General features: G+C 41.9%; 4 protein-coding genes and 1 long non-coding RNA gene across 8 annotated transcripts; 3 read left to right on the forward strand and 2 right to left on the reverse strand.

The window, feature by feature from the left end:
* The first annotated feature begins 43,715 nt into the window (after positions 1-43,715).
* ALK (ALK receptor tyrosine kinase) lies at positions 43,716-371,969 on the forward strand. Its single transcript, XM_076334726.1, has 29 exons — positions 43,716-44,298; positions 127,978-128,097; positions 140,017-140,178; positions 196,582-196,783; positions 260,437-260,564; positions 290,965-291,096; positions 299,015-299,146; positions 300,877-300,977; positions 313,601-313,770; positions 325,322-325,416; positions 326,806-326,949; positions 338,012-338,174; positions 342,645-342,795; positions 345,297-345,428; positions 346,367-346,511; positions 347,376-347,558; positions 349,048-349,146; positions 350,111-350,263; positions 351,492-351,590; positions 353,358-353,544; positions 355,794-355,884; positions 356,803-356,867; positions 357,781-357,910; positions 364,127-364,224; positions 365,323-365,415; positions 367,128-367,229; positions 368,468-368,602; positions 369,183-369,273; positions 370,594-371,969. The coding sequence occupies exons 1-29, from the start codon at positions 43,716-43,718 to the stop codon at positions 371,317-371,319; spliced, it is 4,812 nt and encodes a 1,603-aa protein (XP_076190841.1). The 3' UTR covers positions 371,320-371,969.
* Positions 358,345-412,602, reverse strand: CLIP4 (CAP-Gly domain containing linker protein family member 4). Of its 4 annotated transcripts, none has more exons than XM_076334725.1 (19): positions 412,522-412,602; positions 411,362-411,398; positions 408,889-408,950; positions 408,152-408,298; positions 405,442-405,581; positions 404,436-404,529; positions 403,364-403,525; positions 399,914-400,032; positions 397,320-397,556; positions 393,892-394,027; positions 393,018-393,158; positions 390,316-390,390; positions 386,607-386,747; positions 385,397-385,531; positions 383,082-383,205; positions 382,224-382,288; positions 381,479-381,551; positions 380,719-380,844; positions 358,345-358,453 (listed from the first exon to the last, which is right to left on the reverse strand). In XM_076334725.1, the coding sequence occupies exons 4-19, from the start codon at positions 408,282-408,284 to the stop codon at positions 358,414-358,416; spliced, it is 1,941 nt and encodes a 646-aa protein (XP_076190840.1). In that variant the 5' UTR covers positions 408,285-408,298; positions 408,889-408,950; positions 411,362-411,398; positions 412,522-412,602; the 3' UTR covers positions 358,345-358,413. The 4 variants fall into 4 exon arrangements, with proteins under 4 accessions (XP_076190840.1, XP_076190839.1, XP_076190837.1 ...); XM_076334724.1 differs by lacking the exon at positions 358,345-358,453 and adding an exon at positions 377,176-377,294; XM_076334722.1 differs by lacking the exon at positions 358,345-358,453 and having other exon boundaries at positions 378,922-380,844.
* LOC143158599 (uncharacterized) lies at positions 372,044-376,327 on the forward strand. Its single transcript, XR_012995034.1, has 2 exons — positions 372,044-372,670; positions 375,382-376,327. It is a non-coding gene; the product is annotated as an uncharacterized LOC143158599 (long non-coding RNA).
* An 8,830-nt stretch (positions 412,603-421,432) lies between the features above and the next one.
* On the forward strand, positions 421,433-429,568 carry PCARE (photoreceptor cilium actin regulator). Its single transcript, XM_076335574.1, has 2 exons — positions 421,433-425,214; positions 429,439-429,568. The coding sequence occupies exons 1-2, from the start codon at positions 421,433-421,435 to the stop codon at positions 429,566-429,568; spliced, it is 3,912 nt and encodes a 1,303-aa protein (XP_076191689.1).
* A 12,660-nt stretch (positions 429,569-442,228) lies between these two features.
* Positions 442,229-479,811, reverse strand: TOGARAM2 (TOG array regulator of axonemal microtubules 2). Its single transcript, XM_076335575.1, has 19 exons — positions 479,784-479,811; positions 478,682-478,832; positions 477,642-477,853; positions 476,939-477,174; positions 475,199-475,371; positions 473,911-473,957; positions 471,863-472,053; positions 463,507-463,666; positions 462,117-462,281; positions 459,918-460,038; positions 458,149-458,254; positions 456,107-456,342; positions 454,733-454,891; positions 453,412-453,529; positions 452,363-452,469; positions 450,770-450,968; positions 449,351-449,567; positions 444,929-445,015; positions 442,229-442,666 (listed from the first exon to the last, which is right to left on the reverse strand). Exons 1-19 carry the CDS (start codon positions 479,809-479,811, stop codon positions 442,422-442,424), a joined length of 2,958 nt encoding a protein of 985 aa, XP_076191690.1. The 3' UTR covers positions 442,229-442,421.
* Positions 479,812-492,866: the final 13,055 nt, after the last annotated feature.

Genomic DNA, 492,866 nt, shown 5'->3' on the forward strand with positions numbered 1-492,866 from the left:
CTTATTAGAAGAGAAAATAAAGATTGTAACTCATAAAATGGAGGAAACTCAGCTGGGCAAGGCAGGATAAAAATAAAAGGGGATTATGAACAACCTCCCTTCCCTCAGGCTTGCCCTGGCTTGCTGGCGGCCAGAGCTGCGGCACATGAAGAAGTAAAAACAACTTCTTATACCTGTGCAGCTGCTACTGATGATCATTTCCACACACCGCAATTGGCTTGTTTGTGGTTTTTTTTTTACGACTCTTTCAATGTTTTCCAGAGCAAAACTGAGCATCCCGGTGGGTCCTGCTGGCTGAAAACCATGCCTCAGACGGGCGAGGGGCCGCCGCGCCGCTCCCGGCCGCAAGATGGCGCCGCGACCCTTCAGGTGGAAAGGCGCGGCCGTTGGCTGCCGTGAGGGAACCGGGGTCGTGAGGCGACCCCGCCGCCGCCGTCTGCCCTTCACCATGGCCGGTGGATGATGATGGCACAACTTTTGGACACAGTGTCCAAACCAAAATCCGAATAAGCAAAACCAGTTACAGGAAGATGGTGCAGGTGCCTTCACTGTGAGCCACCAAAGATTTGGGGTTTATTCTAGCAACAGAAGGGCCTCCGTTACCCAAGTAGTCGACACTGGAGCTGGGCTCTAAACAAAGAGCTATAAATAGAAGCAAATTGTTTTGCACGGGTCTTGTGGGGACTGCTGGGCAGAGATGAGTTTCAGCCCTGAAGAGCAGCCAGCCATTTGCCATCCTCTCATCTTTGCTGTCTCCGAGGGACAGGAGGAGCTGTGGTGGCTGAAGCTGGCAGTGGGTGGCTGAGAGGCTCCATATTTGTATTAAGCAAAGCACGTAAAATCCAGGCATCTGAGGCAGCCCCGCTGATGCACTACTCCTGCACAAAAAAGCTCATTAGACAGAGGAGTCAGAGGTGGTGGAGCTGCAAGAGCCATCATTCTCCCCTTTCTGAAGAGGAGGCTGGTGATACTGACTGTGGCAGGACACGGTGGAAGGCATTTCCACTGCAGCCAGGCAAGGAGCCTGCCTGTGAGCATGGTCGTCTCCTGCAGAAAGCAAAGGATTGCTGAGGGGGTTGATCCTATCAGGACTGCCAAAGACGTCTTTAGCTGTGCTTCCGGCACATTTGATTAAATCTCAAATAGCTCCCTAGGCAGTGGTAGCAGGCCTGATAGCCTAAAGTCTCAGCTAACAAAAATCAATGTAGCTTTCTGGAGCTATCGCCCTCTGATCTGGGGGTCTGTCCCTTTATTTTCACTCCTCTCTGCCTCAAGGCTAATCAGCAGAGCTTGCAAAACAATAACAAATCGGTTAAAAATCAGCTTTATATGCAAAGCTTAAAATAAAACATCTGTATATATCCCAGAAGCCTTCACAACCTCCAGTTTTATTAGTATCTCTAAAATAACTTTTCTTTCCTGACTAATTCCAGCCAGAAGCACTCAGATAATCCTCATGGGACTGTTATGTGTATTTCCAATTAAGCAATTTATAAGCACTGGCTGCAAGGAGCTTTGTGTTGTTAAGGAAATTATTTCTTCATTAAGCATAAAACAAGTCTTTTTTTACCCCTGCTTTATCTGAAAGCCCTTGTGCCCCCTTCACATATGGTTTAAGTACTGAACTATGTAGAAGGAGATTAATCATCTTGTATCCCAACACGCAGGCGAGACACGGCAGCTGGGTCAGCCGCACAGGGAATAGGCTTTTCAGTGTTTGTTTTCAGAGAGAAGTAAAAGTCAGACAGACAGACACTTACTTTCAAGCTACTTGCCTTTGCCAGAGGCAACCCACACAATCATGAGCCCTTCTGGAGTCTGAGTCATGAAGAACTGCTGCAGACAAAATGAAGACAGTCAAGAGGAAAAAAAAAATCCCATTCATACCCAGCTAATGAGTAGAAGTTCCAAATTGCCTCTTGTTTTCCAGGCTGTGTACCTTAATTAGATGAATCACAGAACACTGAGGGTGGAAAACACAGGCCAAAGAGCTCATAAGAGCCCACTTCATTCTTTTACACTAGCAGCTTTATCTACCTCCCCGCCAGGGAAGAATGTCCCCCCATTTTCTCGGACAACAAAGTCTCCTGGCATAAGGCATGGACTAGCATGGAAAATGAAGAGCAGAAATTATGTATGATTGACATGAGCTAGTAGCAAAAGCAGTCTATTCCTATTCTTCTCCCCAAATCCAACTATTTACACTTTCTGTAAAGGCACTTACCAGCCCACTTTCTGGTCAAGGTCAGGCCCATGACAAAATAGCATGAGTTGCACTGAGCAGCAACATGAGGGACCAACTTCAAAGTGATGGCCCACTTGCTAGTATTAGGAATTGACTCATCAGAAAGCCTTCTGATGGGGTAACAGGAAGACATGAGCCTTCGGCATTCCTGGGACTCTGGGAAGAAACCCCACATTAGCGTAATAAGTAAGCTGCATTCCCTTCATCTTTCTCTAAACCAGATTAGAAGGAGACAGCCTGACAATGGGAAAGTTCCTGAATGTTTAAGATTGATATCTGGTATCAGTTTATAGTAACAAGTGTAGAGACATGGAAGAACTGATAACAGAAAATGTAATTAGTACAATCAGTAAACAGCTAACCTATAGAAATGGATAAGAGACCAACACATCGCGTCATGTAAGCCTATGCCAATGCTTAGCTTGCACAGGGTCAGTGGAAAATGTGTCATGTATTCCAGTGGAACCAGCAGCCAGCCCCACGTCTTTCTCCCAGGAAGGGGTGTGTAAAATGGCTGATGGTAACGGAGCTGGTAGTGGTGTGTTCAACTGTACAGTTCAATGTAGACATCGTATATTTCGGTGAAGAGATGATGAGTTCAGAATGAACCTAAAACCTTGAGGCTTCTTTCTCAGCCTCTGTATATCATGCCATGCTCAGTAACACCATCTATCGTCTCCCTTTGTGTTACTGAGTGGATTTTTTTTAGCAGCACAAGGAAGAAATGCATGGCTGTAGTTCCCTCAGCAAGTCCAATGGCATTGTGTATTTTGGTTATTCTGGTTTTATGATGTCTGTCTCTGTCTTAAAGGGAAATAGGTTTTGAAGAGGGATTTGAAGGAAGACGGGGTAATATGTGTCATTGTGCATGGCTCCTGGGACAAAGACAGCTCTACTGGCAAACAGAGAGTCACTGATCTGCCAGGTCAAAAAAAAAAAGTCACTTATGTCATGGCAGCATGAGAGAAAGGAAGAGGACAGAGTGACAAGCAAGTCATACTTGGTGCTCAGAGTCAGCACTGTTGTCAGAATGGAGGGGAGGACAGCAAAGTAAATGTCAGAAACAGATAAGCAGGTTGATAAAGGCACTGTGGAAAGCAGAGATATGTAGAAAATAATGCTGTAGTGGGAAATCAAGAATGAGGAGGGAAAAGTAAGTGTCAATGATACTACCATTATGCAGGGCATGAGGTTGATCTGGAAGCTGTGCTTTGGGTTGGCTGCAGTGTAAGAGAGACCAGAAAGGGGGGAGATAATGTCTGGCAGAAGATGAGGTAAAAGTGGGCAAGAGCATGATCCGTCCTGAGTCTTAGTAACATTGCAGAAGAAGAATCATTGGTATTTAGGTATAGCCTAATGTGCAAAAGAGTATAGAGAGCAACTGGAGCTGTCTGACTACTTACCTGAAGGAAAAGGGACATGGCAGCACCTTAGTTATAAAAAATAAAGAGAACAAGAGGAGACAGTCAAAGAGAAAGATCAGGATTTAATTTGCTTGGTGTTCAGTCAGCAAGAGACGTGGGGGTGGCAATATTGCCAAAGCAAAGCCGAGTTGAGGGAAATAGATTAGAAGCGGTGAGTCAGATGTGTGAGCTCACGGTTGCACAGCTGATATTTGAAGCTGCAGGAAGAGTGAAGATCATACGAAGCTCCAAGGGGGCATTTCTTCCTGGGTTTTACAGTTCAGATCCCATCAGAACACACACAGTTCAACAACCCTTAGTCATCACAAACCTGCAAGAGCACGTCAGAGCCAGAGAAGAGAAAGGGAGAGCAGTGGCTAGATATGGAGCTGCAGGAATATTCCTTGGATAGAGGTAGGAATTTGAGAGAAAATCCCTCTCAAATTCAGATCCTCACTGAAGACATCACCTCTCAGGGGAATCTTTTTTTGAGTAAAGGTTTAGGACATGTACATCAGCTGCTGTAAAGTCTCTTTTGTAGCCAATCCAGGCAGTACCTAACCAGATGATGCATAACAACACATGGACCATGGAGGCGCTAGTCATGTTTCTGTCTATAATTGCACTCATTAAAATCATTTTGTTTAACCAGCTTATCTTTGTTTGCTTTCCAGCAATACTGCTGAAATCTCTTGTGGTATCCAAATGCATTTTTCTCCCCTTACTCAAGCTTTTGTGAAAAGGGAACTGCTTTGTGACATCTCCTTGATTTTTACGTACCTGCCTTAGTGACTGTGATAGCAACATGCTCCTCTATTGCTCTGGAAACTAGCTTTACATGCACTGTTTCATCTACTCCTTAATTCTTCCACTGGGGCACTAAATCTGGGCTAAGCTGAAATACTAGGACAATAATTCTTAATCCACAGTGGAACATTAACTGAGTGTTAAGACAGTGATTTGCTGTGTATTACGAACGTGGATCCATTTTGTTTCCTCTCTGGAGATGCTGATTCACTGATGGAGTGATGTTCTTCCAGGCAGGAAAAAATTAAATAGAGACAACAGACTCAAAAGTAATAAATAAGGCTGTAGAACAAAACTGCCTGATGTTATATTATTTTAGAAGCCATATATAATCATGTCATCAGAGATGTGTTGCGATGCACACACACAAGGGAGCAGAGTTAAGGTGGTGCCTCTAATCTTACACTGTGCTAGTTCGTGGGGTTACAGAGTTTACAACTGTATATTTTACATCGCATCAATCCAGCACTGGGAAGGAGGTTTGCATCTATTTAGCTACAGCAGCAGTGTCTCCTTTTGGTTGTCTCCTAACCCCATCACAGTCAAAGTGTTCTTCAAAGGAACACTATTTCCCCTGCTTCCCAAATGCAAAACTGAGCTGCTGGAGAAGAGGCAGGTCCTTTATTCCCTGAGATCAACAGAACATGCAGTAGAAAGCAACCGTGTTTCCTGGTCCCTGCTTCTGTATGCAGTGTGTGGTCACACTCTTTCCTTACTAGTGCACTACTGCAGAAAGGCTGCATGGCTGAAACTCCGAAGACAAGTTTGGATAGTGCTTCTCTAACACACACAGAGCATAGGCTGCGTTCACAGCCAGCCCGTCAGAGAACTGTCACATCACCCTGTCTGGAGGGACCATCTTCAAAAACAGACAGCAGCAATTGATCAAAGACAAGGCTGTTGCTCTTCTCTCTTGATTTTGTGATTCTCCAGTCCAGAAAGCAGCTGGGCTGATATTGTCTTCTTGGCTGCTGTTCATACTGGTGCTGGGAGCTTACCAGACCACCCTTCCTCAAGCTTGGGACAGGCAGCACATTGGGAATATTGAGCATAGGCAGAAGGAAGGGGCTCACTGGACTCTGTTTGTGTCTTTTCAGGGATAATGGCCAAATGGCACACATTTCAGCAGTCCTTTGAGTGCACTAATCTACTCCAGGACCAAAAATTGGTCCATGTAAATTGTGAAAATTAGGCAGTTGTAAAGGTTGTAATTCTCCTCTGCGTGGATCAAGGTGCAAAAGAGAATCTGAGGTTGCTTGTTCATTACAAGAAGCCACATTGCTGTAGGACTTAGTGTTAACAAAGAAGCATTGCTTGCTTCTTTTATCCCAAGCAAACAAATGTCAGAAAACTGATTGGTGACTGCTAGCAGGTTACGAGAGTGTTTGGGTCTCTGAGTTTTCTGTATGTGCAGAACTCCACAAAAGCCCTCTGCCTGTATCTGGGAACTACAATCTATTTCACCTAATCCAGACTTAATAACTTGCTAAAGAGGAATGAAAAGAGGGCTTGATCCTTGTTCCTATGCAAAATCAGGGAGGCAGAATGCCCCATTGTTTTTGATAGTATGTTGTATAGCTGCGAGAGATCGAACCTCCAAGACATGCTCTGGAAGTGACCCTGCTCTTTCCTGCAGGTAAGGGTGCTCTCCCAGGCCTGGAGCATGCGTCTCTAATGCCCAGCTCTTCTCTTTAGCTGTAGGAAGAGCTGGATGTGTATGCTGGTGGCTTAGAATGCTAGCCACTCTCACTTCACGCTTTGGGGAACTTCAGCGTTTCACAGCAGGGTCGTAGTTGACATTCTTAGCGCATTCCTTTAATTTCTTTCCCCTGGCATAGCAATTGATATTCCACACATTGCTGCCTCATTTCTGGTCAAGCTGTTCTTTACAGTTTATTTTTAAGGTTTCCCCCCCAAAATTGCCTAGTAAGAGCTTTTGCATAATTGCTCCTCAAGATTTGCATTTCAACACAGTATTAGTTCTTGGAGCTCGCTTCAGGCTCATGTCACCTCCCTACAAGGTTAACCCACACAGCTAACTTATTTGAATGATCTAAACACAGGAATACGCTTTCGATTCTATTCTCAAACAGCATCTTTCTTGACCACTTTTTTGTTTTACTTTTACTAATGCTGTTGCTTCTGCAGGAGGTCTTAAAACTCACCTCCTAATTGAAGGGGGCTGCGATATCTGCCAGAAGAATTTTTTAGTGTATTTTTCTAAGTGCTTGTCAGATTTCCCAAGTTTTGCAGCCTTGAGGTAGGCCTGGCTGATTTGTGGCTGATGGTGCCAGAGAGGTGGTTCTCTTTTTTCTTCCCCCTTACTCATCTGCTTTAAATTATCATCAGTGATAGGTTTGTTTGTCTTCCTCCTTACAGGTTCACAAGGCTTCAACACCACCTATGTCAGTGGATTCAAAGAGAAAGGATGACAGACTGAACCATATTTGCTTTCCAAAATCTAGCTTTAAAGTTTCCCTCTGGACTGGAACTCCCTGATTTTAATTCATTTCTGGATGGTACTGATTTAAGTATTTTCTTCACTCCTCTCCCTAGATAAATGATTCTCTCTTTTTTCTGTGAGGATTATCTATTTGTAAAGGTTCCTTGATGTTCTGCCTATACATTCCCTTTGCTTCAGATCATTTTAGAATTCTCCTATTTCTAACTGTTGCTCCCATTATGATGCTTGGACTCTTGCACACAATTTAAAAACATCCTCTGTCATTCTTACCTTTGCAGTTGTTACTTTGCCCCGTTAGTTCTTTTTGATCTTTCCTCATGAGCTCCAAAAGCTCTTTTTTTTTTTAATTTGGCAGATGATGTTCCTCAAGTTCAAGCTCTTGTGATCCTATCTGCCCCTATCTGCCAGCATCCATAACCTTTTCCTTATAAATAGTTCTTAGCACTTTGCCAAGATGTCATAATAAGAACGAAGTGGGAAAAAGTACAGATGCTAATGACATTTATTGAATCCTCCAAGTAATGATCCTTGGCTTCATCTCCTGCCAAAATGTGCTTGATATGCTATCTTTTTGGTCTCTTGCTATGGGTATAAAAATGACCTTCCTCTTTATTCTTTTGCTGTAATTTTAAAAACTCTTGTTCCAAATAGGTAGTTTAACTGCCTTACTTGGCAAGTTTAACAACCTGAGTACCACTGGCCTATTTCTTTGATGATAAGTGGAAGGGGAAGTAAGTGGGGAGTAAGCTAAAGTCACACTATCTCCCTGGGTGACCACAGTCATTTTTTGGAGTTACGAGCCTGTTTGAATCTCTCTCTACTAGTAAACAAACCGTTAAGGTAGTAAACAAACTACTAGTAAACAAACAAGGTAGTAAACAAACTAGTAAACTCCTGGCAAGGCACAACTAAACTCACTCAGCCTCCAAAAAAAGGTAGCTGCTTCCAGACTGCCTGTTGGGAACGATCTGTAGCCTTTGTCAACCCCCAAACCGTGCACAGGCATTGTCTGGAAGGGTGTTAGCTGACCCAGACCAGACCTGTGCTGGGGCTGTGCAAGCAGTTTAACAGCATAGAGACTCCCTGTTCCAAGCATGTGCCCAGGCCTAGGCTTTACGTCCTTTGAATAAGGTGTATATTGTGCTTTGTTCCTTAATTTTTTTCTGGTGTGACTGTTGGCGTCAAGAAAGAGGTTCAAGATGCCTCTTCTGTGCTTCATGCTCTGGGACTGAGGGTAAGGGGAACGTTTCCATTACTGCAATGAGATGTGATTAGGCTCTATGGTACTGTGATAGAAGGCAGATGTTGCAGAGGTATCTACAATGTTTTATAGCACTGTCTTTCTAGGCACACTTTCTCCGCAGCTCATGTCAGCCAGAATTTGGAAAATTTTATCTAAAATTCTTCAACCACGCATAAAAATGAGAGCATGGCAAATATGTTGACCTGGTTAAAAATCTTACAACTTTGACTTGGAAGTCTTACTTCTTCTAGGCTTTATAGAAAAAGACATTTTTGGTATCAAGTAAGCCCCTTTCACTGTCTCCAGGAAAACATGAATCGGCCAAATCATAAACTCTGACTAACTGTCGTGGTTTAACCCCAGCCAGCAACTAAGCCCCACACAGCTGCTCGCTCACTCCCTCTGGTGGGATGGGGGAGAGAATCAGAAGGGCAAAAGTGAGAAAACTCGTGGGCTGAGATAAAGACAATTTAATAAGTAAAGCAAAAGCCATGCACGCATGCAAGCAAAACAAGGAATTCATTCCCTACTTCCCATGGGCAGGCAGGTGTTCAGCCATCTCCAGGAAAGCAGGGCTCCATCACGCGTGACGGTTACTTGGGAAGACAAAATGCCATAACTCTGAACGTCCCCCCCTTCCTTCTTCTTCCCCCAGCTTTACATGCTGAGCATGACGTCATATGGTATGGGATATCCCTTTGGTCAGTTGGGGTCAGCTGTCCCGGCTGTGTCCCCTCCCAACTCCTTGTGCACCCCCAGCCTGCTCCCTGGTGGGGTGGTGTGAGAAGCAGAAAAGGCCTTGACTCTGTGTAAGCGCTGCTCAGCAGTAACGAAAACATCCCTGTGTGATCAACACTGTTTCCAGCACAAATCCAAACCACAGCCCCATACTAGCTACTATGAAGAAAATTAACTCTATCCCAGCCAAAACCAGCAGAGTAATTTTGATTTGGACACCCTCAACAGAAGCTTGTTAGAATTTGGCAGCTAAATTCCTGGCTGGTAACATCTGCAGTGAGCATCCTCCAGCCCTCCAGCTTCAACCTGCCAGCTCATCTGCCTGTGTGCAGCTTCATGCTGCAACCCATAGCTGGTAGCTTCTCCTGTGGAGAACGGTGCACTGCAGGGTGAGGAGTGGAGAGCAGGGCCAGCAGGCAAGTAAAGCAGATTAAAAGGGCAAAATTTGGAGACTGTACTAGGACTTGATATTATAGGAAGGAAGGAGCTGTGAGGAATGAGAATAAGCAGGGAGGAAAGAGAAGCAGCATTTATACAGCCCCATGTCTGTTCTTTCTGATCCAGCATTGAAACAATCCAAGGCTTTCCTGAGTCTCCACGTTTGTTTGTTTGTTGGCCAGTATCTGTACTATCTGGTGATGAAGTATGTATCCTACATCCCTCAGGTTTGTTGATTGAGTTTTTCCCTCATGCAGCTGATCCCTATGGATGATAACAGACATCTACCGCTACCAATTACTTATTAGCACATGTGGTAGAGATCTGTACTGGGGACCTAAAAGGTTTCAGTTCCATTTGGAGGTCACTAGGGTTTTGTATAATATAATTTATTTTTGATTAACATGGGAAGTGACTTGATAATTCTAATAAATTACTAGGTACTTAAAGTAAACCCGGCTGGAAATATAAATTTCTGTCCAGCTGAAAATTTTAACAATTGCCATTTCACTTGAGACAAAATAGAAAAAAAAGTTACTATATTTTTGTGGTAGAACATTAAAGCAAAATGCCCTCCTAATTTTTCTCTGTGAGCTATGTCTTCAAAGGGTTAACAGGCATGAAGAAAATGAGGTGATCAGAGATTTTATGGAAGGATGACTTCGATCTTATAGATGGCATAAGGCAGGGCTTAATCCAAATTAACATACTATATGGGTTAATTAAAGGAAACAAATGTGAGAAAGCTAGTTCTACTCTTGAACAGCTCATTTAGCTTATCTTTAATGCAAATTGTCAATGCAATTCCTGTCATGAAAATAAATCTCATTAAAAATACATCACTTCTTCACACACATGTAAACCAAGGAAGGAATGTGCTCTTACCAGGTGAATTTGATGTTACTCAGCTGCAGAGCAAAGATAATGTGGGTTTCAAAATGTTGCTTTCGTCTAGGTTTACATTTTCTGAAAAATCTATCTAAAGGGTAATATCACTCAGTGGACTATCAGAGTCCTTAATGAATGTGGAATAATGGGGGGCTGTAAACTGATGATTAAAGGGCAGACTTGGAGCAACAAGAACTCAAAACCCACATTCCCTCTTTACCTGTGGACTCATATTGCCAAACGTTATATGTCCTTACGCTTACAATCTCCTTGAGATTTTCTATGACTTTCTACGGAGTAGAAGTTCAGATAAAAGGAAACTGTGAAAGCAAATACTATTTGAAACTGTATAAAAATGTAAAAAACTATATTGTGCTTATAAATCATGACATCATATTATTATTATTCTCTTGGAGCAGTTTATGGAGCAGTAAAGCCAGAATTCTGTACAGAGATGAACGTCAATATCTATCTCCATCCCTGCACCAACATTAGTAGGAAATATTGCTAGACATTGCAAGTTAGGAAGGAAAGAAGAAGAATATTAACTAGAGGCTTTTTTCCATATTATAGTCCCATGTTACAAAACAAACAAGTACATAGTCCTTTTTTTGTATGCTTACAGGACTTCCTTTCCACAGAGCAATAAAGAAGAAGAGAATCCTAAACATTTGGGAGGACAAAGTCTGACAACTACAACATTGGGGATACCTCTAGAGGCAGTGATCTCCCTCCCCTTTAAGGTGAGAAACTCTAATAAAACACATTTGTATGGGAAACAGGCATAGAAAGAATTCTACTGATGTTTTCATTGTATTTTAAAATGCATGCATGTATTTTAAAAGTGCAGTGTTAAGGTCAGCAAAGCTTTTCTTTTATATTTATGATCCAAAAGGCATTGTCTATGTCTCCATTCATTCTGCATATACTTTCCAGGGCTAGGTTGAAGCTTGGTCATCTCAGTGAACTTCAGATCAGGCCCATGACCCGAAAGGGAATAAGATACGAAGTAGGCTGTTTAGCATATTAGATTCTGTTCTGTATCTGGTACAGCCAGGAGGTGGCAGAGCAAGTCTAGTTTACCATGTCTGAATGGCAGGCTGTAGGTATTTTCCAGTCTTGAGGCTGTGGAAAGATGGTGAGTCGCTGCAGTTCTCCCATTTGCACCGTTTAGTGGCAACTGCCTGCACACCACTCACAACATTTGCAAGGCTATTAAGAGGGTCCCAGCAAGCTTGCAGAGCTCTCTAGGAAATGCTGCCTGGTCCTTTTTTCGTTTTAGGGGGTTTTTTAATTATAATTTTGTTCTGCTGACTCAACTCTGCTGTTCACTGGCAGTTTGACCAACCCATCCTTTCAGCGGCAAGCATGAGTCTTCTGTGTACGCACATCCTTGCAAACAGATGACATCATTGGCTTCTGCCCACAACACCAAGTGAATGAAAGCACATTGTTAGAGCAAGTGCTTGGCAAGTAGTAGTATATAAGTATGTAGTATATAATTCTGCAGAAGTGTTACTACAGATGCCCTCTCCTTTCTCCCCTTGGTTACTCCTTAGCACTGCAAGTGACCCACACGAAAAGCAGAGAGAAACCACGTGAGAGGGCAGAGCAGATGAACAAATAGAGAGAAAAAGCAAATAGAGAGAAAAAGCAGACAGAGAATGACAAACTGGCCAATATCAGCTGGGATACTTTTTGTATCAGCTTGAGCTGCAGTCCATGTCTTTTAAACTAAACAGCTCTGGGTTGGGTCAGCACATGATGGGGGCTGCTGGGGGAAAAACAGATATTGCACAGAAGTATTGCCAATAATTTGGTAGTCTAAACTGTATCTGCTTGTGAAGTGACTCTAGTAAATAAGCAATAGCCTTCAGCAAAATCTGTCTTTTTCTTAAGAGCTACTGCTGCTGGCTAGTAACAAAAAAGCCAAGTTTATTAACAGAAAGAAGCCCCAAGATCTCAGTGTGTTAGGTTTAATGGGCTGCAGCAACCCCAGGATAGATATTGCTGCCTCCACAAAAGAAGGTGTTTACTGTCCTCTGCCTCTCAAACAGATTTTTGTACATCCCTTTCCCTGAGGCAGCTGTAAGAGGGGAGGTAGAAGAGGCGCAAGAGGAGAATGTAGAAAGCATTGTCTTGGGGTTTGATCACCTTTAAGAAAAGACAAGAACACTTTGGATCTTGCTGTTTTAAAGGACTTGAAAAACTGATGACAATGGAAATAGAGAGAAGCAGCTCATTCAGTTAAGACTACCAGAGGAACAGGTGATGCAGAGGTTTTTGAACACAGGGTCAGAAACAAAGGCAAGAGAACCATGCATGAGGGAGACAGGCAGTGAGGAGAGGTGAACAGAGGATTCTTTGCACTGAAAGTACTGAAGTTACTATACTCTAAATTCTGCATTTATTGTCTGCCCCAAATGTCTGCTCGTTTCAAAGCAGCAATGTACCATAGAATCTGACCCTAAACAGATGTAGTTGTCAAAGTCAACAATAGGAAGCACAAATAGAAAGAGATTTGATGTCTTCTCCGCAATCCTGCCTCTGGTGGTAGTTACTGCTAGAACTAGTCAGAGGAGGGAAGGAAACTGTATTTCTTCCAATCCCTCTGCTAACAGTTCCGTTGTTTTTTAAATTCTAAGAAAGGACCAACTATATAGCTGGGGAGAAATCGCAAAAAATATCACTGATATTATCCTGGGGTTTTTCCCAACCTTCTAAAGTTTTAGCCAACTACAGATAAGTAGTTGAACGCCCTGAACGCCAATGCAGGCAGTGCCCCCCAGACAGACAGAGACTCAGCTCCGGACAGAACTGCTTGGGTGAGAGAAGAGGTCATCTACCATGGCCTGTGTGGCCCCGACTGCTCTGCTAACACCAGATGTAGAGATGGCATCTGGAAGACCAACTTATGTCCACAGGCAACTGAAATGAGAGCAATTAGCACAAGCAGCCAGACAGACTGTGGAGATCCTTGTAACTTCTAATTGCTCCTGGCCAGGCTGGAGTTAAACTGACATCTACCACTGAAAGGCTACGTATCTTGTGGTCCCTTCTCTGAGTTTTGCAAACAGTTCTGTGCGTGTTACTGCAAGTTCTTTCACACCAAACTGAGGGCTGCAGCTGCCAGGAGGTCATGCATTGCTCTAAGCATCCAGGTCCAAATCTCTTATCTAAAACAATGGCGTTTGGATTGGAAATGCTATTTTGATTCTCCTCTTTTTTTTAGTTGCCCCAGCCTTGAGGATGATGACTTAGAATAGCTGGAATATTTAAAAACTCCGCCAAGCGCTGTGCTGTCAAAACAGCAATTTGTATGTGCTCAGTACTTCTGGCTAATCTCAGCATAGAGTTCACATGCTGAATGAATCTTTTTTTCTTTCATCATTCAATGTATTAACTCGAGGTCATGCTCCACTGACACTTGCAAACAGCACCCATCTCTGTCAGCCACAGCCATGCACAGAAGGAGCTTGAAAGGAATTAACTCCATCTAATAGACATACCGAGCTTGCACACAGCCCCTCAGGATGGGAGTGATAGCATTAGGGACTGATGTGAAATTGTGGGAGGATGGAATAGAGGTTAGCCCACAGAAATGGAAACACTCATGTTTGAAATGGTATCACAAATATATAATGTCACAGATATTTCATTTATGGCTTGTTTTGAGAGATCTACAAAACCCAGTAGTCATGGCAAAGTCAGCTCCTTTTGTTTTGTATGGTTACAGATAAAAAAGACCAAATGACACTTTGCAGTCCTGTGAACTGAAGCACAGTGCTCTGTATCACTTCACGAGAAAGAAGTGGTGCCTGGATTTAGTTCAAAGCTGTAAGAAAATGGAGAAAGCAGACCAATAATACCAGCAGTAACAGAGCTTTATTTCTTGAAGAAAAATGAATTCAGCAGCAATAAATAAAGGTGCTATTCACAAGAAGCCAGTCATATTGCTGGTGTGCAATGTCACATAAATGTGAGGTTAGGAAACGTGAGAATTAAGGTCATCTGTGCAACTGATATCTAAGGGCGGATCTATCCTTTCTTCTCCTTTCCTCTTTCTTTCTTTCTTTCCCCTTTCATTCCAGAAGCTTCAGGAAACTTCTTCCACTGGTTCAAGACTAATTATTTTGGGATTGGGGGCAATTCTTGCTAACATCTGATTAGCAGGAACATGTATAAATTAGCAGCATCTAATTCTGCATTTATATTCTCATCCCAGAATCACCAAGTACTTTACTGAAAGTTTGATAAGGCCTTCCTGCATATGTACTGTAGGGAAATGGATATTTGTATTTCATGGTCCAACAAGTTGAGGCTGTGGGAGGAGCTACTGAAGATCACCACAGGCAATATTCTGACCTAGGATAGGAACTCAGTACTTTTAGCTTTTGTATGCTACTCCCTGAATAATGCTTTCTCTCACTAATGACAAAATCTGTCCAGGGCAGAGAGGTTAGGAGTACTCCATTCCAAAGAAGAAAATTTGGATGCTGTGACTCTTGGTTTGCCTCCCTTTATACCCAGAATAGGTTTACTAGGCTGGTTGGAAGGAACTGACCGACTCTTCTGTGTTATTAATGTTACTTATCTGTCCACAGAATTATCAAGAACTGTCTTAGAAAAATATTAAGCTGAGTCATATACCAATAAAAGCAAACAAATTCACCCTGGTAGCTGCAATAGTGAATTTAAGTTACTCTTGCTGTGCCTAGGCAGAGTGTGGCATATGGTACTGTGGTGATTTCATTTCATTTCAGAGTTTCTTTTTGACAGATGAAGTCTAATCACATCTCAAATGGAGTTACTGGAAGAGCAAAGGCAACTCTTTCAATGTACTATTGTGGTGGCTTGACCCTGGCTGGACACCAGGTGCCCACCAAAGCCACTCCATCACTCCCCTCCTCAGCTGGACAGGGGAGAGAAAATATAACAAAAGGCTCGTGGGTCGAGATAAGGACAGGGAGAGATCACTCACCAATTACCATCACGGGCAAAACAGACTCAACTTGGGGAAATTAGTTTAATTTATTACCAATCAAATCAGAGTAGGATAATAAGAAATAAAACCAAATCTTAAAAACACCTTCCTCCCACCCCTCCCTTCTTCCTGGGCTCAACTTCACTCCCGATTTTCTCTACCTCTTTCCCCCCTGAGCGGCACAGGGGGACGGGAAATGAGGGTTGCGGTCAGTTCATCACACGTTGTCTCTGTCACTCCTTCCTCCTGGGGTGAGGACTCCTCATACTCTTCCCCTGCTCCAGCATGGGGTCCCTCCCATGAGAGACAGTTCTCCACAAACTTCTCCAACGTGAGTCCTTCTCACGGGCTGCAGTTCTTCACGAACTGCTCCAGCGTGGGTCCCTTCCATGGGGTGCAGTCCTTCAGGAACAGACTGTTCCAGAGTGGGTCCCCCACAAGGTCACAAGTCCTGCCAGCAAACCTGCTCCAGCATGGGCTTCTCTCTCCATGGGTCCACAGGTCCTGCCAGGAGCCTGCTCCAGTGTGGGCTTCCCATGGGGTCACAGCCTCTTTTGGGCATCCACCTGCTCCAGCGTGGGGTCCTCCACGGGCTGCAGGTGGATATCTGTTCCACCGTGGACCTCCATGGGCTGCAGGGGGACAACCTGCCTCACCATGGTCTTCACCATGGGCTGCAGGGGAATCTCTGCTCCGGCACCTGGAGCACCTCCTCCCCCTCCTTCTTCCCTGACCTTGGTGTCTGCAGAGTTGTTTCTCTCACATATTCTCACTCCTCGCTTCTGGCTGCTGTTGCACAGGTTTTTTTCCCCCTTCTTAAATATGTTATCCCAGAGGCGCTACCACCATCACTGATGGGCTCAGCCTTGGCCAGCGACGGGTCCGTCTTGGAGCCGGCTGGCATTGGCTCTATCGGACATAGGGGAAGCTTCTAGCAGCTTCTCACAGAAGCCACCCCTATAGCCCCCCCGGCTACCAAAACCTTGCCACGCAAACCCAATACAACTACAAACAAGGACTCTGTGCATCTTACTGCCACATGTAAAGCCATCTATGAGCATCGCTAGAAAAGTGAACAGGTATTGTAAATGTCTAAATTCAATCTGTGCAAAGACCTCTGTGTCTCTAATGTGTACAGGCAAGCAAGCAGTGTCCTCCAGAGGTTGAACAGAGGTTGTGTGTGTATCTCATCCTCTCTGTTTTGATCAAATGTTCAGAGTGTGAAAAGCACAGGTGCTGCCTCAATTTTTCTATACATTCAGCAAGATACAGCCTATTCATTGATGATAACTATGAGATTTCAAAGTGAAAAGTGATGTGTTAAGCAGGAGATAGGATTGTTTTACTGATTGAAATTGCAAGTGAAAAGATTATCTTTTCTTCTGAGAAGTATGCCAATTTTTAAGGCTATAGACAGCAAAACAATGGTGATTTTTACAGGCCAGAATGCAAATTATTGAATGGCACAGTATTACTATGGATCCTGGAAAATGGAGATGTTAGCTGTTTTAATATGAGAGCTGTACTGACTCTCTGACCATCATTAAGCAGATATTGCTCAGATGGTGTATTGTTCACAGTAATCTGGGTGTTGCTCATGTCTGACTCATGTCTCCTGCATTCTCATCAGGGATCTGTATTTCTTACCATTCTGGCCTCCAAGGTACTGAGCCTCCTGTATCTTGCCATGTGTGGGAGGCCTGGGACTAAACATCAGGGAGCAGTAAGCAGTCACTGCCAGAGTTTCCTGATGTGAAGATGTCAGACAGTGCCCAACTCTTGAGATACAACATGGATTTTTCCATGTTAAAGGGCACTTAAAGGTGGGGGAGGGCACAGGGGGAAGCCAGAATGTCAGTCAGAAAGGTGCAAACTTGTAGTTAGAGAAGAATGGGCTTTTCAGTTCATCTTGTCATTTTGTTTAACAGCCCTGCATCCTATTTTATATCATCATAGGAAAACATCCAGGCCTTGTGCATGAAGGATGACAGAAAGTGGACACCCGTGGAAGTGAGGTGAGCAGGCTTTCACTACTAGACAATGAGCTTAGCTGAGATTCAGGGTGAAGAGGGATTTTTTTTTAGAATTGCATGATAGTTCACATATGTCTGTCTGTCTGGATTTGGATAGGAATCCAATCAAAATCCCCAAGGTCCCCAACGAAGGTGTCCTTCAAAGCAAGAAAGGTGTCCTTCAAAGAGCCATGATTCTCCACATAGACACAGACTGAGTGTTGGACAGTCAAGGCTGCCTTGTGACATTCAGACCAGAATGTCAGAAACCTGCTGCCATCAATGAGCAGGTCCCCTTGCTCAGAGCTTTTGCTGATATTAAGGGGAATCTTAACAGTAAGATAATTCTGCTGACATTCTCCTTTTCTGGAGATGATATTGAAGTATGAGGAGTAGAGCCAGACAAAGAGAGGTCAGTTTTCAGGAGGTGAAAGAAAAAATGTGACAGCAGAGCACAGAGGATTAAAAAAGTCATTTAGTATGTAACAGTGACCACCATGCATGTGGTGATGGTTTTCTCTACTGCTCTGCATGCCTGTTACTGCAACTGAACAAAGCTGGCCCTGAGTTGCAAATTTTCACAGAATGTGTAAATTTTGAATCCTGAGTCCTCCGAACTCCTTATGATCTTTGCTGTAAGGGGCCCATCTGCACCTCATCAAAGTCCTCATAAATTTCTGGATAGGTTTAGAATGGACTAGTTTATTGCTCTAGTTTATCCACGTATACTATCAGTAGTTATCTATGTGTTCTTTTAATTAGGCTAAAATTTGCCAAAGCATATGAAAAATTGCTTATCCCACTGAAAACAGAATTAAATGCTGAGAGCTCACAGCCCATTCTTCAAGTTCTGCACAAATGTTTTTATTGTACATTTTTACGTTCTGCATTAAAAGTGTGTCCGTGGGAACGTGTGCTGGTTGTGAACACTGTGCTTTCCACCAGCACCTGCTTCTTAAGCAGGCTAAATGTGGAAGCATGTTCTAATGGTTTAGCTGTACAGTTTATTCTCTGTTCTGAAACAGCATGGGTAAAGCAGGAGAAATTGTATCTGGCTGAGTTGACCCAGAGTGAAAGCTGACCGAGAGGCTTTAGTTTTGAGCTTCAGTTGTTTGTTGCAGGGAGACCCATTTGTTTTAACTTTCGAAAAGTAAGTGTGACTGAATTTGGCCTTGAAAGATCCCATTGGGATGAGAAACAAAAGGATTTATATTAGAAAATGTCAAAATCAAAAGTAGCAATTTTCCCTTCATTCTTTTCTTTTTTTCTTTTTTGCCAGTCATAAATGATTGTCCCAAATGCATTCAGACTTCACTAATAGCCTAGGTTATGTCATGACACTGCATTTTTCTGCAAATAAACTCTTCATCCCAGATTTGTGGCTTGGCTGTTGAGTTAAGGTTTGCCACGAGGATTATGCTAGAGCAGTACATCACAGACTGGAGGGAGGGGAGCTGTGGAGATCCTGTACCAGCAGCAGTGTCGCTACCAGTGTGGCACTGTGTGCTGGTTTTGGCTGGGATAGAGTTAATTTTCTTCACAGTAGCTAGTATGGGGCTATGCTTTGGATTTGTGCTGGAAACAGTGTTGATAACACAGGGATGTTTTAGTTACTGCTGAGCGGCGCTTACACAGAGTCAAGGCCTTTTCTGCTTCTCACCCCACCCCACCAGGGAGCAGGCTGGGGGTGCACAAGAAGTTGGGAGGGGACACAGCCAGGACAGCTGACCCCAACTGACCAAAGGGATATCCCATACCATATGACGTCATGCTCAGCATGTAAAGCTGGGGGAAGAAGGAGGAAGGGGGGGACGTTCAGAGTTATGGCATTTTGTCTTCCCAAGTAACCGTCACGCGTGATGGAGCCCTGCTTTCCTGGAGATGGCTGAACACCTGCCTGCCCATGGGAAGTAGGGAGTGAATTCCTTGTTTTGCTTTGCTTGCGTGCGGGGCTTTTGCTTTACCTATTAAACTGTCTTTATCTCAACCCACAAGTTTTCTCACTTTTGCCCTTCTGATTCTCTCTCCCTTCCCAACAAGGGGGCAGTGAGCGAACAGCTGTGTGGGGCTCAGTTGCCGGCTGGGGTTAAACCACAACACACTGCAACCCTGCAGGCAAAGGAAAAAAGGAATGTCAAACCCTGGTAGCAGTGGGATAAAACTGCTTAGAAACCCTCAGCTACGGGTTGCCTTGTTGCCCAGCTTTTTGTAAAGCAAGCAGGTTTGTCTAATTAATTAGGAAAAAGGAGGTGAATTAATTGGACTTAAATCCTTGGATGATCAATATTGACCTAAGCTTCCAAATGTCTGTGCAACAGCTCTCCTTTCTGCACATGGTATACAAAGAAATGCCACATTCTCACACTTCCAAAAGCCTTGCAGAGTTTGAGAGTCATGTTTATCCTGACAGAGCCCATGTTGTGAGCATGCCTAGGTTTTGCTGCGGTTAATTCTTTCAAGCCCAGCAAAAAGGCATTGCATATTTGAAGTTCCCTCTCTCTTGAAAGCCTTGTTTTCAGGCAGCGCTATCTCTGAGGAAGACCTGCCTCAGCTGGGAGGCTGCATGTGTTTGCCAGCGGGGCCATAGGCTGATCGAAGATCCACCGCGGCAGTCATTAATTGACCCCGCATCTCCCCTCCTCAGGAAGATCTCAGTGAAGAAACTCTTTTCTATGAGGGACAAGGTTTGAATAAGCCTTGCTGTAATGAGTGCAAAAGGAGGCTAAATTCCTTTTATTTTTTCCACACACTTACCCATTCCATCACTTCACTTTGGATTTTACTGAAGTCATTACATCAAACACTGGCATAATCTAGAATATGCTGGAGGGAAGCAGCTTCACTGGTAACAAGTTGTTTTCCTTCTGGCATCTTTCAGAAGTGGTCTCTTTTCCTCACCTCTTTTGAACTGGTTAATTAAACAGGCATACTGGCCTGACCACTCATGACACAGATTTTTATTACACTTACCGATTTTAGAAGGATTTTTTTTGTGCACAAAGCTAAAGCAAGACTTCTGTAAATTGGAGGAGGTCCCATTTGCAAAATCAATGTAGTAAAGAATAGAAGAAGAGCAATATTGCATGCCTTTATGTAAAATAATATCTGATCGTTATTTTGGTGAATTATGGAGACATGAATTGATATTGGCGCCTGTGGTGAATCTCTGCTCTAGGCCAAATGTCACAGTTAGTATCACGTGCCCAGCAGGGCACTTGAGAGACACTGTGGAGACTGATATCTCTTTCTACACAGAGATGGTACAGGATAGCCTCACACTGTTCCTTTTCTCCAAATCCCTTCTCTCACAGCAGAATTCCTCCTAGAAGGGAGAAAGATAGTTCATTCTCAGTGGTCTGAGGACTGTGAGCAAATTTTATTCATGATAATCTGGACAAACAATACCTTGAACTGGTTGAAAACCACCATTTCACATATTGCTCAATTTATCACAACTGTAAGACTACAAGGAAAACATTAGATCATGTCCCACATAGCTATATGTTCATTACCCACATAGCCATGGGGCAAATTCTTTCATATGTCAGATTTGACATCTTTCATTGTCAGATTGTGCTTTTGTTGGGAGGGAGGCCAGAGTTGCTTCAGTTCTGATGTTGCTTGTTCACAGAAAAATGTATGTTGAATTCTGAAAGAAAAAAGAAAAAAAAGAAAAACAGGAGACATAGGTACTTTAATGGTCACATCACACTCCCAAAACAGCAATAGATATCACCAAACTACAGCATATCAGGATGGTGTTCATACCAAAGGCAAAATTGATCAAATAAGTCACCAAGAACACTTCTTGATGGTGTTCATACCAAAGGCAAAATTGATCAAATAAGTCACTAAGAACACTTCTTTTTAAAGTGCCATGTCCTCACACCAACCAAGAGCCACCCATCCGAGCTCACTAGATGTGACAGCCCCCCTGTGGCAACTGGTGCGGCTTTTGCAATAACCTCTAGAAAAAAATATAATGCATGGGCACTTCAGAGGACAGCACCATACAGAGGGCACTCTGGTGGAACAGAAACATTTGGAAAATGCTCCCATCACTACCCACGGTTTCAAGTCTCTGCAGAATCCTTCTTCTCTAGTACGTGAGCTGAAAACATACTTCAAACATACATCAGCATCTTCCCATTCATTAAGGTATTTATGTAGAGGTAGGATCTGCACTTGAGTCTACCTTGAGGGTGTAATTGTGTGTTGCTAATGTAATGGCTAGAGCTGGTGATCCAAACGGCAGCATATGAAAGGTCAATATGCAGAATGCAAGGTTGTATGGAGCAATTGGAGGAAAAATGGAGTCTGATTTAACAGAGTAAGAAGGAAGAGGGAGGGCAAGGGCAGTGAATGAGAGAGTGACAAGATGACTTTTAAAAATGCGCCCTGCAGAGGTGAAAACAAAAACCTTAACTCCATCAATTATATGCAATGAACATCTTCAAAAGAAAGGTAATAGATAAAGGAAGAAAGAAACAAAACCCAGAATCAGAGCCAAACATTTAACTGATGTAAGTGGGTGCAGATTTCAGAGGAGCTGTTTCCACGTATATCATTATGGAAACATCATGGGCATCCCCATGGATGCCCTTAAAACATCATAGGCAATGGCATGCCTTAAAAGGCAAGTCACAGTATAAAATTCTGATCTCATATACCCTAGTGGACATCCAAAAGTGGTTTCTACCAAGAGTCTGCATGGCACAAATGAAAGCAGGACTTAACACCTACCTTCATGTCATGTTTGCCACTATACTTTGCATTTTCTCATGTGCCATCTGACAAATCCATGTGACTCTCAATTCTACTGACAATCAGAAAATGCCAGAACCTAGTGCAGCCTTATTACAGGGATTTAATTGATTTCCCACATAACTTTAAAATAGTGTCATATCTTAAGAAAAAAAAAATCAGGCTGATTTTCTTGCCTTGAAACTGTCTAGTGGTCACTTTTGTGCTTCTATCACTGCTTTGAGGTGCTCCCATTCACTTTAATGTAAAATGGCTTGGACATTCATATAAGGTTCATTTCAGTACCTGATTAAATATTTCAGTTGCTACATAGCTCTCATCCCCGTAGCATTTGGATGAGTACCTCACTCGTCTAGGCCCAACTCCAGTGGAAGTAAGAATTTAAATCTTATTAAAATTATGCAACAACAAAAAAAAATTGATCTTTTATTTTCTTTGCTGGTTCTTCCCTTGCACTCAGCAGCTGTAAAAACTAAATGTATCATTTTGAAAAAGAAAAACACTATCCAACAATATTAACCCGATTACTTGTCATTGTGGATGGGACCATTACAGCTGGTATCATACACATAGTCACAAGTTAATGTATTGTGTACTACAAATTGACTCGAGTTTTTTATCCTTGTAATGAGATAGACGGGAGTGCTATGGGTCTACGACAGTGATAATAAAATAGCAAAGAAAATAGGCAGGAAAAAGAGAAATAGAACTTTGACACTCTCTCCTCGTGCATGCTACTCCTACTGACGTAGATTTTAAACTACAAATGGCTTGAAGACCATGGTACCGCACTGCTTTGTCACCTGAAGATCCGGTCTAGTCTATTACCACTCATTTCAATGTTGTCATACTCTGCTGAGACCACAGAAGGGCTGGCAGGAGATGCTTTTCATGTACATGGAGTTTTGTGAAGTACTCTGAGTTTCTTCAGGTCACAATTTTAAGTACTGCTACATGAACCTGTACCTCAAGAGGGATACAATTCACAGCAATTATATGGAAATCAAGATAGAGGTATCAAGCTAAATTCTTGGCATGCCTGGGTCGAATGGAAGTAACTCTCAGAAAGCCCTTATTTGCAGCACAGTTCCAGTCTTGCGATTGCCTATTAGGGAATTTGGTCTTGGGAGAGACTGTTGCTACAGCGATCTCCAAGGGGCATTCCAGGAAATATGGGCTGCGGGTGTGTTCAGAGGGATCCCGGGCCACCTTGGGGATCCATTGTCCTGGGAGGATGGACCAGTCTGTCCATTCAGAGTCAGAGGCCTGATGCTCAGGACTGCCTATTTATTGTATTTGCTGCATGTGCCTCATCTGATGGTAAACCTTAATGAAGTCTCTGTTACTGGCCGTTCCAAACACTCAGCAAAAGTGCAGATCTGTCATTTCTGCTACAAAGTGCACAGTTTTTACATACAAGAACAATTTCTGACCAAAAGTGTTCTTTCTCTAGCGTGTCTCAGATCCACTAAGAGCTCTGGTTAACCCTCCTCACTTTTAAATATCTGACAGGTGAAGCTGCCAGAGCAGTGTCTTCAGCTGGGCCTTACAGCTTCTCATTTTCCAGGGGAGTGTTTCTTGCGTGCACCCAGATTGTCTTTATGGATCAGAGGAAGCATGAAAAGGATTTTTCAAAACAAACAAACTAAACAAAACCCAACCAGTCTCTTTATCCTTTAGCTGGAAGCCATTTCTTCTAAAGGAATCTCATCCAACAAGAGAGTAATCATAGCTGTGGCGCTGAGAGCAAAACAACAAGCAATTTCCTGTACTTTTGTTTTTCCCATTTTCCACAAGCGCAAATAGCTTCAATTACTTCCTCAAAGTTTGATGAGTTTCACAGTGTGGCCAGTGATTAACTGCAAGGGAAATTTTTCTTCCCTCCTTGACTTCTGCTTTTTGGTAACCGTTAAGCCATCCCACAGAAGCACTGAACGTCAGTCCTAACTAATCACCTGCACAGAAACACAAGAGAAAGGGAAAGGAAGAGGTGGTGGCAAGAACGGCCCAGCTGAAATGCTGCAGATGAAAGACTTTCCATGTGGCTGGCCTCCGAGTGCTGTGTGGTGTGAACGAGTTGAGTCATGCTCTGAACACCAGAGCATGAGTAAGAAAGCTCAGCCTCCTCTGAAGCTTGGTTTTATTGATGAGCTGACAACATCAGCTCCTGTTGCCAGCCTAGCTCCCCTGAGTCGCTCTCTGCATGACTTCCTCTGCACTAGTCCTCTCTGCCCAAATAGGTAGTCACATCCACTTGCAGCCAGGGCCAACCGGAGCCACCTGTCATCATGACTCAGTGGCAACTGTCATGAATTTGGCATGACTAAGCATCAGTGGTAGTAACACCAAAAAACAGAGCAAGGGAAGCGGCCTGCAGGAGTTCTGCCTCACCTTCTCATACAGCATTGCCACAATGTATGAATAAAGACTGACTTCTTGAACAGTGGGAGAAGAGGAGGGGTAAGTCTTATGTGTGCTGGCCCCAGTTTATGTGCTGAACTCCTACTGCTGACTGAGGTCCTGTATTTGAGAGGCCCAGTGCTGACCAGGAAACAGGTTCAGGTACCTTGGGAATGACCATGATATAAAATACCTTTAGAGCTGGAGTTTTCGGAGGTAGATTCCTGATGAAGTACAAAGGGTATTGGGCAGTGGGTGCCCTGACATTCATAGCAGGTTCCAGGTTGGCTGGAAGGAGAAGGCAGACCCTGGCCCCAGAGTGTGGGCTTTTGTACCAAGCCCTGGGAGATGCTGCTTTGAACCCAGTGGATCTGCCCTTCTGAAAAGCACTAAGAGCAGTCTATATGGAAACCACATCTTCTAAGCACACTGGATGAAGCAAGCTTTGGCTCATTTGCTAATGTTTCCATTAAGAAGGTGACATTTTTTAGTCAGAGAGTTAGCGTTTCTTCAGTCAGTGTAGGAAGAAGACCACCTGTCTAGTCCGTGCTGATTTACACTGCTCTAGTACTCACTATGACTTCATTGTCAACAAACTCCACTGGGGAAGAATAACAAATGGAGCGTTTTCAGTGAGTAGTTTGGAATAACAGTGAGAAGAGATTGCAAGGTTCATGAACAAAAAAGAGGGCAGCATTGCTTGAATAGCTTATTCACTTGGGTTTATTTGCTCAGTGAGCTGAGAGCAAATGTAGAGCCAGGGAAAGGTGCTGAGGCCAAATAGGTGGAGTGCCAGGGGGATGGCAACAGGGACTGCAGGCACTCTTCCAGCTCACTTGACAGCTCTGGGGCCTTAACAAGGGGACCCTAGAGTAAGAACAGCATTGTCTACAGACCATGAAAACCTCTCCATCCATAGCACCAATGTATGGAAGAGCACTTCCTTGTTCTAGAGGTGAATTCTTTCTCAACAGCTCACCTAGCCACTGGCCTTTTTGCCAGCACTGTTGGGCAGCAGTTGCTAGATTGGATGATAGGCTTGTGAGACAGAAGTTTGGGCAAGGCTGTCTTTGCCACTCTGTCCCCTTTTGCCAACCCCCTAAGTTAAAAAGTTACTCTAAATGGGAAACAGAGGAGCACATAATGACAGTGCTACCTCTAAACCACTTCATCCCATCTTCTTCTGTATGGGCTTACTGAATGGGTGAGGAGAATGATTTAGATGCATTGGCAATTTTCCTTGACCTAATGACCCTATAGGAACTGTTGCAAGCCTTCAAGTTTCCCTAAGCTGTATGGAATATGAGGACAACAGAAAAATGGCACATGGTCCCTCCTGGAGCTCCTCCTTCTCCGATGCTTTCATTGCTTCCTTGCAACTCCTATATGCCAAGATCTGGGCTAGGACTTTACACAGAATGCCCACCCTTTAGACGTTCATCAGCATATGATGCAGATTTCTTCAAAACAGCTTTTATCGCTCCACTGCCAGTTGTCTGGCACAGAAAGAAAATTAGGTGAATATTCACCTGCCCTGGAACATTGCCTATTTAAATGCAGTTTCAACTGAATAGAAAGTTCTTCGCTTCTTGGCCAAATTATTCTGCAGAGTCACTTGCTCTACGGCTATTGCACCCTTCTGCTACTACACGGCAGCATTTCAGCAGTATCTGGAGGGGAAGCATCTGCCTGTCATAGCATTACACTGAGCTTTGGGATTCTCCCAAGTGGCGGTCATTATATCACTGTACGGTGATATTATTAGTCTATTTTCATCCAGCAACAGTCAATGTCAGATTGTTTCACGATGTGTTCAACAGGCATCAACATTTTAAAAAACACCAGACAAATGTCTTTTTACTTGACCTCTTTAATACAATGTCATAGATCATTTGCGTGTTTAACAGCTCTCAAAACATCGATACGTATGTGCTTACAAAATAGATATCTTCTCACTCCTTTTTTTCCTTCTTCAAGTGCCATGAGAAATTATTTAAGGAAGTTTTAATGAAATGCATCTGTCACTTATGAAGATAAATAGCCATAGTATGGCTTTCCATTACTGGAAACGGCAGAATTAAATTAGAAAATTACAATCCTCAGCATCTTCCCTGACTTGTTTTTGCATAATGTGTTAGAAAATATGCCCACATAGGCAGAATGCTACAATACCAATGGAGCGTGCCATAAAACAAGACCTCTTTTTATGGTTGTTTTGTTAGTTTGCATTGGGGAATTTTCTCCCATGGATGATTTTTGGTCCCGTTTCTGGGCAAGGAGGCCCAATTAGTAAAGGGAACCTAACTAGGGTGGCAAATAGATAAAACCCTCCCTCTCTTCCAAAAGCTAAATTCTGGACTTCACTCTATGTTGTTATATGGCTCCCAAGCCAAATGGGAAGACCATGGTAGAGCATAAGATCCAGACTGTATAATTCCTCATATCCCATCTAGAGAGCATCTCCTCTTCCATTACATGGAATAAAAATAGTGTTACCATTAAAATCCTTGGGGCCACACTTTGGACAATAGGAATAAATATTGTATTCTGACTCTTAATAGACAAAAAGATGGCTATTAAAGGAGACATTTAAATGAACAGTGAGACAGTGTGAAATTGTCTTTTCAGATGGAATGGGCTCCTCTTAGTCGCTCATTAGCAAGCTGGTCTTTTTGTCCTCAGAAGCAGATTGTTGGTAATTGGTTTTGTCTTTTTAAGTGAAGAGAGAGACTCCTTAGAGTCTGGCCCAGTTAGAGTAAGCCAGAATGTGATTTGCAGCCTTTAGCCCTGCTACTTATGGAAGCAAAGAGGTAGCAATTGAAACAAGCACACAATAGGAAGTCCCTTGTGTTTCTCACCTGTGTTTCCAGCTGGTAATGGAGGATGCATGCAGAATACTTGCATCCCTCAGCCCTCCCGCCCACTCCGCACCAGCAGCATATGCTCCTGCTCCCTTGCTCCATCGACTTCCAACTCACCCAGCACTCTTCCACTGATTTTCCTGATGTTTCACTCTATTTTCTTTTTTATGGCATGAGAATTTTGCATTTTTTGTTGCACAGGAGATGGCTTCAGCTGAGACAGGAGTGCTTTATCCGTGCCAGCTACCCAAACTCAAGTTTCTTTCTAGGCACATTCCTAATGAATCCTGATCCCTCACTTCCTGAATAAATGCTTTAACTGCTTGTGCTTTTATTCAAAGCTGGTCACCAATGCTGTAATGCCCCTCGCCAGCTGGTGTGTAGCTGTTATGCTACAGTTCATGCTGAGCCCAGCGCTGTCCGTGCATGTTGGGAGTGTTCAGCCAGGAGTTCCGCAGAAATGAGGAAGGACTGCCTTGCATCAGATCTTGTGGGTAGTCAAATGCGGATGCAAAGGTTGATGTGAACAGACAATGTTCGTGTAACTAATGAACGTAACAGGTTAAAAAGAAAGAGAAGGGATTTCCCTATTATCTCCTAAAAAAAAATGCTTATTTTTTTCCAAATGAAATTGTTGCTCTTCGTTCCAAGCTGCTAAATTCCTGAAACATCCCAAAGACCCCTGTGAGGAAAGGGGCGGGGCAGGGCAGTAACTGAAGGCCCCAATATATTGAATACATATCGGGGAATCCCAGGGCTCGCTGAGAACAGGAGGCAAGCAGATAAAATGTATGGGGCACAAAGATGGGCTTGTTGAGAGATGAGAGCTTTTAAAGCCCCAGCTGCTTTCCTTTCAGCCTCATCTTAATTGAACTGCTCAGATAACAGCAACCCTGCATGAAGTAAATGCTGGTTATCCTAGCTTTGACCTTCAGTAATCCTCCAGGAGTGCGGATAGGGATGCACATCACTTCACTTTTTCCCTGACTATACAAAGGAAGAAATACTCAGATTTGAATACCCAGATGAACGGGAACAGCATAATTGACGAGCACAAACAGCACCAAGGTCACAGAGAAACAGCATAAGCAGTGGTCAGTGTAGCAAGTGCCTGGTCTCCAGCAGGGTTTAGTATTTGGTTCTTGCAGATGGCAACACGCCCCTGTAATGCTCCCAGTTAATTGTGGGATTTTGTTTTAGCATTTACATCCCAAGGTTAGCATGTTTTACTGACCCTGGTAGGGGATGGCTTACCCTAGGAAGCTTTGAAATTTGATTACCTTTAAGTTACCTGGCACTGCTCTGCATGTTATTAATAATCACACAATGATCAAACTCTCATAAAAATCCAGCCTTAGTAAATCCAGCCTTAGTATTTAACTCTATGACTTTCTCTGTAGCATATTCTACAGGTTGACTGCATCCTGGGCAGAGAAGCATTTCTTTTTATTTTTCTTCGACATGTAATGCCCTTTAATTTCATCAAATGACTGCTTGTTCTCTGTCCCTCCATGCAATCTGGCCAGAGGTGGGATGAGAAACTTCTCCTCTATGCCTCCTGCCATCTGGAACAGACTTGTCTGTATTTGTCTGCTTCACTGGCTTTCCATCTCATTTCAAATCCCAGCTGAAAACTCCTCCCTTCCCCCTTACTTCTGTCTTCCTGCTCTTATTAATCTCTGAAACTACACCACTGGTTTCTGTAAAGCAGTTGAGAGATGGAGTTTGCATGACAGACAGAATTCAAAGACTTAATCCTTTAACCTTTACTTAGTAAGATGGGTCTGCACTGGAGACGATGGGCTACTGGCGTAAGCAAAACCTGCAGGACCAAGTGGACTTTCTTTTGGGATACATAAAGGAAAGAGTAAAGAATTTATTTAGAGCGTTCCTAATTGTAAATGCTAACATCAGCTCCAAAGCACATGGGCTTCATGGGCTATAGGAATACTGTAACAGAGTATGCTGCCCCAGCATGGACCAGGGACTTGGGAGCCAGCTGGCCCTGTATATTTAGCAGATCAAGAAGATAAATGACCAGTGAGTGAGCTGTAAGAAGCCACGGACAGGTTGTAGGAGGGAAATGGTCTTTCATGTCAGATCCTGACACAGGTCAGGTTAGAGGGAAGGAGAGGCGGGCGATAGTATCCAGAATGGGCAGAAAGGCTAGGATTTTTTCAGAGGGAAAGGCCGAACTAAGTTTTACCTAAGCTTTTTTTAAAACTCTGCCTTGCAAGAAGGTTCAGCATGATGGTACTGAGCTGGAGAATGAGTCTGACTGCCTTATAAAAATGCTGGCAGGTAATGAAAGGAAAATGCTATGGAAAACTGACCCTAAGGTGCAGACGTGGGCTTCCTTTACACTATGTACTTAACAGCAGGTCTTGGAGGGGAATTGCATGGTTGACTAGTGATGATGCAGAATGATTACTGCCTTGACAAAATGCTGCCTCTTTCCATGTCTTACCATACTGAAACCCCTCAGGATTTTGATTCAGTTTTGGATGCAAGGAATAGGAAACAGCACCGCACATCATGACGTGTTGCTCTTTGGCCATAAGACAAAGAGGATAAAATGAATGCTGGGTAAGAGGCATTCTTGTAGCAACAGCAACAACACTTTATCACCCTTTGTGTTTCAAAGTGTTGAGACTCACAGTTAATCCAAGTCTGGAAGGCCTGCATCCTGGTGTGTCATCCTGTGCACTGTGGAACAGCTGCTTGGCCTTACTCCAGCAGCCCTTGCCCAATACAGAACACTTTTCACACCCTACCATGAATTTCAGACTGTCATCAAAGCCTTTCAGCCGCAGCCATCATCTATGACAGAAAGGAAGCAAGAGATTGACTTTGTCAATAATATTTTGGATATAATAATATTTAGGATATGTTAGATTAAATTCTCAGGTGGTCTTAGGTGATGGACAAGTCTATGCCCTTCAGTAAAAAGCCAAACTAGGAGGAAATTACCTACTGACATCAGATCTGGCAATCAGTGGAAACCCAGGTATGTGGACAATAACATGATCAAAGCCACCTGGAAGACTTTAATACTTTGAGGAATGCCTGTGCATCTATCTCTACTTCCTCTCTTCCTCTGTGGCTGATCCCTGATACTTCAGGGCAAAGGGAAAAAAAGGGAAAAAGCCTGAGAAGCAAAATTATGCATGAAGTGGAAGAAGATTCTTCCTATCCCTGGCAGGTAATCAGTAGAAGCTCCAGAGCATGGAATAAATTTTATGTAAATACATAGTGTAAGCAACATCTTCAACAAATAGTTGATGAAGTCTTTTTTTTCAAACCCACTTGGTTATTCAAGGACTCATATCACAAGTTTAAATTGAAGTTCTTTGCCCATCGCTACTCTATTTGAAAGGCTATTCCAGAATGTCATTCTTCTGATGGTTGGAAACCTTCCCCCAGTTTCCAGTCTAAATTTATTCATGACCAATTTATATCCATTTGATCTTGTTCCAGCATTGTCCTTTAGGTTAAATAATTCTTCTCCCTCGCCGATATTTACTCCTTGATGTATCTATAAAGAGTCATTATCTCCTGTCTCTAGTCTCGTTTTGCTAGGCCAAACAAGCCAAGCTCTTTTTATCTCTTTTTGTAAGATAGATCTTCTGTTCCTGAACTCATCTTAGAAACCCTTCTCTGCACCCCTTTTAGTTTCAGTTTATCTTATTTGAACGGAGGTGACAGGAACTGCGGTATCTGAAACGAGGCCTTACCAACACTGTATATGGTATTTCCCTGTCTCCACCGACAAAGCCTGGCCTGATGCACACTAGAATCAGACTAGCTTTTCACCACTGTATCGCACTGACAACTCCTAGTCATCTGGCACTGAGATAGAAGCACAGGTTTTCCACATGGGCAGCATTTTAGTTCTGTGTGATTTGCTTGGATGTCAAAGGATACGTGTATTAGGAAGATGGAAGTTATGCTTTCTTCTATGGCAAATTTGTTCTTTGATGCAGAGCAGTTCCTAACAGAAATATTCTAGGGAAAATTCGCAGAGTGGAAATTTCCATTCTCCCTTCACATGAATACAACACGCCTTTAAATTGGAGGCCTAACTCCTAAGAGGACCTAGTAAGCAAACACAAAGAGACAAGGGTATTTTGGACCTTGCTTTGCTGAAATGTGGGATTTTCCGACTTGTTTTAATTAAAATAACTTTAGAGAAAGATGAGAAACAAAGACTTGCAAGTCTGAAATCAATGGAAGTAAAACAGTCTCAGAAGTCCTAATCTCCAACGGCCTTGTCTCTACTTCAGGAGGGGCTGAGCTTGCTCTGCACCTCTCTGGATTAGGGCCCGAGGAAAGCAAACAATCTTTCCTGCCGAGGGCAGTGTCTTTATGGGCTCTTTTGTGCCAAGTGCAGAATGCAACAGAAGCTTAAATTACTTTTAAACAAGCAAATATGTAAGAAAAGTGTGTGATCATTTGTTGGGGATAGTAACAGAAATAATTATGTAGGGAAGCAGGTTTCCATCTGGTTTTGTTTTGTTTTTAAGATTATAAAGCAATCGGGAAAGGATACACTGAAATGGTGCAATTCAACACGTGATTAAAATATAGTTATTTCTTGCTTCAATAGGATTTTCTTGTTTTCTTGCTTGGATGTCCATCCAAGCATTTAGTAGAGTCAAGCCAAATACTGAATGTGGTAGTTAAGAAATGTTCAAGAACCTCCCAGCACTTCTAATAAGCTGTGTGAGCATTCTGCATGGCCAGAGTCTGCACTGACTTGTGAAAATAAACTTCTTCACACTGGTTGTACTGAGGTTTGGTGCAGGTAATGATAACATAGAATTGGATCCCTTCTTTATGCTAAACGTTTGGAAAAGAGAGAACAGGTCTCATTCTTCGTGAGGCTGTACACAGGAGAGCAGCTGCTCTAACTGTTGTGCCAGTTCAGAGTTGGACACTTTTCTGTCTGAATATTGCACTTGTTGAAAAATGCAGATTTAGGTCAGTCAAAATCTGATTATGAACTGATGTTGATATTAAATTTGTTAGCAACAGACATTTCTGAGTGAAAGCTAAAATTGTTTGTTTGCTGTTTCCCAAAGGGGAATGTTTCATTAAAACATTTACATTTAAGTTTTGAAATAGAAAGACAAACAAAAACAACCTAAAAACAACCTGACATTTTATTTGATTGAAAATGATTGATGGGAGGAAATGGAGAAGGGGAATAAGGGAGTATTTCATGCTGGAAAACTATTCTCCTTTGTTTGCCTGTTTGTTTCAGGTCTGAACAAATCAAACCACTTTTTGATGTTTTGGTTGGCTAGTGCCCTTGATCCTCAGGGCTGCCAATAAGTCTCAGAAGGCCTGCAGAACAGTCTACTGTGATCATATTTACTTGCCCCCAAAGCTGATGTCTAAGGTTTTGGGGGGAAGCCACAACTTTCTTTTTAATAGACCTTGATGCATTTTTCTGACATTAATTTGTTTCATCCCCCTTTGAATCCAGTTAAGCCTTTTGGTATACAGAAAGCAATCTGGACAAAGTGTTACCTGCATTCAAAGAGCCACCTGACAAATTCATGGAGGAAAAATCAAAGCTCCATCCTTGCTGATACCCTTTCATGCTGCCTCAGTGGACTCGGCATAACTGAGAACCAGGCCCAGTGTCACTCCCAATATTAGTCTCGCATGACCTCTCACATCTTTGCAAAGTATGATACAAATTAGTACTTGCAACAGTCTCTCAACGATGTACCATGTATACGAGAGTGATCTCAGCTTATTTTCAAGACAGACAATTAAGATTCAGTAAGATTAAATGACTGACCTATTGTTACTTAACAATTAATTTGTGAAGTGTAAATGATTAATTGGAAGCTCTTGTCTTCCTTTCACCTGGCCAGAATGTTTCTATCGCAATGTAGGGAATAGACCATCAACAAACCTCTCCATCAGATATCCGTAATCCTTTGCTGATGGCTTGCTTGGCAGGCTCTATGGATACTCTGGGACATCGTCCAAAAAGGGCCCGAAGAAATTAATTGTCTCCTAGCCTGTTTTGAAATATAGGTCAGCCTTCCATGGCTGTGCTAAAGCAAAGACAACCTTAATCATTTAGGACAGCCAGTAAAACCTGGAAAAGGTGGAGGTTTTCAGGCTCTGCCATTGAGGATCTTCCAGGGCAAAATAACATTCTGACTGCCCTGGAGGTAGCCTTACCTTAAAAAAAAAAAAAAAAAGGAAAAGACAAATGAACAAGGAAACCAACTATCCTAACACTCTTTTGTTAGCTTCTCCTACTCTTTCAACCTCTTTCTTCCTAGCTACCTTTCAATTCCCAGAGTATGAAGCCAGTTTTTAAAACTGGAAACTGAAGTAGAAATGTTAAGTGACTCAATCAGAGAAAACGTAATACAGAGTTCAGAAACTCTGGACTCTTCCTCCAACATTCGAATCACCAAATAGCTCCCCTCTGGAATGATTAAATCATCATATGGGGATGATGCAGACAACTCTGTTGGGCTGTTATTGATGTGGTTCTGATGAAACTTGCTCTTTAGCCTGTTGTGAGACTATCAATTCTTCTGGCCCCAGCCTGCTGCCTTTGCAGGGGAAGCAAAGTCACCCTGTTGGGACACAGTATTCCTCCGCTAAGTTCTTACAGAGCTGGTTGGCAATAGCCCAGAGATATTATCTAGTAGTGGCTTTTCCACCTAGGCCAGTCACATGTGTGAACATGGATGTAAATCTGCTTGGCTTATTTGCAGAGCATTTTGTAGTGAATTTGCTTCTTAGAACACATTCTTCATCATATTGGGGAAACAGCGAGTTAATTTTTAACCTTCCCCCACTGAGAGATTTAGTAAGTCTTTATCTCCTTGATGCAAATTCACAGTACCAGTGTCAGAAAAAATGATCATCAGCATTTATTTCCTGGATGACTTCAGAAATATCAAGACAAACTGCACTTATTTAAGGGTATATTTCTCAATGCTCTCAGGCTTTCCTGCTGTCTTAACATCAGCAGTCATTTAACCACTCTATAAGCTTTCAGTATTTTTCCTAACTTGGTGTAAGCAAATATTGATCGTGACTAAGATAGTAATTGAGTTCATTCATGATAATAGATGGTCCATTGGCTGCACCCATTAAAGCTTCTTTAAAAGCAAGAAACAACTTTAATTGCCTGGAGAGACATGCGATGATATTGCAGCAGATTGGAACCTATTAATAACGGTAAATTCAAGGTTTACCCTAGCTTGTTTATGCTTGTTAGTATTAAAGCTTCACACGGAATAGCAAGATGACTAAAAGGGGCATTCTAGACAGAATACTGGCCTGATTATGCAGCTTTTACAAAACACCTTCTTTAATCGCTAAGAATATCGTCATACAGGGCTGCAGAACTTTCTTGAAAAGAGCTTGTTCTTGATTAAATGTTTTTTTCTCCATTACCTGAAAGATCTGGAAATTTGGCATTTGTTTTATGCCCTATCATTTTGTTTGCCATAGGAACAGAGGACCAGAAGGGATCGCTGAATTCCTATGAGTTAGTGCAGAGGAAGGATGCACACAGTTTATAAACTTCTAGTGTCTGTGTCTACTTGAAAACCAGAAGCAATTACAAATATGTCTGCATGTCTCCATGAACGATTTGAGGGGCTTTTGTAAGCCAAGACCTTCAAGATATTAACAAAAAGCTGCTTCAGGCTAATAACAGTGGCTGGCAGATGTATCTCAGTACCTCTCAAATTTCAGTAGACCTTGGTACACAGGCAATGAGTTTCATTTTTGTAAATATCCAAGCAGAAAAAACTTGCCAAGAAGAGAGGATTAGTAATCTAGGGATGAGGGTAGGGTACCTTTTACATATATTATTCCAGAACCGCATGGTCTTTCTTCAGTCCTCAGCAGCACCAGTGCTTCAAGGAAGAGAGCTGCTGAGCTTCCTTAGCTTTGTCTTGGAGATCTGTGACCCTGATAGCACGGCTCCTCCTTTATACATCCCAAAGCACTTGTGAAACAGTATCAGATCAGGATGGTGGGATTTCATAGCCATGCTGCACCAAGAGAAACGGTGAAACAGATTTCTGGTTTCTTCAACCTATTATCTACACTGGATATTATCTGAAACCAACTGCTTCATTAAAATTGGCAGGCATGTGAAGAGGACCCTTGAGGACAGTTTCCATTGCACTCTGCAATATACAGAACTTTGTTTTTTTCTGGATTTACAATGAAATGAAATATTATATTTATTATGAGGTCATTCCATTTTTTTTTAATAAAAAAACCTTCCTGTGGTTGGCAGCGTGTCTAAAGCTGACATCAGCAACATCTGGGAGCACAAAGTAACACCTCACAGATGCTGAGCAACAATCTCACTGAAGCTAATGGGAAAGGCGTTTTTTCATCGCGTATGACAATTAGGCCCCCAGCCAACATTTTCCCATTTAAAGTTAGGCACTGCAATCGCTACTGAGTATCACAAACATGTTCCAAATGTGCCTGCAACAGCATTACATTTTTCAGATATGAAAGAAAGACTTCTGCAGTTAAGTATTACTGTCCTTTTTATCCAGCCTGAAAAGTTTAGCGTGAAGGCAAGTGGATATTTGACAGATTTGTCACACAGAAAGGCAATATCCCCACAGATCTCTTCAGGAATTCCTGACACTACCCCCCCCCCCCCCCCCCAACAGCTGAGGGACACCTTACAGCCATCCACTCTTGGGCAGTCATTGAGTTTTGGGGAAGTATTACTTTAGGAAATGAATGAGGAAACACAACCCCTAAGTGCAGTGGGTTCATCTTCATTAAGCAGTTTGCTGATCCTACGGTCAGCCCTAAATATCAGCTTATCAGTGGACTGAGAAGTCCACTCCCTAAAGTCTCTTGCATATGCAGTTACTGTTCATTATTTCTCTCGCAATGCTTGACTCAGCATTAAATTAGCCTCACAGATAGAAGGTGAATAGCTGTGACTGTTTTTTGCTTTGAAATGGGAAAAATCATGCTTCTGTGATAACACAACAAACATTAAACAAAATGATCGCATGTATACACCTGCCTGAATTTAAGGTCACAGTACACCTCTCAGAAAAGGTCATTTTCACTCCATTTGCAATAAGATAAGATGTGACCTATGATCCTAACATGATAATCCGAAAAGCCTCAGTGAACTTGTTCCATTTCCAGAGAATGAGATTTAAGAGTGTTACTGCCTATAAGGAATTCAGAAAATGTTTCAAAAGCCACTGATGTGCCAAGCCACAAGCCTGAAATAAGAAAGCAGACCTGAAATATTTTATTCACAGCAATTTTGGGGGGAGTATGTCTGCGTACAAAGGAGGTAGTCTGGCTGATGCTCTGAAACAGCAAAACCACAAATGCTTGGGTTTTATGTGAAATGCATTCCAGTGTAGCTTGTCTACAGAGTCTGGTGTTCAAAGAGTAGAAAAGTACCAGACAGGTGATTCAAAAAGACCATGTGTCAGTAGGAGCCTTGAAAGCCATCGAGCACAAAGACTGGACAAAATCCAGAAGAATTTCAGGCACATGAAGTTTGGACAGGAAAGAGGAAGACAGTATGCCCCCCTTAAGAGGAGGACTAGCTGAGGGAGAAGGGATATAGCTACACAAGGGAGACAGGTTCTGTGTTTCAGAGGAAAAGCCGTGACCTCAAGAGGATTCCTGAGCACCTCAAAAGCCTGAGAACCTACGACAGCAGTAAGGGAATGGAGGCAGAGAAATGTACAGAATATTTTATTATTTCCTTGTATACATCAGCACTCAAAGTAAAAAGTGATTGTGCCTCTAACTCTTTTCTTAAGCATGTCTGTATGTTTACCATATGTTTACCTAAAACCCTGAAGAAGTGAATTGTAAGTCCAGAGCACTTACAGGGAAAATCCTTTAAGCTATAACGCGATTAGCACTAGACCTGGGGACTCAGATAGGCTGAGCTACAGGTTGCTCTTCCTCTGTAAGGTTCAGAGACAGGGAACCTGTGTCCAAAACTTCATTGGTTCTGCAGTCTGTTCAGACAAGTGTATTTGGGAGAAGGCAAGACCCAACTGGGAGCTGCCTAATGAGTACCTGGGCAGCAAGAGCTCTTGCCAGTGTGAAAGCAAGCCACACCAACAGCTTTTCAGTGAGGCCTTGTTTCTGGGAACTGTGGTTTGTATCAGTCAGTATAGGACCAGGCTTCACACTGGGCACATTACACTGTGCTGAAATGTTTTTGATTTCCCAATATAGCTCTTTTGAATTAAGGTGGTCAACTGAGTCCTCCTGGAGAAACTGCTTCCCAGATACAGAGTTCCTCTGCAAGGTCCTTTGGTATCTGTGAAACAGGAACGTTGTAGCTAGCTTGACTGCTTTTGAAATTTCAGCCATCACCTCAAATGCCATAAAACTGGCCTTTTCCCTCTTGTGAGCACCATTCACTTGAGGGCACTGAAGCAAGGAAAGTTCGTATTTGTGCCTGTATATTGCTCATTCAGGTGATCAGGGAAGAAATCACACTTCATCAGTGATGCGTTTGATCCTACACGGTATGAAAATCACAACATGGGCTGCACAAACATGATGCTTACCAGCTTCCGCCCTGCTCTGTTCTTACCCATATGCTTTATAACCTCTCTTGTGCACACCAGCATCCAAAGGGATGTAAACTCTGGTGCAGATTTAGAAGCAGACCCCTGCATTTATGCAAGGTGAGGCAAGCAGAATTACAGGAAAGGTAATGCTGTCAAATGTCCCCATGCTATTTTACATAGCGCTAAAAGTAAGATGAGACCAGATATCTCTTTTTCAGAAACGAGAATAGCATTTTCCCCTATTATGAACACAGGAATTCATCTTACTCCATTTTTGTCCCAAAACCTGCTTTATAGGGTGGTTTTTCCCATTTTATAGCCTGACACATTTTCAGCCTTGATTTGTTTGTTTTTCTTAATGGGCAAAACTGTTGTACTGATGCACCTTGGTGCTGGGTGATATTAACAATCAGTGGTTCATGGTTGACACTTGAAAGTGCGGGCATTAAGTGATGGATTAAACTTGTCATTCAAAAGCTCCATCCTGCTTTTATCTGTGGCACGCTCTGTCCTTGATAAAGATTCTCACCAAATAAGAAAAAATGCTTGGAGTATTCAAGAAGAAAAGAGGAGAGATGAATCTTGTTGAAAGTGAGAAAATATTTCACGCAAGTGATGACTCATCTATTTTTATTTTCCGTGTGTAATTCCAGGGATGTGTAGAAAGCTGTGACTAGGGGATACCCAATGAAAAAGAAGCAGCTTGGCTGGAATTGAGTGCCAAATTTGCAATCAGGCTCTTAATTAGAACACAAACACTGTCAAATAGTAACATTATCACCTATAATTGGTCCAACAGAAAAACACTAATTGTGACATTAGCAGCCAGAATGCTTTCAGGCAGAATCTCTGTTAAAATGCAAACACACTAATTGACATGATGAGGAAGATGGAAAAAAGCGGGTAATAAAAGAGGCTATTACACTTTATCTTGGCAAATGGAAGGCTACTTTAGAAACACTCAATAGCCAAAGAAAGGGCAGGTAGCTTAAGCAAAGCAGTAAATGAAATAATGAGCATTGTTGATTCACTGCCTTTGTCTCAGGGAGTCAGAGTGATTACAAAGTGATGAGCAAGAGCCAGAATCTACTTTCTGCCTCATTAGTGTAAATTCAAAGTAGCTTCACTGAAGTCAGTACAGTGGAGATTTACAGGCTTTCAGATCTGGCCCCTCAGTTACAAGCTCTGGATCAAAGTCTCGCTCTTCCTGGGACTCTGAGCAGCAAGGTAGAGAGTAAGGAAATCAACCCATGCCTTTCATAAATCGGATGCAAATTGATCAGCAATTGTTCTGCCTAACCCTAGTGAGGGAAGATCTACCGAAGTAAAGGTTGGGCTGTCAGCTGGATCCCATTGGTCTAACACACCTGTCAGGCAGTTTAGCTCAGCAGGCTTAAGAAGCAAGACCACACTGCCTGGAGGGACTATGGCTGCTTCTCCATGAAGTCTGCTCTCTTCCTACAGAGTCCCAAACAAAATGTACATCGCCATAGCCCATTGCCAGTTCCCTCTGTATTCTTCCTGCCAAGCTGACATGTCTAGGTAGAGAAAAATTTATCTGGGACTGGTCCCCATCCTCAGGTCTCTCTTTGAAATATTTGTTGTGTACAGACACTTTGCTTTGAGGCCTTGCCACTGCACCTTGGATCTAACGTATCCCCAGAGTACAGATAACCAATGATGTGGATTGGGAACTCAGTGGAAGGGGGAAAACATAAATGGCATCTCCCTCTGTTCCGTATACCACCAGGAGTGCTTATACTCAGTAGTCACTATTTCTTCCCAAAATCTAGCTGAAAAACACTGTTCTTATACCATCTCCTTGTTGATAGCTTGGCTTAGTTCCTCAACAATATTTCTCTCCTGTTGCTGTGCTGACACTCTAACATGCCTGTCCAAATTACTATCTCCCCATTTGGCTATGGGTGGAGCCTTCCCAAGGCAGTGTTGCCTAAGAAGCTGACACTGTTTACATTCTCAGCTAAGTACAAGCAGAAATGTTAAAACAAAGCAATTTCTGATGCTCGCTCAGTCTATTATATACCCATCTTCCGCTCACGGTACTCCAGTTTCCAATAGTCTTCTGATTGATTTTGAGGCCGCGGGATATTGCTCAGCTCTATTACCCTCGTAATATTTCCCAAGAAGTTCTGGCAAAGGTTTGCTAGAATGTGGGTAAGTGAAATTTACTGGGTCTTTTCCAACATCTACACAGTTGCAATCAGAGCCCCAACAGGTAATACAGTTTTCCTGGCACAGATTTTTTAATGTTTGAGGTTTGTGAGTCTTTTATCAGCAGAATGTGCCTTCCAGGGGTGTCACACCCTCAGCTCTCGCACACCGCTATGCTGCCACTGAAGTCCCCTGTCTGGCGTGTTCTCTTTCACTTTTTTGCTGGCGCTGAGATGTAGACCTACCAATGTGACTTTTTTCCTCCATTGTAAAGGTTAGTACTGTATTTAATCCCCCCCTCCCCTCATCCTTTGAGACTTCCTTGGTTTTCCTGCGCTTTTCAAAATTAATTGCCAGTGACACAGTCAATTCATTAGCTAAATTAAAAACCTGAAAAGCATATTGTCCAGATCTGCTGATCCCAACCTATCACAGAGTCGTACAAAGTGTTTTCTTACCTGGCCTTCATTAGCGGTTGTATTGGCCAGGCTTCTATTCCTTCCCAAATGTCCATACCACTCTTCTTGTTAAAGACCATTTAAAAAAGGAGATAAAAAGGCAGCCCAGCAACTCAACCACTGGAGATCCCTCATTGATTTCTTTGCCTCTCTTCATTCATTAATGGGTCCATTTTCACTTTTTCTTTTTCGATGTAGTAACAGCTGTTCCTATTTCATTTAAAGCCTATTAATAAAGACACCTCTTCATTTCAGTTTTCAGCTCTAACCTTCTTGTGTTTCGTGGGAATGAACCAAGGTAATACAGTGGGAAAAGTACACATCTACATACTTTGATGCACTACCTAATTTCCCTGGGACTGTTAAATAACAGTCTGTTAGCTGCCATGACAGTCTCAGAACCCTCTTTTCCCCCAAGCACACACAGAGTATTTCATTGAGTGCCACGTGTGCTTTAGGAATGCAGGGCTGCATCACCACCCAAACGCAGGCAAAGACCACCCTCCCTTTGTCTTGTCCCCAGGCATCTCAGGGCTTTTTCCATATTGTCCCCAAAGGAACATCCCCAAAACAGGTGGCAGAGCCACTCGGCTCCGTACAGCGCCCACACCGGTGACACTGACCAGAAACAAATTCCCTTTTTCCTAGGTCAAGCACATCACAAAACCTCCTCCTGCTCAACAGCTTGTTTGGCAAATGTAGCAGAGAAGGCAGAGCCTGGGGTAGAGTGACTGATTCAACCCCAGGAGATAGCACCCACAGATACGAATGGGGACTGTGAGAGAAGGCTGCAGTGTGACACCACATGTTTTTTATCTCATTCTGAGGAGAGATTAGAGAGCCAAGTTTCTAGTCATGCCAGCCTGACCGATCATTGGGGCCAGCTTTGACTTCCCCGTTAAGATGAAGGTCAGTGAGACACCTGTATAATTTCCAGGATGAAGAGTACATTTGAGAAGACATGGTCTATCTTAGCAAGATGTTGGGCATAAAGGAATCAATTAAATTGTTCTGTTCTTAGTACCAGAGTTGAAAATCTGAACTGTGTCCTGGGTCTTCCCAGCTACAGTCAATGGGAGACTTACCAATCACCAAAATGAGCCCAGCATTAGGCTCGAATTGATTGAATCCCAGAGGAAAATATTGAGAACTGAAAACTGTAGAAGTCCCACAGCAGCGGCTTCCTTTGATGGAAATATGACCTGTACAAGCAGGAAAACAGCCCGCAATAAACTGTTTATAGAGATTTTTAGAACATTTCCTGTGCCCAGCATATCATTTTCTGCAATAATTGTCATTCTTCTCACTAGCATATGATACTCAGGCGGAGTAAGATGATAGTCCCAAATAATGTGATGAAGAGGGCAGGTTTGAGGACGTAGTTCTCAGTCCATGAGTGCGTACGTTAATATGACTATCCACTAGAGTAAAAGGAGAGGCTGAATGAAAAGACCGGTGGCCCATGATTAATTCCGTTCATTTAACATTTTTTTCCAGTAAGGAATCTGAGCTCAAAAGAAGTATACAGGTCAATTTGAAATACTTCTGTGTTGGATTTTATGTTACGGGACACTTGTATGTATTTCAGTATGTTTCCAGTTGTCTTCCTCTTCTAACAAAAGGAGGACTGAGCCCCAAAGTATTACTAAAACTTAGAAGTGAAGGTATTAGGGTTCACGTATCGGGCAAGTGAATCTAATGGACTGTGAAATAAGAAGAGCGGGGGGAAAACGAGGGTACGTCCAAAGCCCAGTTGGGGAAACGCTGCCATCTTGGATGGGCTTTGAATTAACACACCTGTATGAGGCTGAATACAGCACAAAAGCGGCTTTTTTTTTGTATGAAGTATATTACCTAACTAATCCTTCAGCGATTGCCCTGAAGTTCCTTCCTCAACTCTTCTGTACAGAAAAGATCTTGGTTCCCTTTTCTAGCATCGCGCCTGCAATTACACTCTTCGGCACTACAATTATGGAGGCATTACACTGTGGTTCTGCTCCACAATATCTGTATATTAACATTAATTTGATATAAGCAGAAGAATAACCGCATGACAGAATAATTGCACTCTAATGATTATATAGTTAAAGTACCTGGATTATAAAAATATACATGCACTAAGTATCAAACTAAAGAGATAATAATAAGTCATTAATTCATATAGGCAACTTCCAGAAATATGAATGTGTTATGATTAGCTATCCTAAGGCATAGCACTAATGTAATTACAGTAATTATATTGTATTTATTAAAGGTAAAAAAGGGGAAATCGTTGTATGAACCTTTCTTAAGGCTGTCGTTTTCATTCCGAAATGGAAGAATTTTGTTCAGTTTTTTAGAATGACATGCTCTAAGATTTCTCCTCCCCTACTTCTCACCTTTTCTTCTTTTTTCCCCTACGGAGGAAAGACATCCAGGGTTGTTTTGGGGACGTCAGCCGTTAAGGAGGTAAGGAAGGAAGCCAGGAAGGAAAGGAAGGGAAGGAAAGAAGGGAAGGGTGGGAGGAAAAGGAAGGATGGGAAGGAAGGGAAGAGAGAGGGAAGGAAAGGAAGGGAGAAAACCGAACAGCTCTGTCCATCGTTGCCTGCACAGAGAGACGGAGGAGAGAGAGAAGAGGCGGGGAACGGGACCCCAGCGCCCCTCACCACACGCGGGTGGCGGCCGGGCTCGGGGGCCGGTGCCCATCCCCGGCCCCGCCGGGCGACGTGGAGGTGCGGCTCCAGCCCTGTCCTTCCCAGAGCGCCGGGCCTCCCGCTGTGGGCCGCAAACGGCCGCTCCCCCCGCCCCGTACCTCGGGACCGCGCTTTCCCCTGCCCCCAGCCCGGGGACCGCGCTCCCCCGGCCGGGGCGGCGGGGCGGCCGGGCCATTTTTTTCTCAATGAACGCGCCCCCCCCGCCGCGCGCCCGGTCTCCGCCCGCCCCGCCCCCGGCACATTTGCATAATGAAGGCTGCCGGGGACGGCATTGGCTGCTGGCGGGCGGGCTCGGGCGTGATGTCAGCGTTCGCCGGGTAATGCCTGTGTTGTGGCGGGTAGTTGGAGCCGGCAAAGCCCGCGCAGCGGCGGCTCCGGGCGGACCGGCCCGGCGGCGGCCCCGCGCTCCCCGGCCTCCGCAGCGGCCCGGCCCGGCCCCGCGCTCCGCGGGCCGATCAGCCCGGCGCAGCGCTCCCCGGCGCCGCTCCGCGGCCGCCAGTCCCGCGGGCGCAGGAGGGGGCGCGGCGCCCCGCGGGGCGCCGCCGGCCGCCGCGGGCGGGTCATGGCGGGGCGCAGGCTGCCCGCCCGCCTCCTGGCCGCCGCCTGCCTCGCCCTGAGCTTGGCCCCGGGGGCGGCGGGCCCGCGGGAGAGCCCCGGCCTCTCGCGGCTGCAGAGGAGGAGCCTGGCGGTGGACTTCGTCGTGCCCTCGCTGTTTCGCACCTACGTGCGGGAGCTGGTGCTGGGGCCGCCGGGGCGCGCCGCGGCGCGGTGCCGCCTGCGGCTGGACTGCGCGCCTCTGCTTCGCGCCGCCCGCGGGGGGCTGCCGCGGGCCGCGCCGCCCGCCCCCTCCGGCGGGCCCTCCGCGGCCGGGCGGCGGCCGCGGCGCGCCAAGCAGCTGGTGCTGGAGGTGGGCGAGGGCAGCCTGCGGGACGGCTGCGCCGGCGAGCCGCCGCCGGGCTCCGGCGGGGCGCAGCTGGAGTTCAACCTCACCGAGCTCTTCGCCTGGTGGCTCCGCGCCGGCGACGGGCGGCTGCGGGTGCGGCTGATGCCCGAGCGCCGCGGCGCCCTCCCGGGCAGCGAGCGCGGGCTGTCGGCGGCCATCCGCGCCGCCCGCCCCCGCCTCCTCTTCCACGTCTTCGCGGCAGGTGAGCCGTGCGTTGCATGCCGCGCACCGCGCCGGGCAGCGCCCCTCGCCCACTCCCGCCGAGCCCCCGCTGCGTGCGCCCCCGCGGAGCCCCCCGCGGGCGCGGCGTCCCGGAGGCGCAGTCTGCCCTCTCCACCGGGACGCACGTCCAGCCCCTCCGCGCCGTAGCCCCGGTCACCGCCGTCCCGGCGGGTGGGGGAAGCGCAGTTCCCCCGAGCAGTCGCGGCTTCTCCTAACCGCTTGTCCTTAAGGGCTTCGCTTTAACGGTGCAAAACGTATCGAGGGGCGTTTGTGGGGCCGGGAGGACTATTCCGAAAGCGCTGAGGGATTTTTATGAAATGCCGGGAGTTCGTTTGAGCTAGACAGCCGCGAGCGAGACCCAAAGGTTAAGTGCCACTAGTCTAAGGAGAGCAAGATCAGGTTCTTTGAAACTTAAAAATATCATCTTAAGAAGGGAAGCTGCCTCAAAGTGCTGGAAGTGATTCCAAGGTTATGTGCAGGCAGACCTCGGGGAGCAGCAGAAACATTTCCGAAGCTGGGGCTGACCGGCAAATTGTACGCTAATGCTATCGGGTATTGGTATCAATATTATTACTCTTCTTTAAACATATAAGGTAATGGCTGACAGACAAACCTGCAAGAAGCAGGTTTTCCTCTGAGTTTCATGTATCTGAAACAGAGTTAATTTCCACCCCTTTTAAAACCACAGAGGATCCTTAGTGAACTGCACTGTATCCGCTACAGTCAGACAAGAAGTTGTGCGTCTGAGGAGGGTCATGTAGCACTGGTACTTCTGTGAAGAGAGAACCTGGCTTAAAATTTTGGTTCTGGACGGCAGTGATTTGCAGTCAGGGTATGGGGCAGCTCCGTTACCTCAAATCAAATCTCCGCTTTGGGCCAGTGATCAAAAAAGACTTCCATTCTGTGTGTACATTGTACCTTTAACACAAGCTCTGATTCAGGCTCTCCCACTGAAAGAATATAACACCTAGAGGACTGCAGGGCCAAATAATTTGTCACGGTGAGTTAAGTTAGGTAGCTTTTATGAAGCTGTGTAGAAGTCAATGGTGTGTCCCTGAGCAGCCACCTACTTAATGGACCACAGAATATACTTAAGTAAATTCACAAGAGGTGAGACAAGTCAGCGCTGGGCTTTGAATTGCGAAGTTGGAGCAACTGATTTTTGATGCTCAGCTGAAAAGCTGGGCCGGCAATTTGAATAACTACAAACTGAACCCATCATTCCTCGCTGGCTGAAACGAAAATCAAAGCAGACTGTCAGAACAGGCTGGGTGTGAGTCAGTCTTACACTTGCGGCTGAAGTGAAATACCTGGGCTAGCTCTTCCTGTGTCAATTCTGGCAGGGATAAGGCAGAGGTACTATCTACCACAAGGTGGCTAGGTGAGGCCAACACACCCTACCTTTCCAGCAGGTCTTGCCTTGCTACATTGCAGTAAAAAAAAAGAATAATTAATAAAAATTAAAGACACCAAAACCCACCGTCTCTGTTTTCTGTTTGGGGAATTTATCATGAGTAGCAGTTATTTTGCTTTACAGATCTCCCTCTTTGGCAGTGAAGATACAGCCTTAGCTTTTAATGCCACCTTAACTCCGGTGCTTATAGCAGTAAGGGAGCTGGAGGGCATGCGTTTGTCTTCTTTGAGGATGAAGGTGTGGGTTTTTCTTCCTGGGTGAAGGGTGTACATGCGAACTAACAGGTGCTCTGATCTTGTGAATACAATGCAGATGGAGCTTTAACCAAAGTTAGTAAAACCCGCAGGCTCTGGATGTTGTCTGTTATCTCACTGTTCAGAAGAAATGCATGTTTTTCCAGATAGATTAGTAGTAGTTAGCTATGCCCCTGTAAAATCGTGTTGGAGACAAGGTTCTGCTGTTCTTACTGCAGCAGTCGTGCAAAGTCAATCATTGGGGATGCAGGAGTAGGAGCAGCAGAGGGAAGGAATATGGACCTCATTTACCTATATCACAGTAATAACTTCTCCTAGCAGCTGTTCATAATCTCCTGTAAAAATCCTGGTCCCTTCTTTAACTCTACACCAAGGTTGCTAACATGCATAAGTTGTGTCACTATAAAATTGTATCTCTGCTTTTTTAGCAATGACACCTTAGTGTAGTTATACTGTTACGTGGCTTTGCACTAGATTTGTAACATGGGCTTGTTAAAAACATTAAAAATCCATTCTTTCTGCTTTGCAAAGGTGCTGCCTATGTGCACACCATGTGTCACTGCCATGCTTAAATTTGTGCCGTGTAGCCCTGCCGACAGCAGGATGTGCTGACACAGTGATAACAGCATGAACAGCATCCACCAAGCCCATAAGTGTGCAGATTCCAGCAATTATTAACACCATTGCAGCTAGTGTGTACGGGGCTTAACTAAAGCCCTTCCTAAGGCAACTGAGCCTTTCCTTCATTGCTTAAGCTAATTAGAAATGGATTTCAAACAACACAATCCTCCCATCAACAATGTAAAGCTGCTTCACTTATGTTGACATACTTAGATTTTTTTTTTTTCCCTCTCCTGGAGATGCCCAGGATTGCAGTACTTCCCAGGAAAAAATATAATTACCTCACTAAATTATTTTCACCAAATTATCCTCCATGTGAATGGAGAATGAATTATATTTTAGGATGAGAAAAAATTGCAAGGGGCTGAATTCCCATTGACCTTAAGGGTGACAACAGAGTCCTGTAAATAATGCTTATTCTCTTTAACTGTTACACTCTCCGATACTGGCTCAAAGATACTTAACTGGAGTGAACCTTCTCCCTTTTTAACAGCATATTTGCACAAAGCATAAAGCAATTTGTCTCAGTGTGTTACTGAACAATTAGTAAAAGATGTACTTACTGGACTGCTGTTGTTTAACAGACAAACCATAAAGTTCACTTGAATTTCTACAGGGCTCTCCTGCAAATACTCTCAATGCCAGATTTCTCTCACACACTCATCCTCATGGGAACAGAGCATCCTGCAAGAAAAAGCTTCCATTTAGAGAAGCTGTGATCCTCAGCCCATCTACCATTTCTGTGTCAGCTTGGCCTTTTCAAAATCGGGTAAGGGAGAGTTTTCCTCTCTTGGAAATGCTTTCAGAATTAATATTGGCTTCCTCACCTTTGCACAGTGCTTCTCTGGGACAAAAATCAAATTAATTTCAATCATTTCTGTGGAAAAACACAACAAAAAATGCAGAGGAAGGGAGGAGCGGGCTCAGAGAGGATCGTAGCGCTGCAGATCTCCCGTATTTTAGGTGAGCCTCCCAACTACCAGGTTGCTGTTGACTTTGCTGTCATTGTCTTTGGTTTTGACTGGAAATTCCGCCCTACCTCCAAGGAAACCTTTCCCAAAAGAGTTTAATCAAAACCAGTACATTGCCATGGGAAACTGAACAGCTAGCGAAACCTTCTGTCAGAAGAGTCCTGGCCAGTTTTAGTTCTGGTCTTACAGGATTTGCTATCTCGTGTCAAAAACCAGTGGGTTTCTGTAGCAGTATACTGTCTGGACAGGTTATTGAGCGTTCTTGGAAAAAATCCTAAATTGTCTTTATATTGAGACTGTCGATGAAAGAACTGTCTGAGCATCAGCACTGACCGCCCCTTGCATGACTGATTGCTGCTGGGCTAGAATTACCCCCAGGACTTTTAAGATGAGATAGGGTAGCATGTGTTGTGCAGAGGCCTTGTGGGGGCCTTCTTGGCAAATCTATCCCACAGATAATACGGCGTGGGTAGGCACAGGTTTGGATTAGTCCAAGGTGAGTGCTCTACACTCGCACAGGCTCCATAGTGATCCAGAGCCCTTGCACCCTAACCCTGCATTGGATTTTTTTCATGTTAATGTCACAGGTAACCAGTCCACTCACTGTAGGGCACCTGAGCCACAAATGTTGCTAAATAGGTTTCCTGTGAGTTTACTCAGGAAGTTTAATAAGCTGAAATGGCCATAAAATAACTTCCCATGAGAACTAATTGCTACTTACATATGCAAAGGTGGGAAGCGTATGTTAAAAAGGGGCATACAGGGATGAAAATGAGTCATTCCTCCCTCTAAAGGTCAGTGTACTTTCATTCATGAAATAGATTTAACATTTCAATTATATTTTTTTAAATAGCAATGCATAACTTTTCATCCTCTGGCTAGGCGAAATATTACTCCTGCAGTGTGGCCTTCATCTAAAATTTTATTAACTTGCCACATGTATTCTCCCTGAAACTGTCTGCATTCACTACATACCAATGCTATTATAATGCTGAGGCAATTAGGCTTTACATCTTTAGGGTATTACTACCATGCACCTGAACTCATTTGCAGGAGAAACCCTTTGCCTAAAGATTAGAAAGAACTTCAGACTAGATGAAAATGCGGTTTTGAAAGTGGACATTCTGTAAATGAAAATCAGAGCTCCAAGCTGAAATCTGACTGTAGTAAAGTCCGCAGAATTCTTTCCACGTATTTTAGAGGTACCAGCATTTAATCAAGGTCTCTTAGTTATATTTTTCTTTTGTTATTTTTTGTTTTTGTTTTTCTGCTTTCAAAGAACAGAGTTTGGAGTTGTGTCATACTGAGCAGAAGACTGGTAAAAGACGTCAGTCACTTTCCAGTTGCTCTCTGTTTTTCTCTCATCCTTGACTGTATGCGACATCTGAGATCTGATCTCGCTCGTCTGATAAATCAGTGGCAAAACTGGTGAATAAGACTGAAGCATTGCAGTAGGGCTTCTGAAAGGTTTTCGTTGCAGTGCAAGGGGTTTTGCTCTTTTCTGCTGGGGTTTTGCGCTTTGCCTCAGCTATCAGGTCGGCTTTGCCAGTCCAAAGCTTAAGGACGGGCCTGAGTTGCACTTGAGTTTACTCTAGACATGAACTAGTGCAAACTGAGGTTTTCCTTTTCTACCCTTGGGTTGTCATGGGTGCCAGTGTGCTGCGTGCTAATTACCAGTTGCTAAATCACAGCAAATCCTAAGTGTGCTTAGCAGCATCTTTCCCAGTCCTTCCTACCCTAATACGTTAGGTCTGTAGCACCTCCCTTTAGACCTCGTCACTGGTGCTCTCCAGAAATGTGGATTTAGTCAGTCCACAGTGCCTGTTCTTGAACTGTAAATGCCTCTTGAAGAGGAAACCGATTGCCTAGTGATGGAGTTGCCTGACTTCGTGGGCAGCACGATCCTTGGTCCTGCGGCTGTCCTGCCTGTTCCTGTCCAAGTCACTTTCCTACTCCATCAGGACCAAGAAAACTCGTAGCATATGACTCTCCTGACTGATGGTGCCTTGTTCACTATTTCCACGCTGACCACAAAAATTTAGGGCTTTGCAAATTTGTTGCCAATTATTTGGCAGATGATGTTAGAAATGATGCTCAATCTTTGAGTGTTTCACAGAAAACATGCCGTGATAACTATTCCACGTGGTTTTGCTTGGACCAGAGATATGCGGTGTTGCTGATCTTCGATGGGAGTCAGGATTACGCACAATGCGTTCATGATTTCTAGGTCTGTTTTCTGCAAATTTTGTTTACTTTTAGGCTTATTGTTCTTATGAATGTTCTTATTCATAAGCGTGTTCAGTAAAATATCCATAAACAAACACCAAAAGGGGCACAAGTATCAGTTTATGATGTTTATTTTTTAAATTTGAATGAACATTTATGACACATTTTAAAAAGATGTTTTCTCTAAACTTGCTGTGCTTTTATTTCCCCATTCTTAAAAACAGGGAATAAATACCCACAGCAAAGAAGTGCACTGGGAGGCTTAAGTGCTTTGTTATACAAATGCAGAGACGTTCTTCAAAATCAAAGGCGGTTTTGCAGCGTCTGATTGAATTGTATCCTGAAGTAATCTGGTCATTCGGTTCACTGCACATCTCACATGAACATTACACGATAGGAAATAAAATCTGTTTGTGACAATGTTTCTGAATTAGCCAAAAGAAGTAGAAAAAGTGAGGGGAGATTGGCAGTATTTAGCACTTACTCACAAAATTCCCAAATTAATGATCCTCATCATAGTAAAGACGGTATCACCTTTTCAATATGTCAGTGCCAGCTCATTTGGGGTGGTGGTGTTTTGGGAGTCCAAGTTGTGATTTTCTTCCCAAGCAGCAGCGAATTCCGCATTGTGCCTGGACATTTCCTGCCTTTAATTCTCATACCAAAGCATCCGCTTGGGCTACCCAGAACTAGAGTACTGAGACTAGGAGATCTACTTTTTTGGCACAAGTCATTTACCTAACCGCAAACAGCAATTCAGGTTGCCTGCTTTCCAAATCTCTTTCTGTCCACTGAGTCACAGCATCTGTTTCCTGAGAAGCCACTTTTGAGCTCAACGGGGCTGCTGAGACCACAGTGCTGAGCTGAGAAAGGTCCTTTATGAAATGTGCCACATTTGTCTTGCTTCTCTAATTCAGAAAAATTTGGTTGGAGAAAAATGTCATGGAAGCATAAATGCAGATTTGATAAGTCTGACCTTTCTTTTCTTGCGAACAATAAATGTCAGAAAGCTTAAAATGACAAGCTGGAATGGCTGGAGGTTATTTATGTGTTTAAATATTTAGGCAAGAAACACATTTTGAGACTAAAGTCTAATTTACATAAGTATTTTGATTTATGACTGAGGCGGCCGAGTAGCTTCATGGTTGTCACTATCCTGCTTAGCATGACTACTCAGAAATTCCCTGTGACAGCATAGATAGATAGGACTTAGATATCTCTACTTTCAGAAGCTATAAACTATGTCAGTTGTAGTGAAGGAGAATCATCTTCACTTGTTAGTCGTGGAGGATCTATGACGTGTGGTTGAAGTGTTGTAGCTGTATCCAGTAGAAAGCGCTGGTGGCCAGCTGCAAACAGACTTCAGACAAGTTTCTAACAACAGGCATTTTAAAGAAAATGGTAAACTATCGTTCAAAGATGGAATTGAGCATGGAAAAATAGGTACCGACTGTGAAGTGATCCTCGTGGTTTGAAAACAGTTTATCAGTTAATATTTTGCATTTATTTTTCCTTTTGCCAAAGAACTTCAGTACGTAGCTGCAAGGGTAGCTGCAAGAATCGAGTTCTGCTTTGACTTCCAACTTAATTATCTTGCAGTATTTGGTCTGTCATCAGTGACTATGGCATAGAGTGAGCAGGGAGGAGGAGAGAATCGCGTGAGGAACTGGGCTCAGAAGAGGGGTCGTGTACACGTAGCTCTGCCATTGACGTGTCATGCATGTGACACGAAATACTTCCCTTCGTGGCAGGTACTTCTTTAGCAAAGCAAAGGTAGTTTTGACTGCTTTTGAACTCCATTGGTAGAAGGTGCCACTTTTTGTGGATTACTAGTGCTTTTACTTTCTAAGAACCTCAGTAAAGACAATAAGGTGCAGTCTGAACTCTTAGATTTCTAAGGGAAAAGCTAAAACAGCCTACTATATTGATTTATTCCCATCTCTGCAGTGCTAATCATAGGACTGCTATTTCCTTCACTTCAGCGACAGCAAACTTCTGAAACATAAAAATGGCATCAGTTTTGTTCGATGCTACAAGAGATTGAGGTTCTGTTTTTTTGAAAAATTGTGAGCCCCGCCTTTGACTATTAAAACACCACCTGTCTTGAAGCCAAATGGTCAAATTTAGATTTGCAGTTTTAATATTTTGTGAGGCTTTGGCCAGGGTTACCTGTAGCCCCATGAAACATGAGGGAGAGTGGAATAGGCTGTGGTTCCTCTGCCTGTGGCAAGCTGGCCAGGGTGCATTTAGCAGCTGCAGCTGGGCACCATCTCCATTTGCAGTGAGGAGCTGCAGGTGTTGGCTGCTAGTGGGGGCTGCTGAGCAAACCGAGCACTGGTTGTCCTGAGAATGGAAAACATTGTGGAGAGAGTGGGAGAAGGTTTGTCCTTTATGGTTTCCTACTTAAGGTATCAGAAAGTAACACAGAATGGGGGATTTGAGATTGTTTAACACTTCAGTGACCTGCCTGTTTCTTCCTGGATTATAGATGGCAGAGTGGAGATACTAGCCGGGAACCTTTCATCTACATGGTACTAGAAATGTGGGGCATCCCCTTTATAACTTGTCTCTAGCAACTCTTCAGTTCAGTTCGCAAACCTCAAAAGTCTTTCGGTGGTAGTCCAATGTTTACATCAAGGCAGAAGAACTACCTTTGCTGCCCAAACAAGGGCATATGCTGAATCCATTTTGGACTGGGATTTCCCCTGTAGCAGTGCACTGTGAAGAAAGAGGTGCAGGCTCTTTCTGCAAGCTTCTCCCCATTTTCTTACTGACAAGAAACTCTCTCTGGTCTCATGTCTTACAAAGCCTTGTGATGAAAGAAAACCATGACTCTATCTCCAAGTTACAAGCTGAACAAAGCGAGAGAAGATGGTTCTGTGTAAGGTGAAGAGCAGAGAACACTTGGTGGTGAGTGTAGGGGGAAAAAGCAGGGATACTGCAGTGGTGAGGGTGGGAGTACAGTGTGATGTGGCCATGTGTGGATTCTCGTGCTATGTAGTTCTTGATGTCTGTTAGGAAGAGGTAATACTAGTCTAAGTACATACTGAATAATGTGCATCAGTAGGCATATTGGAAATAGTGTTTCTCCATCTGTCATAATGTCATACTCTTTCTAGGACTTTTATGTTATTGAAGATTTCTTTCCAGCTCAGTTTTGAAAGCTCGCGTGGTTCTTCTGAATGCAGTCGCTGTAGTGCCTGTGACATGCAGCTGAATATCTGTGACTTCACCTATTAGAAATCTGTGGTGATCCTCCAGAGCTCTGCAAGCTGCAGCAGACCTCTAATTACAACTTGGACATTGGCATTCACCTGCTGTTTCTACTGGCCCATTAAGTAACAGCCTATCTCAGATGCATCAGAATGTCTGGGCTTTTTATAGCCCCTTTCATGTTAGATTCTCAAAGTACTTTAAGCCTTATCACCCTGGTGACAATGCTAAGCATTATTATATCTATTTTACAGAGAGATCATAGAAGCCAGGGATGGAAAAAGCGGTATTTGATTATGTTAGACTACAAGTGCTGAATACAATTTTCTCATATAGAATATACTAAATAGTGATCTCTCTCTCTCCTTCAGCCAAAAGGCCAAGAAAGAACAAGAAATTAAGAGTTGAGGGGCTTGGTAACTCACTGGAAATACTGCAGCAGTTATTAGCAAACCCAACTTCGAGTCTTCTCTGCTCCACGCTGTGTTTGCGACACTTGTCTTTCAAATAAATCTGGTTTTGTCACATCACTTTTTACAATATTGTTTGCTTTTTGGTTTTGGGAGCATCTGTGATCTGCCAAGCCTCTCTCTATCTTCAGACATCGCCCTGTGGCCTTTCTGTTTGTAGGACAGCGTATGTCAGTATTAGAGACCATGATGCAATGGTTACTTCTGAGGGACATTTCATTATTGATGCTAATTAAACTTGAAACTAATGAGAAAGGATTACTTTTCAGGGCTGGAGAGGAGGCCAGAATAGTTATTATAGGTTAATTATTCTTCTAAAAGACTTGGTTTAAGTAACAATTCATTTTGTCAACTTTTTTTCTTACGTTGTACAAGAGCCTTGTTTGAAGAGGATTCGAAATATAATTGCTGCACTGACCTCATCTAGCTCTCAATCAGTAATCTCCTTCCATCAGCAAAAGGTTAATAAAATCTTTAAGGAAAGGAGTTTTGTGCCTTATCTATGCGTAGGCAATTCAGAATAGGTCTCCCTGTGAGGATTTCGTTATTACCCTACTGCATGATTTCCTTGGCATACTTTTTAGATTTGAAAAATACTGTATTCCATAAAGCTTCCAAATTTAATGGTTGTTTTGCAAAACAGGTGCATTACAGAGGCGGAGAGTGAATATAGCCAGGGCTGGCTTGAGAGTTGGCAGGTAAGTCAGAGCCTGCTTCCCTTTGTTTTTAAAGGACTAGAGCCTGTGGTCAACCTTAAAAATCTCTCCTCACTTTACAGGGCACTGGGGTGTCCACGTGATGATTAGTATTTGCTGAGTAACCAAGGAAAGGAGGAGATGAGGCTCATTTTACACAGGAGCCGAGGTCTCTTTCTCACTGGGAAGAACTATGGCTTTTGGCGGGGAGGACACGCACTGGTCCCCTTTGCTCCTTCCCAGCTTTCATGTTGTCACTTTCTTCCTCTTGGCTCTTTGTAGAGATGAGTAATGGCTTCAGGCTGCTGCAATACTGTACTACAAAAAGGGAAAGGGAGAGCTGGATTAGTGATATTGTGAGTGCGGAAAGCTGAATAAAATGTCTGTGGACAGGGAGGATATCGGTCTTTATCAGCTGTGAATGTTAGGGCAGCTTACGTGCTCCATTAACCAGTTGCCCAATGCCTTCTGACAGGGCACCTGCTTTGCAGATATGGAGCTTTTGTATTAACGTGAGGACTGTGAAGGCAAATGTCTATTTTTGAAGGTGATGCTGTGAGCAACAAGGGCTCAGATGGATGGTGGGAGGTTTCAGCTTAGGAAAGCCCCTCAGTACTGGGGTGATTTACCTACTAAGTGCACATTACAATCTGAGGTGTGACACAGTGTCTGAAAAGGGCAGCATTCACCAGTCCTGAGTTCAAGAAGAGAGTTACATCCTCCATCTGGGCAGTGGTATCAAGTTCAAAGATAAAACATCCTCTGAGTAATCACTCTTGCCACAGGGCTCTGCTTAGGCCAGCTCATAGGATTTTGGATAATATTTGAAGTGCCGAGTCCCTTTTGCAGTTAAGGTTTTAAATCACACAAAGATTGATCAAAACCCCAATGTTTCCTTCTCTGCCTTGCCAGCCTACTGTCCTTTATCTCCTGAAACAAAGCAGCATTAACTTTTAAGATCTGATTCAATAACATTTTATGGATAATAATTATGGCTGATATTAAGCCTTCAGCAACCAGTCTGTATAGAGACTTAATGTGTTGAGGTTTATTACCAGTGTAACCTATCTTTTTACATCGGTTGTAAAGCAGTATCAGCTATACCAGTAAGAGGAAAAAGAAGTATCAATGAACTATTTGCCTCTGTTTCTCTGCAGGGTGTTCATATGCTTGCCACTTGATATTGCTAGCATGGTGGGAGTTTGCTGGTGAAGAGTTTTTGTTTACAGAGTCTGTTTGCGCAACTGCAGAGTTGTGATGAATGAATGAATGAATGAGTGAATGAATGGGCTACAGCAATCCTGTGCTGCAAAAAGGAGTCCATTAGTGGATAGACCCTGGAGACCAATCGATCATCTTTTCCCTTTTTTATAATAAGAGTGTGAATTTGAAGTTTTCAGAGATGCTGTTTAGAGACGAGCTCCACAACTTCCTGTGAGGCTTATCCCAATAATGGAAGTTCTTGAATGTATGAAACTTCTTTAGACAACCCATACTAGTGATTTTTTTTCAGAAGTTTTCCTGATCTCATCGGGACATAGTTGTATGTATACATGTCATGACTGTTTATGGAAATGGTCCCTGAACCAAACTAAAGACCAGGTTCAGCAGAAGAAAGCTCTGGTAGTTTCTAAGTCCCGAAGTGCTGTGCACAGTGGTCTAATATAAATTATAATATGAGAAAGGAAACTCGCCTTAGTTTCCACATTGGGTCGACGTGGAAAGTTCTATTGTATTGGCACTGAAAAAGTCACCTGAAGGACCCAGGACTGGGTCCTTGCTCAGCTGAACCTTGTGATGTTCATGCATCATTAACTGTTACTGTACTATATAGTTACCTTTTTTGCCTTGCTCCTCCTCATAACTTTCTGTATAAGGAAACCTACCTCCCTGGTAAGTTCAAATAAGATGCTGTCTGCTTGTGTCCTTTTTGCCTTTTTGATGGGAAAGCAGAAGGGAATTCTAAAGTGCTGTGGGAGCTACATGGAAGCCTTGCTTTGACATCTCTAAATATGTGAGTAATGGGGTGCTTAGAACTGATTTTACGTGTGATGGATGCTCAACAATAAGGAATCACAAATTGTGGGCAGCAGAGCTTGGAGAGGAGAGCTGCTCAACAAGATTAATGGGAAGGGAGACCTTTAGTGTAATGAAAGACAGTTCAGGCTTGAAAACAGACAATGACACACTAGATCGAGTCTTGAGGAGTTGGACAGTTGGGTTTCCTCTGCAGGCGGTGATGTTATGCATTCATAGAGCCCCTTCCTAGGTAGGAGACTGAACAGCTGTGAGACAAATGCACTAATTCTCACTTCACCCACAAGTGAATACACTGGTACACCAAGGGATAGGATTGTCTAAGGGTTATCTGTCAAGCTGGTGATAGGGATGCTGAAGGAAACCTAGACATTTCTTTTTGTTCTAAGAAATGCAGGCTGATGAGAAAACCAGGATGAGACTGCAGTAGAACATAGCTGGGTCTGAGCATGTAGGGTTTATTTTACAACCAAAATACAATTCTTTTAAGCATCTCACTGAGCACTTGGTGTAAGGTTAAGGCTGAAGTCAGTGAGATCCTCCTTGGATCTCATCTAGCCAGATTTTCCTATGCAAGGGAAACATAATTAAAAAAAAAAAACAACCTAGGCCCCCTTTCAATTAGACAGTTAATAAAAGTTTAAAGGTGTGTTTTATTACTAGTAGAAATATCAAGTTTAAAAGACAACAAATAGCTCTGTATTTTTATTGGAAATAATAATTAAAAAACCCAAGTGAAAGTGTAGCTCTTCTTTCCTCCTTTCCAGCTCACTGTAAGTTGCAAGCTGTTATTAACTCTGAATATCATGACTAAGGGGGTATGAGCGGGGAGCAGAATTAGCAAAATGTTAGTGGAGCTGGCTACAGGATCATTGTTATGGCTGCAACTGTTATTCTCTATCTCTGGCAAGGATAATACTGTGTGGAAATGAAGCCAGCAAACATGTAAAATACATCTAAATATAGAGGACAAAACAGCAAATAATAACCGGATCAGTAATCAGATGCAGAAGGCCTTATCTGTAAGTACAGTGTCTTGAAAGATGGCAATGCTGGTAGATAAACATTAAGAGGACTGTGAAGCTGAGAATAAATAGAGCAATATCCTCTAAACAGTAAAGAGCTGGAGCATAAGACCCTGGAAAGACATTCAGGACTTATTGCTCGAGAAAGATCCCTAAAGCTGTCAAGCAGATGTGCAGCTGGTAAGTAGATGACTAGCTGGGACGTTGACTGAAATGGTAGAAGAAATAAATCAAAGGGGATTGCATTAGTGTAACTGAAGGCAGTATATTACTTTGCTGTGAAGTATAGTGTCCTGTGGAGAAAGCAATGACTGTCATCCCATAAGAATGATCAAACTGAGTGGAGACAAGTCCCAGATTTAGGCTGTAGCATAGGCAGGGGTTTCTCTTCCATGCAGTCATAATTTCCAGGTTTTCTTGAAGGCCTCGGACTGGAGTTTGACGGGAGGCATAAGGGACCGATCCTAAGCCTACTGAAGCCAATGGTATCTTCCCATTGTACATCTACTCCATTCTCCTGTGCTCAGGTATGGCCAGGCTGGGTGACAACCACCTTTCCTGCTCTTTGCTATCAGACCATCTGCTGTGAGTGCACAGGGAGACACAGCACACCTCATTTTTTGTGTCAGAAGATAAGGAATAGAACTTTTCAATCTGGCATTTTTTGTCAGCACTTACTCTAGATGGTAAGCAAAAGAAGACATTGGTGCTAAGTTTAGTGACCAAAACAGTATTGTCTGTCCTGTCCTTATACAGGCCAAATGAGCATGTGAGATGCTGAGAGCCCTTTTTCTTGAATTCTTACTGTTTTGTGGAAGGGACTTTTGGGCATAAACTGTTCCACTGTAGCATGGGTGTTAGCCATTAAACACCTTGCTGTAGCCAACTCTTAGACCTTTGGCATCCGATGTCTGGGTTTTGAGTTGAATGAAAACAAGGAAAGCATCAGCCCCATAAGGGGAATGAAGGAGTAAAAGCATCCTAGTGCAAGCAAAGGGAAAAATGTCAGTTCTTCAGAGTCCAGTGACAGGAGGAAAGCACTTGTCAGGCTTATCAGAATATTCCTAAAGAAATGGAAGGTTCTGATAGTCACCTCTTAAAAACTTTACATCCACTGTTCATTAAGCATTGCATCTCTGAAGACCTAGTTTCAAGTTTTTTACCTTTACTTAAAATGAAATTCTGTTTGATTTACCCCAAGGTACTGTACAGCACAAACAGATCAGGTGGGTCTCCTAACTGAGGATAAGCACCCTTCCCCTTTTCTACCCTGCCTGTGCTGCTGTCATCATGCCTTCATGGTAAGGCACTTTTACATGGTATCCCAGACTCAAAATTAAAAAGGTTAACAAATTTGCCCTTTCTGCCCCATGAAAAAGTTCTCAGTATATGATACTAACATTATTTCAAATACACTTTTGTTACTTAAAAGTGTGAAAATAAGTTATATTTTTAAAATAGGGTAAAAGGATTGGAAGGGGGGAAATGAGGCAATATCCTTTCTGAAAAGAAAAAGTCAACTAACTTGAGCTGTGCATCTGAATGGAGAACACCACTTTTTACTCAAGAAGGGACAGAAAATGCCTTGTTCCTGCCTCTAAAATCTGTTCCAAAGTATCTGTGATAGTCAGACCCACCTGCAAAGATAAAGAGCTGAAGTATGATCTTGTCTCTTATCATGTCTTTTATCATCACTCTCATCCCTTTCCCCAGAAGCACTTGGGGATGATGGACTGGGGTCCAGATTAAAATACTCAAGGAAAGGAAGAATAATATGAGGGTCAGACTAGATTAAATTAAAGTCACATCAACAGAATTATCAGAAGGAAGAGCAAGCAAAGTACCTAAAACGTAATGAAAACTCTTATCCAAACTACTTTACAACTAACAGGGAAGTGCTTTTTAATCTCCTTCTTAGTTCAAACTAGAATAATTCAAAAATATTTTTTTCCTAGTCTCTAAATTGGTCCAACGATTGTTCCTTTGGGGTAACATCCTGGGAAACACCTGTTTTATTCATAGTTTTGATTTCATGGCAAGACCAAGACTTCTTTCTCATGGGTGCACTGTGAGCCATCTTAAGACAGTATAAACTTGTATTCTGCCTCAGGATTTTCATGCTGATGCTCTAAGAAGAAAAGCTTTATATGGTGATTTTTGAGCTGCTCCAGGCATGTCCCTAGCCACGAAAGCCTGGCTTTCAAGGTAGCTTTGAGAACATGGTTCTCTGTCTAGAGCCTCATCACTGACCTCCCAACCCTGGTCACTGCTTCACTAAAGCCTGTCTCCAGATCCTCATGGACACTTCCATTATCATAGAATCACAGAATAGTTTGGGTTGGAAGGGACCTCTAAAGGTCATCTAGTCCAACCCCCCTGCCGTGGGCAGGGGCATCTTCAACTAGATCAGGTTGCTCAGAGCCCCATCCAACCTGACCTTGAATGTTTCCAGGGATGGGGCATCCACCACCTCTCTGGGCAACCTGTGCCAGTGTTTCACCACCCTCATCATAAAAAATCCTGGAACAATCATTGTGTCTCTTGAGGACAGAATCCTGCAAGGTCTGGAAGCAGTTCTGTTTTCTCTGGGTAAAACGCAGGTATCTCTTGCCTCTCTGTAGCATCTATTGTTGGTACGGATTGCTGGGGTTACACATGGGGAGTTTCAGCTGTTCTTTTCAGTGCATGCCCAAGGACAGGGAGGGTGCTTGACTTTTGGAGCTACAGTTTCATGAAGGCTCAGTTTTGAAAATCACCTCTGTAAAAAGTTGCAGGTAAAAGGCCTTCTGGATCAGAGCCAAAGCTGGAGCTAGAGCTGCAAAGGGGCAAGTTCAGCTCTAGTGATCTGAATCTCACCTGCCTTACATGCAGACACCAGCTGGGTTTTATTTTCCAGGCAAACCCATTTGTTTGTTTGTCTGTTTTTAACAGAAGCCTCTGTTAAAGCCTTTTTTTTTCTACCTGAGCAAGCTAAATGCTGTGTTACGATTCTGTACTACAGCAAACAGAATCCTTTCCCAAAACGGCCTCTTCCTCTAACGAGGCTAGTTGTGGTGGAAGTTGTACCTCGCTGTGACTGACAATGTCATGACTTGGTCCTACGCAGATCTGCCTTGATGTGACTTCCTCCACGGGTTCCTTCCCAAGTCCTATTTTTTTATATTGCATTTCTGAACAAGTAACTCTTCTCTCAAAGGCACTCCGTAAAAGCAACGTGCTGCAGTTCCTCTGAGTAGCACTAAACCTGTGACAAACCAAAGGGAGGTTCCACAGCAAGGTGATAAACCACTGGCTTGTCAACTTTTTTGCTGGCTAAATGGAAAATGAGGCAGGCAGCTTTACGCTTTAAAGTGGAGAGAGATAAGGACAGTTTCAGTGTTTCACAATCAGCCATGATAATCCATAAAATGAAGAGTTACTGGTTTTTTTTAAACTGATGTCTCGATAGTGAGGGACTCCATTTTTCACCAGTATTCATGCTTATTCCTGTGCTATTCAATAACAGAAGATACTTATTAATATATTAAACAACTGAGATTTCACCTGTTAACCATTTTCCTTGAAATGCAGTTTTTAAAAGTGTTTAATCAGAGCTGTTGATGAGGTCAAAACAAGTAAGACTGACACCCAAGAAAATGACAAATTGTTAGAGTTGAGAGTGGTGGAAAGTGAAGGTTTGTAGCAGTTCCATAGTCTTTCACGATCCTAATTTTTCAGTAAAATAATGATATCAATGAACGTTGCGATCTTGCTGAAGTGGTAGGGAATAGAAACGAATTTGGCTTTCTCCTAAGGTGTTACGCTGCGTAGGTTGTGCTGTAATCTGTGTCATCGGGGAACATACCTGATACTTCAGGGAAGGTACGAAACTCTGACCTCCTGTTTTCTTTAATCTTAGAACACTTCACGTAGTTTATTTTGTTCTTTCCCCCCCTTCTTTTTGGGGTCTGATGTAATTTACCTGTTAGTGCTGATAAGTGCATGCCACTACCAGTTAAACCCAGCAGTGAGTCACAGCCTGGTGCGCCTGCCAGGCCAGTGCTTGGTGGTGGGTGATGGCGGGTGGCATTGCCAGTGGCGCCGCCGTAGGCCTATGCCCTGGCAAGTGAGCTTCCCCAGGTCACTTAAAGCTCTTGTGCCCCTATTGGAACTGTATGTCTGTAATAAAACGCCGGCTGAGCGGCACCTGAAGATCATGGCTTTCCTCTCTAGCTGGATGAGGTACGTGAAGCGCAAACATCTATACCGTTACCGTTTGTCTTAGGAGCTGCAGGTCAGTTTCTTGGCACACCAAAAACTTTAACGAGTTTTGCCTTCGCAATTCCTAAACAGGTCCAGAAGTCCCTTCCAACCTCAACCATTTTGTCAGTCTGTGATCTGTGACTGCAGACGTCATCAAACGGGATTTGGCCAGGCTTTTTTAGGGCAGCTTGAGCTGTGCTGTGTTACCCTATGTTACCCTGTGATACATGTTCTTAACTGTATTATTCTGTCTTTTTGTGAATGCCAGCGATCTGAGCACCTCTGCTTGGAATATTGTGCTCAGATTTATGGTACTCTGCATACGTGATTGCTCACCATGCACATCAGCAGAATAAAGCAGTGTCTTTCATTAGGAGAGTGACAGATTTTTGATGAGATCATTGAATCCCGAGTCATGCATGAGTTCTCTAACTGCTTTAGGGCACGGCTTGGGTATCTGGTTGTTACACGGGACTAGTATTTGTTTCACTCACAGAGACAGCAGGTCAGCCCATTGACACCTGCCCACTCTGTTAACAGACCAGTGAACCTACTGCTGTTTAATATTTGTATGATAATACAACACAGTTGAGAATTGAGTTATAAAATGCAGGTCACTCAGTAGATGCAGCAGTCGGTGAGGGAGCACAAGGTGACAATGAAACAATTCAGATTAGCAAGTGGGGGCACTGCAGCTGTTTGTGCTCTAATTGCATCTCTCCAGATGTTCCTGTGATGTGCGGTAGAAGCCAAACAGTCTCTAGACATAACTGTATTTCAGTGTTCAGCTTTCTGAACACTCTTCTGTGGTCTGTAGAGAAGAGATAATTTAAGGACCTAAGCCATTTCATCTTCTGTGCTGTCAAATAAACTCTGTCATTCTGAAGTAACATTTCCTGGGTATATTTTTTTTGGAGATTTCTTTTCACATTAAGATCAGCAAAAGCTCTTTCTGGGAAGCCTGATTAAAAATGCAGTTCCTCCCAGGAAAGAAAAGAAAAATAACATTTTCAGCATCAAAAGAGATCACAAAATTATCATGAAAAAATGAAATTAATTTTGAAGATTATGCATTGCAGGAAAGTAGGTAGAAGTGACCTCAGGGCTTTCTGCTGTTTGTAAAGTAGTTTGTGGTTTTTTGAATAGGCGTCTGCTAAGAGTGTAAGTGACAAAGCCTCTCGGAGAAAAGAAGTGTCCTGTATTTGGATTAGCTTCAAGAAATGGATGAAGATAGCTAATTTCCTCGTGAAATTTACCCTTGTCTGTATATTAAAAAAACCCAAAACAAACAGAGGCTATAAAAAAACTGCTGTTTCTTTTCAGCTACGTGCTGTTAGCGTTGCTGGGAATGCAAACACAGATGGCTTCCAGCTCTGTTGCAGACCTTTGCCTCCCAGGATCAGACTGGGGCATCAGCAAGTCAAGCTGTGGAAGTACAAACACTGCTTTGCTATGTTGCTCTTTTGAGCTGGGTTGTGTTCTTCTGTGGTGGTATAATTAATCGTATAACTGCCCACATTATACTTGGGCCTTAACTCTATTAACAAAATAGGGAAAATCTCAGGAAAAGGAGTCATTTCTCCTTTGGCCTTTTTGACATTGTACAAAGGGTATAGAAGAGAGAATTCCAGTGGTTTCAAATGTTACCTTCTATATTACATACAGCCAAAATCTTTTCAAATGGTGTCCTTTTTATAAATAAGTTTCCAGTCCAGACCTTTGGAGAAAAACGAATCTGGCAAGATATTCACCATTTTGTTTTGACAGTCTGAATTGTTTGCAAGACCTTAGCATTGAACGCTTCTCCAGCTCTAGTCTAACCTTCATCTGTGACCAACCCCTCTTCTGTTTCCTCCTCAAATATCCTTTCAGATACACGTGCATTTCACAGGAATAGAAAATGTTTATTGTTATTAGCAAAAAAATAATGATGCTTCCCTAAGGCCCATGTTTTATCAATAATTTTTATAAAGTGTGTTTTGCATCTTGAGGTGTGTCTAGCATTTCGGCTTGGAGCAATGCATTGCATACCTGGAAGGCAATGGTGACTGTCTTTCCAGTGTCTTTCATCAGTCATTTAAGATGAGTAAAATCCAACTGACCCTTCTATAATAACTAGGGGCAAATAGCTTTGAATTGTCATTTTGATAAATTTTGGAGTATTGGCAGTGTTATGGGCTAAGGAGCCAGGCATCCAAGCCTTTCATCTGTCAGTGTCATTATGAAATACCTTAAAAGAACAGGGGGAATGTGTCCTAGCTATTCAATAAATCTTATCTCCATGAATGAGTGGATTTTGCGTGGTTTCATAATCTACTGAACTCTAATAGCCTATATCCTTTGCTTCAAAAATAGCTGTTAGAACAAGGTGTTTGATGAGTCTCTGTATTGTTTTTCTGCAACCCCTTAGATTTTTTTTATGTCAATGAATGACTTTCAGTGGTGAATGCCATAGCAATTATTGACCTATGTGATACATGCATGGTTTTAACAATTTATTGTGTGATCAAAACTATTTTTTTACTGGATGGATGCATCATCGGTCTCTTCACCGTGTTTCTCTGTAGAATACAATACCGAAGGCAGGCAGAACACTTTTCACAGCAGCATCGCAAGGAAAAATTCAAAACTAGGTGGAATAATTTGTTATGCGTGTTACCAAAAAAAATGCTCGTTTTAATGTCCTATATAATGCCTACCACATGGTTGGAGCCTATACTAATAATTTAGTGCAGTCTAAGGACCTATTGTGTTTTATCATTTTCAACATTGACTATTTGTCAGTTTTAGCACAAAGTAAAAGTTGAGTTCATAGCTTCACACGCCATAGTTTAAATGAAACACAAATAACAATGATATTTGAAATTAAAATAAGCTTCAGTGATAAGAAAGGACAGTTAATGGAGGCCCAGTGACCTTTTTTTACCCACTATAATGGGATTTCACAGTGCTTTGAAAACTAGTCCCACCAAGTAAATGACCTCTGTTAGGGGCCATTTTTCAATCACTACAAGATAGACACTTAGCTCTGGTGAGGTCTGACTCTCGTTTTGCCAGCTGTGTTACAATTTCTTTTCTTTTTGGGGAGAGGCAGGTGAGGAGAGGAAGAGTAAAAAGAAGAGACGAGAAGGTAGCGATGCTGCCTTGCTGTTGAAATGTGTTAGACTGTCATGCAAGCTCATTTCCCAGACACAGGATATTTCTAGCAAAATGGGAATGGATAGCACTGCAAATGCCAAAAAATGAGTCTATACATAGGAGTTCCATGTGAAAAGACCCTGGCTTCTAGCTAAACGGTTTATAGGGTATCAGATTAGGAAACAGCCCATTATTTAAATTATAGTAGGTGTATCTAACTCTTACTAGACTATTAACCATTCTCCGCAGTTTCGTGTTGGGTCATCATGACTACTCTTCAGTACTGAGGCCAGGAGAGCAATGTCCTTGTGAGGTATTTTGCCCCAAAGAAGTTGCAGGAGTTGGGCAGAGGGCAGTGAACAACGCAGGCATCCGTGTAAAGAGATATGTGAGCAGATGTGATAGCGCAGGAGTGACCTGCTGGCTGCCAGGTAGGAATGACAGCTTCTATCTCAGTTTTTGTTTCTTTTCTGTTCTGGGGAGAGAGTAGAGCCAGGGTTTAGTAGTAAGCTTCAGAGTTACTGTGCTTGTATTTTACGGCTGTGGTACATGTCCTTGTGCTGTGGATGGCAGAGGTTTCCAGGTGCTGCCTTGCGTTTGAGGAAAGATCCTGACTCTCCTCAGCATCTCCACATAGCACTGGTGCAACGGGTGAGTATCTTCTACCAAAGATAAGGTTCCCCCATGCTCTGAAAGCCTGGACAAACATAGCACTTCCTTGATACGTACCTGGACAAAACATCTGGGACAAAAAATAGAATCTTCCTCGCGGGGCAGGGGGGGGAAAGCACAGCAGTGTCATTTGAGAGGAGATTAAAGCTGAGTTTAACATAGCTTCATTTTAAGCCAGTGGTAATTAATACAAACACAACTAGGGATATTTTTTGCACTAATTCAACTTGTTTTTAACTGACAGCTTGGATTTGTGTGACTGTGTTTTCAAAAATGAGGCTGCCTAGTTTGATAGTGAGTGAGAAGTTCATGGAGTAACTTAGTAGTAAAGAGCACATTGACCTGTTATTTTGAATACAGTGCAAAAAAGGCTTGACATGAGAGAAATCTGAAGAGGCACCAGCAGTATTCTGACAATGCTGATGAGTGGCAGGTGGCCACAAGCCTGACTGGTTCTTTTCGGTTGCTGCTAGTGATTCGCAGGCAGGTGGGTGAGAATGTTAAAGGCCTGACACATGGAGTGACAGATACCCTTAGTGCTTGTGTGCGTAATGCAATGGCATGTCTTAAAATAGAGCCAGCTGCATGCATAATTAAGGAGAAATAATTGCAATGCACTTATGTAAATTATCTTGTGCTTCTCCTCCTCCCCCCTTCCCCCCCAGTGTTTCCATCAGGAAGGTCCCCTAGTCAAAGATTCACCTGATCAGTGAGAAACACTAAAATATTACGTTTGGAGCAAGAAAAAAATAGTTGTTGTCTTTAAGAGAATAAGAGCAACATAATGTGAGAGAAGTATGTGGCTCCAAAGTATATAGAGTCAATGTTGGCAATCTGGCAGTTTGTTATATGAACAAAAATTAATTTTAGAAACCTGCATGTGAATTTAGTGGTTCTGTCATTCTCGCTGTCTTGTAACTCAGATAAATATCTCATATTTCTGCTAGCTGAAATTCTGCCTACATAAGCTTTTTTCATTCAGCCTGTTAGAATCACTCTGGCAATATATGACTGTGAATTTAACTTCGTTTCTGTTTGTACTAATTATAAGTTTTATTGTATTTTTACTTTCTTTGGGAGGAACACAAAAACTCTATTCCGTATGTCATGGTTTTATATGTCTCCCGGATGACTGTTCTGGATGCATCTGGAGTATTGTCTTCAATAAAATATTCTTTCACTTCCTTTTGCTCATATCCCCCTTTCTTTATCAATTGAATAAAACTCTGTATATAGCTCTAACAAATTACTGTATTTCCAGATCACTGGTGACTGCATGCATCAGATTCAAAAACAGTAGTCAAGAAGCTGGTGAATATATTTCACTGCTTGGGATGTTTGTAAAATGTTCGTATTGGCCATTCGCTCTTCTCAGTATATGACTGATCACATAGCACAGAATGTAATTTTCAAAAGCTCTGATGCGCCTTAAGTTCCTAAATCCTGGACTCCTTTTGCAGACCTGTAACACAAATGGTGGTATGACCAGCTCCTGCCTCTGAGACCTCATTCTTGCTTTTATAGGACTATTTTTTAGGAGCAACAAGGAATTGAGTCACCCTTAGCTCATGCAGTCTTTTGCCGAGACTGCTACGGCGAGTGCAAGCTGTGATGGTCTTGGGGAGTGAACAATTGCCCATTATGCTTTTCACTCAACCTAGTGTTAAATATTGAATACGCCACTTGGCTACTATCAAAAGTCAATTGGTTGTAGGTAATCCTGACTTAGTCTGGATTTAAGCTCATACTGTGCAGTTTGTTTCCTGTCTGTAAGTACTTTCCTGGAATGCGAGAAGTGTGCATGCAGTGCTGCTGTCCAGCAAAAGAGAAACATGGTGACTGCACCATCTCCCTGCAGAAATTCATCTGCTTTCCCCTAGGATGCAATGCAACAGGGCAAGGAACGGGGAAGGCAGCAAAGCAGAAGAAAATAGCGTAAAGCAAGAGGTGCACGTCTGCTCATTCTGTGCTACATTTTATAATCAAAGCCCTGGAAAAAGTAAAACATCAAGTAATATATGAAGCACGACCATTGATTTCCATTTAATGGTCTCTACCCTTTTCTCACTTAGGGACAGCTGAATTCAAAATATTTGTTGGCTGTACAGCAAATGGCTGAAATAAGCCTTTCCCTGCTCCTTTTGTGTTGCAGTGTCCTAAAAATGCAGAGCTTGTGAAAATTCAGAATGTATTTGAGAAAGATATAAGATGTGGTGCAATCATGTGAAACTCTGAGGTGAGAAGAGTTCCTCTCATGCAGCAATTATCAAGTAAATCTGTTCAGTGGTTCATCGACCTCACTTTAAAGTTGATTATCTCTCCTTGGAGCCGTTATTGTTGGTTTGTACATGCAACTGTTTTTGAGTAGTGGGTCCAGGGAAGAACATTTTCCCTTGAAAGCTGGCAACATATTGAAATAATTGAGCCACTGTGTAAGTGCAGTATATTGTGGATATGGAGTAGTAACTCCTGAATGAATACAGAACATGGAACAGCTAATACCACATTTTAGTACGATACAGTGTAAAACTTATAATGTACTAAAAGACATGGTATAAAAGCTACTGAAAGGATTAATTTAAATGCAGTATTTCAAACAGGCATCTTCTAGCACTCTAATATTACAACAGCCCAGATCACAGTGCCTATAGAAAATGTTGCCCAAAACTTTCCACTTATAACGTTCTTTGATTGCTTATAATTTTCAGCCTTTAAAGCTTAAGAAAAGAGAATTCTCCATGCTGATTATCTGCCAAAGACTCTTTTCAAGTAAAATTTCAGCTAGGATATCGTATCCTCTCTCAAAAAGAAGCAAATTAAGTTATTTTATTATGGGAAAACTTGAATTCTAAAGAAATTGATAACCAACTCCCTGCACTCTTTTTGAGTTGGGGAAGATGGAGCTAGCGTTGCAATGGAAGGACTGATGGGCAGTGTCAGCAATAGCAAAGTCTTACTACTTACAAGAGTATAAATAAAACACTACGAAAAGTTTTGCCAAGCCATCCTTTGGACTTCTGAAAGGTTGGCAGCAGTTTTAAATCAATCCATTGATTAAAAGGAATTGCTTGTTCAATAAGTAAAATCTTCAAAACTCATGTAAACTGTATGCCAAATTTAACAATCACCATGTGATGGAGAAATCTTCGAACATAGTTGATCTGTATGTATTTTTGGAAAATATAATTGAGATGGAGCCAATGAATTTGACGGCATCAATTTAATCAATCTCTAAGGTGCACAAGTCCATGGGACCCAATGAGGTCCATCCGCAGGTCCTGAAGGAACTGGCGGATGAAGTTGCTAAGCCACTATCCATCGTATTTGAGAAGTCGTGGCAGTCCGGTGAAGTTCCCACTGACTGGAAAAGGGGAAACATAACCCCCATTTTTAAAAAGGGGAAAAAAGGAAGACCCAGGGAACTACAGGCCGGTCAGCCTCACCTCTGTGCCTGGGAAGATCATGGAACAGATCCTCCTGGAAGCTATGCTAAGGCACATGGAGGACAGGGAGGTGATTCAAGACAGCCAGCATGGCTTCACCAACAGCAAGTTCTGCCTGACCAACCGAGTGGCCTTCTATGATGGAGTGACTACATCAGTGGACGAGGGAAGGGCTACAGATGTCATCTATCTGGACCTCTGTAAGGCCTTTGACACAGTCCCCCACAACATCCTTCTCTCTAAGCTGGAGAGGTATGGATTTGATGGGTGGACTGTCCGGTGGGTGAGGAATTGGTTAGATGGTCGCATCCAGAGGGTAGTGGTCAACGGCTCAATGTCCAGATGGAGACTGGTGACGAGTGGCGTCCCACAGGGGTCCGTATTGGGACCAGTACTGTTTAATATCTTCATCGATGACATAGACAGTGGGATCGAGTGCACCCTCAGCAAGTTTGCAGATGACACCAAGCTGAGTGGTGTGGTCGACATGCCAGAGGGACGGGATGCCATCCAGAGGGACCTGGACAAGCTGGAGAAGTGGGCCCGTGTGAACCTCATGAGGTTTAACAAGGCCAAGTGCAGGGTCCTGCACCTGGGTCGGGGCAACCCCTGGTACCAATACAGGCTGGGGGATGAAGGGATTGAGAGCAGCCCTGCCGAGAAGGACTTGGGGGTACTGGTGGATGAAAAGCTGGACATGAGCCGGCAATGTGCGCTCACAGCCCAGAAGGCCAACTGTATCCTGGGCTGCATCAAAAGCAGCGTGGCCAGCAGGTCGAGGGAGGTGATTCTGCCCCTCTGCTCTGCTCTGGTGAGACCCCACCTGGAGTACTGCGTCCAGCTCTGGAGCCCTCAGCATAAGAAAGACACGGACCTGTTGGAGCAGGTCCAGAAGAGGGCCACGAAAATGATCAGGGGGATGGAACACCTCTCCTATGAAGAAAGGCTGAGAGAGCTGGGGTTGTTCAGCCTAGAGAAGAGAAGCCTTCAGGGAGACCTTATTGCAGCCTATCGGTACTTAAAGGGGGCTTATAGAAAAAGATGGCGGCAGACTTTTTAGCAGGGCCTGTTGTGACAGGACAAGGGGGAATGGCTTTAAACTAAAGGGCGGTAGATTCAGACTAGATACAAGGAAGAAATTTTTGACACTGAGGGTGGTGAAGCACTGGCACAGGTTGCCCAGAGAGGTGGTGGATGCCCCATGCCTGGAAACATTCAAGGTCAGGTTGGACGGGGCTCTGAGCAACCTGATCTAGTTGAAGATGTCCCTGTTCATTGCAGGGGGGTTGGACTAGATGACCTTTAGAGGTCCCTTCCAACCCAAACTATTCTGTGATTCTGACATTTCCTTGGTTTTGTATGTGTGTTGTTTTTTTTTTTTTTCTTAAGGTTGGAATGAGATGAAAGTGCAAAAACATCTCTGTTAAGGACATCTGCACATACTAATGAGATTAAAATCAATCAAATAGTCTGGTTTAGAAAAAGAAGTCGGATTTCCATCAGATATAATTTTCTGAAAATCACACCCTTGAACTGCAGGGAGAGAAACAGTTTCTTCAGAAGGGAAGTGATTTTTGTGGTGTGTATGCCTACCTGTCAGTGTGTCCTGCATGTAACTGTGACACAAAGTGCTTTTCTTCCCCCTGGTTTTTGTTGAGCTAGATCTGACACTGCATTTGCCACAGAGTACGAGAATATGGACAGCTTCTGCTGTGTCTAAGAGCAAAGGATCTAAAAGGTCACTGCAGTCATGGACGCTGCTTCTTCCTATTTCAGATAATACTGATTTATTTTGGGTATTCAACACTTCATGAAATGCTTCTCAGCAGCTTTTAGTTTTTAGTTCTTAGTTTACCGTTTTGAAGTATGACTTATACTTTAGTCTCCATTTTATATAGGTAATCTATTTAAACAGCTCTAGTAACTGAAACATCTGAAAGTTTATGTCCTCACATGTCCAATTCCCTGTTCGTGTACTGAATTTGTCTTTAAGAAAATTGGAGCTCTAAACTAGATACTAGTAAATTAACCCAGTTTCTAATCTTCCTACATGCTTTTAAATAATATATTAGTCGAAAAATTATTTGGGCCTAAGTATTAGGCATTAATGTATAAATTCAGTGTATAATTCATTAATCAGATGAATAATTTCTGAAGTATCAACAGAAGTAAAGAAGGTCTTAAGGGACGTGTGTTTATATGCATATCGACATTATAATGTATAAAATCATCGTCCTAATATCCTATTGTGACTTGTGTTTGATACAAATATTGCACAGAATGCAACTGAACATTTGCCTCTGCTCTCTGCTGCCCTCTTTTTTTTTTTTTCTTTTTTTTTCCTATTGAAGCACATATACGTGGCCTAAAATAGACTGAAGTCTCTAGAGATTGGGATAATCAGCCGTATAAGATGAACTTTTACAGAGCTTCTTGAAGTTAAGTCTAAGTCTGTCTCCCAATAGGAGACACTTCCTTTAGGGTGTCCTTGTTTTCTTTATTTTATTTATTTAGCCTGGCTTGCATAACTATGGCCATGTTTTGAATTTTTTTCTGAACTCTCTGAAATTTTCTTTATTCATGAACAAGGGATACATCTTCCTCATTTGATATATGTTTGGATATCCTGAAAGTTCTGTGACCTATATGAAGATGGATCGTTCTGTATGATCTCTTTTTCTTTTTCTCCTTCTTTGGTGAAATAACCTCTCCCAAATACTACCTTTAACTCTGGAAAAAGATGCACAAGTGCAACCCCTTGAACACGTAGACTGCTTTCTTTATTATAGCTTCTGCAGAGACCCCTCATTCTGCATGTGAAAGAAACCTAATCCTACAGGTGGGTAGCTGCATCCTTGAGTCATATCCTGAGGTCTTATTGATCTTGTGGCAACCTGATGATCATTTTTGAAGGTCAGGCTAAGAAAAAAATATCTGGTCAGGTCTTGTATTACTGTCTTAAGGAGAGGCCTGTGAGTCTGCAACTGCCCTGTGGTGTGCTCTTAAGTAAGCCATGAAAAGGCCCTTCTGTCCCATTGTCCCCGGTGGCTATAACATTGTAATTTTTTGGAAGCGTTGTGAGATTTGTAATAGTTCTGTTTAACTTGACAAAAAATTTGACTCTGTACGGTACACAGTCAAAGGTACTGAGGATTATGTATGGCTAGCCAGAAGATGGCTGAGAAAATTCCCCCAGATGGGGGAAAAGTCCAATGTCGCATTTCAACCTGAATAAGAAGTTGGAACCCCTAAGCAGTTTGACTGAAAACTGGCTTCTCCCATTCTCCTCTACAGACCATGTATCCTTCTGCATAGTATATGAAATGCCATAACCACAGTTCTGTGGAAGTCAAAAAATGGCAATGACTTCCTGCTTCTACATCTACACTGTGGTCCCAGTCTAAACTGGGATTAAGGAGGCACGAAGAACTTGGTTCTGTATGCATTTACTAGAAAAATGGCAAATGAAGTTGTTTCAACAAAAAGATGTAAGTGCAGCCCAGGCTACCTGTGCATGCAAAGGTAAGCAACATATGCGGGTGCTTGAATGTGCGCTGTCGTGTGAGCATTTCAGATTTTGCTTTTTGCAAGCTACTCAGGATGCATTATTTCCTTCTAGTCTCCTGTTTTAGGAAGCTTAACTGTCACGTGAGGAACTTAGGCTTTTTCTGAACAGCTAAGTTTCTTTTGATTTTCACTATTTGCATATGACTCAAAATTTAGATTAGGAGCTTACCAGAAAAAGGGATGTACTGAAGTTCTGTTTGATATATAGTGGGAATTGAACACATAATTTGCTTAAATGCTTTTATGATTTTACATCAAAAGCTACTTCTGAAAAGCAATACATAAAACCTGGGATTTGAGTAAGATGGGACTGAATGTACAAATACTAGGCGGTCATTTTCTGTGCACAGAGTGACAAAGATTTTGGTAAAAGCAAATTATTAGGGCTCCCAGAAACGATGAAGGGAAAGAATTAACAGTCAGATCTGTGTCACAAAAACATGCTGGGTAGTAAACTGTGCAGAAGTTGCCTTCAATCAATTTTTCATTCAAACAGACTCGCTGTTATCTGTTGAACTAATGTCAGGCCATGGATAACAAATGGGATTTGAACATGTCATAATCTGATAGCCCAGTGACATTATACATTTGAAATCAGCAGTGAGATCTTGGTCTTCATCCTCCTTCCCATTCTGAGCATGAAATAACCTTCTGAGGGGTGGTTTCCTTAAATGCATCCACGTGGTAACCCTTGAGAATAGCATGGTCTTGCAAAAAATAGTCTTAAATGGATTCTTCTGGTCTGAAGTATTTAACATCAACAGATGTTAGGAAATTTCACTAGAAGTGGCCTAGAATGGGAATGGAACATGTCGTTTTCCTCTCTCATTTCAGGTGGTATAAAATATGGCTGAAATCCAGCTCTTCCTCCAGGTTAAACTGATACAATCTCCTTCTGAGATTTGAATACTTATTGGGCTTTTTGCTTTGTTCGTGTCCTACGTTTCCTCATTTTTGAGCCAGTCTGGAATTAGCAGGGTTAAAGTACTGCAAGGAAAAGTTCCTGCTTTCATTCAAGGATCTCAAAACACTTGAAAAATTGATGAATCCTCATTACAGTTCCATTAGGTAGGTAGATTATATAAATGTGTAGAGTATGGCTAAGTGACTTACCTAGGATTACTGAGTGTGGCTTTGTAAAGCAGACTTTCCTGTCCATACTCTTAATTGCACAACCATGTTGTCATCTGATCTCATGGGATCTCTGGTTCTGCCAGAATTGGGGGGAGAAGGAAGTTCACCAGCGAGGTCCTACTGCACCTTCTGCTGAGAGATGACTGTGGGGAAGCCTGGATGAGAGTCTTTTGGAGCTGGCCTGAACTGCCAAGCCAACTGCAGTTCAGGCAACACTAGCATTTTGATTATTTGGCAAAAATCCAAAAGGCACAGAGTACCCTGGATGTTAAGAAGGAAATGTTGATGAAATTAGAACCAGTACTTTTACATCTCATTTTCTTTCTTTTTTTTTTTTCTTCATGGAATAGGGATTATATCTTGTTATCTCTTCAGAAGAACTTTTTTTCTCCCTTCATGCACTCTTGTCTTGTCTGATTCTGAAATGCACTAACTAATTGCTTGGATCTCTTACGCTAATTCTCCTGAAAGTTCAAGGATGTTGTGCTTGGATGTCTGCTAATTAATTAAAGGTTATGAGTTGGCTCTTAATCAAGGATTTCTTCTGAAATCCAGAGCCCCAAATACTCTAAGTGTATAATGTTCATGGTTGAAATGGGTAGGTAACGAGACTATTAGCACATTAGAATGGGTCTCTGTCTGTGATCTAATAGATGAAGTCTAGTACAACTGTGTACACAATTGCTTATCAGTGTGTAAATCAAAGCTTTGTCACGTGGCCCAAAACTGGATACTGTATTGCTTTGTGTGAGCATTCGTACAGTCAAACAGTATGGCAACAGGACGCCAAAATAACTGGAGATTACTGGGGGTGACGCCAGACGTTGCTGCTCTGGCACACGGTTATGGCAGTCCAAACACTGGAGCAGACAGTGTTGTGCATGTGGCAGATAGACAATACGTGATGTGGAGCTTGCTTTCTTTCCTGAACTAAACTACCTTTACATGAGTATGTTCATGCCAGCAAAATGGCCAGTACTGGGAAAGTATCGGTCCTTTAGTGCCGGTATATTTAGAGAATGAAAAACTCTTTATTGCAAATAATGTCTCAGATGTCATAAATTAGACCCCAGACCCGTATGCTGAAGACTGTGGCAGGTCTTCACACAGGCGTCACCAGGAGCAGGGCAGGCACCAAGTGAGGGACGTGCTCCAAGAACAGGGAGAGCGTGGGATTGTGAAAAATTAGGCCCTTCAGATATCTCCCAGGAGCTCATGCAACAAAGAACATGTAGTCCTCTGAGAGATCAATGCCTGGACCTGCATACACGAGATAGTTTGGACATTAGACCTGTATTTATTTTTATCATCTATATATTTTTTCCCCCATTATTTTAGGTGCTGAGTTTAAATCACACCTTACCTGAATCTCCTGTTCCCTCAGTCCCAATTGTTTTTTAATAAAAAACCCAATTATTTTCAGGTATTATTTATTGCTGCCTCCTCTGAAGACCATATTTTCCCAGTAGTCTAATACTCACTTTTTTTTTTCCTTTCTTTTCTCTGATTTTCTTTTTAACATAGGAAATGCATGGGTAGAAATTTGTAAAGGAGCACAGAAGGGGAGTGAGGGGGCAAATTGTTCCCTCTTCTCTCCCATGAGCTGCCACCTCACCTTGAACGTAAGATATTCTTCAGCACTGTCTCCTCATTCCCCTGATCTCTCGCTCCATGGTTTAACTGTTCAGTCTGTTGCTGAAGTCTGAGTGATGGGAAACTGGCTTAGAGGATGCTTTTCTATTTATGTGTCTATTTTTGTCTAGGTGGAGATTATTAATGGGCTTTTCTCAGATATGCTCACTAGTATGTAAATTATTTAAATAAAAAAAAAATAGTAAGAGGGGGCATCTAATATTATCTTTAAGCAGAAGTTCAGCCCTGAGGACTGCCACCACTAAACCAATCCCACTTTCTCCTGACCAGAATTGCCCAGCAGGTAGAGTTTCAGAACTTATAGCATAGGTTGCTACATTAACATGGCAGATTTGCTCCGGTGAATCAGAACCAAGATTGGGCTGCAGATCCGTTTCCATAGGATATTTCAAAATGGTATTTCTAATCCAGTCAGAGCCAGGTTATAGGAACTGTCCAGTGTATGGAAAGGCTTTATAGGAGTGGAGTAAGCATTTGTTTATACAGGTATCAGACAGCTACACAGATTTATTTGGCAATTAGGGATTAGTCAGTCATGATCACTATTTTCATGCCTACTTCATTATTCCTCAGAAACGTAAAGTACTTGTTCTCTCCCCCCTTGAGGAATACGAAAAATGTTAGGTCAACCTTTAAAATTGCTTGGTCAGTGGTTCTCAGTATCTCATATTTCATCCAGCTGCCGAGACTGTATAATTTGGATATTAAGGCATGCTCTTGATTAGATAGATACATCTAATTGTAACTCAGATTGTACTTTCTAGAAATCTGAATGTGCTCTAGGACCTGCTCTTCTTGTGTGCTCAAAGAGAATCTAAGTTCTCCATAATCAAGTCATAAAACCCCAGGTGTCAACCAACTACATGTCTAAATATACGGCTAAAACACAGTACATTCTCTTAAAAGTTAATACTGGCTAAAACTGATCTCAGCTTTGAACCGTAGCCATCCCACTTTTATCATATAGAAACCAGCTTAATCATGGTATTACTGCCTTTATTTCATGAGAAAGCATTGCACTCTTGAAAATTTGGATAGATGGCATGCAAAAAAACATTCCTAAGAGTCTTACAGTGTTAAATCACAAATATCATTTATGTGAAGACTAGATGTTCTCCACTCTTGTAATCCATAGAGCTAAAACTTGTTGTATTCTGGGCTGTTGCAGCACCAGGAATCGTGAGCAAAGCTGTACCGACGCCATGTGAGTGCTGTAGATGGTGCCTTGGTATCAGGCACCAGAGTTGGCAGGCGCCGATGCTGCCAGCAAGGCTGGTGTGCTGTCTGCGCTGCCTGGCCCCGCTCTGGGGGGTCTGGGTGCTGGGGCATCTGGTCTGTCAGCTTCTAGCTGATGGATGCCACCCATATATAAATATTCTGCAACTTCACAGAGAATAATAGTCCTTTATAATTACAGCTGCACTTTTGCCAACTCCTGCAATTTTACTGCAAGCCTTACAGTATTTGATAGCTTTTCTTAAAAAAAAAAAAAAAAAAAAAAAAAAAAAAAAAAAAGAAAATTCCACTCTTGGAATTGACAGGGTACCGTCGAGTTTTTGTGAAAAGACAGTCTCTTCTTCGTGTGGCAAAGGGGGGAAAAGTAAAGTAGAGCAAAACCAGCCTCCAGTATTTGGGTTTAAAATCACGAGCTTTCAAAAATGTATGGATTTGAATGCTTGCCTGTGAGTGTTTGGAGAAGCGAGCTCCCCTGTGGGGTTGGCACCAACTCGGCTACGCCCTCCATGGTGCATCTCAGCCAGGGATATCAACAATAAGTGAGTTTGCCTGACCCAGGAGGTTTAGTGCACTGCAGGGGCTGGACTGCAGCAATGAGCGGCAGATTGACTTGCTTCAGCTGTGGCAGCTGTGAGCCGCTGTGGCAGCGTTTCCAATTTGGAATCATACCTGGTTTAGCCAGATCTTTTTAAAAGAATTTTCATTTCCATTTTATGTAAGGGAGTAGAAAATTTTCCCCGTTTCTTCACTCTTCCTACTTTTTTTCAGCCAGCTCCTGTCAAAGGGCAGGGAAGAAATAGGGAGAGGCGTTGGCCACTACTCAGAAAATTTTCTTAAGCATTTGAGGAAGTAAATACCATTTTGAAGAAGATGCTGCACTCGTGTACACACATGTATACTTCGGTCACATGCTGCCTGAAAATATTGCAGTATATCCTCTGTAACTTGCTAATATGTCATTAACAGGTTTCAGCATCCACAATGAGCTGCGTATAGTTTTATATTGCAGTTGTTCTATTTTTGTGTCAGTTGTGCTAGCAGCTTAGAGCTTAGCTAATGTACCATTGACAAATGGCCCTCTTTGAAAGGAGGCTGTATATATTACATAAATTCATTTACATTGTATATATTCATTTAGAAATGAAACACAGAAGAGAAAAATCAGTGCTTTTCAAATCAAATATGACAAATTCACCAGCGGAAGATATTTGATTTTCTAGCTTTTAAAAAGCAGACAAGATAGTTACCATTCTGATGTATTTTGTTTTAAACTTAAAAAGACTAAAATATGTTCTAGAGCTGAATTTGTCGTATTTGATTGGGCAAAGTGTTCTTGTGGGCTTTTTTTCCTTTCTCTCTGTTTTTCAAGATGAGTTTGAATTTACAGGGCTGTATTTTGAACATCTTAATTGAAATGCTGCAACTTCGATATCCTTTGGGCAGTTCTAATGAGATAGGAAGGAAGGAAGGAAGGAAGGAGATGAATGGGCAATTACCTTCCACCCCAGAAATGTTAACTCTCTTATATATTATTATTAATTTGTTTTGATACATTTCAAAATTTTCTGGGCTCAGATCCACAAAGGTTCCTGGGCACCTACATTCCGCAGAAATCCCACCGAGGCAATTCAGTTGAAGACTGAGAACCCCAAAATTGCTGTCTGGTACATTGGGGACGACCCATGCAGCACCATGCAACATCATCTCGAGCTATCTGAGGCAGCTCCAAATGAGGTAGTTCAGCACAAGTGGGTGCAGCGCAGGAGAGGTGCTTGCAGAGGTCCCAGCCGCAGAGGCTTGCATGCACATGAGTTGCGGTCACAGCACTTCACAGGGGCTGTGAGGAGCTGAGGGTGTCAGAGTACCAGTCCCTGTTAACAGGGCTTCCTAGTGCCTTTTGCATTGATTGGGATTTTTATCTGATAACACTCTAATTGTTTGAGTGTAAACTGATAAAATAAATATTGTTAATTCTTTCCTTGAGGGTGTTGCCTGAGGACGATATAAGATCCTGACTCCACTGGTGTTCAGCATTGGATAAAAAGAATAATTCATTCATCCTTGCCATGGAGAAGTCACAGTCTAAATTATAGCTCACTGTTCCTCTTCTTTGGCTGCGCCTCTCCAGAATAATTTCTTTGATGAAGAAAGAAGTCTATTCTTTCTTGGAATTATTTACAAATTCTGGATATATTAACTTAATAGTTGCAGCTGGAAAAAGTGTCAGAAGTTAGATTTATAAAAACGGCCAGTGGTTTTATTTTGTGTATTTAAGCAACTGGTTAGAGCGGTCACCCAGGGTGCAGAAATTCCAGGTTTAATTTCCTTCTCTGTCTGAAGGAGTTTGGACTCGCAACTCCCACGTTGCAGGAGAGCACCTAAGCCATCAAGCAGTGCTGTATTCAGTGGGGAGGCAGGACTCTCTGAATCCCTGTCAGATGCTGCTCCATTTTGTGCAGAGCTCTTGAATATTTGTTTCAGCAAGAGGGAGCTCCAGTGTCCCACCTGCCAGGTGAGACGTGTTTCCAGAAGGTCACTGCATCATCTTCTCTCCATTGGACTGGCAACGAATATTCAAGCATTTTGTACAAAAAGGAACAACTCCAGCAGGAGAAGCTGAAGGCGACCCACCTCCTAAGGCCTTGTAACTTACTGGTTATAGGGCACTTTCCTGGGAAGCAGGTCTCAGATGAACTTTAGACCTGGATAAGAGCAAGGGGTATTGGATGCAAAAAGATTGCACTCTCTTTCCCACAATGACTTCCCCTCCCTGCCACACACACGCTCTCCCAGTTCTGCAGCAGAACTGAGAATTCAATTACTCATATAACATTAATCTGAACAGGGAAGATGTGCAAGTTAGGACATGGAGAAGCAGAAAAAAGAATGAGAAGGCAGCAAATCTTTCTGGAAGGAGCGGTTGGGGGGTTTTGTGTGGGCATTTTTAAGAGCAAACAGCTGAGGTGATAATAGAACAAGTGTGTTTAGACTGATTTTTAGCTGTCTGTGATATTAAATGAGGCAATACTGTGCCTAGAAACAAGGGGGAAAACACTGCTGGATATTTATGGGTGTTCGTTTTCTATAGCTCTTTTGTTAGACTGAGTGAATGCTACATAGAGTCTTGTCAAGCCTTTCATTCTTTCTCCCCCTTTGTGAAGCCTAGTGCCTTCAAACTCTTTCAGAAAAGAGTCACTTTTGAGAATCTCTGAAAGTAAACAAGTTAAAAAAAAATAAATAATTTCGGCTGGTTGATACATGGAGTTCATCACTGGATCAAACAACCAGTGCTAATGCATGTTGGACTGTGTATTGCTGGGAAGCGTCCAGCAGGGTTAAAATGAGCAACTGGAGGCCATGCTTAGCTATGAAGTGGGAAAACCTCAGGCCGTTCCTGACGTTACGGCCTGGCTCAGAGCAGGCAGCACAGTGCTGGCTACGCGGCTGCAGACATGCTACTGGGTGGGATTCGGAGACCATGTTTTAATGCATATTTGTAACAAGCACCACAAGCAAACCCATGCTTGCCAAACTTACTGAAGTTTGTTACTGTTACTGAAGGATGCAAACCCTGCTGTTCTAAAGAATAAAGAAGAAAACCTTTTTAAGGTCATTTAAAAAAAAAAAAAGTAATTGAAGCCTCCTTGTGATCATCTCAGAAGGCTGCAGCGTGGGATTAAACAGTCTTCTGGTGCCTTGTTAAAGTGCCATTTTGAGCATTGCTGCTCAGCCCAGGGGTGCCTGCAGGGCATTTGCTAGCGTGTATGCCGCTCATCGTGCTCATCAGAGGGCCCGCAGTCAAGCATGTCAGCAGCTGTGTGAGGGATGGTCAAACCAAGTGCAGAGCATGAATTTTTCAGCTTGGCTTTATCTGAGTTCTAAATCTTTAATGGACAACACATAGTAAGATGTTTAACTTCACAGTTAATGAGGAAACGTCATAAAAAGAGCTGATGGAAATGAAGGTAAAGAAGGAATTTCTTGGTTATCATCCAGACTGGTATTAGGTTCTAGCCTCACCATGTAGATGAATTACGCTGCTAAGTGCTATGCAATGGTGCAAAGATAGGATCACGCAGCCCCTCGTGTACATAACCCCAACCTACAGCTAAGCTTGACTTTACTCTGGCAAAACCGCGAGAGCCAGACGTGAGCTGGGAACCGAGGCTTGAGCTTTGCATGCAGTGTAAGTGGAGCATTTCTGTAGTAGAGAGGACCAGAAAAGTAATATGCTGATGAAAACTGCATGGGATGAAGATCTGCTGCTTCCATCTGAATTGTGGTCCAATACTTCAAGTGGGTATGTGAGGAGTACAGACATTGGCATGAAACCTCCAGAGGGTACAAGTGTACCACTTTTCTGTAGAGCTCTGTTTATCCCATATTCTCTTGTTTCAGCCCTCTGTGCCTCTGAAACAGTCCCATTCCAGCTGTGTATCTGAGCAAGCTGGTCCGCTTAACATCAGAGTCCCTTCACACTAAGCAGAACCCTTATCTGCCTTCTTTTTATTTTTTTTTTTCCCCTTTTTACTCTGTTCATGATAGTTTGCTACGAAGCAATTCATGCTGTTAAGCCAAGGTACAGTGAAGTGGAGGTCTTCTCCAGATCCTCCTCTGAAACTTGCTGCTTATAGCACTTACTTCTCATTAAGCATCAAGTAGTTCTGTAAAATGCCACTTAGATCAAAGTGGCACGCTTTTTTAGGTATCTTAATCTTTGTCTCATGATATACAGCTTGAATGCTTTACTTGTAGGGACAAAATTATTCTGAAGAGACAATTTCTTGAAATAAAAGCATGTTCTTTAGCTTATTGATGCATCTTGAGCCTAGAAGCAACTTCTAAACACATGCCAAGAGAGGAAGGGTGGTGGAATGCAAATGGTGCAAAAATTACTGCTCTGATTAATCGTAAGATGGCTCAGAGACCATCGTTTGACTGGAGTAGGGTTTTCTCTTGAGATGTGGAACCTATATTTTCTTGTTTTCTGCACATTCAGAACTTGTTGTTGCTGCTTGAAGCACAGAAAGGGGTTGCATAAACATTTTAATATTGCATGAGGCTTCTGTAAGCCTGAATGATCTTATGAATGCTAAAACCATGACATACAAGCACAAATGAAAGCAAGCAGCAAAGATTGTGTAGTCTTATCTGGATGAACTGATAGATAAACCAGCATACTTTGGTGGCTTGTCATGTTTTGTTTTCCCTCCTGGGATAATTCAGCCACAAGCCTTAAAAATACTCTGCCTCCCATTATTATTTTCATCATTCCCTTAATATTTAACCTCATCTAGCAAACCAGTTACACATCTTTAGATACAGCTATGTACTATGACTTAAAAAAAAAAGATCATGTGTGAATCGAGTCTTTCATTTGGATGAATCTCATGGCATTTCCGATCTTATTAACTGTACAAGTAACACTGAAGACTTCTTCAGTTGTTCTTGCTGATACAAGATATATGGCTGTAGTAAAAGAACAGATAATCTGATAATACAAATTCAGAAATGAGATAAGGTAAAGACTTTGAATGGTAACCAGCTAGGACAACAATCTGCAAAGTAGTTGGTGACTCATATCATTTGCAGTCTTGTAATGACATCCTCCATGTAGTAGCTGTACCACAAATCTGGGACTGAGGCAGAAGTTTGATGGTGCAGCTCTGTAATATTCATTGGTTTTGTGCAATAAGTGAGCGTAATCATCCTTGCTGGCTTCCAAAAATAGTTGACACCATTCAAACATTGAATGATTATACCAGATCAGACCAGGAACCTATGATGTCTGCCAATGGTCATAGCTTTTAAAAAAAAATTATTTAAAAAAAAAAGTGTAAGAACAGCGCCTGTATAAAGTGGTGCATTCCTTGGTATTATTATATCCCAATTTCCAGCAATTTGTGGCAGAGGAACTTCCTGATATGGAAGTTCCATCAGCATCATCTTGTTTAATAGCTTTTAACGGACCTTTCTTCCAAGAATTTGTCTCACTGCTTTTGGAACCGTTTGTACTTCCATGACATTTTGTGGACCTGAGTGTCACAATTTAATAATTGTATCATTTGAGAAACAGTTGTGCTTTAAAACTTGTCAGATGACTTTACTGTGAACTTCTAGGTTTTGACTTATGAAAAATAATTACCATCTTTTCCCTGCAAGTCATCAGTTCATATTCCCTTATTATAAACCACTTCAGTCGTCTCTTTTCCAGGCTGAAGAATTCTAGCCTGTGTAAGTTCTCCAGGTCTGCCATTTGGCTCATCAGTTTTGTTGCCTTTTGTTGCCTGAAACTTTTCTAACTCTTTCATATCTGTGTTGAGAATGAGGGGAAGAGGTAGGCATCTCAGCAGGGAAAGTGGGACCAGAATTGTAACATAATGACGTTTCCTGCTTTTTCTTGATTTCTTTTTGAATGTTTTCTGAAGTTGCCTTTTTGACTTCCGTTGAGTGTTGAGGTGATATTTTCAGGGAACTATGAACAAGAAGTCCAAGAACTCTCTTCAGAGAAGCACTGGCTAATTTAGTCATTGTTGGATAAATATACTAGGGCTGTTCATCACACTCTAAATTTTGCAGGAAGGAGTGCTAACTCTTAAGCTGTCCTACTCTCCCTAATAAAGCCTAGTGTTCGATGTTCTTTGTTGAAGAGGTTAATGGATACCCTCTACTTCTTGTCAGTATTTCTCCTCGTTTATCAGCCTGTTCTTCATTGCAGCTGAGATGGGGATACAAGTAGGGACTGTGTAGTTGAAATCATGTTTATTTCCTGCAATGATAACTGCCTGAGCAAGCAGGAGCTGGTAGTGGGAGGATGGAAAGTACTAAAGAGAAATACGGATAATTAGGGAAGATTAGTGTGCTTCAATTATCTCAAAGATTTACCTTTTTCAACTTGCTTTTCAACAGAAATGAAGTGGGCTTTCCTTGTGTAGATCCTTCAGTTATCTACCAATTATCAAGGCCACATTAAAAAGGATGACCAACTTCTGTCAATCTAAGTTATTAATATCATAACATCTGGGTACCTTACAATCTTTTCAGGTACTTATCTTTGCAGTAACCATGTAGGGAAGATAGGGAACTAATGGTTGGTATTCCCATCTTCAAAACCTTAAATAACGTTTAGAAAAGTCCAACCCATACTGTGTGGGTGCCTAGACTCACAGAGTCCAGAAGCCCATCAGATCAGCAGATGATTCATAACAAGTGCTATGGCAGATAATTGAACCTTGGTCCCCAAGGATAATACCGTATTTTCCTTTTTCCCAGTGAATAGCACGTGCTTTCTCTGGCCAATTTTTAAACCATAGCACAAAAAAATGTTTGTCTGGTACTTCAGGGCTCCTACTACCCACAGATCTGTGCGCCAGCTTTGTCAGAGAGCCTCACACAGGCTTCTGGTGACAGCAGGAATTTAAGCAGTCCTAGACCTCCCTCTGTGGACTGTTTGTCCCTGTGCCATTGGACTGTGGCCCACGTAGACATGAGTATTGTCTCTTCCCACTGCTTGGTGTTCTCTAATACATACACTGTATTTGCCTCTTTGCAGCAACTTGTCAAGGACATCTCCTTCCTTCACTGAAGGCCTGAACAGATCTTGGGTGACGAGTTTTCAACTGTTGCTGTGATTCTCAATGCAGACAGGACTTACCTTTACAGCAGCAGAAGCACTCGGTTTCTGGTTTGCAGTTCTCTTACCAAGGGACTACCGAGCTGCTTACCACGGCTAAGAGCTGTGGGCTCTCTGGCTGTGCAGGCAATTCTCTGTAGCCTTTGCTTGCTGTGGAGGTAGTCTGTGCCATCTTAGAAGAGTAGTTTCTCCCAATAAATTAATAAAATAATTAAAAAAAAATAAATCTGTTGATGTTTTATGATGATTTCAATATACGCCCAGGGTTAACCTCATGTAATGATGAGAATAACGTTTGACTGCATTTTCCCCAGCTTTCCCTCCTTCTCTTTCACAACCTAGTAGAAAACTCAAAAGACACTGCCACCTTGTTCACATGAGGCAGGAATGACAGCACTTGAACAGTAATGTCTTCCTTTTGCTTGGTTTGCTGTTTGGTTGCTTGTGTGTGCTGTTCTGTGTGGGTCCAACTACATGTACAGCAAAACTAGACGCTTTGTAAAAGGCCCAAAATAAGGGAAAGTTGTGCAGTGACAGAGTGGCTGTTAGAGTTGAATAGTTCTGAGGTGTTTGTTATGTACATGATGTTTCTCTGGAAGATGTACTCATGTTAAAGGAAGCCTCTTAGTAGAAGTCCCTTTCATCAATTAGTCCAGATGCTATTGATTTTCATGTGAATTGAAGGGCTTCAGAACCACCCAAGATCAGACCTCATGTTATGGGATTACAATTAACTATTGCAACAACCAAAGGTAACATTACTAACACAGGACTCTGACAATCCTGTTGTGTCTCATGACAAAGAAGAGATGCTCTGTACCAAGAATAGGAAGGATTCATTGGTTTGCAGAACTAAGACAAACCTAATATAGGAGGAATTGTATATACTGGGTCATCATTTTTGCTTCCCCACAGACTCAGTTGTAATCCCATTTAAGATTTGAATAATCCCTTTTAAAAGTAGCTGAGATTTCCTTCTTGCTTCCCATTAATACTGCAGAAAGGTTATTGCTGAACCTTGTTCCTCTGCTGTTCAGAAGCTTTGTTTTCATTTCCAGGTGTACTTTCTTAACACCAATTTGTATTTGTTTGCTCACGTGCCAATAACTCCGTTTAGCTTTAATGACTCTGGTTTTCCCTGCTATTTATCTCCAGACATATTAATGACAGCAGTCTTCTACCTTTTCACCCTGTATTTCTATTTGATATTTGGTCCCCTTCCATTTTTCTGTTCACACTAATAGCCATGCATGTGATCCAATTCAAACTCATCCTACTGGAACGCGCCAGAGCAGATCTGTACTCAGACTGACGGCTCAAACGTGTCTTAAGTCTTGTTTTGGCTGATAATTACTGTTAATCACTAAATGTATAACAATACAGGCACTTTCTCCATAGTCTGGTACTTCTATCCAGGCATCCAACTTTTCATTTAAGACTTTATGTTCCTCCTCCGCTTCCCGGAAGGGTGAGCTACTGTCATTTTGAATAGCACTGAAATAGTCCCTGTTTCTGTGTGCAGGTAACTGCCCCAACACTCCTTACAGCTGTCTAATATATGGTTGTTTCAGTTCAGTCTGGAAAACAGCAACAGAATTTGTATCCAGCAATATTTGTAGGAATGGTCTGAAGACCTCTCGTTGTGAGTTCCCCTTCCAGGACAGCCGGTTATCACTACTTTGCTTCTAGCTACTCCCTTGTTTCTCTCTCGGCTCCTCCACTAACCTTCAGCTTTCCCAGTCTCATAGATTCCCCCCATGGCACTGTCTCAAATATTTTGTCTGCGCAGGTGGAATATAAGGCACTGCCCTTGTTTAGAAAATCAATTACCTTAGCAAATATCTGTATTAGATCTGCCAGCTTTTGCTAAACCCAAGACACCTTTCAACCCTTTTTCCATTCACCCCCAATCTTATACACTTCGGAACCTGTTCAGCCTTGAATTCTGCCAGGGTCGGGCTAACAGGTCTGTATGTCTGGATCGCCCACCTCTTCACTAAATATAGATGCTATATCTCTGGTCATACGGTACCAGCGCTGACTTGACAGATTTATTTAAAAAAAAATGTATCTTTGCTGCCGACTTGCAATTACATGTGCCTTATGGCAGAGAACAAATAGGAACAGGCTGTAATGAATATAGAGGAAACTCTCAGCAGAGAGATGGCTGGACAGAAACAAAATTCTGTGTTTCTTTTCCAGTCCAAGACTGAAACAGCCTATAGTATCTAATGGCATAATTTAGAGGTATTGGGAAATTGTTTTCTGTTTTTTATAGGAAATCTCGGTGAAGAAAAGCAATTCACTTTCACTAGCAAAATAGTACTGAAAATTTTGACTCCACAAACCTTGCTTTTTCAGAGGAAAAAACCAGAATGCTTTCATTTTTCTGTCCAGAAGCTTGCAATAAATGATTGTGTAGACTTAGGAAGGGATGATGGAAAGACTGGACCACAACTCTACACCTTGGCACTTTACTTCTGATTTTCATTTTAAAAGCTTTGTGGTTTTTCTTTGTTTGTTCTGCCTGATTTCTGCCATATTCATGAATCAGGCAGTAGCAGTAATCTTGGGTTTTGAGGGCAGCTAGATTACACTAAAGAAAGAAGGCAAAGTAGGAGAGGGAAATGTCGTTCAAGGTGATCCTAGATGGTATGAGGGCTCTGTACTCTGTCACTAAGTCTGCGATTTGCAGGCTGATATACGTGGACCAGTTTGCCTAACCCGTTTGCCTCCTTTGCCTGTAAACTGGGACTGCTGGTAATACCTGCTTTTTTAACTAAAGTACTTTGAAATCCTTTAATGAAAAGTAGTAAATATTTGTCATGATTTAACCTCAGCTGGCAACTGAGCACCACACAGCCGCTCACTCACTCCCCCCCGGTGGGATGGGGGAGAGAATTGGAAGAGTGAAAGTGAGAAAACTCATGTGTTGAGATAAAAACAGTTTAATAATTGAAATAAAATAATAATAATAATAATAATATACAAAGCAAATGATGCACAGCGCAATTGCTCACCACCCACCAACCGATGCTCAGCCAGTCCCCGAGCAGTGGCCCCCCCGGCCAGCTTTCCCCAGTTTATGTACTGAGCATGACGTCACATGGTATGGAATGTCCCTCTGGCCAGTTTGGGTCAGCTGTCCTGGCTGTGCCCCCTCCCAGCTTCTTGTGCACCTCCAGCCTTCTCAGTCGGTAGAGCATGGGAAGCTGAAAAGTCCTTGACTAGTGTAAGCACTGCTTAGCAACAACTAAAACATCGCTGTGTTATCAGCATTATTCTCATCCCAAATCCAAACCACAGCACTGTACCAGCTACTAGGAAGAAAATTAACTCTATCCCAGCTGAAACCAGGACAATATTAAAAATACGTAAGCCTTCAATTCAAGTTTGATGACTCTTCTCACTGTAGGAATATGCATTTCCTGTACCTAGCTCTTGAAGATGCAATGAGAAGTGTCGGAAGATGCATGGGCTCAGGGTTGGAGAGGGACAGGAGTGTATCCCTGGCTGTTTCTGAGCTATTTCTTATCTCGTTGTGGCCTTAATCCTGCAGCACTGGCTCTAAGCTCCTGTACATAATGGGTAATGGTGCCTTCAAATCCTGGACATGGAAGCTCTCTAGGACCTCAGAGGATGTGTAAAAATAAAGTTTTCAGCGTAGTATCCACATGCTGCATATAATACGCTGTTTTGTATTCCATCTATTGCTGTTTGGTGTAAATTCGATGAGTTTTCACTCTCTAAGAAGGAAATCTTATCTTCTTTCTTTATGGCAGGAGTGAGGGAGATTCAGTATTTGGGCCACCAGCAACAATTCTGAGGTTGGAAATGTCAGAAGCTGTTTTGACTGTCTCCCCAGGTATTGTGCTCCTAAGTTAGTGACTGTTCAGCTCACTCAGCACCCCAATTTTGTTCCCTGTGGACAGAAGACCAAAAGAATAAGGTGGCAAATAGGTAACCATTTCTGTGACTCCTGGTTGAAGTGGATTATCATTTGGGATAGCTTGACTGTTTAGGCAGTATTCCCTTATTAATGTCCAGATCTCTGTGGATATAACTTCTGTCCCCAAAGACAAAACATAGCTCTTCTGCCATTGCTTTCCAAATTCTACCTGGGGATTTTTTGCATTTTGAGGAGGTGGAGGATAACCACTAACATGTTCTTTTGCTTTCATGAGGAGTACATGGATTGCTAGGGCAATAAGATAAAGAAAATATTTCAGATAAGACTCAGATGATATTTTTATTCACATGCGTGCATGTGCCTAAATACCAAGGCAGCTGGGCATATCAGCGTCTTGTTTCTTTAAGAACATTGCCAAAGAGCTACCTTCTAAATGATGACATTTATATATTTTAATATAATGCATTATGTTCAGAGGAACGTCCAATACAGTAATTTGGTACTCTATATCAGTTCTCAGCTAGTGATTAATCCATCAAATTTGTTCAGCACTACAAGTCAGAACAAGGTTTTTTCTAACTGCCACTGTGGCTATCTCATGCTGCTTTCAGAAAAAACAAGTTGTGTTTTTTTTCCATCCCATATATCATCATCACTGCCCATGGTAAAGAGTTTAGAATCTGGGCTTGACTGACTGGCTATTTTTCTCAGAGTCGCATGAGGCAAAGCAGCACACAGCTTACTCATCCAAACCTATTCAGAGTTTGAAGGTACCCTGTGATACAAATTTACTGAGCAGATAAGAAAACTTGGAAGGCACAAATGGGGCAGATAAGGACGGCTGCAAAATCCCATGGATTTTTTCAGAATTGATTTGAGAGTTTTTGGTGTTTTGCTTTGTTGTCTTTTTCTGGCATTGGTGCTGTGCATTTTTGACAAGCCTCAGCAGTTTTAGAAAAGCATTCAGAAGTTTTTGATGCTCATGTGAACCAATTCCATCTAATCAGAACAAGAGCTGAATGTTACTATTCACAGGAAGCAATTGTATTCATAGAATTTCATCTTTTCTGATGTCCTCAATTTGTCCTCTGACAGAAGCAACTTTTATTAATCTGTCCTTTCACTGTTATTGATTGACCATTTATTATGCCAATGCATCCGCCTTATGTTTACACATAAGCTGTTCAGTGAATCTAGTTGACAGTCATAATTTGAAACTCTCATAGATTGAATGAAAACACTGTCATATTTCTGTCACCTGCCGTATTCCATCTTTCAGGGGTAATGGTACAGACTTCCACTGCAAATGCTTGTGATTTCAAATGTTAGACTTCTTTCAGTTGTCAGAGTATTCCCCTCACATTACTGCTTTGGGAAGTCCCCGTATTAGTAGACGCAGCAGCAAGGACGTGGAGCTACTGTCAAATTGAATTCATGTAAGAGATTGTATTGTGGTGCACTTCAGGACTACAAAAGACAGCTTTCAGCTAGCTTACCTGTGGCATCGTGGAGCTCAGAGCTGGGTTATGCACCTTGCCCTTCAGGTGGGCTTTGTAGCATGTGGTGGTTGGATACTAAGTGCTACTTTAAAGCCAGCACAGTATATATCTGCATTGGCCTGCAGCCGTTGCCGCAACTGCAGATTCCACACACTGTGACTGGGAGTTGACTAATGAATGCTGAAGTACTGAAATATTTACCCAAAGCTCATTAAGGTTGTTCGATAATGCCAGGCTGGGCTAAAATTGTCAAGTTGTTGGCTTCTTCCTTTCTACTTGTAGCTGGGCCAGATGTATAAGAACAGTCCTCACAGAGTTACTTGTATACCATGTGTGTAAATGGCAAAAGGCAACGAATAACCAGACTTTTCTTCAGCTCATTTTTTTTGTTTTGGATCAGCAGCATGATGAAGCATGGAGTTCAGCAGCACTTCACTTGGAACAGACACTGAACATGGCCTCTCCTGCAGGTCCTCTTTTTCTCCGTGAGAAATGTGATTGTGTGCTCCCAGCGCAGCAGAATAGCAGCTGCATAACTAATACCCACAGTAGCTGGCCCACCCCCAATCGCCAGGCTTTAAGTAAATGCACTGCCAACATAACGGCTATTTACACAACTTAACACGGCTTATCAAGAGTCACTGACAATGCCGCTCTGCTGTGTGCGTATCACATCTCACTGATCTTTGTCCTAACTTCCCCACTCTTTCCTAAGCTGTTGGCCAGCTCTACCTTTGCTTGGGTCAGTCGCAGTCAGTTTGCTTTTCTCCGTATAGCTCAGCACCGGTGCTGGAGGTGCCTGTTTGTCCCTGCGGAAGCTCATTTATACCTGTTTCCTTCGTGGGAATGAGTACAGAGGGTAATGCCAGGCACTTGTGCACAGATGCCGTGCAGAAGTTGTAATTTGAAGGTGGCTGCATTCATTGGTCCTGCTACCAGTGAGCTCTGGTTGTCACTTGGGGAGCTCTCTGATGACTGTTGCCAGGGTAGATAATACAAGCTATCAAGTCCTCCTGTTACTGATGACATATGATTGGAAAGAGCCCAGGGTTTGTCCATGGGTTTGGGAGGGGAAAACCGCAGTTTGTCTGAGAATCAAACAGATGTAGGTTTGAAACTGGTGAAGAGCAGTGACTAGGGAACCCAGTGGTACCATTTCTACAAGCACACTTTTCCTAGGTTAGAAATCACAATTTTTGTGGCTTCAACAAGCGTGTCTGAGGTTTTCAAACAACTAATATTATTGGTTTTGAATGAACATTTTCCCTCTGGTTGTACGTTCACTGCACGGCTTCAGTGTGAAGGTAAAGCTGTTTGATTTCACAGTGGGGTTATCATTTTCCTGTTGAAACTCTAGTTTCTTGAACGCTGCATCTTAATATCAAATCCAGCTTTGTCTCTGGGTGGTTCCACAGCATTTCCTTTTAAATATTTCTTAGCTGTTTTGGGGTGGGCTGGCAGAAGGACACAGTGGTTTGCAGATGAATATGAGCCCTCATTGCAAAACCTAATAGCTGAAAGAAGGTAAAGGTACAGCTCATACCCTGACGTGTTACTTGTGTTTGGCTGACAGAGGATTTCCTCTTTTGGAGCTTGTGCTTACAAGGTTGCTTGCTGAAAGGTTACCTGCAGGGCCTGATGGCAGCTCGTGTGAGGGTGATAAATTAATACATTGCACGCTAATCTTGGAACAGCTACTTGCAAAGTAAAGCACTAATCAGCAAGGGAGAAGTTGGCTGAACTCTACGCCTTAGTTTGTTGAGGAAGAAAATAAGACATGCAAGATATTCTCTCATGTAGCCCCAGGAATAACTCTCCATGTTTTTGTGGACCAGCTTTATTAGCTGGGGTTGGTCCTGGAAGGAAGTGCTAAATGAGTCCTGAAGGTGACTCACTAACGCCACACTGGGGAGACTATGCATTTGAGGGAGGCAGGACGTAATGCTCCACTCGATAAAGTCCTGAGGTGAGGCAGGAGCTCTGGGGGAACCCAAAGCTGAGGAGATTGTTCAGGCCAAACCTTGCTCTGTTCTCATTTTTGTTTGTTAGTTTGTTTGTTTTTATGAAACCAAATTTTGGGAAAGCTGAAGAGAGGACAGTGTGGAGGAAAGGAGGCAGGAGAGGAGGTTAGAGTCATTATATGGAACAGATTTGGAAAATTTGGAAAGCCCTGAGACTGCATCATATCTGGGCATTTCTAGGATGTGACAGTAGTTGCAAGTAGCCTTACTCTGGCATCATCTGTTGGGCTTTATTATCCTTATTTGCTGATGACATTCCTGTTAGTCCTTGAAACATGCTGGGCACTTCTCCGTTTCCTTCCTTTTGGTTAGCTCCCCAGCATGCTTTGTCTAAACCCTAGTATTATAGCCAGAGCCAGAAGATATGCAGTTACTGTTCTGCTTGAAAGTACATTTTGAATAATGCTGCATATATTTTACAGATTTTATATCCATTCTGTAATATTCTAACTGCCTCCTTCACTGATATACAGCCTCTAGATTTGGTCCTATAGTAATGGGAAAAAATACTATATTACTTCCTGGCTCTTCTCTCCTCATTCTCCAATTCTCTCTTTCCTTGAAATATGATCTATTTTGTTCTTTCTATTTCTGTTCCAAACATATATTATGCATCCTGATCCCCATATGCACTTGCTATTACTGCTTACTACTTAACTCAGGATTATTTGACTTTACTGAAGCTAGCTAGCTAGCTTAGCCCTCTTTCTGTCCCCCTTCTTTCCCCTTCTTCCCCCCGCTTTCCCTCTCTCCCCTTCTCTCTCTCCCCCCTCCTTTTCTCATCTGTCTTTCTTTGCCTGTCTATTTTACTTGCGTTGTTGATGGAATACTCTCAAGATAAAAATAATATATTTATGAAAAAAGTGGTTTTGCAGACTCACTAGAACAACATTGCAAATTATCAGTTGTACAAGTGTTTTGAAAATCTAGTTTCCGTTTTTCAGAGGGAAAAAAAAAGGTGCCTTAAAGCATTGTGCTCTGTAAGTATAATTACTTTTAACCATCTATTTTGTTTATTACTTCATTATTTATTTCCCCAGTGAAATAAGACAAGTGAGTTTTGCTTTTTTTTTTTTTTTCTTGTCAGTCCTGGTTTGTGCACTGGTACCTTGCTTAGATGCTGAGTTTACAAGTACTGCAGAGAATATTTGATTGCTTTGTTCTTTTTCGTTGGAAGGAGTGATAGGTAAAATGCTAAAAAGGTGATATTTCAATATCTCCTCTTCTTCTGTGTAGCTCCTCATCTGTCACTGGAAAAGAAGGAATTTTTTTAACAAATACTTGATGGCATGTTTCCATTTCAAAGCAACATTTGGAAGAATCAATGCTAGAAACCATTTCGGGGGGGGGAGAGAGAGAGAGAGAGGTCTGTATTGTTCCTCCACCCTGAGGATGGGAATAGGCAGGGCATTTCCTATGCTTTTTTTTTTTTCCCTAATACATTTGTTAGGAAGTGGGAGGCAACAAAGACAGCATCCAGCCCCTTTGCCTGGTAAGAAAAAAGGGCTGGCCTTGTTAGCACAGCGCTGATCATCTAAAAAGAGCTCAGCTGGTCAACCTGTGCCTGGAGGTTGGCCTTAAAGAGGGATCTACTCACTGTGCAAGTACCTCTCTCTTTTTTTCTTTTTTTGTATCTGTATCGCTGCCCTTGGAGATGATACTCTTCAGATACTGGTTCTGCAGATACTGACTTTTGTGTAGGTGTAAGTGGACACTTTCCCAAACAGCTCTTTTAAACCAGCGGGCATTTTGTAAAGTCCCACCAGCACTGTTTCTAACAACGCAGAAAATCAGCAGGGAGGCTCCGAGATTTGGTTCTCCTGCAACACCTCAGCCTACATCTCTCACGTCCCTTTTCCAGAAAGTTACTTCTGCCTTTCTTAAGCCTTGAATTCTTCCCCTCAGTGTGACTGCAAAACCTGCAAACGTTTCTTGTAAGGGATCTGGGTGCCTGCAGGTAGACATCTTGCATTTCAGACAAATGCTGCCTGCCTGCAAGAGGTCTTTGATATGCTTTTTAAAAGCAATATCCACTTTCTTCAAAAAGGCTGATCTGTCCTATTCGTGATGTATTTTCACTTCCGTAAAACTTGCTGAAGCAATAATCAGCCTTTTTAAAATTCTACTCTCTGCTCACTTCTAAACCACTTGAATATTTTCCTCTATCCAGGATCTGAGTAGCTCGCTCCTGTGCTTGCTTTCATTTTTTAAAGTAACTGAGAGGTTTGCATGAACAGTGAGCTTATGGAAATGATGAGCAAACAGAACTATTTGGCCAAAAATTCTATCTTTCTATGAACTGACAATATTACAGATTATCTGCTGGGCTATCTGACTGTAATTCAGAGAGATACATGACTTTTCTGGCTTTATTACCACATCTTGTGTGGGTGAGCCAGTCCTACTCCCTTGCATTTTACAGGCATTGCTGTTATCCTCGTGTCAACTAACATTCAGTTCTGCCAATACAGTGCTTTAGCTTCCTCCTTGAGTGTATTTGATGGCCTCACTGTCTTAAGTAGTGGCTGGAATAAGAACTGTGACTTTCTGGTTCAGAACTTCTGGAATAACCCTGTCTGGACCATTTTGTTCCCATTCGAGAAGTACTTGTATAACAGCATCTCTGACCTGCTGTTACCGAGAAAAGGAGAATATAGGCCCATTCTGGTGGTTATCCTCCAAGAGATTTTCTTTAATAGCCAACCTGAGATGGCCAAGACTAAGTCACGCTGACAGGATGTCATCCCATGAATTCTAAGGAGAATGCATTACTCTGACAAGGGTTTTCCATTTAGTCTCTTGCCTGCTACTGATCTGAGCCTTCTTATCAACTGGACCTCAGTTTTTCCTTCCACATGCAGTGGTGACAATGACTTGAACTGAATATGGCTACAGAGACAGAAAATAAAGCTTTATTACATGGTCCTTTACATAGTGTTGTAACAATGCACAAGCAAAGTATAACTCCTAATACTTCATTCTTATGGCAAAGAAAAAAAGAATCTATATAGTTAAAATGAAAATGGCATTGAATTAACACGTTATTTTGTTGAAGGCCATCATAAAATCCTGGTCTTGCAGAGGGGAGACAAAAATCAATTCATCCTTATTATAATTGCAAGCTATGATCTTGTTTGCTTAGATGCTATGGTGATAGACTCAGAATTGGCTCTTGGTTAATACAACATACTTTTTGCATAATATTGGTTTAGCTGTTCCAGGAATTTTTCATCTCTGGGTGAAATTGCCTGCTAAAGCAATGTTGAAATTGGCCTTGGTTGTGTGGCTTTTTTGAAGCTTTGCCTGATCACTTCCTAATAGATCATGGTAAATTTGTTTCGTGATCCTATTAAGAAAGAACTGAGGAGACTGAGCATTCATCATTACAAAAATTGCCAGTTTGTCTGAAGGTTCATTCACAAGTGCAAATCTGCCTTGTTCATCTTCTGTTTTCCTTACCCCAGCCGGTACCATTGCTCAAATTTTGTGCTAAGTGCAGATATGCAATTTAGCGAGTGTAGAAAACGAAAGCCCTGAGTCAATCAGGTGTCATTAAAAAGTCACTTTTGATCTTCTGACAATCCTGCTAGGGGTGAAGGCTTCACTCTGTGGTGTCTCTACTGGCAAAGACAGTTTGACTTTTCACCGTGTCCACTCATTCCCAGCTATGTCCTTCTGGCCCTCACCATAGCTGTATCAGCGCGCTTGTTTGAGGGACTTAACTGGAAGACAAATCAGTGAAGTGGGCAGGGCTTAAAAAAAAAAAATCCTGAAACTACTTAGCACACTGTGTTGTTCTTTGGGTATGATCCAGTTCAGGCTGCAGTGCTGCGCACATTTGCATCAGTACAAGGTGGGGAAGGTAAACAGGGGGGATGGGGAAAACACAAAGGGAAGAATGAGATGTCCTCAGGGAAGAAAGGGAAGAGAAAAAGGACGAAATTGTTGCTGGACCAAACGCAACATGGGATTGCCTGCTGGCCTACTGCTGAGGAGACTAGATCCTGTGAACAAATCAGTCACCTGGCCTAAGCTAGGCCATTGCTGCAGGAGCATGTGTGCTCCGCTTCATTTCCTTTGAAGAGAATAGCTGCTTAGCCAAGAAACGTGATCTCAACGACTAAAATTGTTGGCTGGAAGGAGGAGGGGAATGTTGGTAAACAGTTTAATGAAAAATGACAGAAAAATTAAAAATGATGACCCATTGCGTTTTGCTCTTTAGATTCACAAGAAGTAGAAACCAAGGAGCCTCACTTCTCCCTAGTATCAGCTGAGACATTCATCTAGTAGACTCATGTTCAGATCTCTGCTAGATTCAGGACAACCATTTTGTCTCTGAGACGCTCTTCCTGCCAGGCTGCAGGGTGTATTTCAGCCTTCTCTCCCTCCCTTCCTCCTAAAGCCGTTGAATTTAACCTAAAATAGTTGTGTGTTGATTGAGATGGAGAGCAAATGTAAAGCTGCCCCAGTAGCTGGGTTGTGACATGCCCCGGGCCTTCCCAGCTCTGCTTTGAGCCAGGCACAGTGGGAACTGCAGCCCATCTTCACACCATGTCTGAGATCCCTCACCAGCAGGCTGTAAATTACACAGAGACATCATACTTACTGGAGCACTCTTTCTCATGGTATACCCATTATTTGACCCCAAACAGATTTTTTTTCCCCCTTTGCCCATCTATCTTTTTCTTTTCTTTCCCTGCCAAACGATGAAAATACACATTGAACAGATTCAAATGACATTGCTCTTAAATCGACTCAGTATAAGTTATAGTCATAGGTTCTATAATGTCACAAAGTTGCTCTAATGACCCAGCAAGTTTAAGATGTGTTTGAGGCATTTTATTTTATCCAATATGATATGTATGATAAAGCACTACATAAAGCAATGTAGGCCATATTAAGTAAATTAAGCACTTTGAGGTAGCAAGTTATTGTACAAAGGGAATGTTTCTACACAGGATTCCCCAGAAACTTCTTGTTACCTAACATTGTCGTATCAGAGATCTGGAGAAATTGTGAAATAATTGTGAAATTTGCAAATGAGACGAACAGCAAGGTAAGGTAAACAGCAAGCTTAATGCTCCGGATGCACGAACTAGATTCAAGCAGTAGCAAGGTGAGCTCTGTTAAGCAATGTGCATTGTAACACAGCCAGGCATAAAGTCTGCTAAAGGAACGTGGCCACATGGGATCTCATCACCCCATGTAGGATGAGGATGCAGTATTTTGCAAAGCCATGGCATTGAAAAGGAGATTTCACCTTCGGGGTCCTATCCTTTGGAGCGTTTCTGCTTTTTACTATTGGTGGGTGCTCAGCACAGCTAAGCCTCAGAGCATTTGTAAAGACCTCAGTGTGGATTGAGTCGTGTGACTTTTCAGTCCTTGACTTTGAACACTGTGTTTGACTTTTTAATCTGGCGAGGTCGCTGTGATGAGCCAAATGCGAGCAGGGCGTATTGCTGACACTGCTTCTGTGAACAGTAGGAGTTGAGCAAAACATAACGTGCATATTTATTTTGCTCATTTAACATGCAACAAATAATTTAAATAAATTAAAATGCTAACACCTTAATGGCAAATCAATGAATCACTTAATGACAATAGATTCTCCTGTACCTTTTGTGTCTGCATTAATGCTGCATTAGATCAAATGACTTTTATTATGATGGATATGAACTGAACTCATTTAGCAACAGGACAACCAGCAATTTCTTACCATGAGAGTCTCGGTGTTTCTGTCAGGGACCTTTATTCAGGGAAATATGACAGTTCAGGGTAGCATTTGAGTTTCTGTACTTCAAGCTTCTGTGGAAGTACCTTTTAGAAGGAGAGCTGAGGTTGGGTATGTGCCCAATGTGTAGAGGGCTACACAAAACCAGTGAAAATGAATTGCTGAAATCCCACACAAATTCTTGTTTTTTTCTGAGTATTTTTCCTAGCTGGAAAAAAGGGATGGATGAGTTTTGGGTTGGTTCCCCCCCCCCGCCCCATTATCACAAAATTAACTCTTCAATAATTACAAAATTACCAACTTCAGAATTAAAAAAACCCTTGGGCAGCTGATTTTACTTGCAAATTGGACCTCTTCACAGGAAAATGAAATGGTTTATGTGCAAAACTGGCCTGATCTTAGAGTTAATTTGAGATATTTAATCCCTATTTGAAGACTCTGGGTCAGCCCTATGGGATTGATAGCCCACCCTAAGGAAACTAAGGCCCCCACAATTTCTGTTGTTTCCCATAATCCTGAACAAAATTCCCAGGAAATTCCCCCATCAGAAAAGCTTAGCTATATGTTTCCCAGTGCATCCGATTTTTCTGTTACGAAGATTATGCTATTGTCATACATTTTGTTAGGAGTGGTCTTTTGTTTATAATGTACCACGTCGCCATTTGCATGAGATACAGTGTTCATCCAAGAGGCTTGAACCAGGGACAACAGGACTGAAGAGCCAGGCCTTTACATTAGCTATAAATCCCATTCTGGCATGGAGAAGTAGCAGGTTCTTCAAGTTCCTCTGACCAGCTTCTGGAGAGGCATAATCATGTGCACTAGACCCTGTATCCTGCATCTGAAACTGATGTTTAGGGCATATCTACGTGGATGGGTTTAGACATCCTGGAGCTTGCTCTCCCCGTATGTGGCGTGGTTTTAGTGCAGTAGTGTGACAAATCTGATGCCTCCCATGGACAAGGCATCCTCAGAAAGAGTAGGCTATTGCCTCCTGTACTGCTGGGTAAGAGCACAGACGTGCGCAGTTATTGTGGAGTGGCTAATGCATTGTAAATCAGTATGCTAGTTTATCTTGCCATAATACATCTGTCTAGCCAGACCCTTAAATTTATCAAGTGAATTTTGGGTAAGAGCTATTGTAGTATGTATAAAGACATTTGACTGTGTTAAAAAATCCTGCATGAAATTTAGAGCATAGTACCTAACCTACATTTACAGCAGTGGGACTTTGATGTAACTTTTTACTTGCATCTGAATCCTTATAGAGAGGTGAATTTCTGCTCCAAGATAGGCTGATAATTACTGAGCTTGCTTTTCATTTGTCTCTGGCACATTGCAAGCCATTTAAAAGACATCCTTTTTGCATTTCTGAGCGCAGGAGCGAGTGCTGCAGCTTCATGCATTATTGAAGAGTGTGGCCTCAGCTCGTACAATATAGCAGGGATCCAAATGATCGGCACACACAAGCTTTTCATACGCACACAGACGGGTCAAAAATGAGGTTCCAGAGAGCTAGAAGAGTGAGAGGACTGAAAGCAAATGCAGAACGTAAATAAAAACTTGTGCTTATGCAAAAATGAACACATCATTTTTATTGGGGAGGCAGCAGATGAAAATGCTGGGGTTTAGAAGTCCAGGTGACCTCTAAGCCCTTTTTTGTGACAATCTCAGCTGGCCAAGCACTCTGTCTCTCTCAATTTCTTCTCTAGGAGCTATTTTGCTCTGTGTATAGCTATTGAATATTCTTTGAAGCAGAACCTCAGTAACCCATTTCCTGGTTGAATGCTCTCACCTGAAGGTCATATCTAGTCATCCATTCCCTTCACCTGACCTGTATCATAATGAAGAAAAGCCTGCAAAGTCATTTAATAGCCAAAGGAAATGCTTTAGCATGAGAGAATTGAAATGCTCGGTCCCTTTAGGTGATCAGGAAAAGATCAAGGGGTCGCTTTGGGGGACTTCATGTCCTGATTTTCTCCTTCTGGCAGTAGCTATGGATGTTAATCCAACAGAGCGAGGTAGGAAAAGGACCTGTATGTGCAAAGTGACAAATCCCAACTTGGAGCACAGATTTCCATCAAGGGGAGAGGGGGTAATGAAGTGTTGAAACAAAGCGTAACAGCAAGTCCTCCCCCTGCCAACACCTTCAGGTCAAGTCTGGATGCCTTTTCTGGAAGACCTGTTTTAATAAAGGGGCAACTGGGTGAAATGTAAGGACCATTGCTATGAAAGAGCTCAGATTAGATCTAAAGCTATGTCAATGAATTTATGAAAAGGCTTGTTTCCAGGTGATGGCAGGAATTATTTCATGTCGGGCAAGTGTGTGCATCTGAGATTTTGGAAGTCTTCTATTTTCCTGAGCAGGACAGCCTGAAGATTTTCAAAATTTTATTTTTATTTTTCTCTTCTCATTAAAAACAAACAAACAAACAAACAAACCCACCCAAAACTGGGAGAACTAACTCTGGTCTGCCTCAGCAGCTAGGCCAAGTTCTTTCCCTCTCGAAGATCCTCCAGATGCAAGTTCCCTCATGAGCTTCTCCCTTCCTGTGCATCAGCTTTAGCACCTGTACAGCTACGTCCTTTACTGTCCACTCATTTGCTGGCATATAATGTTCCCTGGGTTTGTGGTAACACAGGGGTCATTGCAAATTCTCTTCATATCTCCATCTGTTTGTCTTTGCATGTGTTAATGCTAATTGGGCCTGGAAAAATACTGTCTACATGCATGCTTTTGTATACCTATAAAATATTCATACTAAGGTTGGCAAGTCAGGGTAGCTGGGACCTAAGTTAAGCCAGTAATATTTTAAGACTCTGGTAGATGTACCAGTGGCTTTTGTTATCTGCTTTGTTTTTTCAGGTGTTAGTTCTACGCACATATGAGATGAGTAAGCCAGACGTTTTGTTTAAGAGATGCTAAATTATTTCCATAAATCTTATGTTGTTGGCTGTTTAAATTATTATGAGCCAAGGTCCCTGGCACTAAAGGCTATACACTACAATGAAACGTGTTCATATTTTCTGCATTTATGAATTTAAATTATGGCAGGATACTTTCTTTCTCTTCTGTCTCATTCTTTTTCTCCTCAGAGCACTCCACTGTGGATATTCACAGATGGGCTAATAATAATCGCAAGGGTTGCCTATTTGTCACCCTGTCATGGGTTGCCAGACATTCTTTATTTGTGCTATTAAAAACACACAAATAAAAACCACCTTTTAGCTGTTCGATGGTCCTCCTGGAAGGCCTATTTAGTTTCCAGAGAGAAATTGAAAAATCAAGTTTTTAATCGTTAAAAAGAATGAAGAATGAGAAAGAAACTTACCTACTTAATTGTAACTGATCTAGGTCTGCTTTCTCTAGTCCTGCCGACACACACCACTTATGCAATGTGTTTCCTTTCTTTAGCCAAGGTAGGATATGTGGGAAGTTCAGACCATAACCGAGCAATGAAGAACGAGTAACGTGATGTGCTACCAGTTTGACAATACCTTTATCTGCATCACATATGTGTTACAGAATCTTCTCATTTTGAGCTTTTTTAAAGCAAAACTTCTTACTTTTGTCAACCAGGTGGCTTTGCTTTTCTTTCTCACACATTTCCAGCAATTCATCTCCCACCTTCATCGTTGAAACAACCACTTGCAGGTCATAACATAGCAGCTATTTCCCAGTATAAGGGAACAGCGTACCCAGCCATTGCAAAACAAGGTGTAATGATGCGTATGAAATCACAGGTAAAACTTGAGTATGTAGCCACAGGCAGTTCTCCCAAGTAGGACTCACCTGGCAGCCTGTGCTTCACATCCTAGTTTTGTCAAAAATATCCTGAGAGTTTTTCACTGATTAGAAGTCATGAAAACTTTGCTCTCACACCTCTGGTGCTGGTATGTGTAGCACCACACTCATACCCATATGCTGAGCCAGGTGTTAGCTTAGCAAGTGTCTTCAAAAGTACCTGTGCAGCAGTACCCAGTTCCCTCCCTGCCAACACACGTCTTCTGTGGCTTTGTTTGGAGCATAAAGAAAGCTTTTGGGGCAAGGAATGTATTTCTCTGTGTGTGCAGACAGCACAGAGAAAAATGAAGCTGATCTTGGTTGGAGATGATAGGTCAGGTCACAACAGAAATAGGGAACGCTTATAGTGGCAACCAATGTTATTCTCCTCTCCTGTGTCTGGACTTCATATAAAGCTTCAAAGTTTTTCCACAGCGCCATCTTCTAGGATCCTGATAAATTATGTACACTTGCCGGAGTTGGCTATCTGATACTGTCCCTTCTGGTGCTCTCTCTTACAAAATTACTTCCTCTGGGAGCTTCTAGTAATGGAAGAAATGACCAAGATGAAGTGGGAGCTAGCTAATTGGTAGACGTAGGCTACCTAAGCATGAAGTAAAGTAATCCTACTTTATACTGTTTTTCTCGGATCACGTTTCCGTTATCTAAACTTGCTGCTATGTCTCCAGCTGGAAAACAGAGCTTAGATTAATGAAGATGCACTTTTCCCACGTTTTACAATTGATCACTCATTATTATAAATATATACAGCACATTTTCAGAGTTCTGTCCCCGTTACAATCTGCTGTTTGCACTCACACTAATATGGCCATTTCGCTTTGGGTTTGCTGTGCACAAGTGATAAAAGCCATTAATATTTCCCTGGAGTAGCTGATGGGCTCTTTCATCATTTGCATGTCTCTTATTGGCATTGGCTGACTTGAGGTCCAGGACAGGTAGTTCTTCAGTTTCTGCAAAAGGCATAGTATTATTAACTCTGAACAGTGGAGAATTTTGCTAAAGATAATGGCACCAAGGGGGCTGAGTTCCTTGGAGTTGAGAATCCACAGAATTATAAAATCTGATCAGCAGTTAGGGATATCAACCCTGACAAGTAAAAGAAGTGAAAAGACAGGTCAGCACCCACCATTTTACACATGAAAGAACAAGCAGGTAAATGTGGAGCATAGTCTTGTAGACTCAATCCTAAACTGTTTCACACTGCTGAAAAGCGCCACAGCTAACGAGCAGCTGTACTGGGGCTGCTGAGTTCTGCCCCCATACCAGGGGACACCCAGGAGGCTGGGGCTTGTACTGAAATGCTAGACCCTTATGTAAACCAGACAGACCTAAAAAATGAGGTGGCTGGTCCTTTGAGGATCAAGAAACTATGGTTTCTTTTATAGCCATTAGTCACAGTTGTTCTGTTGCACATGGTTAATAAGTTCAGTGATAACAGACAAACTGCTGGTGAGTCCTGTGGTGGTTATCCTTGGTATATATTTGCTTTTGACATTCAGGATAGTCTTAAGCATGTTTTAAATGTCAGAAGAGGAGGTACCATGAAACACCAAGACAGTTCATCTCTAGCTTAACTGTTTCATTAATTTCAAATGCTTTCATCCTACTGTAATAATCCTTTTCTTCACCTCATCCTGCTTTTCTGTCCATCAGGAACCACCTTTGCTTAGCAATGATTATTTTTCTATACTTGAAATTTCAGGTCTTGGCATTGTTTGTGAGCTGCCCTGTGTGGCCACAGTACTGAGTGTGTGTGCATGTGTGTGTGTACATGTGTGAGCTGCTCTAGCTCATGGAGACACTCAAATGTGAATAACTCAAAGTTAGTCTTGTAGTGAAGGTTGCAGCAGTTTGTACTGGCTGATACAGGGCTACTTGTAAGGCTTCCCTAAACCTCAGTTGGGCTAAGGAATCACTGAAGAGTTACTAATTGCAGTGCAGGATTTACCACCCAGCTAAAGGTCAGTATAATGTGCTTTACCGCTTCTTGGCCTGCTGTTCTTCTCCTCCAGCTTCCTTCTCCATGCTTTCTTGTCTGCCTTTTCAAGAAACCTGGGGTTTTAGTCTTCCTTGCTGCTCTCCAGCTCCCAAGATACTGTCTGTATTTTCTCCCACAAGAGGCCTGGACAAAGGCTGCAATGGGTTTTATATTTCTACGGAGCCTTGTTTATGAAAGTCTATGCTGTAAAGATGCATAGTCTCTACTGAAGAAACGTGTGTGCTAGGGATATGATTAGTTTCTGTTGTGTGAGCAAGGTTAAGCACAGTTGAGGTTTACTTTATTAGCAATAAACCAATATTTCTGTAGTTTTAATATTGTATAGTTTGTGATATTAGAAGTTATATCACCCTTTAAGTCTTAAGTTCAAAGGTTCAAATGCAGATTTTTTCTTTACTGAAAAGAAACTCCTCACTGTTCTAGCTTTAATGGTAAATAGCACTTTTAGCTTTGAATCGGCACTGGGGAAGGGTGATGTATTAAGGCCATCACAGTGTTGCAATTGTAAATGAACAGGGCAGCAAACAATGAGAGAACTTCAGGCACCAGCAGTATTCCGGTATCCACAATATTCATCCAGCCGTGTGTGTGTCTCCACAGGGTGAAAGTGGTGGTGCTGTGCTGGGGGCTCTACTTGCTCGGCCAGGCAGAGTGATGGAAGAGCGCTCCCCTCCTTGCGGGCTGAACAGGGAACCTGGGGGTCACAGCTGTGTGTAGGGAAGGGGGGATCATGCTTTGGAAGCCAGAGAGAGGGAAGGGTAGTCTCAGCCGTGCTGCAAGCCCCTACCGGCAGCAGGTCGCAGGCCCCCAGTGGGATCAGGTTGACTGGAAGCAAAAGAGAGAGAGAGAAAGAGAATTGCATCTTCCTGCAGCACCCCAAAACCCATGTCCTACAGACTTAACAGAGTTGTGATATTTGGTGGAGGCACAGTCCAGTACTGTGTGTGAGTCTGATGGTATCGCCAAGAAGTAGATGATGTTGTGTTCGACCAATTACGTATTTTTCATTGTGGTTCTCATTGTGCGTTCAGAGATATTTGCAAGGGAGAATAGCTTCTTGGTGTATCGTTGCTTTGTAGGTACGCTTCAGTGGGATTGAGACAGAATTTCTCAACTTATTCTACAGCAGTGTGTTTATGGCATAAGTAGTGAAGAAATGCCCGTGAGACACGATTATACTTACCTTCCAGATGATGGATTGGTTATTCCAGCCACAAGGCCCATTGAAGGGAGATCAGAAGATAATTGACTGTCAAGCTTTTGAGCAATGTTAAGGTCAATTGCTGCAGAGGTCAGTTTATTTGAACAATGGGCCCGTTTACAAAGGGTTACAGGATGCGAATAATAATTTTTGCTTTAATGGAAGTTCTCAACATTGTCAAGGGAGAATTAACTTTTAAATATTAAGCTTAAATATATTTTTGAAATCTGAAGACTCTTGGACAAGAACCCAGCTTCATTTTTTTTATTGCAATGAATGCGAAAGCTTTGAAAAAAATATTCTCTGGAAAATGCCAAAAGTCAGTGCTTTGATTGCATGCCAAAAATAATTGTTTTTTACCTCCAATCAGTCAGCTGAATTGCTAGTGTGTGCATGTACGTTACGTGCATATACATATGTTTATGTTTTTTTCAAATTTCTCAAGGTTTGAGAAAATAACTTGGTGGGAGTACATAGAAACACAACTGAGGGAAGTAGCATGACTGGGTTAATACCGGGGGGGGGGGAAATCTTATATTGCTAGTAAGCAGAAGAGAAGTTAAACTACCCAAATTCCTGAGGCTTCTGTCCTGAACAGCCATTGAATCTGAGGCTCGGGAAACTGCTGGTCAGGCTCTGGAACAGACTGGAACAGCTGTGCTCAGAATAAAACCTTTTTTTTCCATGGGGCTCACTGTAGCTTTAAAAAAAAAAAAAAAGGAAGCGATAATTCCTTAACTGATCTGTTCATTTCGCGCCCACTTCATGTACATGTAAATAACAGGAAATCTGTAAGACCATGGAGAACCAAACTGTTGGCTATTGCATATATTAGATTATGTACATACTACCTTTCTGTTTTCAAATCAAGCTTAGTATCAATGAGATTTCTGGTAAAAATCAGTAAGATTTCTAGGTCGATCCATTTGTTGCGTTCACAGAGAGTGTTCTTTCTACCACTTGAAGTCACCAGAAAAAGCTCACAGTCCTGCTTCCAGCAAAATGTTGGAAAGCACTGATTTTGGCATCTACACTTGCTGAGCCTCCCTACTTCTCTTGCTAGTGGGAGCCTCTGAAAGGGGGAGGAAACCACTCTGCCATACACACACACGTGGAAATTAGTCTTTGTTTTTAATATCCTTTATTTTTTGTGTGTATGTAGAATGACACAGTGAAGCAGCGCTGGTGGGAGTTCCCATGTCTCTCAGCCCTCCTGCTCTGCAAGAGCTCTTTCTTCTTCGTCAGTTATTAGTACATTTTGTCAGAGGGCTCGGTTGACCTAACATGGTTTTCAGGGAGAGCTGCCACCAGGACGCTCGTTGGCTGCATGCAAGCACCATTAGCTCAATTCTAAGGATGCCAATTTCTTTTGTTACTGTGGCAATAGCTTTGAGTAGTCTTTTTTGGGACACGGGGGGGCGTTGAGCCTGTGTGCTACCATATCTGCTCTAGCCAAAACTGGACCTATATGAAAGGAAGGTAGATGCTGAAGGAGTCTGAGGAAAATTGGCAGGCTTATTTGGAAAAAAAAACAAACTAGGTCTTGTTCCTATGGTGGACAGGGTTGGAAGTCCAACAGAAGTTTGAACAGCCTTCAGAGGAATGGCTGTGGGACTGTGTCTAGTGTTAGGAAGTACAAGGTTCCTTCAGGCAAGTCTGCATGAAATTTTGCAGGCAGATGAGAGTGCATATGCTGCTGTTCTTAACTTGCTGGTGGTTGCATGATCACAGGAAAGCCATACTCACATGGAGCCGGTGTGCCCTGCTGAAAGGGGGAACATACTCACCTGGTTTGGCACTGGTAGCTAAGGCTCTGCGTCATTACTTTCTCACTTGACTTAGAGTGTGCAAGGCAAGGTGGGCTTGCAGAGCAACTTCACACCAGCCTGCAAAACACCAGAAGACCAGATCCTTGAATGGAGCTTGCCAGTTTAAGAGAGATATGAAGACCTCCCAGGCTCCTAGCCATTTTCCACTGCCTAAGTGATTCAAAGAGGTGGTAAAATGCATGAAAATCTCTTTCTTCTAATTAATCACTCCACTGTGGGGAATTAGGAGACTGAATTAGTTCCCTAATATCCCTGAGCAAAGGGAACAATCCGTATACCTTTGATTTTTACATTAGTCTTCATTCTTTTCCTGTCCTACACACTTCAGGTGGAGCATTCTGGAGCAGCGTTTCAGTTTTCCTACTTTTCCTTCTTTATGATATTTGTGCAAACTAAACCAAAGCTAACTCTGTTTAGATTCCTCTGAAAATCTAAACCTCGGCTGGAAGAAAAAGTATGGCTCATGTATGAGTCCAGATCTATGCAAGATCCCTGGCTGATCTGGAACCAGGGTGCATTGGAGTCCATGCAATGTCTGTGTTTCCATGTGCAGTGAGAGGTGGTCTAGAAAAGAGGGCAGAAGAAACAGCGAGAAAATGCTGCAATGCAAATAATGCTGTGAGTTTAGTTAGAAGCAGTATCAGCAACCTGTATATTGCTATATCTGCTCCACTTCATGCATCTCTACTTAATAATAGCCTTTTGGCTTGTGTCTGTTAATAGAGTTATAAAATACCTCTTATCTGACGATAGCAAATAGCTGATTGTTCTCTGTATGCTCAGATGTTTTCAAATTTTTGGCTATATTCTAGGTTTCTAAATTAAGACATTTTGGACATATGTCTATTAAGTAGTGTAAGAAAAAAGTAAAGTTTTAGCATATCCTCTTTAATTTTTGCAAGCTTAAATGATGGCACAAAATACGTGCCAAAAGAGAAACAAGGCTTAGATGTTTACATGATTTGTAGGTCACCACAGGCAAAAACAGAAGTGAAAGACAGAACTTTGAACCTGGTAAGCCCAGGAGTCTTGTTCCCAAGTCCTTAACAAGGTTAGTCTAGGAAAGGATGAATTTATTTTGCCAGTGTTCTAGGTACACATTGGAAGACACAGTAAGTTTCTATCACATTTGTGTTGTGGGTTGTTGTTTTTTTTTTTAAATGCGGTTGTTAACAGTTGTTTTACTATGTCTCTCAGTTTGGTAAACTTTTTATTCACACCCTTAGGAGTAATGGGTATCTTGTGTACAGAGATGAGCAAATGATTGTAGTAGTGGCTTCTTAGTTGCAAGGCAGTAAAACATTATGATACTCATTTGCGGTGTTGTACAAATATACAAGCGTTCATCACATTGCCCAACACTAATGCATTTATATGACTACAAATTCCATTACTTTATGCAACTGAAAGGACAGAGGACTTTGCCAGATAGGGGAGGAATCCCAGAGCACTCTTATTAAGAACCTGATGTCAGTCCAGAAAGGGATCGTATATCTTGTTTTAAACATTCAACAAACCAAAGCTGAACAAAGGGAAAAATAACAAACTCAAGATGGCTTAAGTTCTGCTTCAGGGCATAGGCAGATTGCCACAGAAAGGTAGAGGAATAATTGTCTGCTAAGCAGACCTCATCTCTGAAACAGGCATGGCTTTGAAAAATAATTATACGAAACTCAGACTATTATTCTTCTACTCGCTGAAGAATAAGTAGTCTTATATGCTGCAGGAGGTTGTTCTAGAGGTAGTTTTATTGGAGATTAGCTTTCAAAATATTACCATAAGTTATTTTTTAAGACAGTCAAGTGGGGCCTGGAAGTTTCTATGGTCGTATTCATGTTAAAACATAACATTACTAAAATCAGAGAGCATAGATTTGCCAGTCTCACAGTGTTCTAGTGCCAGATACCTAGCTGTGTTCAGTGTTTAGAGAAAAGGCTTTCCTAGAAGCCTTCTGCTCCAGAAGCTGGTTGGATCCTGGCCACGACCGAGGGTGACTCCTACTGATAGTTGATGTGGAGGAGGCAGCTCATTCACCTACCTGGAAGACCTCAGGTAGAATAATACTGAGTCTAAAGGCAGCTGGATCTGAGCAGGATCAGTGAGTGAGCGACACGGAGTCAGGAGGGCTGGAGCAGAGGTAAGTTGCTCTGGCGAGGCAGATTTAGGGATATTTGAGCAGACAGCTGTAAGCAAAAGCTGATGCCTCCCAACACGGTGGCAAGTGTGCAGCTCTCGCTATGCCAGCTAAAGGTCTGAGTTCCCCAGCTTGACTTTTTCCAAGCTCTGCTGAGCATAAAGTGGGACTGGAGAATATGCATGCAGGTATAATACTTTGCAAGTCCTCCAAATGACTCATGAGCCAGGGACCGGGGTAGTGTGGGGGGAAAAGGAGAAAAAGGGAAACAAGTTATAAAGGTAGTTTAGAACTGAGAGGGATTCATATAAGCAAAAATGGGAATCGTGCTTTTTTCCTATTTCTCAACTAGAACACAGCCACAACCCCCGGGGAGCCAGAGTTGTCAGAGCCCCTCTGAAAATGCCTCTGGGTGCCCACTGCATCACTAGGTAGTTACTGACACCCAGTGACGCTTTGGCACCTCTGCCTTGCTGCAGATGACATACAGTCACTTTTGAAAAATCCCTTCTTTGTGAATGAAGATAAAGACCGGGAGAGTGCTTTAAATTTGTATATTTATTTTCCTGGTTGGTAAAGAGAAGCCTTGAAAGAGACTCGCGAGTGAAGTAGAATAATCAAGCAAGTCATTGATCTAAAGTTAATCTGCTGCAACTGTCTCAGCAAATGCTAAAAATGGTCTCCTTTCCTCCTTTCTATAACTGAGGAAACGGCTTCTGCCAATATCGCTCTAACACCAGCAGCCCTTGGCGCTTTTGTCAAACATGCTCTGTGTTTGAACAGATCAAATGAAACTCATTTGTTGTTATTGTTTAAGATTAAGCTGAACTTACAGAATTACTGTGGCATTATTAGGCCAGTTTCCTAGAACACAAATAGAATGAAAAACAAAATAAAAAGGAGGAAATTCTGTTTATTTTTTGTTTTAAAGCTCAGTGCTGAGGTTTGAGTCGCTGCTATTCTCAGTGGTGAATTATACAGTATTGTATTCTGCAAAGAAGCACCAAGAAGCTGTCTTAAAAACATTATAATTGTTATACAAAGGTTCTATGTAGTATACAAAGCATTTACATGTTCCCCAAATGCATGGAAGGTGTGTTTGTGGTGCAAAATAAGAGCAAATCATGCCTTTTAGTTTTGGGCTCTGATATGGAATCTGTAGGAACACGAGCAGGTCACTTAAACTGACTATCTGCTGCTCCAGCCGCAAAATGAAGCTATTCAGTGCCTGAAGCACCCAGGGAAGCCAGAAAAGGTATCTGGAGGCAAAATATTTTGGTGCTGACCTGCTGGGATTCATGCAAGCTGCATTTTGCTTTTGTGCTTTCACTGATGGAAAGCATTCAAACCATCAGAAGTCATAATTTTCTTAAATAAAAACTCATCAGTCCTCTAAGACATCTTGAAAATGAGCTATGGCTCACAACAATTATTTTCATAGAATCTTAGAGCAATTCAGGTTGCAAGGGAACATGGGAGGTCTCTAGTCCAGCCTCCTGCTCAAAGCAGGGCCAACACTGAATTCGGAGGAGGTTGCTCAGGGCTTTGTCCAGTCAGGGCTTGAAAACCTGCACATTCTCTCTTGGCCCCTGTCCCACTGCTGTGTCATTCCTACAGGGTTGGGTTTTTTCCCCCCCTTATGTCCAGTCAGAACTTTGCCAGCTCCAATTTATGACCATGTCTGTTCTCCCACCATGCATCTTTGCAAAAGCTGGGCTCCGCCTCTCAGTCACTTTCCCCTAGGTGCTGGGGGACGCTGTTAGGTCTCCCCAAGCCACCCCTTCCCCAGGCTGAACAAACCCCAATCCCACAGCCTTTCCTCACAGGGCAAGTGCTCGGGCCCCAACCACCTTGGTGGCCTCCGCTGAACTCCCTCCAGTTAACTGGTGTTTTTCTTGTACTGGGTGTCCCAAACTGGATCCAGTGGTAACAATTGCTACAACTGCTGAGTAAAGGGGACGAATCACTTCCTTCAGTCTACTGTCTATGGTCTTCTTGATACAGCCCGGGATGCTGTTTGCCATCTTTGCAGCCCTGCTGGCCCATGCCCAGCCTGCTGCGCCCCAAGGCCCTTTCGGCAGAGCTGCTCCCCGGCCAGGCAGTGCCCAGCCTGTATCGCTGCAGGGGGTTCGTCCTCCCCAGGTGTGGGGCTTTGCATTTGTCCATGTTAGATTTCATGAGATTCCCGTTGGCCCATTCCCCTCGCCTGTCCTTGTCCCTCTGGATGGCAGCCCTGCCCTCTGGCATACCAGCTGCAACCCCTTGGTTCGTTGTCATCCGCATACTTGGTTTTAAAACAAAACTTAGTCTAAATTGAAAAAATAAATCTGAGCACCAGTGGCCTCTATTCATCCTCCATGTAATTCCACTAATTTGCTGAATTTAGCAAGAAGTTTCTTTAGAAATGTTTTACAAGGAGAGTTTTTCTTGAGTTTAAGGAAATTCACTGGTCTGAAAACCCTTCCTGTCTTTGTTTTCAGCAGGGAGTAAACTTACCCCTTTAGCTCCTTTAGATCACGTATATCTGCCATATCACAACTTTCTTCAGTTAAAAACAGAAAAGCAAACAAATATTACATTCCTCCCTACCACCACCATTTCAGGATGAAATTAAGTTCCAAAGAATATTTGTTCTAAAAAAAATGTCTGGAAATTTGTTCTAAAAAATGCCAAGTCTGGAAAAATCAATACATTGACAGAGGAAACTTTGTTTCTCTGATTCTGCCAGAGGATGCAGGCACTAGCTTGTATCCCCACTTGGGTTTGGGTTTTTTACTAGTTCTGTATTGCTTGGAGCTCAGCCACTAGTAAGATACTGGTAGAGATAATGCTTAAACCACACAGAGGATTTTTTTTATTTCTTCAGTAAAGTATATCCCAGATGTTTAGCCAGCACATGGAAGCTTTATCTATTAGCAAAATCTTTGGCTTTTGACCCCGCAATAGCTATGGATTGTGCTGAATTTTGCTTCCATTTCAAACCAACCTTGCAGGCAGGTATTGTAGGCTGTTTTGCTCTTACTGCAAGACTGGAGCATGCTAAAATCGTGAATGCCACAGCATCCTGATGAACTCCCCAAATGAATGGAAGTCACTACCAATCTTAAAATGCTATTCTACTCTGGAGAATGACTATTCAAAAAAGGTCCTTATTTAATCAATAGAGTAACTCCCTGTGTACATTCAGACAGATATAAAATCCGTCAGTGACAACATGATGGGTTTTATTGCTTTTTACTTCTGTTAGCATTGCAGAACCAATTCAGCTTTGAGAAAGCTGGAATCTCCACCTTCCTATATTATATCCACCAAAAATAATAGCTGGCACAGCACAGAGGCTCTCAGACACCTGAGTGCTATCAATAATGGCACTGTTAACCCAGGTTCTGGTGAGTAACCTACCCTGACCACTGAAAGCACTGGGACTGCACAGGTTTTACTGAGACCATTATTTCAGTTTACAGGGTTTTTGCTACTGTGTACACTGTACAAGGACAGAAGAAACGCAGCTTAACTCTGACCCTAGGTTGTGTTTGCAGGTTAGGAAATTACAGCATTTTTCATTGTCCAGCTGAGTGCTGTTGCTGCATTAATATAAATTAATATTTATTTATAATTATAAATTATAATATTTTTACACAGCTGATTTCTGTGCAGTATAGTTATATTAAAAATTAGGAGGTGTCGTTCAGTTTGATTAAGGAGGTGATCGTTTGGATACTGACCTCCAACACTTGCAAAATTGGATGGAAAAAGAGAAGAGAACCTGTGTGCCTGCAGCATTCTGAGCTGTTTCTATGGCTGGTAAAGATACAGCCTGAATCTGTATTACTGGAAAAGCAGCATTACCTACAAGAGAGAGGAACTCAATTAAGGAAAAAAAAAAGAAAAAAAAGCCACACAGATTATCTTAAAAAGTTTAGATGAAAATCGCTTATTTCATCCCATATCAATTCTGATTGTCCAGTGTCAAGGTTTCACAAAAATAGACTTAAAAGTAGCAGTTTGGATTTTGAGTACAGCGCTGTGATTGACCTGTCAATGGTGATAGGTCTGTGATAAATCCTTTTTAGACTGCAATAGAAGTGGCATCATACTCTGCAGTTACTGGGCGTGAGATGATACAGATCCCTTCCAAGCCAGGGTTCCAGACTGGATTTTGATTTTGCACATCTCAAAATTCAAGAGAGTTTGACTTGAAGGGATTTGACTTAGTTTCACTTTTAGTGGATGCACTGCAGGAAGCTTCCAGCTCTAGCTGGTCATCGTGGAAATGGTGGGTTAAGGTGCTGCTGGAGACACAGAGGCTGGTGCCCAGAGAAGCAGGGCAGACTGCATTTCAGAGTGGGATACAGAGAGGAAGGAGGGAAAGCTCTTGACGTTCCCACATGCAGCCCAGGATGCAACGGTCAGAAAGCAGAAGAACTACCGGCAGATTAAAACGCAGAGCGGGGGAAGTGAATTTGCAGCTCAGGCAGTCTGTACAAGGAGATAATGATGTTAATTCCTGTGAGTAGTGAGCTGGATTCTGATCAACCTTGTGTAAGCAGGTGTACTCCAGAGATAGCGAGGAGCAGAAAAACAGGTTAATTACTATTTTTAGCAATGCAGTAAGGGCAGGCTGGACAAGTTAGCACTATTTTCCCTGATAAATGTTAGATTGTGGGTGGTAAGGGAGCACATGCACCTGAGATGGCAACTACTAATCGAAAACTCTGCATGAGCTGGACAGAGGCAGGTTTCATCCACAGGAAAACATACTCAGTCCCTCACCGTGAGAAACAGTCTGCTCCTATATTCTCTCTACCATCCCTTCAGTGTCCTTCAGGTGCTCCAGACCAAGCTTTGCCCTGGTGAGAGGCACCTGGCTGCTAGATGTCAGGGGAGACCTCCCTTCAGAGCCAGGGCTGCCTCTGGTACCAGCTCCCAGAGCCAGGAAAGTAGTTCCCTCTCGATGGCATGAAAAATCCTAGGCCTCCTGGGCTCAGTCATGGGGCAGGAGCAGGGATATAAAAAAAGAGGGCAGGGAGAGTGCTTGTCCCTAGTAATTCTCTTGAGTAGAGGAAGGGAGGGGAAGAAAAAAAGCAAAACTGAAGCAGATATGCCCAATTCCTGAAGACTGCTTCTAGCAGCCCAGAAGAACGACTATAGGACATCCATGAGCAGGAGGCCATAATGGCTCAGGGACACCTGAGACGGAGGGCAGGTAAACACTGAGGAGAGCCTTGGGGGAAAGAGAGGATCCTCTTGGTATTAAAATATCTTACTGGGGCCCTTATTATCATCAAGATGTGGGTCAAGAGTCCCAGAGAAAACAGGACCCTGACCACCAAACTGTATTAGAGAGTTGTTTTGATTGCCAGGTAGTGAAGTTAGTGATTTGATGGTAAAAATCCTGTTACCACACTCTGTTCTTTTGCATCATCTGATCACCTCTGTATAATTCAGAAACTTTATCAAATTATTCATATCTTTCCCTCTCTTTGCAAGTTGCAGCGCATCTGTAGGATGGTGGTCTCTTTCTCTATTACTTGTTCCAGTTGTCTTTACAGACTTAAGACACCCTGCTGAACCAGACCAGAGTCTCTCCTGAGATAGTTATCATGGCAGAAAAAGCATGCTCCCTGTTTTTCTTCTTGCCTGGATTTCTTTTAGAAATGGGATGGAAAGAAGGCTGCTTACCTTCACAAAGCACTTTTTTCTTAGGTAGGAGTACAGATATGGGTCTCTAAGATCTACTACACATCATCCAAGTGGGTTGAATCTGGGGCGACTTTTGTCATGTGCAAAGCGCGGTTTCAGTCAGTTTGTTAATGAATTCTAGAGGTCTGGCTGCTAAGGTGATACTGGCTGACGTTTATTTCTACTTACTAAGCTGTATGAGAAGAACCTTTAAAATACCCCAAATCCTCACCTGATAGTTTCTGTGATTGCCGATACTATCATTGACAGAGGGATATTAGGCAGGCCTTGGAAGAAGAAGGGCAGTTTGTAAAACTGATTGTTTCAAAAGACTTCTCCCAGTTTGAAACCGAAAATGATGAAAAGGCTGAATGCTCTTGCCTCCCTGATGGGATGCAAACTTACAGAGTGGCTCTCTGCAGCTCCGCATATGCCAGTTCAGCTTACTGCGTTCAGTGATGGATCAGCTGCTTGCATTGTAAGACAGTTAAAGGTGAGGCTAGGACTACAGGTGCAGGCAGCCTGTAAACAGAAAGGCCAACTTTTTTTGCAAAAGAAAGGAAAATGTATGTGTTTCATTCTGAAACTGCCTGCCGGTGTTATCTAGGAAGGGTATGGATATAAGGAGCAGTGGCATCGTTCTGGTGGGGATTCAGTCTGTTGATGTAATTCCCACAGTGTGTTGTGCTGTCTCTGACATGCAGGTTCCTCTCTGTCAATAAAAATAAATATCCATCTGAAGTTTGTAGCCAGTAGAGAATTTCTTCCATTTGAATTTTTTATGCATTTACCATAGCTGTGCTCATTCTGTTTTGCTCTTTACTAAATTTTCTAAAAGACCTGATTGACTTTCCATGAGTTTTTTTCGGACTGGCCAAGCTGAGTGGCTTCTCCAGTTCAAGGTCCCGATCAGGGGGTTCTCAGAGAGGTGCTCTGGCAGCTGCATAGCAAGGTGATATCTTGTCAGATGCATAAGAATTAGAATTAATTAAGTTGTTTCCTAACGTCAGATTTTCCATCAGGAAGTATCATTTTGAAAACTAGACTTCCTATGGGAATATATCAATTTACACAAAATACTGGGGTCTTTTTCAGTCTGGGAGAAAATGAAATGTTTTGACTTTACCACGATGAAGCATTTGGATGATTTACTTCATTTGCAACTATACTATAGTATACTTTACTGTAAAATTGACATGAAACACTTAATTCCTTTACACAAAAGCATTTGCTTCCAAGCTGTTTTCCTATATAAGATTTTATTTCCAGGAAACTTCAGATTTATTGTTCATTCCAACATGTGCAATGGAAAGAAAGAGAAATCGTGGAGTTTCCTGCAAAGCAGAAATTCAGATTGCTGCTCGGATCCAGCACCTATTCAATACCATGGGCATTTGAAAGACCAACTGGTGCATAGCTGGAGTACCACACAAAGCAAACAAACAAAAAACCCCAAGGGCTGAAATCTGTTCCCAGTAAATATTTGAGTAATTTCAAAGTATTCATCAACTGTGGTCTGTCCATGAACAATTTGCAAACAGCCAACAAGTGCCAAATTTCACAAACAAACTGTTCATTGCAAATAGTTTGCCTCTTCACTGTGACTGAGATGTGTGTCATTAAGAAGCCAACTGTTCTTCTTTAACAAGCTTTTTACCCTCGCCATAGTAAAAACTGTATGGGAGGAGCAGGACAATAGAGTTTAAGGGAAATTATATTTTTAAAACCTTGCCTAGACATTTCTTCATAAAAATATTTACTGCTTTTTATCCAAGGATTCCCAAGCCCAGTGAGCATCGTTACTTCCATTTTAGTAGCAGAAAAAACAGGGCAAAACAAGAAACTACACAATTTATCTTAGATCCCATTGCAGATAAGAAGAGCTGGGAATGGAATTAGCTCTCTCCAGTTCCAGTTCATGAAACAGTATCTATGGGATGATAAGTTGGCTTTTATTTATAATGGGTATTATTGTGGCGCTCATCACAGAAGGCGCTGTATAACTCAAAAAAATTCAACTTAGCAGTTTCCATAGCAGACTTATAATAGAGGTCTGTATACTCTTCCTTTTCTAGATGTGGAAAATGAGGCATAGATTGCAAATTGTTTTACAGCATTTGGGGCTGGCAGTGGAAAAGTAGCGTGAGGCTAGCAGTCTAGGCTGCTGTCTCAGCCTTTTCTGGCCTCCTCTCTTTTAATTTGTCACTCTTATCATCATCTCTGAATTCACCTTCAGAGCAACTGCCGAAAGTACTTTGATTCGAAGATGTGCACACAGATAAAACATTCCGCACTCAGAGACTAAAGGTAAAACTAAAAAAAAAAAAGCCCCAACACTGAAGCAGCTCGCTGAAGGAAGCTGGTGATGATTCCTCCTTGATTATTGCTTAAGGAGCATTACTTGCAAGCACCTTATCCCAGGAGGACTTTCTTGGGGAAAAGCCGTGGGAGGAAGTCTTCTTGAAGAGGTGTCATCTGTCATGACAAGTTGCCTGTCCTGATGAGTCTGGTGCTGAGACCGCATTATGATGACTGATGAGGCCGTCCGGAGCAGTTAACTCAGCCATTTGTAATCATTTCTCTTACAGGCCCTTCGGTAATCACTTTGGGAAATTCTTTTTGAACAGTGCAGGTTCTGGGAGGAAGAGACGAGTGAAGTTATTTCTCTTTTGCAGGAAAGGATTGGGGAAAAATGAAAAACCAAAATTGGTATAAAGTATCTTACTGTCCTTCTAGATATTTCTGCAAGGCTATTTTGTTTTATTTTCGTGTAGATTAAAGCCCCATCCACACACTGGCTGTGTTCCAGATGTGCAGAATTTCACTTTCACAAGATAGAAGTCATTTGGCAGAGACAGGGCTGGACTACCAGAAGTGGGGACCTCTGGGGAGAAGGAAACACTAAAGGTTGTTTTCTTTTCTAAACTTTGCTGCCATTTTGTGATGTGAATTTGAGCAGGTCATTTAATCCCATAGTTTCTTAGTAGCCTTACACATAAGAGCACATAACTCTGCAACAAATCCATCATGTCCCATTTTTTCCATGTGGTTCATGTCTTCTACTACTTGTTTTATGGCTCCCTATGGGCCAGCTCTTCAGCCCAGCCCTTCTCACCAGTTTTGCCACATCTGAGGAAGGCTGTAGCAATGTATGTAGGAATATGTAACAGAGAAAACAGAAAGCTCCTCTTTTCTGTGATAGGCAGGTGATAATAACCTGCCTCTTCCTACTCAACTTAGACTGTGTCTCCTTAAGTATTTGGATGGTCATCTTTATACCAGAAGCCAAATATAAGGCCGAATAGGACTTCACAGCAGCATGGTTTGCATCAGCAGAGGTAACCTGGGCCATCCTGCCCCACACACAAGGTTCTGCCTCTTGAGATGGAGCACTGTCTTTTCTATCACGTAACTGAACCGCTCTGGTGCCATCCGGCAGAGGATAGTGGTGGCTGGTGGCATCAGCTGCTTTACGACTCTCTTACATGAATGCTGAGGATTAGTTAACGTTTAAGATCTCTGGAAAGCACCTATGCAGAGCACAATTGTGCCGGGGGGGGGGGGGGGGGGGGGCGCAGAGAAAATTGGGCTATCTCCAGAGATGCTGCTTCTCATTTTTCTCTTGCACCTGAAAAACAGAATGATGAGTAATTTCCCTTTTACAGTCTCTACTCATAGTCAACTCAGAGGTGAGCTGGTTAAAGACCGGAGTTTCTCATGCCTCGCTCAGGTGCTTTATGGCCTTCATTCTGGCAGCACTTGCAAAACTTCCTTGAGAAGTACTTTCACATCTAAATACCCCACAGTTGTAGTCAGAGATGCTGTCCTTTACCTTAAGCAAAATTAAATGTTGCAGTGAAAATAGACAATATAAGCACATTGGCATCTTTCCCAGTAAAGGGAATATGAAGTAGTTTTTATTGTTACTGCCAAGGCAGCTGTGTTTTAGATTGAAATAGTCATTGCACCCTTTTGCTATTTCTAGAAATAATGCAGCTTGCCTACCAATAACAAATGTCTAGTGTTTTCTCTGGTACCAAAACACCCTGCACGTATGTTGTTGTTCTGCAACACTGTATCTTAACAGAAATACCTAATGCAGCAAATAAATGGTTTTAGCCGTACAAATGGCAGGAAATTCTTAACTGTCACTGCTTCATAGTTTGTGTCTGTTGTACATACGTAAGGCTTCAAATAATTCCTCAGAGTGTTCAATTTATGTTTTGATATGGCAGGCATATTTTAAAAGTTTGTTCGTCTAAAATGTCATCTTTGGATCACAAAGTTTCAGAATTATTCCATGTATTAAAACTGGACAAAGCCTCTAGAGCTGCAGTGACCTTTCTAAAGGTGGTCCCTCTGTCTGTGTGGTACAGTCGAGGCACAGTTTCTGTGGTAGACATCACTTCAGGATTTCTGTCTTTTTGTACAGGAAATCTCCAGTTTTTAACTGAAGTTCCTATATTTTATTTCCTTTGCTTGTGGTCTATTTTAAATGTGAAAGGGTGGGGATGTCCGATTTAAAAAAAAGCCCCTGGATTTGTATTTCTATATGTGGGACCATTATTGAGCCTTCTGCCAACATTATCTTTCACATGCGCTTGTGCAATAAACATAAAATTTCCCTCCTTTCACAGAAGCAATAATAGTAATCATGATAGCAATGAGGAAAAATAAGGCTGACTTATGCCACTGCTGTTGCTTTCTTCCAAATAACCAGTATTTACTGGCCACCGTTTGCAGCTGTGATTATTGAATGTTTCCAGGCAGTGGAACAAGGCCGGCTTGCTCCTGAGGTGGGCTTATGCCAGGTGGTGCATGAGTGACTGTTTTGGATATTGCCCCATGCTCTTTGAGGAGGAAGGATGGTGCCCATGTCCAAAAAGCTTTTTTCATACAGCACTGTGAAAGAAAGGGGTATATGTAGCAGTAGTGTGGGGTCCAGGGAATGTGAGTTCCCAGGGAAACCTGGATAAAGAAGTAAACACACTTCCCAAATTTAGTCAGGCTGAACTGGGACCTTTTGAAATGTCTTGTGTCTGTATTAGAAATCATAGGAAGAAAAGTTTGTTCTTCCTTCAGATATGAAATAGGTGTGTGAAAATGAACTCTTTTTCCTCTCCACACTCATCCAAGCTCAATGCTGCAGTGCAGTGCAAGAGGGTTTTAAATGCTCAAGTCATGTGTGACTGTAGATGGATTCAAGTTGGAAGGGGGACATTTAGTTGTTATATATGAAAGCAAAAAATGTTCCCTAAACTTTGTTACGAGTGTCTCTAGAACCAGAGGTACTGACGTGGTATGAAAATGCGGGAGGAGAAGTGAGTTACCACCATTTTCATCCTGATCAAAGAAGTAGTCTTTAAAAGGTGATGCAGGCTGCCTGCTCTGAGGGTGAAAAGCCTCCTGCAGACCACAAAGATTCAGATCTGCACCAAAACCTTCACTCATTCCCCTGACATTTAAATGTTCAAGGAATTTTTGCATGTAACTTTGTCCACTGAAACTTAAGAAATATGGAGACAAAAATAAGCAAGCATTGAATGCCACACCTTGAAAACAAGAGACAGGTAAAAAGGCAGATGTTGAGAAAAATGTGAGCTTGTATTAAAATTTGCAGGGACTGCCGGCCACTGACTATCTAAATTTCTGCAGCTGCGTTAGTGATAACTGCTCAGAGGTGTAAGTTTCTATATGCATTCTGGTTTAGTACACAGTCAATGTAGTACAAAAGAGGGTTTTAAGTGTATAAAGAGCAGGAGGTTGTTTCTGGGTTTGTTTCTTTTTTTTTCCTTGATCCCACTACTTAAAATGATATAGGAAGTGTGCAAATCTGATGAGAGTCTCCAACTGGGTGTATGTGTTAAATATGGAAGGTAGCTATGCAGAAGTCCAAGGTAAAGGCACTGTATGGTTTGAAGTCAGTATGTGTAATGAATTATTAAAACTCTGTCAAAACAACTGCTATTTTTTTTTTTCCTTGAAAGCCTGGCCACTGTGCTTCTAGAGGTTATGTTAACTGGGTACAGAATAAGGGGAAGTACATGTAGAGGAGTAATCTGAGACATGTAAATAGATGGACACTGCGAATACGTAGGATTGGGATGCAAGTTGTAACAGATGAGAATCATATTTCTATAGCATATATACTGGTATAGCAATCATACTGGTAAGCAACTGCTCTGAAGTCTTTTGGACGAGGAACGCTGTAACGGAGAGTCCTTCTAGGGGCCAGTCTAGCAGGCACTGGAAGGGCTCCCGATGACTGTATGGAGGAACTCTCTAATGTTGACACATGGACCAAACATTAATACTACCTCTCAGTTGTTTTATTGGAGGTTTTTCTAAGCTACAGTAGACAAATACCCCAGACAACAGTGGAAGGATCACTTTATTTTTACATGTACAAAAAAGATTCAGAACATCTGCAGCCTGAAGTACTTTAGTGTGCCTTAGTAGAAAGGTTGCCAATTGCACAGACTTTATCTTGCGCTTTTCTGCTGTCTGCAGTGTCTGGAGGTCTGTCTGTGCTGCAGGAAACAGCTGGACATAATGGCTTCTGGTTTTCACTGCATACCTGGTCAGACGCATTGGTTATCAGTCCAAAGGACAAGTATTGCCCTGTGTTGAAATACCACAGCCCCACAAAGTCACCACCCCAACGGTCCTTTTCCAGTTGTGATCCTAAAATATCTCAAAGCTGATACAATGCACAAGCATCCAAAATTCTGAATGTGTGTTTGTACATGGAGCTTTGCTGCTAAAGGGCTTTTCCCCTTTGTTTAGCAAAGCTGCCTTCTTCTACACAGGCAGAAGAAGCACATCCCTTGACGCAGTCCTGCCAGTAGCCTCAGCTTTTGAGGCGACAAACCAGAGTTGAGAGCAGTTCAATTACTAACACTCAGTCCTTTGTTTTCTCTGTGTTGCCCACAGAGATGCTTAATTGTGTTGTAAAAGATTATTACGGCAAAGATCAGTCTACTTTTGGATTTTTTAAAGGTTTCTTGTACGCACGCAGATGAGTAACAACTTTAAGCCATTTCTAGTCTGGTCCATAATTGAGACCCCGAGCTCTTTATCAGTGATTCATTGCCATTTTGTGGTGTCTCACTGGGCAGGTCTTCAGCAGCTGCAGAGCATCTGAGATGCAGTAATATGCTCTAGATGGCAGTATATTTTTAAACTATATTAGTTGAGCTGGGTAGAATATAAGCTTGGTCATTTTAATTGTTTTTTTTAATGCTTTTTGCATGCCACTTGCTTTCAAAGTAGAAATTAAAAAACTTCTTAGATTTTACAGTATACATGCAAATACTAAGAAGAATTCACAGAAAGCAGCAAAGAAAACAATATTGTTTTCCCCTGCATTTTTAACAGAAAAATGTGGATTTTTTTTTTCCCCCTGTAATAAGCAGCAACACACGATACTTTGTTAATATTTCCGTGTCACAATGCTTTCGTGGAATTGCAATTTGAGTGTTTCATGCTCCTCTTCCAGAGCCAAGGTCTGCTGATCAGGCCTCATCTCTCAGACTTAGCACAGACTCTCCCTGCATCAACAAATGTCCACGAGATGTGGTAGTTAGAGGGACTGCCTAGTCAGTAGAAAAGAATGGGGCTGTGGAGCACCTATTTGCTGATTGAATTAGTCAGTTTTGAGGCATTTGGGTTTTTTCAATCAAAAGTTAATATTCCCTGTGAAAAGGAGATGGAAAAAAAATGTTGCTAACAGGAAGGGGTTAAAAGACAATTTTAAATACGCCTTACAGAGACAAAAAAAAAAAGTAGTCAGGGCCAGAAGGATAACACAGTTGTTGAGTTAAATACAGTCTTATTAGTGACACATGCTTCGTGTACAGGGAGTGTATGCTATTCCCAAATTTACTCATCAAGCGTCTGCCAGTCAGCGTTGCTGATCACTTCTATGCCTCATGCAGTACGTCTGACTGAATCTACTATCCACAGGTCTGCTACAGCCCACTAAATGCAAATTTCTTCTCCACAGCAATCCAGCACAGGTTTGGTGACACACATACTATCGTTTATTTGCACTCATCAGGCTTTCAATATGACATAAAATCATTGTAACATAATGCATTATTAAATATATTTTCCAGCCGAAAAAGATTTTGACAGGCTGTCAGTGAACATTTTTGTATTTTAGAAAACGTTTGTAAAAAGAAACCCTGGAGTACATCCCCCCATTAGGGTAAGTAAAGCTCACCAACTATTCAGAGCAAGAAACTGCATGGAATGAGTTTGCCCTTTGCCTCATTCTCTGGCTTGACTGTAAACAGAATTTGAATTTTGCTTCTGAATGTCATTTAGACAATGATTTGTATGAGCATAGTTGAGTCTATGGGTTATTCACAAGGCGTTTACTTGGGCTGTTTGTTGGCTTTGGTGCTGCTTGGTCACCTCGATACGATGTGTTCTTTGCGCTTTCATGGATGACTGAGTATGTTTGTAGATGGGAAGAGGGGAAAAATGAAAGTTTTTAAGAGGCTGTATGAGTACTGTTAGTGTGATTGTGAGGATCAGTTGTGAATTTGAGAGCTTACAGGGAATTCTCAGGCAATCTTTTTTCCCCTGGTTGCATCCCTTTACCCCCCAAAAACTGAAACCAAGAACTTTTGTGGAGCCAGAAGCTCAGGAATCCTTTACAAGGACCTCTGGGGCATGCGCTCTCACCTAGACAGAGGCAAGCCTGAACATCTTGCTGGTCATAGCTAGCCAGGGCTTCATAAATGCCGGGGTCCTGAGAGCTCTTTTGCATGATGGAGGTGTTGGGCTTCAGGGCCCCACAGTGTTGGATATGCATCTTCCCGGGATGTCCTTGGCCTGCCTCTGCTTCATAGGAGAAGTCTGCAGAGGTTTCCATACCTGGGGCAGTCAGCTGCCTGTAAGAGTTTTTGTTTGTTTTAATGAAATGAAGTTGGCTTGGTCCCGAGTAGATTTGGCCTTTTTTTTTTTTTTAATAGGGTGTGGTGGGTTGACCCTGGCTGGACACCAGGTGCCCACCAAAGCCGCTCCATCACTCCCCTCCTCAGCTGGACAGGGGAGAGAAAATATAACGAAAGGCTTGTGGGTCGAGATAAGGACAGGGAGAGATCACTCACCAATTACTGTCATGGGCAAAACAGACTCAACTTGGGGAAATTAGTTTAATTTATTGCCAATCAAATCAGAGTAGGGTAATGAGAAGTAAAAACTAAATCTTAAAACACCTTCCTCCTACCCCTCCCTTCTTCCTGGGCTCAACTTCACTCCCCATTTTCTCTACCTCCTCCCGCCCCAAGCAGTGCAGGGGGACGGGGAATGGGGGTTGCAGTCAGTTCATCACACGTTGTTTCTGCTGCTTCTTCCTCCTCAGGGGGAGGACTCTTCACACTCTTCCCCTGCTCCAGCATGGGGTCCCTCCCATGGGAGACAGTTCTCCATGAACTTCTCCAACGTGAGTCCTCCCCACGGGCTGCAGTTCTTCATGAACTGCTCCAGCGTGGGCCATTTCCATGGGGTGCAGTCCTTCAGGAACAGACTGTTCCAGCATGGGTCCCCCACGGGGTCACAAGTCCTGCCAGCAAACCTGCTCCACTGTGGGCTTCTCTCTCCACGCGTCCACAGGTCCTGCCAGGAGCCTGCTCCAGTGTGGGCTTCCCACAGGGTCACAGCCTCCTTCGGGCAAATCCACCTGCTCCGGCGTGGGGTCCTCCACAGGTGGATATCTGCTCTACTGTGGACCTCCATGGGCTGCAGGGGAATCTCTGCTCCAGTGCCTGGACCACCTCCTCCCCCACCTTCTTCCCTGACCTTGGTGTCTGCAAAGTTGTTTCTCTCACATATTCTCACTCCTCGCTTCTGGCTGCTGTTGCGCAGGTGGTTTTGTTTTTTTTTTCCTTCTTAAATATGTTATCCCAGAGGCGCTACCACCATCACTGATGGGCTCAGCCTTGGCCAGCGACGGGTCCGTCTTGGAGCCGGCTGGCATTGGCTCTATCGGACATAGGGGAAGCTTCTAGCAGCTTCTCACAGAAGCCACCCCTATAGCCCCCCCGGCTACCAAAACCTTGCCACGCAAACCCAATGCATAGGGGGAAAGATAACTATGTAATATCCTTTCTGTGGAAGATTGCTACCTTCTACTTAGAACTGGAATAACCTTTTCTGAAATGTCAGGCTTTCCCAGAGACTGGAAAATCCAGATCTTAATGGAGGCTGTTCCTAAACACATCATTGTAATATTTGCTAATAACTACTGTATTGATTGCTGTTATAAACCAGAGCCACAAATACTACTAACGTTGATTTCTGATTTCCACGCAAACAAATATGAATGATTTTGAGATATTTTTGCAGATGTAGAGGTAGCTGAAAGTACATTTGATCTCAGTTATTAACTCACACATCTGTTGCAACTCTGAAATCTAGAGGACAGGTACATGAAGATTTGTCACCTCAGATTTACCACTGAGAAACTGGGAATAATACAGCTCAGCAAAGTGAGAAAGCTTATCCACTGAGTAATGAAGCAACATCCAAAGGTAGTAATAAGCAATATTTGGTTACACGTAGGTGCACTTTTTGGTTAAAAAGGGCATGGGTGTTTTGATAAAAATTCAATTACATTTCTGTACTGCACGGAACTTTAGAAAACTACGTATGTTAATTGCTGGGGATATTTCTTCCTTCTTCCAGAAAGTGCAAAAAAGGGAGGAAATCCTGTTTGTTTAAAAGTGACCCAAGTAGAAAACTTTTCTTGTTGTTCCATTTTTATGTGAACATGCAGGGTTAGTCTATTAAAGAGGTATTTTTCATTAAAATAATACATTATTTTATGTAATGAATTTGTGGCCTTGAGGCTTGACTTCAGTACACATGAACCATTTTCAATTTTTTTACCAAAACTCTTGGTGAGCTGAATGAATTTCACATCCCCTAAGGAGATTCCTTTGCACAAGTTTAAAAACAGAAATGTCAAATGTTCTCTTCAGGTGCACGTTTCTAGCTGTGATGGAGTACCTCGGGTCAGGATTTGGCCCTGGATATTCCTTTAGGCAGGAATATCAAAGAAACCTCTGTTGTACCTTGCCATACTTCTGGCTGCTAAAAATGGAGCTGTCAGCTTCCAGTTGCTAATCCATTAATTTTTTTTAAAGGTTAGGGTTACTGTTGACAAGTGACAGAGCACCCTGGTACAAACAACTGGAATGGGAGGTTAGCATATTTTAAAAGAAGGAGACAAAATTTTCTTAGTGCTTTTTGGCTTCAATATTAATTGTTTTGGAGAGGGGAAAAAAACTTTATTTTGTAAAATGGCTACAGTGTCGTCTACATTTGCATTACCCTCGCTGCACAAGAAGCATTTGTTTAGCTGATACAGTCTTCTGTAATTACCTTTCTGGACGTTAAATGCCCTGGAGGTGGAAGAGGAAAGGTTTCTTCTTCTCCTAACCTATAGCTCACTCTGAAATCAAATCATTCCGCACTGTGAAGAGTAGCCTCTTGGCTATACAAAAACCTTTTACCCAGCATCTTTCTCTGAAGATAACTTAATTGGGAAAGATTCATAACTTCTGATACAATCTTCTTGTGTTCAAGTTCAGACCAATAGCCCGAGCAAATCATTTGAGATGAAGTTCCAAAATTAATCCTAAAGAATATGAGAAGAAGGAGCTCTTGGTTAAAATGAATTGAACTGAATCCATTCTGTTCCTTAAAAATAGAGAAAAACTTTCAATTTTTTATGTTATCTCTTATGCACCTCTTGCTGCTGATAGAGGGGAGGTTCAGGTGCCTGGACTGCCCTGTCTTCTCTGCTCAGATGTTCAACTTTATTTTTTATCTCAATTTATTGCATTTATTGGTGACAGAGGGAGCGTTTCCACTTAGCTGAGGCTGAAGGTAGGCATGATTTCTGAAGAATGCAATGTGTAGTGCATTACAGTTGCAGAGGCATTTTTCTGAAGGTGAGGAGTGCCAGGGAATTTGAGGTACTGCAGCTGATCGTTGGTACTGATTCCCAGGTAAGGCTGTAGTAGCAGTGATTTAATTTTGAGTTCTGTGGCTGCAGCGTTAGGGAGAGAAATGCATCTCAATGACTTTCTCTCAGGTTATTTTGCCATGGGAACAGAGATGGGGAGCAGGTCAGTTTTTCAGGTTTGTGTGACATTTTCACAGGATTGTGACCCCAAGGCTTGGCTCTCTATCAGTAGTCATCTACATTCATTTAGGTCTGTTAGGGGTAAAGAGGCCCCAGAGTTGTTGTCTGTGGGAGACCCATGATCTGTGTTTAGGCTATTAAATCATTCCCCATTTTGGAGAGTCACGGGGTATAAATGTTGTCTAACAGGGATATTGATACTGGTCAGTCATTTCACATCAGGCAAAACACACACTGCTTTTAAAACCAGCTTATTTCAGGAGCTCATTTTTTATTAATATTCTTTTATTTATTATTTTATATTGGCATCAAAGTGAAGCACATCTGTAGGAAAAAATCTGCTTTTAGCAGCTATTATAACTATTGTAATGAAACCTGACATTATTTGCCACAACCAGCTGTATCAGGGGCTACTGAAAGACGTGTCAACTATGTCTTGACGTTAGGAAGGAAAAGCCAATATAAGGGTTATTCCATAGTTACCTATCACTTCATCATTCACATTTGAAGGCAAGACACTAGGTTTGATACCTACCCTCATAGATCACTGGCCTGATCTTTTGTGTCACTACATTCCGGACAACAATAGGGGATATTTAGTTATTGTACCATAACTTAGCATAGAGACCAGGTTTAATTGAGCCATTAGGGATATTAAATTTTTTCCACTCAAGAATGGCTTACAATACAGCGTGAAGTCCATTCTTATCTTGAAGATTATTGCTCTAAGCAATGAGCAAGAGTTACAGCTCTTACATAAGAACGGTTATTTTTCTCTTGGTTTTGCTATCGTTACTCAGTTACAGAAGTGTGCTAAAAACGAGATTGCACTGAGAACAAGATAGGGCACAATTAACCCTTGGTATTTAAGCTTCTGACAAGTCCCTCTGAAATTTTCAAGTTTTAATTCAGTGGAAGTGGGAAGCAGGGTTAAGCAGAGCTTTAACAGAATCAAAGCAGTGTTTTCCCCAAGGCTTCAGCCATTTACCATGTTTACTATTATCCTCTTAAATGTGTCTTTTATTATCTGTTAGTATTTATCCATTCAAGAGGACAGTTCTTCAGCACTCTGAATTAATTATTACTCTAAGTTAGCTAACTGCTATTGTTACAGAAAGTTTTACCAAACTTTTATTGGGAGGTATTATCAAATTGTTTTGCTGTTATTACAGCGAAGCTTAGCGTTGCACCTAAACTAAAAGAATTCAAGTAAGCAACTGTAGTATTCTTGACAAAAATATTATTTAGTAGATCAAAAAATGTACTTTTTATTTTCTTTCTGAACAATGAATTCTTTATGGCTTCTCTGAGAAATCAGAACATATCAGCAATACAGAGGTTTATTTTGTTCCATCAAACAAACATTCCAAACACAAGTTTTGCATGCCTGTATTTCTACAAAGTTAAATCCTACCTTTCCCCTGAGGACCTCAAAAAATGAGATGAGAATACTCAAGATCCTGTCATCTTCAGAAAATCCAACTTAAACATTCACAGGGAAAATCTGTGCTTTCAAAGCTTATAGAGTTCTTCTTTGCTCACTGACCTTGCGTGTTATTTCAGATACTGTTTCTCTTTGCACCTCTAATATCATTGTGGTCTTGCAGAGTTAGTGCGGGTTTGTACGGGTCCTCACCTGTTCTGGGTCACTGTAGTATTTTAATCCCCAAAAGCATCTTTGAGATGCATTGGGTTGTTGAACAGGAGCTGGGTACGTTTTCCTCTTCCATGTATGGGATCTCCACATGCTAACACAACTTTAAAAAAACAAATTGAGGGACTGAAAGGTCAAAGAGAAGTTAGAATCAGTGTGAGATTAAAGTGGACAGTTTTTCTAGGTGATGATAATTTTGCTGTGTAAAGCAATTTATCTCCTGTCTCCCTGTGCGCACACGTATCAGGAAGGAAGAACCAACCAAGAAGTAGCTAAATATTGGTGCTTATTGCATATGGTCTATAAAGCTATAAGATCTTTGTGCTTGTTGTGTAGTATACAAACAGCTACGTCATACATTTTTTTGTGTGTGTTTTTTTTTTAATGAAGGTCTGAGCACTTCCGATCTCCCAGCAAGCAGCCCTCCTCTTCCTCCTGGTTACTCTGCTTGGAACTTGACCTGGGTCATGAGAGATACATCCCCTTTCTTCTCCCATAGAGGACGACACAGTGAGTAGCATTTATATGTTATCCTCAAGAGGTTGTAACTAACTGCCTAAGGATATTGGTATATTACTGGAGCAAAACAACATAAGTCAAATGATTCATGATAAAATATCCATACTGTCAGCCCCTGAGGGCACTAATAAGCCTTACTGCCCCTTACCAGCCACCCAGGCTGGGCCCAAGAGCCCCATGGGCCCAGGAGCCCCATTTCAGCCCAGCCTAGGGTCAGGCTAATGTCCCGACCTGATAGCCCATCACCATCTCCGTGGAGGTGCCTGGTGACCTTGGCTGGCCCGGCCTGCCCTGCTCCCTCAAAAACAAGGTTCTAGACTGTAATATTAGGGTGCTGCGTTGGAATCCAGTGATATTATAAAGAGAAGAGCTGTGTACCAAACTTATTTTTTCTTGCCATCTCCTTTGGTAACTCCCATCCCTTCCAAAATCTGAGAATCTGTTTTCATTTGTTCTCTGGTATGACCTATTTACTGACAAACCATAGCCATTCCACTGTGAAATACTGTGGTCGTAGTTAGGACCAGACTGCATAAGGCAATATCTAATATGCAATCCAGAAAGTGACTGAAGTAGAATATATCTACTATATATCTACTACCAGTCTCTATGAGGGGAGATAAGGTGCTGAGAGGCTAATAAGATTTACTCACCCCAAGCCTGTAATTATCTGCTTGAGGGAAAAGTTTGACCTACCTGTATGGAGTCCCATATTTCTTCAAATTTATGTTGTAGCCTTTTATGTGTGCAATATATATTCTTTCCACTGGCATACAATATCTGCTCCTAGCTGTTGTATCTGCTTGAATGATGAGGACACACCAATTTCATTTTGGAAGGGACAGTAGTACAATCTTTTTTCCCTCACTTGGCTTTCTCAGAAGTTGCAAGGATGATTTTTAATTTATCCTTTATTACTTCTTCCTAAACTCTTTCAGTTTCTCAGTAATACCATTCTAAGGGAAGGCTTTGTTCGTAAAACCTAAAAGCATTGATTCCATCTGACAGCATCACATGGAGATAAATGTACTGCATCTAAGCAGAAATGATTTATTATGATTTTAGCTGGTTGCACAAGACCAAATTCTACCATATTCCAACCATCTGTTTTGCAAGGAAAGGCAGCAATTTGATGAGGTGTTACACAAAATACAGTCTTCACTCAGGACAAGTCTAAACTGTTTTCTCCCTCAGGAGGTGTAATTCAGGACATGAACCTTGAAGCTAGTGGGGAATCTTGAAGAGGGGCAGGAGTTGTTTGATTTTTCCTAGCTTTGCACCTTAAGTTTTCCAAAAGTTGGCAGAACCTCCTCTAAATTAAAGAGGTAGCAGTGGCCCTCCAAGTCACGCATTTCAGACTAGAGCACCCCATAGCAGCACTATGCGGACATACTTCCTGCCACTTCAGATAGGCTGCGTGCAGAGGACTGGTGTGGGTACGTGGAGTAGAGACTGTAAGTATAGCCCAAACCTAAGAGGGTAATTCTTAAAACTTCTCTCTATTCCTCTGCATACCTGCAGCTTTTAGGCACCTGAATGTTTATTAGTAAACTTCCCAGCTATCTAGATTTCTGTCCAGAACTGCTATGAGCATGACAGGGATGGACAGTGCCTTTCAGCAGCTGATCATTGGCTCTGGATCTGAGCAGCTCTGTGAAGGTCACACAGGGATTCAGCAGAGCAAGGCAGAAGACAAAGTTAGACCATCGAAGTTCTAAGCAAGTAACCTTGTCCCAGGACCACCCCTGCCTTCTGATTAAGTGGTTAATCCAAAATCACACAATAAATCATTAGCAGAAATAAAACCCAGCCATCCTTTACTACTAGAGTGTTTTCCTCTTCTGTCAGAAGCTTTCCTCACTGCTCCCAGCGTGATTAAGATTACAGAGTGCTCTATAAAACTTCTATCAAAACTTTGTTTGCCTAATCATCTGATGGGACCCATCTAATTAACTGGCTGACATTGCTGGAGTGGGGCAATATTAGTTGTCTTAATTACTTTTTTCCCATGTTCCGCTGTTGAAGAAATCTCTTTGATTGAAAAGCTGAGTATATTGAAATGTAGGGTCCCTCTTCCTCTGCCAAACTAAGTTCCCTGCTCCTGTGCTCAGAATTAAAAATTCTGATGGACTGCCTCTAGTAGTTCTGGCAGGAACAGTGCTTGATGATATCTTTGAAACTATATGCAGCAATCCCAAAAGGTAATCACTGGCACAACAGGATACTTGAGAGTGATGCATTCACAAGACTTTTTTCTATCTTGTCTAGAGGTTTCTAGATTTGTTTCTATCCAAGCATTGATTAATCATCTACCATCTGAGAGATGCAAAATCCACCTGCCTTTCAGAAAATAAAGACTTAAAAAACTACATGAAGTCAAAATTATCTGGGAATTCAGCCTGCAGAGCAGGAGTCGTCTTTAAATTTCCATATTTTTTGTGTTTTCTTTTGTTCTCTTTGAAGTACACTCAGACTATTTCATGTGGCTAGAACAAACTTTTAATGCATTCTGCATATGTGGACTTACAGTAGCGTATTAATCTCCCATTTGCAGCACTGATGGAACTCTGTCCTGAGGCTTACATGATTAACGGCACCCAGTCACATATTTCATTTCTTGTCCTGGTTGGTTGAATATTAATTTTCTCTTCTGTATAGGTATTGTATAAGAAATCAATTGTCCACTGCATAAAACACATTAAGCTTCTGTAACAGGGGTTCCAGACGATGGGTGCCCCTTAAGGCCTCGAAGTCTTCATGCAGTTAATACACCCCTCTCTGCCCCATCCTCTACATCCCCCCGGGTCAGCCAACAACACTGAAGATGGAGCACGATCCTGGCAGGGTACGGTGGCAACTGCAGAAAGTGCTGCCGATTGGAAAAAAATCAAATGCAGTTCAGCCCATCTAAATGCTGTTTTGAAAGAAGTACATGTTTCATGAGAATAACAGGCATAAGGGTTGCCATGTTGGACCATTTGGGAAACAGGAGATGGCTTTTGCTTTTTAACTCTTCTTATGCTGCCGTGCTGTCTGTGTGTCTCTTTGCCAGATCCCCCAGTACCAGCTGAACTCCTTGGCTGTTCTGAACCAGCTTTGTGCAAAATACAGAAGTACCTCTCTCAGGCTGTGTCAGACTTCTGCAGTATAGTTTACGGAATTTCTTTGCCCCCCTGAAGTTTAGGAAATAGTGGTGTTTTGGATTCCAAAGTTAACTGGGACTAAAACTCAGGGGGAAATAGCAGATTCGGCTACCAAATGACTAGTGTGCTTAAAAATGTCTACAAAAGGTGAGTTCAGAAGAGGAGGAGCACATACCTTCAAGGGTGCATAATTATTCACAGCTTTGATTTAATAGGTACTAAAAGCATAATCTAAAGGATGGCCTCTATTAACAACTTATTAATAATTTCACTCAGCTCTATGTCTTCAGAAAACTAATTTGACAGGGTTGTTGGTTGGGGTTTTTTTTATACTTTCTAATGGAATGTCATCTGTGATGAGTTCCTGATTTCCTCAATTGGGTTTGCTAAAAAAAAAAAAAAAAATGTGTTGGACTAATTTTACTGTGGAATAATTTGGGGTCATTCTTGCTGCGTATTTGATGTTCAGTGGCATGGCAGTTGCTCGGCGAGGTGTCAGATTATTAATTTTTTTCTCTGGTAGGTCATGTGCAACTTGCTGAATTCAAGTACTCATGTGCGTGTATTCAAAATACCATTTCATTCATGTGAGTTGGATACCAGATAGATACTGCTGACACAAAACTCAATGAGTCTGAACGTCAAATGAAAGGGAAGATGGAGAGAAACAGGGCACCAGCCAGATGAGTTCGTGTTACAGTTAGGTTCCCATGACTACTTGTTCTATAAATCTACAACAAATCAGACTAATACTGACATCTTCAGAATGATAAAGCTATCATGATACTTGGCTCAGCATGGCACAGTGAGATGCATGGATATGAACTAATTGTTACAACAAGTTCCTGTTTGGAAGGTGAGTTAAAGTCAGGAGAGAAATGAGGAGGATAATACTTTGTCCCAGAGGAAAAATGAATCAATGCTTTCTTAGTAAAGATATTGCAAAAGTGATGTACTACCTTAATTCAAACACATCCTTTTTGCAATCTTAGAAGTACTCTTCTAAGTTTGGAAACAGTGTTAACATAGTTTTGGAAATAGTGTTATGAATATAATAGGGCAAGACTTCAATTAACAGCAGTTATGCACACCAGAATTGCTCCATATAAAATACCAAGTGCTGTGACCCATTATACATATGCAAGAATTCTTGTTTAACAGTTAGATGGTATTTTTGCCATGTGCAGTGGTGCTGAAATCCAAGGGGAGGAAAATCACAGGAAAAGCAGCATCTGCCTAGCTAAACTGAAGGCTGTGCTAAGCAAGAAAGAAGAAAAAATCTTATTAGAGAGAAATTTTTACTTTCTTTCAAGTTATTCTTTTCCTTTCATCACCCTCTTTCATTTGCAGATAATACGCCGATGACAGCTCAACATTTTTTCAATAATAAAATAACATACACTAAGACAACAAATGTCTTTTCTCCCTGTCTCTCAAGTATTCATTTTCTCTAGAGATCTCTCAAACTTCATGTAAGAGGTCCCTTGTATGAATTGTCAAAATATGACAGTTCATCCAACCACTGTTTTGTGCCAACTGGAGCATGTTTTCTAACAATCACTGTTAGTCAGTACTTCAGTCTTTTGGCCAGAACTAGCATTAGAAATGCACTTTCATTTATTGCTTTTGCTGCATGCATGGGAGACTTGGTGGACAAATATTTCTTGCATGGAGGATGAGCTCTGTCACTTCTTAAAGCAGGAGGAGTGAAAATGAGAGCTACTGCTGGTTTTCTCCCAACACCCCCTCCTCACGCCTCTCTCTAGCTGTCTTGAAAGACTCTGCCTATAATTGATTGATAAAGGAGTCCTGACCCTCTTCTTTGTAGCTTGATTTCCACCGAACAAAGCAGCTGTCAAAGATTTTGGTGATTCAGTCCCTGGTGTGCACTGAGGATCTGGGTGGATATAAAGTATATGATGTCATTTTAAAGATTCTCTTAACAAATAAATGAATGGTTGCATTATTGCCATTTTCTCTAAGCAGTGGCCCATCCAGCTGTGGCTCACTCCCCAGAAGATTAATTTAAACACTTCTGGCATGAGGAGAGCCCTGGGGTCCCCAGGGAGGCAAGCAGTTCGCCCTGCGCTTGACACCAAGGCCAGAGCACTCTTCCCGGGGGCGATTCCCTCTTCTACAGAGCAGGTGAAATCATGCCTCCTGTGGGGTACTGCTCCTCTAAAACATTTTTTCTTCAGAACGCAATCTAACTTTAATAGCCCCTCCCGAGGGAAACCCGAGCATTTCTCTTTCAAGGCGGGCATCAAAGGGATGAGCAGCGCTGGCGCAGCCAGCTCTGACCCTGCCTGGCAGGTAGCGGGTCCCTGCGATACTGCCCCGCCTCAGGACTCCGGGAAGAAAGCAACCGTGTTGAAATCTTCCTTGCACGCAGTGAGCTTTGATGAACCCTCGGAGGCGTGCACCTGTGAGGGCCGGCCTGCCACCTCCAGGTCCCCTTCTGTGCTGCCAGCGGCGTGGGCCTGGCCTCCTGCTGGCCAGCTATGCGGGGACGGGGTGCGACCCCAGCCCCACTGGTGAGCTGGAGGTGGAGGGGCTGGGAAGCTTCTACGGAGCAAGGAGGTAGGAAGAGGCCCTGAGCTGCAGCAGAGAAAGGACAGGGCACTGCCTTGAAGGGGGTGGGGGGCTCTTAGGCAAACGTAGGAAGACCCCAGGGCTCTGCCTTCACCGAGCCCTGCTGGGCACCTCCTGTCCTCCTCCATACCCCGATTGGCCGAAAGGACGCATCCCCGTCCCCGAGGTGAGGGCCTGGCTGCCTCACCCCGCTCTGGAGTTTGGCCGGGGCTCTGTACCTGGCTCGGCCTGTAAGGTCACAAAATGGCCGCTGGGGTGGCGTGTGGGTGAGGTGGGCTGGGCGTCATGCAGGGGAGAGAGCAGGGAGAGGCTCATTGCGACTGAACATCAGCGCCGTGAGGGAACAGCAGCATTCCTATCAGTAAACCCAAGGTTGGGGGAGCGTACATGAAGACCTGCTGGTGTGGAGGAAGGATGCAGAGCGATAAGCTAACTTGCGCTAAGTAGCTTTAAATTAAACGGACGTCCTTGATGAACACAGGCTCATCAGGCGTCTGATGAACACAGGCGTCTCAGGTCAGGGAGAGGGGTTGGTGTGCTGCCCAGCTGCCCAGCTGCTCTCCTCACCGCTTCACTTGCAAGTGACTGGGGCGCATCACGCGGGATGGACCCCAAAGCCATGCTGTACAGAGCGATGCCGTGGGGCTCCTCGAGTGCCTCCCTAGTTCCTCACCTCCCCTGTCATGCCATGCTGCTCCTCTCATGTTTGTCAGCTCCTGGAGCGGCAGCCCAAAGATCAGGCAGTTACTGTGGGTGCAGGCTTCCTAGAGGTAGCAAGGCCTGGGGTGCCCGGCAGGGATACACATGTCATACTATCCCTTAAAATGTGCCAGTTTGCCCTTTCTCAATGCTGAGCAATGGAAGGAAGTAGGTGAAAATGTCTCTTCAGGCTTGCTTTCTCGGCAGGAACAAGGCAGTTAAACCCTGCAGTTGTTTTTCCTCTTTAATTTGCATGACTGCTGACACCTTTTCCCTTTCCCCTTGTGTTTTTTTCCATGCCCTACCATCCTGTGGTGGATTCGCTCATTTTAAATTGCTGCTGTACCTCTAGTTGCACAGTGGAAAGGTGGCACTAGGGATCCATTTGCAAAGTTTCACCCCTTCTTTGTGCCAGTGGAGCAATGCTCGCTTCCAAGGGCCTGGACTGTGTTTGGTGTCCTCCTGGGTGTTCACTAGGCTGGTGAGCTGACAGCCAGAGAGCACAGAGTCTCCTAGTTATGCTCCATTTTCAGGGAGAAGTACTTATCGCTGCAGGCTTCCTTGTATCACCCCACACGTGTACCCCCGTATTGGTGGATAGAAATTCAGAAGGGCCTGATGGGGCAACCAGAACCCTTAGACTGAATGCCCTGTGCTCTTTTCTATCTAGAGGGAATACGGAAGGCTTTAGGAACTGGCTCTGTCCCTAGGATTAATAACTGGAAAATCAATTTGTCATTTCCCTGTCATAAATTAAAAGCTTATAGGCCTTATAACACGAGTATAATAGAGGTTAGTGGGTATTGATGGAGGTCTCAAAGCTCACTCAGCAGAGCACACCTCTACTGTGCAATTTAAATTATGTCTCCTCCACAAAGAATATCTGTCAATATTTGTATAAAAAAAGACATCCTGCGCAAGAATATTTTATCTGTTTCTACACTGCTGCTGCAACTGTTGCCGCTGACGAGGTGTGTTCTTGAGGGAGGTTGTGGTCCCATTTTGATCCGTGTAAGTGACCTCTACATTGTGCATTTGTGTCTGTAGATGTAGTACAAATTAGTCATGTTTAAGCTGATGAGATGCCAGTTACGATGTACATCTCTAAGCTGGTCCTTCTGAGAACAGAGAACTTCTACCCACCCCCTTGTCTATTGTAATGAGATGAGAAAGCACCCACACCTTTTCAAAGGGGTGACCAGCTGAGAGTAATGAAGGAGGAGTGATTTGTAAGAGTCAGCAGACCAGGAGTGAAAAGGACCCTTTTAAGTCAGACACGTGTAGAACTAGAAAGGAGCAGTCTAAGAGGAAATTACTTCCTGGTAACATTTTTGTGGTTGCAAGGAGTTGTGGCTTAAAACAAATAAACTAAGTCTGTTGTTGGGCAGCTGAGGAAAGGATAATCAGAATAGTTTATTAACAAGAACAGGCATTTTATATCTCTCTTTAAATTAGATTATTTTTGTTCTAAATAAGGCGTGTTTCTGTGATGTGTGGTTACACAAATGATCTAAGATGATCCAAAGAGCAAATGATCCATACTCCGATCTGCAGCAATGTAAAAGGATATTTCCTGCAGATTACTGTGTTTTGGCATATTATTTACACTACTGTTTTAAGTAATTTGTTTATTAGAAAACTCTAATCAGTTTAATTGAAACAGATGTAGTTGCCAGATATTTTAGTTGTTTGTGCACAAATTATTGCTGTTAGGTATGAATTGAGGTACTCGCAAGACTCTAACGTCATCAGACACGCACACAGATTCCACTGTCTTTTCAATCAGACAGTAGCTTAATTTACTTTTCATTCTATGGTTGGTATCCTGTATCTTCTTACATACCAGAAACTGAAATGATTGATGTCTACAGCCTTTCTTAAATAGGTGCTTACCATAATTTAATTATAAGCATCACTTTTGTTTCCTCTTTAAAGGTGTAATGATGATGAAATAGACTTCTAATAAATCAGCTGTTCTGTCTCACTAGTGTCCAGTGGTTGCAGATGCAAAAGATTGTTGGACAAGGGGTTAGGGGTTTTTTTGCAATATATTTAAAATGTGTCTTTGCAATTTGCTGCAACTTAAATTCCTATAGAGCCTTTAGGATCCATAATGTCAATATAGCTGTAGCATAAATGCATATACTGGATATAAATCTTTGTGACATCTTTTTAAAAAAAACCCACCAAAAATCACAAAAAAAACCACTTTACTGACTAGGCACACTATTCAACTCCTAAAGCTCTGTATCTAGTCAATTTATATTGGTAGTACGTTTAAAAAAAAGATCACTAAAAGTTGTGTTAGATTTAATTACCTTTCCTGCAGTGTTTGCTGTTTTTCAGAAAAGGGGTGGAATGGCTTTTATTCAGCTTCCAAAGGCACATGGCTGCTTCCTTATGTGCTTAGCTGGGCAAGAAATAAAGAAACTTGGTGTCGCATTTAAACATGTTAAGACAAAAGTAAAAAAGGAAGGAGAAAGACCTTTTTTTTATGCAGAGGCATAAAAAATGGCAGGTGATTTGTGGCAGCAATTCAAATGTTGTGAAGGTTCTGTATTTGCAAATGTGGTTTATATGGTCTTGTAGCAGCTACCACATCAAGAGCGGCTTATCAGTGAAAAAAATGTATGTGTTGTATATAATGCTTTTTTTATAAAGTATAATACATTGTCAATAGTGAAGGACATTGTGAAAGAAGGAAAGCCTGAGGGTAGGCAGTTAACGTTAGGCTTGGAAGACTAGATGCTGTTTGCATAGACTTTGCTGTGTTGCATCAGATAGCATTTCTTTGTCATCATTTCTTTGTACTGAATAGGATAATAGCACTGAAATTTGTGTCTGATACAAGATTAATTTAAATAAGAGCCTATGAAGAGTGCAGATATTCTGGTGATGGTGGGGGACTATCAAGTTCTGTAAAAGATGCAAGTATGTTTTCATTAAATCACAGACGCTCTCAGATGTATGAGCCAAGTAGTCTCCTCCTCTTTCAAAGAATAACCTGTTGTAAAGGCCATTCAGCCTGACCCCAACAGGCATGTTAGACCATGTCCACTTCTCTGTAGGCTATTCATTGCAAGGGAAGGAAATGGTATAGCTACTTGCCTTTTTTCCTTCACTTTCCCCCCTTCAGGCAGAGGCTTTAGTTGTCTGCAGGGGTCATAACACTAAAGTTGACGACTGGTATTTAATCACATACTCCAATTAAGTTGTCCCAGTTGTAGGTCAGAGGCCTGCTGTGTTAAGGGCTCCACAACCAATTGATAGCTCTCTTTTGAGGAGGAGGTTCTGGAAAGTGAGACCGAACGGGGGAGCTGAGCTGGCTATTGAGTGCTTGTAGGCACCGTAATCAGAGTGTCAGGGGGCGAGGACTGGAGGAGGAAAACGAGAGCGCTTTGTGGATATCCATGAAGGGCTTCTCTGCTTGGGGGCAAAAGGGTAAGAGAGCACAAAGGCTTCTGTTCCCAGCAGCTGGATGGGAGAGGAGTGGAAGCAAGCAGTGACTGCTGGAAAGCTCATGAAAATATGAGAGACTGACGGGGAAGAGAAGCCCACAAAGAATGAAGTAGTTGATATGAAATGATTGCTCTTGTCATGTGTTGTCCTTGGCCTGAGCTTTCCCTTACATTGTTGTGTGGGTTCAGTCAAAAAAGTCCTTGCATAAGCTGTGTTTCTTCCCCCTCCTCCCCTTTCTTTGACAGTGCCTTGAAGCACATGCTACTCAAGGTGTTCCCCGTAACTAAACTACGCAGTAATGATGATATATCTTCTGTAAGATGCAGTTGAGTGTTTGGTTGCTCTTTTGTCCATTTGAGCTTTGATACAAAGTTTAATAGGCTCTTAACACTTTATAGGGTTAAATAATGTTGGGTTTGGTTTTCTTTTTTTTAAAGAACATCTAAGGGACTAGAGATAAGTGGTCTGAGGTTTGGGTATGATATTGCAGTAGTAAACTGTATAGCATGAATATATCCACTGTTCCCTGCTGCCTAAACTGAAGTGTGCTTCATGTATCATGAAATTTATATTGATAACATAGAGGCCTGAAGACGGTAGCGACTTGTGCATTCAAATTTAAGGAAATATGTATAAACCTTGTTACTGCTGCTTGTTGTGCATATGGATTCCTTACATCATATGGTTTCCATGGTGTTGTGAAGCATTCCAAATGCTGAGTGAATGATGAAGCACCTGATTAAGAAAATCAAATATAAACTGGAAAAATAGGCTCTGCTCCTTCCAGCTTGCTGTTAAAAAGGCAAATTAGCTGGGAAAAGTATAGTGAGAGGGCAACAGTATTAACCTTCAGATTAGAAAATGTTATATCACCAGGAGAATAGGATGAACTACATAAATCTGTGCACACTGACAAGAAATGAGATGTTTAATAGAGAATGTAATTGAAGTTTAAAAAAAAATTAATTTGACTAATGTCAATTCAGATTATTTGTTTCACTTGCATAGCTATGGCAGGACAGTAGACAATGTAGAAAACTCCAAAGAAGAGCTGGATTTTTTTGTTGGGCTTTTTCAAATGGATCTAGCCTTTTTAGAAACATTGAGTTAGTTCAGAAATAGTTTCTTTCTGTTACTGCATACTGTGTTGAGTGATGACTGTGGTGACAAAAGCAAATGTATACGAGGCATTCCAGAAAATTTAGCAATCTTGATGATTAAAAGTAAAATCCGTGCAGGTTATTACTGCATGTTGTGTTAAGCAACTTGAATTATGGTGTGATAGTAAATTGGACACTGGGAAGTGAATCATAGTTGCACCAGCAGGGTAATTGGTTACTGAAAGAGAAACATGTCAAAAAGAAATGTCTGTGCTGGAGGCAGATGCTGGCTATACTGCCTAGAGGCTAAAGTTTTGCAGCAGCAGATCAAGCTTCTGCTGCTTCTGCTGCCTCAGTAAAGCGTTTCAAACCCAGGGGGTCAGAAGGTTGCTTCGCAGGGTACTGTCCCTATAGCTACCAGCATGTCCCATATGCCCAGGGTATATGACTCACTTTGCAGAGTCCTGTGCTCACTGAGATGGAACATGACTATGAAGCATGTTAGTAGTCTTTACGCTATAATGGTCCTGGTTGAATTTGCACCAGCATCCCAGAAGAGATGGGCTTTCTGTCCCATTTTATTAATTGACTAAGCTATTTCCCTTTCAGTTTAGATGATGCCTTTCACCGCTTTAGCCTGTGCTGCCCTTTTATCTGTCCTGAAGGGGAATTACTGGCTCTTGGGCCTTCCTCTTGATTTGCTGCTACCTCCATAATGAACCTCTCTGTGCAGTCCATTTCGGACACATTTTTGCCTGTCTGTTTGTGGATGTCCTTCTTATCTTTGTACCTCATTATGGAAAAAAGCAAGCCCTAACTTACTAAAGTATAAAATGAGTGTGTATACACACCTTCCAGCACAGAGGAAGCTGGATTTAATTAACCTGGTATGCTCTATATCTGCTTTCTTTTTCCAGTGTTTGACTGCAATTTTGAATCTCCTTGTGAGCTGGAATATTCCTTTACCTCAAAAGATCAGGAAACCCACAATGCCTGGCTCAGACTGAGTGCAGAGGAGATCTCACAGCTAAACATCCCAGATGGGCCAGAGAGAGATCACTCTGAGAATACACCTAAAGGTAAGATGAATACAACTATGTAATGCCTTCAGTGTAGTGGTTAGTTTTAAAAACAAAACACCCTCGCTCCTACCCCCCAAAAAATCCCTAACAAAAAAACCCAAAACCCCACCCAAACAAACATGTCCTCCTAAAATACTTAAGACAGCTATAATCCTTTTACTGAAGCAGACAATGAATGCAAACGGTGACAAACAAAAGGAGTCATTCTGCACATGAAAGATCTGGTTTTGTCTAAAGGCAATCTGCATCATATATATGGGAAGCAAAATATCAAATACAGTATTCTGTAAAATCTGAATCAGGCTGACCCATGCCATGGACGGTATTTGGATGAGAATAGTACTATGGTGCCTATGTTTAAGGTCATTCAGTATTTAGAAGAGATGAATAAAATAGAGTCTGGTTTTACCTCTGCTCTAGGTCCTGTTTACTGCTTGCTTATTTGCAGACCATATTAGGCAATATCCTTGTGTCCAGGGCTTAGGTTTTCTGTTTGGTAAGAAAACAAAAGATGGGGTTTGCCCTTAATATAAGAAAAAAATTCCTGTTTCTGAAGAGAGCTTGGAAGCCTGAAAAGAGGGGAGTGCAACAGACTTTTCTCCTTCCTTGGAAGAAAATTTGGTTTGTTGGAATTATTTTTCCTGCTCATGATCATATCTGTGAACAGCAGCATATTTCATTAAGATTATAAGTTCTAAAAAGATTTTTAGATGTATTTGTGCTCTTCTAATCCTGGGAAAGCAGTAAAATTCTTAACATCCTTCCTGCTGTTACTGACACCTGCTTGAAACCTCTCTCTGTAAGGGTCGGGTGGCGTTGATGAGAATGGAGCTACAAAATGGAAACGGGGGAGTTAGGGCTACAAGCTTTATCCAGGCAAGAAGAATATACAACAAAGAGGTATAGGGAAGGACAACAAAGGTTATCAGGAATATGGAACAGTTTCCGTACTAGGAAAAACTAAACAGACAAAGATTCTTTATTCTGTCTGTGATGGTAGGACTTAGAGGTCTGTAAAAATGCACATTGAAGAGCAGTGGGAAGCAGCTGTGAAGTTAGTGGGTGCCGGGTATAGAACAATCAAGAGGGGATATCTTTCATGCAGTACCTGAATAAACTGTGGTAATAAGATGCATGAATTAATGTTATGGAGGCCAGAAGTATAAGTTTAAAGAAAGATCAAATGAATTCTTGCAGAATACATTAATCACTGGTTATTTAATTCAATAGTCTGTTTACAGTCCCTGACTCAAGAAGCCTCTGTAACAGAAAACTGCAAGTGAAAGGATCCTTTTCTTAGTAGCCAGCATCAGAGATGGCATTTGACTTAGCAGACCTGCAGTCTGACTGCTTATAACAGTTCTTGTGTTCAGGCAAATACTGAGGAAAAGTTTCAGTGCCACTTTTGTTCATATTCTTTAATTCTGTTTTCTCATCCATATCAATAGTATAGTACTTTTTCCCAGATAGCCATTATAAATTAACTTTTAAGGCTCATTGCTTGACCACTGATTCATAAGCATACCGAGTCATTTTGGTGGGATCTGTGTCCTGTGTAAAGCAGATGGACTACATTTGTGATGCATGCAAATATCTTCTAATTTTCACATCAAAGAACATAGATGCACATACTAAATTTCTTGCTACAAAGATACAGTTAAGTGAAAGTTTGAGGTAAATCAGAATGTCTGCTACTGAGAAGGTGTTTTTCTTAAATTCTCGTGCAAGCTGGCTGCTGATGAAATTTAGGAATTAAAACCTGCTTGTTTTGAATTGAGAAGAGTAGCTGTCACTTTGCTGCAGTGGGAAAAAAAATGGGGAAAACCTGTGAGGACGTAAATGTATTGTTCCAGGTGAAGGGCCTGGCCCAGTTGCTGTGATGCTGCATATTGTCAATGTATGTTTCTTTTGGATTCTTTTTGGTAAAGTTATACCTTTGTCTGTGTTCAGTCATTTTTATATGTCTGTCAAAGCAGAAGGGGAAACTGTTGGCTGGCCCTGTAGCCCAAAAACGAGGGTAGTATTGGTTGATGATTACCAATTGCCTACTGGGATAAAATTCCATTTCTATGTCCAAAGTTTTGGGCATTTTTTTCTTCATCTGGAATATAGGGAATTTACGCTGAAGCTTGTGTTCTGCTGTTTTCTCCCATTCTGAGGGGCAAGTACCCAGTGTCACATTGATTGAATGGATTTAGATTTGTGGGGCGGCAGGGTGGGTTGTTTGGGGTGTTTTCTTTGCTTGTTTGCTGTTGGGTTGTTTTTTTTTTTTTTTCAATTATGAGGCTTGTAGGACATAGTCAGTGGTAATTTTCTCTTGAGCCCCTCATTAGACCTGTAGGTCTGCAACTCATAGATGACTAACTCTTGTGCATATAAAGACTCATTTGAAGATCAACACTTGGAGCTAGCATCTCTCTATTTTAAATCACTTTAATTACAGCTGCTTGGCACAGATAGTTGTGTGGTCTGTTTCAATCTGAAATAATTAAGCACAGTAATTCCAACCCCCACTGTTTCCTGCAAATTGTACTTCCAATTATCTCAATCTCATTTCATCTCCTTTGCAGACAGTAATGCACAGAGATAAACAGATAGCATAACTAGATTTTGGGATGGTTTAGCTCATCCTTGTCACTTGGCTATCAAGTCATGTCAAGACATTGGTAGAGACAAATGCCTTGGGTATGATTCATTGTGCTTCATATAAGTTTCTGTAAAAGGTTCAGTAGGAAATCATTGGTAGATCTCCCAAAGAGAGACATTGGAAGAACTTCTGTGTTTTTGCCCCTGTCCCCACAGCATGATACAGCTCAGTCTCAAGGAATCAGTCCAAATCAGCATGGATCAAGCTACCTAGAGGAAGAACTAGTTTCAGGTGTCTCAGCGTTTGGTTACAGTCACATCTGAGTGCTCCACTCACTTGGCATGTTCAGCATGTGGTGTCACACAAATCATTGATCTTCTGAATAGGGATAGATGGTGAGGTGGTGAAGTTTGATATTAAATTACTCAGGGTAAAAGATTGGAGGTCTGGTTTACAAGGAATTGAAAAAGGATGCTTAACCGGATAATAGTGGCAGCTGAAATTTAGTGTAGATTATTTGAATTGAGGTGGTTGGAGAAACAATCTGAGTTTGGCTTATATAAGGACAGATTCTGAGCTGGCTGTAATCAATTAAGCTGATTTTGGGGTAAGAATAGAGCTGTGAAAACATCAAGTCAATAGCAGTCACAAAGTAAATGTGATGTTGGGACTTACTGGGAAGGGAGTAGAAAATAGGAACAATATGCTATAGTATAAATGTATGGGGCAGTTGTATCTAGAATACAGCATTCTGTTCTGGTTCCCGTGCATCAAAAATCATTTAGTACAGCTGGGAAAGTTATTGAAAGAATGGGAACAAGAATGATATAAAGTATGTAATTGCTATCTTTTAGGAACGCTTAAATTAACTGGGGGTACCCTGCCCGCAAGAGACATCTAAAGGAATTCATGGCAGAGTTTTATAAAAATCACAGAATTTTATAAAATCTTTATAAAAGATGTATAAAGGTTTATGAACTCCCAAGACTTTATAAAGCACCAAAAGGATGAGTACAGAAGGAATATTTGTTATTTCTTCTAATACAGAATTGGACAGCATCAGATGAAATTAGTAGGCATCAGGTTCAAAACAAAAGAAGATCCTTCAGTATGTAACAAACAGTAAAACTGTGGAACCTTTTTCCATGGGGTATTGTTGGTGATAAAACCTTCTATGGGTGTGCAAATTGACAGGATATGTGCGGGGAAGACAAATAGTTACGGGTACTAAATTCTCAAGACTACCTTTTCTGGCTCAGAAAGTCCTTGTGCAATAGATCCCTGAAAGCCAGGGGTGGGGAAGTAACAACTGTTTGCTCTCCCTGCTCAAATATTCTTTCCTATGCATCTACACCTGTCTGTTTTCAGAGCCAGATGTCTGAAGTTAATGGATCTTTGGTCTGTGCTGGTGGGGTTGGTGTGGTGGTGTGTCCCTCCCTTACCTCCCAGTCCATTTTTTCCTTCCCTTTGAAAAAGGAGAGAAATGCACTAAGGGCTTCAGACCAATTTGGAGAGTCAGAGAAAAGGTGTATTTAAACATTTATTATTATTTGCTATTCTGTTAAAGCCTTGTGAATGGTATCGAACCATGCAAAAATATTGGATATTTGGTAGGAAGAACTGCAGGACTGTCTGCCTATAGAAATCTACAGAAGGGAGGCTATCAAGATACTTTTTGGGGGTTTTTTGGAAATTTTGTGCTAAAATGCTTCACTCTCATTCATTCCCCCCATCTTGTAAGTGGACCAGCGGGTGATAGAATCACTAGTGTATCTGCCAGATAGGCCCTGCATGGTAACTGAAGATCTGCTGGAGCTACTAATATTTCAAAGTCAAACTTATGTAGCTTTCTGCAGGATCGGAGATTTAAGGTTAAAATTCCACTGATGTGCTAAAGATTGACAGGAAAACCTCTATTGTTGGGATCTGAATCAGGCCTGTATGTACTGTAATGAGTAGGCAATCCATTGTGGATTACTAGACTTCTTTTGTTTTAATTCATGAATAAGCAAAAAGATGCTATAAAAAATTTAAGCATTCTGCATCACTGACTGCATTTATTTATTTTGACAAGTGTGATTAATTCTTAATTATTTATGATCCTTCATAATATCTAAAATGTACTGCAGTCTATCGTAATGAAATATGAAGAATTGGAGATCTTGCAACTGTGGCAGTATTTCCTAAGGAGGCAGGTTAGACAACCCAGTTTGTGGTTAGAATGACAGAGTTTGTAGACCAAGGAAGTTGCACTTTGCAGCTGTGTAGACGTATGTGTTTGTCATGCTCAAGTGAAAGAGTCATTTGCCTCTCTGATAAATTTGACATGGGTCAAACCAGCCATAAATTCTGTGCCTCTCGACTCTTGATTCAAACCCAGGGTTTTCTGTACTATGGGGCCTCTAGGATACAGCTCTGAGTAGCAGGTGGTTTTACATCCCCCAGAAAGTGTGCCTTTCCAGAATTCATCTCTCCTGCTAAGTCATTGCAGTGCTTGTATTTTCCTTCCTCCAGAGAGGCACTGGGTCAGCTTCGTGTCAGCAACATTGCATTGTGGTGTTGCCCGTGGACTTGTGGAGGGCAATAATTGTGGTCCCTGGTCTGGGAGCACAGTTGTGGCTTCCTTCTGAGTCAAATTTTACAAGGAAGAGGAAGAGAGAAACCACTAGCACAAAGTTATTCTTGTGTATTTAAGGAGGAAGGACCAGCAGCAGCTGGGCCCAAAACAAGTACACACAAACCGGATCCAGATCTGTGCTTGATCAAATGTCAGTGATCTGTTTCCAACCGTAAATGCAATTTTAAACTTGGAGGATTAGAGGCTTGACCACTCCTGACTATGGTGCTGCAAGCGGGTTGCCTCTTTTAAATCTTGTGATTCTAGATAAAGTAAGTGAATTTCTGCTTCTGTTGTCTGAAGATTTCAGGACCATGAAAATATGCAGCTACTTGATAAAAACTTCAGATGAAGAGGTAAGTTGGGGAGATATGACCACCATTTCAAATAAGAATCAAAAAAGTAATAAGCCACCCTGCAAATGTGAACACCAATTGAGACAACTCCTTAATGGAAAATGTAGATTAAACTTTCATGAAGGGTGGCAGGGGAAGTGGGAGATGAATGAGGACAGTGTCCTAACCAGCTACTGATTAGTTGAAAAGCTCTTACGTAAGTTCTAAACCAAGAAGTATCTGCACATTGTGTTAATGTGGTTTTGATTTTTGTAATTATTACTAAAGAAATGGAGCAAGGCTAAAGCACTGAGCATATTAGCAAATGGGAGATAATGAACTGCAGGATTATAAAATGGCTGTTGATGCTAATTTATGATTCCTCACACAAAGAAGATTGAGGCAGATAATAAAAGATAATAAATAATATTTTGTTTCAGATTATCACTTTATTAACAAAACAGTGGAGTATAAATCAATGTGGGCTTGCAAGAAGTAAGTAGTTGAGAAGTTACTTTTCATGTAGGACTCTTAAGTAGAAAAAAGACTTGTAACACTTACAATTCCACTAAAAATTGGGGAAAAAATTCTCTCTGAAAAAGATAGCTATTTACCAAAGGAAAGAATAAAGGGTGAAGAGAGTAGCTGGGCTCGTGCTAGACAGGCAAAGTCTTCCTTTTACATTAATCCTTAAGACTGGTTTGAGGATATGCCTTGATCTCATAGAATTGATCTCTCTTATGTGTCTTTTAAACAAGATACCAGAGTATTTCTTCTTTTCTTTAGTAAATCAATACATGGAGTTTGAGGTTTTCACAGGGTCGGTCTGAAAAAAAGCCAGAATTGTCTTCTCAGGAGAATTTCTATTTTGGAAGAAAAATGTTTTTGAACCTATGGCAAATTTTGACAAAAATCTTGCAGATGTGAATGTTTATTGCACCCCTCTTTTTAATGCTGGAGAAGAATGTGGATCATCCTAGTCTGCAAAGATTCAGTCCAGATGGTTGAATGGTCCTTAAAAAGATAGTGCTGTGGTATAATGCCATCCTAGTTTTATTATTTATAAGCATTCAGATAAACTACAGGTATGCTATGAAGATCTGTAAACTTTTACACTTTTGTTTAGTCAAAGTGGGATTCAGTTTTCTATCAGTTATTTTTCTCTTTAAGATTTAGCCAATGAGTCAGTGGAAATAATTGTTTTGTGTGAGTTGAAGGATCAGCTACATACCACAAGTGAAATAGTAGAAGAATTAAGTGAGATCTGGAAGCAACACATGGACTGAAAATTATTCATTGATCTTACTGCGAATGAGAGATTTATGGATTTGTAGGGATGGCTATCAAGTTCTTTGTAAACAGAGAGGGTTTTAAAATCAAAAATATTATTTGAAGTGAATAGTTCTGGCTGTTCTAGTTGAGATTTAAATTTTGATACTCAACTTGGCAACATATATATATATCAAGTGTTACAACACAGCCCCATAGGAATTTATGCAACGTTAATACACGAAATGCAAACCAAACTTGCTTCCAGAGTTCATTGGGCTGTGAAGAAAAAAAAATGCAGCCTTTTTATGATGGTCAATTCCAGCTCATACTCTGTCAGTACAAGAAATGGACCAGATGTTCTTAACATTTTGCAGCTTGCTCTTCTCATTAGTACTACACTTGTGCTTTGTTATTGCAGAATTATTTCCCTTTAATGAGCCTGCTCTAAAGAGGCAAATTATTGTCTCACTGTAAGACAGTGTGTTTGTTTATAGAGTAGGTTTGTACGGACTATGGATAAGCACGTGGGTTTGTTGATTTTAGAAGGCTTGTTTGTTCATTCCTTAATTCAGTGAAGACTTGCGTGCAACTCAACATGAAGCATTCTGTTCCCCAAGCTGAAAAAGAAAAATTAATTTCAGTGTGCATCAGATGTTAGTATGCTCTAGTGGCTTGCTGCATACCTGTGACTAATGTACTTCAACAAGTATATCCAGAGAAGGCATAGACAATGAAGAATAAATGGGTTGTAAAATGGTCTCTTTCTCACTCTTAGAGATGCTTTCTCCTTGGCAAGATGAGGCATATTAAAACAACAGCTGGAGGGAAGTGTATCCTGCTCTTGGCTGTGTTTGACCTTTTTATAGGAAAAGACTACTGGATTAACACACATTTGTAATTTTTTTCCTCTGTGATGTAGGGGCAGTGTTCTTTATCCCTGAATGCTTGTGTACATCCATGCATATGTTGTGTTTGGGGTTTTTTTAATTGAACTTTTCAAGTATAGAAAACTCATATTTGTGCAAAGAACATTCAATGAATTAATACATTGTTATTTGATAGTTTTAATTTCTTTCTAGCCTGCCTGCTACCTCTATTTTCTGTATATTTATTTTTTTACCATGCCAGTGACAACTCACACATATAGCTCTGTACATAAAAATATAACATTTGATAAAGGAGTATCAGCAAGACACTGTAAGACTTGTAGCCACTTGGCTGCATATTGCCACTCCTTACCAACCATAGTCTAATTATATATTGACAATTATTACAATAACCTGTGCTGCTTTAGTACTTTACCTATGAGGCTCTGAGAATGCTCTACTAAATAAGGCACTTCATATGGTTTTAAAGAATTGGGAGATGTGATTCTCCATGTCATCAAAGAGAAACTAAAGCACGGTGTGGTTAAATCAGTCACCCAAGGTGAGTTGTTTTCCTAGCTGTGCCAAACGTGTTGTATCTCTTGCACCTTAACTAGTCCTAACAGTTAGGTGCCTGTTGCTCTACAGTATTTTTGTCATGAAGTTGGCTTGGTCCACTTACAATAAATAGACATCATCATGTGGGATTTTCTGCAGACCTATTCTGTGAGATTACGTTAAAAGCATCAGTAAATTGACAAGAACTGGAATATTTTCACTATTGTTCTTAACATCGATGATAATGATGATGATGTGTTGCAGTAGCTATCTTACACACTGATGCTTGAATGAATACATTAAAAGAGAGTCACGGGACTCTGAAAGCTAAGCAGTTGTACTGCTGTGACCCTTGCCAAGAGCAAATCCCAAATAATTAAACAGAAGTAAAAAATTGTTAATTTGGAACTGTGATAGAGAAAAGATCATGACTCAGCCAGGATCTTAGGGCAGGCTAAGCTAAACCCAAGTACAGCTTGACCTTTTTGCCTAATCTAGACAGGTAAATTTGTGTAAAGAAAGAGAAGATTGCTTTTTAATACTTCTGTCCTTGGTTTTCTGATGAAATTTGAGTATTTTAGATGCAAATCTGTAAAGGATATGTTGGTACTAATGCTTGTGTAATATCTCATTTTTTTGAAAGAGACGATTGCATGTACTGCTTCAGAGGTGTTGCAAGAAGTATTCCCCTAGACATGCCTTCAGAGGTTAAATCTTACAGGAATTGTTAATGTTAGAGCTGACCAAAGTAGTTTCATTTACCTTTACCTTGAAGGGGAGGGGGACCTATGAGCTTAGCTGTATAATCCTCAAGTTTTCTCTTATAGCAGCTTAAACTGAGCATGCTTATTTTATCTTACTCAAAGTGACCAAAGAAGGTTGCAGTATTAAAGATAAGATACTGAGTGAGAATTCTGTTTTGTATCTTTTAAAAAATTTTTTTCTTAATACCATGCAATGCCTGTTTAGGCGGCCCCAAGCAACTTGCCTGGATTCTAATGAATACTCATCCGTTCAATTATGAGTTAGAAGCTATCCCTGAAGTTTCATCTGTTTTCTTTGTTTGCTTGTTTTGAGAGCACAGTGATTAAACAGATGGTATAATGTACGAACACAAGAATGGCCACACTGGGAGATCAGGAGAAGGAAGGAAACTTGTGGCCAGACTTCCCAGAATATTCTCTTACTCTCCAGACATGCTTGTGTCAGGGACTGTGCACTGAGGAGAGCAACAGAATATAGCCCTCCATGTTATGTTGCAAGTCTGCTGGGATACATACTACAATATCTTGTTGATTTGGGATCTCCAATCCTAGATGCCATTCCTGTGTTGAACAACACTGCCTTTCTGTGCAGTGAATTACGTTGTGCATCCCTCTCTGTAAAGAAGTCGCTTTCCCTAAGTCCCCTTAAGTCCCTTTACTCTCAATGGCACAGTCTTTCTTGTCTATCAAATGCAAGCAATCTAGAAATGCTTGACCTTTGTCTCTTACCTTCCCTAAATAAACAGAATTTAAAAGAAGATAAATGAGTGACTGTCTTTTGTTAAAATGAAAAAAGACTATTTTAAAAAAAAATTTTGACTTGATATTAATGGGTTCATATCACTTGCAAACCCAGATGAAAGTCAGCTTTGTTAGCTGAATGCTCCAGTGTCACAACAGATAAGAGAAGCAAGCACCACTTAATTCTAAATGGCATTTCCTTAAGAATTCAAGAAATGTAATAGTGGGCTTTTAGCCGTTGTTCTGCATTTTTTTCTTCTTCCTATTCTATGGCTGTGAGCAGATCTTCCCACTCTTCTGTGAGAGGCTGTCTTTCTAAATTATCTGGTGTAAACATGAGTAAACAAGATGATGAGTAGACTTCTCCAGATTTGAAGAGGTGTTCAAACAGCAGAACCAGAAGGTTTGTTGCTTGCCATTGCCTGCGTTAAAAGAATAAACCTGATGTAGGACAGAACTACAATAATTCGCTTTGTATGTTGCTTTTAGTGTGGGTCATCTTGCTGCTTTCGTGTGCTTCCAGTGGGGAAGTGGAAAGGTCAGGCAATGAAGGGAAGCATTTTGCTCCGTATCACAGATAGTCATCTCTGGCAGTCATTTGGGAGCCTTGCAAGGCACATAAACAGCCTAATAAAGGTTAGATCACAATTCATTTTCACCTGTCACAGTAATTTTGTTTATCAGAGAAAAGCCCAAGCTGCAGAACTCTGATATTGATTTTGAGCAGCTGAAGGTTCAAGGATGTTCTGGTTTCAAGGTGTTTATTCAGAGCGTTGCAGAAATAAAAAGGCCATGTTAAAACAGCATTATGATGCAGGTTTAATTCCACTCTCAGTGTTTTTCCCAAAGGTGTGGAAGTATTTGGGGAGGAGGCAGAGGATGGTTTATGTTTGACTGCCCTAAAAAATTACAGCTTTTCTGGCTGCCAACTGTGGATAGGGCAGGCTCTGCCTGCCTGCCTGAGTTGATCCTGCATGTTAACAAGGTCATTACACCTGAAAGTTTACTGTGACATACAGAGCTTGGAATTTTACATACTCAACTTTCTTAGATCAGGGGAAAAGAAAAGGTCAATCTGGTAGCCTCGCTGCCTAATTACACAGTAGTGCAAAACCATTTTAATTCTGTAGTTGTTGGTTTATCTATCCAACTGGCTGAGGGCGATATATTTAGTGTTATCACGTCATTGTCAAATCAAGATCCCTGAGGAATTAACAGTTTAGATAATTTAATTAATCTTTGTTTTATCATCAATTAAGGGTTAAAAGCAAGAATCCTAGAATAAGATACTATAAAATGTTATGTATCTTAACTGAGAAGCTGTGGCTTCCACCTAAAGTAATGACCTGTCCAATGACTAACCAAGCCAAAGGAGTATCTGTTAAGCAAGAGTAGATTCTAAAAATTACTACTTAGCGAAGATGCCAAGCCACTTGCAAATTAGTGGCAACAGCTGAGTGAACAGCAACAATTAACATTTTTAATAGCAAGTTTCTTTTTTTCTTCTTTTTCCTTCTTTTTTTTTTCTTTTTCTTTTTTCTTCCTTCTTCTTTTTTTCTTTTTTCTTTCTCCTCCTTTTTTTCTTCCTCCTTCTTTTTTTCTTCACTATGAGGGTGGTGAGGCACTGGAACAGGTTGCCCAGAGAAGTTGTGGATGCCCCCTCCCTGGAATTGTTCGAGGCCAGATTGGATGAGGCTTTGAGCAACCTCGTCTAGTGGAAGGTGTCCCTGCCCATGGCAGAGGGGTTGGAACTAGATGATCTTTAAGGTCCCTTCCAACCCAAACCATTCTGTGATTCTTTAAGGACATTTATTTAAGTAGGAATACTAGTGTAGGATAGGTAGCTGGTTGTCTTATCCATCTATGGAGAAAGGTGAATAGAGGTGTAGATGGAGTTTTAGCTTTGCTGAAGGAATTGATCAGCTAATTAGAGAACAGAAAATGTGGATCCCAGTTACCTGTAAACTTACTGAAAAAATAGTGGTAACTGTAATGGCTTTGAAGCAATGGATGACTAAAATGTACTCCAGGCCTTTTTAAGATTGGTGTTTGACCTGCTGCAGGCAGTTCTCTCTGTGGTCAGCGTGCAGAATGAATGTTTAATGGTAGGTGTTCGCTGTCCAAGGGACTGAAGCAATTTTTGTCATATGTAAAGCTGAATTGAATATGGACTTCTGAAATATTTGGGGTGCTTGGATTCAGAATTAGTATTCCTGATTGCCTTAAAATCAAGGAAAACTCAAGAACTAAAAGTTAAAATGTTGACTATTTAGAAATTGAATTTGGGCTTCCATTAACACTAAACCTCCTGCTCTGTTGTACAGTGGGCATTTGCCAGGACTCGGTGACAGGACGAAGGGGTATTTCACTGCAGATGAAACTTTGGGATCAGCATTCAGGTTTTCCTTGTAGTGATGAGAAATCCCATTGCAAAGTCATACGACAGCTAATATGCTTTCAGTAGTATTAGTATCGTGCATTTGCTTATGTGCTTAGCTGAGATGTTTGGGGAGTTTATGTAATGGATGAGTGCTGCATGAAGCTGAGCACTTCCATTTCTTTCCACTGACTTAGGGTGAGAAGGTTTCTGTCTGGACAGGTAAGGAGAACTGTAAAAATGTGCTGGAGTAGGGGCAGCGCTTGAGTGATTGTTGTCTTGAATTTTGATTACAGACTGAGTGACAAAGTGTAATTGAAATAACTGAGCTCCAACCAGATGAGGTACTTCACCTGGGTGTAAAGCACCGCGTAACTTGGGGGAAGAGCTTTTTTGCATGGAGGAGTTTGGCTGGGATATCCCTAAATTAAGAGATAGGAATTAACTCTATAGAAAAGATGCACATTACAGACAATGCCTTTAACCACTCTCTACTATGTGGGTTTTTTTGGGTTTTTTTATCTGTATGAAATGATACATTTCAGAGTGCTTTGTGGGTGGACAGGTGAAAGGTACTGCATTAGAGCTACAAATGGATTGCTATGTGCATTATTTAATGTTACATCCATTAACTCTTGGGGAGGGTGGGACATCGAAGACCAATCCTGAGTGTGAAGCTGTTAATGGGCATTGCAGCAAGAATGACCTAAACGACTTGCAAAAATTAACTAACTTGTTGGTTACTTGATTGGTTATTTGGTATGCTACTTTTATCAGCAAGCCAAACTTTTTTTTTTAATGAAACTGAGTTACTGCATGATTCTTTGTTGCTAAAACAACTATTCATAATACAGACTGCAGAAACTTCAGTGAACTACAGATTACTCTCACTCCTGCAATGTAATCAAAGCCTTGTTCTTCTTTTTGTTATGTTTTCTGAAAAGCACCTTCCTATTCCCTCCTCCTCCTCTGATCTTTAACAGGTATTGTCCTCTTGTTCTCCTCTGAAAGCATCTTGGGCTTGCTGGATGAAGGAGTACAGACCACAGGAAGTGGCATTTTGCTAGCCTAGGTGTATTTGCAATGGGCCTGTTTGTGAAATTGCTGAAGTAGCTCCCAGTTTCTCATTGTCTAGCTAAAAGAGCATGTTAAGCTGAAGTTTGGGATGTTCTTTAAAGCCTGACACTGTCACAAGGTAATACAGATGTGCATTGTGTCACTGGCAGCCTTGCTGCAGGTATGAAAGCAAGCATAGCGACGTCTCTTTTTTTTTTATTTATTTTTTTTTTAACATGGGTGCAATGCCTTTCTTACCTTTGAGATGCCAGCTGGGGTGGTAGTGTAAGGAAGTAATGTTGTGCCACTTTTTCCCACCTCTGTATACTTGAGGGAAATTAGTGCTTGTTATGTATGTGGATGTTCCGCACTTCCTGCATGGGGTGGGGGACAGCAGAAAGGCTGGAGTGAGGTTTGCATCTGCACAGGGCATTTCTGAGTGTGATTCAGTTAATCATCTTTGATCCCTTACAGAGTTGGTATTAGACCAGCAACTTGGACCAACAGCAGCTTGACAACCTGTACTGCAAGCTTGTGAAAAAAGTTCAGGAGGGAAGAAACGTTATATTTTGTAGAACTGTTTTGCAATTTGGAAAATTATATTAAGGGGGGGGGGGACTCACCGTTTTATTTCTCTTCAGAATTAAAACCTAAACCAATGGCATGTAGCTCAGGGAGGGGAGAACTAGGGGAGCAGCAAAGGGGGTGTGTCATGTAGAAACAGTAGCATATCTGGTTACTGGAAAAGCTCCGCTATAGGGCTTAGTCCTGCTAAGGGCTAGTATCTGCTGTGTGACAATAAAATATGCAAAGAACTTATCTGTATTTCTTAGGACTACTCAAATACTTAAAGCATGTGCTTAAGGACTTTGTTAGATTGAAACACAAGGCTTGCCTCTTTGCAGTATTGGGTTCACAGAACGTGTTATCTGTTTGATAGCACGTCATCTCTGCTACTGAGACCTACACTTTGGTCACCACAGAACATATTTATAGAAGGAGAATGACTTGTCAGTGACCCCAACACAGTGGTGTTTCTACTCCTTTTCAGATGGAGATAATGACCATAAGGATTTCTCCCCTGCACCACCTTTGGTCTATAAAGGACTAGCACTGAGAACAGGAGATAATTTATCACCTTTTCCATATTACCAGATGTCTCTTTAATTGATGGAAATCTTTTTACAATCACTTTAAAAAAAAAAAAAAATTGCTTTTGAGGAATTTTCCCCCAATTCACAGCAACTGAATGAGGTTTTGTGACTTTGTAATCAATTTTAATTATTGTGTAGTTAATAGTGCTAAAATAACAACTTCAAGTTTGATATTGGATGATTGATTTGTGAAGCCACTTGGGCTTCAATAATAATTGATCTTTTGTTTGTAAATAATTGATCTTTTGTTCCCTAAAGGGTTTTCTGTGAATGCTTTATAAAGTAAAGAAAAAAAAATCAGGCAAACATTTTGGTAGCTAACGTACAGATAACATAATGTGTCATAGTAACCACTACTACCATAACTGGGTTTCTATAAACTAAGAGCTGTGTGTTTTAATAGTTAAACCAGGAAGCTGGAAATCAGTATTTCTAGGTGTTTTTCCCATTCCATCACTGACTCAGTAGGAATATGTTTACATAGAGCAGCCATTTTGTCCCTCAGTTTGCCAATGAGCAAGACTCTTTAAAATAGTCAGCAGACTGTCAAATGTTGTAATGCTAATAAGGATCAGTTCTGGTAAGACTATTTTATGAACAGAGAGTAGAAAACTGCATCATCCTGTTATTTTAAGAATACATGTGCTCAGTTTACAGATGACAAGATGGCTTTTTTTCTGCACTGGTAACTGTCAATCCGAAAGACCAGTTTCTTCTGGATTTTTTTTCCCCTGTTGTCAACAATACTAGAGAGTCTCTGACTAGACCTTTGTGCAGCCTGTTCTTCTGTTGTTGAATCATAAGTGAGAATTTTACTTTTAATATTTGAAGTGGAGGAGCACCCTTCTTCATTCCCAGAAATTGTCAGCCTTGTGGCATCAGAGATTTAAATGGCAGGTTAGAACAAGCCTGTTTGCTTGCATGTATATTAAATGAGATGAGAAAGAACAAACCCTTTTCGGATCATTGTTGTTTAGAGTAGGACCACATTCTGTATGTTTGCAAAGTACTTTAAGTTCCTTCAGAGGGAAGGTGCTATAAGTTAATATTACTGTTCTGTGTGTAAGTGATAGTGGGTCGTCGGCAGTAATGGGACAGTGAAAATGGATTATCATTAATGTCAGCAAATACAGTTTTAACAATGTTAAACCCATATCTTTGTGAAACTTAATGAGATTTCTCCTAACACAGCTACTTATTTGTATTCACTATGCATTGCGCAGACTACCTCACTATTCTTAAAGCAACTACCAATCACCATGAGGAGTCAAGCAGACGCTGCATTCTCCATAATTACAAGCAATTTTCCAATTGAATTATCCCATGATTTAATTCCTTAGCTTGCATCTGGAGAGCATCAGCAATGTGCAGCTGTTTTGGCTTTGAAAATTAATTGTTGCTAAATGCATTAAGAGTGGTCTTGCTGCAATGATTTCAGAAAAGAGTTAAATCCTAGCTCACTTCTGGATTAAACTTTTACTTCTTATTTCCTGTTCTCTTGACTCAACATCATGATACAGGCCATGGGTTTAGTAGCATTTGTCTTAGGTAGTTGTGAATCTTAATTCAAAGTAAATATGTTTAGTCACTGAATTGAAATCATATTACAATGAAACACGAAGTTTAATAGAACCATGCCAGAGTCAGTAAAGGCTGGAGATTAATGATAAATGATGTTAGTTTATACTGCTGATATGACTGCATAGCTATGGTTCGCAAAAGAAAGAGACTGTAACTTTGCAAAGTACAAAGTACCCAGTGAAATAGGTATGACTTTTCACATCATAGGGTTCTTTAGGCAGGCCAAGTAATTCAAGTATAGGAAGAGTGTCTTAGGTATTCGTCCTTGAAGGAAGGGTGGACAAGTATTTAGACTGAGAGTAGCATGTGTTTTATTTCTGAAATTAGAAAAAGAAATAGAAGGAATATAGAGAGCTTTGTGAGGCTGAGATTATCATTAGGGCTTTCCAGAGTCTGTTAGATTCCAGTGAAAACAGATTTTTTCTAAAGTCCCAAATTCTCTTTTTATTTTTTTTCCCCCCCATTAAGTATGAAAACTGTAGCTAGGGGTCTTAAGAATCCTAAAATACAGTGGTGTATTTTCATAACTCCTGCGGGTTAACGAGAACGTTCTTGAACTGTACTTAGTTAAATAATGATACAAAGAAGATGTGGAACTTGTAAAACATGCATTAAGTTTCTAGCTTTGACTTGTGTGAGCTTTAGATTAGTTTTTTAATGTCTACGCCCCTGTTGTAAACAAATACCTTTTGTGAAATGTTGTTGATATAAAGTAAGGTTGATACAAAGTACTCACATTGTTAACTGGTTTTGTTACATTAATTGGGAGAGCAAAAAATTTTCTAGCTTTTTAGCAAGAAAATGTTACTGTTAAATGAATATGGTTTAAAAGATATCCATCCCTGATAAGTAGAGGTTATTTATCCAAAGCTCTGGAACATGATTATGTGGCTAAATATAAAAAATTGGCTGGTTTGAGGGTTCTGAGATCCTGCAAGTCCCGTTCAGATGAAATGTGCGATGTGTATGGTTAACTTCTCTGAAAGCTTGGCTGTTTTCATCCAGGTATTTGGACAAGTTTGGGCCATCTTTTATACTAAGTCAAATTAGCTTCTGGGTAACATCCTAAACTACCTTAAGGTAAGGTAACATAGCCCTACTGAAATTCAGTGTTTTTTCTATTTATCAAGAGACAGATCCTGCATTAGTGTAGCTGCTTATGAAGAAAGTTAAATTAAAAAAATTATTTACTTAATACCTGCAGGATATTTGATCTTACGCTATGGTATAAAGCTTCTAATTATATTAATGATGGTGAATTTATATGAACCTGGAATAGAAAATAAGTTCTGTTTATGTATTGTTTATATTTTCAATACACTTTAAAGACACTGGTTTGTAGAAAGTGTTACTGTTTCAGAGTGTATACACAGATTATCACAATTCTGGATCTGACTTGCTTTCTCAAAGGCAACTTGTCTTTGCCCAATGATAAATATTCTATACATTTACTTTGGGTTTTTTTTAGTCTGTAGCAAAGTAATTTCTGTTATGCTGAATTGAATCTACAAAGAAATGGAAAGCCCAGTATTTTATCTTTTGTAGCCTTTACAATAGAAGAAGGGGGGTGGCAAGCCCCCCACTATAAACACTGTGCTTTTCAAACACCTTATAACGATAAGGACAAGTAGGTTCTGATTATATCTGAATAATATAAACATGATTGAGTTTGCCTAATGATTATGTCTGGCTCATGATTTCTCCTTCCAGTGAGAATCATATTTTGCAGGTTTAATGTAACCAGGACACTAAGGCAACAAGCAATTGAATTAGCTGCTTCTTGCAAAAGTTTCCTTTGTTCTTGCCCAGAAAGCAGTTTTCTGTAGGGCTTGTCTGCTAAAGAATTTCACACTGTTATTTTTATTCCTTAAAGGAAGGCTTAATTTGGGAACATGGACAAGTAGCAAATGCCCTGAATTTACAACTTTCTTCTCTTAAAAACTAAACAGATTTTATCAGTTCTGTTCTATGGCTGGAGATGTCTTATCCCATACAAACAAAGCATTGTAGTTGCATTTGGAACGCCTGTGTGGGCAATTGAGGATTCTTCACAAGCTGAAGAGAGAAACTCCTGAAGAAGGAGCAGTGAGAAAGGCGTAGGATTGTTGGACCAACCGATACAAGAATTTGAGGCATTGCCTCTAGACAATGTAGAGAACACAGTAGGATAAACGTGGCCACATAGGATTGAGAGGCATTGCTAATATAATAGTGGAATAAAGTAAAGAAGTATGTGATGCCTTTAGGACTGGAGTCCTGGAGGCAAAAACTGTAGCAGAAAATGAAAACTCTTGTACGTTGAGCATAGTAAGAATTTCTGTTCCAAGCAGGGGTTTCATTGGCTGGAAGTGGAAGTGGTAAGAGAGACTTGAGAATTTCTGTTAATTGCCACAGCAGTCAGCTGCGAGACTGGTGAAGATTTTCTGGAAGAGAGAAGAATATGCTATTGCCATTTCATAAAAGAGTAACAGTGCCTAATGCAGAGTACTGCCTACCAGTCTGGTCACCTATGTTTGAGAAAGGAAGTCTAAAATGGGAATAGGTGTAGAAAAGGGCTCCTAGAATGGTGCTTAGGGAGCAGAGATCTTGCCACACCAGGTGAGATTACAAAATGGCCCTTTTTATTCTACTGACATGAGGAGTAGATATTGATGTTTATAAATATATTTGAAGAAAGAGAGACAAGTGTTTGAATTACAGAAGAGAGCTAGCTGAAGGGGAAGGAAGTGTTGACCAGGGAACACGGGAACAAATACAGGCCACAAATTCATTTAGCATGGAAATGAGAAAAAGATTACAAAGTATCAGAGCTGTGAATTAGTATTCCAGTGAAGGGAGCTGATAATGTAGCCAGTTTTAACATGGCACTTCATATTGTCCATCAACAGATGAAAGAACTGCCTTTCCTGGTATTATTGTTATGTGTACTTCTTGCTCTAAAGTACCTACTGTGGTAACTTCTGAATTGTCCATAAGGCAATTATTAGGGCAGGGTTGCTCTTCCCAGCTGTGTACTGCACCTGTCCATTTATACAGAACTACGGTGTGCTGAAAACATTTGTAGCTTAGACCATGCAGATCCTGTAAAAAGTTCCCAGCCTGCACCTGCACCCTGTCCCACACGGTAGCGCTGTCAATTTTGGCGGTTATACTGTTTCATACAAGTGTATCGGGTCTGACTTGCCATTGTTGTCAGGATGGTGGGTTTTCTCTGCTTTTCAAAAATCCTGGTTTTATGGTTTTATTTTCATGTGGATTTGGATGTCCTGAAATACAATCAGATTGCTGGATTACTTTTTACATCACAGAATGAAAGGACTTCCACCACCCCACAGGAGAACAGGGTGGCAGTAAGCCACCAGTGCTGTTTGCTTAGCTACACTGCAAAGAAGTAAAAGTGGGCACTTGGCAGCTGCATTTGTTCCCCCCAGTCCTCCATCAGTCAAGCATTGCACCGTTTACGTTTGGTAACTGAGCAGTTAAGGATGTTGTATTCTAATTACCTGGCCAATTATGTGCAGTGCAAAATTCCCTGCTAGTACTGCTGTGATAGCCTGAACTGCAAGACAGTCTTGTGATTAAACTGTCCCTCGATGATGAAGTCGATAATTAACAAGAAGGCATTTTGCTGAGTAGTGAACAAAGTCAAAGAAAGAACAGAATTGAGTTTTCAGTGCTGTAATATGGTTTTAATGGCGCTCTTCTCAGGGACGAGAATTGTCTCTGACCTCCCCTGAATGCATACCTACGTGCAAAAACGTGGACCCAATTTCTTTACACACAACATAATTTTGATGGTCAAAGGGCTGGAGAACTTACCCTATGAGGAAAGACTGAAGGAGCTACGTCTTTTCTCCCTGGAGAAGAGAAGGCTCAGGGGGGACCTCATCGCAGTATTCCAGTACTTAAAGGGCAGCTACAAAGAGGATAGAGGCTCTCTTCACAAGGAGCCACATGGAGAAGACAAGGAGCAACAGGTACAAGTTGCACTGGGAGAGGTTTCATCTCGACAAAAGAAAGAAATTTTTTTTACAGTAAGAACAATCATTCACTGGAAGAACTTCTCCATCGCTGGAGGTTTTCAAGATGAGATTGGACAGGGTGCTAGATAATCTCATGTAGGCTCCCTTTCTCATGAAAAATTGGACCAGATGATCTTTTAAGGTCCTTTCCAACCTAGGCTGTTCTATGATTTGAATTTTAACTAGGTAAAGTACCTCAACAACATTTTTTTTCTGTTTCATCCCACTAAAAACCCAGGCAGTCCATGCCAGCCCTCTTGAAGAGCATTCATAGCTGAGCATCTTTGTGCCAATATGTGGAGTTCTGTGCTTTCAGCCCTGAAAATTTGAGTGTTGCTGTCCAGTGATGACTAAAGATGAAATTTTTATTGTTCATTCATCCTACTGTCCCAAAGTAGGAATTAGACATTTACTCCTCACAGTGTTAAGTGTTGTGTGGACATGCAGTAAACTGGACAGAAAGCCACACAGCTCATCTGTGTCAGCCTGGCATGAGCTGGGAGTCAGGCTGACAGAACAAACTATGCTACATTACAGCATTTTACTCGAACTGATTTTTCTGAATGTCTGCTTGAGCTATTTTCTTTGGAATTTATTAGCTTTTATTGAGGGCTATCCACTTAGAAAATTTAATCCTTGTGAAGATGTCAGCTGAGAAAAATTAAAATACTCTGGAGACTGTATTTTTCTTCCTTAGAAAATTCAAAATATTAACAGAAGTAATTATCCTGAATGCACAAATGTTACAATTACAAGTTATCCTCAACATTGTGAACATAATTAAATTATGGTAACTGGTTTAAATGAACTAAACCTGGAAGTTTTTATTCTTGCTAAAAGTTGTAGCAAGACAACTTAAAAAATATACATGAACTTGTATAAATATCCTTTGACCTGCTAAAAATTAGTTTTGTACATGGAACAAGCCATTTTCCTTAAGAGAAAAAAATTAAGGAAAAGATTAATTTCAGTCTAAAAATGAAAATTCTGGGAAAGATTTTTCAAAGACAAGAACAAGTTAAATCAAGGGCTCTATGTTCCAGCTAATGTAGTTCATAAAAACAGCAATCATCATATGGTAAATTAGTGCCTGAAAATGGATTGACAAACATAGAAAGTATAATGCAGTAATTGCATGAGGTCTGTGGGTACCAGGTTATTATGGCATTGAGATTATCAGCTAAATTAAATCTGATTAGTTTTATATGTTTTTTAAATTTTGTGCTTAGATTCTGAAAATGCTCCTTATGGTTGAACATGGTACCGTCTTCTGTAAAAGAGGAACGTGTCTTCATCTGTGTTTTTTGAGTGATATTTGTCCTTAGAACAAGTACTTTGTGAGTTCTTGTGTGTAGCAGCTTCTACTTTGATGGTTTGTAATGGCCTTAAAGGCATAGAAACTTGCATCTGATCTCCCTAAGGTAAGTCTTACTATGTCGTTCATTGCCTTAATAAAATTAGTGGAAATAGCAAAAGCTATAGAGAACTTCGACTGTTACAGCAGATATACTGGCAAGCTTAACTTCCCTTTAACCAAAAGCAAATAGAAGTAACTTCCCTTAACATCTTTGACATTTGTGCATGTCAACCATCCATATCATATGTGACATCAAAATTAGGCTGGACTTTTCAGAAGAAGAATACTTATCATGAAATTTCCACTATCAAATCTGGCTGCAAGTCCTGAAATGTGATAATATGTTCTTGTTCAATTTCATTTTCCTTCCCTATCTTTAACTTGGGACAGAAACATGCAAATATAAAGTATATTAGCTCCATTCGGTAGGAATTCAGGTTTTTCTCCAGAGGTATGTGAAAATGTGGGGGAGAAATTAGCATTTCTTAAGTTGTAGGAAATTTCTCTCATTATCCTACAGAATTTCATCAAAGCACAAAAAGTCTATAGGCCCTTAGACTTGTTTTTATGTTTTGGTTGTTGTAAGCATATATGTTTAGGTATCTGTGGATTGTACTGTTAGAGAAGCTTCATAAAATGACTTGTCTGCCCCTGTAAATTTTTAGGAATGAAACCAGAATCTCCTACAGGTGCTAATTTTGAAGAGGCTGAGAGTTAATGATGACCTTCAGTGAACTAACCTGTGGGGAGGCCCTAATTTGGGAACAACAATGATAACATTTCTAATTTTGTTTGAGACTGAAGGTGAGAGCTCTCATGCGATGAAACTAGCATTTCATCATGTCTAAGATACTGTTGTAGACACTAGTATTATATCACACTCTTTGAGGGACTGGTACAAGAAGCACTCTGATGTGTAGGTATGGAATAAGCACCTAAAACCAACTTCCAGCCACGTCCAGCAGTCACGGCTTACGTTATCATAACCAAGCATTCATATCTCCCTAGAGCTGTGGATATTTTTATCTCTATAAAAAGCTAGTTCTTTCTTTTTTTTTCTTTTCTTTTTTTAAATGCTCTTGGCTTCAATACTTTATTGCAGTGAGTACCAGAAGCTAATAGTGTGTTCTATAAAAGGTTTTTCTTTTATCAGTTTTCAAACTGATACATTTCAATGGCTAGACTTTTCTTCATCCAAATGTTAGTAGAGATCTATTTAACATACAGGAAATTATGTTCTTCTTGATTTAAAAAGAAAAAAAAGACTAGATTTATTGAATTATTTTTAAAAAGCTTTCAGAATCTGACTCTTCTTTATCTCCATGGGATTGAGATACCTGAGCACTGTTAGGTACTTAACAGCCTGTAAAAAATCTGTCTATAGCAGATGTGTGCTATTTATTTGTGCTTTCTCTTTACGCCTTGCCAGACTATAATTAGAATGTTTTATACAAATGTTTCTTTATCTGGACAAAGCATTTCACTGGTTTGGTGGACTTCTTCATAGTTTGCAAAGTGATTTGTGCTTCCCTTTTGGGTGAGGCTTAGCAAATCTGCTAAAATGCATTATTGTAATAGTTTAATGTGTATGAGTACTTCAGATCTGTGGTACTTCAGAAGCTTGCTATTGAAGTAGTGTGGCTTAACTTCTCAGGTAAAATAACATATTACTCTTAGATCACTCTTTATTAACCAGCTTTCAAAGAATATAGATAAAGACTATTAATTGCTTTTTATCAACAATGTGGTTTTAGCTGGTCACACTGATTATGTAACTGATGTGTCATTTTATAATTGACAGTATATTTCTAACTACTACATAAAACTCTGTTGTAATTGATAAAAATCAGAGGCAAACGTAAGGAGTTTTCAAGTTACAAAACTGCCTTGGAGGGCTGGAGCTCCTAGAAAGTTAAACAAGTGTCTTCCCATTATTCTAAATAAAATGCACTTGGAAGGCACCAATGAGAGGGACAAGGAACTATGCTACAAGGGCCACCGTTAAATAGCTGTAGGTACACTCCCACTTGTGCAGTAATTCTGGCTTCGCAACTTAAGGGTTTCTCCATGGTTTTACAAAACAGGGAAATGGGAGGAGGACTGAGAACATAAGTAATGATTTTGGTCTGCATATCTTATTTTGAGCTTAATGACTGAAAGGACATGCAAAAATTTTGAGGGATGCTCCTAAAGCAGAAACCTAGAGCTATGGTGACATCAAGATATAACCAAGTCCTGTGCCCAGCAGTTAGGTATACTCTAACTTTTCAGAATACCAGATCTTACAAAACTTGGCATTCAGTTGCTATAATTTTATCTGGTGGTTAGGAGTAGACTTATTACACTGACACCACAGAGAGGAGTGAATCAACATATGAGCCTTGTAAGAGACAAGTAACTAAGTTGCTGGGGAAACTGGGAATTGTTCCTAGTAATCTTGTTTACTAGTAAATGCTGTAGTCTGCAAAAGCAGAAACATTTTCCTCTGCCAATACAAATTCATTAGTTTGCAATTTACAGTGTAAGTTGATACAAAGCCAAATTCTACAAGAGCAAAGTTTATTTGCAAAGAGATTGTACCATCGGTATGGTAGCTGACTGGAAAGCATATTCTCTCTTTTCTTGAAATTCTATTTAAAAACATAAATAAATGCATGTGGATTTGTACCTAAATAGTAAGTTTCATAAACAGTAGAAAGCAGAGAAGGTGGCAACAGATTTCCGCACTCTAATGTGACACCAAACTGTGTTTCTCAAGAGCTGTTCAAGGAAAGGAGGAAGCCTGGAGAGGCAGAGGAGAGAGAGGTTGGTTGGAATCACAAACTGTGGACTGTTGTGTCTGCTGCCACAGCGTGGAGCAACATTGTCAGGGGGCTGAGCAGATGTTATGACAGTGAGATTTATTGCAGAGGAAATGGCCTTTAGCATAAGAGCTGTGGATTTGCAAAGGTTAGGGCATTGCAAATGGAAAAGGGGGCAAGCCCTCTCCCTTCAGTGGCATAAAATGAGGGTAGTGACTGCAAATGAACTCTTATAACAACTCCTTCCTGGGAACCTTCACTGGCATGCTTTAAGACATACACAAAGGTGCACACATTTTAGTCACACAACTTTGGACAAAAGTCCTTTATATATCTAAAATGTCTTAGGAAATAAGTTTGGTTGTTTGGTTGGTTTTTTTTAATGAAACAACATGCCAGGGTTTGGAGTTAGGGTGAAGAGACCCAGAAACCTTAGATTCTAAAATCTGAAGTAAAATTGGCTTTTCTGGAATCACTGTCTTTTCAGGGAATCAATGTAAAAAAACAATTGGCATGAATGATTGAAAGTGCTTAGAGTCTATACTTAGAATAGAAGTGTTTAAAATCTCTGCCTCTAACTATTCACAGCTTCCATATCCTTGGTATCTCTTTAAAACAAAAAACCCACGTAACTTCTGTGTACAATGTATCATCTTATATGCTACAGGAAGAGAAGGTTTCTAAATGACTTTATATGAAATCAATATAAAATGGCAGAAACTTAATAAATTCTTTGTTGGAGATGCAAGAAGAGTACAGTCAGTCACATTGATTTATTTTTGATGGAGGTGAAACATGTTTAGGTAGCACAATCTACATCCTGCAGACTAGATTTTTTTTTTTTTTAATTCCACAAAATTTTCTTGTATTTTCCTTGCAGAAATATCCCTTAGGGTTGCACAGAAAGAAACCCTTTCCACTGCATTGGGTTTCATAGCAATCACTGGTAGAAATACCATTCTTTGCTACCTTTCACAGGGCTTGGATTGACTTGTAATCTTTCTTGACTGAAGAGACATGTGTGATTAAACTATCCCAAAAGCAGAGGGGAAAAAAACATTTCTCCCCTTCTGTTTTTGACTAGCAATCCCATCCCTGATAGAGAGGCCTTCCCAGTGAAACATTTGTCAAACAAGCTTAGGAAGCATCCTGGTTTCAAAAAGATTGCACATTTTAGCTGGCTTGAATTTTTTCATTGAAGGTGTGTGATCAGTCCTACTTTGGACTGCCCTGGGGCATCCTGGGCACTCCCAAGCAGTCTCCTGCTCTGTCTCTCTGCAGCCAGTTCTCTTCTGTCTGTAATGCATTCATCGTTGGGTTTTTTATACTTACAGTGGCAATTACCTGTTCTTCAGTTGAACAGTATTTGCAACTTAATAAAAATTTATAATGGTCTTTGATAGTTTAGATAGCTCAATAGTTTTGTGAGAGAAAGGACATTAAAATACTTAAAAATCGTCTCCTTTTTACAAAAGAAGTGTCCTTTTCTTAAAGGATTTTGTATACTTTACTGTACAGATAAAGTGTTATTAAAGGGAACGATTGGACATGTTTTTATTAATAATTCAGAAGGATACAATCCCACTTCTAATCATAGTCCTGCCTAGCAAATCACAGCATTGACATTTGCAATTCTATATTTCAGCTTACTGGCCTCAAAATAAGAATGTATGTACTGGCATGGTTGGGATATTATAGGACTAAACTTGGAAAAACTGCAAAAATCTTTTCATGGACATCTGCTTTAAGTAGCAGAGAGCTCATGTAATATTAATTTTTTTCCTGAATATAATTGCATTGTTCTTTAATTTTCTCCATCTTTTCTAACGATTTCTTTTCAGCCTGGAAGTGGCACACCTGCACTGTCTTTGCATTCTTATAAATCTGGGCAGTACCGCTTCAAAATGTTCTTATTCTGGATGTGAGGATTTACTCCCAAGCTGTTGCCAGTCAGTGTCCAGGCATGCTTCGCAGGGTTGGTGGTACTGCATAGCATTTGAAATAAGATTGAGTATTGATTGACATCCTGGACTTTTCCCCCATACCATGCTGCTGCAGATGTGATCATATAAAGCAATCAAGCCAACACTGTGGTTTAAAAACCTTTAGGAAGATTGTTAGGGTTTTCTTAATAAGTAGGACATTCTTCAAAGTTCCTTTTAGGGGAGATTGCTTTTTGTGGGGTTTTTTTGTGGTGGGTTTTTTTTTTCCTTCCCCAGAATGTAGGTTTAGCAGTCACTTACCTTTGTAGTCTATCAATTTCCTGTCTTCGTACGCTAGGAGGTTCATATAGCCTGGGAGTTGTAGTAGTAATCTTACTCATTGTTAGGAAGAATACTTGCAGTATGCTCAAGTCAGCCTCCAGAGAGATTGCATTTGCAGACTGTTGTTTTAAGCTTGGGAAAAGCTTTTGAGTGACATGATTGTCTTGACATTTGATTTAATATATGAGGTTCTTAAAGCTGTTGTAAGTAGTTAAGGATGATAGGTACAATAAAACTAAATGAATACCATCATGTACAGCAGCAGCAGGGTAGTTTATATAGTAACAAAGCATTAAAATGGGCGAGCAAGTTCAGATGAAAGGCTAGACCTTGCATATCTTAATCGAAGGTCACATTCTCTTCTCTAAACCTTTTGCTGAGTAAGGTTACTGTTAGTAATAGTATACCACAGCAGCCTTCAGCCTTCTGGGAAAAGCTGGTAAGTCACATTGTTAAGACATTATTTCTCATAGCCAATAAGCTACTGTTGAATTGCATGCAGAACAAGCACTTTGCTGTTTTTTGATCTGCCACAGATGATACTGCAATGGAGCTAGACTAGTGATCACATTATGCATTCTATATCCAAGTTCCCATATTAATCACATTTACTTTGGACTTCTCCACCTTTTTTAGTGCATCTTTAATCTTTTTTCCTTTGGACAGCCTCTGCTATGGATATACTGAGAGACTTTGCGTTTTTCTAATTGTTTTTACCATAGCTTTTCATGTTGGAAAAGACAAAACATTTAAGCTAAGTATCAGTACTGATAGTATGCTTGTCTGGGAGTTCCTCACAGACATCTAGAACATAATTTATCTTCTTAGCAGGTCAGTGCTTTCAGTTACCACATTTATATCCCAATTTATACCTAAACTGAATGGTATCAGTTGAAAATTAACACATTCTAGTAAAAAGCATTTCCCTACCAAGGTGGCTTCCCCCTGCCCTTTCCTTGTCCAGGGTGGTAGACTGTGAAGACTGTTCTTCTTGGTGTCATGTTTGGTCATCTGTGGAAAACAAATTAGTTAATAGATTTTAAGGCCAAAGGAGACCATTAGATCATCTGACCTCCTGTGTACCTAGTGTATAGAAATTGATCTAGTAATCTCTGTATTGATTCCAGTAGGTTATTTATTAAAAATACACCTTGATGAGAGATGGCTAGCATTTGCTTTGCTTGCTGTGTTGATTGGCAGTGTGCAAAGCACACTAAACATTGTCAGTCTTGCATTATTTCAGTTGTTTGAAGAGAGAGGATGAAAATACCATGTTTCTGATAATGGCAGTACATTGCACTTGTAATTTATGTGGGGATCTCAACAGACTGAAAGATAGGAAAAGAGTTTTGGTGGTGGAAGGGTCCTGTTCAGATTATCCTTTATACAGCAGTTATCCTGAAGAGTAATTCATTACTTGGCTAAAAGTGTTTATTTTTGCCTTATAAAAGAACAGTTTTAAAAGATGCCAAGTTCAGGACCTCTCTGTGTAAAAGGGTTTAGCTGGCTGTAGTCAAACTTCTTCCAGGCTCTGCCTCCTCTTGCTGCCTGGCCCAAAACCATGTTGCTGATACTGAGAACTGTAGTCAGGTACCAGCTCCCCGAAACTTCTGCATGACTGTGCTCGAAGCCCAGTCCAGTTGTCATGTCAGAGCAACACAGGTTGGGCCTCTCACCACAGCTGGTGGCAGTGCCTCACTGCAACCGCAAGTTCAGTTGACCATCTGGTGTTATGACCATGTCCTTTTCGGTGTCACTGCCAGAACAAGTATCTTCATACAGTCACTATTGCCATGTTTTTCTTCCTGCATGTCATTTGGCACTGAACTTTATTAAAGTATAGGTTACTTATACTGGCTTTCTTTTTAATTAAAATGATTTGACCTTTTATTTATGATTACCCTACCTTTATGCCAGTTGCAGACTTTATTGCCTATTGTATTCTTCTCAATGTATAATATATAGCAGGACCCATTCCCCTCTCCCTTATGAAAATATGCTTATTTAGTAATCATCTCCTGTCTATCATGTTGTAAGACTCATCAGTCAGTTCTGAAGCCATTTAACCTGTCCCATGTTGATTCTCTGGTGTTCAGAATGTCAGGATCACCTCTTCAAACCTTTTAAAAATACTGGCGTAATGCTGAATTTCTCTTGAAATTCCCTGTTATTCTAGGAGTTATTAAACATAAACGCTAATATTTTAGAGAACTCCTTTAGCCATGTCTTTCACAATATGCCAGTGTTATCCCAGAGTAGATTGACTGTGTTAAAAAAAAAAAAGGCAAAAATGCGCATGAGTTGAATAAACAGTGATTTGCTCAAAACTGTACAAAGTCACAAGTGTTGTCTGAATTTACTGATAAAATGCCTATGAATAATAAGAAGCCACGGCTGAAATGTTAGACAGTTGCAAACAATTAGCAAGTGGTCTTTTCATATACCTCATACGTACTTTGGAACCTTAAAAAAAAGAAAAAATCTATAATTGCTGTTGCTAAAGACTACTTCTGAATCAGTACTGACTATGTTGGTTTAACAGTAGTGCTGTTAAGTGCTCAGAAGGATGGACTGTCTCTGAACACAGCTTCTGGCTCACCACCATTCGAGTCAGTCAGCTGAACACTGTCTTGGCAAGAGGCTTCCATTTTGAATGTATTCAAGATTATGATCAAGTAGTCCAGCAGTGACAAAGTGAAATGGGATCTGCATCCCTGTCCATTATTTTGAACCAGAAATAGCTCAACTGCTCACTTGGGTTGAATTTATTTTAATAATATATTCCGCTTTTAAAATGCATTACAGCCGTTGGTCAGTCTGAACAGGAAAGGTATTTATACAGCGCTCAGCAGAACCTTAGTTGCACGCACGCTGATGCGTCTTTTCTGATAGAAACTCACAGTTTTAAATGATTGCATAATGCTTGGATAGACATCAAGAAGGTGGGTCTTCTCTTTAATTTCAATTTGAGGGCATTAGAGATTTATATACAGTTGTAGAGTAAATGGTGAGTGTGGAGTTTGTTTTGTTGGTTTTTTTTTTTTTTAAATATTGTGATTATGTTTGTATGAAGTTCCTGTATGTCCTTAAAAGTAAATTGCATTCATTTATACATCATTGAAGCATAAGAGCAGAATTTTAATATTTTTTCAGATATTTTATGCTATTTCTAGCTTTAATAAAACATCTGCTTCATAAAATATTAGTGTTAAATTCTTGTAGTATTTGTCTAGGGGTTTCACACACCATACTTAAAACAGGTACGTCGCTAAGCCAGTGGGTGTTCTTGTATTTATTATGATACAGTTCTTCCTTTTTTCCTTTCCTTCTCACTTTCTCCTACTGCTTCCAGATCCATGGTGAGGGGTTGGATACTTCACTATTTCATCTGATGGAGTGAAATGAACACTTTCTGGAAGCTTTCAGCATTTTAATTAAACATGCAGATAGCTGAGAAGCAGTATATATTAAATTTTTTATTAAAAACATGGACAAGGTACAACGTTAATCAGTGAAAAAGATCTTGCCCTTGCTTTTCTTAATGGATTATATTAGTCATTAGATCATTAGAATGAGTTCAAAGCGCTCCCTCTTCGTCTCATACTGTCACTTCGTTAATACCACTCTCTTATGAGTCACCTTCCCTTTTAGGCAGTAATAAATTTTGCCTCTCCTCCCCTCTTCTTTTCTTCCCAGCACCCACTTATTTGATTTGTTGGGTAACTTTCAAGGAAAGGCCGTGTTACCTGGCTGAGGAGATTGAGAAAGATGCAACTGAAATGAAACAGCTATGCAATGAATTAGCTTTGCAGGTTCATATTCTGCTTTGATTTATATTCTTTCACATGCTTTTGAAGCACAAAAGATGTGCTGGTCTCTGGAAATGAACACTTAATCTCCCTCCCCCTTCCCCCCAAGGTTGACATTAGCTACTTAGGTGAAATCTGATTTATGCAATTGGCCAAGGCTTCTATTCGACACCTCTATCGCTTCTCAAGTGGGGACTCGAAACAAAACAAAGTGCTTGGAGAAGTGCTCTTTGCTTCCTTGCCGGTACAGGTGGGTGCAGAATGGCAAACTGGTAGGACCAGCTTTCTGTCTTCACAGCAATAAGAATATCGGTAAGACAGGAGATTGGTAATGGGTTTGGGACCTTTTTCAAACCTGCGTCACCGGTTCAAATTCAGCCAGTCACCGGATGCTGGAAGTCATCGCCATCTGCAGGGCGTTTGATAGTCAGCGGGAAATGTGTTGAAGAACTCTGTCTTTTCCATCAAAGAACTGTCCACAGGAGTTGACACTAATTGGCCACCCTTGTTGATAGCTTCAGCAGTGAAGCCAAAGATTCTGAGCTACCCTGTCAGTCAGTCCTTAGGGTGGATTCGTATCATGGTAGCAAGGTAGTACATGGGGACACTTTCTTAAATTTTGACCTATATATTTGTTCTAAGAATATAAATTATTTTCATACTTTGAGCTGGGAGATTGGCCATGAACACTGCATTTATTCTGATCTCTTTCAAAAAAATACAGGACAGCAGTTTTCAAAAACTTTGTATTTTCCTTTGACACAACTGAAAAATGCAGACCCCCCATGCCCAAGTAACAAGTGAGAGTAATAAAAACTTGTAGCTGCATAGCTGCTAATAGGACTAAATCAGTAGTAGATCATGGAGTGCCTCATAGGATAGGATCCTGGTAAGGAGGATTTTTAAGGAAAGCCTGCTGTCCAGGTTCAGATGAATATTCTGCACCCTGATTCTAGTAAAGGAGGGGTCTCCAGTAATAAGATGACCATCATGTAGTGAGCAGTCTCTTGACTGCTGTAGTGAGCATGACTCATGTAGTGAGCAGTCTCAGCATTCTCTCTGGAGACTGTAGAATGGAATGCTTTTACAAATACTATCTTAAGCCTGCTGCTTGCTCATCTAAAGATTTCTATTTGAAGTAGCTTATTTGTATCGTGGCTTAATCTTCTCCTCCTGTCTGAGGACAGGACTTCTTAGGAGTGAGCTGCATCTTTCATATTTTCTTGCTTTGTATAGAAGCGTTGCATTCAGTCAGTCCTAGAAAAGAGTGTTGCCTCCTAAGAGTTAATGCTCATCCAGTCAGAGGATGCATTTGCATTACAGTGCAAACATAAAAGTTCAAGAGTTCAAACAAATTAAGAATATTGAATTCTCTGACACATGCTTCCTAAGCTGTTGAAGAGCAATCTATATTGCACACAAAACACTCATCAAATAATTTCCAGTACAGAACATGTTTGTAAAAACTTTCCACCCGTTTGCAGATAATTCGTGGCTAAATTAACAGAAGATTCCTACATTACTCAGTTATGGCAATGTGCACCTTAGAAATGCCTTGATAAGATGTGCTACAAAGACCAGCTGTATTTAAAACAAAACAAGACCCACCAGATCTGGTGATACACCAGAGGTACATTTCATGATTCATATTATTTGTAGTACAGTGGTTTCCAGGATCTATATTCCTGGAGAAGGGAAGTACTAAATTCATTAAGAAAACACTCCTATTGTAGAAGATTACATGAAAAAGGTTATTTCAAAGCACCCTGAAACTCATGAGAAGACTACAAAACCCAGACATTTCAATGGAAAATTTTCCAATAGTTTCAATGCTCTTTGGATCACGCCAAGTATTTATTTTTTTATTATAGGATTTCATTTATTTATTAGGAAATATTTCTGATTGCCTTTCAGTGTTCTGTTGTCATATAAAGTTCTTAAAAGAAAGTCTAGTTCTGATTTTTATGAATTAAGTATGGGGGGAAAAAATGCTTTTTGAACACTCATGCTTTTGCAACTGTACTGTGATACCACCACTTTCCTGAGCAGATTCTGTAGTAGAGAGACCTGCTTGTTTCGTCATGCCAGTAGATTTGCATGTGATGATTATCTGTCCAACAAGTTGCAAGGATCAAATGTAGCTGGGGGTAAGTGCTCCTTTCTGCCAGGGGAAGAAGGAAGACTGAGGCAATATTGTGGGGTCCAAAGTATAGAGAAAAACTTGTAAAAGAAACTGGTCTTCTGAAGGACCTGGCACACGTGAGTGGTCAGCTGATATTAGCAGCCTGATGAAGCATCGCACAGACCCAGCGTTGCCTTTCACTTGCTCACTCTATTACTGTCAACTTTCTCATCACCTCCTTTAGGACTCGTGCCTCAGTTTCCTTTAAAAACAAGCAAACAAAAAAGTCTCACCAAAGACCACAAAGTATGCTTCAGAACTGAGACTTGGAACTGCGTGGTAGTTGTACTTCCTCAAAGGCAGTCTTTGCTGCTGGGTCTGCTGTGCTGGAAGCGAGATCGTGTTTGAGTTATGGCCTTGGCTTCTACACACTTTATTATGCATTTATTAGGCTGTGTACCCCTTAGAATCATAGAATCATTAAGGTTGGAAAAGACCTCTAAGATCATCGAGTCCAACCATCAACCCAACACCACCATGCCCACTAAACCATGTCCCTAAGCGCCTCATCTACACGTCTTTTAAATACTTCCAGGGATGGGGACTCAACCACTTCCCTGGGCAGCCTCTTCCAATGTTTAACCACTCTTTCAGTAAAGAAGTTTTTCCTCACGTCCAATCTAAACCTCCCCTGGCGCAACTTGAGGCCATTTCCTCTCGTCCTATCGCTTGTTACTTGGGAGAAGAGACCGACACTCACCTCGCTACAACCTCCTTTCAGGTAGTTGTAGAGAGCGATGAGGTCTCCCCTCAGCCTCCTTTTCTCCAGGCTAAACAACCCCAGTTCCCTCAGCTGCTCCTCATAAGACTTGTTCTCCAGACCCCTCACCAGCCTCGTTGCCCTCCTCTGGACACGCTCCAGCACCTCAACGTCCTTCTTGTAGTGAGGGGCCCAAAACTGAACGCAGTATTCGAGGTGCGGCCTCACCAGTGCCGAGTACAGGGGCACGATCACTTCCCTACTCCTGCTGGCCACACTATTTCTGATACAGGCCAGGATGCCATTGGCCTTCTTGGCCGCCTGAGCACACTGCCGGCTCATGTTCAGCCGGCTGTCGACCAGCACCCCCAGGTCCTTTTCCGCCAGGCAGCTTTCCAGCCACTCTTCCCCAAGCCTGTAGCGCTGCATGGGGTTGTTGTGGCCCAAGTGCAGGACCCGGCACTTGGCCTTGTTGAACCTCATACAATTGGTCTGGGCCCATCGATCCAGCCTGTCCAGGTCCCTCTGCAGAGCCTTCCTACCCTCGAGCAGATCAACACTCCCGCCCAACTTGGTGTCGTCTGCAAACTTACTGAGGGTGCACTTGATCCCCTCATCCAGATCATCAATAAAGATATTAAACAAGACTGGCCCCAAAACTGAGCCCTGGGGAACACCGCTCGTGACCGGCCGCCAGCTGGATTTAACTCCATTCACCACAACTCTCTGGGCCCGGCCGTCCAGCCAGTTTTTGACCCAGCGCAGAGTCCACCTGTCTAAGCCGTGAGCCGCCAGCTTCTCTAGGAGAATGCTGTGGGAGACGGTGTCAAAGGCCTTACTGAAGTCCAGGTAGACCACATCCACAGCCTTTCCCTCATCCACTAGGCGGGTCACCTGGTCACAGAAGGAGTTCAGGTTGGTCAAGCAGGACCTGCCTCTCACGAATCCGTGCTGGCTGGGCCTGATCCCCTGGTTGTCCCGCTCATGCCTTGTGAGCGCCCTCAAGATGAACCGCTCCATAATCTTCCCCGGCACCGAGGTCAGGCTGACAGGCCTGTAGTTCCCCGGATCCTCCTTCTGGCCCTTCTTGTAGATGGGCGTCACATTGGCAAGCCTCCAGTCGTCCGGGACCTCCCCCATTAACCAGGACTGCTGATAAATGATGGAGAGCGGCTTGGCGAGCTCCTCCGCCAGCTCCCTCAGCACTCTTGGGTGGATCCCATCCAGCCCCATAGACTTGTGAGTGTCCAGGTGGCATAGCAGGTCATTGACTGCTTCCTCTTGGATTATGGGGGGTTCATCCTGCTCGCCATCCCTGTCTTCCAGCTCGGGGAGCCGAGTACCCTGAGGATAACTGGTCTGCCTGTTAGAGACTGAGGCAAAGAAGGCATTAAGTACCTTAGCCTTTTCCTCATCCTCGGTGACAATGTTCCCCCCTGCATCCAATAAAGGATGGAGATTCTCCTTGGCTCTCTTCTTGTCATTAATATATTTGTAAAAGCTTTTTTTGTTGTCTTTAACGACAGCGGCCAGATTGTGTTCTAGCTGGGCTTTTGCCTTTCTCATTTCTTCTCTGCATGACCTAACGAGATCCCTGTACTCTCCTTGAGTCGCCTGCCCCTGCTTCCACAAGCGGTAAACTCTCCTTTTTTTCCTGAGTCCCAGCCAGAGCTCCCCGTTCAGCCAGGCCGGTCGTCTTCCCCGCCCGTTCTTCTTATGGCATATGGGGACAGCCTGCTCCTGCGCCTTTAAGACTTCCTTCTTGAATAATGTCCAGCCTTCCTGGACCCCTTTGCCCTTCAGGACTGTCTCCCAAGGGACTCTCTCAACCAGCGTCCTGAACAGGTCAAAGTCCGCCCTCCGGAAGTCCATGGTTGTGGTTTTGCTGGCCCCCCTCCTTCCTTCACCAAGAATCGAGAATTCTACCATTCCATGGTCGCTAAGCCCAAGGTGGCCTCCGACCATCACATCTCCCACCAGTCCTTCTCTGTTTGTAAACAGCAGGTCGAGCGAGGCACCTCCCCTGGTAGGCTCACTTACCAGCTGTGTCAGGAAGTTGTCTTCCACATACTCCAGGAACCTCCCAGACTGTTTCCTCTCTGCCATGTTGTATTTCCAGCAGACGTCCGAGACGTTGAAGTCCCCCACGAGAACAAGGACTAGCGACTGAGAGACTTGTGCCAGCCACTTGTAGAACGCTTCATCCACCCCTTCATCCTGGTTGGGTGGTCTATAACAGACTCCCAGCAGGATATCTGCCTCGTTGGCCTTCCCCCTCATCCTTACCCATAAACACTCAACCATATCGTCATCACAATCGTTGAACTCTAGACAATCAAAACACTCCCTAACATACAGAGCCACCCCACCGCCTCTCCTTCCTCTCCTGCCCCTTCTGAAGAGTCTATAGCCATCCATTGCAGCACTCCAATCATGAGAGTCACCCCACCATGTTTCTGTGATGGCGACTAAGTCATATCTCTCCCGCTGCACAATGGCTTCCAGCTCCTCCTGTTTGCCGCCCATGCTGCGTGCATTGGTGTAGATGCACTTGAGCTGGGCTATCGATTTCGCCCCCAGCATTGGCATGCCACCCCTAGGCTCATCTCTAGTGAGCCTGGTTTTATCCCTTTCCCCCTTCAAACCTAGTTTAAAGCCCTCTCAACGAGCCCTGCCAATTCATGAGCAATGATCCTTTTCCCCCTGTGAGATAGCTGAACTCCATCTGTCGCCAGCAGGCCCGGTGCCGTGTAAACATCCCCATGATCAAAAAAGCCAAAATTCCTCCGATGGCACCAGCCCCTGAGCCACGTGTTGATCAGGTGTGTTTTCCCGTTCCTTCCAGTATTCTTCCCTGCCACTGTAGGGATTGAGGAAAACACTACCTGTGCTCCCGATCCTTCAACCAGTCGCCCCAGTGCCCTGAAGTCCCTTTTGATCGCTGCAGGACTTCTGCAGTGAGATGGAACCTCATCCCTGCCAGCCTGTATAACCAACAGCGGGTAGTAGTTGGCAGGCCGTACCAGACCAGGGAGCTTCCTAGTAATGTCTCTGACCCGGGCCCCAGGGAGGCAGCAGACTTCCCTGTGGGATGGGTCCAGTCGGCATATTGGGCCCTCTGTTCCCCTCAGAAGGGAATCGCCTACGACAATTACCCTCCTTTTTTTCTTAGTAGAGGCAGTCATAATGCGTGGGGCTGACTGCCTCACCCTAGGCAACCTCCTGGATGGACCTTTGTCTACATCCTCATTTGCCTGGCCCTCCAGTTTCAGGGCCCCGTATCTGTTCTGTAAGGGCAACCGGGAAGGTGAGGGAGGCCAGGCGAGGGTTCGCCTGGCACCCCGAGCAGGGACCTGTTTCCATTCCCCCCCGTCGCTTAGGTCCCCTCTTTCTACCTGGTGGCAAGAGGGCAGGGGATCCTCTGCTTCTCGCGGAGCCTCCATCTGCTGCCTTTGCCTCAGGGACGGTAGGGTGTGGCTCCACCAATCTTTCTCCCTCTCACACTCCCAGATACTCCTTAACCTTTCCACTTGCTCCTTCAGCTCTGCCACCAGGCCGAGCAGATCATCCACCTGGTCACACCGCACACAGGTGGTGTCTCTGCTGCCCTCCGGTACAACTGACAGGCTCAGGCACTCCCTGCAGCCAGAGACCTGGACAGCTGTATGCTTGCGTGAGGGCTCCGTCTGGGTCGCCACATTCCTTCTGGCAACTGCTTTCAGCCGAGTGGAAACCATAGCTGGTCCTCTTCTGGGAAGGCAACGAATAGCATAGCTTGGTCACAGACATAAATTTGGGTGGTTGTCAGCTGTTTCATAATGTTTTCTCTTCTTTTTACTTCAGTTTCACTCACTACAGGCAATGGGACATGCAGCTGTGATAAATTTAATCTGATGATAATGTGTATGTCTGGTATCTGATTCATCTTCGATTTCATGGCTGAATCCCAAAGGGAAGGAAATTAGTAGAGGATCACGGTGGCAAGCAGGATTTAGAAACTGGTAGAGATGATGAAGTATCAGCAAGACTACTTGCAGCAGAGAAGGTAATAGTTAAAGAGAAGCCTTTGTGGACAGGATGGAAAAATACCAAAACTGGAGATAAGAAAAATGTAAAATGAATATCAGTGGTTTAAGACTGAGAGTGTGAGAGCAGCAAGAAAGCTGCTGTGTGCGAGTAGCTAGAGCAGAGAGAGGGATACATACAAGAAGTTATATTGATTGCAGGAATTTGCACTGTGTGACCAATCCAGTTGCATCAACAAAGTTCATTCAGTCACCCTCTTTACCTCTCCTAGACCACTTCATAGAGTACAAATACCTTTGCCGCTGCCATTGCTGAATGCTAAATAAATAAGTTAATCCTCTAATAAAATTTAGACATGAAATAAATAGGTCAATCCATTTATTCTGTAACTAGAGTTCAGACCAATAGTGAGGTTTGGCTGGAGGTGGCATGGTGCCCTGGAAGCATATTGCTGTTTAGCCTGTTTATGATCTCGGTATGCTTAATGCTAATTCATTTTAAGTTATTCTTTTGTTTAGGCTTTTAAAAATTAGGCTTAAGAAAATACTAAAAAGTAATATTTTGAGAGACAAGCCCACCAACAGACAAACCTTCAGTGTCTTGTACTTCTGCTTAGAACAAATTTAAGTTTCTGTGATCTTGGTTCTGGCTTGTTCCGTAGGTACTCACCTTGCATCCTATCACCATTGCTTTGCTACCTTTGTAATTTAGCTGTGGAAAGTCCTCGGACAGGTTACGTGTTCACGTCTGTGTGCCATGATAGTTACATGTCTGTTTAGCCCCTCCATTAATTCTGTAGGTGGGCACATTTCTGAAGTACGTCTCTATGAGGTGCGTTGGCAGTCAGAGTAATGCTCTCTTAATGCAATCACAGTGCCATCAGTAACATTTTGTTTCGTTTCCATCTTTCTCCCCAGGGCAAAATGTGTCAGTTTGTAAGCTAGTGTATTATGTACTTGCCATAGCGAGGACATGAGTCAAGGAGGTGGACTGCCTTCAGCAGCAAGATGACAAAGTGTAAAGATATTCCTCCTTTTTGAGGATTTGTAATCTAACATTTATGAGATTCCAAGAAAGTCTTAGTTCTTTTGCCTAAGCAACAGACAACCATGTTTTGGTAAAAGATGGTTGCAGATGATAGCTCAGGTCTTGCCATTGGAGGTACATTCCTCTCTCTAGATCTTACTTGGTTGGATAAGAGCTTCTTCATTTCTTATCCTATTTTGTAGTGTTACTTGACACCATTAAAGTCTTGCTGGCCTTTTCTCAAAATGTGGTGCTTTTCCTGGTGAGCAAATTAAATCCCTATATGACATTTGCTTCAATGAGGTAGGTACTGAGAATTAATATATTATGAATCACATTTTAAGATTCAGATGAAAAGTGCTACAGAAATGCAAAATATTTATTATGGGTTTTATGTACAATGTTCCTGTAATGTATGCATATTCACTACAAATTCATATTGACATTTATTATCCAAAAATTTTCAGACTTTTTTGCTGTTAGTGTTGTAGGATTGATTTCAGTACAGTCTAGTTTTTGAAAGGCTTTCTTTTTTGAACTATAATACGCAAATCATAACAGTAGCAGAATCTCCGACTTCTTTTTCCTTTAATTGAATTTAGCAATTACAAAGCCATGGCACCTATGTGAACTACCATATGTTATTCATCTTTCTTATTGTTCTCAATTAGGGTGTTGTCTGGTATGGGGGTTTTTGTCTGCTTCTTCTGCAGTGATTAATATAATAGAGTTATAATCTCACTTATAATCAAACTTTCAGGAAAGCTTATTGGATTTGAGGTGACTTGTATGCAAGCAATTTCCCGACAGCCAAACTAGATGCTTGCAATTTATGGGATGTCAAACCTTTATCATTTCATGGCCAGATTACTAGTACATCTAATAGGTTTCTGGATTGTTGAGTTTTGGGTTTTTGGTTTTCTTTTCCATTTTAGGCACAGTTTCTGTGCTTCATTAACTACAGTGTAATTTTATAGGAGGCCATTTTTTTCAGATGCTTTGTAATTGGCTTGTTATCAAGGTAGCACAAAGCAATCGCCTGTCAACATGAGTGTTCCAGGCATGGTGAGGTAAGGAGAGCTGACTGGAAAAAAAATATTTGCTTTAAGGAAAAAACACAGATAGATTTCTTTTTTAAACTATGTATCCTCTCAATGTACTAGGAATATTAAATATATAGAGATATATATATTTAGAAGCTACCTTTGCATGGAACAGGAAAAGCAGCACTAAGTTATAGGTTGGCACAGTACACAAGTGTGTTTATTTCAACCTTTTAAATAAATCCAGGAGATAGATTAAAATGTCCCCAAAGAGTGGGACATCAGAATTCTGTCTTTTCAGGATTTTTACCCCATCAACAAGTAGCAGCCTGGTGCTGGAAATTCTTCTTTTTGTCCAGTTACATACTGTCGTGGTTTAAACCCAGTAGCCAGCTAAGCACCACACAGCCACTTACCTATACCACCCCCCACCCCCAGTGGGGTCAGGGAGAGAATCGGAAGGGTAAAAGTGAGAAAACTCGTGGGTTGAGATAAAGACAGTTTAATAGGGAAAGCAAAAGCCCCGCGCACAAGCAAAGCAAAACAAGGAATTCACTCCCTACTTCCCATCGGCAGGCAGGTGTTCAGCCATCTCCAGGAAAGCAGGGCTCCATCATGCATAACGGTTACTTGGGAAGACAAACGCCATCACTCCGAACGTCCCCCCCTTCCTCCTTCTTCCCCCAGCTTTACATGCTGAGCATGACATCATATGGTATGGAATATCCCTTTGGTCAGTCGGGGTCAGCTGTCCCGGCTGTGTCCCCTCCCAACTTCTTGTGCACCCCCAGCCTACCCACTGGTGGGGTGGTGTGAGAAGCAGAAAAGGCCTTGACTCTGTGTAAGCGCTGCTCAGCAGTAACGAAAACATCCCTGTGTGATCAACACTGTTTCCAGCACAAATCCAAAACACAGCCCCATACTAGCTACTGTGAAGAAAATTAACTCTATCCTAGCCGAAAGCAGTACACACACATTCTCTGTATGTAATCTTCTTTCTTGTTCTCTCCTTGCAGTAAGTGCTATGTGCATGCGAGTAGTGGTGTAGTTAGTAGGCTTGGTACTTTGTGTATGAAAGTACATGCCCAAAGAGGGAGAGGGAAAGCGTGGAATAGTTCCTTTGCTTATAGAAGATAAAGATTGATTTTATTCAGGACAGAAGTAGGGTAATTTGCTAGCTGTAGAAAAATAAATTTTGGGCTAAATGTGTCTTTGTTTTCTCACTATTTTAGTTTCAAGTGGGCCCTGATACTAAGCAACTATAATAGGACATTAGTGCTTTTTCCCCTAAAACTGACAATTCTCTCATAATTGAGATCCTCTTAAGTCTTGCCTGATACGCTGAGTGCTAAGGTGCGGGGGGATCTTCCTAATCTATCTGAAATAATAACTGCAAAGTTAAAGAAAGTGTCAGCACCTGTGAGAGGGTGCATCATTGACAAAACAGAAAGCCAGATACGATTTGATTTTTTCTGAAGCAGGTGGCTGGGGAGGAAAGGTACTATGTTAAAAGTATCTGAATTATAAAGGCCAAAATTTACCAGCTGTGAAGGTTTAGGATGATCTACATGAAATAAATAGCAGCTGCAACTCAGTTTCCGACTGGGTAAGTATCCACATGACAGAAATCCTCTGTCATAAATAGATAGCCCTGCTGGAAGTCTAGAGACCAAGGAACAAATTGTCACTGTTATTTCTATAAAGCCAGGTTTATTCTGTATGCTGTAATGTAGGTGGTGCTAGCTTTACCCAGTACTTAAGGTCCCTAGAAAATATGAAATATTTTGATTCTTTTGAGTGGTGTTATATTTCAGAATGGTTTCTGTTCCAAGTGTTTATGAATGATGATCCTTAATCAGCCTTCATCTCCCCCACACAAGGTATTACGACCTGCAAATAGCAGGCTGATGTCAAACCCTTGAACACCCTTTAGTATTTCCAGCAATAGCATCAAATTGAGTTTGCTGTATATTGCCCTCTTAATTTAAGGACTGCCGAGTGAACTGTATAGGACCATGAAGGTTGGCTTTTATGGCTTTGTATATCGTTCCTCACCGCCCTATTTGGTGTGTTTTGGGTCTTGTATGCTTCATTTTCTAGAAAGTTGATGCTTTTACTGTAATACAAGGTGTCATCTGATTTCCATCTAGCTGTACCAGGCTAGCATTTTCTAAAGAGGGCATTTTCTTAGCTTTGTGGGCCATGTGGTGATGTAAAATGATTACCAAGTTCTAGTTGCCTGCTGTTTCCAAATAAAGGAAGACGTTCCTCCACTTAAAGGCATTCTGCAGTTTGTATTTGAAACCTTCAAAAGTGGTAAAGCTTATACAGTAGTTTAAAGAAGAAAAGAACATGTACAACATAATTAATAATTTGTTTCAGGATCACCCTGAAAGAGAGTGTGGATTTTTATCAGTTTCTTTGCAAAATTAGTCAAATGTACCATGTTGATATTTTTGCAAATAATGCCTCTCACATTCACTAAACAAGTGTAGTACATGAAGCAGCACTGAAAACTTAATTTACCATTGTGCTTCAAACTTGACTTGAGAAACCGTCCTTAGAGTATCTACAGTGTGTGAAGGCCCTTATCTTTGAAACAGAGTGCTAGAAAGTGATCCCAGGTAAGGGCTACTGCAGAAAGAGCTGTTGGAATCAGCTCATTTTATTTAAACTTTCCACTTCCTAAGTATGAGGTCCAGTGCTCATGCTGGCCTTAACACTATTTTCTATGCACATTTAAAAAAATGAATGAAGACTTACGGACACATTTATTAGCGTTCAATTTGGTTGCGGTCTATAGGATAGCAAGAGATGGTCACTGTGAGCCCGGCCTACCATTTTCAGCTGGCATGTAGGGGTGCTTAGCTTCTGGCAGAAGCTTTGAATATCAGGTATCTCAAACCACAAAGGTCCTAAGATTCCCCATCTCATCTGCCTGTGCCTGAACACTGAATTATAGCCCTGAAGAGAGGATACGGGTGTCACACATCTCACCGATGTTGTTCTTGTCTCCATCTGCCTGTGTTCAGAGTTCCCATTCAGTTGATTTTCCTACAGGAGTGTCAAGAGCTGAAAGTGACTAGTGCACCTTTTCTCTTGATGCAAGAGTCATGGGGGTGGTAGTTGTTCAGTGTTGAAGGCTGCCAAAAGAAGGCAGCTTTCTTCTGTTTCAGCAGTTCTGTTTGTTTCCTCTTACACATTTGTCCTAAAGGGAAAAAAAAAAAAACAAACTATCAACTGTACCTAGAACAAGGGCTATAGCCATACTGAGACTTAACTAAATTAAGTACCTTGATAGCTCATCTTCAAAGATGGAAATGGTTTGAAAGCCTCCTCCGTCTGAAAGTCTCTGCAGTGTTCCCTTCAGGATCACTTCTGCATTTGTAATGAACAGAAAAAGCATGTTATTCCTTTTTTTCAAAAAACAGTTTAATAAAAAAACATTAAAACCTTGCCAGTTAGGATGAAAAATACTGCCTGCAGGAACTGTAAAAGTGCATGCTGTCAAATATGACATATATGCACAAATACCTATGGGCTTATTAGTGCCTCCATAGTGATGTGCTGTCAGCAGTGTATTTCTACTGCATATGACCTTGCAATATTTACCTTTATCTAAACAGAAAAGAGGGAGGGAGAGTTATTCAGTGAAGCTTGGGTATCTCCCGTAACCTTTATGGAGTCTCTGCCAGCCACTTCATAACAGCCCATAGCACATTGGCTCTGTGTAGGACTCAGGTTATTGAAAAGCAATAGCGGTAAATCCTATGTGGCTGGATGTCACAAGAAATAGGAGAACTCTCTGTTTGCTCTTCATTGTTGTATTACAGCTTGCATGTCTGCTGCCTCCACTAGCTTATTCCTAAGGGAGTTTATTTTCCATCCTTAGAAGAAGGCTGTCAGACTGATTTAAGGCCAGAAGTGATGCTTTCAAAAAAACATGGGTTTACTGAACCTTGGATCATTTGGCAGGTGGTCATAAGGTTTTGTTTGAAGTCAAAGAAAGCAGAATCTTGTCTGGGTTTAAATAACTTATCCCTTGCCACAAGTTTTGGCAGCCTTGTGCTAATGCTTCCAATTAGGAAAAGAAGGCAGCATAGTCATGCAAAGAAAACTGACCTGCAGGTGAAATGCAAAATGTAGGCAAATTACGTGAATGGTGTAGAAGTGAATTAACAGGTAAGATCTTTCCTCTTGTAATAATATGGTGATTTGCAGTACAAGCTTTTAGAAGCAGTCTTATTAAAACTAAGTCCTAAGCATCTTTCCCTGTCGCTCTGTAGAACACCAGTGTCCTTTGTGAATTTAAAGACAACATGGGTGGTTTCCCAGAAGTACCTTAAATTCACTCTGCTTACTTTTGACTTTCATCTATACCATGCTGCATAAAACACTGCACCAGTTTACCATAATGCATGTTTGTGAAATTAGGTGTTTCTACTAGTGCTTCACTAGCAGGTAAGTCATCTGTCGTCACAGTGAAAAGCTGAGGGCAAGGATAGTTGTGTGAAGTTAAGCTGTCCCCACTCATGGGCCAGATCTCTTTGGGCTCCTAAATCACTTCTGTACCTCTTCCACATGCTATCTGATGTACCTGTTCATTTCAAAAGTAACATTCACTGGGTTTTTGCTCCATAGGGATAAGCAACAGGAGGCATTTAGGGCCTAGTGCAGATAGAATCTGGCAGCGCTGAGGTCAAAATCCACTGTGTATCTGCAGTACAGGAACCATGCAAGTTTCATTTACACCACCTCACCAAAATGTCTTGCTTCGGTACTGATAATGGTAATGGATTTGTGATGAGGACTTACTGAAACCATCAGCTGGAATCACTCTGTCAGGCAGACCCAGCTTCTGAACTCTTGAGTGCTGTCCTGGGCTGTATAAAATCCATGTTATGAGCCACAATCCATTTCCAATTCACCCTGCCATCCAGTCCTTGTTCTGTTATCTCCAGGCTAAAACTAGAGTAGGGAGATAGTTTTTTAATAAGAAAATAGTTCTCTCAGTCTACAGCCAACAGAAAACAAATAGAATGGAATTTCTCATTTATGCTATATCTTAGGGAAGTGAAAAGAGGATGGAATAATTATAACCAAGATAAATACACAAGTCATAACCTTCTTAGCGTAACTATGCCTGTTTTTAGAAAATTAGAATGTCAGTGAGCTAAAGGTAATTTGTTCAGGATGCCAACAAAATGATGTCTGACTATTTGTTTTTTTTCTCTCCTTAGGTAGTTTCAGTAAGACTGAAAAGTGAATGTAGTTGGTCAGAAGAGCCTTGTACCACTTTGTAGATACACCTCCACCCACCTCTCCCCCTACAATAATGTATGTGACTTCCTCAGTTTGACTTTTGAGGCACAAAATGCTTGGTAGGGCTGTGATGACATTTCTGATGTTTAAATATTCTTTTCTGATTGTTCCATGAAGAAAAAAACTTCTGTGATGTGTAACGGTTAGTGCTGTTTAATTGAATTTCATGTAAAATTTCTCCATTATAGCTAGGCTTTGTGCTGTCCAAATTTGTTATTTTTTAAGATAAACATTTATCTCTTGAGAAGTAGCATTGATTTAAAAGGCATTCTGAAGGTAGGATTACAACATGTGAGATGATTGGCATGCCCTGTTCAGTGCGCAGATCCCCTGTGGCTGTGTTTTTTGTTTTTTAGAGCAGAAGAGCTGTACAGTCTTTCATCCATAATGTTCATCCTGAGCTTGAACTTCTACAATTTGTACTCATGTGAAACCCACATTGAAGCCCCATAGGTATTTGCCTGCAAGAAGAGTGGAGGGCTTGGTTGTCTGCGCTAGAAAAAGCAGTGTCCTTATTATTCCAGTCAGTTAATTGTATTCAGAGCCCAATAGTGTGATAAGCAGTTTGCAGAATAAGTAAAGAAGAAATGGCTCTTCCTCAGCAGAAGTGTGATTTCTAAGTGAATCACAGTGCATTCACAGTAAGAATAGCAAACTGAAGAGAAGAGATGAGGCACAGGAATTGTGGTTTGGTGTTGCAGCAAAAATATTTTGGGATACACGTGCTTTAGTGGTCACTGTTGACAGGACTGAAGCTCCTCTTTGTTTCCTTGTGTGCCATTGTCACTGTCTGTCCATTCATAGCTGCCAGCTGTCTTTTCCTGCATTCCCTTGGACTCTTTGGTGCAGCGACTTTCTAAGGTATTCTCTGTAAAGAGGTCTGGCCTTCAGTGAGTCTCCTAGGCCCTGTAAAAAAAGTATTTAAAATGATCCATTGGTCTTCCTTGGTACACATTAAAGCATTTTTAGAAGGAGAAGACAACACAACCTAGTGAGAGATGATACTGGGAAGGTGGAAGTACTCAGTGCCTTTCTTTTGCTGCATTTTCAGGCCAAGATTGCTCCCAGGCCTTGGCATGTAACAGCATGGTTTCAGGAATGGGGCAGCCATCACTGGGAGAGCACCAAGTTAGGGACTACTCAGAGAAGGTGGATGCATTCAGATCCTCGGGACTGGGTAAACCCAAAGGTGCTGTAAAAGTAAGCTGAGGTTAGTGTCTAAAATCTATGAGAAATCATTGCAATTGAAGGAGGTCCTTGACAACCTGAAAAGACTAGCAGTATGTTCATTTCTATGAAGGGCAAGATGGAGGACTTAGACCAGCCTGTAGTTCTCCGCCTCCTATCAGTCCTTAGAAAGAACATGGAGCACATCCTCTTGGACTCCATTCCCAAACAGGTAGAGGACAAGAAAATAGTTGGGAATAGTCAGCATGGATTTGCCAAGGATAAATCATAAGTCACTAGCCTGATGGTCTTCTGCGTCAAATGACTGGCCGTGTGAGTAACGGAGGACCATGGATGTACTTCAGCTTGACTTCAGTAAAGCTTTAGGCACCTTGACACCAGTAAAGCTTGGGGCTGGTAGTGCTCGGTATCCTCACCTGTGACCTGCATGATGAGACACTGGTCAAATTTCTAGATGGTCCTTAACTGAGAGGACAGGGGGCTTGGCTGATGCACTGAATGGCAGAGCTTTGCTCCAGAGGGACCGTGGTATATTTGAGGATTGGGCTAACAGGAGCCTTGTGGAGCTACCAGAAGCAAGAAGTTCTGCCCCTGCGATAGGTCCTGCCAGTGCAGCACCCCAGGCTGGGAAGCAATGGCCTGATGAGTAGTCCTGCTGAAGAGGACCTGAGGACTACAGAGGACCCAACGCATCACAAATAAGGGTAGGCAGCCGTTCAACCCGAAATAAGGTAGGAGGAAGGCAGCCAAGAGAAGTTATTATCCCCGCCTGCTTGGTGGTGGTGAGGCCACACCTGGGTTGCTGTGTCCGCCCTCGGCTCCCCTTCCCAGGTCAAGGGGGATGTAGAGTAACTGGCAGGGCCTAGTGGGGGCTGCCTGTGTGTTCAGGGGCCCATAGCACATACCCCTGTGGAGAGGTGGATGGAGCTGGCCTTTGCTTAGGCTGGAAAGAGGTGTCTGACAGGTAAGCTACTGGTGGCCTACAACCACCCAATGGAGACATACAAAGACAGCAGAGCCAAATTCTTCTCAGCAGTAGCAGATGATACAAGAGGCGGTGGTGACAGTTTGCTGTTTGGGAGGCCCAGATTGGACTTTAGGGAAGACTTTCACCAGGAGGGGGGAGCAGTGCTGGAACACGTTACCTAGAGAGGCTGTCAAATCTCCATGCCTGGAGTCTTTTGAGACTTGGCCCAACAAAGCCACAGCTGCCCTCATCTAATGTTGGTGACAGTCCTGCTCAGAGCAGGACATTGGACAGAGACCTGCAGAGGGGCCTTCAAGTTCATGTGGTTCAGTGATCCTGTTGTAAAACGGTGACAGCAGCGGGCAGGTCCTTTCCTTCCTTGTGCTGGGAGGCCCTCCAGAGGCCAGAACTGAGTCCAGATAGCTGGAGTCCAGTCTATCGAGATCTGATCCCACCAGGACATGTAGCCTTCATCTGAACCATCCTCCTTGCTTCACCTGTGCCACTATCTTTAGAATAGAAAGGAGAATCTGTTTTATTTCACGAACAAGGCAGATTAGGTAGAATTTTAATTAAAGAGCTAACTGCAAGAAGCAGATGAAACCAACTCTTTCAAATGAATGTTGCCATCGTAAATAGTATCGTTGGCACTTGAGCAGTTCAAACTATTAATTCTATGTGATGCCTGATTTTACTGCATTAAGGAGGCAAGCCCCTCACTTTTGTGCTATCTTTTCCAAATTGAAAAATGGATTTTTAGAGTTCTGAGGTTTAATCAGTTAATGTTTATGCAATGTTTTGAATTTATAAAATGCTATCTAAATGTGAAATTTAACTGTGTTGTTGGAGAACACTTTTTATAAGTGATCTGAAGGCGCAGGGAGAAGTCATTATGTATAAGCTCCTGGACTCCTGTTCTCTTTCATTGATTGCCACGTCATTTTTCAGCATGTCTGTCAACATTCAGAGAAGCTCTAACCCATTGTCAGACCTAGGGGAAAGGGTCATTGTCCCCTTACTTGTCTGCTCCTTGACAAGTGGTGTGTGGGTGAAGCTTGCTTTTTTCCTATACATGAATGTCAAGTGGGTTTTTTGAATCAGCAGAAGGAAAACCAGCAGCCAGTGTGGTTTTCACAGGAGTGGTCCTCAAAAGGTTCCTGCCATCTGCATTTCTTTGCATCCTATAATTGGTGTGCCAAGCCACTCTTCTCCCTTTTCATCCCAGCAACGATGACTTAGGAAAGCACAGAAAATATGAGGGAGCTCTGGAGCTAAGAGATGAGTGGAAAGGGGTCTGCCAGACAAAACTGGTGTGCAGAATTGATAGTGCAGAACTGATAACTGAGTTACTGAAAGGCTGATTTGGGATGGAAGTGGCATGGAGACTAGAGATGGAGGAAGGATGGCTGAGCCTTAGGATGGGCAGGGATTTGGCAACAGATGCTTTATGCTATCAGGCATTCAACAAGCTCTGGATAGGATCGTCACCTTTCCCAATACTTTTGGGGAGAGTTGGCCAACTAATTGTCTCCTGGTACTGTGTGCATGGGTGTACACGTGTGTATGTAGAGGAGAGGCTGACAAGGACAGATTAAAATGTATGAGACATTAAAATACACCATGTCCTCAAGATTTATCTTATTTATCTGTGGACCAATTTCATGATTCTCCGATGGTCTGAGTTATGACTCTTGCGCACTTAAAGCTGACATAATGGCAGCCTCTATGTGATGAGTTTAATTCTGGCACAGAATGAAAACGGAGGAGGACTACACCAAATAGTTTTACTTATGCACCTTCTCTTGTGGCTTTTGTAGTTCTTCAGGGGAATAACTCACAATACTTGCTACTTGTTTAATGTGGTCTCTGACATTACTGAACTGTGAGTTGTTGTAAGACCCATTCTGTTCCAGGCACGTTTCTATTCAGGTACTTGTGCGTCAGAGTATTGTCAGACTTCTTAATTTTTAAGCTTTTAGCCTCCTGAGTGTAATCGAATAAGCACACTTGAGAGCAAAGTGGTAACTAGAGGCACAGCATTAGGCTTCCTTTCACACCCTCCCCTTAACTACAGCACACACTGTGAAGTACTGACCAGGCATTCTGCCTCTCTGTTTTTATTGACAGGACCAGCTTCCTCTTAGCTTTCCCTTTAGGTCTGTCTGTCTGTCTTGCTCATGATGACAGAAAATTCTCCTATCCTCTAGTCTCAGAACAGAGATCTCAAAAGTAACTTGCCATCCGCCTCTGTCAGCAGCAAAAGAGAAGATGCATATTGGTTAATCAGCTGTGCAAGGCTGAATTATTTAAACACTCTTTTGTCATTGTCTAGGAAAGATTTTAATTTCAGTATTGAATTTTAAGTTTTTAATTAACTAACTACTTTTTTCAGTTCAGTGCTTTTCAGCTGGGAGCAAACACTGCTGAGTCATTTAGGAATTGGGCTGTAACAGCATCTGGCTCTAGCTCCCATTACGGAAGGCAATACTTGTAGCTTTTAATTGTTTTCTTCTTCCTTCTGACTTTTTCCTTTTGAAAAACTGGATGTAAAATGCTTTGTGAGAAAAACGTCTTTTATTGTTGTCTATCTAAAGTAGTGTGATGGGATTCAGCTTTCCATATGGATATGCTAGGGATTATTGGAATTTAAACTGATAAATAGTAATAAAGTTTTATAACAGTGTTCCTTTGGACACTATGCCTGAGTTTAGGGAAGCAACAGGGGAAACCTGTAAAAGAGCTGTGTGAAGGTCACTGCTAGGAGACTGCTCCCTCTGCATGTAAGGCTTCAGGGTTGCCTCTAAGAGAATAGGTAAATTAATACGGAAAATCTCTGGGACTGGAGTGTGAGAAAAAGGAGGACTCCTGTCTTTCCTAACTTCAAGTTATGTTTCTATACCACTGCTGCAGTTCCCAAGGATCACAGTGAATGCTGGTTGTTTGAGGGAGAAGGTTTTATATGAGTGAAGTCTTTGAATTTAGGAGAAATCATATGGGGCAAACCAAATTTGCCTGATGCCTTAGTGAGAGGACAAAATATGACTTTATTTTTCTTTGATGGATTATTGGCCTTCCTCTTTATGTTTAGGAAATGAAAAATACTTGAATAGGAGGTAATTTTAAAGACCCTTGACTTGCAGATCTCTGCTCTGATACTAATCTTGGCCACATGCTATTTGCAGTTGTTTAATGTCTGCCTTAACTTGTCCATTTGTGAAATGTATTACATGCCCACAAGAGTTAGTATGAATTCATTAGCATTTCTGAATTGCTCTTGCATCATCTAGAGAAATGTGCTCACATACCTGCTAGGTATTAGAAGCGAAATCCTGGTTCTATTTAAGCTAATAGCAAGAACTCTGATGGACTTCAAACGGGGTAAGATATCATCCAATTACCATAATTAGATTGTTAAGAATTGTTCAGCTCCAAATTTTGTAATAATTCAAAGGCTGTTACCTTCATGAATTTTAAGTCAGATGCAAGTATAGCATGTTGCAAATCTTCTGGTGCTTATACAGTCACTTTGCACTCAGCACTGGAGACTATTCACATTCTTAGTGTTCAGCACATTTCAGAGCCTTGATGAGGCAATTAGAAAATACGTATAAATAAGCCTAGAAAAGTATAACCGTATCTTTTCTTAATGTTGTCACTCAGGTAGTGCCCAGTTCTTCCATGGCTTTTATCAACTACTGAGCTCCTGCTATGAGAATTTTGCTTGAATAGTTAATTTGGAAGTTGAGTGTAAAATGAAGAATCCAAAGACCAGCTCTGTGGGATGTTTTGTGATACTAGTGGAAACGTTCTCTCCAGTCAGCATCTCCAAATACCATAAAACTTGATTTAAATTTTTTTTTCTACTGTACAGTCCCCAACAGACGTTGACTGTTAATAGTTTTTACAGCTCTAATTTAATCTGGTAGAGTATTGAACTTGTACGTGAAAGGTAATAAAATCCTTTTAGTAGGAAGATGGAGTTTATGTTCAGAATAACAATCTATCAGTATTGCAAAGGATTGTTAAATTGCTGCTTTATAACTGTGATCAGATTAAGTCAGCCTAGCTGTATTTTGAGCCTTGCTTTTCAAGAAAGTAAGTTAAAATAACAAAACTAGGGTCTTTGGTTATTAGGGAAGAAATCTGCTTGAATTGGCATGGGGACGCTTTAATTTGTATCAGGTATCTGGATGTCTGCTCTGTGTGTATTATTGGCTTGGGTGTGTTGCTAAATATTATTTTCAGATAATGTGAACTTCCCTCTTCATGAATTCTAATGCATGCCACTTTTGTAACTGATTTTTATGTCCCATTGCTCTGTTTGATGCCATGTCTTTAGGACCTTATTTGATTGTGTGATATCAGGTATACAAGAATGTCTCATGCTGGAAATCCTAGACCTCAGGTGCAAGTTGAGGAGTTGCCTCCATGTGTTTGTCCCAGAAGAGCTGGTTGCCGTTTTCTGCAGTGAACGCTTTCCTGGAGAACCTTATTTTCCACTGTAACTTCTCAGGCTGCTGTCTTTTTGGGTTGCAGCCATCTTTCCTAGACTGCTGCCTCAGAAAGGTCAAAGGATACAATACGGTGCACTGGCCTCGCCGAGCATCATGAGGTTGTTTAGCAGAAGAACCTGACCTGGCTCTTTACTGCGTTTACCCTGAGAGTGACTAGGAAGGATTTAGGGTATGAGCAGTTAGCAGGATGCATTCAAAGCTATTGGGCAGTTATCAGATGACCAGCTTTTAAAGGGGCTAGCAATAGGATACTAAGTTTGCCCAGTTCCTAGGGCCAAGTGATGGCTCTGTCTTTTGAACATATCAGGGTTGCCTCAGCATTCTCACTGGCATGAGTTTCAGATGTTTTATGCATCTGTATCAGACAAGGATGTTGGGCCAAAGATTGCAAGAATGGTCTTCATTGCTGGTGTGGTTTTGAGTCTTACCAGTCTATACCCCTTCATTTGAAAGCTTCTTTGGACAGGTGCCTTATTCATAGTGTATCTGTACATGCATAGTACATTAGCATCAGTTTTCTTCTTTACAAATATTTCTGCTACCTCATTAGTTCTGAACAGCACAACTTGAAGCTGTCTTCATCATCTCAAAAACATCTTGCTACTAAGCTGTTAAGCCATGCTTCCCTTTTCATGACATGAATGTTAAAAAGTTGTAAACAAGCTTCCAAAGGATCAACAGCAGTTTTTTCATGCAGGATATATTAATTTGTTGTGTAATATTCCTTTTATGTCAACTGCAGTAATTCCCTGTGCTTAAGCATAAATAGCTTTTTATGTGTGTTTGTCTGAAGTGACAGCAAGTTGCCAGAGATGTTATCAGACACAATGCATGAGGATCAGGAAAGCCACTGCGTTGTGACTGCAGGTATTAAAAATGTAGGGGAAGATATATGATTAGAAGCTGAGTACTATTGGTAGGTTTCTCCCAGAGTTTGTAAGTGTTCAGGGGGAATGTGGAAAATAAAGTATTTGCAATTTAGACTAGCAGTTTCTGAAACACCACAGAGCAGTATCAGCTCGTTGGGTTTTAGTCACAAAATGCAAACAGGTGTATTTGGTGTAAAAGACTGAATGCTGTTCCCACTGCAACCACATGGTTCTGCGTGATGATGATGAATGAGGTCAGGACCCAGGAAGTGCTAAGTGCCTGGGTCTGTATATCTAGTTACAATGTGATTATTTTAACTGCATCTCTTTAATATCAGCATTGCGCTGTGCCACCAGAGTCCAATTTAAAACCTGTAGCGGAATACTCCTGAAATGACTCATTGGTGAACATCTTTCTGAAAAGCGAATAGACCGTTCAGAGTCCTGAGCAGTAGAACATGACACTGGCAGCATGTACCGTGAAGGGGCCTTTCATCTCAGCTTATACCCCTTGATATCTAAATAGCAGCAGAAGTTTGCTTGAAGCTACAGTGCTTTTTCTAGCTATTCACCCAGGAAGATCCCAAGAGCCTTATTAGAGCTGCGAGCTAATAGGAGAAAATAAGTGCAAGGAAATTATAGCTGGAACCTTAGAGTCTTAGGGGTCTACACAATCATCTCAGACAGAGGGTGCCACATGGATTCCCTCCCACCAGAGGGAAATACAAGCGAACGCGTAGGTTCTAATTTTGCCCAGAAAGTCCACTGGTGTGAAACAGAACATTCCTCTGTCCCTCAGTGTGGATGGGAAATCGATCTCCATGTGATCTTTTAACTCTAAGTAGCGGTCTCTAATCTGATCCTGGAAATGGTGCTCATACTGATCCCTTGGGAGGCTGTCGGATGAAACAGTGGCAAGCAGTGACTGAGAGATTATGCCTTTGAGGGAAGGGAGCAGTATGAGGATTTGTGTTCAAAAGTGTATCATTTCTCACTTCAGACACGTTAATTATTCTTTTGTGGGGTTTGACGCCATTGATTTCAGTAGTGTAAGTCCTGTCAACTGTAATGAAAGAGGATTTGGGCCTCTGTCAGCAGCTTGTTGTCTTTGTGTATGTGTGTGTATGTATGCAGTTGACTGACAGATATGTTGTGTATGCTTTGGAGACAGCAAATTCATGAAATTGGGTTTGTCTGAATTGGTGTTTCGAGTCTATTGTTTATGTGGAAAAGAGTATGTGCGATGTTAATGTCAAGTGTAGGTGTTAGGCACTGTTACTATAGGAACTCACCAGTCTGCTCTGTAATAAGCAGATCTAACTCATAGTGTGTGAACAGGAATCTTCAAATTCTGCTGTGTAACAAAGCCTCTGAGCTTTCTGTGTGGTTTCATAGCAAGTACCCCTCATTCCAACTTTGGAAACAGTTCCAATAACACCAGAGCCAAATGCGGCTTTCCTTAGCAGTGATGGACTAGACGAGCAGTAAGAGCAAAAAGAGAACACCCCAGCAGACAGGGAAGTCACCCACGAGATGGTTGGGCTTTCAAAAGCAATAATAAAGTTATGTTTATTCTCTTCTTTTTTTAAAATAAAAAAAAAAAATTAAAAAAAGGTAATCTGTCCATAGGTCTAGTATTTGCCCAGGTAGGTGATCTCCCCAAAAGTACACACTAGGAGGACATTTCTGACAAGACTGTGTACCGGTGGTGAGGCCAACACAGCGTAATAGCTGCGTCCTTCAGAGAGATTTTTGTAGGCACCGCTTCACAGCAGTGTAGTGTGGGGCTGTTCCTCCTAGCATCCTGGGAGACTGTGCCAGGGTAGACCCCACCACGGCAAAATTGTATTCCTTTTAGCAATATAATTTAGTAGGTAGAACTGGCCATGTGACAAGTAATAAGCCACAATTGCAAAGTGTGAGCCCTGTAAAGAGAGAGTAGAAATATAAAAGCCAAAACAAAGGAGGTTAGTGACTATCTCACAAATTTGCTGTAGCAGCTAGCCTTGTCTACTACTAGACTTCAGTGATGTTTCAAACCTGGCCCCAAGTCAGGGCATGAGAGGGACTATCCTTGGAAGCTCTCTTTATTTAGAACCACTGCAAGAAAAGAAGGAATGAGAGCTGCCTTTTTTTGTTTGTTATTTTTAAAATCTGAGTCCCTGTTGCAAGGCAGTAAGATGAGCAAATGGCTCTTGCACCTGGCAAGTTACCATCAGCAATTATTGCAACGCTTAGTGTCTTTCTGCCACCAGCAGAAGTCTCTTTGCTCCCTTTCATGTCACAGATTTCAGTGTTCTTATGGGGATGCTACAATTAAAGCCACAAGATTTAGTGCTCTAATTCTCTTTTGTTTGCAACAAAAGGGAGAGACAGAGGATGATAGATGTGGCTGGGTTTTTGTTTTTCTTTTACTGACCAGCAAAAATACTGTGTGTATATATAACTGTGACAACAACAGAGTTTGTTTAAACTCATCAAACCATTCCGTTAGTAACTGGATTAAAGGCTATTATTTCCCATAAAGGAATCTTACTAAAAAAAAAATGCTGCAACTACATTTCACTCCTCTCTGTTTACAAACCTCGACATCTGAGCAGGCTGTACCTTATGTATTTCTATTTGTTTCTTTCAGTACAAATGTCTTCTAGTTTTAGAGATGTCATTAACGTAATGCCAATGTCAAGAACACTGTTTTTGACAAGTATGTCAAAAATGCTGCGTATGATAAATGTGTGTATGGGAGGGAAACATGGTGGTTGACAGAAATCCACGTTTCATTTTTAGCCCTTCCATTATTACCCTGTATGTGACCTGAGATGAATTGCCAAATCAGACTTTTTCAAAGGGGACATCTGTGAGCATGAGTGCAATTCCCCTATTTTAAACTGGCATCTGACAGTGAGACATGCAAATCTGAGCTCCTGACCCTCAGTTCATGGAGAGAAATGGGAACCACCAACGGACAATTCACCAGATCCATTTTAGGATGAGGTGGACTACCACAGGAGCTCAGAGTGGCTGGTTTGCACCTTGTGGTCCACAGCTTAGGCACCGAGGTGAAGGTGAGCAGGATCAATTCGTGGCCCCTCTACAGGATTTCTTAGACACCGTGGATCTCAGCTGAGCCATGCTCAGTGATGTGGAAGATTATTCCTCTGAAGATTCAACCTTGGTATTTTCAAAAACAAGCTGCTGCTCCTGCTAAAATTCATGCACACTTAAAAAAAGGTTTAAATTACAGCCCTGTTGAGCCTTAGTTTCTCTCTCTCTGAAATTAAACTGTTCATCAGACCTGCATGTTTTAAGTCTTAACAGACAGGCTTTATTAATGGACGCTCCAGGAAATGAAATCTCGTTGTCTTGATTATCTGACCAGTCTTGCTAGAATCTGTGGAATATCACAATTTTTCTTGCTTCAACGGTTGGTCCCTTTCATTTACCTAACTGCACCTTTCATTTACCAACTACACACCCCAGTGTGCTTGCTCTGTGGACAAATTGGTAAATTGGTCAGCTGCCAAAAGGGAGCAATTTGACTTCCCTGAAATGAGCAACAATGCAATGAAAATACATTACCTCTGTCCCACTGGACATGCCTCAGATTGTATTGAAATAGAATTAGGCCAAGGTAGTCAATGTATTGGATAATAATGAAATGTTTAATGTGGATTAGCTGCATATAAAATTAATACATTAGAATGAATTGCTGAAGAAATAAAATTATGTCAGGGCTTTATCCTGACTCTAATGACTTAAAAATGCTGCACTCTTCTGTTTATAGGAGAGCAAAAGTAAAGCTATTGAATTTGTGTTCTTTATTTGGGTGAGAGAAATAAATATAAAGTATTATTTTTTTTTAAAGTGTGTATATATACATATCAGAGCTGTCAAATCAGGATCCCACTGAACCAAGGCCATAATGTTTGGGTCTGGACCACACCTGAGAGGTTACAGACATGGGGGTGAAGTCCAGGAAGAATAGATACATGAAAGCAAGAATCTAAACCTAAAACTCCTTAATCATCTGCCTGGACTTAACTTTGGAAGTCTCTTGGTTGATTGAGTTTTATTGTTACTGTTTATTATTTTTCCCTGCCCTGAATATTTATGGCTTTTTCCACTTTATGCCTTTTCTTCTGGGAGGTAAATCTAAATATAATCTTTGTTTTGGACCATCCAAAGGTGAGTTGAAATGTTGCCTGCCTGGGAATATCTTAATGGGTTTAATACAAAATGGGCAAATTTTCCAAACTAGTTGGCAAACATAGTCTTTGACTGGGAGGTATGGAAGGGCTGCAGAGTGAGCTGCAGCATAAAAATTACAAGTATTCATCTGCACTTGGTGAAGCTTTTGGGGTTTTTTGTTCTTAAAGCTTTCTTGTTGCCTCATCTGTTCTAGGTTCATTTCTGTTTCTCAATGCATCAGAGAGGCCAAGCCCCGTCATCCTGAGCCCTTGGCTGAGAAGCAGCAGTGACCAATGCATAGTTCAAGTGGCTGTTTATAAGTTTTACCAGCAGAGTGGAGAATATATTGCTCACGTCCTTCCCATTGACGAAAGCAGCAGTGAAATCTTATCAGTGGAGAGTGCAGAGAAACATGGGTAAGTCTCATCCTCTCATTTGACTCACAGCTTGAGCTGAGAAGAATCACACGATTGTGTAGCAATACAGCCACATAATGCATGCTGCACATCTACTAAGGGGAGCAGGACACCACACCGAGTAGATGTTTGTCTTGCATGGGTCTAAATTATTGTAGAAGCTGGAGATTGGTGCTTATTTTATTATACAAAGCATCAGCAAACTACTGGATCCATGTAACAGTGAGTCTGTACGTCAACATCATCTTTATTCTCAGTGCTTGCAAGTACAGACATAGTCTGGATACTCATCCTAAGTTTAAAGCTTTTCTGTCTAATTTGCTCTATCTGATTTCTTTTTACTGCTTCTTTACCCAAGTATACTATTGGGCTTAGAATATCTACTGAGTCTTTGCAGTTTCATGTGTCCACATACTTTTTAAGTTTTGTCTTGCATTTGTGTTTTTTTCAATGCCGTCTCTTGTCAATAAAGCAGTTCAGAGCTACTGCCAGAGGAGGAAAGCTTTTGATCTTTCAAGGGTGCAGCTGTTTGAAATGTTTTATCCTCTTTGTGCAATTAATCTTAATTGTTGATGGTGTCCTAATTTGTCAAACTTCCTGTGCATTCTTTTAAATTTTGGTTAGCAGCAAAACAGCAGGAGCTGAACACGTAAGTGTTCACTATTAGTGGAGTAACTTAGAATTGAATTTAGATATATGTAAGGCTAATGTTCTACCTGTTCTATATACTGGGGTTTTTTATTTTTATTTTTTACTTCTGCTGTGAAATGTGTGTTAAGAAGCGTAATTTTTATTAAGCATCTCAAATGTTCTTTGTTTTGGTGTGATAGATCAGAGAGTTTCTAATAGCAAGTCCTGCTGGCTTGTGCTTGTAACAAGATGTGATTATCTGATTACTGTCTACAGCAAATTCTGTATTTTCCAGTAGCAAAAGGAGAATACGCAATAAAAAAACCTTACGGGAGATAACCTAACTCATAGAAACAGTTTGAATAGTTGTAATTCTCGTATAACACATGGCCTATAAAAGTGAGGAGGAGAGCTTGTGTGTGGATCTAGATCATACTTAGTTCCAGCAACATCATCCAAATTGTAAATTACTGTTGATGTCTGGGGAAAGGTAATTAGGGGAGCTGCAGCAGCTGTCTTCTTCCTTAGCTCTTTGCAAATGCTGTGCTCTGTGTCACAGCTAATAAACATGCTTTGTGCAAAGTGCCTCCTGCATTGGCAATGCTACTGTTCCTTGGCGCTTGCAGGGAATACTGTAAAATGCTTTGCTGTGCTGCATGGAGGAGCTCTAGCTTGGATCTGTGGGCAGGCAGAACTCACCAGGAGCACAGGCAACTGCCAAAGTAAGGAGCCTTGAAGGGAAGGGAAAGATCACTTTAACTACGATAACAAATGCCTACCTTTGCCATCTGCTGGAGACAATATGGACTACTCAGCTGTGCGTTGCAGATGGCAGATGGAGATTGTCACCACAGTAAAGAGGGTCTGTGCTTTTAAAGAAGGTGGTTTTGGTTATAGCTTGGCTATCCCATACGCTTGCAAGAAGTGTAGCTTACTCCCCAGCAGCATTTCTGTGGCACGTAGGGTAGTAAGGATGTGCCTGTGGCTTTCATGGTTTTGTATGGCTGACTCCTTGGTACTCTGTGTGCTATAAAACTTCACAGCTGGAGCAACTGGCTGGTTCATTTTTCCCCCTCTGGTCTTGTCTCTTCACTGTGAGAGGTAGTAGCTCTTCCCCCAGCTCAGCAATATAGAAAGGCTCTGATATTGTGCCCACATAAATGTCACATAGGGATAGTTAAGTATCTACGCACAGACAGCAGCCACAGATGATAGGGTAGCAGTTTGTTATCATTTGCCCTGAACCTTCATTCCAGAATTTATGAGTGCTCCTCTGCCCTTTGTTTGGAGCAGTAATATTTGATTATCCCAGCTCTGATAACAAAACATGCAAATCTCACTTTTATAAAAATCTTCTTTTCTTTAAATAGCAATCAAGAATAGCTGATTGGAAGTCAAGAATAATTCAGTAAAGTTCTTAAATGAACTAGCAATCCTACAGTGGAAATCTGTTCTGTTTACTATTTTATTTTGTCTTGGAAATTGCAAAGAATTGTATTGTTTTGTAATGAATTATTTCACCATGCTATAACCAAATGATTTATAAAATTTTATAAGGATTTTAGCTCTGAGCACAAGGTAATTGAATTCCTCAGTGATGAGCCTGTGCTAGAAATAAAAACACTTTAGTTTCACAGGTGACACTTCTTTGATTCTATTCGCTTTATATATTGTTTTGCAAACAAGAGGTGTAAAGCGTGCGTAGTTCCCAGTGACTTGTATGTGCAATGTATGCCATTGCTTAAAACCAAGCTCACAGCAGGAAGAGTATGTTTTATTGAAACAAATGCACCTGAAGGGTGGTAAAGCAGTAGATTAATTCCAGGGTGGATTTTCTCATATCTTGAACTATGTACAGTGTCAGTATCTTTTTATCCTCCCCCTTTTTTTTTTTCAACTGCATAACCTGAATTACATATCTTACAAGGTCTTCACAGTTCACCTACATTTACAAGAGAAAAAAGTAGATGCTGTCAGGCATTACCATTTCGTTCAGGGTGAAACCAAGCAAGCAAAGGTTTTGGTTGACAGCACTTGGAGCTGATTTTAAGTAGAATATATGTAAAGCTATGAAATTTTATTAGTCAGGTAGAGACACATAGCACCCAATATTTATTTGTTACCAGGGTTCAACCATGTTGTCTTTGTGTGCAAAATACCAGGTGTGATTTTGATGGATACTCAGCACGCATAAAGACTCAAAGGCAGAACTAGTGATGTTCTGTTTGCTCCTCTGGTCTCATTCTCTTTAGAAAAAAATAGCCCAAGCCTGTGGACTAGAGTTGTACCAATTCCATAATGAGGCATATTCATTACAGAAGTTGTTGTGTGGAAGACGCATATTTGTTTTATTTTCTTACTGGACATATTTCACTGCAGCTGATCTATTGCACGTAGGAAGAAAGGTAGCTAATTTAAGATGCATTACATAGCAGTAGGATAGGGCAGATGGAACAGACTTCGGGAAGAATATGCCAGAAGTGGTAGCTGTGAATGGTTCCCGAGTGATGAAACACCAGAGGCTGGCAAACGGATGCTTGTTTTGTATTATACAGAAACTTTGCCAAATACAATAATAACTTTTCTACATACTATTTCCAACACCACTCAGAAGATAATTATGTCCTCGTTTATCAGTTCAACAGAATTATATATTTTTTTTCAAGAGCAGAAAGATCTTACTCTGTATTTAAACCATGGATTTTGGAACACTTTTGGTTAGACCTTCTCTAATTTAGTTCCTAAGCAATCAGTAGGACTCCTCTATGGGGAACAACACATTACTATATTCTACTAGAATTAGATTTGTTGCATGATAGAGTTTCTAGATGATCTGACTTTGTGGATGTGTTTTTGGTATGGTTAGTCTCTTCTGGCATCTCTTGAGATTCTGTTGTGTTTTACAAGCACCTGCAAATGATACAGGGAGAGAATCAGTGCAGTGCTATCGATCCTTTGTAATGCCAAAAGAGTTGTTACAGTTCCTGCCATGGAGCACAGCACTTTCTGATTTATCCCAAATGCCACAAGATGTGGGTACTGTCTTTTGCTGTTTTTCTGCTCCCATGGTACTGTATACAATCCTTTCTTGTTGCTATTTAATGGACTTCCTTTTTTGTGTTACTGGAGATGAGGAGGCAGCAAGTACATTTACCTAGCATATTGGTTATTTAGCAAAGCAGAGTTACTGCCACAATTTGAATGTTGACTTCTGGGTGCTTGTCAGACTGTCACTGTGGCCACTGATTTCATTTCACCTCTTATTTGTTTTCCCATCTGTTAAATTTATAATTATCAAGCTAGTAAGATTGTAAATGTGCCTGGCAGAATGGGGAAAACACAAAGGAAAACTTGTCAACAAGGTCAGAGTTTGTAATACAGGATTGATTTTTTTATTTCTTTTGATCTGTGTATTTCAGAGAAGTTAGAGTTGGGCAAGGACAAAAATATCATTGTTCATTTTAATTACCATTATTATTTTACATCTCTACCTGCAGTATTAATGGTAAGTTGCAGTATTATATACTATATATCAAACCAAACTTTTTAATAAGCCTATAGCAAATGACAGCATAACTTCAATTTGGTCTTTCATTGCAGACCTCTCTCCTCACTAATTCCATAATCATGTTATTGTCCCAAAAAATAATGTAACAAGTGGATCTTAATACTGTTCACATGACTGAAGGTAATTGAGGCCTTCCTGAAGAGCCTTGTTCAGATGTAGATTCAAAAGATAAGATTTGAACTACTGGACTGAGTTCCCTTCTGACATCTATCCCACATTTCCTGCGCGAATTGGGCACACAGCCTGTTCTGTCATGTTGCTGCTTTTTCTCTATAGAAAAGAGCAGGGTAGTTTCTCTTAGATATTTTTCTGTGTCTTTTTAGACTGTAATTGCTTTTTGTTAGTGGGAGTTTGTCTCTGCCTACAAATCCTTGCACCACTTTAGAGGCAAAGGGAGGTTGAGGCTGTGGCACTGACAGATCAACATCATCTGTTCTGTCACCCCACACTTAGGGAATGTGGACTGTAGAATCCCTGCATAGAATTGTTGGTACTGAACTACACATCTTTTGACTTAAGCATACCTATACAAACCACATAAAATGACTTTGCAAGTCATGTGTGATTTTTGAGCTGTGAGTAGGACCTCTAGACTAGTCTAGAGCCTTAACCAAACTTGAGATTCATCTGAAGACTTTTGTGTAAATATGTGAAGTAAACGGTGTCTCTTAAATAAAACCTGAGATCCGAACATGCATGCATGAGCAAGGAAGCCATAAAATACTACTACTCCCTATAGCCAGTACTTTAGTAGGTACATGTATATTTCTGCACAGGGCACTTCAAACAGAGAAAGAGCACCTGTTTTTGAAGGTTACTACAAATCATGATAGGCTATTCCCGTTCTGGCATCTACAACTTCACTCAAGATTGATTGCATTGATAGATTTCAAGAAAAATAAATGAAGGAATCACTAGCATCTGTCACATTTGACCTTGGGGATTGAAGTCTGAAGGTTATTTCTTGTACTAGTGTTGTTCCTTTTCTTGTTCTTTTTTTTTCTTGTCTCTTTTTTTTTTTTTATTTCTTTCCAATAGCTTCACTAATCTGTCTCACAGACCATGGGCTTAGTAGAAGGAATTTACCTTCTTGGAACCCTTTAACCTTAAAAGTACATTTCTCAGGTTAGTGGTAATATGAATTTGCTTGGCTTTTTTTGTGGATGGGGTTTTTTTCCCTCTTCTCCTTGAAAAAACACTTTACTAAGTTCAAGCCTTTGTTTTGCAAATGCCTGGACTACGACGTAAAAACAACAAAGACCAACGTGTGTGTATTTGGGGTACTTCATATGGGCACTTAAACTCATTTTTAGGCATCAAAATATGTCTCAAAAATTTACAGCACGTTTTACTCTCAGAGAATTCTAAATCAGGAGTTTAAGTCTTTCAGTCTAAACTATACATTTGAGAAATTCAGGTAATCCAGGAAAATAATCTGGATTTATGGATTCATTAGAAACTAAGCTCTCCTGCCTTGGTGGCCAGGCACCACTAATCCTTACTTTTGGAGAGGAAACTTCAGTTGTTCTAGGCAGAAAATTAGCACTTAAACTTTTCCTGTGCTGGTATCCACTAGCCAACTTTTAGTCCCTTTTAGTCTGTCAAATTAAATGCAAAGAAAGAAAAAGGGGGGGTGGGGGGTGGGGGGGTGTAAAGATGTTGGTGTCTCTTTTCCCCCTTCCCTTTTCAAAAGATTCTGTCCTTGATACCTGTGAAGAATCAGCCCTTTTCATAGCAGATGCTTGTATTTGGAAAGAAGTTTTTCATCTCCACCTAATAAAACCTTGGTTCTTTCAGTACCTCAAGTCTAGATCTGAATAAAGCTTTAGTTGTTGCTTGTGGCACCTTGAGGAGTTCATTGCCAGTTTGTTTTCAGTGGATAAGGAGATTTAAATCAAAACCCTTCAGAATATGTAAGGTGAAATGGAGCCCTTCAAACCTTCATGAAACAGTATGAACCTGATACAAATATACAGACATGATACAGACATACAAATGTCTGCAGATGTGGAAAGATTGTTTTCCCATTCCACTTGAGCGTGTAGATTTTGTCACTTTAGCACTAGAGGTAGGTACATGTCTGTACACTTCTGCTTTAAACTTTTTAGTGGTTTTGCTGCTGCTGAAGTGCTATATTATCTCTTGAGATAAACTTGGATCCTTTTTGTAGCTTTATGCAGCATTGGTTTGCTTTAGAGCATGCCTTATTTTTGCATGTAACCTCAAGTACAACAAAGCAGTAGCTTCAAACTGCTCCAGAAGGATTTACTGTATTGTCAATTGAGATTGGACTGTAGTAGTTTATTTCCTCTTACAGACATGTATATGGAAGCGAACTATTTATTACAAAGAATGATATATTAATATTACCAGAAACTGAATTTTGAGTGCCATTCACTATTGTGGTATATCATATTGTGAAGCAGCAATATTGTATGACCTCTTGAACCAACCAAAGCCAACCAAGTTCAGTAATGAGTAATTGCAATTACTTTTTTTTTTTTTTAGCAGTTGATTACTGTCCCAATCAAAATTATTGGAAATAGGTTTGGGGCGGGGGGGGGGGGGAAGTGCTCTTTCTTGTCTTCTAATACATGTTATCAGCCAGTTATTAGGTGGCAGTGCTGCCTTTTATTGATGTTTGCCAGATCCAAATGCAAACAGGAAGGCCAAAGTTGTGTAGTCTACTTCCAATTACAATTATAAAAAAGGACAGGGGAAAAAAAGCCATTTTAAAGTTGAAATAAAAGTAGCAAATGAGGAAAATTTCTGTCAGACATATCAAAATTTTGGCTTACTACAGAAGCAAATTACTTAATGTGTAGAGAATGGAACAGTAGAAGAAAAATAAAATTATTTTTCAGGGTAGGAGTTCAGTTTTACGGATACCTAGTGGAGTAGCTTTTTCTGCTGCTTTTAACATAGTGCTGAACACACTGTAGCAGAGGAGGGCTAAGGTGGTGAGCTGGATGCCCAGTGTTCATTGGCACAAGGATCCCTGTGGCTTCCCAAAAAATCGCAGCACCTGTCGGTGACCTCCTTGGGCTCTGGGAGCTGCTTCTGTGCATGAAACCCCAGAGGCTGGCACATCTAACCCTGTAGAAATGATGCCAGACTGACCACGGTAACAGAGTTGGGGTACCCTTAAAAGTGGCTGGTTTGGGTATTTGTTCTTTTGAAACCAAAGATTCCTTAATATAAATTATCTCTTACGTGGCTGAAAGAATTTCTTCAGACCACTCTGAGCAACCTAATCCAACTTTTATACTGTCCAAATCCTGGGTACACAAATTTGTTGTCTTAAACTTTTATACGTTGGGTCCTTCAGAATTATTTGCAGGCTGCTCTTTTCTGGTCGTTAAGCTATTCTCACTTTCCAAAGTCTAGGTTGTTCCCCCCCCCCCCCCCCCCCCCCCCTTCTCTCATTGCTTTAACTTGTTTCCCTTGTTTTATAGGTCTCTTGTTTTCCTCTCTACCTGAGGCTTCTACTTCAGTTCTTAAAAGTCATCTGAGACTAATCTTTACAGCCCCATGTTGATGCTAGCCCATGTTGCACTTCCTATCAGTGTAGACATGCCAGGATGAATTTCAGTTTCCTAAAATCTAAACAAACAAACATACCGCCACACACACACACACACACCACCCAGCCTCCTCTTCCCAAGCATACACACACACACTTCATTTTGTCTTTTCTCTTCTTTTCTTTTTTCTTTTCTTTTCTCTTTTTTCTTTTCTCTTTCTTTTCTTTTCTTTTCTCTTTTCTTTTCTTTTCTTTTCTTTTCTTTTCTTTTCTTTTCTTTTCTTTTCTTTTCTTTTCTTTTTTCTTTTCTTTTTCTTTTCTCTTTTCTTTTCTTTTTTCTTTTCTCTATTCTTTTTCTCTCTTTTCTTTTTTCTCTCTTTTCTCTTTTCTCTTTTCTCTTTTTTCCCTTTTCTCTCTTTTCTTTTCTTTTCTTTTCTTTTCTTTTCTTTTCTTTTCTTTTCTTTTCTTTTCTTTTCTTTTCTTTTCTTTTCGTTTCGTTTCGTTTTCGTTTTCGTTTTCGTTTTCTTCGTTTAGGTGTCCCTTCTGCTATATGGATTGCAAGCGGTCTCTTTAGGATCCTTTGCTACATAGCATCCAAGTACAGTTTCCCACAGCCAAAATGCTTCCAACATTTGTTTCCAGAGACTAGGCAATACACCTCATTAATATTGCCAGCCTTGTTTCTAGTTATTTTTCTGCTCCCCTCAAGCTAAGCTCTCTATCATTCTGCTGTTGGCAAAGTTTTATAACTAGCCTGCGGTATAATTGCTTTCTGTATCTCCTACTTATTTTTGACCTTAAAAACCTTCTGAGTTCTGTGCAACCTCCTCTGTGGCTGCCCCACCTTGGAGCGTGGTTTTGTCATTGTGCACAATTTCCTTGGGGCTTTCCTTGCTAATGCTTAAGAATCTCCTTCTCATCCAAGGCAAATCTACCCTGTCGTAGTAAGCACTATATAGGACTTACAAGGTAGTATTCCTCCCTTCAAATTCAGAGAGAAAATTAACTAGGTGCTGATAACCTTGCAAGACTTAAAAATCATGTCCTTGACCCGTCCAGCTGCTAAGAGTGTTAGTGTAGTGGTAATGCAGTTGATTCTGCATTCTAAGCCAGGTTCTCAGGTATCGCTCTTAAATTACCTCAGTTCTGTTTCATGACTTGCACCACAGGGTTCAAGTCCAGTAGGGCAGCTTTGCACCTTTTGTTTAAAGAACATTGTCTATATGGCTGCCTCACCAAAAATGGTGCCCGTTATTCTCAAGTGCTGGTAAATCAGGTGTTTTCCACTCAAGAAAGAAGAAAGAGAACTCTGATAAAGTTGACCACTAACTTACAATTTACTTCTGCATATTAAAAAGAAATCAAAGATTTATTCAACAGAATTTGCAAGTTAATTCTCAATAAACTCCCAACTGGAAAATTCAAACAAATGAAGGCTAAGAAACTATTTAGATTCTGATGCTTGCTGCAGTGGCAGAGGAGGAGGCTTGGGGTTATTTTCAGTGATCAGGAAAAGTACTGAACAGGGCTTCATTCCGCAGGAATACAGTGAGGACTGCAGTATTTGACACCAGTATGAAGCACTTCGCAGAGCTTTTCATTTAAAACTCGTGTACTGTATTTGTTAACTAGTATTGCTAATACCTGAAAGCATTTTTCTGTCATTTTTCTGTCAAATAGCTACCTTTGTTTGCCTTGCAATTTTATCATTTTCTATGGCACATGTCTGGTACAGTAGAAATTATATTTCTGTAACAAAATACCGACTGTCTCAAGGGCTCTTTTGTCCTGGCAGTGGCACACCGTTAATATCAGCAACTAGTCTGGCAAAAACATGGTTTTGGCTTGACAGCAACACCAAAGGCACAGGTTTCAGACAGGGTTGTCAGATCTGCTTTGTACACTGCTTTATATAGCGTATTTCTTGACTTGTGCGTTGTGGCAGAAGGCTTTTCCACACACTGTGCTGGATAATGCTTGTTCTTAAAATGAATCAATATAGCGAAGCCATGAATGTTCGTGGGTTGCACAGTAGCATTTTGGTATCTTGTATACAGAAATAAACAGTCCTCCTCATCGCATTTGGAAGTACTTGCCTTTTCCCTACCTTTTTTGCAAGGATTGTGTTCATCTGTTTTTCTTTATGGACATTGAGTTCTCTGAGTCACTGAGTAAAGTTGCCAGCTCTTTATAAACGCCAGTCCATAACCTTATATTTGTTGCCTCCTATATCAGGCTGACTAAATATGATTTTCTATTGGAAATAGCAGCAGTGAAGTTTGTTTACTGAATGTAATTGGAGCTTTTCCTGATCATCCTTGGCTTGGCTTGCCATTCATGCTGATGGATTGAGGCCACAAAGACGTATAATAAAGTGCCTTTTGACAAGACAAAGCTATTCTAATCTGGGACTTGAACCAGCAGCACCATCTGCCATCCTTGATGAACTTCGCACGAGCATAAGACTGCAGATCTGCACAAGTCTAAATCTTTCACGAGGCAATGAAGTTTTTATGACTCTGCTTCATCTAGCAAGGAACACAAGCAGTAGAGTAAATGAGACAAACTGAGCTATCTCTCATATTCAGATCGGTGGCCAGTTATTATGATGCCTTTATAACAGAACAAAATTACACTAAGGGGAAGATTTTATCAAAATATTTACACTGAAGTACTTTTTAATAAAGAAGCCAAATAATCTGATTGTCTTCAGCAGAAGAAAAATACAAAGTGTAGAAAAACTTTCCCTGTGCAGTGTGCTTGCTAGAGGTGTTAAGATAACTTGAGTTAGAAGATTGCTATCAGTACCTTAAGTGCAATGGATGACCTGATTATTTTTAGGATGTTAAACATCCTAAGAATGTCTAGCTAAATGTACTACCACACCAGAAAATAAAAACGTGAGATGATCCATCTGGATATTGTCTTAGTTTGAATGGAGACAGCGTTCTCAAATCTAGCAACTGTTTTTTGCATCTCTGTTCCTTTCCCTTCTAAATGCCTGGCTTTCAGGAGGCTGTGGTGTGGGAAGTGTGGGCTATTGCTTTTGACAATTCAGATCCATATCAAAACCATGATGATTGCAATTTGTTATTATTACATGCTAGATGAGCTATTCAGAGGCTCATTTCTTAGAGGTCTCTAGATTAACATCTGACACAAGTTGATTTCCTTTTTTTTTAAACCAGTTGTCTGGGAACTTGGGCTTCTTTCATTCCGTTAGGCAATTTCTCCAGGTCAAGGCTGGGGCACGTATCTGGACTGTTTGAAAGGGAATTGACTCTGCTCTTGCTATTTCTGTTTTAGATAGGGGATTTTGATTGCCAGTATCAAGGCAGTTGCAGTTGACAGTGCCTAGTAAAACAGCCCCTCTCAAACAATGAGAGAGACCATCAACTTCAATGTTTATCAATAATCAGACCACCATCAATTTTTAAATGTTTTTTTTTCAAGAACATCTTGCTTTCTTTTCACTTATTGCTTGCCGCCAGTATTCTATTACAAAAGGAAAAAAAATCCTTTATCATTTTACTAACGCCTTCCCTTAATAATTTGAAAACAGGAAGAGTGGTGTTGTCTTTGACAACAGAATTTCTGTCTTTCCATCAGATCTTTTCTCTCTTCTCACTTATTCCCAGGGCTCACTTGTTCCCTGCTCCCTCTATCTCAACATATCTTCCCTTCTAGTTTTGTCTTCCAGGCTTTTCTTCTAAACATGCTTTCCAGCTCCTCAACAGGTCTCGTTCTCTCTCTCCTTTCATCTTCACTCCCTGTCTCTTGCTCCCGTCCTGTTTGCCTTTGACTCAGGTATTTTTCTTCTTCACATGTTCTGGGTCCAAAGGCTGGGGGGGAGGCACAGAGCAGCTTATTTTGTGTGCCCAGGTCTGGTACTGCCTGCTGCAGCCCAGGGTGAGCGCTGGACACCTCCCCTTGTGCAATTCAGCTGCCACTTCTGGAGGGAAATCTCTGCCAAGAGGACACAAACATCAGCCTGTTAGAGGCTTGCAAACTAGCCTCATTGAGGTGAACTTTCACAGAAAGGGCCACACAAATGAAGCAAGTGATGCTATAGCTCTCCAGCAGCGCTTTCAGCAAATGATCTGAAGGACTCTTAAGACCTTCAGAAAACATTAAGACCCTGCTGAAGTAGGTGGTACTATACAGATGGACACAATCAAGCATTAAAGAGATATTATGGCAGATCATTAGCGAGGTTGGTATTCAACAGAAGTGCAGCTGAGTGGCAGTGCATTTATGTCATTATTTTTACTAGAAGAGTGCTGGTTTTAATGAAGAGAAATAATGTTGATGTCTGAGTTTTCCGAGTCAAAAGAATTGATTCCAGCAGAGATGTTAATGTGTGTCTCCTTCACCTCAGGTGAGTGGCCTAGCACTGTTTGGGGAGCAGGCATTAATCCGCTGAATTTCAGCGTATGCACGAAATTAGATTCTGCATTTGTTGCAATGCAGAAACACTTGTAGGGGCAAAGAAAAGAGGAAAAAAATATTAATTATTCATAGGCTAGGAAAATTCTAGCTCTGTACCTTCTCCCGAGTCCTTTACTTCATAATGAGCAGCACATGGCAGATACATTTCTACCCTGCAGGGGACAGGCATTGCACATATTCTTTCCATGTTCTCTTTCCCATGCCCCTCCCAGCTCTCTTTGTTGCATTAATTCTTCCCAATCCTAAGACATGGATGTCTTTTTCTAACTGAATTGTGAACATTTCTTTCTCAAATTAATCACTACCCAATCCCAATTTCATGTGCCTTTGATGCCTGGTTTTAATTGCCGTAAAGTAGAAAGCTTCAATGAGCAGAGAAATTAAAATTGCAAAATCCTGATGGCTTTTTTTTAGTTATTTGCCTCCACAGTCAACTTCAGTAGTATGGTTTTTTGGTTGTTTTTTTTCTTTTTATTTTAAGCGAGTGAATGTCTTATTAGTTTTCCATTTCTGACAGAGCCGCAGGCTTAACTGCAATAAACAGGCTACATTTTAGCTCCAGAACATTGGAACGTGTTCTGCGTTGCCTACGTTCTGGGAGACATGTTGCAAGTCCGTGAAATGAGCTCTCCCTTTTTTTGGAAGCTGGACTCTACTTAGGAAGGAAACTGCTGTTTGGAAAGATGGAAACCCGTAGTACGTAAAGGAGTCTCAGGGATGTCATGGAGGGGGCAAAAGCGGGAATGAAGCACGTTGTATCCAACTGAAAAGCCAGAAGTAATATAGGACAATCGCATGATTTCTTTTATCCAGAAATTGTATCTTCCATGAAATCAGAAGTTGTCATGGGAAAAGTTCAATTTTGATTAAGTGTTTTCCCTTAGGGTGAGCTAGATGAAATATTGGTTTCTTGGACTGACCCCAAATACCTTCTTAGCTATCTGTTCAGCATTACAGTGGGTGTCATTTTGCTGCCTTAGTTCACATGCAACAAAGTTTGTATGTCCTTTTTCACAGGGATTGTTCTTTATCCCTCTGATGAGACAGCATGTCTCCTCCAGCCATGACGTGGCATGCCATGGAAATTGCATGACTTGAGGAGCATCATCATGAGTGCTGATGGGACAACTCTTTATACAAGGAATAACGACACCATTTGAGTGTCCATGTGTGACTGTGCCATACAGCAGTATGGCACCATAAGGGAGTGCAACTGAATGATGAACTGACTCTGAGAGAAATACTGCAGGTCAGCTATATAAAGCAAAGTAAAACATGCTGATGAATGATTATCCACATTTTGCTTTAAAAATGCAACTGTGATGCTACTTTACAAATCGTTTGGGTTTTTTTAACTTAATGAAGTGTAATAACAAAGCCAAAGGGTCCCATGTTTTCTCAGACTTTAAAGTTACTTTGTGGAGAAAAATCACCTTGGTGTGGGACAAGTTTATTAATTATTGAGTGAAAAAGAAGTGATCTGTCAAATTGCTAGAAATTTATTGCCTTTTACTGACTTGTTTTGTTTCTAGGACTGATATGACTGCTTTTTCCCAGTATTGACTTTTTCTTAATGACTTCTGCTTGTAGTCTTCTGTAATAATTTATGCCATGATCATGCTCAGTTATTATCTACTGACTGATAATAGAGTTTGTTTTACAAATGACATTCATTGTAATGTAACTGATCAGTACTGGCACAGCAAGCGGTGGTAATAACTTCTGCAGGTTAATGTCATTCTTTACTCAGCTGTTGCTCAATTACCCATCAGAAAGTATCGTGTTCCTTGCTTGTGACAGCCCTAGTGAGAGTGGTTTGATTTGGGTTTTTTTTTTTTCAGTGTTTAGGTGTAAAATGGATTTTGATGCCTTTTTACCTCTGAAAAGTATTTTAAACATTCTCTTGGAAAGTTCGGGATGTTCTTGAGGGGCAAAGAGATAGCCTTTATTGACAGTCTTTTTATTCAGAGTTACCCTTTTTGACCAGAATAGTTATGCAGTTGAAGATCCACAGGTTGTCTTTGTAAGGAAGAAAATTTGGCAATGAGGCAAATGGTTTTGGTTATCCTGTTGATTTGAAATCCTTATGTTCCTGAAAACTGGAGATATCAAACACCATAAAAATTTGTTGTTCACAGCTCATGTAGCCCAGAAGCCTCTCTAGTCTTGTCTCTGTGCCACTCCCTGGACTTACTGAGCTATGTTTGATGTTTGCTCTTTTCTGTATATGATATGCCCGGTTTTCTTCCTCATCGTGTCTCTCCCTCACATGTGCATTAAACTATATACAGGAACTCGCCTTTTGTCTCCCACACCCTAAAAAGTTACTGTTTTCTCTCTCTTTCTCTTTTTGCTTGACTTTATATGGAATGAGGGATTTTTTGTTTATGGGCTGGTCATTGCTTGTGCACGTAATTTGTGTGTGTGTGAGAGAGAGAGAGACACACACGTGGGCATGCACACATATCTTTTGCTTTCTGACTCTGTTTCAACAGTCTGGTACTGTATCTTCTTACATCTTTCATCCTGGAATGACTGCTGAAGGTTGGCTTTGCTGATCCTTATTCCCTTTTGGAAAAGCCATCAGTATTATGCAAGTCACATCCATCTACTAAGTAATGCAATTCTAAAATTATTTTTTAATGGTGTAGAAGAGGCATAAGCTCAATATGTTTTAAACCACAGAAGGAGAAGGAAGGGAGGGAGTGTTCCTCCAGCTCATTAATAAGAATGAGAATGAGAAATGGAAACAGCTTCCTAGTCATTTACTATTTGCTCCAAAGTAAATCTATCTAAATATTAGTGCACTGATGATAGTAAAAAAAGGGGGGTCGTGGGGGAGGCAGGAAAAAAGCCTTGTCATTAGCTTGTCACGCTCTGTAGCAAGGTACATGGGAGACCAAAGATATATGTACTGTGGCATTTCTGTAATGAAAACTTGAGCAATAAAAGTAGTTTCTGCTATGTTCTGGAAAAGGAACTCTCAGAGGAAACACATTAACAGTATTTCACATTACAAATTATTATTGCATATTCAGCTATTGTTTCAAATGAGAATTGTGTGTATTACAGGGTGAGGGAAGAAAGATACAGTTAGTATTTCTTCTGTAAGCGGAATTAAGATTTTATGCATCTGGCTATATCAGTTCTACTCTATAAATTTAAGTTAATACTTTCACAGAATGATGAGTCGGTTGTCCCTAGGATACTTGGTGGACTTACACATGTAGTTCAGGTTACACTAATAGTGGCTGAATATGTGAATCTCTTCTCTTTCACTGTGCTTAAATGGAAGAAGGTATTCCAGTGTGAAAATGAGACTTGCTGGATATATCTAGTAAAGAGTGGTCCCCCACATTGAATTTACAGACCTCATGTTGTAGAAGTTGTATATTACCAGATAACAGTATTTGTGGTCTGAGTGCAAATTGCATTTTTCCCACCATGCCTAAAAATTTTAAAGTAATTAAATGCTTTGTCTCATCCACTCCCCTCTCTCCACCCAGGAGAGGTATGTGTTTGGAAAGCTGGTTATTTTCATTACCTTCTTACACTGTAATTAATTTTAGGACCTTGCACAGGAGGTCACAGTTGTCTTCTTAAGAGTTTGGAAGAAAGTTTAAAATATCATTGAGAGTTTCTGTATTAACATGTTGCTAGCAGAAAGCTATTTCTGTGTTGTTAGAATGCTGATTTTCTCCTTCCTCCTCTAGCCTCCTTCCTAGAGGAAGAAGTGTCCCTTCTTCACCTTCACCTACCATCCTCCTTTGACTGGAGAGCCAAGCGGTCCACTACTTGGCTCCCTTTATGCTCCCAAGAAACAGCCTCCAGCTCTTCTCTCTGAGCTGTGTTTAGTTGGCTCTGACTGCATACCTCAGTTTCCATTTTCTGATTTCTGAATGAAATTATTGATATGTACTTGCACTTTGGAGTTTGGCTTCAAATATGTGTGAAAGTGAGAGAGAGAGAAATTATTTTTCTTAGTGTGTTAGTTTCTGGGTGTATAAATTCAAAAGTCTTAGAGACGACAGTTGTTCCAAAAGTAGTGTGCCGCCAAAGTTCCTAGTTCTTTGTTTGCCCCATTAAGCTGCAGAAAACTGAGTCTGGGGGGAACTGGGTCCTATTTCCAGTTTCTGCACTAGCTTATATAAAAGGCGGGAGGAAGACATAGTGTTTTATTTTAAGGTTCTTCAGTTTGGCAGACTGTGAGGCTGGCCTAAGATTAGATGGGGTCAAAGTAACATCTTAACACTTGGACTGACAAATCACTCTGAACTTACAGAAGACCTAGGCTGATATTAGCAGAAATCAAGAGATGCAGTTAACATTGGTTTTGTTCTACTGTTACAATTACTGCTTTCTGGAAACACTCCAGTGTCTTACTGTGCTCACCTTTGTTGTGGCCTGGCAGAATGGGATGCTGGACGTAGTTGCCTTGGAGAAGGCTGCAAAGAAGCACTGCATAAAGCTTGCCTTTTAAGTCTTATGTACTGTTCACATTTGTGCCTCAGTGATGTTGTATCAAGACAGTAGGATGTCTAATCCATATCAGCAACACCATTCCTTCATTTAATTTACATTAAACTTACGTTAACAGTATCATTAACATCTTAGTGATATTATAGCATAGCCTTATCAGTGTATTCTCAAAATGCTTCTTGTTGAAAGAGATTTGCAAAGTACTTTATTGCTAGCCAGAAATGGTTCTAGCAAACCAGTGAAACACTCTCTAATTAAATGAAAGTAGTTAATTTTCCTTTTTCTTCCATTGAGATTGAAAGCCACAGCGGCACCCCCAGATATCCTGTCTCTATACTCAAAATGACAGTGAATTTTTTTCCTCTTCACAATCACCTGGCAGAGGATCTGAGCCACTCAATTTACTTGCAGTCCCACATGCTGTCAAGATACAAGCCCCAAAAGTTCTGGAGAAATGAGGGTGAGGCACTGTTGCAGAATCAGTAACTCAAGTGTTGATTTGCCATGAGGTTGCCCATCCAATGTAGGTTAATCTTGGAGCTCAGGTGTGAATGAGGACATCTTAATTAGCACTGCACTGAAGACATACTGTGACAAAACTATGTAATTTAATTTTGTAGAGGAAATGTGGCTGCACAATCTATGATGCAAGTACAGCATATTACACAGGTGCTTATCAGTGTCCAGCTGACTAGAAATAAAGCAGCTTCACTCAGAAAATAATCTAAGAAAGGTTTTTGTATTTCCCCCTTTGTTTCCTTCAGTATTTCTAATGTTTTGAAATTCAGTTTTTCCTGTGGTGTTCATCATTCCCAAAAAACAGAGACACCAAAGTGGGTTTGTTATGAATACCCTGCCGTTTCTTTTAAAATTGCTCTTCCGTGACCATTTGTAGTAGTAAACGTGTTTATAATTATATTTGTAGGAAACACACATGGAGCAGGAACAATCTGAATCAAAACAAACTGATTTTAAAAAATCAAATCGCTGCTGAAAACATACTTGTTGCTATCTTCCGTAGATGTCAAGTACAGCTGCTGTAAGGCTGAATTCAGCAATGTGTGTAAAACACTTAAAGAGGCTGGCAACTGGAGGAGTGTCATCAGGTGTGCATAGCATCAGTTAAGTGGAGCATGAGGTTTTTAATGTTTAGAAAAATGGTTATCTTATGGTATATGTCTTCAACAAGGTAGCATCAGGCCTTTTCACTGCCCATTTCAAGCCCTCTTGATTATGAATCTGTCCGTAGAGTTTAGTATTTTTTCAGTCAAGTCTTAAATCATCAGCCAGGAGTGCAGCCATGGTTTAGATGTATTTCACTTCCCTAATATGCTTTGCAATATGTAGAATCGGGGGCTGCATCTATGGAGTCTTTTTACATCTTTCTGTTTTAATGTATGCAACATGTGGCAGATAAGTTTGGTGAAAGAAATACATGGAAATATCTCACCTACCTAAATGTCACACCCCCTCTTTTTTTTTTAAGCAAAATGGGAAATTGTGCCCAGATCTCCCTTGCAATTTTTATCTTCTAAGTGAAATTTCAGAAAGTAAATTTCAATACATCAATTTCAAGCAGCAACAGTCAGACAAGTAAATTGTGGATATAGATGATGATTTTAGGTACTCCAAATGCTGGCTGCTAGTAAACCGTATCCTGGGGGTGGGAGGTGATAGTGTGAGAAGTTCACTAAGGCAGAAAGACAAACTGCTAGAGGAACAAAGAAGTTATGCTAATATATAACATGGTTTAGCCATATCTAATTTAATATTAGATATTAATACTATTAATATTTAATGCTTTGCACTTCAGCAACACCTTTCAGGTAAAAATCTGCAGGACTTTATCAAATAATAAGGTTTTTTATGACATCTTTTCTGCTATCTTACAGATAGCTGATTAGAAGACAAGCAACATTAAGGGACTGTTCACAACTCTGTATTCAGAGCCCAGCAGTTCTGTGTCACAGTTGTGTGTGGTGGTGTTAGGCTTCTTCATTTTTGAGCCACTGTCCTGCTGAATGCTTGCTCTGAACCTTGAAGAATTTTTGTCATCATATTGTTTATACTGCTCTTTTTTTTTTTTGTTCTCTGTGAGTGCTGTTTCTTCATCACACAGCCGTAATCAGGATCCCAACCTTCAGCTCTCCAAGTGCTAAAACCAAATTTTGTAATGAGAGATTTTATGGCTTTAGTCTGATAAAATAGAGCAACAGATGGAATCACTTCACTATTCACGATGAACTGTTGCCCAGAGCAGGTATGGTATCTTAAAATATCTTCCAGAGTTTATTGGGAAATAGGAACAGACACATTTGTCTGCATGACGTGAAACCTGGCCTAATTCTGAATATTGGGCAAAGCGTGACATTTGTAGATATTCCGAAATGTTTGATTCCTAGAGAGAGAGTATAGTACTCTGCACCACCACCGAGGCTGGAGGTGTTTTGTGCCTTCAGACAGACTAGAAGAGGCTGGAAGACCTGCCTGTGAGAATTTCGTATTTGAGTATTATTATCCATCTATGTTGCTATAGTGAATGTAATCCCTTCAACAAACTGTCAGTGGTGGTGGAGGACTCTTGCCAGGTCTGAATACAGGTTGCCAGCACTAGTCAGTATGGTGACATGGATAGAATATTTTCCTATTAGTTGAAAACGCTCACTTGACCTGCTGGGATGTGCTCTTCCTAGCATTGTTCATAAACTTTGCTGTTGCCTTGCATGAAAAGATGGTAGTCTTCAGATGTAAATACCTGATAGTTTTACAGCATAGGGAGGGTTAGGTCAGGCTTGGGACCACTGGCTAGCCCTGTGTCCCTGTTCTTCCCTTTTGTACTCCTCTTTCTCCTAGCGCAGGGAATCTTTTTTTCCCCGTCAGAATAACAAATAAAACTCAGTAATTAAAATTAAGAGATCAATGCTAAACATTCTCTGCATAGTCTCTGCTGCTATAAAGACTGTAAGATTAACCCAAATCTCTACTCTTTATAACAGCTATTGACATTCATCTCTCTCAGAAGTTGTTGATATAAGTGCCAGATCAATCCAGGTTTCCTTGAGTAGGACAAGTGGCAGGAAAGCCCTGTTCTGGAAAGACAGGCAATACCAGTGGTGCAGACGTACAGTTGTAAAGAATGAAATTTTGAAGTCTGCTGAGCTCTCTTTTTATTCTTTAGCTCTTTTTCACTCACTCACTATTATCAGCTTTCTAGTTCAGCATGATACGTAAGCGGAAGTTGAATCTTCACAGTGCAGAGTGCTGGTGTTGAAAACTTTCATATCCTTAAGTTACATACAGTTTCTTCAAATTTCAAGTGGTCTTTGGAAATTCATTCATTCATTGCTCCTGACTGAATCAGTGGAGATGTGTCCACTTGTAACCTGCTAAATTAGGTATCCTTCCTTTCTACCACTTCCTTTCTTGTTTCCAGCATATAGTGTGCAGATCTCCCACATGGCATTCAATCAGAAATGCATGCAGCAATTTTGGAGGGTATTTAGCTTTCTGTATTACATTCTGCAGGCTGCCAACATCTTGCGACAGATCCAAGCACACAGGTGGTAGGATTGTGTTGATATTCAATATGGCTTGCCGTTTTCCCATGTGGACTTGGAGAGTTGGCCAAACACAGGCTAGATCAGATCTTTCTTGGTCTAATATTGTGTTTCCAGGAGTGGAATACACTTTTCAAAAAAACTTTGCAGTAAGTTGATGCTGGATTATCTGCTCTTCTACATCTTAGATTTTATCCTATTTTTTTTACCCTAGTATTTTCTACAGCTAGAAACTGCTTTAGGCTTTGAAAGAATTAGGTTAATAAAAGAACATCGTAGGAAAGTTTTCATTTGTAAGAAATGAATTAATGACCTTTAATTGTTTTATGTTGCAACAAAGCCAACACCTTTTCAAGTGTTAGGTGTGTGTTTCCTTGTCAGGCCCTTCTCTTCTGTCCTGCAGAACAGTCTGGGATATATCCTGGCGCATACAGTAGACCCACAGCCTAGACCACTCGCTTCCCCATGAGTATCAGCCTTGAGATACTGTTCTGTCTGGCCCGTAGCTGGGATTTGCCTATTCTAGTGGTGTTCGGGGTGAGGTGAGTATTGATCCCTCTTTCTGCTAACAAATTCCTCCATGAAATGAAAAACTTTTTTGAGATAGAAGTATAACTGGGATTGGTATATTTCTATCAAAAAATTTTGTTCCATTACATTTTCATTTTCAGATGAAAACATCTTTAGCCAGAAAATTCCCATCAGTGTCGTCTTAACAAATTCTTCTTAATAATTTTAACATTAGATGCTATTACAAAGATCTAGTCCTTTTCTGATCAGGTAGTTTTAATGCCATGTATTACAACCGACAGCTTCTTCATTAGCGTTACTTGTCTCCCAGCTTGTAATGTTTAGAAGTATGAATAATCATCATTACTGTGGAAGGAGGCTTTGAGTTGTGACAACTGTTATAGCTGTGTGTTGGTTTTATGAGGAGTCAGTAAATGTCTGCGCAAGTGAGTTAACAGCTTAATCTGCTCCCTTTCTCCCAACATGACTCACTAGAGCATTTCTGTATGCACTGCTGTCACCTCTCTTCCCAGTTGCTGCTTGATTGACATTAGTCTCTTTGAGCTCTCTGTACATGTGTTACCCTCTCTGTACCATACAACTTTTGGCATGGTGCTGATGCCGCCAGCTTTTAGATTCTCATGTGAGATTCCCCTGCAAGAGGATCTGACTCATAGACCCCTCCTGAGATCCATTTAACACACTGAATTAAATTCAAGTAGCTCTTGATGCTTGTTAGCATCTTCTGTCTGACTGACTGGGATCTTACTCCTTAGTCTTGAGATTGTTTGTAATATTAGATGTGTACATGGTATATCACAGATTTATGCCACTCCAGGGTCCCAATTGCTTTTTATTTTGGGGTGGTTTTTTTGCTGTGTCTCCATGAAGAGCAACAGAATATGTGGTCTCACTTTACAGTGTGTCCTTAGTTTGCAAATGTTTCTCTGCTTGCTTTCTTAGCAATTCATCCTTTTGTAATAATATATTGTGCTCTCAGATTTGTGTACAAGCAATGCATTCCAGTGTCATTGAGCTGGGAAGAGAGCGAAGGTCTGTGTCCAGCTCAGCTGTTGACCTGCTAGATGATCCTGAGCAAGGCTTTTTATCTTGATTTCCTCAGCCTTGAGGAACATTAGGACCTTGTTAAAGAATATGTGGTGTTGGACCACCCAAAGTATAAACATTTGGTTGCAATGTCTTTTGGAAATGTTTGAGTGCTCACATGAAGTTTTGAAGCCCTAGTTAGGAGTTACTTTCTTTTTTTCACGGAAATCATAGTCATGAGGTGCCGTAAACCACATCTTTGTATCTGCTAAGTCTTCCTGAATTTTTGGTTGGCCACCTAGCAATGCCATTGGGGATTTTCACACCACTTCCACAAGCTCCAATCTCACTGTCCATTGACTGTTTCAAGGGCTTAGCTTCCTTACATAGATCCCCCCAAGCTAAGTTATATCCTAAGCTTGTGTCAGTTCTTGCATTCAGGTCAAATTATGAACCCAAAATAGTGGGCATTTGTTGACCTAAGTAATTAATCCAAAATCATATCAAAGCCCAGCTGGAGATGAATGAGTAGCAAACATGAAAGCTAACAAGAAGGGAGTCCTCCAATACTCTAGTAGTACAAGGAAATTCAGCAAAACTAATGGGTATTTTTTTAGTTTGAGTCTTCACAAGCAAAGCCTGGTCCCAGACCTCTGTGCATATTAGTACAGCTTGGAAAGGAGAAGAGCAGCCAACATCAGGGGAGCAGAAGTCAGGGACTGCTTACGGAAGGTGCATGTATTCAAATCTATGGAGCTGGATGTGTCCAAGGGTCCTGAAAAAGTAGGCTGGTGTGTTTGTGGGGCTGCTGTATAATGTCTATGACAAATTATGGTAACTTGGAAGGAGGCCAGCAAATTCCTGATGACTGAAAATAACAAGTGTTATACCACTTTCTTGGAAAGGCAAGAAAGTGGAGGACCTGGGGAACTCATCAACCTCATTCCCGTCCCTGGAATGGGCATGGTGCTCATCATCTTAGAATCTATTGGACTAGATGACTTCCAACCAACACTTTTATGATTCTGTTGTCTGAAAACGGAACCCTGATCTCTGATTTTCATCTCTTTATTTCAGCTAAAGCTCTGTTTTGTATCCCCAGCTGTGTTCTCCTAAATGTTATATACTTATGATGGGCCTCAAATTGTTGTTGTTCAGAGTCAAAATTCCTGTGAACTTTCAGAAAAGTTAGGTCAGGTCTGAAGCTACATGTTGCAGCTTAGGTAGGTTGTATTTGGTCTTTATTAGCCTTAGCAAATCAATATTCAAAAGTGAATTTCTTTCTTTCTGTGAGATCACTGAGTTTGCATTCCTCCAGTACCTGGGAAGAGAATAAATGCAGGGAATTTAATATCTTGCAGAGGTCAGAAAGAATTGATCTCTTTTCAGTTTATTGTGCTGTAACAATTATTTAATATGTTACAGGATTGCTGTGTTTTATCTTTTTCCCAAGTATTGTGTAGTGTCTGTATGCTAGAGGCAGACTGCAGAACTAGTGAGATCAATAGTCTGGCACATGTAACATTCAGGTGATATGCAAGTAGAAAAACACGTACTGCACTTCCAGAGCACAATGTAAGCTTATTTACTACTACTTTAGGTATAAAAATATTAAGTTTAATTTTACCAATTACATGTTACAGTTTCATATTGTTAAATGTTTCAATGTATACTTAAACGCTAGCAGCTCTGAAATGAGGAGAGGCTTCTCAGTTTAATGAGAAGGACATTTTTATTGCTGTTTGTACATTTTGATTAAATAGAAGATACAGAAATTTAAGTCTGATGATTATATTTTCAGGATAACGTAATTAACAATAATGTGCTCTTTTCCTAATCCAGTGAATAAGTTTGAGAGATAATATTTGTGAAATGCCAATGTTCTCAATGAAACGAAGCCAGTGTAATCACGCTAAAAAGTGAATTTCACATTCCAGGACTGTTTCCATTAACACTAAACTACTGCCCTGGCAATCTCGCACTGTAGTTCCTGAGCCCCTGTCTCTTACGCGCATCTTTTACTGCGGTGTGGAACGTCAGGGGACATGGCAAGGTCAGGGCTCCTGTCATCTATGTCAACCAGCTAACCAGTCCTGGATAAATCAGACTGCATGTTAAATGAAAGTAATTAGTACTATAATGTAGAGATTCACTGGAAAACTTGGTGCCAAGACTGATTTGCATTCTTACACTTCACTCCTCCTGCACCCTTTCAACTGCCTTCCTGGTCCTCTCCTTTAATACAGACCTCGGTACGAACTGAGCGGACAGAGAGTCCAGGCTCCCACACTGGTGGTGTCTGCCACTGTGTGCCAGGCCTGCCACTGCTCTGGGCCTGCAGGCCTCAGTCTGGGGCTGAATGCCATGTAACCATGTGGCATGGGACTGAGTCTCACTAGCAAGCCCAACTGAGGGGGCAGGACTTTGCAGCAAGGGCCTGCAAAGGTGTGCAAATGGCACCAAGTAGGAGTTTGCACGTGCTGTGGCTGCAGCCCAGAGTGATGAAGCTGTCATGCTACAGTCTGCGTCTGAATGCATAGGTGTGCTTGTTCTCTGAGAGTGCAACTCAGACAGGACTCTCACAGGAGTTACTGTACTAGATCTGTGCCACCTCTTGGCTGGGAATCACCCAAACTGTCCGATTCCAGAAACAAACCTTCTGCAGGAGCGGAAAGGTACTGTTTCCCTGCCTTCTGTGCAACTTCAGTGAGAGAGAGTGGCTTTATTTTTTGAAAATAAAAAACCCCAACAAAATAAAAACCCCAGAAGCTCTGTGCTGTTATTGATCAGCTTCAGTGTGATACTGCTGCTGCTGGCTCTGTATTTATATTCCCTCCCACCCCATACATTGCAATTCTATCAACAAGAGTGATCTGTGAGGATGAAGACATGGGAGATAATACCCATAGGGTCAGCATGTCATTGTGGAGGAAAAGGAATCATCGTTGTGTTTTATCAAACCCTCAACAGCTTGGTCTGCTGGGGATAAATGTTTTCCCTTACTGCTCTCTGGAATCCTGGTATTCTTCATCCAGCGTGATCCCGTGGTGTGCAATTGAATTGAGATTCATACAGTGAGGATTGCCATCACAAAAGCATATTTGAGGAGAATTGCCTGAAAAACTCGCCATCTGAAGGGAGATGTTCACAGGATAAATGTTTTCTCCAGCTTCAGTTATCTTCAAAACTAAGTCAAAGGTTGCCATATCAAATACATCAAACTCTGTTGGGTAACTACCAGCTTACCAGTGGTCTTGTTGCCCCCACAGGCAGGACTCTGTCCTCACCAGACGTGATTCAAGGAGGGTCTGGCTTGATTTAGTCATGCTTTTTCTCTCCTTTTTCCTAAGAAGCCTTGGGGAAATGCTTCGAGCTACAGATCCTCTAGGGCTGTAAATCAGTGCCCTTGGCACTGAGTTCTGCTAAAACGATCTTTTCAGGGCTGGTGGCAGAGTTTTGGTTTTCTTTCTTCTTGCATCGTTACAGAAGTGATCAAAATTGCAACATTAAATGAAAGCAAAGTTAATTCTCACACTGTGAATTTTGAAGAAGTATATTATTTTTCACTCGCTTCACTAGCACATTTCAATTTGCAGCTCTGGAAGAAGGAGGGGCAGGAGCTACCCAAGCATCTGTAACTAATGCCTGCTTGTGTTGGAGGTTAATTGTCATATTGCCTTAAAATATCTGTAATTTATAATGATTACTAATGGAGAGTGAGGCTCTGGTTTGGGTTCTTATATATGATTATCTGCTCAAATTCTTTATTTTGTGTACCTAGTACTCTTAATTAGGCCATGAGCTTTATAAAGCATACACTTTCGTACTAAATTTCTCTCGTTTCTTTTTATTAGTCATATTTCCACTCCCTAGTATTCATAAATCATGCCTCTGGCTTGAAAATAATACTGTTGACAATTTCTGTTAATTTGCCTCAAGCTTTTGAAACCTTACCTCACGTTTTTAAACCTTTATTCCCCAAAGCAATGATGACTAGAAACTTTGAGATAAATAGTTATTTGACATTGAGAAAGACGTCAAATATTGCAAGGCTTGTAATGAATTCACAAGAGATGGCAAGGGAGAGCATTTTGAAGATGTAGATGACTATGTACCTATTACATCCACTTTTCTAAATTATTAGTAAGTAGCTGTATACAGAAAGTGTCACTCAGTAGTTGCTCATTTTCACATTCAAGCATCTCTCTTGCTTATAGCCCAAGGGGTCTGTTTTGGGTACAAATGAGGCTTCCACATTTGAAAGCCTGGCTGAAATCTATCACGCGATCAAGAGGAATATTTTCTCTTTATCATAACAGAAACCATTTGTACTTAATACTGACACTGTTGCTTGTACTTTTGTGATGGAAGACCACACACATTAAATGATCAGCAAGCGATGTTCTTATCCTCTGACTGCTAAGTTGACTGCTCCTTGTGGACTGCAGCCCAACATGGTGTTCAAGCACTGTATCAGATGTCATTGCCACAGTGCAGCTCAGCACTTCATCTGTGCTGCTGTCGACACATGACTGGACCTGGAAAGACCTAACGTGCAGCTTTAACAAAGTGTGTTTCATTTCTGTGTTAGCACACAAATAGGACTACATGCATATAAACTTAATGAAAGTGTTGAACCTTCTGGATCTCAATCCCAGAGGTCTGGGATAACGTGGGAGGAGGAGGAGTACCTTAATATAGTGCTGTGGCTTGCAGGTGCTATGACAATACAAATACTAGTGAATAAGTAATAATTCAAATGTTTCAGGGATTAGCCTGAGGTTTACAGTCATTTCACGTGCTGTGTAAGGACTTGTGAATTTAAGGACAACTTGCATTTCGTTTTCCAGCTGTCTGTCCATTTACATGGTTCAAAGTTCAAGGAAAAGTTGGAAAGCAATTAGGCTCTAACTAGGAGATGCAGCCATTTGTGATGCTGTGCCTTTTTTTTTTTAACAAAGACATGATAAATGCCATTTTTCTTTGATCAAAACTGAGTTAAACTTGTTTTCTATTAACAGCAAAGGAAAGCAAAGTTAGGCTCATTCTCTTATTCTTTGCACTTTGCAGCACTTACATTGTTTATAGTTTCCAACTGTACAGCATTTTACACTCCTGTCTTTAATTTTGACTTTAAAAAAGCCCCCTAACTTCCAGAAAAAAGAAAATTCAGTGTAAATATCTGTAATCAGGGAGATGTGGTTTTAAAAGTGATATATGAAATACATCATTCTGATATACTTTTAAGTCTCTGCTTACTGGTTGTCATATGATATTAGGCTACACCATCAGCAAAATGTTTGCTTTTTCATTCTGTGTGGTGTCTGGTGTCTCACAGTGCAGCCTGGTTCAAGCTGTGATGACTTAGCACGCTATCTAAAAATGTGCTGACTCTGGTTGCAAACACACAAGGCATGTGATTTAAAACTACCAGTAAGTGTTGCACTTTCCCTCCAAATAACCATTGAAATGGTAAGCTTTTTGCATAGGTACCAAAACAATATAAAGCTTGTAAGCATTTTAGCCACCTTCTGCTATCAGGAACCAAGGGACGAAAAGCAGAGTGAATTTCCTAAGGCCCCATGCACCTGAATGACAACACCAGAGTTGGCAAGTTGTGTGGTTTTTTTTTTTTTTTTTTGGGGGGGGGGGTCTTGTTGTTGTTTTTTTTTTTAGCTGGTTCTCCTTTCATAGGTGTCTGTTTATCTTTGTTTTACTTAGTTTTCTCTTCAAAAGCAATTTTTTTTTCTCCTTCAAAAATTGCTGAAGGTAGTGATAGGGTCTCAAAATCTTGGATCCAACCACTTGAACACATCGGTGTCAGGATATTGAATCCCTCTGAATTCCCCTTTAATGGGCCAAATCTGCACGTTCAATGTGAACATCCCAGACTCTTTGATTGTATTTCAATTTGCATTCAGATCAGATCGCTGGCCATTTGAATCCATCTACCATTAAAGCTGATTTGAAAGAAACATCAAGTACACATGTCCAATTAAACTGAAGGTATCGTGCAGCATATAAATTGCAATCCATCATTCTTTTCAGGCATCCTAAAATTCACTGACTGTATTTAATTCAAACCAGCTATCTTTGTGGTTTAGGAATGTACTGCAGTAGGGCAAAGGAGAAATGAGCACAGCACTCCTTAGCACTCCTTAGCTGTCCCTAGCTGTCCTTAGCTTTGGTGGTCTCAAAATGATGGGTCTCAACATATTTATGGTCAGCTTAACAGTAGAATAGGCACCATGTCACGTCTTTCCCCTGCTTTCCTGCTGTAACCACGTCCTGTCAGCCTAGGGCCACTTCCTTGGGCTCTGATGGACAGGTCTCTCCTACCTGCATTACGTTCTGCTACCTTTATAGATTGCATTTGTATACATCCCAGGAGCTAAAGTGAAATTGGTACCTAATTTGAAATATCATTTCAACAGCTTCCTTGCGCTGCTTGCTTATGGTCATGGGTCCCAAGTGGCTTCTCAGATAAGCATTCCGAAAATAGACTTTCATGCTTTTTTTTATAAATGTGTTGTGTGGAAAGAGGATGAAGAGGAGATGACATGAATCAAATCATGCTAATGCGAGCAAAGTACCTAGCCTGGAGGGGAGGGCTATGAACTGCTATGATCCATGCTCACCTGCAAGGGTGATGGAGAAAACTAATTCCACCACACTTTCATATTACTTGTTTGTATGCATATCCCAGATGTCTTTACTTTCCTGTTTCATTTAATGTAACTGTATCCTATTAATAATGCAAAACCATACAGATTTCAAAAAAAATCCATCTAATCCAAATTGATGGAGTCAGAGGCTGGGCTCCGTAGTCACGATAGAGTTCACTCTGTCACCTGTTAAGAGAGGGAGCTTAACTGGAACAAAAAGCTAAAAATTTTTTTTCTGGCCTGTTGCTAGCATTCCCCTGGTGTGCAGTGACTGAGTGTTCAGTGTGTAGCAAACTTCTCTAAAACAAAAGGATTATAGCGCTTGCCTTGAAGAGAACTGTAAGTAGAAACTACTCCCCAGTCTGTAAGTGAAAGTTTCTGTCTCTAGTGGCATGATTCATTGTAATATTTATAAACAGTAATTTAAGCAGAGTAAAAAACAGAAGGAGGAATTTTAGCCATCTTTGAATTTTTCACCAGCATGTTTACAACAACAAACTGGGGCTGAGAAATATGTAAACTGCCTTCTAATTAAAGTAGTTCAATATACAAAGTCTTCCTGGTGCTGTAACTTTAAGGTACAATACGCATTTAATTATCCCCAAGGCAAAAACGACTTTCGGAGTGGTGTAATTCTCCCCATACACAGAATAATATGGTTTACTGAACTGGACCAGGCTTTAAGAAGGCCTGCAACAGCAGTAATTTTAGTGGCTCCTTGGAGATTATAGAGTAAACATTTTAAAATATCATTTATAGGAAATGCATTGTTATGTTTTGGTCAAGCCTAGTTTATTGTTAAGAGGATTATTAAAGTGATATAAACTGAGGATCGTTCCTGCTGGGTGTTACGCACCCTCTGCTCCCCAGTAAGGTTGACCAAAATTCAGCATCGTCATTTCACTGCCTTATGCAGAGGTATAATACTCTCACGAGAATAACACCTAATTCTTTAACTCTTCCATAAATAAAATACTTTATCCCAAAGTAGCCCCCCCTTGTTTGTTGTAATTTCTTTTGCCTTGAAATTAGAACTAAACAAGGTGTGGAACATGTAAAACTGTCTAATAGCAGTCATTATTTGATTTAGTGTTATGACTGGCCTTTTAAAATCAATTGGATATTTTTCTGTATTTAGCATTTAATAATCACACATCTCAAGATTTTTTCAGGAACAGGGTCTAAGTTGCTTCAGAAACTTCAGAGCAGACTTCAGGTTTGTTTTTTAGTTTAACTGCCAAGATCCAGGCAAAATACTTGTTCTTTCAAATTCTGTTTGTACTGTTGAAGCATGCCTTTTTTTAGGCAAAGAATCTGAATCTGGTTAAAAGTTAGACTCCTGCTGTGTATTTTTGGGTTTTGTCCTTCTGTAAAATGACCTACAAAGCCTTGTTGACTGAAGATGTGCAGAGCCTGGAGCAAATACCATATTTTAAAGTATCTTAGTACTGTCTTAAAATGACCAGTAGATTTACTGAAGGACATCAAAACGTTCCATGTGCTGTATTTCTTATTTACTCTTTTCAGTTTAATTAAGGAAGGGGTAAGAAGCAGAGGGAGGGATTTCTGAAGCTGCAATTCCCCAGAGCCTTGAGAAGTGGGGGTGTAGAGCAGCGACTGAAGTCACTAATTGATTGAAGTGTTTGAATCTTATCTCTTCATGGGTCCTTTATGCCCAGTTGCTCCTGAACTCTGTTAGTATTGTATTTGTTCTTGCCAGCTGGTCATGGAAGAAGTAACTTACCTAGTTACTTCTAGCAATGTGCTAGTTATGTCTAGTAATGTACCTTGCAGTACATTAATAGTAACTGTGACCTCTATCACAGGTGAAGAGGGCCAGACAGGGTCAGGTCGAATGTGACTGGGTAAGAAACTTCAGTGCAAACTCAACCCTTTATTTTGCAGAAGTTCAGGGTTTGCGACTGACCTTTTTTAAGAGAAAGTGAAGTTTTTATTTTGGTGTTTCTGGTTCCTTCTGTGACCAGGAGTTGAACAACTCTGAGCTAGGATTTGGAACAGCTTCTCAAGAAATTTCCATCTCCATTTTACAAACAGGAGTTCTTGAAAAGGTTTATACACTTCTCAGAAATCTTTGTTTTAAACCAGAAGCTGTGATGTATTTTAAGCTACTGATGTTGTGGTAAATGTTTTGGAGGTCAAACCAATCTGCAGGAAGTTCTGAGATGTGTGAAATTTGTTTTCAAAGGTGTTTTCTCAAAATGCTGTGCAGTTTGACCACGAGTTCATCTCTGACCATCCTTTGGAAATTATTAGTAAAGAACAGCTTATGTTGGGTAGTGGTCGTTTCTTTCTGTCTTGGCTTCCTTCTGAAAGTTTGTGTAGCTATTAGGGCACTATCTGTTGCTTAAAAGGAAAAAGAGTAGGAACAGAGGTTAATCAAGCTTTTTGCTACTTCTCTTTTCATTTGCACAAGTTATTATTTTATTACTTTTCCACGGCAATAGAGTTATCTCAGTTGAAGGAATTAGGGGTCCTACGTGTGGAAACTTATTGTTTGTGGTATGTTGGTGATCCCTTGCAATAAGGATGGCAGAAGTTCTCAGAAATGAGAATTTCTTTCTTCAGGATTTGTCATTTGAATTCATATCAGACATTCAAATAAACAACCCCCAGAGCTCACACCTGAGAGCTAGCCCCCCCCTCCGTTTTTTCACTCTTACTAACAGGGAACACACTCAGGAGTTAAACTTCGACGTCTTGAATCCTAGTCAACTGTGATATGTACAAAGCCATCTTTTTTCCCTGGTAGAAGGGAAGGAAAACAGCAACGAAACCCACTTGTGCTCATCCTGGCATTAAATAGATTATAAAATCCTGATACTAAACTGATGATTATTTGCAAATCTGTAGAACAGCTTAGTAAAATACTTGCCCGTGTTTATGTTCATATTCTAAATTTGAAAAGGATTAATTTTCCAACTCACTGTCTCTTAAATCAGCTAATCATCAACTATGGAAAATTGTCCATAGCTCTTTGACTGTGCCATTGATGTTGTTTTTATATTCTGGGTGGAAAGTTCATCACCCTTTCCTCTTGCATCAGGAGGAACGGGTGTGCACACAAATACATACAAGCAAAAGTAAGAAGTGATTGTGATTTTTTTGTTTCTGTGAAATGTTCAGAATTATGTGGAGTGTCAATATATCAAGGGAGAAAAAAAGCATATGACACCTTTTGTTCCCAAGTACTCTGGATACAAATATATAAATAACATATGCAATTAACTAAAGTCACCCTAGGTTTGCATTGATGTACCTGAGTTCTGCAGGTCTCTGTATTTTGAGATTAATTCCCTTGTTTTATACAGTGGTTATTAGAACCTCAATGCGGTTGGTAATGTTACTGGTCTAATGAAAATGGATAAATGTTAACCTTGAGAATACAGCAAATGAACTGGTCAGACAAAAACCAAGTCTCCGGTTTTTTGTTTCATTTCTGCAGTGACATTTAATTTGAAGAATTTCTTACACATTTCATTCTCTGATTATCTGTACCAGGTATTTACCCCTCCCTGAATTTGCCTCTTTAATTAACTACAGACATATCTGAGGTTCTCTCTTTTGAATGCTCCTTAGCCTGTTCTGAAGGAGTGCAAAAGCATCTAGTACGCTGATTTTAGGCTGTTGCTGCCAGCGGGCGTCTAGGTACAACTCCATGTGCAGGTCATTGTGTCTGATGCTCTCCTAAATCGAGGGGATCCTGTAGCCAAATGCCCAACCTTTGAACCAAGTGCTGTCTCTTCAAACCTCTCAAAGAATGGTGTAGTCTGCAGCATACCATTGATGGTTTGGGCACTTCTGGTTCAACTGCTTCTTCAAAAGAAAGCAATAGGGAGTATCTAATGCACACAGAAATAGCCTGTGAGCAGGGTTTCTGAACGTGACTGTCCTTTAAGAAGTAAAGTAGGGCTCTGCCAGGGAATGAAACAAGATTGTGAACCTGACGGCCCTTTGTCCAGCGCCTGGGGGTCGGTGCATCGCTCAGTTCTGCTGCCTCCTCCGCCAGGCAGGGTCCTGCCTTTACCACTGCAAGCTTCAGCAGGGTTTCCCGCAGCTGTAGCTCATGAAAATGAGGGCAGATATATGACTGTTTTGCCTTCTGATGACTCTCAGTCCTCCTTATCTGAGACTGGCCTGCCTTTGTGAGTTATGTCATGGCTAAGCCATATCCTACTGATGGGTCGGTTCTGTTTGGCAGGAGTCAGACTTCGGTTCACAAGATCTGAAGGCAACCCCTGCCTTGTACCGCTAAATACCTTAATGAACAGAACATGAAATCCTCTTAAACTTCGTCCACTGAAAGAAAGGGATCACTAAAGGTTTCATCTTAGTGCGTGGTTTTTGGAGGGAGACACAAACATATTCTAGAGAGCTAAAAGTTCTAGTCTTAATTAGAGCTGCTCAGAAACTTTTGTACTCCAAGTTTTTGTGAAATACTGCATTTTGACAGAAAAAGAAAAGTGTGGAAGTTTTCAAAAAACCTGTATACTATTTTTTGACCAGCTGAAGTTTGTATTTAGACTAATACAGTGGATCTTTATTAAAGTTTGTGCCACTTTTTGTAGCCCAAAGCATTTGGGGACATTAAGTGATAAAATTTTGAAAAGCATACCTAGCAGAGAAAGGACTGTATTTCAAATCTTGTTTGAGCAGATGTAGGAAAATAATGAGATGTGTCTGTATGAGACCTGTTCCAAGTGGCAAGACCTGCAGTACAGGATGGCTTTTGTACTGGCAGTGATGGGGATAGGAGACATGGTGAATAAATAGTTTGTTTGAGTTTGTGTTTGAGTGGAGCAAGAGGTATAAGATACAAAACTGAAAGAAAGTAAGTCTGGCAAGGTAGGCTGGGAGCATACAGAAACAGGTTTTAAAGAATGAGGAGAAATGCCATCATTTTCAAGGTTAGATGTGCTCCCTGCCCTTCTCCCCAGTCTGTAGCAGCATGATTAAGCTCCAAACTCCAGAATTACATTCCAATTAACAAAATTTCCCTCTGTGATTTCAGTTCAATGGGTACTCTGATTCGGCCCCCTTACCCAGGAGCAGGTGAAGCAATCCACATACAGTTGGTCCTTGGATTTCTTGGGAGAAATGTGCAATACCAATTCTCAACCACCTTCTTTATCCCTGTGGTCTAGTGCCCTATTTAGAATAGGGTGGACCTTCTGGAGTGAATTCTGGTTGGTTTGCTCTCAAGAGGAGGGAACCATAGTTACATCTTACTTGTTTTATGTGGCCACGTGCAAGACAGGAAATTTGGGTTATTTCAGTAATATCTTTCTGGTAAATTTATCTCATCCATTGTTTTCTGATGTTCTATAGTCAAGGAACAAAATTGTTACTTTTTTGCAAATGTGCATCTTAAGAGGGATTGATATTTTAAATTGAGTATGGTGATCCTTTAATAACACAAGGTGGATTTTGCTGGTGAGAGACTTCCTTCACTGCAGTGAGCTTTGCTTGGGAAGCCTGGCAGAACATGCAGGCAACAGCCTTGGGAATCGGGAAGTTCTGTGTCTTTAAAAGTGGAGAAAAGTCTACTTTCAGAGGTTTAGTGTAGAAAACATCTTTTTCCTGCTGTATATTGTCTGGTTGCAGACTTTTTAAGCTGTCAAGACATAAATTTAAAACTTAAACTGGAAAACATGTGAATATTTTTTTACCTGACTCTAAAAAGATATTTCCAAAATAGATGACAACTTTCATGCATTGATTCCATTCTTTGCCTTTGTACTGCTTTTTTATTTGGTTGTGCCATCTGACAAGGGTTTTTTGGGGGGATGGGTATTTTGGTTTGCTTTTGGGTTTGCATGTATTTAATTAGATAGCCACACTAGACCCCCTGATCTTAGCCTATTAAAATGTATTCAGGCCTTTTTTTATTCAAATCCTTAAATCTAAGTCAGCTTTTTACTTCAGGGTCTGCCTTGGCACAGCAAAAGCAGAACAGGCGCATTTCTCTGGTTTTCAGGCATCCAAAAGGTAAAAACGGCTTTAATTCAGTTTCGGACTGTCGTGGTTTAATCTCAGTCGGCAACTGAGCACCACGCAGCCGCTCGCTCACTCCCCCCCACCCGGTGGGATGGGGGAGAGAATTGGAAGAGCACAAGTGAGAAAAACTCGTGGGTTGAGATAAAAACAGTTTAATAATTGAAATAAAATGATAATAATAATAATAATATGATAATAATAACAATAATACACAAAGCAAGTGATGCACAGTACAATTGCTCACCACCCGCTGACCGATGCCCAGCCAGTCCCCGAGCAGCGGCCCCCCCCGGCCAGCTTTCCCCAGTTTATGTACTGAGCATGACGTCACATGGTATGGAATGTCCCTCTGGCCAGTTTGGCTGTGCCCCCTCCCAGCTTCTTGTGCACCTCCAGCCTTCTCAGTCGGCAGAGCATGGAAAACTAAAAAGTCCTTGGCTAGTGTAAGCATTACCTAGCAACAACTAAAACATCGGTGCGTTATCAACTTTGTTCTCATCCTAAATCCAAAACACTGTACCAGCTACTAGAAAGGAAATTAACTCTATCCCTGCCGAAACCAGGACACAGTCTGAGATGGCAACATACATGAGGCATCCCGCATTTTGACCAAAACCACTGTGAGATCTAACGACCTCCCCTCCCTTCGGTGTGGTCCTACTCTCCAAATCTTTTAATTAAAAATGAGATTAAAATCTGTATTTTCCTCTGAACATTAGTCTCTGATATTATTGTTTATGTTCTTTCCTGCTTACTATACTCTTACGTATATATGCACATTCGAAGAATATTACTGAGGGATAAAATCAAGCATTCAAAATTTATGAAATGCCAGAATGTTTTCCTGTCCAATCTTAATTCTACCTCTTGTAATTACATTCATTATGATACAGTCTTTAATTATATGAATCATAGTATTTTTAGTACAAGATACACACTTGATTCAGCACAGAGGATAGATGATGCTCACATAATGAGTAGCTATGCAATATTTTTTTCCTCTCATTGTTCAGTTAATGCCTCTCTGGTTTATTTACTGAAATGATTCAAATCTTGCTCAGAAGACAAAGTTGTTCATTTCCTTAGGGGTTTTATTCTTATCACACTCAAGACTAGAATTTTGAATACTTCAGATACTGATTTGTTTCCACACCATCCCAGTCAGGTGGGGAGATTATCTTTATTATGAGGTCATAAATCTGATCATAAAACCTGTGTATGTTGCCATTTTCTGTTGGGGAGCTAAAAAAAAGGGGGCTTCAAAAGTGTCACTGATTTTTAAGAGCCCAATTTGAGACATGTATGAGCAGATTTTTATTATATGACACTGAATATTCAAAAAGTATCTCCCAGGTATTTCACTAGGACACTGAAAAACTGACAGAAAGACAATCTTCCTGCAGAGTTTCAAGCTTCCTGCCTTTCCAAAAAAAACACCCCCAAAAAAATCCAAACAGCAAACCAGAGAAAATAATTAACCTGGAAATTTTTTTCTGTACTTGGCCTGAGGCAACTACTTATCATGGAAAAACTCAGACTGGATAGGAATCTACCCCAAAGATTCCCCAAAATTGAAATTCACATTTATGAGAGATGTTGGAAAATACTAATAAGTAATTGTAGTATCTCTACTCATAGTTAATGTAAACTTTTTATTAGTAGTTTCTGGTGAATACAGGCGTTACAAAAGTGCAGCATATAATTCTTTTTCTCAGCTTTTATCCAATGGCTTTGTCATTCCATGGTTTCATTTTATTGTGTCTTTTTTGTGTGGGGAGAAGGGGGATTTCTCCTTCAGAAAAGATTCTGCTGGAATCTAAAAAATTTCCCAGCTGAACAGTGTGTTCATAGGAGAAGCTCTCGTTTAAAGAGACCAGCATTTCTTGAAAAGGAATTAATTCTTAAAAAGATCTTGGCTGGCTGTATTGTAGAGTTCATTTGAACAACAGCTCTATAGACGGGGCTTGAGGAAGGACCAGTGATGCCTCTTACGCCTCTATCTTTTTCCTTTTATTTTTTAATAGACTGATTGAGATTGCATCCATGAGCTATTCCAATATAATTTTGGCATTGTAACTCATGTTTTGATTTCTTGAAAATCTGTGCTTACCTTTTCCTTCACATAAAACTGACAACTGGCATGGTGAGTAGTTAATTCTTTGTCTTTATTAGCACGAAAAATGCACTGGCCTGATTGTGATCATTCTGCTTTGAACAAAAGTATGAAAGCCAATACGTGTCTTGAAAGAAAGGATATTCAGAACTACATGAGATTTTTCTTTGAGGTGATATCAGTTTTCCCTAGAGCTATGTGGAAGGAGTTTCTGTTTCTGGTACAGGCTAAATGCTACAGTTTCCACATAGGCAAAACACGCACCTAAGCTGCTTGGAATCCCTCCTGGCATAAAACAGAGTTTTGTTTAAAAAAAAGAATGAGGTTTGTCCTGTACAATCTTATCTTAGCTTTCTCACTTAAATGAGGGGGGGGGGAAATAAATAATTTAAAAAAACCCAACTCTTTTTAAATGACAGAGAGAGCCAATCATGTTAGTCGTTTTTATTCTATTTACATAGTGTGATTTTTCAGCTTAGGTATGCTACATTTTTAAGTACAGACATTCTGTCATTGCTCTGTATGTTGTTAAACAGGTCTAAACCCAGACTGAGTCAGTTAAATTTATTGGTCCTTTATTTATGATAGCATGACTGAAAGCAGAATCTGCCATGTTTAATGCATGGTAAGGCCTTCTTTCAATGTCTAAGACTTTAACAATGGGAACAGAAGACATATTAAACTTGACTTTAGATTTAAATTAGATTAAATCTCTCCCTATACATTTAGGACTGCAAAATTGAGTAATTTTGGAGGCATCTGTAATTCTTCTCCAATCAGGACACTTTTTTTCATTCTGTGCTGCTACCATCCACTTGTACCCTTCCAAAACAGGACTTGTCAACATTTTAGCACTAAGATCCTAAGCCATGGTTTGTCCAAGGACTGCCAAGTGAAATTTGCACATCCTTTTTACCACAGGTGCATACTTGCTGACCCTGTATTACTATGAGCTAATTTGTACCATTTTAAGTTCTGCCTTACCCATGTTCCCTCATCTAGAATTTGTCTAGACTGACTAACAAAGAAGCATAGTTTTTAAAAGTTTGAAACAGATCTGCATTAACAAATCCTGCCTCAGTTTTCAAAAATGAGTGATAATTCTGACCACCCGAATGTTGATCTAAGTGTTATCCTGTGGCCTGTATGTCCTGATCTTTTCAGAACTCTTGCTGGGGGTGGACAACTCTCAGTGACTTTCCAGAGTTCTGGCTCTCTCTGTAAGATCAAATGATTTCTAGCAGTAGGAAAAGGCCAGTATCAGAGACAGTGCAGTCCACCTCAGTGGAGTCCCTCAATGTATATAACTGGGTATAAATTTGTCACGTATGTGCAAAGAAGCAGCAATTTATGAAGGTGTAACCTGCGGCAGAGGACAGACTACTTTGACATATAACTATAGCAATCCCCTAGCCTATATTCTTTGTTGTATTCTTCTGCTTTTTGTTATAATTCTATTACCACTTGGTAATGTTTGCTTAGTTGGCAACTTAATGATGACACCAAAGAATCCCAGGGTGTTAAGGTAGAACATTCCACGTTGGAGAATCTACCAATTTAGATTTTGCTAATATGTTCAAGGAGAAGGTCAAGTGGTGGTATAAATCACACTGGTTTAGACACCCTCTGGACTTTCTTTGTGTTTAGATCAGTTTCTGAATTTCCCTGTGCTGCCCATGGAAACTATTCTTCCTTAGTACTCGAGTTCATCATGCAAAAAGAGCTGAACTTTAATAATATCCTAAGAGGGACCCATCCATACCTTCTATCAGCCAGTGTCTCCTAGACAACATGGCACTGTGGTCAAAGCATCTGAGACACTTCACTTCCGTTTAGGCTAGATGCAGAATCATTTTCTCAGGAGTTGAAAAGTTCAGAAGGAGAATGAAATAAGATCATTTTCCCTCTATACTTTACGAAATCCTACAAAGTAGGATAGACCTTTTTGCTCTTGCATCATTATGTACAGAGAAAGGTTAGGCTTTCATTGCAGACTTGCTCAAGGCACATTATGTGAACTCCAGAAGAATGTATGTTTGAAATTGTCCAGCACGATTTTCAGGAGAGAACAGCAAGAGCAACAAGAAAGTAATATAGACTTGAGTGAATGCTGAAATAATGAGTGTCGTTCTGTGTTTAAAAGCCCTGAGGCAGACTGAAGTCATCAGTCTCCGCTTCGCAGCCCCCATCCATAGTGTCTCCTTGTTTTACCTGCATCTGTACAGTGATCTGTGGTAATTGAAGAAAGGACGTTAGAAGAGAACGGAGAACCCTGACAAAATATGTGGGGTGTGCTCTTGGGCTGATCCTCTTTAGAGCTACAGAACTGTAACTGGATCCAAAAAGAGAGGAGAGCGAGCTTTGGTATCATCTCTGTACCATGCAAATTCAGAGACGCTACAGGGACAAGCAGTGTGAAGACAAGCCGAGGCTCTCCTGAGAGCTGCTCTTCCTTCCCAGGGCCTCCCTGTGCTTGCCTACAGTTCGTGTTCCTGACAGAGCCTCCCCTCCACTGGCCAGTTTGGCGCTAGGCCTTCTTGTCGCTGTTGTGCTAGCAGCAACTCCCTCCCGATTTCTTCAGCCTCCTCTGTCTTCATTACATGTCACCTCAGCAGCACTCAGGGATCATGGTGGGCATTGAATTAGCTCAGTATTTTAAAGGTGGTGAGTGCAGAAAACATGTTGCTTATGTTCACTACTTTTAAACGGAATTTCAGTTTCCCACCCTTCCTTCCTGCCACTTTCTAAAGGGAGGGGGTAGGATTGTATTTCTGAGGCAAGAGAAAAGCAAAACCAAATCTTTACTTCTTTATCTTTTGGTCTGGAGGAATCTCCTTATCATAGTTGCCACAGCTGCAGCTTCTTCAGCCTTCAGATGAATGACAAGACAGCCTTTGCAAAGTGTTTTTGTCTAAATCTTGTTTCTCAGGAGTTGAAAATAAACCTTGTGTCTTCCTGACTTAATATTCCCTCAGGGCTGCTTGTACAGCAAGGTTATAGCTTTTGTGGAGTCATAACCTACCACCTAACAAGCCTTCCAGCGTAAGGGGAGGCCTGATCTTCTTGTAATGAAAGGCAGGCAGGAGAGAAGAAAGAAACAAAACAAAACCCCTGAATAAAAACCTTCTGTAGTTTCTCTGTTCCTCACAGAGACATGAGTCAGTGACCAAATTTTTCTTTTGCTTTCAACCTTTTGGCTGTTGTAAAAAGAGCGTGACAAAGGCAATGTCATAATTATCTTTTAATAAAAAATAAAAAAGTTGGAAGACAATTTTATTGCCTGATCCTACTGAAGTGCTGATCCACTTCTCTTCTTCCTTATACCATCAACACTGGGGAAAGAGAAGAGGCGGAAGAGAATGAGAATGCTGAAGAGGAGAAAGACAGAAATAAAAGAAGGAACTGCTTCTGAGAACCAGTAGCATTTTCATAAGTTACAATCAGTGCAGTTTGATGGGGCAAAACTTAACTTGTATTTTAGAGAAGGTCCCACAGCCAATGCCAGTGTGTGCTGGAACTACAGCTCTGATTTCTCCTGGCAGCACTATCAGTCTGAATAACCAATATTGAATGGTTGCTGAACCAGGGATTGGTGACTTCCAGGTGAATATCCCAATCAACAGAGCCTTTCTTACCCTCTTGCTTGCTTTCTCCTTGCATGTATTTAGTACGTTATATAAAATGAAGCAGGTACCGCAGAGGGGTGCATTTTGGAATGCCCGCATGCTGGTGATTGAGGTGGGATTTTGACTTGACCTTCTAAATTGAAAAAGGGGTTTTCAATTAAAGTTCTCTTCTTTTTAGCCAGACTGTCCTTAGCATTAGCCAGCAGAATGTTTCAGAGTTTTGGGAAGAAAATTTTTTGAGAAGCACTTACTATCAGCACCTTTGAGACCTCAAGCAGCCTCAGTGTAGTTGCATGGAACAGACTCATTGTGGACCACAAATTAGAGTAGCTTAATTCTATGGCTGTGTTGGAAGGGACATGGACAAAAGAGTTCCCACCTTCCCCTGCCTCAGTAAGAGCACTGATTCACGTTCAAAGTCACTCAAAAAGTGGAATGATGAATTAGAGCTACCTGTAATTACTGTTAATTTTGCTTTTCTTCTTACTTCCTGTTTTTCCTAAGACTGAGCTATTAAATTCCGAAGCAGTAAGTAGAAATGCATCTGTTAATATTATTAATCTAAGGATTTACTTGCAAACTAAGATCTTTTCTTCTAGGGTAATATCCCTTAGGTATTTAATCTGTACAGCACATTTTTTCCCGCCTTTCCTTGGTAGAACATAAAATACCAATTGAGCATTTGGCTTCATGGCTTCTGGCAGACTTGGGAAAAGATGGTAAACATTCAGTCCCATCCTCTTGCTCCAAAAATCTAAAAATCCAGTAACAACCAGTTTTATTTTGCTGTGTTATGTTCTTGCTGTACTGTGGGAGATTTTGCCGTTAAAACCACAGCACACCTCCTACATTGAATTTCTCAGTATTTTCTTTTTCCTGTTTTAAAATGAAACTAAAGGTAACAGTACGTGTTTACTAGAGAGAAAACTGTTTCCCTAGAGGGAAAAATGATTATTTGTTTTTAAAGAATTCTTCAACATATGCCATTTATTCTGAGGGAAGAAAAGTGTAAAAATTTCATGAAGTAATCAAAACTTGAAAAGAGCAGAGAAGTATTGTCCGATTGATGGCTTTGAGAGCTGTGTTTGCCAGCACATTCACTCACTAACCAAGTTTGACACTGACAGCATCAAATTTCTGTTTTTAGGACACTGCCCTGAGGATTTAAGCAAGACGTGTTACAGAAAGACATGTTCTAATGCTTTGTAAAGTGACAAAATTTGCTTTCATTCTGTCAAATTATAATACTGTGAGCATTAACTAACTATTGTGGCACTGGAGTTGATCCGCGTGGATCGGAAACTGGGATTATGGCCATGCCCTTTACTGAAACTTTGTGTGTCTCCCAGAGCTGTGGTTTGCAGCATGATACACCAATTACCACCAAAGAGATTGGTAATCAGTACTGATTAACAACAGAAGGCTTTTTGAACATGGAATTGTACAGAGGGAAACATGCCCAGCAGGTGCCCTCTCTGATATTTAATTATAAGAGAATCTGATGGAGAGAAGTGTTTACAGGACTGGCTCTGGATTACCTATGAGGGGGTTTCTCACAGAAAAGGTTTAAAAGAAAGCGCACATTAGTGTCAGACAAAGGTTAGGGGACTAGCTCAATTAGAGCTAATTAACGTCCTGTGAGTGCTTTGCTTTTTCAGCCACACTGCATAACATCACGTGTGGTACTTCACTGCACAAGAACTTTTTGCTGTGGGCTGGAAGAGTCTGATTCTTAAGTGCCTTAAATCAAAGAGCTCCAAGATACTGCTACTGTAAGTCATAGCTTGCAAATGGTCTTTGAGGGATTTAGAAGGTGTCAAGCCTATGACTAATGTTAGTTTTCTGGTGTGTGGGTGGATGCTTAAGTGCCATACAGATGTATGAGGTACTGCAGTTAATGGATTGATTTGGTTGATCATGGGTGTTTTGGTGAAGTTCAGGACCAGGTGGTGTGCTGTTCCCTGATGAACTCAGTTAGAGTAACTGCAAGTTAAATAGAACATTGAAATGCTGTATTCTTTACGTGAAGAGAATGGAAAGATTTTGAACACTTGATCATTTGTTGCCTGGATCAAAAATTATTTTTGTCCGAAGGCTCTTCAGTTTGTTTTGGAATGGGTCAGTGAACTTGCCATAACTCTTAATGAACCCAGGTGGGATTTTCAAAAGTATGAACATTTCTCTGACTCGTCCCAGTGAAGCAAGTGTGTTCATCCCTGACTTCATCTGGGGTAAAGTTCAACCACATCTCAGTGCCTGTTTTTGAGAAGCCTATGCTTAGTGCCCAGATCACAGTGATCTCCCTTACACCTGACATTACTTGGCACTCTTGTTTGCAGTGCAAGTGGGTAGGTCCAGGAATAAAGAGATGCTGGATACCAACCTTGCTTTCTGCTTCTTAATAAAAAGCTGCTGTTAAGGTCATAGCTGGGTCAGGCTGGTGGGCAATGAGCAAATACTTGTAGTGCTGCCTCTAGTCCGTAATTTCTCTGAAGGTAACAGCCAGGCTTGTCAGTCCAACACAACCAAGATGAAAATGACAGAGGTAGGTTGAGAATATTGTACCAGAGCTTACACATAAAGCTTTCTCGAAGTGAAACTTTGCAAATTATTTTCTCCTTTCATATAAAAGCTGGGGAAATAGGAGCATCAGTTTGAATAGATTTTCAAATTGAAACAGGATGGCTGATGAAAACATGAGAAGTAGCGATGCCAATGCATGCTTTCTGACAGTACTGGATTGTGAGAGAAAGGAGACCTGCAGCCTTTTCTCAGCTCCTCCAAATAGTTCAAGTACTTTGGGGCAGGTGTATCCTCACAGTGTCTCTACCATGTTTTCCACACAGAGGTGCCTCAGACTTGGTTAGAGCATCGAGGTATTACAACGCTCTTAATGGAAATGAATTCTTCCCACCCTCTTTTTCTGTCTCCTTATTTTGAAGACCATTTAAGATGTCTTTTGAGGTAGTTGTAAAATCAGTATCTTTGCTTGTTGCATGTTTGACTGGAGCCAGACAATGCACTTCATCTTCCAAATGATATTTTGATAAATACACATTTAATAGTTTTTAATTTTTTTTCTGTCAATTTTTGCAACCTTTAACAGTCTAAACCTCATTGCTATTATTCCCTGAGTTAATCACCCAGAAGGATGGGACACAAACACTTAGGCTTAAATTACTGAAATATTTGTGTGTCTGTGCAGTAGTCTCAAGACTTGCACATTTTTATGTACAAGGCAAAAAGTAAAGCACCTTAAAACAAAGTTTAAGTTATAAGCATTTCAAGATTTTGGTCAATTAAATCATCACTTAAACATGTAATGGGTATTTCATTTTCACTAGAGAAATGTAAGAGGATCTCTGATCCAAAGGTAATTGCTTTGAACTCAAACTGCAATTTGCAGTTTGTTTCACTTGCCACCAGATTTGCTTGTAGTTTACTGGCTACCTCCACTGAACCTATTCTGTTAAAGGTAGAAGTGCACTTGTTTTGAGATAGATAGAATTTGTTTTTCCTAATACTCTTTTAAGCAAACAGAATGAGAATTGCCATTGAGAAATCTGAGTAACAGTGGGGAAACTCTGAAGCATCTTGAACAACAAGGAACATGTGAGGAGTTACTATGCATCTTGCCTGAGAGACAGGATGGACCAGGGACAACCTAGGGAGTGATGCTTCTAGCTGCTGCACCTGATGTTTGAGTAGCTTGTGGTGCCAATAGGCTAATACCTCCTGCTGAGCCTGTGCTGAGCACAGGGCAGTTCCCCCCTCCAGATGCCTGCTCATGTATCAAGTGCAACAGCCTGTTGTTTCGACTGAATGTGGTCAGGTACACAAAGGTGAGAGGTTGTCCAGTGGAGAGTGTGAAAGGTGGAACTTTTTCCTAACCCAGCAGTACGCTCGTACCCAGCACCCGTTTGGAATGAGCCTTTGTAACTCTGGATGAAAAGCACCAAACAAATGTTGCAAACAGGTATCTTGGCAAGCTAGCAAATGATACTGAAGCTTTCCACATTAGTTTTTTGTTAAAGGAGAAGTCAGTGATGTGAAGCCTGAATTTATGCTCAGGAAATTGCTTTTCATCCTACAGCATGGGTTCTTGAGCAGAGGTGGGCTCAAACAATGTGTTGAAAATTATTTTTTCACAGAATTTTGATCAAAGTACAAATGTCCTTGACTCAGAAAGCAGTTTGTTTTACCCTGAGAAGTGATGCTGGAAAAATCAAAAAGAGCAAAGTCTGCTTGCTGGCCAAAATTCACCCATGAATAAATTGCATCACAAAGCTACCAATAACATTTTCAAAGACCATATCATGCTGTTGCTATAAGAAAAGTGATTTGTAAAACTCAGCATTGTATGGGGACTCTTGCCATTAACAATATTATTAGAAACTATTATTATTTATAATGCAATAGAGTATAGACATCTAGTAATATTTGTTCTGATTTAGTGGAATCCAGACCTGAACCAAGTTTTCCCAGTTTCATGGTTTGCCTGTTTTGGAAGTTTCATGTAATTTTTTTCTGTGAAATTATGTTAAGGCCTTTTGTAGGAACATACTATATTTAGTCATCTGTTGTTCAGAATAGCAAAAAAAATTGTAATTACTAGTACATGTTTGAATCCTGAAGGATCCAAAGGAACTATCCAAATAATGCTCAATGCCCACTGATGTATCATTTTACTTATTTTAATTTTGCTTCTTTGTTACAAAGCTGAGATTCAAGGCTTCTTTTCTGCTCTTTAATACAAATTTTTGGAACCCAGGAATCTTAACATGTCAGGAGCCTCTGAATAGGCATAAATAATTGTTCGTGACATGTAATTTTTCTTTTCTCTTAGAATTTCCCTTTTACTGAAAATACCTGCTTCTCATTCTGGTATGGAGTGACACAGTTCTAAATAGAGAAGCTCTGGTGAAAAACGATTCTGACTGTCTATTAGTTCTTTTTTTGTATCCCAGCATTATTTTCGTGTGCTTTCATATGCTTTGGAAGATCAGAATTCCTTTTCCCATCCAGACTCTCTCTGTAAAGGGACATCTGCACTGCCAGAAGAGTTTCAGCTCAACTTTCCTTTGTCATCCCCTGAAAAGAAGGATGCATCTGCAGCTGAGACTTTTAATGTGTTTGCTTGAAAGACTAAATTCTGTTGGTAATGGTGACTTCATCTCTAATTCCACACCAGACCGTAAGGTTGAGTAATACTGTTGAAGGCCTTTCCCCAGTAATTGGCCAGTGGAATCCCTAGTGGGTTACTGGTGGGCTTGTTAAAGGAAAACTTTTCAAATGCGTGTTAAGTTCAGCTGCTGGCAGTTTTTGCTGAATGTTTCAAGTTGTAGTGTCTAGCACAGGCTGGACACAGCTGCTGTACATTGTCAGCTTGCATGCACTTTCTTAGCAGGCTTAGCTGAAAGAACATCTAAAAGTGCTGTTCTGGCCACCTGTTGCTTTCATACATTATTCCCACAGAAACCCACCTCTGCAGAATATAAATGATTCAGCTCTAGTTCTCTGCTCTATGCAAGTGAAGAGAGATGAAGAAAATATGCATAAGAAAAACAGCTTAGGAGAAAACTCTGTTACAGCACTCTAAAGGCTCCATCAAGAAGCTTTCTTTGGATCAGGGCCAAGGGTAGGTAAATCTATTCAGATAAGAAAGGAGAATTTAGAAAGTAGTCTGAACCTTTATGGGATACTTGTACAAATACTTGCCAAGTTTGTCATTACCCCACTTGTGGTGGTTGGTGCAATAGAGCATAGCTGTTGGTAATCCTAGATCTGGTCAGAAGCAGAATCATGCCCATTTTCATTATTCTTCAGTCATGACTCTAAAAACTGCAGACATTTAGTATGCTTCTGGCATTTGTTAGCTGTTTTTAATGCATTTAGTGGAACTAGCCTCTTTGGAGACTAAGTGTTCCATTTATTCAGAGATGTCTTCCTGCAATGCCAGTATGTTTCAACCCTAAACTACAGGAATAATTTTTAGTGGCAAGAAAAGGATTTAGTTTTCACAGTCTGCACAGACTCCCAGCATGATTTTCAAGAGAACCTCACCCTGAAATGGGGAAGGAATAGCTAGGGTGAGAATATGAGTCTTCATCTTTTGTACTTCATCAGACATCACATAAATATGAATACAGCATCGTTGCCTATTGCAGTTAGATCTGTGTGTGTCACTTGTTCCTATCTGTAGAAGTTTTTCTTCTCTGTGTGACTCACCTGACTTCTTTTGACTGTCACCTCAGCTGCCCTGGCCCCATATGTAGCTTTCAGTTGACACCTTGACTTTGTTGCTGATGCATAATCCACATATTGTCATTACCTTTTCTTCAGGATAAGTTTAGAAATGAGGGATTACTGAACTCAAGTGAATGTTATAGTTCTTTTGCATAAAAACAGTGGGGGGGGTGTTTCATATTTAGCAGGTGGTTTTCAGTAGAATTGAGAGACGGCTGAAATGGTAGTCCAACATCAAATTCCAGTTTGTCCTCAGAGGGTGAAAACCTGTGTCAGGGTTGGTAATCTAGAGACTTGACAGTTGAAAAAAAAAAAAAAAAAAAAAAAGAAAGAAAAAGAAGAAAAAGAAATTAAAAAAGGAGGGGGGAGAAGACTTTGACCCTGCTGAACTCTTTGAATCTAAAAAGCTCTTAGAAGCAAACAGCTTTTCGTCACCATCAGCTTTTGGCTGAGTTAAAACGTATGACTTAAAGTTAGGAACATAAGACTGGGAACAATCACTAGGATTGCAAGAGCTGGGGCATTAGTTAGTCTGTGCCTTTCTGGTCTCTCCACTGTACTGGAATTTTTTTTTTTTTTTTCCCCTCTTTTCAAATGAACTGAAGTTCACTAGTCTCACCCATTTCTACAGATTGCTTATTTCAGGAGGCTATGTCCTGTCTTTAATCTGCTGTCTTCACCTTGTCCCCATTCCTTTTTCTTTTCCTGTCTCGTGGGTCCCTGTCTCCATCCCCCCCATTTCCCAGAAAATGATGATGTTGAAATTCACTATTAAAACTCCTTTTGGTATAGTATTTTTTTCCTCAGGCATTTTTAGATAGGATTTCTGATTCACACCTTTAAGTTTCAGTTATATGCTCTTTCTGATATTAACAGATATTTCTGTGAAGGTTGTAAGTACAGGATTATTCATAAAGATTATCTCAGGAAAGGAACAACTGAGTTCTCCTCTGGACTGTAATTTGTGCAGCTCGGTTTTCCATCCTAGAAGGATCACTCTACTTTTTTTCAGTGGCTTTCCTGCTGAAATGTTTCACGGATTGCCTGGTGCCCTTTAGAGAATGCTAAATAGCACACAGAGGGGTTTTTTGCTCTTGACTCATGGCTGTACCCTGACATCCCAAGGGCTGAAGGAAAGGGAAAACAATACAAGGCTGAGGCAGAAGAAGTTTACATAGGGAAAGAGTCAGTCCATGCTGGCCTTCAAGTGTTTAAATACACTGTTTTGTTTGTCTTGCACTAGGCTGTTGTTTTCATCCAGAAGTGTTCAAAGAGTGCCTGTTCTTCCATCTCATGTGAACCACAAACTACAACCACAGTGAGAATGTGGTCACAGTCTTGGCTGCCTCTGGGGCACTGTGTCTGAGGCAGCTAGTGCTTTTGCATGTATTTTGTCCGTCTCACTCTTAACGACGTGCTTGTCTGTACTCTGCCTGATTCATTGCTTGGTAGTGCTATGGTTCTCCAACTTCCCCTCTGTCCTTCTCCTTGGCTCGTACTCTTTGACTCACTTGCCAACAGATGAACTTTCTGGCCTGGATATGATCTGCCCATATTCTCCAATGCCCTGTTTACAAAGACCTGTATACATTTCAGAGTTTTGAATGCCACCCTTTGCTAATACAAAGTAACAAGAAGAAATAACCTTTTCTCCTTTCTTCCATCCCCCTCTGTTCATAGAGAATAGTGACCGGAAAAACAAAGTACAAGGTAAACCAAGCACCAAGCAGAATGTCTAATAGGGTCTGAAGGGTTTCCCTCCAGCGAAAGGCTGCTTGAGACTTACTAACTTTTGCGCATTTAACAGGAAAATGGTTCTTTCACTCTGAAATGAATTTCAGATGGGAGCAAGGTTTGAAACGTTTGACAGAAGCTTCATTAATAGCTCTTGATGGTTTTCTAGCTCTTTGCATTTTCAAGGCCTACATCAACAGGAGCAAAGCACAAATTACTTCAATAAGCTGATAATATTACGCATTTTCTTATTCATGTATCCTGTTTCAGTGCAAGTTAGGTTCATTCAGCTAAAGCTCTGAGTATATAGCTGAAAAAGAAAAATTGAAGATGTGGTTACTATTGAGCCTCCAGTACCATTGATCTGGGAGCACCAGTAATTCAGCATGCTTTGTTAAAGAAAACAGCAGTGAAGACAGAGATCTTTAGTCAGTGGAGGATCTTCTGCCTGTGCAGGATCACAGAATGGCTGAAGTTGAAGGATGCCTCTGGAAATCATCTAGTCCAGCCCCCCTACTCAAAGCAGAGCCAAAGCAGGGTATTTGTACATATTGATAAGATGCTACCTGAGCCTCCTCTTCTCCAGGCTAAACAATCCCAACTCTCTGAGTCTCTCCTTGTATGTCAGATGCTCCAGTCCATACTGTCATCGTCTAAGCTATTCATCTAACATCTACTATTCCTCCTTGTGTGACTGTAGGGTTGAGAAATCTTTCTTCTACTGGCAGAATTCATGTCTGAGTTAACTGAAGTGGGATGTCTATGGAAACAGAGTTCAGGGCTTCTAGCAGAAGAGGGCCTGCACCATCCTTCCATCCTAGAAAGAGTGTTGCTGCTCAGACAGGTTGCCACATCCACTGCTTTGACCCCAGGCTGCAATTTCTGTGAGTCTTTAGCAGAGTCTTGTGGTGGACTCCTGTGTGTTGCATCTCTGTTTCCCCACTTTCATAACAAGTGGACATCATGAAGCTTTATTTAATGGTATGTTGAGGACTTCAGAGTGCCTTTCTCTGGCACCTCATGTTCATGCTCAGGGGATTACATTATGCTGTGGTGCTCTGTTAAACTACTGACAGGTCTTGTTCCAGAAGTAACTACATTATGCTGGTGTATCAGTATGGTCAGAGGAATAAAACTGACTTTTTGTTTAGTCAGAGTTTAGTAAAATTGAATTTGGTTTGTTTCTCCACTTGATTGTGTGTGATTGAACAGAAATTCCCTCAATGGAGGAACCTCTGTGTGTGTGTTTGAGCCAACTTTGTTATTTTCTATATAATCATTGCTGGCTGAGAACTTAGGTGTCTGACTAACAAAAGTTGTAAGGCAAGTTCTTGAATTTACATGGTTCGCATCAGCAGGCATGAAATGTAATACATAGATTCACCATTTCTCTTGTTGCAATGGAGCGATGATTTACATGGGACATTACCTGCTTGGAAATGAACATTTTGCATCCACTAAGCGCCTCAGGATACAAACATGTCCCTGTGAAAGTAGGAGGGGAGAGGAGAAGGTGCCTAAATCTTTTTTTTTTTCATGAAGTAGAAATTGCAAAACATATAAACAGCAGGATAGGAATGCTGGAGTTGCTTGTATTTGGCATATTCTGAAAGGGGTTTGTTCACATTTGCAAAGCAAAAACAAAAATCTGGAAGGCTGAAACAGAAAATGACCAACTGCAACCAAAGCATTTGCTGCCTGTTTGCTCCGAATGTGCAATTGGCCTTGGTCTTGTAATTATAATCCATAAAGATGTCTCTGTTCCCTACACACCCTTGGGCTTCCAGGAGCACTGAGTGCTTAGGGCTTGGGCTGCTAATGCTATAATTGAAACAGCTGCTCTGCTCTCTAAGTACTTTATTCATTCACCTCCAAAAATATTGATGGACCTGTGGCGTGTTCTGGGCCTTTTCTGTAGATGTGAATCTCAAACACAGCCACTTGCTAGATAGAACTAATGAAGAGAATTTGCTACAGCTTTTAGTGTGTTGTCTCAGGTTTTTAAAAGGAGAAGAAAAAGGGAGGGGGTGAGGGGAAGGCTGCTCTTAGGCCATAAAGCTCTTTGGACTAAATTCACTTTACCTACAAGACCAGACATCCTAATTCGCTATTATTCTCAATGACTTAAACTACAAGTGAATGTAAAATCTTACTAGGCCAAAAGGTTATTATTTTTACATTCTGCACTGATTTTTAAATTAGTGCATACAGAGAAGAGCCTCTGGGAATTGTGCTGTAAATGAGCTGAGCATTGGGAGGGGTCCACACTAATTCATGAAGGCTCCAGGCCAGAGGTTGCTCTGCAGCCCCCCATTTCTCTCTTGCCTTGGGACTGCAGCGAAAGGGCTAAATTGCTGTTGCAGTCGTTGTTAAAGCCTGAAAACTTCACGCAGCCAACAGAAGCTCAAGTATACCCATAGCCTTTCTCGATATACCTTCCTTTACCTACCTAATGTTGTTTTTCCTTATCCTTGTATTCAGCCTATTTCTGAATTACTGTCCAGAAAAGAAGAGTTCGCCATCGTGTCAGATGAATGCATTTAATCAGCAGAAAGTCATCCTAGCATGGCCTAATGGCAAAGCTGGAATGCAGCTGGTAGCGGCTAACATGGATGTATTCAGCAGGGCTGTGGCGGAGATGGAGTTACTGACTAAAACGCAATCACTTGACTGCTCTGATAGAGTTAGCCTAATGGCGTCTTCCTTCCGGCCCATTGCTCAGCTCAGCATATCCTACAGACTCAGGCAGCTTTAACCTCCTTGTGACTAGAGTTCGGTATATCCTGAGGCAATTCATCCATGCAAAAAGGGTTTTGCAGGAGCATCTCAACTCTTAATTACCCAGGAGCGGGTTCACCCAAGAACAAGCTGAAGCTGCATAAAACCTTTGAGCTAGGCAGAGGCAAGGGCTGCTGTGGTCCATAGGCTGTTTTTTATTCAACAGTATTGATTGTTCTTGGCAGATACGGAGCCTGAGAGCTTTGTGGTTATGTTTGTTAGGGAAAATTAGAGGTCATTCTGAGACTTTGAGAGTCAATAAATCTAAATTTTGATGAAAAAGGCAAAATTCTACTCTGAAACAAGTACTCAGGCAGCCCATGTGGGAGAGCAGTGAGGGAGGAAAGAAAGGGCTGGAAATTTTACTGTGCCTTCCCCGTCAGCCTGCAGCACTTGGATTATCATTGTATTCTGTTCAGGAGAGGAGGAACAGCAAGGAAATGGTCTTAGAAAATAGTACATTGAAAAATCCTCTTGATGTGACATGAAACAGATGATTAAATGTCAGGAAATGCAGTCTTGGTGTTGCTACCCAGTTTATGTTGCCTGAAGGTGAGCTGACAATATGTATACCTGCACAGTTATTTTGCATACCTGCAGCCTTTGCTGTCTGAAGTGCTCAAAGGTTGTTGCAGGTTCATATAGCAAAACTCATCCTTGTTCAGAGTTTGATTTATATATTAAAAATAGAGTTTAAGTCAGACCCTAGAAGGGGTGCCTGAATTGATTTGACCTTTTTAACTGAGCTGGGTATTGTTAACTTAATCAAGCCTTACTGTATCCTCAGGCACCAAGTATACCTTTTTATACCTAGGTTCACAGAAATGTCACAATGTTTCTAAAGTCACACTGGAATATCATAGCAGGGACCTTTCGCCCCATTTCTGCCTTGTGAGGGAATTGTGGAATGGTTTTCTTTCCAGTCTTTGCCTAATACAGGTGAGCTTGCAAGCAAGACTTGCTCTTTGAGGCCGAGCTCACGTTTCTGAGCTTTCCAGGATGCTGCAGTGCATGCTGTCCTTCCCAGAATGGTGTCTAAAGGCAAGAGCTGTCCCAGCAAATGTTACTGAATTGCAATTACTGATGTCGTTTAAAAAAAGAAAAAAGACTACTTGAATTTGAAAAACAATTTAATGTGATACTGAGATGAACAGCATTGGCAGGACTGCTGTGTTTTGGGAATGCATGAAAAGGCCTAGGTATTTTCTTTATCAGTAAACATTAAAGACGGTCATCATATTTTCATGCTGTTTTAAAATCACTGTTCAAAAACACCTTCAATTTCATTGGCAATATTAACCCAAGGAAATGGGCTTCTTGTTTATTTGACTGTGAGGAGCCAGTAATTTATACTAGAACGTCTTGTGGAGTCTCTTTTCTATGCATGTTAGTTGTCGAGGCTTTTCTTATTTATGCTCAAAGGAAGTGTGTATGCCAAATATTGAGACTAACAGCAAATGGATGCTGAGCTAAATAAAACATCCCTGCTCTCCATGTTCTGAAGAGTTGAGATCCCAGACAGTGGCTTAAACTTGTATTTCCAGGCAGTGGCAGATGTAGTAAGCTACTCTTGGCTTCCCTTCTGGATGTTCAGCATGCCCTGTTAACGATTCTCTTTCTCAGAAATATCCAATACTAAATGAGGGAGATTAGATCAGTGGGACAGAAACAGGCTGTGGCAAAAGTTAGTCTTGACCATAGGCAGCATTTCTTCTATTTGGACCGACACAGCAGATGTCATTCTCACATACGTTCCAAATGTGGTAAGATAGTGAGGACATTGTTATCAACTATGATAGCATTGCTGTGACTGCTGCTGTGTTGAAAGCTGTGCACACCTCGCTTTCATGGCGTTTCTCTCTCTTTAAAGTTGACATTTCAGTTGTTAAGTAGTACAGTCTGTCTGACTTCTGATGTGCCATTTGCTCTGATGAGTAGATGCTGGCCTCCCAAGTTCCATTTCTTTGAGTACACTGACCAAGTGATTTTTTTCATCACTCTCTTTTTTTAACATCTTTCTGCATTCAAAGTTGAGTCATACAATTCAAAGGCCCCCTTCCCCAACAGGGTAACTCCTATAATACCCACTACGTAAGCAATAATGGACACAACCTTTCTGCATTCCAAGCCTCATCTTTCCCCATTCAGATCCTTCTTAATGAGTCGTTTCTTTTGAAAGTCTGTTTCAAGGAAGGAAATTAAATTAGAAGAGGAAGTTGTTCATCAGGAAATACATCTTTTGTCTTCACCCCTGCAATTTCCTTTCATGCTACCCCTCACATTGCTTATATATAGACATCTTCTGTATTGTACAGTTTTATGGGAGACATTTCACTTCTATTTATTTTGCACCATGTTTTATTTTTATTTACTTATATATTTTGCATTGCATATGGCACACCCTATGCCTGATGCAATCATATGCCTACCTCTGTGTTGCAGCCAAACACTGTGAATAGCTGAAGTTACGGGAAAGGTAGCATTTGCTGAGGATTATCTGCCAGCCTTTTTTGTTTCTGGGAATCTCTGAAATCCAGTCAGGCTATTTTTTTTCTAACCAGACAGCTTTTTATGGGGTTTGACCTGATGAATGGGTTTTAGGAGCCTCTTACAGGAGATTGGGGACTGTCTTGTAGTGGGCGGGAATGCCTGGAGTAGATGTTCTGTAAATCCTTCTGAACCTTATGATCCAAAAAGTCCTTCATCTAGTCCTTAATCTTTCTTTGGATATATGGATACCTTATTTTGAAGTCTAGGTTATTAAAGCTGCTAGATAATTGCAACATATACCTAAAGGATACAGAATTAAGCACAGCTGTTCTCTTAAGTAAAACCTTCCCTCTCATCCACTCTTTCAGCCTTTGAACCTAAAATCTTTCATGGCTTTTATTCCACCATATAGATGGTGAGCAGACACAATATTCATACTTCCCTTTAGCTGTGTCGTGAAAAGCCATTGCTGAGTGCTGAGGTAAAAATCCCAGTTTAATTTGGCTCCCAGACATGGCTATTGAGAACTCAGTTATTTCAGAATACGTTGCCACTACTCTTCTCTTTGAAAAGACATCCTGTCTTTGTGAAGCCTTGACTGTACTTGACTGTAATTAAGATTAGATTATTTTTTACTTTCAATATTTAAATAAAAAATGAAAATGACTCTTTGGTACACCTAAGCAGTGCTGTACATTGGGTTGAAAGTATGGAATTTCCTTCTGATCCTCAAAGACAATTAAGTTACTCCCTGAAGCATGAAATTTAATTACCCTCATCAGAAGCAGCACAATGCAGTGGATTAGGACATAGGAATAAGAATCAGAAATTTTTATCTCTGATCCTAGTTCCACCATCTAGTTATTGACTAAATGAGTCATACAACCTTCCTGTGCCTCCTTTTCACCCACCTGAAAAATGAGGTGTTTGATTTCTTTGTTAAGGGGCTGTGAGGTCTGTATAAGCATCTAAAGATGTAATGGTTTGTATGAATGCTAAGTGTTCCTAGGATTGCCTTGGCTTACGTGCTGCCAGCAGTTATTGCAATTTGGTTTCATACAGTGAAATCTCATTTTTTTGGCAGTGTTAGTTTCATTAAAGGAAGTGTAATCAAGCTCATATGCAAATAGGGAGAAGACTACAAGAGGAGGTGACACTAAAGTGCCATTGCGCATCAGAAAAGTAAGCTGAGCTGTTGTTCTTTTCACATCAGTTTTGATGCTACGTTGCGGATATGATTACTAATTGTAGCATCCCAGGAGTGCCTCCAACCATGTACTTCTCAAGAGGTGGAGGAAAGTTCCACGTTGCATGGCTTAACTGGGGAACAGAAAGGAAAGTTCAGTGCCAGATGAACATATTCCTCTGGGCAAGTTGTTTAGCTCTACTGTATTTGGAATTGCAGTAGTCTCTTACTGGAGTGATTAGTCATGTCATGTCAGTGGGGAGCTCCCGTGAAAAACTCAGAACTGTTTATTGGATGTGATGAAGTGGCTAATTAAAATAATTTGTTCTGTCATTTAAAAAAAACCGACGCTTTCTCATATCTCAGCCCCGCTTGGCCAACAGAGCTTTTGAGTAGACGAGTTTCTTAGCATGCCTGTAGCATTAAGTTTACATTTCAGAATGGTCAGTAACAAAAATTGTCCTATAAGTATCTGGGTTACTCTTTCCACAGACATTTTATAAAAGGAAAACTGAACTAGTAAGAACCCTGCCATTTAGTGGGTTACGTTCCAGTGCAAAGGTACCAGATTGCTCTGTTGGAAAGACGTTTGCCCTCCACTATACAGCATAATTTCATTGTCTGTCTTTGAATGCCTCTGCAGTTCCCATGCTCTTTCATCCAAGGCCTCTGTCTGTATTAAATTCCATTAAAAGATTCTCATTTGTAATCACAAGAATTAGATTTAATTGTGAGGCTGCAGTTCTTCAGTTACTTACCTGAGTCAATTCTTTACAGCACTGAAATGTAAGTCTTCAAATTTTCAGAGCAGGGAATTTACTTTAACCAGGTTAGTAAAGCAAAATCTTTGTAACAGTGATTTTTCTAAGAGACACTCAGGAAAGAGAGAAAAAAAAAATATTTTTAACTCTATGAAAGTTAACAGGAAAATATATTTTTCTGTAGGTTTTATCTTCTGCCATTTTAATAAATTTTCCCATGTAGAGTAGTTGTGTTGTGGTCTTGTAGCATGCTCTAAATATAGGAGGATATTCTATTACCAATGAAACTCTAGTGGCTTAATTGCAATCTTTCACTGTTATCCAAGAATAAGTATAAAATAAAAATATCCTTTATGGGCTACTTGTGTCTCACTGAAACCTAAAGCAATTTCTGCCATATTGCGATATCTCCCCGGTTGTACAATTCTCAGTAGAGTAGCTGTACAAAAGAGCCCAGCATTGCAATCCTAAAAGGAGGGTAGAGTTAGCTTCCTTCCCAGCACACGTGAGGCAATATCATTGCAGTCTGGAGCCAAAATCTTGTTGGTCTCCTGTTCTAGGCAAGGTAATTACACACTGTGTCTGACTCATCGGTCAAACCTAGCAGAATTACAGAGCATTTTCTTGGGGGGGGTGCGGGGGTGGTGTTATTAGTTTTATCTTAAAAGCATTAAAAGAATAAAAGGAAATAAAATCATTACAATTATTTAATCTTTTTTATGGCAAAATTTTTGTGAAGGTGTCTTCTAAAGGCATTTTGAGGGAAGGGCAGGGAAGCATTGTTGGAACCAGTCACAGGGATGTTAAAGGTCTCATCCAATGACACTAATAAAGGTCTTAACTGTATTTAACCTAACACCAACAGTATGTCTTGCTTATGCAAAAGGCCATAGAAAAGGGTAGAAAGACATCTGGTGTTAAATCATAGAGGAAAATGTATACCTTTCAATGATCCATGAGCAGAAGAGTTTGCATTGTAAACTTTCTGCATTGCACATCAAGAATTATCTCCTTTAATGCTAAATAATCTCTTGCAGTAATACGCAGTAACTTTATTTGTTGCCATTTTAGAAAGTAGATCCTTTTCAAGACTGTATCATCATACATCAAATTCAGGCCCTGATGTCTTTTAAGTAATTTTAAGATCAGTAAACTGAGATTAATTTAAAGTTGATAATTAAAGTAATTACAAGACAGTGTATTGTATTGTTTGAACTAATGAGAAAAGAGTTTACACAGCCTTCTATGGGTCATTTTATTTTTTTTCTCCTTCTGTCTCTTAGAATTGTATTGGCGTCTTCTTGAAAACATTTTTTAATTTTCTGTTTGCTGCAGCCTGAAAAGGTCTAGTCTGGTTCTTCCTTTGTGCAGTGCCCATTAATTGCTGAAGCAAAAGGAAGTCTGGAGCAGTACGAAGGCAAGATTAAAACGTCTTCTAAAACTCTGGTATAACTATGCAATGGCATGCAGGATGGAGAAAGTTACGTTCTTTCACCAATTCAGCTAGTAAAGGGGAAAATTCTCTTTTGGACTCCTACTGATAATTTTTAATTCTGCCCTTAACAAGGTTTCATTCTCAAAAATCAGCTTCTAATTTTTTCACTACCTTTATCGTGCCGCAGGTGGATTTTGATGTGAAATACTCTGATGCAGCTGCTATTATTGCTATTTAATTTTGTAATTCCCAAAAGTTCGCTGAACCTTTTACCAAAGAGATAGAACGAAGTCCTTGCTGAGATACATTGCATTTTCCTCCCAGGCATACCATGATAAGTGTTGGTAACAATGGGAGTATTTTAGAAGAGAGAGAACCTGGACCTGGAGAAATAAAATCACACTGTAACTCAACTTAAGTATGAGGAGTCTGTTAAATTCCACAATTTTTTTCAGTGGTGAGTGGAGATGAGAGAACAAAACACAGCTTGAATTCAGAGAGCTTTTTTCTTAAGGAGAGGGGATAGTTCGAAGTTCTTATCTTCCCTCAACCTCCTATTAATAGCTGCTGGGAGTGCACAAGCTGAATCGTGACCCAGGAGGGGCCATGCAGCTCTCCATTTCCCACACCACAGTTCAAGTGCATTTAGCCCTCATTTTCTATATATCAGGCAATAGGATTTAAGGGTTGGTTCTTTGTTTTTTGCTAATTGTTTCCATATTCTTCTCATATGTTGAAGACTTTTGCTTTCAAATTGGCCTCTAAATGTGAGAAAGAAGTGGCTTTATCAGAGCCAGGCTGGGATCAGAGCCAGGCTGGGATAATGTTCTGGGTGAAACTTAACTTATGCCTAGGGGCCGGTGCGAACCAACAGTGCACTGTACTGAAGACATAGGTGGCGACATAGGTGGCAACACAGGTGTCAGGCTGGCTGATGGCACGGAAATTAATTCTACTTTCCAGATGTAGACGGATATCTGGGGAATGGTCACAAAGATGGCTGCTGTACATGGGATGTCAAGACCAAAGTCCCAAAGCTTGCTGGAATCAAGCATTTTTAAACCCCTCTTTAGCAGGATGAAAGAGCACCCAATGAGTATGTATGTGTTAATTGGATTCAAAATCATTTATCCATGAAGGCAGGCAAATGCAGGATGCAAGTGTTCTGACTTGAGATTTTACTTGAGAGTTCTAGCACTTTTTTTTTTTTTAATTCACTGCCTCTGAGAGAGCATCCTGACTTGTACTTGCAATTAATCAGTGCTGGCATTACCCAGAGGAGCATGCAAAATGGCATCTAAAGCATTAGTGTATTGATTAGAATTAATCAGGAATGTGTTCCTCCTGAAGCTACAAGCTGCATGAACAACCGAAGAGTGTCTAAACTATAAATATCTCTCGGAAATTAAGTTCCTATGAAAACTGGATTATGGCTTCTGAAACTGGGTAACTACATGTGAAATAGAAGCAGGGGAGCAAAACCTGGTACCTGGCAAACTGAGTCATGGATGGGAGGTTTAAGAAAAGTTAGGTTACAGAGAAGTACTTTGGCTTGTTCAGGATCTAACACCTAACCCTTGCAGGACTGTGTGAGGCCCAAGGTGGTTTCTAGCATACCTTCACATTAAGGAGTGTGAATGAGTATACAGAAGGTCGTTTGAAAATTCAGCCCTTGTACTGTGTTCAGGTTCTGTCAGCAGTATTTTCTGTTTTGGAGAAGAGCAATACAGCCTCGTAAGAGAAATTCTGGGTGTTGCCCAGGCTTTCTTTGAGCAACAAATTCTCTCTAGATAATATATCCAGGTCTGAACTTGTCTAAAGTCTGAAAATATTTGGATCTAGGATTTTGAGTGACTCTGTCACTGAAAACCATGCTATTAGTAGTTTCTGTCTAAATCTATGTATATCGCAGATTCTAGATATCTGAGCCAACTTCTTTCTTACTGTAACTTCAGTGAAGGTCCTGTTGGGTGGATCTGGCCTGCTGTATCAAGGCACTGAGCAGTGCCTAAACAATACAACATAGTGTGTTGCTTTACAGCATAAAGGATTAAATTAAGATGTTAAACTGTGGTCTTTTTTGTTGCTTGAGGCAGTATCTAGAGAGATCACCATGGTTATTATGGCCAATGTTGTGGTAAAAATAGGTTTTGATGTTGAAGGCTGTGCGGAGATGATAGCTATGTGCACAGTAACTGATGCCTTTGTCCTTGCAGTTGTCAGCTTACCAGTCTGATTCATCACTCTACAGAGTGCTTGGAGGTTATGCGGAGGATAACAGGAGCAATCTGTTATCTGCTGTAATTTGCTTTTGGGACCTAAGTTTCACAGAATTGCAGAATGGTTGAGGTTGGAAGGAACCTCTGAGATTGACTAGTCCACCTTCCCTGCTCAATGCAGGGTGAGCTAAAGCAGGTTACCCAGAGCCATATCCAGTCAGGTTTTGAGTATCTCCAAGGATGGAGACTCCTTAAGATTTCTGGGCAACTTGTTCCAGTGTTCAATCATCCTTAAAGTAAGCAAGTTTTCTCTTGTGTTTAAATGGAATTTTTTGTCTCTCAATCCAAGCAAATGTGCCTTGTGCTTGCCTGTTGTCCTTTCGCTGGATACACTGTCTGATTCTGTCTTCTTTCCATCCTCCCATAACATATAAACATTGATAAGATCCTGAGTCTTCTCTTCGCCAGGCTAAACAATGCCAATTTTCTTAGCCTCTTCTTGTATGTCAGATGCTCTAGTCCCTTAATCATCTCTGTGGCTGTTTGCTGGACTCAATTTGGTAAGTCCATGTCTTTCTTGTGCTGGAAAGTCCAGCATTTGACCCAGTGCTCCAGGTATGTCTCCCCAGCGCTGAATAGAGGGGAAGTATCACCCCTTCGATCTGCTGTTCCCAGTGCAGCCCAGGAAGCTATTGGCCTTCCTTGTCATTGAGGACACGTTGCTAGCTTATGTTCAACATTTTGTCCACCAGGACCCACAAGCCTTCTTCTGCAAAGCTGCTTTCTGGCCTGTGCTGGTGCATGGGGTTGTTCCTCCCCAGGGGCAGCACTTTGCATTTCCCTTTGTTGAACTTCATAAGGTTCCTGTTGGCCCAAATTTCCAGCCTGTCAAGGCCTCTCTCAGTGGCAGCCCAACCATTCTGTGTATCAACCACTCCTCCCAAACTTGCTGGAAACTTGCTGATGGTGCAGCCTGTCCCATTATCCAGGTCATTAATGAAGACAGAAAACATTATTGGCTCCACTGTTGGCCCAGAAGTATACCACTAGTGACTGGCCTCCAGCTGGACTTTGTACCACTGACGATAACCCTCTAAGCTTGGCAGTTCAGCCAGTTTTCAGTCCACCTCACTGTCCACTTACATAGTGTGTACTTTCATCAGTTTGTCAGTGAGGATGGGATGGGAGACAGCATTGAAAACCTTACTGAAGTCAACATAAGCAACATCCACTGCTCCCCTCATCCACCAAGCCGATCATCTCAGCATAGAGAGCTATCAGGTTGGTTACGCATGATTTCAGTATGAAAAGGTTCCACACATGGTATTTCCCCATCTATCTCAAAAGATCACTGAAGTAGCTTTTCTGTTACCTTGCTAAAATGCTTTCTAAAATTAGACTTGTAACATATAGGCCACTAATAGAAATTTAATAAAGCTACTCCTAATTAACATCTAATGCATATCAGTTATACTGAAGTAGATCTAGCAAGCCTGTAGTACAGGACCTGCAGATGAGTACGGGTCTGTTAAATACAGGGTGTTGTATGGAAAGGTCTGGAGATCAGAGTCCCTGTTCTGCCACAGAATGACAGCAGAATTGACTCCCATCAGAATTTGCCTGCGGGTGTCTCTACTGACCCAGTAGCTATTTTTAGTGTCCCTGATAAATGCACCAGTTAGTGTCATTTTTAGCTCATTTATTTTCATGTCTCTGAAGAAAGAGGCTGATACTTGGGATTTCTTTTCACATGAATTTTTGAATCTCAGACAACCTATTGCAGGAATTTGTACCACAAAATATGAATATATTTTGTAATGAATCTGGGCTTGAGTGAGTCTGCCTTTTCCAGTCTTGCATTGCGGTGATATAAAATACCTGCTTGGCAACAGCTCTGGGATTTAATAAAGTTTCTGTGGTAAACTATGAGAGGCCTGAGAATTTCAAACTAAAGTTATTGCACCAGTAACTCAGAAAAGCAATTCCTAAAACTCCTGGAACATTTATCCAGAGGGTTAGCAGTAGCACAGAAATGGAAATCATTGTTGAGAGCCACTGCATACTTGGAATTAAAATCCATCAGTCTTCTGAAGCTGAGGAAAACGATTTTCATGACATACAGATGCTTCTGTATTTCATAACCAAAATTAAATCTGGGGTGGTTTTTTACTCTATTTGTAGGGAATTTTGTATCCTCTAATTCCTACAATATACCTAACTTGAGATGACATCAAAAGAAATAACGCACGCAGAAGCTAGGCATTTAAAATACTCTCAATGCTTTATTTTATTTAATTTCAGTAAAAGCAGATTTATCTGTTTGGGGGAGGGGAACGGAAAAGGAGTGAGGATGCCAACATCCCCTTCTCAAGTGGGAACCTCGAGCTCAGAAGTTGGAAGATGAGATGTGGAAATGAAAATAACTGTAAACAGAAAATGAAACTTAGCAGTCTAGTTTCACTCTTCTTGCTGGAAAAGGAGGGAGGAAGAAACCTAGTAAATCATTAAAAAGCCATGTTCGCTTTTCTGAGTGGCAACTTGAACTGCATTAGCTGTTGGCAGGGTCTTTATGCAGCCCTTGCTTAGGACTTTTCTTTAGGTCTTTAACATACCTACCTGTTGGCAGCTTCCTTGCCTGCTGGGAATTTTGTCCAATTCAGCAGAGCGTAATGACATCGTTGTGTCCTTGATGAGATAAACAGTGTGTCTGCCTCTGGAGCAAAGAAAAGTCTCCTAGCTGCTAGTGGTATAGGGTCTGTGACTTGGGATTAACCCATGCTTGTAGCAGGCACAAGTGATGGTTGGTTAGTGCAAATGTCATACACACATGTTGTTTTATTTCCTTTCAGAAGTGTGTCTTAACTTGGTAACATCCAAATTTTGGCATACTTCTGGAGAAGAAGGTTCTTGTTACGGATGCCAGCTAAACTGTGTAGTTTCTTTTGTTCAGAACATATGTTCCAGTGGGTTTCCTCCCTCAAGAAAAATGTGTTCTTGTGCACAGCCCACATACAAGCACAAACCCATATACCGGGGAGTGATGGGAATACTTGATGTGGAAACGTTTTTATAAGACCAGTGAAAAATGCATTGCCCCTGACCCATTATGTCAGCTAGAAATAGTTACAGTCTTCCTCAAAAATGTTTAATATTGGTGTTTGAAAGCAACTGAAGGAACACAATAAGTTTTCGTTCTCATCTGTTAAAAATTGCAGCTGGAGCTGTAAAGAGCATTTCCTAATAGGCTTTATTAGACCCCTGTTGTCTTGTTTGGCTGCTGCTGACCAGTTACAGTACGCTAAAAAGAAGTGTTTTTTCCTTGGTGCTGCATCTTTTCCTGTAACAGAAGAGAAATGTGAAAAAGTGGATTAGTAGTGACTGAGTGGCTTTACAGAATCTCCTGTCTCTGATCATGTTTATGGTTAGCGAGCAGGCACTGGGGTGAAATGGGTGATGGGTTCTGTATCACTGCCAAAGTAATACACGCCTCTTGGGAAGTAGCCCTTCACAAATGGTGTCAACAAGTGGTTTTACTGGCAGCCTGTGCCCAAGGATGAAAGGTGAAATGGGCCAGAGCATGTTACCATACCAGTATTTTATTCCTCAAAGTTTTCCTTGCAGATCAGAATTCTAGTATATTGGGGAAAAGACACATACTTATATTTTTATTGTCTACCTTTAGACATGTCTTGCTGGACACAGAACATATGAAAGTTAAATCAGAGGTGATGTGTAACAGCTGAGGGGCTAGAAGAAGTTCTTCTGCTGGCTGGCAAAGTGTTTCAGGCAGAGCAGCAGACCCAGCTGATCAGAGGGGAGAAGGTGGACGTTAAAGACAGCCAGGCCTTGATGTCTTCTAGCGTCTCAGAGAGTGAATTAAGCTCATGCAGACTTTTTGTTCTCATTTACTCTTGGCAACAAGCAGACTAAGTTGAAACACTCTTGGAGTGTGGATGTTAGTCTCCAGGGTTGCTAATCCAGTTCCTTAGTTCCTTGATTTACTTGGTGGGACTTTTTGTTTGTTTGTTTGGGAGGCTGGGGGGAGGAACTGCGAGGAGGAGAAATGGCATGTTTTAGTTGTAGTGCTTCATGCCCATGTAGACACTCCAGCCAGCCCCATTAGAAGCAAAGCGTGTTACCTCAACCAGCGATGCAGTGCTGGGAATTATAGCTGTTGAGCAAGCCCTGGAGACTGGCTTATTGCCTGAGTGACTAAGAGACTTTGCCGGTGAGAAGCAGGCAGAGTTGTATGTAGAGGGTGTGCATGTGCGCTACAGATTCCACAGCTTGCTTTGCAAAGAAAGTTAGGCTTCTTTTAAACAGCAGGCAGACATCTGTGAGAAATCCGGGAGCACAGAAGTGTGACAGAAGAAAGCAATAAGCTACTATTTAGCTGGGTTTTCCACATCTTAGCTGGGTGGAAATCTTGGTGCTTAGAAGCTTGCTTTTGCAAAATCCATGGGAGGGAAAGGCCCTGACCATGGGGCACCCTGAGGGGAGTGAGGGCTGGGGTAGGAGGCACAGTATGACTAGCCACATGTGGAGCTGCTGCTTTGGGGGATTTGGTCCTTTCTTACCGCTCTTCTCCTTTGTTGTTTCCTCTCGCTGTATGATGAGACCAGATGGGTGTTGCTTCAAAGGAGAGTTGGACATCTAGAGAAACCATTTCGGATCTCACTGGAGTATGTTGCTAATGGGAACAAGAGCGTAGCAGCTGTGGATTCCTTTGCGATGAAGAACTGCAGTACAGGTAACGTAGAGTATTTTATTGCTTCTAGCTCATAGTCTTTTGATGCCTTTTTGGAGAGGAGCATGATTTTTGACTGTTACAGAACCTTCACAGAATGAAAGCTTCTCATCAAATCAGTTGTTTAAATAAAAAAGAAATAGGGTCCCTTTCAGGGAAGAATTTTTCTAATGTTGCCTTAGAAGTTTTTAACTTCTTGAAGGAAACAAGATTTATTGGGTTTTTTTCCCCTTTGGAAAGAATTTCTAGGAAAATTTCATTTTGGGAGAACCAAAGCAGTATTCATCCTGGCTTGCCAGATGCCCATCCTGGCAACTTCACTTTCTGCAGCAGAAAGTAGAACAGATGAGTGGTTCCTAGACAGATAGCTTGCAAGTCATCTTTTTGATGTTCATGGTAACCAATTTCAGGGCTGTTCTTTTGAACAACTGTGGAAAACTTGATTCTAATAAAATATGCCTTTCTTTGACAATGTTCCAAAGCAGTTATTGCTGAGTAACCCCTAATAGCTCAATGTAGTGCATGGAATTTTAATAATGGGCAACCTTAATGGGGGTTACTTTTTTAAATACAAGCTCCGTTATCAATTCAAGTATGTAAATTTAGTGCTTCTTGCCAGAAGCAGCTGCATTTTAGTTCTACCAGCTTTATGGAGCTTGTGAATCATACTGAAATATTTAGGTGGCATGTCAGTGAAGAATATTACTACTTATAGAACATAACACATTACATTTTGTCCATTTTATTTATTTGGAGTACTGCTGAGTTGAGCTGCATGTCCTTCTTTTCAACCTGTCTAGGACAGGGAAATCTGCTGGAGAATATACATTGTTTTGGCTATTTACGTTGCTCTCCACAAAGGCCAGTTGTATTAAGGGGTTTATTGCACTGTCTGTGCATAAAGGTGATCTCTAAGCTCCAACAAGGAACAGCCTGACATTGTACTGAAAGCACAAAGCATGTTCAGACAGAATGTACCTGTTCTGCTGCTGGTGTACGGAACACATCTTGGTGTCTCTCTAAGGCTGAAAGGAAAGTGTTGCAACTCCCCAAAACAAAAAAGTGAATGGGACAGAAGTCATTCAAATCCACAGTGCTTTTGGAATTCATTGCAACAAATTTTATGACAGACTACAGGAGATACTCAGCTCCCATGAAGGTACATGGATTCTTCTCTTGGGAGTGCTTGGGGAGCCGTAGGTGAAGGACAGTCAGCTGAGTGAAAGGATAATGTTGGCTAAGTGAGCTCATACCCGTACTGCGCACCATTCTGCAGATGACAGATGTCAGTTGCTGCGGCTATTAAGATACATTGTGAGCAAAAGAAGGAACAAATCTCTCATTTTTGTCTACAGATTTGTAGCAATTGGCTACTCTCCTGCTCTGCTTACAGGACACGGTGTATGAATAATACCACCAGGGAAGAAAACCACTGGTTCTTTTTTCAGTTGGTTGAAATGCTAAGCCTTTTGCACAGAGCTGAAGATGTGGTACTGTGTCCTTTTACTAGAAAAGAACGTGGTGATGAGCAGCCACGGGTATTACCTTAGGCTTGGAGGAAATAGGGAAAGCAAAAGAAAAGATTAATCTAAATCGTAACTTTTCTGCAGCTGTTAGAAGCCTTTGGGCAGCTTAGCTACGTGGATACCTTAATGTCACTGAAGCACCTAAAACATGGGTAAATTTGGGAAAGAAACATCTGAGAAACAGTAACAAGCCTTCAGCCTAATTTTTCTAAGCCTTTTAAAGACCATATACACAATTTAAAAATAAATAAAGGCACATAGACAATCTTAGGAAATTAGGCTTTGATTTCCGTAGGTGGATACAGGTTTGGATCTAAATTAGATGCCAACAGGGGCTTTGAAGAAGGTAGAAGGTTGAGGTTGGGATTTAATTTGGAGCATTGGGAATTCCATTTTTTGAGTTCTTTAATCATGGAAAAGATGGGATTTTTATTGCATTTGAACTGAAAAAATTACAGCATATTTGGGATTGAATGGGAAATTAAAATTTAAGAAAATAAATTCAGATGCTGATAAAATTCTGAATTTTTTTCCAATTCTAAATTTAAAAATTCTAGATTCATATCCCATCTAACTAAAAATTGTTGAGTGGAAACATAAGTCTATCATTGCAATGTCTTAATTGTACTCTGCATTTCCCTTTCTTCATTCGACAGCGCAGCAGATTAGAAAATCAAAGTGATTTGTTGCTTGAATATCTTCACGTTTCCCAATTCCTGTCATATAATTGGTCTTGATTGGGTTCGCTTGATAGACAAAAGGAAAGCCCTTGCAGATTGAGGGGTTTAATTTGGGTTTGGTTTTTTGTTTGTTTTTTTGTTGTGTTGTTTTTTTTTGTTTTTTAAATGCTCAGGATTGGCCAAAACTGTATTTGGTGCATCTCTTATCATTGCTGTAGTTCACCACCGCCATTCTTCTCATGCACTCCATCCTCTGGCTTTAATTCTTTAAGGGCTTTTTAGCACTTGACATTTGCTAAGTGTTGGGGTTTTTTTACAGAAAATTTTCCTGAACCATAGGATTAGATTCCGATCAGAAAGCCCCTACAGTCAATAGAAAGGCTGCTTGGACTTCTAAAGGTTTTGGATCAGGACAGTTAACAGGTAGCATTGCCCATCGTCCTACAGCCAATTGACTTTCAATTACTGTCTTAAATGTGAAGCAGATTGTGTTTGTTAGTGTGTAAAACCTAAACTATTGATTGTCTAATTTTCTTTCTTACAACTTACTATTTAAATAAGTGCAGTATCCAAAGAAAAAAAATAATTACAAATTGCAAAGAAGTAATATATTAATTTAATAATGTCAGTTAAGAATTCGTTCCTTCTACAAGTGAAGTAATTGGTACAGTGGCATTTTATAGTTGATGGTAATTTCTAGTAATAAAAATAGAGTTCATTTCCTAAGTAATGTATTGACTTATTAATGATATTTAATGGGTTTCTTACTGATTTTTTATTGCAGTTGTAAATTAATTAATTTGCTAACTTATTTCCGAAAGTCTTAATTAAAGTACTTAATAGTAAGCACAAGTAAATGACAAGACATTGTTTTACTTAGCAATGTTCGATTTACCAATTCTAAGTAACTTTTTAAGTAAGGGACGTGGAGATCAAACGCTTCTAAAACACATTAAAGGTTTAATGATGCTCCAAGGCTGTTAAAAGCAGTTATTTCAGACACTCAGCCTGTCCAAGAGGAAGCACTTAGCTTTCAAGTTTTCAAGCTCAGTAAGCAACATAGAAAACATTTATTTTGGAGAGGGGAGATACTGTATGTTGTTGATTAAGTTAATGCTTCTGTCCACTCAGCAATAGCTTTTTTCAGTAGATACTGAAAGTACATAGAAATACACTCATTACCTTCAGAGCTGGTAAGTAGTTCTATAATGATCTCATGGTTATAATACATATGCAAATTTTTGAAAGTTGAAGTTAAGGTTGTACTAAAAGCAAAATCCTTGATCCCCAGCAGAGGACCTCTCAAGAAAGGAAAAATTTTGAAGACCTAAAGGTGATTTTACTGGAAAAAGAGATAGTGAGGGAAGAATAAGAATAGGGACTTGCAACATGTATGAAGAAATATGAGCAACTGCCAGATAGAATTTTTCATGATTCCATTTGATAAATAGTCTAGCAACAGGTTTATGAATCAACTGCAGGAAATCAATAAGGGCTTTCTCCAAACAGGATTACTTATGTATCTGAATCATTACTAAAATGATGTTTTTGTGTATTCAGACAAAACCTGAATATGTATCATTTCAGTTTTCCCACGTACGCTCACTTTCTGCAGTTTGTCTTATAAATTAATTTGCTGACAGGATGCTGTGGTTAACTGAACTTAATGAAATACCAGTGAGCCCCTTTTCAAAATGAGTTCTTGATGCTTCCTACTGGAAAATTGCCTAGTAAAGTTAACCTTTTCCAAACCGAGAACTGAAATAGTATCACAGTATCTGATAGAATCATAGAACAGCCCAGGTTGGAAGGGACCTCAAAAGATCATCTGGTCCAACGTTTCGTGGGAAAGGGAGCCTAGATGAGATTAACTAGCACCCTGACCAGCTGCATCTTGAAAATCTCCAGTGATGGGGACTCCACCACGTCCCTGAGGAGATTGTTCCAGTGATTGTTTGTTCTCACTGTAAAAAATTTAAACACGGGTTTCTAATTGAAGTCCCACATGACACACCTACAGCTAATTTTGATGTTAATAATTAATTAATTTAAAAAATTGTGTAACTTTTAAGTAAGTTTCGCTTGAGTAAAATTGCAAGAAGTTTACAGAAGATTTATGAAGCAACTAACTTAATTGTGTCAATTTTTTTTTTATTAATTATATGTTTAGTTGTAATCATGGGATAGTGGAGAGAAGACACGTACCTTCACTGAAACCAGCCGTGTCATCTTATATGGTCTGGAGATCCACCACTGCCCAGAAATTCAGGGGAACAGGTGAACAGAACAATGAGCACAGTCAGTATTGTGCTGTTGTTATAAAACTGAGAAATAGACATGATTTTAAAAAAAAAAAAAAGTAGTCTTAAATGTCAGAAGTAGTTGTCTCTCTTTGAGGTTTAGGATCAACATTTACCATAATACTTACTTGGCCTATCCAGGTCATTTTTGTGTAAAGGAAGCTGGAGAATTTCCTTTGGCATTAATGCCATGGTTAAGGAGCTTACCAAGCCAGAGGATAGATCCAGAGTTAATTGAAGTCAATGGGAATTATTCAGTATGTTTGGATTAAGTTCTGAGTATCCTTCATTTAAAAAAAAAATAAATAAAGTAAGGCAGATTGGCTGCATTTTCCTTGGAGTGGCCTGTGCTATTTATACAGTTCCACTGAGCTGGTTTTCCTGTGGATCTAATTTCACTAAGTAGGCATTTGGAAAAGGTTTGCTATTTTAAGAGTAGTTGTTTCCAAATGCTTTGGCAACCACCTTCCTCCCTATTCACCTCTGCTCCCCCATGAGGTATGACTGATTATTCTGACTTCAGGTTGTGTGCCAAAAACCATCTCTAACCTGCTAGTGTTTTAATCCTCCAGGGATCTTGTGTTGGAGAAAAAACTGCTTTACAGATGAGTGCGGTAGCTGTAGTGAAGTTAAATCATTTTAAGGTAATTCCAAAGTGAAAATTATTTCACTTGTGGTTTGTGCCCATTTAAGTAAAATAAATTTAATGCAGTTGTTATGGGGCTTATCTTTGTTTTCATTTTTCATTTTCATCTTTTTTAAATTAAGTTATAGTAACGCTAGGAATAAAAAATTAAGCAAATTTAGTCCTAATATTGCTTCTAGAAAAGGCACAGTAACTCAATTAGTGGTAGAGTAGCTTCTTACAGTAATGAATTAGTGATTATGCATTTCTGTTGCTGACTGTGAACACCTACTTCTTGTGGAGCCAAATTTAGACAGTGATGGTTGTGTTAAATAATTTAATCTGTTTAGAACATCAGTGTACTCATGAAAGGGGAGGGAGATGAACCTGAATATCTAGAGCATTTAGTTTTCATAGGTCTGTCATGCCAGTGTGTTGGTGAATGGGACCTAGTGTTCTGTGGTTTTATTTAGCAATCAACTGATGATATATTTGGGGTTTTAAGATATGAGGAGGGAGGTATAAAGAAATGTTTTAGGTGGTGTAATAACGCTCATAAAACTGGTCTTTAAAATTGATGCATTCGTAGGGAAGGTGGAAGGGCTGGAATCTGCCACAGCAGGACCGAATGTGGATGTTTCTTAGACAAAGTTACTGTCTTACCAGAGTGGGCAGGTTCATCTACTCTAATTCAAAAAAGGTTAGGTGATTTGGGTTAAGAAACAGAACTGAGAAATCTCAGTCTTTAAAAGCCAAAGCTTTAATAATCAAAAGAGAAGGGCCTGCTCATAAGAGGTGCTGGAAACTGCTTGAGACACACTGCAAATCCCTCAGTTCCCCTGCAAATGTTGGCAGTTGTGGGTCTTAAGTACTTTTTAACACCTTGAAGAATTGGCCAATACATTATCTTTTTAATGCTGTATATGATTTTTATCCTGACCTTCTACCTTAATTAAGGCTTATTTCAATGGGGGAGCCATTGATTCAGGGAAAGAAAATGAACTCTGTAATCTGCTTTCCCCAAATTGAACTTATTTTTATTACTATTAATTGCTGCCACTTAGTTCTTGTGATGTTTTAACTGCTTGGATTTATTGAAACAATCATAGGATTCACTATTATCACTTGAGAATGGGGAGGACAATGATGATTTACAGATGACCCAATGATTTTAAACCAGTATTACTCCAGATTCAAAGATTTATGCAAGCTGATTCCATTGTGTAAGTAGATGACAGTCTCTCTCTGTCCCTTTCTCTCTCCATAATAAACCCCTACATTTTCTAAAGGCTGGTAGCCTGTAACAGAGGGCATGCAGAACCTTGATTTTGCTAAAACAAAGTCAGGGGTAGTTTTGCTCTGAGTTTTGTTTTATATAGATCCATGAACTTCCCTGCTAGCTGTAGGAAAGGTTTTTGATTTAAACAGGACTGATGTTTGAAGATGTTAAGACCTGGCTATGCAACTTGATTCATGTTTGTGAAGAATTACAGTGGTCTTTGAGAAGAGGTGAGAGACAGCAAGGAAGCTTAGAAAGTCAGAACAGAAGAGGGAGATGATCAAGCAAAAAGGATAGGAGTCAGACTGTGTGAGCAAAAGAATAAATGAGAGAGGGAGAGATGAGGAAAGGAGAGATGGCAATAAACTGGTAACACTGAAAACAAATGACAGGATATCAGGCAGGAATAATTGGTCTAGATAGTGGAAGTGATTAAAGAGTTTGACCAGTTAGAAAGTGATTGGAATAAATATTTACAATCCAATTGATTAACTAGAGCAATCAAACTTAATCAGATAGCCACTCAATCAACCAGACTGAACTAACTAGATGGATAATCTGTTGAACCGGCAAAGAAACCAAGTAAGACTGAGGGAAGTTCAGTGAATTGTGAAAATTGAATGAAATGCAAATAGCTTGATCAATTAACATTTAAAATTATCAAATGCAAAGATAAATGAGTGTATGTTCAGGTGGAAGCTAGTCCCGTTTTCTGGCATGACTCAAACGAGCCCGAAGGGCATTGGTGAGCAAAATCATTTTTGGAAAATGAAGAACAAGAATGAGGAGAAGATGGGACAAGAAGGAAAGAAGATTTTCTGTGTGCACTTCCAGGCTGTAGAAGACAAAATAATGTCAGCAGCAAGAACCTTATTTTTTTAAAGGCCTGCGTAAGTATCATACACACCAACGCTGGATTCTGAGGTAGCACTGCTCTGTAGTGGTGCAACGCATACAAGATGGAGAAAAGATATAATTCCTTCTCTTTCTTTACCACAGTGAAGACTTGTTTAGATTTTGGCTCAAGGCACTTCTATACCTCAGGGCATATCTTCTGAAGTATTCAAGTTCAGCTTGTTTTCTCTATCTGAGAGGTCTCATTGCAAATCTCCCCAGTCTTGCTATAAGATCCTATCCAGCTCTTCCCTTTTCGTGTCGAAAACCTTCATCTTTCTGCTTCAGGGAGCCCTGCTTGCTTTGTCCTGCTGTTCAGTTTCTGCATGATCTACTGCAGCCAGCTTTCTTAGCAAACCAATTGCTGCACCAAACCACAGACATTGTTTAATAATTCTGCACTGTATCTAGTGTGGGAGAGGTGTGGCAGGTTGGTGCCAGCAGTGATGGATACATTGAAGTAGACACTCTGCAACAGAACAGCTAAAACCAAAAAGCCCCGACCTTGTAATTCCAAATCAAATCCATAACACATAAATAGAAATGCCAACTAACTAAACCCGATGCATCAGTTTTTCCCTGAAAAATTTAAGAATCTGTAATGGGGGACCAAAGTTTTCTGAAAAGGAGTGCGTGCCCTTTCAACAGATGAGACTCCTTTATGCTGTATTTGGAAACTCACAACCTGTAGCTGCGCATCAGAATCTCGGTCAAGATCATTAAACCTGTATGTTGCGATTCTTTTGCTTCAAAGTCATGAAAAACGTGGGGAAAGAGAGGAACTTTCTAAAGCTACCAAGTGACTTAGGAGCACAAATTAATGGCAACGGTGCTCCTTAGTCCCCCGGGAGTTTTCAAAAAATCCCATCGTTATTGAGTTGCACTGAGGCATGCCTTCCACCTGTGAGGATGAGAAAGGACAGGCTGTGCACTGTGCTTCCATGGAGGCAGTTTTACAGCGTACCTCCATAAATGAGGCATACAGGGCTTTTATGAATTGAGCCTTTGAAAGCCCTGCTAGTAAGGCATATTGATCCACAAGTCACATACGGATGGCAAGATCTTAAATTACCAGTCAGGTTTTATTACATGGAAGAAATTTTAAGAATACTGTTTCCCCTTCTTCTTTAAATGATTGCCAGCTGAAGTGCTGAAGTTTTGTACAACTGGGAGGTTGCAAGCACTTAAATGAGTCAGCTGGATTCTGGGTCCAATTCCAGATTGAAGTGTATTGTTCATGGGGCATGATTGATGGAGTATCAGCAAATTTGTAAGCAAAATAAGAGGTTTGGAAATGTTTTTCAGCTCTACAAGGAAATATAATTTAGTCAACTCTTATAGAGAGATTTATCATGTTTCAAAAATAATATCAATGGTGCATTTTTCATTTGATGTGAATGGAGATGAAAACAGCAACTATTTTGATACCTCAAAACTTTGAGAGTTGAGAGGCAATCTGTCTGGTTCTGTGAGATGATGGGTTGCGGCATACTGGGATCTAAGCTGTTTTGGTTGATTTGTGTGAGCCACAATCTAGAGTAAATGATTTTGTGGAGACTACAGCAGTGAATATTCTGTGCACTTAAGCGTAAATTATGTACTGGATTTTTAAGACGTCATTTAGAGCTGTAAGCAACAACTGCATAAATCCAGCATCATGTTATACAGTACAAAAAAAGATAAATATGAAAAGGATGAAATTTCAATATTTCTGTAATATTATCAGTGTTACTATTGATTTATAGAAAATCACTGTTGACTCTTTAAGCACCTCACGGAATAACAGTGTATGTACATGTGTTTATGAACATATGTTAATGAAACCGTAACAAAAAGAAAGCAATCACTCGAAGATCAGAAACACTAAGTGTAAAGTTTTGGCAACAGTGCTAAGTCATCAGGCACTTTTATTGTACACATCAGTAACAAAACAGTACTAAAGTGACTTACCTGTCTACAAAAACTGCCAAGTGGCTTAGACAGCAAAGTAACAGAAGTATTTACTGCATGCGAGCTATTTCCCAAAGTAAAGGAAGTGAATTGAGTAACTATGAAGTTAACTTGGGTGGAGCTTCTGCTAGTGAAAGTTGTAAAGCATGTTGCACGTCATCCCATTAATTGTTGGAGCTTCGACTGCTTGCATCAGCTGAAGATCTGTCCCTATATATTTATCAAAGCTTTCGAAAAAGGGGGAGCCTAACAAAAGGTTTGAAAGGAACATTGCTGATTTGGACTTCAGTTTCTTTGTCATTGCTGGGCTCTTCACAGCCAACTGAAGCATTTGGTTTGGAAAACAGAAGAGTTAGGTTTAAGTTATAGCTGTTCTTTCATTGTAGGTAAAGGAGGCTGGAGCTGATGCTTAGTGTTTGCAATGATACTTACTACTATAAAGTTACACTGATTTTTTTAAAAACTGGATTGCAAAATACATTTTGTACAAAGTATATTTTCTAAAAATATAACTTACCACTGATTAAGACAAATGAGAAATGCAAAATAACCTTTTCTATCATACGTTGGAAAAAAGTTCTACTCCAAGAGAAGTTTGACCTGCTCATCTTTGCACAGAGTGCTTTGCAGTGGTCTTCCATGCTTACAGTGTTTGTCTTCTGTTTTCTTCTAATTTCATCTTTGGAGTACCTCCGACTTCCTCTGCTCCCAAGTGAAATCAGGCAATTTCTCTCATTTGGACAAGCCTATTCCTCTTCTTTCCCTTTAGTCATAAAACATTCCTGCCTATCTAATCTCATCACAAAACCTGTAGGGCAATTATTACTCCATTATAAGTTTATATTGTAGCAAGTAGTCTTCATCTTAATTGTTGATTTGTAGAATGTGGGCTAATTTGTGACTTCATGTAGGTCCCCTTAAATTATAATAAATGTGCTTCTATTTGCAGTTCTGTTACTAGCAGTACCAGAAATCAGCAGTGTCTGTAATGCATTACAGTTGTCTTTCTCGAGTATAATAGCAGTCAGGGCATTCTCTGGTTCATATTATTTTTTGACTTTTCAAGTAAACAATGCATTCCTTTCCTGGACAATTAGGGTAATAGCCGAAATGAAACCGAAGTGTCATGACCGGGCAGGTTGCCACCAAATGGAAGTCAGTTGTGCAAAATTATTATTCCTACACTGCAAGGCCACAGTGATACTGTTCTGTAAATACTACAGAGGAGTTTATTACTGTTTCCATTTATTCATATTGCTATACCATCTCAGAGCAGTACTCACAGATTGGTCTGTGCTGTGCACTGAGTACAAGCAAAGGACAAAGAAATTAGATTGTGAATTCCTTAGCACAAATACAAAGGCAAGTGGCAACAGATGAAAAAGATGACCAAAGCCCTTTGCCCGGGCCACAGTGAATGAGCATTAGATTAGCTGACACCTGGGATGGGATTAGGTGGGAGGAAACGGAAACAATTTTAAATAGCCCTTTCATTGATCTTAGCAATAAGAGCAAAGTAGTGAGTGAACAGAATCGGGCCATTTGTGGCAGCAACAATAACCAGCAGTTTACTGGTGCATCTCTAACTAGTTTAAGTCAAGGGATTCGACCGATGAAACAGGAAAGAGTAGACTTGCTGTCAGCTTTGAGTTTTTAGTTAATGCTAGGCATTGCCTAAGCTGCGACCGCGTTGGTATAATTGAGCGCTGTCTCTGGGGACTCCTCTTTAGAAAATTGCATTCATTCTGAAAGTTACTTGGGCAGACAGCTTGGTCATGGCAGAACTTCACTGTTTGCCTAAGGAATCTTGCTGTACTTGTGTGGGTTTTACAAATTTCCAAGTGTTCACAAAGAGTGCATAGGAAAGGCATTAGATGAAATGAAGACAGTTTATTTTCCAGTTTACAAAGCCAAGCTTGTAAGCTTGGCTTGTCCCTTTCTCCTTATTTCTTTGTCTTAATAGTGTATGGGAGACCTCTTTTTTAACACATCCACATTCTGCTGATGCTGACTGCTTTTTTTAGCATTTGAACAAAGGCCAGAAAATATTTTCAGTGGATAGGAGACAAAAAAATCTTCTCCTAAACTCCAATGTGCAAAGCTAATTTCCAAGCAGTTCAGCACAATTCTCAGTCTAGACCTCAACTGAACTGTCAGGGAATAAAATCTGTATAATAAACCAGTCATCTAATTCACGACATCATGGGATTCAATCTCCCTAGACAAAATTTAGTTCAGACATTCAGATGCTTTGTTGTATGAAGTTAGACAAGGTGGTATTAATCTTTTGCGACTTCAGCTGTCTGAAAGTTAGGCATCATGTCAAAGCTAGTCTCTAGGATCCCTCTGTAGTCAACAGAGAGAAAAAGAGGCACTTCAGAGAGCAATTCATTCCACCTTTAACATCATAGCATCATCAGAGTGTCAGAAAGGGGACAGTGCTTTGCTTGAAGAATTGTAGCCTGGAATTTCTAACAGAACTATCCTTTTAAAGCCAGTGGGTGCTTTAATACCTGTAATCTATAAAGTCTGCCCACCAGTTCCTCACTTTTGAATGAGCAGTGTCAGGCAAGGAACCTTTAACAAACGTATTCTCTATTGAACATTCTCAACGCTCACTGGTTAGCATGCTAGATAAATCATTTTATAGTAATTATTTTGCAGGAGTTTATTCAGAGTCTGTTAGGATAAACCCTGAAAAAAAATGAATGGCTGTTGAGTACAAGATTAATAGTGCTATCCAGGAATACTTTACAATACCAGCATTACCAATAGAAGCTTCATCCGTGCAGCTTTGACAGGATGCTTCCAGTCAGACCTAGAAGTCTCTCTGCACTAAAACCACCAGCTGTTCTGGGAAACCTGTATAAGTTATAAACCAGAAATCAGCCCTGGGCTTTTACCCTCTGTAGATATTTCATGAATGGGTCTAGAAAAGAAGGTATATTTCTGAAAAAAAACCATAGTCCTTTCACACAGAACATTCAGATACAGAAGGTTTGTCAAAAGTAAAGTGGTTGTTGGTAGAAGCAGAGCTACAGTCAAGAGCCTTCTAATGGAGCTCTGTAGATCGTATTGCTTCTCTGAATCCTCACAGATTCACTTATATGTAAAAGCTTTGATTATTTGTTGTTGTTGTTGAATGACCACATTCCTTTATGGGAGACCTCAATGAAGGCTTTTTGAAAAATCTACTTAAATTGAGTTGCATTTGGATATTGGATCCCATGCTGCTTTCCAAAGAGTGGTAATAGAAGATCCACATTATTTTTTCAGTTACTTCCTTACCAGTTGGTACAATTCCCTCTCTTGCATTATCTTGTTTATTTTTATTACCCTTGTGAATGACTCTGTCACTTCTGTTTAAGCAGAAGCGGTAACTCAATCCCTTAATAAATCCTTAAACAACATTGCTTCTAAGTGAGGTTAAGATCTATATTATATGCAGCATTTGCCTTGAACCTTAATTTATCCTACTTCTGCAAGCATATCTGGTTACATTCAGGAGTTAGTCATTTCAAATCCAGTTCCTGGAGGTCATTGAGTTCTAGCCTAAATTTCAACTGACAGGACTTCTTAGGCATGATATACCATTAAGAGTCATGTCAGGGAATTTCTATTCCATTATGTTAGTGTAATCAATGTTTCTTCTTTATCAGGAAAATTTAAAACAAAATGCTTTTTTTCTGAACAGAAAATTGTACCAAATTTTTTTTCGGTTGTATGTTCATTGTGTTTTAATAATTTTAAATACTAGTCTGCAAAAAAGCTGCTATGATTTCCTGTACATAAACACACCCTTTTATCTCCATTTTTGATTTAAAGAAAGGTCCCTCTTGTGCAGTTCTAAATTGAGACAGAATTTCCTCTGAACTTGAGCATCCTTGCAGTTTTTTTTCCATTCTCCTTGTTTTAGAAGCAGTCTTGAGCTGAATATGAATTGGCAGGGCTCATTGAGAGGGCTTTAAACTAGGTTCGAAGGGGGAAAGGGATAAAACCAGGCTCACTAGAGATGAGCCTAGGGGTGGCGTGCCGATGCTGGGGGCGAAATCGATAGCCCAGCTCAAGTACATCTACACCAATGCACGCAGCATGGGCGGCAAACAGGAGGAGCTGGAAGCCATTGTGCAGCGGGATAGATATGACTTAGTCGCCATCACAGAAACATGGTGGGGTGACTCTCATGATTGGAGTGCTGCAATGGATGGCTATAGACTCTTCAGAAGGGACAGGAGAGGAAGGAGAGGCGGTGGGGTGGCCCTGTATGTTAGGGAGTGTTTTGATTGTCTAGAGTTCAACGATTGTGATGACGATACGGTTGAGTGTTTATGGGTAAGGATGAGGGGGAAGGCCAACGAGGCAGATATCCTGCTGGGAGTCTGTTATAGACCACCCAACCAGGATGAAGGGGTGGATGAAGCATTCTACAAGCGGCTGGCAGAAGTCTCTCAATCGCTAGCCCTTGTTCTCATGGGGGGACTTCAACTTCCCGGACGTCTGCTGGAAATAAAACATGGCAGAGAGGAAGCAGTCTAGGAGGTTCCTGGCGTGTGTGGAAGACAACTTCCTGACACAGCTGGTAAGTGAGCCTACCAGGGGAGGTGCCTCGCTTGACCTGCTGTTTACAAACAGAGAAGGACTGGTGGGAGATGTGGTGGTCGGAGGCTGTATTGGGCTTAGCGACCATGAAATGGTAGAATTCTCATTTCTTGGTGAAGGAAGGAGGGGGGCCAGCAAAACCACAACCATGGACTTCCGGAGGGCGGACTTTGGCCTGTTCAGGACACTGGCTGAGAGAGTCCCTTGGGAGACGGTCCTGAAGGGCAAAGGGGTCCAGGAAGGCTGGACATTCTTCAAGAAGGAAGTCTTAAAGGCGCAGGAGCAGGCTGTCCCTGTACGCCGTAAGAAGAACGGGCGGGGAAGACGACCGGCCTGGCTGAACGGGGAGCTTTTGCTGGGACTCAGGAAAAAAAGGAGAGTTTACCACTTGTGGAAGAAGGGGCAGGCGACTCAAGAAGAGTACAGAGATCTTTGTGGTCGTGCAGAGAAGAAATGAGAAAGGCAAAAGCCCAGCTAGAACGTAATCTGGCTGCTGTCGTTAAAGACAACAAAAAAAGCTTTTACAAATATATTAATGACAAGAAGAGAGCCAAGGAGAATCTCCATCCTTTATTGGATGCAGGGGGGAACATTGTCACTGAGGATGAGGAAAAGGCTGAGGTACTCAATGCCTTCTTTGCCTCAGTCTTTAACAGGCAGACCAGTTATCCTCGGGGTACTCGGCCCCCCGAGCTGGAAGACAGGGACGGCGAGCAGGATGAACCCCCCATAATCCAAGAGGAAGCAGTCAATGACCTGCTACGCCACCTGGACACTCACAAGTCTATGGGGCCGGATGGGATCCACCCGAGAGTGCTGAGGGAGCTGGCGGAGGTGCTCGCCAAGCCGCTCTCCATCATTTATCAGCAGTCCTGGTTAATGGGGGAGGTCCCGGACGACTGGAGGCTTGCCAATGTGACGCCCATCTACAAGAAGGGCCGGAAGGAGGATCCGGGGAACTACAGGCCTGTCAGCCTGACCTCGGTGCCGGGGAAGATTATGGAGCGGTTCATCTTGAGGGCGCTCACAAGGCATGAGCGGGACAACCAGGGGATCAGGCCCAGCCAGCACGGATTCATGAGAGGCAGGTCCTGCTTGACCAACCTGATCTCCTTCTGTGACCAGGTGACCCGCCTAGTGGATGAGGGAAAGGCTGTGGATGTGGTCTACCTGGACTTCAGCAAGGCCTTTGACACCGTCTCCCACAGCATTCTCCTAGAGAAGCTGGCGGCTCATGGCTTAGACAGGTGGACTCTGCGCTGGGTCAAAAACTGGCTGCACGGCCGGGCCCAGAGAGTTGTGGTGAATGGAGTTAAATCCAGTTGGCGGCCGGTCACGAGCGGTGTTCCCCAGGGCTCAGTTTTGGGGCCGGTCTTGTTTAATATCTTTATCGATGATCTGGATGAGGGGATCGAGTGCACCCTCAGTAAGTTTGCAGACGACACCAAGTTGGGCGGGCGTGTTGATCTGCTCGAGGGTAGGAAGGCTCTGCAGAGGGACCTGGACAGGCTGGATCGATGGGCCCAGACCAATTGTATGAGGTTCAACAAGGCCAAGTGCCGGGTCCTGCACTTGGGCCACAACAACCCCATGCAGCGCTACAGGCTTGGAGAAGAGTGGCTGGAAAGCTGCCTGGCGGAAAAGGACCTGGGGGTGCTGGTCGACAGCCGGCTGAACATGAGCCGGCAGTGTGCCCAGGTGGCCAGGAAGGCCAATGGCATCCTGGCCTGTATCAGAAATAGCGTGGCCAGCAGGAGTAGGGAAGTGATCGTGCCCCTGTACTCGGCACTGGTGAGGCCGCACCTCGAATACTGTGTTCAGTTTTGGGCCCCTCACTAAAAGAAGGACGTCGAGGTGCTGGAGCGTGTCCAGAGAAGGGCAACGAGGCTGGTGAGGGGTCTGGAGAACAAGTCTTATGAGGAGCAGCTGAGGGAACTGGGGTTGTTTAGCCTGGAGAAAAGGAGGCTGAGGGGAGACCTCATCGCTCTCTACAACTACCTGAAAGGAGGTTGTAGCGAGGTGGGTGTCAGTCTCTTCTCCCAAGTAACAAGCAATAGGACGAGAGGAAATGGCCTCAAGTTGCGCCAGGGGAGGTTTAGATTGGATGTGAGGAAAAATTTCTTTACTGAAAGAGCGGTTAAACATTGGAAGAGGCTGCCCAGGGAAGTGGTGGAGTCACCATCCCTGGAGGTATTTAAAAGACGAGTAGATGAGGCACTTAGGGACATGGTTTAGTGGGTGGTGGTGTTGGGTCAATGGTTGGACTCGATGATCTTAGAGGTCTTTTCCAACCTCAATGATTCTATGATTCTATGATCACAGATCAAGACCAAGCTGTGTTTACAAGTTTTCCCAAAGCTGCAAAGGTAATGGGAGTTAGCAGTCTGATGTTCCACAGTATGCCCTCTTTAAAAAAAGGAAAGGGAAATACTCCCTCTTCCATAAGTTGCTTTGCATGGAATAGTAAGAATATTATCATGTATCAGAAGTATCTCACATATTAGAATGACATTTTTTAAAAGTGACTAGAGCACAGCCACTGAGTTGCTCCTTTACCTTGTAGCACCACTGTATTGTGGCTTTGTTCCCCTAGTCTTTAAGCACATCACAAGAGTCTGTAAGATGTTTTAATGCAGCCCAGAGAGCAGCTGCCATTTGAAAATGAGACAGGTTAACATAAAATCCTTAATAGGTAAGAACTGTTGTTTTGGCCTCACCTGTCTGACTTTGCCTGAAATGAATTAGGGAGTACTTGCACATGCTGCTTCATCAGCGGATCAGGAAGGAAAGCAATCCTGAACAGATGGAGGCAATAACCTTTCCTGCCAATGCAGCTGGGAGAGGATGTCTGCCTGCAACCAAAGGGACTTACCTGTACCACAGCTCCAAATAACTCCAGGATCTCGTTACAGTCCAGTTTAACTCATTAGTGTTGACAACCGTGAGCTGAACTGTTGTTGCTAAGGCTAGAGCCTTGCACTGCCTGGGATATGTGGAGGGGAGTACCTTCACCTTGTGAATTTGTGACTGTATAGTTGAAAGTACTTGGGGTCTGTTGACTCATGGAGAGTAACACCTGTAGAAAAGCTTAAGAGGGGGACTCTGCCTTGTTTGCAGTAGTTGGGCCAAATACTTGTAACAGATCTCAGGGCCCTTCTGTGGCATTTCTTGCTGCAGTTTCTTCAAGCAGCAGATCTGTATTGTATTGAGTATCAGCAGAACTCAGAGATGGCCATTTCTTGAAAGCACCTTTTTGGAGAAATAGATTACGTTTCTAAAGCATCTCTCCACCTTCAAATGCATGTCCACTAAAAAGAAGCTTGGGTCCAGACTTGGTACTGGTAGGTTTCTATTGCTATTTTCCACTACAATGAAAAGCAATTTCCACTTGAATTTTGGAAATCTGAGCAGTTATAATAGTATCAATTACTCCAGTGACAAAGTCTGGAAGTAATTTTGGTCAGAAATTGAAGTCTCTGTTTGTAATCTCATCCTGAAACTGTAATAGATACTCAGTGCTTCATCTATGGAAAATTTAATAACTTACACAGCATCAAACATTGTTTGACACCACATATACATTGCTGAGTGAAGTTAGTGATTTACAACATTGCATGTGAGATGTTAGTATCTAATTTACTGCATTAATCAGTGAACGCCAAATCAGTTTGCGGATTGCATGTAGATCAGTTTAATCTGTCTCCTTAATTGTCAGTGAAATTTTTAATGTTGAGTTTACATTAACTGTTTTCCATACTGCTTCTCACTGAGAAAGCAATAGCAGCGTAATACTTCCATAGTGCTCATGTGAAACTGTGCAGGCTTCATTGTTGTTTTTTACTACTCTCCAAATCTGAGGTTCCCTCAGTTAAATCTGTGTTTTGCTAATATTTGCACATTTTAATACATGCCAAATGGAGAGAATGTTGTCAGTCCTGTCAGTGCTAACATGGTAAAAAGTTGTCTCTTTGGTGCACTGAGTGAGTAGATTTCAGGGGACAGGACCAAGCTGAAATGACCCAGGGCTTACTCAGACAGATGCTGCATTAGCATGTGGTAATGATTCAAGTGATTCTGTCATCCTCCGTGCTTGTGATTAGCATTTAGTGTTACACTCAATATAGCCTTTCACTTGAGAGTCTCCATGTGTTACACAAGGGTAAGCAGCATCTCCATTTTTATTCTAGGTTTGTTAAAAATGCAACTAAGTGGGACAAAGCTATTCAAAATTCTGGTCAAACTTAGTAAGTGAACGTTTAGACACAAAAAAAAGTAAGGGAAGAAACTAGATTTTAACACCTTTTCCCTGGACTTCAGGGTTTTTTTATTTAAAACTATGTTAAAAGGCATAAAGGAAGGATTAAATACCTGAAATGAAACAAATTTTGAACAACAGCAAGTTTCCTGGAGCTAACCAATATTTTATTTCAGGTCAAATAAGATCTTTTGGAGTAATGCTGAGCAAACATTTTTCTTCTGCAGGGGACATTTTCATTTTAGATAGCTCTTAAAAATGAGATTTTTTTTTTTTCTGTGCAAACAAAAATACGCTATTCACATAGTGCTAGTTCTAAACAATAGCAAGGCCACATATCCCCCACAAAGTGTTATTTCTTTCTGTCACAGGCAGCAAGATGGAAGCTTGAAAAAGTGAAGAGACTTATCCAAGGTCACAGCGTAAGAGACAGTTTGGAAATCCTGACTGTCAGATTCCTTATTTGATAGGCAGCATTTCTGAAGGTAGTTTGCTAGCAATTCAAGGCCCCTGCACACACAAATGGAGTGCTGGTTTGAAGTACCTCAAAAAACGATGCTAGGCTGCTGTGTTTTGGCTGTTTTGTGCTCAGTCCTTGGTTATTTAATTCTTTCTTCCTTTTGTTGGGTATTGGGAAAAGGATGCCAGGCTTTTTATTCCCAAGAATATCCTGGATGAGCTGGTAACTTAGTCATGGTCTACCTGGAAGAGGCCTAGTGACTGCTGTGAGATACCTTTCACTTCTACTTTTTGCTAGCAGAGATGAACAAAGTTGTCCAGAGACCTTCCCAGCAGGATTGTCACTGGACTGAACAGGAGAGGGAGGTAAAATGGACATAGGATGGATAAGTTCTCGCAGCGCGGAGAAAACTTGAATTGCTACTCTGTGATGAAACTGCTTCTCACACAAGGGGCTGGTAATTTGGATTTGTCACCCTATCTTTGCCAGCTCTTAGTTTGCTTAGCTGTCCTACTGTTCTGCTGAAAACCTTTCAGAGAATGCAGTGGCTGTTGCCCAGAAAGACCTGACTGCTGTGGACTCAGAGGCCTCTCAGCTTTCTGACTGTGTTACCACCTGTGGGACAGTGGATCACTGATTTTATCCATATTAGATGCTAGGGCAAGGCACTTTTATCATCTTTGTGATACCTCATTGACAGACTGTTTAAAATATTGCTCACTAAAAAGCAGCAGTAACTACCTGTGGGATGGGAATGAAGGGCATGGTCAAAGTAGAGTTGAGAGCCTTTACTGTAACTACTGCCACCTAAGAGTCCTGCTGCTGTTTATCAAGAAATCCTGGAAAAGGAGGCAAGGCATTTTTCCTGGTTTAAGTACAAATTCCAGGGCAGTTGATTTTGGTGATAGTATTTCACTAAACTTTCTGAGTGTAGATTCCCTGTGCGCTATGGGTTACATTCCAGGCTTTGAGGTACTGCAGTGGTGAGTAGTTGGCCAGTGACATTCATTATAGCTGGGGAACTGCATCCACATCCCATTAAGTTAAAGCCCTGGGAGGGCTGGAAGTCAGGTATTTTAACTGTTCTCTCTGTAAAAAATATATGGTGGGTATCTAACACCTTTGCACTCAGTATAACTTAACTATACCACAGAGAGGACCATGGGCAGCTTAAGATGAACAGAAGTAAAATACAGAGCAACCAGTGGATCACAGTAAAAAACAGGAGAGTTTGTGTTCCCTAAGATGTCTGACCTCCCCAAGATGGCTGCTGCTCAGAGATAAGACTTGATGAAATGCCTACGAAAATTGATGTTAATCATTATTTGGTCTTTTAAATTGATACTTCAAGACCAAGTGTAGACACATGTAAATGTAAAATACCTTTTAGGTCTCCCTTAGTCCATTTTTTGGCCAAAAGAAAGTTTGGTGGTTCTTTTTTATTATTCAGTGTGTTTGTGCAGTTTGTGCTGTTGAGTGAGTCCGGTCCAGTTCAGCTTGTTAACTGTTACCCTCTCCTAAACTGATGTATTTCTTCCGCAACATCTCCTTTGAAACTGCGCCACAATCCAGTAGATCTTTGGTGGAGAGTATACAGAATTTCATTATTTCCTGAAATTGGTTTATATTTCTCTTTTCTTAGTTCCTTATAAGGAACTAATTGTTTTTTGATGCCAAGTCAGTCAGAATATTACGCATGTATGGCTGGGTTGGGTTCTGTATGTCATTTCCATGTGCTCTGCTCCTCCTTTCTGGACCTTCCCATAATTATTCACGTGTAGCGTACTACTCCTGTTAGCCACAAAACCAGACTAACCCCATTTCCTTTGCAGTGGGGCTAGCAACCCCTGTTTCATATTCTCTTTTTATTACTTGTTTTGTACCCAAATGTTTATGTTTGCTAGGTCTTGATGAAGAATGAGCAGTAAGCTGTGTGTCCTCCTACTTCTCTATTTTGTATAATGAATTGTTTTGCAGTTATAAAGGATTTAGTTATAAAGGATTTGTCTGCCAGGAAGAGGTACATTTGCATTGTATAAATAGATTTATCTAGAGTCAACAAGGTGTTACGCTTTGCTGAAACCTACTCAGCTGGGAGGAGCATTTTACATAATAACAGCAGTAGTAAATTTGTGAGAATTTAATACTATTGCTGATGATAGTTAAGAGATTAATTAATGGCCAGCTGAATCAGTTAGCAAAATGGGGGGGAAGAAGGGGTGGAAGAACCTTGAAGGGGAGCTTGCACTCAACAGAAAGCCTATTGACAAAGTGGATATAAAGGAATATTTTGGGTTGGCATGCATTTTATGGTGCCAAATTTGAAGATGAGAACTATAAAAGAAATGGCTGTCAGTTCTGAGTAATTGTGTAAAGTCTTCTGAGAGTTTGATTGCACAGTCTACTCATTGAAGGGTAAAGATCTTAAAGAAAACCTAGAGTCATAGAGACAGATGTAAGACATGTTCTGTCTCCTTGATCTGCCTTTACACATAGCAACTGTTTTATTAAGATTCCTATCACAGTATTAAAAATAATAAAAAGCCATTTTAATATTATTTAACATTTGTCTAGCTATTCTACTGTGGCTAGCAACCCACAGGCTTCTCATCCTCAGGGCATGGTAATTCTGAGTAATGATACTGGTCAACTCTTACAATTCTCTCTGCACCTCAGTATATGTTTGGGAAAGAGATCTTGCATGGAAAGCATTAACCAAAGTGTCTTTTAGCATGCCACAAGACAGTAGAGAGACTGCCTGAAACCTGGGTCATCTTGGAATTGTAATGTCATCCTTTCTTGTGTTTTTTCCCTAATATCTTCAGTATGTACCTTGGCTTACACAGAGCTAATCACTGTGTTCTTCACTGACATCTGGGTTTTTTTCTGTAAGCATTCCCAATCCGTAAGTCTTCCACATGTTCAAGGGTTAGCAGAGATCCTCCGGCAGAGAGACAGACTTGAGGAAGGAGTTCTTCTCCAGGCTTTTTTTGATGCTGAGGGCCGTTAACCTTCAGCAGCTTTGCTCCTGGGATAATTTTATTCAAGTGTAGCAAGGCCTTGAAGCACAGCCTGATACACAAGGGCAAAGAACTGCTACTTCTCTATCCCTTTGGACTGGCTTCAAAGCACTGAGATGTAGGCAGTTTTCAGTGCATTCAGCTGGAAGAGTCACCAGTGAGTCATAGCCTCCACCAACATACTAATGTTCAGGGATGTGTGGAGGTAGGGTAACACTGCAGTGTTTCTTTTTGCTTCCCTAGAACTGAAAGCTGGATAGCCTCCATCCACATTAAGTCCCTTCCAGTGGCAAAGCTGTTATGTGTCACCAGTACTATTGCTCTCCCTCACAGCAAGTGCTCATGTGCAATTTCATTTTGCTTATGCTTTGAGTTTTTGAGGTATTCTTGCTCAGTTTTTGAACAAAGTGGAAATTAGCTCCTTGACAACAATTTGTTGCACTTAAACAACTACAGAGTTTTGCAGCGGTTAGCACAGTGCAGACAGGCACGACATGAAATTTTCTTCCCCAGCAAGCTTCTGCTTCTACCTGGAACAACTATTGCTCTTCCACTGTGGGGCCACTGCTTTGCACAGTAAACGTTTGGCTGTGATGTGAGGATGCATCCACTGCACCCTGCTGAAAGGGACCACATACGCATGCTCATGATTGTGCTGATTTGTGATATTCCACCCATCTCCCCCAGCAACTGATCTGCAGTAAGGCCATAAATCTTAATTTAATACTGCTGACAGCTAAAGAAGAGATACTGCTAGCTAAAGGAGAGATACTGCTTTAAACAGTTATAGAAGCAGAATTGCATTTTAGAAACGAAAAATATGATTCCTATCTAAAATGATGTTTGAATACAATTAAGTGTCATACCTCTATTTGTGTTTTTCATGACAAGGCATACAAATGTACCTCTGACTGGTTTGGCAGTGCTAAAAGCGCATGACAGAGATTACTGAGATGCAACTATTGCAGGGTTCAGAGAGAGGTTACATCTGACCTGTGTGGAATCAGCTCTTGATGAGCCAAGCAATCTTCTCCAGTCTCTCCTTTCTGTAGCTTATTTTCTTAGATCTGGCCAACTTCAGTCCAACTGGCAGAGGTTGGAACAGGAGTCAGAGAGTTAAGTCTGATTTGGGCAATTTACAGTCTCATTTCATTATTTGAAATTGGTTGGTGTGTGCCTTAGTTTCCTCATCTTTAAAATGTTAGTGATGTTTTTCTTTATGTGGTGTTTTTAAGAAACAAGAATGGGAAAAAAATTCACTATGTGCAGTGGCAGTGTTGGTTGTGCTTGGTATTGGGGAGCCTGAACAGGCAAAGATAAAATTCACTCGAGTAATTGAAAGTGGATTTGAACCCAGCCTTCTAGGAAGCAAAATGTGAAAAACTACATATATTTCCTATCTAATCAACTCTTACAGTTTACCCAAAAAGAGGCATGCGTGAAGTTTGGAAGCACTATTTTCATGACCTCCAGTAGGCTTGTTTTATTTCATACCCAGTTCCATGTCTGATGTTGAGAGTGGGCCTGTGTTAAATCTGCTCCTGTTATCTATAAATAAGCTTAGAGATCTTAACCAGCTCATGATTTTGTCAGTGTCCGCCGCATGTGGCAAGCAGCATTCATCTTCCAGTGAGCTACCAATCAGTCTGGCCAGTGTTCCCTGTGGGTAAGGTTGCTGGCTCATAACAGCTGGTCTCATAGCCTGTTCAGACCCAGAGAGATCTGATGGGAATGGCAGAGCTAATAATAGAAGTTGGACCTTTTTATTTTCCCTCTTCAAGGTTTGTATTTTGAAAAATTCACAAAATCACAGGAAAGTTTTTTTTGGTCTTTTTTTAACCAGTTGCTTACTGTTACAAATACAGTAATCACTGCTTTTAGGAGAGGTATGAAAGCTGGAGGGGGGAGGGAGGGGTGTTGTTATGTTGGTTTTTTTAATCTCACGAAGATGCAATGGTACCTGAGAGAAAAGGGAATCAAATAGCAAATGCAGTCTGGTATTGAAACAAGGGCAACAAAAAGCAACCAAAAGAAATGAGATTTGGGATTTTAACAAAATTACTCTATCCCATTGTATTGTTCTAAGTCAGGATGTTCATATTTAGGGATGAAAACCTTAAAGATCTGCTGTGTGAGATGAAATTAAAAAAAAGTCCAATGACTATGCATACACAGTGTTTCATAGGTATTTGGGAATACGTATTTTCCATCTCTTTGGCCCTTTTCAATTTTGTAGATACCACAGAATATGTAGGTACCACTGCATGCTGGAAAAATCACATTTCTTTTGTACAATTCGCTGCTGCTATTTACTTGCTTACTATTAATTTTTGGATGTGCTGTTGGAGCTGCTTATTGATTGGTAAGCAAATCACAGGAAAAATTACATATGTTACCATGAGCCCTAAAAAACCCAAAAAAGCAGCTAGATTTTTTGCAAGATTAATAGGGGAAAACATTATCATGTCGTTTATTGCACTCAGCAATTATTTGCTGTCTCAGGAGCTATGAAGATAAATATTAGATCCTCAGTCAACTTCCCTAATTGAAAAATGAGAAAGTGTGAAATATAGCTAACTTTCTTATTCCACATTCTTATTTCATTATAGTTTTAAGGAAGCTAGTTGTTGCTGGAAATTCAGGAAATCTACATCACACCAACATTAATGTTGGGAAGTCATTCAATCAAAAGGTAGGAAAACTAACTAGACCTGGTCAAAAGCATTTCCAAGAGAACGCAGAGGGCCTGGCTAGTCTGAATGTTGTACGGCTCTGTAGAAAGTTCATGCTACTGAAACGTGGCAGTGAACAAGTGCCGGCTCCTCAGGTGTGCTGTGAGGCTTTCTTCGGTGTAAGCAATCATACTGGCATTAGGCAAGGCTGAAGGAGCAGATGTTTTAAAATTTGTATACTAAGCATAACATCCCTACTTTGAAGCAGCAGCAGCAGAAAGGGAGAGCGTGTTAGAACTGAGCTGGCTGAATTATTGACATGAGTGAGTTCCAAACGAGTAAGTTTCCACTTGAGTTTCCTTGCCCAACATTTTATCTTTGTCTGAATTCACATGTTTTCAGATTTGTTGGGTTTATGACAATATTTAGTTATGTGTTGAAACCTCTTAAGTCAGTATTTCCAACCTAGAATTGTTTTGAAACTTTTGTTCTGTGAGAAATTTGGGCATTTTTATTTTATGGTTAGATACATTTTGAAATGTTGGTATTTTCTGTGAAATTAAAATTCTGTTTGTACATGGCTCTAATGAGCAAGATTTCTCACCTTGGAGTAGCTTACTGTGGTAATGCTGCGCCCTTAGCACGGAGGGCAGGGGGTGCTCCCTCAGTGGGAATTTATTTACTGTCCTCTGTCCTGCCTTCATCAGATATATGGCCCTGTTCATTTTGTACCATAAATTATTCAAACTGCACTGTGAAGACAGCGTAAATAATTTCCTTACAGGTTTTTTCATGGCTCTGTTATCGTAACATCTTAGTTCCTTACAAATGTTAATGAAATGAACATCATAGAGCTCTTGTGATGAGTTTATTCCCATTTTATGTCCAGGAAGTTAAATAAGAAGATTAAAGACAATTTACATAACTGGAAAAATGGGCAAGCTTTCAGGCATATACAAACGTGGGCTGCTTTTTCTGCCTGTATCAGGCAGTCTAATAAAAAGAGATGGCCTCCTCCTACAAATGTGGCTTCACTTGCATCCTTAGGCAATGACAGCAACAGTAATGATGCTGTTACAAAGATTAAAGCCAGAAATTATGAAGTGTTGACTAATTTTGGCTGCCTGGTGTGAGAAACCTAGAGTCCAATCTTTTTTCAAAGCATTTTTTGAGGACATTGTGTTTTCCAAGTATCTCTTACCGGTCTCATTTGCAGCTGCGACCACTTGGCTTCTCTACTGATCTGAATACAGGTGTCCTGGACTGGGTGGCTGGAAAATGAGGGCAGTGTAGATAGCTGTGAAAGTTTTGATTTATGTGATCTGCCCTATATCATGTTGGAGTTCAATGGCCATTTGCCAAGGATGGCTTCAGTTCCCTTTAACATGAACTTGTCTTTCTCTTCTTTCACTTTCCTACCTCCTTTATTTCATACCTTCCAACCTCTCTAGTGGTGGGAGCAGGGGTATTAATGACTTGTATCAATAGAAAATTTACTTTGTCCTGGAATATGGCTATCCTCAGCACCAAGTGAGCTATCAGCCTTCAAATGTCTGCACTGCTATAAGGCTGGAGGGTTGGAGATGAAGAGTGAGGAAAGGATGTGCCCATCAGAAATGGCGAGTCATAGAAAAATCAATAATCAGAAACTCCTCAGAATTCTCACTATCCTTTTATAGCTAGACAGCAGCTTTTTCTTGTTTCACACAACCTTTAAATCCCCCAAGTACTCTCTTTTTAAATATCTCTGAGTCAAGGCCTTGAACCCAAACCAAAGGAGGAGCAGATGAAATGGAGAAGTTAATGACAAATACTTGTGACAGATAAGCATTGTCAGTGAGGTTGCACAATCCATGATTTTTTTGTGGCGTTTAGTGGAGGAACGATGGACTGCAGCACTAGCCCATTAGAAAATATTATTTAAGAGGTGTAATTAGATAATAGGAAAATTTCTCTTTTTTTGAGGGGTGGCACATATGGTGAGATAAGCATGGTGGAGTTCCATGGGTAGGTTTTTCTTACTACATACATGTATTTAAAAATGAATGTTTTTCACCGTGTGTGCATACAGGGTCTTGCCCTGAAAACTGTTGGAGTCAATTCAGATGTGTCCAGCCAGACTCCTCAGGGATAGCCCAGAGAGCAGCTGCTTTTTGGTAAAACATTCACGAGGGTGCACATTTATCCCAGGTCTTTGCAATTGCTGTTCATCTCTTTTTGCAGAGTAGAAATGACAGGAGTTTTTAACAACAACCGAGTACTGTCCTATTAAGCTCTCTTGTTTTAATGCGCGCTGAGTGGGAGGGCTTTACCTGACTGTTGGTCCCAAAAGCTTTCAGTAGCATTAAAAATTATGGCCTGGGAAGTTGAATGTAACACGTGAAGGTATAATTATGTTCAGCTTGATTAATCCTGCATGATAATTAGCAGTGTAGCCAGTTTACAAGATAACCCTTATCTTTGGAAATATCTGTAAGAATGTCAGTCTTCCCTCCCACTTGGCCAGCTGTGGTGGCAGTAAGGTGAAGGTTCCCATTTTGCACTGATCAAACATCACAATCTTTCTGGCCATGTTCCTCAGAGACAGATATGCCAGAACTTGCCAGCGCACTTCGATTTCTTTGCTGATCAAGGGAGGGGGGAGGAGAGAAGAGGCAACCCAAGTCGGAGAAAATCTGCTGAGGAGTGAAATACATTCCCTTTGGCCCCACAGTCTGAGCAGTAAGTTGCTTACCCTGCGTTAGGCTGAGCCACATGATTTTCCCCTTTCATGCTGATCTGCTACATGGAAACTTAAGTCCAAAAGCATGGGCAGTCGAGAGCCCAGGCTGTCATTTGTGTCCAGGGTCTGGTACTGGATTTGAACACTGCCAAGGCTAGACTGTGTTCAGAAGCAGGACCTGTGAGGTACAAAGTCAGCACTTGTTCCCCAAGGAGTTGTTGGTTTCTCCTTTCAATTTAGAGCCTGAAATGCCATTTATTTAATGTTGCTGTTTAAATAATGATTTATAAGACTCCAAGCCAGCCATGGTACAGCTTAATGACTGCTATAATTTATGGATGCCACTGGCTACATAAACACTGCTGTAAATATGAAGGATGTCTCCCACAAATTTTGCGTTGATACTTATTTGATACCATTCATTTTCCTTTCCTTACATATCATCTGTGTGTGAGTTCAGGCCATTTGACTCAGTGATGCAGGTCATTCTGGCTCACCTTGCCAGGAGTGACTGGGGCTTGGAAATGAAAAGATCAAATGTCTATTTTTTTTACAAAATATTTTAATTAAAAATTAAGTTTCCTTGAGCTTGAATGCAAACATCTGCATCAGGTGGCCCATTAAAAGGGTCATTTGTATTTGGGCTTTCTTTGGCTATCTGTTTGGTTTACTAGTTAATCATCTCCTTTATCCCATTCATTTTGCCTTTGTGCATGCAGTAAGCAAGCAAACAGGAGACAGGAATAAATCATGCACTGTCACAGAGCCCAGCCATTCCCCGGGCTGCAGCTTTGCTATTTGTGCTCTAACCTATACAAGGAGCATGTGTATATGCGTGTAATGCAAATCTGAGCTAATTCAAGCCCCGTCTCCGCAGAGATGAATGAGTATGCAAATCTGCTGCTTTGTTTTGGAGGAAAAGCTCCTGGAATTGCTTGATGTCTAGTTGCAACTGACAGCTTTTAAATACCACAGTCAGTTGACTTCAGGAGATTTGTGTTCCTGGGCTGCAACAAAGACACCTGGGAAGATAGTAGGTGCTCTTGAATGCCTTGGTTCCATTATAATTAGTGTTAATGCAGTCATGTGCTTGGCAAACTGAGTGCCTTTACAAAGTTAAATGAATTGAGTAAACAGAAAAATTCCATTGCCTACGATAACCCCTCCTCTGAATCTCTGCATATCATATCCCAGCAGCTGCTGGGATAAAACACGGACATTGCTGAAAAGGTTGCAGATAAACTGAGTGGGACACAAGAGCTGGTAATAAATGTGGGCGTTTCTTCAAAACCATCTGTGGGGTAATTCAGAGAGACAAAAGTTCTTCTGAGTTTGAGTAGGACTTCAGCTTTTTTAAGAGTGTCATGATGTTACTAACCTTATGGAAGTGCTCTGGGCCTTGTCTCTTAACTTTTCTTTAGGTGGTACTTCCAGCAACATGGTGCCATATAGATTCATTGCATAACCCTAGGAGAAGGGATCACCTACTGAGTTACCAAAGTCGCTTCTTACAGTTTTCTAGCATCCATTTGCACACTGACCTGAGCCTGCTGTGACTGGCTTGTGACATAAGAGCTTTGCTTCCGACACGGGGAAGGTTCTCAGCGATGTCTCTAAGAGTGCATTTTTGCAAGGAGCATGGCAAGGCCAAGGAGGATATCTTCTCATTGCCTTAAACCCTTACCAAGGGGCCTGCAGAAATTGTCAGCAACCAGCTCTGAGTTACTTGGTCTATTTTTTCTGCAAAGCTCTCCCCTGTAGTCAGCCTTGACCTTGACTGAAATACAAGGGCACTGTGCAGCCTGTATGCGGCAAGCCAGAGTTGCTCTAAGGCAGTCAAAAAAATTGAGCTGACAGTAACACAGAGCACCCTTTTTGGGAGCTGGGGTCCTTTATTAAAAAGGTTTGGCATGTATTCCCCCCACTCCTGAATTGATTTGCTCCATAAAATAAGCTTGAAGAGAAATAGTGGTTGTTTTCCTACATGCTTCATTAATTTTTAGTTTTGGCAGGCAATATAAATAAAAGTATCAAGTGCACATCTAATTGAATCACCAGTGATTCCCAAGTCCCTGTAGTACCAGAGAACGTGATGTAGCTGTGCTGTTTAGCAAGCACAGATGAGTTAGGCAAACAATGGCTCACTCTGCCCAGAGGCTTTGGTTTAATCTTGAGCATTTACCCATTTAATATGAGACAGAGCAGGAGTTGTTGCAGTGGGGAATTCACAGCGCAGACCTCTTCGTACTTCTAGGCTTGCCTTCTGGGAGTAGTGAACTAGAAGCACATCTCTGCAGAGAGTCAGGAAGGTTTCGGTGAATTGAATCTACACCCAGATTTTTGTGGAAGGGGCTCTTGCACTTCTCAGGCTTGGCCTCCTCCATACATACTGACTGTAGGATGTTGCTGAACTAAATCCTGCCCCTTCCAGGTGGCTGATCTAGAGCATGTGTCTCTTAGGACAAGTCCTTTTTTTTCTTTTTTCTTTTTTTTTTTAAGTATCTCACTTGACTACAATCAAAGACCTCGGAATGAGAGAATTCCTACAGTAAGGAAAATCATACCCATCGGGCTGGATGATCTCTGACTTCTCAGCTGTCAAGGGAATCAAGGGTCTCCAGAAAAGGACGGTGCTAAGGGACAAGTACTTAAGATCATTTCTGAATGGATGATACTGGCCTCTGATTGCAGTGTTCAGTGACCTCATTTCATAAGAGTTGACTCATTTCCACATTGCCAGCCGCCTTTTGCTGCTTAGCATAGGAAAAATGAATTGGTGATTTTTGTGTCTTGGTAGATGTAGTCTGCTATGGGCTCCCTGACTCAAGGGGAGGGGAGTGCAGGATGCAGGAGCAGGAGTGGGTATAGAAGAGAAAGAAAACTACAAGCAGAGATCAGACTGTTTCCTCTGTTGCAGAGAGAATATGACAACGTGATACATCCAAGTCATAGGTAATACATGTTGACAGGTGTGTGCGATGAAAGCTTGTGTTCTTTCCAAACCATGTAGCCATGTCATTCCTGAGCTAGAGAGAGAGGATATCAGTCTTCAGGACTGTCAGTCTAGCAGTAAATTCACATACAATTAAAAATCTATCATGTGTATTGTGTTGTTCTTGAGAAGTACCACAGAGCAGGCTGCAGGATTTCAACCCTCTTTTCAAGGGTCAGAGATGCCTTCCAAGTTAAAACAGCAGAAATTCCTGTGGAACTGAAGTTCTCTGTTAGGTGGACCATTAGATATTTGACAAGATTAAACAGGTCAAACAAAATAAAATAATTACTTTATCAAGTAATTATTGGATTGAGGGGATTTCACAAGGTGTTCTCCCCTTCAGTGTTATCCAGGATCCTATGACCTGTTGGTTGAGAGGAAGGCAATTCAGTAATCTGAAGTGGTTTATGTTTTCTTTTTCTCTAGGATCTGCTTCTGGCTCAAAAATGGCTCTGGAGGGTTCCTTCAGCTGCTGGAATGGAACGGCGATCAGGCTGGGGCAGGCGTGTGACTTCATCAGGGACTGCGCCAAGGGAGAAGATGAAGGAGATATGTGCAGTGAGTAAATCCAAACCCCCAGGCTGCATCCTCCTTTTCCAAAAGCATTGATTGTTTTGACTTTTAATGCCTGAGACTTTAGCACTAATAGACTAATTTGGTACTATCAAAAGACCAGTATCCTCCATAACACCTGCAGTTTCTCTGGATGTCTGCCTGGAGCGGACCATTTGATATGTTCCTGTACCCGCCTGCATTAGTTCTGCAGCAGGTTCTTAAGATGCTCTTAGTGCTTCATCTCTTCCAAAGTCCTGATCAAAAATGCAAAGGAAGTATAGCCTGAATAGCTAGATGCCTTACAGAATTATGAAATGTGTAGTTTGTTAGAGCTTTTAATCAAAATGTAGCACAGCATGTGGCAGAAGGGAGAGGAAGGAGAAAAATTGTAAGATGAAAAATGAGTAGAGCCAGTAGCTTGTCTTTTGACCAACTCCTGTGTCTTTGTAATTCCTCTTGTATTCTATCCTCTCTTCAGCAGTCAGTAGTCTAATAAAATACAGCAGAAGATAGACAGCAGCCTCAGTTTTCTGAAAACTCGCTGTGCCTAAATACTTTGTAATTGTGCTGCATAACCTAGATACTTTAGGACCTTCCTTTAACCGTCTTGAAGATGCCTTCTCTCTTTTTCTATACCTCTGCATGTTCTACCTCCAGCGTCTTCCCCTTTGCCAGTCTACAGATAGTTAGGAGTGGTGGATTGTCAGCCGTATGGTTATACACGTGGCAAATATATCAAGAAAAATAATCGTTGAGAGTTCATCATTTACCAATTTAAAGTGTATGTGTCACAGCTGATCTAGCCTATGGACTTTTGTCGACAGAGCTGCATTGATTTGGTATGCAAAAAATGTGTTCCCTGACCAAAATATCAGTTCCAGCAAAAGCCTTTGGAATAGAAGAGGAAATTATTCTCAATTTAGCTTTCATATGCAACAGCTAGAGCAGGTGAGAATCTGGGTAAGGTAATCCAAACAAGCTGTGTTGATATAGGTGATGTCTAGACTAACAGACCTTTGCTGTTTCTAGCATAAACTTAACAGAAGAGTGACACACAACCTCTAGCAAATTCCAGTTCTTTGCTGCTAACAAAGAAATACAGTAACAGATTTTATTGGTGTGGAGAACAGTGGTTTGACCTGGGATCATCTAGTAAACTAGTTGAAAGCTTGAAATTATATGCTTCTCCATCATGTTAGACGTTGTTACAATTTGAAAATATATTCATTAATGACACACACTCAGTGAACATGAAATTTGCTTTCATAGGAACAGTGTCATCACTGCGGACTTGCAGCTCCTTAGAACCAATAACGCTTCATATTAGTAGTTTTGAAACCTTCTTTTTGCCTAAGAGCTTTAAAACAGAGCTCTAAAACCTTATAATGGTATTTCTATTGTGTTCTACACTTTAATTAAAAAAACCTAGTAAATTATGATAATCAGTAGGTTGAATGCATTTTCATGTCATTGGAAGTAGAGAGACGTATTATTTACCATCAACTATATGTCCAGATACACTGTTGTGTCTTTCTGCTCTAAATGGCTCTGCCTTGTGAGGGTAATCCTGTCTATACCAGTGGGAACAGCAGACCTCACAAGGTGGAGCTGTACCAATCATGAATGTAAACTAAATACCACCATAGGATGGGGCAGGCCTAGAGGAACATGCTTGCCTGTTATTTTCAAATGTTGGGTGCGCCTGTGGCTGGAGTCTCATCCATATTCACGTATCAGGAGGCTGGCTCTGCTCTTGCCCCTAGCTGCCACCCTGTATCCCATGGTTAGCCAGTCAGTAAAGTGACCAACCCCTCTCTCACATATGCTATCCACAGGGGTTGGTTTGGTTGCCTTTTCCCCCTCCATGCAGCATTCATCTCTAGCTATTTGCATAAAGCAGTATAGCACTTACGTTGTGTCAGCAAAGAATGTTTTGAGAATGTAAATGAGAAAATGTAAAAAGCAGAACATATTTAACCGACTGTATAGCTGAGCGTCACTCCCTAGCTTGGGGAGAAGACCACATGGCTTGTTTTCAACCACAGGTACTGGAAATGAGAGTTCTTACTCCCAGACAAAAGGCCTGAAAAGCACCATCTTCCACCCAAGCAACAAAAAAAAAAAGGCTTGCCTTAGAAAGAGCTTGAGTTGTGGGTATGTCTGCTTATCCACTTACAAGCCTGCTCAGTTCTAGGGCTGATTTCTCTGCTTTTGCCTCTTCACTGTGTTGAATATTGTTGGCATAAACTTCGTACACAAAACAGAGAAATGGTCTGATGTTTTAGATGTCAGTTACATCTGCACAGCAGCCCAACACAAAACATATGTCATCTTTCAGCATTTCAGTTGTCATTTTGCTCCTGAGCAACACGGATGTTTTCATCAGCTTTTTGCAAATGTGGCAAAAAGTGATTCAGATATATAAAGCAGAGAAAGGGGTTTCCCAAATGCTTCTGCTTACACGAAAGAGCTGTCAGAAAAAGATGTAGCCATGCTCAAAACTGAGGGGAGAGCTTTTAAAATTACCATTAACCAAAGGCTTCTATCTTTGAGCTTCAAGATGATGGGTTTTTTTTCCTTTCACAGTCTTTTAGCTGTGCAAAAGACTGATTTTTTTTTTTTCTTCCTATTCATTTGATTTTTTTTTTTCCTTTCTTAGCTGAAAAAAATCTCCCTAGCGCCAGCTGTTTGTTAACATCTCTTTACTTATTAATGGCCAATGAAATGTCACGGTGCTTGTTCTGCGTGCAACCAATTAGTCTGTGTAGAGAGTGTAAAATCAGAGAGGGATGACCCCTAGAGAAAAGCATATTGCTGTTTGAGTCATAATCAAATATTCTTGCAGGAGCAAAAGATGGCTTCAAAGAGGCAGATGTGGAATTAGATGCCGAACTGTGTTGATTTGGGACCAGACATACAGGTTTAACAGACTGATGGAAGTGCCACACTGGAAATTACTTTGCAGAAGCATACTTTGCAGACACACATTAAGACTTCAGATAGTGGTGGTCTTATGTCTTTGCTAGTAAATTCATGCTTTTATGGATTATAACTTACTGCAAAAAAATAACATACTTCCTCTTATTGTAGTAGAGAATCACAGCTGGTATGGTACAAGACAGAGATGAAAACTCAGATTATTTACTAATATAGATTGGCAGAGCTCTGCTTTATAGAAAGGGAGAATTTGTTTCAGAAGTTTTGTACTTCTCTTTTTAGCTGACAATATCTTGGATTTTGGTTCAGTAATCTTTTGTTGCAGGGCAGTAAGTCTGGGCAAACATAAAAGTTTTACTGAAAAAAAAGTGCATATACTTTTGGCTAGTCCAAAATTATTTTACTTTCTGTCTCAAATTCACCAAAAAATTTCAACCTGGGAAAATATTGCTTAATCAGTCAAAGCATGTTAGGAAAGTAATGGATATATTTAAAAAAAAAAATTAAAAAGAATGGAGGTGCTGATAGTATATTTATTATCTAAAGACCCAGAACTTAGAGGATTCACCCACGATATGACAAACCCAGAACTGATTCTGTCTTCTGCCTAAGTGAATTTGAACCCATATTTCCTATTTCCATGGAGAGTTTCCAAGATTGTGGTCTGGAGTTCTGGTCTAGTTCAGAAGAAAAAGGGTTACTCAAGTCTCTCCTGAGGTTGCTCTTCCACATTTTATAAATTTTACCTGGAATAGGGATTGAAAGTAATGTCCTCCATCTTTCAAATAAATCTCATAACCACTGGGTTATAGGGTAATTTTCACTCTTTGCCTCATTGAATATTTAAAGATGTTAAACACATTGCCAGGTGAGATAAGGAAGACTAGTATCTGATTCATGAAAGGAATGACTCAGCCTGTGCTATGTGGTTGGAGGAGTGCATGCACACATCTGTCAAAAGACCAGATGGCAGCTAGAATAGGAACCTATAAAGTTTGAATTTGTGATAACATGAGCAAGTGACCAAAAAAGCATAGATAATTAATTCTACAGGGGCCAGTTTACTTTCCAGGCAAAAATGCATGAAGAAACCACTGGAATCATTTACGTCCTAGTGATAGATACAGCCCAGCAGAGTCTTCCTGCAAGCAAAATGATGAAGTAGCAACCTGTTGCCATACAGTGCTCTCTTAAGGTTCTTGTTGCATACACTAATCCTTTTGCTTCTTTCTTGATCAAAAGCTGTACCTCTAGCAACAAATCGTAACCTCTGGTAGTTCTGAACTCAGCAAAGCCTTCTGGGATTACAGGGTAACTCTTTGTTGACTGTGTTGAAAAGTATTTTCCCTTTTTATGCTTCATTTCTGGTAGAATTTGGCAGACCAACTTTGCTCGCATAGAGGCAGACATTGAAACAAACTCATGTTTAAGATTCATGGGCTTCTTTAAGTTCTTTGAGTAGGTGATCTTTTTGCCTTCTGAGATTTCCTCCTACATTTGGTAAAGGTCCATACATACCAGAGTAGACTTTTATGCTTGTGTCTTTTATAATATATGTCTAGAATTTCACCCAAAAGATTAAACTATAGTATCTGGTTGATTTACACCTAGTTTTGAATCAAGAGTGTGCTCCATCCACTTCATAAATTATGCCAGTTGCTAATTTTTCTTGCTATTAAAGGATGAAAAGTCTGTGTTAAAGCTAAAAAAAACGTGAACTTAATTACCTTTGAAGCAAAATCTAAATCATTCTGAAGGCTTGAAAATATTTGGTTAGGAACAAGTTTAACACCCTACAGCTTTTCTCTACTTCATCACTCAAATAAAAGCAGAGACTCTTATGTTCTCATAGTGCTCCAATCTCACTGGATTACTCTATTCTCTGTCCCGTATCCACAAGCTGCATCTTAATCTTTCTGAGGTCTAAATTTTTTGAGGTTTCTGTCACTAATGATAATATCCAACATGGCAGGTTTCAATAGGCGTAACTCCTGCCCCCACGTTTACTTGATTTTCCAATGAAGTCAGATTAGCTTTCCCTCATCAGTGCAGTGTCTGCGCTAATGTGAGTTTGAATTATAAACATTCAGAAAATTGAGAAGTACACGTTGATGGAAAAATGCTAGCCAAAGAGCTCTTTGTGGAGTAGCAATATGTGGAATCATAGGTACTGTATGTATTCAAAGTAAGAAAGAGCAGCAGAGAAAATGCATCCAGTGCACAGGACATCTGAAAATTCATAAAAAATTAATTTGTGGAGGAGGAATGAAATTTTCTGTGAAAGTAATAGCTTCTTATTTATGCCCTTACTCGTCATCGACAGTGAGCTTTTTCTGGCCTCCAGGCAGGGATTGCTACTTAGATGACTCCTCCTGCTGCTCTGACTTGTTTACATCATCCTAGATAGCGTATGGCCATGAAATGAATTCAGTTGGACACCGAGCCAAGCTGTTTCAGTAGGAATTCAGGGCACATTATAATTCGTCATTTTCTTTGGATCCCAGCCTCGGGCTGCGCGATGAAATATAATCAAGTTCTGTAGAGGGGTAAAACACAAGGAAGCAACTCTCTGCTTAACAGCTCCACATTTAAGGACTAGGCTGAATCAATTTGGAGATTTTTAAAAGGAAAAACTTGAAAAAGCCTTAACTCTAGTACAGGTTTTGATCTTTTCATGACAAATTTGGGTGCTTGCAGAAAATAACAATAAAACATGGCTCTCGCCTCCATGTCAGGTTCCAGGTTCAAATTTGGCCCTACTGAAAAGCCACAGATGTAAGATTTGTTTCAGTTTCCTCTGTGAAGTGAGTTGTGATTCAGACTCCTAAAAAATCAAATACTCGTAGACTAGACACTGTAGTTGTGGTGTTCCCCAGCTGTTTTCTCAGGGGAGACCAAGGAGTAGGTGAATGTGCCACTGACAATGAATTGCCTTTTGAGGTGTGTGAGTCAAAGTTGAGGCCCTGTGAGCAGGTATTTAATTGACCTGCAATGTCAGTCAGGGGGTTCTGCTGATATTTAAACATTTTGAATGATCTGGGGTTTGGATACTGGTGCCTCACTTCATAGATAGAAAATTTCAGAGGGAAAAATTCTTAATGATCACAACAAAATCTGAGTTCAGGAGTCTCCTCTTCTCATAGAGAAGCTCATGAAATTGCCACTATCACATGACCAGCGCATCCTCTTGCTTTAGGAGTTTGTAGTCTATCCTACATTTTGTAAGTGAAGAAATTTGTATTCTGATTTTGACAAGCAGTTGAAAGGAAAAACTAATTTCCTGGATATGGGGGTTTATAATGTGTTTGCACATGAAATTTCATTTTTATCTTGCAATTTTAAACAGATTTCTTGTCTCATTTTCCTTTCTTTCAAAAAAAACCAAAACAACCCACAACAAAAAAAAACAAAGATAGGGGAAGTTTAGGGGAACAGGGAAGGAGAAAACACATATGGGCTAAACTGGTTTTTAGTACAGATTTGAGTACACAGTGGTGTAAAAACTCTGAGAAGTCAGGAATATCATCATCCCTTTTATGGCTACATCTGTTCATCACAGCAGTTTTTCTGGTTTGTTGGAACAAGGACCACCCCCACGGAACAAGCCTGTTCAGGGGCTTTGTACTGCCAGCCCCAATGACTAGTTAGTCTATATAGCAGGGTAAAATGACTGGTTGCTCTTCTTTACTTCTCTTCTGGCATCTTTAATGCCTAACGTAACTCTATATTAAAAGGCCACCTTATTCTGCCAGGCTAGCTTTGTGCTCTACCTTTTTCCCCGTAAAACCCATTTTGTGCCCTTTTATTACTGGGAAGCCTTCTGGTACCTGGCAAAATTGCCAGCTGCACCCTGGGTGCAGAATCTATATTAAGGATCATTAGTGATTCACTAAAAGTGAAAATCATGTTATAGTAGTTGTGATTTTACATGGCATTTTACAAGGTCTGTTTTCTGCTGAGGTTACTCAATAAGTACAGAGTCGGGCCTCATGTTGAAGAAGAGAAATGCAAAGGTAGAACTACACAGCAGTAGAAATTAGGGAGGCCGTGAGTGTTTATTGAGGATGATGGGAAAAATTATTTCATGAGTTTTGAAGGAAATGTGGGATTCGTGGCCGAGTAGAGGATGTTCACCTATGGCAATATAAGTGTATGGCTCAGGGCAAGAGGAGCAGTGCTTTGCACCCTTTGTAAGAACTTGCAATGTAGGTAGAGAAGGAGATGAAGAAGGCATGAAGTTACCTTCTGCTTCGAATGAGATAAGTATTACTTTAAAACTGGTTAATTTAAAGGCAAAAAGCTAATGTATCTTTATTGTTTGGAGCTGGAAACTTGCCTGAAATCCCAAGCCAGTGACAGAATGAGTGGGCTTCAAAGCCTGAAAGTATGGCTTAGAATAAACTATACTCTTTTCATCCATTCATCTCACCAAACAGATCCACAGGTGCAAAAACTGAGGTACAAAATGATTCAGTGCTTTACCTGAGACAGCATCAGTGCTCACAGAGAGAAGAGGTCACATTGCTGAGCTGGGCTGACTAGAGACCTAGGCTGTAAGTGAGGGGAATAATGTTAGCAGCTTATCCCTGTCCAAGATTTCCCTCCATGGGGCTGCAGAAGCAGTGGTTAGGAAAGCCATCTCCAAGCTGTAACCTTGAGTGGGTTTATACCTGTGGAGCTGTAGAGGCCAGGTATTTAGGAGTCCCCATAGTGTACACTGAGATGTGTCCTCTCACTCAGATGCATCAAAGTGTGTAGGGAGTCACTTAGTCACAATCTGGGGGTTGTTTCCCTTGCTACCACCCTCCCCATGGTCAGGCACACACATGACTCCACACGAAAGGACTGAGTAGCTGTGGGAGTGCCCGCATGCCCTGAGCAACCTGGTCAGAAATAGTCACTGCAGCTTCTCTGTGAGCCCAGGAGTCTCCTCCTCAGCTCACCTGGGTTCTTCTGTATGTGTGTGTGTCTTTCCCTCTTGCAGAAAATCTTCCCTCTGGCTTTTACTGTTCGTTTGAAGAAGGAGACTGTGGCTGGATGCAGGGCTCTTCTGCGTCCCATCCTTCTCCATGGCGGATTGGAAGCCCGGAGCACAACCGTTTTCCTTCAATAGAAGGTGTGTGAGAGTAAATAGTAAGTGCAGAGAACGAACAGCAGAGAGCAAAAAAGATACACAAATGGTGGGGAGAGGGAATAAAACACAAGGCACGTTTTCCTATGTACTTACATATTCAGCCCCCAGTGAAACAAAAGCCATCTTTCTACTCTAAGTGCTTTGAGCAAAAGACTATCCTGGTCACTTTCTGTCTTGAGGATATAGACTGGTACTTCAGGTCTCTACAACTGACACCAGATACTAATCCTGACCCTTTCTAAACAACTTCACCCCAAGTATTAATCTGCATGACCCTCCGCCATACTGATCTGTTTTTTTTCTTTCAGATTTTCCTATTTACTTCCTCTGTTTCTCTGTTCTGCTTCTTTTTTTCCCTTCTCATTTCCTAATTTTTATTCTCTGTGCTCCATTGTCCCTTGAGTTCCAATTCTATGTATAATTACTCTGTACTTGGTTCCTCTAGCTAAATCCCAGTAGTTCATTTCTAATCCTTCTCGTACAAACCCTTGAAGGTTTATACCTTGGGCATTGAACTGGTTGAGTTTTTGAACCATTGAACTGCTGGTTGAGTTTTGGCAAACAGGCTACCTGCCAGGATAAGCGTCTTCCTAATGCAATAATGTAAATAATTGGAGGCATTTATTGCTGAGGCACAGAGCATCTAAAGAGATACAATGATAACAGAGTTAACGGTATATAATCCCAACATTGCTTTAGAAAGTTAGATCCGGTGTTAAACATGAAGAGTAAGATACTCTACTTTTGTGTGAACTGGTATAGGCTACAGTGCATTTATTCCGTCTGATGGCTCAGCTCACGGTATTACTATTCACGGTATTATTATTTGGACATGAGGAAAAATTTCTTTACTGAAAGAGCGGTTAAACATTGGAACAGGCTGCCCAGGGAAGTGGTTGAGTCCCCATCCCTGGAAGTATTTAAAAGACATGTAGATGTGGCACTTAGGGACGTGGTTTAGTGGACATGGTGGTGTTGGGTCGATGGTTGGACTCGATGAGCTTAGATGTCTTTTCCAACCTTAATGATTCTATGATTACAGACCACAAAGTGATGGAAGCATAGGTAAACATGAAGGCAAAGAGCCAGAAAGAGGGTGCTGTGGGGAGCTGGCAATAAAGTGCTGCTGATTCATGATTTGTCTGTGCTGTAGAGGCAATTTCAATGAAAGCCCAAATAACTGGGCTTTAAGTAGTGGTGGAGCTGGAGGGCAGTGCTGAAATACTGCAAATACACATCTTCTCATGCAGAGCTGCCAAGGAAAAACCTAGTGTTGCTACTGCCGTTGTTCCTCTAGTTACAACAAATGATTAAAGGAGCAAAGAGGCCTCCAGCTGCATTAATATTACTCTGGTGGTATTTTGCCATAGTTGTATTTTGTTTTGGGATTGGCCAAGATAAATATTCTCTTCCAAGTTACTTTTCGTTCATAAAAGATGTATTTTGTTATTGAGCCTTGCAAGGAGGATGAATCTGAAGTCATGGAGGAACAGAAGATAGCTGTAGGGGGAAGGTAGACAGACTTCTTAAATGTATTTCCTTAGTATGTTTGTTGGGTGAAGCTGCATCCCTAATAAATTGAAAAAGCCATCTGTTCTCTGGCATTCTCCTGTAGTAGGAGCCAGCTAACACAGGTTCTAGGGAGGTTTCACAAACCCTGAAACCAGAAGGTGAATGCTACAGTTTGACCTTCTTCCTGCTCTTTTATCCAGGTTGTGCACTCCTCCTTAACACCAGCAAAGCACCAGCAGTAGCAAACACTGTCATGACCAGCACTGCATTTCCAGCTCCTTTGAGGAACTCCCCCTGCGAGGCAAGTCCTAATGTTCTCTTTTCTTTTGCAATTTACAGAGTTTTTTTGTGTGTCTGACTCTGGTTTTCAAACATAGGCACTAGGTCAGTAGCACAGCAACCACTTTCTCTGATGTCTTATATATAAAATATACTTATTTAATGCCCCTGCATGCAAGGGAAGGATATGGTTAGCTGCTTGAAATGCCACAAAATGTGCTCTGAAAAGCTTGGCATATCTTGTCCTCATTGTATGGCCTCACATGATGTATTACAATCTTCATAATTAGGTGTATATACTGTAAGTGTAGGGCAGCCAGCATTACATAAACACAAAGAGGAAGAAGCTTACTACATGAAGAAACATTGTATTTGCAAGATCCAAGAAAGAATAGGCTTCAGGACTGCCCCTGAGCTGCTCAGAAAATACGGCAGCAGAGAGAAATTCATGTAGAATGGAACCAGGTTCTTCTTCAAGCAGAAAAGCTGTTGACAGTCGTAAGACATCAACTTAAGCAAGTATATCAAGGCTTGCCAACCCTGCACAAATGGTAGTCATTTCTGAGTCAGCTGTACTTAACCCTTAGCTGCAGATTACAGAAAGATGACCTGTCTGCATCTTTTTACTCTAGTCTATAGCCTCACAGATTATATTATCACTGATAGGATTTATTAATGACTTAGGACTTCAAACCATGGCTAGTGACTTAGAGCATTTCACATCTTGAATGGTCGCCCTGAAATGTCACACAAGCTCCTGGATCCTGGAGCAGAGGGATTTGGGAAAATCGATTCTAACAAAGCACAGTTTTCGTGTTTATTGGTTGAGCACTGAACAGACAGAAGAATCGGATTCTCCCTGTTCCACTGATCTTAAAATGCAGAAAGGACAAGAAGGGATACATTAGAAAGTTCTCTGGAATGAAAGTACATAGAAGATGGTGTTTCTTTGGCTTAAAGTTTGGTTTAGTTCACTTCTGTTGGATATCTCAGTTCATATAGCAAAGCGCATCTGTTTTTGCTCTCTTGATATATTCATGTCCTCCTTCTTCAGGAAATACATTCTACCTTGTTTTTCCTCCCTCCTGTGACAAAGGCGTATGCAGGTTCTGAATATTTTAAGACCTTGTTCTGCCATGGACCAGCAAGAGCAAGTGTTTTTCATAATCCACCTGACACAGGAATCAGAGTGAATGATTTCCCAATATGTGTATATTTTTTTTCTTGTGTATACAACAGTACAAATAATTAAACTTGCCGTCGGGGGAGAAGCTGCCATGTATTTCATCTGCTCACATGCCATCCCACCTCCGTCACTCCCCTTGGCACTTAAAAGGCATCCAGACACATCCAGCACTGCAGCTGTCGGTAATAAAGAGTGAAGGAGTTTGGCAAGGGTTTTGTCTCTTGCCTTTTCATATAGTGTAAAAGCTTCTCTTCTCAATGAGCCCCTGGTGGCTTCAAATTGTATTTTACTGGAACAATCTGTCTGTGAACAGAATAATTTAATTCCACTTTTCAGCACAACACAAGAGGAGAAAGGAGATATTCCCCCCCTACGCACTTATTCCTCTAATAGGTGCCAACAAACTTCCTTATAGTGAAATTATAGTCAGAAAAGAGGTTGTGAAAATACCATAATGCTGTCCTGTGTTTATTCACCCTCAATCACGTCCTGATTGAACTGGCTCAAGTTCAGGCACTAAAAGATGAGTTTTCTTCTACCTGTCATTGCTGACAGCTCCACCTGGCATGTCACAACCAGGACAGATTCTCTGGCAACTGAAATCCCACTGACAAAACTCACTCATGATTCATGAGGTAAAGGGATCTCAGCAAGTGTGTGTGAATTAGACCCATTTATTCTTCCACAGTCAGAGCAAGCCATAAACCTGCCTTCCCTTTTGTATTTGATCCAGCTCACATGCTCCTTTAGATATCTGCTTGCTTTCCTTGTGTGTTCACTTACATAGTGGCTAGTCCTGACAGCTGATTCCAGTACCATAGAGAGATTTGGCTCAGATTCACATCCTGCACTAATATATATTAATGATGGAGGCTGTCCTTAAGCCTGTCATTTAACATCCTTCCTCCTCCTTGTATGCCGTGTCTACCCCAGTATCAACATGCCTAGCTCAGCTGAACTCCTGGGGATGAGACTGAATGTGCTGCCCTGGCTACTCAGCTCAATCACCTCTGCTGGGTGAGTAGAGCTTACCCCTGCTCTGTGCACAGGACTTTATCAAAGGCCTTATGCTGCAAGCCCTGAGAGCAACAAGGCCAGCAGACGTCCCCAGTTTGCTGATCCTGACTCCCCTCTCTTCTCTCCCTGCTACGTGGAAGCTCTGGGACACTACTAGACCTGCTGTTTACTGAAGCTACTATTTTTTCCCCTTATCCCTTAATTTGCTTTTATTTTATCCAGTCATGTTAGACAATTACGCCCACCATAGCAAATGCTGACACCCTGCTTTTTAGCCTGAGGTGTATGTAGGAGTTAGTTAGTTACTTCAGCCTCAGCATGAGGAGCATTACCTGCTGCAGTACCTGCAGTACCAGGCTGGAGGATTCTGGGTTTTGGCCAGAATGTCCATGGAACCAGGACTCAATGCTGATAAGGAAGCAGTCAAGCAGTCCACAGCAGGTGCCAGCCACAAAGAATTTGCCAATGCTTCAGGCTTGTTTTTTGTCCCTCAGCCTGGCTGTTTAATCTTCCACTGTGATAGACTGGCAACAGAGATGACTGAACAGTCTGAGAAAATGACTGCTGACACCTTGGAGACTTGTGGGGTGCCCTGGTCCAAACACCTTCCCTGCTGAGGTTCTGGGCAGCTGTTTGCAGTAGTGCTGATGCTAGCATTTGGAGACTCCAGAGCCTGGATGATCTTTGGCATACATATTGTGGCTAAGTGCAGGACAAGCGCAACCCTCCACCTTTGTGCTCTCCCCAGCTTGAGGTTGGTTACCAGGAGCGTGCTGGGCTGCTTGCAGGCTGTGCTCCCCTAGCGTTTCCCATGCCCTGTGGGAGACTCCTCATTAACTCAGTAAGGGAAAAATCAGCCTGACCTACTCTGTACTGCCCCACATGCATCAAAAGATGAGAAGAGGGTAAAGATGCATGCAGGAGAGAGTCATAAACACAGCCTGTACTTTCCCACATGTGTTTGGGATTGGCCCTAATGTGCCTTGCACTTTGTGTATACCTTTGTATTGCACTTTGCTCCTGTTTGTTTTGAGCAGCTTTATATTTTCATTTTCTTTGTTCTTCAGTGCTTTTGGGAGGTTAGAGGAGTTAGTTTGTGATGCTGCCCTTTGTTCTTGGTCCAGTTAGTTCTTCTCTTTCTTTTTGTTGTTTTATTAAATCTTGGCTAGAGTATCCTGGCTTCAAAAAATCTTGTTTGCAGTCCAGACAGTCTTTGTTATCTTTTTCATGTTGCACATTTGGTAGAGTCCTTTGCCTATTGACCCCATTAACTGTGTGTTTAAAACCCAGTTTATGTGGTAGAGGGAAACTGTGGCACCTCTACTAAATCTTGGGGGAATGCAGGAAGTGATATGTGTAGTCCATGAAGAGATGCTCCATTACCCTGAAGTAGCCAGAAAGGGGAGACGCAACAAAAAGCTCAGCAAATGCTTCAGGAACCAAACTGAGTCACAGTAATCAAGAGCAAAAATCTGTTAATCCAAATGTAAATGTTCACTGGAAACAAAGCACGTGTAACTGAGCATAGGAATGCACATAAAGTGCAAAGAATTAATCCAAACAGTGGCCTGACTTAAAGACAGAATTTATAGAGCTTGAGCAATAAAGCACCCTTTCTCTTCACATTGTGATTCCCCTCCTCTGAGTGGGAATCAGTTGGCCTTCACAAGGCTGACAGGGCAAAGAGGATCGTGGGGTGGTTAGACACTTCCTCATTTTGAAGAAGACATCCATATGCATGTCATCAGTAGTTGTACTGCTGTCTGGGAATCTGGGAAACCACATTGCAATTAAAGTCTAAGGGAAGTGCTGTCATCTCAGACATCACCCATGGCAAAACTAAATTGCTTTGCCGCAGCTGATAGCCCCTCGGTGTGCACAGTTTCCAGACTATAATGGCCACCTACTTCCCAGTACTTTGCAAAGATGTCAGAGAGCTGACACAAGAGTGTTGCGGATGTCCAAGGAGTGCTCACCTTCATGTGGAAGCTGGAGACTCAGTTCTGGCCCCCCATGTCTGGACAACGAGGCAATCCCATCTCCCTCAGTCCCAGCATTGTTGCTGTACAAGTGCAGAGTCACGTACATTGACTTGCTTTTCATTCCATTTTTCAGAGATGCTCCCTGTCGTCTGCATCCTCAGGCTTTGAAGGATGCTGTGGTGCCTGTAGAGTCATATCTGTGTCTTCCCGAAGTGTTTGGGCTTCTCTCATAAAAAGATGTAAGACCAAGTCTAGGACTACTGCATTCTGTGAGGGCTTGGTACAGTGTGTACCTGCCTGGGCAGCAGTAGTTATACCTGTCCTGCAAGATTTCTTTTTGTGGTGGATTGTGACTGTTACTTCTGTTTGAAAGTCACTGCAGAAACGTGAACATCTGGAGGCTGATTTTTAGAAAGGCTGTGCTTTGCTCAGCACAAGGGAATCTGTGATAGACCTTAGTGCCATATCTGAGAAGTAAAAGCCACGCAAGCAGTTTTGATGTAGGTTATAACAGAGAAGGAGAATAACAACAGCAGTGATGTTGCCTGGATTGTGATGAACTTGAAATTAGCCTTAAATGTTACCGCATGCATCTCCACAAAAGAAGGTGACTCTTTGCAAGAGGAACTACACTGTGATTGGGAACCAGATTATTTCATTTTTCTGTTAGATCCCGAGTCAAACATTTTAAAGGGTATAGTTGTGCTGAAAAACAATGAAAACAGATTCCTGTGACAGTAAAAGAGCTTTGTGCTTTTGGCCATGTCTAAAATAATGAAAATCTTTTTCTGATGCTATTTTGACATGTCAACTAGCTATTTCTTGAAAGCCACCATTATGTTGTGTAAGTAAGTACTAAACTGAGCCAGACTTCTTTTAAGCCTGAAATTACTTTCTGAATGTAAACATACTCTCTCTAGAAAATAAATATAATATGTTGATGTAAAACAGTATAGTTGAAGTTTGCCCTTTCATTCGGGTTTATAGGGATAAAGATGTTTTCATCCTCTGTGGTTATTAATTCAGTTCTCTTTTCTATGCAAAAGTGTTGTATTTTTTTAAAAGCACGTAAATCAATAATATAAATCATACCTTGAGTGCATTCTGAGCCCCATGCTGACACCTGCAGAGCGTGTCTCTCTTTCTCCTCTATTCCTTGAGCTTTAAATAACTTAGAAGGGTACATGGTAATAACATTGACTCAGAACATTTATGAGCATGAAAAATGCAACATAGATAGGCCTCTAGCACAGCCTTTCATGTGCTTTATTTTGCAGAATGTTGTTAGCACCCTTTTTTCATTTTAAAGTGTTGTTTTTAAAATCTGTACAGCTTATTCACTGTTATGTCTTTATCTTTTCTTGCTTCCTTTGCTACCTGGCTTCTGTGTCATTGGATTGGAGGATCTATAATATCTGAAATTTCTTGAAGGCCTGGTCACTCCACAGTACTCTGGCAGCAAAATTATGAACTCTTTCTCTCTCTTTCACTTTGCTGTCATCTTTATTTTTATGTTTGTTTCCTGAAATGAAGGTGCTTTTATTAGGTTCTTGATTTTATAAAAGTAAACATAAGTAAGAAATAATGTGAGAATAAACAGCATGAGAATCTGTTCATATAAAATACAAGCTTCTCTTGCCTGCCTAGGTATTTTAAAGCTACGTGATCAGATCAGTTAATTATCATTTTATCATTTACATAAGGCTTTTGCTTGCACATCTGAGTCCTAAGCAAAAGCAGAAGTGTCAGCAGACTAAAAGAGAGACTGAGTGTGCACAGTTGTTGATGTGGCCAAAAAACAGGAACAAGACCTTTTGGTCATCTTTCTTATTCATAAGAGTCCAAATTGCTGAGCAGTCCTACTAGATGTCTGCTTGTACTGTTGTATGCAACCATTTCTCATTTCTAGTAAGAAAAACAGTATTGCCAATGTGATAAACTTCATGCCTCAAACATAGTTCGTATTCACGTACAAACCTTACTGAGACCTGGCAACTGCAGCTATTGTCTAATTCTGTGTAAACCATATTCCAACTTGCAGCTTCAGTTTCTATTCAACGATGAGGTGTTTTCCAAGCCTCTTTAATGCCTGACTTACATTTACTGGGTCAGCACATTCACATCTGAAAACAACTTCTACTGTTTCCTGTCCAGTGAAGAAGACCCAAGACAAGAGTTATGTTTTTCAGAAAAATAAATGTCTGTATTTCAAGAATCCACAGTTTCTGTTCAGGAAAATTTTAAGCAATTCCTTTGAGCAAGTATTATAGGTGGGGGGCAAGAACTGGGGGCATGAGCACTAAGTAATGTGCTGTGAGTCTCACAAGATGTAAGCCTGTGGTGCAGAGTTGGGGTGTGGGTAGCAAAGATAGCCACCAGTGGGCTCCAACTACTGCAGTTCCTTGGGAGCAGGATGCCTGTAGGCTCTTCTCCGTCTTCTTAAAAATACCTTACTCCAAGCCCTGTTTGAAGTATGTTCATCATCTACCGCAACCATGGACTTCCGGAGGGCGGACTTTGGCCTGTTCAGGACGCTGGTTGAGAGAGTCCCTTGGGAGACAATCCTGAAGGGCAAAGGGGTCCAGGAAGGCTGGACGATCTTCAAGAAGGAAGTCTTAAAGGCGCAGGAGCAGGCTGTCCCTGTACGCCGTAAGAAGAACGGGCGGGGAAGACGACCGGCCTGGCTGAATGGGGAGCTCTTGCTGGGACTCAGGAAAAAAAGGAGAGTTTACCACTTGTGGAAGCAGGGGCAGGCGACTCAAGGAGAGTACAGGGATCTTTGTGGTCGTGCAGAGAAGAAATGAGAAAGGCAAAAGCCCAGCTAGAACGCAATCTGGCCGCTGTCGTTAAAGACAACAAAAAAAGCTTTTACAAATATATTAATGACAAGAAGAGAGCCAAGGAGAATCTCCATCCCTTATTGGATGCAGGGGGGAACATTGTCACTGAGGATGAGGAAAAGGCTGAGGTACTCAATGCCTTCTTTGCCTCAGTCTTTAACAGGCAGACCAGTTATCCTCGGGGTACTCGGCTCCCCGAGCTGGAAGACAGGGACGGCGAGCAGGATGAACCCCCCATAATCCAAGAGGAAGCAGTCAATGACCTGCTACGCCACCTGGACACTCACAAGTCTATGGGGCCGGATGGGATCCACCCGAGAGTGCTGAGGGAGCTGGCGGAGGTGCTCGCCAAGCCGCTCTCCATCATTTATCAGCAGTCCTGGTTAATGGGGGAGGTCCCGGACGACTGGAGGCTTGCCAATGTGACGCCCATCTACAAGAAGGGCCGGAAGGAGGATCCGGGGAACTACAGGCCTGTCAGCCTGACCTCGGTGCCAGGGAAGATTATGGAACGGTTCATCTTGAGTGGGACAACCAGGGGATCAGGCCCAGCCAGCACGGATTCATGAGAGGCAGGTCCTGCTTGACCAACCTGAACTCCTTCTATGACCAGGTGACCCGCCTAGTGGATGAGGGAAAGGCTGTGGATGTGGTCTACCTGGACTTCAGTAAGGCCTTTGACACCGTCTCCCACAGCATTCTCCTAGAGAAGCTGGCGGCTCATGGCTTAGACAGGTGTACTCTGCGCTGGGTCAAAAACTGGCTGGACGGCCGGGCCCAGAGAGTTGTGGTGAATGGAGTTAAATCCAGTTGGCGGCCGGTCACGAGCGGTGTTCCCCAGGGCTCAGTTTTGGGGCCGGTCTTGTTTAATATCTTTATCGATGATCTGGATGAGGGGATCGAGTGCACCCTCAGTAAGTTTGCAGACGACACCAAGTTGGGCGGGCGTGTTGATCTGCTCGAGGGTAGGAAGGCTCTGCAGAGGGACCTGGACAGGCTGGATCGATGGGCCCAGACCAATTGTATGAGGTTCAACAAGGCCAAGTGCCGGGTCCTGCACTTGGGCCACAACAACCCCATGCAGCGCTACAGGCTTGGAGAAGAGTGGCTGGAAAGCTGCCTGGCGGAAAAGGACCTGGGGGTGCTGGTCGACAGCCGGCTGAACATGAGCCGGCAGTGTGCCCAGGTGGCCAGGAAGGCCAATGGCATCCTGGCCTGTATCAGAAATAGCGTGGCCAGCAGGAGTAGGGAAGTGATCGTGCCCCTGTACTCGGCACTGGTGAGGCTGCACCTCGAATACTGTGTTCAGTTTTGGGCCCCTCACTACAAGAAGGACGTCGAGGTGCTGGAGCGTGTCCAGAGAAGGGCAACGAGGCTGGTGAGGGGTCTGGAGAACAAGTCTTATGAGGAGCGGCTGAGGGAACTGGGGTTGTTTAGCCTGGAGAAAAGGAGGCTGAGGGGAGACCTCATCGCTCTCTACAACTACCTGAAAGGAGGTTGTAGCAAGGTGGGGGTCGGTCTCTTCTCCCAAGTAACAAGCGATAGGACGAGAGGAAATGGCCTCAAGTTGCTCCAGGGGAGGTTTAGATTGGATGTGAGGAAAAATTTCTTTACTGAAAGAGTGGTTAAACATTGGAAGAGGCTGCCCAGGGAAGTGGTTGAGTCCCCATCCCTGGAGGTATTTAAAAGATGAGTAGATGAGGCACTTAGGGACATGGTTTAGTGGGCATGGTGGTGTTGGGTCAATGGTTGGACTCGATGATCTTAGAGGTCTTTTCCAACCTCAATGATTCTATGATTCTATCTTTTCCTCTTTTTTTGGTTACTTGTGCTAAAGACGGACAACTAGCTTTTGCTGTCCAGTAGGACCGTAATGCTAATCGTCAGGGGCATTGCTACTCAGAAAGGGAGGAAAAAGAAACAGCAACTCTCCAGAGTGCCACTGAGGAATGTTTTATTTATGCTGCTGTGAGCGTGTGTCACTGGTCCTCAGTCAGACATCTAAGCACTAGTTCATACTGGAATGTTTCTAGCCACTCACAGGTGTAAGCAGGCCCAAACTTCACCCAGAAGGTTCTCAGTATTTTCTTTCTTTTGTGCATAAGGAAGTAAAATGCAAGTCTCAGTTCTCAGGTGGTCTTGAAATTATGCAGCTTCTGCTAGAAAATCTACTCTCCTTGTTTTTCTTCACCTCTCTGTTAAACCTGCCAAGCCCTGTTGATATTGATAAGGATTAGTTTTTTGTTCTTTCTTGGATGAATTGAGTCTCCTGTTTGTCAGTTCAGAAATTCCACAAACTCAGAGGCTAAGGGGTTTCTCAGAAGGCATCTTTCCAGATGATGTTTGCAGTACAGTGCATGTGGCCGTCTGACCCAGGTTTTGCCTCAATATGCTGTGTGTTTACCATGGGCTCTCTCTCCCTTTAATTTTCCCCAAATCAGTTTAGAGTGTTTAATTTACTGAGTGGGTTTGCATATGAACAGCTAATCACCAGCTATGGTGGGTTCTAAAGCCGGAAAGCAAGGTGCCGTTGAGCCAACGTCTACCTGCAATGCTTAATTAATTTCTCAGTGATGTTTCTAGCTCCTGAATATTTTACTGCTGGTTTAACACAGAGGGAGATGTTTGATATATAATGTTAGGGGTATGCCACCAACAGCCCAGATTCAGATTTTTCCAAATGTGCCACTGCACTACTTACAGGATGCATCGTGTATGTAGTACCATCTGCCATCGTTGATGCTGTATTCTGTAGAATGAATGCCAGCCCCATTCGGAAGTCTTTACTATGGCATCCAGCTCATCATCTGCTCTGGTTCACTTCAGCAGGTGTGAAAAGACCTGGATTGCCCTGCTGTGAAGCTTAGAAACTGGAAATCACAGCCAAAAATGCCCATTTGGACACAGTGCCAGTTGATTCACTCAGAGCCAGTTCATTAGAGTCTGCATATTGCACTTTGCCAACAAGCTGATCTCCCACATCTAATGCCAACTACATCTTTCCTTCAAACAGCTGACATGTGTGCAAAGGCATCCATTCCAATTCATCAATTGCTTCAGCTTTTGCTCTAGTGTTACGTTAATAGCTGTCAAAGGCTCATTCTTTTCTCACTTCTGACCGTGTAGATGTTGCCTCTTACTGTCTGGCAGGTCTCCAGAAGAGACAGAGGTCTGAAAGCTCCTGTATAGTAGGAGTTTCAGGGCTTTACCCTCTCAAATGTTGAACTGTCAAAATGGCACAGTGAAGTTGCTCCAACTTACCCGTATTAGAAATTTCACATGGTGCATTACAGTAGAGTTGGCTTTAGGGCCCTAAAAGTGCTTCACATATGGACTCTCAACAAGAGGAGTTGCTTTCCCTGCTATAGGTTGCGTGCTTTAAATGTCCACTGGAATTCCAAAGTTATTTAAAAAAAAAAACAAAAAACTTAGTCCTGATCAGTTTTCTCAAGGTAAATTACTTAAGTGGGTCTGAAAGGTATTCTAATGATATTTAAGGGAGAGCAATCTTCACTGTAATTTCAGTAGTCTCACTTCATAGGCACTTGAAAGTATAAAATGCCCAACAAGTTATTTAATCTTGATTGTCACCTGACATTAAGACCATGTATGCACTAAGAGTTAGGAGTAGCTATGCAGATACCAAGTTTGAAGGCATCAGCATCCTACACCATAAACCTTTGTCAGCAGCCTCTTCCACCAGTGTTGGTTCTTGTGAACTTGTGGGTATGAACTCAGCCCTCCCCCCAGCTGGCCAACACTTTGTGTCATATCTGAAGCAGTTCTTTACAGTCCTGCTCAACTCTGCTTTTTCTCTCTGGTGTCTGCAAGGTGAAAATCCTCACAATTCATCCTATGGTTTCCAGTGTCTGACGTTATGGAAATGGACATGGGACTCCACAAGTCTTTTCCCAAACTTGGGGTGACAGTGAGCTGGTAGTCAGACTAGAACAGTGGCTTGTCCGCAGAAGTGCTGTGGTCTGGTGGGCCTCAGTGATGGTTTGCTGAACTGCTGAAAACCTATGCATCAGCCTTGAACATCTGTGGTCAAAATGAGGTAATGAGATGGATTCATGGACCCATATCTGCATATCAGTTTGTATGACTTACCAATGCTTGTGTCATACACACTAGCAGTTCAACAGACCCAGGAGTGATTCTAGGCAAGTGCAGTGATTTTTGGACTGGAGAGAGAGAAGAACCACATCTAGATTTTTAGTTTTCTATCATAGTTTTGCAATGTAGTCGAAGTCATTGCTGGTTTTGTAACTTTGGAGACAGGCAGCTGAACTGCACTGTTTACCTAAATTCAGTACTGATAATTAATATAATGGGTACCCAGAATTTTGTTTCACTCACCCCAAAATTGTGAGCGTAAGCTAGGAATAATAGCAACATTTCTGTCCTTTCGACCCCTAAATCTGACTTGTCTGCCAGGACAGACTTACACCATGAGATAGGAACGGCAAGCAAAATCTAGCAGTTGTGTTTTATGCTGAGAAATGGATATGAATATTCTAGGCTATCAAAGCAAGAAAGTAAGTAATGTTATCAGGTATTCCTGTGTAAAATATAAATTTAATTCCTAGCCTCCTGACTTAGGTGTTGGCTTTGAAGTGTTAAAAACCAGGGGGCTATTTTTTAACATGCATGTATGCTAGATACTGTGCTGAACACTTTCTTGTGTCCAAAAATCCATCGTTAATGTAGCTTTAATAAACTCGTTCCTTCAGCATTCTCACCTCTACTGGTTATCGAGATGAGACCCAGCTCCTGCATGTAATATATATGTGTATTTTACTTATGCTCTTTATCAACAAAGAGCTAGCTCTTCTTCTTCCCAAGAAAATTCAGAAGACTATATTCATATAATATGGATTCTGAGACTAGCCTGATGTAGAAGGGATTGTTTTTCTTTTCATACAATGAGAGAGAGAAAGTCATAAAATGAGAAAACTACATGAAATAATTTTACATGTGGGGATAAATGCATAGAAATGGACTCAATTGCATTAAACGTAACAAAAATGTTAGAAAACCGGTTCCCTAAGGTATTTTAAATAATAAAAAACCTAATTATTACTGAACTTTAATTGGAAAGTCTGTAGAAACTTGGAAAGAGGTAAGGAAAAACTGATTTTTGAAAAGAGTATCTGGGGGATGAGGGTGTGATTACTAGTGATGCCTGCTTATTGCAGCTATTCTCCCTGTGGTTTTGCTGCTACCAGAATACAAAAGTTTATTGCTGAAAAAGTTGTTAGTCTTAACTTGCATCTCTTAGGTGGGACCTTAGGGGAGTGTGATCTATGTACTGCAGATAATAGACGTATTAGCTTATCCCTTCAAAATTACAGACATGTATGTGAAAGCTGAAACAGAGATGTTTTGGACTCAAGTTTACCAAAAGGAAAGACCAGTAGTTCCAATACTAAATAGCATATACTAAGTATTACAGGCTTCCACATCTGTAGAGTTTTCTAAAGGGATTACATGAGCATAAGGGAGGGAGAATCGACTTTTTGGTGATTGGAAAACAAAGAAATGAAAGAAGAGTTGGGAATTTTGTTAACTTTTGGATAATGTTTGTGATGTTTAATCTCTTATGTTCTCTTTCTTCTAGCTACGAATGTCATGGCTCATCCATGGTGTCTTGCTGGGAAATATATCCCTGGTGCTGGTTGAGAACAAGACAGGAAAGGAACAGAGCCGGATGTTCTGGCATTCAGATAACAGCGAAGGTTTGGGAATATGGCAGTGGATGATCTTACCTCTCCCAGATATACTGGATAGGTATGAGTCTACTCATCATTCTCCTTCATGGTGACCAGCCATTTAATCACTAGCTACCTGGCAATGAAAATGGCCAGCATTGCTCCTGGAAGCGGTTCCTTCAGGGAGAGGAAGCGCTTTGGCCCCAGGAGGTATCTTCTGTTAAAGGCGGGGAATGAGACTAACTAACTGAGTAGTTAAAGCAAAGCACCGAATTTTAGAACTCCTGAGTCATGATCTTAGTTCACAAACTGGGTCACTGGGTAGTCTACGGCAAGGTGCTTAGACTTCTGTGTCTCCATTTCATTGATTGGAAATAATCATTCTCCTCACATACTGTTTCGTGTAGCATTTTTTATCTTCTTATGTGGTTTGCTAGAGTTGGATGTGAGCTCCATAGCTGATTTTTTTTCTGGTTATTAAAGTCCCCAGTGTTCAATGTGTCTGGATCTGAGGATGAAAGAGATGGGAGAAGAACCTGCTGAAAATCAGGCAAGGATGCATCTGAACACCTTTGTGTTAGCTGTAGCAGGAGGCTCAGCTTAATAAAGGCCTGTCTCAGTTATGACTGTGTTCTGGCTTTAAGCACAAAAGGTTTATCTGGTAGCATATGCTTAATCTGGTAGCATATGCTTATTTAAAGAGTGTTGTTTTAGCTGTTTCTTACAAGTCAGCTTTAAGGGAATACTGTTGTTCATTGTTTACTTTTTCTGTGTGCTCTGGCTTATGCTGTTTATAGAGAAGACACAGACATACTTCATCTCCTGCTGCCCTGGCCCTTAGGCTGTAAGATGCATCTACAATCTGTGTCATGAGCACTGGGGTCCTTTGTCTTTTTGGAAATCTGTGCCCTAGAAATAATGGATTTCATTAAGGGATAGTTTGCCTCATAAGAAGTTTGAATAAACATTGTATGAATGTCTTTTATCTTGCTGGCTCTTAGGGATGCACGTAGGCTGCAAATACAACAAGGACACTGCCAACGCTTCGGTCCTGAATGTATAATTAATATGTGTGCGTTAAAGATTTAAAAAATATCAGCATTAGGCTTATTGTGCAGTCACTGCTGAAATACCATTTGTAAAAATACCTGCTTGCTTCATTCCCTTCAGCTGTGTTTCCTTTGAAGAATGGTATATTTTGCCATTATTATTTATGTGATTTATTTTCTAATGTTGCCAGGGGAATGTTTTGTACCTGAATTATTCTGTACTCTTATACTATTGCTTTCCTTTAAATTATCTCTGGTTGCACAGTCAGGCAGAGAATACTTTGATCTTAGGAGCCAGGCTAGCAGTGGTTCATGTGGAATCACAGATCCAACTGCTACGTGGTGCTGACTATTATGCATAAGGTGCTGACACCCTTACTTCCCAATTACTTACAGAGGAAGACAGCTGGCTTCACTGAGGGAAGGGAGTTTGTTGGAGATTAAGACATAAGCAAGGAAAACTTTGAAGTTTTGGTGTCTCTTGAAAAGTTTTGTCCTTATTCATTCACAGAAAGTGCACTATTTTGATCAATGTTTTTCTAAGATTGATTTAGTTGAAACCAGTCCTTTCTGGGAAGGAAGAAATCTCCTGTGAGACTTGGAAATACTGCAAGCGTCTTTCTCACCATCTTGAAACCTGTTTCTTAGGAAATCTGGACTGATGTACAAATTAGGAAGGAACTCTATGGAAGTGTACTCCAAAATGGTACTGGGGAGACTGCAGTATATATACTTTGGAGATAAATGACAGTTTTATTGAACTGTAAGAAGTATTTAATTGATGTGAACGCAATGCTGGTGCTGCTGAAAGCTTGCTGTGTCTGTCTTCTTCTAATTGGTTCCTGTGTCAGTAGCTGTGAGGGCCTGCGTTAGAAGAAGCATGATATTGCAGATATTCCTACAGAAGGAGCTGAAACTTTAAATCACCTCACAGAAGTAAAGCTCTTGAATAAAGCACACCAGTGTACCAGTTCCACACAAAATTAAAGCACGTTCCATTGTGATTGGGAAGCTGAATGGAAAGTGTTATTAATAACAAGATAATATGCTCTAAAACTGCTCAAAAGCATGCTTGTTCAAAAACTACTTAGCCATAATTTCCATGTTTGGCTTATAGCACTTCAAAGAATCATTAGGAAGACTTCCAAGAAATTAGATCAGATCTAAACTATCTTTAGAAACAGTCATTTCTTAAATGTTTTATATCCCTCAGGCTGTTGGGAGAAATTGTATTTTGGCAGAAAATCACAGCTAGGACATTTCAGGTGATTTGGCAGGAACAGAAAGTAGCAAGGAGTATGACAAAGCAGCTAAACTGGGACTGAGGGATGTTAGATTTATAGCACTGCATTAGCCTGGGCAACCCTGGACACATGTTTAATATCCAAGAGTACGATGAGGAGAGGATTGTCTTCTTTCCTCCCATTTGATCCTTAGGAAAGCATCCAGTTGAAATTTCACCCTGTGTGACGTCTAACCTTTTCTGTGTGGACTTTAAAGAGGCTGAAGTCCTGGCTTTTTACATCTTTCCAAAGTTAGCTGTCCTTCCTTGTTCTGGAAGGTGTTGGCAAAACAGTCGTGAGAGCCGGCTCATGTGGTGTGGAGATTAATAGAGCTGTAACCCAATTCCAAATGCCCAGTATCTTCTGTGCGTGGGGGAGTAACGGCAAAGGGCCTGGTAAAGGATATGCCATCAAAGCAGCTACAATTAAAGAAGCCAGTTGTGGACAAGAGCTCCTTGAACTGTTGGATGAACATATTGTGCTTACCAGAGGCAAAAGGCAAAGTCTCCAGAGGTGCTGTATTTTAACTTGCCACTTAAATACACTCAACATGAACTAACAATCCTTACTATACTTCATTTGGCCCCCATGGAGCCACCTACCCCTCCCTGAAGGACATGTTAGCTGCAAATCAGATCATCTGGACAGATTAGTGAAAGCTGGAGAATTGGTCATTTTTACTTACTGGAATTTACACATTAATGCAGTGCTAAAGTACTTGGATTAAAAGTAGTATAGAGAACTGTGTTATTGTAAAATTGTTTTATTTGATGGAAAATTACTATTTGTTTTCCAATGATAAGTGATGAGTGTTGAGAACTGTTCTTTTTTAACTTCACAGAAATGCAAGTAGGAAACAGTCTTGAAAGCTCTGTTGTAGTTGGTAGTTTGGGCTTGCTTTTTTTATACATTTGGTTTTAGTTAGTAAGTAAATGTGAGTTTAAATTTTAATAATGGTATAGTCATGGGAATGTGACAGCAAGAGCAAACAGAAGCCTGATGTAATTGAAGATGAGTGATTTGTGTAGCTAATAATTAGACATTCTGTTAGTTTAACAGTATGGTTAAGGTATATCACAGAGATGAAATACAAGCATGTGTAACAAAGTGATTCTCTGGAGCTTGCTGTAGGCTGATGCTTATTATCAACAACCCGCCTAGCAACTGTTTTGCTAAGCAGTGTAAAGGATTAGCTCTAATAGGCTGAAGCCTGGCTGGAAAAATAATACTTTAAGAAACAAATTCTAATTCTCTTGATTTCTGCTCCCGTGGTGAAGCTGAGGCCAGCCATGTAGAGTGACATGTAGACCACGTTCTGTGGTTCTGTCTACCACCTGGCTGGAGTTGCCTGGAAGTGGACTCCACATGAGGCAGCCCAGACCAGACCAGCTCTGGTCTTTTGAGGCCTATATTCTCTACTAAACTTGTCCTTTTCTTTAAAGATTTCACTGTAACTTCTGTGAGAGGAACATTTTTTACAAATGGCAAGTATTAATAGCAACCTGTCCAAACTCAGTACAGTCTTCTGATAGAAGAAGATTGTACAGAAATATAAAAGGAATGTAAATGTGTCTACTGGTTAGAAAGGTTTCCTTGGCTTCCTTCCTTCTTAAGTTTATTTTTTTGACATTACAAAGTCTAAATTTGTAGCCAGTCTTAAGCAGTGGCCAGATGGTGGAAGGAGGAGTGAGAGGAAGAGTTTACTTGAGGTCCCTAGAAACTAAATTTTTAGTCATAAGTAGCAGCACCATTTGCCTTGTCAGTGATAGCAAGACTAGGCTCTGTGTCCTTTTAACAGGGCAGCACATTCAGAAAGTGAAAAACAATTCTCTTTTGGTCCCATTGTGCTCAGAGAGCTTCAAAATTATTTTCTTGCTGATGACCTTCTGTACACGGACTGCGGAATTTTACTATGTTGGAAGAGAAAAATGTGACTTACCTGGAAGGCTAGGTATGGATGTGACCTTCCTGAGGAAGAAAGAAAGAAAAGTCTACAACCTTAAGTTACCCCAGAAGGTGATATTCTGTTGCAACAAGTCAAAATTCATGTCCAGATGGTTATACTTTCTTTCTTTAAACTGGTTTCTTTACCTGTTCCAGTCTGGCTGGCTCGTTGGATTTTTATGAATTACAGCTCATCAGTTTTTTGTCTACATATCAAAGTGGGATTCCCTTTCAGTCCTCGGGAGTGAAACTCGTTGTTCTGTCTGGCTCCTTCAGTAGCTCTGATCTCAATGGAAGCCAAAGCAGCTGGGGAACCTCTCACTCATTACTGCAGTAAAAAGAGCAGTAAAAAGAAATTGTCTCATAGAAATACAGCAGAGTGGTATGACTACCAGCTGTGGCTAAGCACTCGTCTTATAATTTCTTCTTGCATTGCTGTCTCTCCCTCACACTGCTTTCAGATTTTCTTTCTAATAAGTTTCTGGGCACCAGGTTTCCCATCAAGGATGAAAAAGCAAAGGAAAGTTCTTGGCAACATTTTGTACCCAGAGACCTGTTTGTCTCCTGTCATTCCTGAACTTTCTTCCCATTCTGCTATGAAGAAACAGGGACCCTCCATACAAGCTAGACATATGTCTCCCTACACATTACTACGTATATAGTCATTGGTCACATCTACACCCATTCTTTCTTCTTATATCCATCCAACAAGTCCAGCCTCTGTTTCTCTGATGTGGTCCCACGTTACTTTGTTAAAAACAGAGTGAGACTTTAATGCCCGTATTGCTGCTTTTCTGCTCTGTAGCATTAACTATGTCTGCTACTGTCCTCCTTTTGAAATATTCTGCTGATGGCTGTTCTGTTCATCTGAAAAAGGGGGGTTTGTTGACAGTGTGTGCAGAGTACCTGTGACAGATTTTGTACATGTATATATTCAGTATGGTTGCCTTTAATAACACCTTTGAATCTCAACCTTTATTAGTGGCTATTAAGTAACTTCCTGCATGGCAATTCTGTCACTGTAACTGAGTTTGGTTAACATGCTTATATTTCTCCAAATAATCTCATTCCACCTAAGTATGTCTTTTATCCCAAATAGTAAGTATTCCTTTGTGAAGTGAGCTAACAATGCATCATTTGTAACAGAGAAGTTAATGGGAACTTGAATGTAATAAGGGTTAGTGACCTGAAACTTCTCCGTTCCATAAGTACCTCGGTCTCAAGCAGGTTCAGCAGTAATTATTTTAGCTAGGTAGAGAGAGAAATCAGTTCCATCAGAGGCAAAACATTACAAGTTATGAAATGGGATCTGTACATACAGGCACGCTGTGATTGTGTCACTGCATGGGGGATTGAGTACAGAGGAGATTAACATTCAATCTTGGTTAATAATCCCTATCTTTATGATAAAAAGAAAAAAAATCATTATTATGAGCTTTTCTGAAATAATGGCATGAAGACAGCTGCCTGAGTCTGGCTAATGGAAACCTGAACTGTCTGTATGAGCCAGGGACAATATTTAGGTGGAATTCAGAGTTGCTACTGAAGGGAGGGAGCTGCAGAATTTGCACAAAATCAGCTTTCTGAGGTCTTCAATTCAAGGAGAATGTTTTTTATTTCCCTCCAAACAGAAGAGGATATAATACACCCAAAAGCTAACATTTCCATGCGATGAAGACCTGAGGATAGGTGATGTAAGCAAAGCAGTTTGTCCTCATGGAGGCTATACCATAACTATAGATGTATAGATGTATTTTCATATTTTTAGCTCTATATTTCCCTCTGTAAATAAGCCCGAGATATTTTGGGGGGAACCAGTCTTCTGTTAGGCTCAAGAAAAAAATAAGTAAGCAAAAAGAACCAACTGAACAGAAAATCCAGGATGATCTGGTGAAGCTCAAATACTGACCACACTGAAATAAAACCCAAAATACAAAGATCCTGAGAAATGGGGAAGATTACAGCCCAAAAGCTTTGATGTTGTCCTGTTACTGTCAGGTTTAACTGAGTTGGAATATGCTTGGTCCTACCTTTCAAGGAACTGTTTATCTGGATTCAGATTTCACAGGTTGGGCCAAAGAAACAAACCAAGAAAAGCTTATTTGTTATGCCTTTGGTGCCATTTCTCATCTGTGACTCTGAAATATTTGATCAGTAGTCACCCTTGAGTGGTTTTTGAATTTATGTAAAACTTACATCCTTCAGACAGCCAAGCTGATGTTCCCCAAAGGGGAGATTTGAATTAGGCTTTTTTTTTTTTTGTCCACCTGGTACAGCATTTCCCATCTGCCTCAAACAGATTTTTAAAAAAAAAAAAAAGGCCTTTTTATGAGTTGCATTCACAGCTCAGCTGACACTTAACTCTGCAGGATGTAACTTGTACTTCCCAATTGTCATACATCTAAGGAACTTTATTCCTAGCTGTGCTCCTGGGGTCAAGTAGGACAAAAGAAGAGACAGATAAGAAGTAATTTCCACCAGTCCTCAAGTAACAATTTTTCTAACATCCAAGCCATTAAAGCCTTTCGTAGCAGCCGTATTTTCATTCCTATGAAGAAATCTAGCTTACAAACACAGACTTATCTGATGAGGATTTGGATTCCATGTGAGGAAGTTGCTGGGATTTATTAAGCATCAAAGTCACAAGAAACTTGCCAGCACTGATTTTGCTGCTCCTGTGTAATTGCCTTCAGGAATACTCTTTCATGGCCATCCACCACAGCATCTGTGTTTGCAGTGAGTATGTCTACAGAGTGCTGTGGACCAGTATCTGTGCTGTAAAGGTGCCAGTTGAAGTACTGGATGTGCAGTCAGCATACCCCACTTTGATCTGTGCAAAAGTATAAGTGAGACATCACCTCCAGCATTATACTGAGTCACTGCAATAACATGCACTTCTGGTGTTTCAGTATCGACAGTATTGACTTTCACCAAAGTCAAAGGGAGTTGTTTCATTGATTTCAGGGATCAAACAGAAAGAAAAAAAAAGGACGGGGCAAGGGAGCAAGATTGTCTGTGGGGTTTTTTCCATCTCACTGATGTGTGACATTTCCATCTTCAGTTTTGATTAAATTTCCCTTAATTAGCCCATTAAGCTAAAACCACCAAAGCTAATGATTGAAATGTTGGTTAACTGATGATCTTGTTTCAATGGAATTTGAAAGACATCATATTTCTAAATTAATAGTGGCATTAAACTGGAGAAGAGAAAAAGATGAACTATTTGTTGCAGAAATGCTGGTCTCAAGAGAAGATTTGTACTGAAACTGCATTCGTTAGGAAAAAAATCAGATTGATAGACAACCAGAGCAGCACTGATGGTCCTAACAGTGTTTGACATTCACGTGATTTTTCTATTTTGGAGGCATTTCTGTCATTTTGTTCATCCCTGGTGAACTTCAGGAAACTTTTCAAGTGTTCTGGTCCCAGTGCTCCCGCAGGTGAAATCAGCAAGGCTGTCTCTTAACTTGAATGAACTGTAAATAAAAGTAAAACATAACCTATTGTGTTCTTATATGGGCACGTTAGATGGCACTGCCTTCAGTGACAGAAATACTGGTTTGTATTGTGCCTTTCTGTTCTTAGGGGCTGAACATTTGATAATTCTCTGCCCTGGTTTCGGCTGGGATAGAGTTAATTTTCTCCCTAGTAGCTGGTACAGTGCTGTGTTTTGGATTTAGGATGAGAATGATGTTGATAACACACTGATGGTTTAGTTGTTGCTAAGCAGTGCTTACACTAGTCAAGGACTTTTCAGCTCCCCGTGCTCTGCCAGCGAGAAGCTGGGAGGGGGCACAGCCAGGACAGCTGACCCAAACTGGCCAGAGGGACATTCCATACCATGTGATGTCATGCTCAGTACATAAACTGGGGGGAGTTGGCTGGGGGGTGGTGACCGCTGCTTGGGAACTGGCTGGGCATTGGTCGGCAGGTGGTGAACAATTGCATTGTGCATCACTTTATATATTCTTTTATCATTATTATTTTCCCTTCCTTTTCTGTCCTATTAAACTGTCTTTATCTCAACCCACAAATTTTACTTTCTTTTTCCGATTCTCGCCCCCATCCCACTGGGGCGGGGGGGAGAGGGGCAGTGAGCGAACGGCTGTGTGGTGTTTAGCTGCCTGCTGGGTTAAACGACAACGTTCTCATAAGAGCAACCCTTCATTGTCTGAAAAGGCATGACATGAACAGTGCATCAAAGGATAACGCCTTGGGGCATTAAGCTTAGGTTCTGCCAAGGAAATTGCCTAAAGCTATTTTCAGAAGTATTTAGTTGCGAGGTACAAAGAAGGTGCGTAATAGTCTTTGCAGAAGTATGTGTCTCTTCTTTTATGCAACCTGAGCTAAAGTCTGCAGAAGTGGAGGGAAAAGCTGACATGGAGGACCATGTCTAAGAACTGCTTATTTGTCTTTGTAATTCATTTCCCAGCCTCAGTTTAGCACCTTACAAACATAAGTACACATCAAAATGTCCATATCTCCAAGTGACATGTAGTGTGCACCCCCAGGAAGCAGGCCAAAGATTAAATACGTGAGAGACTCAGTCTCAGTGGTCCCTTCAATGTAGCACCAAGGTTCACTGTGTGCAGGGCATTGACTTTCAGACATAGCCAACTGAAAGACGTGTAGCTGAATCCATTTTCACCTTACCTCTTCCTGGAGGTTTCAGCAGCACACAGCAGGGAGGGAGAAGCTTCTGCTGAGCTATGGCCTGTAGCTTACAGCCCGAGGTAGGTCCTGGTTCTCCATAACATACCAGACTGTGACCTGTGGTGGTTCAGGACCTGTTTCACATACAGTTCAGTCATGTCTGCTGCTGGCACAGTAACTTAGAGGAAAAAGTAGATCAGAGCCCACTTTGTCTGTCCAACAGCTTTTGTTTAAGACTCACATGGTATGCCTCGAACTGAACAGCTCATGTTTTTGCTAGAGCTTGTAATTTCATTTGAAGTGTTGTGGGGTGTCAGCTGTGGAGCAAACGTGGGAGGAGGCAGGGGGAGGACAGCCGATGTACTTCAAGCCAGTTTAACATCCGAGGATTTTATGTTCCTTCCAGTTCTCCTCCTAGACATACCCACAATGGCTTTCAGGTATACCAACTAAGAACTGTGAGGCTTCTGGCAACATCAGACTGCAGTTGCACTTTTTATGGATTGGGAAGGCAAAAAACACACTTTTGTGATCTTCAGATTTGTTTGGATGGAGCCTGCTACCTTTTGAGCTAATAAAGACGGATCATTTAGCAAGGAAAATTATGTCTTGCTGTTTGGAGTTTCCTTTGATGCTAGGAATACTCTTCCTTCACTATGTCCACTGTTCTTTGTGTCAATCACCTGCTCTTTCATAGCAGCTGCTTATGTCTTTAGAACATAAAAAGTCCATTTTAGAAAAGTCTCTCCATATGTCCAATGCATATCTCCAAGGAGCGAGAAATTTCAGTATTGAAGCATCATTGTTTTACTTTACCAGAAATAAAGAAGGAGGAACATAGTAACTGTATCAGCTCTTTTCTGTTGTGAACAGACTGTTGTGTTCTGCTCTAAACCGTTTGCACCTTTCAGGGACTGCCAGGATCTTTTTCTGTTTCAAGTTTTTGCTTTGGTTGGGTCAGCTTTTCTGAGTGTGTCCCCATCTGTAGCTTAGCAAGAACACCAGTTGCAGAAGACGATGACACTTCAATCTAGATATCCTCAAAAGGCACATATATCCCTGGGGTCTGTTTTAGCTTATGCCAAACCTCACTGTCATCACTGGTGGTGAAAGCTGCACTGCATTTGAGAACAACATGGAAGTTGGTTATGTTTGTTGACAGAGTCAGGTGGCTGAAACAGTCAAAACCCTCATTCAAAACACAGGAACATGCTGTCCCAAAGTAAATGTACATATGAGCAGAGAAGCTTCAGTTGAATTTTGTTTTGTGAGGTTGGTTTGTTGGTAAAGGAAAGGTAGATTTTAAAAACAGTAGGAGACAACAAGACTAGTGTAAGAATGCTGATAGCAGACAAAAAGCTGAGAGAAAATATTTTAGACCCAGTACTGTGCATAAAGGACTAGAGTCTGTGAGAAGAAAAAAATTCTGCTCGTGTTTAGATTCTTGCTGCAGGGAAGGGACAGGATTTCTACAGCCTTTCTAAATAAATAGGACTGCTCCTCAAAAATACCTTGTTCTGTCATCAGTTTCTCATCTAAACTGGAACACCTGCAAGAATTCACATTCTGGCTAAACACTTATATCTAAAAGATAGAGCAGGAACCATCAGCCATAGATCTACATTAAAGAGACCCATGAATGGCTTAACTTCTGCTGGTGTAAAACATCAAGATACAGCAGAGAATGAGGTTTAAATATTTCGTATTCTCTTGCAGCTTGTTATACAGCATATGATAGTTTTGTGTTTTTATAGTCCTGATGCAACCTCTCAGCATTGTATGTCACTTCTGGGCCATGGTCGGCTGCTTTTAGAAATTGTTCTCCTTCCTAAGCAGAGTATTATGATTTTATGTGGCAGATATGCATCGGGAGAACATGAACTTGCTAAACTAAGAGAAAAATCTAAATCCATGAGTGCACTAAATTAATGCATGGTCAATATACTATCAGATTTGAAGTATTTGACTGTGGGTTGTTTTTGCTGTTCCTGTTGACCTGTAATACCACTGAGGGTGAATTTACAGTGATCTTTCTTCTGGTAATGTAGGAGTGGCAGAACTCCCTGGCAAAAGCCAGCTGAGAGTGTGGAAGTGATTTAAGGCAAACCTGCTAAGCTTCTACAAGGAGATAATGAGTTCTGCTCTTCCTATGGACTACCCAGTGTCAGTTCCTCTCTTTTGTGGCTGCCAGGACTGTTAGATATCCTTTGCCTCCTAGAGGGCGGATCAACACCAAATACTTTCTAAATTGATTTCAGCCTTTGATTTCCAGTTCGTTTTAGAAACTCCAAATGACTTCAGGAGCCCCAGCCTACTTATTTTTCGTAACACTTTAGGGTGTAAATCACTTGTGAGAATAAAATCACTTAGGTGTCTGATTTGTTTTGTGCCAGAAGCCAGGGGACTTTATTTGCTGTCCTGACACCCCACACATACACATACTTGCACCTGCTTCAGGTTGCATGCCTCTGGAGGAAAGAGGGGCTGTATTCTTTTTTCTGTCTACCTATATTCATGTACAGCTCCCCTCCTCGGATCATCTTTGCTTGTTAGGGGTGAGGATACTTTCTCTGTCAATCTAATATTTTTATATGTGAAAAGAAAAGCTTTTTTCCCCCATTCTAAAACTGCTTTAATTGCAAAGAGCTCTGAGTTTCATCTCTTTAATAGAATTTAATCCCTGTTCTTCCAATCTGTGCAGGTTTTGGTTTCAGATCATCGCTTCATGGGAAGAAGGATCTGATGCCATTATTGCTTTTGACAATGTCTCCCTTAGTCTGGACTGTTATTTAACAAGTAAGTTTTCCTTTTATCTGCAAGTGACTTGTCTTTTATTTGCTATGTAATTGAAATTTGGAAAGGGGTTTAAACTGTGGGGAAGGGATTGGGTGTTGTTATCTTCAAAGACTTGAAATGTAAATGTACGTTTCAGAAATAACTGTGCTTAGATGGAGGAGACCATTCAGATGCATACCTTATTAGTGGAGCCGACCAGTGAATGGGTTCCGAGTTTGGCAGTAAATGGGTAGTAAGACATATGGTGTGGGAGAGTCAGCTTCCAGCTGAGACAATAGCATCACCTATCCACCCAGGCTGATGCAGAAGCCAGTCTGTGATTATAGAGTTCCAGATGACCTGGTTTGCTGTGTGACAGTTATCAAAATGAATGACAGTTGGACTCTGGCTAGGGAAAGACAGGCATCCTGTGATTGACACTAATTTTGCAGTAACGTTGGGCACAATACTCCAGTTAAATTAGAACAAGGTTATTTTATTCGGACTGACATGCATTTAAGTATGAATCAGAAACTAGGATCTTCACTCTCTCCTACTCTTGGGAAAAATTTGGATGCTGATCCAGACTTCTTGATTGACTGGCCTCTAGAATAAGCCCAGTCTATATCTCTGCTGCCAGATTTCACCCCATTTGGATTTTTATTGAACATTTGTGTCTGGCTCATCTTTCACAATCTCATGCATAGTGAATTGCTTAATTTGTAAATGTGTTCAATGATCTGTCACTCTATACCTCAGACCAACAACTTAGGTGAGGATTGGAGGATTGAAGCTCTGAACACATGAAACTTCTACCTTGGGTTGAGCAGTAGAACTTAAGTGTGTTCTTTCATCTCCTAGGCTTGAAGCTACAGCCTCTGTAGCCCTGTTCAGATTGAAAACCTCTAAGCCACTTCCTCATCCAACAGCAGTCAGAATGTTTCATCTGCTTTGTGTTATGTTAATTTGCATTGGCTGGGGCTGTGAGTCTTTCTATTTATGCAGTGATACCCCTTGGTTTCTGTGTGTAAGTACAATGTACATCAGGTTCCAGTATTCTAGAGAGATCTTAAAATTAGGCTGTAATTAAGAAAGATTGCATGTACTTTTACTGGCTAAAAGAGAAACTTTCTAACAGTTGCTAAAGGTTGTACTCTGTATTTCTGCTTTGTGTCTTCACTTGCTGTTTTGCCCACCACTCATTCCTGTTTATTTTCCTTTTGGCACAGTTCCCGTAACAGCAATGGAAAGTCAATCTGCCCTTTCCTTTTAATAGTGTTATATCCTGTGACTGCAGGCTCTTATTCTCAGCAGAGGAGCCTCCAGCCCTTAATTTAGCTTCAGTTTTGGATTACATACTGACTCAGCCACCCTGAGTGATAAACCAATCTGTGACTTCTTGTTTTCTAGTCAGTGGAGAGAAGACACCTCGAGGTACCACTCCAGACTCAAGCAATTTGCTCACCAGTAGAGGTGGCCAGAAGAAGTTTGGATGGGAACAAAAGCTTCTGGGAAATCTCCAACTCAACACTGCCCCCATTTCTGGTCCAGCAGGTAATTGTCTGGTCTGAGAAGCATTTTCAGACAGCAGAGATTTCCAACTAGTACAGATTTCAGTTAGATGTGGCTAAATGCAGTATGATTCCTTTTTACCAAGGCCTTTGTCCAGAGCTTTTTCCCAAGTCCCATACAAACAAAACAAAACAAGCTCTAGAAAGCAATTACCTTTATCTGTTAACTGTAACTTGGATTTCAGTTGCAAGCTGGTGAAAGAAAGAACCAGAGGGAGCCTCTTCTTGAAGTAAAACGTGTTTTTAAACTGTACGACAGGTTGGTTTGGTGTCATTGTCACTTGAAAATAGACAGGAATTGAAATGAAGTGTCTAAATTGACGGAGTCCAACATGTGGTAACCTGAACACGCATCTCTAGTTAATATAGGCTTGGTTTGAAATAACATAGCTTTGCTTTTTCAGTAATATTTTCATTGCCCATTTGAAAGAGTACAGCATTGGACTTTGTTTTAAACACATGATTTTTAGTTAGTTAGAAATGTCAGTCTTTTATGGTCAATGTTATTTCGTTCTCCCCTGTCCCCCAGCTCCCCTTTCCAGCTTAATTGTAGCAGTGTGGGCCAAATAGATTCAAGATTTCCATTCCCTCCCCCTCACATCACTGTCTCCCAAATGTTTGTCTCTTCCCTCTCCCAGGCTTGCCCACACATTCACAATATCTGTTTTGGGCTCTACAGGTGCATTTCTATTTCAATCTGCTTCCTTCCCTCCTCCTTGCCAGCTTCTCTTTCCGATTTGATTCAGGTGGCCACAACCTCCAGCCTACCGGGGGGAGCAGGGCTGACCATGGAAATGAGGGGTGACTACAGGAGAGATGAGCAGTTGCTACAACTGCCACCCTCAGCACTGTGTGCAGCTGTTTCTTCTCACTTAGGACTAGCTAGTTACCTGCCAATTTGAAATACCACCCCTCTTAAGGTAGAGAACAGGCATGGTTGGTATATGCCTCCTTTATTTTGTCAGTAAGCCCAGGGATTTGTTCCTGCTGCCTCCTTCTCTCCCACTCCTCTGTCTTAGAAAGACGACTTTGAGTCTGTTCTATTCTAGGTTATGTTTCACTTTGCTACCTGCAGTGTACTGTTGAAATACATGAACTAGTGGTGTTGGCTCTGATACCAATAGCAGTCTGGTCGGTGGGGTCAAAAGCTCCACACAGTCTTCAAAGCCTGCCTGAAAAGCTGGATGTATTAGCCCACTCCATGCTGCCGCAGCAGGGCAGCTGCTGGTACCTGAACTCTCCTGTGAAGCGAGCTCTGGCGGTAGAGGCTGATGATACAGTCTGCAGTGTAGGCCAAGAGTTGCCATCAAGTGGAGTTTATTGATATTTTATGTACTGAGCATCATACAGCAAGAAAAGTGCAGGAGCACTGAGAGGAGTCTCAGGAGAATGAAGCAGAGGGAATGAGCCCATATGAGAGGATGCTGGGCTGGGTGGACCTGTGCTTTAGCTATAAAGGTTGTGTCTAGCTCTGTTACAGATGTCGTGTGTGAGCTTGGGCTGGTCAGAAAGGTATGATTTTCAAAAAGACCCTTACATCCTCTTTGCAGATCCCTTGAAGAGTTCGCTTCGATATCTGTATCTCCATTTCCTGCCTGTAAGTGGAGCCACCTTTCACTTTTAAGTGCTTTCAGTATTGCTCTTAGGTCAGTGATCTTGTGGTATGATCCATACACAGGTGTAGATTATGGATTTCTGCCTGACTTTCCATAGCAATGTCAATGCTTAGGTGGTGATGTAGTTCCCTAAGGCAGCTGTACATTTTCTTCCAAGGTACCTACTGTTTTAGTAACAGAAAAGCCATTAGATATCAGGTTCAGATTGGAGAATGGCCTGAAGTTTGGATGCAAAGTTAATGTAAAGTGGGTGTGTGGGTGTTAGGCTAGAAATCTTGTGGCTGTAGGTTTCTTTGAGAATTTTGTTGCTTCCTACTTCTCACTAGACCTGAAATGATGGAACATCTTCTAACTCTTCTGCTCCCTGTCCTATCTGAGGAATGCAATTTAAAGAAGTGCTTGGATAGTAGAAATAATGGGAGTCAGATTGCGTGGAGGTAGAAGAGAAGATCACCGAGGTACTTTGAGCAATTCAAATAATTTGTTATGACCTCAGGGTGAAAATTCAAGGCAATTCCTGTGGTATCTAAGCCAGCTTGCCTAATTTCTGGGCTTGATCCTCAGTCCTGTTCATGTTCTGTCTAAAATTGTCTCCAGCCTTTGAGGTTTGAAATCACTCCTACAGCAATTTTCTCCCCTTTGTGCCCTCAGTGTAGACAGGGCAGAAATCAGAGAAGCTACGCTGCGGCTTCTTGCAGTGGGAAGTCGTTGTGTTTCTGAGGGTCTCCACAGCACCGAATCACCTTTTTCCTTTGTGTTGCTGAGTCCCTGCTCTCAGTAAACACTGCAGATGCTTGTTTGGTCCCTGGGCTATGCATTTTACCCAGCTTTAATCTTGTTTCTTTCTGCATCCTGTAATGCATTTAAGAAACCTCAGGCTGAGTCTGTCAAGGCCTTTACTTTGATGGCCACGTATTTACTATTGTGCGAGTGAACCAACAGCATCAGCGCCACCCTGAAGTCCTAAAGACTGCATTGACCAATATGAGCTCAGCCAAAAGTAATTACAGCTAATGTGATCTTTGGCTTGTGTGATGGATCACAGGCTATAATATTTCCTTCTTAAGAAATCATATTAAAACAAAGAACTGTGTTCCTATAGCTGAGGAGACAACAGGATAATAAAATACCCTCCCCAAGTCCCCAAGCCAGCTCAGCCTACACAGCAGGAAGTACAATCTGAAAGACAGGTACCACTTTGTTTGCATGACAGTAAATCCAAAGAAGCTCCATTGCTTTCAAGAGTATGGGCCTTGATTTGCTCCTTTGTAACTGAGAACAACCTCTTACATGCACCTGCTGGTTTTGCCTGTGCTTGGAAATCCATTTTCAGCAGAAGTGATATTCATCACCACCAACCTCCCTATCCTCTCTGTTCTCAGGCTCTGTACCCAGTGAATTACTTCTTCAGCCTTGCCATTGCTTATCGTGGCTTGGCATGCCTCCAGGATACATATACCAAAGGTTCAAAACACATAACGCAGCCACTCTGTGAAAGACCCTAAAGCTTCCAGAAATCTGTTAACCGCTGTGATGTGTCACACATGGGATGATGAATGTGCTGTGTAGAGAATAAGACCCAAAATCGCTACAACTAATGTGGTGGTGTTGCGCTCTCAAGTTTCTTGACGATGACCAGGACCAACACAGAAAAATTCCTGTAGGTTTCAAGTCACAGTTATTTGCAGTGCAAGGTGGCCGTTAGATAGATGATCACCAAGTAATGCAAATGCTTTCCTTTTCAATTAATTAGTGACGTGTTATTTGCTGGCATGCGAGCTTCTTGCTGAAAGGTTGCAGGTGAAACTTGATTCTAAAAGAAGCCTGCAAAAAAGTTGTAAGAAAACCCAGAAGATTGAAACAACTTCAGTGGAACTAGGATTTTTGATTGAAATGGTTAAATCTGTGCACTGTTTATTTTGATGTGAACCAAGCTTACTTTGGCTTTGTTTTTGAATTGATTAGGTATTAGTTTAAGTAAAACTGAAAGCTGCTCAAACCGTAGCATTTCTCTACAGGGAGTTTAACTACCAATTAAAAAGCCAATTTATATCAAACCAATGCAATTTCCTTTTATAGACAAGGCTAGAATATGGGAAATTCAGGCATATAAAGATACAGTGAGCAATAATGAGGAACTCTAGGTAAACAAATTACTATCATGGAAACTGGAGGAGACAAAATAGGATTCTCAGTAGGCGAAAGGAGATAATGAGACACAGAGCAATCAAGCTTTAATTAAAGATTTCTGGTGCTTCTGAATAGGCTGTAAATACCATGAGGGTAGCCTCTCTTTTGATGTTTCAGCTTCTCATCTGTCCCACTGACAACTTACTCGTGTCAGGACACACAGTACAAAAATGGTGTGTTGTGAAATGTACAAAAAGGTTAACCTTTTTTACCCTCAAACCTTGCATTGTTTTGTCCCATCTGATCTGCATATCCACCAGCCATTGTGTGACCATGGTTTCTTGCATGGAAACTGTCAGCAAATCATTTTCTCATCCAGACTGGATTACTGTTTTCCTTCAGCTCCGGTCTCTTCCTCATAACACTTAGTGGTTGCACAGATTTTGTCTTTTGCATCAGGAAGAGTCCTCTTACAAGTACTTACATGGCTGTTTCTCGGAAGAACTCTGAGTCACATTAGTTAATCAGATGAAGGAGCTGAAAGGAACAGCGGAGCGAGTATTAAGTAAAAGAAAATTACATTTAGTTGCTCTTTGTGTGCAATTATACTAACTGAACTGTTGGCATAATGCAATAAAGGTATCTGCAGAATTGTATTTTTGTATTAAGCATCAATTAACACAGTGAATAACAGCTCAGTGCCCTCCCCCCAAGAAAAGTAGCATCCTGAACAGTGATAGAAAATATTCAGAGATGGACGGTGGGACCTCAGATTATGTAGGCATGAATTTCTTTATTGCAGTGTTTACACTTGCTTTCTCCGTAGGACTGAAAATAGCAAAGGTGCAATACTGAAAATCAGCATACAACCAGATCCCAACATAGCAAAGTTGAATTGGCATAAATGCTCTCCAGAGTTAGTCATACAATTGAAATAAACAGGGCAATTCACACATTTTAGACCTAAATTTTAAAGCTGCCCACTCTTAAGAATAGCAGTTTAAATTGTGCAGAAACTGCTATAAATCTCAGGAAAGGTTTTAAAATAATTTTGCCACCTCCACCCAACTTGGTCTTTGTTATCCAACATGCATTTCTACTATCCTTTGTAACTGTGAACAAACAAATTCCAAAAAGTTAGCAGCATGTCTCACTTAACACCCTTTATGGAAGACTCCTGCTATCTCTTTAAGTGAAACCTAAAAGAGAAAAGAAATTAGTTTTCTTCATGCTGCTTTGTTAGTTTCTGGTTCCAGAAGGTAGCGAGAAACAAGCCGTTCTCATTGCTGTTCAAAGTCAGCAATGCCCTTGCCCTGTTATACTGACCACAGATAATTTCCTACAAGGATGCCCTGGTAGTGTTCCCTTTATATGGCCACTTAAGAAAAATCTAAAGTATGAATCAAGCTTTGAGTGTTTCTTTGAAATGATGCTCAGGATCGATCTGGCATACATTTGTCATCACTGCAGATGCTTTTCTTGTTGAACTGAAAAACACGTCCAAGTCTTCCATTGCTGCCCTCATTTAGAAAATGGAAAGACAGAGGTAGAAATAGTAACTCCATAAATAGTTGAAAAGCTGGCCTCCTCTTAGTCTAGCCGTACCTGTGTAACTGGTTTTGGTATTGCTGGCAAGACTCAGTAATTTCTATGATCATTTTATATCCAGTTAATATCACTGTGTAGACACATTTAACAGTTCAGGGACTGTGATTGTGAGCGCAACCCTATTTCTGCCATTTACCATCATCCTTCAAACCCCTGCCCCGACTCATTAATCTCTGGCAAACTTCGTCCTGGAAAAGGTAATAATCTCAAATTACTGCTCACAGGACACTGTTAAACAACAGAACCCAAAGCAAAATTGAAAGGTTTTTCATTCCTTACATCACCGAACATGTTTCTTATATATGCTTCTAGTATATTTTGCCTACAGATTTTCAGCACAGACCAACTCTGGAATTGCTGGTAATGCATAACTGAGATTGCTCATGCACCAAGTAAAAGGTATATCCCTCCACACATACCATGGTGCCAATAGCAGCCAAACATTAGTGAAGATTAAGATGGGCAATTTCCTATAAGCCTCTGGTTTCCCATATTGGCCAAGTATTGTAAGGGAGCTTGTGAATGTTTTACAAATAGATGAAGCAAGCATTCTTCTTGTTCATGGCATCAAGTTTGATGACATCTGCCTTAGAGGAAGAAGTAAAATGAACTCCCTGATGGACAACTAACAGAATTAATTGCCTTCAGAAGTTTAGCCACTGGGGTTCTTATGCCCCTGAAGCATGAGACCTTATAGCCCTTATTAATGTTTTTTTTTACTCCATTGGAAGTAGGGATAGCCTCTTGGCCTGAATAGAGGTTGTGGCAGCACGAACTGCCTACACATTGTTTTAAAGCACTGATGCATTTCACTAGTTAGTTACTCTAGGTTCCAAAATAAGCCAAGTAGCATGGTGCTTGGTTGGTAATTTTCTCAAATCACAGTAAAGTTTTGGTTTGGAACAAGTTGAACCTCAGTTCAAACCAGCTTAATTTAACAAATGCCAGTTAATACATTTAGGTCCTTGAGGTATAGCTTAAATGCCTGTGTCTGTTTTGTGATATGGAGTTTATGTGCTATGTGTGCCAGTGAAATTGCTTTCTATGTTAAAAGTATAAATGTGCTTTAGGCTTTGCTCCACTGTTTTCTCTTCATTGTTGCTGGTTGTTATTTCCAGCAGTGCCTGCAGCAGTGCTGCCTTGGGCTGCAAGTAGTATCAGAGCTTCAAATGAATTAGTCATTTTAAGTCTTGTGGGGTTTTGTTCTTTTTGTTTTCCAAGAGCAGGACATCACTCCCCTTTGCTATGGCTGAAATCCAGTGCCTTGATTGCTGTGCATCTTACACATCTAGCCAAGCTGTGTGAAAACTAGAATTTCTGCTGTGCAGAAGAAAATAAGCATGAGTGACTGTGTGTGTAAATATATCAGTAAATCTAAGTTGGCAAGAAAAGTTGGGAAGAACGATTTTTTTTAAATCTGTTTTAATAGAGCCAAAATGGCATTTCTTGCAAAATGTTGTTGCTGGGACCTTAGCAATGTGTTGGGGAGATTGCCAGGAAGCTTGAGGAGGGCAGGTGTGTGGGTGAATAGGCAGAAGACCAAATGTTTCTTCTGCCACGTTTCTTGTGAAAGTGGGGATTCTGTCAAATGAACTGATGTACAAATTATTCACTGAAATGTAGTACCCCAGTTCTGATTCTCAGTGTAATCTTCACTTCTTTTCTTTTTCCTCCACCTTAAACAGGAAAGATTTTTAAACCCAGTTAGCATCTTGCAGCTGCCAATGACAGAATATATAGGGACCCTACATTTAACTACCTGTTAGTTTTCATCGTGGGAATGCTCAGCTGTTTCTGGAAACCAGGCATCTGTAACTTGTGTGAAGTTGGGCAAACTTCCAAAATCTGCTGTTTGTTTGGGAAGATTAGACTGCAGAGTCCTGCTTTTTTTCCCATCGTGTGAGTGTGAGGTGCTGGCAATGTTAGCCTGTCACACACTGCAGAAGGAAGGAGAGGTATGCTGTGCAGTATGTGACAGACCACATGCACCGATGGGAAAAATCTATGCTTCTCACCAAGCTGCTTAAGGATTTTCGATTCAGTGCTGCTGCTTTAGTCTTTGGAGATCAAAATAATGTTTCACATTGAACTAATGTAAACTGCTGTGGCATGCAGCAACCTGTAGAAATGCAGTCTCTGACCTCATGAGACATGCTGCAGTCATTTCTAAAATCAGGAGAAAATCAATACTTTACAGGGAGTGAATGGTTATTCTTACTTAAAAAAAGAAGTGGTGGGTTATCTAAGATGGGCAGTACTCTGTTTTGTTACTGGGTTAGTGGTTTAAGATCGTGGGCTACTGTTACATCTGCAGATTGAGGGTTGGCTTTGTGAAATGTTTAAGAGAGCAGAGGGAGGGAAGTGCGAGGTTTTTAGTCTGTATTCAGAATTGTAACTAAGACCCATCTGTCCTAATTATGTTGAAATGAGGGGCAACTTCTTCCCATGCCGTATTCTGTCCCATTTAATTCAGCGACAAAGCTGTTAAATGTTGGACTGGCTTTCAGTATCACATATGAAAGTGCATATAAACAAGGGGAGGACTGTTTGCAAGTCAATGCAGCAGTGACAAATGAGGAGATTGCGCACCACCTGGCTGTAGGTTTTACTGAAATCCTGGCTGGTTCAAATCAGGTGCAGTCTCCCCATGGACTTCACTTGGGCCAGCCTTCCTCCTGCAATGTTGTGGGCAAAGGTCACTACCCAGCTCTGCTACTTCTGAAACATGTCTTCTCCCATTCCTGTCTACCATCTACCTGAGGAGAGCAAGTAAAGATGTCTGCTAGCACTAACTGCAGCAGCTGCAGAATCTGGGAGGCTTTACATATAATCTTGTATATACCACAGTATCGATTACAACAGGACCGCTTTTGAAATCTAAGATAGTACCTCCTGTGCTCAGTGATCTCCAGATTCCTTACGTCATACTCCCTGGCATAACATATCTGTGGTTTTTCATTCCCCGTACTCTCATGCTCTTAAAAGCCAGATTCTAAGAGTTTAGATGCACATTCACTAATCTTAAATTACCAGCACTGTTTGCTCTTACCCTGATACTGCCTCTGCACTTTAAGTGAGCCCCCTCTAGTCTGTCCAAGAGGCAGAAAATACAAAAGTTGTTCTGGTTGCTTCAGTTCAAAGTCTGAAGGCATAATGTTTGCAGCAGGAGGACATTTTTCTTCTGTTCCACCAGGGCATTGGGCTTTTAAGGAAACAGAAGGCCATTAAAAAGCATTTTGGAATAAGACGTAGTTCATTGATCCCCTGTCCCTAGAACCCCGTGGGAGTCAAGAGCTGCCAGTTTCAGGTCCAGCTGTGCTGTGTGTTACACGTGTGATAGTCTAGAGATATTTGTGCCAAGGCCAGGTGAGCAGATACCTAAGGAACAAGATTTATTTAAAGGGAGTAAATCAGAAATTTAAAGCTTAACCATAGCAGCAGTATGCACATGCTGTGGTCTGTCCTCGGTTTTATCACCTCCAGTTTTCCATTTTGATTCTCTCATGTTTTGGGCTTATTGTCCCCTTGAAGGTCACCTGCTTCTACCTTTGGGAACATGTTTGATGTTTCACCAGAGACATCCAAATGGCTTCTTATTGTTCCAAACGAAGACACTTGCCTGCCTGCTTTACTAAACATATGTTTCAGTGCAGGTGGCTTAGCCCACTGGGATATTGCAATGTTAAATCACTGTGATAGCTGACAGAATGAGTCTCTCATCTTCCATTTTGTGTGAGATTTTGCTTTGGTTTTGGGGGTTTTTTTTGCAAGAATAAACATAAGTAACTTCTGGTGCAAGACTGTCGATATCAGAGCTACTGAAGCATTTTGCTTTAGGAACTTTTAGACCTTGCTTTCTTAGGTGCTTTTCCCCTTTTACCTGTTGTTCTTGCGGTTTTTGGGGGTACATTGGAGGCAGAGGAGGAGAGGGGAATTCTTCCATTTTAAGACTAATTTTAATTTTAAGACTTTATACTGCCACCCATTGCAGAAGGATTGGAGAAATAAGTAAAATAAGTATGTAAGTATCCATATAAAACAAGTAACGGTAGCAAAATCTCTAGAGGACCCTTACAAGGGAGTTTTGAGGAGGGGTGGCATAGATTTTGCAGTAAGGAGGAGGAGATTATTCTCTCAGCTGTACTTAGATTGGGAAGCTTTCCTAAAGTAGTAGTTTTGCATTGCTTCTTGGAATAGCCAAGACTGTATTACAAAGGTTTTTCAGAAATACCAGCCACTTTATTTCTTAAAGTCCTGCCAAATTATTTGATCCATTTCATGCATTGAACTTTTTTATAAGAAGGAATTTAGCTCAACTTCAGGATTAGTTTGTGAAAAGGTAATTCAGACCTTGTGCCTGGCTAAACTAATGTGTTTCCTTGTATTTCTGGTGGGTGAACCCCTCCAGTAACAGTAATGGTAGAACTGCTGGCCTCTCATCCAGACACATGCAGACCGTAATTTCTAGACCAGATCTGCTGAGACAATAGCTCTGAATTCCAAGAAGCAGATCAAGCTAATGTTCTACCTGAGCTAATTAGTACCATCGCTGAAAGACTCTGCATGTGTTGTATTGCATTAGTGGAAGCTGAGGGGAAAAATGGTGCCCTTTGAGAAAGCCATAAGGAGGGCTGGCTGGCCCAACATCATTTATAGAAATAATGTTCTTTAGATGTATGTCTTTTGTCTTTAATGGCAGTAGAATTAACTAATGGTGTTTATTAGGTTGTGTATATTAGCTTGTTAATAAGTATGAATGATAAATTATGTAATGTGCACCAAAAATGCTTAGTCCACTTATTTACCATCTAGATCTTAGTTTTGATTACATATGAAATATTTCCTGATATACTGGCAAATATGCTAGGGTGGGTTTTACAAGAGCATTGTGGTCTTGCAACTGCGCTGGCCCTAATAATGAATCTTTAAGGAAGAGGAAGGCATTTTCAGCATCATGTATTCAAATTAAAATTAGATTTTTTTGAGGCACAAATTAGCAAAGCCTTGTTCTAGAAATCTATTTGTACAGGGCTAGTACTTCCAGTTGATGAAAATGGCTGTAATAGGGATGCATTGATCTACACCCGCAGATCTGGCCTAGAATCTGCAGAGCTGAATGCTTGTTTTACAGGCCTCAGTTAGGTGTTTTGCCTTCTGAAGCTTAACTTGAATCTCTTGTGAGCAAATAATTATTCAAAATACAATTAGTTTATTGTTATGTTTTAATCACTGAGATGATGTTGTATGTACAGGTTTTTATCTAATTAACAGCTACTTTCCCGTATAAAATAAATTCAATAATCAAACGTCTGTAGAAACTGAAAGAGCTAAAATGCACCAGTCCTGAGGTTATGAGCGTGCATTTTAACAGCCCAGAGAACAGAGCACAAAACTGGGTGGTCTGTGTTGCATTTTACTCTACTCTGTGATCTTTGCCTTTTTGAGCCTTAGAAAAAGTAAAGCTATGTTCATAGTTGGGATAGCTTTCAGGACATGTAGATGAAAAGCTGTCAAATACTGAGATACACAGCGCTATGAGTCTTTTAAAAGAATTCTGTGAGTGTTTGCTCTGGCTAAAACCTCAGGGGTCAGGTTCTTCTCTTGGTCTGACAAGAGAGAGTGAATAAAGAGCGGAACAGCTACTTGATCTTTGGATGGTCGGATCATGCTTTGCATATGTCCCCATTTCAGATCACTGGTTATTCACAACATGTGGTGCCAGTGGACCCTATGGCCCCACACAGAGCCAATGCAACGATGCCTACAGGAACTCCAACCTCAGTGTGATTGTAGGAGCTGAAGGGATTCTCCAAGGCATTCAGATCTGGAGAGTACCAGCAACCAACACATACAGGTAAGGGAACCATCTCCGATTGTCATGATATATCTTTGCATTTGAAACTTATCCAGGCTGTAGATACATGCTAGGTATATATGAAGCATTATATTCAGAAGTTTGGCCAGATCTACTTGGGTTTTACTCCTCCTTGATCCTGTGATTTCCAACCTTTCTGGTCTCAGATTTGTTGTCTGGAAGATGCGACTTTTTGGTGAAAGAGAGAAGAAAAGGAAGAGAAGCAACCATCTGAGGCAGACAGATCTTTAGCCTAAATGGTTACAGGTTGGGAGAGCTCCATAAGTAGCTGAAAATCAAGTGTTTTGACCTCCCCAGGCCAAGGGGCATACATATCCCATATGCCATCCGTTGAATTCTAGGATCAGAATGAGTTTTTCCCACTCTTCACCTGGTATAGGAGGCACAATCGTATGTCAGTATTTCTTATGGGACAGCTTGCATCAAGCTCTGCTCAGCATCTTGACTTTTTTGAATCTAGGCATGATAAGTTGAGCCTGTAAGCCTGGCTGACCACTGTAGAATTGATTTTGGAAGCCTGCCACTTAAATGTTAGGCTCTGTGATACTGAGGGTTCTCTGTGGAGTTATTTTCAAAGGGAGATGGTCAGATACGGTTCAATGCTACTTAATCAGATTTTTACCAATCATTTTTTCTTTTTGCTCTTGCTGGGGAAATAAGTACAATCGAAGTTTAGTTCACTGTATCTGAATGCTAACATCAAGCCATTACATGCATCAGTTTGTAAGCAGAACTGTCTGTTTGAATCAGTGACTGTCTAGTGGTGTTTTTTCATGCAGCATTCCGTATTGAAACCAATGATGGTATCATGGATTTCAAAGCAAAACATTCCAGTGAAGGCTTTGAGCAAATTTCAGTTAAAAATTACTGGCACCTTCTTTTTTTTCTTTTTATTGAAAAAGAATATTAATATTGAGGATAGATGTCAGTCTCTAACAGAAGTCTACTGCAAAGCAGTTTTGAGAAACTGGCTAGGCTAGGCCAGGCACAAGTTCTGCCTGAGTACCTATTACCACAAGGATTGATGGTAATGAAAAAAGCATTAACGATATTTTACTCAGCTATCAAAAATGAGTTGCCTGAGGTGAATAGAATTTTTCAGGACTGGCATTCAGTAAATATGGTTATAAAATATAGCCCAAAAGAGAAGAGGCAATAAACTTACAACATTGTCATTTCTTTAATATCACAGCCCAAGAAGAGCCAGAATTCCAGTGCAACTGTAGGCTGATTTTTGCTACACAATACAAACCAGAGGTCCTGCAGGGAGGACCTGTCTATTTAAGTCCTATAAATGACCTAACAGACTTTTAGGTTCTGTGTAGATAATAGATGGCTAATGTCTTTGGTAACCTATGTATAAATGGATGACATTCTCTTCTGCACCTCTTAAGGCTATAGTAGAGAATTCACTGAGCCTGGGGTAAGGAGGCAGCAATTGTGGGCTTAAAGTAACTTGACATCTTCCTGATTCTGGGCTGCTGAAGGGGCAGCAGAGTCCCCCAGTGTAGCATAGCCCTAGGAAAATGTCAATTTGCAGTATCAATTCTAAGGCTTCCCAGAGTCTGGACCCACTGCCTGTATTTAGCTCTCCCCTGCAGGCCTGCTGCACTGTGGGTCCTGTAAGTTAGCCTGATAGCCATCTCCAATATACCTGACCCAGAGATAAAATCCTCCAGCTGGCTGTTGGGCTCTTAAGAAAGCTGATGTTATGCCATATCAGTGCGTTTTACACTGTGTAATGTAGAGCAGTGAGTTACATTCCTGATAAATGCATAAGAAGGATATAGATTGTGTGAACATGAGACAGAATATCCGTTATTAAAATGCAAAGACAGAAAGCTCAACTTCTCACAAAACTCTACCAGCACAAGCTAACCACACCCAGAAAACCCCACCATCTATGAAGGTCTGGCTAGGCTGCCACACACTGTAGACGGCTTCATTTGAAGACTGGAGTCCTACATGCTCCAATGCTGATATGGACAAAATCATCTGGTTTGCTCCCATGGGACTGCATGTTGTATAACAATAAAGTTAGGCAATATAAAAGAATACTTTTCAGATTTCCTTCTAAGCATTCAGAAGGTCTTGTCATCCCATATCTAGGCCTATGATCAAGTATGAGAGAAGTGAACTGTAATAAATTACACGTTACCATCCATTATCTGAATTCTTTCAATTTTTAAAGCAAGAGTCTTTGGTCCGTTTTGCTAAGTGCCTCATTTGTTGTCACTTCCACTGTCCTCTCTTTTCTCTGGTCGCTTCTTGTAAGGTAGCACAAGAACACAGCACAGTGGAATGCAAAAAGGTGTCCTTCTAAGTTGGCCAGCCTAGGCACTGCATTTTCTCATATTCTCAAAACTAGCTCCAGTGTTTCCCATGACCTGTCTAACTAGAGGTGGATTTTTTTCTCCAGCCCTGGTTTGCACAGGCAGTGCACTCTGCTCATCCAGATCCTTCCTGAAGACACAGTTTTCTTTTTCAGTTCCTACAAGTATGATAGTAAAAGAAAAGGAGGAAGACAGTGGAGGTATTCTGTGTTCTGGTTATATCTACTCAGGGTGGTCTGAATCTTTCTTCAGGACCAATATGGTTAAATGGATTCCTCCTGTAAAAGAAAGCTGTGCCTAAGGAAAGGGATCTTGCTAAAACTCGAAGACAAGATAACCCATCTGTTTAAATAGTGACACCCATTTTGAATAGGGAATGACTGTGACCTGAATCTACTGGGTTTTATTTGTCTGCAGCTTTTGAATGAGGCCAAAATGGGTTCTCCTGAACTTCCTGACATCATTGCTTATATGCAAAATCTGTTCATACACAGAAAAATATGGCCCCTAATTGCAGCCGATTACCCCTGCCAGCTTGCTGTGCCTGATAGTGCACCTCATTAGCCATTACAAAATTCTACAGCAAATCAACTTGAGTCTTCAGATTCATGCAGCATCTGTTCAGGGTAGCCCAGTGCTGTGTCCATCACTTTTTCTGCTGGCTCCAGTGCAGCCTTACTGAGGAATGATTGCTTTGGTTATCAGCAGTGGCATGAACATAATCATGTCACATTGTGAGGATCTAATGTGCTCTATGAGGCACTTGATGCCCCATAGTTGCTTCAACATCAGAATTGCTCCATGCTGGCTGCCTCAGAGCAGTATCACAAGGTTGAGTTCTTCATGCTAATCGTTAAGGCAAATTGCTGGCTGAAAGTGAGCTGACTGCCCAACCTGTTCAGGGTGCTCACGCATGATGGGCACTGCTGGTTCATTCTGCTTGTAGCCTGTTTGCATGCAAGACTGTGCTGGGCAAAGACCAACCAGGTGCTAGAGGAAAGGAGGAGGTAAAGCAGAGCACCTACACTGTAACCGGTAGGAAGCCGAGAGGAAGTTTTGTGTTCTCAGCCCTGCAGTCACTGTTTACATGCTCCAGGTTGAATTTGTTCTCATGGAAATAGCTGCAAAGCTACTAATGTCAGTGGAGAATCACCTGCTTATTTCAGATCTAAATTGAACTTGCTGTACCACCACTCTCTTGCTCAGAAAGTTGAGTAACTCTGTCTTTTATTGCAGCAGAGATGTGTGTTTTATCGTGATTTTTATAAAGTGCTTTGAAATCCTTTGATAAAAGCTGCATCAAGTATGTAAATTGTTTATGTACTTAGAAAGGGAGAAGGAGGAGCTGAGCAGCTGAGCTGGAGTGGTACAGCCAAATCTTTGGGTACATCAACAACAGTAAGGACCTCTGAATCTTGACTGCTTGAAATAAAAGTCCCAGAGCCTTAATTGAGACTGCAGCAGCCTGTGTATGCAACCTAGCCACTCCTGGCTGGAGGCAATGAGACGTTCGTGGTGACTGTGAGTTTAGCCCGGGGACTTTTGCCTTCCTTGTTTACTGCAGGTAGTGTTGTGTCCATCTACTCTTCTATATTCCTCTGGTCCTGGGAATAGGAGAGCTGTTTCCCATCTGGTCCATGCTACCAGGACCAGTTTTGCTGTCTGCTTTCTCAATTCTCCCCCTGTCAATCTCATGCTTAATGTTCTTTTTAGCCATATGTGCTGTACTTACCGGTTCTCTTGCTTCTGTTCTTTCTCTTCATTGCTGCAAACCTCTCAAGGGTATGCCTTCTGGGAAACAAGATGTGTTTCATATATTAAAGTTTGAAACTACAGGGACTTGCTCGCTCTGTCCTCAGCAAGTGTTTGCCCAAGAATCAATGTGAAAGAAGCTGTTTTGTAGCTACCCAAGTTCATAGGTCCATGTAGAGCAGAGAACCTCAGTCTTCAAGCTTTGGGTTTAGATTTATTTAGTGTCAGGTCTTCAGGGCACAGCCCTGTGACACTGTGTATAGTTCAGGTGTGCAAAACACTCAGTGCCTGGAAGTGGTTTGTACTACCTTCCACCTGTCTGGGACAACTCTGGTGCCAGGCTCTTGTTTTCTTTTTCCTGCAGCATCTCAGGCTATGGAGCTGCTGGTGGGAAAGGAGGGAAGAACACCATGGTGCGGTCCCACGGCGTGTCTGTGCTGGGAATTTTTGACCTCCAGAAGGATGATACTTTGTATATCTTGGTGGGACAGCAAGGAGAAGATGCTTGTCCTAGTGTAAGTGATCGCCCTTTCTGTTTTGCCTTAATCCCTTCTACAAATCCATGGAGTTTTGCCTGTTTACAGAGAAAACCGTTGTCCTTGAGGGGTTTTGGGTTATATGGTTCGAGGGATAGCTACAGTTTTACTGGGAGGGCATGAATGTGAAAGGATGAAGTACCACGTCACTGTGCTCACTTCCTCTTCAACATTCAGGCCCCACTGATAATACACTACAGGTTTCTGATTGTTCTGCATATCTCAGAGCATCTGTGTGAGTTTTTGGAGAGAAAAGACAACCCTGCCTTCCTTTCCTCTGGAGATCAGTCTTCAAGGTTGACTTCACAGGGCTTTGTCTTTTTGTCTGTTGAGCCCAACTCTGCCATTATCATAGTACTCTGCAACTCTGGAGACACCCATCTCACAGGTCGTGTTTGGTTATTCTCTGTATGGGAATGTGAGAGACAAATTAATCACTGCTGAGTCAGTCCTCATTTTTGTGTTACTAACCAATAATTGCTGCAAATGTCTTGACAGAAAGGTGCAACGTCTACCATTTGCAGGCACAATAATCTATTAATCATTTAGTATTCTTTGGAGGATGAGGGAGTAGGAGATTCTTATGGAGGAAACTAAGCATTATCTGATGAAATTTCACCTACAGGTTTGAGCTGGATATTTAAATGCTGTGCATTTCTTAACTGTTAATGGCTGGCATGCAAGAGGTGAAAGCTTAGCAGTCTGTTACAGCAGAGAAAGGTTGAAGAATGTAGACAAGAAAGAGGGGTTCTCAAGGCTGGGTGCTGAAGTAAATAATGTTAAAACTGGAATTATACATATCTACAAGCAAACCATTAATATGAAGCCTCTTTGCAATGAGAAATGCCCTAACTCAAACTTCCATCTTATGTCTATAACTAGGACATTCCAGCTGAGTGTAATATATGGACTCATTAAATTGCAGGCCACTGTAATCTTAGTGAGAATTTATTGAGTGCTAATGTAATTCTTTCATTGAGGCAAAGAGATTGCATTGACTCGTAGAAGGGACTTCTACTAGATTGGATTGTAATCAGTTAAGTCTTTGCCATGAAGGATTATTTTTTTTTTTAATTCAATTGTAATCTAGTGGTTCCTTTGGGTCATTGACTTTGTCATTTTATTAATCATCCCCACCCAACTCCAAATCAATTAAGGAGAGGGAAGACTAGGGAAAGGAGGACTGGTTAGTTCCATAGGCAAGTCTGCACACACAAAACAGATGCCATTCATTCTCTGGCACAACCTAGAACACATTTTGTGGTCAACAGAATAATTTGTAACTTGAGGATGCTTTTATCAGGTTCCTCTACCAAAAGAAAACACATACATGAAAGTAGAAGGAAGCAAAAGGTCAATCCTACTGTAACAACTATTTGTGCATTTTTCCCTTAAACTGTTGTTGACTTAGTGAGTTCAGTGTGCGTAACAAGATAGTGTTAGTGAGATGAAACGTATAAAGCAAAGTAAGCTAGACGCAAAGCTTGCAACTTACAAATACTCACAGCAGAGTCCTGCTTGTCATGCACTGTAGTACTCCAATTTAAAATTGAAGCGACAGTTACCTCTCTTAGGTGATAGTCCAGAAGTACTTACAAATGATGGTTTAATGTTGTGTTTGAAATCAGTTAGTGAATTCAGTGATTTGCCTAATAGAGAAGGTTCATTACATTTGGTGCTAATTGGTGGAGGGGAAAAAAATGCTAAGTAGGAAATATGCTTTTTAGTGAAGTATTTTCTTTAACATCAGGTCAATGTTGCAATCAAAGGTGGGATTGCAGCTGTTTTGGTAGGCTTTGAACTAGCTAGCGCTGGTAATTACAGTAAAATTGCTGCTACAGCATAAGCATTGGATCAACATCAAAACTTGCTTGGAAGTCTAGATAACTATTAGGTGGCTAGTCTATGCTGAGCTCATTGCTACTGGCCATGCTATGACTACCGAGGTTAAAGCTAGCCCTGGTACATCTACGTGAGCCACCAATACACCTTGGCTCTGGATAGATGCACGTTGGCTGCCTGGCCCCAACCAATGGGGCACTGGAAGAGGAGTAAAGAAACTTGGATTCTCTCTATGTCTCTGCCATTTGGCTGTTGCGTGACATGGGGCAAGTCACATCATCGCTGAGTTAATCCCTTCCCCCACTTGTGAAATGCAGATAGTTAATGCTGGGAAGTATTCGCAATGAATTCTGCTACACTTTGTATGTTAAAAGTTTATGGAGCTGTTTTACATGGTAATAGATACCAGCACTGAGCTGGCTTCAAAATAATTCAGTTAAAATGGCAACAAATTCTTCTGACAAAGGTTGAAGCAAAAAGTGAGATTCTTCTAGAAGAGCATTCACTTGCTTCTGCTTATGTAGTTTCACTGGAGGACAATTTATTGGTTTGGGAGGGTGAAGGGTCCACGAGGCCTGTGTGTGTACAAGGACATGGAGATTTCTTACCAGAACTCAGACCTGGTCTTCTGTTTGCAGACTAATGATATTATACAGAAAGTCTGCATTGGAGAGAACAATGTGATTGAAGAAGAAATACGTGTGAACAGAAGTGTCAATGAATGGGCAGGAGGAGGTGGAGGCGGGGGAGGTGCAACTTACATATTTAAGGTATGGAAACATAGTCCCCGTGCACCTTCAGCATGAACACATCCTGCCACTTGCCTCTAGTATCGCAGCCTGAAATATCTGAGAACCCTTTATACACCTCTGGGGAAGGGTCCACAAATTGAGCTCCGGGTATCCTTCATTTCCAGTTGATAGCTGTAGTGAGCTGAGTTGGCCCTTCACGCTTCTTAGAACTGCTACATGGTATGGCCACGCTTGCTTCAGTGGCTTGGAGTTTCTTTTGCAAACATAAGAGTTTGAATTGGATTGTTTTCAATGCAAGCTGAGATGCTGAAGCATAATTCTACAGCAAAGGGCAAATTCCACAGGACTTTATTCAAATCTATCATTGCAGAACATTAGACTTCAGCTACACGTTTGGCCTATACGGTGCAATGACAAGAAAAGTTGAGGATAGCCTGTATGTTTTCTGTTGGCAACCTTATAGCTAGGGACCTGTTTTCTGTCATGTACTAGCTGAGACAGTACTCATTTCAAACACTGGTTTCAGGCATTAACAATATGTTTAGATCACCCAGCTTCTACATAATTCTACATAACTCTGCATGCTCAGTTTCCAGTGTAGCAGTCATTTACCAATGGAGGCACTATATTGCACTATATAAAGCAGTGCACCTTAGCTGTTCCGTTTGATGAAAGTCATCACACGGTAACATTACAAGCTTTCTAAGTGTCATCAGCACTGTAGGTACAATTCACAGAGCTGCTGATGCCACTGTTCTCTGTTGCAGAACTTGATAGGACTAGTGCTGTTCATTAATCTTTTGGATGTGGGTGCAAAAGTAATGCAGTGGAATTTGTGGTGCCGAGCAGTCCTAAATGCCTGCTTAGTGCAACATGCAGTAACTAGCGTGTGGTTGAACTTCCATTTGCGTGTCTGACTCAGTTTGAACACTGCCTTTATTTCTGAATTTGTTAAGATGGAGAACGGAGAACCGGTCCCCTTGATAATTGCAGCAGGAGGTGGTGGCAGGGCCTACAGGGCCAAAACAGACACATTTCATCCAGAAAGGCTAGAGAATGATTCCTCTATTCCGGGGTTGAATGGAAATTCAGGAGCTGCAGGTAAGGAAAGTTTATTCTTTTTAAGAAAACCTTTGTGATTATGTGGTACTCCCAGATTCCTCCTCACAAGGAGGTGAGGCGAAACTCATGAAAACAGAGTTCAGGGAGAACATGGAAGTGTAACAGATGCATATAGGAGGTACCCACAGTGCAGGGTACTTGGCCTAAATAAGGGTATCAGAGATGGTATAGCCATAGCAATGGCAACATTCTCCCAAAATAATGTAATACCTCTCATAAGCAAAGTTGATTGATTTTTGATATGGGAGTTTGCAGTGCTGATGTGGCCATCCTGCTCCCTGCACTGTTTTGTACTGTATAGACATACTCACAGTTTCCCTGGCTTATGCAGAAAGAGCATAATTGCACCCTGGCTAGAAGTCTCTATGAAGAGACCTTGGACAAAACAAGCAGCAGAGCTGAAAGTGAGTCACTGGTGAGTATGTTGTATTTAGAGCCGGGGTGGGACATGTTTTCACATCCCTTTCACTAAATTCCTTTTGTTCCACTTCAGAACCAACATGTTTTTTTCAAAAGTATTTTTTGCAAAGAGAAGGGGAAGGCTCTGTAAGCCAGAAACAAGTGGTTGGGGAGTAGGCAGGGATATCTTTTCACATTTTCCATAGAAAATACTTGTCCTTGTATGGTAGGTGAAAAGAGGTGCAGATGATTAATGTGGTCAAAAGCCCTACAGAAAGGTCACTGTAGCACTGTGTAGCAAGCACATCCCCTCTTCTAACCAAGGCATGAGATTCTTACTTTCAGCTGAGGTGCTTTGAAGGAGTGCTTGTTGTGCAGATCCCTGCAGTGTTTTTTACACAAAAATAACCCCTACCTGTGCCTTTTCTCTTCTCTTAACTGCAGGTGGTGGAGGTGGCTGGAATGATAACACTTCCTTCCTGTGGTCAGGAAAATCCTTGCTGGAAGGTGCTACTGGAGGAAGATCCTGCCCCCAGGCCATGAAGAAGTGGGGGTGGGAGACAAGAGGGGGTTTCGGAGGGGGTGGAGGGGGGTGCTCCTCAGGTGGAGGAGGCGGAGGATATATAGGTAAAGTGGCTTCGTGTTCAAGGTGTCCCTTCCCCTCCTTTAGTGCTAATGATCAGCAAAACACTGATAGATAATTCTCCTGTAGCTAGCATATTTGACTGTTATGTACTAGTATGTCTGTGTGTTGCCTTTTTAGCACTAGATGAATGTATGGCATTTAGTCTTTGAGCAAATAGCCAGATGTCAGTCCTTCAGCTGTAATCCTGGCTTTGCACTCTGCAAAATGTGCCATCAAGATCCTGCTGTGATTCTTGAGCCTTCCATTTTGGGGTTATAGTGCTGAAGAAGAGGAGCCACAGGCTGTGTGCTCCCATTACCAGCACCTGTGTTTTGAGGACTTTGGTCCTGGAGACTGGCAGCCAGGCTTTATGCCAGGGGAAAGATGCAGCTTCTTCTACCCTGCCCTGCTGTGGGTGGGCCTTGGTCCTGCGCAGGTGGTCGCTGGGGCAGAGGCTCAGGCTGCCAGCCAGGACCCCTCTTAATAACGATGGTGGTGTTGACTTCAGTCAACAAGGAGCTAATTTCATGTGCTGCGGGTCTCAGGACAGCTGTCAGATGGCATTATGTCGATTATAACTGGTGTGGGCCAGATTCAAGATATCTACTAACCCATAATCTCCTGGGCCACGTAGTTTCTTCAGCCATCTGCACTGTGGTGGACTTTGTAACCCCTGGTTCTCCACAGCTTAAATCAAGTGTATGATAGACCAGAAATCCTGAGAGGAAGTAATGAATTTAAATTATTAAGTGCATGTTTTGTACCAATGTTACTGTGTAATGCTTCTTTTTCCAACAGAATGCCTCACATGACATAATTTTGATTTCACTGAAGATGGTTAAAGAGGAAAAGCCATTTTTGGGTGGGGTGGGGGAATCTTTGCATGCTTGTAGTACAAAATATATGGCCCGTACTGTGCTTCTAATATGTTCTATGTATTGCCCATACTTCGCTCCTGATATGTTCTATATGCCCAAGCACAAATGAGCAACTCATAAATTCCTTCAGTCCCCATTCCTGGTGGACCACCCTGCTTTCAGGGTGCAAAGGAGAGGAAGGATATCAGATTATATTCATTCCCTCTGCTAACACAGTACATACATACATCAGCAAAGGTGAACTTAGCCCTTGAGTACTGGTGTTTTCCAGTCTCTTGGCTACATTAATTTTAAGAAGGGCTTATATGTTTCACAGCATCCAAATGGTTAAAGATGAAGTTTGTGCCTTAGTTTGCAGCAGTCTGCCTAAAACAGAGCTAAGAAATTGATTGTCATAAGCTGCTGCTATTAAGTTGAAGTTCTAGAGATAAAAGACCAGTGGTTCATGCCACAACTTGCTAAGTGTTCCCTATATGTTAAATACTTCGGTTTATTCTCTTTTCTCATTTGGATGCCTTCCTAAATATGCTGAAGTCATGCATGTTGCAATGCTTATCTGTATTTTAGTGCCAATGAGCCTCAGTCTGTTAAGGTAACTTCTGGTTTGACGTAGGTGGCAATGCTGCAGTGGACAATGACCCAGAGATGGATGGGGAGGATGGTGTGTCCTTTATTAATCCAATTGGTACTTTATACACTCCAGCACTTAAAGGTATTCATATTGGTCGGAAGTCTTCTAGTGGGTTTATTTCATGTTAAGAATAGTTTGCATCTGTAGGACACTTTACAACCCTTTGGGTACAGCTTAGTGTCTTCATGAACACGAGGACGCAGAAAGATAGCATAACAAAGTCCAATGGAGAATAAACAGAAGTAGCAGGAAGAAAGCAGGTGGAGAGAACATCAAGGCTAGTAGAAAACACTTCCCAACAACGTAGTCTACCAGCCTGTAGAGTAATTTTGGCCAGGGAAAGTGGTAACAGAACCTCATAGTTCAGATAATTTAGAAAAGAAACAGACAAAGCACCTGACTATTCGCTAACAAACATGTTCCTTAGAGCATCCCTCAGCAAAGTATGCAGGTTGGACCAAGGAGTTTCTAGGGAAAACAGTGCAGTACTGCCCAGCAGTGAGGGCGAGTGATAAATACTGCCACTCCAGCCTGTGTTTGCCCAGAAGTCAGTGTCTCGAATATGTTTGTGATGTGTTCAGAAAATACAAAAATATCTATTTGCTCAAAAAAAATGTTTGCTTTAGAACAGCCAGAAGTATTTTCAAATACATGTGCACTCTGGCCTGATAGATTCAGCCAGAAAGTTTTGAAAAAATTGCATTGTTTGATCTCAGAAGGAGTAAAGGCCAGGAAAGAAAAGGGTGAGCCCCACGGACCGACGAAAGGGCAGGTTTCCTTTAGCCTCAGCAGCAGCCTCCTTGCTAAGGTGGTAGGACTATCTGCTCAAAGAGAGCCAGTGCACCTCAACTGCAGTTGGGCTAATTTAGCTGGATGCTATTTTCTACATGAGAAAAGGACAGGAGCTATGGAAGGTGGGGAGAAATCAGTTTCTTAGATGGGGCCCACCCTGCCACATCTGGCAACCATGACCACCATGTCCCCTGTTTCTGTCAGTGAATGATCTTTGCAGTAATTAACTCAGCTTCTTTCATCCACTCCCTAGTGACAGAGGGGCACGGAGAGGTGGATATTAGGCTCCATCTTAACTGCAGTCACTGTGAGATGGACGAGTGCCGTGTTGATCTTGAGACTCAAAAAGTCATTTGCTTTTGTGAGCCAGGCACAGAGTTGGCTGAGGATGGTGTGTCTTGCATAGGTAAGTAGGTGTATGGGGTAGGCTGCTAGCGTGTGAAACAGAAAATCAATGGCAAAAATCTGTAGTTTGGACTGTAAGGCATCCTGAAAGTATTATCTAGTCTTTCTTAAAACTGGCTTCTGTTGAATGTTACCTTCTTTCCTGCTGGTATATGCTGCAGAGTTATTTTGCTAGGATGTAGACACATCAGTGCTGAGGAATGGTGCACAGAGCAGCATTGCTGGTTTGCTTTACAGTATGTTTGACATACTGGGCAGCACTGAGGAGAATCAAATTTTGTGCCTGGTTGCACTGATGCTCACATTCTGCTCTGAAATCATGAAAGTTTGCTCACTGAAGGAATTTTCCAGCTAAACTTAAATTCCAGGTCAGTCCTCTTAAGAACCAAAAAAATGTACAAGGTGAAGGAGAATACAATTCCTGTGGATCTGGACATATAAAGTGCAGGTGCAGAATCTAAAAGAAATTCTGCGTGAGAGATCTCTGAGGAAAACTGAAGACAGTGCCTGTACTTGCCTTACTTGAAAAACCAAGTGCTCAGAGCTCCATTACTAGGTTTCCTTCATTTTCTTGCCCAGCAGTTAGAGCAAGTGACTCCAGGGTTTCAGGATCCTGCTCTCAGCTTTGTCACTGGCATGGGAAAATTGTTCTGTCTTTTTACCATTCCCATCTGCAAAATGGGTTAAAAGCATGGTCATTTTGCCAGGGTGAAGTAAACCTTAATAGATGGTCATGGAATGTCTTGTGGTCCCAAGTGAGGATGCAGCTATGGAATACTTTGTACTACACTTACTGTTACCGGGTTTTTCTGCCTGGATTAGATGCATTTAGGAGATGATGTCTTGCAGTCCTCCTTCTGCTTTTGCTGTGATTTGGCATTGATAGCAACACTTTAACCCTGGCAATGTAATGTTCTTTCCACCTCCCCAGCCTCCTGCCCCTGGTTTTTACGGTCTTGTTTTCATACCCAGGGAGTGCACATGTTAATTCGTTGATAGCAAACCATCTGTTTTAATGGTATTAAATTGATATTAATTGAGGAAAGTGAAACAATGAGGTGTTAGAGGTTATAGATCCTGAGAACTGATCATGCCAGTGGTTGCTCCTACACTACAGGAGCAGCAGATGAGTAAATGGAAGGAAGAGCAGAAAAATCTGTCTGCAAAAAAGTGGCTGCTGGAAGATCATTTCAAACATGTAATTCCTTCTTCTCCTGCCTCTGTTACAGCTGAACCAGTGGTTCATCTCCCTCTCTCCTTGGTCTTGTCTGTAGTGACTTCAGCATTGGTGGCTGCTTTAATTTTGGCTTTTTCAGGAATCATGATAGGTGAGTGTTTCTCTGCAAAAGATATTTTCATATGAGGGCTGGATCTTAGCCAGGGATAATTGGGCCCTGGGAGGCAAAAGTATTCAGGTTTTTAGCTACTGCTGTATTTAATGTCACCTTCCCACACACGCGCCTTAACTTCAGATTTCAGTAGTTGTTTCTAACCACAATGACCAATTTGAGGAGGTTTCAGTTACTGACTTGGTTTCAGTTACTCTCTCGAAAGAGACATTATTGCTTGTGTTGTAGCGTAAAGCTGCCAGAACACAGCTGCCACTGGTTTTGCGAGAGCTGTTGGTGCTTAATGCCTCAGAGCAAGCTTCTTTAATTGTGTGCCTATATACAGATTTAGCCTCTTAACGTATGACATTTAAGCTTGAAATTCTCACATAGGTTTCCCTTTCACAAACTGCTACTTAATAGGATGTGGGCATTCTTGGCATCTTTATCTGAAATTCTAAAAGGTATTTTTCACCCTTTCATCTTCTTATTTTAAACAATTGCTCACCTGCATTCAATTGCAAGCAGAATAGACTTGAATCAATGAAAAGCAGCCAGGGATTCAAACCACAGCTCTGCCACCTTTCTTTGTCCACACTGTATATAGTCTGGGGGAGGGGAGGGATGTACCCAGAGCAGCAAATGGCAACTATTAAATTAGATTTGCGCAGCTGGTTCAGTTTTAAGAATTTCAGGAGTTATCAGTTGCACACACATGGTCCTACATGTATTATTTCTGGCCTGACAGTACCCCTTTAAAATTACTAATTACTTCTCAGGGAGTGGAAGAGTAATCCTCTTTCCATCCAACTAGCCTATCATTGCCATCTCAGGAAAGAGCAGCGATTTAAAAAATCAAAGCAAAAGCAATGAGGAGGAAAATGGAGGACAGGAAGGGTTTGTGGATAGGTCATTACATCCGTCTGCCTTTGCGAGTCCATGTTTACTCCTTAAATTCTTCCCCTGAGCAACATCTGCTGGAGAAGATGCAATAGCTATTACCGTTACAGTCTTTGGGCTCAATCCAGCTCCCACAGAAATCAATAGTAAGGGTAATACTGATTTAACCTGCTCACGATTGGCATTTTGCTTTGAAAAAAATACTGCAATATGAATTACTATTTCAAGGAATATCCACAGGATGTCTTCTTTCAAATTGTGATTTCTAATGACGTTTCAGAAGTATCAGTGAAGTGATTCAAGGAGTATAACACTACCATAAACTGATTTCAAATTTAGTCCAACTCTGTTTAGAAACAGAGGAAGTTTTGCAAAATGAGCTGGTTTTATGTACAATGTGTTATTCTGAGGTAACAGCTTAGTCTATCCATTTTGAACAATATAATGCAATAATTCATTTCAGATTTTAGTCACTTCTACGTGATTTAGGAAAGTTGGTTATAACCCAACTCCCTCAAGTTTGGAACTGGACTCATACTTGGAAGGTCCAGTTAAATAGAACAAAACAAAAACCTGAGACCTGTGAAATCAGAGATCTCTGCAAATGAAATTCATTTTAGTTCTTCCAAACAGTTCATGAGCAAGCCTGTTTCTTCCTAAGATGTGTAAATCAAAGGTTTCTGGATAACTTCAGATTCCATTTTCTATCTGTAATTATTTGATGTACAGAAATATGATGGTGTCACTGTCTGGTTTGATTCACTGAAATTTGGCCACACAGTGAATTCCAGTGAGACATGCTGCACGGCTGCTGTCCTGTTCCAAAGTCAATCTGTATCTCTGGTTTACTGTGTTCTCCATATTTAGTATATCGTCGGAAGCATCAGGAGCTACAAGCCATGCAGATGGAGTTACAGAGCCCAGAATATAAGCTGAGCAAGCTGCGTACCTCCACTATCATGACAGACTACAATCCCAACTACTGCTTTGCAGGAAAGACCACATCCATTAGTGACCTCAAAGAGGTGCCTCGAAAAAACATCTCCCTCATCCGGTAAATTCATCTTTGCCTTCCCCATGCTTCACACTATACGCTCGCATATGCTGGCTCTCTTACGCAGATGTGAACTCATGTCTTTGTGCAGGCACGTACAAATTCTCATGCACTTGTAGACTCATGCCCCTTTTCATAAGAAAGATGTAAAGCTGCAGTAGTTAGGCTTGTGTGGAGGGGACTAGACTTTGGCAGTCTCCTTGACCTTTTACAGGTGCAGTGTTAATCTTCTGGGATTATGAGAGGAACTGAAGAGTCATCACCAGTAATTCAGACCCGTCTTTTGCAGACTGTGCAATGAATGGCCCGTTTCCAGTATTAACTGATGAAATGCTGGGAAGGCTGAGGCTTGTAGGAGGCTCTTTTAAAGTCTTTGATGGGATCTTTGGTAAAGACAATGACATCCTTAAGTACAATAGCAGGAGAAGCAATGGGTTTGAGACTGCCAGACAGTATTAAAAAGACAGGAATATAAAGCCAGCAGGATAGTCATGTCTATTTTGAACTTTCCAGAAGTTCTGATCTAGTCTCTTAAGAAAAACTTGAAAGTTCAGAGTTCTTTCCCACCTTGGTCTACTGCAGGATACAGTGCATGCCACTTGTGAATGTGACATTACTCTTGTACCATGCAGTTTTACACAAAAAGCCAAGAAGTGGAAGCAGGAGGGCTTGGAAGACTAGGGAGCTTACGGTGCTAAAAAAGATGATGCTTAGAGCGGTCTATGCAGTCTGCAATGTTTTGCTGTCTCTTATCTCATTCCCTCTTACCTGCACATCTTGCTGGACTGCATCTGGAAGTTTCCAGTGTACCCTGTGCTGCTGCTGCCTTTGTCACTTGGGCTCTGAAAGGATTTTTGAAGTGTGGCAAGCTGCAGAGAGCAGAGGATACAGCTGGGAATTGATAAGGGCAGGGAAGGTGAGCTTTTGGGGAGGAGGGTGAGTTATGAGCTGTAGAGATCTGGTTTATATCCTCAGTTTGTAATAAGTTGGTCAGGCATAGCCAAGAATAGTGTCTCCAGCTGACACCTACAAAATGTTATTAAAAGAAGTGGTTGAGTCACAGGCAACGCAAGTCCTCACTGTGGTTTCACTGCCTAGACTGGTCTTTATCCTGGCAAAACTGCAGACAGAGCTTATGCAACAACAGAGCAGATTGTCCTTAGCAGCACCTGTTTGAACGGACAGGAGGGCAACAGCCCATGCAAAAACAGTCCACCGGTAGACTAGAGAACAGAATCAGTGCAGCTCTCAGGCCAGACCTGGCTCTACCACAAAAGTGCATGTTGAAGAAGAGCGCCTTATTGAGAGCCTTTTACCTGGACCGAGATGCAGGAATGTCTTTTAGAAGCTCAAACTAGTACTGCCTGATGTGCAGCCCATGCAGGTTTAAGAGGGACTCGGGATCTGGTATGCAGCCTCATTCTCTGCCAGAGTTTGCTATGTCATTATGACATGCCACCTATGTGGTAAAACTATTTTTGTACCAGTTGACTTAACGTTAAGCGAGTGAAGACGAGTAGACAGGTACGCAAAATCTGTATCACAAGGACATAGGACGGGATCTGTTGTATGATTACTTTAATTCCTTTCTCTTTTTCTTGTACCCTTATTCAAAATAAAACTGTAAATTTCGTAATATGATCAGTGCCAGAAACGATTCTCAGCACGAATACCTAGAGCTGAGTGCTTTACAAAGCACTATCATCACCATTTACTGGCTAAGGTACTTACCCAGAATCACAAAATAAATCAGGAAAAGATACTTGGTTTAGAATTCAGGTCCTTTGAGAACCATTGTGCTTCCTAGTTTCTTGTTCACTGTTTTCTTTAATGGTGATGCATAAACATCGTGGGAGCTGTTAATGTGTTTAGGGTGTAGGAACACCAAGACTTAAGACCTATCTTTATTGACCTGTTTTGGAGCACCCACCACTAGAGCACTGACACCAAAGCCCATAGAAGAGTGCTATCCATTACACATCGCAGTGCCAGCAGCTTGATTTCACTGGGGACTGTTCACTTTTGAGGATTGCTTTCCCTACCAATTAAATACATTGTAGGTCCAGGAAAGATCGCATCAAGGTCTGGTCCCCCTGCATAGTGTGAGGAGTGGTATCGTCAGTGCCAATATCCCGTTCTCCCTGTTTCACTACCATGAAAATCGTGAGCCCGTTCTGTGAGCTGTGACCACAGTGTTATAATGTGTGTTCTCTGTAGTAAAACCTTCTTGTCTTCTCTGGTCTGTCCAGGGGTTTGGGCCACGGAGCCTTTGGTGAGGTATATGAAGGTCAGGTGGCAGGGATTCCCAGCGACCCCACTCCCTTGCAGGTGGCTGTGAAAGTAAGTGACAGTGTATGAGTTATCATGACGGTTTCATGCACCTTTCACCCAAGAGTCCCAATGCATTATAAAATTGAAGATGAATTAAGCATTACTATAGTACTGAAGGATGTGGCTAGAAAGGTTGCTACTCTCTTGCAACACTTTAATCCATCATAGTGATGGTACAGCTTGTAGCATATGGGCTTGTGAGATTATTAAAAGAGGTCTGTAAGTAGTAAATAGGCAAAGATTTACCATACAGCTGCAGTAGACTGCAGGTATGAGAAATAAATCCATCCTCTGTCCATCTTCCACATGCTACACCTGGTGTGGTAATCTGTCCAAAGCCTTTGAGTCAGAGGCCAAAAGTCTTCACAGGGCCAAGAGCAGCTGGTAAATAAATCAAAGAGCCTGCAGGTAGGAGGTGGCTGGTTTTCCAGGGATTACAGGATGGATATGCACTGGATGTGAAGCTAAGAGACCCTGGTAGGGTTCTCCAGGCCTTCAGCAGCCTAGCTAGCTTGTTTTCTCCTAGAGGTTACATAGCAGCACAGTCCTACTGCTGGTTATAGTTCATAGTCTTGCTGGGAGGTAGGAGTATTGAATTGTCAGAGAGCTCAGGAACTGTGGTCTCATTCCTCATCCTCTATACAGCAGAGTCCCATATATTGAGCACTCTTCCCTGTGCACTCTGGGCTATTTCCTTTGCTGGGAGGAAGATGACAGTGGCGTTGATGGGCCATGTGTTCTGATCTTTACCTTTCAACAGGCTTCACAGCCTAGTTTAGTAATGGTCTAGCTATTATCTTAGAGTGAGGTTTCTTTTAGAGAAACAAGGATTGCTGCAGACAATGTTAGTACTTTTGGTTGTGCCAGGTGTTCTACATCTGTAAGTTTAAATATCTTCATCTTGTGAATCTGTTCTTTCTTTTCCAGACATTGCCAGAAGTGTGTTCAGAGCAAGATGAGCTGGACTTCCTCATGGAAGCTCTCATTATTAGGTGTGTATGAATAAGATGAACAGCACTTGTGTAGGCTTGCAAAGCCCAGCACTGTAAAGAAAAAAGGTGCTTTGAGAGGTGATGTCCACGCAACACATCTATACAGTAGTTTTAGCGCATGGCTGTAGTATTTTACAAAAAGGATAGGCATTGCCATCCTTTTTTATCCTTCTTACAAATGAAGAGGCACCAGATGATTAAGGGCTAAATTTTCAAGAGGGTCCACACTGGTTTTCATTATCCAAGTGAAAATCTTTAGGCCCAGTTTTCAGAATTGATAATAGGATCCTTTGAGTTCTCTTAGAGATCAGAACGCGAGGTAGAAACAAACCTTAGGAGTTTGGGTTTGACTAGTCAAAACTAACAGATGGCATTGACTTAATGCTGCTGTCATGTCACATGTCAGTGACTGAGTCCTAGAATCCATGGAAATAGTTTCCTGTCACATTGAGGTATGGAGAAATGAGGAAGTATTAGAGACTAGACCTTGAGGAATATCTCCTACGTAAGCAGATCCCTCTGTCAGTATGTTATTTGGAACAACTCTGCCCTAGCCCAGCTTCTGCCCCTTGGACGGGGAAATTGGGAGCAGACTTTTCTCTGTTATCAGACATTCTCTGCTTCCTATGGCCCACAAGTCTTGCTGTAGCCCAAAAAGGATGCAGAATATAGGAAGAGGAAAAGCAGCCAAAAGCTACTCCTTCCCCACCTCTGTTTCTGCACTATGCAGACAGACACAGAGTGTAGGGGTAGCGCTTTAGCTTTATCCAGTTACCCTACCTTTGAGATTTGTTACTTTCTGGGGAAAAAAAAAAAACAAACCATTCCCCGCAGCAAAATATTTTGATCCTTTTCTACAATTGTGCTTTTTGGATTGAAGTTGCTCCATAATTGAGTCTCCCTGTCTCCACAGCAAGTTCAACCACCAGAATATTGTGCGCTGTATCGGGGTGAGTTTGCAGGCACTGCCCCGTTTCATCCTGCTAGAGCTCATGGCTGGAGGTGACCTGAAATCATTCCTGAGAGAGACGCGGCCTAGACCGGTAAGAAAAGAGAAAATTGAATTTTATTTAGTAAGCTGCTGCCACAAGGCAAATACATAACTATAAAAGAGCTGATCCATGCAGCTACTATTTCCCAGCATTTTAGAGGGTCAGAAAATTTCTGTTGCTAAAAGACCACTGTGGGGGCAGGACACAGATGTATAGGGAACAGATGCTGCTGCGGCTATGCAGAGGTGCCTCATCCCTGGACTTTGCTAGATAGCATTGCAGATACTATCGAAAGAAAGAACAAAATCAAAGCTTAAAAAAAAATACTTAAACTCTACTCTTACCTTCCTCACACCAGCTGGGGGCAGCTTGGGGGTGAAGCATTGGGCTAGTAATGACACATCCATTGTTTAAACTGCTGATCAGGTGCATTTCTGTGGATATCTGTTAGTGCCAGTTTGAAATAGGCAAGGAGAGAATCCGGCCTGGAGCTGTTGACTTAATAGTGTTGTGGTTTAACCCGGCAGGCAGCTAAACACCACACAGCTGTTCACTCACTGCCCCCCCACCCCGCACTGGGGTGGGGGAGAGAACCTGGGAGAAAAAAAAAAAAGTAAAATTCGTGGGTTGAGATAAAGACAGTTTAATAGGACAGAAAAGGAAGGGAAAATAATAATAATAATGATAAAAGAACACACAAAATAAGTGATGCACAATGCAGTTGTTCACCACCTGCCGACCAATGCCCAGCCAGTTCCCAAGCAGCGGTCACCACCCCCCAGCCAACTCCCCCCAGTTTATGTACTGAGCATGACGTCACATGGTACGGAATGTCCCTCTGGCCAGTTTGGGTCAGCTGTCCTGGCTGTGCCCCCTCCCAGCTTCTCGCTGGCAGAGCACGGGGAGCTGAAAAGTCCTTGACTAGTGTAAGCACTGCTTAGCAACAACTAAACCATCAGTGTGTTATCATCAACATCATTCTCATCCTAAATCCAAAACACAGCACTGTACCAGCTACTAGGAAGAAAATTAACTATCCCAGCTGAAACCAGGACACTTAATAGCAAATATCTTTAGTCTGGAGTTTTAAAGATTTTCCCACTGAAATCAGCATCAATAGGAAATGACAGTCAGTCAGAAATGGGTGAGAAATAAATTATGACTTCTAGAGAAGAATCAGTATTTCAGAAGAATAAAGTTTGCTCTGCGTCCCTGGATCAGAAAGGCATCCAGATGTTGTTGAAGTTTAGCACCAGGGCCCAGCTTCACACTTTGTCTCTACATTTCTTTGACACAGGGCAAAATGCTGGATTTTATCAGTACAAGAGAGACACAAATTGGCTCTAACAGATATAAATAAGATTCTTCCTCGAGGCATCTGGAAACAGATCGACTTTGTATTTTTTCCTTGCAGTCTGGTTTTCAGACATATAAAATGGTCTGTGTTGCTCAGGAGCACCGCAGTCTTGGATAGGTTGCAATATAGTGGCTCCTGCCTGGATAATAAGGCTAAACACCCAGAAAGTCAAGATGTTTGAAATCTGAGCAAGCAGTCTTTATAAATAGAGGTTGGTTTTCTGTAGCACCTAGAGATGCTCTTGTCAGCTCATACAAATGGGCTGAACTTAGTGGTAGGTGAATGGGAAAATTCATGTTTTGCAATGTGGGCTCTGCTCTCTCCCGGTGCAGAGCAAACTGGCATGGGCAAGGTATGCTGCCTGGTAGGTGCTTTGTTCAGAACTGCCAGGACGGGCTGTGCTAGATGTGTGAAGTGGCAGGTGAAACAGGATGGCGTAGGGCAAGGGCATCCATCACTTTGCAATGGAAGCATCTTTTTGGCTCGTTAAATTAGACAGAGAAGCCAGCCCGGTAACAATCAGGATCTTGTGAGGAAGCACCCAGAACATTAGTCCTGAACAGCAGGAATTTTTACCTACTTGCAGTAAAATGAACCAGTTGCTTTTGTGAATGGAAAGCCCTTAATCTTTATAGAATGCAGCCATGGGAGCCTTCTGATCTGAGGGGTTTCTTTCTGTTTGCCCCTACCCCAGTCATGAGTTTCTCCTTGCATGCCAGGGCTTCCATTTCTGTTAGCGGTAGCTCTGTGGAACCCCTGTGAAATCTAATGTCAGAAGAGGTAGGTGGTTCACTCCAGGCACAGCATACATTACTTCCTTGGTATTTCTCTTTATGCCTTCACAGTCTCTCCTTTCCTCTTCTTTCCTTGTCTTTCCTGACCTGTTTGAGGTTATCTGAGACTGACCATAACTACTACGACACACAGGGACTGTTCCCAGCACCTTGAAGATCCTCCCCTATTCCTGCATTTAACTTGCTACCAGGACTGAAGCAGACGTGGGACTGATGCTGCTGTTTTCTGCTCTGTCCCATGCCTGTCACACTTTGGGAAAGCTGAGGTTCAAATGCAGATGGGCAGTTGCAAGCTGGAACTGATTCAGAAAAACAGTTTCCAGTCCCTCTTTAACAGTTGGGTGAATGTAGACAGCCTGACTGTGTGCAGACACAGATCATTTCTGCTCCACTTTTAACACCTTTTAACAGCCTTGCCCTGCTTCTGCTACCATCCCATGTGGTGGCTGCCTGGTGAGAATGACAGGGTAATTCATTGTCTGGCTGCAGGGGCAGCTTCTGCGGGGCTAATGGCACCTGTGAGTGCTGAGAAATCAGCCTCTGCTGCGCGTTTGACTGCTGGCTCAGAAACTATGAGGCTAGGAGACTGACTGATGAGAGATTAGATGTGTGTGAAGCATTGAAAAATGTGAAGTATGGGATCCAGCTGTGGAAGTAGATTTACCCTCTGCATATACTCGAGGTGTGACAGTGTCTCTGTACATAAGGCCCGTGGCTCAGTACTGCCGGATGTATCTTTGCACTGCTCTTAATGAACCCTGAGCTGCTTTGTTCCTCTTATCACTCATTCAAGGAAGACAGGCAGGAGGTAGGCATAGCAGACTGGACGTCTAGTTTTCCAGGCCCATTAAAGGAAAGGAAAGATGGGAAAGGTGCAGAGTAAACAGGCTTCGATGAGCTTTGCTTCCAACAGGAATTAATTGAACACACAAGACCTAGCTGACTGACTCAGTAACAGAGGTGCACTGCTTACTGTGCAGTAAGCACCGTATGAATTACTGTTGTCATTTCCCCTTGTTTTTTTCCAGTTTTGTATTTTCCAGCTGATTTCCTTACTACCTTGTCTTTCCCACCTACTTCTGCTTTCGGCCTGATTGCAAAAGAGGGGTTTACGTGTTCATTCTCTACCTTCATCCCCCAGTTGCTCTGACTGACTCCCCTGCCAGTAACTTCAAATTCATTTGCCAGTTTCAGTCAAATTTAATAGAGGTGTGAAAGGCATTAACTTGGCATTAATTCCAAGGCTTCAGGAAAAAGAAAGCACCACACTAGAGCATCCACTGAGCAAAACAGTTGTCTTGTTTGGCTTGCCACTGGCCAGCAAGAACCTGTGTGACTTGGAGCAAGATACACGCAGCATGCTGCCATGCACTCAGCCACTGAAAAGCTTGGAAGGGAGCAGAGGGAATGGTGGAGGAGAAGGTGAAGTGAGGGAAGGGGGAACTTAAGACATTGTGAGGGACATGAAATGGGAAGCTGGAGCTGCCGCAGGCGGTATCAGGACATGGGATCCAACTTAATGGGAGATCAAGATGCTGCCAGCACAGGTTATTGCATGTTGTTCGTATGTGTTCTTCATGTAAAGAATGACAGCAATGTTCAGCCCACACGTAATGAGTTTTCTGGACTCTAAGCAAGAGTAATCATATGTGTAAGCCAAGTGTTCATCCAACATCACTGATACAATACCAGTGACTCTTGTGGAATATTGTCAGTTTATGCCACCCAGGCCTACTCCGTAAGCTTCAGATTCATACTTCTCCATGGGTCCAGAGTTTACAGCCCTGAAGGGTTTCTGTGTTCCATTTCTAATAAAGTTTCACATCTATTACCAGATTACCCCTTCCCCCTCATCTGGAGAGAGGCAGTCTCATAGATTCAGAGACGCCTGGAATCGGAGCCTTCGCTCATTATGAGTGTTGCAGAATTGTCCATTCTGGGAAGCTCAGTGCTGATCTTTCTCACACGCAGCACAGCAATCAAAGAACAGCTTTGGAAGATAAATCGTATACGGATAAATTATTTCCCTCTTTTGTGTTGTGCAGCCTGTTGCATAGAGCAGTGATTACGCTGAACAATACACAGAATTTCATTCACCTTTAGCAAGATTAAGCCTCACCCAGGGAGGTATCACACTAGTGCTTCCAGCATGCCCACTGCTCTGAGCAGCGGTGCACTGCAGCTGGCATTGTCCATTCATCTGGGGAGCACAAACTGTAAAGTGAATCCTTTGGTGTCTCAAGGCTGCTCCCCTTGCAAAATGAATCCCAAACCTCCATTTTTCAAACAAATTACATGGCTAAATTGTCCTTGGCTGGGCAGTCACATCTGTTTTAGGACTGTGTTTAGCCAAATAAAAGGTGGAAGGAATTCATCCAAGGAGGGGAAGGAAGGGAAAAAGAGAGAAAAGCTATGCTGTTCAAATCAGCTTGTGGCTTCAGCCTACTGACTGCCTTGCAATATAGCTCAGGTCTGGAATCGATTGCACAGTAAAGAATTGGGCTTTTTACTCGGTTTTCACTTCAGGTTTCTGACCCTTGCTCAGAAGAGGAGGGAATGGGTAGATCGAGATATTCATTTCCCTTTGGTTATGCTCTGAAAGGGAAAAAGAAGGCATCTGCATCCTTTCTTACTGTAGCCATCTTGTGTAGCTGGTGAGTCACTTTAACTCACAGAGGTAAAAAAGATTATTCCCCCCTCCCCACAAAAGCTGCGGGGGAGAGGCTTTATGTTTTCAGGAAATGGTTACTCTACAAAAAGAAAGGTTTAGGAGGAGATGCAGTCCAGTGTTTTAAAGAATCAGTTAAGTCTATATATGCGATGAACTGTACTGTGTAAATAACAAAATATAGGCAGGTGATACATAGTCACAAATGATTTTGTTTTATGGCACTGCACTGGAAAAAATACAGATGCAGCATTTTTCAATTATTTCATTAGTCAAGTATTGAGACCAGGTTTTTTCCTAATCTCTTCAGAAGACGTTAAGACTTTTTTAGGTTTTACTAGCCAATGCCCACTGTTTAACTACTGGCTGCTGCCTGCTGCAGAGCCTGGACTTATTTCCAGTCCCAGTTAGCAGTGGTTTAGATCAGGTAGGATGGCCAGCACAGCATTGCATCAGTCTGGAGATATGTTTCATCACAACAGAAGGGCTGGCAGAGCCAGCAGTCCCTGTCACTGGAGAATCCGTGCTGGTTTGTGCATCAGTGGGAGAGACCCATAGGCAAGTGTGCCTTTTGGGCACTGGGCAGAATGGTAGGTGTCATGAGAGAGAGCTAGAGGGTGGAATAGGCTTGTTTGGTCCAATAACTAAGGCCACAGATAAACACTTAGGTAGCAAATGGCTGCTGTGGAATAAGCAGTCACTGCCACCCAGTTGTTTGTCATCACCCCGCTGGCAGCAGTGGTTTCCTCCTCCCCCACAGGACTGGCTGCAGGGATCACTGATTCACACCTCAGTGCAGAAGCTGATGGTTTGGCTTCAGAGGCTGGCAAACGTGAGCCGGTGCTAAGCCTGCCCTTTTCACTAAAGCATCTGGCTCCTGCTGGCAAGGGCTGTAGACTTCATCAGAGGGGCAGGAACAAGGAGTTGGCAGCCTTAGTCCTCCATAGCCGTTGGCTACGCAAACCTCTGTCAGTGCTCTGAGGGGCAAGATAAAACCTACACAGATGTGGAGGAGGGAAAGAGCAAATGTGACTCATGCCGTTATACAAAATGTCATTCTCATTGTTCAAGGTGACTTTAGAGAGGAGCTAGCAATTATACAAAGAAACGGAGTGAGGACCAGTTCAGGCTACAGATCTCGTCAAAAATCATGCTGAAAATTCAGAAGCGTCTCCCATGAGAACTGGGGGAAATTCTTACAGGGGCATCCCAATGGAGCTGGAAAGTCAGATCCAGCTGTTCTGATTCTGTCCCTGGGATTTGTATGACATTGTGCCTGCACATCCTTTGCATAGTTCATGGATATGAACTCTCGCGCATTTTTGTAATCCCTTTGTGTATTAACATCTGAGCTACGTCACTTGTTGGAGAATTCCCAGCGCTGTATCAGTGATGAATCATGCCATGTTCTTGCTTTTAACCCACGTTTGTCCCTTGTCTTTTGGCAGAATCAGCCCTCCTCCCTTTCCATGCTGGACTTGCTCCACGTGGCTCGTGATATTGCTTGTGGGTGTCAGTACCTGGAGGAGAACCACTTCATTCACAGGTAGGTGAACACATCTGTGTCAGCATAGGCATGACTTGCATACAGGCCGGCACGGACTCGTAATGCCCTGCTTGATATGTTTATGTCCTGCTGCACTCTAGTGGCTGGATACCTTTAAACAAGGTAGCTAAATCAGAATAATAGAAGCAATTAACAGAAAAGAGGCTATAAATCAGGTTGCGGAGGTGCGTAGTTTTACCAAAGATCCTGAGCACTGTCTCAGTGCCTGTGCTTGTGCAGCCTGTTTGGCTACTCTGCAAATGGAAACACAATCTTGTGACAGAAGTCTTCAAAGCTCTCCCCATCATGAATTTTGCTTAGTGCCTTTCTGCTCATTCTGGAACCCTTTTCTTCTCCCTCTCGAAGAATGGCTGTACAAGTACAGCCAGAAGTGCAACACCTTGTGACTATTGTTACCTGCTCCTGCAGAACAGGGTGTTTGGCAAGTGTCTAAAATTCTGCCCATTGAGTAGAGATGAGTAGAGAGAGATTGTTGTTCACTCTTCTGAAAGAGTTACCCACAAGGTATGCAACCATGTTATTCAGATCTCAAGGTTTACTTCAGCCCAGCAGAGGTGGAGCTGGAGCTTCACCTGCATACCCAGATTCAGGCCCATACCTTCAGTCTTCAGAGCAACACCTGCACAGTGTTGTTCTTCCTGTCTCTGACAGTATGACACCCGTTTGACAATATTTGAACGAGCACGCTAGGAACAGGTCAGTGGATCGTTCCCCAGACAGCTTGATGTTGGGACTAGTACATTGCTGAAATCAGCCCCACTGTTTGCAACTCCTTAGAGACTTAAAAATAGTTCCTGGGGTGAAGGGAGGCTCACAGGAGGCCCATCCTTTCAGGTGGAAGATGTTGTGTGAAGTTTAAAGAGGAAATGATAAAAAGCAGAACTGCTCCTGCTGTTGGGGTAGATTGGAATTTGGGACATCACTAGTTATCCATAAACACTGACTTTTCTGGCTGTTGTGGGCTCTTTGCATCTGAGGAAAGTAGGTACTATTCTTTGTTTTCTTTTTGGCTTGCAAAATTGTCGAATGATTAAGTGGTTCTTCTCTTTCTGTTGCTTTTCTTCCCTTTCCTTGTAGAGATATTGCTGCCCGGAACTGCCTCCTTACCTGTCGAGGGCCTGGGAGAGTGGCTAAAATTGGAGACTTTGGAATGGCCCGGGATATATACAGGTAGCAGAGCTAAGCCCAGGGTATCTGCAAGTGGAAGCTCGCTAAAATGAGGGAGGAGCAGTGCCTGTGCAGGAGAGCAGGCTCGTGTGCTGCTCTGCGTAACCTCAGCAAGGCGAGAGTGGAGAGATCCCACTCTGGTGAATCCCAGCCAATGCTTTTTTGGTGTTTGCCTTCACCTGTGGTTTAACTGTGCTCTGGAGACTTTTCCTACTCCTGACAGCTTTCTTCTGGGTAATGAAGTCTGATGGTCATGGAAGGCATTTTTCCTCCCTCTTGTACTCTGTCCTCAGTTTCTTGTCTTTACTTTCTCCACACTGAATGGCATTGATGTGCCCTTTTGTTTTGTGGTCCCAAATCATTCTGAGTTTAATCTCTCTCTTTGATACTACTCCTGCCCCTTTGGTTTGGTGTCATCAGTAAATCTCCTCAATTTACTGCAGCTAAAGGAGGAAGGTGCAGAGGAAGGTCAGGAAAATGTAATCACCCAAACAGGAATTCAGCCAGGACACAGGGTTAACTACTCTGCTCTTGCGAGAAGTGCCAGGAAATCTTTAATGACCACAAGCAGTCAGGGCTGCAGCTTGATATCTCATCTTCCAGAGAGCACCTCCAGAAGTGCAGCACCATGTCCTGTTGTGCTGAGAAAGTGATTTGCCTCTGACTCAGAGGAAGGAATGCCTGTACTCAGTCACCCACACTGTTTATTCCAGTGCCTTGCCTTCTTTTTTTCCTGCTTCGGGATTCTCCTGTGCAATTACTAAGCTAGGCCTGGCTCTGCTTAGCTTGAGATCTGACAGTATCACAGCCTGAGGTGATGCAAACAGAGTGCTACCTTCAAAAACCCAAGTGTCTCACAGCTGCTTTTTTTTTCCCCCTCCTCTCTCTCCCTTCACAAAGAGCCCCCACTCTGCCCCACTGTCAGATGGGACAAAGTAGCACCTGTCACACTCACACAATCAGCAGAACTGACTGCCAAGATGAATGCTTTGGTGCTGAGTTTTCGAAGGTGCCTTTGAAGTTTGCACATGTTTCTGTGTCCAGGAATATCCTTTGGATGCTCAGGCTGTGCAGTTATGAACAGTGATACCAGCTTGCATGAGCAGCCTCCTGCAGCTGCCAGCACAGGATGGGGGCTTGTAGGTTTTATTTTAAATGACGATGACACTAAAGGACTGACGTAATTCCTGCCTCAGGAGCATGGGAGGTGGTTTTTGTACTACTGCCCCAGCTCTAATAGCCAAGCATCCTCCTCATCAAGCTCCTCGTTCTTATAAAGGGTTTTGGATTTCACTTGCAGTGCTTTAGACTGGGTACATATGGGACAGGCTTTGTTTATTTTTGGTGGGGATGCTCTAGGTGACCACGTGTGAGGTGAAGTGGAGCTCTTGCTGTGGCTGAAAAGTGCAGGAGGATGGCTCTGCCAGCAGCAGTTTACTGTGTGAGTAATTCACTAGGAGTATGCGCACAGATAAGGATAACTTGGGTTCACCAGACCAGGCCTAAAGCGAGGGAGATCAGAGCAGTCCCATGGTCTGCCTATTTCCACTATTTTTGTGAGAAGGAACAGGTCTCTTCAGCATTTTTTTCTGCCATGCTGTTTTGCCTAAATTAGTCTCTCCTCTGGCTCATAATTTTAATATTTGTAGTTATAAAAATCCCAAATTAATGGCGTTTTCTGAATTCTTGGTTGACTTTTTGTTTGTTCTTTGCAGAGCCAGCTACTATCGGAAGGGTGGGTGTGCAATGTTGCCTGTCAAATGGATGCCTCCTGAGGCTTTCATGGAAGGGATATTTACATCAAAAACAGACACATGGTACGCTTCCTTTCCTTCTCTGTCTGGTCTGTCTGTCTGTGTTGTAACCACTTTTCTAAAGTGTGAAGGTTTTGTAAAAAACGCATGTTCTTGTTCATTTCTTCTTTACTCAAAAGACAAGCTGGGTCTTTCAGAGCCAGTAATCTTGGAGGAGACAGGGGAACAGAAAGATCAGACCTGTGCAAAGGCAGGTGCTGCTGGGGAGGTGAGCAGGCAGGGAAGGGAGGTTGGGGCAGATGCAGGTGCTGCTTTGCTGCTACAGGGAGGAAAATGTTAGTTCCACACTGAGGAAAGCGGCACCGGAGACTGCAGACAGGATCCATGCTGCCAGTGAGGGAGAAGGGCATCATGTATTGTGGCCTTTATCTTTCTCCTGGCCTGCAGCAGCACTGTAAGCTCTTGAGTTGCTGGTGGCCAGAGGAGGGGGAGGGAAATTGGGTGAGCAGGAGGCAAGAGCTCGGGACGTGTGGAGGGGAAGGGGCTGGTGGTCAGGACACAGCTCCTGACCTAGCCCCAGCAGAGGGGTGGAGGTACACTCTCTCATACAGCTGAGCTGCTGCCTGTCTCAGCACCAAGCAGAAGAGTGTCCCATTGCTGCACATAGCTCTTTGCAATTTTAATCAACAAGATCATGATTTCCAAGCAGCTGACCAGGTGAATGCTTTGGAGGGGGTCCTGTCCCAGCCATTGTCCCCAGGGTTTTGCAGGCCACACCACACAGGCCCAGGGCTGCGGTGTTAGCTAGGGAATGTTTTTATTGTACTCTGAGCTACAGGGAGGGGCTATGGGGCTCAGAGCATCAGTGGGGATTCACTGGCACGTTATTTCATGCAGCTTATTCAAGAGAAAAAGTTTGTCATAAGTGATCAGGCCACTGCTCCACTCAGTCCTGTCTCCAGCAGTGGCTGATGTCTCAGAAAAGCATAACCTGACTTTCACATTTGTTACATCTAGTTGAACAGTGCTGAGTACAAGGGCAAGGCAACCATATTCACCTACCTATATCGTAGACTTCACTCACTTAACAGTCAGCTACTAGTATTCATTAAATGATTCAAAGTCCACCGTTACAACTGTGCAACTTATTTATGTCTGAATCCTGCAGCAGCGATTTCCACAAGCTGCCTGAGCACAGACTGCAAAGAGCAATGCTGATGGGACTGCAGCTAAGGGCATTGCCCCTCGGTGATGGTCATTCTCGTATCCTTCACTTTGTTTTCCTTCGCTTCTGTATTCAGGTCCTTTGGCGTATTGCTGTGGGAGATATTCTCTTTGGGATACATGCCCTACCCTAGCAAAAGTAACCAGGAGGTTCTGGAGTTTGTCACCAATGGAGGAAGGATGGATCCACCTAAAAACTGCCCTGGCCCTGTGTATGAGATTTTAACTTTGATATATTCATGCAAATAAGTTTCTGTTTCAAACGCTGTTCTCTAGTCAAAAGTTAATGACTTTTAAGATTGATCTTACAATGGCTGATCTGCCTTAATTTGACTTGAGTGCCAGTGACTTCTCTACTATTTAATTTTTCTGTCTGTTTTGGAGAACAATTCAGGGCCCCTTTGAGAAGTACTGGCCACTGCTTGTTTGGTCAAAGGGGGTGCAATATTTCTGTGTCTTAGGTTAGCTGTGAAACTGCAAGTGCATAAGACTTCACAGGTAGGGAAAACTGGGCTCCATTATCTGTAGCCCTGCCTACCTTTAGTGAATTGTCCAAGGGTTTTTGGGTGGGCGAGTTATTTCTCTGATGTGCTGTGGATTTAACCCCGCTGGTGACCACATTTCAGTGGTTACCAGTACATCAGTTGTCCGACTCCGGGGAAGGCAGAGCACTCTTATTTATTAGAAGTCAAGAGTGGTGATGCGTGCTTATGGTTTTTAAGCTGCAGTGACTAGCTGTTAGGTACCAACAGGATCTGCCATTTATGAGCATCTCCCGTTCTGCTCTTTCAGTTATCGCATTATGACCCAGTGTTGGCAGCACCAGCCTGAAGACCGACCAAATTTTGCCACAATCCTGGAGAGGATTGAGTACTGCACTCAGGTATTGGTGTTCATTCGTCTCAAATGAGTTGGGTGGAGAGGGTTCTTGAGGAATGGTCTAGGCAAGCCAGAACATGAGATGAGAAGGCAGCACCGCATTACTGCAGTCAGCATTCCAGCGAGACTGATGTCAGCCTGCGACCAGTGGCTGGGATATTTACCTCATCGGGTGGTTGATCATTCTTGTCTTTCACTGCTGAAAGGCACAGGCTTACACAAACTTGCACAGCTTTACAAATAGCAGACCTGTAGCTCTGCTTCTGCTTATAAAGGCACGGATTCCAACAAGCAAAAGAGCTAAGGCATGCCAGCACCCGTACGCACTTCACGTGCTTTATATGTCAGCCACTCCATTCCAGTGTTTACCCTTAAGATGTGGTCAGCACTGAGCAGAAATGGTCCGGCTCAGAGCACCCTTTGCAGGTGGCTTCTGCAGCTGTCAGCAATTTTCTGAATCTGACTGCGCTGGAGAAGGCAGGTGGAGACAGCCATGCTAAAGGAGTGGGGATTCTAAGGCTAGGCAACGGGGAAAAGATGTGGCTGGCTTTCCAGGCTGAAATCTGATTTATTTTTTACCACCATTTTTAGCTTATGAGGAGTGGAGTAGTTTGGAAAATGTTTTGCTGCCTGCATCAGCGCAGGCTTCTTGTGTGGCCTCACACAGTTACTTGCCTCAGTCAGTTTGCTTTCCCTTACTGTTTCGGAGGCTTGGTCTGTTTTTCATGTGTGTTTGGATCATGGGATTGGGAGGCATTGTTTTCTGCTCTCTATAGCTTGCCATGGCGTCTAGCAATGATTAAAGGTTGCCCAGATGACCACGTTTTCTTGCAGTTTAATTTTCAAAACTGCTTAAATAGCTCAGAACCGCAGTCCCTACGGATTCAGGCTTCAAGGGGTCTGCCAGTATTGCCTTCTGTCTGCATTCCCATTCCTCCCTTGTTGTGTGAAGGCAATACTTTCATGGCTGAAACTTTCTCAATATTATCTGAGAATGTTATGAACTTTGAGATGATATAGATTCCAAAACAACATTCCCACAGGAAATTTGGCTGGACATAAAAAGTGTTTTTCATTGGTTTTGTGCTTCTGCTGTTCTGTGATGAGTTTTACAGTTGCTTTTTTTAAAAGAGTATCCCATTGCATCTCATGGCTAACTGCATTTTGTCAGCATCCTCTACACACAGAATGTGGGCTCTGAGTAGTGGGAACGATGTTCTGTGGTCATAGCATGACAGCTGTCAGATGTGTTGGGTTTTTAATCAAGTCCGAGTATGCATGATGGTAGCAGACTTTAGGAAATTCTCATTGTTCTCTCCGGCAGGATCCAGATGTCATCAACACTGCTTTGCCAGTAGAATATGGCCCATCAGCTGAGGAGGAGGAGAAGGTAGCGATGCGCCCCGACGATCCAGAAGGAATTCCTCCTCTCTTGGTCTCCACACACCAAGACAGAAAGGATGACAAGCAAACTCTGCCATCTCCACCACCCCTGCCGTCAGCCATCACTGCTGGAAAACCTCTAGGGAAAGTGGGAGCCTTGGAACCGCCAGTGGGAGCCTTGGAACCGCCAGTGCCGGGGAAGGTGCAGTCAGCCTCAGCGGGGGGACATATCAACATGGCCTATGCCCAGTCCAATCCCCCTTCTGAGCTGCACAAAAGCCGGGGCTCCAGAAACAAGCCCACCAACCTTTGGAATCCAACCTACGGTTCCTGGTTTGCGGAGAAGCAGGCCAGCAAAAACAGTTCTCTGCTGGAGAAGGAGATGCCCGAGAGGGAGAATTTGGGGCAGGAAGGAAACTGTACTGTGGGGCCCAACATTGTGACTGGCAGGCTGCCAGGCTCCTCCCTGCTATTAGAGCCATCTTCCCTAACAGCAAGTGTTAAAGAAGTGCCTCTCTTTAGGCTCCGCCACTTCCCCTGTGGGAATGTCAACTATGGATACCAACAGCAGGGCTTACCCTTGGAAGCCTCCACGCCACCTTGCGCTAGCAGTTACGAGGACCCCGTCCTTAGAAACAAGAGCCACATAACCCAGCAGGGGCCGTGAGAGCCCTCTACTCTCCTGACTTTTCCCCCTGTGGCCCCTGAGCCTTGAAGAGATGTCCTGTTACCCAATACACCACGAGCAAGGGATCTGACAGCATTACCTTCCATTTTGTGCCAACTTGCTCCAAAAGTGCCATCCTCGAAGCTGTAATTTCGACTAACGCGAGAGGCTTCAAATCACCGGAGCCCCAATACAGTAAAAGAAACAAGGGGGAGGGAGGATACAGGAAACAGATGTTAACTGCAAGGCCCAGCTGCTGTTGCATCAACTCATACGCATGGTTGTTGTCATGCCCTTCCTGTGAGCTTTTCTCAGTTGTGCGTTCTCTGCTTAAGTGTAAAGCCGCGGCTCACTGCCTTGAGTGTTTCATGTCTGGGGTTTTCCGTGCCAAACTTGTGGTTGCTGTGGAACACCTGGAGATCTCCTGCAGCTGGCAGAGGTTGTAGTGGGTTTGGGGAGAGCATCCTCTGTCCAAACCGAAAAAGGATACAACAGCACTGAGTGGTGACGCGATGGCACATTCCCAAGTTGTGTTCCAGCTACAGTCCAGTCTTCGGAAGTCCTTGAATACACAGCGGTTATGGGGGTGTTGACAGGGCAACAGAAAGACACTGGTCGTACTGCATCGCTTGAAAGAGAGAAGAGAGGAAGCACGGAGGATGGGTGTAGATGCTATGAGGCATTCTGGATTGGGGGGGGGGGTGGTTGGGTTTTTTGTTTTGTTTTCTTTTTCCTGTGCTTAAGCACTAAAATTGAGTAAAGCCCTTTAAAATTCCTTCTGTCCTACAAAAGTAGGAATGTCCTTCATCAGGAACTTGTGCGCGTCAAGTGAAGTTTTAAAGGACCATGGTCATGAGAGAAACTTTCACCATGCCCTGAAAATGGACAGCCACCTGCATACCTCAGAGGTTTACAATAGCCTTTGACATACCCTGTACAAACAACAACATAAAGGCGGAAGACTACATCGTGCCACAATCTGGATGCCAGATACTGTCTGTATTTGAAGGGTTTAGAGCCCTTGTTCCTTTAACAAAATATGTGTATGATAGTGGTTTAAGGACAAACACTGCATTGACTCATTTTGTACACCTTGTGCATGAAAAATATTCCAGTTAAGTGTATTGTCAAAACATAGATGTAGGAAATAATTCATGTGTGAAGATGTGCATTAGTAACTTCAACTTGCAAGGAGCTGTTTTAGCATGAATGCTACCAAAAAAAGGGTGCCTATTTCCATAGAAATGGGTGTACTGGAGCATCAGCAGAGGAACGTGAAGGTGTTCTTCAGTCCAAGACTCTTCATTTCAGTGAAGTGACTCTGAATCTGGCCCTGGATCCAAACACTGAGGTAAGTTTCCCATCTTCATAAGGGAACAAACCAGAATCCGCATATACATACTCCTCACCTTTGAGATGTGCAGATTGAAATCAGAGGGCTTGGTTTGGGCCACCACCCTTGTAAATAAAACATAAGGGGGGGGCAGTCGTGTGCTCTCCTAACCTGCCTTTCTGACATCTCTGATACACAGAACTAAACCCCTTTTTTAGACAAGTGCCAAAATTGTGCATGGTGGTTGGTTAACGGGGCTGTGCTCTTGTGCTGGGAAGCTTGAGTCAGGGGCTGCTCCGAATTTCAGGTTTGTCTGCTAGGAATCCATTGCACCGCTGCTGCGTGGGCTTGGTGGGGCTAACGAGGGTTATGCTTCGGGTGTTCTGCTGCTGCGCACAGGCTTTTTTAGCTTGAACTAAGAGAATATTTGTGATCTCCAAGGTTGGTTGTTAGGCCCGCAGCTCATCATGAAATAGCCAATGGGGAGGAATTCTGTCTAGCTTAGCTTAGTACTGTGTTAGTGTCACACTGGTTTCTCTCTTTCTAGCTCAGTAAATTCAATGGGGTAGTTTTCTAGAGTCTCAGTAAAGCTAATTAATTCAGGAGGTAAGCACTATCAGAACAATTTCTTACACTAGTATATTACTCACATATAGTAGCAATTTTCATTTCAATATTCCAGCTTTCTCATTTTCAGAAGGGCTCAAGCTCCTCATTGTTTTCTTTAGCTCTTCTTTGCATAGGAGCACACTCTTGAGTTTTTGCTGCCCTGCCTCTCACGTGGTACTGAGGACAGAATCTGACCTGTATACTGATGAGTGTTCTTGAAGAATACACAAGAACAAAAAATTGCAAAGTTAATGATCTTCGACTAGCTGAAATTATTAATTCTTGGATCTGGGGCAGCAGCTCTGATGCTGCACAAATGCAGATAAGCTGCCAAGTTATGTTAAAGGTAGCATTTCTAAAGAAGCTTTAAAAGCACAAGCAGCAAGAGATGATTTTAAGTTTGTGCGGGTGAAGGAGGAAGGGCAGGCTTTCCCCAGCCATGGTGATAGCATGATCACTGCTCTGCAGCTTGTGCTGGGCAGTTATCATAGAATTTCAACTGAAATACTCTTACAGAATAATAGGAGTTGTAAAAAATGAAGGAGCTAAACACATTACTGCTTCTTAACTATGGAATACGTGAGGAGGTAATTCTAGTCAGGGGAGGTGGTGAATTACTACTGAAATTCTCCAGTCTGCTGGGTACGGTGTGTTGAGGTAAATGCTGTTCAGCACTAGCAGTTGGTTTTAAGTAAGCTTCCTTCCAGTGTCTCCAGTGTAAAATGCTTTGTTGGGGGGGGGTTGGGTTTTTTTGTTGTGGTGGTTTTTTTTTTTAATTTCCCCTCTGAACTCTTGGAATTCAGAAATCTAGTTTGGGCTTATTTTTAATGTAAAAACTGTAACATCTCTGAGCTCCTCCACAGCAAGCATTTAGTTTGGTACCCCTGTGTGCTGTCCAAGCGCAGTACCCCAGTTTGCAAGGAATGTTTTGTAAATATTGATGCTAACCAAATCTTGGCACTCAGAAACAAGGCTTGGAGCATTTGCCTGTCCTCTTTCTTAGAAAACAAATGATCCCATCAATGACAAATGATTTCCGTGAGTTAATTGCCTGGACCAAAGGGTGCTCTGCTACTTGTGTGCAGGCTGTATTGAAGACAGTCTCCTGGTCATTCTGCAATTGCATTGCTTAACTTTGTGTCTGGTCTGTCCTGTTGGCAAAGCATTGCCAGGATTTCAGTGACAATGCAAGATTTTATTTGTATCACTGGGATGATGTGAAGAAAGCTTTGCTTAATGATACCCATTTCCTCTGTCACTAAAGTAACAATTCACACTCAGCACTACCAATTACTACACCATCTCAAATTAGCTGAAGGGCTAACAGAAACTAACATTTAACCAGCAAGCATATGAGAGCTGCAGTTGCCACGCAGGTTTGCCCTGGGTGGAAGAATTACTAGCAGCAGTTTGTTCAGTGAGGTAGGCTAGAAGCTTCTGAAGGGCTTTCCCAGGGACAGTCCAAGCAGGGCAGAGGGAAACAACAGAAACTTGGCTTTGTGTGCTGGGGTAAAGCTAACAGACTGCAGTTCAGAGGTTTGAGAGAGAGAGAGTGTGTAAAGAGCTAATTCACTTGACACAGTTGTAAGGAGACTGTGGCTTAAATTTTGTACAAGAAGGTACTTCAGAGAATTTATTTCAGCATTTCTCTTACAGCATCTGGAAGTGTTCAGCGTTCATGTTTCTTCTGATCCAATTTCTAGCAGTTTAATTCTAGCACATTTCCTATAGCTGTACACCATTAACAAGAGCATTTTGTCCAGTCGTGAACTAGGAATTTTTAATTTCTGTGTCTAGAAAGATTCACTTGTTCAGTTCTCAGAGCTGCAGGGAACAGAAGGGGCTTAAGTTACCATGAGCTCACCAGACCAAAGCACCCTGGCATGTGTAAATCCCAAATTCCATTATTAAACCTCTCCATGCTAGGCTTACAGTGTTGTAGGAGAAAAAAATTCAAGTTATTTTAACCCTTTCACCCATTTTTGTCTATGACTTTTTTTTTAAATATAGTTTATTGAGACAATGTAAATTTTTTTAAGGAACTTGTTTTTAAGACTGTTAATCTTTTTCATTGGCAATATTTACATTCTGGTCTTATATGTGTCTTCCTCACTCTACAGTGGAAAAGCGGGAAGCCGTATGATCTACAGGACATAAAACACGACTGGGAAAATCCTGTGCTACCACTCTCATACTCTCAAAATGGCTTATTTCCACGTGGATGTTACCTGTTTCCTATAGATGTTAGGTAGGTTTCTGATTCTGTAAGCTGCTGAAGGTAAACTAGGTTGGGATGCATGTTTAATCTACCTTTCCAGTTGTCCTTTCATCTTCCTTTTTGCTACTGAACCTTGTTTCTCCATCATGTGCCTGGAAATGAAGCGAGGCAAGAAATTTGGGTGGTTCTGCTTCCTCGAGGAGCAGTGGAAGGAGCGGTGGCGGGAGAGGGGCTTTGCTGTAGCGAGGGGAGGTACAGGTACCACAGGTTGAAAGCGCGAGGGCTGCATTAATTTGGCTGAGTCAGCCTTTCACAGTGGTGTAGTATCATGGGTCCACTGGCTTCCCTCCCTTATGTGTTCACAAAAGGACGCAGGCTCAGTGTGAGAGCAGCTGCAGCACCGCTGCGCGCAGTCATGTATACACTGCCATGATGTAAGAGGTCTGAAATAGGCTATAAAGGATTTAACTTTGCATGTCTGCTCCTGTTACTGAGCCTATCTTCTGGGTGACAAGAACCTTGACATAGGAATAGCATCAAACAGCCTTTCACAGCAGCAGACATCACTGTTTGTCTCTCCCAAAGTTAAACCCATGACAGGAAAATGTCTGAATTGTCTGCATCTGGCTTCTTTTAGTAACAAGCTTCATTATAGGAGTGTCTGTCTCATGTACAGCAGTTTATGCAACATTGTTTATAAAGGAAGGGCCTGTGCACTTCAGGGATACGATGAAGAAAAATGCTAATATATGGTCATTGAATATTTTGTATTGAATAGTGTATTTGTATTGTAAACAAGTGTAGTGAACCACAAAGGCATGAAGACAAATAAAATGACTGTAGCTGGCTTTCTCTGTGTTGGGCTGTGTAATGATTGGATCAATGTCAGAGGTCGTCTCTGGACGTCAATTTTCACTTGGTACAGTTACAGAAGTGTTAAGGTACACCGACACACAAAGGAGCAGGTGTGGTGTTAAACTGAGACAACCACCTTTCTGGCTAGCAGCAATGTGTTTAAGACTTGTTTGCACTGCAAATGTCATACCTCCATGTTTCTTACAGAGAGAGGTGCCGTTCCTTCTATTACAAACCATCAGAGTTGGCTTTTACCTACAGGAAACTGGCCAGTATAAAAAGAGAGCAAAGTATACGGTTGAAGAGAGCATTTGGGTGTTTTCATTCCTAAATGCTTATATCCTAAGATGTCATTTTTCTTTGCGTCTGGACATGGACTTTGAGCAGGTCTAATTATAAGCTGTATTTTAATACAGTGGAGTGTCAGTAACGAGTCCTGTGACAAACATAGGAAGAGGTAGCTCCTGCCCTGAAATGCTCGCTTTTTTCCCCTCCCCGTACTACTCCTATGCCATAGGTAGCTGCTTTCTCAAGAAATGGTCCTTGAAATTAGGACAGACTTATCTATAAACCTTATTCTCCTTCACTTGCTTCTCCACATGCTCATTCTCCTGCAGGACAGTGCTGTGGTTTAGTTAACAAGACTTTTTTACTGAGTGTGTATCCAGCAGGCACCTCTCCCCTCCCTCCATTTCCCCCACACTTTGGTTCCTCCCTACCTTAACTGAAAAGGGAGCTCTCCTGTGCTCTTCTAGGAGCTAGTCACCAGACAGCCACCACATACTGGTTTGGATCTGGCACTGGCTGGCAATCTTTGCTCCAATTTCCATTTTTTCCAGCGTTGTCTGTCTGCAGCGAGGCAGGAAAAAGGGTGCAGGTGTGTACTCTGCTATGTGGCTTTCATGGACACGGTTTCAGTTTCCAGCTGGTGTTTGACAAGGCTTCTGCAAAAGCTGAACTCTGTAAAAGCCATGACGTAAACGCTGGACTTGCCACCTGTGCAACACTCTCACTGGTAACAGAGCTAACTTGTCAGATAAACTAGGTTACGTTTTACAAATCTGCAGTGCCAGTTTTGGATCCTTGTGCCTCAGATCTTGCTGGATAGCAACACTTTAAAAGCCCAGGCTCCCTGCCCAGAAAACCATTACTGTCAACATCTGCCAATCACTGAATGCAACTGGACTGAACTCACTAGAAATGAATTCCCGATCCTGGGACACCTCAAGAAAGTTCTCCTCCTCCTGTCACACCTGCGACCTCTCCTTTCCAGCCAGTGTCCAACAAAGCTTGAAAGATTTCATTGCTGAGAGCACTGAAGAAGTACATTTTCTGAAACTGACCCCAGAGACAGGCTGTGGAACAAGGGCAAGCCTCAAAGTCCATACAGAATTGCTGGGGACCATCTGTTTATTTATTTATAAAGCAGGTAATATTTTATTTATATGGTTTATAGGGACTTCCTTTGAGGATCATTTGTCTTTTTTCTAACCAGTCTGGGGCTGTGATCGTACAGACCTCAGCACAGCACCTAATTTCAAACTTCACTGCCAGTTATTTTCAGAAATTTTTTTTATGACACAAAGTGTCCTCCTGCAAGAGTTGGAGAAAAGGATTATGGCAACTTACCTTGGATTTAGGGAAGCACAAATCCCTTCACATCACCAACCTGAAGACAGCCATCAGTAATCCCTCTGGAATGGAGGGACTGATTTATTTCTCTTTCAGGCCGCATAAATTTACAGTGCTTCTTGCGTCCTCGCAAAAGATTCTTAGTGCTACCAAAACAGCTCCATACTGATAACAGTCCTGACTGGCTCCTCTAACCTACAGTGCTCTAGCTGATCACAGCCAGAGATTTCAGGAGAAGCGTGCAGCTAGCTGAAGCTGAAATTGAAAGGAAAGCACACTACCCCAATGCTCAGATAGTATCTATGCCCTCTTCTCTACCCATCAGACAGGACTCAACAAAGTCCTGCAGTCTTTGCTAGCCCAGGCCACTGAGACCCCACTTCCAGCTGAACTGTGTGTAGCTACAGAGCTGTGGAAGGTGCAGCCTGACACCCTTGGAGAAAGAGAGAGTTACCAGTGAAGCAGAAAACTCTTGGAAAGAGGTTGTTGCCATATATTACTTCATCTGTGCAAGATCGGCCACACAGAAATGGTGTGACTAAAACAAACTGCCTGAGCTTGCTGCTCAGGCACTTATTCCCCTTATTCCCACACACTTATTCCCCTACGCACCTCCTGAAGAACTCCAGCAACCCATCAGATAAAGCAGTTGTTACATCCATTCCATCTTGTCAGGCAGGAAGAAACGCATTTCTGATAATGAGTGTTTCATCACAGAAACTAAACTGCCCACCCAGGAGCACAAGGCTGGGACAAACCAGAGAAACGTGCTGTACAATGCTTTGTTTGACACCTGGCAGTTCTCTACCGAATAGCTAGAAGATATAAAAACTTCTGGGTTATGTACTACAGTTGCTGTTCCACACTGGATCCTGTTTGCCTAATTTGTACCTAAGAACAGAAGTGAGAGGATGTACATTCTGTAACGACCTAATGAAAATTTTTTGCCATGCTGTTCACCAGGGTTTCATTTTACTAATACCAGCAAGAAACAGATATTGGACAAAGTAAAGTTCAGTACATCACTGAATATCTGCATCTTCAAATATAAAGCGTTAATTTTTTTTACATTCAAAATTTACAGCTTTTATATTCAATTAAAAATTCCCATAAGGTAGTTAGACTACTATATGCATTATTTTAAATACAGGTCTGGAAAAATAGCTACAGCAGTATTTAAAAGAAGATAACAGCAGCAGAATTCTGTCTAAAAATAGGATATTAAAGTGTCACTTCTTCAAGTAGGTAAGAGCAAGCAGATCGTTTAAGAATAAAATGACTGTTCTGGAACACAAAACCATCCTGATAAGATAATGTTTACATATGCTGAGCAATTAAAATACATTATATGTTTAAAACATGGACAAAATATTAGCTGTTTTAAAAGGCTGATATGCAAATAATGTCTCATCAAGGTGTGTTACAATGCTGTACCTAACACTATCCTTAATTTTATCATAAGACTCTTACAAGAAATTTATACTGGAAACTGTTCCGAAGGAAACAAGAAGAAACATGTATCATAAACGAATCAAATAATGTTAATTGCTTGCTTGAAAAACCTGCATATAATCCATACCACTGGCAGGAATTACCATGCTGTATTTATACAGACTTAATCTTTATGATGAGGCTACTATGTATAGTTCCACTCTGGGTTTATTTGCATTTAAAAACTGTGATGATACTCATAGCCTGCAGCACACCAAACAAAAAAAGTCTTTAAAAATGAGGGAAAGCTCTCCGGGAGAGTGCAAAGTGCATTATTTTAAAGAGTGCTTCTTATATGTAGCTCTTTCTACAAATGCATACAACAAAAAGTGCTTTTCACTATACAGACTGACATGCAGCATATTTGTGCTTTTTAAAGGCCTTTTATTTAATTGCTGCTGTTCACTAGAATAGCCGCAAATACTTCTATTTATCAGCCCTTTTGCGTTCTGGAGGGGAGAACAGGAGGGGGAAAGAAGAGGAGGGATCTGAATGATAAAGTGTAAAAATACTTCACAACTGCTTGAAAAAGGGTTTTGGTTTTTTTTTTGCTTTCTTATTGCTAGCAGCTGGTATTGGAATTGACAAAGTGCCTGGTAACCAGAGTAATGTCACTCATTAACCACCTCCTCTGTCAAAAGAAGGCAATGCGCAAAGCATTATCAGTTCATTACTACATGGAGGAAAATCGTTTAAATACTGCATGAATCACAAAGCAACTTTAGAGAACGTTGGAGATACTCGCAGTCTCTAACTGGAACATTATTCAAATAATACAGCATCTCAAACCCAAGATGCTTTTGCAATAACTCTTCCCAGGCAAGGGCTGTTTCACTAAGAGAAACAGAACAGTGCTTTCACTTCTTAATGCGACTGAACTTTTTTCATCTATATATAATTTTTTTATATATATATATTAAAATATATATTATATATACACACATATATACTTATACATACGTAAAATGCCAATGCAGATTTAATAATTTAAAAATAAGTTTGCATTCTAGATGGGGTCTTGTGTGCTTTAAATACTTATTCCCTATTGTATGAGCACATTTTGGCTCAGCAAATATCATCTACAAGTTTTGCCCCGTTAATCCCACGATAGGTTACTCTGCTAGGTCGAACCAAGACCCCGTGGTTCAGCTTACAGGTGAAATAGCGCTTTTCCCCCACAGAGCCATCATTCTTTCCCTTGGCACTTCTGAGTTCAAGTCCGAGCCATATCCCCGGTGCAAAGTCTGTAGGACCAATGTACCTGATTGTCCCCATTTCATTGGAGCTGGTCAGAAGAACCTGAGAGCCTTCATGCAGCTTCACTGGTCCCTCAGTGTTAGCTGTAGTGGTATTACTCCAGCTGCGCCGTAACACAGAGCTCTTGGATCTAGTTAGAAAAACAAGAGTCTTGTTCCTACAAAACACCTAGGGCGAATCTGCAATTCAGTGAAGTGCATAGGAAAAACCTCAACTCCCTTTTAAAAAAAAAATTGGTTTTGATCTCATGTCACTAACAAAACATGTAATAAATAACATTAACAGGCTAGTACACATGGCAGTCTGAAATACTTGAAAAACCGATTTCCTTTCACCTGATGCTAGGATCTACAATACCTGTATGTGATAGCACTGGCAAATTAAGCAGCACAAAGCATTTTATTTGGGGCTTGAAAGAGTTTAGCCAAAACAACTTGTAACGTGCAAGCGTCAGTCAGGATCACCAGGACAAAGTGAAGTCTTTTAACAAGACCCTCTGAACTTCACCCAGCAGTGTGAAAATACAAGAATTTGGAGAATATGCAGTGATGAACATTGGAAAACAATTTTAATGCCAACCTGAATCCAAGGACTGTACTCCTGGATACCCACGGAAAAATAGTCTACTACTGGTCCATTTTGGAAGAAAAAAAATGAACATGTAAAGGTCTAGATATCATACATGCATAAAGATTTTCTTTTGAACAAGAAACAGTAAAGCTAACAGCCAGCCCACCCAAACATTTTAAACTCAAGACACTCACCTAACAAAGGAGTTTCTTCTGTTTATCTCCTTTTGTGAAGATGCAGAAGTGGTGCTTAGACTGCGTCTAAAACCTAAGTGCAAAGGTTAATAAGCTGTGTAGGACTTCTTAAAAAAAAACAAAACCTTTTGAACTCACATTCTTTGTGTTTTCTTTTACACTGCTTCCACTACATTTGCTACACAATTTCCAAACTGGAGGGGAGAATAAGTGATGAAGCTTCTCATGAAAATAAGTGTCCATAGCATGTTCAAATTTTTCAGAGGACAAATGAAATTAAACAAACCAAACAAGGGTAATTTGAAGCAGCCTTTTCACAAAAAGCTTTAGGTAAGGAAAAAGAAGAATAACTACTTCAAGTATCTCACAGAAGTTTTAGTAATTTCATACGGACCCCTCCCTACCCTGATCCCTTCTTCAATGTCAATTTAGATTAAGGAGCAGGTTCAATTTATGGCTGACTCTGATTAGAATGCAATACAGTAATAACGGAAGAGTGTCAACAATCCTAACTCTGACATAATTATTTCTGCCAGTGCAGGGTTAATAACAACATAGTACTCCACAGTTCCTGCTGCAGGCTCCATTTTTAGGAAGGGACCAGACAGACTATTGGCTGGCATTTGGGTTCCTTGAAAATCTGCTGTGCTCTCAGAGAAGTGGGCTTTGTGCAGTAGGTTCTGGTTGTAGAATGGTAGCCTGCAGTAGGCTACCTAAGCCAAATCACAGTGTCTTACGCTCCTACCTGGAAAAGTGTGATTTATTTTACTCGATGAAGTCTCTGTGAGAGAATCCAGTGAACCTGTTAGCCTGAAAAGCAATAACACAATGAAGAAGTCATTTCAACTCAACTCTGAACAAACCTATTGCTGGAGTCCTTCTTGTCAAATGTTGATTAAGTTCTGATTCTTTCCCTTCCCCATCCACCCCCCCAAGAGACACTAACAATTCAGTTGTAATCAGGCTGGTACGTAAGAGGTGCCTGGAGCAAACTAGTTTATTGAAGTTACTTGCCTTTTACTCAGCAAGAAAGCATGTATAATTTTGAGGTAGGTTCTTTAAAAGCTTGGCTGAACTAGGATATTCAGAGAAAGAAAAGCAAGAACATGTCTGGCAGAGTAACTAGATACAAATACAGGAGGAAAGAGCACAGTATTCCTCAGATGTTCTTCCTGAAACCTAACAAAGTGACTACAAAGTGGTGGATGCTTTGGTTCCTCTGTGCAGTTAGCTGGAATGAGAATAGTGATTCCAGTCATGTCCATGGGCAACTTCCTTTTATAACCAAATTTAGCTCAGCACATCAGGATTGGGTCATGAAAGTAAGGTTTTATGAACGCAGACTGTATGAGAAACAGAGGCCCTGGAATGAAAATACTTGAAGTGGCTGCAAGAGAAACAGGGGGAGCTGCATTTCCGACTTATACTCTGCTTTCAAAAAGCTGATCTAAAACCCACCAGGTTTTTAACAGAGGTTATAAACTTCCATTAGCAGAAAAAAACATTTATTTCTTCCCTATCTGCTGCAAAACTTTGTTTCCCACTGGAAACGTATTAAGAAAGCGTTTGGCAACCCAAACATTGCAACAGCTTCAGTGCTTACCTCTGTACACGAGACGGTGGTGCAAATATACCGTATCTGGGAAGACAACTGAAGTACTGAACGCCTCCCACGGAACCATCATTCTTCCCGTGAGGCTTGTCCAATTCAATTCCACACCAGACTCCTACATTTCAAAACAGTAAAATCACGGTGTTTCGAACAAAACACCACAGGCTTTTCTTCATCTAGACAGTTGGTACAGTTGGCATTCACCCACATCAAGGAAAACAGTTTCTAGTTAGAAACCGTCTAGACAGTTATTTTATAATATATATATTTTATTATCTATGTAAGTATGCAAAAATTTATACCATAATAAATCTAAAGAGAATTATCTCACCATTTTTATATGCTTTCGAGAAAATTATTGACATTTTAATTAATATAGAAAAGGTAAAACCCTTGATATATATAATAAAGCCAAACAGAACGTTACTGAATATAACAGTGGCTATTTGACAAAAAGGAGACAGGAAAGAAGAGCAGTGGTGGTTCACATTTCCCTCTTTAGTCCTCTGACCACATGGTTTATGCCTCATCTGAGATCATCAACAGTAAAATTAAAGTTTTGATATTAATTCATTCCTTCTCTCCATCTAGCAAGTTATAATTAATACAAATTGCAAGGCTGGTTGTATGATATTGAGAGAAGGGTCTAAGAATCGGAACTGGCCAGCAATTCATCTTGAACAGAACACTGAATAAGCACCAAGATGTTAATAAGCTTGATCACTCGTAACCTGTGATAAATGTGAGCTAATTACGTAAAGGTGCTAAATTTCATACTCCATTAGCAGTCCTTATGCTATCCATCCCCAAAAGATTCAAAATTTAATTCAAGTCACTTGGTACTAAGGCACTGGATAAAATGGTAATTCTAATTATCAGCTCAAGAAACGCAGGAAGGACAGCTTATGAATTAGTAGGGCTCAGTACATCAGAAACTCTCCCCTTCCTGTTTTTAGAATTAAATAAAGATCTGCATTGCAGCAAAAGAAATAAAGGTTGGGGAACTTCCAGAGCTTTGATACATATTAAAATTGAGATACTTAAAAATGCATCTGTTACATTTTCTATAAATTACTGGTTTTGCAAATGGTGAAGATTTGTGATCTTTCCATCTTCACTTCTTACAATACCATGTTTCTCTCCAAAAAATTTTGTTCCCTAACTTGGGGGGAGAGGGAGGAGACTTACACTGTCAAACAGCTTTCTGATTTTTACACTTGTTAGATTAAATTTGGAAAGCCAGTCCTTTCCTCATTGTTTACTTTGTAAGCAACAACATGAAGGTACGAGTGATCACATGAAAGTGTAGAATCAGTTAATTGCAGTATCTTAAGCAAGGACTGCCTACAATGAAATTGGGGAAAGGGGCGAGAATGAAAGAAGTACGCCGCTTGTACCACAATCTCGCATTCTGTCATTCTAACATTTTTTTTAAAATACTGATGCCACCAAGTATCAAGACAGAGTATTGCCGCTTACGTATCAATCAAATGGACCTCATTTAAACTAGGTACTTACACCAATACTTACCAACTGTTTTTGCATTACTCTTGCAATAAGAAGATTAGACATAAAGAACATAGAATTTGGTTACAAAAGAATAGTATTCAGAAGTTAGTTTCCATAATTTAGAACAACTTGCTTCCATTTGAAAACACCTGGCTTCACTGCAATGTGTATTCTAGCAAGGGGAAGGGAGGGAGGGAGAAGCTGAAACGCAGAAGGATGAGAAAATGGTGGCAGAGTTTGGGGCTTTTTGAGATGCTTGTAACTTTTCATCTGTCCTGTGACCTAAAGGTTTGTTAGTTAAGATTTAAATGTTCACAATGACCCTCTTAAAGATGCCAAGAAGATAAGAATGAGACAGGTATAGGACATGATAAGAGTACCAGTATTGCAAGAGATGAGCTGTGTCAAAAAGGCTTACTACAAAAAGCAAGGAGTAAAGGCATGTGATCTCAATAAACTATACATCACTTCGGAGACTAAACTGAGAATTTTCAGAAAGCTTTGTAACAATACCTACCATTTCAGCATCAACATATTTCTTCTAATTAAGCCATGTTAGTGGACAAGTAAAAGTCACATTTTAAACCATTATTTTTTCCTGGCAGTTGCATTGAAAGTAAAAAATATTCACATATAAACACAGGAGAGATAAAGAACTTTGAAACAAACCAGTAAATTTAGATTAATTTTTCTTGGAGGGAGTGAGTAAAAAGATGGAGTTCTCTTAATGTTCATGTGCTCACATGTAATCTATTCCATATTGATTCTACGACATACACAAAGAGTATTGCAAATACCTGGTGCAAATTTTGTCGTCCCACAAAATCTAACAGTGCCTGTTCTCTGTCCTACCACCAGCACTCTGTCTCCAACCTGAATTTCTCCTTCATCAAAAGGATTTTTCCTTGTAGCCGGAGAAGAACTATACAACTCTGTTCAACAGAAGAGCAAGAACCGAGATGAGTGACACTGTATCTTTAAAATTTAAGAAAGTCTTAAATAGTGAGCCAACTGATTGGTAAATAGAGTATCTATCTTTAACATAGCGTACCTTTAACACATGGCAACACACTGCAAATTTTGCTTAGACAAAGAATTGCTTTGCTTCAGCATGAAAACTGTGGACTACAGCCTTTTCCCTGCAGTTGAAAGGTACACTGACCAACTGCAAGAACAGTTTTCCCCTTGAAAATGTTCTAAAAAACTTTTTAAAAGTTGCCAAACTGAAGCTTATGGTTAAACTACTTCCCAGGTGTCTTTCTTGAACTATCGCAGATTCTGAAACAGCACAAGCAGTTCTACATAAGTATTCAATACAGCGGTAAACTTAGAATCATAGAATCATTGAGGTTGGAAAAGACCTCTAAGATCATCAAGTCCAACTGTCAACCCAACACCACCATGCCCACTAAACCATGTCCCTAAGCCCCTCATCCACACGTCTTTTAAATACCTCCAGGGATGGGGACTCCACCACTTCCCTGGGCAGCCTGTTCCAATGTTTCACCACTCTTTCAGTAAAGAAATTTTTCCTTACATCCAATCTAAACCTCCCCTGGCGCAACTTGAGGCCATTTCCTCTCGTCCTATCACTTGTTACTTCGGAGAAAAGACCAACACCCACCTCGCTACAACCTCCTTTCAGGTAGTTGTAGAGAGTGATGAGGTCTCCCCTCAGCCTCCTTTTCTCCAGGCTAAACAGTCCCAGCTCCCTCAGCCGCTCCTCATAAGACTTGTTCTCCAGACCCCTCACCAGCCTCGTTGCCCTTCTCTGGACACGCTCCAGCACCTCAACGTCCTTCTTGTAGTGAGGGGCCCAAAACTGAACACACTATTCGAGGTGCGGCCTCACCAGTGCCGAGTACAGGGGCACGATCACTTCCCTCCTCCTGCTGGCCACACTATTTCTGATACAGGCCAGGATGCCATTGGCCTTCTTGGCCGCCTGGGCACAAGATTGTGCAAACTTCCACCTGTGGAAACACACCTCAAGAAAACAGACCATACCAGCACTAATTTTAGATGAGGCAGAAGACGCTCTAGGCACTGCTTTTTTATTGCTGCTAGTTGAGTTCCGCTTCTTGCAGTAATTCTGTTTGCCTTCCAAGGAGGTAGTAGATGAGGAAGAGCTGCTGTACACAGGAAAACCTAAAAGACATAAATGGAAATAGTCCTTCAGAGATCATATTTGGAAAAGGACAGATTAAGCAGAAGGGAAAGCTTCTGTAAGAAGGCAGTTATCTGTTCTCCATAGTGGGCAGAATACAAAGTAAAGAGCCAAAATTAGAGGTTGTTAAGCAGCATTTACACAAACGCCTGTCAGGAATGACATAGGTGCATCTGACCCTGCCTTGGGAATAAGGTGATAGTTTAGTGCTGGAAGAGGTCTCCAAAAGCCCCCTTTGTTACTCTGTGAAAGTTTTTCTAAACAGTCCCACCGATATTTATTAAAATATGGGAGCCTTAGTAATAAGAGATCATACCACCACACTCTGGGCATCCAGCCTATTAAACATTTGATGAGAAGCGGAAGGAAGGTGATATTATGTGAGTGAATTATTGTCTGGATTAAAGCCTACTATATTCCATTACATACTGTATTAATATTAAAATCTGTACTATAAAATAAGAATGGGAGATACATCACTTTTATCTCCCTTTGCAAACCCTGATGTCTAAACTGTCCGATAAGACATATGTTCAGCTTTCCTCCTTCCTTTTCAAGGCTCTCCCCAGTTCTCCCCTTTCCTACCCCCTTCTACCCAAAATAAGGCAGGGTACAGCAAGACGTGTCTATGCCCTCAGTTTCTCAATGTGAAAAACTAATATAATATTGCTTATCAAACTTTCCAGAATTCCGAGAGGCTTAATTCATTAGTCTTCACAAAGCACCTCAATATCGACACAGGGTTCAATATAATTTAATCCTCCAATTTGGTGAAACAGTAAAGAACTGCAGAAAGGCGAATGCAGTGGGTCAAAGCAAAAGCTTAGGTATCTGGGGACAGAAATCTAAAGGCTCTGAGATATTGGCTGCAGCTATGCTACAATGAAGAAAATGCAAATTACTAAATAAATGGTGACTAAACAGGCAAAACTCAACTCCAAGTCCAAGGTATAAATATACGTGTGCATTTGCGAATGCATGCTACAAGTCCCTATTTAGAAGTCAGTCCAGCGATGGATTCACTGAAGGTCAGATGACCTAGCACTTTGACCACCTAGCACTTTGACATGAATGCAGCAAAAACTGCTGATGCAGCAGCACAGAAACTAAAAGAAACTAAACCAGTCATTAAATGCTTCATTTTGTGGGAAATCATGAAATGGGAGAAGGAAGAGCGGAAGGGACTTCAGCAGGTCCTATAATCCATTCCTCTTCTGTCAGGCAAAACAACTATTTGTTAATATCACTCCCGCCAGGTGAGTGTTTGACCTGTTCTTAAAAGCCTCCCATCAGGGAGACCTCTGGCCTTCCTCAGCAATATATTTCACCACATAATTATCTGTACTGTTACAGGGTTTTTCCCCCCTAATATAAAACCTAAATTACCACAGTTTTAGCTCAAGGTTTCTTACTCTCGTTACACATGCAGAATGGATTATACTGTTCTTTGTATTTGAAAGCTTCCTGGTTTATCCCTTTAATCTTCTGGTTTTTTAATCACACAATCACAAATTCCATCAGTCTTTTCTCCTAAGTCATGTTTTGTACCTCCAGTTATTGTGGCGTCTTCTCTGAATTCTCTCCAGTTGATTCACACCTTTTTTGAAATGCAGTGTCTAAAACTAGATGCAGTGTTTTATCTGAGGCCTTACCTGTGCCAAGCAAAGCATCCAGGTCACTTCGTGTATCTCAGTATCAGTAAAGAAAAATTTCTTTACTGAAAGAGTGGTTAAACATTGGAAGAGGCTGCCCAGGGAAGTGGTCGAGTCCCCATCCCTGGAGGTATTTAAAAGACGTGTAGATGAGGCGCTTAGGGACATGGTTTAGTGGGCATGGTGGTGTTGGGTTGACGGTTGGACTCGATGATCTTAGAGGTCTTTTCCAACCTTAATGATTCTATGATTCTATCTCATGGCTGACACTCCTTTTTATACATTCCAGTATGTTTCCCCTTTTGCAACAGCATGACATAGATGACTCGCGTTTACCTTGTAATACTCAATATCCCCATGTCCTTTTCTACAAAACTATTACCAAGCATGTCATTCCCAGGGTCTGTTTATACAGTTGACTGCTTCAGCCTTGCTGCATAACTTTGTAGTTGTCCTTACTCTTCTGCATCTTTTTTCCCCCCCAAGACCTTTTTTCCAATTTGTCAACGCTTTTTTTGGGAGGGTTGGGGGTTTTTTAATATTAAGCCAGTCAACTATCTGCCAGGCATCATCTGCATACTTCATGAACAGACTCTCTATCCCTAGTGTCAAAAAAAAAAAAACAAACCAACTAGCAACCAATTACCAGACTCAGCACCATCTCCAGGAAAACCCCAAGCTGAAATAGCCTTCCTGTCTGACAGAGAACCACTGACAGCTACTTTCTAAGCTGGATGTTGGATTTTCCTAGAGGTTCTGCACCTGCCTTATGGCAGTATCATCTAAACCACCAGATCCCAAAGTGAGGCTTCACTCCACATCACTTACAGCCTGCAAAGCCTTTGGAGTCCTATTAATTGCGGATATCATATTGTATCCATCAAACTGAGACACTGTACTGCCAATTAATTTCATTCTGTGACCAGAACCTGAAGAACAAGCCATTAAGTGCCCTCCATGAACAAAATGTTGGAAAACTCTGTCTACACAAGTTTCTTAGCTCACCTCTGAAAAAGTACCATGTAGGACAGTGCTTAAATACCTCACACTCGTCTCTTGCCCAAGTCTCTTCCTCACAACTGTTCACTGATGGAGGATATAAAAAGATGCTTTTCTTTGAAAAGAGTATATTCAAAGTCACACTTCAAATTATTTCAAAGAAATACTGCTTTTACCAACACTTGTAGTGTGATTTTATAGACAAAACCTCAAAGGAGACCTGATTTTTACAGTTTGTTAAAGACACCCCTGATAGTGAGGTCCCTTGATGATTCAGTTCAGCACACAAAATACCGATGCAGTAGAAGTCACTATCTAATTCTGAAACTAGATAATGGCAGAGAATGATTCATATGTAAAAGGAAATTTTTAAAAAGCTAGAGTTTCGTTTTTCATATTTGAAATTTCTTATTATGAGTCTTCCACGATACAATGCCAAGACTGTTAAGTGCTGTTAGATGATAACACTTCATTATACAAACTTGAACACGATGTAGGAGAATAAAAATTCCGACAGAACGCATGCACAGTTCTTCAAAATCTAAGCAGTAATGATAAAGGGCAAAAGGTCTCCCTCAGAAACCTAAGAAGGTAATTCTGCAGGTCCTCTGTAAGGTCATTTACTAAGAGACAGCTTTCAGCTTTAAGGGCTTGTCTATATTCTTGTCCATGTATTTGGATAGAAACTGTTACCAAACCAACACAGAATGCCAGCCAAACATCCACACAAATTACTCCTAGTAAACTAAATGTGTACAGCCTGCCTGGGACTTGAATACAGACAGGCAAAGCAATTTTTTTTTATGGTGTAGATACAGGACTTTTGCAGAGGTAAGGCAGTAATAATACTTCCTCTGCCCTACCCAAAATTTTTCTCAAGATGTTAAAAAACAGTTACCGTCTTTTGCAGGTACAGATTTTCCCCTGTTAAAGTTGGTTTCAGAAGCACTGTCTTTTTTTGCCACATTTAGGCCTATAAAAAGAATATATACAAATAAATATATACATCCTAACAATGAACAACAATTTTATAGGAAAGTCATGTACAAAAACAATTGGACAGATCTGCAGATTAGTGGATGCATGGATAAAACAGATAAAACTATACAGTTCCTTAGACTCTTGATAAATGGCTAAAACAAAACTGCATAATTGTTTTGATGGATAAGCACAGATGTTAAACCCCTTAACACATTAAAACAACCCAAACTATCTTGCCAAACAATAAACTGTCTGCAAAATACTAATGTTTATATTGAAGGAGTTTTACTTAAATCTTTCAAACATTTACATCTATTCTACACACAACATTCACTTTTATAGTATTTAAGGTATACTATTCACTAATATTAATTTCACAATTTCTGCATTAAAGTTTTGAGAGATTTGAGACCAAATCTTCATTCAGTCTACAAATAATGAAGTAAGTACGCCAGTATGATTTTTAAGAGCCTAACTTGTAGAGCAGCAATGTTGTGATATGCATATGAACTTGTATTGCCACGTAAGTTATAATTTGTGAACAGTCATTTTACATTTCTGACAGTTTCCTACCCTAACTCAATGAAGAACAAGCTTATCTATGATTTATCCCCTCCCCGTCGTGAAAGAAAAATCACATCTTTTTTTATTTAACTACATCTCTCGGCTTAATTCAGCTACAGGGACTGAACTAGTTTGCAAATGTACTGTGTTTTCCAAAATTTTATGGTTTAGCCATTAAGGCATCAGATCAAAAAACCTAGTGTTTGTGACTGATAACACATTTCTCAATTTGATCACAGTAATCCTTTTTCTAAAAACTTGAAAAAGACCTATTATCATCAATCTGATGGATTATTCAAATCCAGTAGAAACAAATCAAATTTGAAAATCTCTATACAGTATTATATTTTACTTTGCAGTTTATAACCATATCTACAAAAAGCATATTAACTTTTCTTGGATCATTACAAACCAGTGTATTGCAGGAATGAAGTTTAAGGGAAAGAAATGTGATCTGGTGATGCACGCAAACGCGGCAAAACAAAGTTCTGTCTCTGCAGCTTTACCCTCCCACTCCAGGCAGTGAATCAGCCAGGCACATTAATTCTAACGGACCTTTCAACACAAGAACATCTTATAAACAGCAGCTTCCAGATTACTGTTAGTGGAGGTAAGCTCTGCTGGGCAGATGATGCATAACGCACTCTGATTTTTACCTAAAGCAAGTATCAAATGTTTAAAATTTACAAAGATAGAAATGCACCTTTATGACAGAAAGGATGGTTTATGACTAAACTGTCTGGAACACACCGTCTGTGACAAAGGAAACAGTCCTTTCCATTATAGTTTAATGAGTTGCAAACAGTTCACAACAAACAAAATCAAACATTGAAAAATATTTAACAGAAAAAGTGCAGCTTAGACCAGCTCCTGAGCAATACTCCTAACAAACCAGTTATTCTGAGAAGCTTTTTATGCAGGATCTCCTTTTATAAGTACCTTAAATCTTGTGCTAATTGTAAATACACATAATTAGGGCTTACTTCCCCCTCAATCTATGCAGAGAAGAGTTACATAAATCATCCAGAATGCTGCCAAAATGCATCTCTCCTACCAGCCTGGCACATTGCTTCTATACCCTGCAAATTACTGGTAAAGAGTGGAGTGTTTTAGGGTGCTTAAGTAAATTCGATGAGAAAGCATGCGTATCTTCCATCCCTTAAGCTGTGTTGCCTTAGTATGAGTCACCTAAACAGGGTTTGAAAGGCAAAAGAAATGTTAATGTAATATATTTAATGACATTATCATGTAGCCAGCCAGACACGGGGCCAGATTATGCATGGCGGGCACTGTACGCAGCAGGGAAGAGTCTGTACTCCAAAAACCTTGGAACGTAAACAGACAGAAAAGAGATGCATCATTCTTACTTCACAAGGAGGAAACTTACACAGAAGGATTAAGCAACTTGAATGAATTACTAAAAGACTAAGCCAGAGCCAGGGACTGAGCCTGTAACTCCAATCAGTAGACCGAGGCCGTATTACAAGGACATCCTTTCTCTTCTAATTTGCCTCTGGTTTTACTCGGATAACTTAATGAGCAGATAAAACACGATTGGTTAAATAGTTCCTTGATCATTTTGCCAGAAAATAAATTAAATTTCTTCAATTTCTATACATAAAGTTGTATATAGATTAGTTTCTAGATTTTCACTTATTTCAGTGAGATGTTTCAAGTTACCCAGGAAGATCTTACTAAATGAAATCACGTTAAGTTTAGACGTTTAACTGATATCGCAGCCAACCAGAAATTACTTTAAAGGCTCGAGAATAAATATTGTGGTGAACTTTTTTTTTTGTAGAGTACATAAAGGCTTCCATTAGTACATCAGATCACTGTAATCACCAGGCAACTAGACACAACGTCCTTCCAGTACTAGTTTAAAGGCTACTGAATTTCTAATAATGAGAACACGTAGTTAATAAAGATCACCTTCTCATCCCAAGTGATGAACTAATTCCAAACAAGTATTTTAATACCAAGATTTACATGACCGATGCTAATTCCTGAAGATTAGTATCTCAATCCTGTCTCAACATACAAGAAAATACTCACCAGAATTCACTTTGGAAGTTATGTGCGTCACATCTATTTTCTTGGATTTGACCAAAGGTGAAGACCGCATGGAAGAACTTCGTACAGAGCCTTTTTTGTGGTCAGAAGCCTTGCTTATTTTAGAAAGAGGTGCAAAGATACCTGGAGAGAAAATTGCGTGTGCCAAAAAAGAACCAGGGGTAATGTTAATGTAACAAAACTTTCTGGCTGCTATCTCTTACATCAATTAATTTAGGGGGTTTTTTCAGCCACGATGATGGTTTGCTATGCTGTCAAAGCACTTGTAGGGTAGGAAGGACTAGCTCAAATGAACACTGAAACCAAAAGGCTTATCAAGCAACTTGAACAGAGTAATTCAGGAAGTCAGTAAAACTATCGATTAGAATCTTTGTCCTAACGGTAACATTCAGTCTCCACTGTTATAAACGCAAGACTTCGTATACCATGACTGTCCCTGAAATATCAATTAAAATACCTCAAGCTGGAAGTTAGAAAACAACTACAGGTGTGAATCTCTTAAAAAGGAGGGCAAAGCAGGTAAAGAAACATGGCCATTATTGTTACAACACAAGCAAATAGCTTCAACAATATAGATGGAAAAACAGGAAAGACTATTATCTCATAGTTTCAGGGAAATAACCAGAAATAACCAGAAATTTTGGCTGGTTGGTTGTTTCCATGGTTTTGCAAATAGTTGTGGCCAAAACACTGGGAACAGTTAAAAGAATCAATAAAACAAACAAACAAAGCACTAAAAAGAAAAGCAACAGATTTTTTTTATCTGCTTTTATTCTCCCAAAAGGTCTATGTCTTCCAACACTTTTTTTAAAATTCAGGTTTTAAAAAAATGTAAGAAAAAAAATAAAGGTTATACCGCGTTTCGGTGCGCACTTGAAGTACTGGACTTTTCCAACACTTCCATTGTTCTTTCCTTCTGGTTCATCCAGCTCTACGCCAGCCCACTGACCACTGGCAAATTCCGTTGTGCCACAAAATCTTAATGTACCAACCTAAAGCAAAAAGCATCAACACAGAATGACTTTGTTAAACAAATATTGTTTACAAGAACATAGAACAGATTACAAAGGAGACAGCAAGTCATCTCCAAGCTTTTGATCAGAACAGAGAAATACAAACATAACAATCTCCCTTGATTATTGAAACTCCTATCTTTCAATGCCAACCAATGCGTTTTCCAAAATGTATTAGTCTTTCTGCATATATTTGGTATGAAACAAAGGCAGTGGTTATTGACAGATCTCACAACAGACAAGAATTAGACAGTAAGCACCACTGTACAATACAACTCCAAGTCAGCAAGGTATGGGAGTATATGCCTAACGAGAAGTTTTACATTCAGTGTCTTCCACACCAACAGTTCTAGAATCATGGCTAGATACCTTGCTGAATTGGGAGTTTCCATGGAAATACTAGATAAAAAAATTCTATAAATATATCTGTGTGTGTATAAATAAGTATATATACTTTTTTTATATATATATTGCAAAGGTTAAAGGGTAAACTTCAGAGCATACTTAATTTTTGATTTGGAAAAAATTTGTAAGTCTTTTATTCCCTCCTCATGATTAAACAAAATTTTAAAAGCCAGCAAGTGTTACAACATTTTTGTGCTGTTTCAATATATACTATGTAGACTCTGAACAGATAAGTATATCAAGAATATCAAGACAGACCAGTCTTGCTGGTGGACCTCAGCCTCCATAAATATACATTATAAGCTCACACACTTCAACCAAACGAGGGAGGAATAACTAACAGAGATGCATTTAACACTGATTTAAATTCATTTTTATATTTGATTTTTAAATTAGTTTTAGTAAGAAAAACCTTTGATCTTTCAGTTGCTCAGTTTTCATTATCTCATGAGACCTTAATACCATTAATTCATTTTTTACTATGACTTCACTGTCTAATCCAGCCCTCAGAGAGTAAACAGACAGAAACCATTTTTTTCCTTTACTATAAAACCTTCCAGCTACTCTTTCTTAATGTTCTGTAAAGAAATAAACGCGACCCAGAGCCTATTCTTCTTTTAATCTGAAGACCTCCTTTAAACTTGATTGTTATAGGCAGGTACATCACACTAATCTAGACCCAGACTTTTTAGCTACCAACGCAGAGACCAAATTCAGCCGGAGGAAGCTTGGCCAAGCAGCCTAACAGATTCCTCCCCTCTCCAGGCACCAGCCAAAGGGCACCTACCGAGCAGAGGGAAGGGACCAGCATCTTTAACTGGAGGTGGCAACGGCAAAACGGAGGCCCCAGTTTTGCACAAGCCCTAGGACTTGTGCAGGCAAGGAGCAGCAGACATCTCGCACATGAGAAACATGGCAGGAACAGGAGAAAAGTTTTCTTCCAGCTACTGGTTTCCCTGCACTCACATTTCATTGAGTAACATAGAATCTACCTGAGCATGAGCTGGTGAAGCTGGGGGACCCCAAATCATGTACGCATAAACACCTGCTTACACAGCTTTCTACCCTGTAAGACAACTAGAATGACAGGTGCAGTAGGCATCAAGAGAGGAATCCATTTTCCCTCTGGCATCTACCATGCTTGGCTTTCAAGCTTCATTAAAGCTGATATGTTAGGAGACTGCAGAAGCAGGAAAGAGAACAGGAATCCATAAACATTGCTTGTAAAAATGCTGCCGTTCCAGTGCCCTCGTCCCAGCTTCCATATTCTGGAAATGAGAACTGATCCAAGAGGAGGTTAAGAATTTGGCACTGTTTTCATCATCCTGCTCTCACTTTTGCTCCACCCTGCACACATTTATGAGTATCAAGGGAGAGGGGAAGACAGGGCTGAGATCAACTTCTCCATTCAGACAAATGGAGAAAGTGGGCGGGAAATGATGTGGGAGTAACGCAGAACAGCTCCTCGCACACAAAGAAAGGAAGGGAGGAAAGCAGACGTGGAAAAGGAAGACCAAAAAGCACAGTCACATTCCTCCTTCCCACCTGCCGCATGACAGCTTTGGCTCCCCTAAAAAAAAGCTAGCTGGAAAGCCCTGCTGGCCTTTGGCAGCAGAAAAACAGCTTCCACCAATTTCTCAAAAAACACTGTATTAGCATACTCAATTAAAAAAAAAAGTAACCAAACCCAGGAAGCTTTATCCACACACGGTAAGCACATTACAGCACAAACAGTTCTATGGGCCTTACTTGGAGGAAAGATACACAAGAGGACTAATTTCTTCCCTTTCTTGCTATAAAGCCTCCATTAACTTGCAGTTACATCACCTCCCCTTGCTTTCACTGTGCAATGGCTTTCTGTAAAAGAAACTTCCATGAACTTCTTACTGTCTTTAAAGAATAAGCGGCTTCTGTATGTACTTCAGTTAAAATGCCTTCTGCACAGCTAGTGATTCCTTCACTTTTCCTGACCCAATTCCAAGAACGCGCCAAATGAAAATACAGAATGGAAGCTGCTTTGCACTCTCGGTGGAGTTCACTTTAGAACACTTTAGTTGTGATAATTACAAATCTGAAGCTATACTAGAAAAATCATTAAAGGTACTCAAACATAAAATTTTGCTCACAAATGCCTTCAATATTTACCAGAAAAATATCTGAAATCTTTAAGAGTTCCAGCACTCTTAAATCATTTCAGTGCCCTTGCTATCAGAGCAAATAAAAGGTATGAATGCTAACTGCAATATCAATGTTACATTTTTCAAATACATTTTTTAAAATGTGTCTAGCAAGGTAGCTTCTTAACAGCTATTCACATTGCAGCTGGACCAGTATTGGCTACATTCTTATACTTCCCCAGAACCACGTAACAACCCCATTGGCACAGCACTGCTTCAAAAATTTTAGCTGCATTGCACCAGTGAAATTGGGTTACTACAGGCTATGCAGAATTAAAGTTTTCTTTTACCGCCTTCTGGAAACTATCAGGAGTAATTCATGAATGCGTATTCATAACTGAAAGCTGCACAACTCACAAAGTAATCTGTAAATTTTACCATCATTTTGATGTGACACCAAAAATGTTAATAAAAGCTGAGCCATGCTGATGTACTATAGGAGACTTAAAAAATTGTTTACAGATACAAAATGCAGACTGTGCCTGTCAAAACAGCTTTTCATAGTAGTCACTTTCTTTAACACATAACTGTTCAGCCTATTACTGTCTGTAACCAGATTCTTACTGCCATCCAGAGTTCATACCTTCCAGAAAGTGTTTTACACCCTCAGAGTTGAGGTATGTCTCCAAAGGGATAAATAAATTGACTGTCCTGAAATTATGAGGATAGTATCAGGTTGCTCATCATACCTTCTGTCCTGCAATAACAACGCGATCTCCCAGTTTCAGGCCAAGTGATAAAAGCATGGCCTTGCCTGTGACATGATCATAGTTTGGAATCGTGGCTTTTGAGATGTCACATGAGAGAGGCACTGCATCCAGCAATATCTGCTTGATTTCTTTTGCGCTGGCTGCTGCATCCGCCATTTCCAGTGGCATATCTACCGGATCAGGAACCACATCTGCTGGAATCTGCCCTTTGTCATTCTGGAGAAACATAACATAACACAGGATTTACTGTCGTGACAAAATAAAGCTGATCAGGCAAAACCATGTTCAGTTCAACATAAACTGCTGTTTATGAATTTTTTAATCCTCTTCCTTAGATATTTTTTATCTTTAGATATAGATTCCTTAGATATTTTTCCTAGAACATAAACAACTATAAAAACATCCACATTTTCAAATAAGGATGCCAAAACATCCTTAGATATATAAACTAACACTTACAGTGTATTATTTTCACAAGTGCTAAGTTGCTAACATTTTTAATCTTAAGAACACTATTAGTACTCAGAAAACATGAAAAAAGCACGTGCATGTATCTGTGTACCTGAACACGGATTTAGGAAAGTAAGCAAGAATTCTGGTCTGTAATGCCAATACTGTAAAGCTAACACCTCCCAAAGAATTTATCTTAACCCAGTGTATAGTTTACTCCTTGGTGAGGCTTATTCCAAATGTAAGATAGAATTTAATTAATATATGTTGCATGTATAGAATACATAAAGTCGATGCCTCACATAAATACTTGAATAAATCTGTTCATTTAGATACAGACCAGTCCATAAGAGATGAATTAAGGACAGAGTCCTTTCCAAACACTTCCCATTCCCAGAGAGCAGTGATTGCGATTCCCCGTATGTCCCATGTGACACTCACCCTAGGCCAGAGTTGTTGGAGTACCAGCTCACCTGGAGTTAACCTTAACTCAAGGCCAGCTGGCCAGACGGCAAATACACTGTTGGGCTGTCAGGCTGCTACAACGGCAAGTTCTACCTACGCTTTCTTCAGCAAAGGCATTAGTATGGATCTTCGCCTATCTGCCAATTTTCACAAAGTTTGTGGAAACATAATTATCTCAGTCTTCCAAATTTGTCTCAGCTGAGCCCCTGGACTCAGAAATTACCGGAAGCTCAAAAAGGGAATGATGCAGAGCAAGACTGTATTTGCTTTGTTTCCTTAAAAAACAGACTAAAAGCTCAACCTTCCCTGAGCCCCCTATAAATCTCCCTGTCTCAACCCTAGAAAACTGTAATCCTTAGTCAGCATTTAGACTCTGCTGTCCTCATATAATCAAACTCTACACACTGTCTCTGGTCAGAAATTTATTGCGGGATTGAAGAATTAAACACCTACCATTCCTTAAAAATCTACAGTCATTCTGTCAGTAAAAGGTCAGCCCCATTCAAGTCACAGTACCTTAAAAACAGGACATAGCAGGGAGTTTGTTCTGAGTTTTTAGCCATCACATTAGCGATTGTTTCGGTCAGATCAGTCCCGTGATTCAGCCCACCAGGTGCAGATTTTGCCCTGCAAATCTTTGCGTCAACACAAGGTAGGGGGCAGAGCAGAGGCAAGAAGGCAAAAGTGGGCACAGTGGCACAGGATTGCTTTTCTCAAGGGCAGAGCCACCTTTTGCCAGCTCAGAATGCTTGTGCAACTACAAAGCGGTATTCCCTGTGACAGCAGACTCTTAAACATACAGCCGCCATAGAATTTGAAACGTGTACATGCACACTAAATAACGAGACAAAGAAGAAAAACAGCGTTTTTAAAGAGATCTAGATTGAATATCGTGAAGAACTGTATGAACTATGATGTTCCAGAAGATTTCACACAATCAGTGATACAAAATAATGACTTTTGAGTACCCTTAAAACAATTATAGTTTCTCACTAAAAAAACCCCTGAACTTGAAAATGGAGAACGGAGATACTGCCTATGCTAAAAAAAAACCAACCAAAAAAACCCCCCAAAAACCCCAAACCAAAAACCAACCAAAAAAACCCCTCAACCCCCTCCCCCCCAAAAAAACCACCACAAAAAACCCCACAAAAAACAATCAAAACCCAAGATTTGTGGCTAGACACTTATAGCAGCACTTTACACTATAACTCAGGCCTATTATTTGGTTAATAAGCAGAGCAGTTAATGTTTCTTCATTATCAGTTACTTATGCTAAGACTAAGTTTACTGCTAAGCAATACACTGCATTTCTGGAGGTCACAGATTGCACTCCTGTATTTCTGAAAAGATCCACCACTGCCATGACAACTGTTGCAAGACACAAAGAAGTATTAACAAATGAAAGTTCAAGCAACAAATAGAAGAACATCTTGAAAGCTATTTGAACTAATGAACTAGACTGCGACACAAAAACACAAACTTCACACGAGTATGACAAAGCATACAAAATCATCCACTACGAGTTATAAATAATTTTTCCAAGGCACTATCACTCCATGTAACATGTTTTTAGCTAACCAAAATCCTGGACAGACTGTTCAATTTTTCCAGGTACTTTTTTCACCTTTTGGTGAATCTACAACCTAGCTCCTTACCCTAAAGGCAGGATTTGCTCCATGTTCCAGCAAACACTTGACAGCTCCTGTACATAGGTTAAATGCAGCAATATGCAAAGCTGTTCCAAAATCAAAATCACTACAGGTGGCATCCACATCTGCAATTAAACATCACATGTGAGGTATGTAAGTCTGTTACGTGAACATTTCACTCTACAGATTCCTTGAGAGGACATTCATTTTTACAGTTTATGTTAACGTTTATACAGAGGCACCACTATTTATGTACTAAATGCCTATGAGAAGTAATTCTACATAGAATATCAACCTTATCTGCATCTGTTTACTCATACCATGAACCAATCTGGAAGATGAGCACTTACTTTCATTCATTTTATAATACTGATGACTTAACTGCAAAATTGTTGCTATTCAGGATGCCCAATCTACTGTGCTAAGATTAATAAGTTAGTAACTTTACATTTGCATGTAAATTAATGTTTCAGAAATATTTATGTTATTGCTTCTAGGTGTCAAATGTTAAAGTGAGATGCACCTTCAACCAGTTGTTTTCCTTTGTGAACATGTAGTGGGACAAGGGAAAACTGATTATACCTCTGCTTTACATTGACTTAATTACTAATAGCCAAGAACAAAGTAAGAGCTAGTGATTTTTATAATTTCTTTATTTTCAAAGAATTGCACTCTGAAGTGTCTTGCACTGACAGTTTGGAAAATGGAGCACTGCGTTTGACTAGAAGAGATTTAGCATAACACGTATTTCCGTCAATTGTTCCCGATATATCTTTCGATCCGCTATGAAGTTGTGACTGTTCTAGAAGATTGGAGTTTTAAAGTCTATTTAGCCTTTGGCTCCTCTCTCAAACTATGCAAGAGAGATGTCCGTTTGAGTCAAATATGTATATCACTGTTAAATAAAAATGCCAGCTGATTTAATACGCAAACAAGTATTAGCAATAACGTTCCAATTTGAAATACTGGTGAGGAACATAAAATTTTCCACTTCAGGGCTGTACAGTCTCCTAGTATCTTTCAGTATCAGTCTCTGTCCCAAAAACCACTAGCCCTTTTCACAATGTGATAAACAAAGTATATCCCAACTGTATCAACATCCTTATATAGTTATACTGAATTAATATTCTGGAGGCAAATAAAATATCAATGTATATAGAATATACATAAATATATATGTCTGTATAGATATGTCAATTTCATACATACTAATAAAGACTGACTTTGAATTTTATAAAGATCAACGATAATAAATTTGGGATCAAATTTTAACAGTTTTGCAATTGCACTAATATGAATAGAAACTTAGCTATTTTAAATTTAATTGGCACATGTATGAAAAAAGACTGTATTCACACGACGCAATCATAACAACAGCTACGTATGCAGATGTATTTTTTACATATCAAATGTCAAAGACCATTACCAGTTTAAAGCTGAGTAGAAGCTGTGTAGTTGTGCACAACCATTGAAACTTCCATGTTTAATAAGGCTACAAGTAAGTATTTTCTGCACACATAGGAACCAATTTGCAGAAATACCTATCAGTAACATCAGCTGAGTCAGCAGCAGTTGCATGTACTCCTATTTAAAAAAAATAACTGACACATAGATTTTTATGTTTTTTTTTTAACTGGACTAGTGTGACTTCCTCAAACTTGCAAGCTTCACGCTTGGAGTTTTTAAACACTGTTTTCTTACAGCTTTGTTCTAGGTCTAAGTTGGCATAGTACAGGTGACAAAAAGAAACACATATATATCAAACGTTACCCCATAACTACCCCCAAACTATCTAGGGGACATTAATATGTAGCAATGGTCTATCGTTAGCAACCCATGCAGGTTACAGTCATTGTCTAATGGCACCTCACAACACTTCTATTTCTAATTCTTAAGCCTTTAATAATTTTTATATTTAAAACCTCTAAAAAACTAAGATCAAACTAGCTCTCTAACAATTGAGGAATAAATCTGTATAAAGAATTGAACTGCAGAGCGTCATAAAGGAAATAGTTTAGCAGTAAATCAAAAGGAAACATCTGTGGTACTGGCTGTTCCACAATGGGTGTCTCAGAGTCAGTATACCACTGTCTTGAAAAGTTATTTGTACATTAACCACCATTTTTTCTCCAGTTCAGTACGGACCCATCCAAGGCATATTTGCCTTCTATGTACGTCCTCCCTTCTCTGCAAACTGCCTGATGAAGTATGGAGCTAAGATTATTCTTTCTATTAATTCAGACCATCCATTGTTTTCATGTCACAGGGCAAATCATTTTATGCATTTTCTGAGATAAAAAAATCATCTGCTTATCCAAGAGTTGCCAGCTGCCAAGGCATTTAACCAGAGTGGTTTCCTTGGAAATCTGAGCAAATTCCCACCCCTCCTGTAGGCACTGCACAGGAGGAGATGACAACACCAAATGCAAATGAGGTCTGAAAGAAGACCTAATCTGCTGATGCAAATTATGGAGGCCGGACTATTGAAATGTGATGCAGACTTAACTACTGTGCAGTCTTATTTTGTCTTTCGTTACCAACCTACGCTTCTTACCTCTTAAGCATGTCATACCAATAACAGCGCTGTTTAACAATTACCTCCACGATGATTCAAGACATGGTAAGCAAGCCTTGTACGCTCCAAAAACCTATCAGTGTTCCAGAATTTTGAGACAGTCTTTAGCTACACCTAGCTAAAAAAGGGCATTAATCATTTTGCAAAATGGCACAATCAGGATATTCAGTAGAACAAATTAACATTTGTACAATTTTAATACTAAAATTGCTTACGGGTTTTGAGATCCTGACCAAATTAGGAACAAATGGTTCTGGTTCAGAATCATTTCTGTATTTCCATTTGCATTAATATAAATAGGGGTCCAATTACCAATCCTTCATATTATCATTCCAAAAGGTATTATCTATTTATGCCAAACACTGAAGTCAAACTGTTCTTTACACATGACCTTCTAGATAGCCGAGAAGTGGGAAAAATGAGCATGTCAAAGTTGCTTCAGTCACTAGTTTGCCACATGCCGTTCTCCTTTACCCTTCTCCCATCATTTCAAACATACTTCTCAATGTTTAAGGAATCTTAAAAACCCTAAGAGTTTACCAGAATAGTTACATCTTTGGCTTTCTGCATACATTCTCTTAGTCCTCAACAACTTAGAATTAACCTGCTTGCTTTCCGTTCTATTAGATACTTCTCTACCATCTTGTACAAAGCTCAAATTTAAAAACCAGCAATGGAATCAGTGTATTAAACCGCCAAAAAAAAAAAGGTTAAGAGAAAAATGAACTAATGAGGCTGACTAAAAGAATAAGGAAGTAGAAATTATTTATGTATAGTGGATAAACAAACCCCACACTTAAAAGACCACTACGCACCAGCTTAGGGTCAACATAGTAACAAAATACAGACAACTACATGAAACAAAAGTTAACGATGCCTACCTTTTGGCTTTGCATTTTTCAAAATAACACCAATAAGTTCTGGAACATCAAAGTAGGCAGCATAATGCAAGGCATTCATATTTGTCCAGCGGCTGCGTAAACTGCTATCAGCACCCAAATCAATAAGCTGCGTCGCAAATTTTACAGCGGTTTCAACATCACCTGCAAGGTAAATTTTGTAAAATATGCATTACAGATTTATTTGACCTCAAAACCATGCACATGCTTACGTGTAACACATAATGTACATTAAACCCTTAAAGCTCACAGCAGAACAATTACTATGCCTTTCTTTTTAGGATTAGGATACAGAAATCTTTGCCTTTTATCATAAAGGGCTGAAATCTCTACTATAGTATATAATAACACTACCTGTTTATCTCTAATGTAAATAATGTGTCACCCATCAAAACCAGGGATTTTAGTATCTGATAGAAAAAAAAAAAAATTACAAGCCACAATGCTGAAGTTTTTGTTAAAAGACCTGCCAACACCAGGAAAGCTAACCTATGCCAGACCTCACTCAGAAACTTGGTTCAAACTCAGAGGAGAACTGGGTTTGGGTGAACAAAAAAGTAGCACAACACAGAAAAGCTAATAGGGGTGTTCAAACAGAGTTAAATATGCTCTTATTTCCAGTACTTATGGAATAATAATGCAAACAAACATTACTGTTTTCTTCTGACATGTTCAGGGTGAAAGAAAAAAAAAAAACCAAACAGCCAGTCACCTACATGTTCTAGTTTCACTGATGTAAGAAAACTGTCGATAGCTTAGTTCGCAGTTTGTACCTCAGTCTGAAACAGCCTTTGCTACATTAAATATACATTTAAGCTGGTACTATTGTTTGCAATACCTATACCACTAACCCAACTTACTCCCAACTGCCACAGCCATAACTGCGCTACAGTTCTGTATCTTCCTTTCTGATGGCCGCTAGAAGAGCCAAAACCAAGCAGTAAAAAAAAAAAAAAAAAAATCTACTGCAAGGAAAAATTCTGTAATAGTGGGTGCGATTAGCCTTTGTGAATTAATTAGGTTTTTACATCTATAATGATGTTTCTTTACTCACCAATACCATGAGCCCCTGATTTGCAAGTGTAATGCAAGAGAGTCATATCAGTCAGTCCATCTCTGTCATTCACATGGCAACCCCTTTTAATGATCTGAGAGAAAAGTGGAAAACAAGTACATTTTAGCTCTGGCGTATCTCTGACATCAGCATTATTTAGTAAGTTATTCCAGATTGACTCCTGGATTCATTTCAATGGCTAATAACAAAGAAGCCTGCCACAATAGACTGTAACCGCAGAACTGAGCAACACGCACAAATGTAGTAAATAGTATTATATGAATATCATTAACCTTCATTGTTTACAGATTTTAAAGCTTCTTTATATTATTACTTTTAACATACATTTCACATGCTGAAAAGTTAACTGCTTAACTGAACAATAGGAAAGTGACGTAATTTATGAAGTCTCCCCCCTTGTTCTTTGATCCCTCAACAATCTCCCCCTTCCTCCCCAAAAAAAGCCCCCAGTTATACTATGGTAGGACGAATCTTTACTATACTTCCCCACCTGTCTAGAAAAGCCTGCAACCCAGAAGAAGAAAAATAACAAAGCAGGACAGAATTACTAGAAACAAGGTGTCTTCTGAAAGTAGCCTACTGCAGGTTGCAAAGAGATTTCAGTTCCTAACTCATTTTGTGCCTTGGAAACATTGCCCTTAAGATCAGGCTTCACTGTAACTTCATATATTGGAGTTTATGATTACTGATAGGTAGGAAACTGAAACACCAAGGCGAAGGGTCTCTAAACAACTGCTTTGAGAAGAAACATTGTTTCTACCATCTATCCAAATGTACTGAATTTTTATCCATCATCTTTCTCTTTCCAAATGAAAGCTGACAACATGTGGAATACAAGGCACTGATCAGTAACTACTTGTTAAAAGGCAGAAACTGTATCTGCATTCATGATTAGTTCTGCTTCTGAATGAACTGGTTTTATTCGTTGTCAACATAGTATTTCTTTAACACTGAAAGCATTCAAGGATCTTTATTTATACCTCACCTCATTCCCAATAATATCAATATTCTGCTGGACCTGTGGAACCCACTGCCTTAAGATAGCAAACAATTCAGAAACTGATGTTTTGGGGTTGAAAAGTATTTCTTGGCATGCTGCATCATTGGGATCGAAGAAAGAAAACTCTGTTAAAAAAAAGGAATTATTAGGTACAATTGAAGTTTTAACAGGCATCGAGTTTTTCAAACGCAGAGGCAAAGAATAGCAGAGTCATTTCACTACTAATCACACTGGAAAATCAGAATGTTGAATTAATTTAGAAAATTTTCTTTAACATCTGGTCTATTTTTCCTTTAATATTAAGGTCTTGCTTATACTTCTGAAAAAGCTTTGAATCAGCAACCAATACAATGGTACTGCAACACTGATTTTAAGTTTAGGCAAGAACTAACAGAAACGTGCAGTGATTGTGCTAATAAGGGTTTACTCTTGCTTCAAGCTAGCCAAAGACTGGTGATTCTAAGCTGTTCCCAAGCACAGACAAGCCTCTTGATCTCTCAGTGATTAAATGCGTACATGATTTCTCCATATGCTACAAAACATGTCTTTTCCTTCTTCTTCCATCACAATTTACATAAAACGTACAAAATATAAACACATGCAGAAATCAGGAAGGCATTCTATGGCTTCCATTATTTCCAGATATTTCATGACTGTATCAATTCCAGCTGTTGGCAGCTGCAGGTAACAAACATCTTTAAAAATTAAGCCACCAAACCAAGATCAGAAAAAAGGTAATATTTTTTAAGATTTTAAGCCTCATGTTGCTTCAGGCAACCCAAAGTACAGGTGTAAAAATCCACTTTAATAATAAAGTATGATATTTCATGTTACTTACATGTAATGTAAGTGTATGTGTGTGCATGTATATACACATACTGTATTTTAAATTTGTGGAATTTCTTCCAACTCCAGAAAATTATATGAAAGAATCTGGATAGCAGTGGCTATTAGGAGAGGGAATGGAAGCAGAACCTACTGTCATCAGCAAATGACTAAATCATGGAAAACACTGAACTTTTACCCCCGCTGCAGCTATCAGGGAGTTGCCTTTTAAAAAGGTTTCAAATAAATGTACAACGTCAGCTTGCATCAGTCGCAGATACAAGGCTCTCAGAACGGACATACAGGTTAAGTAAAATAGAGCATCAGCCATCTGGGTGTATGGCGTGGTATAAACTACCTCTGGATGAATCATCATAACCTTTCCTCAAAAAGAGCATACGACGCTTCTAGATTGGATTAACAGATAAAAGCACACATGGAGCTCGCTTCCAGGCTGTCTAGAGTTCTTCTAACTGCATTGCCTTGATTCAACAAGAATGAAAATGGAGGACAACTTCACTGATATTTAGTATGAATTTTTATTTGCACCTAGCGTAGAAAAAACCCCAAACCCCTTATCTCCCAGCACTACACAAAGTGTGCTTCTTACCTACGTCCCATGCATTGACACAGATCTACTGATTTACCTACCAATATTTAACTTCCGCACACACCACAGTTGATCTATTGCTGAAAGCTATGAAGTAAATAGACAACTAGCCAACAAGATTAATGATCTAACACAACATGCATGATTCTTACTCTAACGGGAAGATTTCTAGCTACAAACCTGAACCAAATTATATATCAGAAATCAACTCTAATAGACTGTTACAATCAGCATGCTAGGGTAAAAACCTGAGAATACGTTAAGTATTAATAACAACCATCGTAAGTGCTTAACAGGTGATCAGCTGTAGTGCTTGCAAACCAAAGAAATATTACAGAAAATCTGTTAAAACAAAAAGTTCCATGAAAGGACGACAATGGCATCTAGATACTTTAAAACATTACTTTCTCCACCTCTGTCTTTCCCATGCATTGATTACAGTGCTCAGTTGTATTAAGGAAAAATAAACGCACTTAATGCAATGACCAAGAATCTTTGTCTGTTGTGGTTTAACCTTCTTTACCCAGATTCAGTAATATTACTGTTACACAGGTGACAGCGACCTCCTATAAAAGGCATTGTTTTTATTCAATGAGTGGGCATAGACCAAGGAGGACAGATAGTAGTGATATTGTAGTGTTATTAGAAGGTATCACAACACAACAATGTTTAAAGAAGGACGAATGGAAAATTTTTCTAAGGCATAAGAAAGCAGAATGGAATAAATCATGGCAGTACTCAGAGTAGTATAGGACGGACAAGTTATGAGAACAGGGCTAAACCATGTAAAGACACATGTTCATGTACTAAAATATAGCGTATGGAACTGTTAAATTTCCAACCTGCGCTAACTCATCAAATGAGTCTCAAGAATGCTGAGTCTGTCAAAGACAGAACATTACATGTATTTATTTTTCCTGAATACAGTTGATTGCTGTAATCAATGCATGGGAGAAACAGAGGTGGAGGCAGCAATTTTTAAGGTATATAGATGCTATTAACATCTTCTGCAATATTCAAAGGCATTATAATTGTAGCTATCTATATGAAGATCCTTACCTACAGTGACATTTTAAAATGTATGCAATAAGAAAAATAGAAAAAGCATGGGTCTTCATCTTTCATTTCCTTTAAAAAAATAATAGAGAATTCATTTAACAAGCAGTAAACTGTTTCTAAAAAGACGGAATAAATTAAGAGTTTATTATTCAAATTTATTCTCTGCTGATCACAAATTCATTTTCTGTTAAAAGTACATACCACAGTCTGAAGGCATGGGTGCTGCAGCAACAGAAAAAGTAACAGATGTTTCAGAGTTTGGGAATAAGAACCGTTCTCTTTCAATGAGGGAATCTCCTTCTAAGGAAGGTTCTGGGAGATCCTCTATGGTCATCTTCTAGTAAGCCACTTTAGGAGGAAAAAAAATGAATAAATGACCTCATTAGAAATACTTTGGACTAGTTCTATCATAGTAAGATATAACGTGCAATGAGACTAAAACCTTTCCTTTTTGCAAACATAAACTAGTACTATAATTACATTCTTACAAACTAATAAAGTTAATTAGTAAAAGCTAGTAGAGTATGGTGCCAAGGATAGCCAACTTCTAGTTTTGACTTCATCCTAAACTTGCATGTTATTAATGGAAAACATGATATTTCTTCCCAGTTTTCCACTTGAGCAGTAATGAAAATAATAATGCTATAATTAGCAACCACACGGTGATCATAAATGGATTAGTGTGTTTTACAGCTTTATGAAAATGTGAAGCATCAAGTACGTGTCCTCATACCCTGCATGCATATTCCTTTCCTTCACTGTGAGCAAGAACGTGCTACCAGCTACCACTTTCTCCCCTTTTAAAATTCTCAACACTTTAATCTTCCCACACAAAGCTGCAGACAATTCATCACCGAGTGATTCACTCCTGGACTCATGATTCCGTATCAACTCCTTTCCCAGCTTCTCCCCTCTACGTTTTAAAATAGCATACTTACCACAGTGTTGTAACCTCCACCCTGGTGTTGTTTCCAGTCAACTTTTCAGGCCTTAGAGCAACCTAGGAGAGAGAAGAAAGATTAAATGGCTGTACAGAGTTATAGCGACATTTTCTAACAACCAGGCCAAGTTACATTCTAGTTACGGTTCACAGGCTAAGATCAGAGGAGAGCTGGCTACCACTTGTAAGACATCTACTCGGGCAAATTCAGTAACAAAAAACATTATTCTTAATAGAAACAGGCATTATTGCGCTATTGGAGACTACCTCTCACAGTTGAAAAACTGAAATTCTGCATCTTGAATTTTCATGGTTAAATACTCTGGGTAGAAGCAGCGCTTCTACTGAACAACCTAATTTTTTATTCTGGATATGCTGTACAGTGCTCTTTACTCAGGAATTTGTTTAGCCAGTTTGCTTGACAGAAAGAATTCGTGGAGCTTCAAGGCATGTTTGTTTTTATTACATTTAATCTATACACATGAGTAAACAGGAAAAATAAAAAAAGTAGTCTGGTTTTGAGACTTATTTTGGGTTTTGTATCTTACACACAACAAGCTATATGAATAGATTTATTCTAATATTTCTCCAAATAAATTTGCCACACTATTTGGGAACCTCACATAATCTACATTCTAATATAAAAGGCATTTTAGCAGTGGATTACAGATGCTAATCTTGAAGTAAATAAATGAAAACCTCCTCTTCTTGCACGCCACGCACAGTTCACCCTGTCCTCAGCTTGGAAAAGAGGTCCACATGAAAAATGCTAATTTTTCTCCAACTAGTTTATTTCCTCAGTCTTAGGCAGCTGTACAAATGGACATACTGGCACAAAGGGGAGATCAAGGAGGAGGCCACTGGGAAGGGCAGGACTATTTCTTCCCGTAGCATTATCAAATTGCATTGGCTTAAGCATTCTTAGATTCAACAAGGCCAAAAATATCACTAATTATTTCAATTATTATTTTCATCCAGTAAGGAAAAGTTTACAGTTTGAATGGCTTTACAGTCATCATAAACATGACAGCAATGGCTTTCTCATATGAGGGACTCTTATTCTTATACCTGAGCTAGCTGTCTCTGGAGGTAGTCATGGGTGCAGAACATGTTGTTGCCTTGTCATTGCATGGTTCAGTACTGTGTCACGACATGGCAATGTATTTCTAGATCCAAATGAAAATCCCACGGTGTAAGGATGTGCATATAATGACTTCATTTCTCATATGAGGGACTAGAAAGCTGCAAGTCACTCATTAAACCTCTTTTGTAGGGCAACAATGAAATAAATTTGCTACCATATGATATTTGTTCAGAGGCTATGGCAAAACAAAACAAAGCTTTGTAAAACACATGACTCCACAACAGTTTTGCACAGGTAGCATGTCAGACACTCTCTGGAATGCACAAAGGAACAAGTAGTATGCATGACCACAGAAGAGATGATAGCTGAACCTGTTCAGTTAGAAAAAGACAGGAAAGGAATTATAAGCTTTTTGCACAGCACTGCCAGTACAACACTGAGGAAACAAAAGAAACACGATGAAAAGTAGCCAGACCTGACTGAGATGGTAACAGGAAGAGGTGAAATTTGTGAAGTACGATGACAAAAGTTGCTGGAACTAGAAATCAACAGACACATTTGAAAATTAATACAAAAAAGACTGTTTATGGCACACAGAAAAGCAGACCAAACAGAACAGAATCTATGCGTTTGCAAGTATTCAGGGCATCTTTTACTCTGAGGGGCCAGAGGGGAGAATACAATCTGTCACACGAGTGCAAAGAATTCAGCACATGAACTACCAAAGCAAAGCAGGCAAGGAAACAACCCGTGTTGTTGCGTAGGTGACATGAAGACCCAAGCGCTACAATGCATGCGCTGACCCAACTCCGTAAAGAATGGCTTCACATGTTTACACTAGTGCCAACGCCCCCTGACCTAAGCGTGCACATCCTTACACCGTGGGATTTTCATTTGGATCTAGAAATATATTGCCATGTCGTGACACAGTACTGAACCATGCAATGACAAGGCAACAACATGTTCTGCACCCATGACTACCTCCAGAGACAGCTAGCTCAGGTATAAGAACATCACAACCAGTTAACATCACACATGTATACCTGGAAAGGCAAACAGAAAGCAAAAGGTTGAAAACTATTTCAAAGAAAGGAAAAAAATAAACAGACATTGTCCTCATAATGACTTCTGTTCTGAGCAAAAACACAACTGCCTGAGGTATTAATAGTATCCAAGACACACAGTCTCAGGTGGGAAGTCCTGGTGAAATGGAATGGAAGGTCTTCCAGAAGAGCAATGATTTCCCTACATTAGTAAGATGAGTTTAGACAGACAGAAAGAAACAGTTAGAGAAATTCAATGAAAGAAAGGACAGAATTTTCCTGTTCACAGCATTGCCAAACTACCACTAAGCGTAGTTTAGCACAGCAGAGAGTATCATACTTACTATTCGCCAGCCATACGTTCTTCTAACTGAATTAAATCTGAAAATGAAAAATAGAAATATCATTGGGAAAAAAAAAAAAGCAAACTTGAAGGAGTCATCAGATACACACGCACTTACGTTGACAAGATTGAAGAGCAACTACAGGTTTCCTGATATCCACACATCACAGAGAAGTGCATAAAAAAGTTGTATAATACAGGATCCAACTTTTTGATGTACTCCAGATTTTGTAATTTGCAATTTGTGTTAAAGTGCAAATACAAAGTTTTCCTGCATACGCTATAAAAAACTTGCAAATGCTAAAGCACTTCAAGTGATGAAATACAATTGTGCTAGGGTTTTGATAGCAGAACTTGTCACAAACGTGATGCTATTTTCAACAATAACCGTGTATAATGGACTACTTATCGTGTACCGGTATGTGCTCAAGAAGAAAAATTAAGTTCCGAGAACAAGACTCTTGCACATACACTATCTGCTTGCTCCATAAAATTTACAGCACGAGTGGCAGACATGTTACGTGTATATAGGTACACTCAAGACTGGTTTTTCAACTGGTGTGCGGGGCGCTCTTGCAACACGGCACTTTGTTTTGAGAAGCTGGAAGTTTAAGAGAGCGCAGGTTTCAGAGCTGTCCGGGTTGTCTCTGCTCCTTCAAAGCTTCCCGCGTTACCTCCCCCAGCAGAAAGCCAGGTACCGCTCAGACGCGACCACGGGCCGCTTCTCAGAGTGAAGCCCCCGGGAGCCGGGGGGGTCCCAGCCGCGGCAGCCGCCGCCGCCTCAGCGCCCTGGGGCACGCGGCAACACCTCACCGAGCCGCGGCCGCCCCGCGAGGCCACCGCACCCTCCCGCCCCCCCCCGTTCCCCACACGGTGCTCCCGCCTTGCCGCCCTGCCCCGCGCAACTCCGGCCCGTCGGGCGGCCCCGCGGCCCCGTGAGGTGCGTGTGTGCCCGCAGCCGGGCGGGGGGATCGCTGCGCCGCGCGGCGGGGGCCAGGCCCGCCCGCTGCGGCGGACCGCCCGCTGCGGCGGCCCCCGCGCCGCCGCCCCGCCCCCACCCCGCACGGAGGGAGGGCGGAAGAGCACCGGGAGGCCGCCGGTTCCCATCCCGCTCCCCTGCGGGAGGTGCGGGGACGAGGCTGCCGCGACCCCAAGTCCTACCTGCTCTCCGCGGGGAGGGGCGCGGCCGGGCGCTCCCGGGGCCTCCCGCGCCCGCCCGTAGCTGAGGGAGCCGAGCGACGGCTCGGCCCCGCGCCCGCCCCGCCCCCACGCGGCCCCCGCCCCGCCCCGTCCCACCCACCGGCCTATCGGCGGCCAGCACCGCCCTCCTCGCCCCGCCCCTCTCCCCCGCCGGGCCCTGGCGCCGCAGGCGGCTCGGGCCGGCGCCCCTTCTGTCAGCGGGCAGCGCCGTTGGGGTTCGGCAGAGCCCGGCGGCTCCTCTGCCCGAAAGGTAGGGCGGGATGATTCAGGTCGCTCCGGAGCATTTACAAACCAGGCAGCGCTGAGGTAAAAGGAGGTGGGAAACAAGCGTTACTGCTGGGGGCGCAGCCTCCAGGCGCTGCTGGTCAGACTGTGCGTTTCCTAAAAGAAAAACGGCAGACAGCCCTGTGCGATCACAGGAGGCCTGTCGAAGCATACCCCCCTTAAACACAGGCCGGAGATGCTGTTTCGCCCAGGGTGAGGGCAAGCCGGCGCTGGAGCAGGGGCGGCTCGCTGGGCGCACAGGCAGGTGACGGCTCTGCTTCGTCCTGGGTGGGGGACAGGCCTGGAAACCGGCCAGGGCGACGCAGAGGACGGACCTGTCAGCTTAAATCCACTGCACCTGCCCATGGTCACCCTACACCGGTACCACAGCGGTGACGGCCCTGACCAGCGCTCAAAAATAAAGTCAAGGGAAAATTAAAGGCCAGCGAACTGCAGGTCAGGCAGCTTTGGTCTGTGGATGAGCAGGGAAATAAGGTCGATGCTCCACAGTGCTCACACACCCGAAGAAAAATAGGGATAGGAGGTATGGCCGGGAGGAGAAGACGGGGAGCAAAGAGAGACGGCAGCACAGTGCTTCTTAACTGAGGATTTCAGGTGCCAAGTATTCGTGAATGCTTAATGCCATAAAATGTTTATGCACCAACAGCTGCGTAAAGGGACTTACTTAAGGTCACACATAATCACTGGTAGATTTAAGCACAGAACTCAGAAATCTGGACTTCCCAGTTATTTTAGTAACCAGCTGGAGGAACAAAAGTAGCAACTTCCAAGAAGTCTTTTCAGGGGGTGCTTATCCAGTGGGGTAAACCTAATAAGGATCTAAATACAAAGACTGGCAATCTCTAAGAAACCCATGCAGTGGTAAACCCATTTTCATACGGCTTGAGCCCAGGCTACTTGAGAGGAATTTGATCTGGATAAAAACTCAGACAAGTCCTGCTATAGTTTTATGCTCAATGAGTAAATACAACTGATGTTTATAATCAGGTTTTTGTTGTTGTTTTTCCAGTGATAATATTAATTGGGGGGGAAGGGGGGAGGGGAAGGTAGGCAGGACAAATAATGGGAATGACAAGTGGAAATTACCTCAAGTGAAGCACTGGAAAAGTCAAGAGCTGCAAGCGCTCTCAGATCCCAGAGACTTGAAAACTGAAAGAAGTGGAACATGGAGTTGCAGTTGTGGTAGTAAACATGATACCAGATGTCTAGAGAAAAGCTAAGATAATTCTTCCATTTCTCAGAAATGTTCCATACTTCAGAAAAGGCAAAGAAAAATTGTAATCCGGGAAAATGCAGGCCTGCTATTTTCACATCAAGGGTACTTTAGAAAAAGAGTTCTAAGTATAACCAAAGACATGGATGTAAGCAAGATCAAATGTGAGCTTAGTATTGGCAGTTGATGTCTGCCTTTTTTGAGATGCTTGATATTCTGGGCAAAGGAAATGTTTTATGGCTGATACTAAATAATGGACTTCACTAAAGTGCCTGAAATGGAAATTATTAGCAATTCTGGAGAAGACTAGAATTTAAGAGGACTTCAATGGAGGTAAAGCGCAAGCACAGGGGGAAACAGTGTTGAGTACAGTTGAATGGAAAGTACTGGGCTGAGGGAGGTTACCGATGACATCCTGGGGTATTATTCTTGAAACTAATCTTTGTTTCATATTTTCCTTTAATGATTTTGGCAGAAAAAACAGCAAACTGATGAGACAAAAAAAAATTGAAAGAATTGCTGTTAAAAAGGAATGAACTAGTAAGATTGATGTAAGGGATCATCATATGGAAGTGACTGAGGAAGAGAAAGATGCGATTGTAGTCAACAGCTACACAAAAAGCATCATTACCAATATGATGCAATGGCACAAAAAGCAAATACTTATCTTAGGATGCGTAACTGGAGAGTTGTGGCAGGAAAGTGTTCATGCCAGCAGGTTCTGCCATCTCCTTGGGAAACTGCACGTGGTTCTGACCACCCTTCTTCAGTGAAAGGCAGCTAACCTAGCATGTCCAGAGATGATTTGCTAGCTCAGTCAAGGAAAAGAACAGTCTATTTTAGGAGGTTACAAGAGCATGGCTTGTTTAATGCAGCAGAATGAAAGCTGAGACAGAGGGTATGGTTGCCGTCTGCCATAAACCGTGGAAAATGGTGTGCGAATTCAAAGGTAATGTTGAATATGAGGATAAAACTGTGTGTGAATACTTTTATGCTAGAAAATGAAAGCAAGCAGCTAACAAAGCATCTCGGGTTCTAGAACATCCTTCTGGATGGAGCTGTAAAGGCAAAAAAACAAACATTTTATAGCTCAGAGTGAATCCTGTGACTTAGTGCTGCAACCGCAAAGGAGACAGGACACCATTGCCTGACAAAACCCCTGCCTGTCCTGACTTCCACCCCTGGGCCCTGCAATGGAAATTTTTTTAAAAAAATATTTAAACCTCATTCTGTACCTTTTCACAATATCTTTTTCAGCCACTCCTACGTGCCAGGATATGAGTCTAAATAAAAGTCTGTTCAGCCTATCCTGTCTGACTCATTCAGTGCTACCATGGGCAGCAAAGTTGCTGAGCACCTGGAGAGCTCAAAACAATGGGCTGCAGCAGCCTGTGACCACCTCAGGAGGAAGATGGGGAAACAATGCTTGTGAGCAACAAGCCTGTTTTAAGTAAGATATTATTTCACTTCTTGTTTCTCCTTTGGGCAGAAATAGGGCATTACTAACCAGGTCCTTCATCTTCACAAATTTATGTGTCAGAGGAAAGGGATCATTTAAACGGCTTTGGAAGACATTGCAGCTTCAAGTAGAGCCGCTCTAGAGCGAGGATTAGGGCAGCAGAGGGGTTCTGAAAGTGAGCACACTTACGTACCACTCTCAGTGCGCCTTCAGGACAGCAAGCATGTTCAAAAGACAATGGATACTCCAGGAGCTACCCTCAGAGCTGGGTGTGAAACGAGGAAGCTGTGTATCCACCCGCAGTCAGGACATTTCCCTCCTACAGAAAAGGCTACCAGTCATTGTCAGTCTTTCCAGCCCTGCCCATTATTTCCCAAGGGACACGCCACCCTTCCTCCCTCCAAGCATCAGCCAGCACCCCGCCGTGTAAATTGCCCTTTCCAGTTTCTGCTAGGTGTGCCAACTCCCGGCTCCTCAGATCTCATCCACCACTTCTGGATCCACAGCCTCGAGCCTAGCCCTTCATCAAGAGCCACTCGGCTCCTCTCTCATTAGTGCCCAGGCAGTGAAAGGAGATCGTCTTCTCTCCACAGTAAATGCCTGCTCCACACGCACGCGCATCAGGACTTGCACCAGGACAGCTGCCCCAGCACACCATACTGCCAGGCTGCAGCTGCCACACTCCAGGCTGCCTGTGGGTTTGACGTGATTTCACACAGCTATCAGTGCACACGCTATGGTTTGAGACACTCTGCGAGAGGAAGCCAGGAGGAATGCTGTATTTATCTCAATTTTCAGGGAAACCCTGAGATGCCTTAGATGAGGGAACCCACTGGGAACTGGAAGAGGCATGACGCTAAATAGCTGTGCTCTTTTCTATAGCATCTTGGGATATTTTTCAGGAACACAAATCACCTGGACCTCACTTCTAGATCCCAAATCAACACCACCACCTTCCACTAGAAATGACAGAAGCCACTGCCTGCCTGTTCAATTGCCAGTTCCTCACCTGACAGGAACTTGCTTTCCTTGAAATTGCTCCACAACCACAAACCTGCTTCCACTTGTGAGAACTGATGTAACCACTGCCTAGGCTAATGGGACTGTCCCTTTTAATTTTCTATATTTGCATAACTCTGGAAATCTATACTCAAAGCTTTATGCTGTTTCACACGATCCTTGGTCCTAATTCTTACCTTCTGGCTGTCACTGTCTTAACCATTGAAACCAGCAGTGAATGTATTAGTTTCAACAGATAGCAAGCTTTTAAATACCCATGGATTTCTTAGCAAAGAGAAACTAAGACCAAGTGATCAAAATATACATTCCAAAAATAATAGACAAATATAAATATATCTCACAAAACTACTGCCAACCTCAAGTGGTGTTAAACTCATGCAATTTTTCTCAACTTCTTTGGGTCATCTGAGTGTACCAACAGCTCTGTGCAGGCAAACCCCCAAAACTGACTGTTTAATTTTCTACTTATATTTCTTCGTCTGTTAATTCCTTTATAAAGTATTTTTGCTGGTGAAGGAAACTGGTTTCCTACTTGTTTTCAACAACTGGTTTTTCTTGTCCTGCTGCTGTTTATTAAAAAAAAAAAAAAAAAAGGTTCTGCTTTTGCAAAACAGGTTTTTGAAAGCATTGAGTTCATATTTATTGTCTCATGCAATCAGCCTGAAGCAATTTACTTAGAAGTTAGAAATAAAAAAAGAGAAGGCATGAGTTGAGCTTCAGACAGCCAGTTCTGAAAAGTTTATCTTTGACCCAGAGTCAATGCAAATTTTGTCTTTCACTTGCACCACCACCACTAATAAAGGCTCTGTATAGACTCACTGGTTTCATTTAATTCTTTGCAACTAGATTTCCTCCAAACCATGATATTCCTATTCCTTACTGTTGTCAACAGGTTTCCACAGGGGAAACAGAATGAAGCTTTGTAAGTATTTCTGTTAGTGATTACAGAAAGGAGAGAATCTACTCCACCTCCCAGAACAGTGTCAGCTCTGCAGGAGAAGCTGAAAAAAAAGCAGCTATTTCTTATTTACTTAGTGCTATCTAGGCCAACAATATGAACAGCTCCCTGGTTATATTCAATTTGCTGATATAACAGAAGACAAAGCAGGCTTCTTTCAGAGTAAAATAGCTCTTTAAAGTTGTTGTTATCACTCAAGCTCTTCATTATTCCTCAGTGAGCAGAAATTCAGTTTCCCCAGAAGTCATCCACAAATACAAACCTTAAATTTTTAAGACCCGATGTGAGAATTTATGCGCATTCCCCTTTTAAATCCCGCAACCTCTCAAAAGCAGTCCCCCATTATAATTTTTCCTTGTTTCCATAATTTTTAAGGTTATACTAGTTTTACACTGAAATTTCGTACAGTTTTAATCAACTGACTTAATCATAAGGCCCTAAAATCCATCCCGTGGTTACAGCATTGGTAACACCTCTGGGGACTGAGTACCGCACAACTCTGTCCAGGTTCAGGCCTTATTCTTGCCTTTTCTAGGACACTTACAGTGCCGCTTTCAGACTAGTCTTTGGTTTTTATCATCTCTTGCGCCAGCTATGTCCGATGGGGTTTGAACATTTAAGTTCTTCCCTTAAGGAGCGCTGCGTGACCAGGCAGCTCCCTCAAAATGAAAATACTGCCAATTTTAACAGTAGGAAGAAAGTTTATGAAAGGAAGAGAAAAGGCAATTTACACACAATCCACATGCAAGGGAAAGCCCCCTTTAATCCTTAATTATCTTATTTTTGGTGCTTTCCTAGGGTCTGTTCCTCAAACACAGTTTTGTGTTCATCTGGCGCACTTGTAAAATCGCTCAAGTCAGCAAGTTCACAGGTAACAACACTTGGGCATCTACTTGAACGTGACCAACTGTTTCCTTTTCAACTTGTGTTCTGCAAACAGAAGCATTTTAAACCAAAATACATTACTATAGTAACTGCACTAGGAATGACATCAACATATAGCAATCATAAATTACCGATTACAAATTCGTCTAATCCCCTTACACTCAAAAACACTTCCTTGTCATTCTCCTCATCAGTATTCTCTTCTACCACTGCTTTTTACCTAATGCCCATTTTGTCTACTCTTCTGTTGCATGACCATGAGACAAAGCATTCTCCTTAGCATTTTCCATGAGGTAAAGCATTTGGCTTTTCCTAAAGTGCCTCAGGCATTCAAAGCAATATATAACTACTTAGTAACAAGAATATTGATGAGGAAAATGCAGTTTCATAAGTGGTTGGAAACAGGCGCATCAAAGTTCCTGCTCTCTCACAGAAGCTAAAAAATTTGACGCAACATTAAATAGTCATTGCATATACATGCAATTAAAGTTAGGATAAAACAGATGCCATGTTAAAAACACGTTTTCTATGATCCTGGATCTCTATTTAATAATAAATAAATAATAAACTAACTAAATATTGGCTTAATATATTTAAAATAATAAATGAATACATAATAAATAATCATAAACCAGGATTTTGCATTTTTTTAACCATGCATGTATTTCCTGTGAGATACTAATGCATGGCCTGAAAATAACTAGAAAAAACAAACAAAAGTGACATGACTGTAAAATCAAAGGAAAAAGTGAAGAAAAGGAACTTCCCAAATACAACAAACAACTCACACAGAGTTAATTGTCAAAATTCCCAGTGCAAACAATGGAACTGTTGGAGCTGCTTTTTGAAGAAAAGTCACAAGAGATTTTATAGCACAAATATTGAGCAGCTACATAAAGATGTCTCTCAACTCCCACTGTAAACAGAAGAGGTGCGCTAAGGCTAGTTGCTTGATCTACTGTGTTTTCCTTGACTTATTGTGGAGGGCTATAGCATCCTGACCATTAGGATCACTAGGATGAAGCAGCTGCCTAAACCTGCTCCATTTCTCCACTTTGAACACATTAGATACGTGCCTAAAAGGGAATGCAAAAAGAGCTGGGACCATTGTGTAGAAACCACATCATGGCGAGACACAGACGCAGCCAGAGAGTGAGCTACATGACTTGCAAGAAGCAGAGCCAAGAAGTAATTACCTGACGCTTTCCAGAAGAGCATTGAGGTAAATGACTATGCCATCATGTATATTAAGTACAATTTATGTGTTCCAGAAAAATTACTTTAGAGAGAGCACACAGAGTTTTAAAAATTTTCCTGGGAATCAGTCATGCCTTGTCCCCTGTAAAACAAGGTCATTTTGCCGCCTCTGTTGAACAGAAGAGGAGATTTGAACAATAAGGCTGCAGAGAATAATGACTTTCCATGCAGATATTCAGCTATTGCAGTCCAGCACCAAGGCATGAATCATGTAAGCAGTTCTTTAAAGTCTGAGAATGTTTTATAGGCGTAGCAGCATGCAAAGATTTTTGGGAATCAGACGAGATACTCGCAACCACACAGTTAGAAATCACATTACTAGAGAGAAGCAGTAGGCTTCTAGCCAGCGTTAGAGTTAGAAATGGCCACCTTCAGTAGAAAAGCTGCATCTGAAAATTAAAAGATGAATCCATTTAGGCCAGTCTGAGTAACAAAGAGGGAAATTGGGGGTGATTGCTATTATCACCCTCATCCACATACCGCCCTTCATAAATAAATACTTGGAAAAGATAAATATCTTCTGCTTTATCCAATTCCTACTTTGGCTTCTTTAATTTCTCTTTCAGAGTGGTATTATACTGTCCTGACCTCAGAAGTGATTCAAACAACAGTTCAGGGTTTTGGGGTTGTGGTTTTTGGTTTTTTTTTCCAGAAATGGGTCTATATTTTTAACTTGTTAGCTTTTTTCTTAGAGTTTTAACCTATAAAGTCTTGCAGTTAGGAGAACTAAGACCTGGCCGATGAAAAAGAAATAAAGGTAAGCAAGTCACTTTTGTGACTTCAAATTTTATCCCAAGACACTCAGAGGAAGGAAAAAATGAATTTTCATTTAATTTTTTTTTAATCTGAAATTCTACAGTTTAGATCCACTAGATCCAGACACCATCTTAACAACATACGCAAAACTTATTCTACAAATACTGTTATTGTGCAGTTTGGATTTTCAGGTTGGGAAGCTATCTAGAAGAGAAAAAAATACTTTCCAAGAATGATCACCTGAGGGGAAGAAAAAAAATCAAAATCTTGTTTGGAAGTCTTAGAAGGAAAAAGTAAACAGCGTGTCACTTGCAAGTAGGGGAAAATTTTGAAGACCTTCAAGGCAGAAGTCTAACAGGCATCTCTAACCCAGTTGATTTCATGTCTTGTACTCTCCAGTGGGTACGTACTTGGTCAAGGTCATCTTTCTCATGGTTAAGGAGTATCTAGTGGCATTTACACGCCTGTTCAAATAGTTTCCCTTCAAAAAGGCTTCAAAATACAGTCTCTTCTGTGGATCTCTGCATTCAATTATACGTTATGTTTTTGCAACAAGGGAAAAAAGGAGGGACAGGTACCAAGTCCTTTTGCCTCCCAATATAGCGCAGGAAAAAATCTGCCTTTATAAATACAACATGGGTGCTGACTGGCTGGTGCCTGCTTAACCTAATGAGCTTAAAATCTTATTTGTTGTGGACATCTGTTAAGACAGAAGTGAGGCACGCAAGTCCTCTTAATCCATTAGCTCTAAATCCAGCAGAGCTTTCACACTCCTTTTTTGAATCGAAGAAGAAAACCTGAGTTGGAACGTACAATGGGACAGTGCACAACTTCAAGAGCAGATCCTAGACAGTAAGCACGTGAGATTTCAAGGCAAACAACAATGAAAACTGACAACAAAACTGGGATCATGATGGAAAACTCATGAGAAAAAGGCCAGTCTGTGGATCGGGATGAAACAGTGAGTTCGATTCTTTGTTGTGTTTTCCCTAGTTCATCTGGATTTTTAATCAAAAAGAAAGCCAAAGACGGAGGAAGGATGGGCTGCACACCTTCTCACAGTGAGATTGCTAATACTATTGCAAGAAGTGGTCTTAATGCGTTGAATAAACCCAAAAGTATTTTGCGTATTGATCCAGGACATAAAGGAATCCCTCTGCTGGTTAGAGGTTCATCTTGCTACAATACTGATGAATTCCACCAATGTGGGATCCAGAGGAAAGACTACCTGAGAGAAAAGGAGGATAAGCTATCAGAGCAGGACGAAAATGATAATTTGCAGTTATCTTCCAAGGCTCATTCAGATCCCCAGATTTCCAGGGAAGACAAGAAAATTGAGAGGACAGCCAGAGATGCTGACATCATTATGTCCAAACTGATTGAGTCTCAAAAACACATCACTGAGGCCATACAGATCAGAAAGCAAAGCTCCTGTGAATCAGAAGCATCAGCTTTCATTTGGGATGACAAGAATGAAAGCAATGCAAAGCAAATCCCAAAGAAAGGAAAGAAGCAAAAAAATCATAAGCTGGCAAAGCAAGGTCGACCTCGCAAAATTAGAGAAAAGTCCATTTTGGCCCTGTGCGAGACAGAGGAAAAGGTAGATTTCCCAGAACTGCTTGTTAAGGCTCATCAGAGTGCATACGCCTACTTAAATCCCAACCTCTCCAAGTATGAAACTATACTTCACATGGCCAACCAGGCTACCCAAACTCAGCTCTTCCTACAGCAGATGGTAAGCTTCCTTGTGCTTCGCTTTGATGAAATCAACCAGCTCTTGGAAGAAATTGCCAATGACGGGGAAAATCTTCTCAAAGACGTAGGTGGGAATCTGGCATGGCCAGCAGAAAAAGGTGATTTGAAGGAGCACCCTGATCTTCTGCAACAACTGCTGCAGTACACGGTCAATAAGATGCAGTTACTGAGTGGGATGCTGGCCTCCCTCACCTCCGACGCCCTGCAGGAGACATGCAGCTACCTGCAGTCTGCTGCAAACAACTTGGAAGGAAAACTGAAAGCAAAGCAAAGCTTTGATGAGCGCCTGCTACGGACGGTAAAGCTCCTTGAAGCCTCAACAGTGGGATCCCCTCAGTCTCACGGTGATGACAGGACTCTCTATTCTGAGGACAGTGGCATTGGTGTGGACAATGAATCCCTCAAAGAGTTCAGTGCTCTCAGCCAGCATGGAGGACAAGCAAGCCGTGATTCCTGTGCACGTGGACATCTGTCCCAAAAGCATGCCACAACACTGGAGCACGTGCGTGATGGGACAGTATCACCGGGCACAGCCACATCCCATGACTGTGCACTAGAAAGGCATTTTAAAGATACATTTTATTCATCCGTACAGAGTAGGGACGCGACTTCTTGTCAGGGTGGAGTACCAGAAGGCATTTTTACCATGCCCCAATATGCAAGCTTGAGCAGAAGCCATTCCTATAACTCCGGCCAGTCTGACTCTACTCAGGAAGGTGAACATTTAAAAATCTGTGAATCAACAGGTTTTCCTTCTGATGATGATGATGATGACGACGACGATGAAGGGAGCACCCTGGGGGAGGATGATGACAACACAAGCTTATCAGAAATGGGGAAGGATGCTCTGCCGAGGAGGCCCCTGTCTTCGCCTGCAGTCACTGATAACACACAAAGGCAGTCCATAAAGAGGACGGAGAATGCAGAGACAGAGGAAATTATTCTGAAGATGAAAGATGCCATCAGTGAAAAAATCAAGTTCGTTCCAGCTAAATCCGGGCGTAAAGAATGGATAGAGGATGAGAGCGGAAGAGCAGTCCTAACAACAAGGCCCAGTACAGCAATGGGCAGCCAGAAAACCTTCGGGAAACAACGACGGTCCAGGTCAGAGGAGTCCCTCAGAAGCCACGCAGAGGACCCGACCCTCCTAGAGCTTCAGAGAACTCAAAAAGAGCTCAGCAAAAGGCTGGAAATGTTTTATGGAAAGAAGGATACAGGTAACAACCCAGAGCCTTGGAAATCAAGAACAGCACCTTATTTGCAGGATGACCAAATTACATCTAGGTCCTCTAGCAAACTGAAGGCATGCCTCTCAAAAAACTTCAGCATCCTGCCTAACCAGGATAAAGTCCCTTTGTTCTCGGTTGATCAAAATCCTGCGCATCACCTGGATGAAAAAAGAGGCAGGAAGCCATTAAGAGCTACTGTGCCCACCCAGGAGACATCAGGAGGCAAAGAAAAGGAGCCCCCTGGAGCACAAACGCTCAGTGGCAGCAGCTGTGCCCCCAGACAGTCAGTCAAAAAGCTTATTGAAACATTCAGTCCTACTGATGATCTTGTAAAAGACGCAACTTTAAGATCTTTAGGACCAATAAAGTGCATCAGAAAATTTGGACTTCCAGTCATCCCACCCACCATTCCCCTTCAGAGAGGCCTGGCACCTTTAAATCTTAAGCATCGTATTTCACCAGTAGAAGACACAAACCCTTCAAACACCAGTGGAGTTTCTTCTAGCTTTCCAAATGCCTTTCCTCCTGCACCAGCTGCAGAATTAAGCAAGAAGGACACAAAGGAAGAGACTGATGAAGACATCAAGAACCTGCCACCACCACCACCTGAAATGTTAATGGAATCTTCTTTTGACTTATCTGAGCCTGAAGAAGCTGCAAGAATAGAAGGAAGCTCTTCAGAAGATGCCAAAAAGCTCACCAAAACAGAATTTCATGCTACTAAGAGATCACAAGTTCCCCCAAAAATGAAAGCCTCCCTTCAGTCCATTGACTTATTGCCAAATAAAAATATCAGCGGCCCCAGTGCGATCGCTAATAAAGGTCTAAGGAATACCGGAGCAGGGGACGAGAAACTGCAGAGGTACTCACTGGAGCTGAACCCTACCAACGTGCACATCCCTAGCCAGGAGGAGATATTGGCAACCCAGAGAAAAGAGGCTGCGGATTTGTACAAGCAAACCCATAAAATTATTCCTCTTCAAAATCCCAGTGGGGTTTCAAAACCACACAGCAACAGCTCAGAGAGCAAAGAGCCCAATTCACTTGCAACTTCAGTGCAATACCAGAAGCGCAGTTCTCCTGATTCACTCAGGAAAAACGAAAAAGGCTCAGCGTTTGCCAGGAGGGTCTCCCCAACGAGAACTCCTCCTTCTTCTCCACCAACTGAGAAACGGATTTTCAGCCCCGCAACACACCACAGACACTCTCTGCAGGCTTTTAGCAACCCGCAACCGAGCTCACCCACCATGCAGAGGAAACCCAGTCCCCCCTCCAGTCCCAGGGTGCCCAGCCCACCCTTGCAGAAGAAGCTGCCCTCTCCACCACCCCAGAGAAAACCACTCAGCCCTCCCATGGGGCACAAGCAAAGCTCGCCAACGCCCCACCGGCTGCTGGGCTCCCCAGCCTACCGCCGAGATGCAAGCCCCCCTCCATTCCCCACCGCGCCCTCCCCACCAACCTCCCCATCCTGCTCCTACAAGGGGCCGAGAGCTGGGCTGGATGCTGGGGACGAGCACCAGCTCTCCTCCTCCAAGTGGAGCAGCAATGTCCATTCAATATTTTGCCCAGCCACCTCTTCCTTATTCGAAGCCAGACCTCCACTGGTACCCACCAAACCTGCTGCAGAGGTGACCAGCCAGCCTGAAGCTTCACCGCTTTCCCAAAAGAGCAGTCCGCTTTTCCGGCAGCCCGGAGACCGAACCAGAAAGCTGTCCCTGAGCGCTGCCAATCCTCAGCCATTCGTGAGAAGAAGTTTCTCTGACCGCCGACCAGGGGTCCAGTTTCGTCCTCTAGCTCCCGTAACAGCCAGCAGCGAACCCGCGCTTAACCAAGCAAGGTAAGAAAATTTCCACTTTAGGCGAAGGAAGCAGAAGTATAGCACTGCATTGGCTCTCTAAACTCTGAATGGGAATTTAATGTTGTTAAGAGATTTCCCAGAAAAGTGCCCTGTTCACGTGCAGAACAGATGCCTGGACAAAGGCATCTAGTCCATTGTAGTTGGACTAGATGATCATTGTAGGTCCCTTCCAACTGAAATATTCTATTCTATTGTCTTGCCCCAGATTTCAGTAGACTGCCAGTCTGAATAAAGCGAAGAGTTAACTTTCCATGGCTTGCTCAAGCCTTACACTTACAAATCTGCTGTGACAGGCACCCCAGGGAAAATTCAGTGTTGGTTTCATGGCACAGAACTCCCCTTATTTGCATGGGAGCTAAGGACATCCACATTTAATTCTTAAAAGCTCTGGAGTAACCCTCAGGTTATAAACATCTTTAAATAAGCATGAGAAGGTAGGCTTGGACCAAGAGGAAGGGTATCGTTCCTAACATCAGCCTCTAAGCCAGTAAACTGTGCAGCTGAAATCTGTATTAAAGTGTTTCAAATCAGCTGGCAAGAATGACAGACAGATAATGTGTAGGCAAGGATCTGTATGGACGTAATTATAAAAAAATATATTTTTGAAATCTTGAGCTTCTTGTTTAGGCTTTCAGATCTAGGTGCTGATTTCAAGTCTGACGGGTCCACAGCCCAAGCCCAATTTTCAAAGTGGAAAAATCTCCCATGGCTTCTGGAGGTTCATTGCTCTGAAAAACTCAGTTTAAAGAAATTGAAGCATCAACACATGCCAATTCCATGTTTGCAACCATTGGTGGCCATTTTTAAAAAATCTGGGCTTAGCTTTAAATTTTTTCTACCACTTAAAAAAAAAAAATAAAAATCACAAAACCAGCTGGGAAACAGAAATGGGTATTTGGGAATACTCAAAGATCAGTGTAACAGCCTGGAAGTACAAAGTGTTGTTATTCTAGTTTCTTAGCATCTTAGGATGTTTAAGTCCATTAAGCTCCAAGCTACACAAGAGGATTAAGACCCTTCTCAGGTAACCTTTCCTCATGTGAGGAGTATTTTTACTCTTGCCACAGAACAGCTGAAATCACATGAGTCATCCCCATGAGTAGGGATTGCAAGACCAACCCTAACAGGAGATAAAATTGCACTTGTAAGTGCACGAGCACTTAGTGCGTTGCGAGTACAGGGACAGTCGTGGACACTGAAGTCAGGTGTCCAGGCATTCCCTCCCCAAAGACAGAATAAGGACCAAGTTTCCCACACTGACAATAGAGGAACGTGCTGAACAAAACATGCAAAAAACACTGGGAAAGGCAAACCGTTTTGCATTCCCAGTTCTAATATTACATTATATTCTGACATTTGAAGATTTCTTAAAAGTCCTGTACATTGTTGCTGGGTTTTCTGTTGTTATGTACTGTGTGAAGTCAGCTTTGTCTACTCCAGTGTCGGCTAGCAGAAATAGATGTTTTCGAAAGAGGCTTTATGTCAAACCTTGCAAGACAAAAGCCCTGGCAGTTTTATGGATCAATTTTAAAACCAGTCTATTATAAATTGTTAGCTAATTTATGCTTCAATGGGGTGTATTATCTTTCTATTGTAGTCTGTCAGAGCATAGAGAGTAATATAAAAAACCCACTGTAAATAAAATCATCCCTTTCATGAAAAAAAATTATATATCCTAGTGTTATGATATACAGCATTCTGGAAGAACGAAATATATCCTGAGCCAAATTCAGCTTACCAGTGACACAAATGGACATCAAAAGTAGTCCTACTGACTTAGTCCAAATTTATATCAATATAAGCAAAAGGGAAATTTAGTCCATTAATTACCACATGCAGTGATTTAAGATGCAATACACTACTGTCTGTTTTCTTACACTTAAAATAAGCTGCCTGGAGTAAACTTTTACAGACCTTGCACTGAATGGCCTAATACGAATATCACAGCAAATGTGCCGACAGGCAGAGAAGGACCATTTTAGGAATCCCCACGTGGCAAAAGCTCTGAAAGCTCCTCACATCCCTGCTGGTCGTCTCCTCCCGCTGAGGACCGGAGCAGCTGCCACATCTGTGAGCACCACATCCCTATGCACTGATGCTGAGCCCTGCTTTTACAGCAGATGCCATAACAGACAAACCACCACACTCTGATCCATCTTTTTCCTTCAAGTTCATTAAGTATTCAGGGCTTCCTCTGCTTTGCAATTCATTCAGCTGACAGAGGGAAATTTCAAACTGTCTCCCTAAACCAGATGTTGTATACCTAAACCTCCTCATTCTGGCCATGTTTGCATCTGGTCTCAAATTCACAAGCTATTCCCACCCAGCTGTCAGTCTCCTCTCCTTCATTCCTTCCCTTGCTCTACCTCTCCTCTCCAAATATAGCAATGCCTTTTTTTTTTTTTGTCTGTGTGGGGGGTTTGTGTGTTATTAGCAGCTTCAAGCACTAGTCACAGGAGGGAGAGGAGACAGAGGCAAACCTGCAATAGCATCACTCTTTTATAGGTAAAACATTTTGAAAATCAGTGAGTTAGCCAGTTTCTCCCATGCTCCCAAACTCCGGGATATATCCCTCCACTTTTTCCATGCCCAATTAAAACATCCATTTGCTGAGAAGCAGATTGCTAAAGATAGGAGCTTGTACAAGCAACAAGTTCCTCCTCAGGCAGCTGAGTGCCCTCTCCCACCCGCCCCATTTTAGCAGAAACACCAAAAAAAAGAGGCAACTTCCATCTCATTTTGCTAGCTGGCATTGCCAGGCAGTACCTGTCAGTGGTGTGCGCAGATTTACATGTCTCCTGTACACTCGCTGCTCCCCTAGAAGGCAAAAAGCGCTCCTTTCCCAAGCATGTCTCCTGCCCATCCCATGCTCTAAGGAATATCAGGGCTTAAAACATCGTTAGCCCTAACTAGGGCTGGAGCTAGAGCTTTTGTGTTTAGTCTTAGGGTACCTGGACAAGAGTTTCAGTTTCAGGTTTCAGTGCTCAAGTCGGTACAACTGGTTCCCATTTGGACAGCCTGTGGATGGATAGACTGAGCTAACTTTGCTGGTTTCGAAGCTTGGTCATTTGACAGCAATCAGCAGTTATTGGCATCTTATCAAGGCATAACATGTACAGTTGCTCTGCTAATAGAACTACTGTTAATCTGTAATAGGATTTCTGTATCTATATATATAGATACACACACGTATATAATCTGTAATATGCAGTTAAACAAAATAATATTTCATTGAGACTGCTAATCTCCCAAGAGGTAGAGCAGAGGTAGAAGATTAAACGCTATTGCTTTTAAGATATTGTTCAAGGAGGGCTTGAGAATGGATTGGGCTGACTGAACCAGGCCCAAAGCAAGCAGCCCAAGTGAGACCTACAATCGGGGGATATTTGAATCTGGATTAGTTTCATGACTGGTCATGTATCATAAATCTCTTCATTCAGCAGTTCAAATTATTAAAGTCCTAGCAGTCAGAATAGGAACATAACAGGTTGTCTGCAGTTGAAAGTTAATTCAGTTTAGCAGTTTATGTACTTAAAATACAATAATAATTCCCAGATAACTTTGGAATATTTCCTCATGTTGAGATTAAACCACTTTAATTAGTTACAGCAACACAGGGCACATTCCAGCACGAAGGCCCATGGCGTCAGATTTTCATGACTAGTTCCACTGCTAATATCAATCTTGATTCATAAAGTCCCTGTGCCCCGAGAGATTGCCAGTGCGACCTCAGGAACATCATTTACACATTCTGTGTCTCAGTTGTTCTGTCTCCAGAATGGCAGATTTATACCACCAGAATACACATCCCACGGTCATGTTGGCATACTCAGAAATCACTGTAACTACGCTAAGCAGATGCGTAACAGAGGTAAGACCTTCCCTCCAGCGGAGTCTGGAACAAGACTTTTCTCTCAAATCTGTCTCTATCTGCAAGTGAACCCAGATTCATACTGATCCCCTGTTAAACATATGAAATATTTGCTTCCCAAGAGAGTTTTGGGAGGGGACGGTACAGTGCATTTGGCATCACAAGAATAAAATCTGGATGGTGCATATAAAGAGCATATATACAGGAGGAGACAGGGAATGACACAGTATCGTGCAGCATTTGTGCTTTATGGGTTAACGTGGTCTAATCAGCACTGTTTTTAAAAGTCACAATTCATTAGCCTCTTAACTTAAGCATCTTTCCTTCTGCAGCTTGGAGAAGAGCCCTAGAAAAGCAGGCGACTCTTGGAACAGCCCTTGCGTCCCCGAAATCAAAGAGTCCAACAGATCCGCTTCCCACCCCGAGCTCTATGTCGTGGGCCAGGGGCTGCAGAGGGACTGACAGCAGAAGCACCCACGAAGGCAGAGGCACAAGCAAGGCCAGAGGCCCCAGAGGGAGGAAGCAGCCTTACCCAAGCCTCCAAAACGTGGCTTCATTTTTTCTTGCAAGGAAACAATATGATGGCATTGCATCTAAAACTCCAAACTGGCCCCAACAACCTAAGGAAATGTCAGCAGAGTGGTAGCCAGCTGCTTCTCCTTTGAGTTAAACCATGAAATGCAATCCAAAGATTTACATTGAGCGAAAGAAATACTCTGCAGTTGGGTGAGTCCGAGGCAAACTGATTCGATAAAGACAGGACCTGTAGCCAAGTCCTTTGTTTCACTGTTTAGCTAAAGGAGTGAAAAAAACTTTCAGAAATGATCATTATTTGACATGTTATTTATTCAGGAAGCATCACAGTTTCAGTTAGGTAAAAAGCTGCTGTTGTGACATTTCTGGGGCGGGGAGGGGAGGTAAAATCCTGAACCAATTGAGTATTATTGCAAAAACATCAACGGCTTCAGCAAAGTCACATATTTACACTAGGTATTTATCAACGTGCAGAGAGAGAATAAGGTCAAATACAAGTTAAAACAAAATAACCCCTTTTAAAGGAATAAAATTAGGGATCTTATTCCCTCAAAAAGGCTTTGATCTTCTAAATCACCTTTGATTATCATGTAATCTCATGACCTCTAGTTTCCAGGGTACAAGGCTTAATTCTGATTAGAGTAGTTTTGTAATAGCCCAATCAAACAACATTATAAATCCTGAGGCACCTAAGGACATGTTTGTTTGTTTGGTTTTTTAAGAGAATGCTAGCATAGAGAATCCTGTTCTCCCCGAAACAGGTTTATATTCTTTCTGATTTATGCAGTTTGACGGGATTTTTTTGTAATTTCACTGAAGAGTCTAGACTGATTCTTGTTAATAAAAACACAAGTTATTTACAGTCGATTAATCCTAGGCTTTTACAGCACCCACTGGAATACCGTTTCAGAATTTACTGGATCTTGCTCACCTAACTAATTTATCATCAGAATTAGAATGCAACTTTTAATTAATGTAATTTTAATTAATTTAATTTGATCTGTTTTCATACGCAACTTTAGTACAGAACAAGATCCAGAAAAAAAGCCATTTGTAGTCCTATTTTGATAGGAATAGTTTTAATTTTTCCTACAGTTTTCATGATGGTGGTAGCTGGGCACTTCACCTTCACACAGGATTTTTAACCCTTCCAGACCACCTTCATGATGGGGGAACTGAGGCTTGTCTTATGCCGTACAAGGGACCCCTTTGGATACTGAACTCCTGAGTTTTAGTCCAGTGCCTTAATCACAACCATCCTTCTCCAATTATCCCAGTGCCATTTTATGACACAGACACAAGGAAAACTTAAATTGTCGTATTTCAGGTGAGGTACTGAAAAGAAAGAAGTAACTCGCAGTGAACAGATGCTTTGGATCGTCAGGGGTTTGTGAGCTTGAGGTGGCAAAGCAGCCATACCCATAGTGTACAGCTAGGAGATGTCAACAGATCCACCTCGTAATCACACAGGCAGATGCACCATCCCCTATTAAATTGGGAAATCACAAGGGAGGTGCTGCAAAGATCATCAGCAGGGCAAACTCTGCAGGCCAGTCTTCCCCCTCATCAGAAGTGTAGTTCTCTCCCAGCTGCATAAAAATACAAATACATTTGCAGGCATTTTGGGGGTCTCTCTTCTGCTGGCAGTAACCACCCAGAATAGAGACAGACCAAAAACGTGACAGCAGAAAACCAGCACCTTGCATCCCTAAATGTAGCTTTGAAGATGAAAATGTAACAGAGTGGGAGGACAGCTTCTGCTCAGCTACTACAATCATTTTACCTCTTTATGGTTTTGTGCTTAAATTTCCCAGCATCCATGGTGGGTGGTAAGAGAAAGTATTTGTATCCCCCAAGCGCCAAATTCTTCTGTGGTGTAAAAGCTACAGCAGCACATGGAGCAACACTTCACTTCAGCAATCAAGCTGGAAACCTCCTCACACGTGTGCTAGCTGGACATGGAGTCAGCCAAAGCATCTTTCCCCGAAAACCTGGCTCCCCTGAAGACGTGGTACATGAGCTGGCATCCTACCACAGCATCTCTCCCAGCTTTGACTCAGGCTGTGGTCATCAGGAGGCTCGTTGCAAACACAACCCCACCTAAACGCTGCAGCTGCTGAAGGATTCTGATGCTACCCTAAGGATGCTGCAGCAAACTGAGCACTGCATTCAGGAAACAGAGCTTCTCCAGGAGGGATCTACAAGTTTGTAATACGAACTCATGACTATATACAACTAATGGATTCTCTTCAGTACGGTTAATGTACAGGACTAATGCAAATAAGGTGTTTACCTTCAATTTGTATTGCAAGCATGAGATAAAGAGTAACTATAGTATGCAGGAAATGATAGTTTGGCTGGCCACTTTTTAAAAAAAAAAACACAACACTTTTTTTTTTTTTTTACAGGTTTTTTGGACAACACTTCCATTTTTCATGAATACAACATTTCTGGAATACAATTGTTTTATAAGACCATACTCAACTTTAAGATTTATTTTTTACTGATGTAAATAAATCAGAGTTTTTCTATGTAAGGTACGAGTTTGATCTCTTACATTCTGTATGGAACCGGCTTAAATCTTAGCCCAATGTTATACTATTGATTCCTTCCTTAGCGCACTGACTAGTGCCCTGTGCTATAAAAAGTCCATTTGCTTCCTCCCCACCACAGCACAAGCCTGTCTTGTTTTATGTTTTACTGGTACACCGATTAATTTAGGTTGCATTAAGCAAATATGTCTTTTTAAGCCACAAGATCCAGCCTGGACACTGACAGACCAGAGCATCGGTCAGCCGTGCTTCCACCCTTCCCCTGCCCTGATTTAAGCTTGAGCTACCTGGCAATTTTGTGCTCAGTTCAGTAGAGTTTCTATGTACAACCACAGCTAATTCGAGCACGGGGTAGTGGTTTTGTCCTAAGGGTTAAAACCAGAGTGCACCCGCTGCACTGGAGTCTCATTGCAGAGGGGCTGAGCCCAGAGTGAAGCGGTATCAGTTTTCCAGCCAGGGCTTCACAGCTGTGAAAACAGCAGCTAGCAGCTCCGTGCTGCACTGTATCTGCAGACCTTTAACAAGCTGGCAGCTGCCCTTGCTTCCAGTGACACTGCTCAAATCGCAAACCTTTAAGGGACTTGTCATTTCATACCCTCAATATCTGAAGATGACTAGAATACGAAAGCACTATACACACTCCAGTTACATCTTTTGACTTCAAGAACTACCCCAGATATTAGCAATATGGTTGACAATACTATGCAGGTTACCAATAAAACCAGTATTTTACAGTGTTTGCACTGCCACACCTCTTAACATCCAAAGCATTTCATAATCGCTTGTGAAGTTTTATCATTAAGAGGAATGTTCTGAGAAGTTATCCCCTTTGCTATAGGTAGGAAGGAGAGAAATCACAGCACACAGATGAAGTAACCTGTTCTTACTGTCATGTCTCATCAGTAAGGAGCTGCCAACATCTCGTGAAGAGAAATCCTTCTAGATTAGCAAATCATTAATCCTTCCACATCAGATACGCTCAGTGCCATCATGACCACCGCATGGATAGATGCATCTTGCAGACATGAACTTCAAACTGAGATTTTGATCTTCCTGGGCAAGACCCTGAAGGTTTCATAACGCTTGCAGTATGGATTAGGGGCTCGCTTCCACGTCGGCCTCAGGTAAACACAAAGGTTAATACAAACTCACAGCTGTATATTGGATCATCTGAAAATTGGGCGCAAAGATCCCAAGTTTGCATTTCTTGCTCACTGCCCATTTTGGATGAATAATGAAAATATTAATGTCAAAAACAGATGTGCAGATACAGGCAGTAAATACTCAGCAGGGCAAGGTGATCAAGACCCAGGACCATGTTATCCCTCTGATCTTATTTCCCTTCGTCTCACAGCTGCCCGCCCTGCATCTATCCTGTTCCACCATTGCTAGCACAAAATTACCTACAGCCTTCACCATCCCTAATTGCTCTCCACTTTACCGACGTTCTGAATTTCAAAATCTGGCCTCTTACCTCTCCTCATAGTATTCTTTTCTCTTTCTTTACTAGTATACAATTCTGTGACTGCATTAAGTAACCCTGTGAGGATTTCTGAAGTTAGAATGTATAGGGTACACCCTTTACCAAGGTTATTTTAAAGGAGAAAGGGGTGATAAGCCTATCTTACTCCATATGAATCCCTCCTGCTTTAATAAAATTTTCCTTGAGGCACAGATGAGTTGATTATATAGCAATTAAAGAGAAACTGAAAGCTTTCAGTGCTATAGGCTGCCTTTCATTTATTATTACTGCAACTGAACCACTGGGTCTTTACTATATGAATGAACGAAAGCTGCAGCCTGAGGACGCTAACAAAGACCCGTCCTTCCCCAGAGCAGTAACTGTGAAGCTGCGAACAAAACTTTCCAGGCATTCCAGCAGACACACAAAGATACGTAGCAAGGCCGAGATGACTCTACAGATAAAACCTAAACCGACAAATTCTCTAGCTGCTTGGCTTTTAAATGTGACTGTAAGCAGTCAACCTAGCGGGGCAATTTCCATCTTGCAGCCGTACCCCCTCGTATAACTAGTATCAGTTTAATATCTCTTACATCCAAACTGGAAACTGAACCTGCCGGTACAATACAATGGCTTTTTTTTTTTTTCCCTTCATGTTTTCCTCCACTTTGAAGCTTTGTGTCTCTTTGCTTGTACATATAGTTAACGTGGACAATCAGGGCACAAGGCAATGCATCTTTCTGGACTTTTTTGAATATTGAGGTTTTTATCAATAACCTGATATCCATGCAGATCCTTTCATCTTTATATTTCAGAGAAAACACATGCATATAATACATGCACTAATTATCATAAGAGATCTGGCATACAAGTAGGTTTCCATAGCACAGTTTTTCAGGTGGATAAGCCAGGGAACGGAGAGCATCAGGGATGCCCTGCTGTCACACAGTGCCCTGCAGTTGAGCAGCTAGTGAGACACAGAACTCCTGGTGAGCAGTTACCTAATTCTGAGTCTTAGACAAATTTCGTATCAATCCACATAGCATATTAACAACAGCTGGTAACAGGGTATCTCTAAGGTGCAAAATAAAGAAATAACCTAGAAAACAGCATGGACAATTAAAAAAAAAAAATGCAACACTACATTCTTCATGTTGAAAAACCTCAGTGCTTCGGAACTATTTATCCTACCAATAGCCAAGAGAGGGAGAAAGCATGTACCGCTTCTCTGAGCTCTGCTAGCCCTGGCAAGTCAGCGATTTCCCATTTCCAGCCCCACAGAGTTCCCTTGACAGCCAAATAGCTAGATTAAGGTTTTCCACAGGGGAAAAAAGCCACTGGAAACGCCACAGCACGAGGAGTGCAGTAGGCATTAGATGATTGGTGTGTTCCCAGTTTCCCTTGGCTGACCAATGGCTCTGCAGCCTGCCTCCTCCCAACACACGGTGAAGCTTGTCATAACCTCTTCAGAGGTTGTTTACAAACCAGCAAAAATTGAAAGGTACTTCTTTAAATAAACAGTGTATAATAACTTTAAGAGTCCTTTGATAGGTTTAATTTAGACTCCTTGCAGCGAAAAGGAGACTAGGACTTGTGTGAGCTTCTCTATTCTTCATATGATGCTCCCCAGGAGACTGACATGCTCCAGAAGTACAAAGCAACAGCGCTGGGGCTGACCACCCACCCATTTGGGGATGACAAGCCAGTCCTGCAAAAAGGTAAGCAGAAAGCTAGCACAGGGCCCAATGGATCCAATTATCTCAAGTTTTCCATCTCAAATTTTCTTTTCCTCCTAAATTTGCATAAAACTGAGCCAAGACCCAAGCTATATCTAAATTTAGTTTTGTAAGCCAAGCGCTTACCAATACTTCAAAGCATCATCAGGAGGACCATGCATCATCCATGTTTGTTTATTACCATGTTTGAAGACTAAGAAAGACTTTAAGGAGAGAAAAAAATGCCACCCTTCAAACAGTGGGTGTGCAGGTAGGTATAAAGTTTCAGTGTCTTTACTACAATGCATTAAAAAGATCTGAGAGAATATTGGGGCGGGGAGCGGGGTAAACAGGCAGTTTATTTCCCTAATTTTGTCTCCAAGTAAAACCCAAAAGGACACATTCACTGTGCTGGTAATGGCAACCCTGTAAGCTCATGGGCTGAAGCGGGGATTCTGTTTTTCCCTGCAACGTGCTACCCTGCTTAGGCTTTACGCAGAGGCCAGGATTAAATCCATAGCTAAGCAAACACACGCAGCCACATGAAATAGATTTTTTCCTTCAGAAAGCCTAATTAACACATCACACATGCATTTTCTTCTGTAACATCAGAAACTGGCAACCATGCAAACTGCTGTCAAAATGTTATAGTTTGCACTGGGCTGTGAAGTGTTTTTCCCTAAGGCAGAGGAATAATGGCAGCTACAAATTAAAATGTAAGTTTAACAGATTCAAATGATTATGAAATGAAACTGTTAAATAATTTCTTAAAAAGCAGCATTGTCAATGATCACGCAGTCCACCAAGAGTCGGAGCCGAACCCAGAAGTGCTTGTTCCAGCTACGCAGGAATTCATTATGCTAGCAAGCACTGGCCCACAGCAATAAATTAACACATAGCTCTGGGCTGAACGGCACCCAGGATGGAGTATAAATAGATTTGAGAAACCCTTCTCACCTGTTGTTGGCCTCACAGTCAACTCATCCTTCTGCAAACAAGTTAGAAACAACACTACTTGACTGCTGTCCCAGGTAAATATACATATATATGCCTTTTCAAAAGCAGTGCATCTTTTCCCAGTGACGTATGTTTCCTCTTCTTACATACAGAATTGTGATCGAACACAGCTATGGGCCAGAAATTACTCGGATTGCAAACGTGCAAAGCTGTGGGATTTGGGCCGAGTTTTCTTTGCTCAGGCCTATTGTGAGCACAGAATACATCTAGTTAGAAAACTGTATTCTATATGGGACCTCTCGGGTACATTGTCCCCCAAACTTGTAAATAAATGACACCGTCGTAATGCTGAATATTCAATAGCAGCAGCAGATGACACGAAGAAGTCTTGGGAAAAGAGGAAGACGAGGGGAGGGCCAGTGAGGAAAGAATATGGTGGGACAGATTTATTCCTTATTGGATTGCACTAAGGAAGATTGTAGGCCAACACTTACTAGGACAAGAGCAATCTGTAAGTTAGCAAAAAAATAGCTTCTTACGGGCGTGAAACGTGAACTACTGTCAGCCCTGGGCAGGACCAGAAGAGGGGCATGCTGTTACCATTACCTTCAAATGGAGTATTAGTTGCAGGATGACTGGAGAATGAAACAGCGGTACCTGCCAGCAGCTGCCAGACTGCGCGGGGAGGTCCCACAGCTGGAGGTCCAGCCTGCAAGGGCACCTACCAGAGCCATCGGGCCGATTTAGCTGGAGAGCGGCTGTTCCCTGGGGAAACAGGAGCATGTTTTGTTTGCGCTGGGTGATACTGAAAATAAAAAACTGCCAGAATAATATGGCAGTCAAAGCAATAGAGACCCTAGTGTTGGCACAATTACATCCATATGAAAGTCATCTTATTAGCATAGCCGATTTCCCTTCTTGAAATAACATGTACTACTATTTGAATATTTGCACTGGCAGAAATGTGTCAACACTGAGCAGTTAGATAGCTTGATATATTACATACATTGACAGCATACACAGAGGAGGACTATTGCGTAGAGGAAGTGTCTCCATGTATAGGCATGTGTGCATACATGTGCTGTATTACAGCACCACAAGGCAACATCGACGTTATTTACAAGAGGAGCCTTCAGCCTCCGCACCGTACTTTGGGTCCATCCTGCCTTCCTTGTCCTCCCTCCCCGGCCTATTTGCCATTCGTTTTTCCATACCACCCCCATCCCTAAAGTCTTCTGGGCACTGCCAAGTTCATTATTCCTCTACATGTCTGTAGAGGAAGCCGGAGCAGCAGCAGTCAAACCATAAGGGACACGAAATCTCAGGCTGTGCCTGAGAGCCTGGGCATAACTGCAGTGCCGGCCGCTGGGCACCTACGTCCTTTCCAGGACGCGGCAGCGGGTGGTGACAGACCTGCACATCCTGCAGCCATCATCTGCGGTCTCCAAAGGGGACAGAGTTTTTACTTTCTGCTCTCAAATGCAGCAGAGGTGAAACATGCGAAACGGCTGTGAAAGTAGCACAGCCTTCATTTACCCCGGGCACAGCTATTAGCACGGAGAGAGGCTTTACAAGCTGCTTTACCACTGCCATCTGCATTCAAAAACTATTGGGGGGGCTTTTAAGGATACACAGGGGCAGTTCGCTGGCCAAAGTTACTGTTTTTTTCAGCTAAAGATACCAAGGCAGAGTGGAGGCTTAAAGGTTTCAGGTCAACTCTAATTTTAACTAGAGTGGTTTTCTCGCCTCTGCCTGTGTCAAAGGCGGTATCACAGTATCAGGATTCAGTGTCAGCTGCCAGAGATTTGGTAGCAATGCAACCACTTTTATCCCCATCATCACTATTTAACAAGGATGAAAATAGCCACCTCAGTGCAGCCCCCCTCCCTCCGCTCGGGAGAAAGACTTCAGCAGCTGGTTCCCAAGCCCATCTTTAACCTCGGCAAGAGCAAATTCTACCAGAATCACTTTATTACACTCCATGACCCAGCTGCATCTCTGCAAAAGCAGCTCCCTTCAGATGCATTCTTTAATTCTCTGCTCCACTTCTCACAGCAGCACCACAAGGCAACATCGACATTATTTACAAGAGGAGCCTTCAGCCTCCGCACCATACTTGGGGTCCATCCTGCCTTCCTTGTCCTCCCTCCCCGGCCTATTTGCCATTTGTTTTTCCATACCACCCCCATCCCCAAAGTCTTCTGGGCACTCCCAAGTTCATGCATTTGCATTCCTGCAGGGGTTTGTGGTTGCGTTTCCACAAGGAGATTCAGGGTCCAGCTAACACATTTGCATGGCACAAGCACTCGGAAAAGCAGACAAGCCGCGCCACCAGGCACGTGCTTTGACTCCTGGTGAGAAGAAAATGCCCATTTGAGGAAATTATTAATTTTGCAGACTGAATTCAGACTACACAGCACCAGTCTCTGCTCATGCAACTTCAGAGCTCTAATGCCCCCTTGCACAGGGAGATAGCACATAGGGGAACGTAAGTGTTCTTCACCCCTTTATGGTAGAAGCCACGTTACCTTTTCTCCCCCACCTTCCCTTGATGACAACTCTTACCTTCAGCAAGCAGGAGGATCCATCTGTGGCAGCCAGGGTCTGCCTTGGGGCTCTGGCAAGATGTAGGGTAAGGGTAAGCCAATGTACAAGATTGCCATACGTTTCTTTTGCTATATAACTTTTGTGGATTAGCAGCTGCACCGTACGTTAAATGCAATAATTAAATGAATTAAACTGGCCCTGCAAGTGCAGCTTGCAGTCTCCGCTCTGGTGAGACTTCTCTAATAAAATGATAATAAAAGTAAGTTAGAAAAATTAAATATTTAAATTCTTACCAGTGCTGGAAGAAGGTCCAACACTGCTCTGCCTTTTGTATCATCCAAAAACCTTAGCAGCTTCTTAATAACTTCTGAGATGTGCACCTGCACAAGCATGTGGCAGGGAGCTCACCTGAGCTGAATTAACCCCTAGCCATTAACCCCTCTGCTTGCCACTGCAGACAGTCACATTGTCGGGTACATTTGATCTTGCTGTGGTAGGAGCACCCCTCTCACAGGGAAACTGTCTCAGCGTGGAGAGTTTAAAAAATAGAACACCTAGGCGGAAAATAGGTACTGGCAGGCAACGCTTTATTCTCATCGACTGTGAGGAACAGTATGCACGAAAGCACCACTTGAGGCCAACAGAGAGTTAAGAAACCAGTTACATGCGTTACTTTTCAAACCTGCTTTGCAAGTGCTACAGCTAAATGCATGAAAACAGGTTCTGGGAGGCCTCGTATGACGTGCACAAAAGCTTTTTTTCTCCCAAGTGCAGAAACGTCCCCCCACATTCCCAAGGGCCAGAGCACATCCAAAGTGAAAGTAAAACCAAAGAGCTTTTATTCAGCCCAGCAAAAGCAGCCGGTGCGGAGCAGCGTTTATGGGGCTCCAGAGGGAGAGATCTGCAGAGGAGGGAAACAGCAAGAACAACTTTTGAGGTAGAAGAAGCAAAACCAGGAGGCCCTCTAGAGATGCCAGCTGCTAAAAAAAAAAAAATTCCTGTTAAAATAGGTCTCAGGCACTAGCAAACTGCAGGTGCTTAATGAAGCAACATACTTCAAGATCTGCTCTTTAAACTCTGCCACCCTCTAACATTTAGGGAAGTGATCGTGCCCCTGTACTCGGCACTGGTGAGGCCGCACCTCGAATACTGTGTTCAGTTTTGGGGCCCTCACTACAAGAAGGACGTCGAGGTGCTGGAGCGTGTCCAGAGAAGGGCAACGAGGCTGGTGAGGGGTCTGGAGAACAAGTCTTATGAGGAGCGGCTGAGGGAACTGGGGTTGTTTAGCCTGGAGAAAAGGAGGCTGAGGGGAGACCTCATCGCTCTCTACAACTACCTGAAAGGAGGTTGTAGCGAGGTGGGGGTCGGTCTCTTCTCCCAAGTAACAAGCGATAGGACGAGAGGAAATGGCCTCAAGTTGTGCCAGGGGAGGTTTAGATTGGACGTGAGGAAAAATTTCTTTACTGAAAGAGTGGTGAAACATTGGAAGAGGCTGCCCAGGGAAGCGGTTGAGTCCCCATCCCTGGAGGTATTTAAAAGACGTGTGGATGAGGGGCTTAGGGACATGGTTTAGTGGGCATGGTGGTGTTGGGTTGACGGTTGGACTCGATGAGCTTAGAGGTCTTTTCCAACCTTAATGATTCTATGATTCTATGATTCTCCAGCGTTTCACCCTGAGCATTTGGGTGCGCAGGTATACTCTGTGCAGCTCTGTCACGCCTGCAAAACAACTGCACGCCACCAGGCTGTTTCTGTTTCTGGTAAGTTGTTAGAAAAATTTCCCGAGATGCTAAAGTCCAAAATGCTCTAGCAGATCTGCAAAGACTATGGCTTCCACCAGGCTCTGCAGGATCCGCAGAGACACCGGTGTTTCAGAGCCAGGTCCCTGGCCTTGATCACATGCCAAGACTTCACAGAGATGAGTTCCTGAGTGCTCCCTGCTACCAAAAGTTGGGAGTTAAAAACAAAAAACAGCAGCAAAAACACATTTTAGAAGAGTCTACTAAATAATTTTGCCGCTTTAGTACTGTACTAAAAAAAAATAGAGATTCCTTAAGAGGTGACCCAATGCAACAATAGTATCTGGCAAGTTGGAGTCCTCTATAGCTTTAGACATACCAAACGATGCAGCAAATAAACGTAAGACCCCAAGACCCTTGGGATGGGCAGATCTCCCTGGAATATTCTTTGGCCTCCCAGCTTCATACAAGGTCCTTGTACCTGTCAAGAACCTGTCAAGGCTCTTTTAATCTTCCATGGGCCCAGAGTGTTTCATGCCGTTATTTTCCTATTTTTTCTTCTCTCCAAAACTTCTGTTTTTCTTTCTTTCAAAACTCTGCCAGTGTACTGAGGATTATATGAATATAGATCAGGCTGCTCTGTTTTCATATCTGACTATACAGATGCACCAACATCTACTGCTTTCTCTTCTCTCATTATTTCTCCCCTTGTGCTTCTAAACCTTTGTATGGTGAAGGACTGGCACATGCCTTCCTCACTCTGTTCCCTGAATCTCAGCTTCAGAAGTGCTTTATTGGTCCGCATATAAGGCAAACCCTTCACTTCTCAAAAGACGGAAAAAAAGACATTTAGAAAATGTATATATTTTAAAAAACTATACCTCGTCCCATGATGCCTGCCCACAGCTTACCTCTCCCCAGCTTCTGTAGGACACCCTCAGCCCACTCACTGCCCAGCACCCTGTGTGTCACCCAGCACACCCTGCAAGGTGGCACAGCCCCCTGCCCCGAGCCCCTCTCCTGCACCTCCCCGGGGGCGTCCCAAGGTGCTGGGAGGCAGTCGGATGGCACTGGTCACCTCCCCACATCAGTCCATTGCATGGGGGGGCAGAGGGGACTACAGACAAGATGCATCCCCTGAAATGGGAAGAAAATTTCAGTGAGCTGGGGAGATTTCTGTTGTCGTGGGACTGGGGGTCTGAGCTTGACCTGGACATCTCAGGTATCTGCCATTGCACCAGCAGCTACCAGAGATTTGTAAAGGGGCCACCTGGTAGCTTCACACCTACGGCGTACACTGGCACATACAGTGAGCTGCACATCCTCCGATAACCCCACCGCATATCCTCTGGGCTCGCGGGTCCTGGTTTCTCATTCTCTGCTTCCCAAATCAAGCCATCTAATCCTATAGCCCCAATGCTTCCAAAGCCCATCTCTTACTTTGTAAGTAAATATATATGTATATGCACATCTCTTATTTTCTAAGTATGTATATAAATATATTATTTTCCTTTTTACAGTTACAAATTGCATTTACACATAGGTTTTATTTTTTTGGTATCTATGCAAGCTTCTTAGGGAAGATGAGCTCAAAATATAAAACTTTTGAAAACATTTCATTTTGGTTTTTATTATTTTTTAAAAGCCTACATCAAAATATACTATGTATGTCTGTAGCTATAAACTCTGTAGGGTAAATCCCATTCTTCAAACACACAGAATAAAACCAATGCCACTGCCACATCCACTTTTGCCTCCATCTGTCCCACTCGACACCTTTCCATCAGCTTCCCGGAGCACACCAAGCTTTCACTGGACATTCAGGCCCAAAATATTCTGGAGGTTTTTCTCCACATGCTGAGGCTGTCTGGCAGCAGCCACCTTCAGCCTGGAGCCCATCACTTCATAGAGGCTCCTTGCAAGCTTGGTGACCACAATCTTGATACTGTTGCTTCGGACAGGCAGGACCCTGTTTCCCAGGAAGAACCAGAGCACGGGCAGGGCGTAGCGCTGGACAGCTTGGGGTCTCTGGCGATAAACAGATGCCACAAGCACTGCCGGGCGAGAGAGACAAGCTTCTTAACAACCTTGATGCAAACAAGTACTTACTTTTATTTTTGGTTCTCAGAAGCCTTTTCTGGCCAATATCAGCAAGCACTAAAAGCCCGATGATCCAGAAACAGGCAATAGTGGCTGATCATCCACTGAACGGAACAACCAACCTCTGAGGACCTTAATTTCTCCAAATCAGGGTCTTTGTATCCATGATAGACTTAGCAAAGTGAATCATACACATTTTGTAAATTGTTTCACTATCCGCTTCTGCATTACAAATGACAAAAATGTCAAATCACTGTTTATTTCCATTAAGAAGTTGCCTAAACCAGCTGCTGAAGATTTTGAAATGCAGCTTAGAGAGGTAATAGAAAGATTTCTAATAAAAAGGATGATTACTTTTTTGTGACCTTTGATGAAAAATGCCAAAAGTCTAATCTGGCAGTTCCCTTTGCTCAGTGGCACACAGCAAACAGCAGTATCATACCACACTTCAAAACTCCAGCCCACAAAAATGTGTGCTGCTTGACAGTTTTCTCAGAAACATCAGTGACTAACTGATGCCATTGGCAGAATGGTCTAATTTGAGGTTTTTCCTCTCATACTTGGTGGCTTCTAATGAACACCTGTTTCAAACTTCAGGGTGTCTTAGATAATGACTCAGACCCCACTGCCATGGCATTTGAGCATCTCACAGTTTTAATGGCGTTTACCCTCACAATGTTCCCTGAAATAGGGGAATAGAGAGAGAAAAATCTTACACAAGGGGCTGAAATTTAACCAAAAAACAACCATTCCCTCCCATTCTCTCTGAAGTCTGCTCTCAGCTCATTTTCTGAACTGAACTATATTAAATACAAACAAAAATTTACTACCAATAGGCTTCTTGCATGGCAGATTTTGCTGAGATCAAAATCTGAAATGGTCTGGAGACAGAGTTCTTATTTTCTGTTCAGTGGAAATGTTACGCAGTAACCACTTATTATTCTGTAGTGGAAGGACCTTCATTTTCTCTAAGCTGTTAATCTAGCATCAGTCATCAACATTTAAACAGCTCCTGAAAGTACCTAAAAACAATTCTGGTAAGCAGGAAAAGGGTTATGGTACCTATTTTAAAATGGGAGTTAATTTGAGTTTAAATGCTATTAAACACAGCGGTCACTATGGAGCTTCAGAAGAGAAAGAGCTGTCTGTTCCCACTAAATCCCAGAGAGAACATCTGCTCTCTCTAAAGTAGTCCCAATTTATGTTCAAATGCTGTATTTGAAAAAGAGATTAAAATAACTGTAAAACTAAATTCTATGTTTATGGAGATTTACTTTATCCAAATTATCTTTAAAGGCCCTTTTACATTTGCTATGGCTAAACATGCCCTTTTGAGATTCATAATGAAGCAGCAAAGTATATTAAACCTTGGATTAAAAGATACTGGCATAATTAGTAGTGGATTTAGCCCTAATTAAACAAGGCTATAAATAGTTTTCTCTAGTATATATTGAGATTATAATTTTTTCCATTCCTTGGCTATTGCTGACATAGCAAGCTACTATTATAAATCAATTATCAGCTGGATTTGTAGTGTGTCGGACACCGCTGATACAGAAATAGACTGTTTGCACATACTGAAATGCTCAGAGTCCAATGTCATATCAGCAATACAGGCTGGGAGCCTCAGTGGGTTGGGCTGAACTGCCCACTTCTGCCCCTCTGCCCGCAAATACTGTCCTGCACAAAATCCTTGCCTGGAATATGCGTGTTTTCACCCACAGTATGACCCCCAGGCTCTGCAGGATTCAGCCTCAAAAATTTCCAACAGGAAAACAAGAATCCCGTGATGACAAAACAAACTGATCCTCAGAAATACCAGTTGCCACAAATTTTTCTGAAGGATGGTCGTTCGCTTCAGAAAAGGGACCTCTTACAGACCTCCATGACCTTTACTGTACTGTCCTTCAAAGAGAGGAGCCAGCCAGGGTATTTTTAGCCCCTCTCTTTCCTGGAGGCAGGTCCTGAGATACCCCAGTGAGAGCTCAGCACTGGAGCCCAAGTGCCATCCTCATCTCACATGCTTCACGCCTCTGCAGCAGCCAGGCAAACCCCTGCTAAATACACCTATTATGTGTATTTTGCAGAAGAGACAAGCTCAGGACCTTCTGGTGTTTGATAAGCTACTGCACTGTCTACTCAGAGGCATTCCCTCTAAATATTCCCTCTGAAGTCTTCTTGACTTAAACGTGGAAATTAGCTGAAGCAGGCGATACCTGAGAGACGTTCTGTGACATCCAGCAGAGCCTGGCCGCTGAGGGAAGGCACTCGGTGGGCTAATGCTTGCAGCAGCAATGTGTTATCTGAAAGAGAAACATTATTTCTGCTCACTCTTCTGAGGTTATAAGAAAAAAAAAGGGGGGGGAGGGCAGAGGTAACCGCATTTTGTAAAATAAAGTAAATTTCTGCCAGTTTCTGAGTCCTTTTCTTCTTTCCTTCCAGCTTACTTGGGAGGATTTTAAATTCAAAAAGAAAAGCTCTCATTTCACATTTGTAAATACAAAGTTGACTGCTGTACAAGGAGCTGTGTTAAACATTTCACATCAGGGCCCTCAAAATTTAAGTCACATGTAAGCAGTGAAAAGGGTTTGCATCCTGGAGCTTTGCAGAAATTACCTCCTCCCTCCCCTAAGGAAAAGGGTCAGAAGGCTCAAAAGTCCACATATCCATTCACACTTTAAGGATAAGCTGGTGTTAAATCTTTAAGTGTTGGGATATATGGACAAGACCCCAGAGTACTTTTACAAGAGAGAATTCCTGCTCATTGCCAACACCATCCGCTCTCAACAGCTCTTGTAACATCTCTGAAATCAGATCTTGGCAGAGAGACTGGAAAACGAACTAATTTCCCAATACTTGACTGTCATATGTATTTTAGTTTTTTCTATACTGCCTGTTGTTGATTTGGGGTCTTGTTTTAATTTATAAACTGTTGCCTGGATTGGTCTGCAAGCCTCCAGTCTTACCGCTTCGATAAGCCAAGCAAAGCTTTTCTTGGAGGCAGAATGTGCGTGGGATGCGCTACGATACCTTGTGGTGCCACCAGGAGTGGCACCGATAAAGCAGGCAACCTACTTCTTTGTGAACCACTACAGAGCCAAGTCCCAAAGTGGTTTGAAGTAGCACTGTGCTATTAAGTGCTCCTTTTTGCATGAGATATAAAAAGGAAGTCGCTAATGATTTTCTTGCAAGCGTGCAGTAAAGAACTGATCCTGCTACCCTAATTAAGCTTCTGCTTTGGTAATTACACTCTTCTCATTCACTTTTTTAAACAGACACTTCACTTTTTGCCTCACAGTCTTGCAGTATTGGCAGACGCTGTTTCACACTTGCTGTTCCTCCCCAGAGAGTTCCCTTACAGCTGCTGCTTTGAAAAAAATGCCCCGAGATCTGGAGATCTTGAAGGAGCACAGAATGTTAATTAATCGTTAATATTGGTGTCTACACAGATTTTCAGGGGAATGCTTGGGTTTTGGGTGGGTGAGGGGAACTGGTTTTTTGCTTGTTTTTTTAGGAATCTAAGTGTATAGGCACTATTCACCTTTCAATCTAAGGGTTTCAAATGCCCTGTGCATTTTGAAACAGTAAAGCCCAAGTCAATAACAAATTTACCCAACCATTACTTTAGCTGCCTTCAGAGACCTAAAAACAGAGGAACCTTTAATGGCTGTTAGAGAAAACAAGGCGGCAGGCAGTTCAGTTCTTATTAACTCAGCTTTAATTCTCTGCACTACATATTAGCTAAACCTGTTGGCCACAGGACAGGCAGCCCAGTGTTTGCAATATGAGCAAAAGAAGAATCTGCTTCTCCGTGCTCTCATTTTCAGTGCGGTCCCCTCTTTGCTATATTAACACCTACAGGGGAAATTTCCCTTGCCCTCTTGCAGAGGGTTGATTCCTCTGGGAGCTACTCGGGCTGCTGGCCTGACTCCACACCCTGGTGTCACGCAGTGGCCACCTGAAGGGTATTTCTTTCATGACAGAGGACAGGGTAGGACAGACATCAGAGGAGAGCAAGATCTATGTCTTGGTCCCATTGCAATCGGCCTTGATTTGCTGATTCGCCCCCATCTACAAGGTAGGTCCCTCGAGTGGGATTAGGGTCCCATGTCACAGCTAATGAATGTGTGTGGCCTTCAGCTGGGGATGGCCAAGCCAATGTCAGGGTTAAGCTAAATAAATGATTCAGGCATTATTTGGAAGCAAATTAGTTTGTTTGTAGGTAGAATTTTTGGTCTCGGGGATGGGAGTTTTTTGTTTTGTTTTTTAGGGTTGTTTTTGTTTTTACATCGAGTGGTCAAGCAATTTTCTAACCAGCTTGCATTTTTGCATGGATCATTAAAGGTGACAGATGAGGAAGTCTCACCTAAAACTCAGAATCTGAGGCATGTCAACACAGAGTCTTGGAGCAATAGCTGGGCTCTTAGCTATGAAACTCAGTGGAGCAATGGGGCAAGACATTGCGCTCACTTACTCTAAGCTAGCAATGTTGCACAATCCTTTAGAGTTCTGGGGGGGGTTGTCATTTGCCACTTGATTTTAAATTGTAAAGGCAGACAATTTTAAAGCATATGGGAAGGTTTCACTCACACATTTTTCCAGTAGAACTTTCCTTCCCCCACTGAAGCCCTGGGTATTGAATTTTGAAATATTTGTGATTCAGTTGCCTGTTTGAATTTTTGCAAACATCCATAAAAATGAGCAGAACCAAAAAAATATATCCCACTTTGTTTGCTTGAACCTGTCTCTGGGTAAACACAGTGTGATGAGAGACAGATGTGCCTTGCTCCTGTTCTGACATCTGCCAGCATGGAAAATTTACAGTGATCTCTCAGAAATGGTGAGAGGGGAATGACAGAAAGCTCCATACAAAACCCTGAAGGGATCTGTTCGCCGCATCCTCTGTTAGCAGGATTCTGCAACTTTTCCCCAACCTTCTCCCAGGCACCACAAAAAATGTGTAAGGGCCAAGAGCAGTACAGGTCTTACACCCTTCTACCCACTTCATGATCAGGAACAACCCTATACTTGGGACACAGAAAGGCAGTGGGTCAGCAAATTCACTGAGTTCATAAAACATCTGATGTGGAGAAAGTTGTTAATTCCCCTTTAAGACCTGCCTCTTCAACACTAAATTTTTCAGGCATATTAACCCAGTGCTGCATTTTCACAGCTGACATAAATCTGCATGGCAAGGGAATTTACAGCAGACCTTGGCTATGTAGTTATTGGCTATAGCAATCTTGCCCCATGCAGAACAATATGTGGAACAAGCCATCATTTACAGCTGGATTTATACCTGTTTGTTCTAAAGAAATGAACTTGGCAAATCATAAATTCCCTTTTAAAAAAAGGAGACAAAGAAGAAAGGTGGAAAATAGACAGGACCAGCTAATGCCTATAATGTAGAGCCTTCCAGGAAGCTGTTCTGCAGAAGCTCTGATGGGCCAGTGTCCCTTCACGCCAACAGCAAAGCAATTCATTTGGGAAGTCAAATTGGGCCTAAACAACCTCCAAAAATCCCTTTGTCCCTGAATTCTAGCAAAGTTGTACTCCAGGATTTATTGTTCAGCTCCTTCTGTACCAAAGCAGACAAGCAGCACAGAGCCAAAGGCTCCTGGGACTTTGGGGAAACGCTGGTACACATTCAAGCCTGTCTAGGAACTCAAGCCTGTCTGGAAAGCTGCCTGGCGGAAAAGGACCTGGGGGTGTTGGTCGACAGCCGGCTGAACATGAGCCGGCAGTGTGCCCAGGCGGCCAAGAAGGCCAATGGCATCCTGGCCTGTATCAGAAATAGTGTGGCCAGTAGGAGTAGGGAAGTGATCGTGCCCCTGTACTCGGCCCTGGTGAGGCCGCACCTCGAATACTGTGTTCAGTTTTGGGCCCCTCACTACAAGAAGGACGTTGAGGTGCTGGAGCGTGTCCAGAGAAGGGCAACGAGGCTGGTGAGGGGTCTGGAGCACAAGTCTTATGAGGAGCGGCTGAGGGAACTGGGGTTGTTTAGCCTGGAGAAAAGGAGGCTGAGGGGAGACCTCATCGCTCTCTACAACTACCTGAAAGGAAGTTGTAGCGAGGTGGGTGTTGGTCTTTTCTCCGAAGTAACAAGCGATAGGACGAGAGGAAATGGCCTCAAGTTGCGCCAGGGGAGGTTTAGATTGGATGTAAGGAAAAATTTCTTTACTGAAAGAGTGGTGAAACATTGGAACAGGCTGCCCAGGGAAGTGGTGGAGTCCCCATCCCTGGAGGTATTTAAAAGACGTGTAGATGAGGCGCTTAGGGACATGGTTTAGTGGGCCTGGTGGTGTTGGGTTGACGGTTGGACTCGATGATCTTAGAGGTCTCTTCCAACCTCAATGATTCTATGATTCTATGATTCTATGGTGCATAAGGACTGCACCATCACAGCTTCTGGCTACCCAGACATATGATCCAGGTGATAAGCAGCATCCATTCAGCTGCACATCACAACATGATACAACAGATTGGGATAGAAAGAATGCAGGCAGGACTTCATAAACATCTTGCAGCAGCTGGATATTTCCACAGACGACAACAGCTATCAACAGACTCAGTGTTTACTTGACTCCGAGATGGAGAAGCCGCAGTTGAGGAGAGTCAATGTCAGAGGTTAGCCTTACCTAGGTGAGCAATGGATGCTTCCAGCGCTTTCACAGCTGCAGCATAAATCCCCGAGTGCTTTGAGTTCAGGTTGTCAGTGACTGCTGCTACCAGAGAGACCAGCACTGGGTGTAAGGCAGCTCTGAGCATGGGTATCATCAAAACCAGCGCCTCCAGCGCCTGCTGATTCACTTTCTTGTGCCAATCATGAAGTCTCAGGAAAAAAAGATCAAAAATCTGTTAAGAAAACAAATGACATGAAAGCTGGATTTAAATGTCTTTGTTTCAAGAAGGATGTAGAAACAAGTACCCAGCAATGTAAAAGATTAATGTAATCCTTTTTGTCAGGCCAGCACTGGCTAGCACAATTTCACTGTTTTCCTGTGGGCTACTCAGTGTAGTGGTTGCACAGCCTCATGCTGGTTGAAAAGATTTTCATATTTTATTAAGAGGTTTCAGTGGGGACAGGATAGTTCCTATGCTGTTTCTCTTTACCTATAAATCATTAAATTAATCCCATTTTAATAATGCAAAATAGTATCTTTGGTATAGAGGTATGAAAACAGGTATTTATGATGTCCATTTTTCCATAAAGTTGTCTCAAGTACTGAGGGTAGTTTTGATTTTGCCAAAACTGTGGCTCGATGAGATCCAAGTTTTGTTTTATCTGTCTCAGAACCTGTGTCTGGAGGACTGCAGGGCTCTGATGAACTCTTCGGGACCCAGACCATTTGTCTGGCTAACAGGTAGACTTCTGAAGTTTAATGTGCTGTGCAGTCCTCATTAGAGCATGTTCAGTCCTTTGACAGCCACATTATCAGGCACCATTTTCTGGAAAAGGGGAAAAAAGCAGCTGCTGGGAGGAGAAGGAAGAGAAGATCTGTCTCTAGCCATTTTCCTCCTCTTTCCAAAGAGAAAAAAGGACCCCCAGGAAGGGTGAGAACAGTCTTTCCCAAGCAGGAAAGGGATGAGGACAGAGGTGAAAAGGCAGAGTTGTGTCGGTGCAAGACAAGGTAAAATTTACAGGAGCATCCTTTAAAAAAAAGAAAAAAATTTTTTTTTAAAAAAAATCAACCTAGCCTGATACTTCTCTCCCCCATCCCAACCCATTTTTCTTCTAGAGAATAGTTGCCAAGCTTTCAGTGGCTGAATTGCCTTTATTTCAACCTAACTGGTAGTAGGAGACAGCAGAAGCCACAGCAACAGTAAATTCTGTCATCATCTCATGAACAGCGCCAATAGACACTTGCCAGAGAAATACATCTGGACTGAAATTACTTGCCTTGAAGCCTGGAGTTGAATTAAATTACTCTGGGTAAGAAGGGACCAGCCTGTCCCAAACAGCCAGTATGTAGTGCCAAGACACACTGAGCTAACTTTACTGGTACAGGCTTGGGAAGGGAGCTAACAGGAAAGGAGCAATAGAGAGCCCTACATACCTGGACAATGTTATTGGAGATGAGCTTGGGGCTGCTTTTGCAGTGATCTAGGAGGAGCACCACTCCCTCCATTCGTGTCTGAAAATCCTTGTCTGCCAGGAGCTCGTAAATCTCCCGGAGCTGTTCAGTTTCTTCCACAGTCCGAAGTGATGTGCGACGGACTGTCTGACGGGGTAAGACGAGTACGTCAGAGCCAGACCTCAAACTGGAAAATAAAAACAAGGTAAGACCTTTTGGTGATAATATCTTCAGTTAATTGTGAGGAAAACATCTCGAGGAGACTTCCTAATGATGTGATTTCAGCTAGATCCTGATCTCAAAAGCAACTTGGATCTCATGACATTCGTTACAGGAGACAATCTGAGACAATCTGCAAGTAACATTATCGCTAGTGCTTACTCAGGAAAACCAAGGCACTGAGGATGGGATTCATCTCATTGATCTTCAGATATCTTCCCAGCTACTCATCTAGCATCCCTTTGTGGAGAAAAATAGGCACTACTTCAAAGTTTAAATGCCTCATCTTATGGGAGGTGTCTGTATTATAAGGAAGTTAATTACTCTGGAGAAGTGTCTCTACAAGAGGTATGGGAATCTAGATAAATAGCTCAGATGCATCTGAACAGATTCATCCTACCCAGAGAGATTAAGGGGCATATCTGAAAGGATCCTGAGGATCAGTAACAGTGATAAAAGCAGAAGCCAGACATCCCACCACAACACTCACATTATTGCTTCCCTAGGGACTGGATTCACAGCTTAACAAACTCAGTAGGAACAATTCTCTTGGATCAACCTCTCTGCCATGAGCGTGGGGAGATCCTAACTATGCTAGTGAGGCATGTGGTCACCTTCCTGCCACCACTGAGCACAACGGAGCTAAGCACAACAGAGCTAAATAAATCCACTCTGTTATCAGAGGAGAACAGGTACAAGTAGCTCTCCCGCTGGCATGGGGAGACAGCAAGGACCAAATTCCTATCTTTAATGCTGATTACAGCACAGGGGAAAAACACATGCTGTCCATCAACCAACCATTAATGGTCTGAATGACATGAATAGCTACAGAAAAAGTCCACACTGAGACGTCTGTTGACCAGAACTGCTCTGGAATTGTCTTGCTGGTACTGTTTGAGGGTCAAAAAGCCATGCTTCAGCCAGGCCAAACTACATGCATGGAAAGTGCTATTTTTGGGAATGGCACCTTGGTTCTAGACTGGGACTTCTCATCAAACCATGCATCTAAAAAAGACTCCACTCAGATAAGAATACCCTGACTGAAATTACTTGTCCCAAGTCCAACAGCAGAGACATGACCCTCTCACAGCCTCCACAACACTGTCCTCGCCATTGCACTGGATCTTCTGAGCTGCAACCAGTGGCTGTCTCTTCCTCTCTCAATTTTTGTGGAAAACCCTCCAGAGAACTTGTGTTCAGCCTAATGCAGAAGTAGACTTTTTTTTATCAAAGAAGATTTGTGGGGCAAGGAAACAATCTCTGGCACAGATTGACTCCACCAGAAAGATTTTACTGAGGAAGAGACATGTAAAGCTTGTCGTGTGCTTTGTCAGATATAACAGTAGTGCTCAGTACCCTCCATCCAAGAATGGCAAGTTGTCCTGTGGCATCATCAAGCCTCTGTTCCTAGACTTCTTGGGGTCCTTGGCAGATGGACGTTCACATTTATGGTCTTCTATACCCTACATATATATATAAAAAACCATGAATCTATAGAAGATAAAATAGGAAATTACTCGTTTAAAACACAAGTTATAACCAGGATCACTGCTACCAAGAAAGGCCTAGGAAAACATTTCATAACTTAGAGAGCGAGACAGGCCAGAGATTCAGTGATGTCTACTATTTGTTTTCAATAACCCAAAGCAGGTTATAGGTGCTATCAAAATGGGCAGCAGTATAAAATCCTGAATTCATTAGTCTTGAGCATAAATGGGAATAATGCGAACTGGTAGGGAACAAGCCTTCTTAAAGGGAATAGCAGGAAACTTTTGGACTCTCTGGAGGTTGGCCCATTGTGTTGGGGGTTGATTTGGTTCGCACTCACTCTCCCTATTCCCGCACAAGGGCACATTCCTTTCTAGAACGTAAATGGAGAGGAATGAAAAAAAAAAAGGGGGATGATTTTCCACTGGATGCTGAATTCATGAAGCCTCTTCCAGCTCCACAGTGCATGACAGCAGGGCAGTATTCCCAGAATACAGACAATGTATGTACTAATTATGATTGCCTTGTGCATCTTTTGTATATTTGTAAATTTTCTTGGTGCTACTACTTCCTTCGTCTGTTGCAAAGACTCTATTATCTTCAGAAGCACTATTCTCACTTCCTTGCTTTATTGGGGGGGTAGTATTGGGGGGTTTTTATGCTTGAAGGTAAAACCATTTTCTCCTACTTCCTTTTCCTGTTTGTGGCTGATATTCAAAATACACCCACTTTATTTCTAACGATACTAGTTCCTTCACTGTCTGCAGATAAACAGGCTGAGGTTCAACAGTTCATTCCCAGGAGCAAAATGATTCAGCGGAGGAAGAATGAGATAAGGAAAGATTAGGTATGTTTAATCTCATATTAGCAATCTCAGTACTTGCATAAAGGAGACGTTTCTCCTGCCAACCACTTACTTTCTGCTTAAGTGTTGCCATAACATCTTCCAAGTCACGTGATGGGGCAGACTGTTTCAAATACCTATCAAATTTTTTATGACTCATCAATACGTTCAGCATCTTCCGTCCGTAACACCTAACACAGGAAAGAGAGAAATGAATACAGACTATTATTGTCTTTTCTCCCTTGTGAATAAACAAAGGAAAAGTGTTAATAGAATAAGCTGATATTTTAAACTCATCATGTGCAATACCTTCATGAGAAGGTATTACCTCTTCAGCAAAGAGGGATATTTACCTCCACTTGTCATCACTGCACAGTGCTGCCAGCTGAACACAAGAGGTAAGAGGAGAACACAGGGCAACAGGAAAATACAATTTCACTCTGAAATTGTGGGTATGCTTCTGTGGGATCAAAGGATCCCATGGGATGAGCGAAGCACATCTCCTGCTTTGCTGTCATGGCTTATTTGCAGTGTCTTGCTGCCATTGCACAACAATTTACCTTTCTTTAACTGGTGGAGAAGCTAGGACAAATCACCTCATGCTTACTATTTATTATTCTATACTACATGTATGCACACGGGCAGCTAGTTGCTCATGTGTTCTTGGCATCTATTAATGGGAATTTAAATTAATAATCAAAATAAGGGTTTTTTTGGTTTGGTTTGGTTTGGTTTTGCTACTATGAAACTACAGCTATCTTCAAGAGGAAATGTGGAGATCGTTCAGCCACAGACAACATTATACAAAGATTGGGAATAAAAATTTGTTCATTCCCAGGAGCAAAATGATTCAGTGGAGGAAGAATGAGATAAAGAAAGATTAGGTATGTTTAATCTCATATTAGCAATTTCAGTACTTGCATAAGTAACTTGCAGTACTTTTGCATACTAGCAAAAATTTGACTATCATAGGCAACTAAATCTGCAGAAGAGGTTTAGAAAGACTGAATACATTGGTTAAAGACAGCTGGAATTTTTCTAGGACAGTCTTAACCTTATCAGAAATAAATGTTTGGGATCCTTCAGTGATGAACAGTGGTCAACGCTTCAGCTTTGCATTGTGCACATAAGACCAAAAAATACTGTTTGACTGACTAATCTGAGTTCAGTTCATCTGAATAAGGAATCATTCAAGTCACAGGAATTTGGCAATGGTCCTTCTTGCTGGACAGCCTCATGTTACCCAGTACAGTCATTTCCCCAGGCAACATTATCCACACTGTGAAGTTAACTGTCTTAATATTTACTTTACCTTCCACTCTTTTGTGGTTTTATCATTTATAGCCAGACATCAAACAGTTGTCATATTTTAGGAGGTGAATGAAGATCATCACCTTGTGTCCTGATGACAGTCCTGAGCAAGCTTCACCACCATGCACACCAGCAGCTCAGTACTGTCATGCGGGCCCGACAGGAGCTTCTTGGCTCCTATTTGCTCCATCACGGTCAGCAGGTGTTCGGCTGCACACTTCCGCACCAGGGCGTTGCGGTGCCTGGAAACAAGAGAACACTGGGGCAGAGGGAAAAGGAGGGCCAGAAGCACATGCCTCGGTCATAGCATGCTCCCTGTCATTGCTGGGGGAAGGAGGCATGTGTTCTCGCTGCAATTTTAGCCACCTGTAGAAGATTCTATCCTCAGATAAACACAAATTTGGCATTGTACAGAGGGACTACCTGCAAGGAATAGGGAGGAATTCAATCTCCCTGGACTATCTGATACTCAATTTCTTTCCCGAAATTAACTCTGAGAAAGAGGGAAATGAAAGACAATTCATGCTGACTCATCAGAGGGCTCCCACTACACAGACAGAGCTGCAGCAGGATTGAAGCTTATTCCACCCGTTTATCTCCAAATCTGCAGACCCTTGAAAAAAAACAAATGAGGGGAAAAACCCTGTGGGGCATGAAGCTGCAGAATATCCAGCAATGCAGCCAGTTTGTTCTTTGAGGCTTGGCAAGAGGTACATTTGAATGTTTTACCCTTTTCAAAAGCTGAGGAAAGGGTAGCAGTTGTTTGAGCCAGGTTGTCCTTTCTAAAGGACTTTGAAACTATCAGGCACAGCACTAGTATTTTAAGGCAGCATTTGCTTCAGCTATCCCATGGGAGTCGGCCTGTGAAGGCGCCTGTGAAGTGACTCACCATCTCAAGGCTAACATGCAGCATCAATTTGAATAGAAAGTGGAGCTCTAAGGACACAACAGTCAGACTCCTCCCGGCAGGAGCTGCACCTGCTGTGCAGGCTGTGCCGCACCCAGCGGGTTCTCCCCCACGTGCTCTGTGTCCCAGCAATTAGCCTCCTTATTTCCCAAGTTAATGGCATAATGATGATGCATGGTTTTTCGCAGCGCCTCTGTGGTTAGCGTGAAATATCACAGGGCACTCACTGCTGGAATTGGCATTGTCCCTCTTCCCGCAAAGCCACAAGGCTATATCACCACCCTTTGCAGGGACTTTTGCTTCCCCATCATTCACCACGTCTACGTTCTAGAGAGCGTTGACAGATTGTGAGAACAAATAGGCTATAGTAGGGCAGAAGTAGATGACAAGAGGAAGGGAGCAAGGTTGATCCGAGAATCTAAACACCGAGTTCACAGAAGATGCAGGAGAAAGGACCCTTCCCTCCCATCATTCCCCTTCTGCCTCCTGTCCCTTCCCCCTACCCACACAATTTAAGGTGAAGGATATCACTAAGAGAAGAATGACATACTGGACTCCACTAGCCATGAGAGCAGTCATTGCTCGTGCAGGAGTCACGCTCCCCACCATGATCCCCAGGGACTGACTGGCTGCTCTCTGAATGAACTCGCTGGAGTCCCCCATCCTCTGGAGCAAGACCCGAGCAATCTCATCCACCTCGTGGTCCATGTGCTTCTTCATGGTCCTGAAGAGCTCTCCAAGAGTGCTGATTGCAAAGCGAGACACCTTCGAGCGGAGGTTGTTCACCTGGGGAAGTCATGAGGGGAAACGTAAGAATCACCTTGTAAAGAAAATCAGTTCCCCTAGACAAAAGTCCCAGGAAACAACAAGACTTCTCGCTGTGTCCAGGTGGAACATAAGAGCACAGCAAGAGCAGAAGACCCACAGAAACACACTTACTCTGATACCAACTTCTTCTCTGGCCTCAGGCCCACTTATACAATACAGTTTTAATGAGACTGCAGGCCTAAAAAATATTGTTTCACCTAGAACAAAGTGTGCTACTTAGCCCATAATGTACACTGCTTTGATTTTAGGCCCTTTTACTGAAAACAAACAAACAAACAAACAAAGTAAAGCAAGGGCTGTTTTTAAACTATAAATGCACAATTCATAAAGACAAGATAGAGGGAAAGTAGTACTTTCCTCCTGTCCAAAAATGCAGTACTGGCAGTTTGAGCACTCAACCAGGAAACAGAAAATACGGGCTCAAGTCTACAGGCTAATTCGCAGCAGGGACTTGAGTCCATCTGCGGCTCCATCTACTCAGGAGAACCCTAGCTGTTGGACTCAAGGCACTCAAGGATCTTGGAGATCACATGCAATTACAGCTGCGATCAGTGGGGTTTTACAGCATTCGGTGCTGCTCTGGAGTGATCCCTGCTTCCAAAAGGCTCTCCCACAAGGGTAAGGAAGAAGCATCTCAGAGTCATGTGCTTCATTTGAAAGATACTTTGAAGGACAGACCAGTGGTTCTTTCTGCCAGACTTAGTTGTGCCTGTTAATAAAAATGAACAACATATGTGCTAGAAATGCTTGCGAAAGCAGAATCTGGGACTGGAGTGAAATGAAAGCTGAAAGATGTCTCTGTACGTAAGTGTGTAGAACAGAGAGGAGGAAATTTCCTCAGAAATATAAAAGTGATATAAAAATCAGATGAGCTAAGCTGAAAGGGCTTCTTCTCCTAACCTTGATCTCAGAGTGGGACAACCTGAGTCCTGCAGATCTAAACAAAAAGGTTTGAAGAGTCCAACGACACAAGGGGCATTCAAACCTCCAACACCATTAAATATTGGATAGAAGGACTGATTTTCATGGAAACGAGCTAAGTCTTACTGTCTTCTGCAAGCAAAAGAAAATTTAATATATTTGGCAATCATCTAGTAAGAGTACAAGGCAGCTCGTTCAGGCCACAGACGAGTGACAAGTTGGAAATATAGGCACAGATGTTATTAAGGAGCTTAGGTTGAGACCTCTCTGTTAACTGAGAGATGAGATAATGGAGTTGAGCCCGACTGCCCTGCAAACCCCAGAGACAGGCCGCTCCAAGCACCCAGTAGCTACAGTGCAAAATTCCACTGATGCACGGAGGCAACAGATCAATGGAAAGGGCAAATTACCAAAAAGCACACAGAAAGGAAGAAGAAGACATCATCAGGGAACACTGGAAAATAAATACCTGCAGTCAATCCCCCACGATGCTCAGGAGGAGGAAGTGGGAAGAAGCTGGGAGGCAAAAGCTGCAGTGTTTAATTACAGCTCAGGCAGAGATTTGGGCTGTGGCAAATCACCTGATTAGTGTCTTGGTTTCTGCATTTGTATATTGCATTATAATGACACCTAGCTCAAAGAGGAGAGAGTCAGATGCCCTACATACCAGTAAATATAGCTGTATGTACAGACAGATCATATAGATCGGTGACAGAGCTATTAGAAAAATGAGGTCTAAAAATAGTAATGAAGGCAGACACTGAGCACACATGTAAATGAACAAGCACATATCTACTCTATGCGCCATGTACGAGGGGACACAATTAAACACAATTTTCTTACCTCTCTAGTAACTGCCAAGGCCACATCATGAAGTCTAGAAAGAAGAATTTCTGAATGGCAGATAGCCAGGCGTCTGACGCTGAAGAGTCCCTTTGCCTTCTGCTGCCTGAAAGGCAATTACCAAAAAGATTGATTTTTCTCACCACCCAAGAACTAGGCAGCACCCTCTAAAATTACCGGGGTGTGGGCTCAGACAAAAAAAGGGAGGTGCTTCTCATACAACACTTAATTAAATCATGGAACTCATTGCCACAGGATGCTGCGGCAGTCAAAAGCGTACATAAGTCCAAAAGGCAAATAGATGGCTTCAGAGTGGATGGGTTAATTTGTGGCTATTAAACAGCCTTTCTGAAATCCCTGGCACACAAAGTCCCTATGTCGCTGCTTCCTAGAAGCTGGGAGGCTGTGCCGTGTTTCTGTTTCTTGCACCCTCCCTGTACCCTGTCCCTGAGATACAGTCCCATCTGGCTGTTACTGGGGTATTTTCCCTCTTCACCATCCCCAAAGGGAAGTTCAGGAGTGAGAGTCTGCACTGCCACTTCATAGCTGAGTTTGCACTCTGCAACCTAGTTATTCCCCTCCTCCCCCTCCCCCCCCCCCCCAAAAAAAAAAAAAGCAGTATGACCTAAAAGATTCCACACCTGGGCAAGAACAGCCAAAATGCTGGATCTTCCAGAAAACCCCTACTTGAAATAACACCCACAACAGCAACATATTATTTAAAAGTAGTAAAGCCCCGCCTCTTTCAGCACTTTCTTTGTGAAGGACCTGAGCTACATGAAGGCACTTGATGCAGTCACTGGTTCACCAGGGCTGCAGGGCAGGATTGGGGACCCATCCCCACTGGGGTCTCAGAGTGTAACCTGGACCCCCCACACCTGCAGCAGCTCTCTGCACCTCACAGGGCACCAAACAGGAACAGGGAAGAGAAAGGGGAGAGGGGCAAAACAAAGCAATCACACAAGGAGATGCATCATGGAAGATTTTTCATGGTTATCCCAGTGTGAACAGAGCCCTAGTGAGTGTATGCTGACCCAGAAATCAAAAAGACGACCAATATTACCTGAAATTTGTGGAGTCTCCTCCTGTCTGTGTCTAATTTCAGGACACACTGTGATTATCAACAAAACATCTTTGGCCCATATTAAGCAGTGAGGAGGAAAAAATTTCATTCTGAAAGTGCAAGATTCTTAAAGGATTTTTTTTTCTTTTTCCTTGCCTTCTGCCATGAGCCCTTCAGGAGAAATGACAGGCTGAGCAACTCTGCACCACGTCTCAGTCCATTTCTCAGAAATAGGAACTCCCTGTAGGCACGCCTGGGACTCACATGCAGGAGGTCACAGGGAGGCCCTGTCTCCTGCTGCTGCCAGCAGCAGGACCAGAGATAAATCCTTACTCAGTCCCACCTGGGCCAGTGACCTGAGGCCCCAAAACTATAAACTCAAGACCACTTCCATCCTGCTTCTGGCTTCAGCCAGCAAATCATCTTGTTCCACAACTTTCTCTCTTCCATGGAAATTTCATTTGCAGCTACATGGAGCAGAAGGCAAAGCTAGGAAACAGCATTGACCTGCTGCAGCTGTAGCACTGCTACGGACCAAGGCAAATAAAAGCCTGCTCTCACATCTTCATACTATGACTGCTTTGGAGTGGTTTCAGTAGTTCCCTTGGACATCTGGGCTGTCTGGGCTCAGAGGCACTAGAAAAAAAATGTTTCTAACTTACCTTTACACTGAGAGGGAAAAAGAGTGAACAGGGGGCTTTCTTACCAGTCATCACTGCTGAGCCATGTGAGCACGTTGAGCAGCACCTGCTGTGGCTGAGGGAAGGGTCTGGCTTCCCAGGTGTCCACACACTCGAAGTCCATAGCAATGGCTGGCAGTGAGTTCACTGTAAGGAGAGGGTCAGACACTAGCATCGGATGCCTCGGGGCAAGGCACCCTGCCACCGAGAAGAGTGCAACCCAGTCTCCCAGCCAAGATTACATATGGGTGCAAACTGGCATTGGTTCAGAGACTTCCCTGCTGTCTGGCTCATTGCTTTCCCCAGCACCCAACCATCTCCCAGTCACCCCAGCTGGGCACCAGTTCCTCGTGTAAACCTGAAAATTGCACACACAGAGACAGGCCCCAAGACCGTATAGGTACCACAGCCAGCTTGCAGATTCATAGTGCCACAGAGCTCACGCTCACTGGGAGCCAGTGCCGCCCAGCAGGACTTGTTACCCCAGGATTAAGCTCCTGAGATGTGCACATACCTCCCTGTATCACTTCCCTGTTACCTGGAGCACTGGGGACAGAGGCACCCTGTAACTTTCCGAGGAAACACTTCCAGCTGCCCCCAGTGAGCACCAAGCCTGAACAACTGAGTCCTGCTGGGCTCAGGCAAATCCCCAAGGAGCAACCACCAGGGAACAGTGATACCTGACTCTCTAAATCTGACAGTGCCTCTGTTTCCATTTACTTCAAATATTCTAGACAGCAGGCAGCTGAGTGCACATACATTTTAGCATACTATTGGGAAAGTAGTAGTTTATGGATTTTGCTATTTTCCAAGCATTATGAATATTTACTATTTCAGAGGTACCCACTGGCTGTATTTCGAAGACGCTGAAGTGAAATTTATTTGACATCAAATGTACTTGTTTGCAAACTGTGCAATGCCTAAGCTTTCTCTTGTGGAAAAATGCAATTTCTAGTCTAGATATTTGTGACAAAAAAGCCTTCCAAATGTGAACTGAGAATAAAAATATGTAAATATAGATACAAATTGTTGGAAAACACACCCTGTTGATGATAAATATACAAGGTATAAGAAAATTCAGATGATAAATGCATTTTTTGTGAAACCTATTTGTCATCAAAAGCACCATAGGTCAAAAATTTCATGTCTTGCACTCAAAAGCTCATTTTCTAAAGTGTAGATGAAAACATCTGAGCTGTCTAAAGTATTGAGTATAAATATTGCACAGAATCTAGATGAACTGTTATGGACTCTGTAGGGTTTCTATACTACCTTGCGTGTTCTACAAAGTACGGAGGATGGAAGAACTATAAAATCAAAAATATGCAGATGGGGACTAATTTGGATGTCACCGATATCACTGTCACTGGCATCAGCGATGTCACTGCACGAGTATGTACATATACACCTCTATATTCGATATGAACGGAGAGTCGCGTCAGGCTAGTTCTGGTCAATTTTGAAAATTGGAGTAGCATCACTAGAAAAGAGCATTCAAAGTATCATTCCTACCTCCCTTTTTCTTAACTCGTGCTGTTCAGGATCATAGCACAAGGTAGGCTACCCACAAAGGAGAGACGAGAATCACTATGGACTCACTCTCTGCTGTATATTTATTGCAGGTAGCTAACAGCCTGGGACCACCAGTCAGCCTCTCCTGCATGTCATCTGCTACACACAGCCACAGTATTTGGGTGGGGTGACAGAAGAGGTACTGCTTGTTCCCAGTTTGCATTGCAGGTGGTGGGATGAGAGAGGCTAGAAGCTGTTAAGCACTTCTAGGTGCAATAGCATGATTGTACCAAGTCACTAATTTCCATGCAGAGACAACCCTTGCTGCGATAGTAGAAAAGCTGGCTGGAGAGCCAGACAGCAGCACAGGCAGAGGGCCAAGACGGTGAGTAGCTAATTGATCATGGTGGTACACATATGTGCACAGTGAGCACACCCTGCCAGACTGCACCAGGGCTCAGCCCTGCAGTTACAGCTGCCTCCTGGCACCAGTGTTATATCTTGGCCTATTGGTACGTGCAAAAGCTAGAGCTTAAGGCTTTACCACTACTTTATTCAGCTCAGCTTTCCAATGGATCTGTAAGCACCAACTGCTCCAGTATCACCAGGCTGGAGTGGATCCAAAGCAGATTTGCTCTCAATCCTCAGGACAGGCTTTGGACCCGAGATCCTACCTGTGGTTGGGGAATGAGGCACTTTGTGAGTGGGCTCACCTGAGGACTTGCGCGGGAAGCTGCCACCCTGGCTGACGACGGGGATGATGGGCAGTGAGGGCCTGTTGACCCGCGTCCTCAAGGCAGTACCAGCTCTCGCTCTGCATGCATTGCTCATACTGGGGGGAATGGAAACTGCGCCATTGATAGGCGGTAGGCTAAAGCCTGCAGAGACCAAAAAGGACCTTGTAAGTGGAGAGTGCTGGACAGGGTGGCTATGGGCTTGGAAAGGGCTAGAAATCTTGCTGGAGCTGGGTAACATCCCTTTGTTGTCCCAGGCAATTCCAAGCATAACAGTTGCACACTAACATGGGACAGTGATCACAGAATCATAGAATAGTTTGGGTTGGAAGGAACCTTTAAAGGTCATCTAGTCCAACCCCCCTGCAATGAGCAGGGACATCTTCAACTAGACCAGGTTGCTCAGAGCCCCGTCCAACCTGACCTTGAACGTTTCCAGGGATGGGGCATCAACAACTTCTCTGGTCAACCTGTTCCAGTGTTTCACCACCCTCAGCGTCAAAAATTTCTTCCTTATATCTAGCCTAAATCTACCCTCTTTTAGTTTAAAACTGAATGCAGTGATGCTTTCCCTAAGAAATGAGGAAACCTCAGTACTGCTTTTCTTTTGCTTTCCTGTTTCAGAGGCTGGATAGGGAAGTTACATTTCTGGGGCTCCCACCTCAGCACTCCTCACCAGCACTTCACAAAATAATAGCAAGAAAAAGAGCAGATAACCTTGTCCGATGCCCTTGGGCTGAGTGCTGACTCTTAAGTTCCCTGCCGCTGCACTCATGGTAGCGCGTGCAAGCAGTACAATCAGAGCCCGTCAGCTGCAATTAAGTCAGTAACACTGCTTGCTCATGTGGGTAAAACATAAGCACTGGCGAAGGGCTCCAGCATGGCTCCGCAATGCAAGCTACTCAGCAGGGAGCAGTGTGAGCAGGATAATCTGTCCTATCATGTGAGCAATATCTTTTGTGTTTTAATTGGAAATAGTTTAATTTTGTTTCTTCCAGGTTGCACCTTGGTTGAAGAGCATTCTTGTGGACTCACCCATTTACCTTTCCTGGAGGCTACTCTCAGTTAGAGAGTCTGAAGCCCCACTGTAGTTTGCAAGACAGAATTATCTGTCTTGCAGATAATAAAGTCTGAAAGACTTTATAGGAGAAGGGGGGAAGGTGATATTCTGTGACTGACTCAGTGTGGGCCACGGGCAAGACACATCATGCCTCTGTATTTGTCTTTGGAAAACGGAAATAAATCCTATTCAAACTTCCACGCAGATGCAAATGTAACAGTCTCCCAGCCTGATTTCATAGATATTTGGAACACTATGCAAATAGCAAGCAAGTGAACAAAAAGGCCCACAATTATAGCACCCACTTACTTTCTTCAGCTGCATCCCCAGGGTCAACACTCTGTGTAGGGAGCTGCAAGGACTTTTCCTTTTCTCTCTCTTTCTCCCTCCTTCTACACAAAAGCTCCATCTGTTTCATTCGCTTTTGTTGTATTTTCTTCTGAGCTGACTTGGACAAGGTAACATGGATCTAGTTGCAATGGAAATACGTCATGGAGCATAAAGAGAGATACACAAACCATACACACCACCTCATCAGGAACACAGTGGTAGAGTGTCATCGTCTTTAATCCAGCTCCATATACATCCCAGTAGTTTCAGAAGAATTCCTCCTTTCCTCACCTTGGCATACAATTACACCCAGTGATGTATAACACTTCATTGCCATAACCTTCCACTGGTCCAAGATACTGTTTCTCAATCTATGTCAGGAAGCCCTGCTTGAACCAAGAGAGTCATAGGAGTGCTCCAAGATGTATGAAGAGCTCACATTACCAGTGAACAGGCAGTTCAGTTCCTACAGGCCAGGTTGGGGGAATAAAAACCATCTCCATGTGACGGTGTGCTCCCCCGCCCAACCTGACCTTTATCTCCTGTAACCCTACCTAAGTGAGAACTACCAGGGGCAGTCGTTAATGGATGCTGATGGTGATACTTCATCCATTAACGAAGTGGATTAGGGAGCCAGATAACACCACAATTGCCCTTGGTTATTGTGAGAAATACGCCCACCTAACCACAGTTATCAGTATGCAAATATGACTATGAGTCAATCATCTTAGCCCTATAAATAGTGAGCAGCCCAAGAGCCCTTTGAGCTCTCCTGCACGGCAGCGGGCTGCACAGTGGGATCTCCCCTTGAGTTCTCAAGGTTACTCCTCGAGGTTGAGAGATTCCTTGCCGCGACACATCCTCGGTAAGTGACTAATAGCATGCTAAACTTTGAAATCTTAGCTAAGTGATATAAAGGATTGATTGCGCATATATAATCCTTTAGACATAAAACCGTTGACCAAGACTGGGACTAGGATTGGATCCAGCCACACCTAAACTCCTCTCTGAGAAGTTTAGAAAGCAAGGGGGTCCTTTCTGAACCTCATGACTCAACGGGAGGGTCTCCCTGACAGTAATGTCTGACCCTGTCCTCTATGCAGTAAATAATCAAGTGTACCTTGCCATCGAATCTTGTTCAGTGTCGCATTTTCCATTGAACATTGTTAATTCACGCTTTAACTCACTGTTTTCTATCAATAAAGTATTGTTGCTTCTCTCTTACGAGTGAAGTGCAGTCTCACTCCATCCGCGACAAATTGGCGTAGTCAGCAGGATGGCAAGTAGTATCACCGATTATTTAACGGAGGCATGGAGTGAATGCGAGTCCCAAATTCTCAGAATAATGGGCTCGTGACAATTGGCATAATTGGGAAGCTGCTGAAGAGCATCTAAAAGTATGGAAGAATGCGTTAGCCCTAGGCATTCCCAGAACCGCGATTCAAGGACAGCCCACTGGCATTGTATTGAGTCTGATTGAAGCATTCCAGAAACGAGATAACAGTGAAAGAAAGGAGAGTATTTCAGCTCCTCCGGTGCCAGTGCCTAGGAAGGGAGACAACCCCTTTCTCCCCCTTAGGGAAGAACTGCAGGGCATGAAGCAAAAAAACCGAGTAGTGTCCAGAAGGCGATTGGGCCTGCCTGTCCGGAAAGTGGAAGCTTATCAGTGGGTAAGTGACAACGGCCCATACATTTTAATTCCAGTTGGCCCTCAGAGACAATTGGTGAAATTTTTAATAGATACGGGAGCACAAATTTCAATATTAACACAACAAGATGCCGAGAAGCTGGGCGTGCGATCCGGACGGCAAAGAGTTAAGATTACCGGTGTGAATGGGGCGAGTGTTATGTGTCAAACTGCCAAGGCCAATTTATGACTCCCGGGCGAGAAGCGCATGTCAACTACTCGCTTTGCAATTAAAGATCATCACGAAAATATTTTAGGTTTCGACGTTTTAAACGGCCGAACCTGGCGCCTGCCGAATGGCGGCGTGTGGTCCTTTGGCTCAAACACCGATCCCAACCCCGGTAGAAAGCGGGAGGCCGCAGTGCGCGCACTCCGCGCAGCCCCTGCCCTCCCCGAGTCAAAAATTACTAACGTGCCGCAATATCCGATTTCTGCGGCACGGAATGCAATTTCTGAAGTCATAGCTGATCTGGAGAGACGACAAATTACCTCCAGAACCCGCTCCCCATATAACTCACCTGTCTGGGCAGGTTGGAAGCCAGACGGGAGGTGGCGTTTAACGGTCGATTACCGGCGCCCGAATGCCAGCAGCCCCGCTAACGGCCGCTGTACCAAACATCGCAAACTTAACAGCTACTTTGCAAGCAGCTGCACACCCATGGGTGGCCGCGCTAGATGTAAAAGATATGTTCTTTATGGTTCCCTTGAAGGAGGAGGATAAAGAGAAGTTTGCTTTCACTTGGGAGGGAGTACCTTTAACAGACTCTCACAGGGATATAAACATTCACCTACAGTTGCTCATGCCGCGCTTGCTGAACTTTTACAGACGGTCGCGCTCCCCCAAGAAGTGAAACTGTATCAATATATAGATGATATTCTGATTGGAGGAATTTCCCCCGAGAAGGTGGGGGAAGCAGCAGCAGCAGTATGGCAAGCACTAAATAAAGCAGAAATTGAGGTTCCACCTAGAAAATGTCAGGGACCCAGTAAAGAAGTAAAATTTTTAGGTACTTGGTGGATAGCAGGCAGTGCAATGATTCCTCCAGATACCTTAAGAAAAATCGAAGAGCTGCAAATGCCCCAATCAAGGAAGGAGTTACAACAATTGATGGGAACTTTAGGATACTGGAGGAAGCATGTACCTGGATTTTCTATCATTTCCCGTCCATTATACTCACTCTTACGGAAAGGCAAACCCTGGGAGTGGAAATTGGAACATAAAAGAGGCGGTGAAAACTTTAACTGAAGAATTAAAAACATATCAGTCACTGGGACCAGTACACCCCCGCGACCCTATTATAGCCGAATGGGGTTTTGCTGAACATGCTACTTACTGTAACCTATTCCAAACTGGCCCCGATGGGCCAAAAAGACCTTTATTGTTTACCTCAACTGCATTTAAAGAAACAGAACAACGATACTCTGAATGGGAAAAGGGACTTTTATCTTTAGTCCGAGCAGTTAAACAAGTTGAGAAAATACATCAGGGACAACCTGTGCAAACTAGAGGACCATTTAATTTATTAGAAGCAATCCTAAAGGGGACTGCTCCCCCAGAAGGAATTGCACAAAAACCCACTATCAGAAAATGGTATGCCTACCTAACAGGAGTTGCAGAAAATATGCAATTAACTGAAGGACGCACTAAGGTTTCCAAATTGCAGATGCCCATAAACAGACCCCTTAGTGTTACAACAACGTTTCAAACCTTCACCCATTCTGGATGCACCACCCCTCACTGAGGGTACACCAACAGAAAACGTTTGGTTTACAGATGCTTCAGCAAAAAGAGTAAACAGTAAATGGCATTATAAGGCCGTTGCATTAGATATTACCACTGGCAAACAAGTAATAGAAGAAGGTGAAGGCAGTACACAAGTAGGAGAAATAAGAGCAGTTGTTTTGGCAGCACAGAATGGAGCAAAGATCATATATGTAGACTCTTACGCTGTGTGGGCTGGTGCCACACAGTGGCTTTGTCAGTGGGAAGCCTTGAATTGGGAAGTAAATAGATCCCCAGTTTGGAGAAACAAAGATTGGCAATTATTACTAGATATAGCCAGGAAAACACCTTTCAAGATGGGATGGGTAAAAGCTCATGCTAAGGATAATCAACCAGCCACAAAGTGGAATCAAAAGGTAGATGAGCTAACTAAAATTAGAAAATTACCTTAAATCCTGAGTGGTATCGATTGGGAGAATGGTTACATCAAAACCTAGGCCACACAAGTAACGAAGCACTTTACTTCGCTGCACAGAGTAAAGGCTGGCCTATAAACAGGAAAACTTGTGAAACTATTCTTACAGAATGTCCCCAGTGTAGACTGAAATTACAAACAGATCATCCTGCTAAAACACCACCTCTACATATTAATGAAGGGAAAACTTTATGGTCTACATGGCAAATTGATTATATCAGACCATTCAAATCCTCTGCAGGATATAGATACATCCTCACAGGAGTGGAAGCAGTCTCTGGCTTGCTTATGGCGACTAAGTGTTGGAAAGCCGATGGACGAAATACAGTGTGAGGGCTATCATTTTGGTTCTCAAATCTGCCTACTCCTGATGTTATCAAAAGTGATAATGGCTCACATTTTTCATGTAAGGAAGTGCAAGATTGGGCAAAACAAGAGGGAATTAAATGGGTGTTCCACACCCCATACTACCCTCAATCAAATGGGATGGTAGAAAGAGCTAATGGCTTATTGAAAAGGAATCTCAAACTACATGAGGCTCAATGGGATACACGCCTCCCCAAAGTACTCCATCAATTAAATAATCGATACGGGCCTACCGGAAGCCCCGGAAGCCGAGCATTCTTTATAAAAACTGAGCTTAATGCTCCGCCTGCTGGGAAAAGAGAATATCCAATGACATTACAGCCAGGACAGCCTGTGATGGTCAATTTACCATCCATTGGTACTGTGCCTATGACTTTAATTAAATCTCGTGGCCCACTTGCCTGGGAAGCTACTGATAGCAGTGGTGCAAAACATAGAATTACTGCACGATGGATTTTTCCTTCTTTTTAATGGGGTAACCTGTTTGGACTCTCCCCACCGAAACAAGTCTCTATTTTCTCTTATAGCACCCCTCAGGATGATAAACAGAAATGCTGTGTTCATGCTACTATTCCAAACCCTGACAATGCCTCTCCTCTTAACCTGTGGTCAAAGAACCCCCAAATGGCCATGGTCTCAAGCTCGTGTTAAGTACACTGGGAATATGGGAATACACTCTAGTAAGGGAGATTTAAATCTTTCCACCGTGGTCATGCATACTGAACTGAAACATACTTAGAAAATGAATGGGGCTGGGATGAAGATGAAGCTGATAATAAAATTCCCCAACTTCAAGGAACGGCACGAAAAGAAATTAAAATAGGACGCCAAATGATCAATGGGTCTACCCATGAGAAGGCGTCTCGGATTTCTGTGTACAATATTACATCAAACCCAGTAGTAAAAGATACTAAACTTTGTGCCTCTGAAATTGGACTGTTGGTACAATTTTACCTTAGTACAACCTGTTTTTGTAGTCTGCCTCTGGGCTCACCACAGCGTGGGACTATCATTTAAATTTAAAATAGACATTACTAAATCTAGTACAACAACACCTGCCTCGATTGTAAAGGATAAGAAAACTATCCCCACAAATTTCTGAAATTGGACCATATGTGATCAAAAATACAGGCCAACAACGAGTGTTATTCAATCCATCATGGTCTCTTTTAAGAAGAGTAGAACTACTAATGCAAATTAATATCTCTACAATCAAACCAACCTGTTCACCATTCCTAAGTACGACCTATGCAGGATGGTTAGCATGGTTATGTGGACGAACCCTTACCTCCCCAAGACGAACAAGGAGAGATATGACTGGTATCATAGGGACAGGACTGGGAGTCTTAAATAGTATAGATGCCGAAGTACTCGTAAATAAACTGAGTACAGCAACAAGTGACTTAAACAAATTAGAACACCCACTGCGGTCTTCTCTATTAGCATTAGGAACTAACCAATGGCTTTTGTCTGATATATTGCCTCAGTGGGAAAGAATTAATGAAAGGGACCACCAATTGATGGTGGATGCACTTGGTGCAGCCCAAAATAATGTTTCTCTAGCCCTTAGTTGTACCCAGGCTCAACTGTGGATGCAATCTATGGTAGCAGCAATTATAAGAGAAGGTGAAGAGGGCACCTTACCCACTGAAATTCGAAAGGTAATTTGGGATAATGCAACTAAATTTGAGAAAGAATTCCAATCCTGGTGGTATTTGGTTAATTTCACTTATGACCCCATCAATAAGGCCACAGCTTTTGTCTTAACAATTCACAATGCTTCGGTATACACCATATACCCAATCATTGCGTTAGGATTAAATCACAATGGAGCTATACTCTATCCATTAGAACATAGAGTATGGGCCCAACAAAATGGAAACAAATGGCAAACTGTCGATGTTAGCACATGCATTGTACGGGAACAACAAGGATTTATTTGTGAGAGTAACACCATCAAAGCCCAAGACATCTGTCCTGACACTGAACAAAATGTTTGTCATTTTGAAATACATCCTGATGAAGCCCCTGAAACTGTACTTGTATGTATTGGAAAAGGATGTGTTTGTATGAGAACCTTTTGTGATTTTATCTTTGTAGATAATGTTACTGTAAATACAAGCAATCGCTCAAATATTTCTGTTTGTAACTTCACTAACATTGTGGGATGCAACTTTAATTATTCAGCTCCTGTTACGTCTTATCAATTGTTACAATCTAATTATACATTGAGTGAAGATTTATTGCCTATCCCCATCAGAATGAATCTTACACTGGTGAAGAAACTACTACAACATAATGACCTGTGTCAACTGCTAGAACGTGTCTGAGGCAATGGACACAAAACTCTAATCACCGTTCATCATGACACAGAAGAGATACGCCATGTCTTGGAAAGAGTGAAGAAGGATGGAGAACACCATTGGTGGGAAACTCTTCTTGGATGGTCACCAACAGCAACGGGAGTGTTTAATTTTATGCTTCATCCAGTTGTAATTTTACTAACTCTAACTTTAATATGTCTGTTGCTCATAATTATACTGTATATAAAGGTTTGGTACATGATAAAACAAATAACCCAACTTCAACCACCCAAAAACATACAAATTAACGCACAACAAATAGCAGTGCTTCACTACCTACTTACCGTGGATCTATAAGCACATATACTATTAAAATACTATTTATGTCACAGAGGCAAGAGGTGACCGTACCACCACTCTGTGAAGGTAAGATGAATTGACTATAGTCATGGGGTGGAGTGTGACGGTGTGCTCCCCTGCCCAACCTGACTTTTATCTCCTGTAACCCTACCTAAGTGAGAACTACCAGGGGCAGTCGTTAATGGATGATGGTGGTGATATTTCATCCATTAACGAAGTGGATTTGGGAGCCAGATAACAACACAATTGCCCTTGGTTATTGTGAGAAATACGCCCACCTAACCACAGTTATCAGTATGCAAATATGACTATGAGTCAATCATCTTAGCCCTATAAATAGTGAGCAGCCCAAGAGCCCTTTGAGCTCTCCTGCATGGCAGCGGGCTGCACGGTGGGATCTCCCCTTGAGTAGGGACGCCTCTCAAGGTTATTCCTCGAGGTTGAGAGATTCCTTGCCGCGACACATCCTCGGTAAGTGACTAATAGCATGCTAAACTTTGAAATCTTAGCTAAGTGATATAAAGGATTGATTGCGCATATATAATCCTTTAGACATAAAACCGTTGACCAAGACTGGGACTAGGATTGGATCCAGCCACACCTAAACTCCTCTCTGAGAAGTTTAGAAAGCAAGGGGGTCCTTTCTGAACCTCATGACTCAACGGGAGGGTCTCCCTGACAGTAATGTCTGACCCTGTCCTCTATGCAGTAAATAATCAAGTGTACCTTGCCATCGAATCTTGTTCAGTGTCGCATTTTCCATTGAACATTGTTAATTCACGCTTTAACTCACTGTTTTCTATCAATAAAGTATTGTTGCTTCTCTCTTACGAGTGAAGTGCAGTCTCACTCGATCCGTGACACTGCAATAACCAGCAATGAGAGGTAATTTGCTCTTTCTTAACACTCACAGCCAGTAATTGCAGCTGCTTCTCACTTCCTTGCTTCTGAAGGACTCAGCTGCTCTCTGAGAACTTTGAGAAACATTGGTCTTAATGAATAGAAAAATTGAGAATGAGAGGGCTGTGAGATACAGCAAGAAAGGTAACCAAGGAAAAGCAAGCTCTCCCATTTTATTTTGCAGCCTTGCTTACACTCAACATTATAATCTTTGCTTCTGTACTTCCAAACATGCATTTTGCACATGTTCACTGAGGTGTAACTTGCTCTACCATTCAGATTTGCTCTAAATTGGCCTTCGTACACAAAGAATGCTTCTTGCGTAACCTTAGCACTATCTCCCAACCAGTGACTTCTGCACCAATGAAAATACTCAAGCAATTGCTCTGTAGCTGTCAAATGTATTCCCAAGAGAATCCACTCCCCAAGAGAGGAAGATAATGATTTTCAGTGACATTTTGTGCTAAGCACTGAACAGTCACTGAAAACGAAGCCTGCTCACCCCTTTCCTTAGCCCTTACCCTTCCATTGCTGTCCTTCAAGTCGTCGTCACTCAGAAGGCAAGGGCTCATGATATGATCTATCTCCTCGGCCTGGCTGAGTGGGAGGCCTGTTAACGGTGGCACAGGTTCACATAAATGTCCAGCAGACTTCACGCCACCACCAACATGATGCTGGAGAACTGGCAAGACGGGTTCCAGAGTCTGGAGCTCTGATAAGACATGGATATAGATTGTGTATGAGAACAGCAAGGAACATATCACCTCTCCAAACAGATGGGGTGCTACCATATTACACTGGCAGCAGAAATTACATTAGTCTGTTGACCATCAGACTCAAACCTACTGCATGATAAAGGCCTTAGCCCTTGGCTTCTAGTGAGCAGCTGTGTTTGACAGAGAAGAGCAGAGAGATGGAGATTGCCCTTGCCAAAAAGATTCTTATCTGTTCCTATCCATTTTGATTCTAGTAACCATCCTCTTTTTCCCAGTAACTAGAAGAACTGGTTTTTAATAGCTATATGCCTTCGTAGAGGTAAGCATCAACATTTCCTCCTCTTTGCTGGAATATTTTAGAGGGCATTTAAAGAAAAGCTTAGGATTGCTAGAGTGATACCAAAACCAGAATTGTGTTCTTGAAGTTAGAGAATTCATTTTCCCCGAAGGAGTTTCATTCTAAATTGTAGCAGATCAGCCCACTTTCTGGGCAGCCTGACTAAAGGCTGATTTTCTTGATGGGAATAGCATGGTGCAGCTCATTCTGAAATACTCTCCAACAGAGCTGTTAAAACTCAGAGAACTAATCATTCCTTACATGGCTTCACAGATTATAAAATCATGTGATAGCCAAGCAGTAAAAAAGGAATAACTTTCTTAAACCTGGATTTTTTTTCCCTGCGGAATGGTCAGGTCAATAATAAAAGAGAGAGAGAGATGGTTTAACGATATAGCTCATTTCTAGCCCAGAATGCGTCCAGCAAAAACGTCACCTTACTTAGCAATACTTCTCCCCAGTTGCATTCAGCATCCTAGCTGCATATCAGCAGTAAAGCAATCATTCCTATGGGGCATGCCCATAATTTGGCAGAACTAACACTGAGCTGAGGGACCAGTGGATCTTATCCCTTTTTCTGCATCAGCAAAATTATTTGTTAAATTCTCATCTCTCCTATCGCTACAAACCCACAGATGGCAAAGGGACAGCAATGGTGTCATTGAGGTTTTCAACTTAAAAGTATTGGCTGACACAGATGCACCAGGCACTGCATTTTGTCTTGCAGAACTCTTATTGCTAGTGATAATGCAAGGCAGAGAGGGGGGAGAAGCCAGTAGGCATCTCCTACCCCAGCCTCAGTTTGCAATACTGACATATGCAGATAGAGTAGGGGAAGAGATTTGTAATCATAAACGTAGCATATGTGGTTTGAGGTAAATGAGTTGCAAAAAGGGAACCTCAGTTCATTACTCAGCATTTAATTTAGGCTTGTGCTTTAAGAGGATGGAAAGCTCAGATCCTGCATAAGCTGGATCCTTTTTTAAGTCTTTTTCTCTGTAAATAGAAAATTCACAAGGACTTCCTATCACACAAGGTTTCGCTATTTCTCCCAGTGCAAAAATAGGCAACGTTGAATCTACTTCAGATCTCAAAGGGTTCGATTCAGAAACTGCTCCAAGGGAAGGTTTTCTCCTTCAAGTGTAGGAGGAAGGAGTGGGAACATTTCTCATTTCATGCGAAATGCCCCATTTTTCTCTAATCTTTGTGACATTACAGAGCATGCAGGGAGATAAAAGGTATGAGCATGAGGTAGAGGAACTTTTTCTTTTCCTGCTGTGGATTTCCCAGGCCCCACGGTACCCCTCCAGCTCCTGCCATTCATAACCCCATGCTGGAGTCATTTTCACGGGATCACCAGAGCACACTTCCCAGTGACTGAGCTCTGGGGGTGCTGTCTGAGCACATCAAGGAATTGAAAAAATGTTACAGGATGGTTTTCAACTGAACTTTCACAGTGCCACCCGTGGGTCAGGATTCCTATGGTCATTTTAGGACAGCCATGCCCTGTACCTACCTAGATATTTAAGGGTCTTCTCTTTACTTCTGCTGCCTGATCTTGGCCTTAAGAAAATTGAGGATAAAAGAATATATGAGGAGTTAGAAAGAGAAGGGGGGGTTAGCATTAAAGGAGGCAAACTTTCTTAGCATGGTGATTCTGATGAAGGAGGAAACGCAGCCCATAAAACCAAGAATATGCAAAGCTGATTAATTGCCATTAAACTTTCAGTTGCTGCCGTCACACGGAGCTCATCAAGCTCCAGCTGAAACACAGGAGTCATTCTTCAGTTTGGGCCTTAACTATCCAATTCTGCTGTCTCTCATTTTGGAGCTAAGTGGCTCTCACTGTTACAGACATCCTTTCTGAATCAGCAAGAGATGTTAAGTCATAAGTCTGTATTGAGGGCAGCTACCTTTATACTGCTGCAGAAGCCTAACTTTGCGTAGTCATGACTTCAACTGATGACAGTGTCTTGTTACACGTGGCAATACCACTGCTGTCTCCTGAGAATATTACACCTCCCTGCTTTTTCAAGAAGAAAAAGGGTTTTTCCAACTCAACTGGTAGGTAAATATATTCAGATTGCACTTTAAAAGCCATGCTGAAGCTTTTAAATTGGGACTATATTTCTATGACTCCTTATTTATTGTTATAACTATGGTAAGGTTGACAGCTAGAGTTCTCCATGCGTATTCAAGCAAATATCTTTCCATCAGTTACAGTCCTATAATTGTTCTCTAGCACCTTGCCCCCTGTGATCTTAAAACCATATGTAAATATTAAACATCTATAGGATTATACATCTATAAACTGAGATTTATCTGGACTCTCATTTCACAGTGAAGGCCCAGACACAAAGAAGTTACAACTGACATTTACAGAAGCAGCATCTGAATTTGCAGACAGCTCTACAATAGCCAATATTTGCCCTAACATATTCTTGCAGGTACAGAAATTGGCAGTCAAAGATCACACACAAAACCAGATGCTGTGTTCAGATCCATGCAACACAGTTCCCAAATGGCACCACAAAGATTACAGAATGAATTGGTATCAGAGTCCAGCAGAGGACCTGCTTTTAAGGTCCTCTTAAGTCCTGCCTCCTCCTCCTCCCCCCGCCATCCCTGCTCTTAGAGTGTATGATGCTAGTTTTGACATTGTGCTGGAACATTATAGATATGCAAAATGGTGAATGCACAGAAGTTTGCACAAATATATTGGAGAGCTGACTGTGGAAAGTAACCTCATGAGACGAGAAGTGCAAGGTGAACTACATATTGGAGAAGCAGACACCTTAGCTTACCTCATCTCCACGGCCTCTTGGAAAACCAGGTGCTGAGAGCTTGGGAGAGGCACTGCAGCACTGCCAGGATCCTCATCAGATGGTGTCGCTGACTTGGGGATAGGAGGAATCAAAGCCATTCCCAGTGACTTCTTCCCATCCCCACCACTGCAATACCAGGGCAGCAGGGAAGCCTGGAAATAGTAGAATGCTGTGCTCAGCTCAAGCATCCAGCCTTCTCCCTTTGATGCCACAAGAAGTTTAGCCATACTCTTAGCTAGGACTTGGCAGGAAAAGAAAAGTCAAACTGATGGAGCAGCTTGGCCTAAGATGGGCAATGGAAAGGGAAATGGTGAGTGAGAGACCATGTCGCACGCTGTTGCCAGCTCTCTCCCCTTGCTCACCTCTCTGGCAGTGGCTGCATTCCCACCTGGCATCCATCTGCTTGGCATAATGATGTTCTGGGATGCCGTTGCCTCTATTAGCCTTTCTGGTGTTACGGGAATGGGTTTAGACCACTATTGTCTCCCTGTCCCTAAAGCACCTACCAGCCATTGCTGAACTCCATCCAAGTCCCCACAAAGCCATTTTGCACACTGACAAAACCTGCTTTTCTCAAGCCCATAATTTTTTCTGCTTCGCCCTTCCTACAGTCTCCCACCAGCCTTTTGGCCCAGATGCTAATGTGTTCTCTGGATGCTCAGTGCTCTCCAGCTCCCACACAATTCATCATCTCAGGCTCACTGTCATTAAGTTCAGCAGAGCTCCCTACCCTGCTGCTCTGTGTAAGGTCTCTCTGCCTCCTGAAACTACTTCAGACTCCCCATGCCATGGCTAGGAAGGGGGATGGAGGGAGCAGGGGCAGACACACACCCTTCCTTAGTATCCCATCGTTCTTGTCACAGCTAAAGAGCCAAATCAGGACCTGTTCAAACTCCAGTAAAACCAACAGAGTTAATGTCAGGGATACATTTGGCCCTGTATCTGCAAGGCTGAAATCAAGTACGTTAGGCTTTTATTGCTTATCCTGTTTACAAAAGCTGTTATTCATCTGCCTTCTCCTGCCCAACAAGGTAAAACCAAAACTGCAGTTTCTGTCCCTCCTGCAAAGGCGATCCAGTGGATGGTGTCTGGACTCCATTCCCCATGGCCAGAATTGCCAGTTCTCATCACTTACCCCTGGGCAGACCCACGGAAGAGGATAAAGCTGCACAGTGGCTGCTGAACTCTAGAAATATTAGAGATAACTGTGCAGAAGGACATGGCTGTACAACTCAAAAGCTGAGACAACCTGAAGTTGAGTTTGCAGGACTGCCTGCTCCAGCAAACATCTTTTTCCATCTAAACCAGACAGAGCTGATACAAAAAGCCACCAAGACACTGGTGTGTCTTCAACAGTAACCGCAGATGGTTCACAGATACATGTATTTTACTAACTGTAGAAGGATATGCTTGACCAGGTTAGACACATTTAGTTGCTCTGACTGGTTGCTGGTGTTTTCTCAGTCATAAAACACAGCAGGAGCCACTAGAGAGCACAGAAACTATTTAAAGACCTCTTCTCCTATTGATATATGCTGAGGACATAAAGTCTGCAGTACGCATGTTGCAAAGACAGCCTGAAGGGCAATGTCCAGCTGAGCTCTTCCCTGGCTCAACTGCTTCCCTGGGTTTACACCACAGGGAAAGAGGATGTCAGAGCTCTGCCTACAGGAAATAAACTGAGGATCCACCACACGTGATTTGGCTTGGTTTCCTTACTTTATAACCTTTTCCCTCTGACATCAGCTCCTTGTCATCCCCATCACTGTCATCACAGCCTGTGCTGTTTTCCCCATGCTCCTGCTCTCCGTTGCTCATCCTGCTGGGCTCTGAGGAAGGAAGGCTGTCCTGGATGGGAGGCATGGGCTTGGAGGTTGTCAGGAGCCTCTGGGAAGCTGATGTGGAAACTGCTGGCTTCAGGGTAACCCCCTTAGGGTCACTGCAGTCAGTCAGGCCTGCAAAGTGGAGACACAAAGCGCAATAGAAGCAGCACTGCAAAACTAAAGCACCTGAAGCTAGAGATTTCATTGGACAGATTTCTTGGAAACTTCTAAATAACTGCACAGGGCAACATGCTCATGCTGGCAGCCACTTGAAGCAGGCCAGTGGACAACACTTACCCACTTCCACAGAGCCACCAGAGGAACACCCTGGTCCTCTGGGCTCCCATCACACAACAGAGAGGCCACGGACCTGTACTTACCCAGAATAAGTCACCTGCACATACATTCTCCTGCTCCTCTCCCTGCCCCACAGTTGTACACCCCTACAGCAACAGGAGGGCTATGCAGGGGACTGAAAGTAGGGAAGGTTATTGCAGGGGGGCACATGCAGGGGAGAACTGTTCACTGGGAATGTGCACTAGCTCTCTAGACTGCAAGACCCTTCTTCCCGCAGGAGAGCAGGCAGGCTCCTGCCTTACCTTTCTGTGAGGCTAACAGACCCTCAGACATCCTCCCCGTCTTCAGCTTGTCCTCGATCTGAATGGTTTCCAGGGCAGCGTTGCTCACCTCCCTCTCTCGGAGGTCCTGGGTCAAGGCTTGGTGAGAAAGGTGGGAGAGTTCACCTCCACCCGCAGTGCTGAGGTCGTGCACACTAGCCTCGCTGACCCAGCCATCCAAGGGAGAGATGGCCCTTGGGTATGGAGGTTTCCCAACTCCAACCCCATGCCATGAACTAGGACGCTTCTTCATCTGGGTTGTTAATATGGACTGAAAAGAGGCTGTAGATCAGGTAAAAGGCAAGAAGTGAGTTAGTTGACGTCATACCTTTACAATTAACCCACCTAATTAGTGAGGCATTCAAGGGTTTTTTAATCATTCAGAAGATCAGTTTGTTTTTATTTTTCATAAAACTAGCATCAGTTTAATTCTTCTGAACAGCACTGAGCTAGCAAGCCAGGAGAGAGAGGTTGAAGGCCCCACTGGTAAGAGGGGAAAAAAGATTCCCATTTCAGGACTTGGCTTCTGTGAATACTACCAGTAAAGACCCACACAGTGCTACTGGTATATCTGGAAAGCAGAAAGACATCTCAGCAAGCAGGCAGACCTTGCCAGTGTTTCTACAGCACCATCCCATCCTCAAGGTCAGATCTGATGGGCAAGCAGAGGAAGAACTGGGAATTTAGCTATGGCAAGACCACATATTGATAGCAAGGATAGAAACAGAATTCACATCTCATTACCATGCCCGATTTATGGCCAGTTGGGCCACAGTCCCTGTCCTGGCTGGCAGTGGTAGTGATTTGGCTACTGTTGATAAAGGAGAAAGCATAATGAACTAATGATAGAGAGATGTGATGCCACGCGCACCACTGGAGGAGGGCAGGATCATCTGCAGCTCTGTGTCAGCCACCTACTCTGACACAGAGCCAGCACATGAGGACTGACCTCCAAGGACAATTTCTCCTTGAAATCAGGTGGGTTTTTTTCATTTGGCTGAGGCCACCATTGCATATTCAACCCCTTTCCATCCTCACCTTCGTCTTCAGTGGTCCAGCTGCTGCCACAAAACTGCAAGTTTGAATCATTGCTTCCGCCTCGCAGAGCTGTGTATCTGGGTTTGAATCTGTGAACACTCCCACAGTAGACAGCAACTGGGCTACGGTACTTAGCTTGAAAATAAGTACAAATTCACAGCATGTAATACAGTGACAAAAAACCAGACACCTCCACAGAAGACTAACACACCAGTAGTGACCTGCAGTCCTGGCCTCTGCAACAGTCTGAACTCATGCTGTTCTGCCTGGTGAGGCGCTTGCATTCCAGCACTATGACAGCTGAACATTCTACAAATTTGCATGTGTTTTGCTAGTTGCCCATCCACGACTGCAGGATTCCTTTCCTCCCCTTTCACAGGGTAGGCAACCCACAATGGTATCTAGATTTGACAATGTCTAGTAAGTAGATGCTTTCCAAAGCTAGTTTGAAAGTCCTCTGTTTCTGTAATTCCCACTCAATTTTGGGTTGGATTTTGCTGGGTTTTTATTTCTCTTTACAACAAAGTAAGTATGAGGACACAAACAATTAATCACCAGGTGTTATAACTAAAAGAAGGTTTTCACTCTGCATTAGATGTCCCCGATATTCAGCGGGCTTATTTAATTACTGTATCTGTAGGATGAAAATTGTCCATCCAAACATTCTCCTTTGTTCTGCTTCACTGTTACATGGGTTTATTCCCTGCTTTCTTTACTGCAGAGACATCCAAAACCAAGAAAAACATAGCCTGGCTCAAAAAATTTCGGATCTTGGCTGTTCCTGAAAATTCAAAGTTATACACAGCGTGTTTCCCTGCCCCTTATCCTGGCCAATATCTTCCCCACTACCCAGCCTCTAAGGCTGGGCTCTCACTTGTACAGCTGCTGCACTTGCCAGCATCTCCGGGGTCTTGTGATCAGTGCTTTGAATGCGGTTTTTGTACACGCTCTGCCTCCCTGAGCCGAGCAGCATTCCTGGGCACCGGCACTGCTGCTGCAGGTGAACATCCTCCAGGCAAAGGCTGCAGGAACGGGATTGCAACAAGCCTTGGCCGAAGAAGTCTCCAGGCTGCTGCAGCCCTTTACCTGCTGCAAAATTATCTTGCGTTGCCATGGCGGGGGGGGAGGCGATGGGGTCTTTGCAGATGAGAGTCTACTCGATATGCTGCTGGTCGCTGGGCCTGATACCGCTGCCAGTGGGTTCCCCTGCAGCATCAGGAGCCTACATGGAAAAATAACACTGCTAGTGCAAGTGACAGTGACCGATCCCTGGCACTGCCCTGCCTGCAGGGGTTCCTGCGTATGAAACTGCTCAAGTCAGGTGGTGTTAAAACAACATAAAAATATATCCAAGTTATGCATTTTCCACATTCTGTCAAAATCATGGCCATAAAGTCCAAATGCTGGAGGAAGACTGCTGTCGGCACAATGGGGGAAACATAACTCCACCCCAGCAGCTGCTCTCCCCATGGCTGTATGAGCATGGCAGCAGAGGCAAGTCTCTCACTGCACCCACTACTGTTGGACCCAACACAGCGCGTTGCAGTTGTTCCCACGGAGCTCAGCACTGCTGCTGCAGCAGGAGCATCATTTCACACAGGTGATAACAAAGAGCTGTAAAGCCACACTGGACTTGCCCCAAGAACAACCGAAAAAATAGGAGGTTCCTTAAATGTATTAGCCCATTTCTTATGGCCTAAGTGAGAGGTAAGAGGAGATTTTGCAGAGCATACCTTAGGATAAGAGGTCAGGATGGTAAGCCAGCAGTAAAATTCCTATAAATGTCAGTAAGTACAGAAGGATGCCAATGTGAACTGCTTTTGAAAATCCACTCATAGGTGCCTCTAAAGCTCTGCAAACGGAACGACTATCACGTGGTAGCTAAGTGCAGCCAGAAGGATCAATCACAGACACAGTTCACTCAGTTAAATTATTACAGAAGGAAAAATGCCTCTGCACTCGATGGAAGAAGCAAAGGCAGGTCCCTATTAATGTGTTCTGTAAGCTTAAAACAAATAACAAAGAATGCCTGTACAAGGACTTTAGGTACCCTACTATCAATCAAACTTACAATCAGATAAAATGGTATCCTCAAGCAAATTTCAATAGAAATTGTTCATATCGCAGCAAGGCCATGTACTGCTCCACCCCCTGCCCAAGAGATTTAACTCTGCTCAAAAGCTGTCATCTGGAGTAAAGCAAGTGATTTCAGAAAGGCTGGAGTTAGCTGAGACAGTTAACCCACTTCTGGCTTTCACCCTTTTTGTTAGTCTAGGTAAATTCACAGAGACAACTTCAGGTCAAGGAATGAAGGTGCTTAGAGGGTTTTTAGAGCCTAATTCCCATTCCTTTCAATGAAAGGCAGGCACTAAATACCCTTAAAAATACAAATGTAGGTCTATTTGGACTGTGTACTTTAAAACAAGGAATGGAGGTATCATTGTGAGTGGGACTGGGGCATAAAGCAGGGTACAAGGTATATTTTCTTTAGTCTCATTGCATAGGATGAATATCTAAAAAATACACCAGTGGCAATTTTGGCTGGTTAAGATCACTTCCTAAATGAAGCTGAGCATGCCCCATTGCTTAAGGTATTAAAAATATCCAAGAGAAAGCAGTAAGTACCAGAAATGAGTGTATCCTGTAGCTGCCTCTGCCACTGACTTACCCAGTAACACAAAGCCAGGCTTTCCATGCCTCAGGTTTGTTCCTCTGCCAGGCTGTCCTACCTAAATGCTAGCACACTATAAAGTAAAATTAGGAAGGGCATTACTTATGGCACCTCCATGGCCCCCAAAGCCTTCATTGCCTAAATTCAGGGCACAGTTCCTAATTCAGGCCAGCTACACGATACGGAAAACCCCAAATGTACAGCTATGTAGGGCCACCCCTTTCTCCCTTGCACTGAAACCACTGTAACTGGAATGATAATGGCAGAGCAATTTGCCTGCAGCCTGGGGAAAGTGCGGGGTGTGCAGGATTCATCTTCTGCCACTGCTGATAGGAGCATGGAAAACAAGCTGGTGCCATTCTCTGTATAGAGAACAGTAGCAGTGGTTCACTGCTGAGTGAAAAAAAGTGTTAGAAAATGGCTTTCTGAAGAGGAAAAAATGGAACACAGCTGCATTTGAACAGCTCCAGGCCCTGGTGATGTTTCAGTAGACAGTAACTGGTACTCCTTGTCATCCTTCTGCTGGGTTAATCAAAAGGAAATGCATCCTCTGGGATTTTCAGCTTCCTTGGATCATTAGCACCCAGTAAATGAAAACAGAGATTATTTAATGCTATCATTACTTTCTTTCCCAACTAACAAGCTATTTCTCTGGTGGCTTCCCAGCACAGCAAACATACAGTATCGTTATGTGAAACATGCCGATGCCAACAACCCTACAGAGCCCATCAGGATTGGAGCCGCTGTGGAGGTTGAACCCAATAGCTCACCAGCCAGAGGCTTGTTGTGAGGATAAAATGAAATTGGAGTGATGACAGCTGTTTGGGTTTTTTTTGGCCAGTGGATTTCAGCTTACAGGGCCATAATGCATCTGTAGCATGAAGTTTTTATGTAGAGTAAAAAGCCATCACCCAGTGGAACCGGGCAGTTTCCCCAAGCCTGTGGGAGAATCATGAGGCAGATCCCTGTGCTACTAATTGCATCTCTCCCCACTTTTCTAAGTTCTTGGTGTCAAAGCCACTTAGGTTAGACACACAGCTCACAAGAAGTGCTCCTGTATCTTTCTGCACAACGATCCAAGCGAGTTTACACATCCAAAATCTGTTTTCTATTACTGTTGAACTTACTGTTTTGAGGAATTTCTGAACCAGCAAACTTGCTTCCTCCAATATTTACTGTGCATGGCAAGGAGCACAGACAAAAGATGTAACGTGAAAAGCATCAGCCACATGATGCTCTTTTTACAAGTTCTGCCCTCAGCTTTCATTTGGAAGATCTTAAAAGTTCAATGCCCCTATCAAAAGCTCCTGCAATGGCTGTTTCTCAGCAGAGCAGGGCTGCTCAACCATGAAACAAGAGTTACCGCAAGCAGCAGCTTACCCAGGGCAGCAAATCAAGAGTTAGGAATAAGCTGATCTGAATGCCAAACCTCATTAGCTCCTTCAAAAAGCACTTGAACAATCCCTCATTCCAGCTCTAATGAGGTGTTGTGCTGGACACCACGGTTATTTGAGTACTGTACACAAGTTTGCTCCCACTGAGCACTGTGACGGTCTCCATTGGAGCTGTGGCCAAGGGCGGTTGTTCCCAAAAGGTGGGTGATCGATTGCTCTGTGGGCTCCTGTGACTGCTGGACACAATGAGACAAGAAGGAGCCAAGTACACTGACACACCTTTGCCTTGAGCATAACCCAGCCTCGACCAAAAGTGTTGAAAAGTTTCCCCTCCTGACCGAGGCACTTTGAAGACGACCCTGAAACTGCGAGATCCTGAGCCCATGCACGGGTTTGCAGAGCACCTCATGCAGAGAGATCCTCACCCTGAGGGGCCTCCAGGTACTAATGCTGTATGAACATAAATTAGCTGACAGGAGTAATGCTGCAGGGGCTAGCGCTAGAAAAAGCACGCAATATCAGCTACTGCTTCTCTTCTGAGAGCAGGTCTTCATGGCACATAGGATTTCTGCTATGAAGGACTCTAGGAAAGGCTCTAGATGCTGAACACTCAAGGCTTGGGTACAGAAGCAGTCACAATTCAGCACCTTGAACTGATATATTCTCAAATTAAGTTCAACCAGTGGCCCATGTCTTGAAATGTTAGGCCAGCTGTCTGTCAGCTCATGTCAGCTTACGTTTCTTGTAAAAGCATTTTCCTTAGAAATATCAGGCTCATCTTCCTCGGTACCTTCCTCTCAGCTGCCTAGGGGAGAGGGGTCTCCCACCCCATACTCCTGTGTGAAGCCATCCCAGAGGGCTACTAAAATATGTTCCCTGGCCAGTAGTTTTCTCCTGGTAGGGCCCTGCATACTGTTCCACACATCTTTCATAAAGGCACAAACCAACTCCAAGCACTCTGACTAGAGCAGGTTTCCACAAACAGCTGCATAAATCCAAGATAACTCCAAGTGAGCATCCTGAGGGCTCTGTGCTGTTCCTGTGTAATCATCAGGCAGGGAAATTCTCAATGATCTGAAGTGATTTCATTCAGCTGCAACATGGGATCCGAGTTTGGTATTGAAATTTTTCATTATGAGTAACAAGCATTGGGAGCACGAGGTGCAGGGCTGACATGCAAAAGCAGGAGCATATTCTCTAACGAGACCAGTTTAATTGTCCATTTTATTACTCTTATATCTATTCCACTAAAGTCCCAGTACTGTTCTTAGTGCTGTATGAACCTTGAAGTACAACATTTCCCACTGCTCAGAATTTATTCCCTGGTCTTTACAGTATTTAAGCACCTCTATCTTGTTCAGGGCCTAAGTTCACCATTGAAGCATCACTGAAATATTTAAAACCTCCAGTCACCTAACCTACAAGGTATCACCTAACTCCACAGGCATTTAAATCTCTAGAGTGCCCAAGTGTCCATGGGCTGATGCGTGCTAAACACAGGGGCTGTCTTGCATTTGACCTGCTGCTCAGAGCCCCACACCGTGGTGCCCAGAGGACCCAATGCAGGATCTTCAGTCAAGGCGGACAAATGCCTATTTTCCAATACCTACCAGCTGGCAACATCTACCTTGGGTGAGCTGGAGGCCACTAAGAGGTAAAGGAGTAAAAGGCTGTCTCTGCAACAAACGTCAATGCTTACAGGGAGGGGAACAAAAAAGAGCTGCCAGATATGAACACACAACACAGTAGAGCTGGCTGACGAAACCTTGCAATGGTTTGGCTCACTGACCTGACAGAAAACACCATGTTTCCCAACTTCCATCACTTCCAACGTCCGAAAATGAACAAAGCCGAAGAACTGGCATGAAAAGTGGAAGACTGCAGAAGCAGGGCTAGCTCTGCTGCCGATTCATTGCCTGGCCTGCAGAGAAATAGAAATATAAATCTTAAGGCCAGAAATATAAATCTTAAGGCCAGAAAAAAGTTAGAACATATAAATGTGACCTCTGCAGGCCACAGATTTTTAATAAGTCAACTTTACTTTCTTACAGGTCAATATCTCCAACTGAAAAATGCAAATGGTGCTTGGAAACTTTGCAAAGCTCTTAAAGGCCCTGGGGTGATGTGTATTCTGCAAATACAAATGGTTACCATTGTCATTACAGCAGCGGTCTCTGCAGCAGAGCCCCAGCTTGCTAAATTGCTAGGGGTGAGGGAGCATGGATATTACCAGGAAGAAAGGGAATGAAAAAAAAGTGCAGCAAAGGCATTCCCTCTGGTGAGAGAAAGAGAGAAACAGAGGGAGAAAGTAACCAGCAAACACCTCTGATAATGAGCAGAGTCCCCGTATCTCAATCCTTCAGAGTTCAGTTTGTCCTCCTTCTGCTGCTGTGGCAGGCTGGCATCTCCGCATCCCAGAAAGAATTCAGGTTGTATTAGACTGTGGATCTTCCCTCCTCATCCTCCTACATCTTTCCGAGTTCAAATTTTCAGAGAGTCATACTTCTAGTAATAAACCCCTGTGAAAACAGAGGCTAACCTGGAGGCAAGTTTGTTCGTCAGAGTGATATTGCTTTGGGACTAGACATTTACATATCAGAGAGCCTTTGAGCTCCCTAAAGTTTGCTTCTCCTCTCTTTGCTTGGAGTAAAATGATTCCACCTGTCCCCCACATCCTTTGCAGTGAGGTGCCAAGGTTAAACTTAGCAAAACACAGCAATTTAAACCATTGGCAAGAGCAGACTTGATTACCATCCTGCAGGTGTGAACTGTCACCCCCAGGAGCCATGTAACACTGACCTAAACCTCGGTAGGGGCCGATTCAGAAAGTTGATTTGAGTTCGACCTTCCTTGATTCTACCTGGAAAATAACAGTGTGAGCCCAGGAAGCACCAAAGGTGCAATTTTTGCTTTTTGGCCCCAGTCAGAGCAAGGGGAGTTTGAGCAGGAGCTGAGCAGGGACTTGGCCGTTTGCCCACACACAGCAGCAAAGGGAGCCCCAGGAGCCCGACGGCAGCACCTGAGACAAGGTGGGAGCTCTCGCTCTGCCTCCAGTGGCAGAGGCCAGGCTGTCGCTCTTCTTATGAAGAGGAACTTTCCTGTCAACAAACCAGCCTGTCTGCTCTGCAGCTCCCGCCTGTCCTCCTCTCCCCTCCTTCCATCTGCCACCCCCAGCATTGCTTTTCTTCCACACCTCCCAGGACTGTGTCTCTTTTAAATGACACCCAAACCCTCCGGCACACAGCTGGAGTCACCCAGCAGAAGCTTCCCTCGTGTGGCTTTAAGACTTTTCGAAACAACTTTTTGAAAAGAGAAAAATAAAAGGAAAAATCATCAAATCTTTCTCCCAGATTTTATTGCCTTCTGAGAGAGACGCTTGCACCAAGCAACCTCCACCAGAGCACAGAAAAAGCAACCCCTCTGCTCGGCTCCTGCCAGCCCCTGCTGGAGCACCACCTTGCTAAGAAAGCAACAGCACACGAGACAGGGCTATCCACCAACCTCCTTCACAAACATGTATGTCCTTCACTTTGGAAATCTAGCTCCACGTTGTTAAGCTTGTAATCCCCCCAGGAGCTGTAAAGCCCTGCTGTGGGTTGCCTCCCACAAGGGAACGAGGATTTCTTCTGCTCCAGACCCTGTGTTTCCAAAACTGGAAGCAGGGGTGGCCATTTGTCAAGCTGGACCCCTTCTCCAGGAGGACAGCAGGCTCCCCCTTCCAGGTGTACGAGCTTAGCAAGCAGTGTCACATACCAGGAATAAACAAGGCTGCATAGCAACCACTTCTCTGAAGAAATCTTGAGCGTGAGATGCAAGGAATATCTTTTGCCTGCAGGGCTGGCAGGCAGCTCCCTGGGTGCTGCAGCCGCAAGCACCCAAGGGACCTCAGCAGCACCCAGACCTTCAGGCAGGGACACACTATGAACTGCAACGTGCTCCCGATCCCTCCCTGCGGGCTCACGACTGCTGCGTGAGAATCATCCCTAAAGCTGTGCACAACGCGCAAACAAACAGCAAAGTATGCATCTGCTGGAAACTTATAAAAGGGAGGGGAAAATTTCCACCCCCTTCGCTGCAGGATTTGATGACATCTCTGCATGGTAAATTGCTTAGCTAGGCAGCATGAGCTTGGAGCCCCTCTCAGCTAGATCGGTGTAAATCCATACCAGCCCTACATAAAGCACCACATTCGGGCAAGATTAGGAAAAGAGGAGAACTAATTCCTTCAGCCTGGCCCTCTCCAACATGGCAGTTGCTGCACTCTCCACTAAATGCTGCCAAACTGGAATTCTCCACCACCGCCATTACAAATATTTTATACCTCTCCCCTGTGCTGTGGATAATTATGCAATATGCAACACAGAGCAGAAACTTAGTTTTGCTACTGTGTGTGTTTTGTTGTTGTTATGCTAACTCAAAAGCTACTTTCAAATGTAAAAATAATAATAATTTTCATCATTTCCATGTCTAGTCTGGAAATCTTCCATAACAAGGTCATTGCTGGCTGTTTTTACAAACACCCGTGTACACAAAGAGAGAAATTTTGTGCAGAGGTGCAAGGGTTCACATGAGGTTCTCTGTTAACCATGAGGAACAGCAGCTCAACCTGTCTTTACAGGTGTCCACATGAGTATTATGAGAAAAGGAATTCAGACACTAAGCAGCAAGTCCCGAGCCATTGTACCCAACCTGCAAGCCAACAGATAAGTGGGAAGGGGTTTTTAGCTGTAAAAATGTGCAATAATTCAGCTCCTACAGGAGAAAAAAACCCACAGAAAACCATCTGCAGGAGTTAGCAATCCTTCTCCAACTAGCAAAGGCAGCACACGCAGCCTGTTGCAATTTGGAGAGGTGACTGTCACCTCACTTGGTAAAAGCAGCAGCAAAGCCAAAGGGAAGCATCTTCCTGTCACTGCCGAGCCACCCCGTTGGTACTGGCGCTGTAGGAGTAAAGGATTCAGCCTTACAATGAGTCACCTTAAACCACGCATTTCTCTCAGCTTCTCCAAGGCTGAGTAATCAGAAATGTGAGAAAATAACCCTATATATCGCAGAATGGCAGAAAATGAGCTGACTGCAGCAAATGGGTCTCCAAATGTGACATCTCCTGCATGAAACAGCAGAATTCTCCCAGAAGGCTTCTCCCTTTCGCTACAAACAAGAGGCAGAGGACTGCCCTCAGACCCCAGCACTGCTTTAGACCTTAGGACACACAAGGAAAATTCTGCCTCAGCCGTGTTGCAGGCTTCAGACAAGATTTAATCTGCTCCAGCTCCTGTCTGCAAAGCAAGCATAGCAGAACTGCTGCTTGTTCACCTTTCTCCGTATTTTCTTTTAAGGCAATAGACCCTTTAAGGTAGGGAATTGTCTCTTCCTACACGTGTGTACATCATCTAACAGAGTTGGTCCAGCCGTCAGCTGGGGACGTTACCATAAAATAGCAGTGGCGGTAGCTCTTCAAAGGACTTTCTCTGATACAGTGTTTGGTTGTTCCCTTTAATTAAGGGGCCAGCAATGAGCTACCAGCTCAGCTCTAGTGAAAAAGTTAAGCTCCTGGGTGTCTCAAAATGAGCAGTTCTACAGGGAAACAGCATTAGCAGCACTGAAAAGCGTGACCCTTGTTAAATCACCAAAAGTGACAAAAGTAGAGCAAAGATGGTCAGCTGGTCAGACTAAGACCACCCAGGAGCATCTAATGTCCAGCCTCAGGCCCTGAGCACCTGCTTACACTCTTCTTTTCTTTTGGCTCAGTAATACTGAAGCTGATGGGACAGATTCAACAGAAGAGAAACTTGAAAGCCTACATGCTTAGCCTTAAAAACAGTAAGCCAAAGTTTTATTTCATCCTTTCTAAAAGGAGGAAAAAAAATTGCAGCCATAATCGGGGAACAGAGTACCTTCCCTCATGAGCCTAACGTGTCTGACCCGCTTCACCTCCAGCAGTGTCACCCACATGGCCGTGCTCTTATGTCACCTGCACACCCTGTAATGATGCATTACCTTACATGGGGAACAGGCAGTGTCCATGTGCTCACATGCATCCTGGAAATGAACCTGGTGATGGCTATCACACTGTTCCTTGAGACAGCCACGGGATAAACCTTGCGACGAGGTCAAACCCTCTCTCTCATCCATCCATAGCACCCCAAACACCTCCGCCAGTCCCCCCTGACAGAACAGTCCAATCATCCCTCACAAGTTAACAAAACAAATTGCCTTGAAATCCCCTTTCTCTAGACATGAAGCATGGCCTCTCTATTTCAACAAACACATCTTGGACTTATTTGGCTAAACCTCCGCACTCTGCTTTGAAGCCTCGGGGCACCGCAGGCAGGAGCGCAGGGCTGAGCAGGGCTTTTCCCCCTATCCGCAGCAGGGACAGAAATCATGCCACCTTACAGGCTTGTATCCTGAAATCTGCTCAGCTATTCCTCTCAGCGCGTTTTCTTTCACATGGCATGCTTGCTGAGCAGCACGGCCCTTCGCAGCAGCCTCCTGGCATGCAGGCAGCTTCTTTTTTGTTCACAGGAACCTCTGCCGGATTGGGAGCCCTTGGGCTTTCCCCATGGCAACCTCATTTGTGCATTGGGCAAGGGTGATCGATACCGCGTGGCATCTGAGCCTGTGAGGGAAACGGCCCAAGTGCACAGAGTAAATGTTAATTAGAGCCCAGCAGACAGGTCTGGAGGCAGTGAGCTTATACAGACCTTTTTAAAATGTTCATTTTTATCAGTCCTGAATTCACAGCGATAGGAAAAAAGAGAAAAAAGCTGGACAGACAACAGGAAGAGGACAGATGCTGCTGTATTTGCCTTTCCCCATCTGCCTCTGTTTTGCCCAGCCCTGGGGAGCATCAAGACCTCCCTGGCTTTTCCTTATTCAATAGACACTGTCCCCTAATCAGCAGAGGCCCGAGGGCTTTGAGAGGGATACCACCTTCTGCAACCCTTCCTCCACCAAGTGCTGTCATGGAGAATAAATCAAATTATCCAAAGAGTGACAAGAGAAGTGTGCAGGGCATGCACCTCAATGCCATGAAAAGCAAGCAGAGAGGAGCTGTTAAGATATAAAAACATGCAAGGTAGAAAAACCTGCGGCTTCAGCATCTACATTTTCAGAAATCTCTGTTGCAGTGGAAGACGTCCACACTGCTGCGTGCTGAGGCCAATGCCTGAAACAAAAATCTCAGAAAAACAGTGCTTTGGTTTCCTTAAAGGAGATGTGTTTTCTGAACAAAGCTCATGAAAGAAAACGGGAAAGGAAATGACAACTTTATACTTTAAAGCGTAAACACACAGACTCAGAAACAGTAAGGTCAAGTAAAATCATGACAGTAATACTTTGGACTCATAATTATATTGCAGCTTCCCTCTGATGAGCCCAGAGCAGCTTGCATTGCCACAAGTGGCACTTAATACCTCTTCATGAGGTGACTCAAGCAGTGTTAAAATACACTGGGAAACTGAGGCAGGCAAAAGCATTCCAAACCTCACTTAGGTCCTCAGAGTAAATAAACTGCAGTGAGACCAGCAAAACACAGCTTCTCTTGATCTAGCGACAACTGTCTGTGGCAGGGTAGCAACTGGGATCGGGTCAGCTGGAGGAGAAAATGCTGAGGTGTTTCAAAAAGAAGTCTAAAACAACGTAGGGTTTAAAGGCACTATTCTCATTTACAGAGGTACTGTATTAAGAGCTGCCAGTTAAGCATTATCAGAGCTTTACATGCGGGGATCAGGGGCTTTCAGACTGAGAGATAGAGTATCTTGACTACAGCTTGCCAAATTTTTTTGATGGAGAACACAGTGATTCCACAAAATTGGAATTTTTGTGTGATCACACAAAATTGGTGCGATCTGTGAAAATGTGCTTGTTTCAACTATTTCTGTAAAAAAGTAATTTTTAGATCTGAACATTTGATATTTTTTCTCAAATTCTTCCATGAAATTATAAAATTGTCTCCATTCTGAGTAACCCTAATTCTACACAATGAAAACCTACCTACCAGCTACCTCAGACACATTTCCAGATCAGACCTTGTTGAGACAAAAGCCTATTTCCAGTGCTTCTTCAATATAGCAGTGGAGTTGAAATTGCTGTATGCCTGGGAAGTCATAGAGAGTATTTTAACTTCTGTAAGGGTTTTAAAAAGGAGTTCAGGATGCTTCTTGGACACTCATGACACAAAGGGATGCAGGCAAATAAGCTCCGAGCTGCAAGTGTGCCCTAGAGGACAAGGACGAGGTGTCCCAGATACTCAAGCACATCACAGCCCCAGTCCCCAAAGAGGACCTACAAACTGGAACAGACACCTCCACGAGGCAGCAGAAAAACAGCCCAGTTTAGGATTGCCCAGAGGCCCTCTAACACCTTCTCATGATCCAGGGCACTGTACACGCACTGTGCTTTGCTACCTAATTCATTCAGGTTGATGTGGTCCTAAACTAAGGCTACTTGGTTCCCCATGTTGCTAATCTAGTTAACTGCATATTGGCTAATTGCAGGCTTTAACTCTCTGCCAAGCACAGCATCTCACCATCTGTTTGCTTTGGCTACCTGAAGAGTCAGCAGCCACATGAAGCTGCACCTCATCTGTGGACGCAGAGAAACCAGCTGCTAGCGCCTGCTGTCTAGTGCAAGTCTGCATTTCATTTGCTTTACCATAATGGAACTGTTATTATATAATGGTGGGGGGAAGCAAAATCAAAACAAAAAATGCATCATTACCTCAGGACATTCTCCACAAACACAAAGTCTGGGGGCAGATGCATATAGGAGAAAAAAAAGAAAAGAAAAAAAAAAGAAAAAGACCCTGGTTCTTACACAGGCATGTCCAAAAGCAGGGCCAGCGAGCCAGTTTGCTAACCCAGTGTATGCAAATACACCTCTCATATTCCTGAGGGCTAGATATGACTCAGAAGGCCAAAGCTTTCTCCCCAGGTTTACCAGAATTTAGCCCAAATAATTTTGAAAACTGAACCCAGCTGCTATGGTTTTTATCAAATGCCCAGCCTCCCAAACGTCAGCAGGGGTACCTGTCTGTTGGAGGCAGACCTGGGCTGGTGCACCTCTAAGGGGGTGGGCAAAGTCCATTAGCTCCACTGACGCTGTACCATGGACTACTGTTACAGAGCAACAGGCAGTGCTAACTGCAGCCCTGCTATACCCGCTCTGCTGCCTTGAAGTGCAACTGCAAGGGTTACAGGCCCTGATGACTTGCTTTTAAGTGCTTCAGTGAGCTACTGTACACAGTGAGGCAGCTGCACAACATCAAAGCTGCACAAAAAATAAAACACTTTCCCACAACACCACATTAAAGCCAAGGCAAGAACCACGAATTGAGCCCCAGTGATGCAGAGTTCAGTCCTCAGACTTTAAAATCCCTCTGCTCCTACAGTAAGATTAGTTGCACTTGTCCCAAGAGCCCCATTTTTCCCCTCAATACCATTCATCTGCTGAGCAGAAAATCAGTCAGCACAGTTTGCGCTGCAGGGCTGAGGCTTCAGGACTGCGTTTCTGATTTGAAGGGCTTACGAAGATTACAAGCAGAGGACACACAACCTCAAAACCTGTAAAACAACAGGTACATTCATGGTAACAGATACAGACCACCATGGAGATGAAGGATGAAGGTGCAGGGTAGACATGTTTAGAAGCCCATGTTTTCCCATATTTTACCAGGTGGCAACCACCAAACCATGTCTGGGATGCTGGACCTGCTAAGCCCTCTCAGTACCCCCCATAGCGCAGCACGGGACAGACAGCGACTGGCCCTGAATGCACTGGGGGAAAAGTGACACAGAGAAGCAGAGCTGTTTCTTTACTTTAAGTCTTACAAACAGTTGGAAAAGATCTTGTTTCATTCATTTCTGAAAAAGAAAAAAGTGTGATCATTTGGATGGAAAAATAAAAGTGCTAGCAGATGAAAAGATTTGTTCAGGCTATTGAAAATCCATGCAATGAAGGTGATGGAGATTTGAGTTAGAGATAGAGACAAGAGAAATTAGGCCTGCAACTCGTTTTACCTGCCTTCAACAGGTGAAAAACACTTTCAGCTTCCATCAATCCCTGATAAGAGCTTGGCAAAGTGCATACCGCGAGCTGGAG

This window comes from Aptenodytes patagonicus, chromosome 3, assembly GCF_965638725.1.
Source record: "Aptenodytes patagonicus chromosome 3, bAptPat1.pri.cur, whole genome shotgun sequence".
Classification (NCBI taxonomy): Eukaryota; Metazoa; Chordata; class Aves; order Sphenisciformes; family Spheniscidae; genus Aptenodytes; species Aptenodytes patagonicus.

Bases quoted from the DNA above. Each gene is read 5' to 3' on its own strand.
- ALK (XM_076334726.1), top strand. From the start codon at position 43,716: ATGGCGGGGCGCAGGCTGCCCGCCCGCCTCCTGGCCGCCGCCTGCCTC. The intron at 140,179-196,581 runs GTAAGATGAATA...CATCTGTTCTAG, and splicing joins CTCTGAGAATACACCTAAAG to GTTCATTTCTGTTTCTCAAT. The intron at 368,603-369,182 runs GTATGAGATTTT...CTGCTCTTTCAG, and splicing joins AAAAACTGCCCTGGCCCTGT to TTATCGCATTATGACCCAGT.
- PCARE (XM_076335574.1), top strand. From the start codon at position 421,433: ATGGGCTGCACACCTTCTCACAGTGAGATTGCTAATACTATTGCAAGA. The intron at 425,215-429,438 runs GTAAGAAAATTT...TTCCTTCTGCAG, and splicing joins CCCGCGCTTAACCAAGCAAG to CTTGGAGAAGAGCCCTAGAA.
- CLIP4 (XM_076334722.1), bottom strand. From the start codon at position 408,284: ATGACCATAGAGGATCTCCCAGAACCTTCCTTAGAAGGAGATTCCCTC. The intron at 383,206-385,396 runs GTATTTGCAATA...TTTGAAATGTAG, and splicing joins GACGACAAAATTTGCACCAG to GAGTCTGGTGTGGAATTGAA. The intron at 382,289-383,081 runs GTAAGCACTGAA...ATTGCTTTTCAG, and splicing joins CCACCGTCTCGTGTACAGAG to GCTAACAGGTTCACTGGATT.
- TOGARAM2 (XM_076335575.1), bottom strand. From the start codon at position 479,811: ATGGCAACGCAAGATAATTTTGCAGCAG. The intron at 460,039-462,116 runs GTGAGCCCACTC...CTCTCCTTACAG, and splicing joins CTTCCCGCGCAAGTCCTCAG to TGAACTCACTGCCAGCCATT. The intron at 449,568-450,769 runs GTATGTAGGGCT...TTTTCTTAACAG, and splicing joins TCTCCAATAACATTGTCCAG to ATTTTTGATCTTTTTTTCCT.